Source organism: Bos indicus, chromosome 5 (assembly GCF_029378745.1).
Source record: "Bos indicus isolate NIAB-ARS_2022 breed Sahiwal x Tharparkar chromosome 5, NIAB-ARS_B.indTharparkar_mat_pri_1.0, whole genome shotgun sequence".
In the NCBI taxonomy this organism is placed as follows: domain Eukaryota; kingdom Metazoa; phylum Chordata; class Mammalia; order Artiodactyla; family Bovidae; genus Bos; species Bos indicus.
This window is the reverse complement of record NC_091764.1, coordinates 55,949,638-56,477,034: the sequence shown is the minus strand read 5'-3', so window position 1 is coordinate 56,477,034 and position 527,397 is coordinate 55,949,638. Positions and strand designations below refer to the sequence as shown.

Below are 527,397 nucleotides of genomic sequence, written 5' to 3'. Positions count from 1 at the left end.
CCACAGCTGCTTGGTTCAAAGTCCACACTCTCTTGCTCTCACGGCTCTCTGCGTAAGCCTGGCCCATCAGCAATTCCATTATGAATCTCCCCTTACATAATTTATTGACCTACTATATATATTTGAAGGGGGGAAATGGCAAGAGGCAAGAAAGAAAGAGAAAGCTGAGTGGAAGTGTCATCAGAACGTAATTCCATGGATGGGTAGAGCTATATCACAGCAGAGGCAGAAGTGACTAAGGATCCCCTATTTTGCAGTGGAGGAAACATACCTAGAGTGAGAAACCACTTTTCCAGGATCATACCACTGCAGACCTGGCAGAGCCAAGATCAGAACCCAGGCCTTGTATTCTCCAGGCCAGGAATCTGCCGCTGCCTACAATGAGGTTCATTTCTGTCCACCCATGGACTTGTTTATTGAGTGCCTACTTTGTGCTCCCAGGAGAGAATTGACTCTAAAATGAGAAACTCAGGCTTAGAAACAAGGGCATGAATGTCACAGCTAGGGTGACCAACCACCCTGGTTTGTCTGGGATCTGAGATGAGTTTTCTGGACATGAGTATTTGAGTGCTAAAACCCAGAAAGTTCTTGGCAAACAAGTGGGTCAGTCTAAATTTACAAGGTACAAAATACACACCCGACCCAGCTAGGATTACAAGATCTGTCAGCATTCTTGGATGGGGAGGAGACACAGGGGGGTGCAGGATCTGACCTCCTGCTTCTCAGGAAAACTGAAGCAACTGGAGCTTAAATCCCCTTCTTCTCCCAGTAAAATTTCTAGTCTGTGTAAGGGGCATGAGGGAAGTTTTGGGGGTGATGGAAATGCTCTGGATCATGACTTTGGTAGTGGTTACAACTGTTTTCATTTGTCAAACTCAGCAAAATCTAAAACTAGTGAATTGTATCATTTTATAAATTATACTTCAGAAAGATGGCAAAGAAGAACTAGAAGCAGCAGCAATTCTAAACCCTTGGATGCTGATTTCTGAGTTGAGCGGACAGCAATCTGCCTTCACAGTTATTGAATTCACACTCACTGGTCCTCCCAGGACACTCACTTTTTAAAAAGATGTCACACAATAAAAAGATATGGTGGAGAGGTATTTGGTAGTAGAGGGTCTTTTGACTCTCATCAATTATCTGGTATCAATTAGTAACATTGATCAAGTACAGCTGACCTTTGAACAACATGGGTTTGAACTCCCTGGTCCCACTCAGATTTTTTCCGTAAGTACATATTGCTACTACGTGATCCATGGGTGGCTGAGTCTGCAGATGTGGGATGGCAGGTACAGAGGCCCATCAACTGTAAAATTATAGGATAGGCTTTGACTGGACAGAGGGTCGGCAAACCTAACCAATGCCCCCCTCCCAGGTTGTTGAAGAGTTAGCTATACTTACCACGTGCCAGGCAACAAGCAGAATGCTACTCAAAGTGAGGTCCACTGACCAGCAGCATCTGAATCACTTGGAAGCTTATTAGAAATGCAGAATCTTGGGCCTCAACCCAGACTTACTGAATCCCATGTCTTCAGTTTAACGAGCTCCCCAGATGATTCCTATGCATGTTGAAGTTTGAAAGGAACTACTTTTACACACCTTTTTTAATCCTACGATCTTATAAATCTGGCAATTAACGCTTTTTTATTATTTCAACCACTGATGATCATCCAATGTCTCTTATTTACCTAGTAGGGTTACAGAATGAAAAGATGTCATCACTGTGCATTAATCTACATAAATTCACATGCGGCCCACATCCTGTTTCCATTCTATTTCATAGTCTTTAAAAAATAGACAATAGATTTCCATGTGGCCTGAATAAGAAGAGACAGGTACAGAATTAATGCAAAGTCTAGAATGGATTCCCAGAGCAAAGAAAATAGCCAAAACAGAAAATGGAAGCCACCAGTCTCCTCCCTACTGCAGAAGCCGGGCCGAGACACAGTTGAAGTTTTTATTCCATGTCCCCTAATACTCACTACATGAAAGCCCTGCTCCCTTTCACCCAACAGAAGCTCTTGGTGGGCATCTCACAGCTGGATCCATAGGTCTTCTCCTCACCTCAGTGGAGAAAATGATCCTTTATACCATTAAAAAAAAAAAAAAAAGAATTAGAGTACAAAGTAGCTCCCTGGACCAGGAATAAGCTATATGTTATATTCCTCTGAGACAGTACAGTGGTATAACCCTCTGCTCCTTTAAGAATACCTCTTAGAGATCTGGCATCCTGGAAACCATTCAGTCCAAGGAAGTCGACCAAGACAGACCCAAGATGGGAAGCAGTGGTTTATTTTTTAAATATTTTTTATTTGGCTGCACCAGGTCTCAGTTTTGGCATGTGGGGTCTTCGATCTTCACTGGGGCAGGCACATTCTTTAGTTGCTGCATCCAAGATCTATTGATAGTTCCCTGATTAGGGATCAAACCCAGGCCCCCTGCACAGGGAGCATGGAGTCTCAGCCACTAGATCACTGGGAAATTCCAAGGGAAGAAGTGTTTTTTTTTTTAAAAAAAAAAAAGGAAAATAAATAACATGCAAAACACCTGTCTAGAAAGATGAACCAGAAGAGCTAATTGCTGAATACCTGAAGACAAGAGATCCTAACAAGAAAAGCACATGTTCATTAAGAGAAACCACTACATAGTATATAAAACTTTATTAAAATTGGGATTACTTACAAACTTGAACAATAAAAATGAAAAAATATATAATAAGACATTGCTTATTTTTCTTACAGAAAAGAGTGAAAATGAGACCCATGGCAAAGAGTCATCCCTGATCATTTTGTTCCTTTCAAACATTCATGAACACTTATTTTAAATATAAATGACAAATCTTTTAAAATAACTCTAAGGCATTACCCACAGGCTAAAACTTACCCAGGAACTCCCTATTCCACCATCAATCCTAGAAACATGATAAACTGAGGCAACTGCAGGCTGTAACAGTTCTAATACTTACATTAAGAGCTACCTATTATGTTAACAAGAACATCGCCCATGTTGCAGAAAAATGCAGAGATAGTGATTTCACCATTTTCAAGTTATTGTCAAGTGTGAAAAGGATGGTGATGCACATGGGCAGGGGGTGTGGGAGCCAAAAGCCCCAAATCTGGGGGTGCTGTGTGCCATTTCCTTCCTGCTAAAGCTGTGCATTGACACTGGTGTGAATTCGCTTTGTTTATTCCCAGCAGGTTCTGGCTCCCATCATATAAGGCACCAAACTCCCTTTTCAAGTTAATAACTGTCTAGAATCTACCTCAACAGCAACTGAATCCATAAGCTATCAAGAGACACCACTGGATCACCAAAATTGCATAGGTTTCCCTAAAAAAATAATGATCAATTTCTTTTACATCAAAACATAAACAAAAAGTTTTAGGTGCACTTGCCTTGCACAATGGCTATTTTATGTTTATTACTTTGTTTCAGTGCCTATGTAACATGAAGGCATAATAAATCTGTCAAACTGTCCTCTCCTTGGTTCAGATAAAATTCTTGGCATTTCAATATAGGTTATTATCTCATATGTCATGTCAGACCTGAGTCCAAAGGAATACTAGGACATTTAATTTCCTTTCCTCCTACTTCAACTTTCACTACTCAATTCAGAGAAAACTTATGAGTACATAGCTAGGAACCATTTTTACACAGGCATCCATCTGAGCCCATCTTTTTTTCTGGAACCACAAAAATATGAAAGGCAATTGCATAATCCATTCCCAAGCCTTTTACGGAAATCAGGCCCTGGGGAACTATCTAGCCTATTTGGGTGCTTTCCTTCATCAACTGTCTATCATACATGCAAAGTGGGGACTGGGTTGAAGGGAACACAAGTCAGTGAAGAAAAGGCTGGGCCCTAGAATGGACTTTATCAGCACAAAATCAGTACTCAAAAGTGTATCATCAGCAAAATTCTGCAACAGAATATAAAAGTCATGAATTTAGGGGGAGAAATAAACTAGTTTTGGGGCATGAAGTGGCTGATAGTATTTCTTATTAGAAGATATCAAAAGTGCTAAATTTTCCATATTTTCAGTCATTGGTTCCATTGGTCTCATGAAAGCAATCTGACTGGAAAAGTGAAGGGAAAGTGTTTTAAGCCAGTTGACTTGTACTCCCATTAATGGGAGGCATGCTCTATATAACTTGATCAGATCCATTAGAGGCCATAGATTTCTGATGCTGATGAGACCCTGACTCCAAGGGCCAATTTGCAGCTTGATATTTGTGGAGCAAGACGCTGACGTGGCGGCAGACGAGGGCTCTGATGTCCAGCTCACTCCAGTTATCCCTTCAATCCTTCCTGATGAGATCGGTCTGAGAGACAAGACTATGCTGAAGCTGCAATGTAACTGCCAGAGAAAATTAAATGAGGGCCTCCAGTACTGACTGAGCCAGCAGACTAAGTGGCCAAGCAGGAGACAAGAGCAGCTCCTAAAGGTGGACCGAATCAAGCAATCTCCGGGCACACAGAGGCTCAGAGGCATCTGGGGAAGAGCTGCACAGGAGGGCAGGGCAAGGGCACACGGCACACCAGCCGCACCGTCCTTCGCTGAGAGGAGCTCTCACGACAATGGGACCTGTTGTCATTGGCACTGCCTACAGCTCAGTTCTCCAACTACCAGACAGGGAGTAATAAACCGAGTTTGATTTCACTCATCCCAAATTCAAACACAGTGAGAAAAACTCGTCTTGAGATGGAAGTGGTATATCACAAGGAGTTTACTAAACAGAAAAAGATGAGAATCTTTCTCTACTTCACAGTGCTTTCTCACTGAAATAAAGACAGGTGGCAGGAAGTATTAGCCTAGAAGCAAGTGACCATATCCCTAAGTGGCCATGTGGCGAAGGTACCGAAGTCTCAAGGGAACCCTGAGACCACCTGTACAGCTGCATTATTTTTTCAAATCAGCTTATGCTTAAATATGCAAAGTTTCAATTTCTATAAATGAGGAAAAAAAAAAAAAGTAAAATTCAGAAGCCTTAATAGTTTTCTGCAGAGGGATATAATGCTACCATGTACATAACTACAAAGATAGAAAGGTTTCCTAATATAAAGCATTTTAACCCACATCATCTGTCCAAATACTGTATTTTCCACTTTCTTCTATAAGCCTATTTGCCAACTGAGGTAGTTGTAACTTTAGGACAGTTTAAAGCTGTGGGAAACACTGTCAGAAAAAAATCAACTGGCCATCTGGAGCGGAGTCTCAGAGCTGACATTCTGGAAGTCAGTAATGGAGCCCAGAGCCTTTCAAAATTATCTGTTAAATGGGTGGTCTGAAGGAGTCATTCATTGCAGATTTTTAACAAAAATCATCTGTCTTCTCCACGACATGGTAAGTCCGTCAGTTCAATACTATGCTCCTGCCATCAGTGTCTATCTTCCTGGCTTTTTACAGCTTTTTCCAAGGTGCAAGGGTGAAGATCACAAAGACAGAACCAAGTGAATGACAAGAGACTTGGGAATTTGCTCCCTCATAAATAGCATTGCTGGTTTATAAGGGTACTTTCCAATGGCAAAAGAATGTGAAACCAATGCCACTGTAATAAAAGGCAGCAGGAACCTCTGGTCAGAAATGGAATTGCAAATAAGTACAAGAAGTTCATAGGAAAGCACACCTGATCCTGATGGCTGCGCAAGCACCCAGAGCACAAGGATGATCTGGAAGTCTGTCTCCTGGCAATGCGAATTGTGGCAGCCACACAGCTACAACATGTATGTTGTATCAAGAGCCTTCACAGATAGTTTCAGGGCTCACAAATGAGCCAGGCTTCCTGCAGGGAGAGGGACAGGTGGCAAGCAAAGACTATTAAGAATAGGTATTAATCGAATGGGTAGACAAAGGAAGGGGAAGGAAAAGGAGATAATTTCTTGATCCCACAACAATTCAAAGATGTGTGACCAGTGGACAGGAAAAATAAGAGAACCAGTAAAAAGCATTTAAATTCCCTAAATAAGATCACTTCTCCTAATTAGTGGGAATAATGCTATAAATCAAAGAGAAGAAAATATAAGAAATAAAACAATCTGAAGTGTACATAATCAGAGATGAGAGAATAGACCCTTCTTGAAAGGGCAAAGGGGACAAAGAGGAATTGGAAGGGATGCCTAAAAGCCTATTTGGAATTGGAAGTTAAATACTGGGTTGGCCAAAAAATTTGTTTCCGTAAGGAGCTTACAGAAAATCCCGAACTTTTTGGCCAGTGCAATATAATAAAAACCCCAACAGACCTCATCTACAGAAGGGCCTGCAGGCATGTTCCTAAAGTAAGCAGGACTTAGAATATCATTGGTGTGAGAATTAATTCAAAGTTCAGCACAAGAGTTACTGGGGCTTTAATGGACAACCCATATTAATAAATGTGTGGGAGGCCTGTCGCTCTGGAGCACTTGCTAGTAATGGAACATAACTTTCACTTTTTTTTTAATGTGTTAATTTAAAAAAACAAGACAGGCAAATAATAATCCATTTTCCTCTTAGAACAGTTAAAACAAGGATTATGCTAAAGTTACGAAATGAAAGCAGAAGTAAGAGAGGCTCAGATTTGTGGATTTGTCTCTGAAGATGCTGCCATAGTCTGAAAGCATTAATTCACATGTAACAGTTATCACTTCCGAGTCTGAAATGCCACAATTGAACCAACTTCAAAGAGGAACTGGAATGCCCCAGGCTAGCTGTGGCAATCTAGTTTCTTCGGAAATATAAAAGCGGGCTGAGAACTGAACCAACAGGATGTACTGGGAAGCAGCCACTACGTTATCCACTCTGCTTCCTTGGGACCCCACAGAGACCATTTCCAGAGGGAGGTCTACTCAGGCCTCTAACTTCAGTGGAAGAATTTCTGCAGTTATCTCACCCGGCTTCAAAGATTTGAGAAGCAATTGCACACCAAACACACGCAACCTGGACCACTGAGGTACGAAGTCAATCCACCTAAGTCAGGAAGCTGTTCTGTTGTACGACAAGGGGGTACCGAGAATCTGAGTCCTCCTCCTCAGAGGATGTTTCTTCAGAGAGTTCGTCCTGGGCAATAATGCTCCCTAAGCCGTACTCCTGCTCATGAACAGAAACCTCATTGGGTGTGAGGTGGAAAGAACCTTCCACGAAGTCAGCAAACCTGGAAAAGAGAAGATAATACTCATTTACTCATTAGAAGCTGCCTTCCACCCTGTTTTCTTTCAAAATAAGAACAAATTGAAATCTTGATGTGCTCTCAGCTCAAATGATACTGAGCCTAGCTCCCAGCCTTATCCTTCCTCTGGCAGGTAAGTAGACCAAAGCAAGAAATGAGAAGAGGAGGAAAACTAGGGTCGTAGGCGGATATTCCCTACAACACCATCCTGCTTAACAAGCACTTTCAAGTTATGGAAGTCTGCTTACCCTTTTTAGTTATGGAAGTGCTAAAGTTCCTTCAGTTATCTGTAATCCTTGATAAGATTAAGGAGCATTGCACATTTATTTGTGTTTATGGCCCTATAAACTTTATGCCATCAAGATTCCAAACTGAAGTTTCATATATTCATTGGTATGACTGCTTCCAAATAAAAGGATCCCTCTCACCTCAAAAAATACATTAAACATTCAGAGAGCAACACAAAACTGTAAGAGGAGAAACTTAATATTGTACTAGAATCTTCTTATTTCAATGCTACAATCAAAGTTAGAGTAAATAGTTCCTTGAGGAATCAGAAAATGGCTACGGCTAAACATATGATATACGTAACCTTCCCTTGACTACTCCTAGAAGAACAAGAAAACAAAGCCACAAATACAAAATGATTATAGAAATACAGTCTCTATTAAAACTCTAGGGTCATGATTACCCTGACAGATGCCTGGTACTTGTGGCCAAGAGTTTGTTTACCTCTTTGGAGACTGAATTCGAGAAACAGTCTTCCAAGCTGAGCAGTCTGGACTGTTGCAGTATTCTCTAAGCTGCTCTAAAGCCTTTCGGGTCTCCACCTCTCCTTGTAGCCGGTATTCTTCTTCTGTCAGAAGACGGGGGGGGACAGTCTTTTCTGTTGCCTTACACATCTTTCTGTGCTCACGAAAATAACATCATGAATGATTAATCAGTAATCTTCGTCCATCGTTATCTCTTAACTCCCTTCAGTGGGTCAAGCATATAGCAGAGAGCCTAAATCATTAAGAGTCATCACTCCCACCTTTATTCCACAGATATCCTTAGTTATAATGGACGCCTGACACATTAGACCATTGACAAGTCAGAGTAGTCAATATTATTCACTAATGTGAATAAATTCACATTATAAGTGATAGACAAAATATTTATCTCCCAATAAATGGAAAACTACAAGAAAATGATGGCATAAGATTGTGGTGCATTAACCTGGATCTCCCCATGAACTGAAGGTATTACTTTGACTATCTGTACTAGAAAGAAAAACCTCAGAACCTATGACCATTCCATAGTCACCAGGCAAAAGTGACCACATGCTTGAATTACACCTTAAACTAAGACTAGGACTCCCAAAACAATCTGAAAGGCAGTGTGACATAATCCGAAACCAGGTGACTGAGGCATGTGGCATAAAAGTAATATACTTTGCACCACCTAGTGGTAACAGGAACACATGACACTTTACTAGATGTTTTTATTTTATATAAAATGATTAGAATTTATAAGTTCTTTAAAATGTTTACAGAGAATCTAAAAAGAAAGACTTGAAAGAAACACAAGTGAAACATAATACAATAAACTGACATTAACAAAGAGGCTCCCAGGTCAAAACCTGTTTCCTTTTGCTGCAACTGCATCCCACATTGCGTGCTTCAGTACAAAGTTACATTGCCTTTCAGTCACCTGTAGGTGATGTACAGCCAGTGAATAGGGTAGTCCAGGTTCTTAGTACACAGTGCAATGACGACAATGGCAAGGGCAATGTGTGGTATCTGGATACTGGAATACATGAAACACAGGCCCAGCAGCTGCAAGGTCCAGGTCAGCAGGTTGATACTTCGTTCATTCTCCAAAGGCCCATACTTGTAACAGACTGCAAAACTCATGAATCCAACTGCGAGCACATAGCCTATGAGGAGAGTTATCAGAAGACATTCTTTTTTCATCTACAATTGGTAAAAATATCCCATCTGGGGAGCAGCAGTAAATTCACTATATAGCACCTACTGAACCAGGAAAATGGATAAGATCTTTATTCAATTATTCATACTTCCTTCATTATTCATATATATTCATCTCTTTTAAGTTTCTATCATTTCTGTTGTCTCAAACTTATTTAATTCTCAAACGGGGAATTAAAGCTACATGTTGAACAACTCTAAAATAGTCTGTTTCAAAAACCTAATATATGAAAATCCAAATTAATTCCTTCTCAAAGGATAGATTAAGAGTTACTATCTTTACAACCAAAGGATTCTTTTCTTGTTTTACAGATAGTGTTCACTATAGAGTCCTTTACTTCTTAAGGTCCTCAAGTGAATTTAAAATACGATTATATTCAAAAGTCAATTTACAGCTTTTCAGAAAGATGTCTATGCATAAAGAGAGATGTACCTATAAACCCCAACAAATTAGTCTTCTCCCTAGCAGCATCATCTTAATTTAAGAAAAGGTGACAACTGTAGAGTTAGAAATAAAAACTATGATTTTTACAAGTTAATAAAATGGCATAGACTATTAAACTCCATAAGCAGGCAATATCTTTTCATGATCAAATTAACTAAAACAGCCTATAAACATATAAAAAGGAAAGCAAAACCAATAACACTTACTTAAAAGATACTGCCAGTAACACCTCCAGATCTCTTGTAAATTTTTAAAAACTAGTTGAATGAGGTACAGAGAAAAGGACCAGCCTCCTACCAGGATGATGTAAATGGGACTTTTCTAAAACAGAGTAGAAGTGAAAGCAAAAAGTTACAACAGGCTTTCCCTACATACAAGAAGCAAAATGGAACTGCAATTTAAAAAAAAAATTCAACCTACTAAAAATGCACAAAACATCTCTCTTAAAAATATGTACTTTACACTTAAAATTATACAGTGTGCAAAGAACACTGGGAAAATGAGATGCTAAATAACTTAAAAGCCTGGCTATATAATGTATATAATTAATAAACAGGAAAAACACTTTAACCACCCCACACACACACACTCTACACAGGATTTCAAATAAAAAGGGAGAGATTGTATGCCATCAGGCTCCAAGTTTCATCATGGAAAGTATCTTTCTGAAACAAGGAAAAAGTAGGACATTGATTTATCAGCCATCAATGCAAATTTTCAGTGCTGTAAGATTATCCAAGAAAACAATCCTTCATCTACCCAAGCTCATCCTGATTGCATGCGAGGATTCTGCCACTTACCTTGGGCATAAACTTGGATACTATAAAAATGATGATTAGTAAAGAGGCCACAATTCCCACACTCATCCCAGTAGAATAGTAGAAGATTTGACTTCTGCAGAGAGAAAATTCATTTCATTACTACATTTGTATTCTTCACACATGACACTGTTCAAACCAGACCACAATCCCAGCCAAAAGGTAGGAAAAAGGTACAAGATGAGAACAGGTATTTGCTCAACATTTGAGGTCAGAAAACTAAAGAGACCAGTACAGTGTAGTTGCTGCCAAATTATAAGGATTAGTACCAATGTCAGCCCCTCAAATACACCCCAACAATAAACCTCTGCTTAGTCTCCAGCTCCCATCCCCAGAACTGCTCCCCACCCAATTTTTAATGAGAATCTTTCTTCTGGGAACTGCACAGCTTCTCTGGGGAGAAGAAAGGGATAAGAGGACTGCCAAGTAGAAACTAATAACAAGAACTGAATTGCTTACCCCAAAGGGCATAGAACAGAGAGCTCCTACTCTTAGTCTAGGCTCTTTCTACCAAATATTCCTCCTTCATTTTGAATTTCTCTCAGGATCCCCAAAATAAGGAACAACTTCCAACAACCTCACTCCAGCTGAACTTCAATTGGTTAAGCTTTCATTCACTACTTCACAAATATTCTCCTTGTATACAAAGTTAATGTTGATTCTATCTCTGCTGAATGTTTGTTATCTGTGCACATGGGGGTTAGTCACTAGTCATATCCGACTCTTTACAACTCCATGAACTGTAGCCGGCCAGGCTCCTCTGTCCATGGAATTCTCCAAGTAAGAATACTGGAGTGGGTTGCCATGCCCTCCTTCAGGGGATCTTCCCGACCCAGGAATTGAACCCAGTCTCCTGCATTACAGGCAGCTTCTTTACCATCTGAGCTATCAGGGAGACTATGTGTTTCCTTTGTATTTGTACATGCCTGTTTCACCTATCTTAGCTAGTGGGTTTCTACAGGCAGGAAATGAGTTAAGTGATTGATCCTTGCTTCTTTACCTCTGAACAGCATGAAACTCATCCTGTAAAATGTAAAACACAACCCTGTAAAAATGAGGGCTAAATATGGCTAATGGTAGAAGGATGGTGATATATTGGCTAAATCCCATCATATTATGGGTAACCTAATAGGGGAATTTCATTATTGCCAATCTTATTAATACAAGAAAAAATAAAAATAATAACACACATTAAAGTATTTTGTAATGATTGAAGCAGATAATGACTTAGTCCATCCATAAAGGGAATGGCAGCACTTTAAGACTTCATGATAGAAGTCAAGCGGGTAGGTCTGAGCATCCTCCTTCCGCCCTCTAGCCTTAGAACCTACCTGCTCAGCAAGTCTCCACAAAAAAATAGCGTAAGTCCAAGGAGGAAAATGAGGAAGAGTTTGGGGTCAAATCCTGAAATAAATAAAATATTTATGCTTAACAAGGGAACCGAACAATTTAAAGCATTACAGAATAAAAGGCAATGTTGGCATCACTGGTCAGCTAATAAATGCAAACAGCCCACCTAAACAGCATTTTAACAGCATTCCACACAAAGCCTGGCACCCTTCCAAAAAGAAAGTATAATTAGGTCTCTGTCTATACTTCCCTGAAGAGTTTATTTTGTTTTGGCTACCTACACTAAGGCTAAAGGAAGCTAAGCTCTGCTTTGGTTGGAGCCATAGTACCATCAGCACTTCATGCAACTGCCCACAAGGGGTCTCCACCACCCTGGTTTTCAAGCCTTAAGTCACACAGGCTCGGATTAGCCCAGAACTCTGGGTCAGGGTCCTCTGTTGTTCTCTAAGGGGCTGCTTTTCTTGACCACCACCACCACCTACTTCTTTTGACGATATCTGAGCACTGTGTTGGAAAAGCCTACACTCAATCTGATTGCCCAGGACCAGGGAGCCCAAGCACAAGTCCCTTACTGGTGTACCAGTCACTCCCACAGCTTTCCCATTCAAGAGCTGAGTCTAGGGGAGGTCCACAGACAGGAGTAAGAGGGATCAGTAAATGCAAAGGGAACACCAAAAAAAGAGGCTGATCCTGTTCAACGAAAGAACTATGGAACTCTAGGACAGTTAAAAGCGCACAACAAATTTTGTAGCAAAACCCAGGAACACTTCTACTGCTCACAACATTATTCTCCTGGGCGAGCAGTTACCAAGAAAAGACCAAAAGTCAGAGAATTCAACAGGATAATGATCTGCCTCTTCTGTGAAACTTTCTCAGACACATCCAGAGAAGGGAAAACTCCCAGTTATACTGAATAAGCCTGAAACTGCAGTGATCTTCATATTTATGGTTCCACATATATTCTTTTGTTTGTGAGGTATTCAGGTCTATTTTATTTTCAGTTTGATTTAACCATTCATGTCTTTAAATGTAGGCTGAAATATACAGGCCTACAGTTAAAGAGCCCAAAAGACAGGAATACATCTATCCAACTCTGAAGAATTCTAGGTATATCAGCTCAGAGCCACTGGAAGTATTAGGAATTCAAGCCTTCACAATCCAAGTAAGGAAGTACTCAGAATGAAAGACATGGTGAAGTCTCAAATCTAGGCCTAAAGGCTTTTATGAGGGGTGGAGTCTCTCTGCAATGTTCGGAGCAGTGGTATATTCAGGTTATAATCAGAACCAAAATGGAGCTGTCTTGGACTGACTTCTCTCACTAATTATACCCTCCAAAGCTCAGTCTCTTCTCACCATAGAATCCATCAGAAAAACAGAGGTAAGACTTACTCCGAGTCACAATGACACTGTACTTGGTATCTTCCTCTAAAATCTCAACTTTGAGGCAGGTTTTTGTGCTGTATAGACCCACATTAATATAGGTGTCATTCAATTTCTCTTTTAAAAAGGAGGAAAAAAAGTTCCAGATACTAAACTGCTCTAGCTCCTTCAGTTTATCTTCATTCTCCACCTGGGTGACTCGTACCAGTTTGGAACTATTTACCCGGATCTGTAACATGAGCAAAATCAGGATGAGAAAGAAGGAAGTAGGAATTTAAACTTTTTCCAAATACAAAAAAAAAAAAAAAACCCTTTAGAATAAATAGCTAAATCATTAATGGCACTGGCTTTTCACAGGCTTATGAGAAATATGGAGATAAAAGCAGCTAAAAGATAATTAGGCAAATAGCACTGCACATGGCTCAGAGGCAACTGTTAGAATGTCTTATTGTTAACATGATCTGAATCTATTAGGCTAGAGCATAGGGGTAAAAAAAAAAAAAAGACTTCTAAGTTGAAAGAGTTACCAATACAGCTATTTATGAAAGATCATACAAAGCAAGGGTCCAGAATATAAAGAAAACTGCCAGGCGTAAACAGCACCAAAAATGTTTCCCATAATGACAGGCTGAGTTCAACCCTTTGTCACAAATTACGGACTATGGGTAAATGTTGGTTATAATGTGCCCCAGATGGAATATGATCTTTATATCAGACAATGAAAAAAGAGAATTTTTTGAAAAAGCCCACCCTTGTGTTTTTTGATGTGAACAAATGCTCTGATCAGTGACTATGCTTATAGCAGCAGAAACATTTCCAAAGGACTCATTTTGTTTAATCAGTACAGCCAGACGCTCTTGCTTGCCAGGTGGCTCAACAGTGTTATGAAATAAAAGAGACCAAAGTCATTCTATCAAGGGGAAACCAGTTCAGGGCATTTATGCAACATCTTGTGCAGAATCAAAACACAATAGGAGTAGCAAGGCAGAGTGTACATCCTGACACGCATGCAACAGTTTCCAGCCCAAAGAAGGCATGAGGCCTTTAAAAAGAAAGAGGGGTGTGTGTGTGTAAAAGGAGCCCGGGAAGAGAAGAAAATAGTCTCTTGGGGAAAAGGAGGAAGGAAGTTTACCTCAGGGTCAAGTATTGTGGGCCACTTAAAGGAACAGAGAGAGGAACACAAAGTAGGGATAAACGCTTTACTGATGAGAACACTGATGAGATTAAGAATAACTGCAATCTTATCAAGGTTGTTAATTTTATATATTTTTATATATATATATATTTTAATTGTGAAAAGTGAATTAAGTGTCAAAGTACTCACTAATCAAATATTCACAAAATCTGCCACTCCCCAGAGCCTCGAAATCATTACCTGTATCCGTGTCCATATATCATGCCACTTTGGGATAAGCACATTTTTGTAACAGGATTGTCGACTGGTATTCATAAAAAGAATTTCGGATTCCCGAAGCGTGACCACGTTTAAATCAATTCCGGCTTTATGCAAAGAAAAAAAATAACAATTAAAGAAAATAACAATTAAATATAACAAAACAAACTAATAACCATAACTCATTTCATGAATAGAATTAAACTGACTACTTTCTAAAAGTTTTTAAACTTTCTAAAGTTTAAAAAAATTAAACTGACTACTTTCTAAAAGCTGGGTTAAAATATCAGGGACTGACACAAAGAAGAAAACTAAGATGGGAGAAGGAGTAAGGCAGAGTCTTGTTTTTGTCAAATGTAATTTTAAAAAATATTATAAATAGTCACTAATCCAGGATGAGTAGTAATAAAATCCACTATTATGTGTGTATTAAGACAGACAATATGTGTTTCATTTAACCCTCCCAACAATGCTATCAGGTAGGCACTCTCATAATATTCATTTTTATAAATGAGGAAACTGATATTTAGGAACAATTAAGTACTTAGTCCAAAGCCACAGAGCTAATAAATTGCTTAAGTGAGATTCATACCAGGTCCTGTTTTCCTTATAAAGGCATAGCTAAAGTAACCCATCCAGTGATTTCCTCTATTCCTTTCCTGAGTAGGATGAACAAAATTAGCAACATCTTTTGTATTTGAAGTACTTTAAACAGATACTAAAAGACTGCAAAGTTTCTTTTTCCTAGCTGTTTTTGTTTCAAGTTTTAAAAGCGACCAATTAACATATGCAGTCCCTTAGATTTTACCAAAACAGAAGAGGTACCCTCAGGAGTTTATATTCAAACTCAGGTAAGTTAAGGTTAACAGGTGACCACTCTCAGAATCTTCCCACCTCAGTCTGCACACGGAGAAGGAAATGGCACCCCACTCCAGTACTTTTGCCTAGAAAATCCCATGGACAGAGGAGCCTGGTAGGCTGCAGTCCATGGGGTCGCTAAAGTCGGACACGACTGAGCAACTTCCCTTTCACTTTTCACTTTCATGCACTGGAGAAGGAAATGGCAACCCACACCAGTGTTCTTGCCTGGAGAATCCCATGGATGGGAGGCCTGGTGGGCTGCTGTCTATGGGGTCGCACAGAGTCGGACACGACTAAAGCGACACAGCAGCAGCAGCAGCAGCAGCAGTCTGCACAAGCTACCTTCTTTACCACAGAACATTTCAGTATCTTCCTTGTACCATATTGTATATATCAACTCATTAAATGCTACTCTAAGTGGAAATGTAGTTATCACTTTGGTTCTTAGTGTAAAGGGGGAAAGATCTAAATAAACTAACAAAACACCCCAAAACAAAAACCTCCACCAAAACTTAGAAAACCAAAGTTATACAAGCACAAAGGCAATGACACAATTTTAGAGTGAAGCTGACTAATTTTAGGAAATCCAAGCAGTCCATCCTAAAGGAGATCAGTCCTGGGTGTTCATTGGAAGCACTGATGCTGAAGCTGAAACTCCAATACTTTGGCCACCTCAAAGTATTGGAGAGTTGACTCATCGGAAAAGACCCTGATGCTGGGAGGGATTGGGGGCAGCAGGAGAAGGGGATGACAGAGGATGAGATGGCTGGATGATATCACCGATTCGATGGACATGAGTTTGGGTAAACTCCAGGAGTTGGTGATGGACACACAGGCCTGGTGTGCTGCGATTCATGGGGTCGCAAAGAGTCGGACACGACTGAGCGACTGAACTGAACTGTTAAATTCAGTCCTAAACCTAAACATTAAGAGCAAAAACTACAAAATACTTAGAAGGAAAAAAAACAAGTGTGTAAATCTTTGTGACCTTGGATTAGACAATGGCTTCAAAAAATTTAAAAACTTTGTTTCAAAGGCCCCTATCAAGAAAATGAAAAGACAACCCACAAAGTGGGAGAAAATATTTGTAAGTCATTTATCTGATAAGGGTCTAGTATCCAGAATATATAAAGAACTACTATAACTCAACAAAAAGAGAAGAAAAAAAAATTTTTAGATTACATAAAGGATTTGAATAGACATTTCTTGAAAGAAAATATACAAATGGCCAATAAGCATAATGAAAAAAGGCTCAACATCATTAATCACTATGGAAATGCAAGTCAAAATCACAATAAAATGCCGCTTCACACTCAGTAGGATGGCTAAACCAAAGAAAAAAAGAGGACAATAACCACAGTTGGCAAGGATGTGGAGAAACTGTAACCCTCACACATTGCTGGTGGGAATAAAAAATGCTGTCTTTCTGGAAAACAGCTTGGCAGTTCCTCAAAAACAAAAACAGTTATTAGACACAGCAATTCCGCTCCTTTGTATACACCCGAGAACTGAAAACATGTTCACACAGAAACCTGTACACAAAACTTCACTGCAGCTATATCCATAACCAAAATGTGGTAACACCCTAAATCTCATCAGCTGATCAATGTATAAGCAAAAAGTGGTATTATCAATATGATGGAATATTATCCAGCCACAAAAAAAAGTACTGATATATACTATATGAACCTTTAAAACATTATGCTGAATGAAAGCCAGTCAAACAAAAGGCCACATATTAAATGATTCTATTTATGTAAATATCCACAATAAGCAAAGCAGATTAGTAGTTGCCAGGGGCTGGGAGGAGAAGGGAATGGGGAATGACTCCTCAGGGGTATCCAGTCTCATTTTGGAATAATGAAGATATTCTGGAATTAGTGGTGATGGCTGCTCATTATGAGTACAGCTGACCCTTGACCAACAGATTTGTAGGGATGCCGCCTCTCTGCTCAGTCAAAAACCAGCCCTCTGTACCCACAGTTCCGCATCTGTGGATTCAACCAACCAAAGACCAGGAAGTGTAATATGTATATACTGAAACTAAAAATCCATGTGTAAGTGGACTCATGCAATTCAAATCTGAGTTGTTCAAGGGTCAACTGCATACCAAAAACCAATGAAAGGGTGGATTTTATGGTATGCGAATTGTATCTCAATATTTTAAAATTCAGTTGATTTTGTAGGGGGAAGGAAAAGTTTTCCTTCACCCTCTTAAGAGCCTGGCCAGGCCTGAAAATTAAACTGACAAAGACATATTAACAGGAGAAAAGCATACATACTTATTTAATGTTTTATGCGACTTCCCTTGTGGCGTAGCTGGTAAAGAATCTGCCTACAATGCGGGAGACCTGGGTTCAATCCCTGGGTTGGGAAGATCCCCTGGAGAAGAGAAAGGCTACTCACCCCAGTATTCTGGCCTGGAGAGTTCCATGGACTCTACAGTCCATGGGTTCGCAAAGAGTCGGACATGACTGAGTGACTTTCACTTCACATGTGACATGAAAGCCTCTAGGGAAACAAAGACCCGAAGAAACAGACCTACATACTCTTATGCTAGGTTTGATGAAGAGTGCATCATCAAAGAGGAATAAGATGGGTTGGGTATGAGGTAACTATAGTAAAGTGGGGGAAACTGAGCAAGGCCTACTTATTAGGATTCTTCTTTGTATCCCTTTGTCTTCAAAGCTAAGGATGTTCCTTTCCTTCAGGTAAGGGAGGGCACCTCTCACATGAGGATTTTATGGCCTATTTCAAGGAAAAATGGCAAAGTGGGGAAGGTCAGAGTGACTTTTCAGCTTCTGTTGTTTTCTCAGACTCCTTCAGCTTCAAATATTCAGTATGCCAAGGTGCCATATTTTGGGGTAGAATATCCTGAACCCCATCTATAAACTTCTTACTAGTGTTCAATAGTAGTTTGGATTTCCTCCAAGCCTATTTTTCACAAAGTGAAACCTTTCCAAAATTCTACTGACATTTGTTTCACTAGCAAATCCACAAATATACTGAAAGAACACCCACTCATAAATTTGAATCAAAAGTTTATTTTCTTCTGGAGACTGTAAGAAAGTAAAATTTGTGAAACTTAAAACTATTGTGGTTACAAATAAATTTTTAAAAACCCAAGAGTTTATTAACTTTATTAACTCCTCTCCTACAGCAAGTAATGTAACACAACTCATCTTTAAACCCATTTTCAAGAAAGTGTGTGTGTTAGTCGGTCAGTTGTGTCAGACTCTTTGTGACTCCATGGACTGTAGCCCACCAGGCTCCTCTGTCCATGGAATTCTCCAGGTAAGAATACTGGTTGCCAGTTCCTTCTCCATGGGATCTTCCCAACCCAGGGAGAGTATTCTGTACTGCAGGTAAACTCTTTACCATCTGAGCCACCAGGGAAACAGTAAGATACAAATAATATGTCAATAGCATAGGCCATTTGAAAAACTTAATGCCAGGAAAAGGAATTAGTATTTTTAAGACAATTTTAAAATTCTTCAGGGGCTTCCCTGGTGGCTCAATGGTAAAGAATCCACCTGCCAATGCAGAAGACATGGGTTCAACCCCTGATCCCAGAAGATCCCACATGAAGAGAAGCAACTAAGCCCATGTGACATAACTACTAAGCCCAGTGTCTAGAGCCCATGCTCTGCAACAAGAGCAGCCACGCAATGAGAAGCCCACACTACAGCTAGAGAGAGTAGCCCCCATTTGCCATAACTAGGAAAGATACCCTCACAGCAACAAAGACCCAGTGCAGCCAAAAATAAATAAAAAGATAAAACTAAATACATAAATTCAATGTCATTTTCCTAAAGAAATAAAACATTTTTATAAGAGGCAGCACTTTGGGAGGAATTCCCTGGCAGTCCAGTGGTTAGGACTCTAAGCTTCCACAGCAGGGGACATGGGCTCGATCTCTGGTCAGGGAACTAAGATCTCCAATGCCACAAGGTAGTCAAAAAATAAATTTAAAAATGCCTTTTAAGCCCAAAGATCGAATTCTTCTTGGAATTTAGTGGATCACAACTTGCTTGCTTGTATTTACCCATGAACTAGCTACTCAAAAGTTAGAAACTTCTTATTTACTTATATTCATCAACTTTTCAATCAACAGCACTGATCTTTTAACATCTTACTGGTAGAAGGTAATGAAAATGATTCATAGTATTTGAGGACCAGAAAAGACCTAAAAAAGTCATGAAAAACCACCTCCTCTAATTCTTAAATAGCCTCTAATCATTTATGTCAAGAGGTAATCCAGTTCATACTTAAAAGCATTTTAAAATTCTCTTTAAAAACTAGCATCATTAAGTTAGTGGGCTTAGCAATAGATTATTCAATGGGATGCTGGGACAATTGACAGTTATCTGGAAGACAAAATTCATCTAGTTACTCACCTCACACCAAATGCTAACATTAATCATTGGTTAAAAAGTAAAATGAAAAATAATTAAATTGTACTACAAAATATACACATATAAAAACTCAATTCTGGAAGGCTCTTTAAGTATAAAAGCAATGGAAATAAATCTAAAGAATAAAATCAAGAAACTTCCCTGGCAGTCCAGTGGTTAGACTCCATGCTTCCAATACAAGAAGGTGTGGGTGTGCTCCCTAGTTGGGGAACTAAAATGCCTAGGACTCCCTGGCGGTCCAGTGGTTAGAACTCCACACTTTAACTGCCAGAGCCTGGGTTCAATCCCTGGTCGGGAAACTAAGATCACACATGGTTCTGTTTAACCAAATAAAAATTTAAAAAAGAATAAAATCTAGCAACCACATAAAAATATAACTCTTCTATTTAAAAAGATCTAAATAAAAAAGATAAAAAGGGACAAACATTAAAGTTTTGTAATAAATAATTATAAAATATATATCCTTAATATGTTAAAAAGGTTCATCAATTGATTTTAAAAGTACACAAAAACCCCAATAAATAGTAATCACAATAAACAGACCAAGAGCAAAGGACACACACTCTAAAAAATATAAGTCTAAACAGATAATTAAATAACTAATGAGCACTTGAAAGATGCTACTTCACAATTAATGCAAGAAATTCAAAATAATTAAGATACCACTTTCAATCTACCAAATTAGCAAAGGTGTTTTAGTCTGGAATATCCAGTGCTGGCAAGGATACGGGTCACAAACAAATAGAGCTGATAGTAGTATAAACTGGCACATATTTTCAGAAAAATATTTTAGCAAGATGTTTCAAGGGTCTTAAACATATTTTAGCCATTTTTAAGAATCTATTCTTAAAAAAAAAAAAATTTGTCCATAGCATAAAAGTAGAATAACTTTAATGAAGACTTTTAAATGACAAAGGAAAACGCTTATGCTACAAAACCAAATAAGAAAACTACCTCTGGTAACAACTGGTGGCCTCCAAGGAAGAGAACTGGACTGCTGACAGTTAATGTATTGTAAATTCAAACAAAATTTTTTAAATTAAAAGCACATAGAAACAGACCAGAAGAAAGAGTGCTTTAACGGACTGACTCTGACAAAATAAAGTGAATGTTTTTTCTACTTCTTTATGCTTAATTGTTCTTGTCAACTAATCTAAAATAAATTAAAATGATTTTTATAATCGAATTCAACAACCTTCAGTGAGAAAGAACTCTTGTCTTTTGAAGTACTCCATTTTCTCTTTAGGTACCTCTCACTTTAGAAAGCTGTTACATGACTGTCTTTTGTAGCTACCACCTACATCATCCACTAGGCCACGAAAAACAAGTATTCCCTGAGTTTACCCTTCTCCAAGCCAAAAAGTCCCCATTCATCTTATTAAAGAAAGCTTGAGACTACTAACTGAGCACTAAGGAGGAGCATTTTGTAATAAATACTTTCATCTCCACAATACACAAACTTCTACGGTTAAACATCTGGTCAAAGGTCATTCCGATCATACGCAGTCCTTCAAATGATACTCTGGGCCCTGACTCTGGAAAAAGTGTCTACTTGGATACCTATATCCCTCTCCCTTAAAAAAAAAAAAAAAGTTTCAGACGGTCGCTGCACTTTGAAACTAGTTCTGTGTATCCTTAAGGTTGAGAGATAATCTTAAAGCTGTAGCTCAGGATAATCAAGAAGAAAGAGGCAGCAAACGATGGGAGAGGAGAGAAAGCGTATGTGTTTACAAGATATGGTTATCCTTAACCCCAAGAGTCTCAACTTCCTCCAGTGGAAGCTTCCAAACTTATCTTTCTGTCGTGCAATTAACAAGGTTCGAAGGAGGTTTTTTTTTTACAAACACACCCTAGGTTTTCTGAAATAAAGCGGAAAAGGAAAATAATTTCATCCCAGTCCAAAGCCAACTAAGCAGCAGCAGTCATCAAGAAAGTTCGCTTGAGGATGAATAAATTTACAAAAGAAAATTACTAGACATTAACTAACGTTTCTCTCTTTTCGGAAACTGGAATTTAACTGCTCCACATCGGTCCCATAAGGCCGGTAGGGGCCAGGATCTTACAAGTCCGCAAGTTATTGATAAGAGATCATTACATTTCAGTGAACTACAATCATCTGTTCAGCCATTGTTCCCTGAGTCCTGACAGCATATGCTCAGGTGTTGCTAATTTTCTGAATGAACAGGATGCTCCCTTTCCAATGGCAGTGCTCTCTGTCCATTCGGTCCTCGGGTCACCTTCCTTTTAAGAAAGAAATCGAGGAAGCCAGTGAAGCAAGACGGAGCCCCCAGGACCGCTTTTCACCCAGTGCAGGCCTCTATGTCTCCGCCAAAAGGGCTCCAGGCTCCTCCCGATTCTGGATAGTTCCCGCAAGCCGCCCCCAGGGCCTCTGGCCCCTCAAGGCAGGCGCCCAATTCGTCTAGGATGTAGCTCCTTTCTCCGCACCACGCCCGCGCCCCTCAGCAGAATAACGGCCCACGCCCTGGGGACACTCCACCTTTCTAAACATAAACCCTCGGCACCCGCCCCCTTGGCAGCTGCTGCTCGCGGTACCTGAGCCGCAGACAAAGCAGCCGAAGAGGACCAGAAGCAGCCGCACTGCCCCACAACCCCCGGCCCCCCAACTCCAGGGCCCGGCACCAACTGCCGGCAATACCGCCACTTTCATTCCTCCCGCCATGGTCTCCTCAAGCCTCCTCCTCCTCACGTGCCTCTCCCCAGCAACTAACCCGGAACAGGCAGGACCAGCAGCCTATCCGCTACAAGGCCCGCCCCCTATCACCCAATCGGATGGGCGGTGCTTCGAGCACACAGTCCTTTTTGCACCCTATAGTCCCGCCTCTTAGCAACTGATGCGGGAGGGCGGAAAATGGTATCTTTCAGCCTATAAGAAAACATGTTCTCACCGTAGCAATGGCGACAGGAAGATCCCGCCCCTTAACAACATGCTTCCGTCTCCACTTTATTTACAACTGGACCGATTGATGGTAAGCTTAACCAATAGAAAATCAGAATGGGCGAGACAGTCTTGACCAAACTTGTTATTTCCATCGAAACTCTCTCAGATTCCTTCTGTTTTCTTTCTTTGCTGTTCACCATTATCTTTCCGTTGTGGGAAACTTAAAACGACTGTCTTCCAAAGTCTTAAATGATTTAAAACGGAAGCTATACAAAAAATTCTGTTAACAGTTTTATAAGGAATAAACATTAACGTTTAAAAATGTAGTCGTAGGGTAGGATTTTTTTTGGGGGGGGGTGGCAGGGAGCTAAATCCATGCGAAGATTAAGAGAATCTTTTTTATTCCTCACAACATCCTGGAAGATAAATAGCTTCATTTATAAAGAAGCCAAAATTAAGACAGAAAAAGGAACCTGCCCAAGATTTCAGTTTCTTGGGCTGGGCTGTGGTTCCAACCCAGGTCTTACCCCAAAGCATGAGTTCTTTCTATGCACCAGGTGCTTCCAATTAAATGACTCACACGGTGAAAGCCTAGCAAAGGGCCTAGCACGTAAGAAGTGTTCAGTAAATGTTAGTCGAAATTGAAGCATTTTATTTTTTAGAGGATCTGGTAGTTCCGTTCAGCCGCTCAATCGTGTCCGACTCTTTGTGACCTCATGGACTGCAACACCCCAGGCTTCCCATCACCAACTCCTGGAGCTGGCTCAAACTCATGTCCATTGAATCGATGATGCCGTCCAACCATCTCCTGCCTTCAATCTTTCCCATCATCAGGTGGCCAAAGTATTGGAGCTTCAGCTTCAGCATCAGTCCTTCCAGTGAATATGTAGGACTGATTTCTTTTAGGACTGACTGGTTGGATCTCCTTGCAGTCCAAGGGACTCTCAATCATCTTTTCCAACACCACAGTTCAAAACCATCAGTCCTTCAATGCTCAGCTTTCTTTATGGTCCAACTCTCACGTCCTTATATGACTATTGGAAAAACCATAGCTTTGATCTGATAGTGGTGGGTAGGAATACTAGAGATGATGGAGTCCAGGGAGTTAATAAAAAATTCAGAGGCTCTAGGTGCCGCGCGGAGACCCTCTGCACCCGTGGGAACATGGCGCTGCCCGCGGTGCGGAGCGTGCCGGCGGCGGTCGGCACCCAGCGCGCCCTGCTCGTCGCGGCCCTGGGCACTGCGAGCGGGTGCCGTCCGGGAGCTGCGCACCCGCCCTGCTCTGCTGTCGGTGCGGAAATTCACAGAAAAACACGAATGGGTAACAACAGAAAATGGTGTTGGAACAGTGGAAATCAGCAATTTTGCACAGGAAGCTTTGGGAGATGTTGTTTACTGTAGTCTGCCTGAAGTTGGGACAAAGTTGAACAAACAAGAGGAGTTTGGTGCTTTGGAAAGTGTGAAAGCTGCTAGTGAACTCTATTCTCCTCTATCAGGAGAAGTAACTGAAATTAATAAAGCTCTAGCAGAAAATCCAGGACTTGTCAACAAGTCTTGCTATGAAGATGGTTGGCTGATCAAGATGACATTCAGTAACCCTTCAGAACTAGATGAACTAATGAGTGAAGCAGCATATGAGAAATACATAAAATATATTGAGGAGTGAAAATGGAACCCCTAAATAAACTACTTTGAAACAACTTAATCTAGCATAGTTGTCTTAAATTAGTGGTGGGTAGATATTTAAAAAGCAACTTTTAGCAAAAGAAACTACTTGTAACAATGTTTCCTGAAGAAAATACCCTTTAACTTTCTAATGACTTCAGATAAACACTGAGCATCTTTTCCACAGCATCCTGTGATTTTTAGGCTAGGCTCCAATTCCTGAAATTATCTCTGGTAAAACTAATTACAAAAATTATGTAAGTCAAGGATAACATGGTTATCTTAAACCTTATATGACATTGTAACTTGCTTACAGCTATCCTTGGATTTGGGTCAAAATTATCTTACCACTAGAAATAACTGCCAGTGGAGAAAAGTTTGTTAGTTGTATAGTATCCAATGAAGAATATTACTATCTTAATTTTGCAATATACTGCATTTGCTGGTGCTATTTTTATACAGTGAAGCAACAGCCTTGCAGAAGAATAAAAAATTTAATAATAAAATTTTTTTAAAAATTCAGAGAAGGAGGTAACTGCTGGGGAAGGTTCAAGCTTTCAAAACAGGGATTTTAAAAAAGTGAAAATGAAGCCAAGAAACTGGCAAGAGAAGAAATTTCATTCTCAGAAAGAAAACTCAAGGCCACCTCTGGTGCAACAGTCATCCTCTCAAACACTTCCACCACACACTCCCCTGGCTGACCTAAAGAGGTCAGTATCCACAGTAATACATCTCGTTGCTACTATGTACCCTTGATAGTGTGTGGAGAAAATGGTATTTCTGTGGTTTTCCTCCTCAAAACTCATAAAACTAAGATAAACATTTATTAATAGGTCTCTCAGTTGGGTCGGACTCTTTGCCACGCCATGGACTGTAGCCTGCCAGGCTCCTCTGTCCATGGAATTCTCCAGGCAAGAATACTGGAGTGGGTTGCCATTTCCTTCTCCAGGGGATTTTCCAGACCCAGAGATGGAACCTGGGTCTCCTGCATTGCAGGCAGATTCTTTACCATCTGAGCCACCAGGGAAGCCACTTTAAAAATTCAGATAAAGAGGTAAACTAGGGACTTCTCTTGTGGTCCAGTGGTTATGACTCTCCACTTCCACTGCCAAAGGTGTAGGTTCAGTCCCTGGTGGGGGAACCCATAAGATCCCACAAGCCATGTGTGGTACAGAGAAACAAAGAGGCAACCTACAAAATACCTGATCAATACTCCTCATAGTCATCACAAACAGGGCAACTCTGAGAAACTAACAGCCAAGAGGAGCCTAATAAAATATGGAAACCAAATGTAATATGGTATCATGGATGGGATCCTAAAATAGAAAAAAATTAGGTAAAAACTAAGGAAATCTGAGTGAATGATAGGCTTTAGTTAGTGTTATCAATGCTGGTTCATTAATGGTGGTAAACACACAGTACTAATGTTAAGATCATAACAGTAGAAACTGGATGGGGAGTACAGGACAACTCTGTACTATCTTCTCAATTTTTCTGTAAGTCTAAAACTTTTAAAAAATAATTTATACACCTACACCCCTCAACACACAAACACACTTCATTTTCTACCAGGTCCCAAATTCTCAGCATTCAGAACTTGCTCTTTGGTTTTGAACAAAGGCCAGAGAACAGGGCAACTAATTCCAGAGGATCATTTACTTTTTTTTTTTTTCAATCGCCCACCAGGGATTGAACCCAGATCTGGCAGTAAAAGCAATGAGTGCTAACCACTGGACCTCCAGAGAATTCCCACCACTGACTGTTAAAATATGTAAATGCAGTGTACAGTAATAAAACTGGTTGTCCATAAACACATGAAACCTTATCATCTAAATGAGTTCCGTCACTTCCAGGTACTCAAGAAGCTTTTAGCCTTGTTTTAATAATATGAACACTGCTCAAAACACTTTGAGAATCATCTTCAGAGTCTATAGCACACACTTCAATGAATATTCATTATCTGCAGGTGGATCTGATTTATGCAAATAGCCAAAAAAACTCAGGCCAATGCTGATGAGTAAATGGGGCAGGAAATCTGGATCATAAATGTGTTTCAGAATTTTTTTGGATTTTAAAATGTAATATGGTGCATATGCAATAAATAAGACAGCAATCTCAGTGGGGTCTGGGACAGTACCTCATAAACGAATGTTTCTGCAATGAGAGATGAATATTCACATTGGTATAAATGAAAGTGGCATAAATGAAACTATAAATAACCTTATGTATTAATAAGCTATTTCACTCTCCTCTTTCACTTTCAAGAGGCTCCTTAGTTCCTCTTTGATTTCTGCCATAAGGGTGGTATCATCTGCTTATCTGAGGTTATTGATATTTCTCCCTGTAATCTTGATTCCAGCTTGTGCCTCATTCAGTCCAGCATTTCACATGATGTACTCCACATGTAAATTAAATAAGCAAGATGACAATATACAGCCTTGATAAGCTAGGAGGTCCGCCACAAAGTAAGTTCAAGTCAGATTAGGTTTCGTAGTCAAAAGAGATATGAAAATTTTTGGTTTTCATAACTTTTTTTCATAACTTTCTTAACTTAGGTAAAAGACTGCAGATGGTGACTATCTGATGATGATGCTCCATTCTATCCAGTCACCCAAGCTAGAAGCCTGAGAGTTACTCTAAACTCTTCTCTTCCCCCAACCCTTTAGCCAGTCATCAAGTTCTATTCATATTACCCGATGATCTTTTTTTAGTTTTTTTTTTGAAAAATAATTACCTATTTATTTTTGACTTTTCACTATGCTGGGTCTTCACTGCTGTATGGACTTTTCTCCAGTTGCAGTGAACAGGAGATACGCTCTAGTTGCTGTGTGTAGGCTTCTTGCAGTGGCTTCTCTTGTAAAGCACGGCCTCTAGGCACGGGGGCTTCAGTAGTTGTGGCTCCTGGGCTCTTCAACACAGGCTCAATAGTTGCAGCACAAGGTTAGTTGCCCTGCAGCACGTGGATCAGTGATAGAACCCATGGTTCCTGCATTGGCAGGTGGATTCTCTACCTCTGAGCCACTAGGGAAGCCCTGATGACTATCTTTTAAATCTGTCCTTTCCTCTCCATCTCCAGCGTCAGTGATTTAGTCTAGCACCTTGCCATCTCTCTCAGAGCACTTTTGTTTCCTTCAAGTTGGCCTCTCTGCACTTTTAACTTCCATAAAACCTTTTCTCCATACCACTCCTAAATACAGATCTGACCATGTCACTCCCATGTTACAGTCTTTATGGTTCCATGGCATCTCCTGTGATACTTTATGGCCCGTAGTCCTAATATCACCTAAATACAGATGTATAGAAACAAATTTTGGGACTTTCCTGGTGGTCTAGTGGTTAAGAATCCACCTTGCAATACCGGGGACGCAGGTTTGATGCCTGGTTGAGGAACTAAGATCCTACATGCCACAGAGCAGCTTAGCCCATAAGCCACAACTAGAGAGTTCATGCCCCAGAATGAAAGATCCCCTATGATGCAATGAAGATCCCGAGTGCTGCAACCAAGACCCAACACAGCCAAATAAATAAAAACACAAACAAGGCCATCCTCTGTGCTCACAGAGCACCTCATATGCTTATCACTTAAATAAAAGAAACAAATTTTAACTACAACAGTGCCACTCAAAGTTTGTTGTTATTTTTGTTGTTCAGTCGCTCAGTCATATCCAACTCTTTGTGACCCCCATGAACTGCAGCACGCCAGGCTTCCCTGTCCTTCAGCATGTCCTGGAGCTTGTTCAAATTCATGACCATTGAGTCGGTGATGCCATCCAACCATCTTGTCCAAAGTTTGTTACCACTCTGCAATGAAACAATTTCAGAAATAAAGTGTAGGCATTTAGAAACTTCTATAGCAATTTAACAGCAAAATTTTATATTTATTGAATCTAATAAAATGGGGATTTTTAAAAAATAATTCATTGTTAGTGTTTTTTATAGAGTAGTGCACTCTACAATGATTGTAAATTGCTTTAAAAATTGGTCCTGGGCTTACCCGGTGGCTTAGTAGTCAAGAATCCACCTGCCAATGCAGGAGCCATGGGTTTGACGCCTGGTCTGGGAAGATCCCACATGCCGTGGAGCAGCAAGCTGGTGCACCACAACTATTGAACCTGCGCTCCAGAGCCTGTGCTCCGAAACAAGAGAAGCCACTGCAATAAGAAGCCCAAGTACCGCAACTAGAGAGTAGTCTCTGCTCTTCACAACTAGAGAAAAGCGTATGCAGCAATGAAGACCCAGCACAAAATATATAGATAAATAATTTTTTAAAAACTTGTCCTTTACTATAGGTTGAGAAGCTCTGGTCTAGAATATCCTAAATGAAATGGCCTTGTACACCTCCCAGGGCTCCTTTTTAATCTCACCAGCAACCCCCATCCAGCAATAATGAACAATCTCTAATTTCTCCAATGTATCATTCTGTTTCATACTTCCATGTAAATTTAAACTCTGTTTTCTATGACTTGATTCTCCCTTCTTCCTGGAAATCTATTTATACTTCAAAATTCTAGGCTGCATCATCACCTCCTTTGGATGCCTTTCTCAACCAGCCCCTCACAACCCCAAGCAGAAGATATCACCTGCCCCATGCCTCTATCACTGTTTGTAGCCCTATTATTGCACTATATTGTAATTGTTTATGTGTCTACCTCCCCTGTTACCTATGTGGCTCCTTAAACACAGAAATCAGGTTTGTCTTTGAGGGTGAAGCATCTCTGGTGAGATGACTAAATTGAAGGACAACACTTCAACTACAATTCTAACATATTTTTCTGTTACCAGCAAGGACTTCAGACTTTACCTTTAGCACCTGGGTATGAATTAATTTACCAAAATAGCAAACATTAGAAGGCCAAGGAGCCAGACTTGTGAGACTCACTGGCAACTTTAAAAAGGAAGGAGACATGGAAAACAATTGTCACCACTTGAACAATTCTGCCCAGGTTCAGCCCCCTCTGGGTCAATTGCCCTTTTCAAAGCTGTTCAGGCCTAGAAATAGCATCACCAACTCACTCATTTCAGAGGACCCACCAGATACCAGATCAGAAGTCCTAGGCTAGAGGTGCAAACAATTAACTATAATTGAAACATGTACAAAGAGCCTTGAGGGGCTGGGGGCGGTCACTGAGGGATGGGAGGAATTAATTCTGCCTAGAGGAGTTGCAGGAAGGACAGGGACCAGGAAGGTGACATTTGTGCTGCATTTGCCCTGGTGAAAACTTGGGGGACGGTTGTTGGTGACCAGGGCAATCTGCTAGATGCAAATCTACTCGTGCCTAGTAATGACAATCCTTCTGGTTAGCAATTTCCTCACTCCTCTTCCACCCACTTTCTAATCCTTTCCTCTGTTCTTGGAAAATTGCGACAGAGGATAGTTTCCCTTCCTGGAAGAGATCAGTGTAGCATTAAACTAATCCTTGATTAAATGGGACCCGCTGCTCAGCTCTGTGTCCCTCTGAGAACACCGCCCTGGAAGGAGGGGGTAAGCAGGTGAGCCCAGTAGAGAAGCGGGCTTGATCCACCCTGGGGAAAACGGGGCTCAAGGAGAAAAGTGAAAGTGAAGTCCCTCAGTCATGTCCGACTCTTTGTGACCCCATGGACTGTAGCCTGCCAGGCTCCTCCGTCCATGGGATTTTCCAGGCAAGAATACTGGAGTGGGTTGCCATTTCCTTCTCCAGGAGATCTTCTCGACCCAGGGATTGAACCCAGGTCTCCTGCATTGTAGGCAGACGTTTTACCGTCTGAGCCACCAGGGAAGTCCTATATCAAGGAGAAAAAGAGAAGAAATTAATTTTTTTTTTAATTTGATGCACCTCTTTGTCAATCACCCCTCACCTGTCTCTTGTCTTTGTTGTTTTTCCGTAGTTTCTCTTAATCTTGGTCTCTTTCTCTCTCCATTTGCTAAGGGCTGGAAATTCCTTGTTCTCAACGGAAGGGAGGAGGAGGGGAGTTGGAGGTGGTAGGAGTGGGAGGGAAGCGAAGAACAGACATCTCAGCAGCTCCGGCTGCGGGGGAGTCTGGGCCTCTGGCGGGGCTTGACAAGTCAATGGTTTTTAAAATGTACATATTTTTAAATCCACGCAGAGGGGCTCACAAACCTAGAGACACAGACACACAAGTAGATGTAAAGAAACGTATAGATACACAACCTCGGGGTACAGAAGTACAAACTGGGAATAACGTCTTAAATTTGCTTCTGAGCATTTCACAATTTACAGTTTTCATATACACTCTCACTTGAACCTCACGACAACCCTGAGAAACAAAGATACAAACACTCGGGAGTTTCACTCTCAAACACACGTTCGCACCCAAACAGATTTCTTCTGACCCCGAGGGGTATGGGCTGGCCCAGTGTGCGGGGTTTTTCTCCCCTCTTCCCTCTCTGGCCTAGTACCGGCCCCAGGACCAGGTCCCTTCCGCGTTCCCTTTCCTGGGCCGGGACCCAAGGCCGAGCGCCCAGTCGGTTACCGCCCCCTTGCTTCACGCCCTATTCCACCCTCTTCCCTGGCTGGCCCGCGACTCCCCCCGGATCCCCGGGCTCGGCACCCGCCCAAGGGGGACCGGGTGGGAGGGAGGGGGGCGCCTTGAGCAGAGGCTGCGTGGGCGGAGGATGTGCGTCACGGGGAGCGTGGGCAGAGGGAGGGAGGAGGCACGTGGAAACCCGGGGCCAGCCGCTGGCAGCCCAGGCTCTAAAATAACCGGAGAGGGGAATGGGGGAGGGGCGCCCACACACCTAAGGGGGGTCGGGGATGACCCCGGAGGTACCTCGTGTCGCCGCGCCCTCCAGTTGCCGGACGGAGGACTCAGCTCGTTCCTATCACGCCCTACCCCCGTGTTTGTAGCTTTATGGAATGGAGAAGAGAATCTTGGCTACCGAAATTCCCCCCGGTGATGCGATGCACCCCCACCCCTCCTCTCCGGCCCTCCACTAACGGCCGAAAGGTCCCCTCGCCAGGCCGGAATGTAGAACCAGCCCTGGCCCACGCCACCCACTCCAGGCCGCCCCGGGCCACTCAGAAGTGCAGAAGGGTGGGCGGGGCCGAGGTTTTGGACTAGGGGGAACCTTGCTTCTGGCCAGCCAGCTCGCTTCCCGCCGCCTCCCCCCACCCTCCTGCATTTCCTCGGGGCATAGAGCCGCAGGGCCGGGCGCTCAGAGCCCCCGCCTGTCCGCCCTCCCAGCCGTGGGCGGGAGTGTAATGGGAACCAGATGGAGCTGGGAGAAACAAAGGGGGTAGGGAGTGGGTTTCGGAGAGGGGTAGGCTCCTCGAAGGAGCTCCTCCCTCTTATTCCTCGGTAGGGAGCCACGTTGGACATACTCGGCGTGGTGCCCATCTAACTCTGGACTCTTGCGGACCAAGTGCCCTAACAGACGTCCCTAGAAAGGGTATCCTCCCTCTGCCAGGGCTACCACAACAGTTTCCCAGGAACAGGTCCCCATCCTCAGCAAATAGGGTGCGAAGAGTAGAGGAAGGCGGGGTACCCCTCCCATGCCTGCCTGACCTAAGCGCTAACAAAACCCGTCGCGACTGTAATCGACGCGCGTCTAAGTGGTAGCTTCTAACAAGCCCCGCCCATTCCTGTTTCCCAAACTTGGACGTGGACTCCAGGCCGGGATGGAAGGGCGCCTGGGTTTCCGAGAACTGCCTCTTCAAACAGCTCCTTTAGGGGCTGGGAAAGAGCGTTTGGAGATGGAAAAGACTCCTGCGGAGCCCCACGCTCACAGACCTGCCTTAAGCGCACTCTCTATGGGAGTCAGACGCACGAAAGGAGACGCGCACCCCGAGTCTCCAACAACTTTTCCCGGCTCACTCCTAACGTTCACAAGTACAGCACCGCGAGGTTCGAGTGTGGGCAGCAGGCGTCCGCAGAGCTGTTTAGACGCGTGTGCCCGTCCTTTGCGCTGCTCGGTGTCTTTGTGTACCTGTGCGTGGTTGTGAAACTCCGCTCTCCTCTCGGAGGGGAAGGGGGAGTGGGAGTAAGAATGTCGCCGGCTGGGCGCTCACGTGGGTACGTGGGCGCGGAGAAGGCCGGCTGTGCATCCGGCGTGGGCGGCACGGAGCGACCTCGCCCCGCCCGCTGGATCCCCAAGCCCGCCTTCCACAGCCCGGCCTCGGTCACCTCAGTCTCCAACTCGGCGCCCCGGGCTGAGTCCCCGCCCCCGCCTCCATCTCCACACTCCTCCCCTCCCCCCAACATCTCCGCCTCTCTCAGTCTCTCCGCCGCGGCGTCTCCCCGGCCCGGCGGAGAGGCCCGGGCGCCCGCCCCCCGCCCCCGGCCTCCGCCCCCGGCTCGGCCCACGCCCTCCGCCCGCCCGGCAGCCAGCGCTGCGCCGGGCCTCGCTCCCCGTGCGTCCTGCGGGGGCGGAGGCGCGGAGAGGCGGCAAGCGCAGCCGGGGAGGTGGGGGGGCAGAGGCACAGACAGAGGCGCGGAGGCTCGGAGAGAGGAGACGTGGAGGGAGGGACGGAGCCCGGACAGCGGCGGACACGGCCTCGCGCGCAGGGAAGAGCGCAGCGCGCACCAGGCGCTGAGTGCCGGGCACTGAGAAGGGCACCCCGGGTGGTCTCCAGCCGTCCATGCACAGAGCTGCCTCCCCCACAGCCGAGCAGCCGCCGGGCGGAGGGGACAGCGCCCGCCGGACCCCGCAGCCCAGACTCAAGTTAGTGGGCAAAGGGAAGCGGCGGGGAGTGGAGATGGGTGGAGCTGGACTCGGGAGAGGGGTCCGGAGGGCGGAGGTCGAGGAGAGGACGAGGGGAAGCGGGACGGGGGTGGGGGGTGGAGACTGACGGAAAGGGGGTGCGTCTTCGAATTAGGGGGCCCAGGGAGCAGACAGAGATCTGATGCAACTGGAAAGACTAGAGAAAGAATAGTACCTAATTCTCCATCGCCCGTTTATTTTGGGGGCATGACCTGGCATGTGAGCCCCCTGCAAAGAATGTGGGGGCTCCCAGGCGGCAGGGGAAGCCTTGGGGCTCTAGCTGACAATAGTGCCGGCGGAGGGCCGCTCGGCTGGCTCAGCGCGTCATTGGTACCGAGCGCGCGGCTCCGGGATCCGGGATCAGCCGGCGCCTTTGAACCAAGAGAGCATCAGAGGAGCTTTGCAGAAGCGGGGCAAGCCTTAGGCGTCTGTTCATTTCTGTAGCTTTATTTACAGAGTGAGGAGGGGAGTTTCGATGTACAACCCCTCCCTCAAGAGGCCTTGAATCGCTCCCCCACAACACTTAAAGATGTGGGTGGAAAAATGAAGGAGAGAAGGGTAGGCGGGAGGCCCCCCCGGCGGTTTTCGCCCACAGACGCTACCACTGTGGGAGTGTGTGGGGGCGGACCGGGCCCCAGAGCAGAACAATTGAGGCACCCCTCCCCTCCCCCGTGCCTGAGCTGAAGGGATGGCTCTACCTATGGAGCAGGTGGGAAGGTCACTGCTGGGAGAGGGACCAACTGAGGGGCCCTGGGCAGTCTGGAAGGTAGGGGAGGTCCTGGGGAGAGAGAGCAAGAAGGTGCCAAGAATGCCTAAGCCGTGGGAAAAGCTGAGCAGGGGTGGGAAAAGGGAGCAGAGGATGGATGGTCTGCCTGGCTCACAGTGAGAAAGTGCAGGGGAAGGGGCCACACCTCTCCTGCTCAGCCACATGAGCAGGATGCCACCAGGGAATAAAGCTGGCCAGCAGTGGTCCTAGTTTCCCCTGTAGGGAGGACAAGGATCCTATGTTCATTAACTTTGTATTGTTAAGACGGCTAGGTGTGTAGGGTGGAAGGTGAGGATGGTGTTCTGGAAGAGACATTGGTCCAGCTAATCCAGGGGTGTACTGACTGGCCTCATACTCATGGTCTCCTTGCCCGAGATCACAAAAGTAAAAGCTGAGGATAGGGGAGCTTGGAGCCTTTGACTCCCACAAAGACCAGTCTGGCTTCTGGTACTTCTAGCCAGTCTGGGATAGCACTGCTTCTGAGCAGTGGCTGGTTCGCCTAGTCTGTGCTCAAGTCTCAGCAGAGAGAGCATTCAAAAGAGGGGAAGAGAAGCAGGCAGGAAAGAGAAGACAATTGTGAGGGTGGGTTGGTACCCAGCAGGGAACTTGCACTTACTGCCCCCCCCCCCCACCTTGTGCGCCTCCTTCCCAGGCCCAGTTCCCGAGCCATGGCCCTGCCTCGGACCCTGGGGGAGCTGCAGCTGTACCGGGTCCTGCAGCGTGCCAACCTTCTTTCCTACTACGAGACCTTCATCCAGCAGGGAGGGGACGACGTGCAGCAGCTGTGCGAGGCGGGGGAGGAGGAGTTCCTGGAGATCATGGCGCTCGTGGGCATGGCCACTAAGCCCCTCCACGTCCGACGCCTGCAGAAGGCACTGAGAGAGTGGGCCACCAACCCAGGGCTTTTCAGCCAGCCCGTGCCTGCGGTGCCTGTCTCCAGCATCCCACTCTTCAAGATCTCTGAGACGGCGGGGACCCGGAAAGGGAGCATGAGCAATGGGCATGGCAGCCCGGGGGAAAAGGCGGGCAGTGCCCGCAGTTTTAGCCCCAAGAGCCCCCTTGAACTTGGAGAGAAGCTGTCACCATTGCCTGGGGGACCTGGGGCGGGGGACCCCCGGATCTGGCCAGGCCGGAGCACTCCAGAGTCCGATGTCGGGGCAGGAGGAGAAGAGGAGGCTGGCTCACCCCCATTTTCCCCACCGGCAGGGGGAGGCGGCCCTGAGGGGACTGGGGCTGGGGGGCTGGCAGCAGCTGGGACTGGGGGTGGTCCGGATCGACTGGAGCCAGAGATGGTGCGCATGGTGGTGGAGAGCGTGGAGAGGATCTTCCGAAGCTTCCCAAGAGGGGATGCTGGGGAGGTGACATCCCTGCTGAAGCTGAACAAGAAGCTGGCACGGAGCGTGGGCCACATCTTTGAGATGGACGATAATGACAGCCAGAAGGAAGAGGAGATCCGCAAATACAGCATCATCTATGGCCGCTTTGACTCCAAGCGGCGGGAGGGCAAGCAGCTCAGCCTGCACGAGGTGAGGACCCCAGCCTGCCAGGATTGCCTGGGACATCTAGAGCTTGACCTGCTTACCTCTGAGAATCCTCACATTTGGCGAGTCTGTTTCATTGCCCCATAAACAGGACCCAAAGTCCTGATCCCCTCCTCCACCAACCCCAGCTGCTGCTGTGCCTCCCTGCTCAACTGAGGGGGATGCAGACACACAGGCAAAAGCCCAACTGTCCAGTTCCATGCCACCCAGGACCCCACAGGATTGGAGGAGGCCCCTGGCATTCATAGGAAGCTCTGGGTGCTGCCCTCTGTCTTCCTCCCCCAGGAAACTCCTGGTAGTGTCAGAAACCCAACCAAGCATCTCATGGATGGTCTCATTTGTCTGATGGAGAAGGGGAGGGAGGAGGTCTGGGCAAGGTAGTGGGTGAGTCAGGATTCTGACTGCTCTGGTGGTCCTCTTCACAGCTGACCATCAACGAGGCTGCTGCCCAGTTCTGCATGAGGGACAACACCCTCTTACTGCGGAGGGTGGAACTCTTCTCCCTGTCCCGCCAAGTGGCCCGAGAGAGCACCTACCTGTCCTCCTTGAAGGGTTCCAGGTGAGACCCCCTTCTCTAGGTTCTTCCTCGATCAGATTCCTGTGCCTAGGAACTGGGTCACATCCTGCCTTCCCGTTCAGGTGCCTTTCATCCTGCTTCCCACCTGCCTTGCTTTGACCAAGTCCACATGTGTGAGGTCCAGCCCCTTTTCCACTTGTCTGAGGTCTGGCCCCCCTCCCATCCATCTCAGACCCCCTCGCCCCCTGCAGGAATGGCGCCTAAGCTGGATACACCTGCTTAGCTAGACTCTTTCCAGATTCTGGAAACAATGCATTTTAGATTCTGTGTCTGCCACGTGTCTCTCCCCAGCCTCACTGTCCTTGTTCCTCTCAATCTTTGCAGGCTCCACCCTGAAGAACTGGGAGGCCCCCCACTGAAGAAACTGAAACAAGAGGTGGGTTTTCCAGGGCAAACATCGGGGGTTAGGGCAGCCATCCCCAGCCCACTCCCTTCCCAGTCCTCATTTTCTTATTTGGGGCATCCACAGGTTGGAGAACAAAGTCACTCTGAAATCCAGCAGCCTCCTCCCGGCCCTGAATCCTATGCTCCCCCATTCCGCCCCAGCCTGGAGGAGGACAGCGCCAGTCTGTCTGGGGAGAGCCTGGATGGGCACTTGCAGGGTGAGTGTGCATCACAGCCCTTCTTACTGTGGGGGTAGAGGGCACGGAAGGAGGGCACCAGGAGGCAACTGCCTGGAGTGGGGTTGGGAGGCCTGGCCGGATAGGAGCCAGTGGACCTGGGCCTATGGGCCTGGCTGTGTGGTTGAGGGTGGGGGTTCTGTTGCTGTGGCCCCTTACCTGACCCGTGCCCATGCCCGCAGCTGTGGGGTCATGTCCAAGGCTGACGCCGCCCCCTGCTGACCTGCCTCTGGCATTGCCAGCCCACGGGCTGTGGAGCCGCCACATCCTGCAGCAGACACTGATGGATGAGGGGCTGCGGCTAGCCCGCCTCGTCTCCCACGACCGCGTGGGCCGCCTCAGCCCCTGTGTGCCTGCGAAGCCACCTCTCGCAGGTGAGGCAGCCAGCAGTGCTGTCCCCAAGCACCCCACTACCCAGGCCCTACACAGCAATCCTGGTGTCCTGGGGCCAGCTGGGAGGAGGAGGGCAGGATGGTGGGGCTCCAGCCAGCCAGGCCTTTAGTTGCGGAGGAGGGACCCTGCAGGGCTATTCCCAGTAGTGAGAGTCCAACCCCTAATCTGTGAGGGGGGAACTAGGGGAGCAGGGAGACAGAATGGGGGACAAAGGGGAGCAGGAAGAGGAGAGCCACCAAGAATGGAAGCTTGGCTGGAAGTTGTGCCAATGTAAGAGGGTGGAGCAGGCGAGGAGCTGGAGTGGGGTTGCCAGCTTGGAATTGGAAGAGCCCGAAGGGGAAGGGGGATGCTTTGTGTGTGGATGGGGAGGGGGGCAGGCAAGTAGGCCGGCAGAGAGGGCCGGGCATCGGCTGGGCTGAGAGTGACGCAGCAGACAAAGCCACCAACCCTAGCTTGGTATTTTTAAACTGTGCGTGGGTGGGAAGTGGGGGTGGGGACTGAAAGAGGGGGGCTCTTCTTGGAGGAGGAGCTGGGAGGCCGACTTCCTGCATTCCCCCTGTTTTGGCTTCTAAGAAACTTGGGGGGCCCGGCAAGGTGGGTGGGGCCTGGGAGGAGGCCAGGGAAGAGTGGGGGTGGCAGAGCCTGGGAAGGGGGGGAGGGGGAGAGGTCAGAGCCAAGCCGCCCCCACAGCTCCGACAGAACCAGAAATTCCAGCAGAACGGAGGCGGGAGAGACAGAGAAGGAGAGACACACACACACAGAGACATAGAGCTACACACAGCCAGAAAGAGTAGGGGGCGCACACGCTTGGGTATGAAACCCCGGCCCCGCCCCGGACAGGAAGTGGGCCGGAGTCAGTAAACCAAGCTCATCCTCGCAGCCTTCTCCGCCCCTGCCTCTGTGTTCAGCCACCTCTATGTGCAACAGCCGCCTGACCTGGCCCTTCTCCCTGCAGAGTTCGAGGAGGGGCTTCTGGACCGATGCCCGGCCCCAGGACCGCATCCTGCGCTGGTGGAAGGTCGGAGGAACAGCGTGAAAGTGGAGGCTGAGGCCAGCCGGCAGTGAGGGGCGGACTGGCGTCCTCAGACCCCAGGCTTCTGGCTCATATAGACCCCTCTACTCTCACCCTGGCTTCTAATCACGACCCTGGATCCTTCCCCTGCCCTTCTCCTCCCTCCCCCCCCCCCCCCTGCCCCATGGGCATAGGACTATGGGGCTTCAAGCAATAACGAGCAGGGGCCTGGCCAGAGGACACAGGGAGGGAGCATGGCGCCCCCTCCCCCTTGCCTAGAGCAAGGAGGCGAGAACTCTGCCCCCAGGGCACTTGGGGTCCCCCTTCCCCTACACAGCACACTCCCATTCTCTCTAGTTTGAACCAGTGACATGAGCAGTTGGACTCAGTTTGGACATGGGGGAAAGGGGGACTTCTCTGGGAGGGTCCAGCAGCTAAAAATAGAAACATTTTCCCCCAGATCTGGGGGCCTTGGAACACTGGACATGCTCCTCCCCCTCTACCCCCCCATTTTTGTGCTTCTAGTTTGTTTCTTTAATTTAACAAGTGCTGCAGTTTGCCCCCCAACCCCCATCTCCCCCCCCAAGTCCTCAGCGTTCTCTCCTTCTTGCCCTCTCTAGGGGGTGTGGGGTCCCCTTCACCGGCCCCCTCGGGAGGCCTGGGTGGACTCAGGGTCTCCCTCAGCTGGGGGCTGGGCCGCAGCACCTGTCTGAGCAGTTAGAGCGTCTTTCTTTTCAGATCGTGTACAGTAGATTATTTATTTTGTTATTTTGAAATAAAATTTATTTTATGGCTTAGGATCTCTGACCCCCAAGATGGAGAAAGGTTGGCATGGGGTGGGAAGGTGGAGGGAAGCTGGCAGTGGGTGGGAGAAATAGAAAAGCAGCAGCAGGTAGGGCCCCCAGTACATCAAGGGGACCACACACCTGAGTCTGGACCCCAAATTCACACTCTGCCTCTGGGCAGGACTGGGGGTGGGGAGCCACCAAAGCTACAGCCTGATATGCAGATGTCGCAGCCACATAGACCCACGTGGGCACAATCACACCCAGAACTGAGTACATTTGGGTTAGCATATGTCCGAGAGGCCAGCATACTTGCTGGGGCCTTGTGTGCAGTATCTCATACTTGCTAACTTGTGTTGTCACACAGGCAAAGTCAGAGAGATCAATGTTCTATGAAGCCATACAACTAACATGTGTGACATCCATATATTACATGTCCCAAGTGCATGCGCTTTCACCTGGCTGTACACAGACTCAGCCCTTGAACTTCTGCACAATCTCACACACGTATCCTGAAGTCTCCAGTTGACTGACAAGAATCTGGAGCTGGTTGGGACTTTTTTTTTAATCTGGGCAAAAGCCACATCTGTTACCAAATGTACAGACCCCACCCCACCTCCCTCCCAGGGTCTCCTGAACTGCTTCCCATCTCTCCAGGGCTGGGGCCTAAGCCCATACCGCCATCCTCAGTGTGTGGAACAGATGTGTGCGTGCGTGCGTGTTTCCACCAGTGAGTGGTGAGCCCTGGCTTGGGGCAGGCGGAGAAATCCCCCTCTTGCCCGCACCTGTGCTCTTGTCCAGCCCTCTTCCTGCTGAGTGCCATCTTCCAAGGAGAGCTCTGTGTGTGGGTATGTGTGTGTGTATGTGTGTATGTGCGTGCACGCACACACACATGCGTGTGCACTGCCTGTGCAGTCATGTTGGGGCGTGTCTCACTTGGAACCTGAATTTCCCTTCCACTATCTGGAAGGGAGAGGGCAGGGGTGTGTTGGAAGGGAAGGAGTAGGTATGTTCCACCCAGTGTACCTTCTCCTGGCAGTCTTTTCCTCCTGAGCAGGGAGTGGGTGGGGAGAGGAGGACACACCCTCCCTCTCTGCTGTTGGGCAGGAGCAGGGGCAGATGCCCAGAGCAGGCCCGTGGGGGCAGGAGAGCGGTCTCTCTGGGCTCCGTCTCCAGCTGGGATCACCAACTGGGGTTAGCTCTTAGGTCCAGGTGGGACATTGAGATCCCAGACTGCCCATAGGGGGAGGGCTGCAGGAGGGGTTGGGGTCCCAAGGACCCTCCCCCTGACTCCCCTTGTCCCTCCAAGAGAAGCTTGGTAAGGTCCTGTTCAGTGGGAGGCAACAAGGGCGGGAACATGTCTTCACGGACCCTGCAGAGAGGAAGTGGAGAAGCAGTGGGATAGGCATGGTACCCACACCGCAACCCCCCACCCAGCCTCCACCCCCAGGCTGACACTCACCAGGTGCCTTGAGGGAACCCTCCCACCGGCTGGTTCAGGCAGCTGTCTTCTGCCATGGTCACGTCTGAGCAGAGCAAGGGCTCAGGGCTGGACACAGCATGATCCTGAGGTGGGCACGGCAGCAGGCCCCTGCCAGCCCCAGAGAAGTAAATGAGGTGGTGGGGGGGGTCAGGGTGGGGTTGAGGCTGGGGATGAATGAGGAGCTTGAGCTCAGGATGGGGGCGGGGGTGGTCACTCACTGCGGGTGAGGTTGGTCAAAGGGCAGGCTCATCTGGCTCAGGTTGGGAGGCATCGGCAGGTGAGGTCTGGAAGCAGGAAGAGGAGGGTACAGTTAAAGGAAAGCTGGTCCAGGGCAGCTGTTGCAAAGTCAAGCCCATTGAGTAAGGAAACTATTTCCAGTTCCTCATCCTGATGGTATCACCTTGGGCAAGTCATTTCTACCTGTGAATTTGGTCCTCTTCTCTGTATAAATGTTATTATATGCACTGGGGACTGAAGCGGGGGACAGAGGAAGGATACATTAGCTAATTTCTGAACTCTGCTGGTTCTACGATCCCACCTCTACCTCAACTCCTATGGGGGGAAGATGTCCTGCTTTGACTGAGAGTCAGTAAACACCTGAGTGCTACCTGGAGAACAAAAATGTCTATTCCACTTCCAGGCCAGAATGATAAATATATACAAATCAAGGTAACAGAAAAAGGACAGTAGGTTTAGGAGGCAGGAGAGAGAATACTAATACTTGCATAGCTCTTACCAGGAGCTGGGTTCTATGTTTAGCTTTATACATATTACTAACTCAAATTAACCTTCACAATAATCCTGTGAAGCAGGTATTATTATCATCATTATTCCATTTTACAGATGAGGCATTAGAGTTAAGTAACTTGCCCAAAGTCAGCAAGTGGTGGAGCTGGAATTTGAACCCGGATCTTAACTATTAACACCTCAATGGAGTGGACAGAAGAGACACAGGCATTGGCTTTGTGCCACCCTTTTCTCATTGAAGAGCCTCTCTTCACAAATACAAGTGCCAATCCCCACTGCAGGGGGTGACCCAACCCATTCCCCAGAGGTGACCCCACTTACTCCTGGAAGGCTGGCAACATATTGACTGATTCTTCCCGGGGGAGGGCTGGATATGAGGGGATGGAGTGAGAGCGTGGTGGGTACACTTGGGGCCTAAGGAAAGAAAGCAGACTCTTGAGGCCAGCCCTTCTCCTGGACACTCCCAATCCCCTACCCAGGAATCCTGGGGCTTCCCTGGGGGCTCAATGGTAAAGAATCCACCTGCCAATGCAGGAGACATGGGTTTGATTCCTGTTGCAAGAAGATCCCACGTGCCATGGAACAACTAAACCTGTGCACCACAGCTACTGAGCCTATGCTCTAGAGCCCAGAAGCTGCAACTGCTGAAGCCCATTAGCCCTAGAGCCCACGCTCTGCAACAAGAAAAGTCACTGCCATGAGAAACCTGCGCACCGCAACTAAAGAGTAGCCCCCACTCGCCTCAACTAGAGAAAAAGCCTGCACAGCAAGGAAGACCCAGCAGAGCCAAAAATAAAATAGGTTTTTAAAATTCTATTTTTAAAAGAAAGTTGGGGGATCCCTTTCAAGCAAAGGAAATTCCCTACTTCAACCCCCAGTGCCAACTCTCCCCATGCCCATGCTGAATGCCTGCTGGCACAGATCACTCCCAGTTCTATCTCTCAAGCTTCTTACACCATATCTGGGCCGAGCTGCAGGTTCATGGAGGAATCAGGGGCCATTCCAAGATCGTAAGAGGGCACCATGGTAGGCATTTGGGGCTCTGGGGTGGGAAGTGGCTGGTCCCTGGAGGAGGGGAGGAGGCATGTGTGACTGACCAGGGGTTGATGCCACACTTCCTGCTTACAAATAAGTATCAAGCCTGCCCTCCATCCACACCAGCACACTCACCTTTCCACAGTCATCTTGATTGTAGCTGGGACATAACCCCTGCCATCCTTACCCATCTGCTCAGCTATTGTGGGGAGGAAAGGAGAGCCATGGAATGCTTCCGGGTTAGGGAGGAAGGGAGCTGGAAAAGGTGAGCATGGATGATGGGCAGGGTCCAGAAGCAGGGAAATGACAATGGAGGAAGAAGTCAGGGATGACACACAGCAGGTGGGGTGGGGGCAACCAGGAGCAGGGAGGAGGCGGACCACAGAAGGAGTCAGAGCTGCCAGCCCCGGCTCACAGCTCACGTTTGTAGTGGCTCCGGAAAGCCTCATCCTTGGGTTTCTTGGGGTAGAGGTTTTTGAGCTGAGCGAGGTCCCGGATTCGGTCCCCAAGTGAGCGAATGGACAGGTCTTTGGCAGAGAATGGCTGGATATTCTCTATCTGTGGGGAGCCTACATAAGGAATGAGGCCATGAGTCCCCTCTGTCCAGACTTAATTCCCCTTCCCCAACCTACCCCGATGGTTGGACTCATTCTCAATCTACCAAGGTAAGGAGAGGAAGAGCTGGTGTGAGGGTCCCACCAGTCCCCATTCCCACCAAACTCCAAGTGAGAAGGTAGAAGTTTAGGCCACAGAAGGAAGAAGAGAAGTTGAACCTAAGGAAGAACTTCCTGAAGATCACGGTTGGCATCAAAGAAGGCCAGGACCTTTCTCAGAAGAAACCCCTGAGGGCACAGGCACAGAGGCAGAGGACTGGCTGGGGTGACCTCACCATCCTGGCCTCGGATGACGTGGGCAATGGTGATGCCCCCAATCTCTGAGTCACTGAATCGAAGGAGGAAGGTTCCATCAGGCTCGTTGAGAAGAAGGCTAGTGACGTACTGTTTGCTGATGAAGCCAATGATCAACCTGGCCAGGATGAAGGAGAGGTTGTGGGTGGGGGCATAGTGTGTGGAGCAGGATCTGGAGGCCCAGATCCTCAGGTTACCTGGGGCAGGGACTCACCGGTCTGACCAGTAGCTCCGGAGACAGCGTTTGGTGAGATCCAGGACACCATCAAACCACTGCCAAAAGGTGAAGCCACGACCCAGCAGGATCTCCTGTGGGGAGAGGGGAGCCGGTGTGAGCACAAGAGGGCCAGAGCGGGAGCCTGGCTAGGCCAGCCACTGGGCTGTGAGTACCGACACAACAGAGTCACAGGACTGAGGGACCACCCTGCACCTGAGACCCCATCAACGACAATGGCCACACTCAAGCTTCCCATGTGTCAGGCACTAGTCCAAGCTCTTGCCATAAATTACTGTATCCGATCTTTACACATCTATGGATGAAGATCCCATGAGTATCCCATCTTACAGATGAAGAAATGAAAGCCTAGAAAGATCAAATAACTTGCTTCTTACACAACCAGTGAAAAGCAGAGCTGGGATTTAGTCCAGGAAGTCTGGGCTGGGCCCCCTCATAACCACTGTGCTCCACCCCCTCCTGAATGAGGCCTGGCGGAAGTGGTGTCCAGAGAAGGCAGTTTGCAGGATGTAAGTGTCCTGTTCCCTTTGCTAACACATCCTCTGGTCGTGTGGGCTTTTCTTTCTTCCTTTTTTAAAAAAGAGATCAGTACATGACAGCATTGATTCAGCTGATCTTCAACCAAGACACTCAGACCTCCATTTTTTCCTATTTTTGTAACAGATCCAGTCCTGAGCCACCTTATTTTGGGGGCAGTAAAATGTGGTAGCTAAAATCAAGAGTCAGAAATATGGCCTCACTTACTGGGAGGCCTTGGAGAAACTACTTAACATCTCTGAGCCGGTTCATCCTCTATAAAATGGGTGTAATAGTACCTACCTTAAAGAGCTATTGTGATGATTAAGTGAGATAGCATACATATAGTGCTCAAGTACAATCTGGCATATCCTAAGCTGTCAACGCATGGTTGCTGGTGTTATTGCATTTGTCCCTGTGGGATTTTGTCCTGGTTTTTACAATAAGAACTATTTTCCCAATGGGTCAAAGTCATTTTGAATCAAAGCTGTGTTTACACACAGTCTGGGTGAGTCATGCAAATCACTAGCAAAAGGGAAGACAGAGGGCCCCCAGACAAAAACTAGGGGGATGCCAGAGAGCCAAGGGGTTTTCCTGCCTGGGCCAGGGCAGAGGCCCTCCTGATGAACATGGCAGGGCACTGTGAAAATCCTAGTGGTTGGTTCCTGGGCAGAGGTTGGGGAGGCCCTGAGTGCCCCAGGGATGAAGCGCTTGGGGGTGGGAGGTCCAAAGGGCAAGGGAATGACCTTGTTGAACTGTGACCAGGACACAGAACGGTGCTGGAAGGCCTCTATACTGAGGCTGTTGTCATTGAAGATCTTCTGGGCCAGGAAGAGGAAGTGCTCTGGGAGTAACCCCCGGTTGGTCCCCACTTCAGCCATGAACTTGAGGTTCAGAGTTTCACACATCTTCTCCCAGGGCACCCGCTCAGCCACCACAAAGGGCACGCGGTCCTGGGAGGGGAGGGGAGAAGGTGAGGGAGCCTCAGGCTGACGTAGCCATTCCTCATCAGAAGGGCCTGCATCCTCCCCCTCTCCCCAAGACTGTCCCTCCCCAGCCTTGTCCCCCTGAGTCTGCCCAAGAAAAATGGTGCTTTTCCAACAGTAGTCTAAGGTGCTACCACAGAATCGGTGTTAAGATTAGCACGAAAGGAGGTCAGAAGGACAGAAACAAAGTCCATGAGAAGGAGTTATGGTCACTCTCATGTGGACATACCAGCCACCCCACCAGCCTGCACCCACCCGCCAGGTTATAGCCCCTCCTCCCCCCAACTCCGGGTCTTGTCTCACCATCTCAGAGAAGGCATTGTCCCACAGGATGGTGGCTTTGGCATTATTGTCTTGGTTGCCATGGACGATGACCACCAGGGGCAGAGACAGGGCCTGAAGCGGGTGAGGAAAGGGAGCTCTTGGTACTGGGGGACAAGGGGCCTCTGCAGAGGGCTGGCTCTGAGGATACCCGGAAGCTCCTGAACTCCCACCACACAGTTAAAAATTTGTGGTGTGTGAACGAGTGCTTTCTGAAGCTGAATTATGGCCTCCCTGCTGAGATGTGGTGAGGAGTCAGTGCTATGGAGTCAGACCTCCAGGTTTTAAATACCAGCTCCAACATTCAGGAGCTGTGTGACCCAGGCTAAGTACTCAATCTCTGTGTTTCAGTGTTCTCATCTGTAAAATGAGGCTAGTAAGAATAACTCCCTCATAATGTTAACTGTGCAAACCCTGTGTGTGTGTGCATGCGTATGACTTAAAACAGTGCCCTGGTCTAAGAAAAGTGCTTCAATGCCTTAGCCATTGGCATGGCTAAGGAAAATAGTTCTTATTGCAAAAACTGGGACACAGTCCCACAGGGCCATATGCAATAACACACACCGTCATTCCCTGGAGTGTGCACTTGAGTTCTCGTCCTCCCCACTCCCGCTGGAGCCCCCACATGCGTGAACCCCAGACCCACAGGGTACAGGGCATTCATGAGGAATGAGGATCCAGGCCTCCGTGTGTGGCCAGGGCACCTGGGACTCAAGCTCACCTGGAGCTGGATGGGGAGTTTGTTAGGGCCAAGCGTGAGGCTGGTGGAGAAGAGCACAGCGCACTTCTCCTCGGTGACAGACTCGGTGCCCTTCCGCTCACACCGCTTGATTTTCTTCAGAAGCTGGGGGAAGGGGTGAGAGCGAGGAGGATGAAGGCAGAAACTGCTTCTCCTGGGCTCCCCACACCCTCTCGAGGACACTTGCCTGGCCTGAGGACGCCCACCCACTGCTCCCCAAAGGCCTCTCACCAGGTTCTTGAACAGCGCAGAGCAGCAGTTCCCAGGAATGCTGTTCTCCAGGGGCACGGTGTTGTTGATGATTTCTCCGGTGCTTTCTCTGCCAGGGCAAGTCAGAGAGGGGCTCATCCCGATTGGCCCAGGAGTGGCAGGAGCTTGAGTGCACAGGTGAATGGCCTAGACTATTGGTCCCTAATCTCTATCTCCCTACTTGGGTTCTTGAGGGAGAAACCCCCATCTTAGCCAAATCAGGACGCTTCCACCCCATTCCAGCACTGGTGGGTCCCTCCCCTTCCTCTCGCTTGACTGTTATACAGGGCCCCCATACCCCATGGCCCTGCCTCCCCATCATCACCCAGCCCCCTTCACTGTGCCGGTCTCCCAGGCCCCTCTGGCCTCCATCTCCCACTCAGGCCCTCTCCAGCCCCAGCTTACGCTCCAGCTCCGGGCCCCTGGGGCATGCTCAGCTCCCTCGCCTGCTTCTCCGTGACCATGTCGGCCCTGACCAGCGGAGGCTTGGCTGGGGCCCCCAGGAACCTCAGGCCCAGCAGGAATCGAACTCCGGCCTGGAACTTGGTCTGAGTCTTCAGAACCTGGGGGGGCTGCTTTTCCACCAGGAAAGAGCTGGGAGGAGTAAGGAAGACACAGGGAAGTGAACAGCTGGGTCCCTCTGGGCGCCACTGCCCCCCCCGCCACCACAACTCTGACCCTCCTGTTTCCTTGGGGTCTGCTCTCCACCAGGCAGGGGGGCTCATACCTGGTGACGAGTGTGCGCAGGACTTCATCCAGTCGGCTAATCAGCGCTGCCCGGGTCTTGGGATCAAGCTCCCCACCAGCTGCCCCCACCTCCTGCTGCAGCTGGGAATAAATGTCCACCAGGCTCTCACACCTGGGGCCAGGACCGTGGTCAGGGGGCGCAGTCTTCCAGCCTGCTCCCGGCCCAGACCGCCCCTCACCCCTCAACCCAGGAAGAAAGCAGGATAGTGTGTGTGGAGGGTTAGGGATGAGCAGTGGGTGTGACAGCAAGGCACTGGGGCTGAAGGGGTGGTGGGACGCGCCTTGGCTCTGGGGCAAGGTTCCCGCTTAGTGCCTGGAAGCTCTGTTGAAACGAGCTGCCCTTTCCCCAGGGGTCTGATACCCAGGTCTGAGGCCAGCACGCACGATGCTTTTGCGCATATTGAAAGATACCCTGCCAATAAACGAAAAGGACTTCCCAGCCCTCTGGGCATGGAGCTCGAAGAGAAAAGTATAGATTGGAGGAATGCCTGCTCATGCCGGGTCAGCCTGGTGCGTGTGTGCAAGACATGACCTGAACAACAGTATGGGTGGCTCTGCTGGAACTGGCTTCTCCAAGTCTTGGCCCACCCCGAGACCCTCTGGCCTGGTTTCTCTCTCTCACACCTCCAGCAGGGAGAGCAGATGTCCACCCCCAGCGCATCCCGCTTCCCTGTCAGCCCTTCCCCACCTCTCTTGTAGTGGAGCCAGGCTCTCCTCAAAGGGTGCACCATTCCCTGCCAGCTGCTGTTGCCGCTTCCATATCTGGATCCTCTTCAGCACCAGAGCCTGAGCAGCTTCCAGCTCACCAACAGTCTCCTGCAGCAGCGTGACCAGGGCCTGTGGGCAGGTGGGGCCTGAGCCGGAGCCACACGCTTCCTCTTTGCCCAGCTCTGGAGGGTAAGCCTCCCTTTCTCACCTCTCAGAGGTCTACTCACCATCCCTCCACAGATCTGAGACCCTCAAAGTCTGCACTTTGAGCTCAGTCTCCACATCTCAGTCCATTACTCACCTCACTTGGCCCAGTCCCGTTGGTAGGCGTTTCTATCAAGCTGTGCAAAGACACTGAGGGTAGGGGCAAAAATCGGGGTGCAGATATATTTAAGAGGTTCAATCAGGGTTGAGATCCAAGAGGGGGTCACTCCCACACACTCCCCAGAATCCCACCTTGGCCAGCCTCAGCTCCAGGCTGCAGGGCCTCCCGGAGAAGGCGGGTCTCCCCGGCCCGGTGCTGCAGCCTCCGTAGGACTGTGTTAAACTTGAGTTCCTCCTGCTTCCAGTGGAAGGACATTGGCAGGTGGTGGAACTGCAAGGAAGGACAGGCAACAGGTGAAACACTCTGTCCATCCCTTTTCCCTCAGCCTCCACTCCCTAAAGGGGTGCCCACTGCCATGCTCTGCAGAAAATAGACCACTTCCCTTGTCTCGCTCCTTTCTCTTCCTTGACAGTTCTTCCTGACATTTTGGAATCTTCTGGAGATAACAGCTCTGTATCACTTGCCCCAGACCTCTCACTACCCTCAGTTCCTCATTGGAAGCTTCTCTGAGCTTAACTTGGGGCTCACTCTGACCCCAGGAACCTCCTTTGATCATCTTGGACCTAGAACACTGAGCTTTTCCTGAAGTTCAAATCCCTTCTAGTTTCTAATGGCTCAGGCTAAAGTTCCCAGGGGTTGAGTTGGGGTGGGAGGTGGGGTATCACAATACCTGCTCCATAACAGCTTTTTTTTCACCTTGAAGTATGTGTCTGCAAGTGGCCACCAGCTTCAGGGGGTCCCTCTGATAAATGGTCTAGAAATGAAGAGTGGTAGATGGGGTTAGCCTTGCTCTTACCCATGTCATTCTCCCTCACCAATCCCCCTCCCCATTCACACATGAACTAAAAGGCCGCACAATCATAGACTCCAGAAGTTTGCATGCATTTGCATGCTTTTAGAATCTAATTTGCCTGCTAGCTAACAGCTAACCAGAGGAATACCAATTCCCTTCCAGCATCCAATGCTCACCCCAGCTCCAGGCCCCACCCTGGCCCTGTCCCCTCCCTCCTGCGCCCACCTCCAGAGTGCTGATGTGTTGCAAGATGGTGTTCCCCTCCCCCTGCTCTCCGGCTGAGGCCTGAAGGCGCTGGACAGTGGCAGAAAGTAGGGCGCTGGCCATGTTGCAGCAGAAGGTGTCTGAGCCGACAAGGAATTCCCTGCAGGAAGATCAGGATGAGGCCACCTCAGGTCAGGGCTTCCTCGACTCTACTGCCCCTTCACCCCACAGCAAACAGCTCAGCAGCTCCTTCCTCCTCTTATCCTCCATCCAGGCCCTCCGTAGTCCTCAGCTGTGCCCCTTGTTCCCCAATTTTCCAGCTGTTGTGGGTGGTGCCCTTGGCCCAGCTCTGACCTCCCTCCTCTTTGGCTCAGGTTCCTAAGGGGGTGAGGAACTCCATATGTCAACACGCCGTAGTCTGGTTGATGCGGTACAGACTCCCGGCTAAATCTGGACCACTGCATGTACAATAATGAGTCCCAAGTCTCAAAATGGGATGAATAAAACCTAATGAGAAGGCAGGTAGGTGGGGGAGGCCCTGGGGGACTGATGGGGGGCAGCCAGGACTCACCAGGGCTGGTTCTCCAGCCAGTCACCCAGGAGATGCCGCAGGTGTTGAGGAAAGTCGACATAGAGCCGCTGCAGTTTTTCTGGGGGCATTTTGGAGACCAGACCCCACAGAGACATGATCTGGGGTTTGGAGGGTGCCTGAAGAAAAAGAGGGCTTCCCTGGTAGTTCAGAAAGTAAAGAATCTGCCTGCAATGCAGGAGACCTGGGTTTGATTCCTGGGTCAGGAAGATCTCCTAGAGAAAGGAATGGCAAAGCCACCCTAGTATTCTTGCCTGAAGAATTCCACACACAGAGGAGCTTGGTGGACTACAGTGCGTGGGGTTGTGAGACTCGGACATGACTGAGCGACTGACATTAACACTGAAGAAAAAGAACAAGGTTATTTGGAAGTTGACCTTTTCGGGCAGCCAAGGACCTCCCAGGAGAAGGCAATGGCACCCCACTCCAGTACTTTTGCCTAGAAAACCCCATGGATGGAGGAGCCTGGTAGGCTGCAGTCCATGGGGTCGCTAGAGTTGGACACGACTGAGCGACTTCACTTTCACTTTTCATTTACATGCATTGGAGAAGGAAATGGCAACCCACTCCAATGTTCTTTCCTGGAGAATCCCAGGGACGGGAAGCCTGGTTGGCTGCCACCTATGGGGTCACACAGAGTCGGACACGACTAAAGCGACGCAGCAGCAGCAGCAACAGCAGCAAGGACCTCCCATAGACAGCCCTTTCAGAGACCATCAGCACCACAACTCTCAGCCAGACTATATCAAACCAGGAACCTCTTTGGCCAAAGCCTGAAACAAGGTATTTTCTTCAACAGTAGGCATGGGGGTAATGGAGTGGGAAGAGCTGAGCTGCAGCCAGTTGGGGGAGGGGAGAGGGTAAGAGACAGGGGCAATGGGGCAGTAGGGAAAGCTCTCTGAGAGAAGGCAGAGAATGTGGGTTGTAGCTCTGATTCTGTTGGCAGGAAACCTCCCCTCGGAACTTCTCTGGTGATCCAGTGGCTAAGACTCCATGCTGCCAATGAAGGGAACAAATCCCTGATCAGGGAACTAAGATCCCACATGACCTGTGGCATGGTCAAAAGATTTTAAAAACAAATAAACAAAAAGAAACCTCCCCTCCGTGGACCTCAATCTTCTCATCTATAAAATATGAGGCTTGGGTAAAGTATGAACTTTCCAAATTTTTTAAAGAAGTAGACCGTTTTAGCCAGTTATGTAAAATTGGAATTTCTCTGTTGAAATCAAGTGTGGTAGACCTGGAATTCTACCACTTCTTGCTTCCCTCTCTCCACCTCTGGACCCCAAAGGTATCCCTAGAGAAATCCCTCAAAATTCCAGGGTTCCATGAAACAATCTGAAAACTGCCTGGCTAGATGAGGAAGAAGAAGATGGTAGAGTAATAATAGCTATTATTCATTAAGCACTTACTATGTATGGGGCATTACACTGAGCGCCTTACCTCACTAGCATCTTGCAACAATTTTTAAAATATAAAATCATCCTGTTACAGGTAGAGAAACTGAGCTCAAGGAGGTTCTCCAACTTGCCAAGGCCACTCTGCAAGCGATCTGAACCCAAGTGGGGATAAACCACCACTCTGTACCCTTAGGATCCCTTCTGGATCCAGATCTCATAATCCCAAGAGGAGGGGGGCATGGGAGGAGAACTGAAGAAGAGGAGATGGAGCAAGAGGAAGAGTAGAGAGAACTCAGGAAAGAGAAAAAGTGAGGTTAATTAGCCTTCAGAGAAAAGCAAAAAAGAGGGGCAGGGAGGCTAGAGGACTACAAGGAAGAGAAGGAAAGGGGGCAAGAGGCAAGGAGGTAGGAGAATAGGGAGGGGGTGGTTGCCTCCCCATCTAGGTGGACTGCAGGGCGGAGTGGGTAAACCAGTGGTTCCCCAGGGGTCTCTCAGTTCATGTTTCTCAAAACGTCCCTCTTCCCAGAGATGACAGAAAGGATGGGGGTGGAAACTCCCTAGGTCTCCCTCAACCCAGTTAGCCCCAAGTTCTCCTGCAGCACGTTAGCTTCTCCCCTCTCCCAGGACTCCCAAAGGAATAGAGAACAGAGAGGCCCCTTTTCTGGAGATCCGTGCTCCTTCCCAGTTCCTATATCCCCCTAACCTCTTTTCTCCCAAAGGCAGAATCCTCCCCCTCCTGCTCAGGGTCCTCTCATAGACCTTTCTCTACACCCACCTTGGGGTGGGGCACCTTTTGGTTTGTGTTTCAAACTCAAGGGAGGACTCCATTCCTCTCTTCCCTCTTTCTCTCCTGTTTCTCAGGGTGCTCAGACCTTTGACCTCTATCTCTACCCTACGGGGACCGAGGTGATCCCTAAGTCAGAGGCAGCTCCCCTTTCCTCCATATCCCCTAGATTAGGAAGAGTGACCAGCTTCCTGGCATGGCCCTGCCTTCAAATCTCCCCTACTCCATCCTCCGACAGCGAGGGGCCAGACTTTCCCCCACTCCCACCCAATAACCAGGCTGGCTCAATCGGCCTGCCAGGCCAGGGGCATCTTCTGCTGTAAGCCCCCTTGAACACCGACAGGGAGGGAGGAGCCATGGCCTGGGGGGGCGGGGCCCGCGTTCCCTTCCCCATGGGGAAGGGAAGTCCAGGATCTTCCTCAGCCCCGCTTCGTGGCCTAAACTTCACCTCAACCCCCGAGATTCCTGAGTCCTCTGATCGTGGGACCACAGGATCAGAAGTCAGAAGAGCTGCTCGGAGTTGCCCAGTGTGTGTGCGGGGGCGGGGGCGGGGAGGGGCGCGGGGAGGCGGAGCCAGTTAGGCACCAGGAGGGTTAACTCCATGACGCCGCCGGGCCAAGCGTGGAGCAGTTTTGAGGGGGAAATTCCCCCTCCTCTGGGGCACCATGAGGTTCTACTTCTGGGACACGCTCACCCCCTGGCCACACCCTTGAAGAGGAACCTTTGTGGGGGGCCCGGATAGGGGTCTGTGGAGGATCCACTGCCCCCTGCCATCAGTTTTCTATAGGGAGGGGCGGCCACTTCCCCCCAACCCAGAGGGCAGAGGGGCACCTCCTTGCCCTCCTTCCCCTGCCTTAACACGTCCCTGGATTGCGGGGGATGGGGTGTGTGGAAAAAGTGACCCATGTTGGGGAGGAGCGGGGCAAGTGCTGGGCCTGTACCCACTCCAGATTCCTCTGATATTTCGAAACTGCCGAAACTCAGTAACACCAGCCACCAGCCCCAGCTGAAACAATTTCTTAGGGACCATCCATTCTGCCCAGGCAGGATCCTGAAAAGCACTCCCCTCCTCCCCCCCACATTGGTAGTCAGAGGCCCCCCACCCTCCCTCCTTGGAGGCATCCCCTCACCTTGGCAACCCCTCTGTTGTCGTCTCCCTCTCTCAGCCGGCTCTGCCAGGCCCCATGGGTCTGTAGCTCTGTCCAGCGGGTTCAGGACTGGCCCTGCTAACACCCCTCCTCCACCACCACCACCAAAAATAAAACACACACACACACACACACACACACACACACACAATCCTCTCCCAGCCTCCCTCTTCAGTGTAAGCAGTGGCTGCCCCAGCCCTCTGTTTCCGGCTTCTCCGACTACCCAGGTCCCTCCCTGGAGCTCTGACGACACAGAGAAGAGAAAGTGGGCTGGAGGAGGAAGAGGAAGAAAGTGGGGTGAGCATGTGTGCCTCTGGTATGGAGTAGGGGAGCATGGGCTGGGAGGGGGAGCCAGGACTGGGGCTTGGGGGCCCCTGGCGCCATGCTGGAGGAAAGGCTGATCCCCACTTACTCTGCCCCCTTCAAAAACAATCAACTTTTCTCCAGAAAGTCACCTAATATCAAGCAGAGACATGCCACCCCAAACTACAGCTCCCATACTCAAACTCTTGCAAGGGCCGGGGGTTTGGGCTCAAGAGGGACTGGGCTCCCCCCTCCCCGCCCCGGGGTGGGGGGTGCCTCTGGAAAAAGAAATCCCTCTGGCCCTGCGCTCCCTCCAGTGGAAGACCCTGAAAGCGGCGGGGAGCTGGGACTCCTCGGTCCCCCTCCCTGCTGGGTGGGGAACGCCCTAGAGGTCTCGTGACCCACTGATGGGAGGGAGTGGGGGAGGGGGCCGCGAAGCTCACAATCCTGTAGGCCTCCAGGGGTGCCTGGGACTGAAAATCCTTTCTGCCACCTCCTCATGGGGTACTACTCCGGAGACCCAGGTAGGAGCCAGTGGCAAGCTGGAGTTGCTGCCTGTAGATTCCTAAGGGACAAGTTTGAATATGAATCTGCTGTGCAACCTTGGCAAAGTTCCTATCTGTTTCTGGGGTAAACACAGAGAGACACACCCAGAAATAAACGTGCATGTACACAACTTCCCCAGCCAGAAGGACACTCCCTCCCACACACACACATGCTTACACACACGCACAGGCAGGCTCACAGACATGTCAGCACTCAGAGCCACATGCAGTCACAAAAGGACACACACTCACACGCACAGCTTGCTCAGCTTCTGAGTCATCATTGTCACTACTGGATGGTTTTTGAAGCTTTGGCTGGAGGAAAAGCTGGAGGAGGCCAAGGGACCTTCAAGCCCCCAACCTGAGAGACGAGTATGGGGAAAGGATGGTCTCTGAGGAGCTGGGGGAAGGTGGGAGGCGGTTTCTACTCCCCTCCTCTTTCCCCAAACAGGGCTGGGCTCAGGGGCCAAAGCCAGGCTTATGCTGCCCCCTGGTGTCCCAACTGATTCCCAGAACCTGGCTCCTCCTGCTCCCATCCACGTGGATGGGCAAGTACGTGCAGGTCGGAGTGCCCAGCCAGGCAGAGGGTAGGAGTTAAGAACTTGGCCCCTGGAGCAGGCTGCATGGGTTCAGATCCTGCCAACAGTGCTAGCTGCACAACTCTGGGCTGTTTACTATTTGTGCTTCAGTTTTGTTGTCTGTAAAATGGAGCAAATAATAGCCTTAACTTACAAAGTTGTGAGAGTGAAATGCAATAATACATGCAAATGATGCCTGGTACACAGTAAACGTTAGACATTATTTTATTGTCCCAGAACTAGCCAGGCAGGAGAAAGACAGAAGAGTCTCTATCTTACATAGGATCCCCAGATTTGAGAGTAATATTAATGCCACAAAGGCAGAGGCTGTTGGAGGTGTGTGCTTATATATTTATTGTGTCTGTAAGGCAGCCAGTTGGAGAGGAGGGAGAGCTGGGGTGGAGATGGCAGGCGGGGACCCTGTCCTTGGGTTTATACAGCTGGCAGTGCTACAATCGATCGCAATGTGTACACAAAGGTGCTCACAACACATGCATTCTGTGTCCACTCCAGGGCACCCACTCTGCCTGCTGACATCCAGAGACAGTGACTAAACTCAGGCCTTGCCACCTAAGGGTCTCCAGAGGGCCATGTCCCCCAGAACTTTGGCAAGAGGAGAGGAGGCATGAACTCGAGTCTTTAACTTTGACTGCTTTGGGGGATAGGAAGGTGAGAAACACATACAAGTAGTAAAACAATATTTATTATCATCTTCTCTAACTGATTGCACAGACGGGGAGACTGTGATGTCATCAGAGGACTTATGGGCATATCTGATGTGGATCAAACTCCACTTAAAAGCTTTGTGACTGTGTGTCAACCTCTCAAACGGAGACAAGGATTGTGCCCACTTGACACGGCCTAGGTCAGGGTGAGGTGCTGAGTATGCTGAGTTGGAGAGGTGCTCACCTTCAGGTCATATAAGTGTGGAGTTGGCTAGACTACTGGTAACGACACCCCCACTTGCATGACCCTGAGAGTTGGTTCCTTGCTTGCCTCACCCTCCTCCGGGCCCTGCCATCCCACCAGTGGCTGTGAAGAATGCAGGAGGAAAAGCAGAGAAAAAAGAATGTTGCAGTCCGGGAACTGCAGGTTGCAACCCAACAGTGAGTCACAAAATCAATCAGGTGAGTGTATTTTTTTGCTAGGCAGGGAGTTAACCAACCAAAGGAATTCATTCTGTCAGACTACTGAAGGCTAGAAGCCCAAGATCAGTGTGTTGGCAGGGTTGGTGCCCTATGAAAACTGAGAGGACTCATTCCAGGCCTCTCTCCTTGGCCTGTGGATAGCCATCTTCCTGTTCATGTGGTAATCTCCCTGCATGCAAGTCTGTCTCCAAATTTCCCCCCTCTATTGCCAAGCCACATAGGATCCTGTTCCAAGACCAGAGGTTGAACCCAGGGCCCCGGCAATGAAAGCACTGAGTCCTAACTACTGGACTGCTAGCGAATTCACAAATTTCCCCTTTTTCTAAAGACATCAGTCATATTGGATTAGGGCCCACCCTAAAGATTTCCTCTGTAAAGACCCTATATCTGAATAAGGTCACATTCTGAGGGACTGAGGGTACCTCCTATGAATATGAATTTTTGAGGGATATGTGATTTCAACATACTAATATATAAATTTTTGAGAGGCAGAGTTCAACCCATCACAGTGAGCCTTGACCACCAGTATTTAAAAACAAAGTAGAATACAATAAAAAATACCAGAATGCATGACACAAAGTAAGGATAAGTAGTGTCTAATGAAATTTGTTTCACTTTATATATTGATTTGAGTTCTAGGTCTTGATGGAAAAGATATTTTTCAGTGCTGGTTGTGGTCAAAAACAAAGCACCATTTGGGTGTTGGTAATCATCACACGGGGCTTCACTGGTGGCTCAGTGATAAAGAATCCACCTGCCAATGCAGGAGACACAGGTTCAATCCCTGGGTCAGGAAGATACCCTGGAGAAGGGAACGGCAACCCACTCCAGTATTCTTGCCTGGGAAATCCCACGGACAGAGGAGACTTGTGAGCTATAGTCCATAGGGTGGCAAAAGAGTTGGACATTAAAAAAAAAAAAGAGAGAGACATGATTTATCGACTAGACAATAACTATCACATATCACTTTGTATTGCTTTTTAATTATCATATGGGTACATCCTTCTCTGACAAGGAAATAAGCTCCTGGAGGGGCATGTATCATCCTGTAAATGCTGCTATGCAGCTAGAAAAAAACAACAGTTAATCCTTGCTAGTCAATACAAAGACTACCATTTACCTCGTGTTTACTGTGTACCTGGGGTGGGCTGTTTTACATATACTCTCTTATATGAGGATTAAACTTAGTGATGGATTAATGGCAGGGGCTTAGTACATTTCACAGCCAAGATGAATGCAGGCTGCATTCAGGAGCACTGGACAGCAGCCTGGGATTTGTAGGTGGGGGACTGAGGGATCGGAGGAAAAGTTCACAGAAGTGTGGGAAGCGGCTTTGGGTCCCTAGGCAGCTGTGTCTCCCAGGCCTTTGCTCTTCCCCCCAAATTTCCATTCACCTTGATCCCAACTCACCATTTAGATTAGAGGAAACAGAGACTTGTCAGTTGCAAACTCCTCCAGTGTCCTGCTCCCTGACAACAGACGTTTCATCAGCACCTGCACCCTCCCTGCAGGCTCAAAGGAGAGCCTATCTCTTCCCCTGCCGGAAGGATGTTCCTCCATCTGTGCTCAGGACCTTAACTGCCTCCCCGGGCACTGTTCCAGTCATTGTCCCCTCCGTCCTCCAAATCTCCAGCCTCTCATTCACTAATTATTGCAGGTCATTTTCTTTTGGTCACACCTCACAGCTTGCAGGATCTTAGTTCCCTAACCAGGGATTGAACCTGGCCCTCAGCTGTGAAAGTGCCAAGTCCTAAGCACTGGACCACCAGGCAGTTCCTTATTATAGCTCTTAACCCTCAACATACAAACACATTCAAATCCCTCCACCTTTAAAAAAGTGAATTGAATTGGTAGCAAGCAATCCTCCCAAAATCTATGTCCAGTGCATTCAGTAATAATTTGTTGGGTGTCTGTTCTCAGGCTCTCATAGCCAAGACAGGGAGTCAGATTTGTTAACAATGGTATCTTATATCACAGCCCAGCATCATTAGGACTGTGACTCCAGTGAAGCACAGGGTGCCATGGGAGCACGTGGGAGGGGCACCTAAATTAGGTTAGGGGATAGATCAGGGAGGTGATGCCCAAACTGAATCTTTTTTTTTTTTTTTAGAAACAGTTATTTTCCATCAACCAGATTTCCATCTTGTTGGAAGTTTGTGGACGTTCTACAAGTGTTTGGAAGAACAGCTTACGACCACTCAGTGGTGGTTCCTACCCATTCAGGCCTGAGCGGTGGGAGCCGCAGACCAGTCTTCAGTGGGAGGCGGAGCACTCCAATCTTCAGTGGAAGGCGGAGCACTCCAGTCTTCAGTGGGGAACTGCTGAATAGGCATGGAAGGCGCCTGCACGCCTTGAGACCAGTCTGCCGCCTCAGGCTGAGTAGCAGTGAACTCTGGAGCTGGACCAGCCCATTTACCCTGAAATTCCTCCTTGGTCACAGCCTTCTCAGCTGCTGCCTGCTCTTCCTTTTCAATCTCTTCAGGATCTCTGTAGAAGTAGAGATCCGGCATGACCTCCCATGGGTGTTCTCGGGAGATGGTGCCACACATGCGCAGAACTTCCCAGGCAAGCATCCACCACATCAGACCCACTGAGTGCGCTCCCTTTTTAGGATCTCAGAGTAGGATACATGAACTGAGAAAACAGAAAAGTCAAGTATTGCCTGAAGAGTTAGGGATATTGAAGAAGAGAAAAAAAAAAAAAGCTAATTTTTAAATGTTTTCACCTCTCCTTAAATAAGCTCTCATTCCTTAAAATCATACTTTTGTAGCAAGTATTACTATCCAACTCCACTCACTGGGCCAGAGACCCTTGTGGTGTTAGCAAAAAACTTGCCCCTCATGTAGCACACTACCTACACGTGTGAGTTCATTGGCCAGCGGCCTCAACTCCAAGCTCTAATGATGTGCTGACAAACTGAATCTTAAAGGGAAAAAAGAAGTTGTTCAGACCAAAAACAAGAGGAGAGGTAAATCAGGAAGGGAGTCTAGCATGTGCAAAAGCATGGATGCTGTGGGAGCATGGTACCTTCTGGAAATGGGTAGTAGGTGGCAATAGGGAACAGCAGAGGATTTAGGGCAAGTGAGCAATATGATGAGATTTAGTAGAGAAACTACCCTGGTTGCAATGTGGAGAATGGATTTAAACAGTAAATCTGAAACCAGGAGAACTGTTCAGAAGGTTAATAATGATGAAGAAGGATACCATATGGAGAAGGAGGAAAAGTGAAACATTGTGGAATCAACCTGGTTAGGAAGAGGAGTCAAGACAAGAGCCAGTGGGAAAGGAAAGGATAGAGTCAAGGAACTGGAAGTCTCAACCAACCTAAAGATCAGACTTCCTGGGGGCAAGGGAAGGAAGAAATTGAAAGGTTGGCAAGTGTGGTTAGAGACAAAGGGGTGAGATTCCACTGAGCTCTCCTGGGAGGGTGTGGTAGAGGTTGTGGCTATGGGTGTGAGTGGCTATGGCAAAATGGAGGTGAGTCATTGGAGTTGAAGAGACCAGGGTGCCGCTGGACTACCTGCATGAACATTGAAGCCACCTGGGTTTGCTAAAGACCTGAGGTGGCAAGGAAAACGGTGTATCAGATGCCATAGTCTTTCTTCAAGGAGAGTGGGCAAATGACCAGGACATCAGTGGATGGCGGCAAAAGTAATAACTAACATTTAATGAGAGTTTATGTGTTACTTCAATTCCTGCTTTTTAAATCATCGGTACATTTTATCCTACAACAGTACTATGAATTAGAGCTATGTGCCCAGTGTGGTGAAGTGAAAGTCACTCAGTCAGGTCCCACTTTTTGTGACCCCAAGGACTATACAGTCCATGGAATTCTCCAGGCCAGAATACTGGAGTGGGTAGCTGTTCCCTTCTCCAGGGGATCTTCCTAACCCAGGGATCGAACCCAGGTCTCCCTCATTGCAGGCGGATTCTTTACCAGCTGAGCCACAAGGGAAGCCCAAAAACACTGGAGTGGGTAGCCTATCCCTTCTCTAGTGGATCTTCCCAACCCAGGAATCGAACCAGGGTCTCCTGCACTGTAGGCAGATTCTTTACCAACTGAGCTACCAGGGAAGCCAAGTCACTAGTCAAATGTGACTATTTAATTTTCATTAAAAAAAAAAAAAAAAAAAAAACAGTTCTTGGGACTTCCCTCGTAGTCCAGCAGCTAAGACTCCATGCTCCCAGTGCAGGGGACCTAGGTTCCATCCCTGGTCGGGAAACTAGATGCCACATGCCGCAGCTAAACTTCCCGTGTTTCCCAACTAAGACCCAGTGCAGACACATACATGCATAAATAAATAAACATTAAAAAACAATCCCTCACATGTACTCGCCACATTTCAAACACTCAGCAGCCACGTATGGCTAGTGGCTACTGTATTAGCACAGACATGGGACATTTCCTTCCATCATCACAGAAAGTTCTGTTGGATAGTGCTAATAGCCCTTGTTTTACAGATCAGGAAGCTGCAGTGTGGAAAGTTTAAGTGATCTGCCCGCAGCCAAAGAGCTGGCAAGTGAGCTGGGATTTGCATCCAGTTAGTCTGGCACAAGCGCTGTTGCCCTTAAGCAGTATGCCACACATCTTGTCAATGGAGGGTGAAATAGCTGACCCTTAAAAGGAAGAGGAATTTGTATGACTATCAAGGCAAGCATTGATGATGCCTGCTCAGCAGTGAGTCTTTCTCCCTTGTTGGCAAAGTCTGGGTTATATACAGGTGTTCCCCTCCCATGCATTTAGGGGATGAATCTCATTGGTCTTACCAATCATGGTGTTTCCATTGTCCTGGCTAATTTGTGGGGAGCTTGGGAAAGATTTTGTTTTTCTTCATTATCAATGGAGAAGGCAATGGCAACCCACTCCTGTACTCTTGCCTGGAAAATCCCAGGGACAGCAGAGCCTGGTGGGCTGCCTTCTATGGGGTCCCACAGAGTCGGACACGACTGAAGTGACTTAGCAGCAGCAGCAGCAGCATTATCAAGACTACATGTGATGTCTGAGGAAAGAGACCATCAGCCATTGAGGACAGAGTAGCAGTGTGAAGAGGTAGAAAACTCTTAATGAATCAAGCAGTCCTGGCTCTGTTCTAGAACTCTTTGTTCAGTCTACTTTAATTGGGTCTTCTGTTAGTTACTGCTCAATGCGTCCCTGAGACTTTGGTGGAGCCACACTGACTATAAGAAATGGTGAGCACAGAGCAGGCTGACTGTCTATGCTCCCACAGTCACCTGACTTGTTCACTTGGGAGAATAAATGATATCTCTTTTAAAAAAAAAAAAGTGTCCTCAGGGACGAGCCACATTTCAGACAAGTACAGAGGGGCAAGGATAATCTGAGCCAAGAGTGGCGCAGGACCTTGTACAAGGAAGGGATTGGGGAGCAGCACAAGGGTGGTCGGGAAGAGGAAGGACTAGGCTGAGTGGAGAAGGGTAGGCGCCCACTGAGGCCTGCCAAGGATGACAGGATATGAGCAATGGTGGTGTCAGCTGATCTCAGTTCTCAAATGAAGTTCTGTGGCTGTCAGGGGCTAACTGTGGCCAACAGACCTTCACCCCACAGAAGCATAAGTAGCAGCCCTGGTGGGTGGGCAAAGGCAGGCGTCTCTGGATAGAGTCAGCTGTGGTTAGGATTGAGCCTCTGCAAGGACATTCTAGCCCTCTAACTAGCACTCTAATTACTGTCTTGCCTTTCTCTCTTCCCTGGAGCAGCCAAACTTCTTGGGAAAGTTATTCACATTCTCTGTCTTCCCTTCCACACCTCCTCAGAACGCTGCAAGCTGCCTACTGCCTCCACCAGTCCAATGAAACTGTCCTGGCCCATGTCACACATGCCCTCCTAGAATAATGACCTGTCCCTGTCCTTCTCTTGCTGGACCATTCAGCAGTTTTCAACACTGTTAGCCACTCTTAAATAAGCACTTCTGCCACTGGTTTTCACGGCCCCTCTCTCCTAGTCTTCCTCCTACTTGTCTCAGTGCTCCTTCTCAGTCTCCTGTCTTCACAGGCTATCCTTCCTGTGTAATCTCACCCACACCTGAGGCTGCAGCATATACCGAGAAAAGCAGTGTAACATGGTAGGTAAAACCATGGCTTCTGGGGCCAGGCCACCTGGGTTCAAATCCTTGCCCTACCGCTTCATTTCTGTATGACATCTCCACCCCTACCAAGATGTACATCATTATCCTCAACCCACCCCCTGGGGGAGCCACTGTTCTGATTTTTTCCACTACAGGTTTGTTTTGTCTATTTTAGAATTCATATAAATGGAATAAAGCAGGATGTGCTTTCATATCTGGCTTCTTTTACTCACTGTGTCTTGAGATTTATTGTGTTGTTGTATGTATCCATAATGTGTCCATTTTATTACTAATATCTCATGGTAGAGATATACCACAGATGCTTTGTCCTTTAAAAAAAAAAAAGATGATAGGCAACTGAGCCACAGCCAGTTTTTGGCTATCATGAAGAAAATTACTATGAACATTCTTCGAATCTTTATGTAACCATATGTTTTCACTTCTCTTGAATAAATAAGAGTATAATTGCTGGGTCATAGGGTAGGTATCAGAGAAGGCAATGGCACCGCACTCCAGTACTCTTGCCTGGAAAATCCCATGGATGGAGGAGCCTGGTAGGCTGCAGTCCATGGGGTCCCGAAGAGTCGGACACGACTGCTTGACTTCACTTTCACTTTCATGCATTGGAGAAGGAAATGGCAACCCACTCCAGTGTTCTTGCCTGGAGAATCCCAGGGACAGGGGAGCCTCGTGGGCTGCCGTCTCTGGGGTCGCACAGAGTCGGACACGACTGAAGCGACTTAGCAGCAGTAGCAGCAGCAGCAGGGTAGGTATATGCTTAAGATAAGAAACTGCCATATATTACTCCAAATTTATAGTACATTCCCAACACTGTAAGAGAATTCCTGTTGCTCTACGTTCTCAGTAGTGTTTGGTATTGTCAGTTTTTAAAAGTTAAATCATTTTGGTGAATGTGGAGAATTATCTCATTGTGGTTTTAGTTTGCATTTTGTTGATGACTAGAGATATTGAGTGCTTTTCATGTGCTTATTAGGCATTCATACATGTTCTTTTATGATGTATCTGTTCAAATGTTTTGTTCATTTTTAAAAGTGGGGTGTTTTTATTATTACTGTGTTATAGGAATTTTCATGTATCCTGAATACCAGTTCTTTGTGAAATCAATATTTTGCTTATTTTCTGGCTTACTTATTCATTTTTTTAATGATGTCTTTTGATAAACAGACATTTTCAGTTTTGATGTTTCCTACATCAATTTGTTTTCTTTTATGGTTATGGCTTTCTATAACATAAATTTTTACCTACTTCCAAGTCAGGAAGATATTCTGTGTTTTCACTTAAAAATTTTATGATTTTAGCTGTTATGGCTTAGGTCTATGATTAATCTGAATTAATTTCTGCATATGATGTGAGGTAGGGATTGTGATTCACTTATTGTTCCAACACAGTTTGTTGAAAAGATATTCCTTTCCCCAGTGGATTGCTTTGACATCTTCATTAAGATTAAATGACCTTTGGGACTTCCCTGGTCCAGTGGTCCAGTGGCTAATGCTCCGAGATCCCAACGCAGGGGAACTGGGTTTGATCTCTGAGAAACTAGATCCCAGAGGCCAACTAAGAAGACCTCATGTGCCACAACTAAGACCCAGCACAAGCCAAATTTAAGAAAGGATTAAATGACCTTTAAGTGTGTTAGTCTATTTCTGGCTCTCTATTCTATCCCATGGTTCTGTTTGTCAGACCTCATCCCAGAACTATAGTGTCTCGATTATCATAGCCTACAAGTCTCAAAGTCAAGTAGTAAAGTCCTCTGGCGTTGGGGAATTGTTTTTATTTTTCTGTTAGCATTGGGATTTTAAAAGCTCCCCAGTTGATTTAAATGTGCTGCTAAAATCTGAAAACTTGAGAACATTCTAATGTGAGCCACAGTTTCTAGACCCAGCTTTCCCTGTTACTATCCTCTAGGCCAAAATTATAAGCAAATTAATATACTTGATCCTGCCTCTTTAGCCTGGAATCCTCTTTCTCTTCAGCTCTGCGGCTGGTGCATTAAGGGCTTCATCAATTTCTCACCTGGTTCCCCTCTACTTTATTTTTAATATTATTTTTTATTTATTTGGTTGCATGGAGTCTTAGTGGCACGTGGGATTTAATATTATTTTTTATTTATTTGGTTGCATGGAGTCTTGTGGCACGTGGGATTTAGTTCCCCGACCAGGGATCGAACCCAGGTCCCCTGTATTGGGAGTGCAGAGTCTTAACCACTGGACCACCAGGGAATCCCCCCTCTACTTTCAGATAAAAATTCTAAGTCCTTAGTGTGGCTAACATCACCTTTTGTGATTAGGCTCTCTGATACTTCATCCATTATCTTCCCCAACAAGTACCTTAAGCTTCCACCATACCACATTTGCCTTAAGTGTCTCAAATTTCTTCATGCCTACATGTTTTTGCCTGTCCTGCAGCCTAAAACACCTTTTCCTTCTGTCATTGTTTGCCATCTCCTTCCTCTCTTTCAACACATAGCCTGGTATCATCCACTCTGCACTGCTTTGACCCTCTTATCTGGGATAGGTATCCTGCCCTGGTTCCCATGGCCCTCTGTGCCATGAGCCTTTATCCTAGGCATTAAGGTCCTTTGTTATAATTGTCAGTGATCTAGTTGCTCAACCCCATTAACCTGCACACACCTTGAAGGCTGAGACTGCGTGTTTCCATCTCATCTCTAGTGCCTACCAATGTAATTGGCACATAAGTGAAAGTGAAGTCACTCAGTCGTGTCTGACTCTTTGCAACCCCATGGAATGTAGCCCACCAAGCTCCTCCATCCATGGGATTCTCCAGGCAAGAATACTGGAGTGGGTTGCCATTTCCTTCTCCAGGGGATCTTCCTGACCCAGGGATCGAACCCAGGTCTCCTGCATTGCAGGCAGACGCTTTAACCTCTGAGCCACCAGGGAAGCCCATATAAGGTACCTAATAAATGTTTTTTAAGTGAAAGGAAACCGGGCTCCAATCCACACTGTGATTTGAGGCAGATTCCTCAAATCTGCCTTTTCTGAGACTATTTCCATATCTACAAACTGAAAATAACACCTATGCCACAAGGTAGTTGTAAAACTTAAATGAAGTAATCCATATAAAATCTACTGCATTGTCTTGGTATATGGAAAGTACTCAATAAATCTTGGTTCTCTTCCAGTCTTCCAATAAACCCTTCCCATTTTTCCTGTTTACACTTCTTTATCTGACCGCTAGGTGGTGCCAGCCTCTGGCTTGACATTCAATTCCAGGGCTACCCTCTTAATGCCCCCCTTCTCAGTGCCTGTTATACTCAGGAAAAGCAAAGTGGAAAGGAAAGTGAAGTTGCTCAGTCATGTCCAACTCTTTGCAACCCCATGGACTGTAGCCTACCAGGCTCCTCCATCCATGGGATTCTCCAGGCAAGAATACTGGAGTAGGTTGCCATTTCCTTCTCCAGGGGATATTCCCTGACCCAGGGATCGAACCCGGGTCTCCCGCATTGCAGGCAGATGCTTTACCCTCTGAGCCACCAGGGAAGGAAAGGGACATGTTTAATAATCTGCTGGGAGATCCCAGAAAAACGAGGTATTCTCTCCACCAATTTCTTTGCCTGCTGTCACCATTCTTGTAAACCTGATCATAGATTGCCCAGAATTAATTCCTCCTTGGTTTCCCCTATTTGGTTATAATTCCAGCCCAAGGATTTGAAGATGGAAAAAGCTTCTTTAGAGTAGAAGTGGGGAGAAAGAGAAGTCGAGGCAGAGAGGGAATGCATAATGGGTGCTATAGGAGAAAAACAGTCAGTTCTTACAGTCACATCCCATTTGATGGTAATTATGATGGTCTCCTTTACCAGTGCAGACACCCCTGGCCCTAACACTCATGTAAGCTCACCCACCTAACAATCAAGAGGTCCTAACACTGTGTGGATACAAATAAGTAAAGGGACATGATACCTGCCCAAAGGGAGTTTATGGTCTGATGGTAGACACAGAATCACAAAATTAAGTGCCAAGTTCTAGGTACTGAGGCTGTCTTGAGAGCACGCTTGGTACAGGAGAGATGGGCAGAGTGAGAATAACAGGAGAGGCTTGCTGAGGAGAGTAGGAAGGAGCTGAGAGAAGGGTATAATTAAAGGCTCGGGTAGAAATATGCATTCTCTCATCTTATAGTGACAACCTCAGGACTTCACACATTGGAAATAACCCGAGTGCCCAACAATCCCAGTAGACTATGGAGTCGGAGAAGGCAATGGCACCCCACTCCAGTACTCTTGCCTGGAAAATCCCATGGATGGAGGAGCCTGGTAGGCTGCAGTCCATGGGGTCCCGAAGAGTCGGACACGACTGAGTGACTTCACTTTCATTTTTCACTTTCATGCATTGGAGAAGGAAATGGCAACCCACTCCAGTGTTCTTGCCTGGAGAATCCCAGGGACGGGGGAGCCTGGTGGCTGCCGTCTATGGGGTCACACAGAGTCGGACATGACTGAAGTGACTTAGTGTAGCATAGCATAGACTATGGAGTATCCAAGGAAGGAGATCCCAAGCAGTCCATGTAAAGAGCGAATTAGGCGTGTGTATACAATGGGAAAGGGATCAAGATGAGGTAATTGAGAAAAGCAAGTTCCAGAACAGTATATACTTAATGAGCTGATTTGCAGTTTTAAAAGATGTTTATATTTGTTTATTATTTATTTATTTTGGCTTGCAGTATCTTGGTTCCCGGACCAGGAACTGAACCAAGGTCTCCAGCAGTGAAAGCATGGAATCCTAACCACTGGACCACCAGGGAATTCTGTTTATTGTTTTTAAAAAATCTCTTGGAAGGAGACCCAAGGAACTCTTAGTAGTGGTTATTCTGAGGGTGGGACTGAAGAATGGGAGTGTGAAATGTGGCAAGTTTACTTTTCACCTTGTACCTTCCTATACTCTAAGTTTTGCAACCACTAAGTATTATTATTATTATTTTTACAATATAAAGTTAATAAAAATAAACACACAGTCGTATCCAGGAGACAGCAGGGATTGGGAGGTAGCAAGTGAGAAGTGTCCATGTGCTGGCTGAGGCCAGATCCTGGAAGGCCAAGACTGGAAGAAGAGTTTACATGTGATCATTCTGTTGTCTATGGAGACCCAATAGAGGTTCCCCAGCCAGGAAGAAACAGAGGAAGCAGTTTCAGGAAGATTCACCTGCATAAGAGAGGTATCAGGGAGAGCCAAGAAACAGGGTTGCCCCCCTCACAACCTTCTCAGGCTACGTATGGTCACTCCAGCTAGCTTTTTCCTTTCAAAGCTGCCTGAAGTCTGTTTCTTTTTTCCTTTGGGCGGTGCTGGGTCTTCGTTGCAATGCTTGGGCTTCTCTAACTGCAGCGTATGTGGGCTCTCTAGTTGTGGTGTGCAGGCTCAGTAGCTGCAGTGTATGGGCTCTTAGATCCCTGACCAGGGATTGGGAGCTCAGCGTCTTATCCACTGGACCATCAGGGAAGTCCCCTGAACTCTGTTTCAATCTGACTTTACTTGGATGACAATATGGGGAAGGGGTTCTGGGAGAAGGAACCTAGTAGGTGTTCATTAAAAACCTTTAGTAGGTTCCTGCATGTGACCCATGTTACATGTGTTAGCCCATGAGGTCTGGATGAAAGGATGAATAAGACCCCACCCCAGACCAGAGAAACTCTGGCAGTGGAAACGGAGGAAAAATCTGAGCTCTATTTCAAAGGAAAAAAAGATAAGTCCTGAGCCCAGGTTTGTAAGATCGGTAAAGAAAGGCCCAGAAGACCGGTTGGCAAAAAGTCTAAGGTTTCTGGCCCGGGAGACTAAAGGCAGGTGGCCTTGGCCCTGAGAAAGCTCGCCTGGAGGAAGCTCTGGTTTGGAGGAAAGGTCTAGCTGCTTCTGGATTCTTCTCTGGCTGTCGCTTCTCTCAATAGACAAGCCCTCCATGCTGCTCTGCTTTCTGCCAGGGCCCGACTGGAGTGAGGATGTGGGGCCTTTCCTTGACTAGAATTTTAAAAGGGAGAAGGGTGGCGCAAACCTCCCTCAACTCTAACGTCAGTTTCTGGCAGCTAGCGTCGCTGGCTGTCTCCCTGAACTCCGACTTCCAGACACCAGAAAGTCAGACACCCGAAGTACAGCGGTAAAACACCGCCCAGAAGGGGGCAGTGGCCAGAAGCACAGTGTTGGGCTCCGGGAGCCGCCCGGCGCCCCGTGGACTCCGAGCTAGGAGTCCCTTGTGGACTCTGCCTAGGACAAAGGTCCGGGACCCAGCAGACACCTCCTTAGAAGAACTTGAGGCCTGGAAACAGAGGTCCAAGAGGCCCTCATCTTACTCCAAATCCCCATTGCTCGGAATCTAAAACCCCGACTTGGTGGGAAGCCAGTCAGAAGGTATAAAAAAACAAAACACCAAACAAAAAAATAAATGAGCCCCGACCTCTCGGGACGAAGCGGGGTGGACCTTCCTCAGCCCCACCCGCTGGTGACTCACCGCCCTCCCAACCAGGGCCTGCCCCTCCCGCGCCCAGTGCCAGGCGAGCAGGACAGGGCGGGTGCTAAGGTGGGCTCCATCCCCAAGCCCTAGGCAAGCGGACAAGCTCCGGCGTGTCCCCGCGGGTGTCCCTGTTTACGCCAAGCCCCAGAGCGAGGTGGGGGCGGGCCTTCTCGGCCCCTCCCCCACCCCGCCCCCCTCCGCCGCAGGCCCCAATCCCGGTCCAGGTCTGACAATGTCTCCAAATCAAAGCTCAGCCTCTCCCCGCATCTTCCCCACGGTCTGGCGGCCCCCAGCCCGCCCCAACCCCAGGCAGGGGAGTCACAGTCAGGGTTCCCCCAGGAGATTAGGCCTCGGTCCACACCTCCCGATCTTAGATCCCCAGACGGAGCCTGAAATCCTAGGGCGAGACACCGAGTTTCAAAGCCAAGCGGCTCAGCTCTCCTCGCCCCCTGCCCAATCCCTCTCGCCCCTTCAGTTCTCGAGCGCCAGGCAGAAGCGCCCAGTCAGGGGAATGGGCACTCCAGGCCCAAAACCAGCCGGCGGGTCCCCAGGAACCCCCGCTCTCGGACCGCTCGCCAGAGCTCCAAATCCTGTCGCTCCTCTGACTCCCCCTCCCCAGGGCAGCGCGCCAAATCAGCGCATGCGCACTCGCAGGATTGCCGCGTAGCTCTTTCTCCCCCACCTCCTCCGCCCCGGCTTTTTCTTTCCCCGCCCCTTTTCTCCCTCCCTCCCTCCTCTCCGGGTCCCCTCCCTCCCCCCCCCCCCCACCCCCAACTCAGCCCGCCCCGCGGCACCTCAGTCCCGGGAACAGTGGTGCGAGCTCCAGGCCCGTGCACTGAGGAGGCGGAAACGAGGGGAGCCCCCAGAGCTCCATCAGGCCCCTTCCAAAGGCTCCCCCACCCGGTCCACGCCCCCCACCCCCCCCACCCCGCCTCCTCCCAATTGTGCATTTTTGCAGCCGGAGGCGGCTCGGAGATGGGGCTGTGAGCTTCGCCCCGGGAAGGGGAAAAAGAGGAACGAAGAGAAAAGCAGGGGGTGAAGGGTTTGGATTTGGGGGCAGAGGGTGCAGCCCCGTCTGCAGGCCCTCCCCAAGGGGCTCCGAACTCTACATCCTCACCCACGCCCCTGGTGTGCTTTGCTGAAGGATAGGATAAGAATAGAGGAGAAGGGAGGAAGGAGGAAAAAGGGGGGCCCCCCAATTGGGGGGGCGACGGCGAGAAGTAACAGGACCAGAGGAGAGGGGGCTGCTGCTTGCATCAGCCCACACCATGCTGACCCCGCCGCTGCTACTGTTGCTGCCCCTGCTCTCAGCTCTGGTCGCGGCCGCTGTCGACGGTGAGTGAGATTCCGCGGCCCCCTTGGACCCTTGGGGACACCCACTCCCCAGCCCCCACTCCTGCGTTTGGATGGGAAAGGGAGTCGCGGGAGGGGGTGCCTTTTGTTATCCCAGTCCAGCTGACACTGCAGCGGCCCAGCTGGGGGCGGGGATGGGGGTCCAATTTGGAGAATGGGGGCCTTGGGCAAATGATGCTTCTGGGACACCCCCCTCAGCCCAAACAAAGACCAGAGGCCTGGGAACGGAGAAGAGGGACCCCCCTTTTTCTGATCCTGGGATCTAGAGGCCTTCTCCTATCTCTGTTCGGGGAGGGCCTCCGCCTCCCCTACATCCTCTACCCCCCCACCCCCATCTAAATTGTAAAGGAATCCGGATTTGCTATGTACTGGCTGCAAAAGGGGGCAGGGGTCCTTTTGCTGTGGCCTCTGAATCTGGAAGGGAGAGCCGGGTCCGGGTGCCCTGCTGGGCAGAGGGCAGGCTAGACGGGGACTGGCTTTGGGTCGGGAGAGGGAGGGCCACGGGAAGGCCCCCTGCTTGGGTGTGGAATCTGGGCCCTTGGAGACCAGGCTTGGAGGCCTGAGTCCAGGATTTAGCAGGCTGCCAGCCTGGGTTCCGAAATGAGCACTTCCCCCTCTCAGGGCCTCTGTCAGTAGCCTGGAAAGAGCTGTATTTGGGGGGTGTAGCGGGTGGGGGCAGGCGAAGCTATATGACTTTGAATTTTCCTTCTTAATTCCTGGGAGCTTTGAGATGAAAAAACGTCAGATGTCATCATTAGGGAAGGGGACTGGAGAATGGCCTGGAATGCTGAGGTGGGAGGGTGGAAGAAGGCTGCTCTCTCCCTGACTTCTGGCTTGATCACAGTTTGGACTAGAAGGAGAGGTGGAGGTTGGATGGGGGTTATGTCATGCCCCCACCCCTAATTCCCTGCTCCTTAGGTAAATGTGTTTATTTCTCTCCACCACTTCCCCTCCTCCCCTCATACACACACACTTTGTATATTGCAGTTAGCTTTGGGCTAGAATTGTGTCCTTTTGGAGAAACGAGGTGCCCTCTTGCTTTTTTTTTTAGTGTCAGCTATTTTCCCTCTTACTTGTGAGTCACTGGTTCAAGTCTTGCTCAAGCTTTGGGCTGGGGTCACGGGGTTGGGCTGGGCTGGGCCCCTGATTTGAGTAGGGGTGGAATCTGATCCATTCCCGTCACTTTAATCTTCTCATCCAGGGAAAAAAAATCTGCACCCAATACCATCGTGCACCCCTCCTCCATCTTCTCAATTCTGCCAGATTGGGATTGGGAAAGTTTTTCTCTGAAACTGGATTAACTCTTCCCCTCCCCCCAACTCTCTTCAGTTGGGAGGGGGGTTAGGGGGAAAGGAAATATATAGGACAGTATATTCAGGAGCTCTCAATTATGCCATCTTGGGGACTCTGTCCACCTACCACTCACCCCACATGGAGAAGAGGAAAGAAGCTGTGCCCGGAATACCCTTCAGACCAGCCCTTGCCTGTGATTTCTTCAGTTATGGGTGTTGTTTCCTCTTGTTCTTAACCCTGTTAAGTGAGAGGGGAAACTGAGGCAGAGAGATCTGGAAGGGATAGAAAAGCATTTTAAGAGAGAAAGAGTGACTCATCAAGAGCCCCCCGATGGAAGGAGGATGGAGTTAGGCAGAAAGAAGAGGGGGTCTCTGTGGAAAGCAAACAAGGGCCCCAGCCCAGTCAGGAATGGCCCCAGGGAGCTTCACCCCTCGGGTAATTACCCCACCAAGTTGGTGGGTGGCGAGTGGAGGAGGGAGACTGGACATGTTTTCCATAATGGTTTCCCACCCTTTTTAAGTTTCCACCCAGGCCACAGCTGTAACCCCAGCTCAAGCCAGACTATCCAAAGTCCTGGGCAACTCTGAGACCCCACAGACTGTAGCCCACCAGGCTCCTGTGTCCATGGGATTTCCCCACCAAGGATACTGGAGTGAGTGGCCATTTCCTCCTCCAGGGGCTCTTCCCGACCTAGGGATCCAATCTGCATCTCCTGCATTGCAGGCGAATTATTCACCGATGAGCCACCAGAGAAGCCCCTAGGGAGAGGACCCCTCCCCAAACTCACATTACTGTTCTCACCTTTGGAATGGGAATATGACTCATCCAGAGTGGGAATATTTCCCACTCTGGGGAGTGGGAAAGGGAGACTACACAGACCTGTCGGGCCAACGCTGTCCAGGACCGCCCAGGGGTTCCTATATCCTACCCTTGCCCTCAGGCCTCGGGCCCACAGACCCAGAACTTTCTCCTTCGTTTCCCAGAGAAGGGCATGTCCTGGCTCAAGCTTACCTCCCTCAGTGTCTAATCTTCCTTCCTGCTGCTGGCTCCCATGGACCCTGCTGCTTTGCCTTCAGGGGAGCAGCCCTAGGTCCCTCTCCAGCACTCCCACCTCCTCTGTTGTGCCTGAACCCAATCTCCAGGGTCCCCTTCTCTTTGGGGAGCGATGTCCCTCCTTGCTAGTAGACAGAACTGGGTCTACTTGCTTCCTGGGAGGCTGGAGAAACAGATGGATTGGAGAGTGAGAAAAGAGGTCATTGAGGTCTCTGCTGAAATTAGGAAGGTTTTGTAGTGGGGAGGGCTGGCTGCCTCCCTGTCTCCTACCCATCTCCACATACCCCCTTGAGCCCGTATATTACCTGTTATCAGACAAGCTGCACAGTGAACTGAGTTATGAAGCTGAGCCTCCTGGCTCTATGAGAGATGGTTCCAAAATCCTTTCTCCCCTGGTCAGACCCAGATGCCTGACTATCTCCCCTCACGCTTGTCTTTCAAACCAGGGACGTGAGGACATTGATTTGGGGATGGAGGTATATTTTGATGTTTGAGGCTGCTTCTCAAGACTTCTTTTTCTCCCAGTCTTAGCCACCCCGCCTTCCTCCATTTTCTCTATTATTTTTCCCCCAGCCACTCCCCATCACTGGGCCTCTTAAGGATGTCAGCCGGGCAGGAGGGGCACTGGCCGGAGTCAGATCCTGTCCAAATCCCCCTCCCACCTCCGACTTTTCAAAACTTCTTTGGGAAGCCCTTCCTTACCAAGTCTAAGTTTCTTTCCTCCTGCTGTAGCCTCAGCCTTTGCATATCAAAACCCCAAGCTTAAGGCTTATTACCCACCTCAGTAGTCTCCTCTCAGCCCCTGCCCCCAGCCCTCTGTGAGCTCTCCAGCATTCAAGTCCTCCAGCTCTTGATGTGGGCTCCTCACCCTTGGGCAGTCTGAATGCAGTGGGACCATGCAAGGGTCCCTGACCTGGTGGAACCGTGTGCTGGGTGTGTTTGGAGCATCTCAACCCACCCCACTGTATTCAGTCCCAGATCTCAGGCCAGTTTTTAACAGGATCCCACATTGTTTGGAGAAGGAAGTAGTTGACTCTGGGATTGCTTCCGGTGCAGTGGCCCCAGGCCCCAGTGTAAAGCCTCCCTGGGAAAGAGGCGAGGGACAGTGGAGGGCAGCATTTACCCCTCTTGCACCCCAGGGGAGATGAGGGGTCTCTCTGAGACCTTGGCCTTCTCGTTGAAGCGCTTCCATCTTCCTTCCTCCCACCCTCCCAATTCTGTGGGAGGCAGTGGCCCCTATTCTGAGTTTGCCTGGGGTCAGACAGTGCTAGGGCAGGGACTCCACTTGCCTGAGTAAAGGTACATGCTTCCCCACCCTGAATCTCAGGGGTGTTTTTCTCCAGGTTCATCCCAAGACAACTGTGCCATTATCTTGGCAACCTCTGGGTTGAGACCCTCTTCCTAGGTTTTTTCCTCTGTCTGTCATTGGTATGTGCTGTCTTGGCCTCCAAGAACCTCTGTCTCTCATTCTCCTAGCTCATCTCTCTTATCTCATCCTCTCTGCTCCCATTGTGGTGTTCTCTGTCCAGTCTCTCTCAGTCTCTGTGTCATGCTTTGTCTCTGCCTGTCTCCATCCGCCTCCAACCAGGCCTCTTGGTACCCCAAAAGCTATCTGGGAGCAGAAATCTCTCTTGGGCAATCCCACGTGCTCGCCATTTTGGAGTTGTTATTCCCCTCTCAGGCCAAATTGGGAATCTCCATTTCAGCAGTGAAAGTTCTCCCTCCACTTTCTTCCAAGTTCTTCTCTCTTTTTCCCCCTCCACTAATTTGGGAGAGAATGTTTCTGGAAGAAGGGAACTTGATACCCTTCGTGGGTTGAGTAAGAGGGAGAATTCAGATAATTCAGAAAGGCGGAGGGAGGTTAGACTTCTGGCAGAACTTCCTCATGATTTGAGAACTGGAGAGAGGTATGGGGAATGGGTCAGGAGCTTAGAGCTTTTATTTCTATGGCTGTGTGTGCAGGGGGTTGGGGGTAGGTGAAGAGAGCTTCTGAAGCCTGGTGAGAGATATGCTGACCTCCGGAGGCATTTGAGGGGTCTGGATTGTACTTGCGGGTGTGGGTTGGGGGGAGCATGGAGGAAAAGATGGTGGGGAGGTCAGGCTAATGTCCCGCTGAGTCAATATTGACTCAGGATGGAGGGGGAGACCATCCCCCTCCCCCCGGCAGCCCAAGCCATCCTGTCTGTCTGTCCAGGCCGCAAAGCAGAGGCCCAGACTCAGGAATGACAAAAATGTGTCTGAGCCTCACTGAGCTGCGGGGAAGGAGCCACCGGGTAACACCCAAAATACATAAAATTCAGTGAAAAGCTCTCGGTTTGGGCCTAGGAGGCCCCTGCCGCCCCACCCCTGTATGTTTGAAAGTTTAGATTCCTGCAGGCTCTGGCCCCCCACTCCCTGGCCACCCCCTGGCTCCTCTGTTCCCTTAGCTTTATCATGTGTTTCCTTTTAGAAAACATCCCCCGGTACACAGCCTGTCTCTCCCTCTGCTGTGTCTGCTCTTGAAAAGGGCCTCAGGGTTCTCCTTCACCCTTACCCTGCCTCAGGTCTCCTGGGTCTTTAGGAAATCTCACCTCCCTCTCTTCCTCTCCATCTCTGCTCCCAAGGGATCAAATGATGGGTCCCCTCCTCTAGAGAAGTCTCCCTCGGGGCTCTACTTTCCTGTCGCCCTCTCTTCTCTGCTCAGGCACCCTTGCCACCCTTCCCCACCCTGCCCCCAAGGTCTCAGAATGGGACAGGACGACAGCCAAGGCTCAAGCAGGGCAGTGGGGTCCGTGTTGTGTCTGGATGCACACCCAACCCTACACCTCCTGTTCTGGCTCCAGCGTGGTGGCCCTGGGGGCCGTGGCTGGGCTGGGTGCCTGGGTTTGGGGGGGCGGGGCAGGGGTGTTGGCCAGAGTTAGCATGGCGGTCACATTCATCTCCGGGCAAAGCTGAGAACAGACAGCCCCTGTGTCCTGGCGTTCTCTCTGCAACCTCACTCGCTCTTTCTCTGTAGTTCTCTCCTCCTTCTTTTCCCTCTGCTGTCCTGTTCTTATCCCTTTCCATCTTCTCCACTGTCCCCCCTCCTCTCTGAGGAGGCTTGAAGGCCAGGGCCACCTCCTGTAATTCCCATCCCCACTCCCAGTGCCAGAGGACCCTGCCATTTCCCTTTTTCATCCTTCTGCTCTGCCGTCATGGCCAGTAAGAAACCACCTGTTCAGTTACTAATTGCTCTATGCCTCAGTTTCCTCATCTGTATATGGGGATTGCAACTGTAGCCACGTCACAGGGTTTGAGGATCTAAATGAGTTAATATGTACAAAGTGTCTCAGCCCAGATGCTGACACAGAGTGACTATGTTGAAAAGTGTTAGCTCATATCCTTAGGAACCCCCAGATCTCCCGAGGGGCGGGAGCCAGGGGAGGCCACTGCTGCTGCTGCTGCTAAGTCGCTTCAGTCGTGTCCGACTCTGTGCGACCCCATAGACGGCAGCCCACCAGGCTCCCCCGTCCCTGGGATTCTCCAGGCAAGAACACTGGAGTGGGTTGCCATTTCCTTCTCCAATGCATGAAAGTGAAAAGTGAAAGTGAAGTCACTCAGTTGTGTCCAACTCCCAGCGACCCCATGGACTGCAACCCACCAGGCTCCTCTGTCCATGGGATTTTCCAGGCAAGAGTACTGGAGTGGGGTGCCATTGCCTTGCTCCCTAATGTAGGGCCATGTTGTACCCTCATCTGGGGCCACCTAGCTGGGTTTTCTGGGTGCTGGCATCAGACGCAGAAGGCGCAGCTGAGGGGAGTGGGGTTGGCTGCGGGCTCTAAGCAGATTACAGGTTTCCAACCCCACCCCCACTGCAACACCCTCCACCTCTGAATGAGGCTTCCCTTGGCCCGTGTAGACTGCCCCAAAGTAGGTTATTTGTTCCTTTCCTCCCCTTTCCCCATGAAGGAAATCAAAGACAGGCCTTAGCCTTCAAACTCAGCTCTTTTCTCCACCATCCCGGACAGAAAGGAAGTTCTTCCCACATCTCTCAGGTCCTTGTGCTGCCCTGGTGTGTGCCCAGTCCCCCACCCCGGGCCAGAGGGGTCTGCTGTGGGCCAGGGCCCGGGGGCTCCTCTTCCTTTCATTCCCCATCCCCCACTCCCCTCCCTCGCAAGAGCACATCTGGTTTGTGAATCTCTCTCATTCCAGCTTTTGGAGTTTGCCAGCTGCTGTTTCCTCTGTCGAGTTCAGGCCAAAAATGGGGGTGGGGGACAGTGAGGGGACAAAGTGAGGGCCAAAGCAGGGGGGATCGTGGCCGGGATGTGGAACAGAGGGGAGACTGGAGTGACCAACCAGTGACCTCGGGCCTGGGCTGTGACTTCTACCCCCGGGAGGAGTGGGGGCATGGACTGCTAAATCCAGGTGGGGGCAGGGATGGGCATGGGGACCTGTCTGGGCTCCAAACAGCCCATCTGCCTCTGAATCCCATTCCAGCCCCCTCTACCACTGCTCCCCCCGCAGCCCCAGCCCGTCTGGGCCAGCCAGGGGAAGAGGACCGTTCTCCGGCATGCTAACTAGGCTGCCTAGCAGTTTCCCCGGGAAGACCTCACAGCTGGCCCAGTGGGGCAATGAACTCAGCATTATCCGCCTCCTCAAGGGGCCTTTATTCCCTGCTCAGGGTGGGGGGCAGGGGAGGGGGCTCCAGGGTAGGGGGCCTAGCCAGGCCATCCTTGATGTGTTTCCTGAACTTGGCTCTCACCCTGGCCGGGGGCCTGAGCGCAGTCCCCTCTGCCAGAGGCAGGGGTTGGGGGGAGGACGTCTTCCCAGTGTGGCTCTCCTCAGAGTCCATCCCTCCCTGCTCAGAGCCCCGACACACTTTCCTTCTGCTCCGTCCCAGCCCCTGAGCTCACTCTGCCCTGCTGTCTTCCCGGGGTGCCATGGCTCCTGAGGGGCCACCCCGCCCCTTCCGGGCACCCCAGTGCCTAGTTTACTGCCTGGCACAGAGCTGGGCTCTGGTGCGTGATGGCCAAAGAGAAATGGGATTGACACGCATCGAGGAAGAAGCAATGCAGGGCTGGGAGACTGGGGGGCGGCAGTGAAGGAGGGGGGACTTGCCTTCCCGAGGAGGACATAGTGACAGGGTTGAGAGGAACAGCGCCTGAAGACCTCTCAGTGGGAATGGGGAGCCTGGTGTCAACTGGCTGCTTAACAGCTTAGAGTTGGCTAAACTGGTCTGAGTCCTGATTGTGACATTTGCCTGCTGGGTGACCCCACATTCTCTGAGGCTCAGTTTCCTCATCTGGGAAATGGTATTAGTCGTACCTAATTTGTCATATTGTGGAGAGGATTGAATGCGATGATACATGGAAAGAACTGGTTGATCACACTTCCCGGCACATACTGAGGTAACAATGAGAGTTAGTGTTACCATGTTTAATTCATCCCTGGAGAATGAGGTAAAAGAATGGGGTGGGCGTAGAGAGCAGATGGTGGGGTGAGGGATTAGGGCAAAGAACAGGTCCTGGATATAGGAACTTCTTGGGTTGGCTGGGCTGAAACCAGCTCCTGCAGGTCACCCCAGCCATCCCCCTGCCTCCGTTCTCCAGCCCTGTCAGCCTGAGCAGTCTTAGGTGCCTCTTAACTCTGAGGGCATCCGCAAAGGAGGCTGTGTGTTTAGAGAATGGATGTGGCGGCAGAACTCCTCTGTTGATACCATCTCTGAGACACCCATGTGCCAAGGGCACCCCCAAACACACGTCCCGTCTGGGGAGGGCCTGGTGGTTAGGAGTTGGAGATGTGTGGGGTGATGTGTTCCAAGGACGAGGAGAGTCCCAGAGGGTGAAGGAGCAGAGAGGTTAGTAGAGACCAGCTCTGGACCTCTAGTGGGATGGAGAAGATAAAGAGAAAACCCGTCAAAAACCTAAATGCCTCATCACTCTCAGTCAGCAGAGCAGAGGCTGCTGTTGTCTGACCAGAGTATCAGAGAACACAAGGGCTTTGGCCCTGAGAGCTGGGAGAGCGCACACCCAATGGGCAGCCTGCAGGACTCAGTCAGGCAGCAGCAGTGTGCTCCCTGCGTCCTTCCCCTCCCCCATCTCAGGTACACAGTGTTCCAGGAGTGACCCCCAGCCCCTGCCGCCCACCCCTGCTCCACACATGAACCTTGGGTTAGAGCCTGGGCCGGACGGAGACTGCTGCTGCCTGAGGAAGGAGGAGGAACCCTTGAGGGCTTTCAGACCTCAGGGTTTCAGGGCATTCACCCCTAGTCACACCCCTGTTTTCTTCCCTTGCCCCTAGTCCCTAAGACTTGCAGCCCCAAGCAGTTTGCCTGTAGAGACCAGATCACCTGTATCTCAAAAGGCTGGCGGTGTGATGGTGAGAGGGACTGCCCGGATGGATCTGATGAGGCTCCCGAGATTTGTAAGTACCTTTTCTGGATCCCTACCCCCCATCACTGATTTATCCCTTTTCCTTTTTGCCCAGGCAGTCTAGGATGAAGACAGTTGAGCTCGAGCCTGGTGTGGACCTTGCTCTGTGATTGTTTGTACATGACACAGCTAAAACTGTCCAACTGTCCTCCCCCTGCTCTTCAAAGAGCCCGGCAAGGTGTTTGATATGCTCAAAAATGAGCTTCCTTAGCCGCTGTACCCCCACCCCCCAGCCTGCCTGAGACCATGTTCTCTGGGCTGACAGCTTTGCTGGTAGATTCCCCTCCCTTCTGGCTCCTCCCGCTTCTTCCCACCTCTGACCCTCCTGATCCTTGATGGGTGCCCCTGGGTCTTGCTGGGTCCCCTTCCTGTCCTCAGGTTCCCAGGCCAAAGGCCACTGGCTCTGGCTCAATCTCTGTACCAGAAGCCCCACCCCTGAGCATTTCCCGCCCTCCCTCCCCCTACCCTCAGTAAGTGGTGTAATCAGAGGCAGCTGTTTAAACTGGGAGAAAGGTCCCCACCCAGCCTTTACCCTGCCAGTGGGGGGTGGAGAACTTGCTAGTGGGACCCTGGAGTCCTGGGCAGCTGGCAAAGTCTCTGCCTTCAGAACCTCTCCCCTGCTGGGCTAGTCTGGGCAGGGGTCTGGGGACCCTGCATTCTTAGGTCTTTCTCTGTTCTCTCTTGGGGTTTATCCTGTCTCAGCCCCATCTCCACACCCTCACTCATAATTATTAGCGGTAATTTTAGGGCCAGAAAAGGGAACCACTAGTTCTCTCTGCCTCACCTTGATACCCTGCTCTGGAGGTGTGGGAGCCAGGGATATTCTACAAGTGTTTCTATGGTGGCTCAGCCTGGAGTGTCTGCTTGTCTCAGGCCACCTTTATGTCCCACTTTTCGGACCCCAGTGTTTGGTGTTGAAGATAAAGAAAGCCATGCAGAGGGGCCAGATCTGGCTCTTTTTATCCATCCTTTAGTTAGATGCAGATATACATATCCGCTCACTGTCCCCACTCATGCATACTCCTAGACCCATCACACTCACACTTAGCCGCTCCCGGGGCCTGACTCACTCCCCCTACCCTGCCGACATACACACACAGAGGCAGACGCTGGCACGAACACATTCTCGCAGCCACGCAGAGTCACCACTCTGAAATGGGGATGCAGAGACATAACCTGCACGCAGACAGATGCCCTGGACACTCACACACAAACCCAGGCTTGCTCCCAAGAGGACCTGGAAACGTACATACTGAGGCCGGCAGCACCGGCACACGTGGAGATTCACAGATTCACTCTCACTCCACACCGCTCTGCTCCACGGTACACACCTCCCCTCCCTGTGCATGTGACTCCTCCCCAGCACAGGCGGACAGGTGTGCTCCCATGCAAGCACCTTCTTACATCCTGTCTGGGCTTGGAAACCAATGGGCCATGATCTGTCTACCAGCCCACAGGCTCAGCCAGTGTCCTAGATCCTGGCCTCCTTAGGATCCCCTGAAGAGCTCTGTCCTGCCCTCCCTGCAGCCCATCTTCTTGGGCAACAAGGGAAGTGGAGTCATCACCAGCAGGCCACAATCTTTGACAGTTCCCAAAGTCCTCCATCAGGCAGGCTGCTCTGGGGTGGAGGTCTAGCATAGTGTGATGCATAGAAATATAATGCAAGGCATGCATTCAGTTTTGAAATTTTCTAGTAGCTACATTCAAAAAAAGGTCAAAATGGGGACTTTCCCGGTGGTCGGGTGGTCAAGACTCCTCCTTCCCATGGAGGGGATATGGGTTCAATCCCTGGTTGCAGAACTAAGATCCCACATGCCACAGGATGTGGCTAAGAAAATAAGTATCTACGTAAAAAAAAAAAAAAACCAAAAAGGTCAAAATAATCAGATGAAATTAATTTTAACTTTATTTTACTCAGTGTGTACAAAATATTATCATTTCAGCATATTTTTTCATATAAAAGTATTGAGGCCTTTTGCATTCTCTTTTGTGGCTGTGGTATTAAGTCTTCAAAAACCAATGTACATTTTATTTATTTATGGCCCCTCCACACACCTTGTGGGATGATATTTCCCCAACCAGGGATTGAACCTGGAGCTACTGCAGTGAAGGAGTCCTAACCACTGGACCGCCAGGGAACTCTCATTGTCTTTTGTTTGTTTGTTTTTGCCAGTGCGCATTTTATACTTCCATTTGGAACTGGTCACATTTCAAGTGCTGAATAGCCATGTATGATGCTTCATATTGTAAAGTGCATTTCTAGAAGACTTGGTCCAGCTCTCCGCCCAGGCTCTGTGACCCAGGATGTTATGGAAAGGAGGGGTGCTTTGTCTCCTGGTGTAGGATGTGGAAGCCTCGGAGTCCACAGCATGGAGCATCTGGGGAGTGGACTCTTTGCTGAAACCTAGTTATCCCCTCCACCTGGCGGATCCCAGGTGTGGCTACTATTGGGAGTAGCATAGATGAGTCCGAGGTTGAAGAGTTTAACAGGCCCTAGGCCTCCTGAGATCTAAAAATTGCAGGTGCCTGAAACCCCAGTCCCAGTCCCTCCCTCAGTGAGTAGCTGGCCAGACAGCCTCTGTAGCCAGCATGCCCACACCGACCTTTCCGTCTGCCCCCAGGTCCGCAGAGTAAGGCCCAGCGATGTCAGCCGAACGAGCACAACTGCCTTGGCACCGAGCTGTGTATTCTCATGTCCCGCCTCTGCAACGGGGTCCAGGACTGCGCGGACGGCTCGGACGAGGGGTCCCACTGCCGAGGTAAGGGCTCTTCACCTCTGCTCTCCCAGGTGGATGCTGTGAGTTCTCCGCCGGGCACCTGATGGGTCTGGAGGGCTGCCGTCTAAGCACTGTCTGCACACTGTCCTTGGACTGCAAAGGGGACGAGGCCTGGTCCTGCTGCCCTGTGCCCCGGGCATGTCTCTGGCTGTGTGTGCTCACATGTGTCATTACCCCTCTTCAGTCCCCCGTTTCCCAGCTATGTAACGAGAGCTCTCTACTAGATCAGCATGTTCATGCTTTCGTAGTTTTGTAAACAGTGGGGTTGTTTCTTCGCATGGTTTCTTATAGGGAACCTGAGGATGAGCAGAGACAAGCAGATATTGTCACTGAAGCGGGGGCCAGGGGGAGGTCTGGAGCTTTGTTACCTGCCTCCCCTGCCAGGGCCCCCGAAAGGGCAGGTCTTTGAGGCTCTTAGAAACTGCTTCATGGGAAGGGTTTCTCCCCCTCCGCCCCAACTGAGGAGGGAACTTTAGGACAGTAGGTTAGACTTCTTCCCACCTGCATCTCAGGTCCACCAGCTCTGCAGGTCTTCCTCTAGAGACGCTTCTGTCCCAGGGGGAATCTGGATCTCTCCTGAGGATGGGAGAGATTCCCGGGGATGGGGGTTGGAGGGGGAGGAAGCTCAGGCCTGCACCTCAGGGAATAGGAACTTCTACTGCCCTCAAGTCTGGGCCTGGAACAGGAAGCTGGCTTTGTGAGGCCCTAGGCAAGCCCCCGGGGGTGGAGACCCTGTCCTGTGTCTGTAACGCGTGTCAGAAAACATCTGCCTGTGGGAAGAGACACATCTGGATCCTGTTCACTGAGGGCAGGGAGTTTGTGGAAGATTTTTATCCTTTTCCTTTGGTTGCGTCTGCATGTTTTTGTCAGAAGCTCCTGGAATGGGATGTAGAATGTGGGCCTAGGGGGCTGACTTCAATTACCACGCACGTCCCATCTCATCGGACAGTACGTGTTCAAGTTTGCCTGCTTTTGCATACCCGGTCAGCATCACAAACAACCAAGAACATATGAAACCTAGGGCTTGAACTTCCTTCTCTGATACTACAGAAGCTGGACCTCCTCATCCTCCCACCCCATATGCAGAAGAGAACCTCTTTTCTAGATTTTCCAGAAACAAACACTACTTCCCCTCTTTGGGGGCCAAGGCTGGACTGGAGAAGCACCTTCAGGCTCTGGGACAGAGGTGGGGAGGAGAAAGGCTAACCAGGGCCTGGCTCCCCATCTCTGCTCCTCCTGGCAGGCTTAGCGCCTCTAAACGTCTTAGCATCTCGGGCAGCGCTCTCTCCTAGGTGGGAGGGGGGGAGCAGGGGTGTGAGGCAACTGGACAAAGGGGTCTTTGTGGCCGGGCCGCCTGGCCCCACGCAAGGCCATTAATTGGGTCGCTGGTCTGGGGGGGGGTAGCTGCTCCCCCACCTCTTCCCCCTCTTGCTTCATTCCCTTCTGTCTCCCCTGTGGAAGTGGGTCAGAGGCGGGAGGAAGATTAGAGAAAGATCCCGGGGGAGCCAGGTTTGCTTCTCTTCCTCCTCTCCTCTACCTGGGCCTCGGGCCTTCTCTCTGGGCCCTCTCGGACACCAGGGCTGGGTTGCAGGCGTGCTTCCAGACCAGACCTGGGGTCCTGCGTGGCAAGACTCGGTTCCCTGCCAACGCTTCCCGTTCAGCCCCAAAGCCAAAATTGCAGTCCTTAGGTGCTACAGGCAGGAGGCGTGTAAAGGGGCTGAGAGTCCTCACGTGTTGTTGACCAGCAAACTAGGAACGGAGCGGGTCGGGGCAGCCAGAGCAGGAAGATGCGGGTTCTAAGCTACAATTGGCAATGCGACCTTGGACCTGTCTTATACCCTCATCAGTCTCAGTTTCCTCACTTACAAAATATACTTGATACTTCCTAAGCCACTTCATCTCTGACCCTGCAGGCCTGGGAAGTGGTTACTGAAGGGTTGAGGGAAGGTTGCTGTCTGGGTATGATTGCCAGATCTGGGGGCCTGAGTATGTGTCACCTGCCACCCCCCCCCACAGAGCAACGAGGACAGTGTTCCCATCTGGGCTGCCAGCACCACTGTGTCCCCACACTCAACGGGCCCACCTGCTACTGCAACAACAGCTTTCAGCTACAGGCAGACGGCAAGACCTGCAAAGGTAAGTGTGCACACGTGCACATACTGGGGTTCAGGATGTGCTGGGGGGTGCTGGGTGGACAGTGGGCTAGGTTGGGGAGGAGAAAGCTTGAAAGGTGCAAGACAGGATGCGGGTCTACAACACACCTTACGGCCTCAGGGCGTGGCTGTGGGCCCTAAACATTTGCTTCTGCCAGACTTTTCAAAACTCATCTTAAAAATTATATAGGTCAAGGTCAAGGACTTCCCTGGTGGTCTAGTGGTTAAGATGCACTTCCAATGCAGGGAGCACGGGTTTGATCCCTGATAGGGGACCTGGGATTCCCCCATGCCATACAGCGCAGCCAAAAAAAAATAATAATAATAATAAATAAATATATATATAGGTCATATGTGAGTTTTCTTGTTTAAAAAGGTTTAAAGCATTACAGACAAAACCAAAGTCCCCTTTAACAAATCCTCTTTAGTTACGGTCCCTCCCCCATCTCTCTGGAAATCAGCTCTTTTTAACAGTTTGCTACTTCTCTGTCCAGGCCTTTTTCTATCCAGGTATACATGTATTCACAGAGAATCTAATTGAAAGTACTGTTTATGTGCATGGGATCTTGTTTACATAAATATCATACTGTATATGGCTTCCCAGGTGGCCTAGTAGTAAAGAACCTGCCTGCCAATGCTGGAGACATTAAGAGACATGGGTTTGATCTCTGGGTCAGGAAGATCCCCTAGAGGAGGGCATGGCAACCCACTCCAGTTTTCTTGCCTGGAGAATCCCATGGACAGAGGAGCCTGGTGGGCTACTGTCCACGGGGTGGCAAAGAGTCAGCCATGACGGAAGCGACTTAGCACGCACGCACATACTGTACATATTTGTTTTTCAATTTTTTCACCCAGTATGTTCTAGAGATTTTTCTGTGTTAATGTGTAGAGATCTACCCCATTCTTTTTAAAACCACGGTGATGTATGACTATTACCACAGTTCACTTGGCCATCTCCCTTTGGATGAGTAAGATGTTCCCAGTTTCTCTCTGTCACAAACAATGCAAACTCTTCTGTTTTAAATGTACCTCCTTTTGGTCTTGGCACAAATGTAGCCTTCTCAGTGACAAATGTAGCCTTCTCAGTGAGACTCCTTATAGCCCTAAAACCGCATCCCCACTGCCTGCATTCTCTGTCCCCTTTCTCTGCTTAGTATTTTTTCATAGCACCAGCTACTTCCCATCGCACTAACTCCTCTAACATGTCATTTACCTTTTAATTTTATTTATTATTATAATAACAACATTTCATTTATTATCAGAATTTAAGTTCTTTAAAGAATATTTATTTATTCATTTATTTGGCTGCATTGGGTCTCAGTTGTGGGACACGGACTTAGTTGCCCCATGACTTGGGGGATCTTAGTTCCCCGACCAGGGATTGAACCCACGTCCCCTGCATTGCAAAGCAGATTCTTAACCACTGGACCACCAGGGAAGTCCCGGAATTTAAGTTTTAAAAGGGCAGCAGTTTGAATCTATTTTTTTGCTGATGTGTCCCCCGAGCCTAAGACTGTACCTGGCACATTGCAGAAATCTTTTCTGAATGAATGGATGATAAGCACGTGTGTAGATACATCTCTAGAGTGGATCCCAGGTCTGGGGCTAGGTGGTAACGTTTCCACATTTCTTGTTGCAGTAGATTCTGTCAAACTGTTCTCCGAAGTAGCTGTAGGGATGGACACACCCCAGGTGTTGTCTGAGGGCACTCCCTTCCCTGCCCTCGGTAGGCTGGAAATGACCACGCTCTCGCCTTTTCCCGGCAGACTTTGACGAGTGCTCGGTGTATGGCACCTGCAGCCAGCTGTGCACCAACACAGATGGTTCCTTCACGTGCGGCTGTGTGGAAGGGTACCTGCTGCAGCCAGACAACCGCTCCTGCAAGGCCAAGAATGGTAGGTGGGCTTACCTGCGACCGTACAGCTAGGCGCCCTCGGTGTCGTTCCCTGATGGGGAGAGGCCAGAGCGCTGCCAGGGCCGCTTGCTGCCCTAACCCTTGTCTCCTGTGTCTCCAGAGCCGGTTGACCGGCCCCCTGTGCTGCTGATTGCCAACTCGCAGAACATCCTGGCCACGTACCTGAGTGGGGCCCAGGTTTCCACCATCACACCCACCAGCACACGGCAGACCACAGCCATGGACTTCAGCTACGCCAACGAGACGGTGTGCTGGGTGCATGTTGGCGACAGCGCTGCCCAGACACAGCTCAAGTGCGCCCGCATGCCCGGCCTGAAGGGCTTCGTGGATGAGTACACCATCAACATCTCCCTCAGCCTGCACCGTGAGTCACCTGCTCCAGCACAGGGAGCCGGCGAGGGTGGGGGAGATGGGCGAGGCAAAGCCTGTCTGGGACAAGCTGGGTTGGGGGAGTGGATAGACAGGATGACCCTTGACTGGTCCAGGAGCCTAGACAAAAGCCCCTGACTGAGGCCGAGGCAGCGAGTTGAATGTTGTGACCCTTGTTTGGGGCCGGGGCAGAGCTATGTCCATGCTTCTTCTCCTCTCTCTGAGCTGAGTCTCTGATGGCTCCAGTGTTTCTGGCCCAGGGCAGAGAAGGGCCTCCTAGAAGTGCCCAAGAGGACAATGTCTGGTCAACCTCCAGAGACCAGGGACCATCCCTTTTCAGAGGGAAGAATGTCGATTAGTCCATAGAGGGGTTTTCCCACATGGTGGGAGCCACAACAAAGGAAAAAAGGGGCCTGGAGCCAGAGGAGCCTTGCTAAGTTGTGGCTGAGGGCAGAGGAGCCGGGACCAGGCTGGGTCCATCTCCGTATCTGTCGTTTCCCTTGAGGGGGTCGCCAGAACTGGCTCCCTGCCACAGCGTGGCTGTGGGGGTCCTGAGGCTGTTTCTGGGGGACAGGCTCTGTGGCAGGAATGACCCCACTGGGAATGCTATCAGATATCCTGGATGTTCCCCTTCGAGCTCCCACCCGAGGCTGTACGTGATGCCTCAGAGGTGGAAGATGGGGTGTGGCTGGGGACAGGGCCAGGGCAGAGGTCCGCTGCCTCGAGCACTTCTGCTCATCTCAGATGCTGCTGCTACATGAACAAACAAAACCTCTGCATCATCACATCTCCAGGAAATGCACCACAGGGCTGAGAGGGGACGTCTGGCCTGTGGTTGATCTGACCCCCGGAGAGGGGGTGGCTTGATCTGTGACCTTGAGTAAACCAAAACTCCCTGTCTCAAGTTTTGGTTTCCTAATCTGCATAATGGGCTTGAGCTTGTCTGGCAAAATCAGATAAATTGAAGTGAAAGCCAAAAGTCACTAGAGGCCATGCAGGAGGTTTAGGACGGTGAACTGGGGCCTGTCCAGAAGATCTTGAAGTTTCTTCCATGGGTCCCCACGTGATGATCTGTACAGAAATCCCAGGAGGACCCAAAGGCTCAGTTCTGGTGGGAACAGGAGTTTCTCTGAGGGCCCCCCTCCCCTGCGGCCTCATCGAATGGTCCACAGCTCAGCCGCAGCCCCTCCACAGCATCCCAGGGGGGTCCTTGGGCTGTTGGTGACCAAAGCCTGCCTGTGATAGACCTGTCATCCTTGGAGTACTGGGCTGGGGGCTCAGCCAATACCTGGCTGGCAGAGCTCTTGAGGGGCAGGCAGCTCAGAAACCCCATGGTAGGTAGGGTAGGATTAGGGCAAGACCCCATGAGATAGCTGCCCTCTCCCTGTTCCCTGTCAGCAGCCCCACCCATCAGGCCTGTCTGGGCAAACAGCTCCAGCCCTTCCCTCCCTGGCCCTGCCTCAGGGCAGACGATGGGCTGATGGGCTGGTGGGTAGGTGTCCTGGTGGGGATGCCCTGATGGAAACCTTCTCTGCTTTAGCTCTGACCTGGCCCCTCTCCTGCCTTCCTCCCCAGGAGAAGCAGGAAATAACCTCAGGCGGGTACCCCTCCCTTGGCAAACAGAGAGTGTTGCCTTCAGAGTCTGCTAGATTCGTTGGGCCCCTCTGGGGCAGAGTCCAGGAGCCCGGAAGAGACCAGAAGGTTCTGGGGAGAAATGCTACCGGGGTGAATGAATGGGTTCCTCTTGCCCCGGCCTCTGTCCCTTCCTTTGGCCCTGCCTCCGCCCATGCCGCCTGACTGTCTGGCTGTCACCCTGAGGATGGCTGTTTTGCTCTCATCCCACAAACTAATTATGGGCCCTGAGCTGAGAATGTCAGGAGTGTCTCTCCCCAGCACCCTCCACCACCCCCAGCTCATCCCCCTTCCCAGGAGAGGCCGATGGCCTGCCCAGGTGCCAGCGAGAGCAAGCGTGGCTGGCCCCAGGCACTCACCTGTGCAGGGGGCCTGCTGGCCTGTAATTAGCTCCCCCAGGGGCAGGAAGAAGAAGGCTGCTGCTTTCTCCTGCTTTCTCTTGGCCCTCTGGGGGAGCCCTCCCTGCAATCATGCCATTCTTGGCTGACCGTGACCTCCATCGGGCCCCTGGGCTGAGCCCCACGCGGGAGGGAGGAGCCTGACAAGGGAGAGGTGCTGGAGCCCAGAGCCCAGGGCCTGAGAGAAGCCTGCCTGCTGGTGTGGGAAGAAGGGGGAGACTGCCCTGGAGAAAACTCTGGAAACAGAAATAGAATAGAAAGAAGGAAGGAGGCCAGGAAGTGAGCTTGTTTCACATGGGTCCTGGGGCATGTATGTGAACCAGACCTGCTCTGAGTCCTGAGCCCTTGAAGGGCCCCGCCCGGGCCCTACAGTGGTCAGCACAGCTTCATGCGAGGCTCTATGGGACAGGCTTAGGATTGAGGTCCTGCTGTTTCCTGTCTGAGCCCAGTCCCTTCCATCCATTTCTACTCAAGTGGGAAGAGATCCACTGACCATGTCCTCACTCGTCCTGACAGGTGTGTGTGTGTGCACGTGAGCACTTTCCTACCTTAACTCGCCGGGCTGCCAGCCCTTCCTTCCCCAGCCTATGTCTTTCGTTGGCCTGGGTGGGAGGTGGGTCTTGGGGACTCAGTGTTCATCTCTTTCCCTCCCTCCTGGAATGTAACCCCAGGGCCCATCCTTCCCTTGGCCATGCGTGGCAGGATGGTCAGGTTTCTGAAGACTCTGATCCCATGACTGGACAATGTGATGGGAACAGCCAGGAGATTTTCAGGGAAGACCCTGGACCCCCCGCCCCCACTCAGGGTTTACGACTGCCTTTCCCTGAGTGGGCCTGGAGAAGGAAGTGGCAACCCACTCCAGTACTTTGGCCTGGAGAATTCCATGGACAGAGGAGCCTGGCAGGCTACAGTCCAGAGGGTTGCAAGGAGTTGGACACAACTGAGTGACTAACACTTTCCCCAAGTGGGAACGCCTTCATGTTTATGTTGTATGTGGACATGCGTTTTTTTACTATTATATTAAGAGTTATGTTATTATTTAATACCTATTAGGAAACTCCTCGTAGAGGGCAATGGCACCCCACTCCAGTACTCTTGCCTGGAAAATCCCATGGACAGAGGAGCCTGGTGGGCTGCAGTCCATGGGGTCGCTAAGAGTCGGACATGACTGAGCGACTTCACTTTCACTTTTCACTTTCATGCATTGGAGAAGGAAATGGCAACCCACTCCAGTGTTCTTGCCTGGAGAATCCCAGGGACGGGGGAGCCTGGTGGGCTGCCATCTATGGGGTCGCACAGAGTCGGACACGACTGAAGCAACTTAGCAGCAGCAGCAGCAGCAGGAAACTCCTACAGCTGGCAAGTCAAGTCTCTGATTTCATAGATTGTTTAGGATGCAGCAAGATAAGAAAAGTGAGCGGATGTAAAGAAATGGTAGATAAATGGTAGAGCAAGCTGTGCATAAACACTTCAAGCATTTTGGAAATGAGAGACCAAAGACTGAAGTTCTGGAAACAGCGGCCCTGAGAGGTCAGCAGTCCTGGCCTGCCCACCCTCCCACCTCACCTCTGACCACCCTCTGAAGGAACCTCAGGTCCTGTCCATCCTCCTGCAGGGCCGCCCCTGGGCAGGGCTAGAGGTCAAGTGTACCAACTGCCCCACCCACCGCAGCCCTGCGTGACCTTGGCTTCACTCCTCTGACCTTAGCTCTCAGGATGTTTCCACCGTAGAAAGAACAGGCATAGACCTCAGGACTGGGGCCCTGGGAGGATGTGTGTGCATGTTGAGAGGAGGTTCTGAGGTTGCCAACAGAGGCCTGAGGGAAATAAGATTTGCTGTAGTCACTTTATCTGGAGCTGTGTATGGGGGTATGCTCCAGAGGTGCCCTCGGAGGCCCTCAGGTTTCTCCCCGGTACCCTGCTGCACAGGGAAAGAGGAGGTTGGCCGGGAGGCCTAAAAAAGGCCTCCTAGGCTGCAGGCTGTGAGGTTGCGAAATGGGTCCCTAAGTCCAGCTGGCCAACTTCACTTTTCCCTCCCTCGCATGTGTGCGTGCATGCGTGTGTGTGTGTGTGTGTGTGTGTGTGTGTGTGTTTAAAATCACAACAGGAAATAGGCCAGTGATTTGTCTAGAGGAGGGGCAGAGAGAGAGAGTTGATCCTCTGAGTCTGATGAGCTGGCTTCCCGGCTGGCAAGGGAGCCACCCTCCCATGGAGCGGGTTACCCCCGACCCTCTCAGCCCCCACCCCAGCCTACAGAACACTTCCGTGTCACAGAGGAAAACCAGCCACCCACTTCTTTGGCCTTTCTCACCTGCTGGGTGTCAGAATATCGAGGGGCTCTCGCCAGCCCACTCATTGGCCTCAAGCTCCCCACATCCTGGTGCTTTTGCTTCCCGTTCCCTTTCCCAGTTTCCTCACATTTAATAGCCCTTTGCTCCTCTTCCTGGCCAGGCGGGGCCGGCCCTGCGTCTCACGGTGCAGTTCCAGCCCAGGGCTCTCCTCCCCCGCTGTCTCCTTGAAGCTGCCTCTCCACCCAGCCTGCTCCCAACAACCCCCTCCCTGTTTTCAAGCCAAAGGAAGTAACTTAAGCAAGAGAGATGCGTTTTAGAGCCCAGCAAGCATTTCTCAATAGTGGGAAGACCCTGGTTCTGTACTTTGAATCAGAGCTGCAGAGTCCGAGTGTCTCACCCCGGGACCCAGGACTGAGCCTGTGTGGGCCTGGGCCACACAGAGGAGGGCAGTGGGGCTGGAAGTACACGCGGGACAGGGAGGGGGCCCAGTGGGTAGAGCTGACCCCACCTGGCTGATCCCCAGACCTGCTGGTAGAACAAGAAGAGCTGAAGTCAGGACCCAGCAGGAAACAGGAGCGTGCAGACACGCCGTTTAGCAAAGCTTCTGCCAGGCCCGCCCAGTGGTCTCCTCCCTACCTGCGAGGGCCCCAGACCCCCGAGCATCTCTCCCAGCCCCTGGGTGAGACACCAGAGTAGCTCTGACAAGGAGGAAGTTTGTCTGTCTTGGGCATCCTCAGGCCAGAAAAGAAGGATTCTGGAAGAAGCAGGGAAGGGAAAACTGATGTCCCAGCACTGGGACAACAGCATGAGCACTCAGTACTCACCAAATATTTGTTGAATGAATCAGTATGTGTGTGTCGGGCACCGGGCACAAAATGAAAAACGGTGCCCTGCCCTCACGATATTTGTCATCAGGTAAACAGGCTGTGGTAAGAGGAACTCCTGGGGCTTCTGAAGGCCTGCTACACAGAGATCTTCCTCCTGGGGGCCTGAACTGTCTTGATGAATAGTAGGCGTCAGCCCCAAACTGCCCACCTTTAGTCAGGAGGCCACATGGCTCTGGCTGAAGGCACAGATGGAAAAGGCAGGAAGGATGGGTTTGAGGAGAGAGAGGATCAGGGGATTGTATGAACAGCAGCTCCCATTAGTAGAGCGCTTATCATGTGCCAAACCCTGTGCTGAGTGCTGTTAATGGCATCATCCCATTTTCCAGATCAGCAGACTGAGACTCAGGGACATCAAATAACTTGCCCATAGTTCCACAGCTGGAAGGTGACAGAACCAGGATTCAAACCTGGGCTGGGTTGTCAGTGTTGAGGCTGGCTGGGCCCAGGGTACAGAAAGTGATGGGAGAGTTTCCTGGAACAAGGCCAAGAAGTCCGTGTGTTCCTCGGGATGTGGTTAAGGTGGAAGTGTGGTTTTCCTTCCTTGTCCAGGGACCTTGTACTCTATTTGCAATCTCCGGGCGTGTGGATGTGTTGGGGGATATTTCCCCCAAAGCATAGAGGCTCCCTTTCTTCCCCAGGATTACTTTAGGAAGAGTGTCTTAAATCCTGTGGCTGAAGCTAGGGTCTTCATGGGACTGAGGTGGGTGCTGTTGTTTCTGGAAAAGCAGCCACTGTTTAGGGAGATGCTTCTTGAATGATGTGAAGGATGGAGACGTTGAGAAAAGCTGGAGTTGTGGGGAGTGCAGAGTGCTGAGCACTGGGGCGGGGGCACAGGGAGGCCTGAGCATTCACACACACACCCCAGGTCTATTCTGGGGCCTGGAAGTGAAAGTCCTTTGCAACATCACCGACAGGCTGTGGTCTCTCCTCTGTCTCATCGCCCTCCCAGCTTACTAGCTGCCTCCTATACTCTGGCATCCCTGGCCCCTCAGCTCTCAGACCAGCCCCAGACTCCTCCCACCACCACACAGCATCCCTCTCCTAGGGTTTACCTGAGATTCTCCTGTCTTCAGGATTTGGGGTCTTTGGCCAGGGGCCTTCTGGAAGGTCTCTGAAGTGGATCAGTCCTGAGAAGGATGGCCCATGAGGGGATAGCTGCTCTCTGGGTGTGTGGGACCAGAATGTGAGGTCCTCTAGGCCAAAACCCAGGACTGCATTTGTCCCCTCCATACTGTGGAACAGGGGGACTCCACTTGTCCCCTCTGTGCCCCGGGACAGGGGGCAACAGTCCAGCACCACCTTCGGAGGGAAGGTGCCCATTTGAGCCCATCTCCTTATGCTTGGAGTGGGAAAAGTGGCCAAGCACGTGTGTATGTGTGTGCCTGTGAGTGTATGTAGTGTGGTGGGCAGAGGAGTTTGGACTTGAGAAGAAAGGAAAATAATGTGATGGAGAGGGGTTGGATAACAAAGGATTTTTACTTGCAACTAATAGTCTCCAGCTGCAAAAATACCAAAGCGGAGCCTAGGCCAGGCCGGGGATTCCTGTTCTTGCCAAGTCCTCACCGGCCTGCTGAGCAGGGCTTTGCCTGGCCTTTGGGAGGTGGAAGGGGGGACCAGCCAAGGGTGAATATCAGAGAGCGAGGACAATCCCTTCTGCCTTCTTTCCCGGAATTGGCAAGGAACCCAGGCCAGGAGGGAGGCTTGAAGGTCAGCACATCCTGGGTCTGGAGGAGAGGATGTGGAGCTCCATCCAAAACAGGGGCATCAGATCCCTTCAGGTTTCTTCCTCCTCCCCTCTTGCCAAGGGAAGGGCGCATGGGGGAGCAGTGACAGTGTATTGCCAGCCTGGAAGCTGGGCAGTGACTCAGGGAAGCCTCAGGAAGTTGGAGAGAAGAACGCAGCTGCACCAGCTGGTGCTGGGGAAACAGCTTCGAATGAGAAGGTCCATCTACGTGCCAACAGCCCCCAGACCCCCACTGTGCCCACCAAGTAAAGGGTGCACAGCCCTGTTTGCCTTTTAATCTGTTTGCCTTTCAGCCACATTGCTGGCTGCCTGGGACTGTGGCAGGTCCCCCACTCACCCCGACTTGGGACCTTGGTTTCCTCTGGATGCGGCCCAGCAGCCTTCATTTTCATCTGCTTTCTCTGGGATAACAGTGTGGGGTCATTTGCTCGCCTAACCCCTGCCCTGGCCTGGGACCCATGAGCTCCTTCTCTCTGCCTTTGTCAGGATGGGACAGTACTGGGGCGCAGAGGAGACAGTGTCTGGGTTTAGGGGCACCTGAGCACTCACGGGGTAACAGCTCATGCCTGTGACTTCTCCTTCCAGTTGTCTTGGGGTGGGGTGCAACAGGGGGGACCTGAAGAGGAAACTAGTTTGATGAGAATCTCAAATTGGCTCTTTCCCTTCCTCCCTCAGCTTAAGTCCTGTGACTGTGAGTCAGTGTCAGGTCCTGGCCAAGTTCCTTGGGAGCCACGTTCCTGTTCCCTTGGCCCCCCCAACCTCCATCCTCTGTTAAGAAACAGCCCCTGAATCCCTGTGGGGAAGGGGGAGGATTAGCAGAAAGCCTAGTCATTATACCTGTAGCTGTGCAAGAATTGAAGTCCTTACTGGGTTGATTGTCGCTAGTGGGAGTTTCCAGTAAAAAAAAAGTTTCAGCCAAAGGCAGATGGTCCAAAGATTCCTTTGCCTGTTGGGGAAACTGGTGGAAGTAGAATGCAAGGCAGGGGTCCAGGGAGTCACTGTCTTGGAGATGTCCCAGCTTGCTAGAGGCATTACCTCTGATAGTAGTAGTTGGAGGGGGCTGTGGATGGATGGGAGCCAGTGGGTCCTCCAGAGGAGTCCCACCACCCAGGACAGCAGGGGTCCCATCCCCAGACTTCCTGCATCCTGGACTTCCTGCCCACCCCTAAGTCTGAGGTCCTTTTGATGTAGACTGAGTGTGGGCACCTGGCCTGCACCCTTCTCCCACACTCCCACCCTTCTGAAGCTCCCCCTGTTTATGAGTCATGCCTCAGTTTACCTTCAGAGTCCTTTGGTGGTTCTCCTTCTCTGTGCTCTCTTCTCCAGCCCTATATCTTATTTCCCACTCCTTCCACCCTCCCTAGGACAGAGGAAATTGAGCAATAGGGAAGTAGAAGCGTTGGCCATGGAAATGAGAACAGGAAATCTGACCCATGTCACTGGTCCCAATCTTTTGCCACCGTGGACCTTCCTTTTTCCATCTCGTGGGCCCTGTATTTGAACATTCTCTTCTCTTAGATTGGATTTACTGATGGATGCCTGGCTTTTCCATTTTGAAAAGTCAGGAAACACGTATAGCTTCCGGTTGGTGCTCCTGGCTGGCGTGAGATAAGCCGACTCACCATACAGAGTTGATAAAAAGCAGAGATGTGTGATGTTTTATTAGCCTGAGTGCTCTTAATCCAAGAAAAAGCAAATTTTAAAAATTCTGGAGTGACCTCGTGGACCTGTCCTCACTGCCTTTCGGAAGTGCAGGAAGATGGGCCCGTTCAAGCAGGGGCTAGAGTTGGGAAACCTGTCAGTCAGCCAGCCAGCCACTGATTTCCTGCTGCCCATGTGTGCCACCCTGAGCTCGGCCTGGGAAGCAGGGCTGTGAAGGAGTATACTCAGAGACTTGTCTTTGGAGAGACGCGGTTGGTGAAGGATGGCCAACAACACCAGGCAAAATATGCCACTGCCGGTAGCTCCCGTAGGACCTCAGGGAGGAGAGACAGCCGTGGCCTGGGTGGTGAAGGAGGGCGCCCCAGAGGAGGTGGGCATGTCAGGGGAGGACCTCCCCCATAGCCCTTTCATTCCCACTCTCCAGATGTGGAGCAGATGGCCATCGACTGGCTGACCGGCAACTTCTACTTTGTGGATGACATTGATGACAGGATCTTTGTCTGCAACCGAAACGGGGACACGTGTGTCACTCTCCTAGACCTGGAGCTGTACAACCCCAAGGGCATTGCACTGGACCCTGCCATGGGGTGAGCGGGACAGGCAGGGGCAGAGGCAGAGGCCCTGGTAAAAGGGAGGGTGCCCAATGTTCAGACCCAGTATAACATGCTGTCTGCCCACAGGAAGGTGTTCTTCACTGACTACGGGCAGATCCCCAAAGTGGAGCGCTGTGACATGGACGGGCAGAACCGCACCAAGCTGGTTGACAGCAAGATTGTGTTTCCTCACGGCATCACGCTGGACCTTGTCAGCCGCCTTGTCTACTGGGCTGATGCCTACCTGGATTACATTGAGGTGGTGGACTACGAGGGCAAGGGCCGGCAGACCATCATCCAGGGCATCCTGGTGAGGAGGAAGTCTCAGCTTTGGGAACCTGTCTCTAGGCCTCCCGGGACGGGGAACAGCATGTGAGGGGTTGACACAAGCACAGAGGGAGAGGACAGGTCGTGACTTCCACTTGGATGGCCACAGTCGTTTTAGAGAACACCTTTTTTACTTCCCTTTTCTTATTTGATCCCTACAGCAACCCCTGAAGAATGAGCTGGCAGGGTGATTCAGTTCCCCTTTGGTAGCTGAAGAATGTCAGGGTTCACAGGGGTTAAGTGATTTGCTTGAGGTCACACCGCTGGGAAATAGCATTTGAGCCTGGTCTAGAAGCCCTTCCAGCCCAAAGATGGCATCTCTGTTCTGGGGTAATTAGGGTGACCATCCATCCCGATTTGCCCAAGACTGTCCCAGTGTTGACTCTTGAAGTCCCCCGGGGTCAGTCTTGGACAAACGGAACAGAAGGTCACCTTAGATACATTATGCAGGTAATGGGGGCTGTTATCAGGCTTGCTTGGGGCCAGTCTGTCCTCTCAACCCTCCTGAAAGCTGGGAGCTAGAGGCGGGCTAAGAATGTTCTCTGTGGACAGAGGGTAGGATCCAACTTCCGGTCAGTGCAAAGTCACTCCATCAGTGGATATGTGCCTGATTCTGAGAGGGAGGGGTCTGGTTCCTTCCTCAAGGGGTTTGAGCCGAGGAGATAGAGTAAATCCACAGATCACCAGGCAGTAGATTACAGCCAGAAATGGAGTGTCGTCTCTGGTTAGAAGATTCCAGAAGCCCTTCAAAGAGATGCCCTGTGAAGGATGAGTGGGGTTTGACAAGCAAATCTCAAGAAAGGATAGTCCAGAGAAGATAGTCCAGGAGTAAAGCAAGGAGTTGGATAATGGGGGGATGAGTTAGGAATGCAAGTCACGGAGTCTGGATGCAAAGCTGACGGGTTCTCCAGCGGTGGAGGTAGGAATCTCTTCTCCTCTTGTGTTGATGGTTCCTGCCTGCCCATCGCAGATTGAGCACCTGTACGGCCTGACCGTGTTTGAGAATTATCTCTATGCCACCAACTCGGACAATGCCAACGCCCAGCAGAAGACGAGCGTGATCCGCGTGAACCGCTTCAACAGCACTGACTACCAGGTGGTCACCCGTGTGGACAAGGGCGGTGCCCTCCACATCTACCACCAGCGCCGTCAGCCCCGAGGTGAGTGGCACGCCGCAGCCCCTTCCGGGACCCTCCGGTGGGCACCCCTGATTCTCTTGTGTCATGACTGCTTCTCCGAGTCATCTACCCCAGAATGCCTCCCCGTGTCCGCCCCTCAGCCTCCGAATCCCACCCCGGGAGCCCCTTGCCCTCATTTCTGCTCAGGATGTCCATCACCCCTCCTGGTTCACTGGCTGGTCTCGAGTAGAAGCACCTGGCTGTGAGCAGCAGTGTGGCTCTGTCCCCTGACCACGAAAGTCCCCGCCTAAGTCTCAAGACTGGGTGGTGTGAGGGTAGAGGGATCCCAGTCCTGCAGCTTCCGAGTCCCTGGAGGGGACAGCAGATACAAAGACAGCAGTAGGAGGGAGTGTGATCAGACTTGAGGAAGCCTTCTCAGGGCCTGGCACGGGGACTTCGACGGATCCTGACCGGCTCTCCACCCTGCCCCAGTGAGGAGCCACGCCTGCGAGAACGACCAGTACGGGAAGCCAGGCGGATGCTCCGACATCTGCCTGCTGGCCAACAGCCACAAGGCGCGGACCTGCCGCTGTCGCTCCGGCTTCAGCCTGGGCAGTGACGGGAAGTCGTGCAAGAGTGAGTGCTGGGGAAGGGCTTGGGTGCCTGCTGGGATGAGACAGGAGGAGTCTGCCTCCCATAGCCCAGCTCCTTCCCTCTAAGATGCAGAAAGATGGAGGGACTTAACCAAGGTATTGTCGCTAGTGAGGGGCAGGCTGGGACTTGAACTCCCATCTGAGAGCAGGGCTTCTCCCACTATCCCATTCAGGCTCCCACTCAGAACACTGTCAACTGGCCTGTTTCAGCCCTTCATTTGTTCATCAAGTATCTAGTGAGCACGCACTGTGTCTGGCGTTGTCCTGGCAGCAAGGGTTCAGCAATGAACAAGATAGATGTTGTCTCTGGCCTCGTGGAGCTTATAGTCTGGCAGAGGAGGTGTGCAAACACAAAAATGACTTCGGGTGGTGGTAGGTGTTAGGAAGAAAATAGAGCGGAGCATGGTGTTCATGATGACAGCCAAGGCTCCCGTTGAGACGGCCCTCAGGGAAGGCATCTCTGTGGAATTGAAATTAGAGTCCAACTCTCTGTGAAGTGAGGAAGTGGATCAAGTGAACCACGTACCTGGAGGAAGAGCGTTTGTGGCAGAGGGAATCTGCAGTGCCAGGGTTCAGAGGCCAGTGTAAGCTTGGAGTGCTGGGGAGCAACAAGGAGGCGATGGGGTGGGGGACCCATGTGAATGAGGGAGATGAGGACCCAGGTTGGATTGTGTTCTAACTGGGATGAGGAGCTCTGGGTGGCTTTATAAATTTGACTCACTTCTGTGAAAATGATCATGCTGACTGCTGGGGGGAGGATGGGCAGCAGGGAAGTAGCGGGAGGCTATTTCTGCGGCGTAGGCAAGAAGTGATGTGGCTTAGACTGGGATGGCAGCAGAGGAAGTGGTCAAAAGGGATCAGATTCCAACCTATTTGGGCCACTAATTTCATTACTCAACAGTGGGTACTTACTGAAAACATGCTACTTGCTACTTTTGCTCCATTTCCCACCCCTGGAGTCCACAGGAAACCACCCCCCAGGGCGTTGTTCCCTGGGCCTTACAGGCTTTGTGTCTGTCCATGTAATTCAGATCCCCGTGCTGCCCCCACCCACTCACTGCAGGCGGAGCATCGGCTGCGTGGTGGTTGTGTGCACGTGTGTGTGTGTCTGTCTGTCTGACTTTGTGCCCCTCCTTGTGCCTGCCCTAGAGCCAGAACACGAGCTGTTCCTCGTGTATGGCAAGGGCCGGCCTGGCATCATCCGGGGCATGGACATGGGGGCCAAGGTTCCCGACGAGCATATGATCCCCATCGAGAACCTCATGAACCCCCGAGCCCTGGACTTCCACGCTGAGACCGGCTTCATCTACTTTGCCGACACCACCAGCTACCTCATTGGCCGCCAGAAGATCGATGGCACGGAGCGGGAGACCATCCTGAAGGACGGTAAGGGCCCCAGAGTGGGAGGTGGATGGTCGGGACTCCCGGGAGGTGGCACGCACCTGAGGAAGCAGGAAGCCATGTGGGGCCTGGGCATCTGTCTCCCCATGCCCTCCCTCCCAGCGTGGAGAGTCCCCTGGTAACTGGCTGGCTGGGCTGGTTGGCATGGAGATGAGGGGATAGACAGATTGACCCCTGGGTGACCCCCTTCTTGGCTGAGCCGAAAAGAGGCAGGAGGATGGATGGGTAAGGCAGCGTCCTTGCCAGCCCTTGGGAAAACTCAGGGTCTTTCTGCCGTTGGCTCTGAGCCCTGTAGCTGCACGCAGTGCACAGCCAGCGAGAGGCCTGAGGCTCCGAATCAGAGCAGGCATACATGTGCACACACAGGGTCTGTGTAGCCGGACTTCACAGCCGCCGAGAGCTGCAGGCTTACATGCCCTGAGAAAATCGTGTTTTGTGAATGGAGTCCAGTTTTCCCTTTAAGCTGCCCCAGCAGGTCAACAGTGCGTTGTCTTCTGAATACCCACCTGCGTGGAGGCTGTGAGCTCCCTAGTGCTGCACCATGCCTGCCGGGTGTTCTGAACTCCCAAACCTGCCCTCCTGACCAATCCGTCTGACTGATACTGGTTACCACCCCTGGTCCTGCTCCCCATGCCCCACCTCGACTCAGAGAACCTCAGGAGTCAGCAATCATAAGACTTTGGGGAAACCAAAAGTAACTCCTCATCAGGAAAAGATTGGGGTTCCCTCTCCCAGGGAACTGCTATTTAAGCTGGAGATGAAGCATGGAGCTAAGTGAGAAATCACTTCCTAACTTATTTTGTTAGCTCAGGGTTTTTAGGCCTGGCATGTAGTGTTCCACTTGTACCCAGAGTCACATGTCTATTGTCCCAGCTGTCTACCCACCTCAGGCCGACATACCTTCCCGAGTGAGCCCGTGTATGCCACGGAGGTTTCCTCGCTGCCATGTGCAGTTTTGAGAGACTGCCTCAACACAGATGTTGTAGCACAAATGACCTCCCATCCCCTTCCTCTACCCTCCCATCTGCTTCCTCCATCTTCCTAGCCCAGCCCAGCCTCACCACCATCTAGGGCCAGGAGGCTCCCTGTGCTCCCCAGTAGCCAAGGGCTCCAAAGTGCAGGTATCCTAAGGACCAGAGGCAGTTTTGAGCCTCCTCTGACACTCCCCCTCTGCCCATCCCCTGCCCCGCCCCATTGTAGGCATCCACAATGTGGAAGGCGTGGCTGTGGACTGGATGGGGGACAATTTGTATTGGACGGATGATGGACCCAAGAAGACCATCAGCGTGGCCAGGCTGGAGAAAGCTGCTCAGACCCGCAAGACCTTAATCGAGGGCAAAATGACACACCCCAGGGCCATTGTGGTGGATCCGCTCAATGGGTGAGTCCTCCCAGGGCCTTGGGGCGAGGAGAGGGAGAGCCAGGGACTCAGAGCCTGAGTTCCATGGGCCTCAGGACTGGGGGGTAAGACGGAGAGTGGACGGGGGAGGGCAGCGAAAATTTGACCGAGAGGAAAAGGTGTCCTTACCTACAGGGCAGTGGGAGTGATACATAGGAATAGTCTGGTCCTGTCACTCCCAGCAGAGCCCTCCCCTGGCTCCCTGAGCCCTCATCAGCCTGAGCTCCTACAAGGTCTGCCTGCAGCTCCTTTGACCTCTGCACCTCATTTCCTGCATCTGGAAGTTCTGTTCCCACTGCCTGCTGTCTGTTCCTCAAACCAGCATCCAGCCCTTCCTCCCTCAGGGCTTTTTGCTCTTGGAGTTCCTCAGCCTGGGACTCCCAAGTATTTACACATGGGGCTGCTTCTCAGCGTTCACATCAGCTCAAGTGCTACTTCCTGGGAGAGGCCTTCCTCACCAGCTGCACTCTCAGTCTCCATGCTGTCCCCCTTCCTGGAGTCCCTCCTGACCTCTATTGCTTTCCAGTGTGTGACCCTCCTGGCTGACTTGTTTCTTGTCTGTGTCCTGGGTGGGACATGGGCTCCATGAGAGAGGGGTCTTGGCAGCCTTGGGCTCACCTCCAGTGCCAGAGCTGTGCCCAACTCAGTAGGCACTCAGCACCTACTTGTTGAATGGAGGAGTGAATGAATGAATGAATGAAATGTGTGGGCCAGGGATGAGCAGGGCAAGAGGACCCTGTGAGGGGCTCTGGGAGGGCCTGCCTGGCCTAGGATCACAGGGGAGGATGCTGATGGCAGGGGTGGCCCATGTGATGCTGACCAGTAACTGCCCACAGGTGGATGTACTGGACTGACTGGGAGGAGGACCCCAAGGACAGTCGGCGAGGGCGGCTAGAGAGGGCCTGGATGGACGGCTCACACCGAGACATCTTCGTCACCTCCAAGACAGTACTTTGGCCCAATGGGCTGAGCCTGGACATCCCAGCTGGGCGCCTCTACTGGGTGGATGCCTTCTATGACCGCATTGAAACCATCCTGCTCAATGGCACAGACCGGAAGGTGGGCAGGCGTGCAGCTGTGTGTAGGTGTTCATGTGTGCATTTCTGGACTGCGTGTGTGTGTGACCGAGGCTGGGTGTCTGAATGTGTGGGCATCCGTGTGAGTCCAGGCCTGAGTGCTGCATGTGTGTTCGCCTGTGAGCTTGTGGGTGTGTCCCTCTGTGCGCTTGTGTGCCTGTGTCTTGTGTTGTTTAAGGATTGCTTCTTCAGAGTATCTCTGTGACTATTCACGTGGCCTGCGGGCCTGACCGCCTGAGCATACACATCGTGTGCACCTCAGCCTGCTTGTGCATGTACACGCAGCACACGCTGGTGTGTGCCTACACTGAGTGCCTGTGTACAGGTGCCAGACACCTAGAGACGGTGTATTCGTATGCTCGTTCATTTGGGTGGTGCGTGCTTCATTCGTGAGTTCCGTGCACGTCTAGGTGTGTGGCCCAAGCTCTCACGGTATTTAAGGCCGTCTGCAATGTGGTCCTGACCATCTCTATGATTGTCTTTCTCCCTGCTTCCCACATCCCAGCACTGGGACAGCATCATTAGACGACTCATGAGCCCAGTACATGTCAAGGCCTGCCCCCTGTGCTGTTGCTCGTGCAGACCTTCTAGCCTCTGCCCAGCCCCTCCTCACCTGGCACACCTCTCAGGGGCCACCTCCGCTGGGATGCTGTCTCCAGATCCTTTGCCACCCTGAGGACCCTGAGTTCCTTTCCTGAGACAGTGGCAGCTCCAGTGCAGGGACCATATCTTCTCCGTTTCTGAGTGCTACCTTAACAGATTCTGGCAAACGTGTGGAGGGTGAAGAAACGAATGGATGGATTCTGGCTCTCAGCCCACTGCTCTGTGTTTGCCTGTGCGTGCGCACATGCGCATATGTTGGAGGGGTATCAATGAATATGAATCAACAAAGGAGAGGAGTGTGGGCCAGCCCTCACCGTGTCTGCTGGGTTCAGGCTTTGGCACTTCACTGCGTGCAAAGCTCCCATCCTCGGGGGCTTCTGGGCTGATGGGGGAGACAAGCCCACACCCAGGCTGTGGACATATGAGTGTACAAAGCAGTGAACCCCTAAGCCTCCCTGAGGCACCCCCACTTGTCTCTCAGCTGCTGGGTAAGCCCCTGTCTATTCCTAGATTGTGTACGAGGGTCCTGAGCTGAACCACGCCTTTGGCCTCTGTCACCACGGCAACTACCTCTTCTGGACTGAGTACCGGAGCGGCAGTGTCTACCGCTTGGAGCGGGGCACAGGAGGCGCAGCCCCCATCGTGACCCTTCTGCGCAGCGAGCGGCCCCCCATCTTTGAGATCCGCATGTATGATGCCCAGCAGCAGCAAGGTACCCCTGGAGCAGGACTGGGACAGGGGTGGGATCTGGATGGTGGGCAAGGCTTCTGTGGGTGGGGTGAAGGCACTCCCAGGGAGCCTAGGCTCTGACTTTTGAGGCTCTTGAGAAGAGAGGCCCCCACCCCAATTTGACCTTCCATGTTCCCCATCACCCCTCCTGTCCCATGCCTCCATCTCCTCATCTTCAACCCCTCCACATTCCCTCTTTCTGTCTTCTCCTTTTAATGCACCGCCTCCCTTGGCCTTTCGTCTCCCTGCTCTGGCCTTTCCTGACTCTGCCACAACCCATCTCCTGTCGTCCTGTTCCTCTCTCCTGCACCCGTGGCCCCTCCTTCACAGTGGGCACCAACAAATGCCGGGTGAACAACGGCGGCTGCAGCAGCCTGTGCCTGGCCACCCCTGGGAGCCGTCAGTGTGCCTGCGCTGAGGACCAGGTGTTGGACGCAGACGGTGTCACTTGTTTGGGTACGAGGGCCCAGCTGGGGTGGGAGGTGGGGGAGCAGACTCCAGCAGAAGGCCACAGTGTCTGGATGGGGATCGGAGATGAAGGAGGCAAAGAGGGCCCTGAGGGACGCAATAGAAGTTGAGGGATAGACTTTGCTGGCGGTCCAGTGGTTAAGACTGTGATTCCAATACAGGGGGCCTGGGTTCCATCCCTGGTTGGGGAACTAAGAGCCCAGACGCTGCGTGGTGCAGCCAAAAAAAAAAAAGTTGAAGGATGGAGTGAGTGAAGGCTCTGGGTGCTAGAGGGTTTTACGGTGACCAGGGTTTGGGGGTTTTGGGAGGGCATGAAGATTAAGGGAAACTTGAGTGGCGAGCAGGACAGCTCTGGAAAGGGAAAAACATTCTTAACTTCTTTTACATTTATTTCTCTATTATTCAAGTAATACAATAGTTCAAAATATTGGAAATTAGAGAGGGGGGAAAAAGCCCAGTTTCTCCAGCAAACCACCACTGTGCTGTTAGCATTGTGGTAAGTGAACATCATCCTTTTCCCCTTAGGTGGGTTTTTACATGGCTGGAAATCGTAGTGTATATAAATGTTTTCTGCCCCTTTTGGCTCATATATGCCACAAATTTTCTGTGTTATTATTGCATTGTTTTAAATAGCCCCATTTTTAGATAAAAGTGGGTCATGTTCATTGTAAAAACAAGCAAACGCTATAGAAATATACAGAGAAGTACAAATCACCCCAAATTCCACCACCCATAGTTTGTGCTGTTATCGTTCGGGGAGCGCTCTCCGAATCTCTCTGCATTTGCTTTACTTAAACAGCGCTGCACCTGCTGTTTCCTGCGCTTGTCACTTGACAGGGTGTCATGAGTACATCAGCAGACTTTCTAATGGCCAAAGTGTGTTTCATTCAGTAAACATCCCATAATTTACTCAGCCATTTCTCTACTGTTGGATATTGCTTCCAGTTTTTTGTTATAATCACTGCCAGCATTTACTGAACACAAACTATGTACTAGGCATGGTTCTAAGCACTCCCCATGCAGTAACTGACTTACTCCTTAAAATATTCTTGTAAAGATTTTCTTTAACGTTTCTTTATTTGGCTGCGTTGGGTTTTAGTTGTGGACGTGGAATCTTAGTTGCGTCTTGCGAGATCTTTTGTTGCAGTGCAGACTCTAGCAGTGCAGGCTCAGTAGTGGTGATGCGTGGACTCCAGAGCACATGGGCTTCAGTAGTTGTGGCATTCAGGCTTTCTCTAGTTGTGGCTATGGGCTTCAAGGCACACGGGCTTAGTTACTCAATGGCACGTGGCACGTGGAATCCTAATTCCCTGACCAAGGATCGAACCCGCATCCCCTGCGTTGCAAGGCAGATTCTTAACCAGGGAAGCCCCGGGAAGGTATTTTTATTATCCCAATTTATAGATGAAGAAATTGAGGCCCAAAATGAGAGCAGGGGTTTGAACCCAGAAAGTCTGGCCCAGAGTCTGGTTATTAATCACCTGCTCTGCTATTTCTTATACCTTCATGTCTTCCCAGATTCAGGACAGTTTCCTTAGGTAGAATCCTAAGAAAGGAAAATGGGTCAGTGGGCCATAGCGTACAGCTAAGAGTGAGTGACTGAGGCCTGGTTCAGGGCAAGAGCATTGGTGGAAAGGAGCTTCAGAGCTGAGAGGCCACTGCAGTGAAAGAGTATCCACATGGTCATTGAAATCACCAAGAATTAAAGGGAGCGATTATGAGAAAGTGACTACGAAGCAGGAGCTGAGGACTCTAAGGATGCTGGGGCCCGTGGTGGTAGGAGCTTACATAGTTTTATAACATGAAAGTCAACACTGATTTTTGAGAGAGGAGAGAAGGCGAATGGTCTGGAAGCAGAGGTGAGGAACAAGGGGGACACATGCAGCCTCCAGACCCAGTGGTCCCTGGAACCCACAGGATTAGAGAGGGTAAGAGATGGGTCAGAAAGGCGTGAGCAGAGCTGTGGGATCCAGAGCCAGGAACTGACATGGGCGTTCCTGGGCTTCCAGAGCCCACCCTGTGAAAACACAGACAGAGGACACAGTGACTTTACTGCTGACAGCTGAAGGCAGATGGCGGCATGAGTGTTGGGGACAGGAGCTGGCAGGGCTGTTCTCACTCCTGCCTGTAGAATTGACACATTTATGAGGGAAAAAGTCCAGGGACCAGGTCAGGGTCTGGGGGTCCCTGAAATGACTTCCAAGTTCATGGAGATGGCAGGGAGGGGCAAAGGTGGTCTGTTCGCTGGGATCAGAAGGCCGGGGAGTTGTAGATTCTCTTGGAAGCAGCCTTATTCTTCGACCACATTGCAGAGCTGGAAGCAGCTGAGCAGGCGTCACCTTGTGGCTTGACAAAGAGTTGCAGCTTCCATCCAGATCATATGTTCATGAAAAACTATGCCCTGGGAAATATTACTGTGTATATTATTTTAAAATCATGAAACAAGCAGAGGACAGGGGCTCAGCACCTGTCCGTGACCTGGGTCTGACTTTCCCCCTCACGTCCGGTGGTGCCCGCAGCGAACCCATCCTACGTGCCCCCACCCCAGTGCCAGCCTGGCGAGTTCGCCTGCTCCAACAGCCGCTGCATCCAGGAGCGCTGGAAGTGCGACGGGGACAATGACTGCCTGGACAACAGCGACGAGGCCCCCGCCCTCTGCCGTGAGTGCCTGCCGCGTGGCGGGACAGCGACCCTCGGGCTGCAGCTGGAGAGCTGAGTCACCTCCCTCTGGCTGACCCCTGACCCATCCCTCCCCAGATCAGCACACCTGCCCCTCGGACCGGTTCAAGTGTGAGAACAACCGTTGCATCCCCAACCGCTGGCTCTGTGACGGGGACAACGACTGTGGGAACAGTGAAGACGAGTCCAATGCTACTTGCTCAGGTGTGGGAGGGGGGTGACCACAGTGGCCCCCCTCTGTCACCAGGGCAGGGCAGAGGTGGGAGCCAGGCTTGGGGAGACAGAGGGGCCTCAGGAAGAGAAAGGAGCAGGGGGCACCCGGGGCAGAGGGGAGGGAGGACAGGGTTGGCTAGGAGGCCCCACTTGCAAGGAGGCAGAGCACAGCTCCAGGTGGGTGATGACAAGCAAGGTGGGTGGGTCTTCTCCTTGGAGGACACCAGCGACCCCTCAAGTGATGGGATCAAGTGTCCACTGTGAGATCACATGGGTGATTTTGAATGACGTCTCTAAGAGAAATGGCTTTGAGATCCTTGGGAAGACTTCCAGAGAGGCAGAGACTAATAGAAAAGAAAATGAAATGTAAAGCAAGGACTGGCCTATGAGCACTCACACCCTCGCCTGTCCCCAGCTCGCACCTGCCCACCCAACCAGTTCTCCTGTGCCAGTGGCCGCTGCATCCCCATCTCCTGGACATGTGACCTGGACGATGACTGTGGGGACCGCTCCGATGAGTCAGCCTCGTGTGGTGAGTGAGACGGAGGACAGCCGGGCTGGCACAGGGAGGGAGGGTCCACCAGAACGGGCCCTGGGGCAGGGGTGCTGGAGAGATCCCGCAGCTTAGTACCTGGGTAGCGTTGTCACTTAATCTCCATAGACCCCGGTGAGTTTCATCTGCAAGTGAAAGTCATTCAGTCGTGTCTGACTCTTGCGACCACATGGACTGTAGCCCACCAGGCTCCTCTGTCCATGGGATTTTCCAGGCAAGAATACTGGAGTGGGTTGCCATTCCCTTCTCCAAGGGATCTTTCTGACCCAGGGATCCAACCCGGGTCTCCTGTATTGCAGGTGGATTATTTACCATCTGAGCTACTAGGGAAGCCTCTGCAAAATGGGGCTAATGACGGCACCTGCACCCCAGCATTGATGTGGGGGATCAGTGAGATCATGCATGGAAAGCACTCAGCACATGGCTTGTGTTTGGAAACTAGTTGCTTGAAGGAAGGATGCTTAGAAATGGATACATGTGTATGTCTGGCTGAATCCCTTTGCTGTCCACCTGAAACTATCACAACATTTTTAATTGGCTATATTCCAATATAAAATAAAAAGTTAAAAAAAGAAAAAAAGGATCTTAGTGGGGGTAGGCGTGAATGGGCAGTTTCAGGCCGAGGCCCCTCTACTTAGCCTTCCCTCCCCCACCTAGCTGGGCAGGGGACTGTGGGTTATGGTGGGGACCCTGCACCCACCTGCTTGTGCTGTGATGCTGTATAATCTTACGGACCCTACTCAGCTAGTCTTTCTCTCTGACAGCCTATCCCACCTGCTTCCCCCTGACTCAGTTTACCTGCAACAATGGCAGATGCATCAACATCAACTGGAGATGTGACAATGGTAAGAGCTTGTCTCCCTTCACCTTCCCTGATTCCTGGGAAAGCTAGAATCTGTAGCCAGGTCCTGGGTGGGAGGTGAGGGGTTTTAGAATCAAGCCAGGGCCTCCCTCCAGGTCACTCTTGCCCCACTGGGTTGTCTGGAAGAAATAAGGATGAGCTAGAAACATTGTAAGGGAGCCAAGATGACCAAGGGGAGACCCCGCCCACTGCCTGTCCTCGCTGTTCCTCTCTGGGTAGAGCTGCCCATCCCCTGGCAGAGGCTCAGGGGGCAGGGGGAGATGAGCAGGAATGGCCAGAGGGGCAGAGCAAGGAGGGCCCGTGCCCAGCTCCCTTCTCCCTACAAACCCCATCTTCTGGGGTCCTCGGTGCCCCCTCCAGGCTCCGGCTCCAGACTCGGGAGCCTACCTGGCGGTCAGCCCTGGACCAGGTGACGTCAGCCACGGGGGCCGGTGGACTGTTGTGTGTGTGCTGTCTCCGGGATCTGGTCCTGTCTGGTGTGCTGTCGTGATGTGTCGCAGCAGGGGCTCGAGCCCTAGCTAACGTGTGTGAGGATGTACTGGGTCAGCGCCACGTTGCCCCTCATCTTTGCCGTGTCTCGTGTGCCAATGGTTGCCTTGGCGGTTTCTGTGTTTCAGAGAAGGATTGTGGGGACGGCTCTGATGAAAAGACCTGTCCTGAGCCTGCCGGTCAGTGCATAGAAGCACATGCACCATCACCCTAGAGCCCCAGCTGGCCTTGGGCCACCTCCCAGGACCCCCATGCAGCTCCCTTCCCCAGAGCTCCTAGGATGTGGAGGAAAAGCAGAGAGAAGTGAGAGAGGAGACCACAGAGGGAGAAAGGAAACAGTGGAGGGGAAAGCAGAGAGGGCAGAAGGAGCTCTCCCAGGAGAGGAGATGACAGAGAGGTGGGGACAGGGAGACCAAGACGTGGCAGGAGGAGAGTGTCCGAGACACAAAGGCAGCTGGGAAAGAGGCAGGAGCACAGCCCAAGGGGACAGCTAAACCCACCTTCTCCAGCATCCTGAAAATGTGGAGAGAAGTCTGGTGGCCCTGCCCACCAGGCCTAGACTGCAGGACACTGGCTCAGTCACCCTCACATGCCTTCAGGGGCCTTCCCAGCTGCAGGCAGTGCCCCTCACCCACACTTCCGCCCGGTGATGCCCACACTCAGGGGCTCAGGGCCAGGCCTCGCTAACCCTATCCCCCCAGCAGAGCCCTCACCTATACTCCGCCCACCTCTGTCCTTCCCTAACCAGAGAAATCCCTTTCCTTTCCCCCAGGCAAGCAGACCCCTGTTCCCACCCACTGCCAAAAGGGGAAAGGAATGCATCCTGTCCCCACCCCCAGTCTTGCAGACTGAGGGAAGGGCCCTCCGGGAGCTCGCCCTACCTCTCCCTGCCCCCCACCACGTGGGCCATGGTGCATGCTGCAGTCTATGCAGTTTCTGTGTCTTTTCTGTTTTTTATTTTCTTGGTGGGGAGGTTGGGGTGGGTCGAGGTTGGGAATGGGGAGGAGGGAGCGGGGACCCCATGCTGGGGTCACAGAGAAAGTCACGTGCTGACCCTCTGCTCGCCTCTTCCCTTCTTGCCACCCCCCTCCCCAGACAATGACTGTGGGGACAACAGCGATGAGGCGGGCTGCAGCCACTCCTGCTCTAGCACCCAGTTCAAGTGCAACAGCGGGCGCTGCATCCCTGAGCACTGGACCTGCGACGGGGACAACGACTGCGGGGACTACAGCGACGAGACACATGCCAACTGCACCAACCAGGGTGGGCGCCTGGGGACCAGCGGGGTGGGGGCCAGACCGTCCACCCTCCATCCATCCTTCCCACCGCGTGCCACCGCCATCTGGGAACCAGAGATAACCCTGAAGCAGCTCTTATCCTTCAGGAGTTTCCAGTCGTGTGGGAGAGGAAAGCTGTGGACAAATCAATGTCACACACTGTTAAGATCTCAAGCTTTGCAGTCAGCTGGCCTTGGGTTTGAGCTCCAGCTCTGCAACTTACTATCTGGGTGGCCTTGAGCAAGTTACTTAATCTCTGTGGGCCCCTGTGAGTTTCATCTGCAAAGTGGGGATAATAATAGCACAGGGCATTATTGTGTTGACGTGGAGGTTCCGTGAAATCATGCACGGAAAGCACACAGCCTGTGTTCAGTCACTGGTAGCGTGAGATAGGGATGCCCACAGGGCTGGGGAGGACGAGCACAGTGGGCACCAAAGGAGAGAGGAGTCGGCTCTGTGGGGTCCCCAGTGCCCAGGCCTCCAGGACCTATGGGGTTAATTGAAGGACTGGGGTTAATGGAAGGCACAGACCTTCTCAAGGGATGTTGGTTTTTCAGCCCTGGCCCATTGTTGCCATGGAATAATGCAGCCCCCAGATTGCCCTGGCTTCAGGAGGGCAGATTTTGCGTGAAATCTACCCATTTAAAAAATATATATATATTTATGGCTGCACTGGGTCTTCGTTGCTGTGCTCAGACTTTCTCTCTTTGCAGAGAGCAGGGGCTACTCTCCAGCTGTGGTGCACAGGCTTCTCACGGCAGTGGCTTCTCTTGTGGAACACAGGCTCAGTGATTGTGGCACACAGGTTTAGTTGCTCCGCGGCCTGGGAGATCTTCCTAGACCAGGGTTCAAACCCATGTCCTCTGAATTGGCAGGCGGATTCTTATCCACTGTGCCACCAGGGAAACCTGAAATTACCCATTTTAACACACTGGTATGCTAGTTTCCTAAGGCTGCTATAACCAAGCACCACAAACTAAGTGACTTAAACAACAGAAATCGAATGTCTCACAGTCTGGAGGCTGGAAGTCCAAGACCAAAATGTCAACAGAGTTGGTTCCTTCCTAGGGTCAGGAGAGAGAATCTATTCCAGGCCTCTCTCCTAGCTTCTGGTATTTGCTGGCAATCTTTGGTGTTCCTTGGCTCGTACAAGCTTCATCCCAGTCTCTGCCTTCATCTTGACATGGCAAACCCAATGAGTGCGTGTTGGTCTCTATGTCATATTTCCTCTTTATATAAGTATGCAGTCACAGTGGATCATCCTAATCTTAAGTTGATCATCTGCAAAAAAAAAAAGACCTATTTCCAAATAAGGTCCTATTCACAGGTGCTATGAGTTAAGATTTCAGCGTCTTTTTAGGGAACACAAGTCAAGCTGTAACAACTGGCAATTTGTTTGAAAAGTTTTAAAAATATGGCAGACCAAAGTCTCTCTCCAGGCTTCATCTGGCCCCTTCGCTAGCACCCTGCAACCTCCGCCTGGTAGAGTTAAGGTGCACACAGTGGGAACAGTACTGAGCACCGAGTGTGCACTGTGCGTCCAGCACTGAGAGGCAGGATGGGGAGGGTCACCCGAGGCCCGGGAAGCAGTGACTGTGTCTCAAGGGGTGTCTGAGAAGGGCCGCTGAGTGGGACAGGTCACAGTGCCTTGGGACTCTGAGAACCCCTGGAGGCCCGAGGTGTCGCAAGGTGGGGAAGCTCTTTGCCCCTCACCAGCTGGGCAGACTTGGATGGGTTGCTTCCCCCGAGACTTGGCGTCTTCCTTTGTGTCCTCCTCTGTGAAGTGAGGGGAGATACGTGCGGGCCTGGCCCATGGGAGCAGGGGTGTCGTGTCACAATTATTAACTGTCTGTGAGCTGGAATGGTCGAGGACCGTTTCAGAGGAGGTGCGGTTTGAACTGGGCCCCAGTGAGGGCTTAGGCTATGGACAAGAGGGAGGGTCTTCAGACGGGGGTGGTGGGAACAGCCTGGAGAAGCCAGCAGTACAACTTAGAAGGCGAAACTGAGCACTCCTTCCAGGGTCATTGGGCTGTGGGGCGGGGGCCTCAGACTGGAGGGGACAGCAGGCAACGAGGCAGCACCCGGAGGGTGCAGATTACAGCCGCAGGTCAGGCACTGGTGACCTGCGAAGGGTCTCAGAGCTGGAAGGCGTTGAGATGTAGGAAATGCTTTCAGAGGACAATCCTGGAAGGACATTAGGTTGGGAAGAGGCTCCAGGGGAGAGACCCTGAGGGAGGAAGATGAGCTGGGAGGCTGGTGCTGAAGTCCAGGGAGGAGATGCGCACGTGGACCGTGTACATGGCGGAGCGTGAGTGCGAGGCGAGGCTGTGCACAGTCACTCGTGCCTCCCATTACTGCTTCCGCTCCTTCCCCGGCATCCTGAGTCACAGCACAGCCGCCAGATCACATCCTACACATCAGATCACTCCCCAGCCCTGCCCTCGAGCCTGCCCTGGCCCCCTGCACACTTCGAATCCGTGCTGAGCCCTGCTTCATGGCCGGCAGGGTTCCCCCAACCTCTCTGACCTGCATTCCTGCCACTCATCTCCTCCATCACCTGCTCCAGCCGCTCGGCTTTAAATACACCCTGGGCATTTTCTGAGTACGCCCCGAGTGGTCCTGTTTCAGAGGCTTGTGCTAGCTGTTCCCCTTCCTGGGATGCACGGTTAATCTCACGGCTCCCGTCATTCAGGTCTCTGCTCAAACATCTCCTGCATAGGGGCCCTTCCTGACTCTTTATCTCAAGTAGCATCCCATGCTCCCTAGCGTTGACCCGGCTTAGTCTGCATAGCCTTCCTTGATCACCACCTGTAGTTCCATTCTGGATTTCTGTGTCGCGTCTTCACTGCTTCTCTTCCCTGCTAGAACTTCAGCTCCACGGGGGTGAGGCCGCTGTCTTATTCATGCTGGCTCCTGGGACAGTGGCTAGCACACAATAGGTGCTCAGTAAGTGTTTGTGAAGTGAACGAGTACAGCAGAGGCTAGGCTAAGGTGGGGGGCATTTGAGCTTTGACCTAGCAAATTGCTTATCCAGCCGAGCTCACATGTGTGAAATAAGGAGGTGAAACAAGAGGATTTCTAAGCCCTGGAAGGAGTCACGGCCCTGACTCGGAGTTAGCACTTGCAGGGAGAGTCAGTGGGACTCAGAGATCTCTCCAGCCGGCCTCAGCTCATAGCCCCGGGCCAGGTATGGCAGGAGGGGTTTGGAAAGGTAGAGATGGGATGGCTGATCCGGAGCTCTCCACCTGTCCCCCTGCAGCCACAAGGCCTCCTGGCGGCTGCCACAATGATGAGTTCCAGTGCCGGCTGGATGGCCTGTGCATCCCCCTGCGGTGGCGCTGCGACGGGGACACTGACTGCATGGACTCCAGTGACGAAAAGAGCTGTGAGGGAGTGACCCACGTCTGTGATCCCAACGTCAAGTTTGGCTGCAAAGACTCTGGTAAAAAGAAGGACTGAAGAGAAACTGCACAGACAGGAGACGATACTGAGAGCAGGGCAAGGGCATGGGGGACACCGTGAGGCAAATGGCTGTACAGAAAAAAGCTTGTGCCAGATGCATGGGGGCGGTATGAAGGGGCCAGAGCCTGCAGTTAGGGCCCTGGGAACCAAAACCCTCTCCAGTCCTGAATGTCAGCACCTCCTGCAGATTCCTGCCTTCTTTGTTGTCCATGTGAATTTGACAGAAAAAGCCTCAAGGTTCCTAGTGGACCCCAAAGTATTATAGTTATGGCCTGATTAGAGAAGCCCACCGGGTCGGGGAAGAGGGCGCAGAGAGCCCTACTGGCCAGGCCTGGCCCCTGATGCTGTACCCCTTCCGCAGCTCGGTGCATCAGCAAAGCATGGGTGTGTGATGGCGACAGCGACTGTGAGGATAACTCGGACGAGGAGAACTGTGAGTCCCTGGCCTGCAGGCCGCCCTCGCACCCCTGTGCCAACAACACCTCGGTCTGCCTGCCGCCCGACAAGCTGTGTGATGGCAACGACGACTGTGGAGATGGCTCAGATGAGGGAGAGCTCTGTGGTGAGTCCTGGGCCCAGGAAAGACAAATGGGCAAGGAAGCTAGATGAGGCTGGGCCAGGCTGGGGCCGTGCAACAGGACAAGCTCTGTGGGGAGGGGGTCTCAGGCTAGAAAGGGCAGATCTGGCTGCTGGGTGAGCAGTCCTCAGAGCCATTACTAAGAAACCCATTTCCAAGAGGCTGTGCTCAGTGTTCCCACTGTTACAGCATTTAACCCATAAAGCAGCCCTGTGAGACACATACAATTCCCCCATCTTATCCATGAGAAAACTGAGGCTCAGAGAGGTTGAAGAGCTGGCCCAAAGTCACACAGCCCATGAAGTACAGTGGAGACAGTGCAGTGCAGCCCCTCCCTGCAGGCCCAGCCCCCCTCCCTCAGCCAGCTTTCAGGATGAAGGCACCAGGGTTGAGGCTTGATGTGGTCAGAAGGGCAGGCACCCCGTCCTGCTGAGTGAGTGAGAAGGTTGGGGGAGGAGGCTGTGCATTCAAGATCAAAAGGACGAGGGTCAGGGAGGGCCCCCTAGTGTGACTCCGGGATGAGGAGCAGAGCCCCTTATCTCCTCTGAGCCCGGCTGGCCCAGCATCGGGTTCCTCAGAGGAGAGAAGCGGGAGATAAGGACCAGCCCTGAGAACCACTGACGGGTCATCAGTCAGGGCAGACACGTCCTGGGGTGTGTCCGAGGACCCGGAGCAGGACATTCCCTACCGCACCCCACCCCCAAATCACACCCACATCAGAAGAGAGAGAGGAAAGTCCCCCCACACCCCCCACCCCAGAGAGAGTCAAAAGGCTGGGGCCCCCACCATGGCTCAAGAAGAGGCTGGGAAATAGATATCAGAAAGACAAGAGCATGATAGAGGGGTGCTCCTGGAGAGAGGAGATGACCACCCACGCAGTGGGTGCAGGGATCCGAACCCTGGTCCCAAGGGTGCCTGGGAAGCAAGGGGACAGAGGAATGGAAAGGACCTGCCTCCTTCTGGATCCTGACCCTGATCCTGTCCCCTGCTCCCCGCCCCCCACCCCAGACCAATGCTCTTTGAACAACGGTGGCTGCAGCCACAACTGCTCCGTGGCACCTGGTGAAGGCATCGTGTGCTCATGCCCTCTGGGCATGGAGCTGGGGCCTGACAACCACACCTGCCAGATCCAGAGCTACTGCGCCAAGCATCTCAAGTGCAGCCAGAAATGCGACCAGAACAAGTTCAGCGTGAAGTGCTCCTGCTATGAGGGCTGGGTGCTGGAGCCCGACGGCGAGAGCTGCCGCAGCCTGGGTGAGAGGCGGTGGGGACCGAGGCGGAGGAACTGGGCCGGGGGGTGGCGGGGTGGGCGGGAGTGCGGCAGCTGAACTGCAGGAGGAGGCTGAGGTTTCCATCTGGGCCCAGTGCCAGGGCCCACGGAGTGGGTCGGAGGCAAGAAGTGACCCCATCACACCCCTCCCTAGACCCCTTCAAGCCGTTCATCATCTTCTCCAACCGCCACGAGATCCGGCGCATTGACCTCCACAAAGGGGACTACAGCGTGCTGGTTCCCGGCCTGCGCAACACCATCGCCCTGGACTTCCACCTCAGCCAGAGCGCCCTCTACTGGACCGACGTGGTGGAGGACAAGATCTACCGCGGGAAACTGCTGGACAACGGAGGTGACCCCCGCCTGCCCCTAGACCGACACCGACGTGGGGCCCCAGTGCACCCCAGACCCGGCCCTTGGGCTCTCAGATCCAGGGGACCAGATGCAGGCTGCCTGGAGCAGAGGCCCTGAGTTCCCCTATCCCCCACACTCTTGTTAATTGGGTTAGATTTTGCTGTGGGTCTCAGTGCCTGACGCCCGGTAATTACCGTCAGCAGAGCTGCCAGCCTGATAATTAACAAAATGATCAGCCTTTCTTTGGAATGGCCAGAATTGCAGGCTTGCAAGAAAAAAGCCATTTAGGGGTGGGGTACCTGAACCCTGCCTTCTGTCCCGAAGCGGCCTGACCCATCACAGACTTGCTTCTTTAATAACGCTCATTCCTGAGCCCCTGCCACGCACTCCAGGCCCAGGGGAAACAGCAGGGAGCCAAACAAGACAGAATGTCTGCCCTCATGGAGCCTACACACCAGTGGGAACATCAGAGATAAACACAGGGAATGAGTGCGGCACAGACTGTGACAGAGGGGGTAGTACTGTGGATAAGGAGAAGGGGCAGGGTGGCGCGGGAGAACGGGGGTGGCATTTAAACTGGATGGTCATGGAAAGCCCCCTGAGAAGCTGACATCTGAGCAGAGGCTTGAAAGAAGTGCATTTTACTAGAAGAGTTGGTATTGTCATAGAGAAAAATGTGAAGTGTTAGTTGCTCAGTTGTGTCCGACTCTGTGTGACCCTATAGACTGTAGCCTGCCAGGCTCCTCTCTCCATGGAATTCTCCAGGCAAGAATACTGGAGTGGGTTTCCATGCCCTTCTCCGGGGGATCTTCCCAACCTAGGGACTGAACCCAGATCTCTTGCATTGCAGGCAAGTTCTTTACTGTCTGAGCCACCAGAGAAGTCCATAGAGAAAACCTGGAACCATCTCAAATGTCCATCAACTAGGAGATGGTTAAGTAGACTGTGAAAATGTTCACATTATGTAACAGTTTCTAAATTACTATATATGTATATAGGGCTTCCCTGGTGGCTCAGACAGTAAAGATTCTGGCTGCAGTGCAGGAGACCCAGGTTCAATCCCTGGGTTGGGAAGATCCCTGGAAGAGGGCATGGAAACCCACTCCAGTATTCTTGCCTGGAGAATCCCATGGACAGATGAGCCTGGTGGGCTACAGTCCATAGGGTCGAAAAGAGTTAGCATTCAGCACAGTATATGTGTGTGTGTCTGTGTATATATATATATATAAAACCATAGAAAGACCTCCAGGACCATCTGTGGAGTGAGTTCTAGAAAATTCTCTCTGCTTCATATTGAGTCTAGGTCTGTTCCCTAAAGCCCCCACCCTCTGCTCTGACCTCCTCCCAGGAGTTGGCCCTTCAGAGAGTCACAGGCAGAAGATAGTCGCCACTTCCCCTTCTCCAGGGTTCTAGAAGCCAGGCTTCTGCTTGACCTCCTGGGGCAGGGGGCCTGGGTGAGGAGAGTAGGGGTTCTGGGAAGCTCTGTTGAACTCAGGGCACACCAGAGGTGTTCACAGAGGTGTCAAGGTTGGGGTGGGCCATCCAGGATTCCTAGCATGTATCATGAGCTCACCCCCCACCCCAGGTGAGTCTAACCTCCTGTGACCTCTCTTCTTCAGCCCTGACCAGTTTCGAGGTGGTGATTCAGTATGGCCTGGCCACACCCGAGGGCCTGGCTGTAGACTGGATTGCGGGCAATATCTACTGGGTGGAAAGTAACCTGGACCAGATTGAGGTGGCCAAGCTGGATGGGACCCTACGAACCACGCTGCTGGCTGGTGACATCGAGCACCCCAGGGCGATTGCACTGGATCCCCGGGATGGGTGAGGGCCCTGCCCAGACCTGTTCTGGCCCCGTGACTCCCCTGAAGGGGCCAGACACACCCATCTCCCAGTGCTCCTTGCCTCCTCCGCCCTTCACCAAGGATCCTCCCGCAACCCCTCCCCCAGGCCTCTACCTTGGCCCTCCTGACCCCCTCCCCACTCCCCTAGGATCTTGTTTTGGACGGACTGGGATGCCAGCCTGCCCCGCATCGAGGCAGCCTCCATGAGTGGGGCCGGGCGCCGCACCATCCACCGGGAGACAGGCTCTGGGGGCTGGCCCAATGGGCTCACCGTGGACTACCTGGAGAAGCGCATCCTGTGGATCGACGCCAGGTCAGCACCTGCACCTCCCTGGAGCCCTGTCCTCCCCACCCCCTGGGGACAGGGCGGGGCCGAGGGTCCCAGGACCCAGTAGCCTTGAGCATGGTGAGAAGGCCAGGACTGAAGTGGAGCTGGAGCCAGACAAGGGCCCAGGAAGAGTACTGAGTAGGGGCAGAGGCTGGGCTGGGAAAGAGGCGCAGATGGAGGAGGGCAGAGGCAGGGCTGTCCCACACACAGGGCTGGGCACAACACCATGCTTGCTCATACATCTGTAAGCTCTGCTTGAGGGGGCGGGACTTTTTTTAGTTGATGTGCCTGAAGGGGGCATCTTTTTCTAAACGTCACCCCAGCCCTGTGTGCTGGGGAGAGTGAAGGGGCAGGGGAACTGGGGTCGGGGCTGAGAAGGTGGGAACCCCGGGCCACGTACCCCGAGGTCTCAGGTTCCCACTGGCTCCTCACTCTGCCCTGAACCACACTCTCAGGTCAGACGCCATTTACTCTGCCCGTTACGACGGCTCCGGTCACATGGAGGTGCTTCGGGGACACGAGTTCCTGTCGCACCCGTTTGCAGTGACGCTGTATGGAGGCGAGGTGTACTGGACGGACTGGCGGACAAACACACTGGCCAAGGCCAACAAGTGGACGGGCCACAATGTCACCGTGGTCCAGAGGACCAACACTCAGCCCTTTGACCTGCAGGTGTACCACCCCTCCCGGCAGCCCATGGGTAAGGGCCCGGACAGGACAGCAACCTCCGCAGAAGCCTCGCAGACCGGAGGGGTCTGTGCTGGGGTGGTGGCAGCGACACGGGGACAGGAAGCGGGTGTGGGCCAGGGGAGCAGGGCCGGTAGGGTTACTGGATGGTCTTGATTTCCCCTCCCCGCCAGCTCCCAACCCCTGTGAGGCCAACGGGGGCCGGGGCCCCTGCTCCCACCTGTGTCTGATTGATTACAACCGGACTGTTTCTTGTGCCTGCCCACACCTTATGAAGCTCCACAAAGACAACACCACCTGCTACGGTAGGCCCCCCCCTGAGCCAGGGGGACACCGAGGCTGACGGGGGAGGGTCGGGCTATCCCAGCTGCAGGTTCTGAGCAAAGGTAGGCGGTCTCAGCTGGGAGGGGCCTGATGGGAGAGGCTCCGGAGACAGCACTGTCAGAAAAGACTGGCGCCCCGACCGGAAGGTTGTGCCCAGCAGGGTCTCCCTGATTGCCAAGGGCCAGCAGCAGATAGAAGGAACCGTGATAGTCTGGGTGGATGGAAGGCGTGGAGGCAGGGGGCTGCCCTCAGTGACCTGCCCTGTGCCCGCAGAGTTTAAGAAGTTCCTGCTGTATGCACGTCAGATGGAGATCCGGGGTGTGGATCTGGACGCCCCCTACTACAACTACATCATCTCCTTCACGGTGCCCGACATCGACAACGTCACGGTGCTGGACTACGATGCCCGCGAGCAGCGCGTTTACTGGTCCGATGTGCGGACCCAGGCCATCAAGCGGGCCTTCATCAACGGCACCGGCGTGGAGACAGTGGTCTCTGCAGGTCTGTCTGGCCCCCACCCCCTGGCCCCTACCCCCCGCTCCCCTGGGTCCTGTTGACTCTTCTTCGAATCCTTTCCTCTGAGTGTTTCCATCCCCAGGTCATGATCCTTGTTCCCCCAGAAACCAGGCTGGCCCCCTCCCCTCGAGCCCCCTGACCTGTGTCCCGCAAACTCCCAACCACAGCTCCCCACTGTGTCCCCAGACTTGCCAAACGCCCACGGGCTGGCTGTCGACTGGGTGTCCCGAAACCTGTTCTGGACGAGCTACGACACCAACAAGAAGCAGATCAACGTGGCCCGGCTGGACGGCTCCTTCAAGAATGCGGTAGTGCAGGGCCTGGAGCAGCCCCACGGGCTGGTCGTCCACCCTCTGCGTGGGTATGTCCTGCGGGGCCCCAGGCTGAGGGACACGGGGTGTGGGGCGGGGGAAGAAGAGGACTCTGACTGTCCCCCTTTCCTGGCGCCCCTAGGAAGCTCTACTGGACGGACGGTGACAACATCAGCATGGCCAACATGGACGGCAGCAACCGCACCCTGCTCTTCAGTGGCCAGAGGGGCCCTGTGGGTATGAGCCCGTCCTGCTGCTCTGCAGCCCTTCTTCCCCAATTCCTCCAGCCAGAGATGCTCTCAGGTTCCCCCCCCATTGCCCCTCTGCTCTCAGGGATTCCTCCCTATCACTCCTCCGTCTCCCTGAGCTCCCAGCTTAGTGCTTGTTCTCAGCACCCTCCCCCTAAACCACACACAAACTCTGTGCCCATCCCCAGAGGTGAGAAGGACCCCAGCCACTCACTCAGGCTCCTGGCCCCCAGCCCTGGTGGGTGCCGGGCTCTCTGGCCGTGACACCCTTCTTCTTCCAGGCCTGGCGATCGACTTCCCTGAGAGCAAACTCTACTGGATCAGCTCCAAGAACCACACCATCAACCGCTGCAACCTGGATGGGAGCGAGCTAGAGGTCATCGATGCCATGCGGAACCAGCTGGGCAAGGCCACTGCCCTGGCCATCATGGGTGAGGGCCACTGGCCTGGGAGCCAGGGGCAGGAGCAGAGCAGGCAGGGCCAGGGAGACAGGGCTGGCCTGGGGTGGGGCCTTCCCCGAGGGTCTCATCCCTTCCTGCCTCCCCAGGGGACAAGCTGTGGTGGGCAGATCAGGTGTCGGAGAAGATGGGCACATGCAACAAGGCTGACGGCTCGGGGTCCGTGGTCTTGCGGAACAGCACCACCCTGGTGATGCACATGAAGGTCTACGATGAGAGCATCCAGCTGGGTGAGGCAGCGCGAGGGCAGGGCCAGTGGGCTGGGGTCAGAGGCCAGGGCTGCACCAGGAGGAGCCCTGAGCAAGCAAGGGGAATGAAAACGGGTTAGGCTGTGCTCACCACCCATGGGGCCCCTCTTTCACAAGGGCCAGGGGCCCTGCGGGACTGGAGACCTGAGCTCTGAGTAGGGGTGGTGACCCCCACAAGGTCTGGGGTCAAGGGGTGACCATCCTGTCCCAAGGCATGCTCAAGCCTGACGCCAAGGTCCTGAGGAGAGCCAGTAACCCTTTCTCTGTGCCTCCCACTTGCCCCCAGACCACGAGGGCACCAATCCCTGCAGCGTCAACAACGGCGACTGCTCGCAGCTCTGCCTGCCCACGTCCGAGACGACCCGCTCCTGCATGTGCACAGCCGGCTACAGCCTCCGGAGCGGCCAGCAGGCCTGCGAGGGTCAGTGCCCCTGCCTCTGCTCCCCTCCCCTCGACCTTGGTCCCCAGCCCGACTCGTCTTCCTCTACAGCCCACCTTCCTCTTCTCAGCTTGGACACAGGATGAGTCCATTGTGTATTAAGTGCCTTCTGGGTTAGATGCTTAGTCAGCGTCCACTGTGCTGGTTGCTATGGGGGAGGTGGGGGACAGAAGTCCCTGTCCCTGTGCTCAGCAGGCTTAACCAGAGGTGGGGGAGGGGAGACATGAAGCAGCTCTGACTTGAGTAGGATTCTGGAGAAATAGACGTCAGAGGGGACGCCAGGGTCACTTCATGCAAGAAGTGTGCTGGGCACAGAGGATTTAAGTGTGGTTTGAAGGAGAAGGGACAACATGCCAGGCGAGGGGTCCAGAGCAGTAGGAGGGTGGGTGCAAGGCCCTGACGTGCCAGCCTGAGTGGCGGGCAGGGTGTGGGGTTCATGGGTGAGGCTATGGGGCAGGCGGGGTTCTGCAGGTTCTCAGCCAGGAGCACCTGGAAAGTGGTGTTTGGGGCAGATTAAGCTGGCGGCAGAGAGCCGGCTGAGTGGGGGAGGGAGAGACCAAGGCAGTTAGACCAGTCAGGAGGCTGTTAGCCTGGGCTGGGGCTCAGCAGCTGGGTTGAAGAGAAGGGATGAAACTGAGAGCTATTTCACAAGAACTTGCTGACTGATTTACAAGCCCGCCCCAGGACAGCATTTCCCAAAGTGCACTCCTAGGAACCTCCCTCTTTGATGTGGTCGATGTTACAGAAAGAAACACTGGGTTGAACTAAGTTTAAGTGGAATTTTTTTTTTTTTTTTGCTGCAGAACTTCTCAGAGCCTTGCGTATGCTCATCTGCTCTGAGAATTTTCTGTGGGGAGACTCTTAAGTGTTTGGGGTCTCCCCACACTCGACCATGAGTCCTTTTTTTCAAGGATCCTGAGCAACCAGGGCCCACTAGGGGGATTCAGTTGAGGATGTGCTTTGCAAGGGGATAAAGGCAGGGGGAAATTCTAGGGTGCATGGATAGTGGCGCTTTGTAAGAAATGGGGAACTGGGAAGGAGGCTGGCTCAGGAGCTGGGTGCCAGAGACTCAATGATGTGACACAGACCAGACGGACGAGAACAAAGAGCAAACAAGGGCGGAAGTCTAGATTTGGGAGTCACTCAGTCCTATTGACTCATCTAAACCTCTCCAGATCCTCCCTAACACCTTTAGGGCTGTTAAAGTGTTGTGTGAACCGAGTGAGGCAGAACCGGTTGTGTGAAGCGAAAGCCTGGTCTCTGCTGCCCTCTAGTGGGCACTATGGGATCTCACAGGTGGTTGCCTGGAGCTGGCCAGGTGACTTGACTGGCCGGGTCCCCACCCAGGCTCCAAGCTAGGGTGTGTGGTGAGAGGGGACGTGTGATGGGTGGGAGGAGGTATCAAAAGGGTTTGTGGGTGACAGAGCCAAACTTAAGGGGTGTCAGCGAGGCCCATGCCCACTGTGCTTGTGTTTCAGGTGTGGGCTCCTTTCTCCTGTACTCTGTGCACGAGGGGATCCGGGGAATCCCGCTGGATCCCAACGACAAGTCGGACGCCCTGGTCCCAGTGTCGGGGACCTCACTGGCTGTTGGCATTGACTTCCATGCTGGTGAGCCATGGTGGCAGGAAGGGGTGGGACATGGCCTTCCCTTCGCGGTGAAGTGTTCCGGGGGTCCAGGGAGAGGTTGCCTGACCACAGCTGCCCTGCCCTGCTATACCGTCCCAAGCCACTGGTCTCCCCAGCTCTCAGTCATCGCCTTGTGATTTTGACCCCTCCACCTTGTCCCCTGCCTCGGTGAGCATCCCCATGTTGGCTCCTCTGCCCCCAGAGAATGACACCATTTACTGGGTGGACATGGGCCTGAGCACCATCAGCCGGGCTAAGCGGGACCAGACGTGGCGTGAGGATGTGGTGACCAACGGCATTGGCCGCGTGGAGGGCATCGCAGTGGACTGGATCGCAGGTGAGCTCTGGGAGGGCTGGTGGACTGCAGGTGAGGCAGAGGACTGGGGGAGTGGGGTCTCAGGAGGAGGGGGTGTGAGGAGAAGGGGTAGGCAGGAACAGAAGGGGAGAAGTGGGGGTCTCAGAAGGCTGGAGGGGACGAGGTACACGAGTCCCCACACGCCTCCTGAGCACCCTGCCTTCCTCCCTCCTCAGGCAACATCTACTGGACGGACCAGGGTTTTGATGTCATCGAGGTTGCCCGGCTCAATGGCTCTTTCCGCTATGTGGTCATCTCCCAGGGTCTGGACAAGCCCCGGGCGATCACGGTCCACCCGGAGAAGGGGTGAGAAGCGGGGTGGGCTGACCAGTCCCCACTCCTGGCTCTGGTCTGGTCAGGCCCTCTGGCCACAGGCCCGTTCTCCTCCGTGCTCTGGGGACTGACCCCCTCTTCCACCTTCCCCCCAGGTACTTGTTCTGGACTGAGTGGGGCCAGTACCCGCGGATCGAGCGGTCTCGGCTGGATGGCAGTGAGCGGGTGGTGTTGGTTAATGTCAGCATCAGCTGGCCCAACGGCATCTCCGTGGACTATCAGGTTTGGGTGCAGGCTCAGCCCTGGGGCCAAATAGGTGGAACCCGCGCTCTGCGGGGAGGGGCTGCTCCCCACTGAATCTCATGTGACATGCCCATTGGTGGGAAGAAATGGACCAAGGAGCCATGGGGTCCTCTGGCCCAGGCCCCATGCAGAGTAGGGTTCCACCACCCGGGAGATGGTCAGGGAGGTCACTCAGAAGTGGGCGCTAGAGGGAGGCCAGCAGAGCCGCAGGTCAGAGAGCGGGAGGATGTAGAGCAAGGAGGGAAGAGACAGTGAGGCGGGAGTGAGTGGCTGCCCCGTGCTGCCTGGGACGTGGGGCTGGCAGTGAGGTGGGCGCCTCTGGCCTGCAGGATGGGAAGCTATACTGGTGCGACGCCCGGACAGACAAAATCGAGCGGATCGACCTGGAGACAGGCGAGGACCGCGAGGTAGTGCTGTCCAGCAACAACATGGACATGTTCTCGGTGTCCGTGTTTGAGGAGTTCATCTACTGGAGTGACAGGTGGGCCTCTGTCCTGGCCTTCCCCTGGGCCATCGTCCCCTCCCCCTCAGCCTCAGCTGACAACCTGCTTGTGGCCCCTCGCCTCCCCACAGGACTCACGCCAACGGCTCCATCAAGCGAGGGAGCAAGGACAATGCCACCGACTCCGTGCCCCTGCGAACGGGCATCGGTGTCCAGCTCAAAGACATAAAAGTCTTCAACCGGGACCGGCAGAAAGGCGAGGCTGGGGCTCTGGGCTGGGCAAGAGAGGGCCTGGGGGAGAAGTTAGACCACAGGGGAACTTCCAGGAGAGCATGATGAGAGAGACACCAGGGGTGGTGAGGAGAGGCTGAAGGGCTTGAGTGCCAGGGCCTGGAGAGTTGTCTGAAGTGGGGACATGGAGGCAGAGCAGGGCGCCAACCAGAGTTTCCACCTTAGCCTAGAGGACAGGGGTAGCCAACTGGCCCTGCCTGCCGTGACCTCTGCCTTCCCTGTGGCTGCCCCCCCCCAGGAACCAATGTGTGTGCGGTGGACAACGGTGGGTGCCAGCAGCTGTGCCTGTACCGGGGCAATGGGCAGCGGGCCTGTGCCTGTGCCCACGGGATGCTGGCTGAGGACGGGGCGTCGTGTCGTGAGTACGCGGGCTACCTGCTCTACTCGGAGCGCACCATCCTCAAGAGTGTGCACCTGTCTGATGAGCGCAACCTCAACGCGCCAGTGCAGCCCTTCGAGGACCCCGAACACATGAAGAACGTCATCGCCCTGGCCTTCGACTACCGAGCGGGCACCTCCCCGGGCACCCCCAACCGCATCTTTTTCAGCGACATCCACTTTGGAAACATCCAGCAGATCAATGACGACGGCTCGGGCAGGACCACCATTGTGGAGAGTGAGCCCAGACTTCCTTTCTTCCCAGGAATTGGAGGGTGGGGAGGGTCGGCCCAGACTCAGGGCAGGGATGCCGTGGACACCAGCCAACCCACCCCTGCCCCGGATCTGAGTCCCACCTGCCTTGGCGTCCCTGACAAACAGCCAGTGAATCCCACTGCGTGTTACTGAAAGTCTCTCCCGTTGGAGTCAGAGTTGGTCCCTCCGGTCCTCCTTCTGTCCGCGAGGTAGACAAAATAAGCCAAAGTTCGCCTCTGTATATCTGGTTACTCATAGAACAGGCTACAGAGAACAGGTGGGTTCAACCCCAGACACAGGATTTGAGTCACTTGGGCAAGTTTTCTGTGCTCTCACAGCCTCAGATTTCTCATCTGGCAAGGAGACAGGATGGCCTGAGGCATCAGGTGGGAGACCTTAGCTGGGTCTCAGGCCACGTCGTGTGCGCTCCCTGAAGGGGGAGGGCCTAGAGCTTCATTCCCGGACAGCCTTTATGCTTCTTGGGAAGTTCTGTTCTGTTCCACTAGTTTGCTCTGGGCTGGATGCCACAGGTCCTTTGCCTCATTCACTTGTTCATACGTTTGTCACTCCTGTCTGTAAAGACCTGCCAAGCGCGTTACTAGGTGCTAGGTATACAGTGGTGATGAAAACAGACCTGTCCTTTCAACCTCCTTGCCGTTTTCTGCCTCCCAGAGTCCCGTCCCCACGTCTGTCTGAAAATGTAGTGTCCAAAGCTGAACTCGATACTCTGTAATCGTAGCTTATCTGGAGAGCCTGGCAGAGCTGTCATCTTCTTCGGGCCATTGTTCAGGCTACGTAGTTCTATTAATGCAGCCTTCTGGCAGCCACATCACCAGACATCTTGAAGCCGCTGAAACCCCTGAGTTTGTCTCTCTTATACTAAGTTATACCGTGTCTCTCATCACGCTCTCGGTTCTTTAACCTGAGCTTCAGGTGTCTACCAGTCAATCCAGTTCAGGGTCTAGAAGTTGGAGGCTCCCCAGTACAGCCCACGTGGGAGCTGATTTACTGAAATCCAGTTTGCACCCAACTTGGCAGAACCCTGGCTCCAGGAGGTGTAACTGCAGCATAAAGCCAAATCTAGCCAGCGGTGGGAGACACCGGAAGAAGGGATAGGGGGATGGACCGCGGATCGTTTGGGTGGGAAATAGAGGAGTGCAGGAGGGCCTGGGGGCACTGAGGGCCACCCCACACACACACTCCCCAGCTCCCGCACTTCCCCCGGGTGCAGGCAAGTGGGTTCCCCTGTGCTCTGCTCTCTGGCCCTGTCCTGATCCATTGCTGTTCCTGTCTCCCCGCAGACGTGGGCTCTGTGGAAGGCCTGGCCTATCACCGGGGCTGGGACACACTCTACTGGACAAGCTACACCACGTCCACCATCACCCGCCACACAGTGGACCAGACCCGCCCAGGGGCCTTTGAGCGTGAGACGGTCATCACCATGTCTGGGGACGATCACCCCAGGGCCTTTGTGCTGGACGAGTGCCAGAAGTGAGTTGGGGGCCCAGGATGTGGGGACAGGTGGGCACAGGGGGGCAGAAACTGCCCCCAGACAGACTGGGGCAGGGGATGCAGGAGAGGGAGGGTCTGGCTCTAACCTGAGCTTAGCCACTGTCTTGCTGTGAGACCTGGGACCACCCGCGAGACCTCTCTGAGCTTCGGTTTCCTCATCTGTAATATAAGGACAGTACCATCTCAGACGCCTCATCAAGGAGAGGGTGAGAGGCCTGTGGCAGGCTCTCTGGCTTGATGATTAACTGAATCTCTTGATTCATTCATCAGAGGGCCATGCTCAAGGCACACAGCAGGTCCTCTGTATTTCTTGGTCTCCAAGTTTCAAGCAAAGTTTGTTCACTAAACATCTGTTGTGTGGAAGCCTTGAACTGGGCCCGTTCCAGCCACCTAACTGGGGAGAGAACTCACTGGTGGGAAATGGATGGCGGCACAGGGCCGGGTGTGATGACGGAGAGGCACCACAGGGGCAGTGGGTTGGCATAGGGCCTGCAAGTGGAAAAGCCAGAGAAGGGCGGCCTGGGTAGGGCAGAGCTTTGAGCAAGAGTAGGAAGAGGGAAGGCTCCAGGCAGGGGAGGAGCCTGACTCACGCCCAGCCCATTTGAGGCTCTGTGGCCCGGGAGTTGGGGGGCATGCAAGGGGGCAGAGGGGATAGGCCTGAGGAAGCACTGGAGGCTGAGCTAAGGTTGCAGATGGAGAATTTGGGAGGAAGCCCCCTGGGTGGTGCACACCCCCAGCCTCACCCATTCCACCTCCTGCAGGGGCAGCCCCGCCCCACCATCACCTTGGCGCTCTTGGCCCACATGTGAGCAAACCATTTTGCCCCTGAATTCTGCAGCTCTTGGAATGTTTTCCCAAAGCTTTACTAGGAAACTAAGGGACAAACAAAACCCCAAAGCAGCTACTTAGAAACTGTGAGTGCACTGAACCTAGATTCCTTACCCTGATGTAACTCACGCCCGACCCTAGCCTGGCCCCTGCCTGGCCTGCTGACCAGCTCGAGGGCCCTTTCCACCTCGGTCCTGTCCGGCGTGTACACGGCTTATGACAGAGACCCCATCTTGCCTGCCGTGACCCTTGGCAACTTCACCTGCCTGCGGCTGGTTCCAGGGCTCATCCGTCCTGGGCCTGGAGCCTCCATGGAAGGGCCATGCTTGGGCCCCCACCTGCCTCCCATCTTCGATGCAGAGCCCACTAAGTTCCTTTTCTGTGAGCCCAGGGGATGAAGCCCTCCACTCAACAAATGGCTTTTTTGTCTGTTTTAATTTTTATTTGGCTCCGCCAGGTCTTAGTTGCAGCACACAGGATCTTCAATTTTTGTTGCAGAACTCAGGATCTTTTTTTTTTTAGTTGCAGCATATGGGATCTAGTTCCCTGACCAGGGATTGAACCCAGGCCCCCTGCCTGGGGAACACAGAGTCTTAGCCACTGGACTGTCAGAGAAGTCCCAGCAAATGGTTTTTGAGAACCAGATCCGGCAGGGAGCAGGGTTGGGTCGGCCGTGCGCTGCTGGCGTATTTGATGTCTGTCCTAATGACGCTGCAGGGAGCTCCACGAGTGGGTGACGAGGACCTGAGCCAGGCTGGAAATCGGGGAACGTGTCCTCAAGAAGGCAGTGCGTGAGCCAGGTCTGCAAGATAGCAGGGTGAACTGAAGCCAGGCAGAACACGGGAGAAAGGACTGAACTGTGTGGGAGAGGCCCTCCCTTGGCCAAAAAGAGCGAGTGCGTTGGAGGAGCATGAGGGGGCCAGTGTGGACCCAGATGGAGGGGGCGGGGCCTCTCCCAGTCAGGTGACTGCAGTCCTGGGAGCACGGCTCAATCTGCCACTCGCAGCAGTTTGTCGTGACAAGAGGGTAGCACTTCCCAGCATGAAGTGAGCCAGACTGTACTTGAGGGTGTAGGCGTCCCTGGTGGGAAGGAAGGTGACTCTAGCAACTGCCCTGGGACACCCGTTTCCTCTGGGGGAGGCCATCGGGAGACGCCTCTATCCGCTCCCATCCTGATTCCAAGAACCAGAACCCCGGCCCTTCCCCTGAGAGGAGGCCTTTCAAACCAGAGCCTCATCCTCGTGGGCTCAGGAGCAGTCAGCCTCCCTAACAAAAAGCCTTTTACCTGAGCATAGTGGCAGGGTGGAGAGACTGGGGGGCAGGGGCTTGTTAAAAAGAGTGAGACCTGGAGAGGTTTGAGGAGACAAGTCTGGCTGCTGAGGACAGCTCTGCAGCCAGAACAGACCAGGGATGAGGGACACAGGCCTGGGGTGGAGGAAAGCAGAGAGCAGGTCCTGTGGGAACTGAAGGGATCTAGCTTTGGTGTTGTTCATCGCTCAGTCGTGTCCCACTCTTTGCGACACCCCCCCGCCCCCACCATGGACTGCAGCACGCCAGGCTTCCCTGTCCTTCATTATCTCCTGGAGTTTGTTCAAGCTCATGTCCACTGAGTCGGTGATGCCATCCAACCATCTCATCCTCTGTCGCCCCCTTCTCCTCCTGCCTTCAGTCTTTCCAAGCATTAGGGTCTTTTCCAATGAGTCAGCTCTTTGCATCAGGTGACCAAAATTTTGGAGTTTCAACTTCAACATCAGTCCTGCCAATGAATATTCAGGACTGATTTCCTTTAGGATTGACTGGTTTGATTTCCTTGCAATTCAGATGGCTTTGATGTAGCTCATGCTAAGTCGCTTCAGTCATGTCCGACTCTTTGCGACCCCATGGACTGTAGCTTGGGGAGACATAGGCTCCTCTGTCCATAGGATTCTCCAGGCAAGCATACTGGAGTGGGTTGCCATGCCCTCCTCCAGGGAATCTTCCTGACCCAGGGATCGAACCCCGGTCTCTTATGTCTGCTGCATTGGCAAGCAGGTTCTTTACCACTAGAGCCTCCTGGGAAGCCCTGGTGTAGCTCAGTGCTTCTCAAACTCCAGGGTGGGTGAGGGTGGCCTGGGGAGCACTGGACAGTCTGGTTCCTCAGTCTCCCTCCTTCCTAACTGCATGTGAATCTGGAACAAAGACCTAAGAATCCCCATCCACTGCAGGTGGTCAGGGGACCTGGCCAGCCCTGAGGTCTTCCACACCCATCTCTAGGACCTTACCACCCCCCCCCCCAGAGAAGCACAGCATGGCCGGCCATTCCCATCACCTCCTATACTGAGAGGAAACCGAGGCTCAGAGGGGCCAAGAGAAAAAGAAAAAAGGAGAGACCAAGAGGCATGTTCAAGCTCAGAGCTAGTAAGCAGCAGAGCTGGGACTCAGATCCCAGATGTACACAGGCCTTAAGTTATGGAGAAGGTGAATCTCAGGAACTTGGTGGTAAAACCCACGTTTTCCCCAGGACCTGGGACACACTGGATACCCAAGGGTCTTCAGGATACCAGGAGAAGAGTAAAACGAAGAAAAATATAATAGAAAATCCTCACATAGCACACACGACTGTCATTTAATCCTCAAATCACTCCACGGAGCAAATAGATAGTATTAATAGTACTAGTCCTATTTCATAGAGCGGAAAAATGAGCTACAGAGGGGTTAAGTAGCTTGCTAAGGTCCCTAGCAGCCAGGATCGGAATCCCAGAGCCCACTGTCTCAGTAAAGGCAGGTGTGAACACAGAAGCACTTGTACATGTGTGCACACGCACACTAATCCTGTCTATGTAGCCTTTCCTGGGCACCAGGGCTATGTTGGCTTTGGTGGCCTGAGGCTGCCTGTGGTGCTGGGGCCTACCTCACATGCTGGCGGACCTCTGGGTCTGGCTTGTCTGCACGCCCTCGCCTGGGCTCACCACAGCCGGCTCCTTGGCTTTGGGTCCTCATCTCCGTGGCCTCTCTCCCCTCAGCCTGATGTTCTGGACCAACTGGAACGAGCAGCACCCCAGCATCATGAGAGCAGCCCTGTCAGGGGCCAACGTCCTGACTCTCATCGAGAAGGACATCCGCACTCCCAACGGCCTGGCCATCGACCACCGGGCTGAGAAGCTCTACTTCTCTGACGCCACCCTGGACAAGATCGAGCGGTGCGAGTATGACGGCTCCCATCGCTACGTGAGTCTCCAGGGCGGGCGGGATGGGCAGCAGGAGGGGGCCGACACCGGGAGACTGCCCGGCAGCCAGGGAGGACACTGCCCAGGCGCAGAGCAGGAGAAAGGGAGGCCGCCCGGTGGAGCGGGAAGAGCCAGGAGGACAGTGAGGCGTCCTGACCTCGCCATTTGGCTTCCTCGGCAGCTGAACGAGGGAGGTGTTCGCAGTCCTCTGCAGATCCTCCCCTTGTGTGACCGTGTCTAGGGAGCCAGGCCACTGGTCCCCGGAGCATCTGCAGGGGGTGGAGGCAGGGGCGAGAGCCATACCTCTAACAAAGCTGAGGGTGTCTCTGCAGGTCATCCTGAAGTCGGAGCCGGTCCACCCCTTTGGGTTGGCCGTGTACGGGGAACACATCTTCTGGACCGACTGGGTGCGGCGGGCCGTGCAGCGAGCCAACAAGTACGTGGGCAGTGACATGAAGCTGCTGCGCGTGGACATCCCCCAGCAGCCCATGGGCATCATCGCCGTGGCCAATGACACCAACAGCTGTGAGTGGGGCCGCTGCCACCAGCCTTGCCCACCTGCCCACTGTGCCAGCATGCGCACACACACACACACACACACACGTACGCAACTGGACCCATCCACATCTCTGGATGCACCCAGCACATGGTGCAGTTATTCCTCCCACACAGAACCACCACACAGACCCGCTAGAACCTGACCCCGCGCCCATCCCAGGCACTGCTTGCTCCACCACCGTCTGCATGCATGGGCACAGATGTGGTCCCACACTGGCTTGACACCGAGGGTCCCCCACACAGATCTGCAGTCTTCTCAGCCTCTCACACACTCTTCACACATGCCCTGGGGCCCCGCCACATACATGATCTCAGGGCTCCTTAGATTTCAGTCTCCCCAGTGTACAGCTCAGAATGCCAGTCACCCCACCTAAGAGCACACACATCGTCAAGCTCAGGCCTACCCCGAATGCTCTACCCAGCCTTCCCATAGCAGCCCCCAGGCCAGCTGTGAGCCACTGTGTCACAGGCAGCGCCGGGAAGCTCAGCAGAGCTGGCTGGTTGGGGTGGGGGTGCTCCGTGTATGCACAGGTGAGGACACGCTTGGCCCCTCTCCTCCACCCCTGCCTCAGGCGAGCTCTCTCCCTGCCGCATCAACAATGGGGGCTGCCAGGACCTGTGTCTGCTCACGCACCAAGGCCACGTCAACTGCTCCTGCCGTGGGGGCCGTATCCTCCAGGACGACTTCACCTGCCAGGGTGAGAGAGGGACCAGGGCACTGCGTGGGGGCCCTGGGCACAGACGGGAACCATCTCAACCCAGACGCGCCAACAGCCCAGCCCCCACCAACAACCCAGCCCCCCGAAGCCTCAGTTCCTTGGGGGAGGGGGGTACAGGCGCTCAGGCCCCGGCTCAGGAAGCTCCTTGCCTTTCTCCCCAGCGGTGAATTCCTCGTGCCGTGCACAAGACGAGTTTGAGTGTGCCAACGGCGAGTGCATCAATTTTGGCCTGACATGCGACGGCGTCTCCCACTGCAAGGACAAGTCTGACGAGAAGCCGTCCTACTGCAGTAAGGGCCCCCACCTGGACCCCCAGGCCCTCACCTCCTGAGTCACCAGCCTCAGTCCCACGGGCTGGGGGGTGGGAGTGAGAGGAGCAAAGCCCCCGCCCTCCCCGCATCCCCGAGAAAAAGTGGGGAGCTCATGAAGGGGAGAACCACTGTGAGACCCACACCAGGCCCGAAGCAGGGTCTCATCAGAGGCAGCCCCCAGCCGCTGCTCACCGTGGCCTGCTCCCACCTGCAGACACCCGCCGCTGCAAGAAGACCTTCCGCCAGTGCAACAACGGGCGCTGTGTGTCCAACATGCTGTGGTGCAACGGGGCAGATGACTGCGGGGACGGCTCCGACGAGATTCCCTGCAACAGTGAGTGGGACCTGGGCCAGGCCTCAGACCCTCCCCACCCCCACGGACCCTGCCCCGCCCCGGCCCTCACTGAGCTTTGGTCCCCAGGTCCCAAGGATTCTGGTTCAGGTCACGGTATGGTGGCCTCGGGCAGGCACTCTGGGCTGGGAGGTCTGGCCTGGGCCGGTCTGTCCCCCACGGGGAGGCCCCTGGCTGATGGCACCGGGCGGGCACTGTTACAGAGACGGCCTGTGGTGTGGGCGAGTTCCGCTGCCGGGACGGCACCTGCATCGGGAACTCCAGCCGCTGCAACCAGTTTGTGGACTGCGAGGACGCCTCGGACGAGATGAACTGCAGTGAGCGACGCCCCCTCCCTGCCCTCTGGCCCAGGCTCCTCTCTGCCTTCCCTCTGGGCCCCCAGGGCAGCTTCAGCCCTCTCCCAGCCCACCCCAGCCCTGGGCTCCCCTGGGACTCAGGGAGGGGCAGGGAGTGGAAAGCGTGGCCAGGGCACATCCACCGAAAGACAGGGCTCGACTTTCTAAAACATGTGTGCGGGCCAGCAGCTCTGCGGGAGGGTGTTGTTGGGGGAGCCTGGTGCCACCCCTCCAGGCGCCGTACGGGCCAGCAGCTCTGCGGGGAGGGTGTTGTGGGGGGAACCTGGTGCCACCCCTCCTCCCCGCCCCTGCCAGGCGCCACTGACTGCAGCAGCTACTTCCGCCTGGGGGTGAAGGGCGTGCGCTTCCAGCCCTGCGAGCGGACCTCCCTCTGCTACGCGCCCAGCTGGGTGTGCGACGGCGCCAACGACTGCGGGGACTACAGCGACGAGCGCGACTGCCCAGGTCCGGCCAGTGGGCAGGTATGCGGTGGGCAGCGGCCCCCTAAGGGGGCCATGCCCTCACGCCTGCCTCGCCCCCAGGTGTGAAGCGCCCCAGGTGCCCCCTGAACTACTTTGCCTGCCCCAGCGGCCGCTGCATCCCCATGAGCTGGACGTGTGACAAGGAGGATGACTGTGAACACGGCGAGGACGAGACCCACTGCAGTGAGTGACCACAGACCCACTCCCGAGCCTAGCACCCAGAGGACCCACGGGGGATAGGGCTTCACGTCCCGCTAAGATTCTGTGCGGACCCCGCCCTCTTGATGCCTTCACAGGGAATGCCCTCCTTTGAGAGGCGCACCCAGGGCCTCACCCCTTGCTTCCCACCCAGAGCCTCAGGCTCTGAGAGGGGACTGTCTCTCCATTCCTACTGAGTCCCCCTACCAGGTGCCATGAGTGTCTCCCCCATCCATCCTGTGGCATCTATCTGCAGCCCCCCATCCCTTTCCGATCTAACTGTGACCTCTGTCCAACTGCCCCAGACAAGTTCTGCTCCGAGGCCCAGTTTGAGTGCCAGAACCATCGCTGCATCTCCAAGCAGTGGCTGTGTGACGGCAGTGATGACTGCGGGGATGGCTCGGACGAGGCGGCTCACTGCGGTGAGGCGGGGGCAGGGGGCTGGGGTCAGGTTGGGGAGGTGGCCCTGGAAGGAACAGACCACCCCCACTCCCAACAAACCCCACCGAGTGACAGCACAGCCGCGGAGATGTCTCTCCAGCTGCCCGGCCTGGCTCTGCCTGCCCCTGCATCTCTCAGTGTCTCCCTGTTCCCTCCACAGAAGGCAAAACATGCGGCCCCGGCTCCTTCTCCTGCCCTGGCACCCACGTGTGCGTCCCCGAGCGCTGGCTCTGTGACGGGGACAAGGACTGTGCTGACGGCGCTGACGAGAGCGTTGCGGCAGGCTGCTGTGAGTGGCGGGGGCCCCAAGGAGTGGGGCAGACGGTGCATGGCCGTGGGCCCACTTTGCAGAAGGGGAAACCGAGGTCATGGAGAGGAAGGGGTCACTCAGGCAGCAGTGGCAGAGCTCTGTCTGCAGTCCAGGTGCCCAGATGCCCTGTCCAGTGCTCTGCCCACCCTGCTGCTCACACCACAGGCATGTCGGGGGGTGACACTCAGCAGCAGATGGGCGGGCGCTGAGGGGCTGTGTCTGTCTCTGTCCACAGTATACAACAGCACCTGTGATGACCGCGAGTTCATGTGTCAGAACCGCCAGTGCATCCCCAAGCACTTCATGTGCGACCACGACCGTGACTGCGCTGACGGCTCCGATGAGTCCCCGGAGTGTGGTGAGCCCGGGGCCGCGGCGGGAGGGGGCCCTGCTCTCAGTGCACAGGCCGCCAGCCTCACCTGCCCCCTCCAACCGCAGAGTACCCAACCTGCGGCCCCAATGAGTTCCGCTGCGCCAATGGGCGCTGCCTGAGCTCCCGCCAGTGGGAGTGCGATGGTGAAAACGACTGCCACGACCAGAGCGACGAGGCCCCCAAGAACCCGCACTGCACCAGCCCAGGTGGGCCCCCTACGTGGCTCCCTCCCTGCCCTCGGCCCCGGCCCCAGCCCCAGGCGCCCGGGACCCAGCTGACTCGCCCCCTTCCACCTCACCCCGCCAGAGCACAAGTGCAACGCCTCCTCGCAGTTCCTGTGCAGCAGCGGGCGGTGCGTGGCTGAGGCACTGCTTTGCAACGGCCAGGACGACTGCGGCGACGGCTCAGACGAGCGGGGCTGCCACATCAACGAGTGTCTCAGCCACAAGCTCAGTGGCTGCAGCCAGGACTGCGAGGACCTCAAGATTGGCTTCAAGGTATGCTGGGTGGGAGCCTCTGCACCCAAGCCTGGCTGAGATTCCTTTCTCTGCCCCTCGTTCATATGTTCATCCGACAAAGGCAATTTCAGCCCCTGTCCTGCCAGGCAGCATTCTAGGCCCTGGGGATACAGCGTTGAGCACAGCAGAAATCTCTCCTAGTTGGGTTCTGGTCAGTGTGGAAGATAGCACTGGCAGGCTTTGCTGGCAGATGAGGTCGGGGTGTGAGAGGAGGAGGGGCGTGTGGATGTCAAGCAGGCCCCAGATGCACAGGTCCACGGTTCAAGGGAGAGGCCAGACGGGAGAGGGAGTCTGGGAGCTGTCACCATAGAGATGGCATTTAAGTCAGCCGTCTGGAGAAGACCTTCACAGGGGCGAGTGGAGATGGAAAGAGGGCGGTCTGAGGCCTGAGCCCTGTGCATAGCCACACTGAGGGCGGTGAGGCGAGTGGAGAGGGGAGCAGCAGGGGAGCCTGAGCAGGGCCAGCTGCCAGGGCAGGAGGACAGCCAAGGGAAGAAAGTGTTGGAATAAGAGGTGCCCAGCTGTCAAATGACGCCAGCGGATCACATAAGACGGGCCTGAGCATTGAGCTGGGGATGCAGAGACATGGCGGTCACGGGGGACTCACACCAGTGGCCAGGTAGGGGCGAGAGCCGGATGGCTGGCGTGGGCCAGCTCAGTGCCTCCTCTGACGGGCAGGCCTCCATGTGGTCTGCCTCCTCAACTTTCCTGTGCCAGCCAGCCACCCAGGGTGAAGGGAGCCAGAGGGGCCCCTCAGTCTCGGGGTGACAGGTCTGCAGTCCCTGGGGCAGCCCAGCCCCCTGCCCATGCCCACCCCAGGCCCCCCGTGCCCGCAGTGCCGCTGCCGCCCCGGCTTCCGCCTGAAGGATGACGGCCGGACGTGCGCCGACATGGACGAGTGCAGCACCACATTCCCCTGCAGCCAGCGCTGCATCAACACCCACGGCAGCTACAAGTGTTTGTGCGTAGAGGGCTACGCACCCCGTGGCGGCGACCCCCACAGCTGCAAGGCCGTGACCGGTGAGATGGGGGTTTGGGGGTGTGCAGCTGGCCCAGGCCACCTGGGAGAGTGGTGGGAGGATGGGATGGCAGAGCTGAAGGCAGGCTGGGGACTGGCAGGGGGGTGCCAGAATGCACCCCGGCCAGCAGCTGAGCCGGCATCCTCTGTCTCTAGACGAGGAGCCGTTTCTGATCTTCGCCAACCGATACTACCTGCGCAAGCTCAACCTGGACGGCTCCAACTACACGCTGCTCAAGCAGGTGCCAGACCCGCCCTCCTCACCCCGCCGTCCAGCCCCACGCTCTGCACTCAGACCCGTGGCCATCCTCCCTGCCCACCTCACCAGCCTTCCATATTCTGACTCTTGGGTCACCCCTCTGCTCACCCCCAAATGCAGGGCCTCAACAACGCCGTTGCCTTGGACTTCGACTACCGAGAGCAGATGATCTACTGGACAGACGTGACAACCCAGGGCAGCATGATCCGCAGGATGCACCTGAATGGGAGTAACGTGCAGGTGAGGCTGGGGACCAGGAGCCAGCCGCCGTCCCTGCCCAGAGGACCCTCTCTGTTTCAAGGCCATCTCCACTCCTCTTCACTGAGTCACTACACGACTCCACTTGTCCTCGCTTCTCTCCCCTCTGAGCCTAGCGAGCAGCGGGGTCTAGGAGACTCCTCTCTCTCCCTTCCCTTAATTAGCAGTGAGTTCTCCTTAGTCTGACCTCCCTTACACCTGTGCTCCCAGGCTCTGTGGGGTTGGGATGTGGTCTCTGTCACCTAGAGACCCATCTCCTGGAGCCCAGGCTGACACCATGTCCAGGGCTGGGCCTTTTCCATCCACTGTCCTCCCAGAGAGGCTGAGAGTCCTGGCCCATGTCACCCAGGGAGGGCCCTTCCTCCCCACCCCTGCCCACAGGTGCTGCACCGGACGGGCCTCAGCAACCCTGATGGGCTGGCTGTGGATTGGGTCGGTGGCAACCTGTACTGGTGTGACAAAGGCCGGGACACCATCGAAGTGTCCAAGCTCAACGGGGCCTATCGCACAGTGTTGGTCAGCTCCGGCCTCCGTGAGCCCCGGGCGCTGGTGGTGGACGTGCAGAATGGGTATGTGGGCAAGGAGGGTCGGGGAGGTCTGAGAGCAGCTGGTATAGTCGGGCACCCAGGTCCAGCCTCCCTGCAGGCTCCTGGTGGGACCAGTCACGGGATCTCTCCTGCCTCACTGCCCACCGGCCCGCCAGGTACCTCTACTGGACAGACTGGGGAGACCACTCACTGATTGGACGCATCGGTATGGACGGGTCCAGCCGCAGTGTCATCGTGGACACCAAGATCACGTGGCCCAACGGCCTGACGCTGGACTACGTCACCGAGCGCATCTACTGGGCCGACGCCCGTGAGGATTACATTGAGTTTGCCAGCCTGGACGGCTCCAACCGTCACGTCGGTCAGTGTGCCAGTGAAGCTGCCCCGGCATAGCCAACCTGCTGGGGACGGGGGTTCTGAAACTTCAGGGGATCAGGCCTCTGGGGCAAGAGTGGGCTTAAAAGCCACTCAGGGCATGGCCTGAGGACACCACCCACCAAGGGTCCGGGGGTTCAGAGCACCACAGGGTACGTCCCCAGAACCCACCTAGGCACGAGGCCCCCACCGGCTCCCTGAGGACGGCAAGAGACAGGCACCTTTCCAGGCACAGTTCCAGATGATGGGCCCTGAGGAAGGTGCGGGGGACTGGGGCTGGGGTATGCAGCATGCCCCCACTTCCTGACAGGGAACGATGGAGAATACAGGGGCAGGACCCTGCCATCAGACGGGCCTGGAGTTGAGTTTCAGCTCTGCCACTCGCTTGCTATGCGACCAGGGGCTGCAGCAGGGCTATGCCCACCTCACAGGGTTGCTCTGGGGTTAAGAGGGCCCAGTAGGGAAGGCGCCTCATGCTGCCCAGTTGCTGACCAGTGGCCCAGGCCTGACCCCCACACCCTGCGGCCCCCTGCAGTGCTAAGCCAGGACATCCCGCACATCTTCGCGCTGACCCTGTTTGAGGACTATGTCTACTGGACCGACTGGGAGACAAAATCCATCAACCGAGCCCACAAGACCACGGGCACCAACAAGACGCTCCTGATCAGCACACTGCACCGGCCCATGGACCTGCACGTCTTCCACGCCCTGCGCCAGCCCGACGGTAAGTGGCTGGGGCCTGAGAGCTGGCCACCGGCGAGCCAGGAATGAGGGGCCCTGGAGTGAGATGGGGCCCTGGGGTGAGATGGGGCCCCACTGTCTCAGCAGGGGTTGCTGCCCCAATCCTTCCCCAGCACTGACTGAACAATGCCTGTAGACACCCGGAGATCTGGAGGGGAGTAGACAGGCTATGGTCTGGCTCTCAGGAGTTACAGCCCAGCTGGGTCCAGCCCTGGATCTTATAGCAGCAAGGCCCCAAGGCCATCCAGCAGAGCAAGTCTGGGGGGAAACCCCCAAGGCCAGGCCCCGAAGGCAGACAGGCCGGAGCTGAGGAAGGCCCAGCCTGACCCTGAAACCTCAAGAGAGTCCTCCTGGCTTCAGCTCCCTTCTGAAAGAGCAGGGTTTGGACCTACCCCACCTCTGCCCAGGACAGATGGGCTGGGCAGCCTTTGAAAGACCAGAAAACATGTTCCCAGCGAGCGCTGCCCTCACCCCGCCAGAGGCTGGCAGCCGGGGGAGCAGTGGCCCATAACTTGGGTCCATTTGCCGCCCTTTAACCCCGTTTCCCCCGGCAGTGCCCAACCACCCCTGCAAGGTCAACAACGGCGGCTGCAGCAACCTCTGCCTGCTGTCCCCCGGAGGCGGCCACAAGTGTGCCTGTCCCACCAACTTCTACCTGGGCGGCGATGGGCGCAACTGTGTGTCCAACTGCACGGCCAGCCAGGTGAGGCTCATCCCCAGACCCCACTCACCAGTACCCCACTCCTCTTCGGACCCCACCGCCCACTCGAATGTCCTCACGCATCTGGTTTTCCCACGCTAACACCCCCACATTTCTTGCCTACCTCTTGTCTCCCCACAGCAATACTTTTACACCCGTCACCTCACACAGACACCCGCACACCCTAACCCTGACCCCCTCCTCACCAGTCCCCCCAGCCCCAAGCTCCACACAGATACCCTCCGGCCTGGCCTCCCTGCAGTCCCCGAATCCCAGCCTCCCATCCAGCTCACCTTCCCCCCGAGATACCTGACCCTGCTGCTTCTGGGAAACACACCAGCCCCTCAAAAGAAAATCTCCTGAGTTCCCCAGACCCCCACCAACCCCTCTCGCCCCCACCTGCCCTCCAGTTTGTGTGCAAGAACGACAAGTGCATCCCCTTCTGGTGGAAGTGTGACACGGAGGACGACTGCGGGGACCACTCGGACGAGCCCCCGGACTGTCGTGAGTGCCCGGGCAGGGTGGCGAGAGGGTCCTACGTAAAGGTTCCCTGACTCTCGAGGCCCCAGGGGTCTGCGCCCACCCCACCCCCACCGTCCTGATGCTGAGCATCCCTTCCTGGCAGCCGAATTCAAGTGCCGCCCAGGACAGTTCCAATGCTCAACGGGCATCTGCACGAACCCCGCCTTCATCTGTGACGGGGACAACGACTGCCAGGACAACAGTGATGAGGCCAACTGCGGTAAAGGGCCCTCCCTAGGACCTGGGGTTGGGTGTCTGAGCTCCCAGGGCAAGGGAGCTCGGCCCCGCTGCCTCTCCCTGCAGGAGACGGGTCCCTGCCCTGCCTGAGTCCTCCACCCACCATCAGTTACCCTCCCCTCCCCCCACCCCCACAGACATCCACGTCTGCTTGCCCAGTCAGTTCAAGTGCACCAACACCAACCGCTGTATCCCCGGCATCTTCCGCTGCAACGGACAGGACAACTGCGGAGATGGCGAGGACGAGAGGGACTGCCGTGAGTGCCCCGGGCGCCGGCAGGGGCGGGGGTGTTGGAGAACCCGCACGGAAATAGGGCTCACCTTGAAGTCCAGCTCCCGCTGCTTCTAGGGACCCTGCCGTTCTCAGGTTATGCTATTAGATGAGCAACATGAATTATATGGGGTGTGACTCGATTTGCTCATAAAATCATTGTGCACATCATAGAGATGTGCAGATCCCGAAGACAAAATCACCAAGATTAGAAATAAACTGTCTCTTCCTGCAAGAAATTGCTGGCAGGACCAGGACAAGGCCAGGGCTTGGGGGAGAGAGAAGCTGTGGAAGAGAACTGTGGGGAGAGGCGAAGCGGGCCAGCCCTCACTCTCTCCCCAACCCCACAGCCGAGGTGACCTGTGCCCCCAACCAGTTCCAGTGTTCCATCACCAAGCGCTGCATCCCCCGGGTCTGGGTGTGCGACCGGGACAATGACTGTGTAGACGGCAGTGACGAGCCCGCCAACTGCAGTGAGTCTCCCGGAGCCCACCCTCCCTCCAAAGGGCCTGCAGCTCCCGCCACCCGGGCATGTGACCCCCTCGGCAGCCACTCCCACCCAGACCTCACCTCACAGCACCTTCCTGAAAGGAGCCTTCTTCCTCACCCCGGCCACCCCCTTGCAGCCCAGATGACCTGCGGGGTGGACGAGTTCCGCTGCAAGGACTCAGGCCGCTGTATCCCGGCGCGCTGGAAGTGTGACGGAGAGGACGACTGCGGGGACGGCTCGGACGAGCCCAAAGAGGAGTGTGGTGAGCTTCCCTGAGCCTGCTCGGGAGAGGCGCCTGCTGGGGAGGGCAGGGACTGCCCGCTGCCTGAGCCCCCTCACAGCCTGTGCCCACCATCTCCTAACTCCCCACCCCCACTGGCATTGGACATGAGCTTGGGCAAACCTGGGAGATGGTGAAGGACAGGGAAGCCTGGCATGCGGCAGTCAATGGGGTCGCAGAGTCAGACATGACTTGGTGACTGAACAGCTCCCACTGGCACCTCATCGGCACACATCTGCCCACCATCTGGGATCTGTGGATCCCGTCCCTGAAGCAGCTCCCCCAACTCATGTCCCCTCTGCCCCAGAAGCTCCCATTCCCCCGACATCTCAGAACACGGCCTAAGCTGCCACTACTGACCTATGTCAGGCTGGAACGTCCACTGGCCATCCTGACTGCACCTCTCGAGACCCTGAGGTCTGCCCCCTACCCTGTCCCTGACTGCCTCCTCAATCTTGCCTCTTCTAGACGAGCGCACCTGTGAGCCCTACCAGTTCCGCTGCAAGAACAACCGCTGCGTGCCAGGCCGCTGGCAGTGCGATTACGACAACGACTGCGGGGACAACTCTGACGAGGAGAGCTGCAGTATGTCCCCGCCCCATCCCCGCCCCCCAGCCCACAGGTGCCCTTCCCCGGGAGACCTCTGGCACCTCCCTGCTCAGCACCTTCCCCCACCCGTCGCCACCAGGCTGCACTAGGGCAGGTGGCCGCCTCCCGGGGCTGAGGGTCAGGCCCCCTCCTGCCTCACTCGCGCCCCCACTTCATGTTGTGTACTTGAGTTTGTGCCATTTCACCTCATCTCATGTTTCTCTCCATTTTCACACTGTCCTCCCGGGGTTGCAGAGGTAGGTGTTTCTGATGTGCCCGTGCCCTGCCACATCCCTGCCACTGCCCCAGAGCCCACCTGTCCCCGTGCTGTGCCAGCCCGTCATCCTTTACTGGCCTCTCCCTGAACCCTGGTGCTTGTCTTTCCCTCCCCATCCCTCCCCACACACAGTCTGTCCTGAGGGCAGGGCCGGGGACCCCATGCCCTCTGTCGTGTATCTGTCCCAGAGGGCTAAGTGTGAGTGTGCTCTGGGCCCGGCTGGTCCCAGGAGGGCAGCCAGTTGGCTTGCCCGGGATGGGTTGAGCATCTTTGTCATCATGCCAGTCCACTATGACCTTCAGGGGTGCAGGGACAAGTGACAGTGCTCTGCAAGGGCTGGAGATGCTCTCGAGGCTGAGTCCCTATGCCCACCCTCCTGGGGCCTGTCTCTTCCTGTCCCTCCCCAGCCCCCCGGCCCTGCTCTGAGAGTGAGTTCTCCTGTGCCAATGGCCGCTGCATCGCTGGGCGCTGGAAATGCGATGGGGATCATGACTGTGCAGATGGCTCAGACGAGGTGGGCAGGGAGACCAGATGGAGGGAGGGTCGGATTTAGAAGAGTCTGGGCAGGCCCGCAGGGGTGCCCAGGTCTGATCAGGACACCTCCTCCTGTGCCCACAGAAAGACTGCACTCCCCGCTGTGACATGGACCAGTTCCAGTGCAAGAGTGGCCACTGCATTCCGCTGCGCTGGCGCTGTGATGCAGATGCGGACTGCATGGACGGCAGTGACGAGGAGGCCTGTGGCACTGGCGGTGAGCCCTCCCACCCCACAGTAACACTTCATCAAGGAGCCAGTTGAAATCCAGCAGAAACCTGAGGGCCATGTCCATCCAGGCCCTGCCCCATGATTTCCAACTTGGCTTAGTCGGCTGTCCTGAGAGGCCGAGTCCCTGCTCACCTGTGCTTTCCTAGAGCAGTGAGGCAGCACCTGCTGCTGGCCTGGGCTCGGCAGTCCAGAGGGGGACGTGGGGAGCCTGAGTGGCGGGAGGTCGGAGCTTGGAGCAGTGAGGGCATCCTGGCTCTGGGCTGGTGGGCTGAGGCCAGAGACTGGAGCCCAGGCCCCCTGACTCCCAGGCGAGGGATCCTCCTCTGTACCTGCTGCTGCCTGACAGTGGGCCCTGGGCCCTCCTCCACCACTGAAACAGGGCTCTCTGGACACTTTCCCAAAATGACTTCTTCTCCCCGAAATACCAGAGGAGGCAGTTCTGCCCAGCTACCTGGCCGGTGGTAGAAAATGAGGAAACCCAGGTTCTGTCCAGTGGGGGTTCCAGTGCTTTCCTGGAGTACCCTCTAGGTCTCAGCCATGGAAGGAGGGGTCTGGCCACGATACCCGGCCCTCAGTAACTGGGGGCTCAGAGCTCATTCTTTTCTCTTTGCTCCCTCCGGCCCCCAGTGCGGACCTGCCCCCTTGACGAATTCCAGTGCAACAACACCCTGTGCAAGCCGCTGGCATGGAAATGTGACGGCGAGGACGACTGCGGGGACAACTCAGACGAGAACCCAGAGGAGTGCGGTGAGGCTCCAGGGTGGCTGCCGGGCTTCCAAGAGGGCGGGGTGGGGCGGGGCTCCAGACGGGGCGGGGCTCTCCCGCTCCCTGGAGGCCCTCAGCCAGGGTGGGGGTACCCCCAAGGCTGATTCTAACTCTGTCCCTCTCGCCGTTGCAGCCAGGTTCGTGTGTCCTCCAAACCGGCCCTTCCGTTGCAAGAACGACCGCGTCTGCCTATGGATCGGGCGCCAGTGCGACGGCACGGACAACTGCGGGGATGGGACGGATGAGGAAGACTGTGGTGAGCAGGGGGCCAGTGAGGGGGGTTCTGGGGGGTGCCTGGAGTGGGGATGCTGCACAAGCGGTGGGGGTGGCCCAAGTGGGAGCTGTGTCTGGTGAGTCGATTCAGGGAAAGGGGAGGATCCACTGCCGGGAGCCTGGGGGCCTTGTCTTGGCAGGAGAGAAACCCCTGGGGAAGGCACTGAAGCGGAGACTGCGAATCTGAACAGTTTAACCAACTTCCCCTAAGGCTTGAGAGCCAGGCTTGGGGCCCCTCTGACTGAGCAGGGGTTCCTGTGGGAAGAAGGGACAGGGTGGTAAAAATCAGGACCTGAAGCCCCGCCCTCCCCTAGAGCCGCCCACGGCCCAGACCTCCCACTGCAAAGACAAGAAGGAGTTTCTGTGCCGGAACCAGCGCTGCCTCTCCTCCTCCCTGCGCTGCAACATGTTCGATGACTGCGGGGACGGCTCTGACGAGGAGGACTGCAGCATGGGTGAGGGTGAGACCCGCGTGCCGGCTTGGGCGGGGGCCGGGAGGGACAGAGAACCTAAGCCCAGGCCTAGACTCACTGTCTCCGCAGACCCCAAGCTGACCAGCTGCGCCACCAACGCCAGCATCTGCGGGGATGAGGCCCGCTGTGTGCGCACCGAGAAAGCCGCCTACTGTGCCTGCCGCACTGGCTTCCACACGGTGCCAGGCCAACCCGGATGCCAGGGTAGGAAGGGGGAGTCCAAGAGGCGGGCAGAAGCCCCCCGCCGCGAGACTCTCCCTGACCCGGGCGTGTAACCCCCAGACATCAACGAGTGCCTGCGCTTCGGCACCTGCTCACAGCTCTGCAACAACACCAAGGGCGGCCACCTGTGCAGCTGCGCCCGCAACTTCATGAAGACGCACAACACCTGCAAGGCGGAAGGTAGGCTCTGGGAGAGGGCGGAGAGAGGGGCGGGGCTTACAGCAAATGAACCTGGGATGCGGTGTCTGCCTTTGGGCAACCTTGCCCAAGCCTGCGATTCCAGACCCACCGGACAGCTTCCAGAACACGGCTGGCAGCCGTGCAGAGGCCAGAGGTCCTGGGGTGAGAGCATCACCACTCACATAGTCAAGAGTACCCCACCTGCATCTTCCCATTATGTTTGTATCAGCTTTACTGAGGTATCAGTGACAAAACTGTCAGATATTTGATGTGTGCCAGGTGATGATCTGATGTACATACACCTTGCGAAAGAATTCCCCCCGTTGAGTTAATTAACACATCCTTCATTTCACATATTTACGTGTTTTTTTTGTTGTTGTTGTTGTTTTTTGGTGAGAACATATACTTTGATGCATACCTGCACTTTCCTCATGCCTCTATACAAAGACACCCCATATCCATGTACACACACCCGGGCACACACAACCCCAAACATGTTCGAGTGCACTCATATGCTCATGCACACCTACACTCCTCCATGGCGGTGCTCATGCACGCCCACATGTGTGTGCACCTATGAGCAGATATCAGACATTATGGAGCAGAGAGTGTGGTGATGCCTGCAGAGGCCGTGAGGAGGCAGAGGTCCCTGAGGCTGGAGGAGGGGGGACAGCTTTCTGGAGTAGCAGGTCTCCCTAGATCACCTCAGGAGAGGAGGAAGTTCAAGGACTCAGGCTGGAGCCCTCAAGCCTGGCACTGGGGGGGGATGAGCAGACGCTTTGGGCCACGTCAGATGGCTTGACTAGGAGAGGGACATTGTTAATGTGAAAGGGGTGGGACTGGGGAGGGAGCACAGCTTACCCGGCTCTTTCTAGCACCAGGCCCGACACCCCCCAGCCTGCGCTTTCACCCCTGCCAACCAACATCTGGGCTCTTGTCCCTCCAGGCTCTGAGTATCAGGTCCTGTATATCGCTGACGACAATGAGATCCGCAGCCTGTTCCCCAGCCACCCCCATTCGGCTTATGAGCAGGCCTTCCAGGGTGACGAGAGCGTCCGCATCGATGCCATGGATGTCCACGTCAAGGCTGGCCGCGTCTACTGGACCAACTGGCACACAGGCACCATCTCCTACCGCAGCCTGCCCCCTGCTGCACCTCCCACCACTTCCAATCGCCATCGGCGACAGATTGACCGGGGCGTCACCCACCTCAATGTGAGGACCCAATCTGGGGTGGGACCTACATGGAGGCACGGACTGGGTGGGAAGTCTGCAAACAGCAGACGGTTCAGAGCAGAGTTTGCAGAGGACAGTGGAAGGGGCAAAGGCTAAGGCTGGCATGCAGGGTGACCTTCAGATGGCATCATGAGGCATGAACAGCAGGCAGGCAGAGCAGCACCATCGTCAGTAGGTGGCGCCGCCACGTGGCAGCCCGAGGCTGCAGGGCACCTGGGCACTTGGCCTTCAGCGTCAGAGCCATGTTCAGTTCCTGAACATCACAGCGGGCACACCGGGTCCATGTTGCCAAGCTCTTGAACCTCTTTGGGCCTCACTTTGTTCCTCAGTAACGCAGAGTAATGGTAACAGCAGGGACAGGGAGTGGGGGAATGGATAATGGCCAGGAAGGCCAAAGGCAGTAACCTCTGAACCTGTGACACCCCCTCATCCAGATTTCAGGGCTCAAGATGCCAAGGGGCATCGCCATTGACTGGGTGGCTGGGAATGTGTACTGGACCGACTCAGGCCGGGATGTGATCGAGGTTGCGCAGATGAAGGGCGAGAACCGCAAGACGCTTATCTCCGGCATGATCGATGAGCCCCATGCCATTGTGGTGGACCCACTGAGAGGGTGCGTGGGGGTGCTGTGGGGAGGCATCTGGGCTGAGGCTAGGAAGCCCCTGGGATGGAGGTGGGTGCCCAGCCCCCAGCATGGGTGTTTCCTCCCAGACCAGCCTGAGGTCAGTGTCCTCTGCAGGCCCCTGGGTCTTCCAGGCTGCGTCCAGCCCTGGCCGTCCCTGATGTCACCCGGGGTCACACTGGCTTGCCCAGCTGGGGCCTGGCTTCTGCTTGGCTGGCTGTCATGGGCAGCCAGGTTCTGGGCTTCTCCTCCGCTCCAGGGGGCAGCTCTGCCTACTGAACTGGGACCCGAGCAGCACATAGCAGTTTTAGAGATCTTTAACCTGGTCAGGAGGTTGACTCCCCTTGACTCTCTATGGAGGAGGGACAGAACACCCTCCTCTCTGTGTACCCGGCAGTCTCTGTGTTCCCCTTCAGTGACCTCCTCTGGGAACCCACGTCCTGCCCACACTCACTTCTTGTCCTTCCCCAGCACCATGTACTGGTCAGACTGGGGGAACCACCCCAAGATTGAAACAGCAGCAATGGATGGAACCCTTCGGGAGACGCTGGTTCAGGACAACATCCAATGGCCCACAGGTCCATGCTACAGGGGCGGGGATCGGGGAGAGGTGGGCTTGCTGAGCTCAGGGCCACACAAAAGTTGGGGAGGGAAGGGGGCTTGAACTGGGATGGGACAGAGGGGTTGTGGAGGCTTTTCCCAGAAAAGGTGACTGCGAGTGACCATGGGGACAGGGTGGAGCCGTCCCAAATATGGACACCGTCCTGCTTGCTCCCCGAGCCTGGGGTGGGAAGGCCGGCCCTCACAGTGCTCTCTGCTCCCCCAGGCCTGGCCGTGGATTATCACAATGAACGGCTTTACTGGGCGGATGCCAAGCTCTCAGTCATCGGTAGCATCCGGCTCAACGGCACAGACCCCATCGTGGCTGCTGACAGCAAACGAGGTCAGCCTCCACCAGCAGTCTTGCAGCCCTGCCCTCAGGCCTCTGCCCTCCCCTCTGGGCCCAAGGCCTCACCAAGCACCCGCCATCCTCCTCACCTGGCCCTCAGCATCCCTGCAGTGCCTTTTGGGTCCCTCCCAACCAGACACCCCCAGCACCAGTCCTGTAGGCCTGAGTCCACCCTGACCCTCTGGGCTTGCTTTATATTCATTCATTCTACCAATGGGTGTTGAGCTGCGTGGAGGCAACATGGGTGATAATGGGAACTTAGCACACGTGGGGAGAGGGAGCAGAAGTCACTCCTGACCCCACAAGTCAGGGGCTGATGGGACCTGTTGTCAGCAGGAGGAACAGGTTGAGGGGCGGTGTGAACAGGACGTGTTCAGCTTGAGGTCCCCGAGAGCCTTGGGACCCAGTGACTAGAGAGTGTGACTAAGGCCTGAGTCCCCTCTGACTTCTCCCCAGGACTGAGTCACCCCTTCAGCATTGATGTCTTTGAGGATTACATCTATGGCGTCACCTACATCAATAATCGTGTCTTCAAGATCCATAAGTTCGGGCACAGCCCCTTGATCAACCTGACTGGGGGCCTGAGCCATGCCTCCGATGTGGTCCTGTACCACCAGCACAAGCAGCCTGAAGGTGGGCAGAGAGGGAGAGCCCGGGCCGAGGCAGGGGAGGCCCAGGGGTGCTGTCTCCAGGCTGCAGCCTCAGGTTTTGGTGGGCAGGGGGGGTTCTGGGTCCCAGGACTCAGCCTTCTCCCACGCTGCCCACCCCTGCAGTGACCAACCCCTGTGACCGCAAGAAGTGTGAGTGGCTCTGCCTGCTGAGTCCCAGCGGGCCTGTCTGCACCTGTCCCAACGGGAAGCGACTGGACAATGGCACCTGTGTGGCTGTGCCCTCACCGACGCCCCCGCCGGACGGTATGCTCACGCCCCTCCCTGGCCCCTCATCCCTGCCCCAGAGCCCTCCTCCCTACAGCCCCTGAATCCCCCCTATGCCAGCTCTGCCCTTGACGACCCTTCCTGCAGCTCCTCGGCCTGGAACCTGTAACCTACAATGTTTCAACGGTGGCAGCTGCTTCCTCAACGCACGGAGGCAGCCTAAGTGTCGGTGCCAGCCCCGTTACACAGGCGACAAGTGTGAGCTGGACCAGTGCTGGGAGCACTGTCGCAACGGGGGCACCTGCGCTGCCTCTCCCTCTGGTATGGCCTTTGGTTCTCCTGCCAGGACTCGTGGCCCCTGGGCCCTGCTGCCCCCAAGCCGCCTCTGCCCTGCTTTACTTCACCTCTGCTGCCCTCCCGCCTGCTGCCCCCAACCCCAGCGTTGCTATCCTGTTCTGCCTGCCTCCCCTCTACTGCCTTCCTCCTGCCAGGCCCTCCCAGCCCTGTTCCCCTGCAGTAGGGCCGGGCAGCTCAGTGGGCCACAGTCCTGCTCACACATCGTCTCCCGCCAGGCATGCCCACGTGCCGGTGCCCCACAGGCTTCACGGGCCCCAAATGCACCCAGCAGGTGTGTGCAGGCTACTGTGCCAACAACAGCACCTGCACGGTCAACCAGGGCAACCAGCCCCAGTGCCGATGCCTGCCTGGCTTCCTGGGGGACCGCTGCCAGTACCGTGAGTGAGCCATCCCTGGGCCCCAGGCCAGGATGATGGAGGCGGGGGGTGGGGGGGTGTGCGAGTCACAGGGGCTAGTTCTAGGGAAGGAGCCCATTCGCAGCTCAGCCAGGCTCGAGGTACCAGGGCTTCTCCCCAGGGAGAGGTCAGCACACCCCTGCTGCCCCAAGGTAGTGAACCCTCTGGCATCAGGATTATTCAAGCAAAAGCAGTACCCTGTTGGGATGCTCCGGGACATCTTTGTAACCCTGGAGCCTGTGACATGGAGACAGTAGGGGGCTCAGGAGGAGGTGGAAGTCACCCCAAAGGCCAGCTGCCCCCCACCATCTCTGGAGGACCCTCATAACAGTGGGGCTTGAGGCACCTCCTCTCCCATCCCCTGAACCACAGGACAGTGCTCTGGCTACTGTGAGAACTTTGGCACGTGCCAGATGGCCGCTGACGGCTCCCGCCAGTGCCGCTGCACCGCCTACTTCGAGGGGCCCAGGTGTGAGGTGAACAAGTGTAGCCGCTGTCTCGATGGGGCCTGTGTGGTCAATAAGCAGAGCGGGGATGTCACCTGCAAGTGAGTGGGGCCCACTCCCAGTCTGTCCCACCCTCCACCCACCTAATCCACCCTCCCAGCCCCGCCCCGCCCCGCCCCTTCCCAGGGTCTTGGACACCCTCCACCAGCCCCGCCCAGCCTCTGCACTCCTCCCTGCAGTTGCTCCGATGGCCGGGTGGCCCCCAGCTGTCTGACCTGCATTGGCCACTGCAGCAATGGCGGTTCCTGCACCATGAACAGCAAAATGATGCCTGAGTGCCAGTGAGTTGGGCCTGTGCCTCACCAAGGCCTAGATCAGCCTTCCCTCCCCCAAGTCTGAGCCAGACCAGCAGGAGCCTGCGGTCCCTCCCAGTTTCCCCGTGGATGGCATGCCCACTCAGCTCTGCCCCTCCCATCTGCAGGTGCCCACCCCACATGGCAGGACCCCGATGTGAAGAACAAGTGGTCGGCCAGCAGCAGCCTGGACGTAAGTGGCAGGGACCCGGGATGGAGGGCTTTGTGCCTCCGAGGCCTTTTGGACTCAGCTCCCCTCCTCTTCCCCTCTAGATGTAGCCTCCATCCTAATCCCTCTGCTGTTGCTGCTGCTGATGCTTCTGGTAGCCGGAGTGGTATTCTGGTACAAACGGCGAGTTCGAGGGTGAGTTGTGGGGAGTCTGGAAAATTAGGGCCACGATGTTACTGCCCTAGTCTCACCCACTCCTAGAATCCCTGCCCTCATGCTCCCACCTTCCCCCCAGGGCTAAGGGCTTCCAGCACCAGCGGATGACCAACGGGGCCATGAATGTGGAGATCGGGAATCCCACCTATAAGATGTATGAAGGCGGGGAGCCTGATGATGTAGGGGGTCTACTGGATGCGGACTTCGCCCTGGACCCTGACAAGGTGGGCTGGGAGGGCAAGGGAGGGGGCTTCCAGGACAGGGACAGAGGGCTGTGGGTGGGGCAACCAAACGTGTTGGGCTGGATGATGGAATGGAGGTAGGCAGAAGGTACCTAAGCCGCAGAGCCCAGTGCCTGAGCCCCATCTGAACCCTCTGTTGCCTTGCAGCCCACCAACTTCACCAACCCCGTGTATGCCACACTGTACATGGGCGGTCACGGCAGCCGCCACTCCCTGGCCAGCACGGATGAGAAGCGAGAACTCCTGGGCCGGGGCCCTGAGGACGAGATAGGGGACCCCTTGGCATAGGGTCCTACACCATCGGACTTCCCCAGAGAGCCTCCTGCCCCCGGCCAGAGAAGTCCTTCAAGGAGTCCCCCTCTTGCCCAGCCAACCCCTCCCCAGCCCTGCTGGGATGTATAAATGTAAAAAATGAAGGAATTACTTTTTATATGTGAGTGAGCAAGCGAGCAAGCGAGCACAGTATTATCTCTTTCCGTTCTCCTTCCTGCCTGCTCCTCAGCAACGCCCCCCCCCCCATGCTGCCTTCCGGGAGGGGGGGAACAGGAAGGGGGCTCCTGCAAATTACAGGTATAAGGGAGCCCTGCCTCCCACCTTCCCACCAAAAACACACCCCCACTGGGAGAGCTGGTGGTGCTGTGTCCCCCTCCCTGTACAAGACACTTTGTCAAGGCTCTCCCCTCTCACCACCCCACCACCCTGCCGGTCCCCTGAGGGCTGATTCTGGGATCCTGAGGAGGGTGAGTCCTTTGCTGCCCTTGTCTGGAAGATTTGGCTCTGGCCGAGGTAGGAAGGGAAGGATGGAGTTTTTTAGTTCTTCTTGGGGGGAGGCCATCCCATGCCCCAGCCCCCACTCCAGGGGCACCTCTGAGAGGCCGCGCTCAGCATCCCTCCCAGACAGGCCCTCCCCTTCTCCAGTGCCCCCACTGTGGCTCCCAGGGCTGGAGACTTTCTTTGGTAAACAACACCCCCCCCCAGGCTCCTCTCCCCTGGGGATGAGGAGGAAGTGGGGCACACCAAGGAAGGGCAAGCGGGCAGCCCCGTTTTGGGGACATGAACGTTTTAATAATTTTTGCTGAATTCCTTTACAACTAAATAACACAGATATTGTTATAAATAAAATTGTAAAAAAAAAAAAAAAGACGTTTGTGTCCGTATACCTGAATGTGAGACTCTGAGAGCTGACCTGTGCTTGCATGCTCCAGCCACCAGAGGGAGCCATGCTCTGTACTGGAGGAAGGCTGGAGCATCTGGTCTTCAGTGCCCTTCTGGCCTCCATCCCCGTTGGCTGGGCTGCGGCAAGGAAGCATAGAACTTTACCAGAAAGACCTGCTTCTCCTGGCTGTGTCAACGTGAGCCAGTGACTTCACCTCTCTGAAACATGTGATCTCTCTGGCCGTTGGACACTTACCTCCAGGATCTGTATTTTCTCTGCACTGTCACTTTAAACGACAGCACTGCCACCCATCCTTAAAATGCTCTTCCACAGTGAGAAATCCCACAATAAGAGATGAACACACTGGGATTGTGAACGACTTTCTAGTCCTTCAGGATGGTCCCATTCCCATTCGGCTGTTTGCTCTTGAAGCATTAACATCTCACACCTCATAGAGACTAATTACTCAGATGTCAAGAGTAAGAACCCTGGGTTCAGGAAAAGGAAGGCATTTGTAGTTAAAGCTGGGAAGACCAGTTTTCCAGGTCTCACGGACCACCAACAAACCCAGTTCACATCCCAGGTTGTTGATGACTGCTACAAAGGGGGTCCCAAGTGTGCCAAGTCGTTTCAGTCATGTCCAACTCTTTGCAATCCTATGGACTGGTTCCTCTGTCCATGGGATTCTCCAGACAAGAATACTGGAGTGGATTGCCATGCCCTCCTCCAGGGCATCTTTCTGACCCAGGGATCAAACCATCATCTCATGTCTACTGCATTGGCAGGCAAGTTCTTTACCACTAGCGCCACCTGGGAATCCCAGGTCTACAATTCCTGTGCAGAAGGTCACACTGCTTTACATGGTCCTAGACTGAGAAAGGGTTACAGCCCTTTCCCTACAGTAGCAAATATGCTCAAAGAAGGCAGCTTTAAGCATCTAAAGAAACCTAGTGTGTGTGTGTTAGTCGCTCAGTCGTGTCCAACTCTTTGCAACCCCATGGACTATAGCCCGCCAGACTCCTCTGTCCATGGAATTCTCCAGGCAAGAATACTGGAGCAGGAGGCCATTCCCTTCTCCAGGGGATCTTCCTCATTGCAGGCAGATTCTTTACCCTCTGAGCCACCAGGGAAGCCCAAAGAATCCTTACCCAACTCCCAAAAGAGGAGCATTTCTTTTCATTCCTCCTCTCTCCCTGGCTCAACTTTCTCAGTCTATTCCTCCTCTCCTGAGGAAGCTATGGATCCATCCACATCCAGAAACAAGAGCCCTCCCCTTCCCTTTTAGCCTTGAGGTCTCAGCTCCAGCCTCAGCTTCCAAGCCAGTTCTGCCATCCTCCACTGGCTCCCTGGCTCCCTAGGGCCCCAGAGCAGAGCGATCTTCCTGGGGAAAAGGGGCGTCCTTGTTGATTGCTTAGAGGGAGGCTTGTGTCATCATCTGTCCACCAGGTGGCGTACACACTCCTGCAGCGCAGCTCATTCGAAAGGCCAGCACAGCCCCCTCCCTAGCACATTAATTATGCACCTGCCCTCGGACCCCAGTCCAGCCTCTCACTTCCTTCCCTGGGGCTATTCTGCCACACCCCCCTCTACTCTCCCCCAGCCGGCTCCTCCCCCTCCCCCAGCGCCTGTCTGCTCCCCACCACCAGCAGCCCCACCCCCTCACTCCCTCCCTCTGCCAGCCGTGCATCTGGCGCCCCCGGGGAGCCACTGATTCTCTGCCTGTCGCCTCAAGATCCTGGGCAGAGCGAGAAGGGCCCCCAGCTGCGGCTTGGAACACACACCCCTCCAGTCAGCATCCTTCCTCTGCCCACCAGGACGGCCAGGAGAGGGTCTACCTGAAGGCAGTGCTCAAAAATTCCCCACCTGGCAAGGATGTCAGAGAGACCTAAGACAGAAATGGAGAAGAGACAGGGGCAAAACCAGAGGCTGATACAGACAGAATGAGAGACAGAGACACAGAGATGGAGACAGGGAGTGGCGTGTGTGTGTGTGTGTGTGTGTGTGTGTGTATGTATGAGAGTGAAGAAGCTGGGTAGAGGAAGCTGTGGCCTGAGACTAGCAAAAGGAGGCGAGGTGGGGTGGGTCAGGACTCCAGAAAAACAGGAGGGGCTTCTGTCCTGGGTACCTTGGGCCTGAGTGTGCCCCCTGCCCCCACCACCTCGGCAGCCCCTGAGTTTGGCACTCGGGCTCAGGTTCTGGATGGAGCCTTGTGGCCCGTGGCCTGGCTGTTCCTGCCTCTCCCTGCCTCCCTGTCTGCCCCACCTACACCCAGGTTCCTGGTCCAGGCTCCTGTCTGTCTCTCCCGGAGTGTCTGTGTCCACTTCATCTTCTCAGCATTCCCGATCCTTGTTTTGTGTCTTGTCACATCCATGTGTCTGTCTATCTGTTTATGTGTGCCCCGGCTTGTCTTTTGGACTGCCAGTGCCAGCATACACCTGTGTGTGTCCATCATTGTCTGTGAATGTCCACCTTTCTGCCAAGGCAAGGAAGGTAGGGTCGGCTCTGAGTACCTGGCTGGGTATGCATGTCTCTTGATGAAAGTTGCATTTATCTCTCGGGTCTCTGTGTATGCACACTCTGTGTAAACCGACTGTGTCCATCTACGTGGATCAGTGCCACTAGGCTTGCACCTGTCTGTGTATGTGTGCACTGTTCTCTGTGTGAATGTGTTTCACTGTGCCTGTATGTTCACCTTTATTGTGTGGCCTGACCCTGCGAGGCTCCTGCGTGCATGCCTCAGGCCATGTGTTGGGATCTCCCGGTATGCATCTGTCTGTCTCTTTGCTTGTCCCTATCTCTGTCGCTGTCGAGGTGTCGGTCATACCACAACCTCAGCCACAGCCTCAGTGCATAGCAACAGCTGACAGCTGAAGACTCCCTGGGCAGGAGAGAGAGAGAGACTAGGGGGAGGAGGGAGCTGATGAAGAAACAGCCAAGAGGATTGGGACAGAGACAGGACCAGACTGGGGACAGAGACAAGGACAGGGCTAGAGGAGAAAGGGGAGAAGGATCTAGAGCGACTGATGGTGAAAGAAGGGACCCTGGGCGGAAAGGGATGGATGAAGATCGCACCAAGAAGCCGGGCCGTTGGTGCGGCTCCTGCCCAACCCCCACGCAGGGACGCTCTGGGACGCGTGGGGGGTCAGCAGAGGGGGCGAGGGGCAAAGGTGAACGGCGCTTCTAGCGGAGGGGTCCTGAGACCGCAGAGGGGCCTTGAAGGCGGGAGTGGGGGCGGCGGGCGCCGTTTGTCAGCCCTATTGACAGACGTGATGGGGTTTCCGTCCGTGATCAATGATACTCATCTCCGGGCCGAATGAGCCGCGGGGCGCCCATCCATCCCCGTCAGCGCCGCGCGGCGGCAGTCGCCCGGGGCCCCGCCCGCCCTCACCTCGGCCCCTGCCCTGCTCCTGCCCGGGGACCCTTCAGGGCCCGGAGCACAGAAGAGGCCGGGAGTTCCGAGGGACCCCGGTCTTGCTGGGCTGTTGAGCCTCGCCAGGCTCCCCACTCTCCGTGCCCCGCCTCGGGAACAAGGTCCCGGAGCCGGGAGCCCCACCCTCGGCCCTGTTCCTCAGCGATGCACCCACCCAGCCTCTCGGGTCCGCGGCCCCCGAGCCCCGCAGCCCGCTCGGCTCCGCACCTGGGCCGGGGGCGTGTCTGGGGCGTGTCGGGGTGAAAGTCACCTTCGGTGCCCCCGGCCGGGCGGGAGGGGGCGCGCGGGGCGCGGCCGGGATTGGAGCGCCGCGGAGCCCCGCCCCCCCGCCCGCCCGCCCGAGTCCGACCCAACTTTCTCCCCCGCCCGCGCCCCGCCCCCAGCGCCGCGCTCCGCGCCTCTCGCCGCTCAGTCCGCGGGCCGCGCCGCCCGCTCCCGCCGCTCCGGCAGCCACCCCGCGGCACGCCCGCCGGGGCCCCTAGTCCCCAGGCCCGGCACCCGCCCCGCCCGGCCGCCCGGGAAGATGCGGTTGCTCCTGGAATGGCTTCTCTTGCTCTTTGGCCCGTGGCTCCTGAGGAAGGTAAGGGTAGCTGGGAGGTAGCGCGAGCGCGGGGGTCCCGGACGCCAAGGTTCCAGAGTGCGAGGGGCTCCGTGCGCCTGCCTCGTCTACAGCGCAGAGCGTCCCAACTTTGCCCGGCTCGGGGTGGGAGAAGGGGGGTACGCGGACAGACAGACTCCTGGTTCAGGATAGGCGCTCTCCCAGCGCAAGTTGGCTGAGGGTCCCGGGTGGGGTGGGGTGGGATGGGGGGGTGCCCGGGTGGAGGCCCAACTCGGATCCCGCTCCAGGCGAGGCGGGGGAGGGGACGAAGCCAGACCCACGAGTGTGCCAGACGGAGCGGGAGTGCGAGACAGACAGACAAGCCAGCAGGGTGTCAGCCTTGCCGTCTTTCCGCGCCAACCTCACTCGCCTTCCTCGCTGTCTGTCCTTCCACCTCTCCACCCCCGCCTTCTCATTTCTCTCCTCTGCTCTTGTCACAATGCCAGGTGGGCACTGTGCTCTGAGCAGACTCGGCCCGAACACACGCGCGCACACACGGACCCACACAGATACCGCCGAACTTGGCTACCATCTCCCATCGCATTTCCCGCGGAGATACTGTCTCCCCTGAACAACCTCACAGACACACCCCTCTCGCTCGCCCGGCGGGTAGGGGGTGTGGGCTGTCTGGCTCTCCTCCCGTCCTCTCCTCTCTCCATCTCCCTGAGGCTGGCCTGTTTCCCTGAAGCTCCAGGGCGAAGACAGGCTAAAGGGGCCCAGACTTGATCTGCGTCCCTCCAGACTTGGAGGCTTCAATTCGAATAGACCGGGTGCTCATGTGTGCTGGTGTGGAGTGTGTGGGTCAGCGTGTGCGCCCGTGTGTGCGCCTGTGTCCCGGGCAGCCAGGCTTGCGTGTCCAGCGCTGGCGTCCAGGGTGTGTGTATGCTGGTGTGGAGTGTGGTGTTGGCTCTGAAGGGGTGAGCGTGAGTCCCTGCTTCACAGTACAGCCATCTGTGCCCCGCTGTGCATCCCACAATGGGGGCCTAGGCCCTGGACACCTATCTTCTTACACCAGCCCCGCTGCCTCTGACTTTCCCGTTTCCTACTCTAAGTGTGATCTACCCACTCTGGGGGCAGACAGGTAGCTCCCCAAAGCCCTATTCCCTGCATCCCAGCCCTTAGACCCTACAGAGTCTGGAAGGGGTGTAGACCCCCACACACACACACTTAGCCTCCCACCTGCTCATTCAGATCGCCTTCAGCAGCTCCAGCAGGGCGGGGGCCCTTAGTGAAGCTGGTGACGGAGCTCCCTGATTCAAACCAGCCTGGTGACCTTGAGGGGCTGGAAGGTGGGTGGAGGAACCCCCTCCACAAATACTGCTTCCACTGGCAGGAGCTTCTTGGGGACCTGCTGCCTAGCTCTGCCCTCGTAGAGCACTCTGGGAGGGGGTCTCTGCCCCACAACCCACTGGGATGTAAAGGCCCCTGGGGGAGAAGTAGTGGGGCTGGATGGTCCTCCCCTGCCCCTCCTTTCTGGTTCCTCCTCACTCTCCTCTCCAATCTCCCCATCAAATAAACTCCCCTGTGGACAGATCTGGTTTAATTTCCTTTGCCCCCTGAAGGGGAATGAAACATCTGGTGAAGACTTGAGGGAGAGTGAGCATGAGGATGTGAGCAATGGAGATCTGAGTGTGTGAGAGCTGCTGCTCTGGAGTCCATGGAGGAGAGGGTGTCTGCCATTTAGTGCGGCTTGTATGCACGTAAGAATCTGTGTTTGCATGTACATACAGACTGTGTTTGCATGTGTATAACTATGAAGGGGGATGTGTGTAGGACAGTGTGTGTCTGACTACCTCTGTGTGTGTGCTCATGTGTGCTGTATGGTGTGTGCACATGTGTATGCACACCTCGGAGTATCAAGGTGTGTCTCTGGTGCATATCTGTGTGTTGGGGTGCCTGTGTTGTCTGTGAGTCTCCGAGGCTTGCGTGTGTCTGCGTTCTTGTCATTTTGAGTGCATTTGAGTGTGGGGATGAGAAGGAAATGGCAACCCACTCTAGTACTCTTGCCTGGGAAATCGCATGGACAGAGGAGCCTGGCAGGCTATAGTCCTTGGGGTCACAAAGAGTCTGACAAGACTTAGGTTCAAAAACAACAATAATGGGATTGTGAGCCTCAAGATGTGTTCATGTATCCTATCCGAATGTGGCTTGTGTGTGTGTTCGTGCACTCAGGGCTGTCTCAGTGCTAGGGCTGGCACTGGGCTGGCACTGGGCTGACACTGAGAGGCTGGTGGGGGATAGTTTGCAGGGAAACCCTAATTGTCCCATGTTAAGCACCTTGCCTTCTCCCATCTTGCTCACAGGCTCCTCCTTCAGGCGCCCTCTCCCTCCTCCCTCCTTGCTTCAGGCTCCTGATCTCCTATGGGGCCTGTGACTCCTGGCTTCCACTGCTCCTGGGGCTCTGGCCCAGGCCTCCTACAGGATCTTTCCAATACGGTCTCGGACTTATCGCCCTCTCTGTCTCTGTCTTCCCCACCCCTTGCCAAAGCAGCCGCCTACTGGGAAAAGCAGCAGGCGATCAATAGTCACTAATCACTAATCACTAATTACTAATTAGCTGGGGGAGGGCAGGGGCGGGGCCCTATGGGACCTTCCAGCTCTAGCCTGCCTCAGGAAAGGATTAGGCTGAATTGAGTCTCTCAGCACTGGCTGGCCCCAGCCCTGCATCTAGCCACCCGCTCCTGACTCCATATCCCCCTCTAACCCCCCAGCTAATCTCTGGCTGGGCCACTTAGGCACGTGCAGCCTGGGCCAGGGCCCAGAGCTGTCGCGGGGATCAGGGGCCGCAGCTGAGCCAGGAGCATAGGCCAGGGGGGGCGCTGATAGCTCCCTTGGGTCAGAGCCCCCGAGTATGGGAGGGGCACCGAAAGGAAAGAAGAAGGTAGACTGTCTTAGGTTTGGGGTGAGGGAGGAGCTGGGGGTCCAGGACTGGGTGGCTGCGGAAGAGGTGAGGTAATTTGGGGACAGAAACAAGGTAAAGAAGGGTCACTGGGTTCAGAGACAGTGTCCTTGGGGAGGGGCGGGATAAATGTTGAGGGAGACCGGTGAGTGGAGGGGGCATCATCGGGGTCAGAGATGAAGTCATTGTGGAGGAGGTGCGGAACTTTGGACCGAGCCCTAGAACTCCTCGTGGGCGGGGACGGGGGACAGGGTCACGGAGAAAGGGCAGGGTCTGTCGTGGGGGAAGGGTCCCAGGGCTCCCGGCTGGCTGGGCGCTGTGGCGAGTCCACAGGGCTTGGGGTGGCAACGAGCTGCGGGCCAGGGATGGGGAGCGGGGAGCACTTGCCTTGAGCGCTGGAAATTGGCGAGTCTCCCCCTCTCCCTAGCCTACCCCTCCTCCACCTCCACCCCGCCCACTCCCCCTCCGGCTCCGGCTTCGGGAAATTACATCCCAGCTCCGCGGCTCCCACCACCCCCCCCCACCGCGCCCCGGAGCCCGCGCCTTTATAGGCACATTTATTGCAATAATAAAGTGAGGCGCGGGGCGGGGGGCGGGGGGGCGGTCGTTCCCGGGGGGACTGCGCCGGCTCTAGGAAGCAGGGAAATAAAATAAAATAAAATAAAATCAAAATTCAGATAACGGTGAGCCTTGCGCTGCAGGCCAGGAGCAGGCGGGCAGGCGGGGCTGAGGGGGAGGGGGTGCCCGGCCCAAGGGCAGAGCCCGCCCCAGCAGCCATCCCCGCCCCCTCACGCTATAGCTATAGTAGGGTCTGGAAGAAGGTATCTTCACCTGCCGAGACCCCTCTGTGGCCTGATACTGCCGGTCTTCTGCCTTTTTCTCTGGCTTGACTCCCATACTTGTCCTCAGCCCATCTCCCCATCCCTGTCTCTTATCTCCTTCCTTGTCTCCCATTTTCCATTCCAGCCCCCATTCATATTCCCCATCCCCACCTCCTGGGTCTCTGCATCCTTCAGCAACCCTGTTTCTGCCCAGTGACCACTTCCCACCCCCCGTTTCTGTTCCCACCCCCATCTGGTCCCACCCCCCATCTCCCAGTCCCCATTCCTCCCAGCGCCCATCCCTCATCCACCATCCCTGTCTCCCCCATCCGCATTCTAGTTCCCACCTTGTTCTGTCCCCCGTCTTCACTGCCTTGGCCCCTATCCCATCTGCATCCCAGTCTCTGCCCAGTACCTGTCCACCATTTCTGACCTCCTCTTCTTTCCTGTTCCCATACCTACCCTTGTTCCATCTTTATCTCTGCACCATGTACCTGTGCCTGCCCAGGCCTCAGTCCCAGTCCCCCTCCATCTCTGGCCCAGTCCTCATCGCAGCCTGTCCTGTCCACCCCACCTCTGTCTTCACCCCCATCTCCATCTCTGGTTCCCAGGCAGACCCTGCCTATTTTACCCACCCTGGCTGCGGGGTGCCCCCACCTCTTTCTAGGTGCAAGGCCTCAGTACGCACTTCCGTCTCCTTCCCCGACCCAGGCCTGGAGCACTCTTCTTTCCCCAACTACTGGGTGCTGTCCCCTCCCCCAGTCAGAATCCTGAGCGGCCCGCCGGACCCACACAGCAGGAGAAAAGCCACCGACCAGTCTGGAGGCCTGGGGGAGGTGCACCCTGCAATGCGGATGGGGGGCCGACAGCCTGATCCTCCCCCCATTCCCAGCAGTCCCATACCCAAAGAGCGCTCCCCCCCACCAAGTGGAGTTTGTTCAGCAGAAAAAGGCATCCTCAACTCCCCTGCAGTGCGTGGGCTCGCTGCCTGGGGGGCAAAGCACTCCTGGCTCAGCTCCCACCCGGCTAGGGCCCAGAGGCGCCTGGTGAAGCGCACCCCCACCCTCACCCCGACTCCCTCCTGCCACCACACCTCCGCCCCTCAAGCCGACAGCCGGGCTAGCCTCTCCCCTTCGCAAATGTCACTGCGCCCAATTAGCTTAATTAAACCAGCTCCGAAACGACCAGGACCCCTCCTCGGACAACACCCTGCCCCCACTCTCAAGGGGGAGGGACAGCACCGTGGATTCTAGGCAAACAGGGGCTCCCTTATCACTTCGTTTTCCCCTCCCTCCCACCCCCACCCACAGCTAGAGACAGACCACCTGAAGGGTAGAGGGAGAGAACCACAGTCAGACAGACAGACAGAAACAGAAAAGCAGAATCGCAGAAGAAAATTAGAGAGAGAGACAAAAAGAGACTAAGAGAGAGCGAGGGAGATGGAAAAACAGTGAGAGAGCGAGAGAGGGAGAGCGAGCGTGAGAGCTAGGAAGCCAGAGGGAGGGTTTTATTTTATTTTATTCCATGTTCCCATTTCTCGGCTCGTTTCCTCGCAGACTCTCACCCCTCCCTGACTGAGTTCTCCCCCGAAGGTCGCTTCGGCCGCTCCCCCCAACTCTTCCCTTTTATCTTGGCTGTCTCCAGCGGCGGGTGGGGGGTGCAGGTGCCCAAAGCCCAGGGATTTGCCAGGATCAGAGAAGCGTAGACAGCAATTTGTCTGGGATCAGGGTGGGGGGACAACTGGCGCCCCTCACCACCCAGCCAAACCTCCTTCCCTCTCCAGCCCCTGCCTGGGAAGAGTGGCTGCACTGGAGCAGTGGACAGGTCCTGGACTGGGTGCAAGATGTCTAGTGCTTTTGGGGTGCTGGGGGGGAGCTCAGAGGTATTTGGGGTCATAACAGCAGGTGTAGGGGCTCATGGATGCCCCTGGAAAGAGCTAGTGGTTGGGCCCAGGGGGGTGAGGAGTTTAGGTGTCAGAGTTCAAATGACTCCTCCCAACCATTCTTGGACTTCCCCTGGAAGCTTTGATACACTCCCACCTCCAATGCCCTCTCCAGGGCTCAAGCCCTGCCCTCTCTAAGCTCACCTCCTGGAGCCTTGGTCCTTCCTGCTGGAAGGCGCTTGTCCCCTCCTCTGCGGCCCAGGACCCCTTCCCCCCATCCCGTCTCAGGCCCACCCTCTGGGTGTTAGCTGCCAGCTCAAGCTTGTCAGTCTGAGTCAGTCTCTCTTACCGCCCCCGCCCCCCACACCTGAGCTGGGAGGAGAGATGGACGGGAGGAGGAATGAGGGGGGCGATAAATATGTATGACGAGCGGGTGGCGGCGGCATTAATAACCCAGGATCGCAGAGCTGCGGGAATGGGACCAGGCGGTGGAGATTCTAGCCTAGCAGCTTGACTCTGCTGTTCCTGTCCCCTGTGGACACATGGTGTATGCAAACAGAGGGGGACACCCATGCTGCCTGGCCTCTTCACCTACTCAAAGCTCATCCTGTAGGCCAGTGTGGGGATCCCCCCACCCCCCAGGAACATTCATATACAACTGACATGTATGCACCACCCCCCAGGGGAACACAATGAGACCACACTTGTTATATCATTGTGAATACACTGACCCAGCCTTGAGAAAGAGCTTGACACATGGACAGAGGAGATCACAGAGGGAAAGTGACACCCCCAGTGAATCACACACAGCCACCCTCAGATACACAGCCAACCCAGGCATACGACTACACCAGTCACAGAGAGGCAACTACCACACCCTGAAACAGCCTCACTCAGATCCACACGCACAGACACAACCAACCTAGGCACATATACAACCCAGACACCTATACAGAGCCACCAGGGACTAGTACAACAGGTATTCACCACCACAAGCAGGCAGACACACACAACACAGCCTCTCCGGACTGCTACACAGGGCATACAGACACGCACAGACATACACACACAGCCACGCCAGGCAGACACATACACACCCATCACCAGAGGTTGAGACTTGAGCATGCGCATGCACACACACACACACACACACACACACACACAGTCATCACTCCAGGCAGATAGACAGATACATACAATATAACAGAAATACAATCACCCCAGACTCACGCACGGTACTCCGCCCCCCCCAAACAAACCCACAGGCAGTAAGGGCCACACTGAATGGCCACAGCTAGCACGGTCTGACTGACACACTCTGACACGCACAGCTCCTCTCCTTTCCACTCCCCTCGCTGGAGCAGCATCTCCATATTTCTTCCTGTCCACTCTCTCACGTCTCCTTCACTCGGGGCCACCCCCCCACCCCGCCCCGGATAATTGATGGCCCGGGCCTGGCCCTGCCGCTCCGCCTCTCGATCTATCTTGTACTCCCCCCGCTGTCTCCCAGATCGGCTGCCACCTGAGACACAGAGACGGGTCGGGGCAAGCAGGGCAGTCCTCCTCGGTACCCCTCCTAACCCAGGGGAGGACCACCAGGCGGCCTCCCCAAGAGCAGGAGTGCTGGAGGTAGAGAGAGGTGCCCACTAGTAGTCCCCAAGCCTCAGCTGCATGCAGACTCTCCACTGTTCTCCTCAGCTCCGTTGGTCTCCCATGCTCCACCCCTCAAGGAAGTAGAGGCTGAGGCCTGGGTGGGGGCTCCAGTCTTGGCAAAGGTGTGCTGGGAGGTCTCACTCTTTCCTGATGCTGGGCACTGACAGTGGTCATGGCCTCCCTTGCCTGAGTCCAGCTTCTCCATGGCGCATTACTCCCAATCAAGCCAGTTCATAGCTCCAGTCCCTTTCAAACCCACACTGCTTTGGCTCTTTTAGTTTCCTCAGCCCTCGTCAGAGTTCTGTGAGAAGACTAGGATTCTAGTGTCATTTCACAGATGTAGAAACTGAGGCAGAGACCACACACCTTGAAAGAGCCGCAGGCCCATTCCAACGGGCACTCCTTGAACCACTGCTGTGGCAGCCTAATTCCATTTGTTCTCCCAGCGGCTGCGGACAGGGACCGGCGTGGCCCTGGCGGGTGGCCCCAGACAACTCCAGCGTTTCTCTTTTCCTCCTTCTTGGTCCCCAGGCCGTCAGTGCCCAGATACCGGAGTCCAGGAGGCCGCAGTACCTGGAGCTGCGCCCCGCCACGGCCGGAGGTGGCGCCCCTGGCCATCATCTCCCGGCAGCGGCAGCGCCAAAGTCCTCCGACGGCCTGGGCACCGCGCGTGCCTGGAGCTGGGCCTGGCCGGCTAATCACACAGGGACACTGGCCCGGGCTGGGGCGGCGGGAGCGCCAGCGCAGCGCACGAAGAGAAAGCCGTCCATCAAAGCGGCCCGCGCCAAAAAGATCTTTGGCTGGGGGGACTTTTACTTCCGGGTGCACACTCTCAAGTTCTCGCTGCTGGTGACGGGGAAGATCGTGGACCATGTGAACGGTACCTTCAGCGTCTACTTCCGCCACAACTCGTCCAGCCTGGGCAACCTCAGCGTCAGTATCGTGCCGCCCTCCAAGCGTGTAGAGTTTGGGGGCGTCTGGCTGCCGGGGCCCGCCCCCCACCCGCTGCAGTCTACGCTGGCCCTGGAGGGGGTGCTCCCTGGGCTGGGGGCCCCGCTGGGGATAGCGGCGGCGGGGCCGGGGCTCGGGGGCACGCTCGGCGGTGCGCTGGCGGGTCCGCTCGGGGGCGCGCTGGGAGTGCCTGGGGCCAAAGAGTCACGCGCTTTCAATTGCCACGTGGAGTACGAGAAGACGAACCGCGCGCGCAAGCACCGCCCGTGCCTGTACGACCCGTCGCAGGTGTGCTTCACCGAGCACACGCAGAGCCAGGCCGCCTGGCTGTGTGCCAAGCCCTTCAAAGTCATCTGCATTTTCGTCTCCTTCCTCAGCTTTGACTACAAACTGGTGCAGAAGGTGTGCCCAGACTATAACTTCCAGAGCGAGCACCCCTACTTTGGATAGCCCACCCCGCCCTCGCCCCGGCCCCTGAGCTTCCCGCGAAATCCCGGACTCCCTTAAGTGGAACCCCTGCCCCTACCCAGCAGCTCCTGTGGCCGCGTCCCCCCCTTCCACTCTGGGGGTGGAGAGGAGCAGCCCTTCCGAGACTCAGCCGGTGTGGATCCCCTTTTCCTTATGGGGAGTGCCCACGAGGCTAGGGGTAGCCCCCCAAGGGCTACAGCCTCAAGTGGAGGGCCCAGAAGGCAGCCCTAGAATCGGCGGGGCTTGGAGGCGGTCCCCGCGTCCCCTGCGTCCCCATTGAGTCCTCTTCACTCCTGCCCCTGGCGCTGGGATGGATACTCCCTTTGCCCGCAGCTTTAATAACGCCTTGCCTGGCACCCTCATCCCACCCCTTTCTTACTCCCAGGCGCTTGTCTTCCACCCTATACCCACGTAAAGACCATAAAGGCCTATACACCTTGGCCTATTCCCAATCCCTCTGCCTGTCGTATGCCTGTCCCCATTTCCCCCGAACCCCAATAATTAGGGTAGGGGAAGCAAAACTCCCGTGCTTAGGCGATCCACTCGTCTGCACTCTGCCCGCCTCCCTCCAGTCCCTGCCAGCCTTGCTCCACCTTCTGGCTGCTTCCTCTCGGTGATTTTTTTTTTTTTTTCCTACGCCAAAACAGACGGGAAAGGGAACAAAATAAAGTGAAATCCAATACGCGTCTGTGTGAGACCTTTAGGCAAGGGGGTGGTGGTGTGCGTTTCTGTCTGGCAGAGACCGGGCCAGGGCCTCCTCCCTCGGCGGCTCATGGGGAAACTGAGGCAAATATTGACGGAGCTGTCACCTTGGAGGACATCCCAGACGAGACCAGATTCAGACGAGGAGGACGACCCCTGGGGTTGAGCCCTGCAGGAGGTGGGAATTTTCCTCCCAGAGGTGGGCGGAGTGAAGCTGCCGAAAATGGGACGGGGATTAGACCTGAGAGGGGACCACCAGCGGGCTCTCTGGGGGAGGAGGTATAAGGCCCTGAATGGGATGGAGATGGAGGGACCGCGTAGGCGGAGCGCTGACAACCTGCTAAGCTCCGCGGGCTGGCGGGAGGCGGCAGGTGGAGGGGGAGGGGAAACAGAGTTTGCGGCATCTGGAGTCATCGATCTTCCTTTTCCTTCCTAATTTCGTGGGCGCTGAGTTTGCAGACGGTTGGAGGAGGGAGGGAGAGAGGCCTGAGACGAGAGGGTGGGGGAAGGGACGACTGCGAGTTTGGAGAACTGGGCAGCGCCGCTCCCACTAGCCGTCTGCAAACGCAAACAAGGGCCCCTTCAGCCAGCTGTCCACCCTCCCACCCCTGCAGACGCAGCTGCTAATTTTATCCGCCCCCAACCCTGGCCCGGGCGTTAATTGGCTGCGGCTTCATTAGCAGTTCTCAAGCTCAGCAGCCCCCTTCCCCTCGGGGGACCCCTGACGACGAGGCTAGGGAGGAGGTACAGACAAGCTGAGGCACAGAACGACACCTTCTCTGTAGCCTTCCTTTGCTTTGAGTCCTGGGTCAAGGTAAAACTGGGAGGCAGCAGTGTTCTCCGGAGGATTGCCCGCTGGCTGTACCGGGAAACTGAGTCAGAGGTGAGTCTCACCCAGACACCTTGACTCTCACTCGAGGAGTGGAAAGTCAGTAAGGGGAAAATAAATGCGTGATGGATGGATGGTGGGTGGGTGGATGGATGGATGAACGAACTGAAAGGAAGAGGGAGGTTGGAAGTGGTTCTGGGTCAGAGATTGTAAGAGGGACAGGAACAGGGCTGACTCCCAACACCAAGCCTATTATTGGAAAAAGCTGAAAGCACCTGAGGCTAGAGTTGGGAGGGAAGGAGATTAGAGCTAAGGGGGGACTTCTAAGGTCTGAAATGAGAACCAAGTGGGAATAATTGGAATTAGCAAATTAGCTCATCTGGGCCTCAGTTTCCTCACTTGTGATGCAATAATAAAATAGTTCTGGACACTGAAAGAGACTTTGCAAGGGAACATGCTTTGTGATGGATTGTCTTCCCCCTCTGACTCACAAATTGCCTCCACCACCATCCTCTCCTTCTCCTTTCCTTGTTCTTAGGATGTCTGGACACCTGGGAGCAGAATGAGATGCCCCTGCTGGTAATTGCACTTGTTCACCTCTTGATGTCCTGGTAGTCAGTGATCTATTCTGATATCTCTAGGGCTAAGGCATGCCTAGCATGGTGAAGGAGTTAATGTGTTTGCTGAATGAATGAATGATTGAATGAATGTGTAATATTGCTATGTAAGGCAGTGGTTCTCAAAATCACTGCTTATAGAATCACTAAGGAGAGGTTTTGTTGTATGTCAGTGTGAGTGGGCAAATGCCCACTCTTTAAGATCCACTCTTTAAGATTTAGAACCTCTGAGGAAACTCTCAACACTCATATATTTATATCACACAGCCAATTCTGATAACCCAGGTTTGAGAACCTACTCCTCGAGGGATCAGTGAGTCCCTCCCCTAAAGGACAAGTCCAGATGAAGTCAGGCTATAAGGAAATCCCTTCCAGCTCCAAGAATCTATAGCCCCAGGGTACAAAGAGAGCTCACTGATTGCTGGAGCATCCAGACTGAATTGGTAACAAAATTCAACAGGTGCAGTGAGGAGGGGGCACCTCAGTCAGCTCCCACATGTCCCAGAGAAGGAGGAGATGGCCATAGAGGAGGCAGGTTTGTGAGGATGAGGTGAGGGGGTGATCCATCAACAGCATGTTTACATACAGTCTCATTAAATCCCACCACATGTTATTTTATTATTGATTTGCAAGTGGGGAAACTGAGGCTCAAATCAGCTAATTCGTTAGAGTGGGAACTTGAACTCTGGTCTCTCACCCTTCCAATCCAGGATGTTTTACAGCTTGTACAGGAGTCTTTGTATTTCCCAGTGAGCCTAATAATACTGGTTTCCCTGGTAGCTCAGCTGGTAAACAATCTGCCTGCAATGCAGGAGACCCCAGTTCGAATCCTGGGTCGGGAAGATCCCCTGGAGAAGGGATAGGCTACCCTGTTCTTGGGATTCCCTGGTGGCTCAGACGGTAAAGAATCCACCTGCAATGTGGGAGACCTGGGTTCGATCCCGGGGTTGGGAAGATCCCCTGGAGGAGGGCATGGCAACCCATTCCAGTATGCTTGCCTGGAGAATCCCCATGAACAGAGGAGCCTGGTGGGCTGCAGTTCAACGTGTCACAGAGTCCGATACTACTGAGCAACTAAGCACAACACATTCACTCAGTAGATACCCAATAAATTGCTATTGTCTGAACAGACGAAAACAAACAACAAAACAAACGCTGAAGAGCTTCAGGACAATGAGGAGACAGGGCGGCAGTGGATCTCTCATCTTTCAGGCAAGAGCTTCTCCAGTTGGAAAACGAAACTGAAGAGAGAAAAAACTACAATTCCCAACAGACCCTAAAGGGCCCACCTTACGCATGCGTAGGTCCCGCCCTAATTCCGTGGCCTCCCGGTAGCTCTATCGCGCCTGCGCCCTCCGATCGGTCGCCTTTCTACCCCTTGCTTTCCCGCGCCGGAGTTGGTACCCGGATCTCGTGGACTTTGAATCTCTTGTTGCGATGTTGTCCTTCTCTTTTATTTGGGCGACTCGGGTAAGGATGGGGCTCCAGAGAGTAGGTGACCCATAGAAAGTAAGTTCTCAACCTATCCCAGTTAGTCCTATTCTAACGATTCACAAACTTGGGCTTCTCTGGGCTTTTAAACGCACGTGGTCAGGGTCCTCGGGGAAGGGAGAGCGGAGGGGAGTGCGGATGTGCAACTAGGGGATCCCTGAGACCCCCGCTGCACGCAGGGTGATTAGGGCCCCTTCTCATTCCGGGAACCAGATGCCCCAGGGCCTTGTGACTGCCCGTTTGACGTGGCGTTAGGGAAGAGAACCATACTGAATGCCCCGTGGACCCTGTGCTGGCGAGCCAGCACGGTTCTTGGCCTGGACCCTCGAGCTGAGTCTTTCTTGCCAGATCTGAGCCATGCAAATGATGCAACTGGTCACCCATGCTTGCATCAGGGGTCCAGCGGCTCTGGGCTGGAAGGAGGTGGAAAGAGTGGGGAGCACAAAGGACAAGATGCAGGTTTTTGGCCCTCTTCCCCAGAGGCTGCTAAAGGTCTGTGTTCCCACCTCCATTGCTCTGGTAACCACCTCTACAGCTTTTTGCCCTAATCTTTGCCAGCTTGGTCGCCACCACGGCCCCCCACCCTCACCCCCCACCCCCGACTAGAGTATCACTTTGTTAAGGCTCTGCAGGAAAACATGTGTTTCTGTGGGACTGCCCGGCGGCGTTCCAGAGACACAGGCTTCTAGAGGAGAAACTGCCCTGAGGCTTCGCAGAGTGTTTTAAGGGCAGAGGTGGAGGGAGATTCCGAGGTTAGCTGAAAGGATCAAATCAGAACCACCCGCTGGATGTTTATCTCAACCTTGGCTTTAGACCTGGTTTTTGAAGGTGGAAGTGGGGTAAAGGAGAACTGAATGGACTGACTGTACAACTGACTGCTGGGTATGGCGCCTGAGGATCTGATAAGCATAACTAAGCACTGTTAACTCTTTCTCGCCTGGACACTTTTTCTTTGACCCGAGCTTTTCTTTCCCTAGCCTCTGCGGAGATGTGGTCAGCTGGTTGGGATGGCCGTACGGTGCCAGCACAGTGAGGCGGCCCAGACTCAGACTGGAGAAGCAAGCAAGGGCTGGTCAGGCCAGGAGAGTCTATCAGACAGTGACCCTGAGATGTGGGAGCTGCTGCGGAGAGAGAAGGACAGGCAGTGTCGCGGCCTGGAGCTCATTGCTTCAGAGGTGGGCCTGGGGAGAGGGGCCAGGGCTTAGGCCACAGCTGGAAGTAACAGATCATCTTCCTGCTATTTCTCCAGATCTCCCTTTCAAACTCAGGGCCTTCCTGCTGGGCCTCATCTCCGAATCTTCTGCTGATCTCTGAAGCAAAGGCAGGGCCAGTCTGGGTTATGTATGGGCAGGGGCATTAGGAAGCCCCCCAGAGTCTCTTGGAGCTTCTGTAGTTCAGTCTGGTCCCTCTTCCATCCGAGGAGGAAACAGAAGCCTGGAAGCACAGGCTCACGTGGACAGGAGGCCTTGCTGGAGACACCTATCACAGCAGATGGGTTTCTTTTTTTAATATTTATGTATTTGGCTGTGCCTGGTCTTAGTTGCAGCATGCAGGATCTTCCCTGTGGCACTGAGATCCAGTTCCTCAACCAGGGATTGAACCTTGGCCCCTGCATTGAGAGCCCAGAGTCCTAGCCCCTGGACCACCAGGGAAGTCCTAGCAGCTGGGTTTCTGAGGAGGATGCTCTGGCCCTGTCCCTGACCTGGCAAGGAATCCTCAATGAACAGAGCTTTCTATAGAACCCGGCTCCTCCCTGCAGCCTGGGGCTCTGGCCAGAGGGGGCTATGGGGTCCAGGGAAGGGGGCTCGGTACCTTCTGACACTGCCCCTCCCCCACCTCAGAACTTCTGCAGCCGAGCTGCGCTGGAGGCCCTGGGGTCCTGTCTGAACAACAAGTACTCGGAGGGTTATCCTGGCAAGAGGTGAGGGCTAGGCACCATGAGGCTGGAGGACAGCCTCAGGGACCGTGCTCCTGGTGGGGGAGACCCGCCTGCGCCCTGCCAGTGTGTCTAGAGGATGGTCTTCCCCGTCCTTTGCTGCTGGTCCAGGGGATGGGGGCACCCTTTCTCTGTGCCCTGATCTGCGCCCCTCCCTTTGCAGATACTACGGAGGAGCAGAGGTAGTGGATGAGATAGAGCTGCTGTGTCAGCGCCGGGCCTTGGAGGCCTTTGACCTGGATCCTGCTCAGTGGGGAGTCAATGTCCAACCCTACTCCGGATCCCCAGCCAATCTGGCTGCCTACACAGCCCTTCTGCAGCCTCACGACCGAATCATGGGGCTGGACTTGCCCGATGGGGGCCAGTGAGTGTGGGTGGGGTGGCGGGTGGGCTTGTAGGCAGTATGGGCATGAGAGAAGAGTAATTTATTGAACAGCTACTGTGTTCCATGCAGATGGAACAGGGCTCTCCCAGTCCAGGAGTGGTTGAGGAAGATAAGACCCCATAAGTGTTGCTCAGAGCCACAGGGGTACAACTTGCTAGGAGCAGTGTTCCAGAGACCCCGGCCTTTGGAGCGGGGCAGGAAGCCAGTGGCTGAGTTGGAGAGTTCCTGTACTCTGAACCTGCCTCCTTCCTCTCCTCTCCTCCCAGTCTCACCCACGGCTACATGTCTGATGTCAAGCGGATCTCAGCTACATCTATCTTCTTCGAGTCTATGCCTTATAAGCTGAACGTGAGTGCTCTGGGGTGTGAGGAGGGAGCTCTGAGGAGCTGCTCTGCTTTCTCTTAGAACTTTAGCTTTTTGTCTGTCTGTCTAGCCCCAAACCGGCCTCATTGACTATGACCAGCTGGCACTCACTGCTCGGCTCTTCAAACCACGACTCATCATAGCTGGTACCAGTGCCTATGCTCGTCTCATTGACTACGCCCGCATGAGAGAAGTTAGTGGTGGGCTGGAATCTCTGCCCCTCCCCAAGGGGTCGTGAGGAGACTTGGGAGGAGGGGCAAGCCTTGGGCAGGCCTATCTGGGCCCTCCCCAGGCTGAGGCCTATCTCTGTCCTCCTCTGTACCCACCTAGGTGTGTGACGAGGTCAAGGCACACCTCTTGGCAGACATGGCCCACATCAGTGGCCTGGTGGCTGCCAAGGTGATCCCCTCACCCTTCAAGCACGCGGATATTGTCACCACGACCACTCACAAGACCCTTCGAGGGGCCAGGTCAGGCTTCCCTGAGGGCTTTCCTTGCCTCTCCCTGTCTTCATGCCCCACCCCAGGGCATGGTTGGGGTTGGATGTGAGTTTGTTCCCACCAGAAGCCCTGTCTAGGATACTTCTCCTTTTCTTGCCCCTGGTGGCAGTTCCCCGGCAGGGAGTTTGGGGGTGGAGGTGAGGTCTGCTCTCCTCAAGCCCTGGAGTCCACCACACTGAACACTACTGGGCTGGACTCTGAGAGCCGGTGGGGGCCAGGCCAGCCAGTCTCCTCTGCTCTCCCCACCCCTATGCTCTGTCTTGTCAGCTTAGATTCTGACCGCCTACCTCCCACACAGGTCAGGACTCATCTTCTACCGGAAGGGGGTGCAGGCTGTGGACCCCAAAACTGGCCGAGAGATCCCTTACACATTTGAGGACCGAATCAACTTTGCTGTGTTCCCATCCCTGCAGGGGGGCCCCCACAACCATGCCATTGCTGCAGTGGCTGTGGCCCTAAAGCAGGTTGGGGAGCCTACTCTTGTGGGATGGGAGGGGGCAGGGCTTGGAGGCTCAGACCCTGCACCTTGCTAGCTGAAATTGGAGCTGATGGAAGGGAGGTGTCAGGCTGGGAGGGCGTGGGGATGGGGTCCCAAGTATGCTGGGGGTGGTGGGGCAGGAGGAGCTGGGCTTAAGGCAACAGTGCTGCTGCCTCTTCTCCAGGCCTGCACCCCCATGTTCCGGGAGTACTCCCTGCAGATTCTAAAGAACTCTCAGGCCATGGCTAATGCCCTGCTGGAGCGAGGCTACTCCCTGGTGTCTGGTGAGCTGGGAGGTGGGGTGGGGGAGGTGCAAGCCCCCGTAGCCTCAGAGGCCCAGGACTTACCACCACTCCCTGCTCACTCTCCCCGCCTCAGGTGGCACTGACAACCACCTAGTGCTGGTAGACCTTCGGCCAAAGGGCCTGGACGGAGCTCGAGCAGAACGGGTGTTGGAACTTGTATCCATCACGGCCAACAAGAACACCTGTCCTGGAGATCGAAGTGCCATCACCCCTGGGGGCCTGAGGCTGGGTGAGACCTGCTTTCTGGTAGGGGCGGGGCTGACTGCCAGGTGGACTGGGGCTGTGCTAATCCTCTTCTGCCCCTCTCACAGGGGCCCCAGCCCTGACTTCTCGAGGGTTCCTTGAAGATGACTTCCGGAAAGTTGTAGGCTTTATAGATGAAGGTGTCAACATTGGCTTGGAAGTGAAGAGCAAGACCAGTGAGTGGACAAGACCTCCCCCGCCCCCCAGCCAGTTCATACTGACTGTCTCCCCCCTCCTCCAGCTGATCTCACTGCCTTCTCCTAAGCTCTGACCACTTTTTTTCGTCACCCGTGTCTAGCCAAACTCCAGGATTTCAAATCTTTCCTGCTCAAAGACCCAGAAACAAGTCATCAGCTGGCCGACCTTAGGCAACGGGTGGAGCAGTTCGCCAGGGCCTTCCCCATGCCTGGTTTTGATGATCACTGAAGGCACCTAAGAAACGAAGCCCGCCGACTGACATGTCTCCCTCTTGGCCTTCCTGGACAAGCTGGGGAGGGGTGGTAACTGCTCCTCTTTCAGCTTTCTGCTGGCGGAGGGAAGGGCCCCCCACTTAGGGCAAGAGCCATGTGTAGTTCCACTTCTCAGGATAAGACTAAGAAGGAGGAGGCTTGGAGCTTTCTTCCCTAACCTCTCCCATTATCTCAGTATTATAGACCCCTGCCCTTTCTTGGGGAGGCGGGAGTTCCTCTCCTGAGCCAGAGGAAGGGGTGGGTAGGCACCCTCCTTTCTGTTTCTATCTAATAAAATACTAACCTGCCCTGAGCTTCTGTTACTGGGGCAGGGGCCCCCCGGGGGCCCCCTGGGCCAAGTGGTGATTCCTCTCCCTCAGCATATTCTTCATTTCCTTCCCACCACCACCACAAGGACCCCCAAGGCTGCCTCCTCCTCTCCCTCTGATCAGAGGCGACACCAGACGTGATTAGCAGGCGCAACAAATTCAATTTGTTAAATGAAATTGTATTTTGCCCACGGCTGCTTCTGTTTGATCCCTGGGGACCGAGGGAAGTAGGGGAGGGGTTGGGGAGGCCCAGGTGTGAGGCGGGAGGGGGTGCCCAGTGGTACCGGAAGCGGGAGGGAAGCGGAAGCAGCGCAGGCACTGGAGGAACAAGCCACACCTTCCTGAGTGTGGGTGCCTCAAGCTGGCTGTACTGTCAGCAACGAGCCTGGTCGAGCCCAGGGAGCCAGAGTAGCACCGCCCCCAGGCTGGCGCCAGGAAGCCTGTAGCCTGGGCTAACGTGGGGCCCGCCACGTCATTTGGCACTCAGGCCCCTGCTTGGTCTTGTCTCTCACGTAGGCCACGCTCAACATGTAGCATGCACCCCGCCCTCCGAAGCCAGGGTAACGGGGCAGAGGGGCTGGCATGAGCCTTTGGGTTAGGCTACTGCCTGCCCTTTAACTGCTCCTCCCCCTCGTGGGACTGAAGCTGAGGGTCAGAGGCGCTTCCGCTGCTGGGAGCAAGGGAAGGGGGGTGGGGCTGCCTCCCCTCCTCGTGGGAACCCGGCTGTGTAAGCAGAAACTGGACAGGGTGGCTAGTGTGGCGCCTTGGGGTTGAGGGTGGAGAGTGGAAGAAATGAGTAGGCTGGCTGCTGGTGGTTCACGTCGACTGGCACTGCAGCCAGGCTTAGAAGTCTGGCCTGTCTTTCTTCAGTTTCTTGTAGTCAGTGGAAACTGCAAGGAACTATGGAGAGAAAGGGGGATTGCACTGAGTGCCCCACTCGTCCCTTTGCTGGGGTGGGAGGTGCCCAGCTGGGATCAAGAGATGAGCGAATGGCGGTGCAACCCGAAGGCCACTGGGAGGTACCTTGTATTGGTCATTGGGGCTGAGGCGGTTCCAGGGCTCCGGGTTGTTCTTTCGGTCCCAGCTGTGGAGACGGAGGTGGGGGTGGGGGTGGTGCTGGTTAGGGTTTCCTCTCTGGGAGCTAGGACTCTGGAGCCTAAGGGGACCCATAAGGTCTGTCCCCCCACCCCAGCACCCTCCATCCTCCCGGGAGATGGGGGTGTGTGCATTTCCCAGAGACTGAGAGGGGAGGGGGCACATTAGCAGGTGCTGACAAGTGAAGCAAGAAGGCTGTCACCATTGTCAGCGTGGGGCCAGGTGATAGACTTGACAACCTGGCCCAAGGACTCCCGCCGGTTCGGTGCCACCCTAGGCTAGCCCCGCAGAGCTGGGCGGTGGGAATCAGGCAGAAATCCCGAAATCCCTAGGTACTGGGGTTGCAGTGATGTGACTTGAATTCAGACAACGCCATGGGTGCTCCTGCCTAATGGCAGACCCTCCATTCCCGCCGCCTCTGGCGCGGCTTGGAGTCTCCGCGCTCCCCTGGTTGCAAAGGCGACCCCAGCAGCTCACCCGGCCACACCCCCAGCGCTTGGGCAGCGAGATAGAGGTACCCAAAGGCCGCCGGCGCCCGGCAGAGCGGCGTCGTCATGGTAACGCGGCCGGGAGCGGTGCTAGTTCCGCAGCCCAAAGCCGGCAGAATCTCTAGCTACTGAGGGTGGGCCCGAGGGGAGGCGGGGGGCCTCCCAGGTCAGGAGTAGGCTCCAGTCCCGAGATGTAGCCTGCCTAGGAGTCCCCTCGAGGACCATCATTCACATCATTCCTGAGAGTCCTGTGCATTCCTGTCCCATCTTGCCCCACCCAGGACCCTTTCCTGCGTCCCAAGCCCGGCCTTTACCAGACGTCGGGGCTGCGCAAGGCGAGTCGCAGCAAGTAGAGCGCAGCGCTGCCCATGCCCAGGCCAATGAAGCCGATCATCGGGATGAGCTGCGGGAAGACAGAAAGAACTTTTTTTCAGGAACAGCCCCCTCCCAATCTCCTTTTACAAGCTTTTCTGCTCGGCCAACCCCCACGCCACCCCATCCCAGGTCTGGCGCTCTCTCCCTTTGGGAAGAGAGGACCTACAGCCTCCCACCACATTTCCTGCCATAGTCTCCCTCAACCTGTAGCTAACCTGTTTGAGGTGACTTCAAGGGACCCGGGGACATATTGCAGGGATTGGATTGAGGGCACTGCAGAAAAATACTAGGAGCTTTGGGGAAACTTAGCAATAGGCAGGGTACGGGTAGATTTCGGGGCTGCCAGGGCAGCTAGAGAGTTAGAAGGTAGAATCATGGCTCCTGGGACCAAACTTACCCCGGGATGTCTCTTGATCTGCCGATAGAAGCGGGCTCCGAGGCTGGTTCCCGCCATAGCGCCTCTCCAGTGTCTGCTCCTCTCCAGCAGCCCTGAGCCCTTGCTCCTCCTGGGGTCCCGCCCCTCTCTGGGGAGGGGTCAGCCCAGCCCAGCCTGGCCCAGCCCCGGCAACTTCATCAGATTCACCCCAACCCCCATCTCTCTCCTTATTGCAGTTCCAGGATCGGCCAGGAAGAGAATTGTTGGGGAGCAGGAGGATTTCTGCTCATCCACTCTCCACTCCAAGGGATCCGATCTTGGCCCAGGAGACATTATCATGCTTTGGGCTGGTCCAAGGGAGAGGCCTCCCAGACTCTAACTGAGAGCCCAACTGAGGGGAATCCTGAAGTGGGAGGAAGGGGCTCAACAGGGGACAGGCAGACAGACCTCCAGTAAAGTGCAGCTGCAGGGTGTTCACAAGTGGGGCGGAGGGGGTGGGGGGATGGGGATCAGGGACAAGTGAGGGCCTCTGTAATGTTTCCCTGACACCCCTAGAGCCACCCAGGAGCTAGCAGGGCCACCTCCCTCCAAGAACAGTGGGGAGTGGTGGTGGGGGCGCAGACAGATCCAAGCCGCTCTAGACCTGGGTGGCTTCTCCAACTTGTGTCATGGTTAGCCTGGAAGAGTGTGGAGGCCAGGGGAGCCGGGCATTATCTCAAGCCTGGCTCAGGATAGAGTAAAACAGTTGGTTAAATCTGGGGATTAAGAGTCTTCCTTCCCCTACCTACCTCGGGTATCCATCCAAGGAGACAACTTCTGCCTCTGACTGTGATGGAGAGAAAGAGAATGGAGTGAAGGAAATCGTGGAAGAAAGATAGAAAAGATGTTGAAAGAGAAAAGAGAACACATAGAGACAGAAGCTAGAGTGATTGCATCCCACTGGATGATCAACTCGGGTGCATGCTGTACTATCAGGTGGGATGCTATACTATCTCTGCCCCTGTCTTTGGGGAACTGGGGTCCTAGGGAGCCCTGCAAGAGCTGAGCCTTAACCACTTCTCCCCATTCCACGCTAACCTAACCCCTCCTTCCCCTACTGCTGTCCTGGCAGCTGATTCCTATAGAGAGCTCCCACTTCTCCCCTCCAAAGCTTCGTGGTGCCCAGGCAGGGGCGAGCCGTGCACCCGCTGCTGTGCCTCTTAGAGTACCGAGAGGTAGGGGTCCCTTCCTGAGGGCCTCCTGCTCTCCCCTCCCGCGCCTGATACCTCCCCCACCTCCTGCGCTGACAAGCGCGGCTGTAATTAGGCTGCGGGGTCCCGAGCTCTCCGCCTCCCTCCGGCGGATAATGAGATAAAGTGTCAGAGACAGGGCGAGAACAAAGAGACAGAGACTCTGTGCTTACGTGTGTGGGGGGCGGGGGCGGGGGACTGACGGGATGTCGGAGCCTGGAGCAGCTCAGAGCCTGGCCCTGAGTACCTGCTCTTCCAGGGCCGGGTCAGGGGCTGAGGTGTCCTTTCACCTGTGCCCCGTAGCCCTCCAGTCTCTGGGGCTAAAAATCAATTCTGGAGCTCGAGCTCGAGGGGCCGCACAGCTGGGCTGCACATGTGACTCCTGTGGCACAGCTGGAGTGATAGGGACTTCTGGCTCCGGTGCCGCGCCCCTTTGCTTCTTGGGCCCTCACCTTTCTTGCGGAGCCCTTTCTCTGAGTCCCAGTGATCCGCGCCTCGCGCTTTCCAGGCTCTCCTCCCGGCTTTTTTCCTGGCAGCCCCGGTGATCCTCCTGCCTTGGGCCTCCGCCCTTGCTTTTCGAGTTTCTTACTACGTTATTGCTTCTGCCTCTCCGGGGCTCCTTGACCCTTCATCTGCTTCTGGTACTTGTCTCTGACCCCTTGTCTGTGACCCTATTTCTAAGGCTCCTTCCGTCTTTGGATCTTGGTCCCTGGGGCCGAACTGAGACTCAGAACTCCTTGAATTCCAGATCTCATTTCTTCCCACCAGAAGGACTCAGGCTACGCTGACCGAGCAGACAGAAGTCATTAGCCGCGGATTAGGCGTGGCCAGGGGCAGGCGGGGGTCCCGCTGGGATCTGTCTCAAAGCTAACCCGCACAGGACACTAATCCGCGCTCTGGTGGAGCTGAACTTCAAAAGCAGCTGGACTCGCGGGAGCGAGCAGGCCGCGGGGCCATGGGCGCGGGCGCCCCCTGGAGGCCGAGCTGCTCTCAAATTCTTAGGGGCGATGCCTCGGGCGCCCCCTATCGGGCCACAGCGGCCCTGAGCCTCGCGGCTTCCGAGCTGGGAAGTTACTGCCAGGAGTGTGGGTCCCGCCGGCCGGCCGCTCTCGCCACTCCCGCCGCCAGGGCAGTGGGTCCAGCAACTTCCACTCATCCATTGTGAGGAGGGGCCGAGGTGGGGGAAGGAGAGGGAACTCAGAAGCTCCCACTTCGCCAGCTGCGGACATCCCAGGTTCAGGCTGGCTCCTTTTGCGGGGCTGGGCGGCCCCAGGTGCCCAGGGCTCCGTCTCAGCGCCGAGACTCTTCTCTTCTTCAGGCCTTATCACTGTCTCTTTCTGCCTTCCCATTCTGTCTCTCCCTCCGCAGCTCCCTACCTGCCTTTGTCCCCCTGCATCTGTTTCTCTGCGTCTCCCTGCGTTTGTTTCTCCTTTCCTCTACATCTGCCTCGCCGTGTCTCTCTTTATAAATGCCTCCCTCTCTGTCACTGTCTTTCTCCCCCCTCCCATTCCCTGGTTCTATTCCTATTCTCTGGCTTGCTGCTCCTGGGGGTCTGCAGCAGTCCAACGGGGGACAGCCCGCGGGCACCTTGGGGCTCTGCCCAGGGTCCCCTTCCTGGTCACCTCCACACGCCCGTCACCTTGGCGCAGATTCCGCTTTCCCTCTGCACCAGTGGGGCGTGGAGGGGGCGCTAGGGAGGGAAGACACAGTGCCCAGCATCTGCTTGGGAGCCCCGGGGCCCCTAACCCCCCTCTGCCGCTATTAAGGGCGCCGGGTCCCGAGGCTCTGAGATGATCATGGTTGCATCAGCCAGACAGCCGAGGAGCCCGGAGCCTCGTAGCGAGCGAACCATCTAGACAAAGACTCCCGCGCCATCTGTTTATGCAAAGCGCTTTCCGCTGGGGACCCCGGCGTCCCGGTGCCTGGCCCGGCTCTGGGCACAGGGTCATGAGCTCGCAGGAGCTGCGGCTGCAGCCCCGCCGCGCTGCGGCTCCCAACTCCCCAACACCCAGAGGGGACGCGGGGCGAGCGGAAAGGAGGGGGGCGGGGGGTGTTGATGTGATTGGAGCGGACGCGGCTGTTTCTTCAATAATGGATGGAGATGATGCGGACGGCGGAGCCAAGCCCGCCCGGAGAGGAGAGAGGAATAGAAATAGGGAGAGGTAGGGGCGGGGGCGAGGGACTCACCCTGGCGAACGCACACGCGCGCGCGCTCACACACACACACACACACGAGCGTGCGTGCGTCACACTGTCATTCGAATACACGCCGCCGCGCGGCTCACACCCAGGCACACGCCCACGCGCTGTCACCGAGACACACACCTGCAGGCAGAGACGCTGGAGCAACACACTCACCAGAGGCTTTTTCTGGTTCTCACACTACATGGTCCTGCAGGCAGAGGCGCACGGAAATGCCCACACGTGGGGCACACGCAGGCGTGAAGAATGCACAGACACGTAGACACATCAAAGCACATATGCCCATCTGACACCCTGGGACTAAGACAGCCAAAAACTTCAGAGGGTGGGGTGGTGGAGCAGAATAGGGACAAGACACACAGTGGCACAGACACACACCAGGGCACAAGTTTCAGGGGTACACACATCAACACACACACACACACACACAACACCTGGGACTCTGACAGACACACCTCACACCTTCAGGGCAGACACATACATTGCACAGCAGGGGCACAGAGGCACCCCTCACACACTCAGAGTTTCACACCCACCCATGCTGAAGCTGCTGCCTCTGAGAGGTCACTGGGATCCCCAAAGAAGGCCTTGTTAGTCTAGCCATGTAATGAGGTTCTGATGACAGGAGATGCCTGGGGCCATGGACACTGAGCCGCTACTTAACTGCCTACAAACTTCCTTTCTTGGCCCCCAGAGCCAGTGGTGTAGGCCTTAGGCCTCTCTGGCTACAGCCAGCCCTGCTGGCTTCAACCCCCAAAGCTGGGGGAGAGGTAGGAGAGCCATAGAGGGGTATCAAGGCTACAGAGGGAGACTGCCAGGATCCCCAACACAGCCAGGAGGCAGGCTCACACCTGGTGCTGCCCAATCTTCTCACTTCAAGGAGCACTTTTCTTGCTCAGAGCCAGGGGGCCCTGGGGAGGGGTAGGATGTGGGTTATCTTGGACCCTCCTAACCCGAACCCTCCTTCCGTCTGTTTTCAATTCAGTCAGCTCCTTGGCCCAGACTTATGACCTTTGCAGCCTGAGGCAGCATCATCCATCACCCAGGCGGCTGCTAGTGGGATAAGGGGCTCTGGGGGCTCACACAGGGTCGCTGTCCCTCCTGCCTCCATCTCTTGAGACCTGCTCTCTGCCGTGGGCCAGGGCTCAATGGGCGGGGTAAGTACTGCGGGGAGGGTGTGACCAAGGTGCTCAATTGCTATAAATGGGCCTTGTGTCCCCACCCCTGATAGCCCAGCACCCTGTCCTTCGAGCTCGGCACAGTCAGCCTTCCCGCTCCTCCCGCCCTCCCTCTCGGGCCCTTTGCTTAATTTCCTATTAACTGCTGATAAATCCAATTAAACCGCCGCTCTAATTAGGGACAGCTGCCGGCTCTGGGAGGAGGGGGAGGAGGGTGCCCCCCCCCCCCGAGTGTAGGGGGAGAGAACAGCAGCTCTCTCTGCTTCTCGGTACCCCCACACCAGCACTGCCGCCCAATGAGCCAGTAAATTGGTTTTGCTTCAGCATTGGGGGGGGGGGTGCTCTCGATGATCTTGGGGAGCTCTGGTTTTGAGTCCCTTAGACCTCTTGATGAAGAGTTGCGACCCAAGCCCTAGCCGTCCCTGCTCCCTCCGCCCTTTGGTGGTAGGTGGATCCTAAGGAGGAATGGGGGCAAAAGGTGTGCGGCGGTAGATGGGGGCTTGTGATCTACTCCCGTTCCAACCCAAGTGCGGTTCAAAGGGGCTGCCTGACTCTTCATTATAACCCCGCCGCCGCCCCGAGGCATCCCGGACAATCAAGGGCAAAGGGAAAAGGAAGCCAAACTAGGTTCTGAGACGCGTCTTCTCGTGTGCTTCCCTACCCCCAACGCACCTCAGCCTTCTGGATGGAAGAGGGGCGCTCCCGTCCTGGGCCCTCCTCTTCCCCAGCCCAGCTGAGCCTCTGCCCTCCCCCCTGCCAGCAGCAGATGGTGCCCGGGCTCCCGCTGCCAACCTTGCTAGGCGGTGCCAACCTCAGGCCTGGCAGACAACAAGCAGACGAGAAGAGGATCTCTTGGCTGGCCAGGGTGACCCTCCCCCACTCGCCATCAAGCTCAAGACCCTCAGCCGGCCTCATTCCAGCGGACCACCCCAGGTTGCCTCTCTCTGTTCCGCTCCCAGGTCCCTAAACTCCTCATCTCCTTCAGCTCCCTTTCCCACACCTTCCGGCTCCCGGCCACCTGCCACCGTGACCGGGGCCGATATATTTGCATATTTACATATGCAAATAATAACATTTGCATACGGTACACCACAGGGGCGGCTCCGCGTGAGCCGGTTAGCTGTCTGCCCCGCGCCCTGTCTCTCTACCTGTCGCTAAGGGCTGGGGCGGGGGCCGCGCGGGAGGGGTTAGGCCCCCCGGTCTCGCTAGCTCAGTTCCCGGAGGATTTAAGTGTTGCCATGGAGACGGCACGCACCCCACCCCCTCCCAGGCCGAGGGTCTCGAGCTTGGTGTCTCCAGTTCTCTCCTCTCCCCCCGACCCCCGCCCATCCCATCCCTCGCACTTCAACCGAGATCTTGCATCGCCCCCTGGCGGCCTAGCTCGGAACTGAGCCAGGTTCGAAAATGGCAAGGGGCTGCCCACGGCGAAATCGCTCAGAGCTCTAGGGAGCTACCCTGCTACTGGATCCTGCTCCCAGCGGCAGGGGCGCGGGGACCGTGACCTCAGTCCGACTCTCTTTCTTCATTGACGACAGAGGCCTTGCCGAGCGGACGCGTCTATCTCCCCACCTCGCGCCAGCCTCAGCCCAGGTGGGTCTCGGGTTACTCGATGGTAGTGAGGGGAGACTGCTGGGGAAGATTCTCCACCCCTTCGGAGGGCTTCTCCTCCCTCCCCCTTCGGCCCCCAGTTAAACAGCAAACTTTTCTTAACTTTTGTCAAAACTTTAATAAATTCTCAATATTCGATGGTTCGTCTCAAACCCCCACCCCTCCCGTCTCCCTAGTAGAGAGGCATTCTTTCTACCCCCACGCCCCCGCCAGATTTGGGAAAAAAGGCTGGGCCTGAGGGTTGCGAATGAGGCTGCTCCAGGCACCAAGAATCCGACGCCCTCGGCGGGGGAGGGGGACGGGAACCAGTCCCTTCCTGGAAGCCCCGTCACGTTTCGGTGGCCTTCCCAGCCCTCCCCAACCCAGCCATGTAGTTGCTTTCGCCCCTTTTCTCCCCAACCTCCACTGGGCCGGCCCAGAATGGGGTTTGGGTTATCTCCCACTGGCAGGCGTCAGCACGCCTAAATCTCCTCCAGAAAGTCGGTGGGGAACAGCCCCACCTTGCGGCCGGTGTAGACCTTGACGTAGCCGCCGGTTTCATCGCCTTTTTGCACCACAATCTAAAGAATTAAAGGACGAGGGAGAGAAAATGGAAGAGCTGAGCAAGGGAGCCCAAAGCCATGGAGGCCCAATCTGGTCCCATGAATGAGTTACGATCTGAAAGGAGTGTAGTTGGAAGAGGAGCCTCTGGGCCTGGCTTTGAGTTGGGGCACCAGAGCTACCTGGTCCTTCTTGAGAGTGATCTGCCCTATCTCGCGGTTCCCCACGAAGGATCTGGTTACGCGGTGCACACGCTCTCCAGCCCGGACCCGAATAATGAAGTTTGGAGGGAAAAATCCGACCTTCTCCCCTATTTTCCCCTAGAGGAGGTGGTAGGAAGAATTAATCTCACAGTCTCAGGCTCTAAACTCAACCCACGTCCCACCTGAGCCTTAGCCATCTCTCTTACCCGCCACCACTCCTCATTGGAGTCATCAATGACTGTGATCTTCTCTCCAGGCCTGGGACAGGAAGGAAGGGGCCTCTGAGATTCAGGGACCTTACACATTCGGTCCCTTGGCTGTGCCCAGGTCCAGCCCCAAATAGGCTCCATGCCCTGAGTCCCCCCTTTTCCTTTCCCATAGGGAACTGGGTTCTCCCTCTCCATTCCCAGTACACCCCCACCCCAATTCTAAGGTCTCTCACGGGAAATCCAGATCGTCCTTCTCCAGGGCTTTGAATCGATAGAGAGCCACAAAGTAATGAGACTGCTGGAAGCCAGGCTGCTTGTGCTGAGGGTGAAAGGGGGTGAAGAGTCTCAGGGCTCCTCTGTCCCACACTGAGGGGCAGGAGGCCAAGGCAGGGACATTTTCCAGACACGCTACATTCCACCTCTCTTCTGTGTCCCTGAACTGAGAGGAATGTGTTGGTCATGTGTATGGGTGAGGTGGTGAAAAGGGCAGGTTAAGGATTGGAACCCACAGAATATGTGTGAGTGCTGTCAGACCTGGGTTGGGGAGAGGACCGGGGTCCCCTTAGGGAGAAAAGATTCTCACTTTGTCATCAGGTGTCTTCTTTTCAGCTTTCTTGTCCCCTTCAGGGTTTCCTAGAATGGGAAACACTGACAAATTGTCTCTGGCTTTTGGACGGTAGCCCTCAGTCCCTTACCTTTCTGTTCCAGGGCCTCTTATCTCTTATCTCCCTTTGGCTCTCCATCCCTGGGGCCATGACTGAGCCCCAGCCCTCCTCCATCTCAATGGACAGAGGTGGGTGTTACTCACCATCCTGGGGTTTGCCTTCCTCTGGTCTGGCAGACTCTGGCTCCTCTTCCATCATGGCCGCTAGAGACTGGAGAGGGCACCAGCATTAGGAAGATGCTGTCTTGAAAACCCACATTGCCCTGGCTGTCAAGTCAGTCCAGAGAACTACAGAATAGGATCTCAGGTTTGGAAGGAGCCTTGGAGGAAGTATCTAGCTAACCACCTGCCTACTGCACGGACTTGCTCTGAAACATCCTGCTAGGTTACCACCTAAATTGTGTTTGAATGTAGGTGACAGGAAGTTCACTACCTTGCAAAAATCCTTGTCTTTTATGTAATGTCTGCTTTTCAAAATATTACAGTGTGTAAGAGAAAAACAGGCAGCACAATTTTTGTAATTCCTTTAAGACGATAGAACCTGAGTGGGCTAGCCTCTCTGGAAGCAGTCAGATCACACTGATAGTACCTTAGAAGTCATGGCTCACTCCACAGAAATCCCTAATTTGCACCTAACCTCCATATCAACTACTTTGAGGCCAGATCTCTAGTTGTGTTTTTGTGCAGTTGATTTTTTTTTTGATCCAAGAACAGTTAGGTATTTTTTCCTTACAAAAATTTTGGATTATTAGTTCTTGGTCTTTCTGCTAGTCTGTAAGGTTTTTGAATATATTATTCAGTGTATAAGTTTTCCCTCATAGGTTTCCTACAAACTTCATGGGACATATCATTTATATCTTCATTTGTAGCAGTGAGAAAAATGTCCATAGGTGAGAACCAAGGACTAAAGCAGGTCAAAAAGCATCAGAAACCTCCCTACAGTTGGAAACTCCCTAAAGGACCAGGATCCTTTGGATGCTGTCATTCAACTAATTTTACGAATCCATCTAACTGTGATCATTATCCACATTAGTCCATCCTTGTCCAGAAAGATATAAGGATATGCTAACAAATCCCTTGCTGAGCTGAATACAAGTCTGTTGTATTACCAATCTAGGAAATGAAGGTGCTCTTGGCCACAAGCTTTGTGTCTCAGTTTCCTCATCTTTAGGATAGATGAGTCAGAACAGATTGTCTTCATGGGCCCTTATGGGGTTCTAGAATGGCATGACAAGTTCTCCTTCCCAAATCCAAAAGCATAGATCGCTTCTGTTGCCTGGCAATGCCAGAGGCCTAGGTCCTAGCCTTTAGTTGAATTATGGTGGTTAATCTGACAAGTTCAGAAGGGAGTTCCTAGAGTAAACACATGCTATAAGGAGATGCTAAACTGAGGCCCTTTAAAACTGCACACAGAAATTTGTCTGTCGGGTTGTGTGCAGTTTTAGGGGAAAAGGATTCCTACTTTTGTCAGCTTTCCAGAGAGGAGACAGGACCTGCTCATTGGGGTCTCTGGAACGGATCTCAGTAGGAAGATTGGGTGCTCACATTTTTCTTATCTGCCTGTCCCTTCTTCCTTTCTTTGTTTGCCATGATCACCCCAGTGCGAAGAGTTTCAAACACAGGGTCATTGCGATTGGCAGAAGCTAGTTGGAATGGAAGAAGAAAAGAGATATTAGTGGGGAGGCAGGAAAAGGCTTGGAGGAAAAAGAGACCACCTAAGTAAGGGAGAGATGGGATTGAGTAATAGATACCCGAGTGTGTGTGTTTAGAATTAGAAAAGCGTCAGCTGGGTATACCTAGATCATCAATTTATAAAGAACTCTAAAGACATCACTGGAAATATGATGGAGAAAAATATTTATCCGCGCTCCTTCCAGGCCGAGCATTGTATGTTGTTAGAAAGACAACTCTACTAATAAGTTGCTTGGGAGCTGGGGAATGCTCAGAACCACTCTTTTCAAGGAGAGTGGGTCCTTTGTGTTACTGTTGGCTTTTATTCCTCTGAGTGGCGTGTGCAAGCTGGGGTACTACCAGCAGTGGGTTCTTCTTTTTTTCCATCCATGCTCCTCACAGAGAGTTCAGTCTCTTCTCCAGATAAAGGTTGAGCAAATTATCAATGAATACATTTTTAAGGGGTGCCAAATTATGAATCTTCCCAGGATGCCCACAGCTCTTGATCTGGCCCTGAGCCTGGCGTTATTTTGTAATAAGGAGATGAGGAGAGTGTAGTTCATGGTTACAAATGGCTTTGCATAGAAAGAGCACAGAGTTTGAATTCAGGCAGATGAAAGTTTCAGTCTCTTCCTTACCATATAGAGCTAAATCTTATCTCCCCCAGCCATAAAACACGGGGATACTGACTTTGTATCCAAGATGGCTAAAACACTAGATTGAGTGAAAACGATGGGAAATAGAATGTTTCAGAATTTGGCTTCCAAATCTGGAGATGGTGATGAAAGCACCTCTAGGCTTTCCCACTCCCTCAGGTTCCATACGGGGCACTTACAGAGATCTTTGACACAAGCGTACTGCTGGTTGCTGTAGAGTGGAGAGCTATAGGCCCGATGGAAACCAGGGGGCTGTAGGATTGGACAGGAGACAACATTAACGATATGAGGCAGGGCCCAGAACCCCATCTCTCCCACAAATACTTGCCCCTTCTTGGAGTGAGAGATGGGCTGAGGAAGAAAAAGCAGGGAAATGGGTGGGATGACTTGAGGAGGGGCTGGCAGAGGAGGAAGCTGGCCATATGTCCCCTCCCTTCTACTTTCTTGCTCCCCAGAGCCTACTCACGATCTTGCCGAAGCATCTCTGCATCTCCACATAGGACTGGCAGTGTTCGTGGATGTTGGTTTTGCAGTTCTTACAGCGAAGCCCAAATTTGTTGTTGACTTGGGAGATGGAGAGAATGCTGGGTGAGGCTACTGGTTTCCCTCCCACTTTGAAGGGCTGCTGCTACTCTAGCTCCCAGGTCCCCTTTCTGTCTGGGAGCCAGCACTGTCTCTAAGTATTTTCTTAGAGCCAGATCTTGCCACAGCCTGTCTGATAAGACAAATACTTCTCTCCTAAACCCTTTCCCCGACCCCTGCCTTCAACAGCACACTCTCCACTTCCCTTTGTGACTCACGCACAATCATCCGGGCACAGACATCACAGAACTTGGGCTTCTTGAAGAAATGATCTTTGAATTTGTGAGGTTTATCATTAACAAGCTTAGGAGGCTCTGGGGGTGGCTCCTCCTCTTCCTCCTCTTCTTCCTCCTCTTCCTCATAGATGTAGTAGATGGGCCCACCTCCAGCTCCCACTGCCTCCCCATTGGCCTGGGGCTCTGGGGGAAGCTCCATCTCCTTTGTCCCTGTAGACTCCTTCCTGAATAACTGTTTCAGCCGCTGTAGCTGAGGGAGGGAGATCCAGTGTTGAAAGAACTGTCTTGCTTTCTAGAGTAGGTAAGGCTGAGGCTATCTATACATTTTTCTACCTGGGACAAGGGCCACACTCCGGGATTAGGGGGTGTGGGGGCTGCGGGTGCTGTTGAGCATTTTAACAGTAAGTAAGATTTTAACATATACAAGTGAGATCAATTCAAGCATTTTTCTTCAAAAGCTGCAGGGGCTCCCCAGCTCCCCACCCCCGGTGGTCAGAGGCCCAGACTCACCCTACCCTTCCGAGTCTCTGATGGAAAAGAGGAGGACTCCAGCACCTCCTTTTCTGTCATCCTGCAAGAAGTTGGACCCACTGTGAAATCTCATCCCCAGCTGCCATTCTTCCCTCCCTTATTCCTGTCCCTTGTAGTAGGGTGGTCCTTGAAGGGGAGGCTTTTCGAGAAATTTGGTTAAAAAGAGATCCTTTCACAAGGTTTATGAGCAGGGAGGGCCAGAGAAAAGCCCAGCAGACTAAAGAACTTCCCAACTAGCTCCTCAAACCAGTAAGCATCCTTCTGCCCTGAGGGACAACCCAAGTTTACAGCCCCAAGGCTGCATGGTTTAGGGATTTTCCTACAGATACTTTGTTTCTCCTGGAAACCTGGGGCAACAGAAATGTGACACACACACCTTCCTAGATCCTCTTTCAAGAGGTTTAATGTGTGTGTCCACAAGCATGCGTGGAGGGATGGGCTGAGGACAGTTGTTCTCCTCTAGCTCTCTCGTGAGCCCTGGGGGCCCAGTGCCTAGTTCCCAGCCTGCCTCAGGCTTCAGCTATTTTAAGTTTTCAGAGTAATACGAGCCTTTCCTTCCCTTACTGCTCCATTCTCCTGATCCCACCCCCACCCCACCCTCCAATCCTAGCTCTTGTCCTGGAGTAGCATAATAAATTCACTCCTAAAACCCAAACTACTCACAAACAAGGAGAGAAATGAAGAAGCTGAATAGACTATGGATTGGGGAAGCTTGGGTGAGCAATCCTGGAAACGGAAAGAGGATGAAGAGGCAACTTACGTTTGGGATTCCCTAAGTCAGTTCACAGCCTGCAGAGGAAAAGAGGGAGCCCCTGTGATCTTGATGGTGGTGCTGGGGGAGGACTGGTCGTCTTCCTTGGGGGCTAAGCCCCCCCAGTACCCTCTGTACTCACACCAGCTACCCAGACGGTGTTTGTAGACCTCCTAGCCTCTTGCCTTGGTGTCAGAGCTGAAATGACAGGGCTAGAGGAAAGTGGACAGCTGAGCGACACAGCTGACACAGAGAAATTGGACACGGGGCGGGCTGGACCCTAACTCCTCCCACCCCCCCGAGTGCTGTTGCCCAGTTTTTCATCTATGGTGTGCAGGTCAGAACTGGCTAAATTCAGGAAGGCACTGTCCATACTGCATACTCATGTGCATGAATTTTTTTTGGGGTTGCTCCATATAGCTTGTGGAATCTTAGTTCCCTGACTGGGAATCGAACCTGGGCCCAGTGAAAGCTCAGAGTCCTAACCACTGGACTGCCAAGGAATTCCCTCATGAGAATGACTTTAAATAACTAAAGGTAAAGATGAATTATAAACAGCCTTCTTCATCCCCTTATCCCAAGGTCCAAACACCTCCCCAGTTCTACTCTCTCTGGAATCTAGCTTTCAGCCTCTCAGCCACTGTCGTCTTGTGGCCACGTGTTTTTGTACCCTCAAGCACTGATCTAGCCTCCAATCTTTAGCAAGGAAAGGGCTTGGAAACTGGTGAAGAAAGGGAAACTTGAATTTTCAGAACTCCTCAAAATCAGCTGATTGCTTTTCTATCCAGGGGAAGCTGGAAGAGTGCCCTGCTGCTATTCTGTGCGGGAGTCAAGAACCTGTGATACTGCTCTGTTCCCTGCAGTAGCCCCAGAGCTATCTGTCCCCTATCCCCCTAAAATCTTATCTTCAGGGTGAATGGAATTCTAAAAGCTATTTTAAAAAGCCAGGCTGGGACTTCCATTTGAGAGGTTCTGGGGGAGTGAGGGTCTAATGATCACAGAGATTGTTCTGTTAATCTTGGACAGAAAGCAACAGCTGTCACACAGGGAGTCTTTGTCATCTGTCATGTGCCCTTTGCCATCTGCAAACTCTTGGAGGTAGGATGGCCAAGCCTCAAGCTTCCTTCGTCATTCTGATTCCCTGATTCCATCTCCTTCCTCTGCTGCCCTGGCATATGAACCAAGGGGTCAAATATATATCTGGCAGTGTTATCTCACAGGGATGCAGCCTTTTCCTAGTCTGAGCTATGACATGGTTGAAAAAGGAGATACTCCCATCTCAGAGGAGAGTAATTTGGAGACGGTAATGTCGTGTTGCTTTATCCTGTGTATCTGCAAGAAGTAAAGGATTATGTTAGAGGTTGGGTCAGACTAACTTCAGAGGAGGCTGGCTAGAGAGACTGCTATCCAGACCCCAGGGATTTCCATGGCAATGTGCTATGTCATTTCTACCTACTGTTCTTTTTTTTTTTTTTTAAGGGGAGGGTGACATTGAGAAGGGGCTGCTGGATGGTTCTGGGTCAACAGGCTCTTTAACGGCCCTGGTCTGACTGGTTGAACACCAGGGTTAGCTTTGTGAAGACAGAGGAGAGCTCTGTCTTACGGGCACGTGACTTCTGTTCTTCACCTTTCTTCAGCTGCACAGGACAGGGACTGCTAAGCACACCTGGACAGTATGGCATCTTGGCATAGCACGTTCAACTGACACAGTTTTATTTTAAGAAACATGCAATCCTGTTCCTATCAGGTAGAACCCAGCCCTCTGGCTTTGGAGTTAAAGAAAGGCCCAAGTCCTCGAAGAGTTTTCAGAAGAGATGGGCAGGTACGAGGCCAGCATCTTGACCCAGTTTTGACCTCACTCACACCCCTCTGGCTTAGCTACCAGAACCCTAAATGAATATCACAGCATTAACAGGGTGGAAGGAACCTGGAGGTCACCTAGTTAGTCCAAGTCTCTTATTTTACTGGTAAGAACTCAGAGGCCCAGTGTCTAGAGTGAGGTGCTTGATAAACCACAGTTCGTGACAGAGTCCTGTCAGAGACCCGGCCATCTATCAGAAACACTTGTTAAGGAGGACGGGACGCAGGGAACTGTGTTAGGCAGATATGTGTGCATATGCCAGAGAAAGCCATCCAGCCCACACCAAACCCACCCAGCCCTCATCCACACCAGGTGGCAACAGGAAACAGGGACTGATGTCCAGTGACAGATTTTTTTTTTTTATATTTAAAAACAAAATCAACCTCCCCCCAAAGAACCCCCCAACAAACAAAAAATCAGATTAAATAAAATTTACAGTGAATATACCCAGCAAACATCTGTATGTGCAATTAAATACTGTGTCTGTTACTGCGGCACAAACCTCAAACAAACAATATACAAGTGTTCTGGGGGTAGGGGCGGGTGGAAGGAGGCCCAAGTTTTAACTCTGTGGGGTTTGGAGAGACAAGATGGGGTGAGAGAAAGGGGAAATCAATTTTGTTTTTCTTAATTCTGTCCATATAAATATATTCATAAAGACCAAAAAAGAAAAGGGAGCTCGGGATGGTAAGGAAATAGAACAGGGGAGTGTGGGACCCTCCCAATTCTACCTGACCAAAAAATATGAATTAATTTCATGGTGAGAGAAGAGATAAAAAATGACAGAAGAGGATGGGAAAGAGAGGGAAGCGGACATGGGCCAACCAGGGAACTGGAGGGAGCCTGGGCAGGGGAGTGAGAAAGTCCAGTGCCAGTGTGAGTGTTTGTCTGTTTCCATCTTCATCCCACTGTCTTAGGCTCCAGTTTAGTGTCTGTCTGTAGACCTTATCTTACTTTCTGCCTGTCTGTGGTCTGACAGGACCTCTTGACCCCCTCCACCCTGCCCCCACCCCTGCCATGCTGGTCCCTTCTCTTCTCCATTTATTGGGAGCTGGCTCGCTCCAGGATCCTCAGGTCATAGTTCTTTTTGGCCACTCGAAGTTTGAAGCGACTCACAGAGTTGTTGAGGCGAAGGGAGGCATTCTGAGCAGCCAGGGGGCTGGGGAACACAGCCACAATGGTGTACAAGGCAGCGAGGTCCGAGTGGCGGCCATTCTCAGCAGTCCCACCGTTGTCCCCCCCACCCCCACCAGGCAGCCCCTGAGCATCCTTGAGCCACTGGATCTTGGCACCGGACATGGCAAGCTGAGTGAAGAGTTTGTCTGCCTCGGTACGGGTGATGCCCTCCGGGAGATCTGTCACCTCCAGTACCCGTCCCAGAACTGGAAGGGGAGGAGAGAGGATACGGTTGTGAGAGGTGCAGAGTAGGCAGGACTGGACAGTGGCCTGGCCAAGGAGGATCTAGTTGACTAAGTCTGTATACAATGCCCTCAAAAGCCCAGCCTTTCTCACTCAGTTCTTTCCTTCCTTCCCACATCAATCCAACTCCCCACCATTCAGACTCTGACCAGGGCAACTAGGAGACACAAAGAACCTTTCTCTTCTCTTAGCCAGAGATGTAGACAAGAAGAGACCAAGAATCAGAATGCCAGAGTTAAGATCTGGAAACCTATACCTCAGCTCTTGCACAAGGTGCCATCACCATGAAGGAAGGATGGCTTTTGGTGATGTTCATTCACAAAGTTAACAGCTCAATCTGAAATATGTTACATTTCCTTCCCAGAGGCTGGCCCAGGTAGATTCCTCTTCCTTATCATCTAGGGAAGTCAGTTTCCCTTCCTGTTCTTGTTTAGCAAATTGCTTCAAACAGGGGAACCTCCAAGAGAGCTTGTATGCCTAGCTTGGAAGGCCTGCAGGAGGAGAGCTACTCCCTCACATTTTAGTATCAAGCCTCTCCTAAACTGGGTCTAGGACTACCAGAGACAGACATTCTAGATCAGGGTCAGGACCACTTCCGTGAGATTCTCTATTAATAGCAGGCTCAACAAACTTCATCATTATATTATTCCCAATTTTTACCCTCATCTTCCCCAAGACCTGGAATGGCTTGGTAAGGAGGACTGAGACACAACTTCTCCAGCTTCTCCTTGCTCTTGAATACAAAAAGGTCCTCTTTTGAATGCCGGCTGACCCTAAGCTGGCCTTTCTCACCAGCCTGGACTGGTAATGCAGAGCTGGAGGGTTAAGCTCTTCTTGTGGGGATTTAGCAATGGCAACCCACTCCAGTACTCTTGCCTGGAAAATCCCATGGGCAGAGAGAAGCCTGGTAGGCTGCCGTCCATGAGGTCGCAAAGAGTCGGACATGACTGAGCGACTTCACTTTCATTTTTCATTTTCATGCATTGGAGAAGGAAATGGCAACCCACTCCAGTGTTCTTGCCTGGAGAATCCCAGGGACGGGGGAGCCTGGTGGGCTGCTGTCTATGGGGTCGCACAGGGTCGGACACGACTGAAGCGACTTAGTAGCAGTAGCAGCAGCATCATATCACTCACCAACGTCTGTTGTCCCCAAGTCAGTGGAGGCAGATTTGAGTGCTTGTCTCTTGCTCCGATTTCCATGCTTCAATCCGCTCTGTCCCTTCAACATTTGAAAGATAACTCTCATTCCAGGTAAACAATATTGACTGCCTTGCATCCCAGTCTGTCTGAGAGATTAAGGAACAGTATGCGACCCTAAGGATCCCACCCTACCAGTCAGACTGGCCAGAGAGTGGCCAGTGAGAAATAAAGAGCCCCTCCCAATTGGCACTGGGAAGGGGTGAGAAGAATGAGCACAGGAGTGGGGCAAAGGCTGCCCCCACTGCGTCCATGCTCTCTGGATTGTCTCCCTTGTCCACCCAGCTGGTTGAGATGATGGCTCAGAAGCAGGGGCCTGGATGAGAAGGAGACTCCAGTGGCCCTGAGGCTGATGGGAGACACCCTTACCTGGTGCACCGAGTAAGCTGACTGGCCATGGAGCAGGGGAGGGCAGATGGACAGATTGTACTGTAACGGCTGGCCCAAGAGGGAATAGCGACCATCACCTAGGGAGGAAGCACAGGTGGTTTTCTGGGAGTTTGCGCTATTTGGTATGACTTCTGTACTTCATGGGGCTTTGGAGATGGGACTGCAACAATGCATACTATTCCTACTTTTTCTTTGATAGGAGTGCCCATGTCACTGATTTTAAGCGTTGTCTGTCTTCCTAACCCCCTTGGTTCTCAGTTGTATCTTGGACAAAAGGGGTTATTAGATTCCCTCATCTTTGAAGACGGAGAAGGCAATGGCACCCCACTCCAGTACTCTTGCCTGGAAAATCCCATGGACTGAGGAGCCTGGTAGGCTGCAGTCCATGGGGTTGCTGGGAGTCGGACACGACTGAGCGACTTCACTTTTACTTTTCACTTTCATGCACTTGAGAAGGAAATGGCAACCCACTCCAGTGTTCTTGCCTGGAGAATCCCAGGGATGGGGGAGCCTGTTGGGCTGCCGTCTCTGGGGGCGCACAGAGTCGGACACGACTGAAGCGATTTAGCAGCAGCAGCAGCATCTTTGAAGAAGGGCTCTGTTCATTGAAGACAAAAGGCCCTAGAGGAAACCTACAGACCCTTATAACTGTCTTTTATTTCTCATATAGTTGCTTCTGACCCTAAACCCAAGGCTCAAGTTTCTGACTTAGATGAGAGGAAATACAGTGTAGTAGATAAGAAGAGAGACCTGTAGCCAGACTATATTCAAATTCTGTCTCTGTTCTGAAGATGGGATGTTGGGTATGTTCTCTCATCAGCACTGGTGCAGTTAAATGACTATAAGATATCACACCTGTGTGTTAGCTATTATTGGTGATAAATACTGTATTTCAGAGCACTCTGAAGTTTTAAATCATATTCTCATCTTATTTTTATACTGCTTTTGATAGCCAAGGCAGAAAGCAGATAAGATTATTTCCATTTTACATGTGATTAATCTCATTTTATATATTAGGAAACTGAGGTCTGGTTCTAAGTTTAAGTAACATGGTAACATACTCAGCTTCACAAAACTAGTTAGTGGTAGAACTAGAATTTGAACTCAAGTCTTTGTTTTTTGTTTTTTTTTTACTTTTTAAGAAGTTGAGTTATTTCTGAAATAAAATATTGGCGGTACGTTTTAAAGCTATAAAACTCTAATTCTTGTAAATTCTTGGTTAAAAATTTGACTGTGCTTATTAAAATGGCCATCTATGTTCTGCACTTGAGATTTGTGAAAAATAAAGTTTCTGTGGGAAGGTGACCTCTGGTTTCCTGATCATGGGAAGGAGCGGGTGTCTGGGGCTCGGTGGCTTGGGACTAGTTTCCTTGGGCCACCCACCCTGGGCTGGAGGAAGGGGCCACATCCCCCACCTGCCCAGGTGCAGGGAGCAGGACTCCCACAAGCTGGGTGGCATCTCAACAGACTCGTATAAGTTGTGATTCTGATAGAAAGAACAGCAGAAGTGCCAGGATGCTCCCTCCTCGTCTGTGACAGTCATAGCTGAGCCCTCCTTTGGTGTCCACCAGGGAACAGACAGCAACGAGCAGCTGTTCTAAGCTTCTGTCTGTCACAGTAAGTTGGGGGTGAACCCAAGTCCTTTCACTCAAATCCAGCATTCCCTTTTCTAAAACCATACTGTTTCTGACACACCCCATATTCCTAGCCCTCAGACTCAGTACTGATAGGTTAAACTCTTTGCTGTTCATTAGAAAGTTCAGGGAACTTCTTTTCCCTGGCTCGCAGTCTCTGGGGACTTGGAAGGAAATACTAAATACGTAAAGGAGATCTAGAGTTAAGGTAACTATGGGCAGCACTAAAGACGGGTGTATTTTTGGCCTAAACAGGGACATTAAAGGAAGAGCTGGCTTCTACGAACTGAATGGCCAGCCACAGTGATTCTCTGTCTATTGCTACCCTCTTGATCTCCCCACTTGGGAATGGGATGCAAAGGGTGAATTTGACAGCTGACAGCAGCCCACCTTACTGAACCCTTACCCTGTGCGGGACCTCCAGGCCGGGGGAACTGTGTGAGGACAGGAAGAGGACTAAGTCCTGTGCAGACGTTGCTGAGGCTGGTGACAGGAGAGGGTGCTGGAGACTGAGTAGGAGATGTGACAGGGCTGCTGCTCATCTGTGTGTTGGCCTGTGGGAGAGAGCAGAGTACACATCACATATACACCAGACCCTGCCCTCTGGATTACTCCTACAGCTTGGCTTAAAAGTTACCTCTCAGGAAACTTCTCTTGCTGAACTCTGTCAAAGTCAGAGTGCTCCTTCAAACTGGCCGCTGAGTGCCTAATTAGTTGGTATTATTTTAATATTCACTTCCTGACAACCTGTTTTACGTCTTCCCTTAGTGTTTTTAAGCATGTGTCCTATCTGCCACCTTAGGTCTTAGCTTCCTTGAAACCCTGAAAGAAGATGCTCCCTCCTCTCTTTCCTGTGTTTCTTCTGAAAAGTGCCCAGGGTAAAAGAGCGCACAAGTAAAAGAGGCTGCTTGGTCAATGGCAAAGACTGCTTCCTGAAAAGAATCTGGTCACCTCCCTGCCAAGATAAAGCTGGGTTGCAGGACTCACCTGAGGGCTGCTCTCAGGACTGTACAGGTCTCCAGGTTTCTGACCCCGCTGGTCCATGCTGTAATATTTACAGTGACTCCACTGGACCATCGATGGGTTCTGGGGAGGCTGGGGTCCATTAGGGACATTCAGCTGCATGACCACCACACCTGGTCCAGAAGGTGACACTCCTGAGTGGCAGGAAAAAAGCAGTTGGTTGTGAATTCAAACTACATTTTAACCTGTCAGCTAACCCTGAGTGGGAAAGCCTATTAGCAAATCCACCTATGGCTTCAGGGTCACTTAAACTGTGTCCTGCCAGGAATCTGAGACAGTTGCTGATTTGGTCTCTGACTCTCTCTCCTCAAACCAGTGGAAGTTTGAGGGGAAGATGCCAATGCTCTCCTGGCCTTCACCCGGTTGAGGGGTACTTTTGATAGGCTTGGCCAAAAACTACTCCATTCTGTCATAATTAGGTATTACCAAATGCCCAGATCAGATTGCTCAAATGTCTGGGCATGGTACAGGTCCCAGTCTGGAGCTTGGGGCAGGGCTGCAGGCACGTGCAGGTTTTTCTAGTAATGGCTGCAGGTAAGTCAGTGATCTCTGGTTGTTCTGGAGAAGATAAATGTGCACAGCTTCACTAAGCCAGACATTAATTCTTGGGCAAGGATAGGGTGAGTTGGAACACTTCAAGTACAGGGAATGGCATAGAGATATATGTCACATTCAGGAAATGACAAATAATTCAAGGTGCTAAGGAAGACCCAGGAGCTATGTAGGGGAAGTACTAGGGGAAGGATGAGATACATCTCTTCATTTATCTAATAAACATTTATGGAACATTTACCAGTTCCTATGCCGGGCACTGGGTATACAACAACAGAAAAACTGGTCTCTACCCCAATGGAATGAACAGTCTATTAGAGAGTTGGACATTAAACAAATAGCTGGTGTCAAGAATTCGAAGCACATTCAGGTAAGGGTTGTAACCCAGAGGTGTTGCAAACAGGACTTGTGCTTCAGAGAGCTAACCCCAGTGGCCAAATGTAAGATGGCTGAAGGGAGGGGGAGACTAGTGACTGGAAGAGTAGTTAGAAGTCTACTGAAACAGAACACAGTGGTTATGAGTTAGAGCAGCGACAGCAGGAATGGAGTGGGAGGGTGAGACCCTCGGAAGATTTTACTGACAAGATGTAGCCGTGGGGTTTTAGTCCAGGCAACCATGGATGTAGTCTTACCCTCTCACAGGCTGGGGAAGGAAAGGGCTCACTGAGGAGGAATACTAAGTCCTGAATCTTCTGCACGGTGAAAAGCAAGGTAAGGGGTCAGGGAGGAGCAGTCTGACGGACAGTTCCTGCTGGGGGAGACGGGCAGGAGCTCCGCTTCCTCACAGGGGATTGTCTAGCGTGAGGGTCTGCTCTTGGCCCGCAGCCCGTATTCCTGTGGATGGACAGTCTGAGTTCATGTGTGTGTGTGGTGGCAGCGACACGGGGCTGGGCGCGCTAGATGGAAACCTGCCGCAGTGCTGCTTCCTGGCTCAGCGCCCGGGGGCTGCCTCTGCTGCCACCATCACACTGCTTCCTGTGACAGGAAATGCTACAGCCTCTGCCCTGGGCACCAGTCATGCTGGGAAGTGAGCGTGATTGCTTTTCTCAGGTAGCATCGGTCAAAGGAAAGGAGAAGAAGTGGGGGGAGGTCTGAGAACAGCTCAGGAGACACAGCATCTGTTGTATCCTAGTCCCCAATGTGTGCCCCTCCCCCATCCTCTAGGGTTCATCTAATCAGAGGGCAGAAACACTCAGAACGACAGGCTCACATCTTCCCTTCCCCTGCCAGAGGGGACAGGGTATTCATCAACACAGCTTGCAGAAGGGCCATAGGAAAACTGCGCAGTGGTGAAGTGTCATGCATTTAACAACTCCCCCTTTCCTTCAGCTGCTCTGGGCACCGTATCTCCCATCCTAGGAGCCCCACCTGCGCCAATGTCCTTTAGCCACAAAACTGCAACTGACCTTCTTCAAATTGCTGAGGGGGCCAACGCAAAAATAATCAAATCCACAGCTTTTCTGGAAGGCAGCATATAACGTACGCCTAACGCCCTGGGCCAGGAAAGGGTAGAGGATGTGTGAGTGTGCGGGGCACGGGCACAAGCAAGGCCGTCGACGCTCCTTGTAAGGCCAACATGTAGCCGTACGGAGCCATTAGGGGTCTAAAGGGGAGTGGGGAAGAGAACAAAGTCCTCATAGCATTTTCTCGGATCCTAACAAAAACAAAGGCAGGGTTCTCAGTCGCAGCCTCATTCCTGAGCTCCTCCTAACACTGAGTCCTCCCCCGCTGGCCCGGAGCGTTGTTCCTTCACTCAGCCGAGGACAGAGAGCACTACTCTGCTGATGAGCTGATTTTTATGCTTCTCATCCTCAAGCCAGAAGCAGGTGGCATCCATTAGCAGCTGAACTGTGGCCACTTCTTAATGCACATGGCAAAAAACTGCCCAAATCTCACAAAACAAAACCCCCCACAGCACTGCCCAGTGACAGCATTTCCATATTATCAGGCTGGGGGAAAGAGCCTGGGTTAGAGTTGGAAGTGGGAGAAGGGAATTGAATAAGGAAATCAATTTCATCTTGAAAGCTCTGAAAAGAGAGGGGACGTGTGAATGGCTTTTTAAGTGGCATCGTTAAACCTGGGCAGAAAGGTCGATTGGGCAGAGCAAACCCCATAAATACAAACAGATGACATTTATGTCTGGCAGAATTGGTTTTTGTTTAGTTGTTTTTTTTTTTTTTTTTTAAATCACTGAGGTAGAAAACTGATAAGGCTTCTTCTTTACCATCTGGAATGAAATCTATGGAAAGGAATGTCCAGAGAAATAAAATCCCTCAGGCATCTTTCCCAAATTACAGGCTATAATCCTACAGTATCTTCGTCTTTTTCCCTTTTTTGGTGGGGGAGAGGGTTATCTTCAGGAAGTGGGGAGAGAAAAGAGTTATCTCTGCTTTGGAAAGCCCTCAGCTACAAAATGAGCCAGTAAGGACGTGGGAAGCTATTTCTGTGTGTACCTCACTCTGGCCACGCTGCTGTGCCACTGTGAGTTGGGAGTCTGTGCATAGGTTTCACTGCCATTTCATGTCCGTGTGCATCTTCCCAAGACAAGCCTGCAGAAACCTCAAAGGACCTGCAAGTCATTATTTCTGTGGGGAGAAAACTATTTCCTAGGGTTATGGTTATATCTAAAATCATAGTGAAGGAATTAAGGTCCCGGCCTGGGGGTAAACTGGGCAACTACAAAAATGTATTAATAAACCAGAACAGTTGCTCCAGGAACAGTCAATCCTAATCCCTGCCTTTATTTTTGGAAAAGTGACCATGCTGCTACATGGGAGAAGGGCGGGTGACTGTCCTCTGAAGGTGACATAGCAGCCCTTGTGGGCAATGCTGGCCTTCTAGCTTTCCAGTAAAGGCCAAACTGGAAAGGAAGGCAAAAGAAGCACTTTTCCTTTTCTTCCACTTCCTCTTAAGATTCCCATGACCTGGGATTGAAGATTTTTAAGATCAATGATATGGTGAATAGGTCTCTTAGATGATGTGGGTAGAATAGAGGGTCATCATCTAGGAAAAGTACAAGGGGTCAGTCAGAAGCCTACGTCAATCAGGGTGGCTAGAAAGAAAGGAAATATACTAGAAAATTCTAAAGCAGCAAAGAAATGAGATGATGAAGAGGGTTTTGTCTATTTCTATTAATTTGGGGAAGAGCCTAGATCATCTCCTTCCAATTCCAGTCCAGATCTCTAGTGCCAACTTTCAGAACCAATAGCTGTTTCAGTTTACTTATCATTAGGTCCACAGTAGGTACTGCAAAATTATTTTCACTTGATTTGTTTCTAATTCAAAGACCTTGTATTTGTATATGAAGAGGTATAAATGCAGAGACCCAGTAGGTATACTGATATACCACTAAGGATTTACACAGAAATTCACATACAACTATACCCATATGCACACGCACACACTTATCTTAACAAATAGGAGAGAAAATGCCCTGCGGTATCAAGCACCACCACAGGCTACAGCAGTTCTTGGAGCTAGTTTCTATCATTTCCATACCCCATTGGGAATTTCAAGGTCAACTGCCCCTGGCGGACACTAGGAAATACAGCTGGAGAGACCAATAATGGAGTAAATAGTAAGGGTTGTTGAATTTTAAAACCTCAGCCTGTAAGAGATCCATGGTTGGTCTGGATAAAGGCAGAAGTTATTAATCCTTGAAGCTAAGAATTGATCAGGTCTTGTGAGCAAGATTGATTCTGGAATCTATTCCACAGCACCCAACACAGAGTACAGAAAATCTTATGTGAAAAATATTCCATTTCTAAAATATGAAAAACTGGCAAAATACCTTATCTCACCAGAAGAGGGCACTCTGACATTCCCACTGTAGAGAGGAATGAGGAAGGCTGGAAGCTACCTTAAGACCCCCTTGCCTCCAGAACCCCTGAAGTCAATTTAAATGCAGTGCAATGATATGTCAGGGTAGGGTGAAAGGGAAACAGCAGTTGTTCTTGGTATATTGGGGTGGTTTTAGGCAAAGACAGACAAGCTGTGTACCATTAAGTGTATTCACCTGGGATAACTGGCCCCTCCAAAGAAGGCCTTTTTCCTTCCACTGGAGGGAAAGGAACGGAGTACAGAAACCTGTTGAAAATGTGTCCGAGGATGTAGCAGGGGTTACAGAAAGTGAAAAGACCCAAGTTCAAGCTTTAGGATTGTGACCTTACACAAAATTTATCCCTCTTTTGAGTCTTAAATTTTCTCTTCACAAAGCTGTGGAGAGAATTAAAAGGACACAATGTATGTGAGTACAAATGAAAAATTGCTAAACAAATCTAAGATACAATTTTAAAAGCATTTTATCAGCCTCACTCACACTCCCAAGAGAAAAGAAAAGCTATTTACAGGAAGAATGAGTGCAAGAGACAGAGATATAAGCACTTTATGTTGTAAAGGCATGTGAGTCGTCGTAATCCAGTCATAGTGCTGGATTTAGCAGAGAGGAAGAAACAAAGGAGAGAGAAAGGAAACAAGGAACCCAATCGACATGTGGTTCCCAGGGGGTAGGGATCAGGCAAACCACCTCACCTCTTGAGGGGGTCAATTTCAACACCTCTGGAAAACACCAGTCAGCCAGGACTTTGGTCTTTTCTCCTGATGAAGTCACAGCTGGGGACAGAGCCAATCCCTGAGCTTTCTCTGCCCTACCCAGTTCTAGAGCACAAGTCCTTCAGCAGTGTTTTGCTCTCACCAGTGCCCAAGACCCCTCCATTCTTTATGCTCTTACCTGAGTACTGCTGTGGCATCTGTGGTGGACTGCAGGGAGAGGGAGACTGAGGCATCTGGTACTGCTCAGAGCCAGGAGGCTGCAGAAACCCCACAGAAGGGCTGGGGAGATGGAGAAGAGGGGAGTGGTAAAGCAGTAGAGGGAGCAACACAGCTCCCGGCAGACAGCTGTTGCCTCCTGGGCCTCCCCTGTGGGAAGCCAAGGCAGCTCCAAGCCATTCCCAGACCAATTTGCCATGCAATTTCTAAAATCACTCATCAGTTCAAAGTTAATTATATATATTTGTACTTGATCATCTTTCAATTAGGAAGCTGCTAATCAGTGCTACAGATGGAATGTTAGTGACACATGCTCTTCCCAACAGTGTAGAAACACCAAATACATAACTCATGCGAGTGTATGCGCACGTGTACACACACACACACACACAAATACACATACTCTCTCTCTGTGTGTCTCTTTCTCTCAGAAACACAACAGAAACGCAAAGAGAGTGCCAAAAACAGACACACAGGGCTAGAGTGCTAGAGAGAGATGGGCAAAAAAAACAACTAAGGAGATACAGGATATTTTCTTAATGGCAAACACAGATCATCAATTAAAGAAAAACAGGGGAAAACCTCACAAAATTCAAAACACATTAAAAAAAAAAGACAGAAATAAACATATGTACACTGAGAGACACAGAAATACATCGACATAGGCCCAGACTTGAGTTCTAATCCCAACTCTGCTTCTACTAACTAGTTGTATGACTGAGTAAGTTTCTTAGTATCTCTAGCTGGAATTTCCTCATTTATAGAAGAAGGGCACAAAATAAAACAAGGGGAGTGGACTAGATATTTCTAAGATAAACTTCTATCTCTAAAATTACATTCATTATACTAAGATATACAAGCTTCCCTGGTGGCTCAGTGCTAAAGAACCCACCCACCAATGCAAGAGATGCAGGTTCGATCCCTGGGTCGGGAAGATCCCCTGGAATAGGAAATGACACCCCACTCCAGTATTCTTGCCTGGGAAATTCCACAGACAGAGGAGCCTGGCAGGCTACAGTTCATGGGGTCGCAAAGAGTTGGACATGACTTAGCAACTAAACAACAACATACTAAGATATATAAACAGACAAAAGAGATAACACCTCAGATTCATCCATGGCTCTAATAGAGGTACATGGAAAAATTTACATATGTATACACCAAACTGCTTTTTTAAAAAATAATAAGCAGTCTTTATTTCATAGTTCAGAAAAACAAAAATTGGGGGAAATTATAAAGTCTCTGTTTCTGAAGTGGGAATTTTTTCCTGCTAATGAATTCTTATGCAAATATCAAATTAACAAGGAGAATGAACTCCCTCATGTTCTAACTGCTTGGGAGTACCCCTGATCTTTTTAAAAAATAAACATTTATTTATTTGACTGCACCAAGTCTTAGTTAAGGCATGTGGATCTGGTTCCCTGACCAGGGACTGAACCCAGGCCCCCTGCGTTGGGAGCACTGAGTCTTAGCCACTGGAGCACCAGGAAGTCCCTACCCCTGGGATCTTTACCCCTGCTTTTCTTTTCCAGTGGAATAAAAACCATGGTGCAAAAGTTGCTAAAGGTCTGCGGGAGATGCACCCCGTCTCTCTGGGAGCCCTCACCTTGTACCGTTCTGCTGAGCTGGCGGGATCATGCTGTAATACACTGGAACACCCCCTGCTGGGAGGGCCCCCTGCACAGACTGGCTTGCAGGGACCAGCATGGGTTGCTGGAAAGGTGGCTGGACCACATTTTGTGAGTCATTACCCACTGGGACCTGGGTGAAGACAAGAAAAGAATGACCACTTTTACTCGAAATGAAGTCATCCAAAAAACAGCTTAGTCATCTCTGAACAGGGACACTCTAACCTCCTTCCCTACCTTTAGAGATCCTCTTACTCTCCTCACCTAAAGGAAACGCTTAGTGCTACCTCCATTTCCCCCTCCTCCAAACATCACCTTTGGGCATCTGATGTACAGGAAGGAGCCTAATTTTCTCTAGATTCTACTTTTCTGGGCATATACTCATTTGCATGGTATAAAGACCAAACAATTTAAATAAAGACTCTTCTCAGACTCTTTTGACCTTCTTTCAGAGAAAGAAAACCTAAAAGTGCTAGAGGTTAAAAAAAAAAAAGTGCTAGAGGTAAAGTGAACAGCGTTAGTGTTCGAGTTGTCAGACTCGAGGACAGACGTGGGAACTGTCCTCCTTTTCCTCATCCCAAGGACTGGGTGGTTTCCCCATTCAGAATGCACCCACTTGGTAAGAAGGCAGTGGAGTGTACTGAACCACCAGGCCTTGCATCTGGCCCCCCATGCCGCTCCTCTGGTTGCTGAGCAGGCCCTGGTTCTGTGGCTGCTGGACCCCAATCATGCCTTGGTAAGCCGCTTGCTGCTGGTTAGGCATCATGGGCTGTAAACCTAGGGACAGGCAAAGCAGAGAAGACATCAGCATAGCCTCAACAATGTTTAGGAGGTCACACTCTCTTAGTAATTTTCCTTCTTTTTTGGAGATCACAGGTTCCTTTTTAGGACCCTAACCATTCCGGCCACTACTCCCCTTCCCCACCGCTTTTTAAACAGGGAAAGTAATTCTTCCCCAGTTGCTGTCCTTCCCTTACTTGCTGCCTCCGTATAGTTCCTCTTACCAGGCTGCTGGGATGGCTGAGGCAGCTGCTGACCACGCTGGGGGCTGTATGCCACCGGGTGAGACAGAGGTCGGTATTGCTGGTTGGAATTGGGGTACTGTCCAGGGGAATAGTAAGACACCTGGATCTATGGTGAGAGGAAACAGATGTATGAGAAAGCCCCTCAAATTCAGCCCCAACATCCCCTAACTATTAAATACATCACAGTCGATTCCAGAAGTCTGTAAACAGAAATATTTTGGGTTTGCAATTGCAGCATTAGTGTACAAGTTTGAAACAGAAGAGGAAGGACTTGTGTTATTTGATAGATGTTTCTGACTACAAAGACAATTCTCAAGAGAAAGGTGGGGAAACGGAGGAGGGTAGCGGGCAGGTATCTCCTCTGGTCTGTCTAAACTAGAGGAAAAAAGGTTTATAATACTGGATAAATTGAATTCACGATTTAGACTGGAAACCCAAACCACTCACCTGTTGAGGGGGCTGCATGTAGCCCTGGGGTGGCAGGACTTGCTGAGTAGGTGGTGCATGGCTAGAGGTGGAATAGTTGGAAGTAGGGAGGGGCTGCCCTGTAGAAGCCATGATGAAGCTAGTCTGCTGAGGGTGCTGGGAGATAAGTGGGGGCTGGAACAGAGCTGAGGATGGGTCAGCTGCTTCAGTAGAACCTTGGCGACTAAGGCTCATTTGTCCAAAGGGGTTGCTGAGATCATCTGCCTGTTGAGAGAGTGGGGGAGACCTAAGGACTGAGGTCATATCAAGCCCCAGGTCTCTGGCTTCAACACAGACAGACAGACAGAAATAGTAACCCTCTCTACCGCCTTCCTTCCTTATACCAATTTGGGATATTCCTACCTCTGTGCCCTGGGAGGTACTTTTTAGCCCTAAGCCTCTGTCATGTGGTATTTCAAATTGCTATGAATCGAAAGCTGTTTGAAGCCCAACTCCAGAGCCAGTGTCCCTACCACATATGAGGTAACAATGGCCACTCTGATTATGATCTTTATTAGAATTAGTCCTGGGGAGACGGGAGCAATGATACAACTTCTATATATGGAAAAAACAGGACTATTTAAGTCTTTCCATTTCCTGTCTTCCTCATGCCTCCAACCATGCAAAGGGCCTATATGTTGTCATAAATCTCTTTTTTATAATAAAGGACCCAGATAACACCTTGTGTGGCTGATCAGTAGATTCATGTGGCTCCCCAGCTCTGCCTATGCATTGGAAAGACTGGTGGGATCCCAGCTCCTGCTGCTTATCTCTTTACTCCCTCTTGAAGTCATTTCCACCTCTGTTCTCTGACACTTGCCTAGTGTTCTCCTGCTCTTCAGAAACCACTTCCAATTCTCACCTCTGAAAGGAGGCCAGGGTGAGCAGCTGAGCTGGGGAGAGAGACTGACTGACTAATCTGTAATTGCCTTCTCTCTCAGCCCTCTTCTCCAACCAGCAAGGGTGAGGGTGTTCCATCTCTCCCTTGTATGGTGACAGGTTAGTCTGTTAACTTTAACTTCATCTCTTTTGCTCCATGGATAGTAATCAACATACACATACACATGCAGAGCAGAAGTTCTGCAAATGAAACTAGTAGAAACAAAAGATAGTACTTTCCTGTGGTTTCACTCAATTTTCAGGGATCTGATCTTAGCTATTTTGCTAACTTAGTGGGGAGCAACAGATGACAAGAGCACTGGATTGCAGTTACTATTTTGAGGTTCATATTCTAGAACTTTTCAGTATGGAGCTAAGAGGTGGGAGAAAAGAAGGGATTCTAGTGAAAAAGCAGACAGGTGTGATTAACACAAAATTTGAAAAAAGTCAGGGCTCCTATAACCATGATAGAAGTCACCAACTATGAGACAGACCAGATCTTTATAAAGGATTTGTTGTCAGGGTACAAACAATTTAAACAGCACATGCTATACAACAGAAGAGGATATTTTTTATGTAAAACAGGGAAACATTTGAAGCTTTTACCAGTGGTACCAGAGAAATATGCAACTGTGTTTTTATTTTTAAAGGGAATTATAGAGAATCATTCTCTACAGTACAGAATAAACTGAGTTCCTCCACCATGGCCTGGGAGCAGATGAGATGAAGAAGGCACATGGCAGAGAGGACAAGGAGCCCAAGTTAGATCAACATCTGATCTTGTTCCCCACTCCTGAAACTCAGAGGAACTCTGTTCTCTGTCTTACATTTAGGCATCTTTGATGCCTAAAGTACTGTGAGGAGGTCACTAGAAATGAAGTATAGTTCAGCCTGTGCCAGCTCCTAAAGAAGAAATATGTTCCTAACAATGGTTCTCTAAAAAGCATAACTGCTTTGCAAGGTTGTCACAGACTGACCCAGACATGCCCATAGACACAGGCCACACATGAACAAGACAAAAAGGTGGAATGGAGTTTATACCATGTTGTACTGCTGGGGCGGAGAGACTGGCAGAAGGACTTGGGGACAGGAGCCTGGAGAGAACTGAACAGGCTGCGGAGAGGGCTGCAGAGCCGGGACTGGCTGTGGACCAGCAGTGAGACATGTGGAAAGGCAAGAGCAAAGGGAGGTATAAGGAGAGGCAGGGGTGGGGGTGCAGGTGAGGCAGAGAAGGGGAAGGAAAGGGAAGGAACAACAAGGTTAATTATAAGAGAAATTTCACATGAAGAGTAAGGCAGCTGAGCAGGCTGGAGACCAAGTCCTGGACTTGGGTCTCTGACAAACAGGCAATCTCCTCTACCAGTACAGACTCACTGCAGACACTACCCCGTTAGCCACTCAGAACTCTGTAGCTGCTGTTTACAATCTTAGGACTCTCAGATCCAGGGTTTGCCGCCTGATTCTAAACACAGCTTTTTCCCTAAGGATTTTTCCTGGGCACAGGATTCCTGGGGAGCATAACCCGCCTTGAGAAGGGATTCCTGCTTCAGTAGGAAGGGTCATCTAAGGTCTAGCTCAGCTCTCCCAGGCAGGCTCCTGACTTCACACCACAGCTCTCTTGAAGGAGTGCTCATTCACAAGGATCATCTCCCTCCCGAGGGCAGAGAAGGAAAAATAAGCCAGTTCATGTGCTACTTCCTCCTGCTCCATGATTCTTCTGTGCTCCCCCAGGCTGAGAGAGCAGTATTAAAAATGCTCCCATAAGCAAACAGGGAGGGATTTAGGAATAAAATAGAAATAGCCTAGTTTTAGCTTCTGTTCCTTGGGTTCCTTCACTTGCCTCAAGCAGGAGGACTTGTTTATTAGGAACATGGTGTGTTCTAAACCAACTAATAGGGAGTTATTTTTTTCTCTCTTCTTCCCCTCCAGTCATTTCAATCACCTCATCAGCTCTCCAGTCATAGCTTCTGGAGCCCTATGAAGAGAGGGGGAAATAACACTGATATACACTGCTCATTTACATACACTTATCTCATAACAACCTCAAAATTATCTGATAGGGAGATAACGTGTATTTGCAATTAAGACAATAGGGCTCAGAGAAATTAAATCACATACCCAGGATCATACAGCTAATGTGGCAGAGCAGGGAGAGGAACCTAGTTTTGCCTGACATATGTTCTTTCCACTCCACTCCAGAATAGGGAAAAGGTAAAGGAAGAAGTCAAACAATTACATAAATATCTTGTTTGAATAATTCTCCTTCCTCCTTTCAAATTTAGAGTATTAAGAGTTAGTTGTGGGGGAACCAAGGCATCAAGATATATATCTACCTGCCATATATCTCCTGGGAGACCCTTTCAGAGGGGATTAACAGCTCAAGAGGCAGATAGTCCAAAAATTAGAAGACTCCCAACATGGAAAATACTCCTGATATCTGCATTGAATACAATGTAAATCATCTTGGAAAAAGTTACCGATTTTTGATTTTCGACTGTGTGACCTGAGTGAGATACTGCCACAGCCTTGAAAATAAGCTCTCAGCAACTCTGGCACACCTATTTTCTGGAATTGGTGACATTCCAAATATAACTGCTGGCCAACCTGCTCAGCATGAGCTACCTGTGCTGGTAACTTTTAGACCCATTTTCTATGATCCTAATCCATTTCTTCCTCTTGAGGGATGGCCTGCCATATTTCAGGCCTTACATTCTCTGGGGGACAATGGGAGACCTTAGGGACAGTGAAATGGTAAAATAACTGCCTGTTTTTCCTCATGTTTGTGAGTTTTGAATAAAAAGTGAAGAGAGGGATGGAGGTTCAACAGGGAGGGGATAAATGTATACCTATGGCTGATTCATGTTGAGGTTTGACAGACAAAATTCTGTAAAGCAATTATCCTTCAATAAAAGAAATTAATTAATTTAAAAAAAGTGAAGAGAAAAGAAACAATGCTCTTCTGTTCATCCTCTCCTGACTGAGGAAGGGAGTGGTAAAGGCAAGCGTTCTCAGTGCTATTTTTAAGTGAAATCTACCACTATCCTCAGCCATAGTTCTCTTCTTGGAGAGTCTCAAACTCCAGTTAGGGAACTTTGAAGAACCACAGGGAAGCCAAAGACTGGCCCTGGGGGACATGACTGCCACCTACTGGTGACTTCTGGGCTAGATCATTGCTCTTGGATGCTGCTGACTGGACTTCAGGGAGAGGCTCAGAGGACTCCTTTTCATAAGGTCTACTCTAAGTTAATTGGCCAAAAGGTAGCCACTGGTCCTTTAATCCTCACAATCACTCCCTGGTTTCAAACGTTCTACTCATATGTGATATGGAAGCCTGCTCTAACAGGAGGGGCTGCCAAGAAGGGAAAGAGCATAGTTTACCCGGAACTGTCCCCCAGGCCTGGGGCAAACGCTTGTTGCTACAAAGCTAAAGGTTTTTCTTCAAAAGGAAAAGCTTTAGGGTAAGCACAGTGGTGTGTGCGTGTGGTCACTTCCTTCATCCCCTGTTACATACCACTGAGAAATTAAATGGTAAGTATTCTGGGGTTTAACAACTTGAGTTTGGAGAGCCACCAGTGTTGAGAGACAGGGGTAAAGAGAAAGGAAGAAAGAAAAAGGCAATAGGAAGAGGAAGAAAGGGATAAAGAGAAAAGGAGATATATACATAGTGGGTATATATATATTATATATATATAATATATATATATATATTAGCAGCTACCATGAGTGCTTCAGAGACACCAAAATTAACCAACATAAGATTTTTTAGTTTGGAGTTTGTGATCACAATTAAGTGCAAGAATAAATTTCTGAGATCTCTGTACCAAATAATGTTCCTCTGTCCCCAATTTACAGGACCTAAGCTAGCACTGTACTGCCTGGAGATGATCAGTCAATATCAACAACTGACCCACTGACCCTCAAGACTCAAGAAGCATGGAAAGAATCTGAGTAAAAGTTTGGGATTTAGGGCCAGTCACCTGAACAGTCTATCTAAAAGTTTTTCAGTCCCAAATGGTTATTCTCTTTACTTATCTCTTTATCCCCCTCCCACTCTTGCTGTCTGTTTCTAGATATGGATGGATGGAGGAGACAGATGGAAGACTAAGAGGGAGACAAGGAAACAGAACTGTATCAAAATACATACATTTTAGAAAACTCAAAAAAATATACTGGGACCTTAAAAAAGTAAAGCATATACACAGAAACAGCAGGGGATGGCCAGAGGGAGAGGTTCAGAGTTTACTCACTTACAGGTCTAAATTAAGACACAGATGGGGAGAGCACACACACATGCTATGCTTCAGTATGGAGTGAGGTAAGCTGATGTGAATGAGACTTAATGAGGTGGTAGAAAGATGGCAGGTGGTAGAATAAGAAAGAAAGTCAGGCCTATTATAGAGAAACTGATTAGGGACTGAGATGAAGGACTTGGAATGACTGGCATGTGTGTGAAGCTACAAAACAGAGTTTCCTAGATCTTCACTGTTCTTTATTTTAGTTTCATTTTCCAATATACTGAATGGGGTAGTGATGAGCCATTCTGGAGTGTTCCCTCTCTAGTTTCCAATCCTTGGGGTATCAGTGCTTAGGACTTCTTCTTGTACCTATGGAAGAGATCTACCTGAAGCCAAGCTGGACTGAGTACGGAGGTAAGAGAGTCTGGGAGGTGAAATGAGAACTTAAACTGCAGCAAAAAAAAGTACAGACATATTGGCTTCCTAACTACCAGAGAATATTTCAGGAGAAAGTGCAGGCTCTATTCACGGAAGAAAAGAGTAAGTGAAGATCTCAGCACAGTTCTCCTCAGAGTATTAAAGAGACTTTAAACCTAAAACACGTAGGAGGTTCCAGTTTAAAATAGGATCTGATTCTTATGCTGATCACTTGCATGGTCTCCACAAAAGCAAAACTTTCTCAAACCCTAGTTGGTACCAATGTCCAACAGCCCCACAACAGAAAGAGAAAAAGAGCTCTTTTATGGCATGGGAAACAAAGACAACACTGGGGGGGGGGGGGGGGGGGTTGGGCTTCCTAGATGGCTCAGTGGGTAAAGAATCCATCTGCAATGCAGGAAATGCGGGTTTGATCCCTGGGTGGGGAAGATCCCTTGGAGAAGGAAATGGCTATCCACTCCAGTATTCTTGCCTGGAGAATCCCATGGACAGTGGAGCCTGGCGAGTTATAGTCCTTGGGGTCACAAAGAGTCAGACACAACTGAAGTGACTGAGCATGTGCTTATGGTACAATGAGTCTTGATAAGTGTTATTTACTTTTCCCCAAACACCAATATATAAATATTTGTTTATGGCTCAACAGTCATATAAATACATTCAGCTAGACTATGGTGGGAGCTGTGATCTTTTCAAGCTCCATGTATGGATGTAGGAAGTAAAATCACCTTGAAATTACACAGGATGTAGAGGGAGACAGAATACAGCAGAAATATGGGATAGGGTAAAAGATCCCGCTGACAATTCCCAGAATGAAGAGAAGGAAATATAAAGCTGGGGGGGGGGGGGGGGGGAACCTCCCAGGCTGACTCTACTAAGAGCCCTTTGGCCAAACCTCTGCCCTTACTCCTCTCTCCCACAACAAACAAATAAGAAGTGGGGGAAGGAGAGGCATGTCTCCAAAAACAGATCTTTCCTGCCACCCACAGTACAAGAGACATGACTGTACTTCCAGAGCTTGCTTGAATCAGAGTTGGGGCGGGGGGTGCTCCAACACTGAGTGCTGACTCACCTGTGAAATCATGTGATTATTCAAGGGTGGCTGTTGTTGAGGCGTGGGTGGGAGAGCAGGAAGTTGCTGCTGCTGCTGCTGCTGTTGTTGGGCAGTACAAGGGAGAAGGCCCCGGACAGACTGGGATGAGGTGACCTGGTTGCACACTTCTGGGGCACCTAGCGCCATACCTAAGGCAAAGAGGAGACCCAGCAAGAGTTGTAAGCACAAGCCATGAACATACCACCCCTGGAGGGTCCAGTCATAGGGCCTGACTCTTTCCTTGCTGTCTTCCTCGTCATTCCCCTTCTGTCTATATCCCACTGTCTTAGGAGATCCATGCATGAGCACAGATGCATTTCAGATGTCCTATTGATGGGAATCCTCATCTTAGCCGGTTTCCACTCCCCAGTGTCCATAACCATCTTGACTGTCAAGGTTAGGTTTTGAAAATGAACCCCTGGAGTGCCTAGAATCTGTCCATCACGATTAGACAGCTGGAAAAATGAATGTTTGCTTCCTGGGAAGGTATATATTCCTAGTCCCTTAAGAGACCTGTCTTCTCTTTTCATTTCTTCTCAACTTGCAGCATCTCATAAAAGTTGCTGAAGGCAACCTCCAAGTACATGCCTGTGCACACACCACCCCCGACACAGCCATAATCCAACTACTCCCCTCATTTCCAGGCTGTCCAAGTCATGAATGCATTTACTCAAAATACTTTTACAGAATATGTACTACGTGAGGCACTGTACAATGAACTGAGGATACAAAGGTAAAGGAAACACAGTCCTTGCCCTTGAACAGTACAGGATCTTCCAATGGAGACAGACATCCACGTGATTAAAATCTGATAAGGATAAAGGGCTTCCCTTGTGGCTCGGCTGGTAAAGAATCCACCTGCAATGTGGGAGACCTGGGTTCCATCCCTGGGTTCTGAAGATCCCTTGGAGAAGGGAAAGGCTACTCACTCCAGTATTCTGGCCATGGAGAATTCCATGGACTATATAGATCATGGGGTTACAAAGAGCTGGACACAACAGAGCGACTTTCACTTTCAAGGATAAAGGATGCATCAGTGACATGAATAAAGTTGTATGAAAGCAAAGATTAGGAACCATAACTCTTGGGAGGGTTAGAGGGAAGGATTTAAACAAGAAGTGGCAGAAGAGATAGGTTTGAGGGATGAACAGAGACTTTTCAGGCTGAGAGGAGACAAAGCTAATGCCATACTCAGAAAATGGTTGGAGGGTCAGGAGAGGATGAACGTTCGAAAGTAAGACTGAGATGGCAAACTGGAGTCAGGAAGTTATGCTATATTAAGTAATTTGGATTTTATTACACAAGAAATGCAGAACCATGAATATTTTTAAGGGAGGACTGATGTGATTAGATCTATGTTTTAGATTAATAAACTAGCTCAAAACAGGGTTGAGAATAGGAAATTCCCTGGCAGTCCAGTGGTTAGGACAATGCACGTTTACTGCTGAGGGTCCAGGTTCAACCTGGGGTTGGGGAACTAAGATCCCTGCAAGCCGCACACTGCGGTCAGCTGAGGGTAAAGCAGGGAGACCAGCTTGAATAAAGGCAGAGACAGTGGGATTAGAAAAGAGGTAACAGAGAAGCATAAACAGAGGCAAAGTCTTTGCCACTACTGATGTCTTTTGAGGAAAAGACCAACAGAACTTTGGGGATGAAAGTCAAGAAATTCTTCAGAGGCAGGAGGATGGTGAAATAGCGACTTACTGGGTAAAAAGAGCTGAATGGCCCTCTGCTAAGAGTGCAGCAGAAATCGATGGAGAAAAGTTACACAGCAGCTCAGGAGAGCTGATGGGTGCTCCCAGGCTGGAAGGTGGAACTCATGCTCCTTTTCCATGACTGGGCTCCAGAGAAGCAGTTGCAGCAGTGATGCTTAAAATTTCAAGCCTATTGGCTGCTACCAATTAATTACAAAAATACAAACCGTAAGGTTCCCTCTACTTTACAAACCCTCTTTATAGTCTCAGGGGCCTCAGAATCATCCTTATTTTAGTACACAACCTGAACCGGGGTTGACACGGCTGTCCCGCCTTGGTCAGAAATCACGTAATAATCTAATCCCAATCAGTTTTTTTTTTTCAATTAGGAAAAAAGGTTAGAAAGGAAATCAGAGAAGGAACTCAAAGGACAATGGATCCAAGAAATAAAACTTCCCCTCATCTGGCTGTGTTAGGTTTCTGGGACACAATATGGGACAAGTGTTTTGTTAAAAGTAACTATCAGTGATGTTTTGCAGAAGATACACAAGCAGTGATGGAAGGAGAGAAGCTGTGGTACCTGGCCTGGAAATCCTTCCTGCACTGCCACCTTTGCTGCTCCCGATGCTGTCACCCCGGGTGAGGATGGAGATTCCACTGAAGCTGCTGGCTTTGGTGACAGGGGGCCGCATGCTCCGGACAGAGCCATCGGAGTCCGTGCTGCTCCAAGGCCGCGGCTCCAGGGATTTGAGTTCGCTGTCTGTGCTGCTCTGGCGGCTGCTTGAGGTGCGGCTCAGCCCCTCACGGTTCCCCCTGCAGAGACCACAGTGGTCAGAGCACCTCCCACCTACCACTTCAGCAGAAGGGCTAGGAGAGAGTTCATTTCTATTCTTTCAGTAACAGAGAAGGGGTGAGGGTTGGGGAGAATGGACACTGACTTCGTGTTAGTTGGCTGGCCAACCAAGACTTGATGGGAGCAGACAGAACAAGATCCAGTACAGTACAAAGAGCACAGAGGCAAATCTGGAAGACAGTGCGCTGGCAACTAGTTCAATACAGCAGACCAGAGGTGGACGGGAAACCATGTACATGATGCTGAGATTGGCTGCGGTCTCTTCCCCTGGCCCTGCAGGGATCCCACACATGCAGGAAATAGTGGGGAGCATAGGAGTACCAGTTCCTTCTGAGAGTTCTTGAAACAAAAGGACTCCAAGAAGTTACTATTGCTAGAAGGCAGGAGTAGCCAACAACATGGATAAATCTCACATCAGGTCTTCCATACAACACATGTCTGAGCCAGCAGAGATGTTGCTTACAGCCACTTTTTCAGGGTTGGGAAGAAGAGTATATTGACTAAAGGGGCACTGAGTCTAATAAAGAGAAAACTCAGTCTGATAGTCTGGAATCAACCCAGCCTGTTTTGTGGAAGTCTTGTGTTAGTATCTGAGAACAATTTATTTCAGGGTCTCTAAAGGCTGACATCCTCAGCACAATCAGGTAAACATATCCTTAGGACTCAGGATGGCAAAGAGGAGGGGGCTGCCTGCCTAGTTGCCTCCATATTAATAACACTGTTGCCCTAGGTAAGGCACAAGGCTATTAAGAAAAGGGATTCATCCTCTTATTTTACTCTGGAAACATCAGGGTTAGCCTGATACTATAATCACTTTAATTATAAACAGCTGTGCTCCTCAAGCTATCTGAGGTTAGCCTGAAAACCCTCAGTATTGACTCTTACTGCCACTTAATTGATAAGCAATCAACAATCAGGAATTTTCCTTTCAGATCCCCCACCACTCCAGTAACTAATGACCTAAGAAAACCAAATGATAACAATTATAACAATTTTGATATGTATGCCGGGGAGCAATTGACCAACAATCATGGTAGCTTGGGTTCCCTCCTTTTCCCACCCAAAGCAAACAGAATACTCTATCCCAAAGCCCACAGCTCTTCAAAGACATCAGGCTCAGAGTTATTCTAATAAAGAAAGTTATTTTTCTTAAGGGGGTAATATTAAAGAAAATACTTTTCTTTATTAGAATATCTATTCCAAAGATACTGTAGGGAAAATAGACAAAATATCTGCTAGGGTCACTATTTTAGTTTTTAGTCAATCATGGGGGGCTAAGACACATTCACCTAGATGGTTAGGGACATGCTAATTCTCTGAATCTTAAGTAAATGTATTGATACATATAACCTCAATGCTTCTCTCTATACAGTTAGAATAGAAGACTGGAAAATATTAATGTTTCCCCAATGCTTTACCCCCTTTTTCTTGGGGATGTCCAAAGTAGAATGGGAAACAAGACATAAGAATAACTCAGGGACTCTCCAGGAAGAGAACCAACCTGAAATAAGAGCCAACAGCTCAAATCTACTGACTGGACTCAATAAAGATGTGTTTGTCTGTGGGATGTGGGAATACAGCAGCACCAATGAATGAGGCTGCTCATTAGACACTAGAACTTGAATTCTGCAAGACAAGCCCTAATGGCCTTTTATATCTAAATTAAACACTATACTTTCTATTAGAGCAATTCTGCCATTTATGTTCTTTTTCTACCAGGGATAGGCAGTGAAATGAGTCGACTTTAAACCAAATACGTGGAAAACTTGAGCCAACTGGCAGCACTTCTGTACTGATCCAGTCCCCCCAAGACAGTAATGGCTTAGTGCTCAAATGTGGACTGTCTGATGATCTTCTAACCTGGGTTAGTACACTACACCCCTGAGAGTTGGAGAATCTAAGTTGAGTCTGGACTAGGAAGACAGATCAATTCTATTCCTCTACAACTAAAGCTAATCTCTAGTCACATCTTTGTATTTCACTAAAAATAAGGCAATTAGAGAAAGTCACTAGATCTAATTCTAAGCACTGGACTGGACTGTGTATGTGTCGGTGAGATGGAGGTGAAGGACAGAGACAGTCACACTTGATAGCACAAACAGGAGATGACTTAGTTTTTACAAGTAAATTCAGTGCTGGTGAAAAGTCCTGTTTATTGGTCTTGGGTAGAGAGGCCCATGAAAGAGGTGGCAATAAGCATCAGTAAACCTCAGGTAGCTTATTTATCAGTGGCGCAGTGGAGTAGAATCTTCCAAAGAACAGAGAAGTTGCCATAGTTATTATTATTATTATCCACATTATTGCTAACGGAGATAATGGAATCTGATATATCAGTATTCGTTTCACACACCTGGGAAGAAAGGTTTAAAAGTTAGAGAAAATCAGCTTCTAATCATTTGAGCTCTGGACTAGTACCCAAATAGAGGAAGAAGCTACCCCCTGAAGAGTCCACGGAGCTGCATTTTAGATGACCTAGATCTTTAATCAAAACTCAGTATGGAAAGCAGTAGCTTAAAAGGAGGTATGGACAGGAGAAGGCTGCACCTGCTCACTAGCTCCTTCAAGCTATTATCTGCACAGTTTGATGCAGCCTGATGCTCCACGGCACTAATAAGGGCATCATTCTTATCAGTGAATCAATTAGGCGTGATATTTATAGACAGCTTGTGTAGTGTGGTGAAAAGAACACTGGTGGACAGAGTCAGTCCCAGTTTTGCCACTTACAGCCATGTAAACTTAGCTAGCTACTTAATCTCTCTTGCTTTTGTTCTTTTACATGTAAACCAGCTCACCAAATCAGGATATTCAGAGAATTCAATGAGATACAGTATACTGTGGCAACTATAAAGTGCTGCACATTGTCACACACACTTTTAATTTAAAAGTTCTGTTTATTAAAGGTATTCTGGAATAGTTGCGGAGTAAGATTTTTTTTAAGGGGAACTCTATCTTGACTACCACTGACGACACAGAGCCCTTTTGCCTGGGCTTTCAGATGGATCTCAGGGCAGGCTGGTCTAGAAGAAAGAGTTCAGAGATGTGGAATGGGAGATAACTCTCCTTCCCAAGAAGGGTTGAAATCTTGCTATCCCAATTTCCACATGGTTTAATTAGCTCTAGAAAGGGTGATAGAGAAGGGACTAGTAAAAGTACTTCAGTAAAGGACTTTAGTAAAAGTACTGGGGATGACAGTTGTAACTAATGTGTGTTAGTGAGCACATATCAAGCTTAGGGGGCTTCCCTGGTGGCTCAATGGTAAAGAATCCACCTGCAGTGAAGGAGACCTGGGTTCAGTCCCTAGGTTGGGAAGATCCCCTGGAGGAGGGCATGGCAACCCACTCTAGTACTCTTGCCTACAGAATCCCATGGATAGCAGAGGCTGGCAGTCTGCAGTCCATAGGGTCGCACAGTTAGACACGACTGAAGCGACTAAGCAAAAGCAGCATCAAGCTTAGGATTGAGAAAAGACATAAACCCTTTGCAAAGAGTGAGACCTGAATCCTAGCATTAAATTGTCAGGTTTTCTGTACTCTATAGTTTTTCTGTTGATAAAATGGAAAGTATATACTTAAAATGAGTCGGTGTCAGGATATGGTCCTAAAGTGCTTCTTTCACGTTGCCTTTGTAATTGTCTGGGATGGAATTGAGAGACTGAGATGAAGGGAGAAGCTCACAACTGCTTTGTGGAAAACGGAGAATATGAGGCACAGGAGAAGTTAGTACAGTAGCTCTCAGAAACATTAAGAGTAAGTCATGGACAATTATATAAAGGACATGCCCTAAGTCCATTCTAAGGCCTTTCTGAGCTCATCTTACATGTTACATTTTCCAAAGAGAAAACCACACAGACAGAGGTGTTCATATATTTTTTTAAATATGTGTGTGTACTATTCCTTCTTAAGGATACAAAACATTCCCCTATGCTGGGTGAGGGATAAGTTCTTCACCTCTTTCCATAGATTTGGAAAAAGCAGCCAAAAGACACCTGTTCTTTTACCTTAATAGGCTTCCCTTGTGGCTCAGCTGGTAAAGAATTCACCTGCAATGCAGGAGACATGGGTTCGATTCCTGGGTTGGGAAGATCCCCTGGAGAAGGGAAAGGCTACCCACTCAAGTATTCTGGCGTGGAGAATTCCATGGATTGTATAGTCCATGGGGTCGCAAAGAGTCAGACATGACTGAGCGACTTTCACTTTCAAACACATGCTGAAATCCTCCAAAAATGCTCAGTTTCAGCAAACTTCTGAAACAGAGCAGTACCTATCCTAAACATACTTATTTGGTCCCCTTCATCACCTATCCAGGACTTACAGCGAAATCAGCAACAATAAAAGTAAAGTCATTGAGCACTAGCCATTTTTTTTAAATGGGGAAAATATCCAATGTTGCAAAAACCACAAACTGACTTGTTCCACAAGCAGCCATGCATGGAGCAAACTTACTCCGCTGAAAAGATTACAGCAAAACAAAATAAAATTAAAACAAACAAACAAACAAAAACAAGGAGAGATATAGACCACACAGAGGTACCTAAAAATCTGCCTTCTCTTGTGAGAGCTAGAAGAAAAGGCTTCTTTGGAGAGTCTGTTGGTTAACATCAAAGAAAAGCATCATTACAGGATTATATTAACCTCACTGACAAAGCTCAATGAGAAGCAGGGAACATGCTAAGTGGTACTAACCTGATGTCATTTAGATATCCGTTCTGGCCAGTCTAGGTGAAGGGGAGAAAACGGAAAATAACTTATAAGAAAACAGCATGGCATAACCAAAAAGGGTGTCCATGATGCTATGAATACCCAAGGTCCTCAAACCAAGCTCACCCCCCAACAGGGAGAGAGGGAGCAGGGACAGGATGACCCACACCCACACACCCAATCTGACTTCTCACCTTTAATGGGAAAGCGCATTCAGAGTTTTTAGCCTTCCCACAGAGTGTTAAAAGAGAGGTCAATGAAGGTAGGAGTATGGAAAGGAGAAAGAGGAAAGTATTAACCTAACTATTAATTCCTTTTTAGTTCTAAATTTATTCTCTCTATAGGTAAGCTGAGCATAATAACTGGTGTGCTTGGTCCTAAAGAGTATTCAAAGAAAGGGAAAAGGGAGAGAAGAGAAAAAAATTTAGTTTTTTTTTAGAAATCATCCTCAATCTCTATCCCATTTCTGTCCTCTACACTGGCCAAAATGAAAGACATTCTGACCTGACACCCAAGGAGAGTAAGAAATTGGGGAAGCAGGTACTTTTCAGAGCCTAGAAAAAATGAGAAAATTAAAAGCCTGAAACATTCCTTTTGGGGATCATTTCCTGACAAAGCCACTGAGCTGAGTGAAGTGAGCATTATGGTGGACTCCCAAGCCTTAGAAAAAGGTACAGAGAGTGTCCAGCTGCTGAGAACAGGGGCCTTCGTGCAGAGCAGAGCCTGAGTGGGGCAGCTTTCCCAAACACAGCTCAGCTCCAGAGAAGGCTGTAGCAGCAGCATTTCCATCCAAACACCCTTCTTGCCACTTCCCTTTCTTTTTGGACTGCCTCTTCCTCCCCTCTGCGGCAACCCACAACTCCACCCTTAATCAGTTGCCTTTGATTGGCCAGGTTCTTTCCTCTCCACATGGGAAATCTTTGGCATATAGTAGGCTTTGGCCATTTCCCCCTGCCTAGACCTTTTGAGATTCCTGATGCCTCTACCACAGCAAGAGTTAGGAAGTGCTAAAATGAAAATGATAAATTCATAAGGATTTAACAAAGAGTACACATATTAGTAGAGGCTTGAGAGACTAAATATCAGAGAAAAAGGAAAGAAGAGCTTCCTTTGTTATGGTAATAGAGATATATTCCAGTGTTGTACATAATAAGCCCTAATATCCTATGAAAAGTTACTTGTGCTTTCAGAATGGCTTTGCTAATGGCTGGCATGGTGGAACAGTCATTTTCCATGTGTCAGTGAAGCAGAGGAGCACATCACAGGTAGCTATGCTATGATGTCACGGGAACTTCTTAATTTAAAAGGCCCAGAGCAGAGCAAGCTATGGAGAGGTGGTTTACTTAAGGGGTTAAGAGCATTGACTCTGGAGCCAAGGACTGCCTGAATTCAAATATCGGGTCTTTCACTAAATAGTGGTGTGATCATAGGTTACTTAACCTCTTCATGCCTCAGTCCCTCATTTCTAAAATGAGGAAGATAATGTAACCTATCACATAGGCCTAGTGTGAAGATTAAATAAATTTATGTGTGCAAAGTGTTAAGGACAGGGTCTGAAAGATAATAAGCTCTGTATGAATGTTTGCTATTAACTTCCACCATTCTGCCCTGTCCACAATTTAGGGTCCTCACCAGCTGTAGCCATGTACAAATGACCACTCTCCTAGCATTCCACTCAACTGATTTTCAGATAAAGTTAGAAAAACCCTCTCTGGGCCACAGTTGAATAACTGGGAGGATGGGTTTTTCTGACTCAGAATGGAAGGCTACATTACATAAGAAGAGTCCTTCTCCTCAGACTTTAGGCCAGAAGGTTTGCTGCGTATCTGACCACAGGGAGGCTCCTTGGAACAACTGTGTCTTCCAAGACAATGGAACAAGTTCACAGAGGAGTTTGGTTTTTATAAGTTAGAGACAATATTTTTCTGAGCTAGGTGATGATGAGAAGATACATTATTTTTTTTTGTCTTGATGAGGGAGAGTGAGGAAGTGGGAGGGGAGCAGTGTGCATCTAAGTATTGATTAGAATTGGCCATCTTCTGATGACAAAGGGAGGCTGGCTCTTCTTCGTTTGCTAATTTGACTGTAAGATGGTGCTACTATCTGGATCATACATTTTCTGGAGATTTGTTTCTCTCTTGCCTTTCCTGAATTCCTCCTATACTTCTGTTCAGTCTGGTAGGCAAAGGCCACCAGACACAGGGATACCAAGTATATCTGATATGGCCAACAGTTCTTAAGAATAAAGTTGCCCATAACAACTCATGTTGCCTTTTGGTCCATGGAGCAGGCCTATTCTAAGAAACAAGGTAAGAAATATAGGAAGAAAGAGACTTCCTATTCAGGTCAAGACTGTACGGAATAGTGAGTATACCCTCTGTGCGTGTGGAATGTGGAGCTCAGAGAATGGATGCCACATCTGTGCTCTGATAATCACCAACATAGCCTAAAAATGAGCCAGACCAAACAAGATGAATGTATACAGGCTGTGTGGACACTAAGTCTTCCACTTAGAAGCAAAGACACCTAAAATAGATAGTGGAAGTGAAAGAGGGTAAACGGGAGGAGGGTTTGACAGGCAAGATCCAGGGCCCTTCCGTAAGCCCTGCCAAAACCATTTCTATTTTCAGTCTAATCAAATCTACCAAATTCAGCCACTCCATTTGTTCTCTTTATAGGTCATATGCATTAACGATAATATGAATAAAAATCTGCAGCTTCCTAATAAGCTACATTTAATTTTAGAGATCAAATATGGGGCTGGCTGATGTTGGTTAAAAACAAAATCAGAAAAAAACAACAAAACATATATGGAGGGTTCATTCCATTCACAGTTCCAAAGATTAAGAGCTAAAAGCTAGGGGCTGACAACTCTCAGAAGCTACACTTACCTCTCGGGCAAATATTCTCTCTCGGACCCTTTGATATTCCTCCTCTCTCTCTTCTATTGACTTGCTCCTCCTTCCATCCTGCAATGGAACTCTGATCTAGATCGATGAGCAGAATTAAGCTAGTTAAGTTCTCCTCGTACTGCAAGCTCACTGCACACCAGCAAGGAAGAGAAACCGGGAGAGTTTATAGTTGCCATCAAAAAAATGGAAAAAAAAAAGAAATAAAATTTCCAGTGTTGGACAGGTTTCACTGGGTACATCTGACCATGCAGTTTGGGAGATCAGGTTTTCTGGATGGTTGGGGCCTCACCAGCTCCCCACCCCCCCAACCAGAGTATCAAGAACAGTAACTTTTGATAAGGATTAGGTTGCTTCCTTATGTAGCAGGGTACTTTCCAGTCAGTAAGGATGAAGAGAATCGCCCACAGAATAAACAGCATTGCTTTGGAGGGAAAGCAAGGGATAGGAGGAAGCTAGAAAAGGAGAAGAGACAGGTATTTACCAGAGCTAAATTTAGAAGAGTTTTTACAGAACTAGCACCTGATCTTATCCCTTCTTTAGTCACTGATGCCATGGCCTGTAGACCCAAGTCACACAGAGCTCAGCAAAGAGGGCCTTGCAAGTGAAAGCCCAAGGGCGAAGCTAAACTCAGAGTTTAAGCATTTTTTCTCACCTTAACTACAGCTACTGGAGGGAGGGAAAGGGTGAGAGCTTACAGAAATATACAGTAGAAAGAGAACACAGCAGCACGAAGAAGGAAAGAGAAGGAAAAGGAGAACAGAAAGAAGGACGGACAGGGAAGGGCAGACAAACGAGTGCCGCAAGGAAAGCGAGAAGCTCAGTGACAGAACAGAGGACAGAGAGCCCTGCATTCTCAGAAAAACGTAGTCAGGAGACCAGAGGGGATGGCTGGGCAGACCGCCACCTCTGCAAGCCTACCCCCCACTCTCCACCACCATCTTTTCCCCTCTTAGCCTGGGAGTTGTGAGCACTGTCCTGGGTAGGATGTTACAGAATGTCCTTTTTCCATACTGCTCTTGAAGGCAAAGTGTTCTGAGGGAGGTAAGTCATCAAATGCATGTCATCAGGTTATAAAAGATTCTGACCTTCAATCCAGAGGCTTTTAAAAGTTTCAATGAAACTTTAAAGTTTCAAATGAAGCAACCAAGGAGACCACTGGTCTAGGCTGATTTTCCTGATCTTCACCAATTGCCAGAAGTAAGCATAATTTCAGGAGTATCAACTTTTGACTAGATGTAGTTCTCACTAGCCTAAAGAACCTAAATTCTACTAAATGTCCTTTTTACCAATCCCATGCCAAGAAGATAAAGGACCTCAAGTGCTATATTGTCCTTAGCCTCTAGGACTGGTTAACCAGTGGCAGAACAGATAGAGCATAATGGGCTTTGAGGTCAGGCAGAATCTCAGCTCTGCTACCTCCAAGTAATGTCACTGGCAACTAATTTAACATTTCCTAGCTCAGTTTACTTATATTTAAAACGGGGCTAATAATCCCCATCTAGACTGGGTTGTGGAGAGGATTAAATGAGATAATGAATATAATGTATTTAGAACAGAGGCTAGCAGAGGGAAAACACTCAATGAAATAGCAATTACTGTGTTTATTATTAATATCACAGACAGAAAGTGCATAGAGCCTACCCTATTATGGATCAAGCCTGAAGCCGAGAGATGAAAAGTTCACAGTAGGGAGAGATTCCATCCCACCCCAATGTGCCTCTAGGCCTGAATAATTCCTGATCCACAGAAAAGGGGTTTTGGGAAAATGGAGAGAAGGGCATCAGGATGGAAAGGCTCTTTCTCGTTTTTAAATTTTATTTGTCTTTTGTATGTTTCATTGTTTTCAATCAGACCCAGCATGTTTGTCCACAATAGATAATGGCACTTTTCTCAAAAGGACTCCCTCAAATACTCAAGTAGCAAGCAGGAAAAGTCCTGGTCTCAGGACCAGACAATATTGAGAGGAAACTAATTTTGACTCTAGAGGTAAGATATTATTAGAGTTATCATGAATTAGCAAGACTAATTTTATTGGCTTTACCCCACCATATTATTTAAACTGTAATCCTGGTTCTCTACCTAACCTCCTTTGGAGGCCAAGCAGAAGCAGGCTGGATCTTAACCCCGTATGAGGCTAGGAAACTAACTCCAAATAATCACTATGTGAAGGATGCGCTAGAAGTCAGGGCAAAAGCCAGGCCCATAAATGAAGGGATGGGGCAGACTTTTCACTTTTCATTCCCACAGGAGTGGATCAAAATGGGGATACTGCCTGAGGTTTCAAACGTCAAAAGCCAAACTGACTCACTCACCTTGCTGGAAGGAGTTGGGAAAAGAATAATGGGTTTGCAGAAAGGGATCAGAAACACCTTTACAAGTGGGTAAATCAGATAACAATTTTCCCAGTTCAAGGCTAGCTCTGAGACAGGAAGAGTGCAAGTGGGATAAAAGTAGCTTTGGGTAGTTCCCAAAGAAATTCCTAACTATTAAAGAAAAAAAGAATGGAGCCATCAGTTGAATCAAGGTTGAAGCAGGGAGGGACCTTGCTTTGTCCCAAAATGAAGTGGAGTTAGAAGTCAGTGGCAGAACCAGGGAGTTCCAGGCCAAATGAGAAAACCCAGCAAACCTCAGCACCATGTCACTCTGGGGCTAAGAGGGTGGCATTTAGCTCAACAAGTGTACTTAATCCTCAACATTAAGCTAAAGCCAACTCAGTGTAGCTCAAGAGTTTCCTTCCATACTAAGATATTTTGAGTTTTCTCCATCCCACAAAAACTCTTCTCCCCTCCCAGTTTCTCTTACTGCAATCTCTCTGTATAGACCCAACCCTTTCCAGTCTTCACCTGGTTATCATCTCGGTCCATACTGGCATCATCTCTCTTAAGAATGAATCTCTGTTGAAATTCTGTATTCTTCTCATCCTTTATATGTTCTGAGAATCTCTGTTCAGGGCTGGGATTGGGAGAGAAATGTGGAAGGAAGGGAAGAAAGACTCTTCTGTTAGGAAGCAGACCTTCTATACAGTTCTCTTAAATTCCACAACTCCCACCCAGGAAATTTCTGAAGTCAGGCATTGCAAAAGTCATGTGAAAGTTTTAATCAAATCCTCAAGGACTGTTCTTTATACATCTATAACTTACCTTCTTCCACAGTTACTCCTATCCTATCACTAAAGGTGAAGAGAGCCAGGGGCCAGTCTTCACAAAATGCCAATGCCCCTAGAATCCATCTCCAAGGCTTCAAAAAGAGTAGAACTTGACAATATAACCTACCCACTCCCTCCACTGCTCCCTCTCCAGAAAGAGAAATCCTGCATCTTCCTCTCCCACCCTAAAGCTATCCTAGGGAAGTCTTCCCAATCTGTGGTTTCCTCCCTTACATTCTTGTGTTACTGGTTTTGTTGATGATGACAGCTTTTCCAGTTTGATCTACATTGTGGTCCATCCCAAAATAGGCAGCTACCCGGTGTAATAGCATCCGGTGATATGAGGTCATCTGAGGGAACTTCTTGAACTGGTTGCTGCAGGGAAACCCAGGGGGGAAAAGTGAAATAAGAACAAATAATAGCCCATTGTAATTATTCTTACAAGTGTTGAAAGTGGAGAAATTCCTATGAGACATTATTATAAGGAAGATAGATATTTACTCAATGGTAACCAAACAAGTTCTCTTAGCTTTATCTACAGTACTGTGTAGATCCCTCTGACCCACTATCTTCATTAAGACTGCTCCTTAGACAAAGAGCCCTAGGTCTCAACCACCTGGATGATATTCTACAAATAAAAAAGGGAGAAACTTAAGAATAGTGAAATATGGGACAAAGGGCTAGCTGTTGAAAAGATATAAATATTTTTCAACTCAAGTCTAAATGATAATTTAAAAACTTGATTTAGTTTCCACACATATACATTTTGATTCATTGTGATTATGTCTTCCCAACTCCTCCTGGTTCCTAGTGAGTTATTACTTCAAAATTCAGACTTTAAGGGAACGATAAAAGAGGGATATCCTTAAATTTTACCTAAATTTCTTTCCAGTACTCCCTCCCACCTCTAAGGTGTATTTCATTCAAGTAACTTACTTGTTGTCATTAATAAAGTCCAGAATCTCCTGTTCTAATTTTAGCAGCATCATTCTGTCCCTGTTTAAAAAAGATTAAAACAAAACAAAACAAAAGGCAGCCCTCCATAGACACTGACACAAGGATTGAAAACACAACCTGCTCACTATAGAAGCTTAAGGGAGGGATAAATCCAAACTCCAAGAGTGGATCAAAAATGTAAAGGCTGCCAACCTCACTACCCTGTCTTATGTTACTTTAAAAAAACAATCAAGCCTCCTAATCATGTCCTCTGTTTCCCTTATCAGAAACCTAATTCTGTTGGCAGTCATAGTCATACAAACACATACTTTATACTTATACTAATCGTAATTCTACACTCCATCTGGTTATTTATAGAATTTGTAAACAAGTATGATTTAGCTTTGTTACAAATCAGTTCTTTTCTCTTCTGTACTTTTTAACTGTATTCTTAAGCCTTGATATTTCTTTGTCTCCATTCTTCCACAGAATTTTTCTCAACTCTTCTGAAAGCAGAAATCTCAATATAAGGGTATTCTGAATCCCTCCACAGAATATAAAACTACTTTGGAGAGAAATGGTGGTGGGGGTGTAGGGGAAATGGGCATCCCAGATTCTAACAATAATAGAAAAATTCTGAGAAGCTACTTGGCTTCTCGGGTATTCTGCTGATTCAGGCCCCTTTCCCCGTTCCATCAAATCATGTTATTACCTTGGGTTCTTTTTCAGTGTATTTACAAGAAATTCATGTAGGTCTATTCCAGTGGAGTCCGTATATTCTTGGCTGGAGTCTAGAACACCACAATGAAATAAATTTGAAATAAATGAAACTGCTTTGTATGATATTTAACCCCAAGCAGAAGCCTACAATCTGATCAGGAGACATAAGAGGAAAAGTAGAATCAAACTTCAGGAGTTTTAGCTTAAAATGAGAGTAACCTTGATTTACCAGCCTCTCAAAATTTCCCATGATAATGACAGAAGGTGGAATCTGGGTCACAGTGTTATATTCATATTACACTGAATAGTCACCTTGCCATCAGTATTTACCAAAAGACCAGACCAAAACAAAGGTTTTATTCTAGTTAAAATAAATTCTAGGTAAGGTCTGATGGGGCTGAATTTTCCAGAACCTCAGCAAATATATTCAAATGGTGATTATTTTTATATGTTTATATTTGCTTATAAAATTTTAATACTACGATTGCTTTTCCCTCTTAATTATCATTAAAAAAATTTGTTTTTGGCTATGTCACATGGCTTGTGGGATCTTAATTCCTTGACCAGGGATTGAACCTGGGCCCACGGCAGTGAAAGAGTTGAGTCTTAATGACTGGACTGCCAGGGAATTCCCTCCATTTCTGTGGGCCATGTCTTTTTGCTACCAGCCCAAGAGTTTAAAACTAAAGAGCGCTTAATAATTACATGCAAATTTGATTATTCAAAAAAAATCACTCTGAGCATCTCCAAACTAAACTATAAATGGTATTGAATCTGCTACCAGTGATAATCCATCACCATTTATTCCAAAAGCAAGAATAAAATCAGAATTGACTACAATGTCCTCCTGCTATTGGTAGCCCAATGTTAACAGAGTAGCTCTCTGTCAGCCCTTAAGGCAGAGCTGGATAAAGCAGCAAAGAAAGTAACCTAGTTAGGCACCTCCCCAAACAATGATGAAGTCAGCAGGACACTGTACACTGTTGGGCCAATAAGGCTAGTGGGAAGATGGAAGGAAAGGGCACTGCAGAACCAGGCCCTAGGACAGATGAGCAAGGGGGAAAAGTCTTTACCTCTAGACAGCATCCTCCTTGGGACCTTTTCTTTGTTTTTGTCCTTGTCTTCCTTTTCAGAGACATCCTTTGTGGACTTTTCTTCCTCCTTGTCAGAGGGGCAGCTGATGTGCAATTGAATTATATCCTTGGACAAGGGGAAAGAGAAATATAATCAAAAGGGAAAACAATTAACTCTCCTGCAGCTCCTTTAAAATCTAAAAGAAGGCAAATCTTAGAGTGACAGCATTGTATTACAAAAGAGAATATTTTAATTAAATTGTTTTAGTTTTTGTTCTACCAATAAGGTAGAGGCTAAGTCCTTTCTGCCAATAATCACAGCCTACTCTTTGGAGAGCTCAAGTTATGTTGGCTGTTTCTGGCATAAGAATTAGAATGGAAATGGTTCTAACCACCAGAGGGAAAGGTGTGGTTGGGAAAACATGATCCAGCCCTGGAATCTCCTTGTCTGCATCATCCTGGGTGGTCCAGGTGTGAAGACCTACACTTCATGCTCTCATTCATGCCACTTTACTGCAACAACTTGTTTTGAAGCTTTTTCTACCCCAATTTCCAAGCCTAATGTTGATGCCATGGTTGTGACACCACTGTTCAGCAAACAACTGCCAAACTCAAAAGCTATACTTACTCATAAAGGACCTACCTGGGTTTCTAGTGGCCCGTCAACAAATGGAGCAGAGGATTCCTCACACACTGCAAGGCTGCGCACCAATTTCAGCTTGGAATTAGACTGAAAAAAAAAAAAAAAAAATACACACACACACACACACACACACACATATTTCCTTGGGGAACATTTGGAAATCTTTCCACTGAATAAAGGGCATCCTCCTTGGTTCTGTTAGTTGCTGCTTCCATTAAAGAGGGTTTTTTTTTTCCTTCTTCAAACAGGTCCTTCTCATCCATTCCTGATCCACTTGAAAGATAATTCTCTTGCTTACAGCAGTAGATATATAACAACAAAACAACTACTTTTGGCTAGATGATAGGCAAGCCACTTTGTTTAGCTCTCCTCTCTCTCTAGCTCAGTGCTCCAATATTAGACTCGGAAGTTAACAGCAGCAAAGCTTAGTAGAAAGACTAGATTTAAGAGCCAGAAGTCCTAGCTTCAACTTCTGTTTCAAACGATGAGATATGAGACCCTCAGCAAACTACTTGAACTTTCTGGGTCCTCTTTTTTTTCTCACAATGAAAATGCGTTAGAAATGCCTAAGTTCTTATGAGAATTATATAAAATATGTAAACACAAATAGTGTTTAGCATACAGTAGACAACAAATGCTAAATGACTCTAAACCTGAGGTGGCAATGTAATGGGGAAAAGTGTCTAAGAAAAAAGTAAATAGAAAGAAAACTTTCTAACACTTGGGGTTCAGTGTAATAAAGAACTAATCCACTTGGTTTATTTATGCTACCTGGAGAATCCCCCAAAAATCTGAAATTCACTTTATAATTATAATCACTGCTCTTCCAGGGATCTCCAAAGTCAAAAATTATAGTGACTCATTACAAATCTACCTATAAACATTTATTGAGAGTTCTTATAATAAAATAAAAGTTTACAGTAAACACAAAAGCACAAAACACAGTATGTGTGTTTCAGGTTGTATAGTACAGTAAAAAGAATTTCCAATCCTGAAGAACTGACTTTAAGCCTAGTTTTGCCACTTACTAATAAATGTCCTTTGTCAATCTCATTCAAACTCTATTAAGGCCAAGTTTTCTCCTCTGTAAAACGGAGACAATAACAATAGAAACTTTTTAAACTTTTCTGTCTTATTTCAAAAAGTTTGGAGGAAGTGAAATAGCAGATAATACTCTCTGGTTTGCTTTTTCCCCCCTTTATGAGGTGCCATGTGGCATACAGGATCCTAGTTCCCTGACCAGGTATCGAAGCTTTACCTCCTGCATTGGAAGTGTAGAGAATTAGCCACTGGACGCCAGGGAAATCGTGAACACCCTTTTTACTGTCAAGTCCATTACTTGTGGATTAGGCCATGGAAGGCAGTCCACAGAACCAATTTATCATACATCACAGTCTTCTTCAAACCCAAGCTACATACTGGCTGGGACACTCCCAAATTCTACCATTATTTTTCTAGGGGAAAAGGGTGGATACCCTTAATTACTAGTTCTGTTGACAATTCTTCCAAATGCAGGACAAGTTTAATATTTTACTGTTCCCTAATTAAAATTAAAAAGCTATCATACCACTAACACCTATAGTCTTCCCTGATAATACTGCTTCAAATAATCTGTGATGTGCTAATTTTATCATACAATGATTAAAAACAAAATCCTCCTCCCTGAACCAACCTAAAAGGTGAACCAAACCAAAACAAAACAAAGCCTCTATTTTTAGGACGTCCAAAAATGTTCAACCATTTTACTAAGGAGGGAGGATTTATCTTACAGAAAATTCTCATGGCAAAAATCCCCAAAACTGTTGGGGGAAAAATAAGAGAGCCAGAGATGAGCAGAGAAACTAACACTACAACAGAACCAGTATCAATCTGCTCAGGCTTTGTTTGTGGGAGGCTTTGGCTGGGTATCCTTTCAGGTAACTGAAATAGACTAAAGATAACAAAGAAAAATAAAGCCAGACGTTCCAACAGGACATATGTATATGTGCAATGCATGTTTGTGATTGTGTGTGTGTATGCATGTTCACAATTAGGGTACAAAGTATAGGCAAAAAACTTTACATATATGTAACCTAAATACACTAGATATTAGTGTTAAGTCCATTTGTACAATGCACTACTAATAACACTAGAAGTTATAGAGGAAGGGCTCTCACCTTGGCTCTTTTCCTGGCATGACCATGGTTGGATGTCCGCCTCTGTTAGAAGGGGATTAGAAAATATTAAAGGTAGAGGAAATAAACACTTAAAAGCAATACAAATTTACAGAGAAAAAGCACTAACTTTAAAACCACTGTAACAGCCAAACTATGATGAGACCCTGTTGTCGTGGTTGTCCCCCAAGCAACAACTCTAGCAACTGTGACATGGAGGGGACCACAGGCCACCTGCAGACAAATCACTCACCATGAAGATAAAAAACAGAAAGAGACTGAGTGGTTGGCCTAGTTCATAGATTGATAAAAATTACTTTTGAATAAACCAGGGAATCCTCTCCTGATTAGGATGGTTCCAGAAATATTACTACCATAGCATGACGAGTGTTTCTTCCCCACACTTTGCTAACAGAAGCCTATTTAGCCTATAATGGATGTGAAATATGGCCCCTAAGCATCACTTAAAATACTGTCTTTGGAGGACAACACACTGAGAGTTCTAACTTCAGATACTCGAAAGACCTGTTCCTGAGGCTGCAGAAATGGAATGAAGGCTCTTCTTGGCAACTACCTACTTCCTGGAATATGAGAATTCTCCCAGTGCTAAGCTCCTGGTTGTTGGCTCTTACAGCCTGTTTGGGTCAGGGATATAAGATGGGGACAGGATAAAAACAAAGGAGCATGGAAGATGTGGACAAGACCTCCAGAGCAAAGGGAGGTAAGAAGAGTGAGTAAGGAGCAGGATAGAAGCTGAGGAAGATGAATGAGGGCCTGAGGTGGGATGAAGGGAAAAATGACTAATTAATTTATGAGGTTTCTGAATAGCTGGGAAGTCAAAATGGGGACTCTGGAGAGGAGGTTGGGCAGAGTTATGCATGGAGAAGGCAATGGCAACCCATTCCAGTACTCTCGCCTGGAAAATCCCATGGACGGAGGAGCCTTGTAGTCCATGGGGTTCATAAGAGTCGGACACTACTGAAGCGACTTAGCAGCAGCAGCAGTAGCAGGGTTATGCATGATACTTAGGGCTTTTAAGATGTTTGGAATGGAACTGTCACTGGGGTGTGGAGAAAACTGAGGCTGGTGGGTAGAGGAGGGGAAACAAGACAGAGGCAGAGTACCAGCATGGTTCTGGGTAGGTGAGGATTTCTCTTTGCTTTGTCCTCTTCACTAGTTATCAAATAACACTGCTACAATGCAAAATGGAGAACTGGAAAGGTGGGTGGAAAGAGTAAGAAATGACGGTGAGTCTGGTCAGTGGCAAGATCTGTTACAGTAAGAGAATAGTCCAGGAATATGAAGCAGGATTTGTCACTATTTTTTCAAATAAGTAAGAACATACACATGGCACAAAACAGAACAGTAAGTCTCCTTTTACATGTGTTCCCCAGCTACCTGGATCCCTCCTAAAGGATCAACTAGTATTGAATTTCTTGTAATCTTTCCAGAGATCTTTTATGCATCTATAAGTTTATTGTACTTGTGTACACACACTTTAAAAAAAAAAAAAAGGAGATTGTACACACTGTCCTAAACCTTACTTTTAAACTTTTCTTCAAGGATATACCTCCACAGAAGAGATACTGTTTTTCTTAGTGGCTACATGGTATTCCTTTGTGTGGCCATACACAAACTGGACCATTTAGGATGTTTCTCATGTTTGTTAGTATAAACAATGCTTCAATGACTATATCATTGAGTATACCTGCAAATACTGTACAGTCCATTTAAAATTTTTATAATGTATTGCTAAATTGCCCTTCAGAGAACTTATACCAATTTCAGTCAGTTCAGTTGCTCAGTCGTATCCAACTCTTTGCAACACCATGGACTGCAGCATGCCAGGCTTCCCTGTCCATCACCAACTCCTGGAGCTTGCTCAAACTCATGTCTATCACGTTGGTGATGCCGTACAACCAACTCATCCCCTGTTGTCCCCTTCTCTTTCTGCCTTCAATCTTTCCCAGCATCAGGGTCTTTTCAAATGAGTCAGTTCTTTGCACCAGGTGGCCAAAGTATTGGAGTTTCAGCTTCAACATCAGTCATTCCAATGAATATTCAGGACTGATTTCCTTTAGGATGGACTGGTTGGATCTCCTTGCAGTCCAAGGGACTCTCAAGAGTCTTCTCCAACACCACAGTTCAAAAGCATCAATTCTTCAGCTCAGTTTTCTTTATAGCCCAACTCTCACATCCATATATGACTACTGGAAAAACCATAGCTTTGACTAGACAGACCTTTGTTGGCAAAGTAATGTCTCTGCTTTGTAATATGGTGTCTAGGCTGGTCATAGCTTTTCTTCCAAGGAGCAAGTGTCTTTTAACTTCATGGCTGCAGTCACCAAATGCAATGATTTTGGAGCTTAAGAAGATAAAGTCTGTCACTGTTTCCATTGTTTCTCCATCTATTTGCCATGAAGTGATGGGACTGGATGCCATGATCTTAGTTTTCTGAATGCTGAGTTTTAAGCCAGCTTTTTCACTCTCCTCTTTCACCTTCATCAAGAGGCTCTTTAGTTCCTCTTTACTTTCTGCCATAAGGGTGGTATCATCTGCATATCTAAGGTTATTGATATTTATCCCAGTAATCTTGATTCCAGCTTGTGCTTCATCCAGCCTGTCATTTCTCATGATGTACTCTGCATATAAATTAAATAAGCAGGGTGACAATATACAGCCTTGACATACTCCTTTCCCAATTTGGAACCAGTCTGTTCCATGCCTGGTTCTAACTGTTGCTTCTTGACTGCATACAGATTTCTTAGGAGGCACGTCAGGTGGTCTGGTATTCCCATCTCTTCAAGAATTTTCCAGTTTATTGTGATCCACACAGTCAAAGGCTTTAGCATAATCAATAAAGCAGAAGTAGATGTTTTTCTGGAACTCTCTTGCTTTTTCAATGATCCAGAGGATGTTGGCAATTTATCTCTGGTTCCTCTGCCTTTTCTAAATCCAGCTTGAACATCAGGAAGTTCATGGTTCACGTACTGTTGAAACCTGGCTTGGAGGATTTTGAGCATTACTTTGCTGGCTTGTGAGATGAGTGTAACCGTGTGGTAGTTTGAACATTCTTTGGCATTGCCTTTCTTTGTGACTGGAATGAAAACTGACCTTTTCCAGTCCTGTGGCCACTGCTGAGTTTTCCAGATTTGCTGGCATACTGAGTGCAGCACTTTAACAGCTTCATCTTTTAGGATTTGAAATAGTTCAACTGGAATTCCATCACCTTCACTAGCTTTGTTTGTAGTGATGCTTCCTAAAGCCCACTTGACTTCACATTCCAGGATGTCTGGGTCTAGGTGAGTGATCACACCACTGTGGTTATTTGGGTCATGAAGATCTTTTCTGAATAGTTCTTCTGTGTATTCTTCCACCTCTTCTTAATATCTTCTGTTTCTGTAAGATCCATACCATTTCTGTCCTTTATTGTGCCCATCTTTGCATGAAATGTTCCCTTGGTATCTCTAACTTTATAAATACCAATTTATATCTCTACAAAAATGTATAAATCTGTGAATTTCTCAGAATGCATAATTTTCATTTAATAGTCAAACACATACTGAAGGCCTAGTGCTAACTTAGTTAGCAGACCCCATGCTAACTACTGGAGGATACAAAGATAAAAGACAGAAGCCTTGTCAAAAAGGAACTCATAACTCTGCTGAAGAAGACAGACAAATGGACAATTACAATATAGGATATTAAGTGCATTACAGAGGTACTTATGAAGTGCTATAGGAGTGCAAGTATCTAAGACCTAGGAATTCATAAATTCATATGTTCATAAATAATGAGTGCCTGCAAGGAACTGTGTTGGGCCTTAGAGATACAATGATGAGACTAAACTGACCTGGCAAAGGCCAGGGAAAGAACACCAAGGAAGGCGTTCTAGTTAGAGAAAGCATGTATAAAAGCATGCTTTCTCCAAACTTTTCAGCTCCAATTTATAACAGGGACCAGGGAATCCGTTAGGCTGAAGCATAGAATGTCAGAGGTGGATGGATAGCAGGCAAGGGGCTAGGTCACAATATGCCATGCTGACAAATTTGGGACTTAGCCTAGGGCATGAAGAGACACAGAAAGGTTGAAGAGAATTAACACAATCAGATCGTTATTTCATAGCCATCTTTCTAAAGCAGTATGGTAGATGAATCAGAGGGGATTACAAGTATAAAGGCAGAAAGCCTAGCTCAGTTCTTTAAAGGACCCACCTAAGAGTTCAGTATTTGTTACGTCAGGGCTTGCCCATTCTAAACTGAATCTCAGAACCTGTCTTACATAGCACTGTTTTCATGCCAAAGATGTTCTGAATTCCAATTGCTGATTCCAAGAATATGTCTCAGAGCACAAGTAATGAAAGTACCCTTTCCTCAAACTTTCCAGCTCCAATTCATAATATTCTAGAACAATATTTGGAACTATCCAGTTCTAATTCATAACAGGTACTCTCAGCATCAGTAAGATTCTTAGGGAGACTTAAGACTTGAGAGGAAGGTAAGAGAAAGAGCAAAATTTTTAGTGTTACTGAAGACGAATACTGGTAGAGGGGAGAAGGCTTCTGAAGGGTGGCCAAGGGTGGCCAAGAATGAAGACTTTGTAGAAGGAGCAGGAGCTCCAGGAAATGGCAGCAGCAACTCAACCTGCACTAGCAGCCACGAAAGGAGTCTGAGGGGAGGCAGGTTCCCTTCCCAGCCTCCCACACAACCTATCCAGACATATAGGTGAAGACATTCTTAAACCAAGTAAGTATCCATAAGGCATATAAAACCTATAGTCATCCTTTCTTTTCTGCCTATCTTCAAGAAGAACATACAACAGGAGTTCAGAACACCACTTAAAATAGTCTCCTGAGAACAGAGTAACTTGAACTCAAAAGTTCATTTAATTATTATCGTCCATGTAACATGACAGCACATAATTAAATATTCAGCACTTATCTGTCCTGAGGATTTAAAATTCATTATTGGTATCAGTGGAAGCTAAAAGTAGAGCTGCAACAGCGGCAGACTGTCTCCCCAAACCCTGGAAGGATGGGTGGGGAATGACAACTCACATGCAAAAGATAATGGAAAGAAAAGCAGCCATGACACAGATCTGGCAAACTGTAAGAGGAAAAACAGTAGAAAAAGCAGGTAGCTAGAGAACAAAATATTCAGAGTTGTCTGATTTTAATTTAATTTATCCCTTCGTGTTGTTGCTGTCTTAAAGACAAGGCCTAGGTGAACTGGTTGTCCAGAAAAATCATGCTTCAAGTCTCCAGACCCTCAAATATGTTATTGCTACTGTTGTTTAAACTAACTGCAGTTAACAGTCTACCTCCTAGGCATATAATAAAGACCAGTCTCACCCCTGGGCAAGGAAAGGATTTATGCTATTTCAGCTTGGGTAACAGAGGAAACTAGTTGTAACCACAAGGAAGAGAACTGAAACAGGTAAACTAGAGAAGGCTCAGAGGCCGGGCTGGCTGGGTACCAAAAAGGAGCCCTGGAAGAAGCTCGGCTGGCAATCTACTGCCATCATATCTGCACTGCAGTATGAATTTGGATGGAAAACAACATGGCAACCAAAGAATAAAATTCTTCTCACGCACATTTACCAAGTGGCAAGTTCAGAGACTATTTCTGATCCAGAAAATACTGACTGCTTTAACACAACCAGAATATGAATTTAACACTGTATAAAGCCAGGCAGTTCTCATTTTAAGAGTTTATTATAAGCCATATTATGACATTAAATATCACTATATAGTTTATTTTTTGATCATTAAAAAAATATCAAAATGTAGCAAGAACCAGTGTTACTCAGGTCCTAACAGATTAGGGATTTCATTCTGTTTTCTTTGAACTTCATTGTGGACTCTGACAAAAAGTGGAAGAGATATTTCTTGAGAACTGAAGCTTGGCTTTTAGGGAGATTCCAATGTCTGTGTAAGTGACTGGCTTCCTATAGGTCTCCAATACCACCCATAAGGACATTTCTGTTTTGCTGAGAAGAATGCACACAGGATGCGCTTCTAATCCTTACCTGTGTCTCCTGACGCAAACTGGTATCTTCACTCTCTTTCTCAATTTCTTCTTTGCTTGGAGTCTTAGATATAAACTTGTTTTTGTTTACAGATTCTTCCACCAGCTTTTTTTCCGATTCTTTCATTATTTCCAGGGTCTCTTGAGTAGTGTTGCTGTTAGACATCTTCTTCAATAGAATACAGTAGCCTCTATGGACTCCTAAAAAAACATGAAATGCATTAAACAGGAGTTGTGCATCTATAGTTAATACACTTACAAGATTAGTATTTCACACGAAGCCTACAATAGCCTTCCTATAACCCAGTATAGGGTTCTTTGATAAATGTTGCCCCTAGACAAAAAATTTCATTTTTTTTTTAACTTTAGGGTGTGGTGTGTTTTTTTTTAACTTTAGGGTGTAGCTCAGTCATATCCAACTCTTTGTGACCCTGTAGACTGACTATAGCACCTGCCAGGCTCCTCTGTCCATGGGATTCTTCAGGCAAGAATAATGGAGTGGGTAGCCATTCCCTTCTCTAGGGGATCTTCCCAACCCAGGGATCAAATGCAGGTCTCCTGAGGTAAAACTGACATAAATTTCATATATTTAAAATGTACTAGGAGAAGGAAATGGCAACCCACTCCAGCATTCTTGCCTGGAGAATCCCATGGACAGAGGAGCCTGGCAGGCTATAGCCCATGGGGTCATAAGAGTCAGATTTAGCAACTAAACCATCACCACAGGAATTCTCTGGCAGTCCAGTGATTAGGACTCCACATTTTCACTGCTGAGGGCCCAGGTTCAATCCCTGGTGGGGAATTAAGATCCTGCAAGCCACGTGGTACAGCCAAAAGAAATGTACAATTTGATGAATTATGAAACATGCATACATTTGTGAAACATCATCCCAATCAAAACAGTGGGCATATTATAAAAGCTTCCTCCTGCTCCTTTATAAGCCCATCCTCCCCTCTCCATATTCCCAGCCAACCACTGTCACTACAGTTCTGTCTCCATTTTCTAGAATTTTACATCATACACTATATGGATTCTTTTACTCAGCATAATTATTTTGAGATTCACCAGGATTCAGTTCTAAAGCAATGCAGTATAAAGTCCCCTTGGCATTTTATTTTCCCTCCCTTGTTCCCTCCAGAAATTTGCTCACATTTTCAGCTTGAGCACTTCACAGAGTTAACTCACCAGACTCTCCTCAGAACGGAGGAAAATATAAAGCTCTATTCAATACTAGAGAAGACCACTCTTCTTTCCCAAGGGAGAACCCCTACAGCTACCACAAACCACAACACTGTTAACAACTTCAAGTGTTTCCTCCATCAAAAAAGCAGCAAAATCAGACAATGTTTACAGAATCTTAAATTCTTTCTTTTATCTTAAGCAAACTGAAAAGGTAAGAAGAGTTTGTAGTCATCTCCTCTTCAGAAAGACCAGGTCTCTCCCTGGAGGAAGGGAGAATCTTTGCTTTGCTATTCACTATTTGAGTTCAGTCACTTTACTGGGTCCCAAAAACACAGAGATTTATACTGCAGGGGTTGCTAGCTCTTGTCACTTGCTATAGCTACAAGAAACCCTGTAATAAGGTCAACATAGTAATCTCAGCACATATTCAGAAACAGAAGCTGATGCTCTATACAAAGATTCATGTTCTCAACAACTGTTGAAGTCAAACATACTTAGCTCCAACAATGGTTTATAATAGAGGCTTCCCCTTACATGGATTACTGACTGTACTTGAATCCTAAATAATTCTTTCCCCTCTTTAAAAAGATAAGACTGGAAACCCTCTCAGATGCTGTGTCTCTTGGCATGTGACCCTAGAAACTAAGCTAAACAAACAGAAGTGCTTCAAGAAAATTGTCATGCCAGACATTTTTTCCTCCTTCAAATCAGTTTCAAGGATAAGACCCAGAAGGTTCTTAAGAAGCATGTGTAACCTCAACCTGGTATAAATTAGTCTGCAAGATTATTGCTTTGTTCACCTTTTGGTAGCTCCTGAGCAGCTGCCTGGAGACTCAGTTTAAAAGGCCAAAGTCACTCATACAATCAGTCATACAGTTGAATTTAAAGATGAGAAACACTGGAAGATACTGACTACACAAGGAAAATGGCTGATATTTTATTTTTTAATTGATTCAGTGTCTGGAGATTTCTATAAAAAGACTTCCCTGGTGGTACAGCGGTTAAGAATCCACCTTCCAATGCAGAGGATGTGAGTTTGATCCCTGGTCAGAGAGCAAAAACCCCACATGCCATGGGGCAACTAAGTCCGTGTGCCAAAACAACTGAGCCCATGTACTCTGAAGACCATGTGCCACAACTCCAGAGAAGCCTGAGCACTGCAACAGAAGCTGCCACGTGCCATAACGAAGACATAATGCAGCCAAATAATTTCTCTTTAAAGTTATAACCTACAGAGCTTATGGTCATTGGCTGCACATGGGAACTGCATACACACATATACTTGTCTTTTCTCTCCATGGACAAATAAAGCCTCAATTCTCTTCAGTCTGAAGGATAGTAAAACTTAGTACATCCCTTCTCTGTATCTCTTAGCTGGGAAACATCAATAAAGATGAGAACTGGAAAAGTTCTTAGATGCAACCTCATGCGATCATCCCCATCCTCCCCAAAGAAGAGTTCTTTTGTGTGAGTTCCTGAGAGGAACTTTCTTTCTTCTAGAAAACTCCCAGGACAGGATCAACTCACCATTTTATAGCCTTAACTTGTGACTCAGCTGGTAAAGAATCCGCCTACAATGTGGGAGACCTGGGTTCCATCCATGGATTGGGAAGACCCCCTGGAGAAGGGAAAAGCTATCCACTCCAGTATTCTGGCCTTGAGAATTCCATGGACTGTATAGTCCATGGGGTCACAAAGAGTCGGACACGACTGAGCGACTTTCACTTTCACTGTTGTATAGTTTCTCCCTATAGAAAGCTATGAACGGTTTCAATCCTGACCCTAAATCTGCCTTCAGAGTCAAACAAAATTAAGTTTACTACTTTTACCACATGATAGATCTTTAATATTTTTCTTTTTCAGGCTTAAATAACCTTAAACAGATTACTCTGTCAGAAAGAAAAATTAGAGGTGGGGAGTGGGGAAAACTGGATGAAAGTGGTCAAAAGGTACACACCCCTAGTGAAAAGATACGTAAGTACTGGAGATGTAATGACTATAGAGATGACAACAGTTAACTGCATGGTATATTTTGAAAGCTGCTAAAAGAGTAGCTCCTAAAAGTTCTCATCAAAAGAAAAAAAAAATTTTTGGCCTGGAATTGTATTTAATTGAATTGAAAAAATTCACTCAACATAAATTAAGCACTTTGAAGTGAATTCAGTGGATTTAATATATTCACAATGTTGTGTAACCACCACCTCTGTCTAGTTGCAAAACATTTTCATCAACCTAGAAGGAAACCCGGAGAAGGAAATGGCACCCCACTCCAGTACTCTTGCCTGGAAAATCTCATGGGCAGAGGAGCCTGGTAGGCTGTAGTCCATGGGGTTGCTAAGAGTCAACACGACTGAGCAACTTCACTTTCACTTTTCACTTTCATGCATTGGAGAAAGAAATGGCAACCCACTCCAGTGTTCTTGCCTGGAGAATCCCAGGGACGGGGGAGCCTGGTGGGCTTCCGTCTACTGGGTCACACAGAGTCGGACACGACTGAAGCGACTTAGCAGCAGCAGCAGCAGCAGCAGAAGGAAATCATCTATGAGAAAATGGATGTTAACTAAACTTATTGTGGTAATCATTTCATAGTATATGTATGTGAAATTATTAAGCAGTATACTTAAACTATGGTTTTTCCAGTGGTCATGTATGGATGTGAGAGTTGGACTGTGAAGAAAGCTGAGCACCGAAGAATTGATGCTTTTGAACTGTGGTGTTGGAGAAGACTCTTGAGAGTCCCCTGGACTGCAAGGAGATCCAACCAGTCCATTCTGAAGGCGATCAGCCCTGGGTGTTCTTTGGAAGGAATGATGCTAAAGCTGAAACTCCAGTACTTTGGCCATCTCATGCAAAGAGTTGACTCATTGGAAAAGACTCTGATGCTGGGAGGGATTGGGGGCAGGAGGAGAAGGGGATGACAGAGGATGAGATGGCTGGATGGCATGACCGACTCAATGGACGAGAGTTTGAGTGAACTCCAGGAGATGGTGATGGACAGGGAGGCCTGGCATGCTGCGATTCATGGGGTCGCAAAGAGTCAGACATGACTGAGTGACTAAACTCAACTGAACTGAACACTTTTAACTTATACAGAGCTATCTATCAATTAAATCTCAATAAAACTGAAAAAATGGGAGAAAGTGGTATGGAAAAATATAAAGTAGCAGTTGTTTCTTTTTCCAGGATGGGTTTCAATTACCAAACAGGTATATTGTCAAATCAGAATAATAACTTTACAGCTCCTCTTTACGTCTAAGGCAGAAAAGGCTCAACTGTCTGGACAGCTGGACTAATAATAACTTCATGGTGTCCAAGCACTGTTATTCAGTCAAAGCACTAATGAAAAATTCAACTAAAAACAAAAAACAGTCTTTCATAACAGCCACTTGTGGAATATCGTCACACATTCCAACTTAAGTTGCAGGGAGTCACATGGTTTCCTTCACTCACTGGGAAACAGGAAAACTTGAACTTTAGATTAAGATATCCATAAAATAGACAGTGATTAATGCACCCACTTTTAAGAATTCTGACAGTCATTTCCACTGAGACTACTGGCCTCTTAAAGATCTGTGTAAAACAAAGTAATTCTTACTCTAAGGAAAGAGGAAGCAGCAGAGGAAACAGTACAGTAGACCTTATACTGGCTGCCTATCCAAATCTCCTCTTTCTCCCACACTTCTCCAGCCCAGATTTCCTCTTGTGTTTGCTTTCCTCTGAGGACACGATCAGCAAAGGTGATCCTGTCCCTGAGTCCTATGAGGTGGATCCTAATTAGCTAGACTAATCGTGGTAATTCTGTTTTCTTTTGTGAATGGGTTGGGAAGGGACAAGTGACTCAATCATTACCAGCTAGACATGAGAGGGCTTTGCTGGGTGGGTGGCTTTAAAGAAAGGCCATTGTATTTGAAAAAAAAAAGAAAAAAAAGCCACTAGAGAAATGCTTTTCTTCTGCTGAAGGTTGTCTTCTGTGTAGATGATGCCTGGACTGCAACAACCTACAAACACACGGAGAAGGGTGCATCAGAGAGAGTAAGCTAGTAATGAGAGGTCAGAGTGTTACTATCCTAGAGTTAAGACCCATCACAAGATACATGGAGGTCAAATCTGTATTACTTCGCTGGGGTTCTGTTTTGTTCTATAATTTTAACTACAGTCACTTCTAACCCTGTAATCCTACGCAGAAGGCTCTCTTTATCTGTTGGGACATAAGGATCCCTGGAAACAATTTTTTCTGGGCCAAAACAAAGCAAAAGTTGTAGCCAAGGGACAAGATAATTTATTAGCAGGAAGAAAGGAAGAAAAGAAAGAAAGGTCTTTAAAGAGCAAAAGTAAAGTCAGCAGATAAGGGATAAAAGGCAAAGAAACAATTTCCGCTGTGGATGGCTTATTCAATGAAGAAAGGAACTATTTCATATATAACTTGACTAAAACAAAACAAGACAGTAAGCTCCCAAGAGAGCCTAGACGGTGTGCTTCCCTACTACCTATTTGGGTACACTGTACATTTCACCCTGGCAAATAGCACAATTTTAAGGCAGAGTGTCTCCTGAGGACACTCAGTGGCTTGAAGCTGCACAGAGGGACTGTCAGAAGTGAGGGGCAAGGAGAGGGAGTGAGGAAATAGGATGATACAGGAGAAGATGATTGGAAGCCAAGATTTGGCAATTTTTTTCAGGGAGAATATTGCATATTCCCCATAAATTTTTTGACTGCCAAGGTAAGTACCTTCCAGAGCACAATGATATTATATATCCTTCCATCAACTCTATAAAAACCTTCTAGGCATTGTGCCAAAAAGAATATAGAGAGGATATTCAGAGATAGAAGGGCAATTTAATTTTCTTCCTTTTAATCTATGACCAGGTAGAGAGAACACAAGAAAGAAGAAAATAACTAGAGGCTAAAAATTCTGACTTACTCTGTGGCAAAATCCCTATAAACTTTCTAATCCTTTTCTAATTTATACATCAATAGTAAGTTACTCCCAACTGATACTCATACTGAAAAAATACTTAAAATCCAGGGGCTCAGAAGAATGGATAAACAAATTGTGGTATATTCATATAACAGAATACTATTCAACAATTTAAAAAATGAACTTTTGGTATCTGCTTTCCTCTGAGGACACATGATTAGGGAAGGTGACCCTATCCCTGAGCCCCTAGAAGGCGGATCAATCATGGTAATTCTGTTTCTTTTTTGAGACTTGAGAAGAAAGAACTGATTCAATCACCACTGACCCCATTGGCTGTATACTGACATACACAAAAACATGCATGGATTTCAAAACTGTATGGTATGGAGTAGGAAATGGCAACCCACTCCAGTATTCTTGCCTGGAAAATCCCCTGGACAGAAGAGCCTGGTGGGCTACAGTCTGTGGGGTTGCAAAGAGTCAGACACAACTGATTGAATGCACACACACACATAGTTGATTTATAGTTAGTTTCAGTTGTATAACAGTGATTCAGTAAACTACATTATTATAAAAAAAAAAACTGTATGGTAGGTAGAAGAAAGCAAATCTCTTTCCCTAAAAATATAGACTATGTAAATCCACTTACATGAATTTCAAGAACAGGCAAAACTACCCGACAGTGGTTTAAATCAGAAAGGTTTGGGGGTAAAATACTGATTCAAAAGAGACATAAGGGATCCTTTAGGAGTGATGGAAATATTCTGCTTTGTTTGGGGTAGTGGTCACATGGGTGTATATAAATGTCAAAACTTAATTATTATTAACTGAGTGCTTAATATTTGTGTGTTTTACTGTATGTTATTATTTTTTTTTTTTTACTGTATGTTATTTAAACACACATACATACACAAAGAGAAAAAAAATGCCCTTAGGAGTCAAGACAGTGGGGACAAAATATTCATAGGTTTAAAATGACAGGTTAGGGGTACTCTTTCTGCCCCCTTCTGATGCCTATGTCAGAAGCTTTCTCTATCTCCTTTATACTTTAATAAAACTTAAAAAAAATAAATAAATAAAATGACAGGTTAAAAACAAAACAAACTGTACAGACACTCATGATGGCTTAGCCTATTGATACATTCTTTGACACTGGAGTTAGGACAAAAGGAAAAACCATTAATGTTTATTGAGCACAATTATGAACCTGGTGACTTTATGTACTTCAAATTATATCCACGATGAGTAGTTAAGGAATTTATCCAAGGTCACACTACTATTAAATGACAGAATCAGACCTCTTGTGCTGATGCCAAAGTCTACATTCTTTCTATGACTCTGATTACTGTTTCTATACATTTCTTTAATCCTAACAAAACGTTAGGGTATTTTTCAGATGAAGAAACCAAAGCTCTGAGGAATTAAATAACTTTCTCAAGCTAATACAATGAGGGGGCAAAGGCAAGATTCTAGCCTAGCTGTGTCTGAAACCTAAACCAAAGTTCTAGGTGTCCCAAGGTAGACATTCAAGAGCGTTCTGGGACATGAAGTACGGGATGGAAGGAGTGCCCAGATCCAAGGTCTCCCTTCAGAGAGTGTCGGTGGGGGACATACTTTGGAGCTTGCAAACTCTCCCATTTTTTGCCTCAATCTGAGTCACCTCTCAGGACTTTAAATTTTTTACAGTTTATAGAAAATATCTTGTTTGATCTTCTCAAGGTATAAAATATCATCATTTAATAAATAAAATACATTACTGAGGGCCATACAGCCTGTAAAAGAAGCTAGAATTCAAACCAGGTCTTCTTGATTCCAAAATCCCATGTTCTTTCCACTACAGTGTCCAAAGGATAAAAAGAAAAAAAATTATGGTAACTGTATGTCTGAAAAGGAAAACTGGTTCAACTGCCCTTGGGACAAGGACAAGAAAGAAGGCTGTACTGAGTAATGACAGATACAGGTCCAACACTCCCTTCTCGTCATAAAGAGAAAGCAAAATACGGGGGAATAGAGTATAAAGCACTTATGGAACATGTAAAGCTATAGCTACGTGACAGTCACCAAGTCTTTTAAAGATTTCAGAAGTCAAATGTCATAGGTTTCACTAGTACTAAGCCAATAAAAGCAACAACAACAACTGTGCCAATTCTCCAAATCAGGGAAGCGTGAGAAAACCATTCTACTCTATAAATGCAAAAGGATTCACTGGTGTGTAAGGGAGGCCACAGTTGGCTGATGTCCACAGCAATTCCTTAGGCAAAGTAAAGAGAGAAACAATATCGAAATGTTCTGAACATGTATCCTCTTTCTTTGCTCAGTATCTGTTACGGTTGTACTTGCCCCAAAATGAGAGCTGCAGGTGCTCTGATTAATGGACTGAAGTGTCAGTTGGGCTTCATTATAGTTTTATCAGCTTCTCTACATTCTTGGCCAAAAATGCCCATTTTATTTCCTTGAGCAAAAGAGAACAAATCATATTTCCTCCTCTTTCAAACAAAAAGGAGCAGTGCTCCAACAGTGGAGCTCCTCTACTACTTCCATTTTCTTTAGCTTTATCACAGTAATGCCACTATGGAGAAAATAACACAGAATTTTAGAAATGGAAAAGACTTTGAAAGTTCACATTGTCTTTTCCCACATCCTGGCAAAACTGCTCCCAACTAAACCCAGACAAGACATGCTAGCAAAGAAAACAAAAAAAATAACAATTTACCTATTGCTTATGGCATTTCAAGATGCCTTCTCTTGCAAACTTAAAACACTATGCAGCTAAGTGTGTATTACCCACTGTGATGAACTCAGAGGTCAACCTATGAGGTGGAGAGGGCACTTAAGCCAACAATTTAGTTTTAAAATAATCTTTCAAAATCTAAACCTGAATGTGAGTTCAGAGAAATAAGGTAAGAACAATCTAATTTCACATGAAGGAACTGGAAAACTTTAAGAATCATTACTCCTTAAGCCTCCACTACAAAGGAGAGCCTGCTTTTCATTCCCCAATATCCAATCACCTCTCTCTTAATACAACTATTGATTTTCAGTTGGGCACACGGCTGACTGTAAAAATGTTATACATATTCTAACTTTCATTATAGCTAAAAATGAATGTGTGACTAGGTGTGGTCCATGGGATATAAGTAGAAAGAAGTATTATTATGGCTGGATTGTGTCCTCTCAAAATTCACATGCTGAAGCCCTATCCACTCCCTTACCCCAGTACTTCAGAATGTGACTATATTTGGAGATAGGGCCTATAAAGAAAAAAACCATGGGAGTACACAGTAAACAGGCCATTTGGAAATCCAAGAGAGAGGCTTCAGGAAAATTCCAATCTGCTGACACCTTGATCTTGAGACTTCTAGCCTCTAGAACTGTGAGAAAAGAAATTTCTGTTGTTTACACACTCCTGTTTGTGGTATTTTGTTACAGCACCCCCAGGAAACTAATAAAAATAGTAAATAGAACTTGTATGAAGTATCCCTAATAGAAACAGATGGCCCTTCTTCACTGATCCCTGATTCTTGCTGTCTTGAATGCAGAAGTAAAGGCTGGCACTTCACTCATCATCTGAGGCTATGAGTTGATAGGATTGAAAACCATAGACAGTGGGGCAACAGAAGAAACCTAACTCCTTGATGAGACCAACCCTGGATTGGATTGGCTACCTCTGGATTTCTTAAATGTAAGAGAAAGACTTCTTTTGTCTTATTTAAGATACTATTTAAATTTTGCTGTAATATATATTAAAAGCACATACACTCTCTTAAAAAATGATAAAAAATAATACCAGACCACCTTACCTGCCTCCTAAGAAATCTGTATGCAGGTCAAGAAGCAACAGTTAGAACTGGACATGGAACAACAGATTGGTTCCAAATTGGGAAAGGAGTACATCAAGACTGTATATTGTCACCCTGCTTATTTAACTTATAAATGCAGAGTACATCATGTGAAATGCCGGGCTGGATGAAGCACAAGCTGGAATCAAGGTTACCAGGAGAAATATCAATAACCCAGATACGCAAATGACACTACACTTATGGCAGAAAGTGAAGAGGAACTAAAGAGCCTCTTGATGAAAGTGAAAGAGGAGAGAGGAAAAGCTGGCTTAAAACTCAGCATTCAAAAAACAAAGATCATGGCATCCGGTCCCATCACTTTATGGCAAATAGATGGAGAAACAATGGAAACAAGTGACAGACTTTATTTTTTGGGATTCCAAAATCACTGCCCATGGTGACTGCAGCCATGGAATTAAAAGACGCTTGCTCCTTGGAAGAAAAGCTATGACCCACCTAGACAGCATATTAAAAAGCAGAGACATTGCTTTACCAAAAAAGGTCCATCTAGTCAAAGCTATGGTTTTTCCAGTAGTCATGTATGGATGTGAGAGTTGGACTATAAAGAAAGCTGAGCCCCAAAGAATTAATGTTTTTGAACTGTAGTGTTAGAGAAGACTCTTGAGAGTCCCTTGGACTGCAAGGAGATCAAACCAGTCAATCCTAAAGGAAATCAGTCCTGAATACTCATTGGAAGGACTGATGCTGAAGCTGAGCTCCAATACTTTGGCCACCTGATGGGAAAGAACTGACTCATCTGAAAAGACCCTGATGCTGGGAAAGATTAAAGGCAGGAGGAGAAGGGGACAAAAGAGGATGAGATGGTTGACGGCATTATAGATTCAATGAACAAGAATTTGAGCAAGCTCCAGGAGTTGGTGATGGACAGGAAAGCCTGGCATGCTGCAGTCCATGGGGTTGCAAAGAGTCGGACATGACTGAGCATCATTAAAGGGTGAGTTAGGGATGGCTTCCCCTTCAACGATCACTGCCTTGTTGTCGTAAAGGGGTGCACATAACTCCGTAAAGCTATGAGCCATGCTGTGCAGGGTCACCCAAGATGGACAGGTCATAGCAGAGAGTTCTGACAAATGTAATCCACTGGAGGAAGGAATGCAAACCACCTCAGTATAACCGTGAGAACCATGAGAATCTTGCATACTGGGCTTCAGCATTATGTGAACCAAGAACTTCCAGATGTCCAAACTGGGTTTAGAAAAGGAAAAGGAACTAGAGACCAAGTTGCCAACATTCACTGGATTATACCAAGAGAATTCCAGAAAAACATCTATCTCTGTTTCATCGACTACACTAAAACCTTTGACTGTGTCAATCATGAAAAACCGTGGAAAGCTGTCAGAGAGATGGGAATATCAGACCATCTTACCTGTCTCCTGAGAAACCTACATGCAGGTCAAGAAGCAACAGTCAGAACCCTGTATGGAACAACTGATTGGTTCAAGACTGAAAAAGGAGTATGACAGGACTGTCTGCTGTCACTTTGTTTAACCTATACACTGAGCACATCATGAGAAATGCCAGAATCAAGGTAGGTGGGAGAAACATCAACAACCTCAGATATGCAGATAACATTGTAATGGCAGAAATCGAAGAGGAACTAAAGAGCCTCTTGATGAGGATGAAGGAGGAGAAAGAGCCGGCTTAAGACTAAAGGCTGCAAAAACTAAGATCATGGCATCTGGCCCCATTACTGCATGGTAAATAGAAGGGGAAAACGTGGAACTAGTAACAGATTTCATTTTCTTGGGCTCCAAGATCACTGCAGACGGTGACTGCAGTCATGAAATCAGAAATCAGAAGACAACTGCTTCCTGGCAGGAAAGCGATGACAAACACACCTAGACAGTGTGTTGAAAAGCAGAGACATTACTTTGCCAATAAAGGTCCGGATAGTCAAGGCGATGATCTTCCCAGTGGTCATGTACGGTTGTGACAGCTGGACCGTACAGAAGGCAGAACGGCAAAGAATTGATGCTTTTGAACTGTGGTGCTGGAAAAGACTCCTGAAAGTCCCTTGGGCAGCAGGGAGATCAAACCAGTCACTCTGAAGGGATTTCAACCCTGAATATTCACTGCAAGGACTGAAGCTGAAGCCCCAGTATTTTGGTCATCTGATGTGCACAGACGACTCACTGGAAAAGTCCCCAATTCTGGGAAAGATCGAGGGCAGAAGGAGAAGAGGGCGTCAGAGGATGAGATGGCTGGAAGGCATCACCAGTGCAATGAATATGAACTTGGGCAAACTGCAGGAGATGGTGAGGGACAGGGAGGCCTGGTGTGCTACAGTCCATATGGTCACAGAGATTCGGACACGACTGGGTGACTAAACAACAGTAACAAGGGAAGGCTTTCACAGTCCCTTCTTCTACCTGGTTACTCAGTCTTCTCAGGTCTTTACTCAGATGCCATCCCAGGGAGCTTTTTTCTGGTCACAATAACTAAAATTACAAAATCCCAAATACTTCCCATCCTATTTTTCTAAGGCCTCCCCCACAAAAAGTTAGATACCAAACAGATTTTTTGCTCCTCTCTGCTAAACAGATGAATCTGAAGTTTGGTTTTATTCCTCTGAGACAGAAAGTAACCGTATGAGAAGTTCACAACTCACTCACAGAGACTCAAATGGTTCAAAAGAGGGGAACAGACTCATGGACCTTTTGAGGTCTCTCTCAATCCTTCAAATCTGTAAATAGCCAAGTATGGGAACACTGGAGGAGAGAAGATCAAGACCCATCACAATTTCTCAAGTACTCCTGACACACAATGTAAGAAGAAAAACACAATACTTTTTTTCATTTGCAAGATCTAGAAGGGGTACTTCCTTTATATGAATGAATCATTTTCAGTCATAAGGTACAGAGGAAGATTCATGCCATGATCTGCCGTGACAAGGAACTAACACTGAGTTAAGTGAAATCTCGCTCTTTTATGTTGATAAATATGAACAAGCTAAAGAAATGAAGATGGAGAACTCAGAAGCTACTCCCAGATCATTCTCTAACACCAGATCAAATAATGTGAATATAACATTTACATGGACTATCATATCAGAGTAGAAGAGAAAAAAGAAAAAACAAGAAAAAAAGATGCCAATTTCTGACTCAGCTCTAAAGCTACCAAAATAAGCAAGGCAGCTTCAGATATCAAGACAAATCTCCTCTAGTCTAGAGGCCAGAGTTTGACTTAGACTTGGCATAAGCCCAACTGACTGCAGCAGCAGCTCAACTCACAGACAGGTGAAAGGTATTTCCCACCATATTTTCTCCCAGTCAAATCAAAGCGAGAAGATAATGCATTATTACAACTGTTTACATTAAGCAGGAAATTTTGAAAGGGAAGAGAAAACCACCTTATACCATTCTTGAAACAATTTAGTTCACAACTCTATGTACAGTATTAATGTCATATATCACTGAATAAATGAATTCTGCAAGGTTAGATGATGATGTATTTATGTTCTAACCGCTCATTGGCCCAGGGTCAGCCAATCTGATCCAGGACTCCATGGCAACAGGCTCTATCACTAAGAGCTACAAGATGATATTCCCCTTGCCGCTACCTTTTTTTTTTTTTTTTTTAATAAAACATTTTCCACAGAAACTGCTGCAAATATTGTCAAAAAATAGTCTTCACAGGCAAATAAGAAATGCTGATACACTAAAAATGAATAATAGGGGTAAGAAAGTGAATAGCAATGACAATGAATCGATGCAAATAACAAGGGATCTCCCAAACTCCAGAAATCGTCTCTTGTTTAGCTTCAAAGGAGAAATTCAGGAATCTTTGCACTGTGAAAAATCATAAGTAGGAAAAATTGTGGGGTTAGTATAAATAAAGTGCTGCCTAGCTGAAATTTCAATATTGAAGTGTCCCGTGCCACAATGTATGGAGAAAGCTAAACATTTTAAGACTGCTAATCACTGTAATGAAACTGTCATCTGCCAACATGGATAGACTTAGTGACTATCATAAAGAGTGAAGTAAGTCAGAAAGAGAAAAATAAATATCGCACATTAATGGAATCTTAAAAAAATGATACAGATGATCTTATTTGCAAAGCTGAAATAAGAGACACAGACATAGAGAACAAATTGTATGGATGTCAAGGTGGAAAGGGGTGGGTGGGATGAATTGGGAGGTTGGGACTGACATATAAACACAACTATGTATAAAATAGATAACTAATGAGAACCTACTGTGTAGCACAAGGAACTCTACTTGGTGCTCCATGGTGACTTAAATGGGAAGGAAATCCAAAAAAAGAGGGGATATACGTATATGTATAACTGATTCACTTTGCTGTACAGCATAAACTGACACAGCAGTATAAAGCAGCTATATTAAAAAAAAAAAGAATTCTCCCAACCTTTGTAAGAGGGCTTCCCAGGTGGCTGAGTGGGTAAACAATCTGCCTGCCAATACAGAAGATGCAAGAGATGTGGGTTTGATCCCTGGGTCAGGAAGATCCCCTGGAGGAGGGCATGGTAACCCACACAAGTATTCTTGCCTAGAGAATTCCATGGACAGAGGAGCCTGGCTATAGACCATGGGGTCGCAAAGAGGAGGACACAACTGAAGCAATTGAGCACAACTTTTTTAAGTTTCCCATAACTTTCTTTGAAATGTTAAAACGAACATCAAACTCCAAAGATTTCAGGCTCTTGTTTTCCATATTCTCAAATCAGTCAGTTTGTACAGTTTCTATAATTCTGTATCTGTCCTCTTTTCAACACTCCCCTCCCTCATCACCCTCCACTATCCATAGAGAAAAAACTGCTATGTCCAAATGAGGAAATGTAGTAGTTTCCGTCCCCCACTCCCAATTCTGTAGCTTTGCTTTCCATGGTTTCAGTTACCCAGTCAACTGTAGTCCAAAAATATTGAATGGAAAATTCCAGAAATAAACAATTCTTAAGTGCTGTTCTGAATAGCATGATGAAATCTCAAGCCACCCCATTAAGTCCTGCCCAAGACAGGCATCATCCCTTTGTCCATCATATCCCACCTGTCAGTTACTTAGTAGTCTTCCCAGCAGATCGACTGTCATGGTATTGCAAACACTAGTATTCATATAAGCCTTATTTTACTTAATAATGGTCTTAAAACACAAGTAGTAATGCTGGCAATTTGCATATGCCAAAGAGAAGCCATAAAGTGCTTCCTTTAGGTGAAAAGGTAAAAGTTCTCAACTTGATAAGGAAAAAAAAAAAAAAAACAAAACACCACACTGAGGTCGCTAAGAATGACTCTTCTGTGAAATTGTGAAAAGGGAAAAATAAAACTGTGCTAATTTTGCTGTCACACCTCAGACTGTAAAAGTTATGGCCAGTGCATTATAAGTGCTTAGTAGTTAAGGTGGAAAAGGTATTACATTTGTACAATAAGATATTCTAAGAGAGAAAGAAAACTTTTACTAATTGCCTTTGTTAATCTCCTACTATGTCTAATTTATAAATTAAACTTTTTCATAGGTATGGATGCCTAAGAAAAAGTATATAGTATATACAGGGCCTGGTACTATCCAGGTTTCAGGAATCCACTGGGGGGTCTTGGAACATATCCCCCATGGATAGGGAAGATCTACTGTAATATATTTGCTCTTCACAGTCCATATGTCCCAATTCCTTCACCCTCAGTTGCAGATCTCCTTGAAGTAAAGAGGATTCAAGACAATTATAAACTAGATACAGAGACTAGACCAAAAAGCACATCCTTCCCCCTAGTGGTGCTCATTAATATTCTAAAACCCACCTGATGTATTATAAGGTATCCCCCTTTCCTCACATGCTTTTTGCTAGTAATTGCTACAATATCTCTGTAATAAGCAACTCTGGGCCATATCTTCTGGTATATGGAGGTAAGTGAATGCTAACAAGTAGACAGAATCTGAGGTGTCAGGGCAGAAACTTAGCTGGGAAAGTGTACATTTTCATTTGGTTCACACTGTTGGGTTTTTGGTTTTAACAGTGGTAAAATACACATAACATAAAAATTACCATTTCAATAATTTTTAAGTGTAAATTTCAGTAGTATTAAGTACATTCACATTATTGTGCCTTCTGGAAGAGAAAATGGCCTCAGGCACACAAGCCATGATGTTAAGACTACAGTCATTTTTTCTGTGACTATTTATTAAACATGTATTTATTGTACAAGTCACATATTAAGAACTATAGTTACTATGAAGAATAAGTAGTCAAATTTTAAGAATATCTGACACTACTGCCCAGTAAAAATAGCCACGTGTATTTCCAGAATGTTTTTCATGTGTTGAAAGTAGCTTCTTAGATGCACATCTTAGTTCCCAAGCAAGTCCAAAGTAGATGGAAGTCTACATTTCTTTTTTTATCATCAGCTGAGTTCCAAGAGGTCCATAGGAGTAAGACTAACATGAGAAGCAACGGAAATTCTTAACTGTTTCAAGCTTCCTAAGAATTTTTAAGGAGACAACCCAGAAACAGGGGATAAAAGCAACCTGTAGTGGGACTCATAAATTATATCAAAGCCAAAAAAATTTTAAATCACTGAAGAAAAATCATTACTAGGTCCCCTCTACATCAGTTTCCTTTACACCTTCATATGAGAACACCAGAACATTTCACTCTGGTCCTAAAAGTTCTTTTGTTTTACTATCCTAGGCCAGACAAAATGCTACATGTCTCACAGATGCTCCTGTCCAATATGAAAGGGTTCTGATCCAGGAGCTGATCTTCCTTGGTACATAGGAGCTATTGTTTATCAAGCATTTACTGCATTCCAAACACTATGCTTAGGAATTTACACATCATCATTTATTTTCACTTTAACAGATTCTGCAATTTTACTTTCAGATGCTAACAGAAAGACTTTTATGATTAGAGAAGTACTATAGGCTTTATAGGCTTCCCTGGTAGTTCAGCTGGTAAAAGAATCTGCCTGCAATGCAGGAGACCCCGGTTCAGTTCCTGGATCGGAAGGTTACCCCTGGAGGAGAGCATGGCAACCCACTCCAGTATTCCTGCCTGGAGAATCCCCATGGGCAGAGGAGCATGGCAGGCTACAGTCCATGGGGTCGCAAAGAGTCGGACATGACTGAGCGACTAAGCACACACATAGGCTTTATACTTATAGAAAAGACACACAAGTAGAAATAGAAAAGAAAAATCACCCATATTCTGTAGCTCAGAGATAACTGCTATTAATAACACCAATGTTTTCAGGTATGCTTTTTAAAACTTGGTTTCCATATTCAAATGGAATTTGGATGTTCAGATACATTTGGATGTTTCTACACCTAACAATTTTTATGTAATTTATAGTATACAGAACATTTTTAAAATACCATGCTTTTTTCTACTACTAGAACTGTGACCATTTCTACCATTATTAACTACTTTTACCAACTATCCAATATTCTACTACATACTGGTACCATGACTTATTTAACCATTTCCTTCTTACTGGATATTCAGGAAGCTGTTTATTTTTATAATAAAATAATGCTGTGATGGGTATCTGTGCACTTAAATCTTTATTCACATTTCTCACCAATGCCCTAGGATAAATATGTTCAAGAGTCTTGAAGATAAAAAAATTTCCCCCTTAGTTCATTCCAGAAGCAAGGCCAGTCACATTATCTAATTATAGTGTTTCTCAACGTTCCCCCAGAAACACATAATGTCCACTTAGCACATCCTTTGGCAGTGGCTGGACTTTGAGGACATTCATCTGGGCAGTGCTTCTTACTTTTTATTTTTCTTCAACTTATACCTTCCTTTTTAATAATATTAACTCTCCTTCCCCATATAGTCCACTAGAAAAGATATGTACCCAGTACTCCTTAAAACTCACTGGCCTAAGAAAATTAATAGGGAAGAAAGAAAACTTTACATATAAAGCTATTTTCTTCACAGTAAATGTTACACATATTACTAGCTATCGTCAGTATACATTGGTAGTTTAGAGAGCAATCCAAAAGAGGGAAGCCTCAAAAACCACAAAAGAGTAATACTCTAAGTCTTTAATATAAAATTAAAAGACGGTAAACGGACATGGACATACTGGGTATTTTAATATCTGTGATTTGATATTTGGTCCATTTGCGATCCTAGAATTTTTTAACATGGCAAAGACAACAGTCACTTAAGTCCAGGAAGCTATCTTAAAGGTTTTACATGAATTAACTCTTAATCTTCAAAACAATCCTAGGAGATGGATACTATTATTATCTTCATTTCATGTATTTTACATATGTAGAAATGCTGCAGTTAAGTAATCTGTCCAAGGTCACAAAACCAGCAGTTGGCATACCTAGGATCTGAACTCAGGCAGCCTAAATTCTGAGTCCAAGCATTTAGCTACTGTCTATGCTTTTCCAAAAAAAGAAGTTCCTAAACAGTCTACAAATCAGCGAGTGTAGGTGGGCTAGGGGTACTTCCCCAATGGCTCAGCAGAGTAAAGCCTGCAATGCAGGAGACAGGGGAGGCACCGGTTTGATCCCTGGGTCAGGAAGATCCTTTGAAGGAGGAAAATGGCAACCTACTCCAGTATTTCATGGATGGAAGAGCTTGGAAAGATACAGTCCAAAGGTCAGCAGTGGTAGACATGACTGAGCGACTAACCACACATACCACAGGTGGGCTAGAAGAGGAGAACTTCTGAGGGAAGTATTTACAAGGTTAACTTTGAGACACAGAAACAGTCCCTCTCAATTTTGCTGCAAAGTTCTTCTAACATAGATTTTAATTATCACAAACAAGGTGATGCTAAACATCTTTTCCAAAAGCAGTTTTTGATCTTTTCCTTTTCTTGGGGGGATGGGAGAAGTGAGTGAAAAAAGGATAAAAAGAAATAAACCTTACTTCAACATTTTTTCACAGCTTTTCTTTCCTAGACCTTTTCTATAATCTTGATGGTTAGAAAACAAAGATTAAATAAGAAGGTACTTTTAGTTGAAACAAAAAGATCTCTCAGTAAATTTTCCAGTGCTAACATTTAAGAAAGACTTAAATGACGGAAACATTTAAGAAAGACTTTCGGCCTATCCCACCCACTCCCAAATGGAAGGAAAACCAAGTTAACAAAACCATCATCTTTAACTTCACAGCAGCTTTCTTCCCCCTCAAAGGCTATTCCTGTCCTCGTTGCAGACAGGGAACTGCTCCCAGTGACGTCAGAGCAGTCTCCTGGCAACGATTAATGAGGGTTGTCCACCACAGGGGTTTCCTGAAAAGCTAGCAAGAAATTATCCACATATTTGCTGCAACATTTAGATGCAAGGATGCGGTGGAATTTCTATTAACCCTTATAGCCCTGGTCTCTTGCAAGCTTCTAAATAGGTTATTCTTTCAGAATACTCTTGGCTTACCCAAGGACTGTATTTCTTTTCTTACCCCTACTTATTTCCAAATAAAATTAGAATTTTGTTAGTTTGAAATATTTATGGCTGTAATAAATATTAATACAGTTGAACTACCATAAAAATAGGACTGATAATTTAAGCTAAAAGCAGATATTACTCTTTTCACTTCACACGAAGAACTTAGAATAAATGAAAGCACAGGAGAGAAAAGAAGATCAGGATAGAAAATAAACCAGCAAGTTCTTAAAGGCACTTTTTAACATATTGTATCCACACACATATTGGATCCAAACACAGGCAAAACTAAAATATTCCTAGGCTCTAATCTACTCTGGCCTCTGCAGGCAGCCCTCCAGAGATCAGATTATTAAAACAGAGTTGCATAAAGAGAAAGTAGAAGTCCAAAAACTTAACCCAAAAAAAGGTAAGTTAGATGCACACCTAAGAGTGTAACAATTTCTTCCTAAATCTTTGCTTTAGCTTCATACATTCAAACTGAGAGTTTCACTCTAACTACTGTGGCAAGCAATTTTATATAACTATCTATTTTTGAGGTCTGAGAAACAGTGTACAAACCGCCTGCTCAGGACCAGCGCAAATAAGGTAGAAAAATTTCAAATTCCAAAACCCAACCTAGAATTACTCATGTTTGGTAGGTTCAAGAAATCTCTTTATGAGCCCCCTTTTCATTCCATACTTTGAAAAGGCAATTAAGCAAAATTCATTAGCAGGACATAAAGGGTTAATGCAGGCACTCTGCTTCAGCAATCCTGACTTTGGGCTCAGTCTATTCTAAAAGGAAAGAAACAAAATAGCATCCCTGTCATTAACAGCATCCCACTCTGGCTTCAGTTCTGTTTAACGGTACCCAGTTATCATCAAGGCATAGATGGGAGAACGCACCGCTTCAGATGGATTTTTCTTCTTCCTCTCTCTGTCCCCTCCCTTTCAGAAGAAAAAGACTGCAAACAAAATCACTACGTCACAGGAGGTAGAGGGAATCCCATCTCTACACCCTTTAGAAACCAAGGCAGCAAACAAAATCAAACCAATTATAAGAAACAAACAAGTAATCCAAAATAAGAAGCAGTAAACCCACAGGAAATTCTTATGACAACCTCAATGTCACAAGGCATGTTTCACTAAAAAGGCTGAATAAATTCTCCTTAAGATGTTCATAATCAAAAAAGCTTCCTAGACACAGCAAAGGCGACATGTTTCTTTTTAACACATTTAAAGACTAGGGGACAGTTATGTAAAGACATAGGACAGAGAGACATATTTACCAACTGGGTGTGGATAGCTGTGGAATGACACAGTGAAAGATATTTATAGGGGATTCCCTGCTTCCTGCAATGTGCGTCAACAGCATCACCGAAAAGAACAGAAATCACCACTATTCTCATAAGCTAAATCTGAATGAAGCATCACTTCAAACAGCCACAGAAAAGATAGAATCTGACTACAGAAAAGTTCTAGCAAACCTAATTTTAAAAATATTTTAAAGATAAAAAACAAAAATCCTCAAAAACTTAACATTTGAAAATTATCTTATTTCCCTAAATGTATTATACAGTTATATTGGCCAAGATAAAAAAGATATCTTTCTAGCTTTTCCCCTACCCAGTCTGTGGAGTTCAAGGACTTTTATATAAAAGACAGAAAATTATCCAAAACTCACCCCAGATGGATCTGCACTTAAACCAACAGCGAGCTCACATTATTAATGGAGACCTCATTGTAAGACTCTGTTCTGCCGGAATTTTGCCGGAAGAAATTCCTTCTGGGAAACCTGTGCCTCTTCCCCCGCCCACAGTCCCCTCCCACCCCCTTCACCCTTGAATGAAACGCTACTGATCCTTGCTGCTGTGTCTCTAGCAAGCTAATTGCTCTGACAAGCAGCTCTGAAGCAGACCATGGCCCAGCTGTTCAGAGGGATGTCACCCAGAGCTCTGCCAACAGTCACACTCATGTGCGCGCGCAGGGAAAGACACACACACACACACACACACACACACACACACACAGGCTATAAGAGCACCTCCTTCTACCTCCTCTTCTCGCTCTCATTCAAGCACTTCAGTGACATGCCTGCTTCCACACTGCTCGGAGGATAGTTTTTAAAGACACAGCACCAGCTCTTTTCGGCTATATATGCTGAGATGCCAAAACAGTCTTATTAGAGAAGAATAATGAGTTGCGGATGTGTACTGAATTATAAGTTCACGTTTAAACTTATTTTGCCTTTTTCTCACTTGCAAAATAACTGAAGTCAGAGAAATGGTCTTTGCCTAAAAGCTACTGGGCTGGACTTTAGAAACTAAGGGCAAATCTACATAAAAAGAATTTTCTTTTCAGCAAGCTATATTTAATAATCATTTTTCAGTTTGAACACAGGATACTAGCAGCTATCTGTTCCTTCTCCTATATCTGCCCCCAGAATGATGGGGAAAAGACTGGCTATAAAATGGGTGTAATGAGGAAACCATGAAGGTATCTTACTAACAGAACTGATGAAAATGAATGAGGTACAGCACATGGGTGGAGATGAGGATAAGAAGATTAAAATGAAGTGGTACAAAAGACACCAGGAAAGAAGAGTAATAGTTCTTGAAAGCATGTGTGGCTCTGGGGCATAATTTTTAAGAATTAAAAAAATTTTTTAAACTAGGTCCTAATTTTTAAGAGCCTAACAAAAAGGGAGTAAGTAGGAAAGTAATAGACATTGTAGGTGGTGCCAGGTCTGCAAAATCACAAAGTAACATATAAGTGGGGTTCAGACATCCTGAGAAAAACAATAAAATCTGTCACAGAGACACAACTAGTCAGTTATTCATACAAACATGTCTGTTCTGTGTTTGTGTTCTTACTACAGGCCAAACACTACAATGAGTTCTAGGAATATAAGATAAATAAATTAAAGGTCATATGGAAGAAGGAAAAAAAAGGGAGGATTCTGGCTTTTACTCTGAATGAGATGAGAAGCCACTGGGGGTTTTGAAGAAGCTGATCCTGGAGGGCCAAATGGACCACATGTTTCTGACCTATATATATATATATATATTTTTTTTTTTTTTCCTGCCTCCAAATTTTTGTTTGAGAAGTTTCTAACATACAGAGATTTGCAAAAATAGTACAAGTCACCCAGATTCACATACAGATTTAGTACATACGTGCTACAGTATGTATACATTCTTTTCAGAACTATCTGAGATGTTCTCATAATGACCTTTCATACCCAAAATAATTCACCATGTATCTCCTAACAGTTTGAACTGTGAGAATAGCCACCAACCAAGTCCCATATGGGGGCTCTCCCGGTGGCTCAAATGGTAAAGAATCCACCTGCAATATGGGAGACCCAGGTTCACTCCCTGGGTTGGGAAGATCCCCTGGAGGAAGGAATGGCAACCCACTCCAGCATTCTTGCCTGGAGAATTCCATGCACAGAGGAACCTGGTGAGCTACAGTCCATGGGATCACAAAGAGTCAGACACAACTGAACAACTAACACACACACAAGTCCGATATGAGTTAATGGGTAGCGCACATGCAAAGCAGATCTAAATAGCACTGCAAAAGCTAAGAAAACTGAACCAACTTTGGAATCACCATCCACTGGAGGCTGGACAGAATTTGCAAGCTGAACCCAACCAGGTCAAGTGTGGGCTAAAATAAAAGTCAACATTCGCCACAGCATTTAACAAGATCCAGATCCTTATAATATTCAAAAATTTCAGGATATGATCCAAAATTACTTAGAATACAAAGAAGCAAAATAATCTGCATACAAAGAGAGATGAATAGATGCAACATGGAGTTGACATATATGAAGAAATTATCTGACAGCTATTAAATCATCTATTACAAAAAATGTCAAAATGTAGAGAAATCACTCCTGAAACTAACAGAATGTTTCAGGAAAGAAACAGAGGCTATAAAAAAGAACCAAATGGAAATTTTAGAACTAAAAAATAGAGCAACAAAAACATATACACTCACTTGATGAGTTCAATAACAGAAGAGAAATGAGAGAAGAGTCAGTGAATCTGAAGACAGATCAAATTCCAGTTGAAGACAAACCAAATTTCAATAGAAATACCAAATATGAATCAATACCAAATATGAACAGTAAAGAGAAAAAAGACTGAGACAGGAAGAACAGATTATCACAGGCCTGTAAAATAATACAAAAAAGCCTAATATCTGGGCTATCTGTATCCCAGAAGCAGGGGAGAAAGTGTAGTGAAACAATTTAAGAAATAATGTCTGCAAGCTTCACAAACTTGACAGAAGACATAAACCTACAGAGTTAAGAAGCTCAGAAATCCCCAAACAGGATAAACGCAATAAAATCCACTCCTGGATTCATCACAATCTAACAGGTTAAAAACTACAGACAAAGAACAAATCTTGGCAAGTAATAAGACAGAAATGATGCAGGACTTACTAAGGGAACAATGACCTGATTGACTGCATATTTCTCATCAGAAACTATTAAGACTAGAAGGAAGTAGAACAACATGCTTAAAGTGCTTAAAGGAAAGAACCCTAAACACAGAATCCTATGTCCAAAGAAAAGCCCCCTAAGTAATAAAAATGACAAAAGACATTCTCAGATGAAGAAAAACTGTCAGCAAACCTACTCTACAATGACCAAAGAAGATTGTTCAAAAAAGTGGGAAACAATACAGTAAAGACTTGGAATACCAGGAGTGAGGGAAGAAAGACAAACATGCTAGATGTCTGGTTACATATAATATTCTTCTCCTATTTAGTTCTTTAAAACATATTTTGATGTTTGAAAACAAGAACTGTAAGATTATCTCATTAAGTTTTCAATGTATGTAGATAAACGTAAGGAGCCTGATAGGCTGCAGTCCGTGGGGTCGCTAAGAGTCAGACACGACTGAGCAACTTCACTTTCACTTTCCACTTTCATGAATTGGAGAAGGAAATGGCAACCCACTCCAGTGCTCTTGCCTGGAGAATCCCAGGGACAGGGGAGCCTGGTGGCTACCGTCTATGGGGTCACATAGAGTCGGACATGATTGAAGCGACTTAGTAGCTGCTGCTACTAAGGCTCCGCCGTCCCTGGGATTCTCCAGGCAAGAACACTGAAGTGGGTTGCCATTTCCTTCTCCAATGCATGAAAGTGGAAAGTGAAAGTGAAGTCACTCAGTCGTGTCCGACTCTTAGCGACCCCACGGACTGCACCCTACCAGGCTCCTGCGTCCATGGGATTCTCCAGGCAAGAGTACTGGAGTGGGTTGCCAGCAGCAGCAGATAAAGGTAATGGACGGGACAACTGTAGCATTAGAGGGGATAGGAAAGGAACCTGGAAAGGTTTTGACATTCCAACTGAAATGGTGAAACAGTAAATCTAAGTAGATTGTTCAAAGTTAGGTGTGCATAGAAAGGCTACCCACTCCAGTATTCTGGCCTGGAGAATTCCATGGACTGTATAGAGTCAGACACGACTGAGAGACTTGCACTGCACATACACATACATATAAGTATATTTGTGTTTGCATGTGTATTCTGAGAGAAAAAAGAGCAAGAGATAGATCCCTAGAGCAACCAATAAAAAACTATACAAAGACAGCCAAAACCTTAAAGACAAACATGAATAATTAAAAGACAAACATGAATGATTAAAACGAAATACTACAAAATGTTCAAATGACTCAAAAGGCAGGAACAGGGGATCCTCAGAGTTTAAAAACAGAAGCAACAACAAAAACCAAATTAGATGATACACCTAAATCTAAAATATCTGCTGCTAAGTCGCTTCAGTCATGTCCGACTCTGTGTGACCCCATAGACGGCAGCCCACCAGGCTCCCCCATCCCTGGGATTCTCCAGGCAAGAACACTGGAGTGGGTTGCCATTTCTTTCTCCAATGCATGAAAGTGAAAAGTGAAAGTGAAGTTGCTCAGTCGTGTCCGACTCCTGGCGACCTCATGGACTGCAGCCCACCAGGCCCCTCTGTCCATGGGATTTTCCAGGCGAGAGTACTGGAGTGGGGTGCCATCGCCTTCTCCGAAAATACCTGTAATTACATTAAATGTACATGGTCTAAAAATGCCAATTAAAGAGAGACTGTTCAAATAAATTACAAAGCCACTTCAAATATAGTGATATAGGTCCGTGGAAATGGAATAAATTATTCTGTATGATACTTTAATAGTGGATACATGACATGTATTTGTCAAAACCCAGAGAACTGTACAATACAAAGAGTGAAACCTAAATTAAACTACAGACTTTAGTTAACAATAACATATCACTATTGGCTCATCAACAGTGATGAGCCACCAGGCTCCTCTGTCCAGGCTTCAACTGTAACTCATGTACCACAGTAAAGCAAAATGGTTATTAACACATTATTGACCAGAGATGTACGAATATGTCTTTTGTTACCCAAATGTTACTGACTGGAGATTTTTCAATATTCACTTACGTAACAAATTGCCGGCCACAGGCATTAGTTTCTGAAAAATCCCCCAGTAAATAATGTGTTAACAGGGAAACCATGTGTCTATTGGAGAAGAATGGCATATGGGACTCTGTACTTTCTGCTCAATTTTTCTGTAAACCTAAAATTGTTCCAAAAAATAAACTCTATCAATTTAAATTTTAAAAGGTTGAAAAAGATACACTATACAAATACTAGCCAAAAAAAGCTGGAAGGGCTAAATCAGTATCAGACAAAGTAGACTCCAGAGCAAAGAAATCACACGGATAAAGAATATTACATTATGATAAAAAGGGACAATTCACCAAAATGACAACAATTATAAACATCTACCAACACAGATTCATAATACACAAAACAAAAACTAATAACTGAAATGAAATATTGTTGTTGTTGTTTAGCTGCTAAGTCATGTCTGACTCTTTTGTGACCCCATGGCCTGCAGCCTGCCAGGCTCCTATGTCCATAGGATTTCCCAAGCAACTTCTGGACTAGGTTGCCATTTTCTTTTCCAGGCGATCTTCCCAACCCAGGGACTGAACCCATGTCTCCTGCATTGCAGGCAAATTCTTTACTGCTGAGACCCAGGGAAGTCCTGAAATGAAAAACAGACATGCACAATTACAACTAAATATTTCAACACCCCTCTTTTAGGAATAGACAGAACCATTAGATCAAAAATTAGCAAGGATACAGGGCTTCCCCGGTGGCTCAAGGGTAAAGAATCCGCTTGCCAATGCAGGAGACACCGGTTTGATCCCTGGTTGGGGAAAATCCCACATGCTGCAGAGCAACTAAGCCCATGCACCACAGCTACTGAGCCTGTACTCTAGAGCCTGGGAGCTGAAACTCCTGAGCCTGCATGCCACAACTACTGAGGCTGACGTGCCTAGAGCCTGTACCCCACAACAAGAGAAGCTAATGCAATGTGAAGCCCCAGCACTACAACTAGAGAGTAGCCCCTACTTGGAACAACTAGAGGAACATCCTCACAGCAATGAAGACCCAGCACAGCCAAAAATAAATAAATTTTAAAAACTACTTAAAAAAATTAGCAAGGATACAGAAAGAACTGAATAAAATCATCAAACAACAGGATCTAGTTGACATTTCCAGAACACTCTAAACATAAACAAAATGCATATTCTTTTCAAGTGCTCATGAAACATCACCTAGACCATATATGCCAAATCATAAAACCACTTGAACAAATTAAAAAAAAAAAAAACCTGAAATCATACAAACTATCTTCTTTGAAAGTCGTTCAGTCATGTCCAACTCTTTGTGACCCCATGGACTGTACAGTCCATGGAATTCTCCAGGCCAGAATACTGGAATGGGTAGCCTTTCCCTTCTCCAGGGTATCTTCCCTACCCAGGGATGGAACCCAGGTCTCCCACTTTGCAGGCGAATTCTTTACCACAAGGGAAGCCATCTTCTCTCACCAAAATGGAATTAAATTAGAAATCAATAATAAATATATTAACTAACAGGTCCATCTCCACATGCTGAGAAATTAAACACCACATTTTAGGCTTTCAGTTTAAGATAGCAGAGTTAAAGGACATGTGCTCATCTCTTCCCGTGAGTGCACCAAAGTCACAACTAGCTGTTGAACATCCATTGACAGGAGGATACTGGAACTGTATGTAACAGGAGGGAAAGCGGCAGGGCACAACTTTTGAAAGAATGACATGGCCCAAGGACACAACATAAACTGATTAGAATCAAACCAAGATAGCAAACAAGACTAGACCTTGATCCTGAAACAGCAAGTGAAATGACACACCCAGAGGTGACAGTTCCAAGACACTGTCAAAAGACCAAGGGGTGGGCGGTGGCCCAAATCCAGGAAATCTCTGCCCCTTCCCCAAAATAGTTGGAATAGTCCTCCCACTCATTAGCATAAGAAATTACCCAGCCTATAAAAACTAACCATGTCACATTTCACAGCCACAGCATTCACTCTCTGCAATGGCCCACATTCTGTGCAGTGAGCTTCTCTCTGTATCTGAATAAATCCACTTATCTGTCACTTTGTCTCACTGAATTCTTTCTGTGATGGGACATCAAGAACCTGAGCTTCATTAGGTCCTGAAACCAGGTACCATGGGTTTTGGCTGGGTTCGAGTCCCAGCCATGTGGGTTCAAGTCCCAAGCAGGGTTTTGGCTGGGTTCGAGTTCCAGTCTGTGGTAAATGGTTTCAGAACCCACCAAAAAAAGATACCCATGTCTAAAGACAAAGAAAAAGCCGCCGCAAGATGGCAGGAGGGATATAATCATGATAAAATCAAACTCCATAACTGTTGGTTGGGTGATCTACAAACTGGAGAACAACAATACCAAAGAAGTTCTCCTACTGTTGTGAAGGTTCCGAACCCCACGTCAGGCTTCCCAGCCTGGTATCTGACAAAGAGACTAGGAATCCCCAGGGAATCTTGTCCTTGAAGGACAGTGGGATTTGATTATAGGACTTCCACAGGACTGGGGTAAACAGAGACCCCAGTCATGGGGGGCACAAACAAAATCTTGCACACACCAAGACCCAGAAGAAAGGAACAGTGACCCCACAGGAGACTGAACCAAAACTACCTGCTAGTGTTTGGAGGGTCTCCTGTAGCAGTGAGGGTCCACAGGGGCTCATCACAGGAACAGGGGCATCGGCAGCAGTAGTTTGAGAAGGTCCCTCCCTGGCTTAAGTCCTCTTGGAGGTCACCATTAACCCTACCACAAAGCCTGTAGACCCTAGGGCTGGGTCACCTCAGGCCAAACAACTCCCAGGGAGGGAGCACAACCCTACCCATCAGCAGATAATTGGATTTAATCATCTTTATTGAAGAAGGCCTTGCCCACCAAAGCAAGACCCAGTCCCTCCCATCAGGAAGCTTACACAAGTCTCAGTCTCCTCCATCAGAAGGCAGACAGAAGAAGCAAGAAGAACCAGCCTTCTGTTTTTCTAAGACCACTCATAATAAAAACTGTCAAGAAACTAGGAATAGAAAGAAATTTCCTCTTGTCTTTATAGATAGAAGGCATCTATAACAAACCTACAGACTGATGCCTTTTCCCTTAGATTAGAAAAAAGGCAAGGTTGTCCACAACCACCACTGGTATTCAAAATCACACTAAAGTCCTAGCTAGTACAAAAAGCCAAGAAAAAGAAATGATAGGCAAACAGATTGGCAAGGAAGAAATAAAATCTGTTTCCCATCACAGGCAACATAATTGTGCACCTATAAAATATCAAGGAATTCACACACACACACACAACCACTCCAAAGCTAGAACTTGTAAATGTTTTTAGATGCTTAGATCACAGGACATAAAATCAACACTGCCAAGCCAATAAAATTTACATACACTAGCAATGAGTAACTGAAAACCAAAACTTAAAAAACAGTATGATTTATGATTGTTGCTCACCAAAATTAAATAATTAGGCATGTACTTTGCAAAACATACAAGGGTCTGAATCCTGAAAACTACAAAACACTGAAGGAAAAAATGAGACTTAAATAAATAGGGAGACATACCATTTTCTAGTCTATGTCACAGACTAGAAGAGTCAACACAGATTTAGTATAAGTAAGTGTTAGTCGCTCAGTCGTGCCCGACTCTTTGCAACCCCATGGCCTGCAGCCCACCAGGCTCCTCTGTCTGTGAGATTTTCCAGGCAAGGATACTGGAGTGGGTTGCCATTTCCTTCTCCCCCTGGATCTTTCCAACCCAGGGATTGAACCTGGTCTCCTGCACTGCAGGCAGATTCTTTACCGACTGAGCTACAAGGGAAGCCCCATGGATTTAGTATAAGTCTACTCAAAATTCCAGCAGGATTTTTTCGTAGACAAACTAATTTAATATTTATATGGAAAGGCAAAGGAGAAAAATAGGCAAAAACGATTTTTACGAACAAAGTTGTAGGAACTATATTACCAATTTTAAGACTTACTATAAAGTTACAGTAATCAAGATGGTATAGAATTGGTGAAGGAAAGAACACACGGATGAATAAAACGAGAGTACAGAAACAGATCCATACAAACATACTGTTTTTTTACAAAGATGCAAAGGCAATTTAATGGAGGAAGTACAGCCTTTTCAACAAATGGTATAGAAGTCACTGTACATTCATATGCAAAATAAAAGAATACTGACTTTAACCTTATACTTACACAAAAATGAACTCAAAATGGATTGCTCTAAAAGAAAAATGTAAAACTTAAACGTTTATTAGAAAACATAGAAGCAGTAAATCTTTGTGACCTGAGATTAGGTAAAGGGTTCTCTAAAGATACCAAAATCACAACACAAAAAAGAAAAAAAATCAACAAGTTGGACTTTATCAAAATTAAAATCTTTTGTTTTGCAAAAGACACTGCTAAAATAAAAAGATAAGCTACCAGATGGAAGAAAATATATGCAAATTATGTATCCAACAAATGATTTGTATTCAGAATAAAGAACTCTCAAAACTCAATGATAATAAAATAACCCAATTTTTAAATGGGCTAAAGTTTAAAATATAAAATATTGATACTTCTGGCAAAGATATGCGGCAACTGGAACTCTCATACATTGGTAAAGCCACTCTGGATAGTGGTTTGGCAGTTTCTTATACAGTTAAAATACACTTATCATATGACCCAGCAATCCCAGTCCTAGCTATTTAACTTAGAGAAAAGAAAATCTACATTCATACAAAACCTGTGTAAGAATGTTTACAGCTGATCTGTTCATAACTGCCAAAGGAAAAAAGGAAACAACCTAAATATCCTTCAATGAGTCAATGGATAAATTGTGGTATATTCATACAACTGAAATCTACAGTGCAATAAAAAGAAATGAACTAAGGATACATACAACTTGGATAAACCAAGATATTAAGCTGAATGAGACAAGCTAGTATCAAAACGTTGTATATTGTGTGATTCTACTTACATGACATTTTGGAAAAGTCAAAAATTATACGAACAGTAAACAGATTAGAAGTTGCCAGGGTCTGGGGATAAGGAAGAGACCAACTACAAGGGGCAAAAGGGAACTGTTTGAGGTGATGGAATATTCTGTCTGGATTGTGGTGATAGTTATAAGATGCTATATGTCTGTCAAAATTTATAGACATGTTCACTTAAAAAGGGTAAATGTTACTCTATGTAAAATTATAATCACGATGGTGTGATCACTGACCTAGAGCCAGACATCCTGGAATGTGAAGTCAAGTGGGCCTTAGAAAGTTATCACTATGAACAAAGCTAGTGGAGGTGATAGAATTCCAGTTGAGCTATTTCAAATCCTAAAAGATGATGCTGTGAAAGTGCTGCACTCAATATGCCAGCAAATTTGGAAAACTCAGCAGTGGCCACAGGACTGGAAAAGGTCAGTTTTCATTCCAATCCCAAAGAAAGGCAATGCCAAAGAATGCTCAAACTACCGCACAATTGCACTCATCTCACACGCTAGTAAAGTAACGCTCAAAATTCTCCAAGCCAGGCTTCAGCAATATGTGAACCGTGAACTTCCTGATGTTCAAGCTGGTTTTAGAAAAGGCAGAGGAACCAGAGATCAAATTGCCAACATCCGCTGGATCATCGAAAAAGCAAGAGAGTTCCAGAAAAACATCTATTTCTGCTTTATTGACTATGCCAAAGCCTTTGACTGTGTGGATCACAATAAACTGTGGAAAATTCTTCAAGAGATGGGAATACCAGACCACCTGACATGCTTCTTGAGAAATTTGTATGCAGGTCAGGAAGCAACAGTTAGAACTGGACATGGAACAACAGACTGGTTCCAAATAGGAAAAGGAGTACGTCAAGGCTGTATATTGTCACCCTGCTTCTTTAACTTATATGCAGAGTACATCATGAGAAACGCTGGACTGGAAGAAACACAAGCTGGAATCAAGATTGCTGGGAGAAATATCAATAACCTCAGATATGCAGATGACAACACCCTTATGGCAGAAAGTGAAGAGGAACTCAAAAGCCTCTTGATGAAAGTGAAAGTGGAGAGTGAAAAAGTGGGCTTAAAGCTCAACATTCAGAAAATGAAGATCATGGCATCTGGTCCCATCACTTCATGGGAAATAGATGGGGAAACAGTGGAAACAGTGTCCGACTTTATTTTTCTGGGCTCCAAAATCACTGCAGACAGTGACTGCAGCCATGAAATTAAAAGATGCTTACTCCTTGGAAGGAAAGTTATGACCAACCTAGATAGCATATTCAAAAGCAGAGACATTACTTTGCCAACAAAGGTCCTTCTAGTCAAGGCTATGGTTTTTCCTGTGGTCATGTATGGATGTGAGAGTTGGACTGTGAAGAAGGCTGAGCGCCAAAGAATTGATGCTTTTGAACTGTGGTGTTGGAGAAGACTCTTGAGAGTCCCTTGGACTGCAAGGAGATCCAACCAGTCCATTCTGAAGGCGATCAGCCCTGGGATTTCTTTGGAAGGAATGATGCTAAAGCTGAAACTCCAGTACTTTGGCCACCTCATGCAAAGAGTTGACTCATTGGAAAAGACTCTGATGCTGGGAGGGATTGGGGGCAAGAGGAGAAGGGGACGAGAGAGGATGAGATGGCTGGATGGCATCACTGACTCGATGGACGTGAGTCTCAGTGAACTCTGGGAGTTGGTGTTGGACAGGGAGGCCTGGCGTGCTGCAATTCATGGGGTTGCAAAGAGTCGGACACGACTGAGCGACTGATCTGATCTGATCTGATGTAAAATTATCTTATAAACATGACTTTTATAAATAAGAAAAATAATCAAATGGGGTAATCAATGACTGGAGATACATAGTTTGAACAAGAACAGTAGAATGTTGATGATTATTGAGGGGTACATGAGAGGATTTGTTATAATATTCTATTTACTTTGTATGTTTGAAAATTTTCATTAAAAAAAAAAAAAGGTCAGGAGAACCAGTGAAGGAAACTGAGAAGCAGTGACCAGTGAGAAAGAAAACTGTGATGTTTTTGAAGCCAGACAAAAAAGCGCTTCAAAGAGGTTAGGTCAAAATAAGATGAGACCTTACAACTGATTATCAGGTTTAGGAATAGAGAGTAGTGGTAGTGAAAGCTTAAATGGAGTGGAAATAAGAGAGAAAAAAGGAGATAAATTAGTATTAGCAAGAATAGACAACTCAAATAATTTTGCTGTAAATAGAAATGAGGTGGTAGCCAGAGCAGGGAGATCAAAAGGAGGTTTTTTAAGATGTGACAGATTGAAATATATCTGAATGTTAATATTCTTTGACAAAGTTATTCTTTTAAAGAATCATCAGCTAAATCTGGATGGAGTATGTTAAGACCTCCAGGTCATATTAAGTGATAAAAGCAAGTTACATTTCCCAAAATATTTTTGAGTGTTTTCTATGGTTTAGGCACTATTTTAAGCATTTTCAATGTTTTTCACTGAAATTTCATTCTTCAATAGTGAACATTATATAAAATATCTGCATACAAAAATGTTCAAAAGCATTATTTATAACAGAGAAAAATCTAGAAATAACTAACCAATAAAAGGAATTATAGTAAATGATGACAAATTCAAATCAATGAACTTTATAGTTATTCTCGTGCTGTGTTTATAAATTTTTTAATGACAAAGGAAATCCTTATGATAGCCTAGAAAAATCTTACGTAAAAGTATATTTATTATATATTATGATATTAACTATAAAAATTTATGAAAAAATAATAAATTTAAAAAAATATAACAAGTATCTTTCTCTGAGGAGATTATAGGTGATATTTGCTTTCTTTACATAGTTTTACTTGGATTTTCTAAAGTGTCTTTAATAATAAACATGGCTTGATTCTGTAATCAGATATTAAAAAAATAGTCATTCTTGTACTGAACTATATGAGCTAACAGATGACAATGACAAGGAAATTAGGAAACTGGTAATTTTTAGGTCCCTCCATGCTCAGTACAGGAGAAGGCAATGGCACCCCACTCCAGTACTCTTGCCTGGAAAATCCCATGGGCAGAGAGGAGCCTGGTAGGCTGCAGTCCATGGGGTCGCTAAGAGTCAGACACAACTGAGCGACTTCACTTTCACTTTTCACTTTCATGCATTGGAGAAGGAAATGGCATCACACTCCAGTGTTCTTGCCTGGAGAATCCCAGGGATGGGGGAGCCTGGTGGGCTGCCGTCTATGGGGTCGCACAGAGTCAGACACGACTGAAGTGACTTAGCAGCATGCTCAGTACAAGAAGGCTTAAATGTGAGCTTTACAAAACAAATCTTCAAAACTGAATTTAGAATTAACTGAATTTAGAATCTTAGCTGGGCTGTAGAACGAGGATGTGCTCAGATCCTCATAACTGTGAACAAAGCAAGTCAATAAGTTTTAACATGGACAGTATCATAACTACGGCAAAAGTCCTCTAGTTCTACACTGCATCACAAAAAAATTCAACAACAGCACCTTCAAATAAAAATTAAGGAACTCACTGGTTCCCACAATCTGTTCAACTAAGAAGTTTAAACATATGGACCTTGTTTGGATCCATATTCACACAATTATAAAAAAAGACACCTTACAGACAACTGGGGAAAACCGAACATGAAATAAGTATTGGATGACATCATCATTGCTAATTTTATAAAATATGCAAATGATATGGTAGTTATTAAAGTCATTATTAGTTGTAGACACATCCTGAATTATTTACAGGCAAAATGATGTGTTGATTTGTTTTAAGATAGTCCAACTTCAGTAACAACAACAATAACAAAAACCTGTGTTGACTAGATATTGAATTTATGGTGGTTCATTAGACCATTCTCTGGTGTATTTATGTTTAAATCTTCCATTAAAAAAAAAAAACTGAAAAGAAAGTTTACATGAGGGGGGAGAGTGAGGATTTAGATAAATTTCCAAGAATTTTTCCCATATTTGGATGGCAAATAAGACATCAAATGTCTAAAGAATCCAAAACAACATGTAGAACAGGAAATGGTTGGTGATTCTGACAGTAAAAATATGCTTATGTAATGAATAAGACATATTCTGAATTAAGTCATAATTAAGACTAAAAATCAATAGTGTTATTCATATCAACAGGACATAAAAGGAAGCAATAACTAAGGTCTATAGATGGTAAGTACCGAGGGAGCACATACGTACTGTTTCTATAGCACAGGACAGGCAGAGAATTCATAGATAAGGAAAGCGTCAGTACATATTTCATTTTAGTACGTATTTCCTTCTACTTCTCATGGAGAGATTTTCCTCAATGTAAAGTACAGGACTAACAGTGACTGATCTGCAGGCTTTCTACTCAGTAATCATGTAACTGGCAGGCTACTTTTTTGAACCTCATCTATAAAACTGAGGGTAACTATACTTGCTTCCCAAGATACTACAAATCACTGGCACAGGACCTGGCACAAAGTATGCAACCTTAGTAAGATGTAGGAAGTGGCAACCTACTCCAGTATTCTTGCCTGGGAAATCCCATAAACAGAGGAGCCCGGCAGACTATATATATAGTCCATGGGGTCCCAATGAGTCGGACACAACTTGGTGGCTTAACAACAGAGTATTATTACTACTGAGTTTAACAGGAAAAAGAATATCCATTAGGGTGAGGTATGATATAAGGAAGCTCACCATCACTGTTTCTACTCAATACTAAATGGTAAGGCTTAAACAATAGCAGCAAGACACAAAAAAGAAACAAGAAATAGAAGAATTAGAAAAACAAAATTTCCCTGAATTTAGCAATGTGACTGTGTGGAATCCAGAATCCAAGGACTAATCCTTAAGAATTTAAAAGACCTCAGGTGAAATGAAGCTCAATGTAGCAAAATTAACAATGTATCTATATTCTAACAGCAATAGAAAAAAAGAACACATACACAATAACAACCAATACGACCTAGGGATACATCTAAGAGACCATATCCCTGACTCGAAAGACTCAATATTGCAAAGAAACCAGATCTCTTCATGTTAATCTATAAATTCAATGCAATTCCATAAAAAATGTCAATGGAATTTGAATAAGATCAAAGGAGATCTGCCTGACTAGGCATATGCTTCATATACAGTAATTAAAATATGTGTAAATAGAGCAAAGCAATGGAAAAGAACAGAGATCCTAGAAGAGACCTACACATATTCAACAACTTGGATTATATTATAGGAGGCAACACTAATATTCGATAACAAATGGCTTGGGGCAACTAATTATCCATATAGAAAAAAAAAATCAGAGCCTTTTTCATTGCCACACACAAATATGAATTCCAGCTGGATTAAAAAACTTACATATGAAAAGCAAATCCTTAAAACTTTTAGAAATACGTATACAAGAATCTTTACGTCTTCAGCAAAAGAAGGATTTCTTAAGAATCTGAAGCACAAAGTAGGAAAAAAGATTGCAATATTTAATGAATTTTTTTAATTTAAACTTTAAAAAATCATAAAGTTAAAAGATACACTATAGATTTAAAAAAAATTTTAACATACATATATAATAAATATTCAGTGTATACAAAAAGAAAAAGACAACTCAACACAAAATTTGGCAAAGACTCAAGAGTAGAAACCTGAAACACCAATAATAAAAGAAGAGAAGCTCACCTTCTACTAGTAATTAGGAAAATGAAAATTAATACAAGGAAATACCATGTTATGCACAACTGACTGTCCAAAAAAATATTTGTAATGAATAGTTTTATAATAGCATGTACTGGTACATCAATAGACTTAATTTTTATTGCTCCCCATCCTCACCAACATTTAATACAGTCATATTTTTTAATACTAGTCATGCTAATAATAGTTGTATACTGGTATCTTGTGATTTTAACTTGCATTTCCCTAATGACTAATGCTGAACATCTTTTCATGGGTTTATTTGCCAAACACATATTTTCTATGGCAAAGTGTTCCCATATTTTGCTAATTTTTAAATTGAGTTCTCCTATTGGGGCTTCTCTGGTGGCTAAGAAGGTAAAGAATCCACCTGCAATGTGGGAGACCTGGGTTTGATCCCTGGGTTGGGAAGATCCCTTGGAGGAGGGCATGGTAACCCACTCCAGTATTCTTGCCTGGAGAATCCCCATGGGCAGAGGAGTCTGGCAGGCTACAATCCATGAGGTCACAAAAAGTCAGACACGACTGAATGACTAAGCATAGCATCGTTGAATTATGAGAGTTCTACATATATTTTACATACAAGTATTTTCTTATAGATGAAATCAGGTGCATTCAGAGTGGAATGGCTGAAGATCAGTATATATATATTTTTTGGCTGTGCTGGGTATTTGCTGCTGCTCGTCAGCTTTCTCTAGTTGCGGCGGGTTGGGGCTACTCTCTAGTTACAATGTCTGGGCTTCTCATTAGATTGGCTCCTCTTCTTGTGGAGCACAGGCTTTAGGCACACAGGCTCAGTAGTTCCAACGCATAGGCTTAGCTACCCCATGGCATGTGGAATCTTCCCAGACCAGGGATCGAACCTGTGTCCCCTGCATTAGCAGGCAGATTCTTAATCACTGGATTACCAGGGAAGTCCGACAAGTACATTCTTAGACATATTTCTTCCAATCTGTTACCTGTCTTTTCATTTTCTTTACCACTGTCTTTAAAAAAGAAATTTTATTTTGATGAAATAAAACAAACTTTTTATTTTTAATACTTTGTGTTTTTTGTGTTAAGCTTATGAAATTTTTGCCTAATCTATGATAATGATGATATTCTCAGAAGTTTTCTAGAATTTCAGTTTCAGCCCTTACATATAAGTCTATGATCCATTTTGAGTTAATTTTTTGATAATGTCAAATAAGGTTTAGAGGGTTTTTTTGGTAATTTTTTAAAACGTGATGAAGGGTAGCAGAAGCAAAAATGTCACTTCTAAGGATTATTTAAGAGAAAGCAATTGAAAAACAGATGCCAGAAAAGCTCTCTGTATTTGCCTAAAAGCAGGAATTAAATTTATAAAGGTATCCTCCTCCCCTCTCTACCAGGAAAGACAAAAGTTAATCACGGAAGACAACCCTTACCAGCCTGGAGATGGCACCAGAGGACTCTATGTAACAATCTTCACTAGCATTTGCTTTTCCACAATTTGCCACCCTTAGAGACTCAAGGTCCTTCTACTTTGTCCTGTCATATCTCAAAACATTTATTGTTCCTTTGTTAAGCTATATAAACCTAAGTTCTAACTGAACCTTTTAGTAACTTATCTAAGAGCTTCTCCCATGTACATATGAGATACATGTTAATAAATGTATTTTTCTCCTGTTAATATGTCTTTTGTTAAAGAGAACCAGCTGAGAACCTAGAAGAACAGAAGGAAAAAAGATTTTAATGGTTATCCAATTATTAAAGGTCTACTTGCTAAAAAGATACCCTTTCCCCACTGAAATGCGTTGGAAACTATCAAAATTCAATTGACCATAAACCTGTGGATCTACTTCTGGACTTCTATATTCTATTAACCTACATGTTTACCTTCACACCAATACCACACCATCTTAATTACAAACTTTTATAATAAGTCTTGTGATCAGGTAGTAAAAGTCCTCCAATGTGGATCTTTACTTTCAAATGTGTTTTGTTTACTCTAGATCTTTTGTGTTTCCAGATAAATTTTATTCAGCCTATCAACTGATTGGGACTGTGTTGAATCTATAGATCTGGGAAGAACTGAAATCTTAACAATACTGAGTCTTCTCATAGGCAATATTTTGTATTTTTTAGTATACAGCTATCACATGTGTCTTGTCAAATTCAGCCCTAAGGATTTCATATTTTTATGTTTTTTGTAAATGCTATGTTTCACTCACTTTAATTTCAGATTGCTCTTCCAAGTATATAAACATAATTTTTATATACTGATTTTGTATCTACAACCATCTTAAATTTAATTCTTTATAATTTCCTATACATATCATGCTGTCTTCTACAGTGGGAAAATAGTTTTACTGCGGTGGTGAGAATCATCAGTTCTGTATTGAAAAGAAGTGGTGAAGGCAAACATTCACATCTTGTTCTTAGGAGCAAAAAATTCAGTATTTCACCATTAAGTATAGTATTAACTGAAGGTTCTTCAAAGATGCCTCCTATCATATTGAGGAAGTTTCCCTTCTAATTTGTTGAAATTTTAACACAAATGAAAGTTGAATTTTCTCAAATGCTTTTTCTGTTTCTCTTGAGAGAAGCATATGTTATTTCCTTTTTTAGTCTATTAATACACTTAATGACATCGTCTGAATTTTGAATGTTAAACCAACCATTAATTGCTGGGATAAACCCTACTCTGTCATACTGTATGTCATTTTTATAAATTGTTAGCTTCAATTTACTAAAATTTTGCTAAGGATTTTTGCATCTATGTTTATAACTGATACTGGTCTGTGGTTTCTTACATCTTTGGTTTTGGTAACAAAATAAGGTTGGGCTGATACAATGATTTAGAAGTATTCCGAACTCCTCTGAGTTTGTCAAAAGTTTATGTAGAAACAGTACATAAATTTTTCCTTAAAATTGCTGGTAGACATCAGTGGTGAAGCCCTCTATGCCTGGAGTTTACTTTGTGGAAAAATTTTAAACCACAATTCAATTTCTTTAACAGAGATCAGGTTATCTGCTTCCTTTTGATTAAGCTTTAGCAATCTGTGTATTCTAAGGAACCTGTCCATTTAATCTAAATTGTCAAATTTACCAGCATAGAATAATTTGTGGTATTCATTATTATCTTCATAACACCTTAAGAAGTATCAGTAATGCCCCATCTCTCATTTGTGATATTGGAAATGTGCTCTCTTTTCCTTTTCTAAGTCTGGCTAAAAGTTTATTAATTTTGTTAACTGTTTTAAAGAACTAGCTTTTTAATTCATTGATATTCTCTGTTTTCTGATTTTTTTGCTCTAATATTTGCAATTTTCTTTCCTCTGCTTCCTTGGAGTTAAGTTTGTTCTTCTAATTTCTTAAAGTGAAAGCTTAGGTCAGTGATTTTAGATCTTTTTTTTTCCTAATATAAACATTTAATGCTATAAATTACCTTTTAAATACTGCATCCTACAAATTTTGCTATCATATTTTCATTCTTTAAAAAATATTTTCTAAAAATTTTTTTTCAAATTTCTCTTGTTCTTCTTTGAACTATATCTAATTCACTGTGTCTAATTTTCAAAGTTTGGGAATTTACCAGGTAATTTTTCTATTACTGATATCCAATTTACTATCTTTATGATAAAATTACATATTCTGTGTAATTTAAACCATACATTTATTGAAGCTACTTTTATGGCGCAGAATATAGTTTACTTTGTAAATATTATGTGAATACCAGAAAAAAATATGTACCATGACGTTGTTGGGTGGAGTGTTCTATAAATGTCAACTAGGTCAAGCAAGTTACTTACTAATTTTTTGTCTAATTGTTCTATTAATTATTAATAGAGTGGTGTTGAAATACCTAACTATACTGGTGGCTTCTCTATTTTTCCTTTCAGTTTTCTTTTGCTTTATGCATTTTGAAATTGTTATTGAACGCATAAATATTTGCATTCTTTTTTTTGTATGTGAATTGTGAATCTACCTGCAATGCAGGAGAGACCCAGGTTTGAACCCTTAGTCAGGAAGATACCCTGGAGAAGGAAATGACAACCCACTCCAGTATTCTTGCCTGGAAAATCCCATGGTCAGAGGAGCCTACAGGCTACAGTCCATGGAGTCGGGTGGCAAAAGTCAGACATGACTTAGTGACTAAACCACCACCATCATCATAGTCGTCTTGAAGAACTGATCCTCTTTTCATCATGAAGTAACGCTCTATATCCATAGTAATATCCTTGTCCTGAAACCTACTTTAATATTAATTAAACAAATTGATTAATTTGTCCTGCTTTCTTCTGATTAGTGTATGCATGGTGTATCTTCTCCCATCCCTGTACTTTAGTCTGTGTCTTTAAATATATTTAAAGTGGGTTTCTCACAGACAGCACCCAATCAGGTCTTGCTTTTAAATGAAATGCGATAATTTCCACCTATTAATTGTAGTTTCAGGTCATTTGCATTTAAAATGATTACTCATATTGCTGGATTAAAATCAACCAAATTGGTGTTTGTTTTCTATTTGTCCAATCTGTTCATCTTTCCCTTTAGGATATCTTTTATATTAATTAAGCATTTTTATGATTCAATTTTATCTTCTTTATTGGCTTATGAACTATACCTCTTCGCATTCTTTTTAAAAGTAGTTTCTTAAGCTTTTAGGGTATACATCTTCAACACACCACTTTGTATGCTGTAAGAACCTTAGAACAGTATACTTCTATTTTACTTTTCCCAACCTTTTGGGCAACTGCTATCATATGTCTTATCTCTACACATGTCATAAATCCCACAATACAGTTTTATCATTTGTTTTAAATAGTCAATTATCTTTTAAGTGTTGGTTTTTTTTCAAATAAGAAAATGCTAATATTTTCTATATAGATTTTTGCTCCTCTTCATACTTTTACATAGATCGAAATTTCCAACTGGAATATTTTTCTTCTGCCTTTAACATTTCTTATAATGGTAGTTTGATGGGATTAATTCTATCAACTCATATATTTTTAAAAGGCTCTGTTTAACCTTCATTAATTTTATTGTGTATAATTCACTTACCATACAATTCACCCTTTTAACATGCACAGTTCAATAGCTTTTAGTGTATTTACAGATATGCTTCTATTGCCAAAACAGATTTTAGAATATTTTTATCACACTAAAAAGAAATGCCTATGCCCATCATTAATAACTTCCCATTTTCTCCCAATACTTGGCCCTAAGGAACCATGAATGTACTTTCTGACTTGAGTGATTTGCCCATTTTCCACATATTCCTCCTCAATTTTGAAAGGTATTTTCACTGCATATACCATTTTAAGGTTGACAGGCATTTTTTTAATTTAGGACTTTAATGCTGGGTGGCTTAAACAATAAAAATTTGTTTTCCCGTAGTTCTGAAGGTTAGAGCTCCGAGTTCAGGCGTCAGCAGGTTGTTTTCTCCTAAGGCCTCTCTCTCTGGCTCACAGATGGCCACCTTCTCACTCTGTCCTCAGACGGTCTTTCCTCTGTGTATCCATGTCCCTGGTGTCCCTGAGTGCCCAAAATGCTTCCTCTATAAGAACACCAGTCAGACTGAATTAGAGGCCCTTCTTTAAAGGCTCTTTCCTCAGATACAGTCACATTCTAAGCTGCTGGGCATTAGCGCTTCAACATATAAATTTGGGGGGGATATAAAGATATAATTCAGCCCGTAATACTTCTGTATATAATGTTTTGGGGGTTTTGGTTTTTTTTATTCCTGCCTCCTTTGAAGACTTTCTCTCTTCACTAGTTTTGTGCAATTTGACTAAGATGTGCCTTGGTACAGCTCTCTTCGTGATTTTTCTATTTTGGGTTCTCACAGAACCAAGCAGCTCAAAGAACCCAAAACAGAAAAATCATGAAGAGAGCTATACCGAAGTATATCATAATTAAATTACATAAATCAGTGATGAAAATCTCAAATAAGCCTTTTGGATCTGTGAGTTTAGTTTTTAATAAATTTAGAAAACACACAGCCATCATTTTTCAAATATTTTTTCTGTCCCCATGCCCACATTCCTAAAACTACAATTATATGCATTCTTAGACTTTCTGATGTCACTTATTCATTATTCACTTATCACTGTATATTTATACTTTCAATCTTTTTCTTATGTTTCATTCTGGATGCTTCTATTGCTGTATCTTGAAGTTCACTAATTTTTTCTTCTGCACTAACTATCTGCTGTTAATCCTGTCCATTATATTTTTTCATTTTAGCCACTGCAATTTTCATCTTCAAGAATTTTGAGTTATTTTTGTATCTTCCATGTCTCTACTTAACATGCTTAATCTTTCCTCTAGCTTTTGAACCTATGGTATAGGTATTACAGCTACAATATCATTGTCTACTAAGTCTGTCATCTGCTATTTCTACTGACTATTCTTTTTCTTCCAAATGAACTATGTACTCTTTGTATGGCCTGATAATTCGTGACTGGATGTCAAACACTGTAAATTCTGCATTGTTAGCTGCTAGGGTTTTTCTTTAAATTTCTTTAACTTTGAGCTTTGTTTTACGAATCAGTGACTTGAAATAATTTGATCCTTCTTGAGGCTTGCTTTCTACTTTGTTAGTCAAATCCTTTAAACTGCAGCAAATCTGGCACCATTACTGAGGCAATACCCTTTTAAGCACTCTATTCAATGTCCCAGATGTCAGAGCAGCTTCTGCACTGGTTAGTGGAATCAAAATATTTGTGGCCCTAGATTCCAGTTCTGACTAATGCTTTCTAATAATCTTTTCCTGGTCTTGGGTTAGTTTCCTCACTAATCAAGAACTGACACTCAACTAAAGAGATTAAGGCAATAAAAGAACTTACTGGGGTGATGAAATTGTTGCCACTGAGTATTTGAAATGTGGTTAATGAACCCAAGGAACTGAATTTTTATTTTAATTATCTACATGTGGTTAGTAGCTACAGTACTGGGCCATGAAGGTTTAGGGGAAACCTCTGCAAATCTCTGGAGTCCTCTTTCCTATGAAACCCTCCACCCACAAATTAGCTGCCTTGGCTTCCCTGAACTTTTACCTCTGTTTCAATTCAGGGAGACTGCCAGCTTTGTTTAGGTATCCCTTTCCATACTAGGCGCTATAGTCTGAGAACTCTCTTTAGGTGCAAAAGCGGGAACAGGAGAGGGCTCAACTTATTTTTTTCCCTTCTTTCAAGTAACACTACTCTGTTCTACTCTTTGTCCAATATCTGAAAGCAGTTTCTGAAATACATTTTGTACAGTTATTTATCTGTTTAAGGCAAGAGCATATATAAAACAACTTCTTGTTATTCCATCATGACCAGAAGCATACATTCTCTTGCATCGAGTTAACTCTGATTTATATATTTTTTACTTTTAAAATATTTAATGGCTTGTTTTATAAATCAACCAGTGTTGCTTTTTTCTCTTCTTTGTTATTCATAGTTTTTATTCACACTCTTATTTCATTAAGTATACTTATTTTATTTTCTGTATCAAACAACCCCAATATCTGAAGTTTCTGTGGATCTGAATCAATTGTTTCTATTAACACTTATTCACAGTAATTTGTTTGCTGGTTATATTATTATGAGCTCGTATTTGTTAACAATCCATCTCGGTAAATTCTTTGAGGCTAGAGCTGGGGTATATTCCACCATAGATGATCTGAGTTTGCTTCTCTCAGGTGCCTAGGAGCTCTAACAACTTGGATCTACTTTTTGAAAAAATTCAGTTTATATTTTTCTAGCTTTTTGACCAGAAAATAAATATATGTGGTTCAAAAAATTTAAACTAGGGACTTCTCTGGCTGTCCAGTAGTTAAGACGCCACGCTTCCACTGTAGGGGGGCACAGGTTCAATTCCTGGTCGGGGAGCCAAGATCCCACATCCATGTGGCCAAAAAAAAATTAAACTAGTTCCCTTCCCCTTTTACTTGGTTGCGCCTAAGGTCTGAACTAGCATAGTATGTTGTAAAAAATTTAGCTTTGCCCCTAAAAAAGCTCTGGTTTTTGCCTTTAGAACCCTAGAAGTAATCCTAAATTGCTGGAATGTCTTGTTTGATAAGAGTCTTTGTTTACTAGGGGACCATGAGCTGTGCCAAACAACCTAACAATGTGATTTATGGCAGGAACTTTGAGTCACACAGTATCAGCTCCATCTGAGGAGGGACTGGAGACTGAGGCTGTCTACCCAAGCAATCAACCATATCCAGGGGACGATGGAGTCCCCATAAAAACTCTGGACACCAAGGCTTGGGGGAGCTTCTTGGATTGGCAGTTGCCCTTGTGTACTGTCGAACGTCACTGCCAGGAAGAGTTAATGCTCTTCACGTCTCCACTGGGAGAGAACAACTAGAAGCTCAGTTTTGGAACCCTCCTGGACTCTGTGTGTCTCTTTCATTGGCTGATTTTAATCTGTGTCCTTCTGCTGAAATGAACCATAACTTTCAATGGAACAGCTTTTAGTGAGTTCTGTGAGTCCTTCTAACAAATCACTGAACCCCAAGGGTGGTCTTGGAGATCCTCCAACTCTGAAATTGGTGCTAGAAGTGAGGGCAGGTTTGGAGACCATTCCCTAACTCCGCACAAAGTCAGCGGCACTGGGACTGAGAATTCAGCTGGTGGGGCTGGGGTGGGGCTAAGAAGGCGGCATAAGTAGTCAGGAGATTGACTTCATATAGAAGGATTAGGTAAATAAGTGTCCTCAAGCAGCTTTCCTTCTAGTCTTCACTCAGGAACTTTCATGCTGCCAAATCTCACTTTTCCTACCCCCTCCTACTACCCCAGCACCTTAACATCATCAAGTGATCTAAGAAGTGCTAGGAAAATGAAACACAGTTCCACTTCTTAAAAGGTCAGGGACATTAGCTCTGAATTAAGATTTCTAAGGTAAACTCATGCATGTAAACGGTCATGGGGGGCTGGAAATAAGGTTAACAGCTCTGCAGATAATAGCATTTCTAGTTTTGAATGTCACCTAAAAGACTTTCACAGTAAACTAAGATGAACTCAAATCTATTAAGAATGTACAATTATACCATCAGCCTGTCAGGGATAGACCTTTTGCTCAGGTAAGCCATCCTTCTAGCATGCCAGTAATAAATATGCTCTAACTTCATTATGCAAACAAAACTTGGATAGCTACTTCAGAAACCAAACATATCTTTTGAACTTTCAATCTGTAATCTGTGTCATTTTAGTTTCCAAAATACAATTCCAAGTAAGACTGTAAAGTCTTAGTCTTCTTATCATTATAAAAGATACAAAATAGAGAATATCCAGAACTTAGGATCCCTCGTTCCCTACACTGATAACTGTTATTCAAGAGACTGCCCTATGTTAAGGCAAGTGGCTGTCTACCACATGCTAAGAGCAGTAGGAACAGTTTATCAGATTTCTTCTATAGAAAACAAGATACTTTCTCCTGATCTTACAAATGAAAACTAGAATTTAAAAATATATATGTGAAATTTAAAACCAAAAGAAGTTAAAAATAATTAGAAAAATAAGTGCATTCATCTCTGATTCCCTCCTAAGATAAAGACTTCCTAAAGTGCAAGGACTATGCCTTACATGATCAGCAACTTGAAAATAGAATAAATAAAAAAACTGCTGCTGCTGCTGCTAAGTCGCTTCAGTTGTGTCCGACTCTGTGCGACCCCATAGACAGCAGCCCACCAGTCCCTGGGATTCTCCAGGCAAGAACACTGGAGTGGGCTGCCATTTCCTTCTCCAATGCATGAAAGTGAAAAGTGAAAGTGAAGTCGCTCAGTCATGTCCGACCCTCAGCAACCCCATGGACTGCAGCCTTCCAGGCTCCTCCGTCCACGTACATACAAATTAATAAGAGTTGGGTAGTTTGAACCATGGAAAGTTCCCTAAAGAACATAATTTTGCACTGGATTTTTCAAGAAGTCACGGAAATGTATTTAGAGAGAGTCAACATAACCCAGAGGAGAGCAAAAGCACATGGGGAAAGACAGTAAATTTAGTTTTGTTTAACTTGGCTGACACAGTCCAAAGAAAGGAATTTAATGAAACGTCAGAACAGTCTGAGTGGGGCTGTCCTTAGGTCCTGCTGAGATATGTTGGATTTATGCAACTGAGAACTACTATCACAGGGTAGCAAAATGACAATAATGATAAAACCTATAATCACTGAGCAGTGAGAAGCAACAGAAGACTATAAAACTTGTTCTAGTTCAAAATATAAAAGCATTTCCTTACGCCAAGAATGGGAACCAAATCTATACTATTACTCTTGCCAAAAAGGTCTGAAGCAAACTCGGAGATGGACAACAGGGCAGTGGGGACAAACAAGGTTTCTCTTTTGCCCAAGTGAGTGACAGCGACCTGTACTTTCTGTTTACAGTGATATAAAAGGGGGAAATAGTTTAAAAAGTAAAGAATATGCATATAGTAGTGTGTTCCTATATCAAAGAGGAAAAAAAAAAGATGAAGGAAAAACACAGGACAGAGACAAAAGAGAAACACCAATTCTGATGCACTAGAAAATAGAAAAGGGAAGAAACGTTCAAAGTAACTGTCAGAACAGATTTTGCCACCCTTTTTCCAAGTCCAGAATCTCTAAGAAGGTGAAAGAATAGGCAATGAGAAGAAATACTCTCAAATAAAACAAATTAATTCCCTACAACCCATATGCCAAGACCAAAGAATTTCAAAATGCCCCCAAGTATCTGGGTCATATTTATAACTAAATTTGAATCTTGGTTCAATGTCATGCTTTTTGTAGGGATTCCTTCCTCATATCTCCTGAAAGCATAACTATAAAAACATAAAATAAGCTTCATAACAAAAATCAGCATAATAATCGCTCTTTTAACAGACACTAAGGGAAGAACATGGCATAGCTTCTATCTTTCCCATTGTTGCCAAAACAAAATAACAATAATCTAAAAGCCTGAATGACCTTACAATGCCATCACAGATTGTGGCCTGTACCCACACTGCCTTGCAGCCTTCTGAGGATGAGCCAGTGGGATTTAACAGGAACCAAATCTGTCAACCAAGTCGAAGACAGACACGTGGGTTCTGATGAGCAGTGGCAAAAAAACATACTGCTCCATTCAGCTCCAAACAATGATAAATAATTCAGGAAAAGAACTGCCGCAATATAGAGCACAGCAGCAAGGCTTAAAAATAGAGCTTAGGTGGAAGAATCAGGAGTCAGAGAAAATGATTTATGTCAACAATTCCCAAGCCATTTGCAATACAGGATGCTGCTGAAATTGTCACTCAAAACAGATGCCAGAAATCTAATGTGTTTTTTCAAAAAACAAGTACTTTTTCCAAGAACTTGGCAAAGCTGGTAACAAGATAGGTAATAAACAATAGTACTATTTGGCAATAGTAGGTATCATTAAAAAAAAAAAGCAAATCCAAATGACATAGGGAAGACACGTTCTTAAGAAAAAAATTAGAAGGGGGATAAAATTCTATTTTTTATACCACTACATTCTAGGTAAAACATCAATTTAGACTTACTAATAATTATACCTCTAAAATTGAGAGTACACAGCACTCAAGATTTTTCTATTCAGTTTTCCACCACTAACAGATCTGATCATGCAACACATGCAAACACAAGATTCTTACCTGTTTAAAAAAAAAAGAGTACCTTGAAAACTGAACAGAAGTCATGACTATATTATTTCCACATTTAAATTAAACTCTGCTAAGTCACCAGTCATGTCCAACTCTGTGCGACTCCATAGACGGCAGCCCACCAGGCTCCCCCATCCCTGGGATTCTCCAGGCAAGAACACTGGAGTGGATTGCCATTTCCTTCTCCAATGCATGAAAGTGAAAAGTGAAAGTGAAGTCACTCAGTCGTATCCGACTCTTCTCGACCCCATGGACTGCAGCCTACCAGGCTCCTCCATCCATGCGATCTTCCAGGCAAGAGTACTGGAGTGGGGTGCCACTGCCTTCTCTGAAATTAAACTCTAAGTCTGATAAAACTGATGAATTTGGGACTTCCTGGAAGTCCAGTGGTTAAGATGCAACAATTTCACTGTCAAGGGCCCATGTTCCATCCTGGTCAGGAAACTAAAATCCTGTCAGCCTTGCAACTCAGTCAAAAAAACAAAAATATCATATATGAAACAAGTCGCCAGTCCAGGTTCGATGCACGATACTGGATGCTTGGGGCTGGTGCACTGGGACGACCCAGAGGGATGATATTGGGAGGGAGGAGGGAGAAGGGTTAAGGATGGGGAACACGTGTATACCTGTGGCGGATTCATGTTGATATATGGCAAAACCAATACAATATTGTAAAGTTAAAAAATAAAATAAAATAAAAAACAAAAAAAAGGACAAATGTATAATTAGATGAGGATAATCCAAGATCATGGGTTCACGTAGATTTTCCAGGTTTCAATCTACTCAAGAATGCTTCAAGAATGGGGTCTGATAAATAGTGTGGCTGGACAGCCTTAAGACTGGTATCCTGTGGACTATTAATAAAAGAATGACTAGAACCCAGATATATTCTAAAAACTCAACAATCTGTATAATGAAAATCTAATATTCCACATCCAAACAGCAATTCTTCACAGCCACCAAAACACCACTCTCTCTTCCTAATTCTAAGATCAATTTCAGACAACTGAAAATTTTAAGACTATATAATGATGCCTAATCTACCTTTAAAATATAATATAAAATACAACAGAAACCATAATCTTGTCCTTTTATAAATGTTTCATTCTAACTAAGCAAAGCAAGTAGTACTGAAGAAACTCTTGTTCAGCCTAAACTCCAGACCAATACATAAACAGACCAATATGCTTCTGCCTCACCTACCTTCAGAAGAAAAATTGGTTATGTCTCCTCATTACTATGTCATTCAACTTAAACTGCAGAAAGATCAGAACACACTTGGAACAAGTTTTATTGTTTTTTTTTTCTCCCAGTCTTAAATTCTCTAGAATCTAAGATTAAATACTAAATAGTATGTTAAAAGGTAAAACAGACTGGCTTATTGAAAACATGATCCATTCAAAGCACTTCTCCAGGACTTCCCTGGCAGTTCAGTGGTTAAGACTTTGCCTTCCAATGCAGGGGGTACAGGTTCTATGTGCATCTTGGCCAAAACACCGAAACCTAAATAATAGAATCAATACTGTAGCAAATTCAATAAATACTTAAAAAAAAAAAAGGTCCATATCAAAAGAAAAAAAAAACACAACTTCAAAGCACTTCTCCAAGCATGACATAACATGGTCAAATTAGCTGTTTTCCATACCTGCTGCACTCACCAAACAATAAACAATCATGTCCTTTCTATGTAAATCCACACTTTCTCACTGTTGACAAAGGACAGAATAGTCAAATATACCCAAGTTTGAGTCCTGGTGGTAGTACCACCCTTGGCTGTTGTAAAGAAAGCCTATTCTGAGTCTTGTACTTTAGACAGATTCACTCTGATGCTCTTCTGACCCGTCTATCCCCTCAGGGCAAGATGCTAATAGGACCAAGGGGCCAGCCCTACCGGAAGCCTCTGACTCTATCATCACCAACTATAGTCTCTGGATTCTAGAATGCCCTGCCCAAGGCTCAAACTTACTTCCAGGGCTTTCAGAGGGTCTCTCCTCAAACTCCATCCTCAACAGACAATACTTGTTGTTCACATCCCATGGTGTGAATGGTGGGCAAGGGACAGATGATGAGACGGATGTAGACAGAAACCAGACTTAAGAGGACATCCCTGTACTATCCCCTTCCTGTCTCAGAACTTTGAGAAGTCCAAGAATTCTGGCCTTCCAGGACATTATGAAAATATATCTAAGCAGGAGGACAATTTTTTTCCCCAAAGTTGTGTTTAAAATTCTGATTTGAGGAATCCCTGGTGCTCCAGGGTTAAGAATCTGCCTTGCAATGTAGGCGATGCAGGTTTGCAGGTTGGGGAACTAAGATCCCACACGTCGCAGAGCAATTAGGCCCATAGGCCACAACTACTGAGCCTGAGCACAGCTAGAGAGTCCGTGCACTGCAATGAAAAGATCCCACATGACGCAACGGAGATCCTGTGTGCTGCAACTAAGACTAGAAGCAGCCAAATAAATAAACAAAATTCTGATTCATAACTTAAATATCTAAACACATGGAATATATCCTTCCATTCACACTTTCAACCTGGGACTTAAAATTGTTAGGAACAGGTCTACCTAGCCACACCAGCTGTGTGATCTGAGTAGCAGCTACCTCTATAACCCTCACTTAACTGATCTGTAAAATAAGCAAGTTAAAAATGCCACTGCAGGATTTTAATGCAATTAAATAATTTTCAAAATTACTTTACAGGGCACCTAATACTCAGCAAATCTGTGCCAAACTGAAACTATCATTTATTACATGTTCTGCCATTACACTTCTCCCTGGAAGGGCAAAATAGGTACCGAAGACAAAAAAGTAGAGCCAATTTTCAGAGAAACTACAACCAAAACACCACCATCTATAAGTCTCACTTTAAGGAATTCCACATTAATTCCATGGAAGTTTGATGGCAATGATCATTTCTCCCAGTAAAATGTTAAGCTCCAATTTTTAAAACTATACAAAGAGATGAATGTTAATAAAACTTTTTGCAGTAAACCTTTCTTATTCTAAGTCATTAGGCAGTACATCTTAAACTTATACAGAGCTGCATATCAATTGTGTCTAGATAAAACTGGGGGGAAAAATGTAAGCTGTACAAGGGCAAGGATGGGGAAACAGTGGAAACAGGGTCAGACTTTATTTTTCTGGGCTCCAAAATCACTACAGATGGTGACCGCAGCCATGAAATTAAAAGACACTTACTCCTTGGAAGGAAAGTTATGACCAACCTAGATAGCATATTCAAAAGCAGAGACATTACTTTGCCAACAAAGGTTCGTCTGGTCAAGGCTATGGTTTTTCCTGTGGTCATGTATGGATGTGAGAGTTGGACTGTGAAGAAGGCTGAGCGCCGAAGAATTGATGCTTTTGAACTGTGGTGTTGGAGAAGACTCTTGAGAGTCCCTTGGACTGCAAGGAGATCCAACCAGTCCATTCTGAAGGAGATCAGCCCTGGGATTTCTTTGGAAGGAATGATGCTAAAGCTGAAACTCCAGTACTTTGGCCACCTCATGCGAAGAGTTGACTCATTGGAAAAGACTCTGATGCTGGGAGGGATTGGGGGCAGGAGGAGAAGGGGATGACAGAGGATGAGATGGCTGGATGGCATCACTGACTTGATGGACGTGAGTCTCAGTGAACTCCGGGAGTTGGTGATGGACAGGGAGGCCTGGCGTGCTACGATTCATGGGGTCGCAAAGAGTCGGACATGACTGAGCGACTGATCTGATCTGATCTGATCTGATTCCTTACTCTCAGACAGTTCCTGGAATAACAAATAAACTATTGTTAATAAACCACTGACTACAAAAAGTGAGTATGGAATGGTTACCTGATACCTCAACATCAATATCACATGTAAGTAAGTCTGGCATAACCAGAAAATGAATTATTTATATACGGCTATTTCACTTAGCTGCTTCCTCTAATTTCAGAACAGTTTCCTTAAAAATGAAACTAACTGAAACTGTAGAGTATGTCTTTAATATAAGGACAATTTTGTTCTCCTTAACTTGATGCCTCACCTTCCTGCACAGGGATACTAAAAATACTCAGTAATTTCACACATAATCCTACCAGAGAGCATAATCTAATTAACTAAATTATACTGAAGTTCTTATTTTAAGCTCCAAATATGATGGGATGTAGTAGAAAGATATCCAAAAGAGTCGTTTAGGGGAAAAGCACCTTTCTGCATGTCTCTCATGCTTTTCTCCCTAAGCCCGCTGTATCTTGCCTAGGCCAATCCTATCAGCTCTTAAAGAGCTCAAAGTCAGTCTACAAACCATATCCTGCACCCCATCACATTCTCAAAAACATTATTACGGGGGTTTCCCTGGTGATCTAGTGGTTGAGAATCCGCCTGTCAATGCAGGGTACACAGGTCTAGTCTGGGAAGATCCCACATGCCATAGAGCAACCAAGTCCATTTGTCACAACTACTGAGCCAGTGCTCTGAGCCATAAGAGCTGCGACTACTTAAGCCCACACCCCTAGAGTTTGTGCTCTGCAACAAGAGAAGCCACTGCAGTAAGAAGCCTGTGCAACCGCTGTGAAGTGTAGCCCCCGTTAACCACAACTAGAGAAAGTCTGCCTGGCAATGAAGACCCACCACAGCCACAAATAAATCTTTTCTAAGAAATACTATGACTTTCAAATTTTCTTAAACCAATCCACTTATCTCTTTGGTGAATGCTCATTGTCAAACTAAAGGTTAAAATATTGTGTCAGAAGTAGGTAATTTGGAAACAAATCTATTCCGGAAACAGACTAAAACACTGACAACATTGTAACTAACACTTTCAAAAGACAGAAGGAAGACTGGTAAAAAGATAGTGTAGCAGTATACCCTAAATAACTAAGAATTAAAAACGTGTCAACAAAGGGGACCTGTTGTGGATGTGCTTTCGGATTCACACAAACCCTAAAACTAGGCTGGGTAGTTTAATAAAATTACATTCTCCATATTGGTCTGATTCCAAAACCCAACTACAACATAAGGCATCATCTTAAAGAAGAACTACTTTTGGTTACTTCAAAATACTATTAGCAAAAAATAAGTATCACATTCCTGGATACTGGCTAAATAAATCTGCAATAGCCCTAAATTCCATGACTGAATTTAGATTAACAAGCTCCTCCATGAACTAAATTCAAAGCTTTCTTGAAAAAAGAAAAAAAGACACAAAAGGTAAAAAGTTCCAACACATCCTATTCCAAACCAAAAATACAAAGCTATAAATGTCTAGACATGCCTCAAGGTGTGTAATTACTGAAGCTAATTAGCATTCTCAAAATTAAACATCCACAGCAATGCTTAAGGGATGGGGGGTGGGGGGTGGTGGTGGTTGGGGAGATGTATCTCTCAAATAAATTAAGAAAACAGGATTCTGGAATTACCTAATGTAAGTTGCTAGGAGAAGAAAAATGATTATCAGCTTCCTAAGTCTCAACTAAAATGTGAGACTTCTTGTTGCTATTATTCACTGGGAAGGTAAAAATTAAATTGGGCAGGAAGCTCAGAACTGATATTAATTTTGTAATAAAGATAACATAAAAGAGCCTTTCATTCATACTAAAAAGATGGTGTTTTAAAAAGAAAACACATTTTTAAAAATCTATAGTAAATCATCACTTTCTATAAGATCATGACAGTAGAGTTGCACCATATAATTTTACCTCTATTCCTCACTTACCTTTATCCTAACAATGACTGTACTATGAGATCCTGGGTAAAAAGGATTCAGTATTCTGTACAGTAAAGTTTTTAGAGATTTCAAATTCCACATCTGCCACTTAAAAACTGTGTGATGTTGGATAAGTTACTTATTTTCTTGGTGCCTCAGTTTCCCTTAGCGGGGTCCTGAGTGGCTCAGTGGTAAAGAATCCGCCTGCCAAAGCAGAAGATGTGTATTTGATCCCTGGTCAGAAAGATCTCCTGGAGAAGGAAATGGCAACTCACTCCAGTATTCTTGCCTGGGAAATCCCATGGACAAAGGAGACTGGTGGGCTACAGTCCATTGGGACGCAAAAGAGTTGGAAAAGACTTAGCAACTAAACAACAAAAACCAAAACAAGATCAGGGACACTATTTTTTAAACTTGGAAGAATTAATATAGAAGTATTCTTAACTGTTTTATGGTTTCTCTGAAATTGAGGGCCTTGCTGGTATAGAATGAACAGAGTAAGTAGGTCCAGAGTGACATTAGGTTTTAAGGCCCTCAATATGCATTCTCCTTTTAGAGATAAATATTCTGGGATGCAGACTAATTTTCCTATGCCAGAAGAATGAAGTTCCCTTCCTGTACCTACTAGGAAAATTAATGGTACAGGAGACAAATAAGTAAATTCTCATGTGCTAAGTGCTAGCTAGAGCTGCTCACAAGGTTAAATAGGAATAGAGGAAGTGGTCATCTAAATCACACTGAAGGGAAGGCTTCCAGAAGGAGGTGATGCTTAAGCCTAATCCTCAAGGAAAAACAGCAAAACAGGAAATGGAGAAAGAGATCCAGATTCCATATTTAACAACTGGATGATGTGAAGCCAGATACTTAATCTCTCTAAACTCCAGTTTCTTCATCTATAAAATGAAATGGTAAGAGTACTTCATTTGGAAGACTGTGTGAAGATTAAATGAAATAATACATGTAAAGAATAATGCCAGTAACATAATGTGAATCCAACAAACAATAATATCATTAACACAGATGTATGGCTCACCATGCTGCTTTCTCAGAACTGCAAGTATTGCATAAAAAAAGCTATACCATAAGACACTCACAGAAAAGTGGCTACAAAAGAAGTTAGAAGTTAGTGGAAACAGGCTCATGAAACATCTTGTGTTGTGGGACTTCCTGGTGGTCCTGTGGCTAAGACTCTACACTCCCAATGCAGGGGCCCTAGGTTTAACCCCTGGGCAGGGAACTAGATCCTACATGGACCTAGCACAACCAAATATATATATGTACATAAATCTGGTGTACTAACTAAAGCATTGGGAAACTTATAAAGGACATCCAGAAAGGAGATACATGATTATATTTCTATTTTAAAAAGATTACTTTTGCTACAAAAGTAATGGGTTAAGAAAGCAGATAAACTAGAGGCAGAGACACTACCTAGGGAAAAGATGAGATAAGCATTCTGGCTGGAGAATGAAGGGACTCTGATACAAGAAGCATTAAGGAGGTAGAATCATTAAGACATGCTGACACAGGAAATACATGTGATGATAGGGAGAAGTCAAAGAGGACATCCAGGCAGCCAGAGACAAAAGCACTTCTCAAAGTGTGGCCTGGGAATTCCTAAGACTTTTTCAAGGAATACACAAGATCAAAACCATTTTTATAAGCATGTTAAACCTTATTCACCCTTTTCGTGTATCTCAAAGATACATAAGAGCATTTTCCGAAAGCTACATGACATATAATATCACAACTAATTGAATGAAAAACAGATATGAGACTCATCTGTGTTCTATTAACCCCAACACTAAATTATTTGGAAAAATTAAAAACAATGACACATTTCTTATAAATTTTGTTGCTATTGTGGGGAAAAAAATATTTAATTCACTTTTATGTTAACATGTAATGGATTTATTATCATACTTAAATGAACTAATGTGTTTTAAATTTCTCAGTTTTAATTTCTAATACATTAATATTGATAGATATAACCTACATAAACAAAAGCTCTTTTGGAGGCTTTGGTAATTTCTAAGAGTGTAAAGAGATTATAATACCAAAAAGTTTGAGAACAACTGGGGTAGACAGACATTTCTCAGTATTCTGAGATATGCATATTGAAGGAGAATAGTCTGTAAAGAAAGAATAAAGTTCTACTTAAAATATGGTATATGTGATGTACTAACATAAAGTGCCCAGTAGGCAGTTACACTGATGGAACTGGATAACTAGACCACCAGATTGTGACAGGAGCTGAAACCTTGGATTTTAAAGGGAGAGTGCATGGTGAGAACACTGGAAGATTAACAGCAGAAAAGACTAGAAAGGTGAGCAGAGGTTTCAGGATACACTAATACTTAAGGAATAAAGAAGTAGAAGAGAACTCCACATAGAAGAAAAGAAAAGGTTACAAAAATTAGAAATAAAAATGAAAACTAAAGCAGCATGTGAAAGTGAAGTGAAAGTGAAAGTCGCAAAGTCATGTCTGACTCTTTGCGACCCCATGAACTATACAGTCCATAGAATTCTCTTATCACCAGCTATAAGCTAAAGAGAAAAAAGCTGCTCAGGATGCTGAAGAAAAGCAAAACACCAATTCAGCATTAGTAACGGCAAGAAAAATAGAGAAGTGAAATCTAGTATTAATTCAAAAACCTCATTTTAGGCAGAAGTTTCAATTTCTTCTCATACAGTACTCTTTCCTTACCTGAGTTATTTACAAACAATAGAATGATTTCTGGTTCATCTTTTTTGCCTTCTCTGTCCACCCTCTGGAGGAAATGCAGACCAAAAAAATGACCAAAAGGATAGAGATAGAAAGAAAAGGAAAGATCCTGGACAAAACATATGAAAGGAACTGACCGAAGCAGTGACTCAATGAAAAGGCATTCATTCATTCATGCAACAAGTACTCACTCACTGAGTAACCATTCGGTACAAGGCATCCATGATACACTGCGGAAAACCAGCTAATAATATACCAAGCTATACCCCTGTACATCAGCAGAAGCAATAGACTGGGAATAGAAGTAAAACTTTCCTAATGAGACTAGCATAAGCAGAGATAGCTCTATTCTAAAGGTGGCTCTAGCAGATTTCCAGAGCTCAGTTACCTAATTGCTGAAATGTGTCCTCATTCCACAAAATAACTCCAAAGAAGTATTTCCTTCAAGTGTTTGATAGCTACATGATCCTGTGGCAATGCTTTTATCTCTTTGAATTTTATATAGGCAAGTGCAGTTTTGAAATTCAGAGCAAACTCTTTAAGAAACACTTGTATACATATTAGAACATCAAAAGCTCTGATATAAGCTCCAAAACTAATAATAAAGGTCAAAGGAGAATTACCCAGCTAGATGCACCTCAGCTTACAAAGCAGCTTTTTTAACCGGTTAACTCTACCCTTTAGATAAAAGAAAATGTGATTTAAAAAATATGGTTATTCTTTCAAGAAAAGGATGTAAGGATAAGAATAAAGATATTTGAAAATATCCAGAATCTAGCATTACATCCAAACAGAAACCTGAACAAGAAAGGATATATTATCACACACAAGCTGTCACAAAAATCTTTTCACATCATCATTGTGTTCTATGGTAGATGACCTATTTCTAGCTCTAAACCTGTATCTGATTGATTTGCAAACTTCTGAAAGGACCTGAGCTTCAAGAGATACTGAACAACATCAGAAGTATCTTTTGTCTGAGTTATATTTAGCCTCCATTCCCACCTCATGCCCACCCTTTTTAAAAAACAACCTGAGAAAGGAAGGCATTTTTGGACAGTAGTTAGTAACAATGGATGTTCCTAGTGTTATTGAAAATTCTGAGGGTGGGATGGGGATTTCACTTCTGACTAACTTGGAATAATAGGAATGATATTTATATTCCTGGCAGAAATAATAAAAAAAATCAGACAAATGTGCAAAACACTGGTGTTTAAGACACTGAACATCAGGCAATGAAGGACAATGATTCCTGAGAGATGAGGAAAAAATAAAGTAAGCTCTGTGTTATACTGCGTGCTCAGTCTATGTCTGACTCTTTGCAACCCTATGGACTGTAGCCAGTCAGGCTCCTCTGTCCAAGGGATTTTTCAGGAAGAATACTGGAGTGGGTTGCCATTTCCTACTGAAGTGAGACCTTCCCAAACCAGGGATCGATTTCGTGCCTTTTGGGACTCCTGTGTTGGCAGGCAGATTCTTTATCACTGAGCCACCTGGGAAGCCCCAACCAAGCTCTATATTACCTAAGTTTAATGCCTTGAGAGTTTCCAAGAAATATCCAAAGGAAGAAAGAGTCTAAGGGAAACCTAGGCATGTTCCTACAGGCTTCCTAAGTGGTGAACACAGGAGTGAGAGCCTGAGAGAGCACAGTCTAGAGTTAGAGTAAGCCACAGATTGGAGAAAAAAATCTGCAAACCACATAACCAACAAAAGACTTGTATACAGAATATATAAAGAATTCTCAAACTCAACAGTAAAGAAACAAACAAACAAAAAAAATGGGCAGTAGACATGAACAGACATATTGAAAATCAACCATTAGGGAAATACAAATTAAAACCATAATGAGATATCACTACACACCCATCATAATGGCTAAAATAAAAAATACTGTCAATACCAAATGCTGGCAAGGATGCAGAAAAACTGGATCACTGGTAGGAATATAATATGGCACAGCCACTCTGGAAGAAAGTAGAGCAGTTTCTTATGAAATGAAATACGCAGTTACCATGCTATTATTAAGCAACTGTAATTTGGACCTCTATTCCAGAAAAATAAAAACTTATACAAAAACATGCATATGAATATTTACATGCATATGAATGTATAGCCTTATTCACAATAGCCTGAAACTGAAGCCAACATAAAAATCTTTCAACACATGAATGTTTAAACAGACTTGGGATAGCCATACGACAGAACACTACTTAGCAACAGGAACTATTGATACACACAACTTTTTTGGATCTCAAGGAAATTATGCTGAGTAAGGGGAAAAAAAGGTCAATCTTAAAGGGTTACATGGCGTATGATTCCTTTTAAATAACATTCTGAGGACTTCCCTAGTGACACAGTGGGTAAGAATCTGCCTGCAAATGAAGGGGACACAGGTTTGATCCCTGCTTGGGGAAGATTCCACATGCCTCAAGAGTAACTAAGCCCATGCACCACAACTACTGAGCCTGCACTCTAGAGGCCGAGAGCCACAACAACTGAAGCCCATGTACTTAGAGCCTGTGCTCTGCAGCGAGAGAAGCCACTGCAGTGAGAAGCCCACACACCACAATGACGAGTAGCCCCTGCTCACCACAACTCGAGAAAGCCCATGAGCAGCAACGAAGATGCAGCAAAGCCAAAAATAAATAATTAAAAAGCGGCAAATGCAAAAAACAAGTTTTGAGATGACAATATTATAGACATGGAGAACAGATTATTGGTTGTCAGGGTTACAGGTTTATGAGTGGGGTGGAGGGAGGTAGGGGTGGTTTTAAAAGGGCAACAAGGACTTCCCAGGTGGTCCAGGGGCTACACGACATTCCCAATGCAGAGGGCATGGGGAACTGGCTGGGGAACTAAGACCCCACATGCTGCATAGTGCAGCCAAAAAAAAGGGTAGGGGCAACAGGAAAAATTCTTGTGGGAATAAAACTGTTCTGTACTTTGACAAATTCACATGTGATGAAATTCCATAACAACTACATGCACACAAACATACACATGAGAATAGATCTAAAATGCTGATCAGGTATGAATAAACTCTGCAGACTATACCAATATCAATTTGCTAGCTTGCTATGGTCCTATAATTATGCAAACTGATACCACTAGGAGAAAATGCGTGAAAAACACATGGAACATGTGCAACTTCTTGTAAATTACATTTACTTCCTAATGAAAAGATAAATGACTAAGAAACAATGTAGACTATAGAATTAGTAAAGAAAGACATTTAGAAAATTATTATAACTATATATGCAAATATATTCTCCAAGCCAGGCTTCAACAGTACGTGAATCATGAACCTCCACATGGTCAAGCTGGATTTAGAAAAGGCAGAGGAACCAGAGATCAAATTGCCAACATCCGTTGGATCATTGAAAAAGCAAGAGAATTCCAGAAAAACATCTACTTCTGCTTTATTGACTACACCAAAGCCTTTGACTGTGTGGATCACAACAAACTGTGGAAAATTCTTCAAGAGATGGGAATACCAGACCACCTGACCTGCCTTCTGAGAAATCTGTATGCAGGTCACAAAGCAACAGTTAGAACTGGACATGGAACAGTAGACTGGTTTGAAATCAGGAAAGGAATATGTCAAGGCTGTGTATTGTCACCCTGCTTATTTAACTTATATGCAGAGTACATCATGAGAAATGCTGGACTGGAAGAAGCACAAGTTGGAATCAAGACTGCTGGGAGAAATACCAATAACTTCAGATATGCAGATGACATCACCCTTATGGCAGAAAGCGAAGAAAAACTAAAAGCCTCTTGATGAAAGTCAAAGAGGAGAATGAAAAAGTTGGCTTAAAACTCAACATTCAGAAAACTAAGATCATAGCATCCAGTCCCATCACTTCACCATAAATAGATGGCAAAAAAGTGGAAACAGTGACAGTTTATTTTTGGGGGCTCCAAAATCACTGCAGATGGTGACTGCAGCCATGAAATTAAAAGATGCCTGCTCCTTGGAAGAAAAGCTATGACCAACCTAGACAGCATATTAAAAAGTAGAGACATTACTTTACCAACAAAGGTCTGTCTAGTCAAAGCTATGGTTTTTCCAGTAGTAATGTATGGATGTGAGAGTTGGACTATAAAGAAAGCTGAGCGCCGAAGAATTGATGCTTTTGAACTGTGGTGTTCATGAAGACTCTTGAGAGTCCCTTGGACTGCAAGGAGATCAAACCAGTCAACCCTAAAGGAAATCGGTCCTGAATATTCATTGGAAGAACTGATGCTGAAGCTGAAACTCCAATACTTTGGCCACCTGATGCAAAGAACTGACTTACTGGAAAAGACCCTGATGCTGGGAAAATTGAAGGCAGGAGGAGAGGGGGACGACAGAGAATGAGATGGTTGGATGGTATCACCAACGTGATGGACATGAGTTTGAGTAGGCTCCAGGAGTTGGTGATGGATAGGGAAGCCTGGCATGCTGCAGTCCACGGGATCGCAAAGATTTGGACACAACTGAGAGCCATGAAATTAAAAGACGCTTACTCCTTGGAAGAAAAGTTATGACCAACCTAGACAGCATATTCAAAAGCAGAGACATTACTTTGCCAACAAAGGTCCTTCTAGTCAAGGCTATGGGTTTTCCAGTGGTCATGTATGGATGTGAGAGTTGGACTGTGAAGAAGGCTGAGCGCTGAAGAACTGATGTTTTTGAACTGTGGTGTTGGAGAACACTCTTGAGAGTCCCTTGGACTGCAAGGAGATCCAACCAGTCCATTCTGAAGGAGATCAGCCCTGGGATTTCTTTGGAAGGAATGATGCTAAAGCTGAAACTCCAGTACTTTGGCCACCTCATGTGAAGAGTTGACTCACTGGAAAAGACTCTGATGCTGGGAAGGATTGGGGGAAGGAGGAGAAGGGGACGAGAGAGGATGAGATGGCTGGATGGCATCACTGACTCGATGGATGTGAGTTTGAGTGAACTCTGGGAGTTGGTGATGGACAGGGAGGCCTGGCGTGCTGCGATTCATGGGGTCGCAAAGCATCGGACACAACTGAGTGACTGAACTGAACTGAACTGAACTCAGTGACTGCACTGATATATGCAAAAATCTAAAGAAAAAACTAAGCATGTTAGAAGAAGAAGTAAAAAAAAAATCTCTGATATATTAGAGATAAAACTACACTATGTAAGACTAACAGCAGATTAAAAATTTTAACAGAATACATTAGGAAAAAAACTTTTAAATAAGATCAAATAGGAAAGAGGGAGGGAAAAATTTTTTTTTTTAATTAAGAAAACTATGACTAAAAAAGTAAAGAAAAACTATGAGAACAATGTCTCACCAAAAATAGAATACTGAATGAAAGAAATTATAAAAAGGAACCACAAATGAAAATTTTGGAGTCGGAAATTACAATAATGGAAATTAAAAAATCAGTAGAGAGTTCAACAGGAGATCTGAGCAAGAAGAAATAATCAACAAACTTTAAGTTGGGTCAATTAGGCTAGATTTTGAGAAACAGAAAAAAAAATAAAGAAAAAGTAACAAAGTCTCAGCACAAAACATAACAATTCATTTTGGGAGTCCCATGACAGGAGAGAAAGGGAAAGAAATGATATTTAATGAAATAGTATCCAAATTTTTCTCAAATGTGATTTAAAACACTAAATCTGCATATCCAAGAAGTTCATCAGAAACCATGGAGGTCAGAAAGCAATGGGAAGATTTATTCAAAGCCCTAAAAGAAAAAGACTATCAAGCAAGAATTCTATATCCAGCAAAACCACTCTTCAAAATCAGAGAAGAAATTAAGACATTCCTAGATAAAAATGAAAGAACTCATCACCAGCAAATCTAGTCTATAAGAAATACCAAAGAGAGTCATTCAGCCTGAGATAAAAGGATACTAGGCAGTATCTCAAATCCAAACAAAAAACTTGAAAGTATTGGTAAAAGTAACTACATAGGTAAATATAAAACATAGTATAAATGCTTTGTATGTAACTCTTTGTCTATCTAATTTCAAAGAAAACCAAATAAAGCTATAATTATAAAACTGTGTTGATGGGCATGCAATATAAAAGGATATAATTTGCACATAATACCACAAAAGAGAAGGGAGGGAACAGAGCTGAACAGGCACAAAGTTTTGCACACAATTGTAATTGAGTTGGTATTAATTAAGATGTCACTGTTATAAATTAAGATGTCAACTGTAATCCTCAGAGCAATCCTAAGGAAATAGTTCAATTTCATTAAAAAAAAAAAAAAATCTGCAAAACCTCATACATAACATCCTACTTACAGATGGAATGCATTTATCCTAAGCTCAGTAACAAGATAAAGACATCCACTTTTGCACTGGAGGTTCTAGCTAGGACAGTAAGACATTAAGAAGAAAGAAATGGCACCCAGATTGGAAAAGGAGTAAAAACTATCTCGCAGATAACATGGTCTTGTATCTGGACAATCCTAAGGAATCCACTAAAAACTAGTAAACAAGTTTAGCAAGGTTCCAAGATACAAGGTCAATATAAAAAAATTGATTGCATTTTATACACAAGCAATGAACAACACACAAGTGAAGTTAAGGGAAAAAATTATTTACAGTAGTAAGAAAAATAAGATAAGCCAGGATAAGCCCAGCAGCCCCCTCCTTCCCCAAGCCAGGGTCCTTATTGCTCCGTGATGTCCAGGGTGGCCTGAGGCCTGTGCCAGGCAGAACCAGGACCCTTCGTTTCCAGGCTGGGAGACAGCAAAGGATGCTTGGGCTGAATCACATGGTGACAGTTCTTCAGGCATTTCTACCACAATATTGGAATTGGACACATTGGCCAAATAAAGTTGAAATTAAAAAAAAAAATGGTGGCTCAGCGGTAAAGGATCCGTCTGCCAATGCAGGAGACACAAGTTTGACCCCTGTTCCAGGAAGATGCCATATGCCATGGAGCAACTAAGGCTGTGCATCACAACTACTGAGGCTGTGCTCTAGAGCCCAGGAACTGAAAACTACTGAAGCCCACTTGCCCTAGAGAGCCCACGCTCCACAAAGGAAGCCACGGCAATGAGAAACCCAAGCATAGCAGCTAGAGAAAAGCCCGTGCAGCAACAAAGGCCCAGCAGAGCCAAAAATAAAAAAATTTTAAAAACAATACTTAGATATAAACTTAATCAACTCTGAATATTCACTAGAAGGACTGATGCTAAAGCTGAAGCTCCAATACTTTGGCCACTTGATGCAAAGAGCCAACTCATTGGATAAGACCCTAATGCTGGGAAAGATAGAAGGCAAAAGAAGGGGACAGCAGAAGATTAAATGGTCAGATAGCATCACTGACTCACTGGACATGAATCTGGGCAAATTCTGGAGCTAGTGAAGGACAGGGGATCCTGGCATGCTGCAGTCCATGGGGTTGCAAAGAGTCAGACATGACTGAAGCGACTTACCCTGATAATATATATATTTTGGAGAAGGAAATGGCAACCCACTCCGGTGTTCTTGCCTGGAGAATCCTGTGGACAGAGGAGCCTAGTGCGCTGCTGTCCATGGGGTTGCACAGAGTCGGACACAACTGAAGCATTGTGCACGCATGCATGTATGTTTTACATACCAAGGAATGTATGTTACTGTCAAGATGGTAACACTCCCAAAATTGATCTATAGATTCAAAGCATCCCTATCAAAATCCTAGCTGGCTTTTTTATTCATAAACTGACAAACTGATCCTAAAATTCATATGGAAATGCAAGGAACCTAGAACAAACAACATACTCTTAAAAAAAGAAAAAAATTGGAGGACTCAATTTCCGAAGTTCAACTAACTACACAAAGCTATAGTAATCAAAACAGTATTGTAGTGGAATAGCACTGAAATAATTGATAAGGCATTAATAAAGCGGTTTTACTTTCCCTTGCTGAGTGTACAGGCAACTCTTGGCAAAATTAAACAGAGAGAACCACTCAAAGTAGCATATACATTTGAATTTTTGTAAACGTAAAAACACTTCCATTAACCTATATTATAATTTCAGACATGTTCCATCTTTAATTTTGACAGATCTTCAGTTGGTACTGCTAGAAACTCTGTCAGTTCTGGCAAGTACACAATTAATGTGATCTGTAAATAAGCATTTAGATACACCAAAAAAAGCTCCTACAAGAAAACCTAATAAGGTTCCTTAAACTTGAAAACATCTGTGAATAGTACCCCAAGTGTGATAAAATCAATAAAAAAAGATTAGAATCTGTATTATCTCCTCTTAAGAATTCCCCAATTATAGATTTTTACCTTTTGTAGACATTTACTCAAAAAATATAAACTTTTTACCTACTTAAAAAAAAAAGTTTAAGAGCTTTAAGGTTAAAAATCCTAAACTGAATTTTTCTTTACCAAAAGATATTTTCACTGTTTTAAAGACAAACAGAAAGTATGATGTATTGAGCAATGGGGAAAAGTTATGGAGATGAGGGTGAACTACAGTCCATCAAAACCATTTTATATTCATATTTACGTCAGATAATGAATAACAACATCATCTAATCCAAGCTACTACATGTCTCACTTTAACTATTGCAGTAGCCTTTTTGCATTTTTTAATTAAAAAATAAAATTCAGATGAATTCAATCTTGATATACTGAGTCTCAATTTCTTCACCCATTATATGGGTACAATAACACTTCTAGGTTGTGTGAGGATTAAATGAGATCATGGGTAAGCACTTACTTTGTTGCCTGGCACATAAAAAGTGTTTCATAAATGTTAACTATTATTACCTGAATAAATGTTCAGCCTCCATGAGTTCAGTGCTGGAATGGTGTCACATATAAGTAACAAGTCTAACCTCAAAAAAAAAAAAAAAGATAAGTTAAAAGCAATATTTCAATCTGAGACTCTCAAAGAAAATAAAGAGATTTAAAAATCCATAGCAGCTTCTTAATATTTTCTCTCTCAATTCTTTTTGCTCACAATATTTCTTATAACCCTCACTTTGCCCTGAACCTCGGTATCTACCCTGATTTTAATTCACAATAAAACACTAGTCATTTGGTTCCTCCCCTGCTGCTGATCCCTTCTACTTATAAGCAGTTCTCAGTCCACTTTCTAATAAAGTCCACTTTCATCCAGTCTTATTCCTTGAACTTCTTCAGCTGTTTTTTTACCCATTATCCTTCTACAGAAGACAAATCTAGAAACTGACCTAGAAGAACAGCATCTGTCTTGGTACATGCGAAGCAAAAGTAGAGTGGCCAGAGAAAAAATTTTCTTCTCTGAGTAGAAATAATATCACAAACACAGAATTTAGCATCTCCTCACTCCAACTGCAATATTTATTATTATTGTTATTATAGGACTCTGAGGGCTGGTTGCTGCTGAATCCACTTTAGGAACCCAGGGTGCTGAGTGCCACCATCAGAACCCTTAATATGCTCAAGCCAGCCTGTCTCCAAAACCTAAGCCCTAAAAAACAAAAACAAACAAACAAAAAAACCTAAGCACTACTAAGTTCTATACAGTGAGGAGTATCTCCAATTCATCATTTTGTTTTATAACTCTATTTTATGAATATCACATCGCTAAGTCCACTTTCCCTGTATCTTACACAGATTTCCATGAAAAAGCTCTTCCAGTTTCCGTACAGTCCCTTCCCCTCAGACTTTTGGCATTCGATGTGTGGTGGTTTGGTTAGGATTGGGAGGCGTGACCGGAGGATACTGCCCTTCCCCTTTTCATCGCCAATCTTGGTCCTGAAACACTATCTGCACAGTGAATTTTTTCCCCACGAAATGTCTTGTTCTTCCTCATGCAAAGAAATTACTGGTTGCCTTTCCCTAAAGGCCCTCAAGACACGCCCAGATGTGTCTTATTCTTCAGTGAGCAAAGGAGATTCAAATTGAAGCCTTGCCACACCAAAAAGTCACTTTCCAACTCTGACTCAGAGAATCAAGAGCAACATAATTCAAAGCCCACACTAGTACTTATTGCTATGATGGTTTTCTTGCCCAAACTGTAATCTATCAAAATTAAAAATGAAATACTTTCTGAAAGAAGTTGAATTCCTTATAATTGCAATTTTTTAATAAAATGCAATAGAATCTGCCTGGAATACAGGAGACCAGGGTTTGATCCCTGGGTCTAGAAGATCCCTTGGAGAAGGGAATGATTACCCATTCCAGTATTCTTACCTGGAGAATTCTATGGACAGAGGAGCCTGGTGGGCTACAGTCCATGGGCTCACCAAGAGCAGGACACAACTGAGCAACTAACACTACACTAAGAGCCTCTCAACTGATCTTTCTACTTCTGCACTGGGCACTCTGTTATCTGTTCTTCCCAGAGAATCAAGAGTGATCTTTTTTTTTTTTAATTGAAGTATAGTTGATCTACAATGTGTTATGAGTGATCTTTTTAACATGTGTATCAGATCACTTAGCTTCCTTGTTCAACCAGTTTCCTTCCATTAATGGCTTTCCATCATCCAAAGCAAGGTCTACAGAGCCTTGTAAAACCTGGCCCTGCCTATTCTTGAACATACCAAACCACATACTCCCCATAAGTCCTTTGTATTTGTTGTTCCTCCTGCCCAGAACAGTAACCTTCCGTCAGGAAATGCTGGTTCTAACCCCACTTCAAATAATAGTTCATATGTCACTATGAAGAGATCTGACCACACAATTTAAAGTATCCTCTTACTCTCAATCACATCACCATATCAATTTTCTTCATAGCACTATACTCTCTAATTATCTTATTTCTTTATTTTCTTCTTTATCAAAGTTCTCAAGAAAATGTAAACTCTCTGAGGGCAGAAATCTCATGTGTCTTTTTCACATCTGTACCGCCAATGCCAAATAGTGTCTGACACACAATAAACACTGTAATAGTTTTCTAATAGTTTGATTCACTTACAAAGCCAAGTACTATCTCTGAGGTGTTCAGTTTTTTAAAACTTATTTCTACAGCCAAAAAACCAGCCAGGCTTCAAAACCCTATGTTCTCTTCATTCTAACAATCTGTCCTGTATTCTCAAAAAGCTCTCTTCCTTTCTGGAAGAGAGAACGTACCTCTGAAAGTAAAATTTGCACTCAAAAAATAGATGCAATCTTATCTGGCAACACAGTCCTCTAGGTCTGTGGGGTTCAGATCCAAAGTTCTCAGGCAGTAGCAAGTACCAAAAATCTGGCCACTAGTATTGCACTGAGGAAAAGCAGAACAACCAGGTTAATCTGAACCAAGTTGCAAATCCTTTAAGAGTATCATAATTGATAAGAGTTCTGTGAAGCACTCCTCACAGGAGTAGGGAGATTTAGTTTAGTCATCAGACTAGTGGCACATTCTAGAAAGCCTAAATAATGACCCTGTCACCAGAATAACAGATACTTTGTCCCAGCCTTCCAATCAGCTGCATTTAGCAACCAACATCCATCTTTTACAATAAAATGCCACCTCTGAGTTCCTATTCCTATCAAATTATCACTAGTTTGGGCAACAGATAAATCAGAAACTACAGTTAACAAATCTACTTGTCTGGGACCCAAGACAATTAATTAAACTTACTCAGAGAAACAGTCACCTGTTGCCTCTAGTCACCTAGAGACAAGTTTAAAAGATGCGAACAACTGTAACACTTGGGCAAATGAAAATGGCTATAATCTGAAGAACAGCCACACGTCACTTCCAATGGTGCATCTATACTGAAAGTGACCTTCCCCCTCCAAAATAAATAATGTTTAAAGTCAGCTGAATCTTGAACAAATACTCAGACTTTTCTTTAAAATAAGGGCTATGACAGCTACCTTAACGAGAGGCCCAATAAACTCAGGGCAAGGGGCTCATTGTGCTGACATTGTCACCTCATTTAGGACTTGAGCTGATTTATCCTGATGGGCTGACAGGTCACTGACATCTGCACCTTACCCAAAATTCTTACTGATTTCACATGTGAAAAACACTGTCCACTCAAGACAACTGCAATCCAGATACCTTCTCCTGATAGGGAACCTTTCCTTTCCTGACTTCAATGAGCACCATGGAAAAAAGTTGCCATTTCAGACCCACTTCAGGAACTCTGGATGACTAACAAGTAACTTCTGAATGACTGAATGGCTGGGAACAGAGATCATAAAAGGACTAGAATGTTAAACCTTAGCAATTACAAATAAAAGGATTTTTTTTTAAGATCAAAATCACCTGAAGAAAAAACTAATCTCTCCTGTATTAAGAGATATTTGGTACTACTAAGGTAATTTGAAAAGAAGTTACAAAGTCAAGACCTAAAAATATCTGGTCCTTCCCCACACCAAGAAATCACAGAAGAAATCCTTTAACCAAGTAAGCTTTGTTCTAACATGAACTTCAAGAAAAAGACAAGGCAAGGCAAGGTAATTTTTAAAAATCCACCAACTATCCACTTAACTTGAAGGAAGGAAGGGAGGTGAGAAAAGGAGGGAGAAAGAGCAAGAAGACAAAAGAAGAGGAACAAGGAAAAGGAATGCCCAGTGTTATAGGTTAAACATGGCCATAGATTATTTGCAGCAATTCCCATCAGGAAGTGGAGCTCAGGGACTTCTCTGGTAGTCCAGTGGCTAAGACTCTGCACTCCCAATGCAGGGAATCTGGGTTCAGTCCTGGTCAGGGAACTAGATTCCACATGCCACAACTAAAGATCTGGTATGCTGCAACAGAGTGAAGATCCTGTGTGCAATAACTATGACCCTGCACCTAAATATATATATATACACACACAAGTAACAAATGCTGAATAGGGTGTAGAGAAAAGGGAACCCTCCTACACTGTTGGTAGGAATGAAAATTGGTACAGTCACCACAGAAAAGAGTATGGACGTCCCTCAGAAAACTAAAAGTAGAATTACCAAATGATCCAGCAATCCTACTCCTGGCTATACACCTGGAAAAAACTGTAATCCAAAGAGACACATACACCCTTTTGTTCAAAGTAGCACTATTTACAAAAGCTAAGACACAGATACAACCTAAATGTCCATCGACACATGAATGGATAAATAAGATGTGGTATATATACATACACACACACACACACACACAATGAAATACTATTCAGCCATAAAAAAGAATGAAATAATACCATTTGAGGCAACATGGACCTAGAAATTATCACACTACGTGAAGTAAGCTGGAAAGACAAATACCATATGATATCACTTGTACGAGGAATCTAAAATATGGCACAATGGGGACTTCCCTCATAGTCCTTGATTAAGATTCTGCACCTCCAAAAAAAAAAGATTCTGCACCTCCAATGCAGGAGGTATGGGTTTGACCCCTAATCAGGGAAGATCCCACATGCAGCACAGCGTAGCCAAAAATTAAAATAACAACAACAAAAAGACACAATGAATTTATCTACAAAACAGAAATAGACTCACAGAGAACAGACTTATGGTTGTCAATGTCAGGGGGTGGGGGAGAGATAGATTGGGAGTTTGGGATTAGTAGATACAAACTATTATATACAGGATGATGGAAATTATATTCAGCATCTAGTAATAAATCATAATGGAAAAGAATATGAATAAGTGTATATATATATATATATATTTGTGTGTTTCTGTATAATGAATCACTTTGCTGTACAGCAGAAATTAATGCAACATTGTAAATCAACTATACCTCAATAAAATAAATTTTTTTTAAAAATTAGTGTTTTCATTAAAAAGTATATTATAAAAAAAATGGGCAGAAGAAGTGAATAGGTGATTTTCCAAAGAGGAAATAGAAATGGTCAACAGGCACAGGAGAAGATGCTCAACATCACTGGAAATGGAAATCAAAACCACAATGAGATACCACCTCACAGGATGGCTGTAAGAAAAAAGAACATTAATGACAAATGTCGGCAAGGATGAGGAGGAAAGGGAATCCTTGTACATCGTTGGCAGGAACATAAACTGGAGCAGCCACTGTGGAAAACAGTATGCAGGCTCCTCAAAAAGCTAAAAACAGAACTACCATGCTACTGCTGCTGCTAAGTCGCTTCAGTCGTGTCCGACTCTGTACATCCCCATAGATGGCAGTCCACCAGGCTCCCCCGTCCCTGGGATTCTCCAGGAAAGAACAATGGAGTCGGTTACCATTTTGCTCTCCAAAGCATGAAAGTGAAAAGTGAAAGTGATGTCGCTCTGTCGTTCCCGACTCTTAGCGACCCCATGGACTGCGGCCCACCAGGGTCCTCCATCCATGGGATTTTCCAGGCAAGAGTACTGGAGTGGGGTGCCATTACCATATGACCCAGCAATTCTACTGTGTGTGTATATACACACATACATGTAGGCACGTGTGCACACACACACACAGGAATATTACTCAGCCATAAAAAAGAACAAAATTTTGCCATTTGCAGCAACATGGGTGGACTTGAAGGGCATTATGCTAAATGAAATAAGACAAAGAGAGAAAGGCAAATACTATGTGATGTTACTTATATGTCAAATCTAAAAAATACAACAAACTAATGAACATAAAAAAGCAGACTTACAGATACAGAGAACAAATCAGTGGTTACTAGGGGGAGGGGTGGGGGGTGGGCACGAGCAGGCAACACAGGGGTGGGAGAGTGGGAGACAGAAACTCAGTTCAGTCCCTCAATCGTGTCTGACTCTTCGAACCCGTGAACCGCAGCACGCCAGGCCTCCCTGTCCATCACCAACTCCCGGAGTTCACCCAAACCCATGTCCATCGAGTCAGTAATGCCATCCAGCCATCTCATCCTGTCGTCCCCTTCTCCTCCTGTCCTCACTCTTTCCCAGCATCAGAGTCTTTTCAAATGAGTCAGCTCTTCGCATCATGTGGCCAAAGTATTGGAGTTTCAGCTTCAACATCAGTCCTTCCAATGAACACCCAGGACTGATCTCCTTTAGAATGGACTGGTTGGATCTCCTTGCAGTCCAAGGGACTCCCAAGAGTCTTCTCCAACACTACAGTTCAAAAGCATCCATTCTTCAGCGCTCAACTTTCTTTACAGTCCAACTCTCACATGCATACATGACCACTGGAAAAACCATAGCTTTGACTAGATGGACCTTTGTTGGCAATGTCTCTGCTTTTTAATACGCTGTCTAGGTTGGTCATAACTTTCCTTCCAAGGAGTAAGCATCTTTTAATTTCATGGCTGCAGTCACCATCTGCAGTGATTTTGGAGCCCAGAAAAATAAAGTCAGCCACTGTTTCCACTGTTTCTCCATCTATGTGCCATGAAGTGATGGGACCAGATGCATGATCTTAGTTTTCTGAACATTGAGCTTTAAGCCAACTTTTTCACTCTCCTCTTTCACTTTCATCAAGAGGCTCTTTAGTTCTTCTTCACTTTCTGGCATAAGGGTGGTGTCATCTGCATATCTGAGGTTATTGATATTTCTCCCAGCAATCTTGATTCCAGCTTGTGCTTCATCCAGCCCAGCGTTTCTCATGACAGCCTTGACGTATTCCTTATTAGGAACCAGTCTGTTGTTCCATGTCCAGTTCTAACTGTTGCTTCCTGACCTGCATACAGGTTTCTCAAGAGGCAGGTCAGGTGGTTGGTATTCCCAACTCTTTCAGAATTTTCCACGGTTTATTGTGATCCACACAGTCAAAGGCTTTGGCATAGTCAATAAAGCCAGAAATGATCCAGCGGATGTTTGTGATTTGATCTCTGGTTCCTTTGCCTTTTCTAAAACCAGCTTGAACAGCTGGAAGTTCACCGTTCACGTATTGCTGAAGTCTGGCTTGGAGAATTTTAAGCATTACTTTATTAGCATGTGAGATGAGTGCAATTGTGTGGTAGTTTGAGCATTTTTTGGCATTGTCTTTGGCAATGGAATGAAAACTGACCCCTTCCAGTCCTGTGGCCACTGCTGAGTTTTCCAAATTTGCTGGCATACTGAGTGCAGCACTTTAACAGCAGCATCTTTTAGGATTTGAAATAGCTCAACTGGAATTCCATCACCTCCACTAGCTTTGTTCGTAGTGATGCTAGGCCCACTTGACTTCACATTCCAGGATGTCTAGCTCTAGATGAGTGATCACATCATCATGATTATCAGGGTCATGAAGATCTTTTTTGTACAGTTCTTCTGTGTATTCTTGCCACCTCTTCTTAATATCTTCTGCTTCTGTTAGGTCCATACCATTTCTGTCCTTTATTGTGCCCATCTTTGCATGAAATGTTCCCTTGGTATCTCTAATTTTCTTGACGCGATCTCTAGTCTTTCCCACTCTATTGTTTTCCTCTATTTCTTTGCATTGATCGCTGAGGAAGGCTTTCTTATCTCTTCTTGCTCTTCTTTGGAACTCTGCATTTAGATGTTTATATCTTTCCTTTTCTCCTTTGCTTTTCGCTTCCCTTCTTTTCACAGCTATTTGTAAGGCCTTCTTAGACAGCCATTTTGCTTTTTTGCATTTCTTTGGTTATAAAATAGGCTATAAGGATGTATTGTACAATGCAGGGAATATAGCCAATATTTTAGTAACTGCAAGTGAAGTGCAATCTTTAATTAAAAATTATATATAAAAAATTAAAGTGTGTCATACAGTAATATGTAAGGAATTTACTATTTTTAATGAATTAATAAATATTTAAATGTTTCCTGAGTTTTAATTTCTAAATAGTAAATATTGGCAAATATAACCCACATAAATAAAAGTTCTTTGGAGTCTGTAATAATTTTTTAAAGAGTTAAAAAGTCAGACTAAGATTTGAGAACTGCTAATCTAGAATTTCCCCTGCCCCACTTGTCCTTCAAGGCTCTGCTCTTGCAGAAAGCCTTCCCTGATAGCTTAATCAGCTATAGTTGCTTATGAGAGCAAAGACTACGTTGGTTCAGAGGCACTCAGTTAACTGTGTTGAATGAACTAGGCTAAGCTGAATGCACACCAAATATACATGTGTGGAAACATTTCAAAGTGGTTATTTTATATGTATCCACCATGACTAAATCCTATCTCTCAAATCTCGAATCAACTACTGGTAGAAATGTAAACTTCATATATATTTAGAAGTCAATTTTACAATGTTTATAAAAACTGCAAAGTATATACCTTTAGAAAATTATCTTAATAATTATTACAAATATGCAAAATAACATATGTACAAAGTTATTCATGCAGCACTGTTTATAACTGAGAAAAAAGTCAAAATGCTTTTTTTTTTGAAGAGTTACAAGTCACTATGAAAAGAGTAGGGAAAATGCTTGCAAAAATGTATGTAACTTACTTAAATAAGAAACACACATAACTACTCCTGATTTGCCCCTGTGCTCAACTCTTCCCCTAAAAGTATCTTAAATTGTAGAGATTTGCCTTAAAAACCTTACTGATAACATAGCACAATAATAACCATAAATATTGTAAATGATAGAAACTTCATACACAGCCCATAATACTGTACAGATGCAAACAAGAATAAGGAAATTTTTGATGTTATGTTCTAAGTCTGAATCACAACAACACATACAACTTGATGTATGTGTAAGAAAAGTACAAGACAATCATTTTTTAAAAAAGGAAGAAAAGAACATAGACACATTTTCATGTATGTGTATATTTCATGCTTGTAAGTGCACAGGATACACAAAAACTGGTAACCCTAGTTGCCCCTGGAAAGAGGAAATGACTGGTTTATATGGTAGGAAAAAGAAGAAAATTTCACTCTACTTTTTTCTGTCAGTAGAACCTTATACCATATAAATGTGACACCAATTCAAAGAGCAAATCTAAAAATACGTAATTTTTCACATTAGGAATAACTTCTTATCTTTCTTTTTCCAGCCTCAGAAAATGTTAATCCCTAATGTCTTTTTAAAATTTTTTATTTTTTTCAAGTATAGTTGATTTACAATGTCATGTTCATTTCTACTGTATAGCAAAGTGGTTCAGTTATACACATACTATATATTTTTTCATAGTCTTTTCCCTTATGGTTTATCACAGGATATTGAATATAGTTCCCTGTGCTCTACAGTAGGACCTTGTTGTTTATCCATCACACACACACACACACACACACACACACACACACACGCACACACACACATTAGGCTGGTGCAAAAGTAATTGCAGCTTTGCACTGTTGAAATTTGTCATGATACTGGAATACATTCTTAAATAAATATGGTTATGTTATACATCATTTTAATGTGTATTTCTTGTTCTATGTTTTTTTTTTGCTGATGACATTACTTGTTGTTTGTTTTATATACACTTTAGATTATGGAAATGATGTTAGACAAAAAGAAAATTCAAGTGATTTTCTTATTCAAGTTCAAAAATGGGTTGTAAAAAGCAGAGGAGACAACCACAACATCAAAAACGCATTTGGCTCAGGAACTGCTAATGAACATATAGTGCAGTGGTGACTCAAGAAGTTTTACAAAGGAGACAAGAGCCTTGAAGATGAGGAGCATAGTGGTCGGTCATCGGAAGGTAATGACAACTGAGCACCATCATCAAAGCTGATCCTCTTAAAATTATATGAGAAGTTGCTAAAGAAGTCACCATCAACCATATGGAATTTGAAGCAAACTGGAAAGGTAAAAAGCTTAATAAGTGGGTACCTCATGAACTGATCAAAAATCAAAAAAATTGTCCTTTTGAATTGTCATCTTCTCTTATTCTAGGCAACAATGAACCATTTCTTGATTGGATCATGACGTGCAATGAAAAGTGGATTTTATATGACAATCATCAACAACCAGCTCAGTGAATGCACCAAGAAGCTCCAAAGCATTCCCAAAGCCAAACCTGAACCAAAAAAAAAGGTCATGGTCACTGTTTGGTGGTCTGCTGCCAATCTAATTCACTACAGCTTTCTGAATCCCAGCGAAATTGTTACATCTGATAAGTATGCTCAGCAAATCAGTAAGATGCACTGAAAACTACAATGCCTGCAGCTGCTATCAGTCAACAGAAAGGACCCAGTTCTTCTCCAGGACAACCAACGCTTCAGAAGTTGAATAAATTGGCTACGAAGTTTTGCCTCATCTGCCACGTTCACCTGACCAACCACCACTTCTTCAAGCATCTTAACAGCTTTCTGCAGGGGAAATGCTTCCACAACCAGCAGGAGGCAGAAAATACTTTCCAAGAGTTCGACGAATCCTGAAGCACAGATATTCACACTACAGGAATAAACAAACATTTTTCACTGGCAAAAATGTGTTGATTGAAAAATAAAATAAAAAAGTATGTTGATTTTAATGGTTCCTATCTTGATTAGTAAAGATGTACTTGTGTGTGTGCTAAGTTGCTTCAGTTGTGTCTGACTCTTTGAGCCTAGTTATATGTATTTAAAATTCATGGTCCAGCACGGCAATTACATTTGCACCAACCTAAAAATGAATGAAAGTGAAAGAGGAGAGTGAAAAAGTTGGCTTAAAGCTCAACATTCAGAAAACTAAGATCATGGGCATCTGGTCCCATCACTTCATGGCAAATAGATGGGGAAACAGTGGAAACAGTGTCAGACTTTATTTTTTTGGGTTCCAAAATCACTGCAGATGGCGATTGCAGCCATGAAATTAAAAGACGCTTACTCCTTGGAAGGAAAGTTATGACCAACCTAGATAGCATATTCTGGAGAAGGAAATGGCAACCCACTCCAGTGTTCTTGCTTGGAGAATCCCAGGGACAGGGAAGCCTGGTGGGCTACCGTCTATGGGGTTGCACAGAGTCGGACACGACTGAAGCGACTTAGCAGCAGCAGCAGCAGATAGCATATTGAAAAGCAGAGACATTACTTTGCCAACAAAGGTCCGTCTAGTCAAGGCTATGGTTTTTCCTGTGGTCATGTATGGATGTGAGAGTTGGACTGTGAAAAAGCTGAGCGCCGAAGAATTGATGCTTTTGAACTGTGATGTTGGAGAAGACTCTTGCGAGTAGCTTGGACTGCAAGAAGATCCAACCAGTCCATTCCAAAGGAGATCAGTCCTGGGTGTTCACTGGAAGGAATGATGCTAAAGCTGAAACTCCAGTACTTTGGCCACCTCATGCGAAGAGTTGACTCATTGGAAAAGACTCTGATGCTGGGAGGGATTGGGGGAAGGAGGAGAAGGGGACGACAGAGGATGAGATGGCTGGATGGCATCACTGACTCGATGGACGTGAGTTTGAGTGAACTCTGGGAGTTGGTGATGGACAGGGAGGCCTGGCGTGCTGCAATTCATGGGGTCGCAAAGCATCGGACACAATTGAGTGACTGAACTGAACTGAATAGTTTGCATCTGCTAATTTCAAACTCCCAATCTATCCTTCTCCCTGGCTCTTAGCAACCAGTCTGTTCTCTATGTCAACAAGTCTGTTTCTGTTTTGTAAACAGGTTCGTTTGTGCCATATTTTAGATTCTGCATATAAGTGATATAATAAGGTATTTCTCTTTCTGACTTTCTTCAATTAGTATGATAATCTCTAGTTGCATCCATGTTGCTGTAAATGGTGTTATTTTGTTCTTTTTATGGTTGAATAGTATTCCACTGTATATATGTACCACATCTTCCTTATCCATTCCTCTGTTGATGGACATTTAGGTTGTATTCATTGTTTTGGCTATTGTGAATAGTGCTGCTATGAACATGTAAGTGGTATCATATGGTATTTTTCTTTCTCTTTCTGACTTACTTCACACTGGAAAGAATGCAGAGAAAAGGGAACCCTTGGTACACTATTAGTGGAAATATAATTTGGAAGAGTCACTATGGAAAACAGTATGACGTTTCCTCAAAAAAACTAAAAATAGAAATACCAGAGGATCCAGCAATTCCATTCCAGGGCATATATCTGAAGAAAATGAAAATACTAATTCAAAAAGATACATGCACCCCAATATCCATGAAGCACTATTTACAATGGCCAAGATAAGGAAGCAACCAAGATGCTCGTGGCTTCTCTCAAAGCTGAGATGGTAAAGAATCTGCCTCTAATGCAGGAGACCCAGGTTCAATCCCTGGGTTGGGAAGACCCCCTGGAGAAGGAAATGGCAACCCATCCAGTATTCTTGCCTGGAGAATCCCCATGGACAGAGAACCCTGGTGGGTTACAGTCCACGGGGTTGCAGAGTGGGACATGAGTTAGCGACTAAACCACCACTACAACATGCTCATCAACCTATGAATGGATAAAGAAAATGTGAGACTGAGATACACACAAACACACACACACACAATACACAAAACATATTCCTCAGCCATAAAAAGGAATGAAATCCAGCCATCTGCAGCAATATGGATGGACCCAGAAAATTTTATGCTTAGTGAAATAGGTCAAACAGAGAAAGATAAATACTGTGTATCACTTATACGCAGAATCTAAAACATAATACAATAGGGGGCAAGGGAGGGTTGGATTGGGAAGTTGGGACTAGCAAATGCAAATTATTATATATAGAATGGATAAACAATGAGATCCTACTGTATAGCACAGGTAATTACATTCAGTATCTTATAAAAAACCATAATGAAAAAGAGTATGAAAAAGAATATATTTACATGTATAACTGAATTAGTTTGTTGCACACCAGAAACTAACAACAACAGAGTAAATCAACCACACTTTGATTAAAAGTAAATAAGTAAAAATTTTAAAGGAAAAATAAAGAAAAATTAGAATAATACAAATGAAAATACACACAAAAAAGCAACAGACTCACAGATATAAAACAACAAACTGCTAAGTCGCTTCAGTCGTGTCCGACTCTGTGAGACCCCAGAGACGGCAGCCCACCAGGCTCCGCCGTCCCTGGGATTCTCCAGGCAAGAACACTGGAGTGGGGTGCCATTTCCTTCTCCAGTGAAACAACAACAAACTAGTGGTTACCAGAGGTGAGAGGAAAGGGGTGTGGAGCAAATTAAGGGTATGGAGTTAAGAGATACAAACTACTACATATAAAATAGATAACCAACAAGGATATATTATATAGCACAGGAAATTAGAGGCACTATCTTATAATAACTTTTAACTGAGTATAATCTGTAAAAATACTGGCTCACTATGCTGTACACCTGAAACTAATAATATAGATCAACTATACTTCAATTTAAAAACAAGAAAAAAATATCCACTATGAAGGCTTTAAATTAATTGTGTTAAGTAGTTAACTAACGGTTCTGGGGAAGGGTCAGGGTCTTCACCTTTTACATTTTTTGAATTATTTAAATTTCTTATGATAATTACATTATTATTTTCACAATCTGAAAAATACAAATCTATAAGATTAAAGATACTGAACTTAAAAATCTATAGTCCTGTCTTTGAATTGGAAATACTGAAACAAACTTGTAATACACTTGCTTTCAAAAAGACAAAAACCTTATTTCCTAGCCTTCTTCACTAAAAACAGCAAGAAATAATGAACAATCCACGAGGTAATAGTGCCTCTTGCACCCAGACTGTGGCTTCTAAACACCATTTCCCAAAAAAGGGGCAATGGCTGTTACATGCCCATGAATGTAAATGAAAAAGAGGATCTCTGAATATCAGGTCAGACCAGAAAACAAAGAAACTAGGAGGATCACATGAAAAGAACACTGGAGGGAATTCCCTGGTGGTCCAGTGATTATGATTCCACTCTCACTGCCAAGGTCCCAGGTTCAGTCTACTAAGATCACACAAACTGTGCAGTGTAGCCAAAACGGAAAAGGTTTTTTTTTTTTAAAAAAAGGACACTGAAGCCAACTTAAAGAGGTTTCCATTTGCCATTATGAGTTAATCAATGAGACATCAATAACAAAAAAGAAATAAGACTGAAACACATCAATATATTTAAATTGATGAGTTCATAATGACAATTCAAAAAACTTAACAGTCACTAGCAGCAGCAGTGAACAAACTATTTTGAAAATAAAGATTCATTAATTAAAATGAAAATTCAAAGCAACTGTCTCACCTTTGCTGTATAAAATACACCTGAAAGTAACCAAGTAAATAATGAGGGAAGTATCCCTTTATAAAAGTATTCCAGGACTTCCCTAGTAGTCCAGTGGTTAAGAATCCGCCTGCCAATGCAGGGGACATGGGTTTGATCCCTGGTCCAGGAAGATTTCACATGCCGCAGAGCAACTAAGCCCATGTATCACAACTGTTGAAGCCCGCGCACCCTAGAGCCCGTGCTCTGCAACAAGAAGCCACCACAATGAGAAGCCTGCACGCCACGTCTAAAGAGAAGCTCCCACTCACTTCAACTGGAGAAAGCCCACACACAGCAATGAAGACCCAGAGTAGCCAAAAAGAAAACAAATAAATACTAAAAAATAAAACTGCTAAAAAAAATTCAAGCTAAAATAAATTTTAAAATAATACAAATTGAATATCATCATTTTATAACCACTAATGAAATTCAATAAAGGATGTAGACAAGGTTCAACAATGGCTGCTGACATCATGAAAATTAGACTCATAGACATCACACACTTCCTCCTAATGGAAGTACACTATAAAGTATTCTAGCCAAAAACACTGAATCTGATCAAATCCACTTTGTGGGAAATTAGTGGACAGATAACCAAGTTTCTTCAACAAATACACTAGGGGAAAAAAAAAGGAGAGGGGGAATTTTTCAGATTAAGTGATTTTTAAACATATATTGACCAACTACAAGATACAGACTTTATTTGACTAAACATACAAGCTGTTTAGAAAATATGATACAGTCAGGGAAATATGAACACCAAATATTTAATATTCAGGAATTACTATTTATTATTTTAGAAGTATAAATGGTATTGATATTATGTCTTTAAAGTCATTATTTAGGGGTATATACTGAAATATTCAGGGTGAAATCATACACCAGATTCTCTTCAAGACAGTCAGGAAAGGGGATAGGATTACAGACGAAGTAAGAGTAGCCACAAGCTAACAACTTCATATGGAAGTTCATTTAACTATTCCACTGCTTTCAAATGTTTGAAATTTTTCATAGTAAAGTTATTTAAATAAGCAACTCTCAGAAAAATATAAATATTTGAAATATAGCCACTGAAATGAAATAAATTTTATATACTTATCTTTTATTGAAGCCCAGTTCAATTCCTACCTCTATCCATACTTCCTACATTGATTTCTATCTTTTTTCTTTTATATTTGTTGGACGGAGGAGCCTGGTAGGCTGTGTAGTCTATGGGGTCGCTAGGAGTCAGACACAACTGAGCGACTTCACTTTCACTTTTCACTTTCATGCATTGGAGAAGGAAATGGCAACCCACTCCAGTGTTCTTGCGTGGAGAATCCCAGGGACAGAGGAGCCTGGTGGGCTGCAGTCTATGGGATGACACAGAGTCGGACACGACTGAAGCGACTTAGCAGCAGCAGCATACTGCACAGTTAGATACAACTAAATTCTACAACATTCCATCTATACTATAGAATCTAACCCACTATATCTACTGTTGTTTTGTTCATAAATTATCAAGTTTATCTCCACAGCTAGCCAGTAAGGTCTTTTAATGCACATAAAAATTTTTTTGATCCCATAGCCTTAAAATGGTCCTAAGACTTTTCTAATGGTCCCAAATACCTTATCTGATACTCAAGGTGTCTCTGAAAATCCCTGGGAGCTAGGGAAAAAATGCAACAGTCTTCCCTGTCACCCCAAAGACTACTAAGATTTTACTCTAGTAAAGCATATAATATTTTCTTTTTCAAATTTAACTGAGGTTCCCTTTATAACATCAAAATGATGAGTCTCCAGAAAGCTAGGGCAAGTTAATAAGCACAAGCTTTCCTCCCAGAATTCAAATGGGAACTTGAGTATTTATACTCTTTCACAAAAACAAAATTATACATTACTAGGTTTAAATACGGAGAAGGCAATGGCACCCCACTCCAGTACTCTTGCCTGGAGAATCCCATGGATGGAGGAGCCTGGTGGGCTGCAGTCCATGGGGTCGCTGAGAGTCGGACACGACTGAGCGACTTCACTTTCACTTTTCACTTTCATGCAATGGAGAAGGAAATGGCAACCCATTCCACTGTTCTTGCCTGGAGAATCCCAGGGACGGGGGAGCCTGGTGGGCTGCCATCTATGGGGTCTCACAGAGTCGGGCACGACTGAAGCGACTTAGCAGCAGCAGCAGCAGCAGGTTTAAATAGAAAGTTTATTATCTAAGTGGTTGACTAAACACACTAAAATTCTTTAATAAAAATTTCAGCTATAATATAAAGAAAGTTTGCCCAAAGAAATAGTCACAAAGCCCGGGAAAAAAGAACTCACCATCTAACTGGAGTCCAAGAGCACTGGAAAACAAGTCTATTAGTGTACTTATAAGTGTCAAGAGTTGATTTATAGCCCCTTTATCCTTTTTAGAAATGTTTTAAAATAACTGACTTTTTCACCTAACCATAAGAGAAATCCTTGGTATTTATGAAGAGATAAGAAAAAAAGAAAAGAAAAACCATCCTACTACCTCCTCATGGCATTTGTCTTACTAAACAGTAAGTCTATTGAGAGCAGGGAAAAAAAAAGGGCACATGGGCTTACGATGAGAATAAGATGCAGATCTGTCTTTCAATTTTTTTACATTTCACCATTTGTATAAATCCAGGGCCAGAAAATAAAAAAACCTACATTCCACTCTGGGAATTTTCTTGGTTTACAATAATTTAGGGGCATTTTTCTAATGTCCTCAAAATTTCTTACCATAGTAGCACCAAAGCCTTACATTTCCAATTGCCAAGTCAGGTAGTAAACACATCATATACACTCTATATAAAATCTGTCCCTATTTTAACTTACATTTAAATTAGTTACTCAAACTACCATTCCTTTTATTTGCTATTTTTTATGTCTATCCAACTCCATCAAGAGATTTTTATTTCACATACAGTTAAATATACACTGAATAAGTTTCTCCTCAAAATATCCTAGACTAGTCTGAATCCACACATATGCAAAGCAATTCTAGTGTCATAAAACTCACCCACCAGTACCCAACCATAATGCTCACCTGATCTCTAACTCAGATGTATTGCCTCATCCATCCTGGTGAAGTATAAAGAACTGCACTTATCAAGCATAATCTGAAGAGACATTGGAGAAAGGAGAGTGGATAGCCTCCAGCAATTCACCTAGGAGGAGGAAAAAAATTATCCCTTTCACCACCCAGAATCTAAACTCCAACAAATTTTCAGCAACAGTCAAATAAAATTCTCAGAACAGTTTTGACTTTTCACTGGCCTCCGTGCCTTAATTAAGTAGCCCAGGTGACAGTGCAAAAATTAATTTGAAGCTATTTTTTTTCCACCTTATTTCGAAGAGCCAAATATTATCTGTCTTCACTATTAAAATCCCCTGAGATTTCAATTCTGCAGAAGCTCTACAGGGTTCTAAATTTAGCCAAGTAACAGAAATAGTTGGAAGGCATGCAATTCATTTTAATATCTGCACATTTATGTTGCCAGGCAGCTAATTTTTAAAATACTCTTAGAGTAGACATCCACATATAAAAGAACAAATACATAAGCCATGTAATTAAAATATTTATTACCTATAACTTCTGGAAGTGACCAACATCACTCCTCCAAAAATATATTCCATGTTCCTTCCACAGGGATAGAGTTTTAAATATTTCAACAAAACATGGGACTTCCCTGGCAGTCCAGTGGTTAAGACTCCATGCTGCCAATGCAGGGGACACCAATTCAGTCCCTGGTCAGGGAACTAAGATCCCACATGCCATGGCCAAAAAAAAAAATTTAATGTTAACAGCAATTTCCTTACAGCTTATTTATTTGTTTCCACTTCAAAGGAATATATAGATAGGTTTAAGGAGTTTCACCTTCAACGCAAAACCTTTTTGTACACTTTGCTGTAAGGCACAAATTAGCGCAACACTGTTAATCAACTATACTTCAATTTTTAAAAATCAAGGAAAAAAAGTTTTGTAGAAAGGACTGACATGCCTCATTTCACATAGAGTCCCATAGCAGGATGTTCTCAAGTTGTTGGGCCATTAGTCATTAGGGTGTACAAGATCTCAATTCTAAGGCCAAATCTATTTTGGATTTTCTGAAATATCAGACCTCATAAGGAGCCATAAAACCAGGCTCCAGCATAAATGTTCAATACAATAAACACCCTAACTTCATGTCAGTTTCACAGATTGTGTACACAAACCAATGTGTAAAGTGTATGTGCAGATGAATACAACATGTAGGTTCAAAATACAAAGTATTAAAGAGCTGGATTACAAGGTTCCCTATCTAAGGAGATTTTAATTCAGAGAGCAGAAAATAACGAAGAGGGAAACAACTCTTAAGTCACTACACCACAGAAAAAAAAGCATGGATTATATAAGAGTAAAAAGGATACAAATACTTGTTTTCACCTTCACATGTCACCACCAAGTTAGAGGAAAAAAATACAATGCCAATTTTCTAAACAACATCCCATTATTTCCCATGGCAAGTCATCAACATTACTTCATTCTGAGAAATAATTCAATTTAGACACTTTATTACTGAGTACTTCTAGGAAGACACAGAAGGGTCTTAGGTCTGGAATCCACTCATTTTTTTGTACTGGAAATAACTGACCCCATAAAGATGGCAAAGGATAGATAATTAAATATGAGCAGTTCCCCTTTAAAGGAACCATTCCCCACTAAAGGAATCAAGGTTCCTTGCAAGTAAAGTACAGAGTGAACCCAAAATACCTTGTTGTGGCAGGATGTAAAGAAATTCTCAGAACCTGACCAGGACGAGTCAAAAAAGCATAGGAATTAGTTTGAAGGCGCTCCGATTGACCAGACTGACAACAATTGTTGTATGTATAATACTAAATACTGTCAGTATTTTATACATTGATAAATGACTGCAACATTTTGAATTTTTTTTAATACCAAATCTATAGTGATCCTCAAAAACAAAGAACAGGAGAAATAAAGTTCTCCTTTATAGAATAACACCAACTAGTAAATGGAGAAGGAATGATAAAATCAACATTTTGTAACCACCAATGTAATAATTAATTCAGGCAAGGATCACCAACAAATGCTAACACTACTGGGTAAAACGTAGAGAAAAAGAATCATACAATCTTAACAGCACCATCCTACAGATATTTTCTTAATTACAAAGGGAAAAAGGCACTTTTACAAAGAAGAAATGCAGCCTATATCAATTCATCTAAGTAATCAAACTTATCACCAATAATGCGGCAAAATGACATTGTGTGCACAGAGAAGCACACGTTACCTAAACAGTATTCTTGTCAAAACTGTTTAAAAAAATCATGGCATAATCATGACAAATCCAAATTGTGAAACATTCTTCAATACAACTGGCCTAAACTCTTCAAAAGTATCAATGACCCAAGACACAAAAATGGAAAGAACTGCTCTGAACTAAAAAGCTAAAAAGATATAAAAAATAAGTGGAATTCATGATACTTGAATAAATCCAAGATTGGAAGGACAGCTATAAAACAGTATCTCAGTTATTAATATGATTGAGGAAATTTGAGCATACACTATAATTATTATATCACTGTAAACTCTTTTAAAGAAGATAATGAATTTTATAACAATATTGTAGTATTATAGGAAAATACCTTGTTCCTAGGTGACATATGCTTAAGCAATTCTGGGTGAAGTTTCCTGATGTCTGAAATTTCCTAATACACAGTAAAAAAAAAATTAATAATAATAATGTGTGTATGTATAGGGAGGGAAGCGGAAGTGAGAAGTAGAATGTGACAGAGAGGGAAAGAGAGGGAAGGAGGGAAGTGGGAAAAGAAGGTGTGAAAGCACAAATGTGACAAAATATTCGATAAATATTAGGTAAAATCATATGGGTGCTCATTATATCACTCCTTCAATTTTTCTTCAGGTTTGGAATTACACATAAAAACATGGAGGTAAAAAAGAACAAGCAGCAACTTTAACCCAAGCTCCTGGCTATCCAGTATAAATTTTGCTATGTTCTATTAATAAAAAGCAATTCCAGGTGATGCTTACAAGTGCAGACTTCAGCATGAAAGTGGGTTGTCCTGGCTGCACAATGAATAACCTAACTTAACCTCTCTGCAATGGTCTGAATGTATCCTCCCCAAATTCATGTTAAATCCTAACCTCCAAACATATTAAGAGATGAGGCCTCTGGGGTGGTGAGGTCATGAACTTACTGTCTTACACAGAAAGATTTTAGAGAGATTGCTAGCTCCTTTCACCATGAAAGGACACAGTAAGATGAAGGCTATTAACCAGGACAAGGGTCCTCAGCAGAATCAGACCATGTTTGATCTTGAACTTCTCAGCCTCCAGAACAGTGAGAAATAAATTTCTGTTGATGAGCCACCCAGTATTTTGTTATAGCACCTTGAACAGAAAAAGACACTCCCTGAACCTCGCCTGTAAATAGGGATAATACAGTACTGATCCACAGGGACGACCTTCTAAGGATTAAATCATCTAATATGTGCTACTATTATACTTCTGTGATATCACATTCTCTGTTCACTTATATTCCTTCTAAGTATATGGGGAGACTGGATCAATTTTTAGCCTTTCTCTGTCCTGGCAACTAGCTTATGAGCTATTAATAACTTTACTAAAATTTACTACAATAACTTTACTAAAACTACTAAAATTTCATGAATTGCCAAATATATCCAAATTCAAATAAAAAATTAAAATGCATTCCATCTAAGGACCAATAAAAATAAATCCACCATCAACACAATAACAGAGCTAACATACTCTACCATGTTAAAGCAGCAGCTTTTCACAGCTTACAGCTGCTCCTTCCTCACAAGAGGGTTCTATGTCAGAAACAGATATAGCCTGCCTTGGTCCCCAAAATATCAATCTTCACATTAAAATCCAATGCCCTCAGGCCAGAAATGCCTCTTAAATTCTGGTATTTCCTGGAGTTTCCTCTCAGTTTTCTTATCACTCTGTAAGTCTGTCTCCATGACCCTATTTCTTCTCATGGATTGAACAATATTCATGTACAGAGTACTTCAAAATCTAAATACCTCTGCCCCTCTGAAGAGCCCCAGATTCATTTAGACAACTATATTTCCAAAAGTGAACTTCCTAACAACACTCCTCTGCCCATTTTAAAATCAGACTGGTCTTTTTTCTATTGAGCTGCATGAGAACATTTCGGATACTAACCTTTTTTTAAATATATGAGTTTTTTGGAAGTATAGTTTATGTACAATATTACCTAAGCTACAGGTGTACAATATAGTGATTCATAATTTTTCAAGGTTTATATTCCATTACCTTAAAATACTGGCTATATTCCCTGTGTTGTACCAATAAATCCTTATAACTTTTATATATAATCATTTATACCTCTTTCAAGTATATGATAAGTAAATATTTTCTCCCATACAGCAGACTTTTTCATTTTGTTGATGGCTTCCCTTACTGAGCAACTTCACTTTCACTTTTCACTTTCATGTATTGGAGAAGGAAATGGCAACCCACTCCAGTATCCTTGCCTGGAGAATCCCAGGGACGCGGAGCCTGGTGGGCTGCAGTCCACGGGGTCGCTAAGAGTCAGACACGACTGAGTGACTTCACTTTCCCTTTCTCTTTCTGTGCAAAACTTTTTAGTTTGATGTAGTCCCACTTAATTCATTTTTACTTTTGCTGCCTTTGCTTTTGGTGTTAAATCGAAAGAATCCTAATACTGATGCCAAGGAGCTTACTCCCTATGTTTCTTTCTGGAAGTTTTATAGTCTCAGGTCATATGTTCAAGTTTCTAAACCATTCTGAACCATTTTTTGTGTCTGGTATAATACAGTAGTCTAGTTTTCCCGACACAATTTATTGAAGAGACCATCATTTGCCCACTGTACATTTTTGGCTCTGTTGTCATAAATGAACTGACCATGCATGCATAGGTTTATTTCTGGGCTCTTTATTCTATTAATCTACTTATCTGTTTCTATGCCAATACCATATTGCTCTGATTACTATGGCTTTGTAATATAGTTTGGTATCAGGAAATATGATACCTTCATTTTGCTCTTCTTTCTCAAGATTTCTTTGGCTATTTACTGTCTTTTGTGGTTCCACACAAATTTTAGATTGTTTGTTCCCTGTAAAAATGTAATGAGAAATACAATAAGGGTTGAATCCATAAATTGGTTTCAGTGGTATGGACCTTTTTCAGTATGGACTTTTTAACAATATTAATTCTCCCAATCCATCAGCAGAGAATATCTTTCCACTAATCTGTGTCTTCTTCAATTTCTTTCACTGATGTCTTACAGATCTTATAATAAACTGTAAATGTTTTTTACCTCCTTGGTCAAACTTATTTCTAGGTATTTTATTCTTTATGCTACAATTGAAAGCGAGATTATTTTGAAAATTTCTGAGTTATTAGCATATAGAAACACAACTGATTTTGTATACCTATTTTGTATCCTGCAACTTTACTGAATTCATTCATTAATTCTAATTCTTTACTGAATTCATTCATTAATTCTAACAGTGTAGTGTTTAGGATTTTCTATATATAATATCATGTCATCTGCAAACAGTGCCAGTTTTACTTCTTTCTTTCTGATCTGAATGCCTCATTCCTTTTTAATAATTTTATTTATTATTTGCCTGGTTTTTGCTAAACTGCACTGACTAGAATCACCAAAACTATGTCAAATAAAAGTGGGAAGGAAAAGCTTTCAGCTTCAGTTGAGTATGTTAGCTGAGGGCTTGTAATATATGGTTTTTATCCATAGGAGGAGTTTACAAAGAATTTTGATTTAAAGAATTGCTTTAATAGAAGAAAACGTTTCTTAAAAAATCTGGATTTTATGATGTTGAGGTACATTCCCTCTATACCCACTTTGTTGAAAGTTTGTATCATAACAGATGTTAAATTTGTCAGATCCTTTTTCTGCACCACTGCAGATCATGTGATTTTTATCCTTCATTTTGTTAATATGACGTATCACACTGATGACCTACAGATGCTGAACCACCTTTGCAGCTCCAGAATGAATCCCACTTGATTATGGTGAACGATCCTTTTAACGTACTGTTGAATTTAGTTTGCTAATATTTTGTTGAGAATTTCTGCATCATATTCATCAGGGATACTGGCCTGTAATTTTCTATACTTCCAGTGTTCTTGTCTGTTTTTTGTATCAGGGTTATGCTAGCCTCATAAAATGAGTTTGAAGTGTACCCTCCTATTCTACTTTTTGGAAGAGTTTGAGGATTGTTAATAGTTCTTTAAATGTCTGGTAGAATTCACCAGTGAAGCCATCTGGTCCTGGACTTTTGCGTGTTGGAAGTTTTTTGATTACTCAATAATCAAGATTAATTGATCCAATCTCTTTACTAATATAGGTATACCTTAGAGATACTACAGGTTTGGCTCCAGAACACTGTAATAAAGCAAATATCAAAATAAAGCAAGTCACAAATTTTTTGGCCTTTCAGTGCATATGAAAGCACATTTATATTATATTGTAGTCTGTTAATTGTGCAATATCATTTCATCTAAAAAAACAATGTACATGCCTTAATTTTAGAATATTTTATTGCTAAAAAATGACAAGATAACATAATAGTAACACAGAAGATTACTCAACACAGATCACCATAACAAATAATAATGAAAAAGTCTGAAACACTGTAAGAATTACCAATTTGTGACACAAAGACACAAAGTGAATCACTGCTACTGGAAAAACAGGGCCACAAGACTTGCTCAATGCAAGGTTGCCACCAACCTTCAATTTGTTTAAAAAACAAAAAACACAGTATCTGTGAAGCACGATAAAGCCAATCTCAAAAAAAAATGAGGTACATCTCTAATGGGGTAATGGGGTTTGGTTCAGATTTTCTATTTCTTCATGATATAGTTTTGGTAGGTAGTATGTTTCTAAGAATTTATCTATTTCTTCTTCGTTGTCCAATTTGTTGGCATGTAATTGTTCACAGTAGTCTCTTGAGATATGAGGTGTTAACGTCTCCTCTTTGATTTCTTATTTGAGTCCTCTTTTTTTCTTAGTAAGTCTAGCTATAGGTTTTGTCTATTTTATCTTTTTTAAAAAAAACTAGCTCCTAGTTCCATTCATCTTTGCTATTGTTACTCTAGTTCTAATATAATATTTATTTCCTTTCTTCTACTAACATTAGATTTAGCTTGTTCTTCTAGTCCTAGAGGTGTAAAGTTAGGTTATTTAAGATCTGCCTTGTTTCTTAACTTTGGCCTTTTCTCAATGAACTTCTCTTTTGCTTCATTCTATAGGTTTTGTATTTAGTACATTGTATTTCCATATTCATTAGTCTCTAAGTATTTATTAATTTTTCTTTTTATTTCTTCTTTGACCCATTGATTATTCAGTAGCATGTTGCTTAAGCTCTACCTGTTTATGAATTTTGCAGTTTTCCTCTTGTCACTGAGTTCTAGTTTTATACCACTGTGGTCAAAAAGATTGCTAATATGACTCAAATCTTCTTAAACTTATTAAGATTTGTTTGTGCCTAACGTATTATCTTTGAGAATGTTCCAAATGCACTTGAGAAGAATGTGTATTTGGATACACATTTGCTTTTGGATAGAATGTTCCATACATGTCTGTTAAGTCTATCTTGTCTAACTTGTAATTTAAGGCTAATGTTTCCTTGTTGATTTTCTGTCTTGATGACTTACTCACTGATAAAAGTGGGGAATTAAGGTCTCCTATTACTGTATTGCTGTCTACTTCTCCCTTTAGGTCTGTTAATATCTATTTTATATAATTAGATACTCCTAAAACCTGCCCCCTTTCTTATCTCTGTTAACACCGCCCAGTCACCTAAGACAGAAACTGAGAGTCATTTGTTCACAATTACTTCTCTCTCCTCCCATATTTAACCAATTTCCAAACTCTGGTACCATCTCCTGGATCCATCTGATCGTCTTAGCTCCTGTCCCTTCTTCTCCACTTCCATCATTGACAGGCAGAGAAATCAGTTAATGGGACAAGACCTCCAGAGTTCTTTTTTTCCTCCAGCAAAGCAGCTGGCAATGTTCCCATGGTAGCTCCTCTACTGGCCTTTTAGCCTTTATCCCTGAATAACTAAAATTCGAATCTATCCTGATGAACATGTAGTGTGAGAAATAAACTGCTCTTTCAAGCTATATTTGACGGTTGTTTCTTACCCACCATACCCATCTCTATCTTGATTTCAACATCTTCTGCGTGACTATAATAACCCCTAACAAATGTCTCTCCCTCTACTCTTAATCCATTGTATTTTTCAAAACTGGTACCAGAGTTACCCTTGTAAAATAACCATTCCATTTCTCTGATGATAATCTTCAGAGGTTCCTCTTTGCCTAAAAATATTTCAAATTCCATAATATACCTCTTAAAGCCTATCATGAAATTAGGCTCTACAGATATTCTCTCCAGTCAATCAAAATAATGCTACCTCTCCGTACACACCATAGTCTTTAACATTCCTGGGATTTTGCCCAGGCTCTTCTATTTGCTTGAAATGCATTCCCACCCTTATACCACCTCACCCTACCTTTGCCATCCTAGCCAAACAAACCCCTTGGCAACTATCCTTCCCATTCTCTCAACAGTTATTCAAATTTCTGTCTCTTCTCAAGGGCTCTATTTTACCGGCTCTCTTATTACAACACACCAGCCCCCTAATCCAAAAGGATAAGTCTCCTCCATCACAAGGAATATCAAGGCCCTAAAGTCAGAAGCTCCCTCAAACTCCTTTGTTCAGTGACCAAGCATTTGTCCCCATCCCTTTCTTGACCTTTTCCTCTACCTTAATGAAAGACATAAAAATAATTCTACCTCCCTTATGGAAAGTGAAGAGGAACTAGAGAGCCTCTTGATGAAAGTGAAAAGGCTGGCTTAAAACTCAACATTCAAAAAACAAATTATCGCATCCAATCCCATCACTTCATGGGAAATAGATGGGGAAACAATGGAAACAGTGGCAGACTTTATTTTCTTGGGCTCCAAAATCACTGCACATGGTGACTGTAGCCATGAAAGTAAAAGACGCTTGCTCCTTGGAAGAAAAGCTATGACCAACCTAGCAGAATATTAAAAAACAGAGACATTACTTTACCGACAAAGGTCCATCTAGTCAAAGCTATGATTTTTCCAGCAGTCATGTATGGATGTGGGAGTTGGACCATAAAGAAAGCTGAACACTGAAAAACTGATGCTTCTGAACTCTGGTGTTGGAAAAGAGTCTTGAGAGTCCCTTGGACTTCAAGGAGATCAAGCCAGTCAATCCTAAAGGAAATCAGTCCTGAATATTCACTGGAAGGACTGATGTGAAGAACTGACTCACTGGAGTAGACCCTGATGCTACAAAAGACTGAAGGCAGGAGGAGAACGGAATGACAGAGGATCAGATGATTGGATGGCATCACTGACTCAATGGACCTAAGTCTGAACAAGCTCTGGGAGTTGGTGATGGACAGAGAAGCCTGGTGTGCTGCAGCACATGGTATTGCAAGGAGTCGCACACAACTGAGCAACTGAACTGAACTGCTCTGGAGTTCATCTTCTCTTCACACTCAAGGACTTCACTCCATTATCACCATTCTCTAACGCCTTGCTCATTCACTGAACATATACATATGCTCAAGTCTCTCACGTTAAAAAACTCTCCCGTGGGACTTACCTGGCAATCCAGTGGTTACAACTCCACACTTCCCATGCAGGGGGTGCAGGTTCAATCCCTCACCCCAATCCTCACCGCAATTCCTGGTGAGGAAACTAAGATCCCACATGCCATGCAGCATGGCCAAAAATAAATAAGTTGATTAATTCTTTTTTAAAAACTTTTCTCTGAACTCCACCTACTCTCACTACTGTTCTCTCTCTCCATCTCTCTGTAATCTTCCTGAAAAATAGTTTACTTTCTCCCACCTCTTATTTATTCCTCAACACAATACAATTTTGCCTCTGCCCTCATCACTCCAGTGATCCTGCTCTCACTGATGTCAACAATGACCCAAATCCAGTAAGTAAGGGCTTCCGTGATGGCTCAGACGGTAAAGAATCTGCCTGCAATGCAGGAGATGCAGGTTCAATCCCTGGGTTGGGAAGATCCCCCACTGAAGGAAATGGCTAGTATTCTTGCCTAGGAAATCCCATGGACAGGTGAGCCTGGTGGGCTACAAACCATGGGGTCACAAAGAGTCAGACACGACTGACCAATACTAACACTCACACTTTCATGTCCTTTCTGTTTTCATACTTGACATTTCCACTACACACAAACACAATTACCTTCCTCCTCTTTGAAAGTTTCTCCTCTAAAATCCTATCACAGTACTTTACTGGATTCCCATCTACCTTCCTGGCTTCCTATATTTCTTCCAGGGCTCCTGCCACTAATCACATCTTTAACTGTCAGTATTCTCCAAGGCGCTCTCAGCCTTTAGCTCTTCAGTCTTAACATGATCCTTGGAGGAACCAAACCCATCCCTTCAACTACAAGGTATATGATGTTGACTCCTAAATCTCTCCCCAGCCCTGATTTTCTTCAACTTCAGACTGAAGCATCTAATTTCGTATTACATATTTCCACAGGGTTCTACAGATACCTCATATTCAACCAGTCCAAAACCAAAGACCTCACCTTTATTTCCAAACATCCATCCCTAACCATTCAATATCACAATAATCCAAGTCTATGCCCCAACCAGTAACGCTGAAGAAGCTGAAGTTGAACGGTTCTATGAAGACCTACAAGACCTTTTAGAACTAACATCCAAAAAAGATGTCCTTTTCATTACAGGGGACTGGAATGCAAAAGTAGGAAGTCAAGAAACACCTGGAGTAACAGGCAAATTTGGCCTTGGAATATGGAATGAAGCAGGGCAAAGACTAATAGAGTTTTGCCAAGAAAATGCACTGGTCATAACCAACACTCTCTTCCAACAACACAAGAGAAGACTCTATACATGGACATCACCAGATGGTCAACACCGAAATCAGATTGATTATATTCTTTGCAGCCAAAGATGGAGAAGCTGTATACAGTCAGCAAAAACAAGACCAGGAGCTGACTGTGGCTCAGATCATGAACTCTTTATTGCCAAATTTAGACTTAAATTGAAGAAAGTAGGGAAAACCACTAGACCATTCAGGTGTGACCTAAATCAAATCCCTTATGATTATACAGTGGAAGTGAGAAATAGATTTAAGGGCCTAGATCTGATAGATAGAGTGCCTGATGAACTATGGAAAGAGGTTCGTGACACTGTACAGGAGACAGGGATCAAGACCATCCCCATGGAAAAGAAATGCAAAAAAGCAAAATGGCTGTCTGGGGAGGCCTTACAAATAGCTGTGAAAAGAAGAGAAGCAAAAAGCAAAGGAGAAAAGGAAAGATATAAACATCTGAAGGCAGAGTTCCAAAGAATAGCAAGAAGAGATAAGAAAGCCTTCTTCAGCGATCAATGCAAAGAAACAGAGGAAAACAACAGAATGGGAAAGACTAGAGATCTCTTCAAGAAAATCAGAGATACCAAAGGAACATTTCATGCAAAGATGGGCTCGATAAAGGACAGAAATGGGATGGACCTAAAAGAAGCAGAAGATATTAAGAACAGATGGCAAGAATACACAGAAAAACTGTACAAAAAAGATCTTCATGACCCAGATAATCACGATGGTGTGATCACTGACCTAGAGCCAGACATCCTAGAATGTGAAGTCAAGTGGGCCTTAGAAAGCATCACTACAAACAAAGCTAGTGGAGGGGATGGAATTCCAGTTGAGCTATTCCAAATCCTGAAAGATGATGCTGTGAAAGTGCTGCACTCAATATGCCAGCAAATTTGGAAAACTCAGCAGTGGCCACAGGACTGGAAAAGGTCAGTTTTCATTCCAATCCCAAAGAAAGGCAATGCCAAAGAATGCTCAAACTACCGCACAATTGCACTCATCTCACACGCTAGTAAAGTAATGCTCAAAATTCTCCAAGCCAGGCTTCAGCAATACGTGAACCGTGAACTTCCTGATGTTCAAGCTGGTTTTAGAAAAGGCAGAGGAACCAGAGATCAAATTGCCAACATCCACTGGATCATGGAAAAGGCAAGAGCGTTCCAGAAAAGCATCTATTTCTGCTTTATTGACTATGCCAAAGCCTTTGACTGTGTGGATCACAATAAACTGTGGAAAATTCTTCAAGAGATGGGAATACCAGACCACCTGATCTGCCTCTTGAGAAATTTGTATGCAGGTCAGGAAGCAACAGTTAGAACTGGACATGGAACAACAGACTGGTTCCAAATAGGAAAAGGAGTTCAGCAAGGCTGTATATTGTCACCCTGCTTCTTTAACTTATATGCAGAGTACATCATGAGAAACGCTGGACTGGAAGAAACACAAGCTAGAATCAAGATTGCCGGGAGAAATATCAATAACCTCAGATATGCAGATGACACCACCCTTATGGCAGAAAGTGAAGAGGAACTCAAAAGCCTCTTGATGAAAGTGAAAGTGGAGAGTGAAAAAGTGGGCTTAAAGCTCAACATTCAGAAAACGAAGATCATGGCATCCGGTCCTATCACTTCATGGGAAATAGATTGGGAAACAGTGAAAACAGTGTCAGACTTTATTTTTCTGGGCTCCAAAATCACTGCAGACAGTGACTGCAGCCATGAAATTAAAAGACGCTTACTCCTTGGAAGGAAAGTTATGACCAACCTAGACAGCATATTCAAAAGCAGAGACATTACTTTGCCAACAAAGGTTCATCTAGTCAAGGCTATGGTTTTTCCTGTGGTCATGTATGGATGTGAGAGTTGGACTGTGAAGAAGGCTGAGCGCCAAAGAATTGATGCTTTTGAACTGTGGTGTTGGAGAAGACTCTTGAGAGTCCCTTGGACTGCAAGGAGATCCAACCAGTCCATTCTGAAGGAGATCAGCCCTGGGATTTCTTTGGAAGGAATGATGCTAAAGCTGAAACTCCAGTACTTTGGCCACCTCATGTGAAGAGTTGACTCATTGGAAAAGACTCTGATGCTGGGAGGGAGTGGGGGCAGGAGGAGAAGAGGACGACAGAGGATGAGATGGCTGGATGGCATCACTGACTCGATGGAGGTGAGTCTCAGTGAACTCTGGGAGTTTGTGATGGACAGGGAGGCCTGGTGTGCTGTGATTCATGGGGTCACAAAGAGTCGGACACGACTGAGCGACTGATTTGATCTGATCTAATCCCTAACTCATATAAATGATGGTCACCATCCACCATGGCATAGAATCCAGAAAACTAGGAATCATTCAAGAGCTCATCCCTCTCACTTACAACTATACTCACATATATACACAACATACACACTTCCAAGTCTAACAGATTCTACCTTTTAAACATCTCTTGAATCTGTACATCTCTATGCATTTGCAGGACCACATTAGAGCCTCACAATCTATTACCTGGATTATTTATTATATATTAGCCTCTAAATTGGACTCCCTGGTTCTAGTCTACTTTTCAATCCAGTTCCCACATTGCTACAAGCAATCTTTTAAAAATACAATCCTTCAGTAGTTTTCATACTGTAACACAAAATTCATTGCAGCCTATGAAATAAGGCCTTCAAGATCAGGCCCCTACCTACCTCTCTAGCCTTTTCTCTAAACAATCCCCATAAACATCCCATGTGAAGGCACATCCCTGTCCTTGAAGTTTCACAAAGGCAGTATGCTGTTCAGCTCTACACCTCCACCCTTTATGTAGGTAGTTCTTCCCCTAGAACTCTCTTCCTCATAAGTACCTGTCCACCTTGTTAACTCCTTCAGGTTAACTACCTATCACACCTTCAAGATTCCTAACTCCCTGACAGAAAGTCTTTACAGATCTTTATTGTGCTTCCCAAGCACTTTGTGCATTCCTCTAGCTCAGAGTTCATCAGGCTGCAGTATCATGACTTCTCAGTCTATGCTCTTTGAAGGTAAGGACTACGTCTTGTTTTTTAATACCTCCAGCACCTAATCCTGTAGCTATTTATATGCTGGTTGAATTAATGAGTCCACTGAGACTAATTCAAATTTTACCTTCTCTGAAAAGTTGATTCTGAACCCGTCATTTAGAATTAAGCATTCTTTCTCCTTGCTCTCATACTACATTTTATTACCACCTTGTAACTGCTGTCTGAGGAGGCCTTACAAATAGCTGTGAAAAGAAGAGAAGCAAAAAGCAAAGGAGAAAAGGAAAGATATACCCATTTGAATGCAGAGTTCCAAAGAAGAGCAAAGAGAGATAAGACAGCCTTCCTCAGTGATCAGTGCAAAGAAATAGAGGAAAATAATAGAATGGGAAAGACCAGAGATCTGTTCAAGAAAATTAGAGATACCAAGGGAACATTTCATGCAAAGGTGTGCACAATAAAGGACAGAAATGGTATGGACCTAACAGAAGCAGAAGATATTAAGAAGAGGTGGCAAGAATACACAGGAGAACTGTACAAAAAAGATCTTCATGACCCAGATAATCACAATGATATGATCACTCACCTAGAACCAGACATCCTGGAATGTGAAGTCAAGTGGGCCTTAGGAAGCATCACTATGAACAAAGCTAGTGGAGGTGATGGAATACCAGTTGAGCTATTTCAAATCCTAAAAGATGCTACTGTTAAAGTGCTGCACTCAATATGTCAGCAAATTTGGAAAACTCAGCAGCGGCCACCAGACTGGAAAAGGTCAGTTTTCATTCCAATCCCAAAGAAAGGCAATGCCAAAGAATGCTCAAACTACCGCACAATTACACTCATCTCACACGTTAGTAAAGTAATGCTCAAAATTCTCCAAGCCAGGTTTCAACAACATGTGAACTGTGAACTTCCAGATGTTCAAGCTGGTTTTAGAAAAGGCAGAGGAACCAGAGATCAAATCATCAATATCCGCTGGGTCATCAAAAAAGCAAGAGAATTCCAGAAAAACAATTATTTCTGCTTTACTGACTACGTCAAAGTCTTTGACTGTGTGGATCACAATAAACTGTGGAAAATTCTTCAAGAGATGGGAATACCAGACCACCTGACATGCTTCTTGAGAAACCTGTATACAGGGCAGGAAGCAACAGTTATAACTGGACATGGAACAACAGACTGGTTCCAAATAGGGAAAGGAGTACGTCAAGGCTGTATATTGTCACCCTGCTTCTTTAACTTATATGCAGAGTACATCATGAGAAATGCTGGACTGGAAGAAGCACAAGCTGGAATCAAGATTGCCGGGAGAAATATCAATAACCTCAGATATGCAGATGACACCACCCTTATGGCAGAAAGTGAAGAAGAACGAAAGAGCCTCTTGATGAACGTGAAAGAGAAGAGTGAAAAAGTTGGCTTAAAACTCAACATTCAGAAAACTAAGATCATGGCATCCGGTCCCATCACTTCATGGCAAATAGATGGGGAAACAGTGGAAACAGTGGCAGACTTTATTTTCTTGCGCTCCAAAATCACTGCAGATGGTGACTGCAGCCATGAAATTAAGACGCTTGCTCCTTGGAAGAAAAGTCTGACCAATCTAAACAGCATATTCAAAAGCAGAGACATTACTTTGCCAACAAAGGTCCGTCTAGTCAAAGCTATGGTTTTTCCAGTAGTCATGTATGCATGTGAGAGTTGGACTATAAAGAAAGCTGAGCACCAAAGAACTGATGCTTTTCAACTGTGGTGTTGGAGAAGACTGTTGAGAGTCCCTTGGACTGCAAGGAGATCCAACCAGTCCATCCTAAAGGAGATCAGTCCTGAGTATTCTTTTGAAGGAACAATGGATGTTGCTCTGTGGCATGTGGATATTAAACACTGGATGTTGAAGCTGAAACTCCAATACTTTGGCCGCATGATGCGAAGAGCTGACTCATTTGAAAAGACCCTGATGCTGGGAAAGAGTGAGGACAGGAGGAGAAGGGGACGACAGAGGATGAGATGGTTGGATGGCATCACCAACTCAATGGACATGAGCTTGGGTAAACTCTGAGAGTTGGTGATGGACAGGGAGACCCAGCATGCTGCAGTCCATGGGGTTGCAAAGAGTCAGACACGACTGAGCAACTGAACTGAACTGTAACACTCATGACCTTGTAGTGTATTTACTTTTTTGTAATCTATAAAAATAAAACATGAAATAGGGACAATAGAGAATGATGATAACCCTTGACAATAAGGACGATGTCGCATCTATCTTATTATCGTTAGTAGATAATCTATCACAGGTACCTATTAAACAGCTGAGTAAATGAATAAGTTGTTCTTTTCATAAATCTTCTTGACGTATTACTTTGGAAGCAGTTCTGTAAACCTCACTTAAAGATCACTCTTTCTAATGTAAAAATAGAGAAGAACCAGAAACTAAGAGAATACCTTCTACGAAAGAACTAACCTGGACAGAAAACATATGGGTAATGTTTATTCTAACAAAGACCAATAGTAAACTGAGTTCCTCTGATTTCTAAGCTAATACTGTACCTTAGAAATGTACTAGGCTCATGGTACACCAAAGGAAATGCTGGGTTTGTAACATGAAACAGTAGCAAGTGAATGCTGGTAATTCTTAATTGAAAATCTATAACCAGGCTTCCCTGGTGGTCCGGTGGCTAAGAATCTGCCTTGCAATACAAGGGACATCAGTTTGATCCCTGGTCTGGTAAGATTCCACATGCCATAGAGCAACTAATGCCATGAGCCACAACGACTGAGCCTAAGCTCTAGAGCCCATGAGCCATAACTACTGAACCCACACGCTGCAACTACTGAAGTCCAAGTGACTAGAGCCTGTGCTCCGCAATAAGAGAAGCCACTGCAATAAGAAGCCCACATACCACAACTAGAGAAAGCCCATGTGCAGAAACAAAGACCCAGAACAGCCAAAAATAATTTTTTTTTTTAAGAAATAGACTTAGAAAATCGATAATCTTTTCAGAGGGCCTCAGGTGGCACTGTATGTGCACATGTATGTGTATAGCTAAATCTGTGTATTCTACTTTGGGAAATGAACAAAGCACAAGTCTATAATAAAGGACAAGATAGAACAGAAAGAACAGAAGAGACTCATGGCCTAAAACACATTATGGATCTGAATAGATTCTATAGCTGAATCCAGTCAGTCTACTAAATTGAAAAGACAGTTGCTATTTCCCAACCTCTAACAAACTAATAGGCAGAAAAACATTTATGAAAGCAATGTTAATTCCAAAGAGAAAAAGGAAGAAAAAGAAAAAAAACAAAGCATGGAAATAAAGCACCATTTTATCTCTGCAAATATTAACTTCAATGCTGTTCTGTTATTTAATAGCACTAGAGAACATCATTTAGAGACAAGTAATTTGATCATATTTAACATAGATTATCCTTCTATGAAGGCTTCCCTGGTAGCTCAATTGGTAAAGAATCTGCCTGCAGTGCAGAAGATCCTGGTTCGATTCCTGGGTCAGGAAGATCTCCTGGAGAAGGGATAGACTACCCATTCCAGTATTCTTGGGCTTCCCTTGTGGCTCAGCTGGTAAAGAATCTGCCTGCAATGGAGGAGACATGGGTTCAATCCCTGGGTTGGGAAGATCCCCTGGAGAAGGGAAAGGCTACCCACTCCAGTATTCTGGCCTGGAGAATCCCATGGACTGCATAGTCCATGGGGTCGTAGAGTCGGACACGAGTGAGCGACTTTCACTTTCTGATTGTGGCCACCAAAGAGATGTAAATACATCCCAGGTGCATGGAAAGTATGCTCATTAGTATCTGTAGATACCTCTTTGCCTCTCTTCTGTATCACCTACTAACTATAGGTGAAGTACAATATTGAAGCTAGCCTAAGAATTCATTAAGGGCAGCTTCAATCTCAAGTGTTTACATTTTAAATCAGTAGATGTATCAAGAAGTATTATCATACTTAACCTTAAGATACCTCCAAAAGTCAATTTTCCTGTATCCTAAAAGGCAACAGACCATCAACTCCATTTTACATATAAAGACACTGATTCAGCAGAGTTCATGAGGGTAAACACAGAAAAGCCTCGAAGAACCTCAAATAAGGTTAAAAATTCAAGTCTCAAGCACTGGCTCTGATTTTACTCCCTCACAAAGCCTACACAGAAACTAAACAGGTTTGATTCCTTTCAGTCATCCTATCTTAACAGTCAATTACACTTAATTTTTCAGCCATCATATTCATTTAGTTAAGAAGAAAGAAAAAAATATTTTTGTATTACCATATAGGGAAAATACTCAAAGGGCAAACCCTCTTTGTCTTCCTGGTTTTTTACAGTTAAAAATATTGCTAGGATATGTGCTATAGCAAATGCAGCACAATACTAATTATTGGCTCTTAGAGGTGAGTTTGGAGAAGGCAATGGCACCCTACTCCAGTACTCTTGCCTGGAAAATCCCATGGATGGAGGAGCCTGGTAGGCTGCAATCCATGGGATCGCTAAGAGTCGGACACGACTGAGCGACTTCACTTTCACTTTTCACTGTCATGCATTGGAGAAGGAAATGGCAACCCACTCCACTGTTCTTGCCTGGAGAATCCCAGGGACAGCGCAGCCTGGTGGGCTGCCGTCTATGGGGTCGAGCAGAGTCAGGCACTACTGAAGCGAGTTAGTAGTAGTAGTAGAGGTGAGTTAGGGACATTAACTGTAAAATTCTTTCAACTCTTCAGTATGCTTGAAAATTTTATGATAAATGTTGGGAGAGAAAGCTAATTATAATGTAAAAAGACATTCATAAAGAGATGTCTTATTTTACTCACTGGTCATATTGAGCCGGAAAGGGCAATGGCAACCCACTCCAGTACTCTTGCCTGGACAATCCCATGGACAGAGGAGTCTGGTGGGTTGCAGTCCATGGGGTTGCACAGAGTCAAACATGACTTAAGCGACTTAGCATCAGCAGCAGCAATATATGACCAAATTTATCTGTGAAAAAAGCGTGTGTGTGTGTGTGTGTGTCATGAATCTGAAAGAGGGTTCATTTGTTAGTAAAAATCCACTAATGCTGACTAGGTTTCACAGGACACAGTGATATATTAGACTGCTGCTGCTACTGCTGCTGCTGCTAAGTCGCTTCAGTCGTGTCTGACTGTGCGACCCCATAGACGGCAGCCCACCAGGCTCCTCTGTCCATGAGATTTTCCAGGCAAGAGTACTGGAGTGGGGTGCCACTGCCTTCTCCGATATATTAGACTAGTATGTGTTTATCCTGCCTATAGCCCGCTTTGTCTACATGCAATGAAGGAAACTCTTATCTAACGTGGAGTAGGGGATTGTTTTAACAATAGTAACTCATCTAATGCTTAAATATTAGGTTGGTACAGTAGTAATTGTGGTTTTGCACAGCTGAACTTTGCCGTTTGATATTGGAATACATTCTTAAATAAATGTGGTTATGTTATGCATTTCTTGCTTTATGTTTTTTTGCTAATGACTTATTACTTGCTATTTATTTTATACTTATTTTAGACTAAGCATATGTTAGACAAAAACAAATTTGAGTGATTTCCTTATTCGAGTTCAAAATGTTTTGGAAAGTAGCAGAGACAACTTGCAACATCAACAACGCGTTTGGCTCAGGAACTACTAATGAACACATAGTGCAGTGGTGGTTCAAGAAGTTTTGCAAAGGAGAAGAGAGCTTTGAAGATGAGGAGCACTGTGCCTGCCACTGGAAGTTGACAATGACCAACTGAGAGCAATCATCAAAGCTAATCCTCTTATAACTACACGAGAAGTTGCCAAAGAACTCAATGTCGACCATTCATTCAGCATTTGAAGCAAAGTGGACAGGTAAAAAAGCTTGATAAGTGAGTGCCTCAAAAGCTGACTGAAAATCAAAAAAGCGTCCTTTTGAAGTGTCTTCTCGTAGTCTATGCAACAATGATGAACCATTTCTCGATCAAATTGTGACAGGCAACAAAAAGTGGACTGTATACAATGATCAGTGATGACCAGCTCAGTGGGAGGACCGAGAAGCTGCAAAGCACTTCCCAAAGCCAAACTTGCACCAAAAAAAGGTCTCGGTCACTGTTTGGGGGTCTGCTGCCAGTCTGATTCACGACTGCTTTCTGAATCCAGCAAAAACCATTACATCTGAAAAACATGCTCAGCAAATCAATGAGATGCACTGAAAAGCGCTAATGCCACCACCGCACCATGTGCTTCCACTGCAAGAGCACAGGTTCAATGCAACCTCTGGTTGGAGAACTAAGATCCCACGTGGCACAGCCAAAAAAACAAAAAACTGGCCAAATCACAATCTAGACAACAGACCTCTACAACATGTACCTCAAATTATCTAATTATTTTTCTTCTCTTCTCTTCTCCTTTACACCTAGTAAAGGAATAAGACAAAAATCACACGCTCTAGAGAGCTCTTTTGGCACTAGAGAAATGACGATTCTAGAAAATTTAACTTCACTGTGAGCAGGAAACTCAGAATGGAATGTACAGAGGGAAATATGGTAAACTAAAGACAAAGAGGAATCCAGATTTGTGAAAACTGGTTCAAAAAAGGCAGACAAAATGAGAAGTCTGGGATGCCCTCAAGGGTTCCGGAACATTACATCTAAGCCAAGGAGGGCATCTGTTGTTTTGGGGTGCAGAGGTGTCCTGTTGAAACAATGGTGTACCCAAGGGTGGCAAGGTGTTAGAACAGGGAAAGTAAAAGAACAAGTAATTCATCTGTAGCTGAAGCCTAACCCTGAAAGCAAAGGGAAAAGGAGCAAAATATAAGGTAAGTGAGATAAAACAAGCTAGATTTTAATGTGTGTGTATATGGACTTCCCTGGTAATCCAGTGGCTAAGACTCCACGATCCCAATTGTGTGTGTGTGTGTGTGTGTGTGTGTGTGTGTGTGTGTGTGAGGGTACCTAACTGCATGATTACTTAATATCAAAGAGTAAGAATGACTAAAGTATGATATCCAGGTTTCCAGCTTACATAACTAGGTAGTATAATTCAAAGAAAAAAGAATTCATTTATGCTTTGGTCATACTGAGTCTGAGATGCTGTGTGGCAGTCATATGGAGATGTTCAAGAGATCACTGAATAAATAAGCCTAGTGCTCAGGTAAATGGAGAAGGAAATGGCAACCTCTTCCAGTGTTCTTGCCTGGAGAATCCCAGGGACGGGGGAGCCTGGCGGGCTGCCATCTATGGGGTCACACAGAGTCCGACACGACTGAAGCAACTTAGCAGCAGCAGCTCAGGTAAAAGATCAAAACTGGACACAGAGAATTACAAATTGCCAGCTTATAAAAGATGCCAAGTGAAGCTACCAGGGTGGATATGTAACAAACTATGTAGAACAATATTCTTCTAAATGTTATCCAAGACAGCTGACCAGAGACATCACAAATACCTGGAATGTTTGTTAATACACAAATTCCTGGGCTCCATCCCAAGCCTATTAAGTCAAAATCCCTGGGCATAAGCCCAGGAACCCATGTTTCACCCATTCATTAATTCATTCATTCCAAAAACGTGTGCTCAAAGACCATTCTAGGCATGAAGAATACAGCAACTATGAAATAAACAAGACCCCTGTACTTATAGGTTTGAGGTTTTGGCTACTTATAGGTTTGAGGTTTTGGCTATGGCCAGACTATAGACAAGAAAACAAACAAGATAACTAAGATAGTGGTAAGTGCTATGGAGCAAATAAAACAGAACTGTAATGAAAGAATAGTAAGAACAGGGAAATGAGGCACAAGGTAAGTCACAGCAGTTGGCAGTGGTGAGATCATGAAGGCTTCTGTAAGTCACATTCTTAAATTCTCCAAGAGATGCTATGCCATAAGGTTTCAGAATCAGAGGTAAAGAGAGAGAATACAATAGTAACCTTAAGGAAAATACATATTTAAGGGATGAGGAGGGGACAAAGGGCCAGGAATGCAAGTGGAAAAGAAAGTAGTATTACTGAAACATTTTAAGAAAGAGAAGGGTCAAAAGTGACAAATGCTCCAGTATGAAAAGAAATCCATTAAACTAACAAGGTCCACCATATTCTTCCCACTGATGTTGATGGCTGCTGGGAGCAGCTCCACCAATAGTTCAGAAACACTAAGTGACCGTTCGCCTTCTACACAGTCACACCACACTGCTTCCTGCTAGTTAGCAGCTGGTTACTGTCCTAGATCTTTTCCCCTTTTCCCACAGAATCACAAAGGAGACAACATAATTTGTGAGCACAGGAAGAAAACTATATTTCAAATATATCACTTATTAAGTATGAGCTGTCACTGCCTTGATTACTTCCCTCCTCGTTCTGTTAGAAAGCTTACAGAAGTCTGAGCCACTCTTCTCCAAGGCATAAAGAACACCCACAGTGTTGCCCACGTGTCAAAACCATGGAAAGTCTTAAAAACTGATAGAAGTCCTTGCAACTGGCACATGCAACAAAAACACTGCCCCCATAAAAACATGAACTGCATCCTTGGAAAATCTATCTTTTAATATGAATGTTGACCACTTTAAGGTTTGATGAGCTTTTAGGAAAAAGAAAATGCTTTGCAGATATGAAACATGGTTTTGATCATTAATAATAATAAACACTGCAGCACAAATGTTGTTATCAACATGAAACATACAAAAAACATCACATAAGGTAGATAATGAATCAAGTGGCAAAGGAAACTACTTAATAATTAAGTTAAAAGTTTACCTCTATGCTGTACACTAGACGAGAATTATATAGAAAACTAGCAGTGGGAGCAAAATTACCTCCAAAATGGCCATCATCAAAAAATCTAAAAATAAACACACACACACACACACACAAATAAAATTTTTAAAAAAAAGAAAGAAAGAAAGAAAAAAATCTACAAACAATAAATGCTAAAGATGGTGTGGAGAAAAGAAAACCCTCCTAAACTGTTGGTGGAAATGTAAATTGGTACAGCCACAATGGAGAACAGTATGGAGGTTCCTCAAAAAGCTAAAAAGAGGGACTTTTCTGATGGTCCAGGTTAAGAATCTGCCTGCCAACACAGGGGACATAGATTTGATCCCTGGTCCAAGAAGGCCCTACGTGCCTCGGCAGAGTAGCGCGCCATAGCTACTGAGCCTGTGAGGTGCAGCTACTGAAGCCCACATGCCTAGAGCCTGTGCCCCACAACAAGAGGAGCCGCTGCAATGAGAAGCCCATGCATCGCAACTAGAGAGCAGTTCCCATTCTCCCCAACTAGAGAAAGTCCACACACAGCAACAAAGACCTAGCACAACAATAAATAAATATTAAAAAAAACCCTAAAGACAGAAATAATACATGAACCAGCAATCCCACTACTATGCATATACCCTGAAAAAACCATAATAGCCATAATTCAAAAAGACACATGTACCCCAATGTTCACTGCAGCACTATTTATAATAGCCAGAGCACAGAAGCAACCTAAATATCCATTGACAGATGAATGGACAAAAATGTGGTACATATATACAATGAACTATTAGCCATAAAAAATAGTGAAACTAGGTCATTTGCAGTGATGTGGGTGGACCAAGAGTCTGTCATACAGAGTGAAGTAAGTTAGAAAAACAAGTATCGTATATTAATTCATATGTATGGAATCTAGAAAGATAAGCTTGTTTGCAAGGCAGGATTAAAGACAAAGATGTAGAGAACAGACTATGGACACATGGGGAAGGAGCTGAAGGTTAAGACAAACTGCAGTGCAGGACTGACATATATACACTGTACATAATGTATATAATGTACATATGTATATGTAATAATCTACATAATATATAATATATACACACACATTAATGTGTGTAAAATAGCTAGTGGGAAGTTGCAGTATAACAAGCGAGCTCAGCTTGGTCCTCTGTGACGATCTACAGCGGTGGAAGGAAGGAGTGGGATGGGAGAGAAAGAGGTTCAAGAGGGAGGGGATATATGTATACAAACAGCTAATTCACTTTGTTGTACAGCAGAAACTGACATAACATTGTAAAGCAATTATATTCCCCCACACACAGAAAAAGATACATACATCCCAACATTCACTGCAGCACTACTTATAATAGCCAGGACATGGAAGCAGCCTAAATGTCCATTAACAGAGGAATGGATAAAGAACATGTGAAATATACATACAGTGGAATATTATTCAGTCATGAAAAGGAATGAAACAGTGCATTTGCAGCAACATAGATAGACTTAAGAGATCATCATGCTGAGTGGAGTTAAGTCAAACAGAAAAACAAATACCGTATATTAATGCTTTTATGTGGAATCCAGAAAAATGGTACAGATGAACTCATTTGCAAAGCAGAAATACAGATGTAGAGAAAAAAACTTACGGATATCAAAGGGGAAGGGGCTGGATGGGATGAATTGGGAGGTTGGGATTGACATATATATATATACTACTATATATAAAACAAAAAACTAATCAGAACCTACTGTATAGCACAGAGAACTCTATTCAGAGCTCTGTGGTGACCTAAACAGGAAGGAAATCTAAAAAGGGTGGGATATACATATAAATATGTGTGTGTGTGTGTGTGTGTGTGTGTGTGTGTGTGTGTGTGTAACTGATTAACTTCACTATACAGGAGAAACACAACATTGCAAAACAAATATACTCCAATAAAAATTAACTTAAAAATATTACCTCCAGGGCTTCCCTGGTGGCTCAGTGTTAGAATCCACCTGCCAAGGGGAGACATGGTTTGATCCCTGGTACAGGAAGATCCCACATGCTGCAGAGCAACTAAGCCCAGGAACCACAACTACTGAAGTCCGCATGCCCTAGAGACCGAGAAGTCATTGAAATGAGAAGCTTCCGCACCACAACAAAGAGTAGGCCCCACTGGCTGTAACTAGAGAAAAGCCCACACAGCAACGAAGACCCAGCACAGCCAAAAACAGATATATAAATATTATCAAAAAACATTACCTCCAAAAGATCAAGTGAGAACTTGACTGGTCTGCAAGTCAGTTTTTTCCTTCTTTTCCCACTGCCTCACAGATGCACAATCAAAAATACCAATTAGAAATAAACTAAGTTATTTTATTAAAGTTTTTGCACAGCAAAGGAAATCATAAACAAAATGGCAACCCTCAGAATGGAAGAAAGTATTTGCAAATGAAGCAACAGACAAGGGATTAAGCTCCAAATATATATAAGCAGCTCATGAAGCCCAATTAAAAAAAAAATTAATCAAAAAATGGGTGGAAGATCTAAATAGATATTTCTCCAAATAAGACATACAGAGGGCCAGTAAGCACATGAAAACATCCTCAATATCCTCAACATTTGCCTTACTACAGAAAGGCAATCAAAACTACAACGACATATCACCTCACACTGGTCAAAAGGCCATCATCAAAAAACCTACAAATAATAAACGCTAGAGAGGGTATGGAGAAAAGAAAACCCTCCCACACTGTTGGCGGGAATGTAAAATGGTACAGCCACTATGGTGAACAGTATTGTTTGTTGTTTAGTCACTAAGTCATGTCCAACTCTGCAACTCCATGAGCTGTAGCGTGCCAGGTTCCTCTGTCCATGGGATTTCCCAGGAAAGAATACTCAAGTCAGTTGCCATTTCCTTCTCCAGGGCATCTTCCCCACCCAGGGATCAAACCTGCATCTCCTGCACTGGCGGGCCAATTCTTTACCACTGAGCCCTGGAGGCGGATTCTTCTCCAGGGAGGCCCCACGAACAGTATGTAGGTTCCTTAAAAAAGTAAAAACAGAACTACCACATGACCCAGCAGTCCTACTCCTAGGTATAAACCCGGAGAACACCATAATTCAAAAAGATACCTGCATCCCAATGTTCAGTGCAGCACTATTTACAATAGCCAGGACATGGAAGCAACCTAAATGTCCATAAACAGAGGAATAAAGAAGACATGATACATATACATATACATATACATATACATATACATATACATATATGAGTGAGTGAGTGAAGTCACTCGGTCGTGTCCAACTCTGCAACCCCATGGACTGCAGCCTAACCAGGTTCCTCCATCCATGGGATTTTCCAGGCAAGAATACTAGACTGGGTTGCCATGTGCTTCTCCAGGTGATGTTCCAGACCCAGGGATTGAACCCAGGTCTCCCGCATTGTAGGCAGACGCTTTACCGTCTGAGCCACCAGGGAAGATCCATTATATAGTGGAATATTATTCAGCCTTAAAAAGGAACGAAATAGTAGCATTTGCAGCAACAAGGACAGAGCTAGAGATTACCACACTGAATTAACTAAGTCAGATAAAGACAAATATTATATGATATTGCTTATATGTAGAATTTTTTTTTAATGATACAAATGAACTTATTTACAAAACAAAGTCATGAACATAGAAAACAAACTTATAGTTACCAAAGGGGTAGGGGGTGAGGAATAATCGGGAAACTGGGATTGACATATTCACATAACTATATATAAAACAAATAACTAATAAGAATCTGGGCCTCCCAGGTGGCTCATTAGTAAAAGAATCCGCCTGCTAATGCAGGAGACACAGGTTAGATCCCTGGGTGGTAAAGATGCCCTGGAGAAGGAAATATCAACCTACTCCAGTATTCTTGCCTGGGAAATTCCAAGGACAAAAGGGCCTGGCAGGCTACAGTCCATCGGTCACCGAAGAGTTGGACATGACTTAGCAACTACACAACAACACAACAGTAGCACAAGGAATCAATATTCTGAAATTTGGGTTTCAGAGTATTTCAGGGGTGGGATGAACTGGGAGATTGGGATCGGCATATATACACTATTGATACTCTGTAAAAAATAGACAACTAATGAGAAACTACTATATAGCACAGGGAACTCTACTCAATGCTCTGTGGTGACCTAAATGGGAAGGAAATCCAAAAAAGAGGAGATATATGTGTATGTATAGCTGATTCAGGCTTCCCAGGCAGCACTAGTGGTAAATAGTGGTAACTAGCAGCAGCAGCAGCAGCAGGAGATACAAGAAACACAGTTTCGATCCCTGGGATGAAGAGCCCCTGGAGGAGGACATGGCAACCCACTCCATAATTCTTACCTGGAGAGTCCCATGGACAGAGAAACCTGACAGGCTGTAACAGTCCATAGAGTCACAAAAAGTCCGACACGACTGAAGTGACTTGGCACACATGCATACATAGCTGATTCACTTTGCTATACAGCTAACACAACATTGTAAAGCAACTATACTCTAATAAAAATTAATTAAAGGCATCCCTAGTGGCTCAGTGATAAAAAATCTACCTGTCAATGCAGGGGACACGGGTTCGATCCCTGATCAGGGACGATCCCACATGCCTGCCACAGAGGAACTAAGCCCATGTGCCACAATTATTGAGCCTATCCTCCAGAGCACAGACTCAAAAACAAAATCTATTGAGCCATGTGCCACAACTATTGAAGCCCGCCCATCCACCCTAGAGCCCCCGCTCCGCAGCAAGAGAAGCCACTGCAATGAGAAGTGTGAGCACCACAACTAGAGAGTAGCCCCCATTTGCTGCAACCAGAGAAAAGCCTGCACAGCAATGAAGATCCAGCACAGCCAACAATAAATAAGTAATTTTTAATTAATTAATAACTCTGTAATGAGCTATATGGGGAAAATTTTTAAAAAGTGGATATATGTATAACTGGTTCACTCTGCTGTATAGCAGAAACACAACAATGTAAATCAACTATACTCCAATAAAAATTAATTAAAAAAGAAAAAAGAAATTGAACTGTTTCTTTTTTAACTTACAGAGCTTTATTTTTTTATTTTTTTGGCCACACCATGAGGCTTGTGGGATCTTAGTTCCTCCACCAGGGATTGAATGCAGGCCCTCAGCAGCGAAAGCACAGAGTCCTAACGGCTGGACTGATTATTTTAAACCCTGCTGATTACCTCATTTATCTTTACACTTCTAGCTAGCTCTACAGGATAAGGACTCAAGCTGAGATATTTTGGGACCTCAAAGTAATTGTATGGGTATAAAACTACAGTTTTTACTTGCCTGCAAAAGAGTCTTAGTCTTCAATGAAAAACAAACACAAGCTGCAGACCACCACTAACACCTTTAGTGCATTGGTCTAGGTCAGGCAAGAGACCGTACAAGAACACTTAACAACTGGCTTCATTTTGTTCCCCCAAGAAAATACCCAGAAAGGTCTAAAAATTATCTCCTAGCTGTTAAAGAGACTGAAAAGATTTTTTTTTTCCCCTTGTGGTATACAAATTAAGGAGGGATAGAATAAAATGTTTTTTTTTAATTACCAGAAGTGTTTTGACTACTGGAGACATGACTGCCTGAGCTTTGGGGTGTTTTTTTTTTTTTTTACCTTTTCTCCTTATCCTCTCTCATCTCCAGCCTGGGGTTCCCAATTTAATTAGTTCTTTTTTAAAACATTCCAGGAAACTTACTGTCAAAACTAGAAAGCTGACAGGACTTCTGTGATGATCCAATGGTTAAGAATCTGCCTAGCAATGCAGGGGATATAAGTTTTGATCCCTGATCAGGGGCACAAAGATCCCAGATGCTGGAGCAACTAAGCCTGCTCACCGCAACTGGTGTCTGGGTGCCACACTGAAAAATCCCGCATGATGCATCTAAGACCCGATGAGCCCAAATTAACGAATTAATTAATTTAAACAAAAACTAGAAAGCAGAAACGGTTTTCCCAATATAGAATCAAACAACTGGATTGAACAACTCACAAGAGATCTTGCAGAAAAGCAAAAAGTGCCTGGATTTACAAAACATCCCAGAACCTTTCCTTTCATACAGCCCAAGTAAAAATAATGGAAGCACTGTAGATTCATGTAATTAGGGCTTTCAACACCCATTTTTTTAAGAGTTGGAGAAAACAGACACATGCTAAGGAAATCTAAGGGAACTCAAGAAGGAATTAAAACAGATCTAGGTTAAGAAATCTTTCCTATCTATATCTGTTTTCAGAAATAAACTCAAATTTAAGAACGAACAGACAGAATAACTTTATCAGAGAGATGGAACAACTGCTACTTTACCAAAGTGGCAACCACAGTAAGAACAAAAGGTAACCAGAAAAGACAATGAAGTGGAATGTTTTCTACAGAGGGTGAGACGATACAGCAGGAGGAAAATACTAAAGCCACTGTGTATGAAGACGGTCTCTAAAATTAGACCCACCAACTGTATTCATGCACACATATTCAAGCCATGAGTCCAGTTATTTTTCCTACTTGTAAGTTGGCAGCACCTTTCACAGAGGGACATTTAGAGTCCTTTATCCCATCTCACTAGTAGACACAGGGGAAAAAATAAAAACAACACCCGTCTGCACACACACAGAATTTCACAAAATTCTCTCCTCTGTACTTCCTGGAGCCATGTAATGAAAACGCAGCACTTTTATCCCTTCCTCAAAACTTGCTTTCTCCTAAAAGCTTTCCTCGAGTTCATGAAGAGACCTGGCACAGGAACAAGCAATGCCTCGTTCAGAAACCGTTACCTATACTGAAACATCAGTACTCAGTACAGTATTTATCTCTTAAGAGGTGAGAATGTAAGATGTTTGAGTATCTCTAGGTACTGAGACAGACTTCCTAGAAACTTTGTCAAAGGATTTTAAAAGGAGCAAATGTGGTAGAAGCCTTTATCAATGTGCCAAAATTTTACCAGAAAGTATTCACAAAACGAGAATATACCTCTCTACGTTAATAACAACAGTATCAGACCCAATCCAATATACACATGATCCCCAATTCTCCCATACTCCCACCCCCAACTCAAACCATTCTCTCATAGGATTGGAAGCTTTCAACGTCCTGATTAAAATTTGAACAAAAATAGCTTTGCAACCAGCATTCTTACAAAGTGTTAAAAGCACTATCTCACCCCTTTCACCTTCCTACGCTGAAAAACAGTGGCCAGGGCTGCCCCCAGAGAGAAATCTCATCCAGGCCACTTTAGCCAGAGGTCAATGAAGATAACAAATGCACCAATCAAGAAATAAGAAAGGAAAAAATAAACGACAGAAAATCCACAGAACTCAGGGGGCCTGCTCCTTTATCCTCAGACTTAATTTAGTTGCTAAAAATGACCCCAAAAATGGGTTTGTGGAAAGAAGGATCACACGTTCCCCACAATCAAACACGCCACCATTGTTAGAGAAGGGTTTTCTTACAAGTTTTCAAGCTCAACTGTCTCCACATTAATAGGAGGGGGGAAAAAATCTAACCCATACAGCCCAGACTATAAATATTAACATTTTCAGTCTACTGAAAAATTCAAAGTGGAACCAGCCTACTTAGTTCTGAGGCCAAAGAGGTAAGGATGGTGATATCTGTCTCTTCGAGGATGTGAACCAACCTCCAGGAAGAGCCTGAAACAGTAAAAATTCTGACCACATGAGATCTGAGATAATCTTCCTCTAAGACACCACGCTCCATTCTCTCTGCTTTCAAAGTGCTTTCACTCAAAGACCTGAAAACACAAGACTTCTGTCAAAACAGAAACGTGGCAAGAACTGACAGAAAAAAAAATCTCAAGTTCTTCCAATAAATAGCTTATAAAAGCCTAGTGGAAATTCATGTCTCTCATTTATGACAATGAGAGAGTTCAAGAATAAAACTTCTTTATGTAGTTAGTCAATAAATTTGTTGAGCACCTGCTGCATGTCAAGGGCTATGCTAAGAGCCGAGGATACAGCAACTGATGAAGATTATCTAAACCTCATGCAGCTTATTTTCTAAAGGGTGAGACTAAACATATATAGTACGTTATCTGTTGATGAGTAAGGAGGAAATTAAAGCCAAGTGGGATAGAAAGTTATGTAACTGTATGTGGAGGAAGGGCTTTGCAACTTCAATAGTCTAGGAAATGTCACTGTTAGTGACTTTTGAGCAAAGACCTAAAGGAGGTGAGGATACAGGGTTATGCAGCTTTATAGAAAAAGGTGATCCAGGAAGGCTCACCCGCACAGCTGCTGAGGCAGATGTGCCTAAAGTGCTCAAGCAACAGTGAGGAGACCAGTGTGTTTGCTGCTGGGCAGAAGAAGGGGGCAGCAGGTAAGGCTGCTACAGATCTTGGACTTTAAAGACGACTGTAAGGTCTCTGGGTTTTATTCTGATACAGGAAGGAAGCCATCTCTTCAGCCTCCTTTCGATTAAAAAAAATCAGGCATCCTATTCTTACATGCGCAAATTTTTAAAATTTTGTTTTAAAACTGAAGATCTACAGTGTAAATCATATAGTGGACACTAAACTGGAATTTAAACACTGAAAAATAACACTGTAAAATATTATTAACTGTTAGTGAAAATTAGTAATACAACTTTTGCTGAGCGTTCATCAGACCCTCAAGAAAGGTTCTCCGTTCTCTCAGCCCTGTGGAGAAATGCGAAGAGAAGGAAAAATACAACTAAAAGTGAACTGAATTGACTACCACTTTCTACCACTATTTAAGCCATTTTAGTCTTGATGCCCCAGACTCCTCGGGGCGGGGAGATAAGAGGAATAAAACGAGGCGGGGGGCAGGGGGGAAGCATTAAGAAGAAAGAGGAGCACAAGCAGCTGATTCAAATGTCAATCTGACTATCCAAAAATACAATTTAAAAAATAGGCTAGGTATTTGTGCAAGTTCTTAGGTGGAACCTGTCACCTCCCTCCACCAGTCACCATGCTGCCTACCAACAACACAGGGCTCAAGCTTCTCAATGTTAATTAAGTCTATTTGGAAAAAAACACATAAAAGGACATCCATCCAACTGAGAGCTGAATTTAAATTTTTCCACACCAGTCTCTGGTTTAATGAACCTCTGGGACTGTTATTCGGTCATTTTTCATCATTATCCAAGAACAATTCATTTTGAATGAATAAATACTCTGTGGAGCTACTAGGCTAATGGCCACAAATGTTGCAATTTGGGGCTCCAGAGGTAATCAAAACCAAGAAGAGTTTTCAAAGCCTCAAGAGTTAGCTGCAACCGAAGCGTAGGCCCAACTTTTAAGCTTCAGAAACATCTCCTTGTATGTTCCAACTCAAATCTCTGTCCGTCTAATACACTCGGGCACCACCAAGATCTGAAACACTCCAACACCTTTCCCTCCCATTTTTCCAAGGCTCGAAGAAAAACGGAGATCCAAGAAACACATGAGACTAGTCACCCTGGCGCACAAGGGCACAAGTTTTTAGGTCCCACCGCACAGGCCACAGGTGGCCCCAGTCCCCCCACCCCCCGCCCCGCGCCCCTCGCTTCTCGCCTGCGCTCCCGGTACACACCCGGGGCGTCTCTGGCCTCCGAGCCGTCCTTCACCGGAGGCTCGGGTCGACCCACCGCCCGCGGGTCTGGGCAGCGCCAGCGCGGGGAACCCAGGCCAGGGGGCCTCCGCCCACCCACTCACCCACCCGCCCGCGCGGCCGCCACGCCCCCTCCCCACGGGCCGCCCGCGTCGCCCGCCCCCTCGGCCCGGAGGTGGCCTCACCTCACGCGGGCCGTAGCGGGGAGGGCGCCAGCGTCTCCGCCCGCCGCCCGGGCCCACGGCCGCACGGCTGCGGCTCGGCCCCGACGGCCGGCGGCGGCGCGCTTCTGGGGGCGGGCTCTTCTCAGCGGGGGTTTCCCCAGGGCCCAGGGCGGGGGAACAGGGGGGACTGGGGCGGGGGAGGGGAAAGGGGCTTGGGAAGGAAGGGGGAGAGGGGGAGAAAAGGGGGAAACCAAACCCGGAAAGGGAGAAAAGGGGGGAGGGGGAAAATCAGAAGGGGAAGAAAGGCCCAGAGTCCGCCCCCCGCTGCGGCCTGCGCCCTACGTCACCACGGCTGGCGTAGTCGTCACCGCGTCCTGCGCCCGGCGCTTCTGTGCTTCCTGTGTGCCTGTCTCCACGCCTGCAGACCCCCCCTGCGTGTTCTCCCACCTACCCCGTGCGCTCACTCACGCTCTCAACTCTGTCGCTTCCGCTGCGTTACCTCTGTCTTCAGCCGCCAATCCAGATCCACTGCGCCCCTTAGTTCACGTGAAACAGATCAAGCCGGTCAGAGTCACCCTTGCTTTAAACATGATACTAATAACTGAAATTTAAGTTTACGGAGTACTTTCAAAATAGCCTTTCACCTAGGATTGTAACTCCTGCTCCCAAAACAGCATATATGAAGTAGATACTTGTAAATGAATAAAGATCATGTAGTAAGTAAATGCCCAGTTTTTCTTTGATGTAAAAGTTTAACTCGACATAAAGTAGGTTTCAAATGGGTATATCTTTCCTTTGCTCCTTTGCCTTTCACTTCTCTTCTTTGCCTTCACTTCTCACCAGGGCTTCCCTGGTGGCTCAGATGGTAAAGTGTCTGCCCGCAATGGGGGAGCGAGTTCGATTCCTGGGTTGGGAAGATCCCCTGGAGAAGGAAATGGCAGTCCACTCCAGCACTCTTGCCTGGAAAATCCCATGGACGGAAGAGCCTGATAGGCCGCAATCCATGGGGTCGCAAAGACTCGGACACGACTGAGTGACTTCACTTCTCTTCTTTTCATAGCTGTTTGTAAGGCCTCAGACAACCATTCCAAAGAATAGGAAGGAGAGATAAGAAAGCCTTCCTCAGAAATCAGTGCAAAGAAATAGAGGAAAACAATGGAATGGGAAAGTCTAGAGATCTCTTCAAGAAAATTAGAGATAACAAGGGAACATTTCATGCAAAGATGGACACAATAAAGGACAGAAATGGTATGGACCTAACAGAAGCAGAAGATATTAAGAAGAGGTGGCAAGAATACACAGAAGAACCGTACAAAAAAGATCTTCACGACCCAGATAATCACGATGGTGTGATCACCATCCTGGAGCCAGACATCCTGGAATGTGAAGTCAAGTGGGCCTTAGGAAGCATCACTAGTGAACAAAGCTAGTGGAGGTGATGGAATTCAAATTCAGCTATTTCAAATCCTAAAAAATGATGCTGCTGTGAAAGTGCTGCACTCAATATACCAGCAAATTTGGAAAACTCAGCAGTGGCCACAGGACTGGAAAAGGTCAGTTTTCATTCCAGTCCCAAAGAAAGGCAATGCCAAAGAATGCTCAAACTACCACACAGTTGCAATCATCTCACATGCTAGTCAGATCAGATCAGATCAGATCAGTCGCTCAGTCGTGTCTGACTCTTTGCAACCCCATGAATCGGCAGCACACCAGGCCTCCCTGTCCATCACAAACTCCCAGAGTTCACTGAGACTCACCTCCATCAAGTCAGTGATGCCATCCAGCCATCTCATCCTCTGTCGTCCTCTTCTCCTCCTGCCCCCACTCCCTCCCAGCATCAGAGTCTTTTCCAATGAGTCAACTCTTCGCATGAGGTGGCCAAAGTACTGGAGTTTCAGCTTTAGCATCATTCCTTCCAAAGAAATCCCAGGGCTGATCTCCTTCAGAATGGACTGGTTGGATCTCCTTGCAGTCCAAGGGACTCTCAAAAGTCTTCTCCAACACCACAGTTTAAAAGCATCAATTCTTCGGCACTCAGCCTTCTTAACAGTCCAACTCTCACATCCATACATGACCACAGGAAAAACCATAGCCTTGACTAGATGAACCTTTGTTGGCAAAGTAATGTCTCTGCTTTTGAATATGCTATCTAGGTTGGTCATAACTTTCCTTCCAAGAGGTAAGCATCTTTTAATTTCATGGCTGCACTCACCATCTGCAGTGATTTTGGAGCCCAGAAAAATAAAGTCTGACACTATTTCCACTGTTTCCCCATCTATTTCCCATGAAGTGGTGGGACCAGATGCCATGATCTTCGTTTTCTGAATGTTGAGCTTTAAGCCAACTTTTTCACTCTCCATTTTCATTTTCATCGAGAGGCTTTTGAGTTCCTCTTCACTTTCTGCCATAAGGGTGGTGTCATCTGCATATCTGAGGTTATTGATATTTCTCCCGGCAATCTTGATTCCAGCTTGTGTTTCTTCCAGTCCAGCGTTTCTCATGATGTACTCTGCATATAAGTTAAATAAACAAGGTGACAATAAGCCTTGATGAACTCCTTTTCCTATTTGAAACCAGTCTGTTGTTCCATGTCCAGTTCAAAATTCTCCAAGCCAGTCTTCAACAGTACGTGAACCATGAACTTCCAGATGTTCAAGCTGGATTTAGAAAAGGCAGAGGAACCAGAGATCAAATTGCCAACATCCATTGGATCATTGAAAAAGCAAGAGAGTTCCAGAAAAACATCTACTTCTGTTTTATTGACTATGCCAAAGCCTTTGACTATGTGGACCACAACAAACTCTGGAAAATTCTTCAAGAGATGGGAATACCAGACCACCTGACCTGCCTCTTGAGAAATCTGTATGCAGGTCAGGAAGCAACAGTTAGAACTGGACATGGAACAACAGACTGGTTCCAAATAGGAAAAGGAGTACCTCAAGGCTGTATATTGTCACCCTGCTTATTTAACTTATATGCAGAGTACATCAAGTGAAATGCCAGGCTGGATAGCTGGAAACAAGATTGCTGGAAGAAATATCAATCACCTCAGATATGCAGATGACACCACCCTTATGGCAGAAAGTGAAGAACTAAAGAGCCTCTTGAAGAAAATGAAAGAGGAGAGTGAAAAAGCTGGCTTAAACCTCAACATTCAGAAAACTAAGATTATGGCATCTGGTCCCATCACTTCCTAGCAAATAGATGGGGAAACAGTGGAAACAGTGGCAGACTTTATTTTGGGGGGCTTCAAAATCAATGCAGATGATGACTGCAGCCATGAAATTAAAAGATGTCTGCTCCTTTGAAGAAAAGCTATGACCAACCTAGACAGCATATTAAAAAGCAGAGACATTACTTTGCCAACAAAGGTCTAGTCAAAGCTATGGTTTTTCCAGTAGTTATGTATGGATGTGAGAGTTGGACTATAAAGAAAGCTGAGCACCAAAGAATTGATGCTTTTCAACTGTGGTGTTGGAGAAGACTCTTGAGAGTCCCTTGGACTGCAAGGAGGTCCAACTAGTCCATCCTAAAGGAAATCAGTCCTGAATATTCATTGGAAGGACTGATGCTGAAACTCCAATATTTTGGCCACCTGAGGGGAAGAACTGACTCATCGGAAAAGACCCTGATGCTGGGAAAAATTGAAGGCAGGAGGAGAAGGGGACAACAGAGGATGAGATGGTTGGATGGCATCAGCAACTCAATGGACATGAGTTTGAGTAAACTCCAGGAGTTGGTGATGGACAGGGAGGCCTGGTGTGCTGCAGTCCATAGGGTCACAGAGTCAGACGTGACTGAACGACTGAACTGAACTGAACTAAAAGTAGGTTTAAGTCCATCCTTTTTAAAATCACTGCTTCACACCACCATCCTTTAACACACAATTCTTTTTTAAAAGATCATCTTAAATTTGCAACTTCCCCCACACTGTCCATCCTAGGCAGAATCAATTTAGTTACTGATTACATGTATTTGCATCATTTCTTTACTAACTCCCTCAAAGCATTGTAGTCGTACATGGATAGAATTCAGTCATTAAATATTTATTACATAGTAGTGCTAGTGGTAAAGAACCCACCTGTCAATGCAGGAGATGTAAGAGACACACACCTAATATTTGTATTAATATTTTATATATATATATATATATATATATATATATACACACAAACATATATGGGGCTTCTCAGGTGACTCAGTGGTAAAGAATCCATCTGCCAATGCAGGAGATGTAAGAGACACACACCTAATATTTGTATTAATATTTTATATATATATATATATATATATATATATATATATATATACACACACACAAACATATATGGGGCTTCTCAGGTGACTCAGTGGTAAAGAATCCATCTGCCAATGCAGGAGATGCAGGTTAGATCCCTGGGTCAGGAAGATCCCCTAGAGGAAGGCATGGCAACCCATTTGTCTGTTCTTGCCTGGGAAATCCTATGGACAGAGGATCCTGGAGGGCTACAGTCCATAGGGTTGCAAAGGGTCAGACATAACTTAGTAACTAAAGAACAACAACAAACACGTGCTATAATAGGTGTTCAATGTGCTGTGGAAACACAAGAAGGAGTGTTTAGTTCTTAGACGTAAGAGAGATCAAATGAGCTACAGAGATGCTAAAGGTGAAATTTCAGCTAACCTTGAAGAATATAAGTTGGAGTTCATCAGAGAGGCAATGGATAACCAACGAGGTTATAAAGATAAGAAATTCTCCTTTCCTTCAAAAATCAGCAATTTGCAGGTTTTCAAGTTGGAGGCAGGAGGCAGTGATGGCCAGGAGGAAATAATAACTAATATTTGTATTAATGTTATGTATGTATGTATATAGGACTTCCCTGGTGGTTCAGTGGTAAAGAATCTGTCTGCCAATGCAGGAGACATATGCAGGAGGTGCAGGTTCTATCCCTGGTTCAGGAAGATACCCTGGAGAAGGGAATGGCAATCCACTCCAGAAATTTTGCCTGGGAAATCCCACGGTCAGAGGAGCCTGGCAGGCTACAATCCATGGGGTTGCAAAAGAATTGGACACAACTTAGGGACTAAGGCAACTAAACAACAACAATATATGTACATGGAGTATAGGATATGTAGCATTCTACATCTGTTATTTCAATTTAATCCTCAAAACAGTAGGTATTGCCCTTGTACTCATTTTATAAAAGAAGGAACCCTGGGCTTCCCTGGTGGTGTAATGGATAAGAATCTGCCTGCCGGTGCAGGAGATACCAGTTCAATCCCTGGTCCGGGAAAATTCCACATGCCACGGAGCAACTAAGCCCATGTATCACAGCTACTGAGCCTGTGCTCCACAGCAAGAGAAGCCACTGCAGTGAGAATCCCGTGCACTGCAACGAAGAGTAGCTCCTGCTCCCCACAACTAGAGAAAGCCTTCCCAAAAGCAATGAAAACCTAGCACAGCCAAAAATAAATAAATAAAGAGAAAAATAATTCTAGTTAAAAAAAAAAAGATAAGGAACCCTGGGGCAACAAAGTCCCAGATTTTGAACTGAGACATTTTATCTTCATCAGTTCAGTTCAGTTCAGTTGCTCAGTCGTGTCCAACTCTTTGCGACCCCATGAATTGCAGCACACCAGGCCTCCCTGTCCATCACAAACTCCCAGAGTTCACTGAGACTCACGTCCATCGAGTCAGTGATGCCATCCAGCCATCTCATCCTCTGTCATCCCCTTCTCCTCGTGCCCCCAATCCCTCCCAGCATCAGAGTCTTTTCCAATGAGTCAACTCTTCGCATGAGGTGGCCAAAGTACTGGAGTTTCAGCTTCAGCATCATTCCCTCCAAAGAAATCCCAGGGCTGATCTTCAGAATGGACTGGTTGGATCTCCTTGCAGTCCAAGGGACTCTCAAGAGTCTTCTCCAACACCACAGTTCAAAAGCATCAATTCTTCGGTGCTCAGCCTTCTTCACAGTCCAACTCTCACATCCATACATGACCACAGGAAAAACCATAGCCTTGACTAGACGGACCTTTGTTGGCAAAGTAATGTCTCTGCTTTTGAATATGCTATCTAGGTTGGTCATAACTTTCCTTCCAAAGAGTAAGTGTCTTTTAATTTCATGGCTGCGGTCACCATCTGCACTGTTAGAAATGCAATTGGACATGGTGGGGGAGAGAGGAAGGTAGGGTGAACTGGGAAAATAGCATTGACATATATACACTACCATATATAAAACAGTGGGAAGCTGCTGTATAGCACAGGGAGCTCAGGTCAGTGCTCTGTAATGCCCTAGAGTAGTGGGATGGGTTGGGAAAGACTCAAGAAGGAGGGGATGTATGTATACATATAGCTGATTCACTTAATTGTACAGCAGAAACTAACACAATATTGTAAAGCAATTATACTTTAATAATAAAATAAAATTTAAAAACAGGAAATGTAACTGAAAAGGGCAGGTTTCAAAGGATCTGTGTGTCATAATGCAGAGTGAATCAGTAGGATCTTTTAGGGACAAATACAGTAATTGAAGAACAGCTAAGGCAGAAACATGAAGCATCCACCCCTAAGAGAAACCCTGCTCTGTTTCTCCTGCTTTTGCTAACCTCTTATTTCCCAACTATTTGTCAGAGAGAAGAGAAGCAGTTGAAATCATCTTAGAGTCTGAGGGGTTCTGGGAAGTACATAATGTAATTAAGACATGAAACAAAGAGCAATGTAACTATTTCTCCCAACCTCCAGGTAAACTTATATCCAAGAATGAAATTAGGAAAATTAAAATGTTAGATATAAGATCAATTCCTGTAGATTGGAAGATTACTAGAAAATGACTACTAATAGGTACAGGGTTTCTTTGGGGAATGATGAAATGATTCTCAAATTAAATAACGGTGATTTTTGCAGAACTCTGTGAATGTACTAAAAACTGCTGAACTATATACTTTAAAGGGTGAATTTTATGTTATGTGAATTTTTTGTTAAAATTCAATAAAACCCTTATTTTATAAATAAATAAGCCTATGCTGCTACTGCTAAGTCGTTTCAGTCGTGTCCGACTCTATGCGACCCCATAGATGGGATTCTCCAGGCAAGAACACTGGAGTGGGTTGCCATTTCCTTCTCCAATGCATGAAAGTGAAAAGTGAAGTCGCTCAGTCATGTCTGACTCTTCACGACCCCATGGATTGCAGCCTACCAGGCTCCTCCGTCCATGGGATTTTCCAGGCAAGAGTAATAAGCCTATACTAGAAATTTTATAATAAATCTACTTCTATCACAGGTATGAAAAAAGAAGAGGGACTTCCCCAGCAGTCCAATGGTTCAGACTGTGTGCTTCAATGCAGGGGGTGAAGATTCCATTCCTGATCGGGAAACTAAATTCCCATACACTTTATGGCAAAAAAAAAAAAAGAAGAAGAAGAAAAGATGAGCTCCTGTTGAGAAGCTAATAAACTGTGACACAAAAATTCAGTCAAGTGTGATTTCTGATAACCAGCCTGTACACTAGCATTTATTCATCCAGTAAGTGCTTTAACCACCTGTATTATAGGTCCTGTGTGCAGTGCTAAAAATATAATGGCAGCAGAGATGACTTGTTAAGTGACTGCACCAGAGATGGTGACTGGGGGCATGGTATCTAAGAAAGCAGAGTCCAGGAGGGCAAATATTGGCAGAATTTCTTCAGCACATCTAGAGGTGAAGGTACTCTGGCCCACAAAAAAAATCTATGAAGCAGACTTCCCCGGTGGCCTAGTAGTTAAGAATCTGCCTGTCAATGCAGATGACACAGTTTTGATCTCTGGTCCGGGAAGATTCCACATGCTATGGAGCAACTAAGATCATATGCCACAACTTCTAAGCCTGTGCTCTAGAGCCCATGTACTGCAACAAGAGAAGCCCACACACCACAACTAGAGAAAGCCCCCACGCAGCAATGCAGCACAGCCAAAAATAAATAAAATTAAAAAAAAAAACTTTACCCTATGCAAAGTTAAAATGTCATATTAAAAAAAAGTATGTAGTGAGAATAATAATAAACTTTAATTAAGAGACTTCCCTGGTGGTCCAGTGGCTAAGACTTTGTGCTTCCATTGCAGGGGCATGGGTTTGATCCCTGGTAGGGGAACTATGATCCCACATGACACAAAAGGTGACCAAAAAAATGAAACAAAAACACCCTGGTGCAGTCAAACAAATAAAATAAATATCAACAACAACAACAAAAAAAAAACTTTATGAAGATGGAGATGGCAACCCGCTCCAGTATTTTTGCCTGGGAAATCCCATGGACAGAGGAGCCTAGCAGGCTACATTACATGAGATCACAAAGAGTCAGAAATGGCTTAGTGACTAAACAACAACTATACAGATTTTGGATTTCTGTCTTTCAGACCTGTGCAAGAATAAATTTCTTTAAGCCAAGAAATTTAAGCCAAAAAAAAAAAAACTTTAATTAAGCCCTTATTCTGTGCCAGCCAGTGTAAGTACTTTATAAAATTATTTAAAGTTCATAACTCTCAGAAAATCATTAAAGATCTGTAATTCCATATTCAAAATCCATAGGACCAGACACGTTTCAGAGTTCAGGAAATTTCAGGTTTCAGAAAGGTAAAATACGGAATTCCCTGGCAGTCCAGTGATTAGGACTCTGCACTTGCACTACTGGAGAAGGAGACGACAGAGCATGAGATGGCTGGATGGCATCACCGACGTGATGGACATGGGTTTGGGTGAACCCCGGGAGCTGGTGATGGACAGGGAGGCCTGGCGTACTGCAATTCATGGGGTCGCAAAGAGTAGGACACGACGGAGCGACTGAACTGAACTGAACTGAACTTGCACTACCAAGGACACACGTTCAATCCCTAGTCCGGGACCTAAGATCCCACAAGCCATGGGGTACGTGGCCAAAAATTAAAAATAGAAAAGTAAAATGGTACATATATATCACCCATAATCAAATAATATTTCTGGAGTAAAAATGTATAAATAGTCTCCAGTATGAGTTTTTAAAAGACCACGAGTAACCACACTTCTCTTCAGGTCAGGTTTAGCTACCATATGAACTACCTCCAAAGTAGTATGGATTACAAAGTTTTTTGGATTTTGGAATCATGAATAATCATTTTCCCATTTCTCTGATGAAGAAATTGAAGTAAGAGAGGTCAAGTTGCTTGCCCACAGTCATACAGCTTATAAAAGGAAGAGACAGAATTTTAACCCAGGCCATCTGGCTTAAAAACCTATATTCCTAATTCCACCTGCCCACCCCTACCAGGTAAATCCCAGCTGTGGATGCAGAGACTTGTCCTTGGAGACCTGCTCCTCAGGACCTTTGGGGTAGAACACCAGGGATTCTGAGAAATCTCAGAATGTATTTTTCTTAAAGAGGAGAAGCCTCCAAGTCTGAGGAAATCTAGATCTCAAGCTCCTTCTGCATTTCAGACCTCCCTCTGAGGATCCAGAAGACCTGGCTAGAACAGTTCCCTTCCCCTTCTTTAACCTTCTGACTGGATGTGATTTTGAGCCCCACAGGGCAAAACCCAACCCAGGGCTACAAAGGAGTCTGGACTGTGAGCCTCTGGGAGGGAGGAAAGGGCGATAGGGCTTTGAGAAGGACCAGGCAGGGGAAAATGAACTCTCAACAACCTACATGACAATGACCTACAGTGTCCTGCCAATGACCCCCTCACGTTTGAAAGTCATGTTTTAACATTCTATCTTTAAACCTCTGATCTCCACACCCCACTCCCACCCCCTACTGCCAGGCTTCCGAGCAAAGCTATCAATCTGAAGAGGAATTTCATCTCTGACCTTTGTCCCCGGGCCTGGCAGCTCACATGGGTAACCCACTCTCTCCCAAAGTTGGCCAAGGGACAACCCAACCAACCTCGCCTCACATCCCCCACTCTGTACTTTCGTTGACTATGTGGCTTCTGCCAGATTCTACCTGTAACTGCTTCATCTCTCAAGTTGGATGTTTGACTACTCTACCCCCTACAACCAGGAGTCATGCCAGCTGGACACACTCTCCTTCCGGGGCCCCTGGCAGCCAGCAGGGAAGGAGCCGAGACCACAGCTGTTGAGACCCTGAACCACGGGCTTGCAGCTCTGTCTCAGGTGCATAGCTCAAGGAAGCCCCTTGGTGATGATCTGCTCCTTGTTCCTGGCCTTCCTGGTCCTGGCTGCAGCCATGGTGGCCACTCCCAGGGCTGACAGACAGTGTCCAGCATGCGGGGAGCCTGCCTTGGACGTGGAGAGCCACCGGGAGCTGCTGCTTAACCTGGCCAAGAGGAGCATCTTGGACAAGCTGCACCTCAGCCAGCGCCCCACCCTGGGCCGGCCTGTGTCCGGAGTTGCTCTGCGGGCTGCCCTGCATCGACTCCACGGGCCCCCACAGGGGGCGCTTCCGGAAGCCGATGAGGGACAGGAGTATGAGATCATCAGCTTTGCCGAGACAGGTGGGTTCTTGGCCTATAGATCTTCCCCTAAACTTGATCTCTTCAGGAAACGAAAAGCTACCTCCCCGATATCTAACCTCTGACTTTCTCCCCAAAACCATCCCAACTCTGGCCTCTCACAGTCTATAGTCTCCTAATCACAGGCTCCAAACCCCCACCCGCCCAAGCGCTCCCTTATAAGTTTAGACTTGATCAATGGGCACATGAGAAGTGGGTACCTTTCACTTCTCTTTAAGACTGCCTACCCCATCTCCCCTGGTTCCTCTCTCTGCAGGCCCCACACACTTCCACAGGCTGTGATGTAAGCCCAACCACTACCTGAGCCTGGACTCAGGGTCTGGGAACTGGAGAGTCTGTCCCTCCTCTGGCCCCAGGATCCAGCTTCTCTGTACCCTGTCCTCCCCAGATACCTCATTTGAGTAAAAGGTAGAAAAGAGAAACACTCCGATTACAATTTCGCTCCACTGACTCCTGTCCTCTTGCCTTGATTACCTTGGGTCCCCACATCAGAACAGGGTCAAAATGGGGCTCAGAAAGATATTTAAAGGATAGATAAAGAACAGCAGTTGGGTAGAGAATTTAGTGGGCAGCTGGAGAGAATATCAAGAATTCAGAGACAGGGGAATTCGTTGGTGGTCCAGTGGTTTTGGAGTAGGAAATGGCAACCCACTCCAGTGTTCTTGCCTGGAAAATTTCATGGATGGAAGAGCCTGGAGGGCAGGCTGCAGTCCATGGGGTCAGAAAAAGTGGGACGTGACTGAGCATGTATGCCAGTGGTTTAGGACTCTGTACCCTCATGGCTGAGAGCCCAGGTTCAATTCCTGGTTGAGGAACTAAGATCTCAGGAGCCTCAAGGTGGGGCCAAAAAAAAAAAATAGAATTCAGAGACAGGATCTGAGAAACAGAACATAAACAAGTGATCTCTCTTGCCTCTGAGCTTCTTGCAAGTTTTGTCTTAGGTTTAGAAGGCCCTTCCCAATCCTGGTCCCTTTCCTTTGGTCAGCATCTACTCCCTTCAAGACCCAGCACTCCTATCCTGAAAATACCCACCCTGACTTGAGGCCGAGGGGCTCCCTCTCTTGTGGCCCCCATACCCTCACCCAGAACCTGGACCTTCCTTGTGGAATTGTCTGTTTCCAGGTTTTCTATGAAGTCTGTCTTTCCATAGAATTCGACCCCCTTGAGTTCAGGAACTGTCATTTATTCCTTACATTATCACCAGAGACTAGTATATAGTAGAAATAACTAACACTTATACAATATTTGGGCTTCCCCGATGGCTCCTGCAATGCAGGAGACACACAAAACTCGAGTTCGATCCCTGGGTCGTGAAGATCCCCTGGAGGAGGGCATGGCAACCCACTCCAGTATTCTTGCCTGGAGAATCCTAGGGACAGAGAAATCTGGCAGGCTACAATCCATAGGGTCACAAAGAGTCAGACGTGACTGAAGCGAATGAACACCCACACATACAATGTTTACAGTGTTCTAAACCTTTTACAGATACTAACTCCTTGAAAGCCTCACAAGTCAGGTAGGCAAATACTATTATCGTCTGTATTTTAGAAGTGATGAAACTGAGGCTCAAAGAGGTTGAGTAGCTAGCTCAAGGTCATATGACCAGTAAGTGGTGGAACCAGACAGCCTGAGTCTCAAGTCCTTGACCTTGACCATTATACCACTCTGCCTCTTGCAAACAGAGTAGATGCTTGACAACCAACCAAACCATTCTGTAGGTCAGCTTGACCATGTCTAGAGTCCCCAGTGATGAATGAGACCCTATTCCAGCTCAAAAAAGGGTTTCTGCTCATAATTAAGAACACAAACTCTGGAGCCAGATAAACTGGGCTCAAATTCTGGCTCAGCTACTTATTAATATATGTCATGGGTTGTTGATAGTTTTCTCAGTTGCAAAACAGAGATAATGAGAGGATAGTTGAGAGAATTAAGTGAACTAATTAATGTACTTAGAAAGCATGGGCTTCCCTGGTGGCTCAAACAGTAAAGAATCTGCCTGCAATGCAGGAGACCCAGGTTCAATCCCTGGGTCGGGAAGGTCCCCTGAAGAAGGGAATGGCAACCCACTCCAGTATTCTTGCCTGGAGAAACCCACAGACAGAGGAGCCTGGCAGACTACAGTACACGGGGTTGCAAAGAGTTGGACACGACTGAGCGACTAACACTTTCACTTTCTTTCACTTAGAAGGGAGAAGGTGGCAGGGAACTTAGAAGACTCAGCTTCTGCCCATGAAGAGTTTAATTGTTACTGCTAGAAATAAATTACCTAGAACACAAGGCAGAATGAAATTAATGCTGGATGAGAACACAAGCCCTTGATGGCCAGAAGTCAGTCACTGGGATCTGACAGGACAGGGAAGTCTTTTAGAAGTTTAGAAATAGGCTAGATTGTACAGGAAGTTTGACTTCAATGGGTAAAAAATGGTAAACAACATCCTAAATGGAAAAACACGAGTAAAACTCTGAAGAAACAGACTGCATTTGGAGTTGAAGGTAGTTTGGAGTGGATGAACACAAAGTGGACAACGGCCATGAAACCATGAGTCCTTTGAACACCACAATCCTGATTGGTTTTACAATTATTTATTGCTGTCACCATCCTATCTGCAACTAAGCCTTGTTACTTTATTTTTTTAATATTTATTTTATTTTTTGTTGCACTGGGTCTTCATTGCTGTGCACAGGCTTATTGCTTCAGCTTCTCTTGTCGCAGAGCACAGGCTCTAGGCATGAGGGCTTCAGTGGTTGCAGCACGTGAGCTCAGTAGTTGTGGCTCTTGGACTCCAAAGTGTGGGCTCAGTAACTGCGTCTCATGGGGTTAGTTGCTCCTCACATGTGGGATCTTCCCAGATCACGGGTCAAATCCATGTCCCCTGCATCAGCAGGTGGATTCTTTACCACTGTGCCTTCTGGATGGTTTTTTTTCACCTTTGTATCCCTGATGCTTCACACTGTGGCAGTAATGACAATTACCAGGTATTTATTGTACCTGCCTCCTCTCAGTTAATCCTTGCATAAAGTAGACTTTATCATTCCCTGGTCACTCAGATGGTAAAGAATCAGCCTGCAATGCCAGAGACCTGGGTTCTATCCCTGGGTCAGGAAGATCCCCTGGAGATCCCCTGGAGTAGATTCCCTGAAGATCCCCAGTAGGATCCCCTGGAGAAGGAAATGGCAACCCATTCCAGTATTCTAGCCTGGAGAATTCCACGGACAGAGGAGCCTGGCAGGCTGCAGTCCATGGGGTCGCAAAGAGCAACTAACATTTTATCATTCCCATCTTAAGAATGCAGAAACTGAAACTCAAAGAAGATAATTTACATGGCCAAGGTCATACAGCTTACCAAGGGCAGAATTCAAACACAGTTCTCTCTGACTTTAAAGTCTATATACTTTCCATATTTGCTAATCAATGAATGAATACAACATTCAGGCTGGAGGGGGTGTGACCCAAAATGAACTTTGGAGATGAGAATGACTGATCCCTGGATCTTATCTTTTACATTTAAATATTTTAGTTTCAAGTTTTCATTCCCAGCTTAAGATATCATCTCCACCATTGTGTGAAAGAGAAGATCTGAGAATTGTTCTTGCTGGAGATACAAAGAGAAAGAGCTTGGGGCCCTGGAGAAACCAGGGGAAGACCCTCCAGTGGTGTCCTGACACTGGCTCAGACTGGCTCTTGAGGCCTGATGGTAAACATCTGCCAACTGTGCATTCATTGGTATCAGTGGTAGTCTGAAATTGGCCAATATAGGAGAATGTATTCCTCAGAAATTGGCTAACACTATTAATCAGCGCCTTTTCCCCCAACTCTGGAATCCAGTTGTTAAATATTTACCAGCACAACATTGCCTTTGACCTAAAAATTCAAGTTATCTTCTTCCCACATACCTAACGTACAATGCTGAGACAGGAATGGGATAATCATAATAGATACACCTGTTCAAAATGGGAGCCAGGGGAGGAAGATGCAGAGCAGTCACTGGTTCATGAAAATTCTACCCTAAGTCTGGAATTCCTTTGGTTAAGGCCTTTTTCTGCAATTTTCCTCTCCTCTTAAGAAGAGCCCACCATTGCTCTCCTAGGCTTCTAGATCTGCTCTCTCAGCACTTAGTGCCAGCCCCAGATGTCTTTCCTTTTAAATAAAAAGTGGCCTGTGTTTGCAGTAGAGTAATTTTCTCAGCCTGCATCTGCCCCCAAAAATTGGGGGCCTGGAGACCTGAAGACTTCTTTTCATTCTGAGTCATCTCTATCTCTTTTAGTCCAAATTGGTGCTGCTTTCCCTATTAAAATTCTCTTTAAAACTCTGTGAGCCTTTTAAATAATAAATTATAGTCTACTCAGTCAGACAAAAGGCACTCCATTCTATCAAGACAGATGCCCATCTTTAGGTTACAAGTCAGGGTGTTGGGGGATAAGATTCTTAGAAACCCTTCTGTCTAGTTGAGAGAATCTATAGAAAAACATCTTACATTTTAGATCTTTGAACTTCCCTGGTGGCCCAGTGATTAAGACTCTGTGCTTCCACTGCAGGAGCACTGGTTCCATCCCTGGCTGGGGAACTAGTGTGATTGAAAAAAAAAAAAAAAAAGATCTTAACAAAGATGTTAGATCCTAACAAAAGGTCTTAGAGCTTATCCTTTACTGTTTTGATCATAACTCTGAAGCCATGTTCTACCTGCAGTGTCCTGGGGTTGATTTTTGCCCTGAGACCATTTCTTAGTTTGAGAACCTTTTGCCAGACAGAGTTGAGGAATGAAAAAATATTTTATTGTTCAATCTAACAAGTCCTGTTGGAAAGTTTTTCTCTAAATTCTGCTTGAACACTGAACAGTTCCTTTTTTAGTTCATCTCACTCTTGAGATGCCTTATCATAGGCAGCTAAAATAAGCCAAACTTTCAACATTCTGCTGGAAATATCTTTAGCTAAATTCACAACTTTGTTAGATACCATTTCTAGCTTCCAAGTTACCAGAGACGATAGCCAATACATAACACAGGTTCCCCTTTCTCTAGCTTCCAACAGCGATTTCTTCACTGTCCTTCCTGCCTTCACTAACAGTCTCCCTGCTGTCCTTCCATCCCTTGTCTGCCACCCAGACCCTAAGCCTGTACTGCATATTTTAAGCCTTTTCTATGGTGTACACCACTTCGGATACTTATTTCTGTTTTAGTTATCCATTAATATAGCAGATCAGCTCAAAAATTGAGGCTTAAAGCAAAAAAAAAAAAAATCAGTATTTTCTGTGATTTTGTAGTTTGACTGGACTTATTCTGGACAGTTCCTTCACTTGATGAGGGATCGCTGAGGTCATTCAAGTAATTGCATTCTCAGACGGGGCTGAAATCTCTAGGATGGCCTCTGATCTTACGAAGTCTCTCTCCACATGGCTTCTCATCATTCAGTAGTCTAGCTCAAGTTTCTTTAAAGCATTTAGAGGTTTCCTGTACTCCTCTGGCAGTCCAGTAGTTAAGACTCCACACCTCCAGTACAGGGGGCATAGGTTCAATAACCAGTCAGGGAACTAAGGTCCCACATGTGGCCAAATGAAAAAAAGCAATTTAAAATAAAGGTTTCCTTCCAAGAGGGGGAAGCCTCAAAGTACTTATTAAGTGCTTATTAAGCATCTACTTGCACCGTGCTTGCCTACTTCTCATTGGCCAAATCAAGTCATGTGCCAAGCCCAGAATTAATATGGGAAGGGATTGCACAAAACTGTGAATATTGGGAGGTATTGTTCACTGGTAGTCAACAATGTGAAAGTCTACCACAGCCCCTGCTGGTTCTGTGTCTGCCTGCCATAATTGGGGTGACTTACAAGGTTCTAAAAGGTAAGAGCGCTTAGTGACCTAATAAGAAAACATTAGCTGGGCCAATCAGACTCTTCTTTAAGGATTTTGGAATTGGAACACTGAAGAATCAGGTCACTTAGCTAGGAAGAACTTTTAACTAAGTTAAAAGTTCTGTAGACTCAGGAGCTGGGGCCACCATTTAGGGACCTGAGGAAGTTCACAGGGAGGCAAAAGAGGTAGATCCACAGAAAGAGAAGAAGGGAGTAGACTTACGTAGGAAGACTGAGATGACTGAGATCTTGTAGACTTTCAGAGCTGTCTAGAACAACCATATTCCAGGCTTTACAATTCACGCCAAGTCTAGCTGAATTTTAGTTTCTGCTCTTTTATGCCCATGAGCGTATCAGTGACATTCCCACAATAAAGCATTCTTTACTTAAATAAAAAAGAGTCACTAAGGCCAAAGCATAATGGCATTTAATTGCCTCCTAAAACAGGTGTATTCATCAATAAGTTTTTTTTAACTATGAATTTTATGATCTAGCCTTTTGGAAAATAATTCTGATGTCTGCATAAAATAAGAATAAAGACCTGACTTCCCTGGCAGTCCAGTGGTTAAGACTTCACCTTTCAACACAGGTGGTGGGGATTCAATCCCTGGTCAGAGAATTAAGATCCTACATGCCTCGCGGCCGGAAAACCAAAGGATAAAACAGAAGCTATGTTGTAACAAATTCAAAACAGACTTTAAAACTGGTCCATTAAAAAAAAATGAATTAAAAAAAAAAGAATGAAAAGCCATCCACTCAAAAAGTGTTTATTGAATGCCTATTATGTACCAGGTGCTAGGGATACAGTGGTGGGCCACATAGACACAATCTGTACCTTTGTGGAGTTTACATCCTGGCTGGGAGTGGGGATGGGGGAAGAAGAGGGAAGGAGAAGCATATAGTCAACAAACGAACAAAAAAGCCAAGATGATTACAGACAGCGACAGTGGCCATAAAGACCGGTTAAACAGAATAGTGTATTAAAGAGATGAGGGTAAAGTTGAAGGCTGTTTTAGCTAGGTCAGTCAGGGAAGCCCCTCTAAAGAAGCAAATTTGAACTGAATGGCAAGAAGGAGCCAGTCATTCAACATTCTGGGAAAGACATTCCAGGCAGGGGAAATAGCAAGTGCAAAGGCCATGAGGTGGGTCCATGCTTCGTAAGCGTTCAAGGAACAGAAAAAAACCCAGTATAGGTAGAATATAGTCATTAAGTGGCAGAATGCCTAATCATTCAAGTTTTCTATGCTGTGTGTGTGTTCTAAGTTGCTTCAGCTGTGTCTGACTCTGAATGTCCATGGACTATAGCTCGCCAGGCTCCTCTGTCCATGGATTTCTCTAGGCAAGAATGTTAAGGGGTTTATGTATTCTAATTTTGGCTGTTCTGAGTCTTCATTGCAGTGCGCAGGCTCTTCCTTGTGGTGACTAGGCTTCTCTAGTTGTGGCACTAGGGCTTAGCTGCACCACAGCATGTGGGACCTTAGTTCCCCAAGGATCAGGGATTGAACTCATGTCCTTTGCATTGGAAGGTGGATTCTTAACCACAGGACCACCAGGGAAGTCCCTGTTAAGGGGTGTAGATTTTATTCAAATAGCAAAGGGAAGCCTTTGAAGGGTTTTAAGCTGAGATGATTAAGCTGATCAGATTTATGCTATAAAAAAATTACTCTGGGACTTCCCTGGTGGTCCAGTGGTTAAGACTCCGTGCTTCAGCTGCAGTAGGTGTGAGTTTGATCCCTGGTTAGGGAACTGAGATCCCACATGCCACATAACACAGCCAGGAAAAAAACAAAATTACTCTGACTAATGTGTGAAGAATGGTTTTGTGGGCAAGAGTGAACCAATCACTTGGCAAGCTATTGCCATAGTTCAAGAAAAAGATGATTGTGGGTTGAACTAATGTATGGTAGAGGAGGTGGGGTTAAGTGAAATTACATTATGAACTGGAGATATAGTTGACAGGTCTGCAGATAATTTCAAAGAAGGGAATGAGGGCAAGCAAGACTTTGGTTTAAGTCCCTATTTTTCCTTTATAGGGAAAGGGAAGATTGAAGAAAGAACAGGTTTGAGTTGGGGGTCAGGGAGGATAAACCTAGAGTTCTTCTCTGAACTTGAAAAGTTTGAGATAGCATTGGATATCCTAGTGGAATATCAGATCTGCGGCTGGATATACAAGCCTGAAGCTCAGGGAGAGGTCAGGGCCACAGATATAGGTATCTGGGGAGTTATCAGCATATAGATGAAATTGAAAGCCAAGGGAATTGATGGGATCTTTCTGGGAGAGAGTACATATAGAGAAGTGAAGGGAGCTGAGGACCTCCAACATTTAGAGGTCAGGCAGAGGAAGAGGAGCTGTCAGCCAAAGAAACCAAGATAGAGTAGCCAGAGTCATGAAAGCCAAGAGAAGGAAATATTTCCAGAAGGAAGGAATGGTCCACTGTGTCAAACACCTGCTTGAAGTTCAGGTAAGGCAAATATAGAGATGAAACCATGTGGATATGGCAACATGGGAGGTGTTAGTGATCCTGACAAGAGCAGGAGTAGAGGGAGCAGAAATCCAATTCATGTGTTTCAGTAGGTCAGGTGAGAGACGAAGAGGGGGAATCGGGCAACAGTGATAGGCACAGGAAGAAATGCAGAGCCATTTTTTTTCGGTCGAGCTCCACAGCAAGTGGGATCCTAGTTCCTTGACCAGGAATTGAACCCAGGCCCCTCGCACTAGAAGTCTTAACCACTGGACAGCCAGGTAAGTCCCTATGCCAGTCATTAGAACCACTCTGGTGAGGAACTGGATGTGGAGAATAAAGGAGGTGATCTTAGGGTTTCTAAAGATGATAAGCAAAATAATGGTGCGACCAATTCTAAGAACAGAGAGAGAGGTATATAGGGAGGAAAATAATGATTTCTACATTTCCACAGAATGTGGCAAAGTTAAGCAGTTAGAAGTTTAGGCCTGAAGCTTGGTGATTCCCAAGGTGCAAAATGGTCTGGACTGGACTGACAGATTCAGGAATCACCAGCATAAGATTTGCGTTGGCTGCCCACAGCTGTGGGTCAGGGCTCCCCTCAGTGTAGAGTAAGAGGAAATGGGGCTTCCCTGGGGGTCCAGTGGTTAAGACTCCGAGCTTCCACTGCAGGGGGGTGGGCAAGCTCGATCCCTGGTTGGGGAAATAAGGGTAAAAAAAAAAAGAGGAAGTGAAGGTCAAAGACAGACCAAAGAACTCTTGCACTGGAGGGATGGTCAGAGAAAGAAAAGCCAGTAAAGAAAATTAAGGAAGAATCCTAAGAGAGTTGTGAGAAGAGATTTTTAAGAAGGAAAGGGTCCTTAACAGTGCCAGGACTGTGGTTGAGAAGGAACGCACAGCGAGGTAGCAGGTAGAATGACACTCAGAAGGCCACAATGACTGGAGCTTCTCGTGTCCACAGGCCTCTGCAACACTACTCAGACTCGTCTGGATTTCCATTTCTCCTCTGACAGCTCGGCTGGAGGCTTGGAGGTCCAGCAGGCCAGCCTCATGTTCTTTGTGCAGCTCCCTCCCAATACCACCTGCCCTCTGAAGGTGAGGGTCCTTGAGCTCAGCCCACGTGACACCAACCTCACCTCGGCCACTCAGCACCTGCTGCAGGTAGACGACACTGGCTGGCACCAGCTTCTCCTGGGGCCTGAAGCTCAGACTGCCTATAGCCAGGGGCACCTGGCCCTGGAGCTGGCCCCTGAAGAACAGGTGGACTGGAGCCCAGTCGTCCTGGCTAGGGCTGCACATAGGCCTTTCGTGACAGCTCGGGTGAGAGTCGGGGGCCAGCACCGGGTTCGTCGTCGAGGCATCGACTGCCAGGGCAGGTCCAAGATGTGCTGTCGACAAGAGTTCTTCGTGGACTTCCGGGAGATCGGATGGCACGACTGGATCATCCAGCCTGAGGGCTATGCGATGAACTTCTGCACAGGGCAGTGCCCCCTGCATGTGGCAGGCATGCCAGGCATCGCCGCCTCCTTTTACACCTCGGTGCTCAATCTTCTCAAGGTCAACACAGCTGCAGGCACCACCAGAGGGAGTTCATGCTGTGTGCCCACCGTCCGGCGCCCCCTCTCTCTGCTCTACTATGACAGGGACAGCAACATTGTCAAGACTGACATACCTGACATGGTGGTAGAGGCCTGTGGGTGCAGTTAGTCTGTGTGTGGCACAGGCCGCTGGGGGGAGGGGGGACAGGCAAACACGCCCTGACGGAGGTGCTCTTCCTTGATAGTAGGGTGTGGCCCTCTTACTGCCTCTGTTCAGAAGATGGACACCCTCTTCCTGAGCAACTTGGGGAAATTATCCCCACTTTGATGTGAGGAGACCTTCATCACATCTCCTAAGATGTGATCTAAGGACAGCCATGGTACCATCTTCATAATGACTAGCCCCTTTCCTGGGGCGGAGTCCATTCAGCAAGCCCCATGAGCTCAACTGCCACCCCAGGGACTCTAATCCCCCTCCAGCCATGAGCAGTGCCATCTGAGTCCCAGACAGACACCCACAGCCCAGCTGCAATCCATGGTGCCTCCCTGCCCTTTCTACTGCACGTCCCCCACTGCAGGATGAGTTGGCCAGCTCCGTTCCCTGCTTTTCTGGATCTCCAGAGAGTCCCTCCCTTAGATCCACCAAACATTACATCCTCTCTATGTCTTGAGCCCTTTTCCCTCTGACTTGCCCAGTGGGTTGCTAAAGCCTCTCTTGGCATGCCTTCATTCATTCTTTGTCCTTATCCATCTGGCTCTGTACCCTTGGGGGCAGACTCACCTGAGTTCCTTTGGCCTCTGGCTTCCTGCTGAGCTTGACTGGCCTAGCAAACTAGCAAGAATGGAAAGCTCTTACAAGCCAAGAGTGTGGAAGCAGGGATACCAGAACTTGGGCAGAGCTGGAGCTGTGGAGGGGGTGGGGAGCTGGACAGGAGTTGTAGGGATATGAACATAGCGACAGTCCCACAGAACCCTGGAACCTAGGCAGAGGGAGAGGAGTAAGAAACACGCTGGCCTGTCTCCTCTTAGCCTTTGATCTGCCTTTTGCTAGTTCCTGGGTGCTTCAACATCCCTCCTCAGTTCCCTTAACCCTGCCCATACCTCTGAAAAGAGGTCCTTCATTGAGTCTTCTTAGTGATACAAACATAGACAGCTGAGTGGGTCTTTTATTTCCTGCCAGGACCCTGATTGGTACCCCCGATGACACAGAACCTGTCTGCCCTGCCCACTTTTCTCTCCTCACAGTCGCCTTAGGGCTGAACTTTATGTCTGTCCCACACATCATGACTCCTCCTTCTCCAGGCTGCCTCCTTTCTTAGGCCCCATCCTACTTCCTAGAACCATCTTCACTGGTCTTCCAGCTAATAAAGACCTGGGCTTTACTTGCTCCTCTCCTCCTTCTGTCCTTGGTCCGAGAGATGAGACAGATCACTGTTCAACCAGCAAGTAGGTGACAACCTGTGAGCACACACATGGTGGGAAGCAGAGACAAGGCAGCCTTCCTTCACTGATCCTCAGGGCTCCAGCCAGGAGTCCTGTTTGGGAGATGGAACTGGTCAAGGGCCACTTGAGTAGGATGGGGAGAAGGAAAGGAAAGTCTGGGGAGAGAAGAGGGAGGCATTTGCTCTGAGATTGGGTCCTCTCCAGACCTTTGCCCTCTTCCCCCACTATTGCCACCCCCACCCCCGTTAGCTGGACAGCCCTGAACCATGGGGTCGATATTGTCTGCAACCCAAGGCCAAGATTGCGCAAAACCCATGTGTCCTTTGGGAAACGTGCTGTCTGTGTTTGTTCAGCATATAACCCCCTCCTATCCAGGTCTGAGGTCCCTGGAAACGGCACCCTAAAGGATAGAGCCTGAAAGACCTCCTGGAGAAAGGCAAATCTGAGCTGCAGGCTTCGTGAGCAAATGCTTACTTGCTCAGAAGTTCTCTGTCCTTTGACTTTATGAGATCTTCACCTAAGGAGAGAATCTAAGGAAGACTTCTGGTGCTAGGCCGCCCTCTTCCACCACTGTCTCCCACCCCAAATCCACCTCCTCCCAAATCTAACCGCCCTCCTTCCAACTATAGCTTCAGTCCCCAAGGTCAAGACTAAGGTGAGGTGAAGTGAGGTACTTGCCTTGGAGACAGAATTTTAAGGGGATGTCAAAAATTCCATCAGTCAAGATAAATAATATTTTAATGCAATATTTTAAAAAATCAATGCAAAAATATCCAAGATGAACAAAATAGCAAATTTTAAAATAAACTAAATGTAACAGGAGTCAGTATTATTCCTTCTCTTTTTTGGCTCTGCTTTTGACAAAAAAGAAACAGTGGAATTGTCCTCTTCCCAACCTTTTCCTCCAGCACTCCCTGGCCCCTGACACTAGGCTCCTCAGGCTTTTCTCTGTAGGGCAAGATACTCACTCAGGCTCCTTCTACTTCCTCACCCACTCTCAAGCCTGTCGCTACCCCCCAGCCCCCAGCCAGGTTGGTGGTAGGGCGGGCCTGTGAGGCAGATGGCTGGGGTATTTATAACCTGGGAGCACTTCTTGGGAAAAGTGACTAAGATGCTAAGAGCATATTTATAGCTGGGTTCTGACGTAAGTGTCACTGGGGAGGTAGGGGCAGGCCATGCACAGCAGCAAGAGGGTAAGAAGAGCTGGAAATTGGGGGCACCTGACAGAGAGGGCAGGGGAGGAATGGGGTTGGTGATTCCTGCAGTCACTTCTGGATGCTCCCTTGACTCAGGCTCACCCACAGGTTAGCCCTCGGAGACAGCGCCATAGGCAGAAACCTCGGCTTTGCAGTTCTAGGGTCCAGACCCCCGGGGGTAGAGAGAGCTGTCACTCACAAGTTTGACCAACAGAGAGGGTGCTGGCAGCTGGGGAGAGCCCTGGACAGAGGGATTTGAATATGACTCAAGATCTAGGGAGAAAGGCAGGGTGGAGAGAGGGTCTAAAAGTCTCATTGGCCCCCTCCCCACCACAGGTGCTGTAGCGTGGCACCCTTCACTGCCCTCCATTGCCACATGTCAGTGATGAGGTCCAAAACGGAACTAAAGGTAACACTGATGTGGTCCTGATAACAGCCTCAGCTTTCCGGCAGCGGCAAGCGGAGAGAGCTGAGGCACCAGCTTCTCATTCTTCTGGCATAGAGGCAGGGTCCCCAGAGGGAGAGGTGGGGAAGCAAGCCCTCTGAATTTCTCCACATCCCAGAGCAGCCCCTTCCCTGGGAAGCTGGTCAGCACTAAGCCCTCTGCTGTCCAGTGGCTCAGCACTGCCACATGGTGGACACTGGTGGTACTGAGTCCCGGCACCCAAAGCGCCACCTCTCTTCCCCTAGTGCCAGAATCTAGCAGGCTATCTTGAGAGCCCCCAATGGCTGAATAGCCGGGAGATTAACAAACTGGAATAGGGGCCCATTTCCCAAAATGCACTCACTTCCTCCCAGCTTCTTGAAGAAACTGGGGCATAAGGAGAAAGGCTGATGACATGAGGCCTTGGTTCTCCCATTTAAAGGCAGTGAGGAGTGTAATAAGGAAGGCTGGGGTTGGGACTCAGGTTGCTATACTGGCCATGTTTTGTTCTTAAAAGCCCATAAATCTTCCATGTCCCACCACCATTAACTGAGGCTGGCACCACTCCTAGGATACCCCAAATCTAGGCAGCTCTTGGAGTCCCCTGAAAGAGAACCAGTGTCTGGGACAGGCCCTTCCAAGTCTCATGCCCTTCTGCCATCCTTGATGGACTCTGCCCTGATGTAATATTGCATCACCACCTCCCCCACCTCTCCAGGTTTCCCCAGACATCACAGTGACATGCCATCCCCCGCCCAGGCTCCAGCCCTCGTCCACGTTGTGCTCCGGTCCAACTGGACTCTGGGCAGCCAGCACAGGCAAGGTCAGGAGGTAACTTCTGTGCCCCATGACACTGCCACCTTGGCCTGGGCAAGAGGACTCCATTCCTACCGCCAGCCCCCCGGCCTCTCACCCCTGTCCCAGCCCCATTGCTAGAAATAAAAAGAACCAAGCTCTCCTTCTAGCCCAGAAAAATAACCACTGGGACTCCCAGCTGCCTCATGGAAACTGCTGCAACAGTGGAGGCCAGCAGCTAGACAGACTGGAGGTATGGGGGGAAGTGACCTTCCCACCTTGCTCACATGGAGCTCCCTCCCCCGAGCCCCAGACCTTGGGGATTGAGCCTGTGAAATCCTCCTCCTTCTTGCATCATACGTGTCCACATCGCCCCCCACCCCCCCACCCCTACCTCAAGCTCCGTGACCAGGGCCAGATGGTGAAACCTGAGCTCCAGGGGGGAACCTCCACCCACGGCAGGGGCCTGATGGGCAGCACAGCTGGCCAATCCTGGGGCTCAGAGGGTAGGTCTGCCTGCTGACCACTAGGTGAGGGAGCCCTAGGCTGCTGGCTCCAGAGAGGCCCCGGTCGGTAGCCAGACATGAGCTGTGAGGGTCAAACTGGCAGACTGCACTGAACATCGCTACCCATTGGACCATCCACTGTCCGCCTTCCTGAGTTCCAGGCAACAGAAGATAGGTGGCTCTACCCTTGGCCAAGGGTAGGTGTGGCACTGGTGGCTGCAGCCGCCGTGCCCTCCTCATTGGCCTCCACGCAGCCAGACTCAACAGGAGGAGCAACGGCCCTCCGAGGCCCCAGACCTGACCCTGGGCCATTCACCAGGACCATGGGACTCCTCAAGGTCCAGCTCCAGCTGGTGCTGCTGTGGGCACTGGTGTGGGCACAGGTGGCAGGGTCTGCGTGTCCCTCCTGTGGGGGCCCCACACTGGCACCCCAAGCAGAGCGAGCTCTGGTCCTCAAGCTGGCCAAGCAGCAAATCCTTGAGGGACTACAGCTGACCAGTCGTCCCCGGCTGACTCATCCTCCACCCAAGGCGGTGCTCACCAGAGCCCTCCGGAGACTGCAGCGGGGAAGAGTGGTTCCAGCGAATGGGGAGCAGGTCATCAGCTTTGCTGTCCTCACAGGTGGGTGAGGGAGAGACAGGCAGAGAGCTGACAGGGCAGGGAGGCAGAAAGGGAGCTTGACAATGATAGCAGGAGCAGAGGGAGCCGGGTCTGGAAGGAAGAGGAGGAATTGGAGCCGGAGTAGCCTCTAAGTCCCTGCTTCTTCCGAAGGTGGGAGCTGGCGAGAGCAGAGGGCAGGGCTCTTGGGAGTCTCAGGGGACAGCATCATCTCCGCTCACATTCTCCAATCCCTTCATCTTTCTGGCAGACTCCTCCACCGCCACCTGCAGCTCCACACTCACCTTCCACCTGTCCACTCCTCGGTCCCACCACCTGTATCATGCTCGCCTCTGGCTGCAAGTGCTCCCCACCCTTCCCGGCCCTCTTTCCTTGAGGATTTTCCGATGGGGGGGCAGGAGGAGAGGCCGAGGGTCCCGCGTCTTTCTGGCTGAGCACCAGTTGACAACCCCGGGCTGGCACGCCCTAACTCTGCCCTCTAGCGGCTTGAAGCGTGAGGAGTCTGGTGTCTTGAAACTCCGACTGGACTGCAGTCCCCTAGAAGGCAACCGCACTGTCACCCCACAGCTCCTGGACACAGCAGGAGAGCAGCGGCCCTTCCTGGAACTTAAGACCCGGCCCAAATTGCCTGGAGCAGGCCGGGCCAGGAGGAGGACCCCCAGCTGTGAGCCCGCGACCCCCTTATGCTGTCGGCGAGACCATTATGTAGACTTCCAGGAGCTGGGATGGCGGGATTGGATCCTGCAACCCGAGGGGTACCGGCTGAATTACTGCAGTGGCCAGTGTCCCCCCCACCTGGCTGGCAGCCCTGGCATTGCCGCCTCCTTCCATTCCGCTGTCTTCAGTCTCCTCAAGGCTAACAACCCTTGGCCCTTGGGTACTTCTTGCTGTGTCCCTACTGCCCGAAGGCCTCTCTCTCTCCTCTACCTTGACCGTGATGGCAACGTGGTCAAGACAGATGTGCCGGATATGGTGGTAGAGGCCTGTGGCTGCAGCTAGCAAGAGGACCTGGGGGTCTGGAGTGAAGAGATCAACCTAGGGGTCCCCAGACAGAGGGCCTCCGTGGCTGGAGGCATCAGGTTCCTGACCCACACCTCCACCCCATGGGTCATCTGGCAATATGACTGGATTGACCCCTCTGAGACCCAAATGGGCACTTTTGTGTCCAGTCTCTGGCCCATTTCAGGCTGGTTGATATGTGGGGGAGATGGGGAAAGTGTGTCCTGTAAAGAAGTCTATCCAGAAAGCGTGAGTTCCTACCTTAAACTGTCCAAGAAGATGGGAGGGAGTGTGGGAAGGAGAGGGCAGAGAAAAATCACTTAGTCTCTCCAGAGAAGAGAAAGTCCTCAAGTAAGGGAAGGAAGGAGCAATCAAGAGCCCAGCAACCTTGGGATGGGGGAGACAGTCTGGCCAAGGGTAAGGGCTGTGGAAGTGCTAGAAGGGAGGCTCAACAGGGACCTGGGCGAGGGGCTAAGGGGAGGTGTTTAGGAAAGCCCCAGAAATGGGAGTTCAGAGAGAGCGGTGCTAAGCCTGAAAAGTTTTCTGGTTTTTCTCTGGGGAAGGACCCATTGGGGAGGCAAAGTTTATACTTTCCTAATAAAAATGAAGAAAAAAATGTCAAGTGTGAATCATGAAGGGCTGGGATGGTGGTCCAAAACAACAGTTCTCAGAGTGTGGCCTGGGAACTCCCAGGAAGTCCCTGAGACCCCTTCACATGGTCAAAACTATTTTCACAATAAAACTAAGATGGTACTTGCCTTTTCATTTTCAACATCTCAGTAGTCTAGAGTGGAGTTTTCCAGAAGCTATAGGACATGTGATTACATCATCTTTCTGACATCTTTGTTAATGGGATGTGTGCTTGTGTATTCTTGGGTTACAACTTTTTTTTTTTTTTTCAGTTTTAATGTCTAGCATGGTAAGTTGATACAAACATAAACAAAATCTCAATAATTTTTAAGAGTGTAAAGGGATATTGAAAGCAAACTGAGAATCGCTGATCTAGAGTCTTGGATGGAGAGGAGAAAGCAGTGTACTCTGAAAGAACTCCACTGGAAGGAACATTGCATGGTCCCTCCTCCAATCATCATTGATCTTGCCTGACCCTTTGGGTTTAACTGGTGTCTGGGTCAAAGTCATGTGGGGGAGGGAGGTTAAAATAGGGCTCCTTATCTGTCCTCCCACAGTTACTACATATATTTGTCAGGCCTCAGACCTCTCCCTAGTTTCACCTTTCCCCTTGACCCTCAGACTGAAGAGTTAACTAATTGACCCTCCAGACCCAAGGAGGGGTGGTTCCTGGAAGCAGAACTAAGATGTGGGAGGGCTATCTGAGGGCTGATGGAAGAGGCTCCTTCCCCCAACCCATGTCTTCTCCCCTTTCTCCTAAAGAAAAGTCAGAGAGACTAAAATAGCTGCCCCTTCCCCTGCATCCAGTAACCATGGCAACACAAGTCCTAAAGAAAGGGCAATCCCCTGTCAGACACCACCACTCTGCAGTAGGAGCCTCTGCCAGGGTACCCCTCCGTTTCTTTGGGCTTATATAACCCCTCCGTGGGCTCCCAGGTGGGCTTTGGTTGGGGGATCTAAGCTTTCCCCATTCTCTTCTGCCTCCAGACTCGGAGAAGGTGTCATGTGCTCGAAGGACCAGCAGAGGGAGCAGGCAGCTTTGCTGAGCAGCAAGAGTGCAGGCAGCGTAGAGGTGCAGAGGTGGCCCCAGCCTCCAGAACTTCGAGGTGAAGAAAAGCAGGAGTTCTCGGGGAACAGAGCTTCCGTCTCAGAGTTCCTTAGTAATTGTGTGAACACAAACCCTGCCCTACACCCAGTGCCGCAGCCGTTACTCCTCCCTTTTATACTGCCTGGACCCCTTACCTTCCGCCCAGGGGTCCCAACCCAACTCTGTCCCAATCTTGTTTCCATTCCAACTCTGTCCCAACCCCCTCATGTTCCATCCAAAGGGTGAGGCCGGCAGAAAAACTACAGGATTGTGGAATGCTCAGTTAGCACCAACTAAAGTCGACGACCCTACTTCCAATATTCTTTTTCCCGGGTGAATTTTTTGGTCATTCCCTCCGCCCCCCAATCTATTTCTCAATTTGTTTTTTCTGGCTGTGATTCAGGACCTCTTGGTGGGCAGCCGATCCAGGAATCCAGGCCGGGATTTACTACCCACTACCAGCAGCGTGTTCGGGGTGGGGGGGGGAGTAGGCAGTATAGGGTCCCTCAAGGGAGGGGGAGGATCCTGGGGGTCCTGGGGGTGCAATAAGCCCGGCACCCCCTCTCTTGCTTCCAGCTACCCCGCCTCATCCTCCAGAACGGCAAGAGGGAGGGACATAGAAGGGAGGTGAGGGGCGAACGGGAAGAGCGGCGGCGCGCCAGCGGCTAGAGCGAGAAAAACTTTTTGCAAAAGGGAAAAAAAAGTTTGTGCTTCTCACGGGTGGTCCCGGCTCGCGGCCCGGCGGGCTGGGCCGGCGGGAGGGCTGGGGGCCAGGTTGGGGGGGGGTGGGGGTGGCCCTGAGGCTGCGCTGCTGTAGCCCTGTCCGCCCCCCCTCCCCACCGCACACCCCCCAGCCCAGACTCCAGCTCTGGACCGTGCATCCCGAGCCCTGCGCCCAGACGGAGGTGAGAAGGGGGGCAGGCGGGGGACCACCTGGGAGCCGTGGGGGAAGGGACCTGAGGGGATGCTCTACTTGCGAGGGACTCTGCCCAGCCGAGGGGGGAGACCAGGGGCACAGAGGCAAAATAGAGGTGGGAGAGTCTGGGATACGATACTAGAAAGTTTGGAGAATTTTTTCAGATGTGTCTCCCTTTCTCTTTTTTTCCTTCTGACAGTCTGTGTGTCTCTGTCTCAGACAACTGTGGATCTCTTTGTCTGTCTCCGCCTCTCCCATATATTAGAAACATCTCATTTTAATGAGGTTGGGATGAAGAAGTTGGGAGGACTGTTGGCTGGAGGTCTGCGTGGTAGAGAGCGAACCCCAGGTGTGACTATGAGCGCTGGGCAGGAGGACTTCAGTGTTTCTGAAAGGAGGGAACAGCTCTGGAGAGAGTCCTAGATGGGGTGTGTGAGGCGACAGGACCACTGGGGGGCGGCTGGGCTTGAACCTCTGACCTGTCTTGTGACAGATGTGTTTGCTGGTGCATGTGTTTTGAGGGAAAGGAATTGTCTTCTGGGGTCGGAAGGGGACTGGGGCAGTCAGTCTCTAGTTTAGGCCCAAGAAAGATTCTCCAAGGAGCGTGGACTCCTGGGTCCCAAGGGCTGCAGGCAGGGTGCTAAGGAGGAACTGAGGAGACCTTGTCTTGACCCTCTGACCTCAGGACCACCAGGGCAGCCGAGGGCAACCAGCAGGAGACCCCTACTGGGACTGGGCGGGACCACTGGCCGCTGCCTGACTGTGCATCCCCGTTGGCCCCCCTCCCAAACGGGAGCTGGGGACTGAGGCCCCTCCTCTGGCTCAGACCACCCTGCCTGCCCTTGGTCCCCGCTCTGAAGCCTCTTTCAGGCCCTGTGACCCCGAAACAATCCGCCCTGGGCACCTAGCTTTGGGGACAGGATTAGGGAAAGGGAATCCCATAGACTGGGGACTGAAGGTTTTAGGGCGCTGGAGAACTGGGGTCTTCATAGGATAGGTCCTTATGGTCCAGTAGAGGGAGAAGGCCGGGCAATTTCCCAGGGGGAACTTGTAAGGGCCAGCACAAGGTTGGTTTTTCCTTGGAGGCGGGGTCGAGATACCCTCCCCCCCATTATCTCCCAGGCATTCCCTACCAGGGAGTATAGACCCCGCCCTTGACGTCACTAGGGGGTTCCCGGGGGTCTGGAGGGGTTAACCCTTAGGAAGCCAGCGGGGATACCCGGGAACCTAAGGTGTCCTGGCCCCTCCCCTCCCCAGACACACCTTAATTTATTTACCCTAGTCACTTTCTCTCCGTATAATTTCTGGATTCTTCTTTTCCACCCACCAAGGGGACTCCTATTCTCTAACAGTACCCCCCCCCACCCCACCCCGCCCCGCCACGGGCGCCGATGCCAGCTCTCTGGATACACTGAGGGGAGGAGGGAAGAATGTGTCCCGCCTCTCAATCCAAACCCCTCCACCTCCACTCCGCCACTGCTCGTTCGACTAGGCTCCCGGGGCGGGCGGGGGAAGCGGAGCTGTCTGCAGCCAGAGCCTGCGGCGGCGACTTGGGTGGGCCGAGGAGGCACGGGGGCGGGGAAGGCGGGACCGGGAGAAGGGGGCGGGGCCGACTCCTGGGAGTTGGGGAGCGGGGGTGCTAGGGGGGACTCTGGAAAACTGGGAGACACAGATGATTCAGGGCTCCAGCAAGGGAACCCTAGAGCTTTCTGCTCCATCCTGCGCTCTCCTCCACACCCCCAGAAAACCTTCATTTTCTGTAGCTGGAAAAAGCGAAATATTCCTTTCACCAGTGTAAAGGGGAGACGTGGGTGGGCTGTGGCACGCGTGGGTGAGGACGGATAGCGCCCCATTTCCATCTTGGTTCTCTTGTGGCTGGACATTGGGGCTGAAAGATGACTGGGTAGGCATGTTTGGGGAAGTCTCTTTAGATTTGGGGGGTCGTTTGCTAGCCCCCGCCTCCTTAGATGAGTCATAGAGGAAGGAGGCGGGAGAAGTGTCCCCCCATCCAGCTGCCAGCCAGCTGTGCCCCCCGCCCCCCCACCAACGTAATGCCAAGGTCGAGTTGGGAGGTCTTGGTTGCAGGACCCGTATCTCCGCTAGTAAAGGAGTTAGGAAGAGTACAGCCCAGGCTGCGGGGATCGGCTGGGTCCTGGGGTCCGGGTTCCGCTCCCCATCTTACCCCGCCCTCACCCTAAATCCCAGCATCCCGGGATCACCCACCGCGCCTGCCGGCCCGCTCCCGGTCGTTCTCCACCCTACCCCGCCCCACCCCACCCTCATTCCCGGGAGACCGGAAAACCCGGGGTGGAGCAAAATCTGGAGCCTGAGGAGAAAAGTGGACAGCGGCACCCTCTTCTTCCTCACTACCTCTCTCCTCTCTAACGGATGATGACTTGTGTGTGAGTGCGCCCACGAATGTGTGTGTTTATTCTCCCAAAGCTTTTCCTCATAGTTCCTTTTCTGTTGCTCCAAAACAAACCAAAAGAGTTAGGTCAGCGCCCAGATTGAAACCACCCCTGAGTAACACCAGCTTCCATCCTTTGCACCAGCAGACCTGGGAGGGTCTCCTCAGAAACTTGCTCCCCTTCCACACAGAGTTTTCTGCCTTACAGAGCAAAGGGCAGATCATCTAGGCTCCCTCCTGGCCCTGTGAGCCTGTCTGGGCTGTGGCGAGGGCTCCCTCTGCTGGACACTGGAGAGGTTGTAGACCGGCTGTCCACGAGCAACAGATGAAGGAAAGGGAGAGGGGCTCAGGCTGATCAGCCAGCCCAGAGCTTGAGGTCAGTCACTCCTCCTCCTGAGCTCCCCCATCCCATCCCTGAAGGCTGGCCCCATGGTCAGAAGAAACAGGACCCATGGTATAAAAAGCACTTGAAGCTCCTAGTCACAATTTTAGTCCACAACACTCCCCCAACACACACACACTCACACACACACTCCATCCAGGCAGAGCTCCTCCCTAGTTCCTAAAAAGATCTCCAAGACTGCCTCTGTCTCTATGGGACTTCTCTCCGTAATCTCCCCTAGCTGAGCGATGCTTGTTTCAACTTGATTTTCCATGGCAGATGTCTTGGAGGTAATCTGCCCATGGTTCTGGGCCTGAGTGACTTATCTGACCTTCCATATTTCCCTCCTGCCTTTGTAACCTGCAGGTCTCCCTTCCCCTCCTGCAGTGACCCACACACACTCCTCTGAGACACCATGTTCAACTCGATGACCCCACCACCAGTCAGTAGCTATGGCGAGCCCTGTTGTCTCCGGCCCCTCCCCAGTCAGGGGGCCCCCGGCATGGGGACAGAAGGTCAGTACATACACCAGTCCCTGGACCTTGACTACTGGCAGATCTCTCACCCAGCCCCAGGGGTCCCTCTTCTATCCCATTCCAGTTTCCATATACAAAAAGATTTGCGGTCCCATGCCATATGGGATTGGGCCTTACTTGGGCTTTCAAGATGGACTGCATGTGTCCTTCATTCCCATGCCCCATTCCAGCTGTATCTCTTTCCTAGGACTGCCAGGTCTGCCCTTCTGTCATCAGGCCACCCTCATGCCCGGCCCCCACAGTTATGGGCCAGCCAGAGAAGCCAACAGCTGCACGGAGGGTGAGGCCTCAGGCAACCTGTCTTTCCTTTCTGTCCCTTTGGGATTTGTCCTGAGGAAGAAAGTTGGAGGGTAGGGGATATACCTTGGAAAAGGAAATGCCTAGAGATGGGATTCAGGAGTCAGAGCATGATCAGAAGGTCACAGATGAGGTCAACAGGGCAGTGTCTAGTGTTATTTCTTTTTGCTGAGAGTCAGTCCTCATGGGTTGGATGCATAAGGGGCCTACTCCTTTACCGTATCTACCTCCCCTGTTTCCTGCCCCAGTGCCACTGTTTCCTCCTCCCCGGAGTGCAGTCAAATTGACCAAGAAGCGGGCACTCTCCATCTCACCTCTGTCGGACACCAGCCTGGACCTGCAGACAGTTATCCGCACCTCACCCAGCTCCCTCGTGGCCTTCATCAACTCACGCTGTGCATCTCCGGGGGGTTCCTATGGTCACCTCTCCATCGGCACCATGAGGTGCAGACAGCCTCGAGCTAAGAGGCCCCTAAGACCCTGCCAAATCCCATTAGAAGCCTCAAAGCCCTCCAAACCACCTGATCTTTGAATCCTTATTGTTTCAAAGTGTGGAAGTCCTCCTCTATACTTCCCCTGGGCTGCCTCCACTGTTTCCCATACTGTCTTCCAGAAACCTTCCAAAGAGCCCAGGAACTCCTGAGGCTTTCTGAGATGACAGTCCTACATAATTGCCTCTCCTCCTCCTCCACAGCCCATCTCTGGGATTCTCACCCCAGATGAACCACCAGAAAGGGACCTCACCTTCTTTTGGGGTCCAGCCCTGTGGTCCCCATGACCCCACGCAGAGTGGGATGATGCCGCATCCTCAGTCCCGGGGACCCCTCCCAACGTGCCAGGTAAGAATCACCTGATTTCCCTCAGTTCAGGGTAGATGGGTGGTGGGCTTTTTTTTTTTTTAGAGGAAAGGCAAAGGAAGAATAGAGAACGTAAAAGTTTTCAGTGCCAGAAAAATAAAGGAGTATGGCTGCCGGGGGTTGGCTCCTTGAGGTTCAGTCAGTCTCTTCCAAGTGAGACCCCACCTTTCGCTCACCCCATTCACCAGTGCAGTCTAAGGAGGAAGTCAAACTCAGGGGTTGCAGCTGCTAGGGTGGGACACTCAGGGCTGGAAGACTTGGCTGGGGTCCCTTTTCCTCCTCCCACTTCTACCTTCATCATCCTCACCTTCCTTTGGGAAAGCTGAAGTCTGAGCTGGGTGTGCTGGTTAACAAGTGCCCGGAGGAGCCCTTGGAAGGTGATATGTCCAGTCCCAACTCCTCGAGCACACAGGTAATGGGGAGGGGGAGCTTTACCTCTGGAACCTGAGCGAAACAAAAGCTGTCACCAGGTGACCCTAGGGTTTTCTCTCCTACCCTAGGATCCACTGCTGGGGATGCTGGATGGGCGGGAGGACCTAGAGAGAGAAGAGAAACCTGAGCCTGACTCTGTGTATGAGACTGACTGTCGCTGGGATGGCTGCAGTCAGGAATTCGACTCCCAGGAGCAACTGGTGCATGTGAGCCCTGGGGGGTAACAGGAATGCTTGCTGGAGCCTGTAGGACATTCTGGGTGGGACATGGTGGAGTCAGGCTAAGGGCAGGGGGTCAAAGATGGGATACCCAGTGGGTAGGCAGAAACTCAAGAGGAGCTGTAGCTTTGTTTAGAAACGTGGAGGAATGGAGATGTGGGCTCTGATCTTCTTCCTGCCTTTTCTTTCCCCATGACAAGAAGTCATGGAGGGATATGGTGGGGTGGGGAGGTCAAGAGAAGGTCTGTTCTGGATCTCAGGGGTATAGGGAACCTCGGAGAGCCTCTGCATCTTCTCCCTCAGCACATCAACAGTGAGCACATCCATGGAGAGCGGAAGGAGTTCGTGTGCCATTGGGGGGGCTGCTCCAGGGAGCTGAGGCCCTTCAAAGCCCAGTACATGCTGGTGGTGCACATGCGCAGACACACGGGCGAGAAGCCACATAAGTGCACGGTGAGGCACCCCCTCCCCAAGCTCAGGGGCCCTTCCTAAATCAAGGCTCCCCACAAAGGCAGGGGCCAATCTGACTTTTGCCATCACAGGTCTCTTCCTCCACAAACAAACATTTAAAAATTGTGTTGTATTGACTGCATTGGTATAAAGATGAACATATTGACGTTACGTTAGAACACTTTCTTGGACCTAAAAGCTAATTCCCCCCCTCTTTTTTTTTAAAGAAATTAAAACATTTTTGTGGGCACCAGACAGTACAGTGGACCTAGGCACTGTGCTCGCAACTTGGCTTAATGGAGAAGCCCTGGACTGAGGACACCCACTCCCAGGATGACCCCATTTTAACACAGTCTAGGCTCCCCAGGCAGGGAGATGTGCTCTGACTTGATCCAGAGTGCTCGCTGCCTCATCTCCACATCCCTGCAGGCAGAGTGCCTCCAGCTACTTCTGTCCCCTCAGCTCTTGCCTACCCTTGTCCCTGAATTTTGGGAATTCTATAGTCCCAGCACTCTCCCATCTCCCCCCTCCTCCCCTGCACTGCATAGCATGTGGGATCTTAGTTTCCTAACCAGGGATTGAACTCAAGTTCCCTACATCAGAAGCACAGCGTCTTAGTCACTGGACCACCAGGGAAGTCCCACGCTTGAGTTATATTCTCTGACGTATGTCCCTTTTGAGATTCAGGGTTCCGCTAATCTCCATGTCCTTCTGTCTGAGAGCCATCCTTTGACCCCATATCTCCTAGTTTGAGGGGTGCCGGAAGTCATACTCACGCCTGGAAAATCTGAAGACGCACCTGCGGTCACACACTGGTGAGAAGCCATACATGTGTGAGCATGAGGGCTGCAGTAAAGCCTTCAGCAATGCCAGTGACCGAGCCAAGCACCAGAATCGGACCCATTCCAATGAGGTGAATAGCCCACTCAAGAGACCCTCCTCCCCACTTAAAGAAGCCACCTACTGGGGAGCTTCCCCCATAAGAAATCCCTTAGCCCAGCACCCACTTCACATAGGTGAGTTCCCCTCTACCCGTATAATTCACCTGGAGAAGGTCTTTCTGAAACCAAGAATTTCCACTTACTATCCCTCCCCCACCTCTAACCAGTCAAAGGGCTAAGCTAAAATAGACCCATTCTAACTAGGGTACCTTCAACCCCTGAATTTATGAGGCCTTACAGCCCTGGGTTCATCCCCTCCCCTTTCCCAGGCCTATCCATTTTCCTAATCTTCCCCTTGATCTTTTCATCCTTAACTCCAAGGGCCCTACTCTCCTTCCTTCCATGGGTGCCATGCCTTCCTTCCTGAGTCCCCTTGTCTTCACTTAACACTACCACTTTTTCCCATTTCTTCTGCATTGTCCTGATTTGACTCTTGCCTGCTATCTTCACTCTCCACTCAACAGAAGCCCTACGTGTGTAAACTCCCTGGCTGCACCAAACGCTACACAGATCCCAGCTCGCTCAGGAAACATGTCAAGACAGTACACGGTCCTGATGCCCACGTGACCAAGCGGCATCGAGGAGACGGCCCCCTGCCCCGGGCACCGGCTCTTTCCTCAGTGGAACCCAAGAGGGAGCGGGACGGAGGCCCCATTAGGGAGGAGAGCAGACTGACTGTGCCGGAGGGTGCCATGGTGAGGCAACACCCTGCCTCCATACCCCTGCCTGCCCCGCCAACATCTTTCTAGCCCCTTCCAACTGGTCCATCTCCTTCTATGCTCATCTCTCTTCTGTGGCTGGTCCCCAGTCCCTTATCCGAGTGTTGCTCCTTAGGCTACCTCAAATCTAGGGATTTTACTGTAATTCATTAGTGCCTGGGTCCAACAAGCTCATATAGAAATTAGTGTATTATTTTAGGCCTTCTACCAGTATAATTTCAGGTATGCCTCAAAACAACTTCATGAGAAGGGAACTTACTCTTGTCATTTTCAGATGAAGAAACTTAGAGAAATTGTCCAAGGTCATAGAGCACAAATTGGACTTGAGGTAGTCTAGGTTCTTTTCATCAGCAACTTTCCCCTAGTTCACCTGTGTCTTTCACTTGATCAGCCCTCTCTACACCTGTAAGCAGTCACTGGGACACAGGCTCTAGTCACTCACCAAGTTCAAGGAGTTGTGGGGAAGGAGGACGGGCGCCTCCTTCAGCCCTCCTCTTCCCCACAGAAGCCACAGCCGAGTCCTGGGGCCCAGTCGTCCTGCAGCAGTGACCACTCCCCAGCAGGCAGCGCGGCCAATACAGACAGCGGTGTGGAAATGACTGGAAATGCAGGGGGCAGCACGGAGGACCTGTCCAGCTTGGATGAGGGGCCTTGCCTTGCGGGAACCGGGCTGTCTACTCTTCGCCGCCTTGAGAACCTCAGGCTGGACCAGCTACATCAGTTCCGGCCGATGGGGCCCCGGGGCCTCAAACTGCCCAGCTTGACCCACACTGGTGAGTGATGGGTGTGGGGCGTGGTTGCAGGGCTGAGATCTGGCCCTTCTCTGAGACTGGAAGAAGACTTCACCTTTCAGGGCTGCTGTACAATTAGAAAAAGGTCCCCTTTCCTCAAGATACTTTTCTTCCATCTATCAGAAAATTGTTCTTTTGAATGCTATCTTCTTTGATTGTGCAGTGTACAATCTGTAGGACTGTTCACAGCAACCCTGAATCTCTGGTGACTGAGAAGCAGAAAGGGAATGAGAGAAGGAGGGGAGAGAACTGAGTGGCTAGAGTTAAGGAGCCTTCCCTGGAATTCTAGGACAAGGCTTCCCCTTGGGGGAGGCAGGGTGAAATTCAGAGGGCTCCCTGGCCAGCCTGTCTTTTCTTGCAGGCACTCCTGGCTCTCGCCGTCTGGGCGCCCCAGTATCTCTTGACCGCCGCAGCAGCAGCTCCAGCAGTGTCAGTTCAGCCTATACTGTCAGCCGCCGCTCCTCCCTTGCCTCCCCTTTCCCCCCTGGTTCCCCACCAGAGAACGGGGCATCCTCTCTGCCTGGCCTCACGCCTGCCCAGCACTACCTGCTCCGGGCCAGATATGCTTCAGCCAGGGGAGGTGGTACCCCACCCACTGCAGCACCCAGCCTGGATCGGACGGGGGCTCTTCCTGCACCTCCCTGGAGAAGCCGAGCTGAGTATCCAGGATACAACCCCAATGTAGGGGTCACCCGGAGAGCCAGTGACCCAGCCCGATCTGTTGACCGCCCTGCCCCAGCCAGAGTCCAGAGGTTCAAGAGTTTGGGCTGTGTCCACAACACCCCCACAGTGGTAGGAGGAGGACAGAACTTCGATCCCCAACTCCCAACCTCTGTCTACTCACCACAGCCCCCCAGCATCACTGAGAATGTCTCCATGGATACCAGAGGGCTACGCGAGGAGCCAGAGGTTGGGACCTCCATGATGGGCAGTGGTCTGAACCCCTATATGGACTTCCCACCTGCTGATACTCTGGGATATGGAGGGCCTGAGGCGGCAGCAGCTGAGCCTTATGGAGCTAGAGGGCCCGGCTCCCTGCCTCTTGGGCCTGGTCCACCCACCAACTATGGCCCCAACCCCTGTCCCCAGCAGGTTCCCTATTCTGAACCAACCCCAGAAACATGGAGTGAGTTCCCTTCCCACTCTGGGCTCTACTCAGGCCCCAAGGCTCCAGCTGGAGCCTACAGCCAGTGTCCTCGTCTTGAACATTATGGACAAGTGCAAGTGAAGCCAGAACAGGGGTGCCCCGTGGGTTCTGACGCCACAGGACTGGCACCCTGCCTCAATGCCCACCCCAATGAGGGGCCTCCCCGCTCACAGCCTCTGTTCTCCCACTACCCACAGCCTCCCCCTCCCCAGTATCCCCAGTCAGGTTCCTACACCCAGCCACCTCCTGATTATCTGCCTTCAGAAGCCAGGCCCAGCCTGGATTTCGAGTCCCCCACTCATTCTACAGGACACCTCAAGGCGCAGCTTGTGTGTAATTATGTTCAGTCTCAACAGGAGCTGCTGTGGGACAGTGGAGGCAGGGGAGACCCTCCAGTCCAAGAACCTCTCTATCAGAGTCCCAAGTTTCTGGGGGGTTCCCAGGTCAGCCCAAGCCCTGCCAAGGCCCCAGTGGCCACATATGGACCTGGCTTTGCACCTAATATGCCCAATCACAAGCCAGGCTCCTATCCTACCCCTTCATGCCATGAAAATTTTGCAGTAGGGGCCAACAAAGCTTCCCATAGGGCAGCAGCACCACCCCGACTTCTACCCCCACTACCGGCTTGCTATGGGCCCCTCAAGGCAGGGGGCACCAACCCCAGCTGTGGCCATCCTGAGGTGGGCAGGCTGGGAGGGGGCCCCGCCTTGTACCCTCCTCCTGAAGGGCAGGTGTGTAACCCTCTGGACTCTCTTGATCTCGACAACACGCAGCTGGACTTTGTGGCTATTCTGGATGAGGCCCAGGGGCTGAGTCCTCCCCCTTCTCACAATCAGAGGGACAGCTCTGAACACACCCCACCTCCCTCTGGGACCCCTAACATGGCCGTGGGCAACATGAGTGTGTTACTAGGATCTCTGCCTGGGGAGACACAGTTCCTCAATTCTAGTGCTTAAAGAGTGGGGGACCACAGATCCACATTTCCTGAGGGGTTTCCATCCCCACCAGGAAGTCCAGAGGAGGAGCCATAGCCCCCTGGGATGCCCCAGGGATGGGAGGGGTGGGCTGGGGCTGTACACAGTCTAAATATATTTGGGGAGGAATTTTATAATGACACTGTTTCCTGATAATAAAGGAACTGCATCAGAAAGAGCCCTGCTTTATAATGTGAGTATCTGGGGGAGGGGTAACGGCCAGGAACTAGAGAAGCAGGGGCTAGTCCAGCCACCTTCCTCTTTAGAGAAGTTTCCTCATCCTATCCCAGGCCCTCAGCTCAGACTCACAAAGGTGGAGACGGCTATCTGGGAGACACAGGATTTAAAGGGATGTCCTCAAAACAGAACACCCCCCACCCTCGCCCCCACCAAAGGCTACCCAACAGAGATCACTGGAAATACGTTTTCTCTTCTTTGCCCCAGTCAGGGAAAGACTCTGGTGAAGTTGGTGAGCATCAGCTGGACGACCTGCCCAGGGTAGAGGACATGGGCCACTGGATCCGATGTCTCCTGCTCCGGCCGAAATAGGGTTGGTCCAAACACAATTCCCAGGTTGTGGGGGGTCATGCGGTTCTTGTCTGAGTGTGCTATCACCCTGTGGGTAAAAGCCAAGAGACGGGGCCATAGTATAGCAGCTTTGCCACTTCAAATAAATCTAACCCATCAAAGGTTTGAGGACGAATCCACTTTGGGGCCCTTCCATGTGGTAGTTGAAGAAAACCAAGGAAAGAGCCACCAGGGGGACAGAGCTGAGATCAGTGGAGAAACCTTCAGGATTCAACCTTCATGACGCAACCTAGGATATACCCGCCTCTTCCTGACTTCAGAGACTGCCCCTAGAGTCCTCTCTGCTCAACATTTGGGAGGTTTTCATTCAAATGCCTATCCTCTCTCAGAGGTCACTGCCCAGCTCTGCCAAATAAGTCAACCCCACTGTCCCAGTGAAAGACAAAGGCAGAAGGAAGTTTTCCTTCTTTTCCCCTTATTTCTCTCACAGCATCCCTGGACTTGTCTTGTTCCCTAGTTCCTCATTTGATGCTGATTGAGCAAAAAAGGTTTTGACCCTGGCAATATATCCTCTGCACAGAGTGCCTATTTCCTCAATGACCCACTAACCTTCGGTGTTTCCCTACCTTCTCCCCATCTGAACACAGGGTCCCGGCTGCAGGCCCCACCCCACCCTCCCCTGACATGAACAAAGATATTCAGTCTTCCTGACCTGCATAAATGCTCCAGGAGGTACCGCAGAGTGTCATGGTTGGGCTTTGGCATTGAGCTTATTAATTCTTGTATTTGAGAGAGGCACTGTTCTGATTCAGTGAGGGCTAGAGAGAAAGAGTGACAGGAAGGGCATGGGAGTGAGGTTAGGAAAGGTGTTAGGGCAGACTGGGTAACCTCAGTATCCTTTCTGGTGCTTGGGGAAGACATCATTAATCGGTCATAGCTTTCTTTCTCACGGAGTCCAACTACAATCTTAGAATTCTTTTTAACTCAGCCCTCTAAACACTCACACACACACACACACACACACACACACACAACTGGAGTGGGCACATTAATTGAAAATTAATTTCCATCTCTGTATTCAGGCTGGGACAGAGGAGTGGAAGGGAACCTCTACTCTACTCTTTTATCACTCATGCTTCCCCCCTGCCCCGTATCAAGGCTCTTGCCCAAAGCTCCCATCCTTTACCAACGGCAGCACGAAAATCGGGCAGCAGTAGTGAGGGCACCAGAGGCTGGGGTAGCTCCCTAAGAAAAAGTTTCAGGGCTCCTGTGATCACATGAATGTCATCCCATTCAGCACTGTCCAAATCTAATCGGCCTTCTGGAAGGAGAAGGAGGTACAGAGGGGCTCAGGGCTCATGAAGGGTTAGAGGGACCCAGAGACTGAGAGATCAGGAGTTTAGGGAAAGATCCAGTGAAGGCAGACCATGGAGGACCTAGTGGGGTCCACAGTGGGGCAGAGATCGGGATGAGAACAACCCCCCACCCCAGGAGCAGGACATGGGGGAGCCCACAGGGAGCAGGGATGGTATGGAAGACTTTTAAAGGTTGAAGGGGCCTTCCATGGAAGTACCTTGTCCTGGCTGTTCTGGAAACATGTACCTCCCATCGGAAGTGATGGCCCGTTCTGCAACAAGTAAAAGAAATCAAGAGCTAAGACATATAGCTCCAGCCAGAAGACCTCCCCGGTTCTGCCAGCTCCCTCACTCAGACCTTTGGGTTCTAAGACATGAATTTCTTAGTACCACCACCTGCCCACAGCCTTCTCACCTCTGTCCACCAAGAAGCGAAGCTTCTGGACCACTGCCAAGTTCCCGCTCACCCGGTAAATGCCATCCACATCCAGACCTGGGAGATGAGGCAGGGAGCAGATAAAGATTCTTGATCTAAAATGTGTGCTGGTGAGGGTGGAGAGACAAAGGGCACACTAGGGTGGGGGAGGTGGGGCTTTGGCCGGTTAGAAGGGGGAGACTCTGGGAAAGTGACCTCTCTTGTCCACAGCAGCAACGCAGAGCCGCACAAAGCTGGGCACGGTGTCCCCCTCCCGCTGGCACAGTGACTCCAACTGGCAGCCGAACACCTGGTCTGGGGAGACACAGAATGAGGTGGGAAGCCAGTGATGGTGTCACCCATGGAGGCTCTTTCCAGCACAGGTCTTCACCCCAAAGTTGGGCTGGCTCTCCTGCCTGCCTGAGCAAGGAGGTACACCCCCTCCCTGCAACAATCAGCTGTAGGGAGCAAGCCAAGGGGGAAGTATTGGTCTCAGAAGACTGCTGATCTAGTTCTGGGAAGCTCTACCCTGAGCCTCGCTGAAGTTTTCTCATCCAGGACAAGCTGATGCCCAGATCCGGAATGTAAATAAAAGTGCTTGCAGAAACACTAAAGTAGGCACGAACGAAGGAGAAGGGTACCAGGCGGTCCAGCCCCCCTCACCTCGGAGCAGACCCCGCTCCTGCAGGGTTTGCAAGGGCGGTCTCTTGGCGATTAGCCGCTTTAGTTTATTCCGCACGCGGTTCTGCTCCGCTGTTTCGGGACACCGACCTGCAGCAGCAAGTGCAGCGTGAGGGCGGCGGCGGCGGCGGCTCGGAGGAGCGGGGTAAAAGCCCCCAGGCCCGCCCCTTACTGGAGCTCCGGCGGCCGCCGATCCTTAGCAGAGACTTGGACACTGGTTCCGACTCCTCTTCCTCGTCCTCCCCGGGGCTCAGCTCCTCCAGTTCCGCAGGTCCCGAGCCTGACAGACGCCCCTCCAGGGGGTTCTCTCGATCCTAGATCCGCACCGCAGTGTTAGTCGCTCAGTTGTGTCCGACTCTTTGCGACCCCATGGACTGTAACCCGCCAGGCTCCTCTGTCCTTGGGATTCTCCAGGCAAGAATACTGGAGTGGGTTGCCATGCCCTCCTCCAGGGGATCTTCCCGACCGAGGGATCGAACCCGGATCTCCTGCATTGCAGGCAGATTCTTCACCGTCTGTGCCACCAGGGAGGCCGCACCGCAAGATGGGCCGAATCAGAGTTGGGAAGAGAACCAGGAGAGAGAGACATCTGCACCGCCGACCCGGCTGCTGGGGTCCCCTACCTCCCAGGCCTACCCTCCACCAGGAGGCCACTGTGTCCCTCATCCATGACCCCTGCATCCTACAGTTCCTCCTCCACTCCTTCTGCCCGCCCACTCCCACCCCTCTCACCAGGCGTTCGATGACCGCCCGCAGCGCGCTGTGCCAGGCTCGCAGCTCAGCCTCCTGGTCAGACTGAAGCAGGAATTCGTGGCCCGGGACCGTGCGGATCTGAGGGGCCCGCGGGGAAAAGCAGGGGAGAGGGGGCGGTCAGCGGGAAGGAGCAAGAAAAGCAGGGAGGCCGAGCGGGAGACCCCCGAGTGGGAAATTAGGGGCGAGCCCTCGGGGCTGGTGCGCATTGGGTTGGGGGGACAGGGGAAATGAGAGGGCGGGCACTCACGTGCAGGACGTGGCGGCGGCTGGACAGGTGGCGGCCGTGGGCCAGGGCCGCCCCCCGCAGGTCCACGCTGCTCTCGGGCCGGCTACCCGCTGGTCCCTGGCAACGAGGGGGGAAACTGAGGCCAGGGCGCTGCTCGCCTCACTGCCTCCCTCACCCGGAGGCCTGCGAGGACTGGTGACCTTGCCAGCCCCACCTCCGCCCCCGCAGCTGGCCTAAGGTGAGTAGAAAGGGTGCCGGAACCCCTCCAGCTCCCCGCCCCCTGCGCCCCTCCCTCACACTCACCCAGGCAGTGGCGGGGGCGGTCGGCGGCGGTTCTCGGTAGAACACCAGGCTGTTACCCGCTAATACCACCCAAGAGGGGCCCCAGTTCTTCCTGCAGGGGCGGTGGTAATAGAGCAAAGGTCATTGAGAGTCACATAGAGGAGGGCCTCTCCCAACCCTCCGCGCTACCCGCGAACCCTCCAGCCGCAGCCCGGGCTGTGTTCCCAGTTCTCACCGGAGCTTGCGCCCGCCCTGGGCGATCTTGGTCATATTGAGCAGGCCCGACTTTTCCACCTCCTGGGAAGTGGCAGGAAGGGCCTCAATAAGTCACCCAGCGCCCCCACAGTCACCATGGCTCTCCCCCAGGGGATCTCCCAGGAGTGAGAACCTTTAAGGTTTGACCGGATGGGTGCTCGGTGAGAGAGTACCCAGAGATCACTCAGAAAGAGGAAGGCCTTTCTGCAGGAGCAAGAACTGGGGGCTGGGGCAGGGAGGATTTTGGCGTTCACAAGGAAAACAGAGACTTACGTGAGGGTCATCTAGGACCGTCGGCAGAGGCCGAGGGCACTGCAAAGATGAAGGCTTGCCAGGGTCCAGCTGGGAGGTGCGTCTACAGAGGTAGGGTGAACCCTGAGGGAGGGGATTGGAGAAACAGGTGGGGAAACCTTTAACTAAGGAGTCCCTGGCTGTAGGGGGAAGAGGGATGCGGATGTGGGTGTGAGGCAGGGGGTTGCTGGGGTAATGTCTCCAGTAAAGAGAATATCTCAAGTAAAAGAGAAAGTCGAAAAAGATGGCTTTTCCGAATGTGATCAGGAGGAGGAAGGGATCTCACCTGGGAGTCGAAAAGCTCTGATGTCTTGGGACCAGATTCTTCGTCCTTTGCCTGAGGCTGCAGGATACCATTGTCCCTATTCAACGTCTGTGTCCCCTCCATGGAGCTGGGGTTCTGGACAGAGGGAAAGGTAAAACTGCACCCATCGAAACGCCATCTCTGTTGGCTCTCAAAGCCCTTCTCACAATTTTTTGATTCTTCTGATCTTCTGAGAGTCCCAGTGAGAAAACATGCTACTTTGGGGATCAGGAGGGAAAAGGAGGAGACTCAAGGGACAAGGGACAAGAAGGAGGGAAGGTCTCACCGTCTCTCGGGTTCGAGTGTGGCGTGGGGGCTTCCAGGATTTACAGCCAGTCAGTGAATTTATGTAGAAGCAGCGTCCAGAGTTGGGGTCCAAGTGCTGCTCCCAGGCGTCCAGCCTCTGCAGTGGGGGGCACGAGGGGCTTGAGGGCGGGGACCGGGGACAGCGGCGAAGGTCCACCAGGTTGCAGTACACAGGGGCCTTTGACATGAGGGTCTGGGGTCTTGCCTGCAAGCAAAGGGGGAAGAAAGGTCGTTATTCTGCTGGGCCCCTCCCCAATCTCCTCTCTAACCACCCCCTCCTCTCTCCACCACCATATTCTCACCACCAGCTCCTGTCTGGGTTGACCCAGGTACTGAGGAGGAAACCCTAGTCCCCAGTGGTTGTTTTTTTTTTTTTTTCTTTGACTCCCTCCCTCACAGACTTTGCTTTTCTCCTCACTTCCTGTTGCCAACTTCCCTCCTCCCCCACCCCACCCCCACCGGAGGACCTCAGGAAAGGGGAACAGGCTTTTCTCGAGTGGAGGGAGGGGCAGCGTCCCACCCTCATATCCTCCAGAGTATAAGGAGATGGAGAGGGGTCAGAGAGCCCTGCTAGCTAGCAAAGTATGAGAGAGGAGGGGCCATTTTTCACCCACTAGTAAGTAAGAGAGAGGTGAAGAGCCAAATCTTCAGGAAGATCAAAGGAGTTACATCTCTAGAAAAAGAAGTTACATCTCTAGAGGAAACTTGCTAGTAACCTGAGCTAGCATGACCGAACACAGCAAAAAAAAAAAAACAAAAACAAAAAACCCTGCACTGGGCCAGGAGTCAGGAGGCTGAGACAAGGAGAGCAAAGCTGAGCAGGCCTTTCAGTCCCTCTATCATTTTGTAGTTTCCACATAGCCTCAGGATCTTTGCTACTTGCTGTCCCAGAGCTAGAATTCCATCTCTCATCTCGTTTATTTCAGGGCTGTTTCTTTCTCCTTATTCAGATTCAACTCTGTTATTTCCTCAGAGATGCCTCCCTAGACCAGTCATCCTTCACCACATTTAGCTTCTTGGTAGCAATGGCACCCCACTCCAGTACTCTTGCCTGGAAAATCCCATGGACAGAGGAGCCTGCTAGGCTGCAGTCCATGAGGTCGCTAGGAGTCGGACACGACTGAGTGACTTCACTTTCACTTTTCACTTTCATGCGTTGGAGAAGGAAATGGCAACCCACTCCAGTGTTCTTGCCTGGAGAATCCCAGGGACAGAGGAGCCTGGTGGGCTGCTGTCTCTGGGGTCGCACAGAGTCGGACACGACTGAAGCGACTTAGCAGCAGCAGCGCTTATTAGTTTCAAAGGCTTTCTTATTTATGTGTTCATCATCCCCATGGGAATCCCTGGAGGGCAGAGATTCTGTCTGTCCTGTTGGCCAATGTGCCTAGAACTGAGCCCAGCAGTGACAATTGCTCCAAAGAGGTGCTATGACTCACCACGTTGGCATCGGTCTTGGTCAGCAAGTTTTCCTGAGAAAGGGATCTTCCACTTGGTCCTTCCCGGAAGGGCTTCAGGAGGCTGGGCCTCAAGTTGGTAACACTGACACTTCTACACATTTTAGGGGGAAGGGGAGGAGGCTGCTCCGATGTAGCCTGGGCTCTGCCTGGGGGTTCCTGACACAGGTTCATCTCCTCCAGGGAGCCAGGAAGTAACTTTGGCCCTGGAAACAGAGAAATGGAAAGAGTTGGAGGCAGGGTCCCCCCAGGGTTCTTGGCTAGGTCCCCCATCCTGAGGGCTCACAGGAAAAGAGCAAGTGGAAAATTACATGAGATCTAGGAGGCTTGAGACTAGGAAGGAGGGGCAATGGGGACACCACGGAGGGGAGAAGGAGTAGGAGTCGAGGGTCAGCAGAAGCTTGGGGGAAGGAGATCTTTCCAATAATTCCCAGAAGCCAGGGAGGTAGGAAGGCGATGGGGGAGGACCTACTCACCATGAGTCCAGAGAGATTGGCTGGGGGTGATGGTCGTTGGGCTGTGGGAAGGGCTAGATTCCTCTATCATGTAGGCAGCTGGGACAAAGACGGGGCGAGAGGTGGATGGTGCTCCCAGGCGCCTTGCTAACCACCAGTCTGAGTTGGTCTTTCGAAGCAGTAGGAACCTGTCTCCTTCAGCCAAAGACACCTGCCGGCCATCTGCCCCAGTGTAAGTAAAGGCATAGAGAGCACAGAGCTGGGATCCCCTAGAAGGGCTTCGGGACCCCAGCCCCAAGTTTCCCCAGGTGCTTGGCCACCACCGGCCTGATAGCATTGTTGTCAATACCATCACCTATGGGAAAATGGGGTGATGGAGATCCAGAAAAAGACAGGACTGACTGCTTGCAGGCAGAGAGACATGGTTCTAAGAGCAGTTTGGGGCAGAAGATAAGAACAGAAACCCTGTCATGAGAGGAGAGGGTAAGGCAGAAGACCCAAATGGGGGTCAGTAAGAGGTTTTGGGGTCTGAGAAGTCCTGGGTGATGTGTCTAATGAGGAAGTACATAAGTAAGGTGAGAGAGGATGTGGTCAGCAGGGCTGCGAGACCAGCACGGCAGGAAGTCAGAGGAGGGGATCTAGTTGGGTGATTTTCCTCCAAGTACCTTCCGGGGCCCAACAGAAGATCTAGGGACAGGAGGAGCTGGCCCTGAATGGTGATGGGACTCTTGAGCTGAACACAGGAAGATGAAGAGAAAGAATCAGGTTTGAGATAGAACACAGGCAAAGAGTTAATGGATGACAAAGATACAAAAATTTGTGACTCTTTATTAAATTTACACAAGGACCAATATTTCCATTACTGATAGCCACAGACCTGAAGCTGTGTGCTTCCTGTCTGATTCAGAAAAACATCAAGACAGAGAAACAGAGAGCCAGAGAAATAGTAAGATCAAATTGGAGAGAAAGTGGTTAGGAGAAACACAGAGGGGTTCAGTTTGAGGAAAAGGTAAAATCAATTTAGGATGTATTTTGGGGACCTGAGAAACACTGATATGATCCTTGGTACGTAAGTCTCTTGGGTGGGACCCTACTTTAGTGTGTGGGTTCATTAATTCATGCTCTTAACAAGGGTTGGCTGACCACCTCCTGTGTGAAAAGAACAGCGTCAGCTACTGGAGATACGAGAAGGGAAGGAGAGAGACATAGCCCTTGCCCTCTCAAAGCTTAAAGACAGATATCAACTAATGACATAATAAATGTATTAATTACAATTGAATCAGGGACTATGGACAAATAGCACAGGATGCTTTGACAGCTTATGGGGGTGGATGAAGGATTAATGTCCGTTTCTCCCTGGTTGAAGATGGGAACTGACCCCCACTGTCTATTGCCAGAACTTTAAGCCCCAGAACTTAGTGCTTCCTCCTTACCTGATCATTCCTCTTCTCCCCTTCTCTCAGTTTCTCTCCTGCAAGTCACAGGCTTGCTCTCTGGCTTTGGAGACCTGGAATAGGGAGGGCCCCACCTTCTTGGTGACATCAGAGAGCCAGGTCTCCTCCCCTGACACCTGATCTGAGGCCTGGGTTGCCAATACTGGGATTCTGCCTTGGTGATCTTCTTCTTAGTTTGCTCCACTTTCAACATGTGGAGAACCTTGCCCCTCCACTCTCCCTTCCTACTTCCAAAATAGTGACCAAGGAAATGGCTACCCACTCCAGTATTCTTGCCTGGAGAATCCCATAGACAGAGGAGCCTGGAGGGCTACAGTCCATGGGGACACAGAGACTTGGACTGAGTGACTAACACTTTTTTTCTTATTCATTTATTCATTCATCTGGTGGTTGTTAAGTGCTCAAATCTCATCCTCTTCTGCCTTCTCTCCTGCACTTTTTCATCTTTATTGACTCCTTACCATTAGTTTTTATTTGTTTAATGCATTTTAAAATTTTATTATTTATTTAATTAATTTTTGGTTGCACTGAGTCTTCATTGCTGCACTCAAGCTTTTTCAAAGTTACAGTGAGCAGGGGGTGCTCTTCGTTGCAGTGCATGGGCTCCTCATTGCAGTGGCTTCTCTTGGTGCACAGGCTCTAGGTGCATGAGCTTCAGTAGATGCAGCACTCAGTAGCTGTGGCTCCTGGCTCTAGAGCACAGGCTCAGTAGTTGTGGCACATGGGCTTAGCTGCTCTGAGGGATTTAGAATCCTCCCAGACCAGGGATCAAACCCATCTCCCCTGCATTGGCTAACAGATTCTTATCCACTGTACTACCAGGGAAACCCTACCATTAGCTTTTAAACATATCCAAGTCTCTCCCATCTTTAGACAAACTTCCCTTCATTTACTGTACTCTCTAGTTGCTACCCTATCTCTCTCTTCCTTTTCACAGTCAAATTTCTTGAAACAGCTGCCTACACATGGAGGTCTCTATTTCCTCTCCCTCATTCCCTCACTTTTGCAAGTTCACTCCTCATAGGGTGTGGCCTGCCTCTGCAGAGACATTCTGCAGTCCTTATGTTGCTTGACATCTCAGCAACAACCAATACAGTTGACCTTTCTCTCCTACAAACATTGCTGGTGTCCTTCTTAGTTTTTTTTTTTTTAGCAATTCCTTCTTTGTTGCATAAGAAAGAACTTTGCTTGTTTCTTAAACCCCAGAAGTCTGTCTAAGATCCTGTGCCCTTTGCCTTCTATATACCATTGGTGGTCTTATTCTCTCCCCAGCTCAAATGACCTCCATATGTCACTGGCACTGTATTTCCAGTCCAGATCTTTCTCTGGAGCTCCAGTCTAATCCATTGTCCACTGAAAAACTCCACTTGGGTTTTTCACAGGTACCACATAGTATGTTCTGAATTGAACTTGTCAGCTTCCTCCATAAACTTGTTTCTCTCGCAGTACCACTATTAAGTTAATTAATTAATTTTTGGGGGAGTGCCACACCAAGCGGCTTGCTGGATCTTCATCGACCAGGGATTGAACTGGGGCCATGGCAGTAAAAGCCCAGAATCCCAAAACCTAGGCTACCAGGGAACTCCCAATTTAAATTTAAATTTATAAATATTTATTGAATGCTTACTATCATACATACCAGGGCAAGAACTCTATGCTAGGCATTATCAATTAAGATGCCCTTTTTTAGCGAATTCCCTGGTGGTCCAGTGGTTAGGACTTGGCCCTTCCACTGCAGGAGGGAGGGCTTCCATCTCTGTTTGGGGAATTAAAATTCTGCATGCTGTGATGTGTAGTCAAAAGTAAAATTGTTGCCCTCTTGTTAACGATTAAAATACAGTGCGATAATCACTATGAAAGGGGAAATACTATCATCTGTTGGAGCACATTGAGGGTGTACCCAATAGCCCAGGCCAGAAATCTAGCAGCCAACCCTAACTGTCTTGATTCTTCAGCACTCATATTTAGCTGATTACTAAATCTTTGCAATCTACTTCCTTTAATCACTATAACTACTGCCTTTTTAAGCCCAGATAATATAATTTCTGAACTAGTCTCCTTGCATATAGTTCTGCTCCTCTCCAGTCCATTCCTGGCACAGTGATGCTTCCAAAACATAAAAATGCCCTGCCACTCCCCTGACTTAACCATTCAAAGGTTTCCCATTTTCCTCAGAGTAAAGTCCAGATTTTACAGTATGGTTTATAGAGACTTTCTCCTATTAGCCTAGCATTTTCACACTTCCTACTACAAACTCCATATTCCAGCCACATACTAATTCCTCACATTCCTAAAATGAATTGAGGTCTCTGGTCCTTTGCATAAGTTGTTCCTTCTGCCTGAAACACTTCCTCTCTCCACTTCCACCAATCTTTATCAGACTAATTCTTAGTCATTAGTTAGATCTCAGTTGAAAGGTCATTTGCACAAGAAAATCTCTCTTAACTCCTTAGAGTCAAGTAAGGGCCCTAACTAGGAGATCCTACAGCAAGCTTTACATTCCCTCATTATAACTTTCATGACACTTTAAGGTTATTTGACTTTTCTAACTTCCCAGAAAGTCTGTGAGCTCTGCTAAGGTAGAAGCCTATTTTGTGAACAACTGTATCTTCAATGCCTTATATAGCTCAAAGTAACCTCTCTGTAGGGTAGAAAGTTTTCCTCATCTGAAAAATGAGAATGACAGAAGCTACCTCACAGTCTGTAATTTAAAAAATAACAATTATTTTCTTAGAACCCATGATTTTATGGGGCAGAGGCTTGGGCAAGGCTCCGCTGGGTGATTCTTCTGTCCCATGTAGTGTTGACTAGGATCACTTGGTGGTATTCAGCAATCAGATAGATGGTGTGGTCTGGAAAGCTTCACTCACATACCTGACACCTTGATGAGGATGGATGGAATGCTGGGATCAGCTGGCACTGTCAACCAGCATGTCAACATGACACCACTCCTGCATGGCAATCTCAGAGTAGTAAGACTTCTTACACGGGAGTTCAATGCTATCAGAGTGTGCCAAGAGGCCTGGGCAGAAGCTGCAAGACTTCTTATGGCTTAGCTTCAAAAGGCCCAGAACCACCACAGAGTGTTTTGAAAATTAAAAATGTGGGTTTTTTTCCATTTAAAAAAATTAGTTCTTTTTGAGAAATATATATTAATTAATTTTATTAATTAATTTAAATTAATAAAATTAAATTAATTAAATTAATTTAAAAGGGATTCAAAGATGATTAAGAAGGTCCCTTTCTCAATTACTGATACGTGCTTCCTAGAATAGAATATACTTATTGCCCCTGGTGGCTCAGTGGTAGAGTCCACCTGACAATGTAGGAGACATGAATTCCAACCCTGGGTTGGAAAGATCTCCTGGAGAAGGAACTGACAACCCATTCCAGTATTTTGACTGAGAAATGCCATGGACAGAGGAGCCTGGCAGCCTACAGTCTGTGGGGTCACAAAAGAGTTGGACATCACTTAGCGACTAAACAATTGCCCAACTCTTAGCCTTCATAGTCCCCTCAATCTACTTTTCTATACGAAACCTCCCTTCCCTTTAATGAGATTGCCAGTCTGCATATGGCTTCAGACTAGTATTAAATCAATATTTAATAGTCACGTTCTCTTTTGTTAATAAGACATCTAAATTAATTTTTAATTGTCACTAACGTTAAGTTGGAGAAGGCAATGGCACCCCACTCCAGTACTGTTGCCCAGAAAATCCCATGGACGGAGGAGCCTGGTAGGCTGCAGTCCATAGGGTCGCTAAGAGTCAGACACGACTGAGCGACTTCACTTTCACTTTCCACTTTCATGCATTGGAGAAGGAAATGGCAACCCACTCCAGTGTTCTTGCCTGGAGAATCCCATGGACGGAGAAGCCTGGTAGGCTGCAGTCCATGGGGTCGCACAGAGTCGGACACGACTGAAGCGACTTAGCAGCAGCAGCAACGTTAAGTTCGGAGAAGGCAATGGCACCCCACTCCAGTACTCTTGCTTGGAAAATCCCATGGACGGAGGAGCCTGGCTGCAGTCCATGGGGTCGCTAAGAGTCAGACACGACTGAGCGACTTCACTTTCACCTTTCACTTTCATGCATTGAAGAAGGAAATGGCAACCCACTCCAGTGTTCTTGCCTGGAGAATCCCAGGGTTGGCGGAGCCTTGCGGGCTGCCGTCTCTGGGGTCGCACAGAGTTGGACACGACTGAAGCGACTTAGCAGCAGCAACGTTAAGTTAGTGTCCCTAACGTAAGTAATTCAGACACGACTGAGTGACTAAGCACATAGTGAAGTCGCTCAGTCGTGTCCGACTCTTTGCGACCCCGTGGAGTGTAGCCTACCAGGCTTCTCCGTCCATGGGATTCTCCAGGCAAGAATATTGGAGTGGGTTACCATTTCCTTCTCCAGGGGATCTTCCCTACCTAGGGATCGAACCCGGGTCTCCCGCATTGGAGGCAGACGCTTTAACTTCTGAGCCACCAGGGAAGCCCTAAGCACACAGCACAACATTAAGTTTATCATAACTCTCAACTCTAGAACTCTGATTCTTATGGACTCGAATCTAGAGTAAGCCATTGCGAGTTGCCTCTGTCATGACAGCGCCACTTCAGCAAGAAAGTGGGGCCCTCGGTTTCTGTCACCGGCTTCTGGCTGCTTTAGAGGATTAAAGTGCGCTGGGCCCTACACGTTAAGGTCTTCTCCGGTCCTCCCATCAATAATGTGTCGCTCTGGCACCGCATCTAAGGCCTCTCCATCTCTATGACACTCCTTTCCTGTTTTCTAGTGTTGCATGATGGGAGAAACAGTCAGCTTTCCGGGAGCCAGGCCAGGGGGACGGCTTCATTCGGGACTCCATTTCCCGGCGTGCCTCGCGGCGGTCGGTCCGCCCTCTGGCGGGAGACCGGTTCCGGTTGCATCAGCGTGGGGGTCCACGGCGAAATGAGGTTGTTCGTGAGTGAGGGCGCTCCGGGGAGTCTGCCTGTGCTGGCCGCGGCCGGGAGGGCCCAGGGCAGAGCGGAGCTGCTCATCAGCACTGTAGGCCCAGAAGGTAGTCGAGCTGGCGCTGGTGGGCGGTGGATGAGACGGGCGGGACTGGAACACGCAGACAACGACCCCACAGTTGTCTTCGCCAACATTCCAGGCCCCAACACCACGCACTCCCGTCAATTTCCTCCCACGTTATCCTTCAGCACCCCATACCTTCTTCCCTCCCAGTGACATCTTTCATCAGTCACTTCCCTTAATTAGCCTCAGTGTACCCTTCTCTAATTTCTGGTCTCCCCTCCTTCCTCTCTCAGGACCTTGTCTCACTCCGGTGAACCTCCTTCCCCTCTCCAACCTCCCATACCTACTAGGTACCCTCCCCACACGTCATTCATATGATAACCCCCAGGTTTTCTTAGGAAACCCTACTTTTCTCTCCTAAACACACAGACACACATGCTCCCTTCGGTTTACCTCTTCTCATTCCCAGCTATCTGTTTGTGTGACTCCTAAGCGGTTCTCTTGTCAGTTCTCCCAGGGTAGCTCAGATCATTTTCAGATATTCTTGTGCTCAGTCTCTCAGTTGTGTCCGGCTCTTTGTGACCCTATGGATTGTAGCCCGCCAGGCTCCTCTGTCCATGGGATTTTGTAGTCAAGGATACTGGGGTGGGGGCCATTTCCTTCTCCTGACGCAGGGATCGAACTCGTGTCTCCTGCATTGGCATGTGGATTCTTTAGCACTGAGCCACCTGGGAAAACATCAGATATCCTGGTTATCTTCAGCTGTTCCAGTTCTTGGCTGCAGCACTACCCCAGTACCACCACATCCTCTCTGCAGTCCCCATCTGTTTCAGCTGAACACCTGCTTGTCTCTCCAGCTCATTCTGGACCCACCCCCTTTCAGAGGTCTTATCCTGGACCCTCTCCTGGTGACTGCCCATCTCCCCCGCACCCCCCTCTGCCCTCCTAGTACCCCCCCCCCCCACGACTGTGAAGATGTCCTTTTAAGTTGACATAGTATTTCTTGTCTCTCTTTTTCACCCATCTTCCTCCCCTGTGTCAGAGTGTGTGGTCCCATTCCTGACCCGGCCTAAGGTCCCTGTCTTGCAGCTGGATAGTGGCAACTACCTCTTCTCCACCAGTGCAATCTGTCGGTCAGTATTGGTCCTTGATGCAGGGAGGTGGCTGAATAAAATCGGGTTACTGTCCTCTGTGTGGCCTTATTTACAACTGGCGTGAGAAATGGACTCGACCAACGAGCCCCTTTAATTCTCCCTCTGTTGCTCTCTCCCTGGGTAGATACTTCTTTCTGTTATCTGGCTGGGAGCAAGATGACCTCACCAACCAGTGGCTGGAATGGGAAGCAACCGAGCTGCAGGTGGGACTGAGATGTGAGGGTTGGCAGGCAGATTGTTGCTCTGCACGGCCGTCCTGACCCGTGTCTCCTGTGTTTCAGCCAGCTTTGTCCGCTGCCCTGTACTATTTAGTGGTCCAAGGGAAGAAGGGAGAAGATGTTCTTGGCCCAGTTCGGAGAGCCCTGACGCATATTGACCACAGCTTGAGTCGTCGGAGCTGTCCGTTCCTGGCTGGGGTGAGTTGGGCCTTGAAATCAGGGTTGGGAAAAGCTGTATGGTATAAGAATTAAGGAGGAAGACTGTATTCAAAGTTCAACCCCTCCCCCCTCAACTGCCCCTTACTGGCAGTGTAACCTTTAAAACTCATAACCTCTTTAATGTTCATTGTTTCTCGTCTTTGAAGTGGGAGTGATGTTAGTACCCTTCTCAGTGGGTTATTGTGAGAATTGAGATAATTTAAAATGCTTAACACAGTGCTTGATACTTAATAAGTGTTTAGGAAATGTACAGTATTATTATATCCATGGGAAGAAACTGAGTGTCTCACCTGTGTACTTTTTCTTTTTGTTTCTCAACAAAGGAGACAGAATCTCTAGCTGATATTGTTTTGTGGGGAGCGCTCTACCCGTTACTCCAAGACCCATCCTATCTCCCTGGTGAGAACTGTGCATATCACTTCCCCACCAGCCTGAGGAACTTGGTGTAGGGGTTACAGAGTGGGCAGTAGACTATTGAGGACCTATTCTTAGCTGTAACTTGACAGGGCAACTATAGCAGAAAGACAGCTGAGGGAATTGGGAAAGGCAGCTAGAGAAACTTCATAAAGAAGGGGAGGAGGTCCCCTTCCAGCTACCGATTCTAGGTCTTGTTGATTGTTTCCTTTCTCCCATGCCCACAGAGGAGCTGGGTGCCCTGCACAGCTGGTTCCAGACACTGAGTTCTCAGGAGCCATGTCAGCGAGCTGCAGAGACTGTGCTGAAGCAGCAGGGTGTCCTGGCCCTCCGGCCCTACCTCCAGAAGCAGCCCCAGCCCAGCTCCCTTGAGGGCAGGCTTGTCAGCAATGAGCCTGAGGTTTGGAACAAAGAAGAGGGGTACCCACACAGCCGCAGTGCCTGAGGTGGCGGGGGTGGCTTGGAGAGAGAGTTTGAGCACAGCTGTTAACTATGTCAGTTCTTGGAGAGAATTTCCTTACTCTGTGTGCCCTTCTTACCTGGTGAGGGATACTGTCCACTCTTCATAGGAGGAGGAACTGGCTACTCTGTCTGAGGAGGAGATTGCCGTGGCTGTAGCTGCTTGGGAGAAGGGCCTGGAAAGCTTGCCCCCTCTTCGGCCGCAGCAGAATCCAGTGTGAGTAGGCACAGACTGAGTGGGGCTTGGTTTCTTATGTGGAAATTGTTGATAGAGCCAGTTCCTGCCTGTTTAATCCCCATCGCTGACCTTTCTGTAATTCTCTATCCTCTTAATCTCTTGGCTAATATTTTGGACATACTGTCCCTCAGTTCCCCCCCACACCTGTGTTTTCAGTTACTTTCTACCTACTGATTGTACCTTAGTCTGTTTTTCCCGTTCAGATCGTTGTTCTGAGCTTTAGACATCTGTCAGACTACCTCCTTGATTCTCCACCTCCACTGGCATTGCAAACTCATCATGTCCAAAACCAAATCTCTTACCTTCCCTGCCAGCTTCTCTTTCTCCTTTAGTCACTTGTCTTAGTGAATGACTCCCACCTTCCACCTAAAGATCCAGGCCAGAAATCTTGGTGTCATCTATCTGTACCATTTTCTCATCTTTCCCTGTATCATTTACTCCATTACCAGGTCATTGATTCTTAACTCCTAAGGAGTCCTTGTATCCATCCCTTCTCCCTGTCCTCACTGCTGCTAACCTGAAGTGGGGCCTTGCCATCTCTTACCTTCTCCTTCCCTGCTGTCCTGTGCTCCATATTGTCACCAGATGGCTGCTTAAAACTGCTGATATTATCATCTCATCCTCCTTTTCAGAATTCTACAGATGGTTTCTTTGTGTACTTCACCTGGTCTTTCATGATCTCGCTCCTGCCTGCATGCTTAGCATCATGTTTTATCACTCTTCTGATAGCTAAGATAATATTCACACACATAGTGGGAATTTCCTGGCTGGGTCCAATGGTTAAGACTGGTGCTTTGACTGGTGACGGCTTGGGTTCAATCCATGGTCAGGGAGCTGTGTGGTGTGGCCAAAAAAAAAAAGTCACACCCGTATGTAGATTTTTCCATCGAAATGAAGTATTTGTAGTTCTGAACATGTTGTTCAATAAAGATTTACGTGTCCACTCCTTGTCAGGCCCTGTGTGCTGGGAACTGGGTCTACAGAGGGGAGCAAACAGACAAGACTCTGCTGTCATGCCACTTTGAGTCTAGTGTTATAGACAGGTATTTTAAAAACTAAGTAGTATGAAGGAAAAAACAAGTGCTGTGAGAAAATGTCACAGGAGGTTAACTTAGAAAAAAACAACATTTGAACTAACAATTGTGGGAATTCCCTGGAAGTCCAGTGGTTAGGACTCCATGCTTTTACTGCTGAGGGCCTGGGTTCAGTCCCTGGTGGGGGAGCTAAGATGCCACAAGCTGCGCAGTACAGCCAGAGAAAAAGGAGACCTAAGACTTGCCAGATGAGTAGGGGTTACTCAGGCAAGGGTAAGTCTGGGGAAAGGCTGTCTCAGATAGAGGAAGCATCTTTATAAGGAATTTCTAAAAGGCCAGTGGCTGGAGGCTGGTTAGTCAGGGGACAGCTGGGTCAGAATGAGCTTTGAGAGGAGGCAGGCTGAGATCATATACTCACACCTTGGTGTGTTTGCTCATGCTCTTCTTGGAAGGCCTGTGTCTCCCCTACCTGCTGGACAGTTGTTCAGGAGACTGGGTCTGTCATGTCCTTCTCTGTACAGCTTGAGAGTCTTAAGTGCTTCATATTCTGGCAGCTCCCGTTGTCACATTTTATGGTAATTGTCTCTACGTGTCTGTCTCCTCACTAATCTGTAAACTTATTGAAGGTTGGGACTCTCTTTTCTTTTACATGGAGTATCTTGTAGCACAGGGTCAAGTATTTGGTAGAAAATGGTAAAATTTAAATGAGTTAGTGAAAGTTCATCTTTTATTCAATCACTCATTTTGAATATTTCTGTGAGTACCTACTGAGGATTGATTTGAAGGTAATAAAGAATAGGAGGTAGACTTTCTCAGGTGTCTATACAGGCTAACTTGTTTGAATGCATACTTAGAGGAGGAGACAGCTGGTGTTAGAGCAAATGCTAGAGCAAATGCTTTTGCTTCTGATTGAAGTGCACCCCAAAAGTCTTGAATCTGGCAAATTGCCACCCATTCTTGAGAACCCAACCCAAGTAGTTCTGCCTCTGTGGAGTCTTTATTTTTGGCTGTGTTGGCTCTTCATTGCTGCGTGTGGGTTTTTTCCAGTTGTGGTTCGTGGGTTTCTCTTGTTGCTGAGCATGGGCTCTAGACACGTGGGCTTCAGTTGTTGTGGCTTACAGGCTCTAGAGCGCAGCCTCAGTAGCTGTGGTGCATGGGCTTAGTTGCTCCTTGGCATGTAGAATCTTCCTGGACCAAGGCTGGAACCCATGTCCCCTGCACTGGCAGGTGGATTCTAAACTACTGGACCACCAGGGAAGTCCCTCTGTGGAGTCTTGGGCTGGAGATGCTCAACTTCCTTTGACCTCTGTGAGCACTTTGTACCTCTGATCGCACTGATCCCAGTCAGAAGTTATGTGATAGAATGTACCCTCCTTGAGGGCAGAACCCTGGGCATACTCACCTTTATGTCTCCACTGTAGTAAGCACACACAAGATGAGAGAGACGTTACAGAGCGACACAGAAAGGAGCACTGCAGCGTGTGTGGTACAGGTTGCTTAGGGGGTCAGGGTACAAGGATGACTGGGTGGAAGGCCGATTGTCAGTGAGGGAGGGTTTTCCTGAAGGAGCTTTCTAAGCTGGACTTCAGAGAAATTTGTGGTATTCAGTCATGGGGAGAAAAGTCAATGAATGCAGGAGAGATTGGTGAGCACTTCCTGAAGAAATGAGCTGTAAAATGTTCCAGGAAGTAGATGGACCGTCTAACCAGATATACAGCATGCAGCTGGGAAAGAAGGGTGAGGTTAACACCTCTGTTAGTAGTTAACACTCTGGAGTCTCTGTTAGTAGATTCCGAGACTCGGTGAGCCTGCAGGGTGCCTACGGTTGAAGAACATGGTAATTGTTGGGAGTTGGCCGTTGTAAGTTAAGAATGGTTTGAAATAACATTGTAAATCAATTATACTTCAAGAAAAAATATTAAAACTGAAAAAAAAGAATGATTGGAAAGATGAACCCTAGTGAGGTGTTAGTGCTGGGGAGGGTGGTGGATATAGGATGTGTTCAGCCGAGCTGTCATGGGTGACAAAGCATGGAGAGAGAAGAGCAGATTGAGTGACCTCTGGCGGCAGATTGAGTGGCATGACTAGGAATGATCCTGGGACAGTGGGGAGGAGATTATAGCTATGAAGGCAGTGGCTGGTGCCTGCTGGTTTGAGACAGGCCATGAGGAAGTGGCTGACCCATATGGGTTAGGGCGTGAAAAGTCCTGGGATATGAGAGGACTTGGGAACACTTGTGTGTGGGTTGATGGATTGTAAGCATTTCAGGTCCTGACTAGAGGTAATGCTAACATAGCACTTGGAAAGACGGGGAGAGGTGTTCTTGGGTGGTGTTCAAGTCCAGGGAGTTAGTGAATGATGGTTGAAGAGAGCCTGGGGAGAGTTGTCAGTACTTGGGAGGCTAGAGCCTGAGAACCAGCTGATGGAAAGGAGCACTTAGGATTATAAAGAGGGACAGAATTCCTTGTGGGAATGAGCCTCCTTAGGAGCAGTACACGAGGCTTGCTCGCTATGGGCAGGGCCCTGTATTCGCAGCTGGAGGGATCTCATGGCTTCCGGGGAAGTTTAAGCTCCAGCAGCTTCATATGAGGAAAGACTTCGGATGGACGTGACCCTGGGCAGTAGAATAGATGCATCTGGCTGCTTCGTGCACTTTGGGTCTCTCTTGACCCTCTCATCTCCCCCTGGACTGTTCTCTTTCTTTTTCCCTACCAGGTTGCCCGTGGCTGGGGAGAGAAATGTGCTCATCACCAGCGCCCTCCCTTACGTCAACAACGTCCCCCACCTTGGAAACATCATCGGCTGTGTGCTCAGTGCCGACGTCTTTGCAAGGTGTGGCCAGCTACTGGGGGAGGGCCCCAAGGAGGCAGTGCGCCCCAAGGAAATAGGCCTCAAGTGGGGAGACTGGAAGGATCCTGGGTGCAGGGAGGGAGCTGAGATGGGGCCTCATGATCACTACATTCCTTTTCAGGTACTCCCGGCTCCGTCAGTGGAACACCCTCTACCTGTGTGGGACAGATGAGTATGGTACAGCGACAGAGACCAAGGCTATGGAGGAGGGACTAACCCCACAGGAGATCTGTGACAAGTACCACGTTATCCACGCTGACATCTACCGCTGGTTTAATATTTCGTTTGACTTTTTTGGTCGGACTACCACTCCACAGCAGACCAAGTAGGTGTCCTTTGATCAATCATAAATGGAGGGGGTGGGGGGCAGTCAGAATATTGAGGGGACAGAAAGACAGAAGGAACCAAAGTTGTTGCTCCCCCTGCCCCCAAACATCTGGGTATTGTCCTGAAATGTGATGTGTCTCAGACATTATTATGGGGAGTCGTTGTGTGCAGAAGCCTGACCAGGGCTGCAGGAGCCTCTGAGGTGGGGAAGAGACAGGACTTACGCTCACAGGAAGGATCTGCCTCGCCTCTCCCGCCTCCCTTCTCTTACAGTCTTAGGACAGCCCCTCCCACTCCTGTGTGTTTATAGCAAACATTCATTCTCTTCATTCATTCTCTGTCTGATTGTCATGCCTGTAAATACTACACAGTAGGTAGGCTGCCAGAGAGTGCTGTGCAGTTTAGCAGTTGGACTGATTTAATTTTTAGGACATATCAAAGAACTAATCAGTCCTATCCTTTTGGAGATTTTTGTTAACAAAGAATACAAAACAGATAAATCTGTATTTGACCAAAGTAAATTCTAGAGTGATGAAGAAAGAGATCATGTGGGGAGTTATGAGGGGTCTGGGCTCATCAGTAAACTCCCTACAGATGACTAGAGGGCCTCTCCCTGATTTCTTTGGCACTTGGACTGGGTGAGTTTGGGTCCTAGGTGGAGTGGCAGGAAGGAAGGGTGCATTGCTTCCTCTGACTTCCCTGGTCCCTTCCACATCTCGTCAGAATTACCCAGGACATCTTCCAGCGGCTGTTGGCCCGAGGTTTTGTGCTGCAAGATACTGTGGAGCAACTTCGGTGTGAGCACTGTGCCCGCTTCCTGGCTGACCGCTTTGTGGAGGGTGTGTGTCCCTTCTGTGGCTACGAGGAAGCCCGGGGTGACCAGTGTGACAAGTGTGGCAAGCTCATCAATGCCATTGAGCTCAAGGTAAGAGGAGGGTCTCCTGGGAGCCTAGAAGGAGAGAGTGTCTAGTTTTAAGGGACTGTCACTTAGGATGTTTTTTAAATGAAGTATAGTTGATTTATAATGTTATATAAATTTCTGCTGTACAGCAGAGTGATTCAGTTATACATATATATGCATTCTTTTTTATATTCTTTTCCATTGTGGTTTATCCCAGGACATTGAACATGGTTCCCTGTGCCATACAGTAGGACCTTATTGTCCATATTTTTTTTTTTTTTTTAATTTTTATTGTTTTGGCATGTGAGATCTTAGTTCCCTGACCAGGGATTGAACCTGTGCCCTCTGCGTTGGGAGCATCCAGTTTTAACCACCTGACTACCAAGGAAGTCCCTCCATAGGATTTTTGATTTAGCATTCAAGACCTTTCACCAGTGGCTCTTTTTACTCTAGTCTTAGCAACTGATCACTCATACTGAGCATTTACTATGTGCTTGGCATTGTGCTGGGAAATAGATAAGTTGAATTCATACTTTCCTACCTTTTCTCCTGCTTCACACCAGCTGTTCTGCGCTTGTTTAGTTCTTCCTTTCTTCCATAAATACCACCTTTCTTCTACTCCATGTTTATTCATTTGGTAGTTGTTCATTTATTCAACAAACTTTTTTGAGTCTTTACAGTAGCGTTGTCATAGTTCTGGTTATTGACATTGTAGCAATGAACAAGACAGATTTTTATCTAGTGCCAGAGAAGACCAGCACTAAAGATAGAATGTAGTTGCTGTAAGCTTCCAGGAAGATGTAACAGAGTGACTTCTGGGGGGAAGAGTTGAGCTGGGTGATTAGGGAAGTCCTCTTAGAAGGTAACATTTGAACTGAGTGTTTAACTGAAGAATGAGAAGGAGCCAGGAGGCAATAAGTGGGATGAAGAGTATTCTAAGCAGAAGGACCAGGAAATGCAAAGGCCCAAGGCAGCAGAGCAATGAAAAGGGGAATTGAAAAGACCAGTGTGGCTCACGGTGGGTGGGGGTGGAGAGGTGGTGGTGGGTTGAGATGAGGTCAAAGACGTAGGCAGTGACCAGATTTCCGGGCACAGTTAGCCCTCTTGGAGTGGAATGGCAGGCTGCTCTGTGGATAATGGGTGGGAGGGAAGCAAGGGAGAAAGCGGGGAAACCAGTTTGGAGGCCAGAGTGGCGGTAGCTCAGAAATGGAGTGATGGTAGCTTGGACTAGGTTAATAGCAGGGGGAATGAGGGGGCAGGGAAGGATTTGAGATATGTTTTGGAGGCAGACTCTGTGGAACTGGACAGACTAGAATTTGAGGTGATAGATAAGTCAAGAGAATGGAGACTTTACGTTTTTGGCTTGAGCAGCTTGGGTGGCTGGTAGCACCATCTACAGACACGGGCAAGACTACTTGAATTGCTTTCTGGTAGAGTATGGTGACGCTGTTTGGATTTGTTAAGTTGGAGATGCTTCCTTAGACATCCAGGGAGGGATGTTAGGTAGGCAGTTGATACAGGCACGTGGAGTTCGGGAGAGAGATCCTGAGAGAGTTATAATTTCTCACCTTCAAAAACCCAGATCAAAACTCACTTGCAGGCTTTCATTGACTTGCCCCACCCAACTGTTACTCCTTTAGCTGTCATACTTCATTGTTTGTACAGTCATGTCGTGTCATGCAGATAAGTATTTCTCGACATTTTGCCATGTGAAGGCCCGCGCTTGTTTTTCATGCAAGCCCGCTCCCTCTGCTTGAGCGTAACTTCCTCAAGTGTCTTCTCTTGGTCGCTCTTTTCACTCCTCACACAGCTGTAGGGCTGTCTAGCCTGGGTCTATTTAGCCTGTGCTCAAGAGAATGCATTTTTCCTGTTCTTGGGAATGAAAGGACACAGACGTGAAACTCTGTAGCAAAAGTTGTGCCCTGCAGACCTGAGTCTCCAAGCTCAGAACCGGCCCAAGTAAGTAGTTCTTACTTGGTGGGGTGTGAGAATGGGGTGAAGTGTGGTGGCAGACAGGGGACCTCATCTCTCTGTGCCTCTCGCCTCACCTGGACAGCTCCTGGCCTGTAGCCTGATTCCAACTGCCCTGCCCTGGGTCACCCCTTCTCTTGAATTTCCCTTCACAGAAGCCTCAGTGTAAAGTCTGCCGGTCGTGCCCTGTGGTGAAATCCTCTCAGCACCTGTTTCTGGACCTGCCTAAGGTGAGTGGGCCTTTCCCTCAAGCCAGTCTGCACAGCCTCTGCTGCACCCTCTGCCTCAGCGACAGGCAGAGACAAATGTATACCAAATCACTCTCCCATGTTTTTAATTTCCATTTTAAAATCACGCATGCTTAATGTAAAAAGATGTAACAGGAAAAGAGCACAGAGTGAAAGGCCAGGCCCATCTGCCAAAAGGTAGTTTTTGTTGCTCATTTTCCTCTGTAGCACTTGCATGTGAACGTTTTATTTTTATTTTTGTGATTATTATTATTTTTTAATCAATTTATTTCTGGCTGCACTGGGTCACTGCAGTCTGGCTTTCTCTGGTTGTGAATGGGAGCTACTTTCTGGTTGTGGTGTGCTGAATGAAAGTATTTTTATGCCTTTTGTCTTTTCCTTAATGTAAATTAGATCATGGCATTCATATTACTCTGCAGTCTACTTTCTTTTACTTCACAATTTGTCTTGACCAATTTTTCACTTTAGTGGATCTGTCTTTTTTTTCGTTTTATTTGTTTTAAAAAGTTTTGGCCATACCCTGTGGCATGTGGGACTTTAGTTCCCTGACCAGGGATCAAACCTGCACCCCTTGCATTAGAAACTGGAGTCTTAACCACTGGACTACCAGGGAGGTTCCTATTTATTTTTTAAAAATATTTATTTGGCTGCGCTGGGTCATAGGTTTTAGTTGCACCCCACTCAGGATCTTCTGTTTTAGTTGCAGCTTGAGGGATCTAGTTCCCTGACCAGGGCCATCTGTATTGGAAGCTCAGAGTGTTAGCCACTGGACCACGAGGGAAGTCCCTTTTTTTTCCTTTTAAACTTTTATTTGGAGATGATATCAAACTTGCAGAAAGAGTTGTGGGAATAAGCATTTCCTAGAACAAAGAACCTGTGTTCTTTACCCACAAGAACCTCATGTACCCATTACCCAGATTCACTGGCAGTTAAGATTCTGCTCCATTTGCCTTAGCATATTCTCTGTCTCATACATGTATGTATATGTACTTATAGATCCTCTTTATTCTTAAATGCTTCATTGTATGTTTTCTAAGAAAAAAGACATGTTCCTGCATAACCACAGTATGGTTAACAGCTTAAAGAAATTTAACATTAATATAGTTGTGTGATCTACCATCCATATTCCATTTTTGTCAGTTATTCCAATAATATGCTTTCTAGCATGTTTTTTCCTGTAGTGCTGAATCTGGCTCTGAATAATGTATTTAGTTTTTCTGTCCTTTAGTTTCCCTTAATCTGAAACAGTTCCTCAGCCTTTATCTTTTATGATATTAACAGTTTTTAAGAATATAGACCTTGATCCCCCTTTCAAAACAGAATATTCTTCATTTTGCATTTATTGACTGTTTTCTTCATGATTAGATTCAGATTATGCATCCTCAGTTGGAATATTGCATAGATGATACCGTGTTCTTTCCGGAGGCATGTGGTGGCCATTTCCCCCTTATCAGTGACGTAAATTTTGTTCAGTCAAGATGTTACTAGGCTTCTCCACTGTGTAATTAATATTTCGCCCCTTGCAACTTAAAAGCAGTATGTGGAAATGCACATTTAAGACCATGCAAGTATCTTGATCTTCATTGAAAGGGTTCCTCTGAATTTAGCATCCGTTTATTTAACCATTTTTACCTGACCAGGTTTTTATTAAGATTTGCCAACTCTCCCACTCTCTCCACACTTACCCTTCTCCGTCATTCATTTATTTATCTACTTACCATCAGTGTTGACTCATGGATTCCAATTTTTTTCAATGGTTTATAACTGATTCCTGTCCTAAATATTGTTGATGTTCTAGTTGTTCCTTATTTGGCCAACGGGAGCCTCAGGGTGGTTTCTCTGGGCGTTTCTGAGGTCTCCTATCATTTTTAAGCACTTATTTTCTAGCATAGCAGGATATTCTAGATTCATCTTGTTCCATCCTGGGATCCAACCATTTCTCCACCAAGCTGTGGGTTTTTTTTTTTTTTAAATAGGGAACAGTATTAGAGGCCAAGTTTTGTGTGCTCATTGCTCCTGGATGTCTTTGGTTCTCAGCTGGTTCTCAGCTCTGTGAGCAGAAAGTTAGGCATTTTATTTTAGGTTCACACGGACATTCCATTCCAGTCCAGCCCCTTGGAGTTCTTCTTCACTTGCCCTCATCCCATATTTTTTATCTCCCTTCTTCCACACGGTAAGTACTCTGGTTTCCAGCAACATTATTTACTCATTTATTTGATCCTACAGTACACCTAAAAATAATTTCAGAATTGCTTCACCCATACTGCTACCAAAAAACCTACTAAGGTGAGTTTAGGGTTAGTTTGCAGTCCTGCTCCTTCCCCTACAACTGAGGGTATGTAATCAAATGTGTTCAACATCGTCTTGGCTCAGTTTTTTCCCCCTTTCAGTGTGATTATGTTACTGAAATAAGCCAATCATTTAGGTTCATTTGCTTCTAGTTTTTTTTTCTCTCCTCATACTTGTTTTTTGAAAATATAGAACGTTAGTATGCTTCTAAATCAAAACCCTGAGAAACCTGCCGTGTTGCAGTCTGCGAGGTCACAGAGAGTTGGATACGACTTGGCGACTGAACAACAGAATACTCAGAGAAGGGTCCTTCCCCTCCTGTCCGTGCTGCCTTGTTCTCCTGTCTCCTGTAGGCGATTGGTTTTGTTTTCTGATTTAGTCTTAGTGTGTTTATTTTTGTAAAGATAAGCTTTTATATATATATATAAAACATTTTATATATATATAAAGATGAGCAGGTGAATGTATGTATACATACGTATCTATTTTTTCTTATACAAAATATAGCATACTATACATACTATTTTGCATTTTATATTTTTCACCTAACAGTATGTTCTAGAAATCATTCTGTATCAGGACTACTCCATACATGTCAGTTCATAAAGATCATTCTTACTCAGTCTTGTTTTGTTTTTGTTTTTGTTTTGGCAGCATGCAGGGACCTTAGTTCCCTGACCAGCCGTCAAACCCGTGTTCCCTGTGGTGGAAGAGTGCAGCCCTAATCACTTGGTCACCACGGAATTCACTGTTTTTTCCTTTAAATTTTTATTTATTTATATTTTGGCTGTGGTGGGTCTCCATTGCTATGTGAGGGCTTTTTCTGGTTTTGGCAAGTAGGGGCTACTCTTCTTGTGGTGCTCAGGCTTCTCATTGCTGTTGCTTGTCTTGTTGCGGAGCACAGGCTCTAAGCATGTGGCACACAGGCTTAGCTGCTCCACGGCATGTGGAATCTTCCCGGACCAGGGACTGAACCTGTGTCCCTTGCATTGCACGGTGTATCCTTAACCACTGGACCACCAAGGAAGCCCTGTTACTTAAACAGTTGCATAGTACTTCATTCTGTGTGGGTACCATAGTTTATTTAACCAATTTTTTGTGTTCATCATTCAGGTAGTTTCCAGTATTGTGCAGTTAAAAATACTGTCGCAGTGAATAACCTTGTGCATATGTATTTTTGTATTGTGGGAAGTCTGTCTTCAGGATAAATTCCTTAAGGGATCACTTGCTGTGTCCAGAATAAATGTGTATGTAGTTTATGGCCTGATTTTTCTCAGTAGGTATTGTTCAGTTTTACCTCCCTCCTAGTAGAGTGTGCACCTGTTTGCCACAGCCTCACCAGGACAGTGTGTTGTTAGGCTGCTAGTGCTGTGGTGTTTCTGTGGATGAATCATGTGAACCATTCCTTATGAAAGGTTTATCTTTGTTTTTCTGCTTACAAAAGCGATAAACACTTGTTTTTAAAATTTCAGAATGAAATAGATGGTGTAAAAGTGGATGTTCCCCCTAATCTCATTGAGAATAAAGTACTAAGATATATTTTTTGGGATTATGTTAATCCGTGTATTACGATTACTTATTTTTATAATGATAGGATTATATCTTATATTACTATTTTGAAGTTTGCTTTAGTTAATCTATTTCTGAGATCTTTACATACTTTTTAAAAGCCTTAATAAGTATTTCATTGGTTGATAAACCATAGTTCTTTAAATTCTACTGAACCAAGTGAATTAGTTTTAATTTTTGGTGTGATGAGCGGTGCAGTTCTCTTATAAATACATCTATACACACTTATGTGAAAATTTCTGTTGAAAAAAATCCCAAGTAGAATTGCTATGGCAAAGTCATGAATCCTTAATTTTAATTATATATCAATAAATGACTCCAAAAAGCTTGTATGTATTTATCTTTATGCTGACCACACATGCAGCTGTCACAAACCAGCTCTGTGCTTCTCTGCTATCAGCTGGCAGCGCGGGTGGAGGAGTGGTTGGAGAAGACATTGCCTGGCAGTGACTGGACTGCCAACGCCCGGTTCATCATTCGTTCTTGGCTTCGAGATGGCCTCAAGCCCCGCTGTATAACCCGAGACCTCAAGTGGGGAACCCCTGTGCCCTTAGAAGGTTTTGAGGACAAGGTAAAAAACCCTGTGCTTTATTCAGATCTCGTATGATTCAGCTTTGGGGTTGAAACCCTGGGCGAGCAGAACAGACCACTGGTTATGCCTTGTTTCAGTCTGAGACTCTGGGTCGGCAGGGGTTTCCGGTGTGCTTGCATTCAACCGTGTCCCCTCCCTCCTGGCCCTCCAGGTGTTCTATGTCTGGTTTGATGCCACCATTGGCTATCTGTCCATCACAGCCAACTACACAGACCAATGGGAGAAGTGGTGGAAGAACCCAGAACAAGTGAGTAGTTCTTGGTTAGCCTGTCCATGGGGCTTCCCAGGTAGCACAGTGGTGAAGAATTCTGCCAATGAAGGAGATGTAGGAGATGTGGGTTTGATCCCTAGGCTGGGAAGATCCCCTGGAGGAGAATATAGCAACCCATTCCAGTATTCTTGCCTGGAAAATCCCATGGACAGGGGAGCCTGGCAGGCCGTAATCCCTGGGGTCACAGAGAGTTGGACACAACCGAGCATGCACACATGTACCCACTGCCTGTGAGAAGGGTGAATGTGTAGCGGGGTGGTTAGGATTGGGTACCTGATCTTTCTTAGGCCTTTGAAGAGGCTCTCAGGAGCTCTGTCTCCCAATTATATTTCATAGGTGAACCTGTATCAGTTCATGGCCAAGGACAATGTTCCCTTCCATGGCATAGTCTTTCCTTCTTCAGCCCTAGGAGCTGAGGACAACTACACCTTGGTCAGCCACCTCATTGCTACAGGTACCCTGGGAGACTGAAGATGGGGGTGTTCCTAGGGAGTGAGGACCAAGGCAGTGCTTGGAAATTCCTGGAGAGGTGCTAGGTCTTGAGTTAGGAGTTGAGGTGAAATAGGAAACAGTTAGAACATGGACGCTCAACCCAGAAAAAGGAAACAAGGACCTGAAGAGAGCAGAAGTTCAGAGCTAAATTTTGTAATGGGTGGAAGTAAAGGGGAAAAGATCACATTGGAGAGGAATCATCTCCCAAGTTCTATGCAGGCCAGCTACTCTAGAGCTGAGGTTGAGAAAAGAAGAGTTAGTGGGTCAGGGATGAAGGACATGATTTGAACAGATGGTTGGCATTCTCCTTCTCTGTCCAGAGTATCTGAATTACGAGGATGGGAAATTCTCTAAGAGCCGGGGTGTGGGAGTGTTTGGGGACATGGCCCAGGACACAGGGATCCCTGCTGACATCTGGCGCTTCTATCTGCTGTACATTCGGCCTGAGGGGCAGGACAGTGCCTTCTCCTGGACAGACATGTTGTTCAAGAATAATTCCGAGCTGCTTAACAACCTGGGCAACTTCATCAACAGGTGGGATCTGGTGAGGGGTGAGAGGCAGCAGATAGCTGGGAGTGGCGGGGGGAGCGGCTTGTAAGGGGGGAAGTTAGTTGTGGAGATGTGATTTAGCAGAGTTCGTCACAAAGTGAATTTTTGCTAATTATTTTATTAATGTTATTAGAAGTGTGTCCTTTCCTAGTGCAAGTTCACTCGCAGGCCACTTAAAAGTTTGACCGGAAAAGGGTTTTTTTAGCACAGGGGTAGGAGATTGGAGTTTTATCACTTCAGTCTCACTTTCCATTATTAGTCCCTATCTCAGCTATTCTGCAATCTAAAGAAATAATCTCTGTGGCCACCCACCCTTTCAGATTTGGTTATTAACCACCATGATCAGGTAGGTAGTCTCTGCAAGAGGATGTATTTGTTAGATATCAGTTAATGTATGTATTTCAGCTTGATCATTTCAAGTTACTGACTTCTGAAAAACAAAAGGTTACTGAAAACCTTACATGAGGGATATGTTTCCTTTATATGACGGGTATCTGTGTGTCAAGTATGTCTGTCACGTGCAGACATTTTCTTAGGGGAGAGAGAAAATAAGTTTTGCTTTCCAGCTTGAGGGAGCCAGGTGGCTTCAGTTCTGAGAAAATGTAAAATTGTGAAAACTGTGTCCAATTTTCTGTAAGGAGACTGGGCAGTAACTCTTCTTCTCTCTCTTCCTTCCCTACTCCCATCCAGAGCTGGGATGTTTGTGTCCAAGTTTTTTGGGGGTTTTGTGCCTGAGATGGTGCTCACCTCTGATGATCAGCGCCTGCTGACCCATATCACCCTGGAGCTCCAGCACTACCACCAGCTGCTAGAGAAGGTTCGGTAAGTATCTACACCTCTGTCTCAACTCCGTGATCTGCTGGCATGTTAACAACCCCATACTGGTACCCCCAGGACCTTACACCTTGGCCTGCATCCTTCCTTCCCAGGATCCGGGATGCCTTACGTAGCATCCTCACCATCTCTCGCCATGGCAACCAGTACATTCAGGTGAACGAGCCCTGGAAGCGGATTAAAGGTGGCGAAGCTGACAGGTGGGTAAGAAGGTAGGGTTGGCTACAGAAATAAAGTGACTGGTTGGATGTGTCCTCTTGGAGGTCCGGACTAGTATTTTTTCTTCCCCAGGCAGCGGGCAGGGACAGTGACAGGCTTGGCCGTGAATATAGCTGCCTTGCTGTCCGTCATGCTCCAGCCTTACATGCCTACAGTTAGTGCCACCATCCAAGCCCAGCTGCAGCTCCCACCTCCAGCCTGCAGTATCCTGCCCACAAACTTCCTATGCACCTTACCAGCAGGACACCAGATTGGCACGGTAGGTCTGAGAGTTGAAGAGCCAGCCTCTCTCAGAATTTCTTTTGAAAAAATTATTCATTTATTGGCTACATTGAGTCTTTGTTGCCACACACGGGCTTTCTCTAGTTGAGGCAAGTGGAGCTACTCTCGAGTTGTGGTGCACAGGCTTCTCGTGGTGGTGGTTTGTCCCGTTGGCTCTAGGCACATGGGCTCAGTAGTTGTTGTGTATGGGCTTAGTTGTCCCAGGGCATGTGGGATCTTCCCAGACCAGGGATTGAACCTGCATGCCCTGTGTTGGAAGCATGGAGTCATAACCCCTAGACCACTAGGGAAGTCCTTCAAAATTTCTACCTTGCCATGCAGCCTTTGGAGGAGGGCTCAGGGAAGAACTTACTCTGGGTGTGACACTCTCACAGCTGTTCTCACAACCCATTCCACCCTCACCTCCACTCTGCACTTTAGGCTTGTTTCTGATATAAAGCCCTTGGTATTGGTTTACAAGCCCAATATTTTCTTTAGTCCATATATCCTCACTGTCCTTCGTGCCAGAACCCAGGGGGCAGGGAAAATACAGGGTAGCCACTTTCTGAAGACAAAGTGATAAAAATATGTACGTACTCCTCTAAGGTTTTGCATCAACCTAGCATTATTAAATAGCCCAAGTAATCTTTGATCCTAATGAATGCCAGTGCTTTTTCTGAATTCTTTACTGAAGTCAGCATGTATTTTGCTCAGTGGTACACTCAACCTTTTGGAAACTTGAGTGCCTAAATGTCAGAAGCTGGCGTGGAGAGGCCCTCTTTATAGTCAAATAAGAATTTATACCCCATCAGTGGATGATTCTGGAATTTTTTTCACAGGTCAGTCCCTTGTTCCAAAAATTGGAAAATGACCAGATTGAAAGTCTGAAGCAGCGCTTCAGTGGGGGCCAGGTGAGAAATCTAAAGACTGCCTCACCCACCAACAGTCCTCCATGTCCCTCAGTAGCCCTCACTCATCTCTCTTTTGGCCCTGCTGCTTCCTCACTTAGTTTTTCTTTCCTGTCTTAGCTAGAAGAGTCCTTGGCATTAAAGGTAATCACTTGCCCCTGCAATCTTATGTCAAACCTGAAGTCAGATGTTTATGGTAGCAGGTGCTAACTCTGTCCTGTTGTTCTCAAGGCAAAAGCATCCCCCAAGACAGCAGCTGGACTGACAACAGCTGGACCGCAGCAGATCCAAGCACTGACAGAGGAAGTGACCAAGCAGGTGTGGGGCTGAAGCCCTACGGGAAGCTGGCAAAGCTGAATCCTAAATAGGTCCTTTCTGGTCTCACTTATTCCCCCACCCCCTCTCTTCTCAGGGCAATATTGTCCGAGAATTGAAGGCACAGAAGGCAGACAAGAACCAGATTGCTGCAGAGGTGGCTAAACTCTTGGATCTGAAGAAACAGTTGGCTCTAGCTGAGGGGAAACCCCTGGAAACATCTAAAGGCAAGAAGAAAAAGTGAAAGTGAGAACTTATCATAGAAAGTCACTTTAATGGATATGGACAATAATAAATAAATGTACAATCTATATACACGCTAAGACCCTTTTCTATCGTCGACCCTAAGCTTCTCCCCTGCTGAATCGATGGTGGTTGGGTATGTCGTTGGCACTGGTGACGTCAGTAGATACTTCCAGGAAGGGTCAGAAGTGGCCTGAAATGGAAGTGCTGGTCCCAACTGTTCATGCTTGGTGCAGATTAACCATCCGGTCAATCAGAGCTCGGCGAGTTGCCTCCACTTCCCTGGTCAGGCGCTCGATTTCCTGTTTGAGTCGTTCATTCTCTTCAGCCAGCTGTGCCACTTTCCTTTCATTTTCTTGTTCTTTCTCCTTCATGCGTTGCTTGCCAGCCCGGGCTGGGGACTGGCCACTCTGTTTCCGTTTTCTGGTTCTTCCTTGGTCTTCCTCTTCTTCCTCCTGAGCCAGGGAGCTCTGACTGGACTCTGGAGAGCAGGGGCTCTGGGAGGTGTGTGTGACCTCTGGTGGTCCTGGCTCCTCAGTAAGCCAAGCCAGAGAGGCGGGGTCAAGAGTGGTGAAGCTTTTTGATTCTTCCTTCAAGGAGATAAGGCAGGGTAGGTATGAATTAGTTGAGAAGCGAAGGGCAGCACCTCCACTTCCCCCGGCATCAGGCCTAGCGTTCTTACCTCCTTGTTTCCAGGGGGTGAAACACAGGTGCCCCGATTTTCATCTGAGGACAGCACCTCCTGCAGGTCCTCATACCAGGCTTCCAGCTCCCAGCTGGACAGTGCCCCGAAGGAGAAAGGCAGTGACTCAGCTGCCATCTCTGTGGCTGGATCAGGCTCTGGAAAAGGACATACTCAGGATAGTGGGGGTGAGGAAAGAAGCTCCACCGGTCAGTCTACACACTGGCCTGCTGCCTGTCTCGGTAGATAAAAATTTATTGGGAAGCAGCCACAGCAGTTTATTCACATGTTGTTTTACAGCTGCTTTCATGCTACAATAGCAGAGACAACAGCTGTGAGATAGACTATGGTGTGAGGCCCTCGACATCTTAAACATTTACTGTCTGGCCCTTTAAAATGTCTCAACCCCTGACCTAGAATGAGAGTCCCTTTTTGCTTTTGCCCAGCACTTGAAGAAGCAAGTACCTGGACATGCATTCTTATGGGTTCCTAGTAAAAGTCTTCAGCTTCCCTTGGGGAACTCCACTGGTTGTTTCCAGGGGCGGTTACCAGACACCTGTACTCCTTTCTCCTCCCGTGGGGGGAGCCTGGGCAAACAGTCCTTGGGTCCATCTAACCTTGGGTGGGGAATGAGGTGTGGTGAGACCTCCCCTGACTGTGCACTCAAGACCCAGCTTTCAGTTAGGACATGTTCTAATAATAGGGATTTGGTCACCTCTTTAAGGGCAGGCCAGGAGGATGGATGTGGCCTAACAGCAAAAACCTGCTCAGATTCAAACCTTCCTCTCCTGTCTTCTCTAGGTGTTTTCATAATTTCACAAGCAGCAACTCTTAGGAGCTAGTTTGGGGAAACGGTCAGTTAAACTTACCTGCTTTCACGTGTGGTGATGTATGAAGATACACTTCCTTCTGGAACACTGTGGGGATCAAAGATAAATATTAGCCATTTTTGGAAGGGTGGAGAAAGGTTCTTTTTACCTCCAGCTTCCTACTGGTCCTTCCTTACTTCCTATTGATAGTTATCAGTCTCTGTAGCCATTTCCAAGGACAGAGAAGAGCCTGACTTCCTTTATTTTTAGTTGCTGACATTTGTAGTCCTGATTACATAATAGCAAAATCCTGGCCAACTCAGCTTTTTCTAAATTCAAGGCAGTCTTCAAATGTGCCAGGGTAAGGACTGGACTACAGGGGCGGGAACAAATCAAGTGGCCTTTTCCTAATTCTATTCCCACACTGACCACCTTCAAATGTGTATTTTCAGTCTAGACTTCTCCTGGGACCTCCTTCTGGATATCTAATATGCATCTCAGACTTAACACGTCCCAAGACAAACTTTGGCTAATCTTCCCCTACCAAGGTCTTTCCCATCTCAGTATACAGCAACTCTAGTCGCTTGAGCCAAAAACCTTGGTATCATCCTTGACTCCTCTCAGACCCCACAATCCAGTCCAAACCAACAGCAAAACTTAAACTCATTCTTCAAAACCCCAGAATCTAAACACGTCTCACCAATTCCATTTTTGCTAATCTAGATTAAGTTACTCTCATCTCTCCTAGGTGACTGCAGAAGGTCTCTCAGTTTCTGCTCCTGCAACCAACCCCTCCTGGAGTCTATCTACAACAGTAGCCAAAGTGAACCTTTTAAAACTTAAGTCAGGGTGTGTCATTCCTCTGTTTAAAACTTAATCTCACACATATTAAAGGCTGCTGCTGCTGCTTATAAGTCGCTTCAGTCGTGTCCGACTCTGCGCAACCCCAGAGACGGCAGCCCACCAGGCTCCCCCGTCCCTGGGATTCTCCAGGTAAGAACAATGGAGTGGGTTGCCATTTCCTTCTCCAATGCATGAAAGTGAAAAGTGAAAGTCAAGTCACTCAGTCGTGTCTGACCCTCAGAGACCCCATGGATTGCAGCCTTCCAGGCTCCTCTGTCCATGGGATTTTCCAGGCAAGAGTACTGGAGTGGGGTGCCATTGCTTTCTCCAATATTAAAGGCTGAAGTCCTTTAAATGGCTTAAAAGGCCCTCCACAGTCTGCTCCTTCCTTGCCTTGTTTTCTCATTGACCTCCCCAGCTCTTGCTCACTTTAGTCCAGCCAACTGGCCTCTTGATCCCTAAAGATACTATACATGCTCCCATTTTAGGACTCCTGCTCTTGCTATTCCTTCTGGAAAGCTCTCTCTTCCCACATAAGTCTTTCATTTAAATATCACCTCAGTGAAGGAATCCCTGACCACCCAGTGTAATCTGTAACCTCCACTCAGCATTCTCTACCCTTCCATGCTTTAATGTTTTCTATGGCACTTTACATATTTGCTTACTGTATGCCTCTTCCCACTGAAATGTAAGCTCTGAGACAGCAGACATTTTTCTCTCTTGTTTGTGGATAAATGCTGGGTACCAACCTGCATGGCACACAGTAGGTCTGGTTAAGTATTAGGAATGAATGGATAAATTCTCCCCAATCTCTCACAGGGGTAGGAAAAGGAAGCTCAAAGGCAGAGCGGCAGCTCCCTGCCACTGGGGACTGCAGATGCAATATCGTCCTGAATCTTTCTCTGCAGGGCTGTCCTCCCTGGGGAACCCTTCTTGCCTTCCCGTGTGTGGGACAAGGCTTTCATCAGCAGTGGAGCCCCAGGCCAGAGGGCTGCAGAGCCAAACAGGGGGCTAGCCTGATGCAATGGTTACACAGAGATTAGTTGGAAGACAGGACAAGGGGAAAGAGGCACGCACCAATCCCAGGGGAAGGGCAACCCACTTGGGAGACCCCAAGTGGCTTCCCACACTTAAAAGATCCAAGATGCTCTCCTGAGCAGGAGGCTAGAGGGCTTTGGGGAAAGGAAAACTCATCTCCGTTCCCTGTCCATCGACACCCCTCTTCCCGAAGACTTGTGCCGGCTTAGGATTTTCTGTTCTCTGCAAGGGTGCGGAAAGAATGTTCTGCGGAGGTCCAGAAGCCCCAGCTACTGACGTGGCTATGCTGGCCCCGAGACGCTGAGGCCGAGACAGGATTGGGGGCAGGGGTAGGGGGAGGGCCGCCAGTGGCAAAGCGGCGGTAGCGGCCCGAACCACTGGGTCACCAGGCTTTTCGGGGGTGTGTCCTGTTGCCCCGCCTCCCACCGGACAGGCCTAACAAAGAGGCCTAGGGTCAGCAACGCGAGAATAAATCTTCCTCGCTGGAGCCCGGTCGCCTAACAGCACAGATCAGGGACTGTGCTCCGGGCAGGGGTAGGATGGTGCGGTCGTGTGAAGGACGGGGTGTCTTTCTCGTAAGCACTACTTTCGAATAAAGGATTTTCCTCATCCCTCCCCGGGACAGTCACTTCTCTTCTTTGCGGAGAGGGTGGGGCTACACCCATAAGAGCGGATGCCCTAACTTTAAGGGGCCAATTCGTGTTCGAGAGGATGGGAGGGTAAAAGGTAGATGGGGAATCAGTACTCGCCTCTCTCCTCAGGTTCCGGCTTTGATTTTGGCTCTGTCGCTGCCACCCGCTCATCTTCAACATGATACACTCTATGCCTTAGACTCAAGCCTCTGACCTCGATCCTCGGAGCTGAGATCTTTTAACAGGGCCTTGCCCTCCTCTCTGGGCGGGTCCAGAGGCCTACCAATCAGGAAGCGGCACGCCGTCGTTGGCCCCACCTCATCCCTTACGTCCGCCACTCAGGAGCCTCGCGGGACCGCCCTCGTCGCTCCCTCCCGCTTGGGGGTCGACTTAGTGTTGGACCCGGAAGTAGCTTTGGGTCACGAGGCTTCGCGGAGGAGGTGAGTGAGTCATGCGCGCGCGCGGAGGGGAGAGCTGGAGGGGGAGGGGAGGAAAGGGGGGCGGGGATGATGCAATGTTTGGCAACCGGTATCAGCGCGCGCACGCGCAGGGGACTACAAGGGTGGTGGGAGGTGCAGGGAGGGGTGGGGGAGAGGAGAGAGGGCGGGGCGCCAGCTCCCGGTACCCAACGGCCCCAACGGCTATCAACTGTGGTCGCCCCTAAGCTGCGGTGTGAAAGCTCACTGCAGCTTGTCTCCCTCTAAGGCTCTCTTGTTCCGCCCATCTGACATTAGCCTCCGTTTTATCTCCACCAAAAGAAACTCCCATTTTCCTTGCCCCTCATCCCCTCCCTGCTAACGGACACCAGGTCTTTTAAACCTCCCACCTTCGAAAATTTGCATTCATCCACCAGGATTGTTTGCATCTTCTCGAGTCTTCTTAAAGGAGTCTTCTCTCAAAAGAAGCCAAGGAGCTTGACGCCCCTTGGTAGTCATTTTAAGCTCTTAGCACCCTTAAACTTTTTTCTTTGTAAAGTATCTGATGAGCCCTCGGCATGCCAGAATTCGTGCTCTTTGCCGGGAGGCCCCGATCCCACTGTTTGGTCTAATCATCTCCCCCCAGTGGTGCTCTGCTGCCCTTCACCAAAGACCAGGCCCGCCCTTTTCAGTGTATCAGACCTTCAGGTCCTGTGACTTCCTGCTGTGAGGAGCTGGGCTTCAGGCCTCCTGCCTTAGGTGTTTGGGCTACGGAAGAGCCTTGTTGCCTGGAATATTGCGTGCACGTGAGCGCAAGAATGCCTGGGACTGGGTTGTCAGGAACCCAGATTCTAGCCTCAGCGGTCCCTCACTTGCCCAGGGATCCTAGGCCAGTTACCTAATCTCGCCGTGCTTCACCGTCCTTGTTCGTAAATAAAAGATCGCCTGCTGGACGTGAGATTATTATGAACTTGGAGGCAGCTTGAACAAAAGTGAAAAGCACGGTGGAAAATGCAAACTATATTTCAAGTGCCATTACTTAGAAAACGGAGGCCATGTGGTGGCCTGTTACATATCCTGTCATATCCTCATGGGGGCAGCCAGAGTTTGTCCTAAGAAAACTGTCACAAGGCTAGCTGTGGCTGGATGGCAAGTATAGGCGGTGGTGTGACCGGTGACAGGTCCTTGGTCAGGCCTGCACCACTGCTCCAGAGCTCCATTTCTCCTGTAAATGGGGGTGGGGGGTGGCTTGGACCAGATGGTCTCTCCTGGCCCAAAGACATGACCAGGTTGTCAGTGACAGGCAGAGGTCATGTGACTTGACAGGCCGGGGTCGTGTTTTGACATGTTGACCTGGGGAGGCGGGTCAAGTCCCAGCACACTACCCGGGAAGCCTTTGGGGCGGGGCAGGGCACGTCGCGACTTTCATCTTTTCGGGCCGGCTCCTCCCGGACCTGGCATTCCTGGCTCCCCGAACAGATTGTGGCTTTGGAAGGGGCCCCTCCCAGGGGAGGGCTGGGATTGGCCACCAGTGGCCTGGGAAGAGGCTCGGATCCTTCCGCGGAGGGCGGGGGGGTGGCCCCCGCGTGGGGTGTTTGTTCTCTTGGGGATTAATGGGGGGTTGTGGGGGAGGGGTAGGCGCGCTCCCGCATGCGCACTGCGGCCCCTCCTGTTGGCTCGTCGTTGTCCGCTGGGCGGGGGCCCGGCCCCGCCCCTCTCCCGTCCGGGCAGCGGCGGCGGCTGCGGCGGTGGCGGCGGCGGCGGCGGCAGCGACGGCGGCGGCGGTAGCAGCCTGCGCGGTGCCTTCTGGGAACGGAATCCCCAGGGCTGCCCCTGGCCCCCATGGCGCATGCGCGGGAGGCCGCTCGGTGATCCGCGGCAGCGGCGGCGGCGCTTCCTGCTAGGACCGGCCGGGGCCGTACCGGAGGCTCGGGCTCCACCGACCCTCCTCCCACTCCCTCCCACTCACCCTCTGGGCCGCGACTGCGCAGGGCGGGGCCGGCCGAACCATGGGCCGCGGTGAGTGCAGGGCCCGGCCCCCCCCCACCTCGCCCCTCCCCCTCCCCTCCTATCCCTACCCTCTGCCCCCTCCGCGTCCTCTTGGCCCCTTTCCCTGGCCCCATCCCCACTCCCCCGCCCTCACCTGCTCCCACCGTTTCTCTCTCTCACTGCTTGACTTTTGCCTTCTTCACCTCCCTCCTCTCAGTGCTTCGCCCACCCTCCGCCCGCCCTCTCCCCAAGTTCCTTCCTACTTCGTGCGCCTTCCCCTCCTCCCCAAGCTGAGGGAAGCAGGCTGGGTGACAGGGCGCCTTGTTATGAGAGGGAAAGTTTAGAAGCCGCCAGTGTGGGGTGGGAGCGATGGTGGGGTTGGAGAGAATACTTGCAGGTTTGTGGGGCGTCCCCATATATATCAGAGGAGAATCCCTCTTGGAGCTAAACTGAAGCCAGTGGGACAGGAGGTGCTGATTCTTCTTGCCTTAGGCTTGGGGGAAAATCCGGAGCTTCTGAGAATAGTGGGAGAAGACAGAACTGTGATTCCAGTGTTTCTTAAGATCCAAGTGAACTAGATCAGTGATTGTCTAGTGCAGCCAGGCCATGGGGGGAGTTACGCTGGTACCACCCCAGCGAGCAGTTGGGCAATTGCCTGGTGATCTGCCTGGCAATCCATACTTTTTATATGATCTTCCTGAGGGCGAGGGAACAGCAGGGGCCAGCCTCTCTGGGAAACTTCCTAGAGATTATGGGAATTAACCCGCACTCTTGGCTGAAGGTTTCTGTCCTTGGTGGGATGAGGGGGCCTTGTCCTTTATATGTCTAGGGATTGGGCTGTGATTCCCCGGTCCCTGAAAGTTGTGGCTCTGACCCTCTGGTCCCTAGGGACTGAACGTGGAGAGGATGGTTGTGGACTCAGCCACCAGATCCTTGGGATCTTTCTGGGTACTTACCTCCTGTTATTAAGGATCTTTCCTTTGAGAGTATCCTGGTCTGTGGTGCTTTAGTAGGTTGGGCAGATTCCTGACTGTTCTTTTTCTCTCCTGTGTTGCAGGTGTGGGCTAAGCCGGCGGCCCCGGCTTTAGACTGGACCCCACAATGTTTGCAGACATGTTCAGGTAGCCATGGTGGGCTGGCAGAAGGTTCCCCCTCATTCTCTCCCCTAGCTCTCTGAGGTTTTCCCTTTGCTCTTGAGTTCTCTTGAGTCTCCACACAACCTTTGCCTTGCGGGAATACTCCCTCAGGTACCCAGCCCAGTTTAATCGTACTAATGCCACATGAATGTCTGTGTTATCAGGCACGTGGGAGCTGATTACACACAATGAATGGGGGCAATGAGAGCAGTGGAGCAGACAGAGCTGGGGGCCCTGTGGCCACATCTGTCCCCATCGGCTGGCAGCGCTGTGTTCGAGAGGGTGCTGTGCTCTATATCAGGTGTGGCTCCCCGAAGTTCCCCAGTTTCTATCCCCAGGCCCTTCTCTCTTCTATTTCTCTCTATGCCCAGATCGCTGGTGCCCTGTTGCTGTCTATTCCTCTTCGTTCCTCAGCCTTTTTGCTCTCTGTGCCTCTGGTCCTGTGCACTTGTTCTCTCCATCTCTTCCTTACTCTCTGCCCTTCCTAGGAAGATCTTTGAACTGTTCTTTCAGAGTGTCTTCCAGTTCAGTGTTATCTAACCTCACACTCTGACCCTATCCTCTCCCAGTCCAAGTGGCACAGAGCTGTCTTCCTTGGAGCAAACCCGGAGCTACCTCCTCAGCGATGGGACCTGCAAGTGCGGTCTGGAGTGTCCACTCAATGTCCCCAAGGTCAGAATGGTGAGGGTGAGATTGTCAGAGAGACTTAATGCCGGTCACTGACCGAGGTAGTTTTTCTCAGATTCTGCTCTCTCAGGGTCCTTGTCTGTGCCTTCCACCTTACAGGTTTTCAACTTTGACCCTTTGGCCCCGGTGACCCCGGGTGGGGCTGGGGTGGGGCCAGCATCAGAGGAGGACATGACCAAGCTGTGCAACCACCGGCGGAAAGCTGTTGCCATGGCAACTCTGTACCGCAGCATGGAGACCACCTGCTCACACTCTTCTCCTGGTGAGTGAGCTCCACTTTACAGGGACTGAGGAAAACTTAAGGGTCTGGAAGAGGGGTGGTGGGAGGAGCTCTGTGAGAAGGAGCAAGAAGGGTGGAGTGGGGAACTGCTTGGTGAGAGGAGGGCACAGGGAAGCTGGGAGCTTGTGGGGGAAGGGATGGAAAAGACAAAGTTCTTGGAAGGGGAGCCACAGGTTGATCCTCTGTTTCTCATTTATTGCAGGAGAGGGAGCAAGCCCCCAAATGTTCCACACTGTGTCCCCAGGGCCTCCCTCTGCCCGCCCTCCTTGTCGAGTCCCTCCTACAACTCCACTCAATGGGGGTCCTGGCTCCCTTCCCCCAGAACCACCCTCAGTTCCACAGGCTTTCCCCCCTCTAGCAGGCCCTGGGGGGCTCTTCCCACAGCCAAGGCTTCCTGACCCCGTCTCCTCTGGAGGCAGCAGCAGCCCTTGTTTCCTCCCACGGGGCAATGCCCCCTCCCCAGCTGCACCTCCTCCACCTGCTATCAGCCTCAACGCCCCCTCATATAGCTGGGGAGCTGCTCTCCGATCCAGCCTGGTGCCCCCTGACCTGGGCTCTCCTCCAGCCCCCCATGCCTCCTCCTCACCACCTTCAGACCCTCCTCTCTTCCATTGTAGTGATGCCTTAACACCCCCTCCCCTGCCCCCAAGCAATAATCTCCCTGGTCCCCCTGGCCCCTCTGGTCCTGCCACTCAGCCACCAGTGTCTTCAGCCACTATGCACCTGCCCCTGGTCCTGGGGCCCCTGGGAGGGGCCCCCTCGGTGGAGGGGCCCGGGGCACCCCCCTTTCTTGCTAGCAGCCTACTCTCTGCAGCCGCCAAGGCACAGCACCCCCAATTCCCCCCTCCCAGCACTTTACAGGGCCGAAGGCCCCGTGCCCAGGCACCCTCAGCTTCCCACTCCTCATTGCCCCGTCCCTCTCAGCGTCGTCCCCGCAGACCCCCAACTGTGTTGCGATTGCTAGAAGGGGGGGGGCCTCAAGCCCCTAGGCGGAGCCGTCCTCGGGCCCCTGCTCCCACCCCCCAATCTTTTCCTCTGCCGGAGCCATCCCAACCAATTCTCCCTTCTGTGCTGTCCCTGCTGGGACTCCCCACCCCTGGCCCTTCCCACTCTGACGGAAGCTTTAACCTTTTGGGGTCAGAGGCACACCTTCCTCCTCCCCCCACCCTCTCCTCAGGGAGCTCTCCCCAGCCCACGCACCCCATCCCGCCTGCCCTCCCTGGGACCACCAGTGGCAGCCTCAGCAGTGTGCCAGGTACGTGAGTGCACCAGAGCCCTTCCTTCGGGTACAAAGAGACCACCAAGACACTGAAGGGAGAACTTAGAGAGCTCTGTAGTGGTTTTCTGGGTCGGGGGGCAGGGAGTTTGGATTCTTTAGATACTGGGAGAAAGGGTCTCTCTAGAGCTGAACCTCTCTTTTTCTTTGCAGGTGCCCCTGCCCCACCAGCTGCCTCCAAAGCCCCCCTAGTCCCCAGCCCTGTGCTTCAAAGCCCATCTGAAGCGCTTGGGATGGGGGCCGGCCCAGCCGGCCCTCTGCCTCCCCTGGCTGGTGGGGAGGCTTTCCCTTTCCCCAGTCCCGAGCAGGGCCTGGCGCTGAGTGGAGCCGGCTTCCCCGGGATGCTAGGGACCTTGCCCCTCCCTCTGAGTCTGGGACAACCTCCACCTTCTCCATTGCTTAGCCACAGTTTATTTGGCGTGCTGGCTGGGGGAGGGGGACAACCTCCCCCTGAGCCCCTGCTCCCCCCACCAGGGGGACCTGGCCCTCCCCTAGCCCCAGGTGAGCCCGAAGGGCCTTCACTTTTGGTGGCTTCCCTGCTTCCACCACCCCCCTCAGACCTTCTTCCACCCCCTTCTGCACCTCCTAGCAACCTCCTTGCCTCTTTCCTGCCCTTGTTGGCCCTGGGCCCCACAGCTGGGGATGGGGAGGGATCTGCAGAGGGAGCCGGGGGTCCAAGTGGGGAGACATTTTCAGGTTTGGGAGACCTGCCCCCCCTGCTGTTCCCCCCCCTTTCAGCTCCCCCCACCCTCATAGCTTTAAATTCTGCGCTGCTGGCTGCCAGCCTGGATCCCCCCTCGGGGACGCCCCCCCAGGTGAGGATAGGGGGTGAGTGGGTGGGACAGAACAAGAGATAGAATCAGAGATGGGAGCTGGGAATAAAAGGTTTTCAGTTTCATGTCTGAGCTCTTCCTTAGGGCCTTTGAGGAGGGCTTAGTTCTTAGCTGGGGGTAGGATGGACTGTAAGAATTGGGTCTGTATTTAATAAGCATGGCCTACTTCAGTGGGGCTTTAGTGAGATTGCATATGTGGAAGTACTATAAACTTATTGAATACTTTACACATGTAGATGTTACAGCCATTTTTTCTTCTTAGCCCTGTGTCCTGAGCGCCCCCCAACCTGGACCACCTACCTCCAGTGTCACCACGGCAACTACTGACCCGGGGGCCTCCTCTCTGGGCAAGGCCCCCTCCAACTCAGGGAGACCCCCTCAACTCCTTAGCCCTCTGCTGAGTGCCAGCCTGCTGGGTGAGTCTGAGGGAAGACTCTGTGGTGTGGGAGAGAAGAAAAGAAACAGAAAAATTGGGAGTAGAGACTAGATGAATTAGGGAGGAAAGTCTGTGACCACTGAGTCAAGCCTAAAAGAATAGGGTCTGCTCAGCCTAATTGGTTTGCCCAGGGAGACCCTTGACTTTACAATTCCTTAACAGGTGACCTGTCTTCGCTGACCAGCAGCCCTGGAACCCTCCCCAGTCTGTTGCAGCCTCCTGGCCCTCTTCTCTCTGGCCAGTTGGGGCTGCAGCTCCTCCCTGGGGGGGGAGCTCCTCCACCCCTCTCAGAGGCTTCTAGTCCCCTAGCCTGCCTGCTACAGAGTCTCCAGGTGAGGGGATGGGTGTGTGTGTTAGGGAGAGAATTTTTTTTCGCAAATTGGAAATACAGACATTTCAAGTTAAAGTAGCTGGAACTGCATTTGAAACTGACAGAGGTCTGTTTTGTCTGCAGATCCCTCCAGAGCAGCCAGAAGCCCCCTGTCTGCCCCCTGAGAGCCCCACCTCAACCCTTGAACCGGAGCCTGCCCGGCCTCCCCTCAGTGCCTTAGCCCCACCCCACAGTTCTCCCGATCCCCCAGTCCCTGAGCTGCTCACTGGGAGGGGGTCAGGGAAACGGGGCCGGAGGGGAGGAGGGGGACTTAGGGGCATTAATGGTGAGGCCAGGCCAGGCCGGGGACGAAAGCCTGGCAGCCGGCGGGAGCCTGGCCGACTGGCCCTCAAGTGGGGGGCACGTGGTGGCTTCAATGGACAAATGGAACGGTCCCCAAGAAGGACCCACCACTGGCAGCATAATGGGGAGCTGGCTGAAGGGGGTGCTGAGCCCAAGGATCCATCCCCTCCTGGGCCCCATTCTGAGGACCTTAAGGTGAGTGTGGGTTAAGTAATGGTTGTCTGGGCACAAAGGCCCTCAGGAAAGGTTGAGGCCAAGGTGCCTTTTCCCACACACAGTCCATCTTTTCTCAGGTATCCCCAGGGGTAGTCAGAAAGTCTCGTCGTGGCCGCAGGAGAAAATACAAGTGAGTATACTGGCCTTTTCCGGCTTGTTGGGTTTATAGCAATAGTTAAGAGTGATTTGGCTTTCGAAAAGGCAGCACTTACTTGAATATGAATAAGGATACCATGCCTACACTACCCACATGTAGAAAGCTTCCCACCCAAACTCTGAAAATCCCCTGGCGCTCGGGGACGTGCTCCTGATCCCCTTGTGCCCTTATTGCAGCCCAACCCGGAACAGCAACAGCTCCCGCCAGGACATTACCTTGGACCCCAGCCCCACAACCCGCGTAAGTGTGCATCACTGCGTCGGTGGGTGGGAGTGCATATAAAGGATGAGGCAGGAGGAGAAGAAGGTTAGTGGGAGTGGGGAGAAAATAAAGGACTTCCTGATACCCAGCTGTTTGATCACTTCTTTCAACTTCCCCTCTTGTATAGGCGGCTGTCCCTCTGCCTCCCCGGGCCCGCCCTGGCCGTCCTGCCAAAAACAAGAGGAGGAAACTGGCCCCATAGCAGCCATACCTGGAGCTGGATCTGACCCTGACTGGGGAGAGCTGAGTGCTGAGCCTTGGGAGCCCCTGCCAGCCACCTGCACCTGTGGACAGTGGGTGGGGGCACTACTCCCCACTCAGAGCACAAATGCAACCCCTTCCCCCACAGTCCCATCCTGAGCCATTGCAGGGGGTAGGGAAGCTCACCCCCTCCCCCCCAAAGCCATGTCACTGAAAAGGCCTGGGGGGGGTGGTATATGGCCCTCTCCCCACCAGGCTAAGGGGAAAACCCCCTCCCCCAGGTCTTTTATTTGTTTAAGTTATTTTTGCACAAATGACTCTTTTATATTTAATTCGACTTCATTGCCTCCCTTCTTGAAGCCAGCAGGCTCAGTTTACAAACCTGTGAGCTACTGTTGGCTGCTGCCCTCCTTCCCAATGAAAGGTACAAAGCAATAAGCATCATGCGTCCTCCCCTCACCCCTGCCAACACCCCTCTGCCTCTGGCTCAGGTTGCTCAAAGCACAGATCCCCCTCTTACCCTGTCCCCAGGTTTGAAACACATAGCCTCATTTCAAGGTGTAGCCAGCTTCCCTCCACTTTCCTCTGGGATATGAAGAGGGGGTAAGGGGGCAAAGAGAGCCCTCTGGGTGTCTCCTCCCATACACACTACACTGCCCCTTCTCCCCCATCAAAACGCTCAGAGACGTTGTGACGATGCGACTGAGGATTATGCAACATGGTCCAACCGGAGCGGCCAGCATGACCAGCTGTCCAGGGGCTGCCTCCTGCCTTTTCTTTTGTAAAGACAAGACCCTTGGGAGTTTTAATTCTGTTTTGTACTTGCCCTGTGGGGCCTCCACTGCTTTTCTATGGGAGACACTCTTAATTTAACAGATGAGAATATTTTGAAACTCTGGCTCTGACTCTGTCCTCATTTTTTCCTTAGTTCTTTTGTAAGAACAGATTATAATTTAAATCCTTCTGTGGTAGAGAGTGCTTAGACTGTCTGTTACGCTGTGTATGTCTCTCTCAGTGCTGCCTCTTCCCCAGGAAACAGCAGAGGCCAGACAGAGTACAACAGCATTTAATGGTCAGAAACAGTTGTACAGTATTACAGTCAGCCACAGAAGCTGTGCTGGAGGACAGGACCCAATCCTCCCCCACACCAGGCAAAGCAGTATTGGGCAGGAGCTGGCATGTGGCTGGGCCACGTCCTCATCCCTGTGGCCTAAGGGGAGACCATCATTTAATATCCCCAGCTTCCACTACTCTTCAGAGGAGGGGGTGTAAGCCCCACATGCAAGAAGCCCTTGCCCCCAGTGTCAAATGGGATGCAAGAGTTACAATTAAGGGGAAACTCTGTGTAAGGTATTAATGGAGTTCAAAGGGGTAGGGATTACCCCTGTCCTCCATCACCCAAAGGTGCTCACTTTCCCAGTTTCTTCATCCTTTCATCAATGTTGGCAAAGTTCCCCTCAATTGTGGACAGGTTTTCACACATCGTCGTCTGCACCTAGAAAGCGAGAGAGCTATTTTACTCTGTCAGGTTCAGGTGCTTACCTGGGTGAGGAACTGAAGAAATGCTCTTAGAGAAGACAGAGACATGCAGGAGAACTCCCTGGTGGTCCAGTGGTTAGAACTCTGCACTTTCACTGCTGGGGCCCAGGTTCAGTCCCTGGTTGGGGAACTAAGATCCCACAAGCTGCACAACAAAGCCAAATTAGAAAAAAGAAACGGAAACAGCTTGTGGGTCCCAGAATGGGAAGGTGACTTGGAGCACCATGGACCTAGCATGGGATCTGCTAAGCAGGCAGGCCTCTTAAGAATTCCCATCCTGACTAACCAGAACAGTTCTTTCATCTGTTTTATGTACTGAGGGACACACAGGATTTTGTTGAAGTAAGGGTTTCACTCGTCCAAAGTTTTAGAAAACTGCTCTGGAGGAAGAACACACCATGCCAAGCACTTTAATTTATCTTGACAGTTCTCTGATGCCAGACTCCCAACTGTAGTGCTTCCCCCAGCACTGAGAACAGTGCCTCCGCCAGAACCTGAGGACTTGCTCTGTGCTGGACACTGCTTAGAGAATGGAGAGGTTGACGCTCACAGCTCAGCATCAGGAAGGAAGGGGCAAAACCAGGTGGGAGCCTGGCTCCAGATTTCAATGCCCATGTTCTGTCTAGTGTGCTGTGCTCAGGAACATCTGGTTGAAGACCCAGGGAGGATAAAACCCAGCTGAGACTACAGAGGGAAAAGGTAGGTTTTATAGGAAGAATGGAGGTTTACTGAGCTCTTACCAATTCACTCATATTACTTCATCTAATCCAAATAACTCTGAAGTAGGTATAATTTGCCAGATGGTGAGGTGGAGGTTCATAGGTTAAGTAAGTTGTCAGATGTCCCATGGCAACCAAGAAACAGTATGGAGACTCAAACCAAACCCCTGCCACACCACTGTGCCAAGGCAGAACCCTCTGGAACTGAAGCTGGAGAACCTTGCCTGTGTGTGCTGGTGAAGGGAGGCACTCACCTGAGTCAAGAGGGTGGCATTGTCCTTGAGGGAACAAGCAATCATTTGCTGCGTGGTATCCAAGTGTGTCAGAAGCTGACCAAACTGCATGGCTGTGAAAGGTCAGAACGGTAGGCATGGCGTTAGAATCCAAGACCAGAGGGAAGGGAACAAGAGTTGCTCACTTGCCAATTTCTCTTGACACCCTTGTGGCTGGCCTCCCACCTTGTTCATGCAGCTGCTTGATGGTGACAAGTCTCTGTACCAGCTCAGGAAGGGAGGCGGCGATGGGGCTCCAGCGCTGTATGGTTTCATACAGCTGGTGCACCTGGAGGGACACCACAGTGGCCAACCTTCAGCCAAATACACACCATTAGGGTGAGACAAGTGCAAGCTGGGGCAACAGGGAAGCACTGCCTTATTTCAGCTGGTAAGAGCTTATGAGGACAGTGGCCTGAGGATTCAGTGCTCTCATGCTTTGCTCTTCCCAGCAGGAAAGGGTATGAAGATGGGAGGAAAGATCTCTTCCTGACCTTGCTCTGTGTATCTGCATCCTCTACAGAAGCTTTATGCTTGGCAATCTCATTCACTTTTCCCAGCACACTCTGAAAGCACAGATTTTAAGGTTGATAGTAAAGGCATCAAAGGTCTTCCAAAGTCACTAGCTGCCTGTAATTCAATTTGCCTCCACTTAATACCTGTAACCGAGCCTCCACTTGGTCCAAAACTGCAAGGTCCAGGGCGCCCACCTTCGCCTGCAACAGCTCTACAGTATCCTGGGGGCGGGGTCAGGACAAGTGTCATGAAGCAGACAGAATCAGACTAGAAGAGGCCACCTCATATTCCACTGAAGGTAATGAATAAACAGCTACAGATCCAAAAACAATTTCCTAAGCAAACCCAATCCGGATATCCCCTCTGTCATCCAAAGACTCCAGTTCCTTTTACACTCACCATGAGGCAGGCTCCCTGCAGACCTGCTGAAAGGGGATTCTGATGGGGAAAAGAAGCAAAGAAGTCAGTGGTTCTCATCTCTCCAGGTGATTACCACCTTCTCCCATCCTTTCTGGTTCCAGCAGGCAACTGCTGGCTGCTCCTGTAACTGGAACCTGTTCCTGACTCCTCCCTGGACTCTGTGGAATGCTGTGGACCTTAGGGCTCAGGATGTGAGGGTCGGAACAAGTATAAGAGAGCACCTGACCTGAGCATCCTGATCACAGCGTACAGTGGCTTCCAGCTCTGTCAGGCGCTTCTCGAGTTCTGCCACCTAGGGGAGGAAAGAGGGGAGATTTGCCATCCACCTACCTCCCTTCTGCTGCAGTGGGAAGTAAATCCTGCTCTTTGCTGGTCTGCTTGCCCTCCCCTCCCCTCTCCCCACCACTCTGCCAAGGGATTTCTTTCTCTGGAACACAGCCGTAGTCACAGTCTTAAATGAGACATCAAGAGGAATCAAGCATTCCCAGCACCCTCTCCCCAGATGTGATTCCTTGGAGGGCAACAGGAAAGTCTCCAGAGCCACGTCTTCCCTGGCTTCCAACATCACTCACACACACACAAACACATACACACACACAAAAACATACTTTGGCAGCTTGAGAGAACTTGTCCTGCTCAGGCCGAGAATGCAGTTCATAAGTGACCAAGCTGCTATCTGGGGGGGTTCCACTGGTGGTCTTGCCCCCTGAACCAGTCCCTTTGCTGTTCTTTGTTGCTTCCAGCTGCAGCAGTAGGCGCCTGGATCAAAAAACCAGCAATATTATCACGACTTGAAGGATGTGGGTCAGCTCAGTCACTTGTTTCTGCCTCCGGGTCAGCACTAAGGAACAGCTAGGCCACCTCTTCCCTTCGCAGCCCTGTCAATACCTGGCTGGAGTCCCTCTACACCCCAATTAGCAATGATTTCCCAGCAAAGTCTGGCACCCACTTAGCCAGAGCTCCATCGGGGTCAGTAAGGTTGATTGCCGCATCTGGTCCCAGCAGCTTCTCCAGATGGGAAGCAACCAGCTGCTGCTTCAGGGCGGCCAGCTGTTTAGCCAGCACCACGGGGGTCAGCTTCTCCTCAGTGGCTGATTCCTTCACTGTCGTCTGGTATGAAAACAAACAGACAGTGAGGGGTGCTAAGAGTGAGTCAAGAAAAAAAATAGATCAAGACCCTTAAAGATAGCTGTGGCTGAAAGTCACTGGGCTGCTCCTTACCCACTTACAGCACTAACTATAAATTCATGTGCATTCCCAAACTCTGAAAACCTCAGCCCCCTTAGGGAGGAGCTTAGGGAATTTTTCTCCTCCCGCTGGGAGGCCTTCCTCTTCTATGTAAGTCATAGCAGAAAGGCGAGAGGAGAGTCTACAGTTACCTTGATTTTTTCAACTTCAGTTGTCAGCTCTTGGACTTCATGCAGTAGTCTCTGGTACTTTTGCTGGGGTGTCTCCTTCACTCCCAGACCCTCTCCAAGCTAGAGAGCAAGCACAGACGGTGACATCACACCTCCTAGAACAGGGAACCTCAAGAATGTATCAAAAAAAAAACCAAAAAAACAAGAATGTATCCAAACCCAGTCCGAATTTGTAAGGGTATCATACCCAAACCCAGTCTGAGTTTGTAAAAGTATCATACCCAACTAAGAATCCACCATCATCCTCACTCGAAGACCTGCAGAGAGCTGGAGGCCTGGAGACGCTCCATAGCCAACAGCAGGGGGACAAAGCATCCTCCCCTGCATCCAGCTGGGCTTCTGAGGACCCCCCAACCAGAAAGGAACCCGGAATCCCACCTATACCCTGCTCCGTCTTAAATGCCCACTGGATAGGATCGCTGCACTATTCCCATCAACACACAAACAACAAACCATCTCATATTCTCCAGATTCATATCCCGTTCTTTTGGTTTTTCCAATTCGATCTGAGAAATCTGCCAAGAAAAGAAGATGGAATTGAGGGCCTGATCAAGACCCACAGTAGTCATGATCTCAGTGACTGTGAGGGCTTCCATAAGACAGCTCTTTCCCCAAAGCAAATGTCAGTGAGGCCTGAGGTCAGGCTTCCCCATCCAATTTCCAACCAGTCTCACCAAGTCCCTTTGTGCCCACTCTCTTGTCTTTGAACTTGTCATAGGCAGCATTGGGATTGACAATGATGTGCTCCACACTGGTGCTCGTCAGTTCCTCCTGCAGAAACAGGTAGTTCAGGCCAGGGGCAGATTCATTCCCACCCTAGAACTTCCCAGAGCCTCCCCAAATCCCCAAACCATTAGAAGACTGGGCTCTACTTTCCCAAGGGGAAAGAAGGACAGCTCCAATCCAAGCTATCAACCCAGGTTCACCCTAGGAAATGAAAGCTTCCTGGTAAATTTGGAGTCTCAGTTGTATAAATATTAACACCCTGATTCAACTGGGAACAGAGGCAGCATAACCTCCCCACCCATTCTGTACATAAGCCTCCTCATCCCCTCCCCTTCCCCAATCCAACTGGGCCCTCCCAGTTATCTGGCAATACATGCACTCAGGGCAAGAAACCAACCTGACCTCTTTTAACCTCCCCCTCCCAAAAGTAAATTTCCTTGCTGCTGAGGAAGTCCATTTTCAAGCTAACCTCCCATCCTTCTGGAGGGAAAGAGGAGCAATCAAGCTACTAGCTCTTGAGTATCAGAACTTGCATGTGCTGCTAAAGGGAAGATAACAGCTTTTAGATACCAAAAAAGGTTGGCAGAGGACCTGGCCAGATGCCATTTCCAGACTGCCATGAAGTCAGGGAATTCAAGGGATAGACAGAAGAGGCAGATACTGTGTTATTTTTTAAGGGACATCTTAGAAGCAACAGCATAAGCTGTTTGCCAAGAGTACCCATCGGCTGTTTGCCGTATCTGTTTGCCAAGAGTACCCATCGGCAAAGGCCACAGGTACATTCTGAAACAGAGATAGCCCTGCTTCTTCTCAAAGAGAAGCTGCAGCACTTGCCTCTTCTCCCTGACCCTCAGCTGTTTCTCAAGCACTGAAGCTCTTCCATGAGGAGGGGACGTGGTAAACAAAGTGAAAGAAACTTCACCCTAGAAACTGAGGCAGAAAGGTTCCCTCCTTACTAGGTATCTGTTAGCAGTTCAGAGTCTAATAACTACACCAAAACCAAGTCCTCCAGACTGCATGTCTCTCCCTCAATTGTCAGCAGTCCAACAGGTCTCATCATGCTTCTGGAGAAGAGGAAGGAGACCTGGAAAGCCTTTTTCTTGGAGTGGACATCACCTTCTACTGGAGGAAGGCAAAGAAAGTCTTCTTTCTTTTAACCCGAACAATGGTTCTCAACCCTGCCTGCACAATAGAATCACTTAGAAAAGGGGGGGAGAAAAGAGGGATGGGCTCACATCTGTAGATTCTGATTGAATTGTTCTGAGGTAGGGCCAGGGTAGTAGGCCAGTTTAAAAGCTACCCAGGTCATTCTAATATGTATCCAGGACTGAGATTCTCTGACTGTCAGTGGGTACTAGGGGTTGATGTGTGTGTGGGGGGGGGACAGGTTATGATGGAGAGACATGGAGAAAGAGGAGCAGACACAAGCTCCACCCTTCATCTCTGCTCTGCTATTACCGAAGGAATCAGTGTGAGTGGCAGTTTTATAAATGAGGGAGGAGGCAGGTAAGGAGAAAATATCAACTGTGCTTTTTACCTCTTCAGGGAAGTGCTGGGCAGAGGGGCAAGAGCTAAAAAAGATTAAGGGAAAATAAAAGGTTTCAATGTCCCATATGAAAGTGCCTAGGGGAAAAAACAACTGAGTCACAAATTCTCTCAATCTTCTCTGAAGTGTTATGGCCAGAGCACCCACTGGTCAAATAACTGTGGTCTCAGGCCTCTAAAAAGTGTGTGTCTGAGACAGACTCATGTTTAGGAAAGAACATTACCCTCTCTCAAGTTCACCCTTAAGAATAAGAATATGCCACTCCTTTCTCTGACAATGAGGTAGGGGGAAAAAAAAAACAAACCTCTTTAAAAGGCATAGTCTACAGACTAAGGAAAGCAATCACAGCTACCATTTTGTTAAGCCCTTACTATGGGCCAGGCACTACGCAGACGAGAACATACTTTCTTATTTAGTTTTCTAAAGAGGGAATGTGTGGAGTAAAAAAGGGTCACCACTAGAGTGTGAGTGTCGGAGCTTCTGGACATAGCAGGGATGGTCAGTGTTTCCATCTTACTAGTCCTGCTGCAGGAGCACGTCCTGGGGCAGAAGGGCTGCCCAGCACTGGCACCCTCCTGAAGCCTCTCCGAGGGTGCGGCTCCAAAGGCTCAGGTGGACAGCACACTTGAGCCCTTCAGAGGCACCGACTCTGCCAGTGTCTTGGAGGTCTGGTGGCATGGGCTGGAGGTAGTGTCATTACAGTGATTCATGAGATGGGAAAAGGTCAGCTGGGGTTGGGGCTGAATAGAGGAACAGAAGATTTAGTAGAGACAAAAGGACAGAGAACAACTGCCCATCATAGCACACCCCGTTAAAAAGCAGATGAAAGGTCAGGCTTCTTACCAGCTCCTTGTGGTTTCCCCAGAGGTGAGAAAATCAAAAGAGTTAAAAGGAAAGGGATGGGGAAATGGGGGTGAGGGAGGGAAAAAAAAAGACAAAATTGTTATTAGCAAATTGTCACATGCACTACATGATAGTCTTCAAATATACTGCATCACAGGGCCCAGGGGAGCCTAGCAAAATCTGGGGCCTAGCCAAGAAATTTCAGCTGGGGTCACTGCATACCCCAAGAGAAAGAAGAGCTTGGGACCCTTTCCTCTCTGGTGGTCAGGATGTCGTGAAGCTTTGCCGTGAACAGCAGCAATTCAGGATCACCTGGGAACTAAGGGTTAGGTGTTGCGAGCCAGTGGCATGGAAGAAAGTGGGGGCAGAGAAGGCTGGGGGAGGCAAGGAGAAGCTGTAGAAATGGCAGAATGTGAAGCAGAGGCTGTGGAGATAAGAGTCTGAGGGCTTGTAGCTGATTGAGGGTCCATGATTCTCAAGGGGAGTAGTTCATGGCTCAAGTCTTCCTGTCTCTCGGTTTCTCTAGTTTTGAAGAATTAGGCATTTGAATGGCAGAATCAATCATAATGCGGGTGCTTACGTAGGTGGTTTCATGTGACTTTGTGTTAAGCAGAACAGAGTGAACTTTCTAGATTACAGATGGTAAGTTCAATGAAATTCGAAGTACCTAACTGCAGCCCCATCCTCATTCAGTTGCCAGAGGAGAGGCAAGGCAAATCCTGGTCCCTTGTGTAGTCTGGTGTGTTTGTATCCATCTTGAGTGCTTGGAAACTCACCCTACACTCTGAGGGATCCAGAGCAACTCTGCCATGACGTGCTAGCACAGAGTCCAAAAGACACCCAGATTCACAGCTACCAGACATGTGCCGAACATATTTCTTCAACCCTCTGTTCACAGGGATTGGAGGGTATACAATGGGAAAAGTAAGAGTCTTTCAAAAAGAGGTCTTATTTTAGCTCAAGCCACACAGATAAGGCTCCACTTTCAAGCAAGACTGGTTGAAGAATTGCCAGGAGAGGACGGATATATGTGTATGAAAAGACATGATGGGATAAAAACAACTACATTCTGCCCCAGAGATTTCAGCTAGATGCATCAGAACTTCAACCTCTAGCCCAGCCAAGACTCCTCTCTCAGTTCAAGGCAGAGGTGGATCCAGGTCCTGTGGTCTAAGGCTGGGATGTCTCTGCAGAATATACTTTACCTTTCTCTTGCCTCACCAAGATAAAACCAGCTTGATTAAAAACTCAAGGGAAAAGAGAGGACAATGGGCCATAAGTTCAAGTCCAAGTCATGAGGAACAAGCAGAATAGGGGAAGACAGAAAAAATTTAAAAAGGAAAAGTGGTATATTAATTTGTAAATTATATATACCACCTCCAAGTCTGACCTACAGGTGGGTTAGGAAATGAGATTTTTGGGATAATGTCTGTAACCTGGAATAGTAACAATCACTATGGGAGCTTACTACACCCAGCCAACTTGATTAGAATTCTAAGTGCCTTGATCCCAGGTACATGACTCCCCAGTCCCTCTCATTAATAACCTCCCAGACTCCCCAGGGCTGTTTGGCTAAGTGGCTGTGCCTCAGAGGGCAAGACCTGAGGTTCTAGATCAGAAACAGGAAGAGGTCACTGCCACTCCTTTAGCCTGTTCAGGCTCTTTGCCAACACCGCAGCCAGGGGGACTTCAGAACCATGAGGACAAGGAAGATGGATAGAGCTGTAGAATAAAACTGTCCAGGATGGACCCACACAATGCTGACCATTCAACAATTTCTAAAGGAAGGGTACAGAAACAGGAAGACTTGTGGAAGCACAAAGAATCCAAGTTAGTCCCTTAAAATGCATATAACATCCCTTTCCTAGGCCATTTACCTTCCTCTAAAGGCTTAGCATAAGGGAATATTAAGATGAAGTTTTCATCTTAATCAGGTATAATCCACACACTGCTAAGAAGTGAGGACTTCTGCTGTCCCCCTTGTTCTTAACCCTTGTCCAGAATGGCTAAACGTCATTCCTTTTCTCTTAACTCCATTTCAGTTTATGGAGGAGAAAGGCAACCCCCTTCCAACTCCTGCTCTTAAATTCCTCATGTCCAGAAGTGTTCCTAGTCTCCATGTTTCTATCCCATCCTCCACTGGACAGTTTTATTCTGCAGACCTCACAAGGGGAAGACACAATGATTCATGAATCACAATTGTGTTTCTAAACCTTGATTAAGAATCTTTAACCATGAGGCCAGCAGGCCCCTTAGTGACCCGGCTAGAGATGCATGAGAATTTAAAACAATTAGCTGCGACAATAGCACAGTGACAGAGCATTGCATGCGAGATGGCAAATGAAAAAAAACATGCAGAGAAGAAGCACTGAATGGTCTTACTTGTGCAAACTAGTGTCCAGGCAAGGTGGTGAGGAGGGAGGATGGGGAAGCATTAGGAAAAACTCCGGTAAGTTCAATGCGCCAACAGTCAATGAACACAATCAAGCACACTCTGTGATATCCCGAACTGTAAGGGAGAGAACTTACTATTTCCCATCTCAGGCTGGTGGAGGCTCTGGCATCATTTACCCTTTGGAGAACTGAAGCCCCTGCCAGGGCCCCACCAAGCTAAGGCTAGGTCATTTCCCCTTCCACAGGGTACCAGGATAGGTGTGGCACAGAGGGAGGAACTAATCCTGTTTCTAGCAAGTTTTCTAAACTTACTCCCCCTTGCTCCAGCACTTCAAAAGCGGGGAGCAGAATGCCTATACAGACCCAAGTGTAGCCTGTGGGCTCAGTGGGGAGGGAATTCCAGCTGGGAATTAGCTTTCCTGACAAGACATTTTAAGAAAAGTTTCCAAAAAGCTCATGGCCCAAATCAACCCAGGAGTATCTGGTATGCAGAGTGGATCCTCCTACACTGAGGAAGAAAGGGCTAGCCTGTGTGGTTTTCTGGCCCATTCACTTCAGAATATTTTAGCTCCTGTTAAAATTGTTTTAAAGGGATAGCAGGAAAATCAGGACCATTTTTACCTAAAATAAAACCTTTTACTATTTCCTCTTCCATCCTTCCCACTATGGGAATTGCAAACTTTTCCGTTTAAGTTAAACTAGCAATTACAATCTTTTGGGTGTATTACAGGGTATTATTTCCTTCAGCAGCCTGATTTCTTCCATAGTGGAGCGATCAAAGAAAGAAGGTGAAAAGACAGGGAAGGTCGTCGATAACCTTTGACTACTTCTTTAAATAAAAATCTGGAGACTGCCCTGAAAGGTTCCATTAAGAAGTTGATCAAATTGGTTGTCTCCAGGGAGGAACTGACCATTGGCAGGCATCAGTGGGAAGAGATACTTTTTGTTCTATGTACATATATTACCTATTTTAAAAACTAATAAAATTAAAGTTCCAAATAATCTGGAGACTAAGGCAGAGCACGCTCTTGCTGGAGTTAAGAAGGTGACTGAAACCTCATGGTTCAGCCACAATAGTGGTGGTGTGCAGTGTGACCCATACTGGGTCTTGGGAAGGTAAGTGAGAAGGGGACCAGCTGTTAGTGAGAATCCAGGCCTCAAGGAAATGAGGATGCTGGATTGTCTAAGTACAACCAACTGCTCCTCAAGTTGCACACTTACGTCAGTATTAAGAGCAGTGGCAGAACCATTAGTCAGCTGACTTCCCGAAAGCTGCCCTCGTAAGGCCCACAGGGACATGCAGGGGCCAGAAACATTAGCTGACATCAGGAAACATCTCAGGTCTCCCCCACTCCCGCCAGGGCTCCTGAAGTACCTGAGAGTCTCCTGACCCTACTCACTCGTCCCTAGTGATAGTGTCATTCTGCTGAGCCTTAGGTGATGGAGGCAACTTAGCTCCTCGTGTTTACCATCCAGTTCTTATCTACTTCTATACTGGTATTCTGGCTACATGCTGCAGGAAATGGACATCAGCCCATCAGCCACCCCACTGGATGCTACTAAAATAGGCTGCTCAGGTTCAGCAGGGAGAAATAGCCAATCAGGGCAGAAGAGTCAGGTTCTTCCATGCCTGGGATGAAGGTCATGCTCCTTTTATTAAGAGATAGCCCATGATTTCAAAAGGAAAATTACAATTTATTTTTTGGTTTGGAAAGGGGACTGCTATGATATTAGCTGTTTGATCATGGTCAGTGACAAAGGGACAAACTTCCATTCATTATTTCACCATGAAGGTTTGATATTTTATAGGCCCTAGGCCAGAGCTGAACAGTCTCTGAACTATGGTAGCAGAATGGAGTCCTCAGTATACATACTCCTGCCCTCTGAGTCAGAGATAGCTTCCTAATAAGATACCTCTTAGAGTGAAGGTGCACACCTAGGTCCTGAGCAATGACACCATCTGCATTATCTCCAGATACTCAAGTTTGGGGGACAGACTGACATGCCAGCAAGTACAGAAGCAACAAGAACACACCACTCAGAGAGGGGACAAGGAAGGTGTTCCCCACAAAGAAGGAACCACTTCCACATGGGGGAATCAAATAAGGAATAAGTGAGTACGCCAAGCCATACATTGTAAGCCAGCAACCAGCATTCTCCAGAACTAACCAGCCCCACAGACGTAGCCACAGGACTCACAGACACACATACAGAGCCTGTTCCCACTGACTCTTGGTCACCACTTTTTTGAGATCTCACACCATCAATGTGACCCTAGCCCAGCTCTCTTTGCAAATTATAGAATCTAAAATACATCCTATAAGACATGTGAACAGATCTTTGCTCCCCTTGGCACTTACACTCAGAGTTTCCACTATGTTCACTTCACTCACTCAGTTTTTTCTTTCATGTTTCCTATATGTATCCTAACTCCCCCAGTAGTCTGGGGGATTTTTGAGGGCAGGGACATTTTTTCCTCTGTACTGCACAAAAATCAACACAAAATGAACACATTCAATAAACAATGCTAAGTGGTTTCCCTTATGGTTAAAATGTGTCCATAGCTAATTCCTTCCTCTTGAGTTCTTCCTGAATCTGAAAGTGCTATCAAGTCCTCTCCTCTGCTAATATGAAACATTTATGTTCTTCCTCAAATTCGTTCTGCTCTGACCAGCTCTCTTATCTTTCTGAAGTCTCCAATTCATTTTCCTTGCCTAGTGGATTCTGGATACTCACGTAAAAAGAGTATTCCTCTATACTTCAAAGTCTAGCTTGTTAGGATGTTAATGAACATTGAGTGAGAGATATATATTATGAAATAGAAGGTCTAGGTCTTAAACTCATGCACTTTTTAAGTACGCAGGCTTCATGATTCATTACCATGGACTAGCACTACCAGGGCTAAGTCACTAGCACCCAGCCTGTTTTGAGATATTTCAATTTTATTTAAAAGGCCTAAGAATCAGGCCTCTTAGTTTTAATTCCACTGACCTGACTCTCCTTCCTGGCATTGCTCATTTGCAAGTCCTGCAACCTACGTATCACTCAGGCTGGGTTGGCATACCCGCTTATTGCTGTGGCTCGCCAGAAAAGGGAAAGGGCCTGCCTGGGAGAGAGAGATCAGAATCCACAGGAGTCCTGAGGCACCACATAATCTTACCGCATCAAACTCTGCTTGATCATCCTCAGGCAGGTCGCTGGTTTCATAAACATCTGGCTCGTTCCTGGCCTGCAGGTAGAAGCGGTGACCATCCAACCTCACTACCCAGCACTACCCAGCAACACCCCTGACCCCACTCCATTTGAACAAGTATAACAGAGAAGTCAGGCTGTGATGCCAGGATTCTGCCCCTTCTTTAACCTGCCGGGTGGACTGCATGTCATTTCCCATGTCTTAACAGGGGTGGGGTAACAGTGGAGATGACTGATGGTAAATGGTGAGTGTTAAGTGATGACAAAGATGTTGCCCTGAATCTGAAGAATGACGGGTCCTGGGCAATCAGAAGTGGGAGAGGAGCCATCATTAGGCCCTGCACACACTACCCTGGCACAAGGGCTGAGAGTGACTCAGGACCTTAGTACACAAAGTCCTATTCCAACCCCCCACCCCGTGAATGCAAGTAAGGCAGCACAAAGGCAGGTACATGCCGGCATGTGCGGGGCTTGCGAAGGAGGTTCCCCAGAGGACAAGAGTTCTCTATCTGGGGTTCTGTCACGGTAACCTCCTCACTCTTTGCTGAGTGAAGGCCATCACCAAATGGCCTGGTTTGTGTGTCTGAGGTGGGGGTGAGGGGCTTATGGGAATATCTGGGGAGAAACGGGAGGTGTAGACACGGATGGTAATAAGCACTAGAGAACGGTGCTAAGTGCCTAGAGACCATTTCTGGGCGAAGAAACCGGCAACTGCCGGAAAGGGGCCTTGTAGGCCTTCGCATAGCCCAGCCCAGTCGGGTCGGAGTCCGAAGGGTGCTGGGGCCGGTCAGGGAGCTAGCGGCAGGAGCCCTCGGGGCTGAGGAGGGGTGCAGGCGGGAAAGGTCACGGGTTGGTGTCTGTTGGGGGTCTTTAGGAGGTTGGGGGCGCGGTCTTGGGGAGCCAGGGCCGGCCGTGTACTCACAATGCCGGGAAGGTCGGCGTACTTAGGGTCCGCCATGGCGGCGGCGAGGCAGGGTTGGGGGACCGGGGCCTCGGCAGAGCCGGGGCCGGTGCTCGGGTAGGGGAGAGGATGGGTCCTGGTCCGGGTTAACGCGGCCGCAAAGGGAGCGGCGGAGGAGGCGGAGGAGCAGAAAGTCTCGCGACAGGAGTAGTACAGGGGAAGGGTGAAGCAAAAGTCGCGAGAACAGCCCGCTACCACACCCCTGGAGAACCAGGGATTGGCGAGAACGAGGCCGGGAATGAGGTAATGGCAGGAAACCGCCGCCTAGGATTGTGGGATATGCAGTTTTGGCCCACCCGGCTTGGGCGGGGACCGACGTTAACGAGCTTTGGGTGCTGTGTCATGTAACTTATTTTCTTTCGTCTTTATAGCGAGTCTGTGAAAGAGCTTTTACAATTCCTGTTTTTCGGTGGATAAATTTGTTGTTCAGTCGCAAACTCCTGTCTGCTGCTAAGTCGCTTCAGTCGTATCCGACTCTGTGAGACCCCACAGACGGCAGCCCACCAGGCTCCCCTGTCCCTGGGATTCTCCAGACAAGAACACTGGAGTGGGTTGCCATTTCCTTCTCCAATGCATGAAAGTGAAAAGTGAAAGTGAAGTCGCTCAGTCGTGTCCGACTCTTAGCGACCCCATGGACTGCAGCCTACCAGGCTCCTCCGTCCATGGGATTGTCCAGGCAAGAGTATTGGAGTGGGTTTGCCATTGCCTTCTCCCAACTCCTGTCTAGCTCTTGGCAACCCCATGGACTGTAGCTCGCCAGGCTCCTCTGTCCTCCACTATCTCCCAGTTTGTTCACATTCATGTCTATTGAGTCGGTAATGCTATCTAACCGCTATCCATGTCAAGCTCCCAGAAATTAAATGACTGGGTAAAAACAACACTACTAGGTATGCTAAGGCACAGCCAGGGCTTTGAAACAACAATAAGTAAATTTAATAGCGATTTGATCATGTTGGGAATGAGAAAGTTAACTAACCTCAGGTTAGGGCTGTCAGATAAAATACAGAGCACTTAGTTAAATTTGAATTTCACATAAACAACTAATAGTCTTTACAGTATAAGTATGTCCCATAGGATATGTAGGACATATACATGTCCATACACATGTCCCATAAGATATGTAGGACATATACATAAAATAGACACATTTTACTATTTTATCTGAAATTCAAATTTAACCAGGCATCCTGTTTTTGAATCTGGCAATTCTACCACAAGTTAATAAATAAACACTTGGTAGCACCCTCTGTGCTCTTAATCCCTTCACTAATTCTGAAGATCAGCCCTGGGATTTCTTTGGAAGGAATGATGCTAAAGCTGAAACTCCAGTACTTTGGCCACCTCATGCGAAGAGTTGACTCATTGGAAAAGACTCTGATGCTGGGAGGGATTGGGGGCAGGAGGAGAAGGGGATGACAGAGGATGAGATGGCTGGATGGCATCACTGACTCGATGGACGTGAGTCTGAGTGAACTCCAGGAGTTGGTGATGGACAGGGAGGCTTGGTGTGCTGCGATTCATGGGGTTGCAAAGAGTCGGACACGACTGAGCGACTGAACTGAACTGAATGGTTTTCAGACTTTTGAATTTCACAGTTTAAACAATTAAAACAATATCAAACCTTTTTGAGGATAGGCATAGTATTGCTACTTTTTTATTTTGCCAAGTAAGTATTTGCCAAATCTGTTCTCTACTATTACCATCATTACTTAGTAGAAAAGTACAGAAGGACGTACAGTACTCTCAGAATAAAAGATATTCCTTTGAAACAACAAATCCAGCTTTATGAAAAACCTACCACATTCACACTGTGTAGTGTTTTTTTTGCCGGGAGGGATCCATGCACAGTAAACTTTTGTCTGACCAGTGACCCTGCATTGACTAGTATTTTGAAACCCCTTCACTAAGGATGTCATCCTGGAGCCCCTGGGGGCCTAAGGTTGGGATATTTCCTGAGCTTGCAGGATGCTGCAACAATTAGAAATAGTGCCAGACCAAGTGACTGGAGAGATGCCTGTTTTCCTGAGTTTAGAACTCATTGTCATTCAATGTGTACTCTCCTGGCTCCTCCCCAAGCCTTTCTCTCCACAGTGCTACTGCCTTGCCATCCAGTTTCTTATGGTGAACCCCTTTCCTTCAATTTCCTTAAGATTCAAGGTGGGTTAGGGGTATATGTCCAACTCGGAAACCCCTTTAGCTGTGTTCTGAGTGGTTAGGTCTTGTTTGGCAGGCCATCATTCTCTCCTCCTTGCCTCAAGTGACCTAGACACTTACCAGACAATTGCTAGGCAGAACCTCCCTCCCTCCTTCCTTCTTCTCCCATCACCCTGCTCCTCCCCCGGCCTAGAGTCTCAACTCCTGCAGTCTAACTCTGTTGGCCAGCAGAGGCCCTGTGACGTGGAGAAAAATCAATCCCGCCAGCTTCTAGGTGGTTCTGCCCAGGGGCTGCAGCAGGAATCTGACCGGAGGGGAGGAAGGACATGGAATTTCTAGACTTGGCTCTCTCTCTCTCTCTCTCTTTTTTTGCCAGAGAAGGGGGAGAAACAGAAGAAAGACCTGAGAAAGGGGCTGGAGTGTTGGGACTGTTCAACAGAGTACTGCGACAGGAAACATCCTCACATAGGTGCCTAAACCTGCCTGAAGCCCAAATGCAGATGTCAGCTCTAGAAGTCCTTTCTTCAAGCCCCTCTGGTCTTACCCACCACCATCATTTCTCCTCCGTCACTGCTTTATGACTTCCTCCCTCTTGCATAAGTTCCTCTGGGCCACTACCATCCCAGCCCCAAACTATGAGGCAAAAATGAGAATTACCTGCTTTTGAATTCTGATAGACCAAAATAGGACCCCGGTAGCTCAGTTGGTAAAGAATCTGCCTGGCAATGCAGGAGACCCAGGTTCGATCCCTGGGTGGGGAAAATGCTAGGGAGAAGGAAATGGCAACACACTTCAGTATTCTTGCTTGGAGAATCCCCATGGACAGAGGAACCTGGCAGGCTACAGCCCTTGGGGTCGCCAAGAGTCAGGCCAAAATAGAGACCTAGTGGGGACCTGGTATCTATGTTGGGGAGAGAGTAGAGTCCTTTTGGATGTAGGAGGGGAAGGAAAGAACCAGACTTCCCTTGACACTCCTCTTTGAAAAATGGACCCTGGACACCCACCTCCATAGCGGTACAAGTAGCTGCCCCTGAAGGTTTCAGTGAGCTGAGGATTTTTGAGAGGGTTGTGGAGAAAGAGAGGAGGAGACGTGTGCTGCCAATCTGGAGAGAGGACTGTGATAGAGGTGAAGGATGCCCTGGAATAAAGGAGGTGCGAGCGCTGTTGACTCTGCCTCCGACGGGGAGACAGGCCCACCTCAGATCCCTTAGCCCTTCCAGGGGGTTGGAATCCGAGGGAGGGACAGACGGGTCAGGATTGTGAGGGTGGGACCTAGTGAGTGACTTGGGTGGGGAAGGGGTGAGGACACGTTAGTCTCCGAGCGTCAGGAGTCGGGAGAGGAGGCAAGAAGAGAGCAGAGGTGCCACCGTCCGTCGGTGGGCGCCGTGGGGTGGCAGCCCCCAGCCACGGAAGCCCCGCCCCGCTCCTCCGTCGCCGCCCCGCCCAGGCCCGCAGCGCGGCGCTGCAGCGCGAGGGGCGGAGAGGCAGAGCGCCGAGAGAGGACCAGACGCCCAGGTCGCCCGCATCCCGGTGCCGCAGGAGAGAGGAAGCGCGCCTCGGCCCTGCTCCCCAGCCTTTGCCCGGGCGCCCGCCTCAGCTTTCTGAACCCTCAGAGACAGAGCACCTGTCTTCCGCCTGAGCCTCAGCTGAGCCCCTCTCCTCCCGGAGCACACGCGACCTCTGCAGCCGAAGTGCCCCAGCCCCACGCCGGCGACCACCATGACCGAGACCAACAACGAATGTAGCATCAAGGTGCTCTGCCGATTTCGGCCCCTAAATCAGGCCGAGATTCTGCGGGGGGACAAGTTCATTCCCATTTTCCAAGGGGACGACAGCGTCGTTATTGGGGTGAGTGCCGCCCCTGGAGGGAATTTCGGAAAGGGGGCAGGATCTTTTACCCCCGCCGAGCCTCAGCCCCCAGCCTGTCTCAGCTCCCTCTCCCCGTCTCTCATCCTCCTCCATCCTTTTAGCCGCAGCCCCTCCTCTCCCTGCATCAGGATGGCTGGGTGTGGCCTGGCCAGGCCGGCGGCCGAGTCTCGGCAGAGTGGGAGGGGGCTACTATCCCGCGATCCGGGGGCCGGATTCCCCTTTGCTGCTCTCTGCAGCGTCCCCACCCCTAGAGCCAGTCCCGTGTTTTTCTGACGTTTTCCCTGTTCCCTAGGGAAGGCGCATCTTCCCTTTGTTATTGGCTCAGAATCTCTACCCCTCACCTCCCAGGAAGGGAGGAGGAAGACTAGTGGACTGGCTAGATGGGAGGCGGGTTGTCCAGGGTCTCTGCGAGGTACAAGTGAGGGTGGACTCTGGGGTCAAGGCCTCCATCATCCCCAGAAGTAGTTACAGCCTGGACTTGGGGGGAGGGCACAGGTTTGGTGAAGGGTTTTCAGAGAAGGAAATACATTGGTGCCACACCCAGTTTGGGGAGGGGGATCTTCTAGGTCCTAAAGAAATGTCTGCCTTTTCCTCCCAGGCATGGTAGGAAGAGGATTTCAGACCCCTCAACTCACCCTAACAAAAATAACCAAACCCTGAGATCCTATCAAGCAGTTGCTTATTCATCCTTTCTCTTGATGATCCAATTCAAAGTAGCAAGCCACCTCCTCTACCTAGTCTCGACAGCCCCTACCCCTGGAAGAGACTATTAAGAAGGAGAACTAGTATTTACTGTGCTTTTTACTCTACATATATCATTTGATCTTCAAAACAACACTCTGAAGAAGGTATTAATATTTCCACTTTATAGATGAGGAAATTGAGACCCAAAGAAGTCGAATGACTTTCTCAAGGTCACACTGTTAATTCATGGATCTGAACCTAAATCTGTCACTCCAAAGCTCACGTCTTTCCTTCTGTATCACATTACCTCCACAGATTTCGGTTCTGGACTTTTAGCTGTGGTAGCCCCCAAGGGATTCCTAGGGAATTCCTCACCTCCCCTCCTTTCCTAGGCTGGTTGGGACTGTCAGGCTATGGGGTGAAAGGATGTGGGGTTGAGTCCAGTAGGGAGTAGGACTTGAGGGGTGCTGGGCTAGGACACTGTAGCCAGTTCAAGAAGGGAAGAGCCCATATAAGGGCCATCCTCAAGGTCAGGGGCACTTCTTATGTATCTTTGATCCATAGTGCTTGGCACAGGGCTTGCTTGTTGAAGGAATGAAGGAAAGAAGAGGAGGGAGCCTGGGTCTTCGGAGTCAGTGAGAACAGGACTTTGAGTAAACATGCCTTAGGAAGAGACTTGCTGACATGGTCTGTCCCCAAGGGCTCTAGCCTGTCACCAGTTTCTCTCACCTCCATTGTGGACTCAATGGGTGCCTTCACCTTGTGTCCGTGCTTATGTATGTATGTTTGCCACATAGGGAGGGCCCCTGTCTCTCTTTGTCTCGGGAACCTTAGACCTTGCAGTCTGATCAGTCTGGCCAGGCTGAAATAATGCCTGGATCAACCCTCAGGGCCTCCTTTCTGAATAGTCTGGACAGTGGGTGTTAGCCACAGGAGTTAGAGCTTGAGGGCTCCCTGAGACAGAAAGGCTGAGAAATAGGACCAAGGTGGTTATGGAGGAACAAACCCACAAAAGGCTTCCACTTTTAAGCCTAACTTCCTTGCTCTAGGGTGTTTAGGTTTATCTGAACCAACTCCCTTAGGCTCTCTGGGGCATCCATCCTGGCATGGTGGGCGCAGGGCATGGGGCGATGTTGGGAGAAGGAGTTGTGTTTATCCGTCTCATTCTCAGCTAAATAGGAGAGACCTGGTGGAGGTGGGAGGGAGGAGAGATAAAGAGAGGCCCAGGGCCCCCTGCCAATTCAGATTTTATCTTACTCCACAGCTGTTCCTTCTTTATCTATTTTGCCTGATATTTGCAGGGCTGAACCTTTGTCTCGCTCTGTGTCTTGCCTTGCCCTAGCCCTTCCTGTCAGTGTCTCATGCCAAGATAAGTGCTTATGGGGGGCCATTTTGTCTCAGGCAGCATCCTTGGTGCTTGCCTTCCCAGGCTTTCTATTCATTCCTCGTTCAGCAGGATGAGGGTCATAAGTGAAGTGATTGTGAGGAGCGCCTTGAGGGTCCCAACAAAGGGAAGGAAATCCCCCAGCCTCCTTCCTCTCTCTTCCTCTAGCTCTCTTTGGGGCCCGTGTGTGGGAACTATCTGAGGAGTTAATGGAGGAAGCTGCTTCAGGATGTCTGGGAAGGCTGAAGGTGGGAGAGGCTATTCTCTCTCTCCAAGCCCAGCCCCCTGCTCCTCCTGTGATGGCTCTTCTCTCTGCACTGCGGCTAGCTCTGGGCTACAGAGTCCCTAATGTTCATGGCCTTTTTCTGCTTGGCAGAATGTAGGAGAATAAGCTGGGAAGACAGCTCTGTGAGCCTCATCCCTCTCCCACCCCATGACTTCTCCCTGGAATCTGGGGGATGGGGCTTAGCCCACATTAATGGCCTGAGTCATAGTGGAAGGGTGTCTGGGTCACTGTCTGTGTGTGCTATGTACCTTGTCTTGCTCTTAGGGTCACTGGGAATCCACTGTGACTTTTTAAGTGTACCCATTTATGTGTCTCTCTGCCTGTCTTGGTGGGCAGAGGGTGAGCTGTGCATCTATACCAGACACAGGAGAATGGCAGTAGGGAAACCCATAGCCTCTCTGCCTCCCGCCCCTGCTCCACTTCCCTTCCCTCCCTCCCTCATTCAAGTATCAACCATATTCTATCTCCCTTAGATTTCCTGATGGCTAGGTGGATTCTTAAGGAGGCAACAAAGCAGGACCACCAAGTACCTCATTTGGAAAAGCCAGGTTGGGGCCTGCAGGATTATTGGAGCAGAGTCACTATTGTTTGAGGTGGCCCAGGATTCTTTTGATGTCTGACGGAGAGGAGCAGTTCTCCCTTAGCCTTGGGGGAGTCTCGTCAAGGAAAACAGAGAGGGGAGGTGATGTTCACTGTGGCCAGTATCGCTGCAGCATTGCCATGGCAACAATCCCCAGGGGTGTCACTATGGAAATCAGTCCTGGTGCTCTCAAGTTCAGTCTCTACCAAGTGCTTTAATGAAGGTTGAAAAGGTTGGTTATCTCTGGACCCCTGATCTTAGACCTTTCCATTAGCTTTAGTCAGCACCCTTTGTGGAAAACACCAGAAAGTGCTGGGAGACACAATTGGACAGGAGACGAGGAAGCTTGGAGTGGGTCAGAGGAGAACACAGAGTCCGGGGTTGTGGGACTCTGAAGAGAAGCCCTCTGGAGGGGCGATTTACACTGCTGTTGGGGGAGACAGAGTGGGTCTCAGAGGCATTCCTCAAAGGTGGACGGTCTCCCTGAGTGTTTCTAACTTACAAGTCTTCTGCTGCTGCTGCTAAGTCACTTCAGTCGTATCCGACTCTGTGTGACCCCATAGACGGCAGCCCACCAGGCTCCCCTATCCCTGGGATTCTCCAGGCAAGAACACTGGAGTGTGTTGCCATTTCCTTCTCCAGTGCATGAAAGTGAAAAGTGAAAGTGAGGTCGCTCAGTCGTATCTGACTCTTAGAGACCCCATGGACTGCAGCCTACCAGGCCTCTCCATCCATGGAATCGAAGTCATGGATTAGTACCTCCTTGGAGAGGATGGATGGGAGAACTGCATTCTTCTGAAAAAGGGGTTGAGGTTGCAAAAAGAAGGTGATGAAGGACTTTAGTTCTGTCCAGAAGTATTTGGAGAAACGCCCATATGGAGGGAGGAGGGGAAGGGAAACCGTGATAAAGCTCTGACGCAGTGTTGGCACGTCAGTTTTGGGATCACTTTGACAGTGTGGGTCTGGAATCAGAGTGCTTGAGTTTGAAAACTTCTTCTACCACTACCCTACCTCTTTGAACTTCAGTTTTCACATCTATGAAATATAATAATAATAATAGTACCTACCTCCTAGGATTGCTGTGAGCATTAAATGAGATAATGTATAGTGACAGGCACATCATAAACTCCCAACCAGAGTTAGATGTTATTTTTATTTTAGATGGGCTGTCTCCCCACCAGCTCGCCTTTGACACAACTGGGAAGTGGTTAACATTTTCCCCTCTTACAGGTTGTTTCATCCAAAGATTCAGGTCCCTAGGATCTTCTTGCTCTCTTCTTCCATCAATATCTGTGTTTCTTCAAGAGATATATTAATGAAGAGCCTCCTGAGGGCCAGGGACTGTGTTGATGTTGGGGATTGAGAGGGGAACCTCTGTCTTCAGGAAACTCTTGGTTTACATGGTGGTCCAGGCTGTGGAGTGGCCTGGCCAAAGTCCTGGGAGGGGGCATCAGAAATGGCTTTTGCTAACTGTACATACACTTCCCCAGATTCTGATAAGAAATCCCCCACAACATACTACAGTCTGACTCAGAATACTTATGTGTCATGAGAGATGTAAATAATGGTGACGTTTCCCAAGTGAGTAGTCTAGAAGCAAAAAAAGTGGGAAACCGCTGGTCTAGTTATTTTTTAAAAAGATCTGACAGAACAAATTCATCCGGTAATAAATAGAACGTTAAAGGACGTCATACTTTAACAGATATAAAAATCTTAGGAAGAAGAAATGAACTAGGTTTGAAACTTAAGGACCCAACCAAGTGTAGGAAGATGGTAGCAGGCCTTCCCAGAAACCCTAGAATTGTAAACATGGCTTTCTCTGCTCATGAGATTACTAAGTGCATCCACTTTTAGCTCTTGGATATTTTTTATCCTCGTGGTTCCAAGAATGCCACCCGTCCTCTCTCTCTGATCTCTCCCTGCCTAGGCTCAGGAAAATGAGTTCCTCAGGCAGTAATTGCCTTCAGCACTTGGAGAGCGCCCTCCCTTTTAAAGAGCCCACAGCACCCTCTGTAGTGAAAGTGTTAGTCACTCAGTTGTGTCTGACTCTTTGTGATCCTGTGGACGGTAGACCACCAAGCTCCTCTGTCCATGGAATTCTCCAGGCAAGAATACTGGAGTGGGTAGCCATTTACCTTCTTCAGGGGATCTTCCCAACCCAGGGATTGAACCCAGGTCTCCTGCATTGTGGACAGATTCTTTACCATCTGAGCCACCAGGGAAGCCCCTGGAATCCTGCAACTGGGAGTGTTAGAGCATTGATCCCCAGGTTCCCAGAAAGGAAGAAGGAAAGAGTGAGGTTGCCTTAGGAGTTATATTTAATCCCCTTTGGCTGCATGCCTGGCTTTAGTAAGCACGGATAGACATCACTGATGGAGAAGAGGTGAAAGTCACTGGCTGAGATGGACGTGTTTTGTTTGTTTATGTTTCCTGGCAGCTGGATGGGAGAAATATTGAGTTAGATTACAATTCAAGAATCAAGGTTCAGTTAAAGAATAAAATAAAACAAAATTTTTAAAAAGATATCACCACTGAGAAGGAAAAGCATTAAGGCCACTTTAAGTCTGTTTATTGAAACACTGTATGATTTTATTCTATGTAATAAGAATTTTATTCTTTGTAATAAAGTATAATGATGAACTGTATAGATAAAAATGGTTTTAAAATGGTGAAAAATTTATAAAAGTCCTATGAATAATTCATAAACTCAGTCAACCTTAAAAAAAAGAATCAAGGTAGATTTTTCTTTAATAGTAGTAAACATAATCTGGTTACAGCACTGTGCTGTCCTTAGTCGCTTAGTCATGTCCGACTCTTTGCAACCCCGTGGACTGCAACCTGCCAGGCTCCTCTGTCCATGGGGATTCTCCAGGCAAGAATCCTGGAGTGGGTTACCATGCCCTCCTTCAGGAGATTGTCCCAACCCAGGGATTGAACCCAGGTCTCCCACACTGGGTTCTTTACCAACTGAGCCACCAGGGAAGCCCAAGAATACTGGAGTGGGTAGCATATCCCTTCTCCAGGAATCTTCCCAACCCAGGGTTGTTGACAAAGTTGAAAACAAAGAAAAGCACAAAGAAGAAATTAAAACTCACTGAAAATCTGCCCCCTCCAAAATATTGTTAACAATTTGATGTATTTGTTTCCAGTAGTTTTTTTCCTACATATATACATATAATGATTTTAATAAAAGTGTATCATAAACTCTATGTTGTTTTGTAACCTATTTTTCACCAACAAAATACCATGACTTTCACCACCACTAAATATTTTACATAATTTTATTTATTTAAAAAAATTTTAGTTAATTTTTGAATGTCTTACATGTACATGTAACAAAATTCAAATGATATAAAAAAAGATACACAGTGAAAATTTAGTCTCCTTCCTACTTCTCTTTCCTAGCCACCCAGTTCCCCTTTCAGAAGGCAGCCTTATAGCCAGTTTCCTGTAGATTCTTCGAAAAGAATGCCATGCATTTACAAGCAAATGCATATGTATTTAATACATGCATGTACTTTTTTATACAAATGATAGCATACTATACATACTGTTCCGTACCTTGCTTTTTTTTTTTTTTTTTTTTACTTAACGAGGAGTCTTAGAGATCCTTCTACATCAGCACATAAGTATCTATCTCATTCTTTGTAACTACTGTATTATTTGTTGTAGAGATATGCCATAATTTATTTAGCCAGGTCTTTATTGATAGATGGAGAAGGCAATGGCACCCCACTCCAGTACTCTTGCCTGGAAAATCCCATGGACGGAGGAGCCTGGTGGGCTGCGGTCCATGGGATCGCAAAGAGTCGGACACGACTGAGCAACTTCACTTTCACTTTTCACTCTCATGCATTGGAGAAGGAAATGTCAACCCACTCCAGTGTTCCTGCCTGGAGAATTCTAGGGACAGAAGAGCCTGGTAGGCTGCCATCTCTGGGGTCGCACAGAGTCGGACACGACTGAAGCAACTTAGCAGCAGTAGCAGCTATTGATAGATATGGATATTTTGGTTTGTTCTAATCATTTGCTATTACAAACAATTGAATGACCATATGTATTAATATATTTAAGGGCCCAGCCAGTGCAGTGCATCATCAGACTATTTTTGGCCAGGCCACTGCGGCATGTGGGATTTTAGTTCCCTTACCTGGGATTGAACCCATTTCCCCTGCAGTAGAAGTGTTGAGTCCTAACATTTGGACCACCAGGGAATTCCCCTAGAGAAGGCATTTTAATTGACAGGCATAGCAATTAAGTCCCATCATCAAACTATTTTATTTTGGCCACTTTGATAGATTAAAATGCTAATATAGTCTATATTCATTTTTTCTTATTAACAATGAGTTTGTGCATAATTCATATTTTAAGGGCCATTATCACATCATCTTGTGATGTTCTACTTTATGATAGCACTTAGGTATAATTTACTACAGTGAGTGCACAAATCTTAAGCAAACAGCTGTATGAATTTTATAATATATTTGGACACCTGTGTGACCACTACCCAGGTTGAGATCTAGAGCATTTTGATTGCCCCTTGAAAGCTCCCTTTTGCCCCCTTCCTGTGAGTATCACCCCAAGGCAACTGCTACTTTGAGTTTCATCACTACAAGTAAGTGTTGTTTACTCTTGAACTTTATATAAAGGGAATAATACAGTATGTGCTCTTTGAGGTTGAGTTCTTTCAACTCATTCTTGAGATATATTGGTGTGCTATTATGTCATCCTTTTAAATAGTAGCAAAGAATAAAACATATGTACATGCCATAGTATAATTAATTCCTTGTATTAACCAGTCCCCTAAATGTAACTTGTTTCTGTTGTTTTCAAATCCTCATTACTATAAGCAGTGTTGATAATAAACATTCTTGTAGCCAAATATTTGCTACAGATAGTTCCATAGTACAAATTCTTAGGAGTACAATATCTGGGGCTATGGATATGTGCAATTCAAGGCTTTGGATTATACATTTCTGAATTGCCCCTTAAAAGTATGGATATACTGTCCTAACGGAAAAGAATGAAGGTGCTTCTTTCACAGAAATTATACCTTCTTGAACCCTCATCTATGCTGGCTATTACAATTAAGGTTTTGTTTTCCAGTTTGATAGGTGGAAAATGATGTTACTGTTTTTCCTTCAAAAATGTTAAACATCTTTATGTTTATTGAACATATGTGTTTCTTCTGTTGTTAGTACCTAACTCTTATCCATATATTTCTGGTTATTTTTTTGTTAGTTTTTTCTGTTAATTTTGTTGTTGTTGTCGTTACTAGTTTATGAGAGTTCTTTATATAGTAAGAGTATTAATCTCTTTGTTTTTAAAATTAAAAATTTTCCTTTTTAAAAATTATATATTTTCATTTTAGAATACTTTCAAATCTTAATCAAAAAGAACAAAAATAGCAAAAAACTCCTAAAGTCCCACTGTCCGAGGATAACCACTGTTAACATGTTTCTCTATGCAAGGTATACATATATACATACCTTGTATACGTATATATACGTGTATACATATACATACGTATATACGTACCTTGTATACATATATAATACCATACATTTTTACTGAAATGGAATAATCCTTCATATACTCTTTTGTGTGTGTGTGTTTTACACGGCACACTATTTTAAAAACCACCTTTTCCTTAAAATTATTTTGTGTGTACCTTATCATGTTATAACACATTTTTCTGTAACTCACCTATACTATTTTCTCTCTTTAATTTCAAAGCAATATGTCATTGTAAAATATTTACATGTCACAGAAAAAATGTCATAAGCATAAGTTCCTATCATTCTGCTTTCCAGTGATAATCACTTTTAACAGATGTATATACAGTCTTCCGTATCTTTTTTCTAAGACTATTCTATTCCTATGCTTTTTAAAAATATATAATCATGTTACACAAATTGTTTTTATTTTTTCGTGTATTTGATCTTGGACGTGTAAACCAAACTTGCTCATTGTAATAGGAGTAGATTATGGAGGTATATGGCAACCCACTTCAGTACTCTTGCCTGGAAAATCCCATGGGCGGAGGAGCCTGGTGGGCTGCGGTCCATGGGGTCGCTAGGAGTCAGGCACGACTGAGCAACTTCACTTTCACTTTTCACTTTCATGCATTGGAGAAGGCAATGGCAACTCACTCCAATACTCTTTCCTGGAGAATCCCAGGGACGGAGGAGCCTGGTGGGCTGCCGTCTATGGGGTTGCCCAGAGCTGGACACAACTGAAGCGACTTAGCAGCAGCAGCAGCAGCAGCATGGAGGTATAACCAATATCTTCTTGATGGGTGTTTGAATTGTTTCTTCCTTTTCTTTAATACAAATGGCTGCAGTGAACATCCATCTACACACATCATTAAGTGCTTAAAGCAAGTTGCAATATGAATTCCTAGCATTGAAATCTGTGGGCAGAGTATTACCAGTATGGACATTTGAATATTTAATAGAATTGTCCTCCAGAAAGGCCCTACCAGTTTATAGTACTGCCTTCATTGCAGAGAGCACTTTCACAACTTTTTTCTCTTTGTGGATTCTGTTTTTGGGACTTCAGAATCCCTCACCACAGAGAGACCAGATAAATATTCCTGGTTGACTTTTATCATAAATCAGATTTTGAAAATCTTTTAAATATTAAAGACAATACTTACTAGTATAAATATCCTTTTTGGGAAGAATTAAAAAGAAAAACAAAAAATACACTATTTTCTCATTCTCTTTGGCATTAAAAAATAAAAAATATAATACTTGTACCTGGTTTAAAAATGTAAACCTTCCAGGATAAAATGAAAAATGAAAGCCACCTCTCCCTCCCAGTTTCTCTCTCTGAAGTAATCATTGTTAATATTTTTTGTACAATTCCTTTTGGAAAAAAAGTTTACCTATGTCAGTGCAGTATTGTAGATATGCCCAGACCCACATCTCCAGCCTTCTCCAATGCTTATGATTTGTCTTAGTTAAAATATGTCTCCCAAACTCTGGTGTCTGTAGACTTGGAGGTTAACCTATCAGTTGAATAAAGACGGACTCTGTAGCAAAATAATTTGACAACTATGTCATAGTTTCTTTATATCAAATAATGGGAAAATATGACTGAAAAGTTGTCACAATGGAAAGCAAGCAGAGTCTCATTGAATTGTACCAGAGATCTTCCCTTTAATATGATCAGATAGCAAATCTATTCTCTTTGGGTCCCTGGGTTGTAAATATTTTGTATCTTTAGCATTCTTATCAGCACACATGATATATAACATTACCTGAATTGAACAAGATACTTGCAGGTCTGAGTGATTTGCTTCACAGTTTCTCTTTACTTAAAGCTGTTTCCCTAAAGGGAGAACTGTATTTCTGATTTCATATGTTTTTTCACAAAGACAGAGCTTGTGTTAATATTTCCATAACAGCTCAGTAGTTCAGCATTTGTATGTTTCATTTACACAGTAGGCAACACACTATACATCTGTCCCTAACTTTGCATCTTCCACTTATAATACATCTTCAACATCTTTTCATATCAGAACATGTGGATCTATTGAGGAAGATGTTTTTATAACTTAGTGGTAGATTTTTAATGTCAGTGTGTTGTTCTTCACTCTCTACAGCCTGTAGTCCTGTTGTCTTTTCTCACTTGATCCCAGGCAGGGGATCTGGGATGGTGAGTTTGTCACACCAAGGCTGGGGTCCTCTCATGCAGTATCGCCACGTGACACTCCTCAGTGGCGTTCTAGCCCATGGGTACAATCCTGGTGTCAATACTAAGCTTTGCTTCTCTTTGGTTCCCTTCATCCCCATAATTGTCCATGAGTACAGAAGGCTGAGGAACAGGTGCCTTTTCAGGGGTTTCTTCTTCCCCACACCTCCCTACTGATGTCTGCCGTCTTTTATTTCCACTCCAGGGGAAGCCATATGTCTTTGACCGTGTATTTCCCCCAAACACGACTCAGGAGCAAGTTTATCATGCCTGTGCCATGCAGATTGTCAAAGGTAATGAGTGTATTTTGAGAGTGTACCTTTTCAAGCTCCCATTCCCTACTCTGCTTCTCTCTAGCAGTGGTCTTTCTCTGCCATCTCTTCCAGATGTCCTAGCTGGCTACAATGGCACCATTTTTGCTTATGGACAGACATCCTCAGGGAAGACACATACTATGGAGGTGAGGATTCTAACTTTTATGGGAGAGAGAGGTTGGGAGTGTTAATGGGAGGCCAAGGAGTCTCAGTGTGGGGAGATCTCGGAATGAGGGCTGCCTGGTACAGTGTTATTGTGTAACACTGGGAGGGCAGTGTTATTGTGGAAGTTTAATGGACTCCCTTCAGCCTGCTGCAGTTCACCTTCCTTTCCACTACGCCAGTTTTCTTCTTTTGCCTGGAAAAGCAGCAGCAATGACAGTTCAAAGGGCTGCTCAGTTCCCTCTTCCTTCCACTAAAGGTAGTGACCATCCCCTAAGTCAGGATGGTCTTCTTAGCAGCTATTACCTCTGTGTTCGTCTGCCTCCCTCTGAACTGTCTGATTCCTCCTGAGCCCCAGCCTCATTTGGAATACCCTTACCCTTACTCCCCAGGGAAAGCTGCATGACCCCCAGCTGATGGGAATCATTCCTCGAATTGCCCGAGACATCTTCAACCACATCTATTCCATGGATGAGAATCTTGAGTTCCATATCAAGGTGATCAGGGCATGACCACTGGGCATCCTCTTATGGGACTGGGAGGGGAGGATCTAGCATGAACCCACTGAGATCCTCCACGCCCCAACTTATTCTCCCCCGTGGTTACCTAAGTTCTTCTCTGCCAAAATAGTCTCTTCTGCCCTTTCCCTCCCACCACCACTATTTGAGTGGATCACATTAGCCTGTGATACCTGAATCAGATTTAAGATAGGCCCCCATCACTTTATACTTCTCCTTTCTTCCTAACCCAGGTTTCTTACTTTGAGATTTACCTGGACAAAATCCGTGACCTTCTGGATGGTGAGTGGTGTGTAATCCCAGTGGGTGGGTCGGGGGTGAGGAGGGCAAGGAAGAGAATGATCACAGTGTTCTTGGCCTCTTGGGCTTAGGTGCTGTTTGGTGAGAGATGCAGCAGGCATACGAGGACAAACACACTTGTACTTGTGGCCCTTGCCTTCACTCACCAAGAATTTCCAAAAACCGAAAGGGTCAGAAGATGAGCTTAGATGCCCAGGCCCACATACAAACAACCTCAGCCTAGCTGGAGCCCTGGGGCTGGAATCCTGCAGGAGGACAAACAGCCCTCAGAGTGAGCAGGGAGTTTAGGCTTCACAGGGGAGTCTTCTTCCCTTTTGAACACAGAAGAATCATCCATCTGAGCAGACTGCAGGGTAAAGGGGTTGGGTAGGTGGGGGAGTGTAAGTGCTGGCCTTGCTCACCCTGAATTGTCTTGATTCAGTGACCAAGACAAATCTGTCTGTGCATGAGGACAAGAACCGGGTGCCATTTGTCAAGGTGAGACCGGGGCTGGGGCAAGCAGGTGGGGCCAGGGTATTGAGAGCACGGGCACAGGAGGAGGGGATATCACGGCCCAGGAGCCGGAGGGCAGACAGCCTGGACTGGGGAGGAGTCTGGGGCCTGGACAAAGGCACTGCCTTGAAGGGTCATTTGGTCACTGTGCAGGTAATTTAATCTGTAGACCAAAGTGTAGGGGGTCACTGTCCATTTGCCCCCTGCAGGGTTGTACTGAGCGCTTTGTGTCCAGCCCGGAGGAGATTTTAGATGTGATTGATGAAGGGAAATCAAATCGTCACGTGGCTGTCACCAGTGAGTGGGGGAGATCAGGGGCTCTTGAGTCTGGCGTCTGCCTCTCCTCTGTGCCCCTGGGGGCTGAGGGACTTGAAAGTGGGCAGGGGAAGTCTGTGTCCTCCTCCGGAGGAGAGATGCTTGTCTGTGAGACCCTGCACCCCTCCTACCAGGGATACGTAGCGGCTGGGCTAGTCCTGGCGGACAACCCCTCTCTCAGCGGGTGGGGGCAGTGGTCTGTGGAAGCTGGGGACTGAGGGCTTCATTCCACAGAGTTTGGTATAAGGACTGTCTTGTCCTGCCTCTTACAGACATGAATGAACACAGCTCTCGAAGCCATAGCATCTTCCTCATCAACATCAAGCAGGAAAATATGGAGACTGAGCAGAAGCTGAGTGGAAAGCTGTATCTAGTGGACCTGGCAGGAAGCGAGAAGGTGGGGTTCCTGCCACGGTGAAGGGGGCAGGGAAGGAAGCCTTGAGCGGGGGGGTAGCCTTTTTAAAAATCAAAATAACTCTCATTGAGCTAGAATTCACATACCATGAAGTTCACCATTTTAAAGTATACAATTCAGTGTGTTTGCAAGGTTGTGCATCATCACCACTGATTCCAGAACCTTTTCATCACCTGTTAACAGTCATGCCCTAGTCTCCCATCCCTCAACCCCTGGTAAGCACTAATCTACATTCTGACTCTGGATTTGACTTTCTGGACATTTCACATAAATGGAATATTGTATAATATTGTGTATGTAGGGGAGAGAGTCTGTAGCAAGAACATTTAGGGGACCAGAGGAGGGCCTTCTCCATCTTCTTTCCTATCCCCCTCTCCTTGGACTAAGCCAACTTACGTGGAGAAGAGGAGGGGGGAGCCTACTCGCTCTGCAACCACTCATGACACAGTCACCCTTTGTGCCCTGGTAGGTCAGCAAGACTGGAGCTGAGGGAGCCGTGCTGGATGAGGCCAAGAATATCAACAAGTCCCTGTCGGCCCTGGGGAACGTGATCTCGGCGCTGGCTGAGGGCACGGTGAGTGCTCCTTACGGGTCCTCACCCCATCTTCTGCCTTCTCCTAATGCCCCCACCTCATCATGCCCAATTCATGGGTTGCTCCACCCCTAGTAAGCACTACCATCCTTTCTTTCTTTTTTAAAATATTTTTAAAAAATTATTTTATTTATTTGGCTGTGCCGGGTCTTAGTGGCGGCATGTGGGATCTTTAGTTGTGGCATGTGGGATCTAGTTCTCCAACCAGGGATTGAACCCAGGCCCCCTAAATTCAGAGCACAGAATCTTCACCACTGGATGACCACCAGGGAAGTCCCATCCTTTCTTTTTTTTTGGGCTGTGCCATGCGGCTTGCAGGATCTCAGTTCCCCAACCAGAGATTGAACCCGGGCCATGGCAGTGAAACCCTGTAATCCTAACCACTATGCCACCAGGAAACTCCCTTGCCATCTTTTCTGATTCCCCTGCTGAATTTTTCTGATTTGAGGCCTCCCTTTTCCTCCAGAAAAGCTACGTTCCATATCGTGACAGTAAAATGACACGGATTCTCCAGGACTCCTTGGGAGGAAACTGCCGAACAACGATGTTCATCTGCTGCTCACCATCCAGCTTCAACGACGCGGAGACCAAGTCCACCCTGATGTTCGGGCAGCGGTCAGTGGCGGGGTCCCCTACTCCCTGCCCCAGCCTCTGCTGTGCTCTCCACTCAGGGTCTTATGAACGTTAATGGAGGTCTCATCTCTTCGTTCCCCTCTCCAGGGCAAAGACCATTAAGAACACTGCCTCCGTGAATCTGGAGTTGACTGCTGAGCAGTGGAAAAAGAAATATGAGAAGGAGAAGGAGAAGACGAAGGCTCAGAAGGAGACGATTGCGAAGCTGGAGGCAGAGCTGAGCCGGTGGCGCAATGGTTAGTGAGGGGTCCTGCAGGTGCAGAAAGCCAGAGAGGGCTCCTACGACCTCCAAGGAGGACTGTGCTTCTGGAGGCATGCAGTAGAGCAGTCATGAGGGAAAGTGAGAGGGGGCTGACATCCTTTATTCCCCACCCCCAGAAAGGTGGACGGTTCACTGGGCAAGAGACACGGAAGCCAGGAGGTCTCTGCGATGGGCAGTGAGGGAGGAAGGGCCTGCAGGTGCAGCTGTCCCTGCCCCATCCCTTACCTTGTTCTGCCGCTTCGCCAGGAGAGAACGTGCCTGAGACAGAGCGCCTGGCCGGGGAGGAGGCCACCCTGGGAGCCGAGCTCTGCGAGGAGACACCTGTGAATGACAACTCATCCATTGTAGTGCGCATTGCGCCCGAGGAGCGGCAGAAGTATGAGGAGGAGATCCGCCGCCTCTACAAGCAGCTTGATGACAAGGTGAGGACATCCGGCAGGGCACGGCGGTGAGCCTGGCGGGATGCTAAGCGAGGGCTCACAAAAGTAGCTTATCCTGACTTTTTTCCTGATTTTAAAAGAGATGAATGTTTGTTATTGAAATGTGGATGATATATCAAAACATATTGAAGAAAATTTCAATCATTCCTCCTCCCACCATTCACAAATAAAGCCACACAATTGAGATTATACTCTATGTAACTTCACATGTGATTTTTTCATTCCACATTATATAATGAGCGGTTTCCTACTTTGTTAACAATTCTTCACTGAAGTATTTTTAAATGGCTGCCTTACAGTCCATTTATCAGAATGCATTTAACCATTTATTTACAGGCTTTCTAGGGTTTTGTGTTTTGTTAGTTGGTTATTTTTGCTATATAAATAACTTTGAAGTGACTATCTTTGTCTCTTGTCCATATAAGACTTTGGTTCAATTAGAATGGAGTGCTGGAGTGGGATTTCTCAGTTAAAGGATGTGAACATTTGAAGGCTTTTGCTGTGCACTGTCAAGGTTATACAAACTTCCAGAAAGAAAGGAATTAAAAAGTGAGGGCAGGAATCAAGGAGAGAAGCTGAGGAAAAGACTTCTTTCTTTTTAGGATATAGAGTTCCGTTCTTTCTTTTTAAAATGTTTATTTATTTATTTGGCTGTGCTGGGTCGTAGTTGCAGCACTCAGGATCTTTGATCTTCATTGCGATATGAGGGATCTTGAGTTGCAGCATGGGAACTCTTAGTTGTGGCATGTGGGATCTAGTTCCCTGACCAGGGATAGAACCCAGGCCCCCTATATTGGGAGCACAGAGTCATAGCCACTGGACTACCAGGGAAGGCCTAGGATGTTTTGAACTCAAAGCCTAAATTTTTTATTAAGATCCATATCTGCCCCAAGCTCCCAAGTCTAAACTGGAATGAGAAGCTTCCCTTCATTCCATCTTATCCCCTTGCCTCCGACAGGATGATGAGATCAACCAGCAGAGCCAACTCATAGAGAAGCTCAAGCAGCAAATGCTGGACCAGGAAGAGGTAATGGGAAGGAGGGCAAGACAAGAGAGGAGAGGGCTGTGTGTCCATCCCTGAAAGGCATGAAAAAGACCTTTTCTGGAAAGATGGAAGAAGGGGCATTCTGCTTAGGGGTTAGTCACCTCCCCGAGACAACAGAAATCTGGGGGCTTAGTTGGGGTTTTGCTTAAAGCACAGAAGCTGGAGTCTGGGTGCTCCTTCATTATGGTACCCTATTTCTATGAAGCTGAAAGCCCCGTTCCTCTTGACTCTTGCTTGGACCCTTGCCTCTCTCCTAGAGCTATACCTGGGTAAGGGGGGCTCAGCTTCCCCAGGCCAAGGAGCTGGCAAGCTGATCACTGGCAGAAGACTCCTGCTCATGACCCGCCCCTCCCTTGCAGCTGCTGGTGTCCACTCGAGGAGACAATGAGAAGGTCCAGCGGGAGCTGAGCCACCTGCAGTCAGAGAATGATGCCGCAAAGGATGAGGTGAAGGAAGTGCTGCAGGCTCTGGAGGAGCTGGCCATGAACTATGACCAGAAGTCCCAGGAGGTGGAGGAGAAGAGCCAGCAGAACCAGCTTCTGGTGGATGAGCTGTCTCAGAAGGTGGTGAGTGGCCAGCCAGGAGCACCCTGACCTCAGAACACCTTCTGTGTCCAGAGGGAACTCTGCTTTCTAAGAGGGTGGTATCGTGTTTGTACCTTTGTGCTGTCTTTCAGTTCGTGGTGGGCCCCTCTCCCACCCCATCACTGCACTTCACCGTCCTGACCACTCTCTCTTCCAGACCCTTCTGCAGGGCTTGTGTTCTCTTTGTAGCAACCATCAGGGTCATGCATGAAGGGAGAGGCCTCTGGCTAGGTGGGGGAGGGAAGCAGGAAGATGGTGCTGGCATGACCTGAAGGACTGTCCCCAGGCCACTATGCTGTCCCTGGAGTCTGAGTTGCAGCGGCTGCAGGAGGTCAGTGGACACCAGCGAAAACGGATTGCTGAGGTACTGAATGGGCTGATGAAGGACCTGAGTGAGTTCAGTGTCATCGTGGGCAATGGAGAGATTAAGCTGGTGAGTGGAGAAAGACATGGCGGCCTTGTTCAGATCTTTCTTGTTCTGGGAAATGGTGGGAGGTGTAGGTGAGACACTCATGTCCTCAGAGATACTGAGAGGAGGAGGACAAGATCCAGGAGGGACACCTGCAAACTAGACACAGGAAAACACGCAGAAGTTTGCATAGACTCAACTGAAATACACATTTTAGATCTACATACCTGGTGAAATTCACATTGCTGGATAAGGAAGCAGTGGAGATGTGCTTTTAGCAGGATTTGGAGATGGGGGCACAAAATTAGGAATGATATAGATAGATCCGTGGCAGTGACGAGGCCCCATCTGTGTGATCAAGTGGATCAGTCTGACTACAGAATATCCTGTTTCTCTATAGAAGGGAAGAGGGTGACTGTCGGAACAGATCGTTGAATGCAGAGAGGGATTCAGTGTGAAAAACCAGGTGGTACAGAGCTGCTAAAAGTTGTTTGGAACATACCTGTCCCACTGGAGTCCCTGTGCCTGTGGGTGTGTGCTGGGCTAGGCCGAGTAGAAGGAAATGGATAGGGGCTTCCCAGGAGCAAAGAGGCACCTCCTCCCTCCCATGTTCACCCCACAGCCAGTGGAGATTAGTGGGGCCATTGAGGAGGAGTTCACGGTGGCCCGACTCTACATCAGCAAAATCAAATCTGAAGTCAAGTCTGTGGTCAAGCGGTGCCGGCAGCTGGAGAACCTTCAGGTCGAATGTCACCGCAAGATGGAAGTGACTGGGCGGGAGCTCTCATCCTGCCAACTCCTTATCTCCCAGGTGAGTGCCAGAGGTAGAGAGCCTCTGGGTGCCGTGGGAGAGGGCAGGCAACTCTGTGGTTGTGGGATGACTGCTAGCAGCCGCCTAGGGTCAACTGAAGTCAAGGACAGAAGAGCTAGGGGAAGCAGGAGAGGGTCCAGGCTAGAGAAGTGAAGGTGCAGGGGGATACTGCCCTCTGAACCAAGAGAGTCTAAAGCAAGGGTCTCCAGAGGAATGGCCTTCGAGCCTGCATCCTGGTGGAAGGTGTAGCAGGAAGAGGGGAGAGCTGGAGCCTGTGAAGGTCTGTGCTGCCTGGAGTTGGGTCCTTGACTCTATCCATCTTCTTCACCAACCCTCACCCCACCAGCATGAGGCCAAGATCCGCTCCCTGACGGAATACATGCAGAGCGTGGAACTCAAGAAACGGCACCTGGAAGAGTCCTATGACTCCCTGAGTGACGAGCTGGCCAAGCTCCAGGCCCAAGGTGAGACCTGCTTAAACCTCCAACCAACCCATCCTGGGACCTGAGATCAGAGAGGGTGTCAGGAGGCAAAGTGACAAACATCACAGAAAACTCAGCACACTCACCAAAGCATTAGACTGAAATCCTGGAGTCCAACTCACGTGCTGCTTAGCATGATTTTGCATGTAGCTCATTTTACATGAACCATAAACCCTCCATCATCCTTTGTCCCTGCTGTATGAAATTGGATAGTTCTCACCCAGAAGAACATCCCTGTGGGCCCATTCTAAGGGTAAATGTGCCCTGCACTGCCTGGCGCTCTGGTCACAATGTGAAGTTCTGTCTGGAGGTGGTAGGTGTGATATAAACTGCTTCCTCCCTCTCCCTCAGAAACTGTGCATGAGGTGACTCTGAAGGACAAGGAACCAGACACACAGGACACAGAAGATGTGAAGGCAAGTGGGGAAAGTGTTGGGGAGACTGGGGCCTGGCAGGGCCCTCACCAAGCTGGTGGCTGGGAGTCTGGCATTGAACTTGGGTGGGGTTGTGTTGCAGAAGGCCCTGGAGCTGCAGATGGAGAGCCACCGGGAGGCCCATCACCGGCAGCTGGCCCGGCTCCGGGACGAGATCAATGAGAAGCAGAAGACCATTGATGAGCTCAAAGAGTAAGAGTTCCCCAGGGTGGCTCCAGTCTCCACCTGGTCCCCTCATCTTCCTGGGCCCACGCACACACTCCCTCTGGCACCAGGATCCAGTTCTTTAACTTCCATGGATCATGCCCCAGCAAAGACATGACTTTGCAGTCCAGCTCCAGGAGGTACAAGGAGTGAGGACTAGTCCCTATGCTCCAGGCTTCTCTGATTTGATAGTTCAGGGCCCCTTATTCTGCTGTGGAAGCAGTAGCCTGAGTCCGCCTCTAATATACCCTGAAGTAGATGTGTCAACCCTATGAGGACTCATGTGTGCAAGAAGGAAAGTGTTGAAGGAGTCAGTCTCCTCTTTGTCCCTCGCTGACATCTCCTTGTTCTCCCCAATACCTCTTGCTCTCCGCAGCCTGAATCAGAAACTCCAGTTAGAGCTGGAGAAGCTCCAGGCTGACTACGAGAAGCTGAAGAATGAAGAACATGAGAAAAGCACCAAACTCCAGGAGCTGACGTGAGTGACGGGTCCGCCTGCAGACCTGAGACCACACGGGCTCAGACGGCTACTCACACATACCTCAGGGACAGGACACGATCTAGATGGGAACATGGTGACCACAGGAGGCAAGGTCTTCAAAAGAACAACTTGATGGCGAGGGGGAAAATAAAGGAGACTTCTGTTCAGTATTAGCTGACATGGAAAGATGTGGATGATGTTCCATGAAGTGTAAAAAGCAGGTTATCAACAGTAGGAATGGTATAATCTTGTAACATTTATGTGAGAGCCACATGCATGGAAGAGTCTGGAAAGATGGACACCAGAATGTTCACGGTAGTTTGATCTGTAAGTGGTAGAATCATGGGCTTTTTATTGGAACTCATCTTACTTTTTTCATTTATGCACTGTGAACATGAGTAACTAGTATAGTAAGTAATAATAAAATATAGATCAAGGAATGGAGGAGGGACAGAGGGGCAGGGTGGCCCTGAGTGGTTTTTCTGTTTCTGTCTTCCTCCAGATTTCTGTACGAGCGACATGAGCAGTCCAAGCAGGACCTTAAGGGTCTGGAGGAGACAGTTGTGAGTGACTTCCCTTCTGCGCCAAGCCAACGGGGGGGTGGGGAGGGGTGGCTTCAGTGTCCAACCCTCCCTCTGATTTCTTCTGCACCCTATTTCTCCCGCCTTTCTGGGAAGTAAGCCTGTGGTATGATCAGGACACACCTTTTTGTAAAAAGATGAGTGACTCACTTGTCTGGAGAGACTGAAGGATCCAGTAGTTTTGGAGGGGGAATGGTGACCTTGTATTTGGTGGCCCCCAATTTTTCATCATTCTTTGCAGGCCCGGGAACTCCAGACCCTCCACAACCTTCGCAAACTGTTCGTTCAAGACGTCACGACTCGAGTCAAGAAAGTGAGTGCTGCCTTGGGGTCTTCCCAGCCCCCATATCCCCCTCCTGTCCTCAAGTTTCTCCATCTCCTGCGGCCTTCAGCGGGGCTTCTGGGCCTGGTCTGAGTGGGGCCTGACTGGCCTCAGGATGGCCGTATCTTTCCTCCGCCCTGTCTCTCCTCAGAGTGCAGAAATGGAGCCCGAGGACAGTGGGGGGATTCACTCCCAAAAGCAGAAGATTTCCTTTCTTGAGAACAACCTGGAACAGCTTACAAAGGTTCACAAACAGGTAAGAGCGAGGGCAAGGGGTGAAGAGAACTCTTGAGGCCTGGGATCCCTAAATCCTCAGAGGCCCTTGGATTTAGAAAAATCTTATTGCATGTCCTCTTTCCCTTTCCCTCTTCCCTTTCCTACTGACACCTTCTTTATGCTGTATTTGGTTCCACGTTTACCCTGTTCTCGGTTCTATGCCTGTTTTCCCTTTCCCAAAGCTCCCAACCTGCCTCTGCTCAAGTGGAATTCCCAGGCCTATGTTGTTGGAGGGTGAGGTGGAAACCAATAGAAGTTTCAGAGGCGTGGGCCTGGGACTACGTGAGGGACGCTGGGCAGACCGTGGCCGGAGTGGAGAGCACTGAGCCAGAGGCAGCCAGGGGAGCTGGGCTTTCTCTCATGGCGAGGACTCCATCTGCCTAGGCCTGGGGCAGGCATGCAGAGAAATGACACGATGTTGTCCCAAATGGCCCAGGCAGCCCCTGGTCGGGGCCAGTGAAAACTCCTGTGTATTAAGTTGCTGCCTCTCTGTCCCCCTCCTTGCTGCTGCGGTTCCTTAGGTGGAAGACTGGGTTTCAAAGGTATGGGGTGGGGAGGTGACAGGGGCAGTCCAAAGGAGTCAGGACAGGAAATGTTTGGTGCCCACAGAGCAGGTAACCCTCCCTAGTGCCATACAGCTGAGCCTTGAAGACCGGTGCAACACACTGTCAGCTGGCTCTTTAAACAATTCTGAGAATAAACCCTAACCTATTCTTCATTCCTGTCCTTTCAAATCCACCTTAAAATGCCTTTTACGCTCATATTCTCATCAAACTAGAGCTTCAGCTTTTCTTCCCAGTGCCATACCCAGCATATACAGTAAATACCCAGGACACCTTCTTATTTAATAATGAGAAAAAAAAAAAAAAAAAATCCTAGAGCTGTGGCCCAGTGATGGTACACAGGGTTTATTTTATTTGGACCTGCAGAAGGCCTTACTACCATCTTTTCGCCTGTGCTTATTATCAAACAGTGTGACAACATTATAGAAAAGTTAAAAGACAGAAAAAACATTTGTAATCAGTTTTGCCATTCTTTTTAATTTTTGTGTTCATTTTCCTTCTCTCTCCAAGTGCATATTACATTGCTTCCCTCCTCACCTCACCCCCCGCAACTTTTTATTGTAGTAAAATACACATAACATTTACCACCTTTAATCATTTGCAGTGTACCATTCAGTGGTATTAAATCCGTTCGTAATGTAGTGCAACCATCCCCACCATCCCGCTCCATAAGTCTTCATCTTGTAGAAGTGAAACTCCATCCCTATTAAATAACCTCATTCCCCACTCTCTCCAACCCCTGGAAACCCCCATTTTACTTTCTGCCTTTTTAATTTTGACTGCTTTAAGAATCTCAGTAGAATCTAAGTGGAGTAATCTGGAATTTGTCCTTCTGCACCCAGTTCATTTGACTTAGCATAATGTCCTCCAAGTTCATCTGCACTGTGGCACATTTCAGGACATCACAGGCTGTTTTCTTCTTCCCTCTCCACCCCCCACCCCCATGCCTCTGTTCTAAGTCTCAAAGATCAGAAACTACTCACCTATAGGCTAGGACTCCTCCTAATTTCATCCCTCAGGGGACACAAGACTAGAAAGGAAAACACTAGAGATGTAGAAATCTCTCAGTTAAACAGGACCTTAAATAGCCAGGGCTGCAGGCTGTGACAAATTGAACTGAGTTATTGTCACAGCAAAAATATTGTTTATGATCTGTAAGTTGTCCAAAATGAAAGGGACAATTCTCCCAGTGTCCCCTGCTACATCGATGTACCTGATATCTTCCAAGGCCGGCTCCTTCTGCAATCTGTAGGCCCCCAGTCATTGTGTGAGACAGTGTAAAAAGATCAGGAAGTCTCTTCCTGGCCTTAAGGTGGTTGCTACCGTTGCTCTAGCTTAATTATAATGGGGAGAGGGCCGGCCCAGGAAATCCTCGAACATGAAGGTAATAAGCACAAATGTTTGTGAGACCTCAAACATTTTCTTTCCTTCCTATGGGGCAGCCGTGTGGATGTGTGGATGTGTGGGGGGCGCCTGTATTCCAGCTTCTGCTCCTGCTCTGCACTGCATTGAACCTGTGCTCAGCCCCATATCCACCCTCCAAACTGCTACCGTGCTCTTGCTGCCTTGCCCTGTGCATGCCCACATAGCCATCTCTGGGTAAGGGGGGTGCCTTGTCCCCATGGTTGCCCTGGGGCTGTTGGTCTGGCACCAGCTGTGAGATACTGGGGATTTGGTGGTGTTTAGGCCAGGAAGAGACAAGAACAGGGCACTGTCACAAGAGTTCTAGGCTAAAAACTAAAGATTAATCTGGAGCATGCATCATTCCTTGGTTGAATTTTTTTTTTTTTTTAAAGTGACTTAAAAAAAAAAGAAAGAGTTCTGGGCTACAGAGAAGTTGACATGTTTTGCTGCTCAGAAAACGATGTAACTTTTTAATGCCTGGCCCCTATTTGCTGAAGGAAGAAGGAAAGCACTTTCCAGAGCAGCAGTTAGGTAAAGGGAACGAGGCCTTTGGAGGAGACAACACAGCATCCAGCATCTGCCTCCCTGATGGGACTTTTCTGTATTCTCTCTCCTGCCCGCACCCCCACCCCCAACTCCGGCACCTCGTCCTCGTCCTCGGCTGCCTTTCTCCCGGCCTCTAACCTGGGGCTCACCCCACAGCTGGTACGTGACAATGCAGATCTGCGTTGTGAGCTTCCTAAACTGGAAAAACGACTTAGGGCTACGGCTGAGAGAGTTAAGGCCCTGGAGGGTGCACTGAAGGAGGCCAAGGAGGGTGCCATGAAGGACAAGCGTCGGTACCAGCAGGAGGTGGACCGCATCAAGGAGGCCGTGCGTTACAAGAGCTCTGGCAAGCGGGGCCATTCTGCCCAGATTGGTGAGTGGGCAATGGGATCACACTCCGGGGGATCCTGGCAAATTCCTTGGTGTTAAAGCAACCCCACCCCAGCCTCACCCCACCACTCCCGCCCCAAAAAGTAGAAAGTGAATTACTATCTTATAAGCAACTCAGTTCAACTGTAGCTCTGGGACCCAGAGTGACTGCAGAGGACAGGTGGTCTCTTCACGGTCGTTTTCCTTTCTTTGCCGCAGCCAAACCCGTCCGGCCTGGCCACTACCCGGCATCTTCACCCACCAACCCCTATGGCACCCGGAGCCCCGAGTGCATCAGTTACACCAACAGCCTCTTCCAGAACTACCAGAACTTGTACCTGCAGGCCGCACCTAGTTCCACCTCAGATATGTAGTGAGTGACTGTGGGCATAGGCGGAGCCCCAACCCAAGGCTCTCTGCACCTTATAAGACATAAGATTGGGTTAATTATTGGGTGGAATTCAATTCTTTTCCTAAGTAGCTTCATTTCTAACCCTTTCTCAACTTCAGACCTTTGATTAGAAGGTGGGCATCTGCCCTCCTAATCTTCGGCCATGTTTGTTGTCTTCTGGTCTTGGGGGCAGGGTGGATGGTTCCACCCTGAGGGTGAGTGTGGATCAGTGGTCCTTGGAATAGTGGAAGGTGGGGACTAGATGTTGCATCTCTCTCTTCTTCTCCATCCAGCTTTGCAAACTCCTGTACCAGCAGTGGGGCCACATCTTCTGGTGGCCCCTTGACTTCCTACCAGAAGGCCAACATGGACAATGGTGAGTGAACAAGATGGGTAACCAGCCTTTGGGATGCCCAGGGCAAACTGGAAAGTATCAGAAGAATAAGTGACCCTGTGCCTACAGCTCAAACACTGTGCAGCCCTTCAGGGTCTTGGGTTTTTAGAAGTGGGGTCACATGCCTGTCCCCACCAGTCCCTTCCCTCCCCCGCCCCTTGCCTACCATTCTCCTCTCCTCTATGAGGGCTCAGGGAGACTTTTTTTTTTAATTAATTTTATTTTATTTTTAAACTTTACATGATTGTATTAGGTCAAACAAAATAATGATGCAGCTCAGAGTGGCTGAAGACAGAGTGCCACAGACCAAGATGGCAACTATATTCCCAAGACTCTTACCTTTTTCTTCAAGGAGTTAGGATGAGAGAGGGTTGAGGAGACTGTTTATAACACATCTCTTTTTTCCCTTCTTCCAATCCTGTGTTCTCCACGGCGATCTCTACAGGAAATGCCACAGATATCAATGACAATAGGTACGCCAGTCCCCACTGCTCTTGGGCTCTCTGGGTGAGAACAGAAGAAATGGTTACCTTTCCCTTGTGCCCAATTTAGGGGTTCCCCAGAGCCTTTGGGGAGAGGAGGAGGAAATGAGAGCCACTCTCACCATCACCATGTTGTCCAGGAGATCCAGTCACTCCCCTGCCTCTGTGTAGAGCACTGTCCCCTCCTCCAGTCCGCCCTGTGGCTCCGCGCCATTGCAGCTGTGGGGGCAGGGGGAAAACCGCCATGGACGTCTGATGACCTGGGTTTCTCTCCTGTGTTGGGGAACTTTGTGACCTTGGGCAGATCAGCTCCATCTCTCTGGCCTTGATTTGCCCAGTGTTGCTGTCCTTGGTTATCTCACAGGCATGCTGAGAGAGCAAAGTGACAGGAATGCTGTCCTTTCTACGGGAGCTGACAACGCTGTGATTGTGTTGGGTCTCTTCTTCCAGGAGTGACCTGCCATGCGGCTACGAGGCTGAGGACCAGGCCAAGCTGTTCCCTCTCCACCAAGAGACGGCAGCCAGCTAATCTCCTACAGGGGCTGCCGCAGACCTGCACTTTCAGGTAGTTTCAGGCCGCTTCCTCTGAACAGTCTCAGGTTGCTTCCTTCCTTGCCCTCAGCTTCTTTGTTTCTCCCGCTTTTTTAATCATCTCAGAACTTTTACTAAATGGTTGTCCCTCAACTCCTGCTATCCCCTCCTAGGGGCTACATCGGAACTGCCCAGTGTCCCCTGGACACGGGCCCCTCCCTCCTGCCTTGTGCCTGGTGATAGTGGTTGGTAGCCACAGTCCTGCCTTTCTGCCACTAGGGGTCACTGCAACATGTCAGAAGGGTGCTGTCCATCTACAGCACCAAGGGTCACCGAATCTATTAATGGTAGATACTAGGAGATCTTAGGGACAGGGAAGCCTGGCAGGCTGCAGTCCATGGGGTTACAAAGAGTCAGACACAACTGGGCAACTGAACAACAGCAACAATTAGAAGAGCTCTGTGTCCTACACTCTTCCTATCTGTATATATCACCATTAAGCTTTAGGAAATGCACCGGGAAGCCTACCTTTTATTCCTCTAGCTGCTGTATCCACTCTCCTCCCATCTTGCCAGTGGAGGTGGAAAACTGTATATGCCTACCTTCAAGCCTTCCCCGCCTCTGTCCCCTGTGCTCTCCTAGCAGCGCAGGCACCTTCCTGGTTCTCCTGTGTCACCAGGTTTCTCACCAGGGCTGCTTTAGGGCTCAGAACCGAGCACTGGGATCCTATTTTATTGTCCACTTTGGATCCTTGGAGAATAAGAAACAAGAGATCATGGCCGCCTATTGGGCGGCATCCAAGCTGAGCCCTTTCCAGGGGTTTTTCAGAATAACAGGCCAGGCACACACACAGGCAGAAAGGCATGAGAAGCAAGCAGTAGGAATGGGGGAGGAAGAGTTAGGGAAGGCCTGGGGGTGGAGGAGCAGGGGCTTGGGAGGGTGGCATCTGGTCGTTGGTATCAAACAAACAGCTTGTAAACCCAAGCTGGCCTAGATGCCACCCTGTTCCTGTTCAGTAGCCAGGCTGCAAGGTGGTTCCTCACAATTTCTTTCTCTTTCTTCCCCAGTTTCTAAGAGGGACTGAGGCCTCTTCTCTCAGCATGCTGCAAACCTGTGGTCTCTGATACTAACTCCCTCCCCAACAGCCCTTGTTGTTCGACTGTACTATGTTTGATGTCTTCTCTTACTCTGTATCTCTTTGTACCCTGTATCTATATATCAAAAGCTGCTGCTATGTCTCTCTCCTCTGTCTTACTCTCTAGTATCTAATGATGTATTTAGCAATTTCTAAGCATAGTATACCCTCCTCACTTGGGGCCATAGGGAGGAGGGTCAGTGTTTCTTCTCTCTCTCATATATGCGTCTCTCACACTGAGTGGTGTTAGTCATGGAGATGATTAAAAAAGGAAAATGGGAGCTAGAGGGCTGTGATCCTTCACAACACACACACACATACACACGCACACATGCATGCACACAAAGCCTTAAGCAGAAGAATGTCTTAGCATCATAAGATACAGAAATAGCCTCTTCCTCCCTCCTCTTCCACTTTTAGCACAGAGGAGGATAAGATGGAAGGACTGCTTAAATTATACAGAGAATTTTCTTTAGACACCCCTCACCTGAACCGAGGGGTTCTGGGTGTGCACCTCTGCCCCTTGAAGTCTGCCTTTTGCCTCCTCCTTCCTATTCCCCCTGGAAAACCAAGAACATGGACTGCTCAAGGGACCACTTCCCTTTCTCCCTGAAACTCCTTTTGACATTCTCTACCCCAGAGCTCCTGACTAGAAGCCAAAGCTGCTTAAAATGATTTTGCAAAGTTAAGGAGGCCAACCTATTCCCAACAGTCTATCAGATGGTTGCTCACCTGTCCACAGGGATAGTTCTAGCCAAGCAGAAGCAGTAGGATTGCTTCTTTGGCTTTGGGGGTAAACAGGCTGGAAAATTCCTAAGTGTTTTTTGCCACAGTGATGAGCTGGATTCCTTTCTCTGTCCCATATTGGGCTGCATGTTCTTCCACGTCTCCACCTTTTGGTGTGGGGGCTTCCAGTTCATTGGCAAAATAGCTATCTCGAAATGCCTTCCTTTCAGACTGGAGCCTGACTTTTCCCTGATGATATACATTAAAAAATTTTTTCCCCTAAGAATTCCTTCTATAATGTCCTTATCAGGCATTAAGTGCACTTTAAAGAAAGGGGCGGGGCAGCTTTTCCAGAGGTGGAGGAGCCCAAGGGCTGGACCCGGGATATGGGGGGCGGGGGGGCTCTCCTGCTCCCATGTAATTGACAGGATTATGGTTTTGTTTTCATATCCTTTCCTACCACATGGTGCTAAGGGGGCTTTCCAGGTAACTGCAGGGATGCAGAGTGGAGGTCACAAGCCAGTCCAAATCAAGAGAGAGTCCAGATAGCCTGTCTTATCTGGGATGGAAGAACAGGGTAGCAGACCACCCATCACCTAGTTTCTTAACCAGGAAAGAAAGCTCAGTGTGAGTGCCAGCTGGTAAATACAGGCTGTCGTGGCCCATGACTCCGTCAAGGGAAGATGTCCTTTCTCCCTTTACCTGTTGGGCCTTGCAGCAACTAGAGAAATGCAGGGAAAAAAATATACCAGAGGGGTATGGAATAAATCCAAGGCGGTGATATTCAAATGTTTTTCAGAACCAATCTTATAATAGAACCCTGAAATAAAGAGTAACTAGAAGTGACGCAGAGCTGGGCACTTTGCATTTTTACTGTTTGATGGGAAATGGTTCATTAGTTGAGGAGACCTTGAATGGTCCTAAGAGATCCTGAGGGTTCCTGTAGAGTAGTTTGAAAACCACTGCTCAGAGGAAAGGGATGTAATCTGGCTCCCCTGTCCCAAGCAAGGAGGGAAAGAGTGGGGTCAGTGAGCCACGCCATCTCCAGACCCCGGTGAAGAGGAAGGAAGACTCCTGTGTACCTGGAGACTTGTGCTCATATTGGCCTGCAGTGCCCCCAAGACTCCAGTGGATTTTACGTACTCTTGCCACCAAATGATTCTCTTCAAACACAGAAGAAAATGTGAATGTGTCGGGCAGATGAGGAGAGAGGTGACAGAGGGAGCAGCCTTCTCTTGAGCAAGATGTAAGGGAAATAGAATTCACTTACGTAAATAAGGAACACACAAAGCCTTCATCAGAAGCTTCACTCGACCGTCCTCCTCCTTCCCCTCCCCTCACCCTCTCACCACCTTCCTTTCAGAGAGCCAGGGTCTCCACCTGGGGCACCTGGCCTGCTCACTCACTTCTGCCAAAATGTTGCATGCCAGCGTGGACGACAAACCAAACCGCACCAACCCCGTGTGTATTTACTTGATGTACATAGATATCTTTAAAATAAAATAAATTCAGTGATGACTCTCTGGTGTTGTAAATCTTTATCCCTCCCCAGTCTCCCTCCCTTCCCTGCAGGTGATGGCATTATGACAGTGTGGGACATTATGACAGTCTTCCAGGTGTTTTTCCATATAGTTACATGCAGGTTTCCCCTCCGCCCCCACTTGACAATATATCCTAGAGATCTTTTCATGTCAATATACATGCTTACCTCACTAAAAAATATACATATATTTTTTCCACAAACTCACCCTATAATTTATTCAACCATTCAATGTTGGTGGACACCTATCCAGGTTTTCTGTAATTTTTAACAACAATGGGATCCTATTTTCTTCCTTGTTCTCCCACAGACCACCATGAGCCCCAGCATCAGTTCCATCCCTCCCTTGCCAAGAGCTCAATTCTCTAGGCTCAAGATTGTTCACCACAGTCCCACTTCAAACCCCCCACTCCAGGACACATCCCTTCCTGTTGTCCCTGCTCTCACTTAAAAGCTTCTGAGGTGAACAGAGAAAACCCCACAACTAAAACACTGGGGCAGTTAAAAACAAAGAGCCACAGAGCTAACCCGGACCTTGGTGCTGGCTTAACATTCCTTCTGTGTATCTCTGCTCTTTTCTCTCCCACTTCCCAGAGCAACTGGTTGAAACCCTCCCTCCTTAAATCCCTTCTTACTCGCCTCTTAGGCAACAACTTTGTCTGTTCTAAAGGGTAAATTAAGGTGATGGAGTGTGAAATTCTTCATTCCCTCCCCTCCAAACACACACACCTACACACTTCTATCTACACAGATCCCTTTTGTTTCTACTTTCTGACAAGTGATAAATCTCCCTTCTCTGGACTAAATCAAGGCCCTTCTAGATATTCTTTCTTAAGGTACTTACACAGACTTGATAGAGAAAATAAAAGCGATGCAGTCTTGGGCAGTTTGCATCTTCTTTGTTAACTTCTATTTTAATGATTTTGACTCTTCTCCTTGGTAAGGTCTCCCTAAAAAGCGTGTTTCACCATGTCTTCCCCTATAAGACACTCCCTGCCAGGTTTTCTCATAACCAAATTTCCTGAAAAAGTCTTAAGCTTTCCCTTCCCTCTTTCTCACTTCCTACTCATCCCTCAGCCCATCCTGATCTGGCTTTTGTTCTGCTGAAAGTGCTTTCCAAAGGTCACTAGTTGTGGGACTCCTCTGATAGTCCAGTGGTTGAGACTCTGCATTTCTACTGCAGAAGGCATGTGTTCAGTTCCCCTTCTGGGAACTGAGATTCCTCATGCTGCATAACACACCAACTAAGAAGAAAAATAAAAGCCCCTAGTTGCCAAAGACAACGGGGCACTTCCCCATTGTCTTGCACTGTCTTGCATCGCCTCTCCAGGACATTTGACACCGCTCTCCATTCGTTCCTTCTTGAAACTCAACTCCCTTGGCTTTTGTGACCCTGCTCTCCTGGCCCTTTTTATTTCTCTGGCCACCCCTTCTCAGTCTTCTCCCACTAGCCTCTCACATGCTGGTCTATGCCAGGGTTCAGTCATTGGACATTCCTTAGAGTTGTCATTCACGCCTACAGATTCCTCACAAAAATTAAACCCGTATTCCCAGCCCAGATCATTCTGCTGAACTCTGGGCCCAGATGTCCTGCTGCCCTCAGGTGCCCCAAACACTGTTAGGCAAAAGCCCGGGATTCATTCTCAGTGTCTCCCTCTCCCTCAAAGCCCACGTCCACTATGAATTTTACACACGTTATCAAACTGAACCTTTAGAAGCCATCCCCTTCTATCCCAATAGTCACTGTTTTAGTTTCTCACCTCGTGCCTAGACTTTTGCAATACTCTGGTCATCTTCCATAATGATGCCTGAGCGGTCTTTCTAAAAGCACAAAACCCACTTAAGGGATCTCCTACTTTTTAAACGAATGTTTTCAGGTTAGCCTCAGGCGGGAGGTTATTGCTAGAAACTGGGCAAAACTGGAAAGCGGCCACTTTAAAGCTACGAACCCCTCGACCATAGGGTTAAATCGGTCTAGCCCAAGCAGCAACCCCAACGCCTGGATAACTGGTCTGGGCTTCGCGGACCGCTCGCAGCCCTCAAGGGAAAAGGTTTCCGCGCTACTCCCAGTCGTCAGGTGAGCCCACCCACCGCGCAGGCGTCGGGGCGCGCGGGCCACCAGCAGGGGGCGGAGTCAACCTACCCCGCCCTGCTCTCGCGCCAGCGGGCCAGCCTCCGGTCACGTGACGGCGGCGCAGGTGAGCGCCGCTTCCGGGGTCGGGAACCTGCATCGCAGACGGTTCAAGCTTCCACTCGGTCGGGTTCCCGGGAGACTATGGCGTCCTCCTCGGTCCCGCCGACCGCTGTACCGGCGGCGACAGCGGCCCCCGGCGCGGGTTTCGGCTTCGCCTCCAAAACCAAGAAGAAGCATTTCGTGCAGCAGAAGGTGAAGGTGTTCCGGGCGGCCGACCCGCTGGTGGGCGTGTTCCTGTGGGGCGTAGCCCACTCGGTGAGACCCTGCCCCGGCCCCGCTGTGGCCCTGTCCTAACCCCTCAGCTCCTCCGGGCGTGTCTGTTCCCAGGTTCCCGCTTCCGGAGCCCATCGCGCTGCCACTTTTCCACCAGGCTGTCCCGGTCCCTGCCCACCTACCCTCAGGTGTCTTCCCCACCATACCTTCTTGCTGTAAAGCTTTTTTTTTTTTTCTATTTTAACGTAGGCTTTGTCTTTTCCTCCGCCCTTTACTCCTCCACTCTGTTTCCTTCTTCTTCGTATGAAATCCAGCTCCCTGCCTCCTCCCAGTCAGTTCCAGCTTCAGCCCCAGGCCACGGAACCCGGCCGGGACCTGGCTCCATCTGGAAGGACTTTAGAGGGAGTGACTGTAATAGATTGGTGGCGGTGAGGTCCCCGGTGAGAGAGTGCGCGTAGAAGGGGAGCGGGAAGAGTAACTGAAAGGAAGTAACTGTTTGTTTACTCTCCTTTGCACCTTGCTTTCCAGCCGCCTTCCTTGATTTTGAAACCTTGGTTCTGAGGGGAAGCTCCAGGCTTCCTGGATCTTCTAATCCTGCATGTCCGTTTCCCTTCCAGAGGTACAGCATTTCAGGGAGGCTACCCTGCCCTGAGCCTAGTGGTTGCACTCAGTCAGCACTTGATGTGTATAAGCCTTTGGTCTTACCTGCACCCTTTTGCTGGCTGGAGTAATGGTATTTGATGTAACTGAGGGTCATCTTTGAATGAAGAGTTGGCTCAGGAGTTCTGGTGGACATTATGGTGCTGAACTTTAGAATCAGGGAGCTGTTTAGACGGTCGGCTTGGGAATCAGGAGGAGACCAGAGAGGCCAGCGCATCTCTGGTTCCTCAAGATACCTCAAGTGAAGAAAGCACAGCCATTGCCCTCCCTTCTCTCATGGCTGGAGTGGGAGGAGTGCAGTGATCTTGAATGTGACACCAAAATTTTAAAAATTCAATTTCCTTGAAACATTATAGTCATATGGAGTGTTGTATTATAGCCATCATATAGTGTTGTGGAGATGGAAGGGGATGGGGAAGAATACAGTTTTTGTCATTCTTAGTTTGGGGCTTAGGAAGTTATATGGGGTCTATCAGCTCCCTTTTGCATTTGTAGTCCCCAGGTCCCTGGATGGTAATGTCTTATCGGAGAGTATTCAGTCTACACCACTTGGTATGGGCAAGGCTAATGGAGGTAGGGCTTCCTCTCTTATCACTCATCCATCCATCCCTTTGGGAAGCTTGAGAAGGAGGGTTTTCCTTTGATAAAGATTGGGGAAATTACACAGAAGACCTGCCTCAGCTTCCCTAAATATGTCTACTTTAGTCCCAACACCCCACCTCCAGCCAGCACACATTTACTTAAAGGGTCTGGAATGGAGAAATTCCTTGAACATATGTCCTAGTGATGAGTCAGCCTGCTTACCAGCAGGTGGCGAGGAGGGGGCCATGAAGAACTATAGCTGAATTTTAGGCTGGAAATCTCTAGTGGCTTCTTCTTTTTTTTTTTTTCTGGAGGAATATGTTCTGTCTTTTTCTACTGAGAATGAGAGGAGCTGGTTTTTCATGGCAGCGTATGGGATTTAGGTTAGACTGAATTTCTGTTGAATGATCAAGTAAGAAAAGGCAAGGCATCCATTTATTCAGTTAATAAACACTTGGGGACCACTGTGTGCCAGACATTGTGCTAGTCACCTGAGAGATGTAGATGATGAGAACTGGCCCCTATGAGAGCTCACAGCCCAGGTGGGGAGCTCATATAAACTAGCTGTTAGAGTCAAGTGAGAAGTGGACTACTAAGGCTTCGTGAAAGATACTGTGGCACCCTTATTAGTCACTGGGGAGAAAGCACATCTCCTGAGCATTTCTTGGTACAGGAACCCCCCTTCCACCCTGATATTAGCAGACTGCTGATTCTTGGGGCTGAGGAGAGCATGTGGTCCTTGCATGCTTTGGGCTGTGGGTTAGCTTTACTTTAGTGAACAAACAAGCTCATATCCTCTGCCTGCCCGCATTCCCTCAGAAATTTTTCTCTTACCTTACATACAGGCAGGTGGGGACCTACTCAGAGAACTGGGGCAGAGTGGTCTGGAAGAACAGATCCTGTTTGTAAGAAGATGCCTCCTTCAGGATATGGACATTTCGTTCTTGCTGCTGTTGACCCCTCAGAGTCCCATTAACTCTCTGTACTTTGAAGATGTCTTTTGTTTTGTTTCCAGTGGAGCATGGAAATGTTTGTCTTGAATGTCTTGAGTCTGCTGAGGGTTTTTTTTTTTTTCTAGAATTTCTCACAGCTTTAAAAATAATCCAGAGTTGCTTACAGAGTTTGCCTAATATAAAATGACTGTTGTGAGCATGAAGTTCCACGGGGGCGGGAGTGTGAGGGGCCATGTGTGAGGGTTGCTTGCTGCAGGCCTCGCTGGGCAGCAGAAGACAGCATATACTCACCTTTGTCAGGCATATGCGTAACCAGGGTATTTAAAGGAATGAGGTGGTGGTTGTTTAGTTGCCCAGTTGTGTCTGACTCTGTGATCTCATGGACTGCAGCACTCCAGGCCTCCCTGTCTGTCATCTCCTCATGGACTGCAGTATGTCAGGCCTCCCTGTCTGTCATCTCCTCATGGACTGCAGTATGTCAGACCTCCCTGTCCACCGTCTCCCAGAGTTTTCTCATGTTCATATTCATTGCATCGGTGATGCCATCTAGCCATCTAATCCCCAGACGCCCTTTTCTCCCTCTGCCCTCAGTCTTTCCCAGCACCAGGGACTTTTCCAATGAGTCGTCTTTTTGCATCAGATGACCAAAATACTGGAGCTTCAGCTTCAGCAGCAGTCCTTCCAGTGACCCTTTTCTGACTCTTTCCCAGACAGTGTATAAGTAGCTCTCCACACACCTCCTCACTGCCTTCCCATTCTTATTCTGACTGATCAGATCAATGAGCTCAGCCAGGTGCCTCCCCCGGTGATGCTGCTGCCAGATGACTTTAAGGCTAGCTCCAAGATCAAGGTCAACAATCACCTTTTCCACAGGTATGTGGGAATCCCTGCTCTTCTCTTGTCAGCCTTCCTAGAAAAGAGAAGAAATCATTTTAAGAGTTAAGGTTGAATGAGTTGAAGGTTTTAGATTTAGAAGGCAACTTACAAGTTCTTACTTTATTGCTTAAACTTCTTCCCAATGCAGAAATTCAGTATTTTTTAAAGAAACCACTAAAATAATTTCCAGTGTTCCCTACACACTTATCTACGTGTACTAGTTTTCCTTTCCTCAAGCCTGAAAATTCCACAGTGTAAATACATGTAGTTGTCATTACCATACTTCTGAGAGGTACTCCCTGAAAGAAATACCTGAATCCTATAAGCCCTCCTAATATCAGAAGGTAGTATTCAAAACCTGTTACTGATTTAAGGATGTCTCTGACTTGCTTGAGATTTGGGAAATGCTGCTGTTTGGATGGGCAGTAGATCCTGGCTCTACTTAAGCCACTTACCAGTCATGTGGTTTAAGCAGGTCACTCAGCCACCCTAAGCCAGTCTCTGTTTCTATAAGACGGGAATAACACACTTATAAAAGACGTCACATGGGTTCTATGAGAATCAAATAAGATAATATGTGTCAAGGTGTTTTATAAACTGTCAAGCCCTTTATAAATGTAAGATAATATTGTTACTTTGTTTTCTTATCTTGAAAAAACCCCTATTGCAGGGAAAATCTGCCCAGTCATTTCAAGTTCAAGGAATATTGTCCCCAAGTCTTCAGGAACCTGCGTGATCGATTTGGTATTGATGACCAGGATTACTTGGTGAGTGTCCATTTTGGGGAAAGAGTAGGCCTTTCTCCCTAACAAGGGGATTCCTTGGAACAGTAATGTTTGGAGAAATGAGGACCTTCACAGGTATTATTTACCTTTTTGTGGTCATTACTATCCTGTGGTTAGGCATCTTCAAAAATCTGAAGAAAGGTATAAAGCCCGTCCTTGGGGAGAAATGTAGATGCATTGAAATTTTTGCTGCTCATTTCATTCAGTCTATATATGGACACTGGATTTAGAACCCTTTTTCATCCTCTTATGCCAGGGTTTTATCTACTTTCAAATGTGTTCAGTTGACCACTGTCCTATGCATTTATATATAAAGGGGGAGGAAAAGAGCTCCTAGCCTCTTCTGTGTCCCCAGGTATCCCTTACCCGAAGTCCCCCAACTGAAAGTGAAGGCAGTGATGGTCGCTTCCTTATCTCCTATGATCGGACTCTGGTCATCAAAGAAGTATCCAGTGAGGACATTGCTGACATGCATAGCAACCTGTCCAACTACCACCAGGTCAGACCTCTCTCAGCCTCACTCTTCCCTTCCCCTCTCTACTCATTGCTCAGCTTCAGAGCACTTGGGAGACTTCCTATCCCTCTTCCTCCCTATATAGCCTATAGCACTCAACATCATGTTTTTGAAAAACAAGGCATTTCAAAAAGAGAGCCTTCACATACCTATTTGTGTTTGATTAAATAAGAGTTTAGACATCTTCCTTCTCATTTGGTGTTTCTAATCTAAAGCCACTGTGAATTGATAGATACAAAAAGGGTACGTGAATAGCAAAGTATAAATTTCAGACTAAGTCAGAGTTAGACGAAGTGCCAACATCAGATGTACTATCAGGAATAAATGCAGTTTGGGGAGAAAACCACGGTGATTATACCATTGGGATAGATTGGAGGGAAGAAGCCATGATCATAACCAGCCCTAAGTGAGATTAGGGAAGCTATTCTGTCTGAGCAGATGAATTTGGAATATGAAGTTTCTGGAATATTTTGGGAATAAAAAAGACCTGAATATCTTTCTACTGAAGGAAAATCTCACCAAAATCAATGAGCAAGGAATAAATGAAAGACTCTAAAAGAGTTTTTGGTTATTCAACAGCTAACCTATGTCTGTTGTTATTAGGTCCTATGTCAGACAGTAAAGAAAGAGGTGAATGAAATGGCCGTGGCCGTTGAGGATCTCTTGTTCTAATGGCAGAGACTGGTAAGCTAGCATTAGTTAAACACACGACACGATGTGTGCAGGCAGTGGAGGTATGTAGAGAATGCTCTGGGTGGGTAGAGGAAGAGCATCCCAGCTCACCTGGAGCAAGGGGTGTATCTGGCAGGCTCAAGGAGAGGTTTTAGAGGGAGTATCCTAGAGTTGATTCATGCATGACTAGTGGGGACCAGGCATTGGACATGGTGGAAGAGAGCACTCTAGGCAAAGGAAAGCAGCACTTGTATAGGCACAGAGCCATGAATGAGCTTGATGTTGCGGAACTGCAAGAAATTCAGTGCGACCAGGATGAGGTATTGAGGTAAGGACAGTTAGGCAGGAGCCAGGCAGTGAGGGCTTTATAAGCCACACAGAGTTTGGGCTTTATCCTGAAAGGTGGTTTGCAGCAGAGTGATGTATATGTCATTTAGAAATAGCCCTGTGTCAGAATTTTAGAGAATGGATCATAGAGGGGAAATACTGAGAGTGGAGATACCAGTGAGAAGTTAAGTGTTATAGTCCAGGTGAGAAATGACATGGGCCTGGAAGGGTGATGGTAGTGGAGGTGGAAAGGAAGACCTTTGGGAGAATTGCAGGAATTAAGGCAAAGGGGCTCCAAATTCCTGGGTGCCCCGTTGGGAAGCAGGAAAAGAAACAGGTCTTTGGAAGGAAGACAATTCTGATTTAGGCGTGTTGAGTTTCTGATTTCTACAGTTCATCCGGATACAGATGTCCTGTGAGTGGTTGGGGTATGGAGTTCGGGAGAAAGAATCAAATATCTTTCTAATTTTAGATTTCTTTATAGTCTAGATTTCAGAGCTACAGGTAAGTAGATGGTACTTATCACCATGAATATAGATAAGATTATGGAAATGTAGAGTGAAATGAAAAGAAGGTTGAGGACAGAAACTTAGGCAAGTAAAGAGTCCATAAAAGAGACTAAGGGATGTTTTTTTTTTTTTTTTTTAACATGATTGCCAAGTTTAATTCAACAGCTCCACTAACTCCTGCCTTGTAAAAATAACAGAATGCTCCTCTCTGAGGTACACTGTGATGTGAGGCCAGGTTTGTTGTTTTTGATATAGCTCTACAAAAAAGTTGACGTGAAATGCACATAAAAAAAGTTTTAAGGTTTAAAAAATACAGACTAGTAATTTATCAATACACCTTGGAGGTTGAGAATAGGATACTAAGATTTAATAAATCTTCAAATACAGGCAGTCCCCAACATACAGAGCATTTTCCAAATACAAATGGCCTCTCCCATCAGGTTTAAAGGAGCAAAAACCTTTTCTTCTGCTCCTCCAAGTGACTAGACTACCCAGGCTCTCTAAACCCACAACCACGACCCCAAGGAAGGAAAAGAGGAGGGGAGATGGGGACCAAGTAAGGCCACGTGGTCACTGCTGCCCAGAGACTCTGTTGTGGTTGTTTTTCCTCCTTCCCCCAGGCCTTGGTCCCCAGCTCTGCCCCAGAAGTCCTTGCCAGGGGACAAATCTAGAGAGCTCCTACCCTCATGTGACCGGTGAGGCTGAGGCTGAAGCCCCAAGGGCCAGCACCACATTTGGGTCTTCTTGGTTGGAGCTGTTGGATGCTGTTAATGATTTATGCCCTACTTCATTCCACATAGGATTTGAGGACAGAGGAGTGGTGTGATGGGAGCTCAGGCTGGTCAGTAGTATCAAGTACCAGCCAGTTGAAATATGACAATGACAAGATGCCTGTTTGAGTTGGCAACTGAGGGATTTGAGGCAGTGAAGAATAGAGAAATTTCCGAGGAGAAATGAGAGTATAATCTGATTTCATTGGTTTGAGGTATGAATGAGAGAAAATGGACTGATAGCTGACTAATTTTCTGAGAAGGTTGGCTATGAAGAACAAGGCAGCAACACAGAGATGGTAGCACTTAAAAGGGGATTTTTTTTAGGAATCCAAATTACAGGCCATCATGCAAACGTTTTTATTGTGGGAATCTAGCCCACCAAGAAATATTAGCCTAGGTAAAATCATTCTGTTGATGTAATTTCTGCTCCTGGTTCTATGAATAAAGAGGGTCAAAAACAAGGATAACAACACCTACCTTCCCCATCTCAAAGAATGATAAAGATCAAAGGAGAGAAGGCACTTTAAGAGATAATATACATCTGGGATAAATCAGAGGAGATGAGGATTCAGAAACTGCCTGGATAACCTGGGGCATCTTCAGAAAGCCCCACACCACTTCTGACCTATAACCTGTCTATGTGAAGTTTTGTGGCTCCCTATGGAATAGGAGCACTTGAATTCCCATCCCTGAGCTGTTCATCTCTCCTGCTTCCTCCCTCCCTCCTACCCCAGTACATTGTGAAATGTCATGGCAACACATTGCTGCCCCAGTTCCTGGGGATGTACCGGGTTAGCGTGGACAGTGAAGACAGCTACATGCTCGTGATGCGCAACATGTTTAGCCACCGTCTTCCTGTGCACAGGAAGTATGACCTCAAGGTAAGGAGAGGAGGCGATGGGGAGACTCCTGATGGCCTGAGGCGGGGAAAGGCCAGGGAGGGCACTGGATGATTCATTTTAAAGGAAAGAAGGCTGTGGGTTCGAGGACTTGTCTTAGGAGGTAGGTTCCGACTGTTCCTTTAGCCTTTTCTGCTGACTTGGTCTTTGGATCTCTCCACAGGGCTCCCTAGTGTCCCGGGAAGCCAGCGATAAGGAGAAGGTGATATAATTCTAGATGACAGGGTGTGAGGGGTGGGGGAGGGTAGGTGAAAGGGATCTTCTTAGGATAAAGAGGTAGGGATCCTTGGATATTAATTCTTATCTTAAACCACCAAAAAAGAGAAATGTAAACTTTTCCTGATCCAGGGACTTTTTGGAAGGGGCAGTGGGAAGGGCCTTTTTGTCACCGTCTTGGATTTGGGAATGGGTGAAAATGCCAGACTTCAAGAGCAAAATGCTCACCGACCACCTCCCATTCTGAGCTTTCATTCAAGCCAGCTGTCTGTGCTTAAGAAGAAGAAAGAAAAGTCAGAATGGAATGTGTGAACTGAAAACCCTAGGTAGAAAGTAGTGGGGTGTGATTTGGGATACAGATGCAGTGACTAAGTCTGGGGTCACCACTAGAGGCAAGAACAGACTCTGGGCAGCCTCCCAGTGTAACGTCAAGTGAGAGGGGTGGCCCCTCTCCCCTAGGGGCCCCAGAGCGAGAGACTGAGCCCTACATAGAGCAGGGTTCACTGGCTGAGATGGTAGGGGAGGACTGTATTCCCAAGATGTCCCTTTACCTGTTCTCAGGTTAAGGAACTGCCCACGCTTAAGGATATGGACTTTCTCAACAAGAACCAGAAAGTTTATATTGGTGAAGAGGAGAAGAAAGTCTTTCTAGAGAAGCTAAAGAGAGATGTGGAGGTGATGATTGGGGTGCTCTGGGAAATGACTTTGCTTCTGTTTTTTGCTTCCCCCTGGGCAGCTGTCCATTTACAATATGAGGGAACTCATCCCCTTCCCTTGGGGCTCTCTGCCTATAGGGGATTTGGGCTTCCCTGATCAGTTGGTAAAGAATCCACCTGCAAGCAGGAGACCCTGGTTTGATTCCTAGGTTGGGAAGATCTGCTGGAGAAGGGATAGGCTACCCACTCCAGTATTCTTGGGCTTCCCTTGTGGCTCAGCTGGTAAAGAATCCACCTGCAATGTGGGAGACCTGGGTTCAATCCCTGGGTTGAGAAGGTACCCTGGAGAAGGGAACTGGCTACCCACTCCAGTATTCTGGCCTAGAGAATTCCATGGACTGTATAGTCCGTGGGGCCCCAAAGAGTTGGACAAGACTGAGCAACTTTGACTTTCATGAAAACCTAGAGGTGACCTTTGGAGGGGGTGGCTGGTATGAACTGAAAGAATGATCTTAAAAGAATTCTTTAAAAAACAATGATCTGAGATACCAGGATATTTAGGCAATAAAGGGCAATGGTATGCTCCCAACCCTCCGTATTTACACTTCCTTTCCCCAGGAGGGCCCTGGATAGTCAGAGAGGGAGGTATAAGGGTGGTACGTGGGAATGGAGAAAGCCACCTGGGGGTTCTGACCTGCCAGTGGGGTCTCAGTTCCTAGTGCAGCTGAAGATCATGGACTACAGCCTTCTTCTGGGTATCCACGACATCATTCGGGGCTCTGAGCCGGAGGAGGACGGGCCGGTGCGGGAGGAGGAGTCAGAGGGGGATGGGGACTGTGGCCTTACTGGGCCTCCCGCTCCGGTGGGCTCCTATGGCACTTCCCCTGAGGGTATCGGCGGCTACATCCATTCCCACCGGCCCCTGGGCCCTGGAGAGTTTGAATCCTTCATCGATGTCTATGCCATCCGGAGTGCTGAAGGTGAGAGAGAGTCTGGAAATTTTAAGGGCAGGGAGGGTAGTCCCTGGGGGACAGAGACCAGGGTGGTGGATGGAGAGGCTGGTTAGCTTTTCAGAAGAAATCTGACTGGTTCCTGAGGGGAGGGAATTGGGACTATACTTGGTCTTCATCGCTGGTCTCTCTCCCCAGGGGCCCCTCAGAAGGAGGTATATTTTATGGGCCTCATTGACATCCTGACACAGTATGATGCCAAGAAGAAAGCAGCTCACGCAGCCAAAACTGTCAAGCATGGGGTGAGGGTTCCCTGAAGCCTTTCCTTTCCTGTCTTGACTATTCAAGAGCCTCTTGTGCCAGAGCAGTGGGGTGGCAGAAGGATGAAGGGCTGGGTATGGAAATGGTTGGGAGTGGGAAGAAGGGGAGGGCAGGGAGCGGGGGAGGGCTGTGGGGACTGACACTCTGTTCCACACCTTCCTCTCACAGGCGGGGGCAGAGATCTCTACTGTCCATCCTGAGCAATATGCTAAGCGATTCCTGGATTTTATTACCAACATCTTTGCCTAAGAGACTGCCTGAGTTCATGGTGACTGCTGCTCTATGTGTCCGGTGGTTGGGGTCTGAGAGGCATGGGGGAATTGTGGATGTTTTGGCCACTAACTTCTCTTCCTCTTTTGCTAACTTCAGGCTACAGTCTGCTTCCATCCAAATAATTCCATCTTGTTGAGTAGGCTCTTCTTGGCCCTCAGAAATATCGATACATTGTTTTCCCTCCCCTTCCTTCCCTTTTCTCCCTTCCCTCTTTCCTTTCCCCACCAAGTCGCTTGCTTCATTAGAGTGTTTACTATCGACTCTCTCCCAAGTGCCTTGATCTTTGTAAAATGTCCTGTTGTTTTCCATAACAGAGGAGGAGCTGGGGGAAGGGGGTTGTTGGCCATCTTCAAGACCTGACTGGACAGATGGACCTGGCTCAAGCAACTTACTCTGGATGCACTTTGCTGTGTGGGATGAACTAAGAGTATCTGAATTTTGCTGATAACTTTATAGAACTTGTTGTGGCATGCTTCCTTCCTAATAGGCCCTGAGATGGAAGATTTTCAAGACACTACAGATGTGGGTGCCAGCATGCACACACACATTAGGATATGGCCAGTCTTACCCAGCTGGGGTGGAGAGTGGTTGGTGGGCTGGCAGCTTGTGGAGGTGGGACCTATGAGGACTCCTGTGATTATTTAGGGAATTGGAAGTCTCTGTTGAGGGTTGACTACTCCAATCTCTTCCCTCACTCCACCTACCCTCACTAAAGATGGCCACAGTGTTGAATCCTGGGTGAAGCTGTTTGACTAATGCTGCTCTTCACCAGGATCTCACATCCTTCCTAGGGCCAGATCCCTTCAGTGGGGGTGTGGTCAGTTCTGGAGGCTGGACGGATGAGCCAAGGGAGTAAGGTTCACTCCCTGTGTTGAATTTCCTTTCTTCATGTCTAGCCATCCCGGAGGTTTTAGTCCCAGCAGAAGGGAATACCTCTACTTGGGTTAACCCTGGTCATCTCAAGAGAATGGAAGTCTCACATGGGGGAGCGTCCTCCACTCCCTGAAAGTATGCCCCTTCCTCCCCTGCCCCTTCTCAAACCCTTTTCCCAGTTGGATTTGTTATTCTGTTCTTTTCTGTCCATCTTAACTGCTACTGTGTCTCCCAGGGGACAGATGGCCCTCTTTGTCATCTTCACTCTCCACCCCCAGAGAGGAGTCAGAGCCATAACTCAGTCACCCAGCTCCCTCCAAAGAGAGTTGAGCTGATGCATGATATTCTCAGAATGCAATGGACCCTGATGAGCTGGGATAGTTCCCTTCCCCACAATTCCTCTGGGGCTCAGGCAGCCATTCTTGTGATCCTGCATCTCCCCTGAGGCTTCTGCATTTCTCTGGAACACAAAGATGGGGTACCAGCAAGTGGCCTCTAGGGATACAAAGACTCTGCTCTGTATCTGACTGGACTGATCTGTCTCATAAGAAGTCATGAGGTCATAAAGGAGAATTCCTCCTGCCCCTCCATCTTCTCCAAAGGAAGTAACGAGGAGTCCCCGGTTGAGGATTGGAGCCCCTATAAAATTTTCCTGGCAGGAGCCTCATGAATCTTTTTCATTCCACCGTCTACCTTTCCCTTGTTGAATGCAATAAAACTCCATGACACCAGCAACTTTGTTTAGAAATGGGTTTTCTGACCCATTTCTGGCTGATGTATTCATAAGCATTATGGTTTTCATTTGTTGCTTCTGTTTTTCATCTTTTTTTGTTTTATTAATAAAAAGATCTCATGTATTTACTCCCATTGCTGTCACTATAAGGAAAATAAATTATTGAACTCAGTTTCCTTCAAAGAAATTCTTTTTCTCCCCCACTCCTCTTTTTTGGAAGCCTGGGCTTAGGGGTGTAGTGACAAGTAAAGAACTCTGATCTTTAAGGTGTTGGGTCCCTAAGGATGTGGGTTTCAAGATAGATGGCTGTGAGCTTAAAAGGTGGCAAGGAGTGTGCATGGGAATGGAAGACATTCCCCAGTTTTGCATGAGTCAGCTACAGGGGGGCCAGGGACAAATGAGGTGATGTGCCCCCCCCCCCTCCACTTTCCCCAGGGTTCTGGGCTAGATCACATTCACATCTCTAAAGGTGAGCGAGTCTTAACAGCACCAAGCACACAGGAGCTAAAGGAGAAGGAATCCAGTGTTTCCCCAGGCTTCCTGGGAAAGATGTCCTTTGTGTGGAGGACAGGAAGAGTACATCAGGGTCCTGGGAAAGTAAAGAAGGAAGTGACCAGCCATCCAGCTTGGAGAGGGAGTGAAGAAAGTGGGTGGATCAGCAGAACTTGTTGCCAGTCTGAGAAATCCATCCAGTACTGTTTGGCCAAGGAGGTCTTCTGACCGTTGGAAAAACCTGGCTTGATGTGGCCCCAGGGAAGTGAGTTGGACTGGGGGCGGAGACTGCTGGCTCTGATGTGGGAAGCAGAAGAGGGTCTGTTCCCACCCCCCTCGCTTTGTGAGTTTTTAACTCTGTTTCGACCATAGACTTGATACCATCACTCCAAGGCATTTTTGGGGACATTCTCATTCTGCACCAGCCTCAGTGTAAAGAGAAAAATCAGAGATCAATACCCATCTGAGAGCAGGTTTGACAGAAGGTAACAATCTAGGAAAAGGCAAGCAATAAAGAAGGGAAAGGTCTTAGTCCTGGATTTATTTTTTAGAACCAATGCTTTTTACCATGACTCTTCTTCCTACCTCCTAATTCCTCAAAGGCCTTTCTAGAAAAAGGATCATAGAAAAATTGCCCCCTCTTCCCCACCTACCTAAACCGACACTCCTCACCCACCCATCTGCCACCAGCTTCCAGAAGCTGCCACGCAGCTGGCTGGCAAAGAACAGGGAGACGGCCCCTCTCCGGAGGAGAAAGCGAGAAGGGTAGCGTCTCTAAGGGATTTAACCTCCTACCCTGGGCTCCACGACACCACCCCCGCCTCCAAAGATTGGGACGGCGCCTCCATTTCTGTTTTGGGGCGGAAGGCAGGGGCTTGTGGATGGAAGGGGGTCAAAGGAAACGGTGATTATCACCTGGGAGGGGAAAGGGGGTGCCATCCTCCTTCATTCCCTCTTCCTCAGTCTGCACCCCCTGCAAACTCTTCCCACCACACACCTTCTCGGGGTCTCCCCCCCGCCCTTGTTGCTAAGGCCCAGACCGTCATCCCAGCAACAGCCTCAGTCATGTGACCGGCAATGGCGGCGCTGACGAGAGGTAGGTGAGCCCGGCGCCCCCCACACCCACCGCGCGCCCCCCGGACCCTGCTCGCACCCCCCGCGCGCCCTCCCGCTTCCCCTGCGCCCCCTCCTCGGTCTCCTCCTGCGCGCGGCGCCGGGGGTCCGGGCCCGGCCCCGCCGATCCTCTGTCTGTTACCCTCCAGCCTTGGCCTCCATTTGGGGGTTCTGGGGCCCGCGATCCGGCCGACATGCATCCCCACCCAGTGGTGGGGCTGCGGGGGCTCTGCCGAGCCGGGGATGCGGGGAGTTGGTTCCGGGTCGCGTCTGGCAGGAGGTCGTGGGGGGAGGGGTGCAGATGCCTCCGTTGATGCCCCCAGGGACCCTGGCCTTTCCTGGCTGCCTCTGTCCGTCGGCCCCTCTCGGGCGGGAGGGACTGGCCCCGTGTCCGGCCTGGGCTGCCCCAGAGGAATCGGACCCAGCAAAAACTGTGGCCCCGCCTCCCTTTCCTGTGCCAGCAGGACTCGGAGCAAAGGACACCTAGGTCCTGGCTTCACTCTGATGGGGAGGGGGTGTTCCACCTGGATGGACCGAATGAGCGAGGCTCTAGGGTTCTGATTTCGCTTTCTGAATCTTGAGGTGCATCTGGCCTTGAGGGGACTGGGAAGGAGGCACAAACGGAGAGCTGCTCCCTTTTGGATCAGTCAAGGAATTGAGGTCACACTAATGGCCCTTCTTTCTATTTGGGCCGAATTTGGAGGTGTTGTAGGGATAATTCTGTAGCTGAACACAGCAAGACTGGGGCAGGGAGGGAGTGGTGGTGGTGGAGAATATCAGGGTGCTCCAGTGGATCACCTGCGTGAGCTCCACCCCTCCTGAAATGCAGCCTAGGTTGCTGACAGGCCTGGACTTCGTGTGCTGGGTCTAAAAGGTGACAGCAAGAACTTTGTTATTGCAGGGGCTTCTGCCACTTGGTCCGCATTCCAAACAGACTCCAGCAGAAGGGACTGGGTTAAAGCTTAAGGAAGGCACCCTAGCACTAGGAGCTGAATTATTGGCAAAATGTGGAGCAGGGCGAGAAGCTGGGGAGCAAAGGAGATATTCTTGTCCTTGTGATCTGAGGGAGGTGGCAAAACAGACCTCTCTGTGTGTGGGCTTTTCCCTTCCAGACTTCTCTAATCTGTGTCCCTAAGCTTTCTTAAGAGCCCCAGAGTTGAGGAAGAGGAAAGTTAGCTTGTTGAAGTTCGTTCTTTAGGAACTTGGCCAGAGGCTAGGGATGAAATTCTGCAAAAGACAGGGAGAGGAAATTGAAGGAGGAGTTTTTGTTTGCTTCTGGGCTGACTGGGGGAAACGGTAATGTTTGTCATCCTAACCCCTCCTTCCTCCCTCCCCCCCTCCCCTAGTCCTGGTCAGCTGAATGTGGAAACAGAGGGAATTCTGCTGTCACCGTCCATGGGCTTTCCAGGTATCTGCCTTTCATGGAAACTTCAACTTTCACCCTTAAATTGGTTTCCTTCATTCCATGTTCTAGTAATCCCATTCCCAGGAGATTTACCCCCAGGTTCTGTCTGTCTCGTGGGCTGCTGGGTGGGGGCATGTGGGAATGGGAGAAGGGGTTTTCCACTCCTTTCCCTTTCCACCCACCAGGTCACACAACCTACAAGTAGGGAGTGGGGACAGACAGCGCCTGCATGCCAATTCTAAGCTCTTCAGGATCAAAGTGAGCAAAAAGGAGGGTCGAAATCTCCTTTCCTTTTACAGAACCCAGTCCAGAGTTGGGGAGGGCCAGGATGCTTCTGTGCTCTAGGGAGGAGTGTAGGAGAACCAAGACTGATGCTTACCTTAGATGATAATAATAAAGTTAGAGCAGCTCTCTTGCTGAGCACTTCAGGGGGTGCTGGAGTTTGAAAGATGGGAGGAACTAGAACGTGAACTTGGGGGAGGAGTTGGGGGTTGGGCTCTGAGAGAGTAGAGGTAATATAGGACTGGAAAGGAATGGGAAGTAGGAGGCACTGATATCTGTGAAATGGGGACCCCCCCACCCTGAGTCCCTTTTACCCTGGGGGCAGTGTCGTTCGTCCTGTCCAGAATGGCAGCCTGTGGAGGCAACTGCAAGAACAAAGTGACTGTCTCCAAGCCTGTTTGGGACTTCTTGAGCAAGGAGACCCCTGCCCGGCTGGCCCGGCTTCGGGAGGAGCACCACGTGTCCATTCTCATAGACGGCGAGACTTCTGACATCTACGTTCTCCAGCTTTCCCCTCAGGGCCCTCCCCCAGCTCCTCCCAATGGGCTCTACCTGGCCAGGAAGGCTCTCAAGGGGCTGCTCAAGGAGGCAGAAAAAGAGCTCAAGAAAGCTCAGAGGCAGGGGGAGCTTATGGGCTGCCTGGCTTTGGGGGGTGGAGGGGAGCACCCTGAGCTGCACCGCCCAGGCCCGCCCCCTCTCCGAGCAGCCCCACTCCTGCCCCCAGGGGCCCGGGGGCTTCCCCCACCTCCTCCTCCGCTGCCCCCTCCCCTTCCTCCCCGCCTTCGGGAAGAGACAGAAGAGCAGGAGAGCACCTGCCCCATCTGTCTGGGAGAGATCCAGAATGCCAAGACGTTGGAGAAGTGCCGGCACTCGTTCTGCGAGGGCTGCATCACCCGGGCCCTGCAGGTGAAGAAGGCCTGCCCCATGTGTGGCCGTTTCTATGGGCAGCTGGTGGGCAACCAGCCCCAGAATGGGCGGATGCTGGTCTCTAAAGATGCCACACTCCTGCTACCCAGCTATGAGAAGTACGGCACCATCGTCATCCAGTACGTCTTCCCGCCCGGTGTCCAGGGGGTAAGAAGACTATGGCTGCCCTTACCCTTTGGTTTCCCCAGGCTCCTTGTTCTCTGATTGTTCTCTGATTTAGGAAAACTGGGTGCGAGGGGAGTATGGTTGTTAGATGTGATATAGTCGTGCTGTCTCCTGGGATGCCTTCCTGCTCAGCTCAGTGCCCTGGAGCAAGAGGCCCCCTTGAAGCCTAGCTTTTCCATCCCCACGACCCCAAGGCACCCATGAAAATCAGGTATGAAAGAAAGGAATCGAATTCTGTTTCCTTGAAGAACTTGGATGTTGACAGCTATTGTCAGCAAAGGTGAAGTCTGAGGATGGCGGCTCAGGTGCAGACCAGCACAGTGGGAAAAGTCTGACCTCCCCTCAACAGTGCTGGGAGTGTTAACTCCATTTCAGATTTATGAGACAGAAAATTTTGTTGACAGTCGAAGGTTAAAAAGGAGTGGTCAAGAGCCTACAGGTGTCTTTTCCTGCTTGACAAAGAGTAATGTCCAGTTCTGGTTTGCAGGAAGATGAGGGAGTTCTGAAGGAGAGAAATACAAAAATGGAACAGGTTAGACAGTGGAAAATGCACTGGGAGTGCTTTCAGGTGGAGAAGGGAAAGCTGAAAGATAAATGATTCTGTCTTTACATTTCTGCTGAGCTATCTGGAGAGTAAGGCCCAGCTTACCTCCCCTCAGTTTCGAGAATCCATTTGTTGCTTGCGGGATTGGGAGAGCAGAAAGAACCTCTGAATGATGAGAATTTTGTCTGGAAACAGGCTTCTGGTGCCCAGACCCTAGAGCTGGTCCTTCCGTGGAAGGCTATCACTGCCCCAGCAGCCTTAGCTGGGGGTGCACAGCCAGAAGGCTGGCCACCACGACCCTCCATGGGCCTTAAGATGCACAGCTGCTCATTCTGCCTCCCCATTCCCCCAGGCTGAACACCCAAACCCAGGAGTTCGGTATCCTGGCACCACTCGGGTGGCCTACCTCCCGGACTGCCCCGAGGGCAACAAGGTGCTGACCCTGTTCCGCAAGGCGTTTGACCAGCGTCTCACCTTCACTATTGGCACCTCCATGACCACAGGGAGACCGAATGTCATCACTTGGAACGACATCCACCACAAGACCAGCTGCACAGGGGGACCACAGCTGTGCGACATTCCTTCTTCCCTTCTCTTGGCTCTACCCCTTCTCCCCATTTCAACAGAGGGAACCCCTTCTCTGTGGGAGCCTCCTAACTGGAGAGGACCACCCCCAAACTATTCAACCATCTTGTCCATCCCAGTGTCTCCTGTAATCATCCTGGTCCTGATGTGCCCAGCTTAACCTACAAATATCAGCAGAATTGGGCTCAGTTATCTTGGGTTTGGATAACCTTAAGGAAGGTGGGGAGGGGCTAGAGTTGGGCACCAGAATGAGGGTGAGAATGGGGGTAATATGAGTAAGCCTGACGGGCTAACCCTGACCCTCATTTCTCTTTGCTCCCAGGTTTGGGTACCCGGACCCCACCTACCTGACCCGGGTGCAGGAGGAGCTGAGAGCCAAGGGCATCACTGATGACTGAAGGACAGCCCCTTCGGGAAGCCCCTGCTGTTCTCCAGTAGGACCCAAAGGAAGCCTCTGTTCTCTCTCCCTCTGCCCCCCTCACCACTCTAGTAGGGGACTGTCTGACCAGGGAAGGAGTTTGCAGAGGGTGATCCCTTCCCCAGCCCCCCACTGGCCGAGTGCTTCAGTGCAGTGTGAGCCACTCCCTTCTGGCAGAGGCGCTGTCCCGGGCTCTGCTCCACTCCTCCGCGTGTACATACTCCCAGCCGCCCTGCCCCCTCCATTGCCCTTGGCTTTTTCTGGTATGTGCTGTGCTCCAGTGACTCTGCTGAGAAAGGACCTGGGTGGGAAGGGAGGGTCTCTTGAACCTTCCACCCCCACACACTGCTCCCCTGCTGAACTTCTGGCAGGGAGAGGGATCAGGCTGCTGTAAGCAACCCTGGAGCCGGCTGCGTGTGTTCTTCAAATCAATTCCCCCTTCTACCTTAGCCTTGTCCTTTCTCTCCTGTGTCTCTGTCTCTGTCAGTCTTTCTCCCGCTCTTCTCTGCCCCCTATAAGGAGCCTCCTAATCCCGTTCTGGAATCGCCGCCAGACTGTAGCTTTTAATTTAATAAAAATAAAGTAAAATATGCAACTCTCTATGCCGCGCCCCTTCTGTTCTGTGGGCCGGGGCAGGGGCCGGGGTAGGGGTGGGGTGCGGGGGCTGGACCAGCTGAGAAGGGGTGGGGGCGGTGAAGGGGAATCCCCTGTGAGCCTCGCCAGGCTGCCTGCCTCCGGCGGGCCTGGGACAGCGGCATGCACTTAGTGGGCTCCAGGATAACACAGCGAAGCCCTGGATCGTGCTTCGACGGAGGAGTTGGGATTAAGAGGGGTTGGTTTGTTGTTGAACGTCGGTTGTAGAGAAAGCGACAACCCTACCCCTTTAGAAAAGTTTGGCTGGGGTGGGAGTAGGGGCGGAGCCGGGCAGGGGGGCGGATTCGGCGGCGGCAACTCCCCGGACGCACGCAGGCCTCAGAGCCCCCCAGCTTCCGTGCCCCCTCGGCTCTGGAACTTGGAGGAGGGTAGGGGTCCAGCATGAAGCCCCCGGATCGCCCTGGCCCTGGCCGCACTGACCGGATACTGGGGGTCATGGGGGGCATGCTGCGCGCATGCGCCCTACCCGGGCAGGAGGGGGTAAGACGGGAGACCAAGGTGGGGTCGGGGTCTTTAGCGGGCTTCAGGACGGCTGCATCCCACAACTCAATATACCCGCAGACAAGAATTCTGCGGAGTAGTCGCAGGAATTCAAGAGTTCCATTAAGAGGACCGTAGGCACGTTTTTGGGTGAACTAACTGCTCTCTCCACCCTAGCCTCGGCGACCCTTTTGTAAAGAGTGGATTTTGACAGAAGGGGAAGCGGGAGGTGGAGGCTGGGCGTGGAGGGCGGGTTCCTTACGACTGCTCTGTACCCGCAGCCCTCGAAGAGAAGCCCCCTAGGGCCGGGGAGTACCGAGCCAGGATCTAACTGTACGGAGGGGGATCAGAGAGGGGAGAGCGATCGTGAGGTCCCCGCCTGGGTTCCTCTGCTCGGTAAGAAGCTGGGGGTGGGGTGGCGCCCAGTTTGCCATCCTGCGCAAAGTGGCGAATTAAAAAATATGCTGTTCATATTAGCATAAAGGTTCGCATCTAATTTGCATGAGACTCATAGAAACGTTGAGACCTCCACGCTTCTTCTCGCCCTCTAGTCGGCTGTGAGTCCTCCACCTCAGCGGGTCCCGAGCCCCGCTGGCGGAGTGTCCCCGCGCCCCACCCCTGGCCCCTCGCCAGCCCAGTCTCCAGGACTTCGCCTTAATTGGTGATTAGCCTCAGCTGGAGTCCCGGGGCCTGGAGGAAAGAAGGGTCCGGCGAGAGGGCGGCACCTGGGCTGTGTTCCCCACAAAGAGCTCCCCATTCATGCACCCTCTACTGGGGGACCTTGCCCCCCGCCCTCCCTCCCCCTGCGCGGCTTAGGACAGTCCCAACCCCGGGACATCTTCGCGCAGGCCAAGGCCCCATCCGCTGCGCCCTTCTCTGCTGCAGAGGCCGAGGGGCGACCCTGGCAGGCCCCGCCGCGGGGCTCAACCCCCACCCCAGTGCTCCGCAGCCGGAGCTGGAGATGCGGGAGGGAGGGGGAACCCGGGGGCTGGGGAGCCCCGGCAAGAGGGGAGGAGCGGAGGCGCTGGGGACGCGAAATGGGAACGTGGTGGTGCCTGGGGGAGGGGGGGGGGTTCGGCTGAAGGGGGAACCAGAGGGAGAGGGCGGAGCTGGGCTGCGGAGGCCCCTCCCCGCGGCGGCCGGGCGGCGGGGCCTGTTATTCCGCTCGCCGCTCGGCCAGGACCCGCGCCGCGCCAGTGACTCGGGGAGTCGGCCCCCGCCTCCTCCTCTGCCCGGGCCTAGAACCACCCCCAATCCAAGAGGCCGGAGACGGAGCGGGAGCGGCTGCAGCATCCCGGCCCAGCTTCCTCCACCATCCCTCCCCTCCCCGCTGGACATCTGGACCACCCTGGGCCCCGCACCGGCTCCGGAAACCCTCCCCGCCCAGTTCAGCGGCCGGGCCCCGCGCCGCTCTCTCTGCAGAGCCCCCAGCCCTCTTCCAGACCAGACTTCCGCCTACCCCTGGACCCCCGCTCTCTATTCCCTCTCTCCCCCCCTCTCCCAGCCTGGAGCGGGGTAGGAGGGAGGGGGGTGTGCACCCTGCGCCGTCCCCGCCCCCCGTGATTCCCCCTGCATGGCCGGCCCGGGTGGGAGGTGCGGGGGGGCCCGGGCGCCATGCGGGGGGGGCAAAAGGAGGGTCGCTGTGCCTGTCCCCATGTGATCCGAAAAGTGCTGGCAAAATGCGGCTGCTGCTTCGCCCGGGGGGGACGTGGTGAGTGTAAGGTCGAAAGGGCTCAGTGTTGAGTAGGGGGCGGGTTGAGGGGTTCAGGACTTTTGTTTGTCCCGGCCCTAGAGATTTAGAGGCTGGAGACTATACCTGTCTTTTCCAGGAGACTGACTTAATAGCTGATCTCAAAGATTCCCCTCTGCCTTCATTTCTATCAGTTCAAGTTAAGGAAATTGGGGAAGGGGCAAGGGACTTCTCTCAACTGAGTAGGAGAAGAACCCATTCACAGTTCCCTTAGGCCTATAACCACATCTTCCCTCAAATCCTTTTGCTGAAAATCTACTTAAGGTCTGTAGAGGGACAGTGGGGTGGAAGAATGAGGGATGAGGGGGCTACCAGGAGCTCTTTGACAAATCTCAGCTCCTCTGTCCCTGAGCCCAGGCCAAGGATAACTCTGATGAGCTCTCCTCAGTTGCCCCCCTGTTGGGTTTGTGCTTAAGCTGGGGAGGTGGGCTTCAGAAGTCTCCTTTTCATAGTGATTACTGCAATTGGTGGAGGAGGGGTCTGGGGGTGGCAGATGGGCTCTTAGCTCTTTTTTTCCCCCCTTTCTCAGAGAATGGTCTGTACCCATTGCAAGGGGGAGGGTTATAGGAGAGCAGATGGCCACCCCCAGCTTCCAGTGTATGCCCAGATGGCTGCCCCGATGGCTGCCCCCACTGCCATGCTCAGATATGAAGGAACCTCCACATGTAACTGGGGGTGCCAGGCCTAGGGAGCCAGGTGTTTACTGTCCTTCGTCCCAAGGGTGCCCTGGTGAAATTTTCTTCCTGGCCAAGTCAAATGAGGATGGCAAGAGAGTGAGCCCTGGGGGAGAGGGGCTGAGTATCACAGAATGGAGATTCTGGGAGCTCCCTGGGGACCCTGAATCTAGAGCTGAAGCAACATCTGTCATTCCCTTTCTCCCCCCACCCCACCCCACCCCATCAGAGTCGTACTCCATTGCTGGCAGTGAGGGGAGTATCTCAGCTTCAGCTGCCTCGGGTCTGGCTGCCCCCTCTGGCCCCAGCTCTGGTCTCAGCTCTGGCCCCTGTTCCCCGGGCCCCCCACGGCCAGTCAGTGGCCTGAGAAGATGGTTGGATCATTCCAAACATTGTCTCAGTGTGGAGACTGAGGCAGACAGTGGCCGGGCTGGACCATATGAGGTGAGCAGGGAGCACCACAGAAGCACGGAAGACATCCATGAAGAACGCTGGGAGAGGGCAGGTTGGGTGCCACTGGTCATGGGGAGACACAGCTATTGTCCCTGACCTTTGAGACTTGACATTTGGCCCCTAGAACTGGATGCTGGAACCAGCCCTAGCCACAGGAGAGGAGCTGCCAGAACTGAACCTGCTGACCACATTGTTGGGGGGCCCTGGGGATAAGACACAGGTATGAAGAAATAAGGGCTTCCCAGATAGCTCAGTGATAAAGAATCTGCCTGCCAATGCAGGAGACACAGAGAAGTTGCGGGTAGGATCCCTGGGTCGGGTGGATCTCCTGGAGAAGAAAATGGCAACCCACTCCAGTATTCTTGCCTGGAAAATCCCATGGATAGAGGAGCCTAGGGGGCTATGGTCCATGGGGTTGCAAAGAGTTGGACATGACTTAGAAACTTAGCACACATGAAGAAATAAGTCTGGGGTGGCTTCCCTCACCCAAGGGTCATCCATTTGCTTACTCAGATGTTCTTCCTTCCAGCCCCCTGAAGAGGAGACTTTGTCCCAAGCCCCTGAGAGTGAAGAGGAACAGAAGAAGAAGGCTCTGGAAAGGAGTATGTAAGTGTCTACACACTCTCTCTCCCTGACCTCCACCCTCCAATCACACAACTTGCAGAGGACTGTCTCTCACATTTTAGATTTGAGACTTGGGATTTCCTCTGAGGTTGGCCGTGGTAATGAAGGGGCTTTTAGTCCAGGAGAGAGGAAGTGGCTAAACCTGTTCTCTTCCCAGGTACGTCCTGAGTGAACTGGTAGAGACAGAGAAAATGTATGTGGACGACTTGGGGCAGATTGTGGAGGTAGTTCCCTTTTCCCTTTCCAGCCCTGGCCCAGCCCTTTCCCTCTTCCCAGGGCTATGTTAGGAGGTGCTTCGTTGCTCCTCTGTCCCACCTTCCCAGTCTCCCAGACTTCCTGGACTTTTTGAGGTTCCCACTGGGACGAGCCCTACAAGCACACGCGTGCTCCCTTCCCACCTTCCCACAGGGTTATATGGCCACCATGGCTGCTCAGGGGGTACCCGAGAATCTTCGAGGTCGTGACAGGATTGTGTTTGGGAACATCCAGCAAATTTATGAGTGGCATCGAGAGTAAGTGATGGATCCCCTGAGAGCAAGGGGGAGGGGCATATGTCTGGTGGTCTCTGTGTCCTCCCATGGGCCCACTGTGGCCTGAGGAATGTTTGGACAGACTTCCCGGGGAACACTACGGGGCAGACAGCTCTAACTTGCCTGGGATGGGGTATTTGACCTGCCTTTCCCTGTCTACCCCTCCAGCTATTTCCTGCGGGAGTTACAGCGCTGTTTGAAGGATCCTGATTGGCTGGCTCAGCTATTCATCAAACACGTGAGGCTTGAGGGCGTGGTGTCCAGAAGGGGAGGGGCTTGGGAGTGGATCCGGCCTCACTGCCTCGACTCTTTCTTAAAATTTACCCCTGTTAGGAGCGCCGGCTGCATATGTACGTGGTGTACTGTCAGAATAAGCCCAAATCAGAGCATGTGGTATCAGAATTTGGGGACAGCTATTTTGAGGTCAGTGGCTGAGATACCTTGGGGAAAGGGGGACAGAATCATCAGTACCAGTGGGCTTTCCAGGCTGCAAAACCACCCCATCTGTCCCTGTCCCCAGGAGCTCCGGCAGCAGCTGGGGCACCGCCTGCAGCTCAACGACCTCCTCATCAAACCAGTGCAGAGGATCATGAAGTACCAGCTGCTGCTCAAGGTCAGGGCCACCTGCTTCCTGGGGGGCACAGCAGGTTGAGACAACCTTTTCTTCATTCATCTCCCCAGGGTTCCTAAGGTTCCCCCTCGACTTCCTGGGGGCCCTTACCTATGTCCTCAGGGGACAGTGTGAGGCGTCTTGAGGATGTCCTCATGACCTCCCTGAGAATTTCTTTTCTGCCTCTTAGGATTTTCTCAAGTATTATAGGAGAGCTGGGATGGATACGGAAGAGCTGGAGGTGAGGGCTCCCATGTCTCGTAGGACACACCAGGCACACCTTATCTTCTTAGTCTCCTGGGTTCCTTTATAGCACTATCTGATTTATAGGGGGAGGCTGGTTGAAGAGGTCTGAAGAGGCCTCTTTCCCAACGTTGACAACGCTCCTCTCTTTACCTGCATCCCAGCAAGCGGTGGAGGTCATGTGCTTCGTACCCAAGCGCTGCAATGACATGATGACCCTGGGGAGACTTCGGGGGTTTGAGGTACGGGGATAGAGCAGAGAGCCCCTACAGGGAGCTGTCCTTCTCTCCTGGGGTTGACAGGAGCTGGCTGGTCGGAGTGTCAGGGGAAGGAGGGAGGAGCAGAGAGTGGCCCCCTATTCTCTTCTGGTTTCTCTCAAAGGCCACTTTCCTTTGGTTTTAGGGCAAACTGACTGCTCAGGGAAAGCTCTTGGGCCAGGATACATTCTGGGTCACGGAGCCGGAGGCTGGGGGGCTGCTGTCTTCCCGGGGCCGAGAGAGGCGTGTCTTTCTCTTCGAGCAAATCATCATCTTCAGCGAGGCCCTGGGAGGAGGAGTACGAGGTGGAGCGCAGCCTGGTTATGTGTACAAGAACAGTATCAAGGTGGGGAGGGGGATTCCCCCAGGAGGGGTCTGACTGGGGTCAGGGAGACCTCTGAGAGAATGTCTGGCTCTGGGATATTTGTTGGAGGGGGCAGGATCCAGAGTAGGGGCTGAAGAATTTGGGGGCTACCTCCTCTTTGCCAATCCAGGTGAGCTGCCTGGGACTGGAGGCGAACCTTCAAGGTGACCCTTGCCGGTTTGCACTGACCTCCAGAGGGCCAGAGGGTGGGATCCAGCGCTATGTCCTGCAGGCTGCAGACCCTGCGATCAGTCAGGCCTGGATCAAGCAAGTGGCCCAGATCCTGGAAAGCCAGCGGGACTTTCTCAATGGTGAAGCCCACCCCCTCACTCCTTCCCATCCGCCCTTGGCCCTTTGATCTCCTGAATCCCTCCCTGCCCAGTCTCCGATCCCTGCCCTCTCCCCTCATCTCCACTTTTTCACTACTAACTCGAGATTTAGTAACTCAGAATCCCCCTAAAGCCTCAAGCAACTTACATTGGCTGACAGTCTTGGGAGGGAGGGCAGAGTGGGAGAAGATGGCCTGAGCAGAGCCCCTGGGAAAGGGTGTGTTTCTGCTGTAACCCTCTTTCTGTCCCTCTCTTTGCTCCAGCGCTGCAGTCACCCATTGAATACCAGAGACGGGAAAGTCAGACCAACAGCCTGGGGCGGCCAGGAGGGCCTGGGGTGGGGAGCCCGGGGAGAATTCGGCCTGGAGACCGGGCCCAGCTCAGCACACACACACCCATCAATGGCTCTCTCCCCTCCCTGCTGCTGTCACCCAAAGGGGAGGTGGCCAGAGCCCCCCTGCGCCTGGACACACAGGTATGAGGAATGAAGTTCCCTGGTTGTAAGGGCAGAATGGGGAGGGCTTCTCTTTCGGTTCCAGGTCCCCAAACCCCCATATCATTCCTTTCTTCCACCACCTTCCTTTTGTGTGCCCCTTCCTACTTCCCGTCTCTTGCCCTCCCCAACTCCAGTTTAACCCTGGGAGAAGCTGATGGTCTCAGATGATCTGAGATTTCTGGCAAGAGGGCGTGGCTTGACTAGGGGCTTACACTGACTAGAGAGGAGTGAGGGTGGACGCCTGAACTAGTTGATTCTCTGACTTGAGTCTCTTTTCAGGCCCCCAGTGCCATCCCCCAGGCTCCTCATGACTCTCCTCCAGTTCCACCAATTCCGGACACCCCTCCCTGCCAAGCCAGACTTGCCAAGTTGGATGAAGATGAGCTGTAACTGGTGAAGGCCATGGGGGTGGTGCTGACTCAGCCACTCTGTTCCCCCAGGAACTTCAGGGCAATCTTTTCACACTGCTCCAGAATTCCTCCCTCTGGGTGTGTCTGGAGGGTGGGCAAGGCTGGGAGTGGTGTCAACTTGGAGGAGGGCACCTAGATTCAAAAAGACTTCTTTCTGCCCAAGGAACACAGGTTCCTTCAGCTCCCACCCCTATGCATGCATCACAGGTCCCCCCAAAAGGAGGATATGTGGGTGGGTGGGAGGGCTGGGGCAAGGGCCAGATAGAAATTATTGGTTTTGTTTTTGATTTTTTTGTTTTCTGAGAATAAAGATTTTGTTATATCACTAAAGCTGCTGTCTTAGCAGAGGGAAGGGGAAGCTGAAGTTGGGGTAAAGGAGTGTGGAAGAGATCAGATGGCCCCTCGAATCAGTCATTGGAGGAAGGGTCTGGTGAAAGGAGAAGGGTGCGGGATATAGGATAAAAAAAAATGTAGTTATCTTTGTCCCTCACTTGCAGTTGCAGCATCTCTCAGTCCGGGTCTTGGGGCTACAGGAAAACCCTAGAACCTTGATGTATCCTCCCTTTTATCCAGCCCCTTTCCCTCCCATCTGGTCTCTGTTCTAGACGCCACTGGAAAGCCCGCTGTGGGCTGACTTCCCACCGTTCCCTCAACACCCAGATGCTAAAGCACTGAATGCCCACAGTACCTTTCTTTCTGAGGCCGCCATGTTCAGCTGAGGGAACATGGGGAAGGTGGAGAGGATGCTGGGGGCTCTGGCCCCTTCTGGCTCTGGGTCTCCTTATTTTTGCTGTCTGGGAGGTCGCAAAGCATATCCATACTGAGCAGGAAGGGATTCTTCTTCAAGCCATAGACCTAAGAGTGGAGGTCTTCACCCCTCCCAACTTCTGGGACAGCCCCTGGGACCGAGACCCAAACGTGCAGAGATTCTCGTCCAGATGCCCTGTCCTGCCTGGGTCCTTGGGCATCGGTGTGTCCACTGTGTCCATTCGTCCCCTGGGCCCAGTCACGTGTACTTGAGCTTCCTCAGCAGACAATAGACTGCTGGGGTGGGAGGCTGAGGAGGAGCTGGAGCCTCCCTGTGGGCCTGAGGTCTCTCTGGCCACAATGGGGGGAGGGAACTCTAAGGGGGGGACAGGACGTACAGCCCAGATAAGACTTCTGGGGAACAATAGGAGGAATTGAAGAGGGGAGACCCACCCTCACTGTACCCCACACCCAGGGCTTTGGGGTCAGGGACTAGGGACCAGAGGGTGATGGGGAGGGGTGCTAAGAATTCTTGTGAATGGAGGAGGGGATGGGGCAACTAGCAGGATTCTGGCGCTCAGAAGCTTTGTATCTCTTCAGGGACCTCAGGGGTACATGACATGGGTGGGTGACCCTTTCGTACTTAATTTAACCACATACGTATTGTTGACTTGGAATGCTTCAGTGTTTTTGCCTTCTGAGCAATAAAATCAAAATTTGCTATCTGTTCAGTATTCCCCCCTGAGGTCCTGAATTGTGAATTTGGGCCCAGCCACTCCCAGCAGAGGTGTGGGGTGGGGGGTCCCTCTGGCAGTCCCTATCCAATGCATGTAGCTGCTTCCCATCTAGGTGGTCTGTGAAACAGCTGAGGCCAATGGAGCCCCTTATACTTTCTGGTGAGAAGCTCTGCCCCTTGAGAATTAGGGTCTGGGGGGAGAAAGGGAGATTGGAACACCGCTGAACTTTCTTGTGGGCCATGCAGCAGCCCTGAGGATGACCAGCAACCCCAGAGGAGTCAGCATCTGTCTGTGCCCCAGGTGCTAATGCGGAAAGAAACCACCAAGAATGAGAGGTGGGAGTCAAAAGACCTAGGAGCGTTCGTGGGTGTTGGGTGTTTGGGTGCGTTTGTTTTCTGGCCTATCTCTCTGGTTCCTCCACAGCAGGCTCCAGAGCCAGCGATCGCACCAAGGATGTCTGAGGGAAACGCCTAACACAGAGACGCCCCCTCCCCAAGGCTCAGCTGTCTCCCGACTGTAGAAGGTCCCCAAGAGAGGGCTCCCTCCGGGACGGGATGGACTCTGCTCCAAGGAGGCGGGCCGCGGGGCCGGCGGGCTGAGGGGTATTTAAGGCTGGGCGGAGTTGGAGGTGGCCAAGGGCGAAATGAGTGGGCTACCGGGCGCCAGGACCTGCCCAGGTCCGGGAGAGGCCTCCGACCTTAAGTCCCCTCTGAGCGCCAAGTTCAGGGAACCTCTCACCGAGACCCGGTTCCAGCAGCTCTTCGGAGACGCAGAGCAGGAGCCCGAGCTGCTCGCGGAGCCGCGCTGGTCCCGGCTGTGGCGGCGGCGGGCCAGCGCCTGCTCTGGACCAGGGGCGTGGCGCCTGCTCCTGGCGCGGCTGCCTCCGCTGCGCTGGCTGCCCCACTACCGCTGGCGGGCCTGGCTGCTCGGGGACGCGGTGGCCGGACTGACCGTGGGCATCGTGCACGTGCCCCAGGGTGAGCGGCCCCAACAACAGCCTGGCAGGGGCCCAAGCTCTAGGGGGCTTCGGGTGGGCACAGGGCCTGGCAACCGGGAGTGAAGTGGGTGGGCTAGGGTGGCTGCGGGCTCGGCGACAGGGACCCAAGGCCGAGTTCTGGGTAAGGACAGTGGAGCTCCATCAGATCCCCGCCCCCAGCTCCCCTCATCTGTGCAATCCTGCGCGAAGTCTTGGCCACGATCCGACTCAGGGAACTGGAGAGACCTCTCAGCTTGAACGCCTGCCCCCCACCAGGACACAGTGGACACGGATCTCTGACCTTGACCGCCCCACGACCTCCCACCCACCGAGGCCTGTTAACCCCTCAGTTCCCTCCTGTGGTGTGATTTAATGTGCCTGTGCCAGCCTCCAAGAGTGTGGGAGAGGACGAGCGGTCCTGGAGGGTGGGCCCCCAGCCCCTCACCCACACACCAAAGACCTTTCCTTCCACTACGCCCCCAGGCATGGCTTTTGCCCTCCTGACCTCTGTGCCCCCAGTGTTCGGACTCTACACTTCTTTCTTTCCCGTCCTCATCTACACCTTGTTGGGTACTGGGAGACACCTGTCTACTGGTGAGTGACCCACGGACTCCTTTCCCTCTCTGTAGGGTGAAATGGACAGGGGGTTGAGGCTTCCCTTCTTATAAGCTCCCTCGCTCTTACTCTCTTCTTCAGTCCCTCACCTTCCTTTCCACCATCCCATGCTGGACTGCCCCGAGCCAGATTTCATGGAGAGGAAAAGTCTGAGTAAACTCCTGCCTCTTTGCACCCACCTCAAACCTCCAGTAGTCACTGCCTAGGTCAGAGGCTCAGGGCAGTCCAGCATGGGATGGTGGAAAGGAAGGTGGGGAGAAGAGATACACTGTCACCCAGAGGAGGGCGTAGTCCGCAGGGCATCCTCAGGAGGGGCAGGGGCAGGGATCTTGGCCCCGCAGCCTTCACCTGAGCAGCCAGCCTTCTAGCAGAGGTGGTCTGACAGCAGTCTTTCTGGCATAGTGCCCAGAGCCTGGGCAGTCACCTCGCCCCAGGCTGGCACATCTAGTGATCTGTGGGTTTCTCCCCTGGCCCTAGGAACTTTCGCTGTCCTCAGCCTCATGACCGGCTCGGCCGTGGAGCGGCTGGTGCCCGAACCCCTCTCGGGGAACCTGAGCGGAATTGAGAAGGAACAGTTGGATGCTCAGCGGGTTGGTGCGGCTGCGGCAGTGGCCTTCGGGAGCGGGGCCCTGATGGTGAGGGAGGACTGAAGGGGGGTGGGGGGGAAAGACTGGGGGAGTCCACTCTGGAGGGGGGCAGGGGAGAGGGAGGGACAAGTGTCCAGCGGTGGTCTAGGCAGAAGAGGTGTGCGAAGAAGCCGATAACCCTGTGCGGGGACTGGTCTGCTCTTCTCCCGTGGTGATCCGGGCATCTTTTCCTCTGCAGCTGGGGATGTTTGCCCTGCAGCTGGGCGTCCTGGCCACCTTCTTGTCGGAGCCTGTAGTCAAAGCGCTGACCAGCGGGGCCGCCCTGCATGTGCTCGTGTCCCAGCTGCCTAGCCTTTTGGGGGTGCCCCTCCCACGTCAGATTGGCTGCTTCGCTCTTTTCAAGGTGGGGGTGGGAGAACAACGAGGAGGCTTCTAGTGATCCCGGGAAGAGGGAAACCCGCAAAGGAAGGAAGGAAGGAGGGCCAGTGGAGGGACAGTGTGTGGTGGTGGTGGGGCAGTGAGGGTCGCCGAGGAGGTGGAAGCCCTACTGGGAGCCAGGAGAGAAGGCCTCGCCTCAGTCTGGGGATCGGACTGCCGGCAGTCGACCCTGGCCCCAGGCCCCTCTGCTCACTGCCCTGCCCACAGACGTTGGCTGCTGTGTTGACGGCGCTGCCCCGGAGCAGTCCCGCCGAACTGACCATCTCGGCACTCAGCCTGGCGCTGCTCGTGCCGGTCAAGGAACTGAACGTGAGATTCAGAGACAGGCTACCCACCCCCATCCCGGGGGAAATCGCCATGGTGAGGATGGCTCCCGGGTGCCAGCCCCGTGCACCACGCAGACCCTGCTTACCCTGTAGGAAGTGGCCGCTGCCGCCCCCTCGTGGAGCGCGGAGAGGTCACACACGAGAGGTCCTGCTCACACGTGTGCTTTGCCAGGCTCTTGTCAGAACGCTTTGACCCTCGGGAATCCCCCACCCACGGGTTTGCCTTTTTCTCACAAAGCCTCTAAGAAAGTCCTCTTTCTCCTTACAGCGCCCCCTTGCGGTGCCTCTGGCCACGGCACCTCCACTCCCGTCTTTTCTCTCCTCTCACCCGGTCTTTCACCGTAACTCAAGGCTCATCTCCCTTCCGGCGTCCACCTACATGTCTCTCCTCAGTTAAACAGCATTCCATTCATACACCACAGATACCCCATATATCCCTAGATGTAACCCAGCTTCCGTGCTTAGAATGGCTCGGTTGTACCTCTCGATATCCACCGTCTCTCATAGCAGTCTCCTCTCACTTCCTCTGGTCCATCTCTCTCCATAGTTCCCGGCACACATCATTTCTCTTTCTTTCATTCTATTTTTTTTTTTTTTTTTTTTTGAACCGCTGCGCGGCTTGCAGGATCTTAGTTCCCAGACACCAGGGACTGAACCGACTCCTTAGAGAACAGAGTCCTAACCATTGGAGAACCAGGGAATTCCCTTTCCACTCTAACTCAGTTGTTAGAAACCCATCCCAAACACACCCCAGCTCCCTCAGTTGCTGGGCTCCTGCAACCCCTAATCCTGAGTTACAGTCCTCTCATACTGAGCCCCTTCTAACCTCTGCTGGGGGCCATCTCCACCCATGCTCTAATTTGCTCTCTTTCCCAGGTGCTTCTGGCCTCTGTGCTCTGCTTCACCTCTTCCCTGGACACAAGATACAATGTCCAGATAGTTGGGTTGCTGCCTGGAGGGTAAGAGAGAGTGAAAAAGCACCTGTTTTCTTTTCTCACAACTCTCCCACCCAACGCCCCCTCCTGCCCTGCCCTGTACTATTTCCTCTTTCTTCCTCATATCCTTATTATTCCCAACCCACCCTCACGGTAGATTCCTCTCTTTCTGCAGATTTCCCCAACCTCTCCTCCCCAGCCTGGCTGAGCTGCCCAGGATTCTGGCCGACTCGTTGCCCATGGCGCTGGTTACCTTTGCAGTGTCTGCCTCCCTGGCCTCCATCTATGCAGACAAGTACAGCTACACTATTGACTCCAACCAGGTGTGACTTTGAATGAGGACCCTAGCCTCATTCACGAGACAGACAGCCCCCTAATGTGGTTTCCCCCTCCTAGCCATGCCTTCCTATCTCTCCTCTTCATCTCACTTCATCCTTTCAGGAGCTCCTGGCACATGGTGTCTCCAACCTCGTCTCCTCCCTCTTCTCTTGCTTTCCCAACTCTGCCACATTGGCTACGACCAGCCTACTCGTGGATGCTGGTGGGAACACACAGGTAAGAGCCATGTTCTCGGGTGAGGAGAAGGAGGGAGGGATATCCATGTTGGGTGGTGGTGGAACAGGTGGAAGATTGGAAGATACCCAGGTGGCAGTCCTGTAGAGGACGATGGGAATCTGTGAGGGAATGTGAGTGGGGCGTGGGATTATCTGGGAAGAACATAGAGAAGAAAGGTCGGTTAAGACCTCTGTAGATTCTAAGCACTGAGAAAGGGCATGGTGTCCTATATGTAGTTCAAAATAAGGACAATACTAATCTGGAAAATAAATTTAAGAAACAAAATTCTGGACTTTTTCCTTGTGAGGACATATTCTTTTTCAAAGAAATGTCACATATTAAAGTCTCTCCCTGATATTTTTGGTTTCCTGTATTTGTTGGTGTCCTAAGCATGTGGTTAGCCTGCTTTTTAGAGTCATCCAACAGTGGCTTTTAAAATGGAGGTAGGCTGCAAAAATAGGGATGTTGAACTATATCTTGGGGGAAACCAACAAATGACAGGTATTTAATTGGGCAAGGGGAAAAGTGAGGAGCACAATATCAAGAAGGGGTTAAGGAGTGAGGAACAGCAGTGTGGAAGGGGATTTTGGGAGGAGGGAGACTTCCGAGAAGGCTGACACAGAGGCAGGAGACCATCTCTCAGTAGGGGTGGCTGAGGTTCCCTCCCTTCTTTGCTTCTGTCCCTTTCTGCCCTACAGCTGGCAGGCCTCTTCTCCTGCATGGTTGTCCTGTCTGTACTACTGTGGCTGGGGCCCCTCTTCTACTATCTGCCCAAGGTAAGCAGCAGAGGAGGCAGAGGGATGTCTGGGAGGGGCGGCTACCTCCCCACACATGGAGGTGGTCAGCCTACCTCCTCTGCCCTAAGGCTGTCTTGGCCTGCATCAACATCTCCAGCATGCGCCAGATGTTCTTCCAGATGCGAGAACTCCCTCAACTATGGCGCATCAGCCGCGTGGACTTTGTGAGAAATGGCAGCATTGCTCTCAGATGCCCCCTCCCACCTTCCTAGCGTCCCCGGCCTCTGCCCTTGATCAAAGTAAACTCAGAACCCAGTCCTGAGTTCTGCAGCCTACCCACCTTCAACTTGTATACCTCCTAATCCCTTTACTCAGAGACAAGGTGAAGGGTAAAGCTTGAACCTCTTCAGACCTGAGTATTTGTAACTCCCCGGGTGGTTCAAGGTGTGAGGTCCTTACCCTTGGTGTGTATCCCCTCTTAGGTCAACCTCATCCCTTCCTTCTGTCATTCTTTCTACTTTCTCCTGGGCCCTCCCTCCCCATCATTTGCCCTGGCAGTCACTGCCCCTGGACCCACCTTCCCTGGCAGTGAGGGCCTGGCATTTCTTCTGGGCATTTCACTCCCATCCATGTCCTGCAGGCTGTGTGGATGGTCACATGGGTGGCTGTCGTGACCCTGAGTGTGGACCTGGGCCTGGCTGTAGGTGTGGTCTTCTCCATGATGACTGTGGTCTGCCGCACCCAGAGGTGGGAGCAGAGATGAGGGGAGTCACGATGAGAGGAGGGGAGAGAACAGAGTGCTTGGGGTGACTCTCCAGCCAGATCAGGCTGGGAATCTGACCCCAGCTTCCTGCCCAGGGTACAGTGCCTGGCACTTGGACTGGCTGAGGGAACAGAGCTCTACCGGCCACTCAGAGAGAGCCACAAGGTGGGTGGGCTACAGCCAAAGAAGGAAGGGAAGGTTAGACTTGGATGGTTCACTGACCCTCTGACCCCTTAGCTCCTCCAGGTCCCAGGGCTCTGCATCCTGAGCTATCCAGCACCACTTTACTTTGGGACCCGAGGGCAGTTTCGCCGTGTCCTGGAGTGGCATCTGGGGCTTGGAGAAGGAAGAAAGGTGAGGCACCTGGTCAAAGGGAAGTGTGGCTTCTTTGAGGCTGGGAGGCAGGTGGGTGCTCCAGGGGGGATTCTTGGGCTCACTGGGTGCATGTTTGTGCTCACGTCTCAGAGGTGGTGACTCCCTTTCTCTACTCACAGGAGGCTCCAAAGACAGATGGCCCACCTGATGCAGGTGAGGTGGGAGGATAAGGAGGGAGATTTGGGCACCACCCACGGAGGCATCTGAGTCCTCCTGCCTTCTCCCATCCTAGCTGCTGAGCCTGTCAGGGTGGTGGTCCTAGACTGCAGTGGTGTCACCTTTGCAGATGCTGCAGGGGCCAGAGAAGTGGTTCAGGTGAGGGAGAGGGTAGGCGAAGGAGGAAGTCCCCTTGTGGTTTCATGAACACCGTCTGATGTAGGACTTAACCCCCTCCCCCAACCCCACCCCCACTCCCACCCCCGCAGCTGGCCAGTCGATGCCAAGACGCTGGGATCCACCTTCTCCTGGCTCAGTGCAATGGTGAGATGTGCAGGATGGAGGGATTGGAGACAGGGGAGTGACCAGACACTTGGTGGGGAGGGAAGAGGACACAGTGTGGACGTAGGACCGGAGGACCTGATCCCCTCTCCACACAGCCTCAGTGCTGGGGACGCTGACCCAGGCAGGACTCCTGGACAGAGTGACCCCAGAACAGCTGTTTGTGAGTGTCCAGGATGCAGCTGCGCATGCTCTGGAGAGGCTGGTGAGGCGGCAATAGCAACAAAGTGGAAGCTGGGAGGTGCTGGCCTATGGCGAGGGGAGGTGTGAGTCAGTGACTGAAGACCCTGGCAGAGGGATTTTCAAAGGGGGCTTAGGAGGAAGAAGAAGGAAAGGGATGGGGATGAAATGATTAGTCAATATAAGACTAAGCCAGGGAGACTGGGCCCAGCTGTGGGTGAAGAACTGAGGGACTAAAGTTCCAAAGCAGGCAGTGTGCCCCCGAGAGGACTGCCAAATCATGGGTGAGGGAGGGGAGCACCAAATCTACTTCTGACATGTCCCTTCCCTGTTCCAGGAGCTCAATGGTCCAAAGACTTGCACAGTGTGGGTCTGAGCCGGTCATTTGGTGTGTGGAGGGCCCCAACGAGACATGTGTGAGGCGGGCCATGGCCCCTGACTTCATGTAACTAATAAAATGACGCTGAGAGCCTCTGGGGTTCATGAAATGAGTCTGGGTGTCTGCACATGGACACTTGGTGCCCCTTCCTCCACTCCCAAAGCATTGCAAAGACACAACTAAAAATGGCTTTCCCCTGTATGTTCACCAGCCCCCATTCCAACTCCATTCTCTCCATGGGGGTGAGGCTGCAGCCACTGCACAGAGTCCTGGATCCAGAGATAGGGGCACAGCCCTGGGACTATATACTGGGGACTTCCCCAACCCCTTAGTACCAAGGAGATGAGAGGAGAGTATTTCTGCTTTAGGTTTTTAGAGTCCCCCTTTGGGCTCTTTGGCACTTGAAAAGCAACCCCCCACTCCCTGCCCTAGGAGAAGGGGTAGGGGGGAGGACTTGGCACTGGCTGTGGGACAAGTTATGGCTCCATCATGCCCCTGGGCACTTGCAGAAAGGAGGAGTGACACCAGGACAAGCCCCTGTTTGGGATCAAGTTCTGAAGGAGACTGGGACAGTCAGTGGAGTGGTCACTGGCTGGCGGGGTTTGCTAGGAATTCCTGGCAGGGACAAGGAGGCAGGCCCAGTCTGACAGCTGAAAGGCCCCAAGTGGCCATCACTCTGAAGTCATGCACTGCAGCCGGTGTTTGAAGAAGAGCAGGCGATGTTTGGCCACCTGACTCTCGTCCAGTGATCCCGGGTAACGGTACCGAGCATAAGTCTCTGCCTTCGCATCCCTTGAGGTCCAAGGCAACTTCAACTTGGATGCGTGATCCACAACGACGTCTGAGCAGGAGCCCACTTGAAGAGAACCAAGTCCATCCAGGAAGAATTCTGGGGGCAGAGGGAAGGGGAGTACACAATGAAGGGTCTTGAGGATTCAGAGGCACCGCTGCCCCTAAAGGAGAACTGAGATTTGGGATATGGTGGGTGCATATGCAAAGACTCCATCTCTAAGGACCTTAGGCATGTAAATCAACCCTTTTGAGTCTTGTATAAAATGGAGTCAATATCCTTACCTTGTGCTTTGAAAACGGATTCCCTCCCTTCCTCCCTCCTGCAACACACACTCACACACCCAAAAATTCAATAAATGCGGACTTGGCTGCTCCGAGGTGGCCTGAACCAGGAGATTCCGTTGGGAGCAGGATAGAGGCCGAGGTGACTGTGGTGGGGAAGCTCAAGGCAGACCCAGTGGCTGTACTGGCCGCTGAGGTTTAAATGATGTTTGGGGCTGGGATGTTTGGAGCTCTCTCTGTGGCCGGGGCACGGGTCTTGGTGAATCTTCGTAGAACTGCTCTAGGGACCCCGGTGGCAGCTGTGGGCTCCGCGGGGTGGTCGGGCAGTAGTACCCAGGGCCCCAGGCACCTTACTGTCCCACCACCCCGCGGTCCCTGGTCCCGAGCCCCGAAGGGTCCCTGCCCGGCCTGGAGGGGGCGCCACTCACCCAGGTGCGCCACGCGGCTGAGGCGAGGGTCAAAGCCGACCTCGCGCACCTTGTCGGTGCGCGCCAGGAAGAAGTTGACCACGCCGTCTGTGACCACGCACCCCGGGAAGCCGACGAGCTCGTGGTGGAAGCCGCGCTTCTGCCGGAGGCAGTTCCCGCGGCCTGGCGCGCCGGGCTCCACGCTCAGCAGCTGCCGGTAGGTGGTGGCGAAGCCGGAGATTTCGCGCACCGCGCCCCCCACCTGCCGGGGCGGGAGGATGGCTGCAGGCCGGACGCGCACTGGAAGGGGTTAGGTCTAGGCTCCCTCTCCCCAACAGGCTGGCTTTCCTCCTGGGTCCTTCCCCGCCCCACCCCTGCAGGACCCAGACAGTGGCCCAGGCTCTGCTGCCGTCCCAGGGTTGGCTGCTCTCGGGTCTCCCGGCCTTGCCCTTAGCCTCCCGGAAGCCCTCCTCCCATCCTCCATACCGCGGCCCCTCCCCTACCAGGTCCAGCGGCGTCCGCTCCAACACGTCCACAAGCCTCTCCAGTCGCGTACGCGCCGTGAAGACGAAGTCATCGTCCACCCACAGCACGTACTTGGTGGTTACTTGGGATATGGCCAGGTTTCGGCCTGCGAACCAGCCCTGGGAAAGAGTAAGTACGGTTGGCGATGCTATTGAGATAGGACGCAGCCCTCTGCCGCCTACTCCTCACTCCTGACCCCTCTCAACAGCCTCTGTCTGTGCGTGTATGTTCAGTCTGCGACCCCATGGACTGTAGCTCGCCAGGCTCCTCTGTCCATGAGATTTCCCAGGCAAGAATACTGGAGTGGGTTATCATTTCCTCCTCCAGGGGATCTTGCCTACCCAGAGATCCAGCCTGCATCTCCTGCGGGCGGATTCTTTACTAATGAGCTACCTGGGAAGCCCCTCAACAACCTGTGCCCCTCTCCAAACTTTGGAAGTGCTTAGGAATGGCCGGGAGCTAGGTTTTAAAAAAATGCAGTTTCCCACTGCCAGAGGCTCTGAGTGGGTGTTCTGGGGGAAAGTCTTGGAATGTATTTGATTCATGCGTTCATTCATTCATTCATCAACTATTTATTGAGCCCCTACTAGATGCTAAGCACCATTCTAAGAAGGCAGCTCAAATAAGACCGCTCCCGTGGAGCTTACATTTCAGAAATCCTCATGCTGGATTCACTACCCTGGAGACTGCAGACTGAGGGCATGCCCCCTCCCGGTGCCCTGTGGCTGTGCACCTTGCCAAAAGGCATGAGATAGTGCTCGATGTGGGGACCTCTAATGCTCTCTGGCTTGTCGCTGTCGTCCGCGATTACCACTGTGACCGTTGGGTAGAAGCGGCGGATGCTGGCGATGAGTGCCCGTAACCGATTGTAACGAAGGAAGGTCTTAGTGGCGATGGTGACCAGAGCGCTGATGTTGTACTGGGCTAGGAGTGAGGGACAGAGTTAGGTGCAGAGGAGAGTGGCGAGTGAGGAGAAGGAAGACACCTCCCAGGGCCACCCTCTCCCAACTTTCTTCCTGTCAGGCTGGATCTATGCCCCTGAGCATACCAGTCTCACCTCCCTGGGGTAGAGACCCAGGTGGGTACAGCCGAGGGTTGGGTGGGTGTCTTATGCGAATGGTGAAGGCAGCTTCGTGTCCCTCGGTGGAGAACCGGACTGGGAAGAAAGACATGAGATGTGGCCCCTAGGGCTTGGCCAAAATTCTCTTTTCAGTAAGTCAGTATTTAAGTGCCTACCCTGTGTTGCACTTTTCTAGGCCCTGTTAGATAAGAATGCAAGGTTCGTATCCCCCTGGAACTTACATTTTAATGGGTGGGAGAAAGATGATAAAAGTTTTCATTAAAAGCTAGCCTTTATTGAGCATTTACTGTGTGCCAGGCACTTTTAAAATTACGTTAACTATATGAACTCATTTAATCCTCACAATAGCCCTATTAAGTAGATTCCTACTACAGAAAAAAGAAGGCAGAGAGAAATTAACTTGTCCATAATTACCCAACTCAGGCAAGAAAGCTGGGGTAGGAACCTAGTCCATCTGGTTCCAGGTTAAGTAAATAAGAAAATTCAGGTACAGATAAGTATTGAATAGAAAATAAGACAAGTATTGTGAGAGTGAAGAGGATCCATCTGAGCTGAGATCCAAATGATAAGGAGCCAGCCATACAAAAATCTAGGGGATGCGTAGTCTAGGCAGAGGGAACAGCAAGTGCAAAGGCCCCCCAGTGGGAGTAGGCTTGGTAAAGAAGCCTTGGAGAGAAGCAGGAGGGCTGTTATACCCCTTTTGCCAGAGGAGAAATGGGGGCTCTGGGACAGAAAGCTCTTTGCCCTCTAGTAAGTGGTGGGCTGGGAATAGAGCTTGAGTCTTCTAGTTCTTGGGTCAGGTCATTTCCTGGGGCCCCCATGGTTGGGCTGAAGGGGGGACACACCCAAGGCTCGGGTTTCCCTCTGGCCTGTTCCAGCCCCAGTTGAACAAAGGCCCCTTCTCTCCCTCCTTGGCCCTGCTGGCCCAGCTGAAATGCCCATTGTGTGTCTGGACAGCTCTGGCCATTGCCCGAGTGTCTCCCACACCCTTTGCCATTTGCTTGCTCCTTCCTTTCTGGCTTCCTGTGTTCACCCAGCCTGTTACTACATCCACCCAGGCCTCGCACCTGTGTCTGCTGTGTTTGCCTGGTAGCTTCGGCTGCTGTAAGTGACCAGTTGCAGCTGCCGATTGAGTTGGTCCAGCCCTAGGCTGGTGAGGGTGAGATCTGGCTGCCCTTCTCCGATGAGAGTCACTCCAGTTACTTCCCCTGCCACGTCCCAGGTGCCCAAGGAGGCAGTCAGGTTCACCTGGGAGGGGGGATTGGCAAGTGCAGGGTGCAGGGTTATGCCCCCTACCCACCTCTTGCCTCCCTGCTTCTTCCATCCCTCCTTTGGCAGCCTCGCTGCCCTTCCTTCATCATTAATGCCCACCCGGCCTCCCCACCCTCCTGTTTTTTCTCACCTGGTATACCTCCTGACCGGAAGTGGCCTGCAGGCCCAGTCCTGGAAGCAAGGAGAGGGAACCAGAATCACAGACAGCTTGGGATTCCTCCCTTTCTCCTCCCTCTTTCACCTCACACAGCACAGAACTTCTCACCCATCCCTCCTATTGAGGCCACAGCAGGGCACATTGTAGGGCATAGCCCAGAGTAACCGATTTCTCACTCCTTCCCATCAAAGCAGTAGGTCTTGTGTGGCCTGCCCTGCCTGTCCATCTAACTTCAGCCAGTCAGCAAGAACACACCCTTCTCCATAAACCTCTCCAGTTGTCTTCGGCAATTCCCCACAACCCTAGAGTCCCTTCTGTCCCCATCTCCCACCTCATGAGCCCTCCCTGACCTCCAGTTTCCCTTTCATTAGAAGCCCCCCACCTGGCATTCCAATCTTCCCTCATTCTTTCTCACCCAGCCTGGGCTCTGCCACCCTCACAGTGGTTTAGGTCCTCCCCTTGGACCCTCCTCCCCACCTGGCACCAAGATACTCCTGAGGGGCTGGACCTCCACACCCTGCAGGGGGTACTGTAGCGGGGAGTTGGCAGGGGCTATGAGCAGCTGGTCAGCAGCAGACTGGCTCCTGGCAGTGAAGGAGGGGGAGGACAGAGGAGGAGTCAAGGGGAGCATGCTCTCCCTCCTACCCCACCCTCCCTCCAGGCCTCCCACGGCTCTCCACAGGCAGAATCACATCCTCCTTTCCGCTGGGTACCTTGAAAGGAAGGCCTGGAACTCCTGCTCCCTCGAGGCAGACACAGTGCTCAGCTCCTCAGGGTCAAAGGCCTTGGTGAAGTCAAAGGCTTGGACCTGCCTCTGGAAGGGGAGGTGAAGGCTTCCCTCACTGGACTCACAACTGCAATTGTTCGCAGACAGCAGCCTGTGGAGCCGGAAGGAAGGGTCCTCAGAGCCCAGCCATACAGCTCACTCATCCCACGGAAGGTTGACACAGCACCCGCACCTTCCCCATTCAACCCTGTTCATCCAAAATCTGTCCCCTTAATCACTGCTCTTCAAATAGTCCCCCAAAGGAGGGACCGCCCATGAGATGACCCATCCTCTACATCTGGATTTTACAGAGATATAGAACAAACCAAATGCTAAGGTTTCAGAGTTGCCTACACACCATCAGGACCCCAGCTGGACTCCTTTCACAGGGAATGACCAGGACTCACAAAGTCAGGGCCCTCCCCTGATTGCAACCGTCCCTTCCCACTCCCGAAGCACAAGACTCAGTAGCCCCCTCCACCTCTCACTTCACTCCCCGCCCCCCCACAACCACTCTGGGGAACCCAGGCATCAGAGCTCAGCAGTAGAGGAAACAGAAGCTTCCCAGACTACCCACCAGCGAGTGCCATGCTGTCACCCCGACTCCTTACACTCACCCCACCACTTGCTCCTTGATCCTGACCGGGATGTGTGCGTATCTGGGCTCAGGGGCAAGACCTAGCAGTTCTGGCCTGGGGTTGCCCTGTAGGGGCGTCCACAGCGCAAGAGGTGTCCGAAGGCCCGGCGCGACCCGGGTGCTCGCGTACAGGAGCCCCAGCGAGGCGCAGGCGAGCAGCAGGACGAGCACACAGAGGGCCCGGCGGCCCAGCCGCATCCTGGGTGGGCGAAGAAGTGGGAGGGTGAGAAGGTGGTGGGCGAAAGCGTGGGTTGAGACTCTGGGCCCCCGCAGTTCCGGAGACTCCAGCCGGCCCGGCTGTGGCTTCCCGCATCTCGGGCGCCAGGATTTGTATAGCGAATCGGTACCCTCGTCCCCCTCCCCTCACTCCCCGGGCCTCGGGTCTCCTAGCCTCCTTTCTTCTCGCCCTCTCCCACATCTCGCTTTCCATTCACGCCCGAGGCCTGTTATCTCGATGAAGCAAGAGACCTTTGGAGGTAGCGGTTTCGACGCGGCGGCTCGTAAGTAGAAAAAGCACCGTTTTATTAGAATAGCCGATGTTCCGGAGCCCGCCGCCTCCCTTGGCCCACGCATCCCCCACCCCCTCAGTCCGAGCATCACCTGGCCCGGGTGGGCTGCAGAGGGCAGCGCCACACCTTGCCTGTCATGAAAAAATGCAGAATCACGCCCGCGCTGCTGGGTGGCCCCGGCGGAGGTGACCCCGTGGGTGGCCTCGCGAAGCCGTGCGGGGCGACAAGGTGGACCGGTGCGCGCGCCTCTTCCCGCTTCCGGCTCAGTCCCGCGTCCCGCCCCAGCACTGACCTGTCTTAACGCTTTAAGGCCGCCGCAAGATTTCGGTCAGGGCTGTGCCAGGCTCTCAGCCCTGGCCTGAGAGTCCTCATGGGGCTGGAGGCGGCCTGATTGGGGAGTCGGGCATGAGTCTGAGAGTGACGGGGAATCCTCCTGCCTCCCGAGCGCGCACGACCCCGCCCGCCTTTGGACTCTCCGGGCTTTGTAGACCACCGCGCTGGGGTGGTTCTGGGCGTTTCCTGCGGGGTTGGGGGATCGGAGTCGAGAAACCGCCGCACTTCAATTCCATAAATAAATCCGGGGTTCCCTGGGACCCTGTCCCTCTTGCCGGGCCGGGAGAGCCCGGGCCGCCGCCCGGCTTTTCAGATCGCGGCAGCTTGGCTTGGGTGCTGGTTGCGGAGGGGCGTCAGGCTACGCGCCGAGAATGAGAGCGCTGGGGCGCCTTCTGGTGGGCGCGGAGGACACTGCGGGGGCGCGAAGCCAGCGAAGCACGAAGGTCCTTCTCTTCACGCCCCCTCCCTCCCCGCCAGCCCTTTGCCCCCGAACCCTGGCATCTGCCCCGCCCCACCGCGATTCCAGTCACTCTGTTCCTATTCGTTCGCAGCCGTCTTTCCATCGAGACTTTGGCCAGGACTGGCGATAAGGGTTTTAGGAAGTGATGGGGCGGGGACGCCCTGTAAACCCATTTCAAGGAAGACTTGGATACTTAGGGTGAGATAAAGGAACCCAGACAAGACTGGAAAATAAAGACTGCCTAGCTAACAAAGACAAGTTGACAGCCTCCCTCCTAGCCTCGCCTCCCCCGCCCACCGGCCCCCGCATACCCCAGTTCTCTAAGGAATACTCAATGATGTAACAAACACTCAGTAATTCAAGGGCCTGCTTCTTCTGACTGCTCCTTGTTGCAGACTTGAGGAAGGGAAGATCCCCAAACAGTGCCTAGATTGGTTGTACTTATGCGTGCAAGCTGCAGACCTGTACTACCTTAGCTGGATTCTTGATGCTGCCCTAAGTTCTGTGGTTCCATGATTCTAATAAAAGATGTCACAATTTAATAGGGAAAAAAGATATAATAGGAAATGTAAAACATAATGTAAATGTGGGGGCAGGGGGAAGGGAAGGTTGGATTATTGGAGGAACTGTGTACAAAGAAATGCCTAATCGGCTGGAGGGAAATTGAGATTCTCATCCTCTTTATACCAAAATAAATTCTAGATGTATCAAATATCTTGTTATTAAAAATGTAACCACAAAGAGTAGTAAAATAATTCATGGAGTTTTTTTTTTTTTTTTAATAATCTTGGAGTGGGGAAGAGATCTCTAAGTAAGATATAAAAGGACATATTAATAGATTTGCCTGTATAAAAAGCTTGAGTGAAGGAATTTCTATAAACAAACTTGAGAAATGACAAACTGAAAAAATATGTGCAACATGTAAGACAGATAAAGGTCTATTTTTCTTAAGAGCTATAAAACATCAATAAGAAAAAATGATCAGTCACCCCTAAATAGGCAAAAATTGTGATTAGACAGTTGAGGGAAAAAGTAAAAATGGCTTTTCAAACAAATGAATGTACACTTGACCCTATTCATAATAAATAAAATCCAAATTAGAGTAACAATGAAATGGTTTTTGTTTAGCAAGTTAGTAAAGGTCAAAGAGTTTGCTAACACAAGTGGTCAAGTATTTGAAGAAATAGTCACTATCATACACTGTTGTGAGTGTAAATGGACCCAGCTTAGAGCAATTGGCCAATCTATTAACAATTAAAATATTAATCATTTAAATCTTAAATATTAGTAAGTTAAAATTTTAAAGATATGATTCAATCAGACAATGGGACACTGGATTAATCTATATCTACTGATACTGAATGATATCCAAAGCTGTTAAGCAAAATAGACAACAGCATATATAGTTGGCTCCTGAGTGTGGCTTTTAGCTTCTAGGATTGTTCAAATATTAGAAATGAAGTGCTACCATAATAAAAATCTAACAATGTGGGAATGGATTTGGAACTGGGTCTTAGGTAGAAGCAGGAAGGAATCTAGGAGTGTTAGTGAAAGACTGAAAAATATTGAAGAGCATATTAGTAGAAGCCTCATGTCCTTTGGGGAGGCTGCTGATAAAGAAAAGTGAGGAAAGTAGGGAAACTGAGGGGCTTCCCAGGTGGCACTAGTGGTAAAGAACCTGCCTGCAAAGTCAGGAGATTTTAAGAGATGCAGGTTCGATCCCTGGGTTGGGAAGATCCCCTGGAGGAGGGCATGGTAACCCACTCCAGTATTCTTGCTGGAGAATCCCATGGACAGAGAACCTGGTGGGCTACAGTCCATGGGGTCGCAAAGAGTCAGACATGACTGAAGGGACTTAGCATGTATGCATACCTACCTAATGAAATGGGGATCTCATTGAGATTTTCAAGCAGAATGTTGAAGATGCCTTCAGGTTTCTTCTTGTCACTTTTAGTAGAATATGTAGGAAAAGAAAGTGAAAGTGAAGTCGCTCAGTTGTGTCTGACTCTTTGCGACCCCATGGACTGTAGCCTATCAGGGTCCTCTGTCCATGGGATTTTCCAGGCAAGAATACTGGAGTGGGTTGCCATTTCCTTCTCCAGGGGATCTTCCCAACCCAGGGATCGAACCCGGGTCTCCCACTTGGAAAAGAAAGAGATAAGCTAAAGAAAGAATGCCAATAAAAAAGTCCTGGGGATTGTTAGGTTTGAAATTTCCTAGCCTCTCCAATGGAGAAGGCAATGGCACCCCACTCCAGTACTCTTACCTGGAAAATCCCATGCATGGAGGAGCCTGGTGGGCTTCAGTCCATAGGGTCGCTGGGAGTCGGACACGACTGAGCAACTTCACTTTCACTTTTCACTTTCATGCATTGGAGAAGGAAATTGCAATCCACTACAGTGTTCTTGCCTGGAGACTCCAGGGATGGGGGAGCCTTGTGGGCTGCCGTCTATGGGGTGGCACAGAGATGGACACGACTAAAGCGACTTAGCAGCAGCAGCAGCAGCAGCAGCAGTGGCCTCTCCAAGGACCAGTGAGGCTAGAAATTTAAAAAATGGCTTCCAGGACTTCCTTGGTGGTGTAGTGGATAAGTATTCGCCAGCCAATGCAGGAGACATGGGTTTGATTCCAAGTCCGGGAAGAGTCCACATGCTGTGAAGCAACTAAGCCAGTGCACCACAACTACTGAGCCCATGTGCTGCAACTACTGAAGCCTGAGTTCCTATAGCCGGTGCTCCACAAGAGAAGCCACTGCAATGAGAAGCCTGCACATGGAAACGAAGAAGCCCACATAGAGCAAGGAAGACCCAATGCCGCCAAAAAAAAAAAAAAAAAAAGGCTTTCAGGGAAAGACCATATCTAAGGAATGCTCAAGAAACTATTGTCTAAAAATAAAGCCAAGGATATAAACATAAATCCTCTGTTAAAGAAAGAGCTAAGGCAGTGCCTCAGAATGGTTCCATTAAACAATAGGACTCTCAGTGATCAAAGAAGCCCAAGGAAGAGAAAGGTTTATCTCAATAATGTTTGTGAATATGGCTTTCATGTGATGTAGTTAACCTCAATAAGATTCACAGAAGAACTATAAAGATTTTAAGAGAATTGCATTTGCAGAATTTTATTGGTGATAGAATAATTCTCTCTTACTATTCTGATAGATAAATGTTTGCTGTTTTAAATCCCCCAAGTTTGGAGTAATGTATTACACAGCAATAGATAACTAATTCAGAATATTATATAGTTGACCTTGAACAATGAGGGGGTTACAGGCACTGCTTTATTTAAAATAAATTACCCCACCTTGCCTGCACCCCACCAGCGAGACGCGCTGCGCACCGACGGAGCGGACATGGGGAGAGCGATCATAGCCAGGCTCGGACTGGGGCTGCTGCTTCTGGCCCTGCTCTTACCTACGCAGACTTACTCAAATCAAACAACTGTTGTAACACCTTCAAGTAACTCCTCCCGTACTACCTCACCTGCCTCTCATCCAGCCAATGCTACCACCAAGGCAAGCGATGGTACTCTGCAGTCAACAGCCAGTCTTTTTGTGATCTCGGTCTCCCTTCTACATCTCTACTGTTAAGAGACTCAGGCGAAGAAACATCTGTACTTCACCAGTACTTCTAAATCCAGTTCAAATGGCATCTATACATCCTGTGTGACAAAGGAAAAAAAAAAGAGAGAAAAAGAAGTCTTCATTGAATAAATCTGCTAATTACACACCTTATTTAATTGACAGAAATTATTGAGGATCCCAAATTTGTTTGAAGAGCATGTGAAGGGTTTGGCTAGATGATGAATGCCAATATTAAATCTGCTGGAGTTACCTGTACAAGATGAAGAGAGACAACGTCCAAAATTAGTTGAGATGATTTCCTTAAATGTGGCTTAAGAAGTATGGACACATAAAGCTCTACCTTGAAAATGAGAATAGATTTTATCTTACTTAGAGATAAAGAATGGACTGTGGAACAGACTCAGTTTGCATTTGGTTTGTTAAATTTGTAAGGCCATAAAACAATTAGGTAAAACAGAAAGCTTCTATGATTCTCTCTGTATGTACATTAGCAGGAACTTATGTAAATTCTCAAAGTGTTGTTTCAGCAGTACTAATTTAATGCTGACATACGATAGACTAAAATTTTATGTTAAGCTATCAACTCTTCTTTTGGGAACTGAACTTTTCCTCTGGGGCTTTGGGCTGACATTGCATTTGACTTTTTATATAGTGCCAGGGCAAAGATGGATTAATCTACCCCAAATTCAAGCATAATGAATACATTTTGCTTGCATACTATTCCTATTCAAAAAGAACACTAGATTTATTTAAACAGATAACAAAGAATAGAAGTACATTGCTGTCAATGAATTTCAAAATATTTTTTATTTCTGCATACATTGAATAACTTTTACAGTTTAAAAAAATGATCTGTTTTGAAGGTAAAATTGACAAATTTTGAAATGAAAAAGGCTAATATGTGAAGGAGCCAAACTGTAACTCAAATATTTGTGAAGTCAACACTGGAAGCTTGCTCACATTGAATTTATTTATTATTATTTTTTAAATATTTATTCATTTACTTGGCTGCGTCAGGTCTCAGTTGCATCAT

General features: G+C 48.3%; 25 protein-coding genes, 2 long non-coding RNA genes and 2 other non-coding genes across 87 annotated transcripts; 16 read left to right on the top strand and 13 right to left on the bottom strand.

Annotated features, from left to right (window-relative positions):
* Window positions 1-2,645: 2,645 nt before the first annotated feature.
* Window positions 2,646-22,490, bottom strand: NEMP1 (nuclear envelope integral membrane protein 1). Its single transcript, XM_070789440.1, has 9 exons — window positions 22,329-22,490; window positions 14,482-14,606; window positions 13,116-13,335; window positions 11,708-11,780; window positions 10,359-10,452; window positions 9,765-9,879; window positions 8,836-9,061; window positions 7,876-8,049; window positions 2,646-7,128 (listed from the first exon to the last, which is right to left on the bottom strand). The coding sequence occupies exons 1-9, from the start codon at window positions 22,453-22,455 to the stop codon at window positions 6,945-6,947; spliced, it is 1,338 nt and encodes a 445-aa protein (XP_070645541.1). The 5' UTR covers window positions 22,456-22,490; the 3' UTR covers window positions 2,646-6,944.
* A 1,256-nt stretch (window positions 22,491-23,746) lies between these two features.
* LOC139183135 (glycine cleavage system H protein, mitochondrial-like) lies at window positions 23,747-24,374 on the top strand. Its single transcript, XM_070789438.1, has one exon. It carries the CDS (start codon window positions 23,762-23,764, stop codon window positions 24,338-24,340), a length of 579 nt encoding a protein of 192 aa, XP_070645539.1. The 5' UTR covers window positions 23,747-23,761; the 3' UTR covers window positions 24,341-24,374.
* A 3,580-nt stretch (window positions 24,375-27,954) lies between these two features.
* Window positions 27,955-32,407, bottom strand: LOC109559337 (uncharacterized). 7 transcript variants are annotated; one of them, XR_011566624.1, is made up of 3 exons: window positions 32,068-32,407; window positions 30,175-30,437; window positions 27,955-28,140 (listed from the first exon to the last, which is right to left on the bottom strand). It is a non-coding gene; the product is annotated as an uncharacterized lncRNA (long non-coding RNA). The 7 variants fall into 7 exon arrangements; XR_011566626.1 differs by having other exon boundaries at window positions 32,121-32,407; XR_011566627.1 differs by having other exon boundaries at window positions 32,264-32,404.
* Window positions 32,408-32,592: 185 nt separating this feature from the next.
* NAB2 (NGFI-A binding protein 2) lies at window positions 32,593-38,746 on the top strand. Of its 3 annotated transcripts, none has more exons than XM_019960980.2 (7): window positions 32,602-32,998; window positions 34,456-35,329; window positions 35,770-35,903; window positions 36,246-36,297; window positions 36,391-36,523; window positions 36,724-36,915; window positions 37,890-38,746. In XM_019960980.2, exons 1-7 carry the CDS (start codon window positions 32,916-32,918, stop codon window positions 37,997-37,999), a joined length of 1,578 nt encoding a protein of 525 aa, XP_019816539.1. In that variant the 5' UTR covers window positions 32,602-32,915; the 3' UTR covers window positions 38,000-38,746. The 3 variants fall into 3 exon arrangements, with proteins under 3 accessions (XP_019816540.1, XP_019816539.1, XP_070645538.1); XM_070789437.1 differs by having other exon boundaries at window positions 32,604-32,998; window positions 34,565-35,329; XM_019960981.2 differs by lacking the exon at window positions 36,724-36,915 and having other exon boundaries at window positions 32,593-32,998.
* Window positions 38,686-52,769, bottom strand: STAT6 (signal transducer and activator of transcription 6). Of its 2 annotated transcripts, XM_070789434.1 has the most exons (22): window positions 52,631-52,769; window positions 49,299-49,435; window positions 48,749-48,887; window positions 48,401-48,484; window positions 47,862-48,000; window positions 47,707-47,759; window positions 47,386-47,534; window positions 46,678-46,809; window positions 46,356-46,544; window positions 45,933-46,020; window positions 45,684-45,806; window positions 44,945-45,037; window positions 44,402-44,608; window positions 43,119-43,213; window positions 42,886-43,022; window positions 42,419-42,565; window positions 42,132-42,195; window positions 41,916-42,026; window positions 41,283-41,375; window positions 40,433-40,498; window positions 40,194-40,322; window positions 38,686-40,103 (listed from the first exon to the last, which is right to left on the bottom strand). In XM_070789434.1, the coding sequence occupies exons 2-22, from the start codon at window positions 49,412-49,414 to the stop codon at window positions 39,914-39,916; spliced, it is 2,544 nt and encodes an 847-aa protein (XP_070645535.1). In that variant the 5' UTR covers window positions 49,415-49,435; window positions 52,631-52,769; the 3' UTR covers window positions 38,686-39,913. The 2 variants fall into 2 exon arrangements, with proteins under 2 accessions (XP_070645535.1, XP_070645536.1); XM_070789435.1 differs by lacking the exon at window positions 41,916-42,026.
* Window positions 52,770-52,805: 36 nt separating this feature from the next.
* LOC109559336 (uncharacterized) lies at window positions 52,806-61,514 on the top strand. Of its 2 annotated transcripts, none has more exons than XR_002180753.2 (3): window positions 52,806-52,945; window positions 54,807-55,201; window positions 57,333-61,514. It is a non-coding gene; the product is annotated as an uncharacterized lncRNA (long non-coding RNA). The 2 variants fall into 2 exon arrangements; XR_011566628.1 differs by having other exon boundaries at window positions 52,815-52,945; window positions 54,588-55,201.
* On the bottom strand, window positions 57,985-58,134 carry LOC139183340 (small nucleolar RNA SNORA62/SNORA6 family). The gene has a single exon (XR_011566935.1). It is a non-coding gene; the product is annotated as a small nucleolar RNA SNORA62/SNORA6 family (small nucleolar RNA).
* Window positions 61,515-63,469: 1,955 nt separating the features above from the next.
* Window positions 63,470-63,542, bottom strand: TRNAG-CCC (transfer RNA glycine (anticodon CCC)). The gene has a single exon. It is a non-coding gene; the product is annotated as a tRNA-Gly (tRNA).
* A 5,047-nt stretch (window positions 63,543-68,589) lies between these two features.
* On the top strand, window positions 68,590-148,816 carry LRP1 (LDL receptor related protein 1). Of its 2 annotated transcripts, none has more exons than XM_019960978.2 (89): window positions 68,590-69,111; window positions 77,734-77,856; window positions 80,486-80,623; window positions 82,658-82,777; window positions 84,561-84,689; window positions 84,810-85,073; window positions 94,116-94,278; window positions 94,372-94,594; window positions 95,582-95,771; window positions 96,222-96,365; window positions 97,532-97,768; window positions 98,984-99,164; window positions 100,019-100,241; window positions 101,372-101,573; window positions 101,921-102,046; window positions 104,578-104,718; window positions 104,816-104,941; window positions 105,366-105,482; window positions 106,268-106,348; window positions 107,950-108,117; window positions 111,391-111,573; window positions 111,955-112,155; window positions 113,179-113,424; window positions 113,595-113,792; window positions 115,414-115,618; window positions 115,787-115,951; window positions 116,422-116,666; window positions 116,827-116,958; window positions 117,251-117,478; window positions 117,680-117,854; window positions 117,947-118,041; window positions 118,334-118,483; window positions 118,600-118,740; window positions 119,045-119,179; window positions 120,676-120,807; window positions 121,028-121,162; window positions 121,357-121,486; window positions 121,609-121,735; window positions 122,086-122,237; window positions 122,330-122,454; window positions 122,728-123,105; window positions 124,424-124,613; window positions 128,465-128,669; window positions 129,001-129,193; window positions 129,799-129,924; window positions 130,107-130,235; window positions 130,471-130,590; window positions 130,812-130,925; window positions 131,259-131,408; window positions 131,486-131,608; window positions 131,929-132,045; window positions 132,225-132,353; window positions 132,610-132,732; window positions 132,813-132,953; window positions 133,054-133,244; window positions 134,102-134,285; window positions 134,440-134,525; window positions 134,663-134,782; window positions 135,182-135,369; window positions 135,504-135,709; window positions 136,259-136,447; window positions 137,019-137,167; window positions 137,575-137,668; window positions 137,790-137,906; window positions 138,061-138,180; window positions 138,545-138,667; window positions 138,821-138,946; window positions 139,433-139,549; window positions 140,237-140,343; window positions 140,448-140,580; window positions 141,222-141,341; window positions 141,493-141,615; window positions 141,947-142,087; window positions 142,175-142,309; window positions 142,388-142,507; window positions 143,454-143,722; window positions 144,178-144,356; window positions 144,837-144,943; window positions 145,192-145,308; window positions 145,771-145,947; window positions 146,088-146,228; window positions 146,337-146,510; window positions 146,762-146,923; window positions 147,314-147,488; window positions 147,627-147,728; window positions 147,869-147,933; window positions 148,014-148,104; window positions 148,205-148,349; window positions 148,515-148,816. In XM_019960978.2, the coding sequence occupies exons 1-89, from the start codon at window positions 69,045-69,047 to the stop codon at window positions 148,653-148,655; spliced, it is 13,635 nt and encodes a 4,544-aa protein (XP_019816537.2). In that variant the 5' UTR covers window positions 68,590-69,044; the 3' UTR covers window positions 148,656-148,816. The 2 variants fall into 2 exon arrangements, with proteins under 2 accessions (XP_019816537.2, XP_070645534.1); XM_070789433.1 differs by having other exon boundaries at window positions 141,947-142,093.
* Window positions 148,817-153,377: 4,561 nt separating this feature from the next.
* On the top strand, window positions 153,378-162,909 carry NXPH4 (neurexophilin 4). Its single transcript, XM_070789432.1, has 2 exons — window positions 153,378-153,533; window positions 161,338-162,909. Exons 1-2 carry the CDS (start codon window positions 153,477-153,479, stop codon window positions 162,205-162,207), a joined length of 927 nt encoding a protein of 308 aa, XP_070645533.1. The 5' UTR covers window positions 153,378-153,476; the 3' UTR covers window positions 162,208-162,909.
* A 654-nt stretch (window positions 162,910-163,563) lies between these two features.
* On the top strand, window positions 163,564-170,831 carry SHMT2 (serine hydroxymethyltransferase 2). 4 transcript variants are annotated; one of them, XM_019960975.2, is made up of 12 exons: window positions 163,564-163,810; window positions 166,842-167,039; window positions 167,706-167,785; window positions 167,964-168,164; window positions 168,452-168,533; window positions 168,619-168,741; window positions 168,879-169,018; window positions 169,347-169,512; window positions 169,711-169,810; window positions 169,905-170,060; window positions 170,143-170,250; window positions 170,373-170,831. In XM_019960975.2, the coding sequence occupies exons 2-12, from the start codon at window positions 166,872-166,874 to the stop codon at window positions 170,498-170,500; spliced, it is 1,452 nt and encodes a 483-aa protein (XP_019816534.1). In that variant the 5' UTR covers window positions 163,564-163,810; window positions 166,842-166,871; the 3' UTR covers window positions 170,501-170,831. The 4 variants fall into 4 exon arrangements, with proteins under 4 accessions (XP_019816534.1, XP_019816531.1, XP_019816532.1 ...); XM_019960972.2 differs by lacking the exon at window positions 163,564-163,810 and adding an exon at window positions 165,685-165,843; XM_019960973.2 differs by lacking the exon at window positions 163,564-163,810 and adding an exon at window positions 165,730-165,882.
* Window positions 170,832-171,010: 179 nt separating this feature from the next.
* NDUFA4L2 (NDUFA4 mitochondrial complex associated like 2) lies at window positions 171,011-173,568 on the bottom strand. Its single transcript, XM_019960977.2, has 4 exons — window positions 173,208-173,568; window positions 172,750-172,838; window positions 171,876-171,936; window positions 171,011-171,752 (listed from the first exon to the last, which is right to left on the bottom strand). The coding sequence occupies exons 1-4, from the start codon at window positions 173,262-173,264 to the stop codon at window positions 171,696-171,698; spliced, it is 264 nt and encodes an 87-aa protein (XP_019816536.1). The 5' UTR covers window positions 173,265-173,568; the 3' UTR covers window positions 171,011-171,695.
* Window positions 173,569-179,545: 5,977 nt separating this feature from the next.
* STAC3 (SH3 and cysteine rich domain 3) lies at window positions 179,546-185,669 on the bottom strand. 3 transcript variants are annotated; one of them, XM_019960971.2, is made up of 13 exons: window positions 185,589-185,653; window positions 185,456-185,484; window positions 184,675-184,735; window positions 184,147-184,414; window positions 183,813-183,910; window positions 183,526-183,598; window positions 182,565-182,662; window positions 181,164-181,230; window positions 180,939-180,988; window positions 180,589-180,674; window positions 180,353-180,404; window positions 180,126-180,263; window positions 179,548-179,963 (listed from the first exon to the last, which is right to left on the bottom strand). In XM_019960971.2, the coding sequence occupies exons 3-13, from the start codon at window positions 184,732-184,734 to the stop codon at window positions 179,865-179,867; spliced, it is 1,089 nt and encodes a 362-aa protein (XP_019816530.1). In that variant the 5' UTR covers window position 184,735; window positions 185,456-185,484; window positions 185,589-185,653; the 3' UTR covers window positions 179,548-179,864. The 3 variants fall into 3 exon arrangements, with proteins under 3 accessions (XP_070645532.1, XP_019816530.1, XP_019816529.1); XM_019960970.2 differs by having other exon boundaries at window positions 179,549-179,963; window positions 185,456-185,669; XM_070789431.1 differs by lacking the exon at window positions 180,126-180,263 and having other exon boundaries at window positions 179,546-179,963; window positions 185,456-185,669.
* Window positions 185,670-187,640: 1,971 nt separating this feature from the next.
* Window positions 187,641-347,813, bottom strand: R3HDM2 (R3H domain containing 2). 22 transcript variants are annotated; one of them, XM_070789409.1, is made up of 29 exons: window positions 347,631-347,813; window positions 315,209-315,329; window positions 298,034-298,101; window positions 237,934-238,082; window positions 232,903-233,102; window positions 226,879-226,920; window positions 224,723-224,809; window positions 224,080-224,206; window positions 222,999-223,077; window positions 222,287-222,346; window positions 221,585-221,725; window positions 221,049-221,157; window positions 218,185-218,280; window positions 215,279-215,310; window positions 215,127-215,180; window positions 210,324-210,556; window positions 208,029-208,198; window positions 203,328-203,429; window positions 201,390-201,632; window positions 200,922-201,048; window positions 200,534-200,694; window positions 199,896-200,050; window positions 198,252-198,352; window positions 198,053-198,133; window positions 192,935-193,104; window positions 192,354-192,501; window positions 190,293-190,390; window positions 189,861-189,945; window positions 187,641-188,689 (listed from the first exon to the last, which is right to left on the bottom strand). In XM_070789409.1, exons 5-29 carry the CDS (start codon window positions 233,065-233,067, stop codon window positions 188,349-188,351), a joined length of 3,207 nt encoding a protein of 1,068 aa, XP_070645510.1. In that variant the 5' UTR covers window positions 233,068-233,102; window positions 237,934-238,082; window positions 298,034-298,101; window positions 315,209-315,329; window positions 347,631-347,813; the 3' UTR covers window positions 187,641-188,348. The 22 variants fall into 22 exon arrangements, with proteins under 22 accessions (XP_070645510.1, XP_070645509.1, XP_070645507.1 ...); XM_070789408.1 differs by having other exon boundaries at window positions 298,034-298,096; XM_070789406.1 differs by lacking the exon at window positions 237,934-238,082.
* A 9,708-nt stretch (window positions 347,814-357,521) lies between these two features.
* On the top strand, window positions 357,522-370,178 carry INHBC (inhibin subunit beta C). Its single transcript, XM_019960968.2, has 2 exons — window positions 357,522-358,049; window positions 367,337-370,178. Exons 1-2 carry the CDS (start codon window positions 357,737-357,739, stop codon window positions 368,080-368,082), a joined length of 1,059 nt encoding a protein of 352 aa, XP_019816527.1. The 5' UTR covers window positions 357,522-357,736; the 3' UTR covers window positions 368,083-370,178.
* Window positions 370,179-372,230: 2,052 nt separating this feature from the next.
* Window positions 372,231-374,668, top strand: INHBE (inhibin subunit beta E). The gene is made up of 2 exons (XM_019960969.2): window positions 372,231-372,898; window positions 373,146-374,668. Exons 1-2 carry the CDS (start codon window positions 372,601-372,603, stop codon window positions 373,892-373,894), a joined length of 1,047 nt encoding a protein of 348 aa, XP_019816528.1. The 5' UTR covers window positions 372,231-372,600; the 3' UTR covers window positions 373,895-374,668.
* Window positions 374,669-379,704: 5,036 nt separating this feature from the next.
* Window positions 379,705-386,699, top strand: GLI1 (GLI family zinc finger 1). The gene is made up of 11 exons (XM_019960957.2): window positions 379,705-379,831; window positions 380,040-380,132; window positions 380,398-380,593; window positions 380,844-380,988; window positions 381,329-381,418; window positions 381,507-381,644; window positions 381,960-382,109; window positions 382,855-383,019; window positions 383,512-383,742; window positions 384,272-384,539; window positions 384,919-386,699. The coding sequence occupies exons 1-11, from the start codon at window positions 379,732-379,734 to the stop codon at window positions 386,658-386,660; spliced, it is 3,318 nt and encodes a 1,105-aa protein (XP_019816516.1). The 5' UTR covers window positions 379,705-379,731; the 3' UTR covers window positions 386,661-386,699.
* A 305-nt stretch (window positions 386,700-387,004) lies between these two features.
* Window positions 387,005-394,537, bottom strand: ARHGAP9 (Rho GTPase activating protein 9). 3 transcript variants are annotated; one of them, XM_019960967.2, is made up of 17 exons: window positions 394,005-394,534; window positions 393,511-393,734; window positions 392,055-392,279; window positions 391,751-391,864; window positions 391,447-391,548; window positions 391,154-391,215; window positions 390,940-391,030; window positions 390,658-390,753; window positions 390,390-390,488; window positions 389,830-389,971; window positions 389,640-389,747; window positions 389,193-389,291; window positions 388,977-389,054; window positions 388,780-388,833; window positions 388,393-388,527; window positions 387,919-388,024; window positions 387,005-387,294 (listed from the first exon to the last, which is right to left on the bottom strand). In XM_019960967.2, exons 1-17 carry the CDS (start codon window positions 394,333-394,335, stop codon window positions 387,123-387,125), a joined length of 2,238 nt encoding a protein of 745 aa, XP_019816526.2. In that variant the 5' UTR covers window positions 394,336-394,534; the 3' UTR covers window positions 387,005-387,122. The 3 variants fall into 3 exon arrangements, with proteins under 3 accessions (XP_019816526.2, XP_070645501.1, XP_070645502.1); XM_070789400.1 differs by lacking the exon at window positions 388,393-388,527 and having other exon boundaries at window positions 394,005-394,537; XM_070789401.1 differs by lacking the exons at window positions 393,511-393,734; window positions 394,005-394,534 and adding an exon at window positions 392,377-392,492.
* A 5,706-nt stretch (window positions 394,538-400,243) lies between these two features.
* Window positions 400,244-419,080, top strand: MARS1 (methionyl-tRNA synthetase 1). 4 transcript variants are annotated; one of them, XM_070789397.1, is made up of 22 exons: window positions 400,244-400,480; window positions 401,480-401,570; window positions 401,716-401,794; window positions 401,873-402,007; window positions 402,352-402,427; window positions 402,670-402,842; window positions 403,012-403,118; window positions 406,889-407,005; window positions 407,145-407,348; window positions 408,074-408,275; window positions 410,378-410,452; window positions 414,693-414,899; window positions 415,072-415,167; window positions 415,528-415,645; window positions 416,004-416,217; window positions 416,923-417,054; window positions 417,162-417,266; window positions 417,358-417,544; window positions 418,386-418,457; window positions 418,575-418,598; window positions 418,686-418,772; window positions 418,867-419,080. In XM_070789397.1, exons 1-22 carry the CDS (start codon window positions 400,372-400,374, stop codon window positions 419,011-419,013), a joined length of 2,757 nt encoding a protein of 918 aa, XP_070645498.1. In that variant the 5' UTR covers window positions 400,244-400,371; the 3' UTR covers window positions 419,014-419,080. The 4 variants fall into 4 exon arrangements, with proteins under 4 accessions (XP_070645498.1, XP_070645499.1, XP_019816520.1 ...); XM_019960961.2 differs by having other exon boundaries at window positions 400,247-400,480; window positions 414,729-414,899; XM_070789398.1 differs by lacking the exon at window positions 418,575-418,598 and having other exon boundaries at window positions 400,246-400,480.
* DDIT3 (DNA damage inducible transcript 3) lies at window positions 419,024-423,112 on the bottom strand. Its single transcript, XM_070789402.1, has 4 exons — window positions 422,012-423,112; window positions 420,564-420,611; window positions 419,695-419,852; window positions 419,024-419,602 (listed from the first exon to the last, which is right to left on the bottom strand). Exons 1-4 carry the CDS (start codon window positions 422,055-422,057, stop codon window positions 419,234-419,236), a joined length of 621 nt encoding a protein of 206 aa, XP_070645503.1. The 5' UTR covers window positions 422,058-423,112; the 3' UTR covers window positions 419,024-419,233.
* Window positions 419,694-423,196, bottom strand: LOC109559326 (DDIT3 upstream open reading frame protein). Its single transcript, XM_070789403.1, has 3 exons — window positions 423,134-423,196; window positions 420,564-420,611; window positions 419,694-419,852 (listed from the first exon to the last, which is right to left on the bottom strand). Exons 1-2 carry the CDS (start codon window positions 423,194-423,196, stop codon window positions 420,570-420,572), a joined length of 105 nt encoding a protein of 34 aa, XP_070645504.1. The 3' UTR covers window positions 419,694-419,852; window positions 420,564-420,569.
* Window positions 423,197-423,353: 157 nt separating this feature from the next.
* On the top strand, window positions 423,354-432,475 carry MBD6 (methyl-CpG binding domain protein 6). Of its 6 annotated transcripts, XR_011566621.1 has the most exons (15): window positions 425,264-425,451; window positions 426,479-426,542; window positions 426,722-426,858; window positions 427,127-427,229; window positions 427,344-427,506; window positions 427,727-428,779; window positions 428,954-429,615; window positions 429,896-430,049; window positions 430,232-430,401; window positions 430,524-430,937; window positions 431,036-431,088; window positions 431,292-431,355; window positions 431,504-431,673; window positions 431,938-432,001; window positions 432,261-432,475. XR_011566621.1 is itself a non-coding variant. In XM_019960958.2 (13 exons), the coding sequence occupies exons 3-13, from the start codon at window positions 426,746-426,748 to the stop codon at window positions 431,576-431,578; spliced, it is 3,024 nt and encodes a 1,007-aa protein (XP_019816517.2). In that variant the 5' UTR covers window positions 423,354-423,456; window positions 426,479-426,542; window positions 426,722-426,745; the 3' UTR covers window positions 431,579-432,475. The 6 variants fall into 6 exon arrangements, 2 of the variants coding, with proteins under 2 accessions (XP_019816517.2, XP_070645496.1); XR_011566622.1 differs by lacking the exon at window positions 431,938-432,001; XR_011566619.1 differs by having other exon boundaries at window positions 431,938-432,475.
* A 152-nt stretch (window positions 432,476-432,627) lies between these two features.
* On the bottom strand, window positions 432,628-446,280 carry DCTN2 (dynactin subunit 2). The gene is made up of 14 exons (XM_019960964.2): window positions 446,085-446,280; window positions 445,131-445,199; window positions 437,136-437,232; window positions 436,915-436,976; window positions 436,423-436,521; window positions 435,993-436,153; window positions 435,652-435,802; window positions 435,270-435,335; window positions 435,023-435,061; window positions 434,767-434,844; window positions 434,602-434,673; window positions 434,294-434,396; window positions 434,090-434,181; window positions 432,628-433,072 (listed from the first exon to the last, which is right to left on the bottom strand). The coding sequence occupies exons 1-14, from the start codon at window positions 446,118-446,120 to the stop codon at window positions 432,986-432,988; spliced, it is 1,212 nt and encodes a 403-aa protein (XP_019816523.1). The 5' UTR covers window positions 446,121-446,280; the 3' UTR covers window positions 432,628-432,985.
* Window positions 446,281-449,741: 3,461 nt separating this feature from the next.
* On the top strand, window positions 449,742-478,909 carry KIF5A (kinesin family member 5A). Of its 2 annotated transcripts, XM_070789392.1 has the most exons (30): window positions 449,742-450,125; window positions 460,984-461,071; window positions 461,165-461,238; window positions 461,647-461,751; window positions 462,006-462,054; window positions 462,494-462,549; window positions 462,774-462,861; window positions 463,152-463,276; window positions 463,764-463,868; window positions 464,353-464,501; window positions 464,607-464,755; window positions 465,028-465,203; window positions 466,180-466,248; window positions 466,626-466,832; window positions 467,137-467,283; window positions 467,882-468,070; window positions 468,417-468,534; window positions 468,904-468,968; window positions 469,069-469,178; window positions 469,567-469,668; window positions 470,174-470,234; window positions 470,494-470,565; window positions 470,726-470,830; window positions 471,372-471,392; window positions 473,520-473,736; window positions 473,952-474,105; window positions 474,417-474,499; window positions 474,963-474,990; window positions 475,450-475,564; window positions 476,598-478,909. In XM_070789392.1, the coding sequence occupies exons 1-29, from the start codon at window positions 449,997-449,999 to the stop codon at window positions 475,526-475,528; spliced, it is 3,120 nt and encodes a 1,039-aa protein (XP_070645493.1). In that variant the 5' UTR covers window positions 449,742-449,996; the 3' UTR covers window positions 475,529-475,564; window positions 476,598-478,909. The 2 variants fall into 2 exon arrangements, with proteins under 2 accessions (XP_070645493.1, XP_070645494.1); XM_070789393.1 differs by lacking the exon at window positions 471,372-471,392.
* A 2,208-nt stretch (window positions 478,910-481,117) lies between these two features.
* On the top strand, window positions 481,118-493,082 carry PIP4K2C (phosphatidylinositol-5-phosphate 4-kinase type 2 gamma). 2 transcript variants are annotated; one of them, XM_019960951.2, is made up of 11 exons: window positions 481,118-481,380; window positions 484,309-484,406; window positions 485,080-485,176; window positions 485,550-485,693; window positions 488,724-488,870; window positions 489,052-489,090; window positions 489,666-489,779; window positions 490,473-490,740; window positions 490,909-491,012; window positions 491,200-491,299; window positions 491,619-493,082. In XM_019960951.2, exons 1-10 carry the CDS (start codon window positions 481,207-481,209, stop codon window positions 491,278-491,280), a joined length of 1,266 nt encoding a protein of 421 aa, XP_019816510.1. In that variant the 5' UTR covers window positions 481,118-481,206; the 3' UTR covers window positions 491,281-491,299; window positions 491,619-493,082. The 2 variants fall into 2 exon arrangements, with proteins under 2 accessions (XP_019816510.1, XP_019816509.1); XM_019960950.2 differs by having other exon boundaries at window positions 491,200-493,082.
* Window positions 493,083-494,297: 1,215 nt separating this feature from the next.
* On the top strand, window positions 494,298-499,441 carry DTX3 (deltex E3 ubiquitin ligase 3). 2 transcript variants are annotated; one of them, XM_019960948.2, is made up of 6 exons: window positions 494,298-494,498; window positions 495,862-495,923; window positions 496,106-496,178; window positions 496,547-497,276; window positions 498,191-498,408; window positions 498,746-499,441. In XM_019960948.2, the coding sequence occupies exons 3-6, from the start codon at window positions 496,150-496,152 to the stop codon at window positions 498,819-498,821; spliced, it is 1,053 nt and encodes a 350-aa protein (XP_019816507.2). In that variant the 5' UTR covers window positions 494,298-494,498; window positions 495,862-495,923; window positions 496,106-496,149; the 3' UTR covers window positions 498,822-499,441. The 2 variants fall into 2 exon arrangements, with proteins under 2 accessions (XP_019816507.2, XP_019816508.2); XM_019960949.2 differs by having other exon boundaries at window positions 494,305-494,498; window positions 496,528-497,276.
* A 342-nt stretch (window positions 499,442-499,783) lies between these two features.
* On the top strand, window positions 499,784-507,045 carry ARHGEF25 (Rho guanine nucleotide exchange factor 25). Of its 4 annotated transcripts, XM_019960941.2 has the most exons (16): window positions 499,785-499,975; window positions 500,257-500,371; window positions 502,629-502,843; window positions 502,977-503,072; window positions 503,382-503,458; window positions 503,634-503,700; window positions 503,885-503,988; window positions 504,175-504,244; window positions 504,340-504,429; window positions 504,527-504,619; window positions 504,807-504,857; window positions 505,024-505,101; window positions 505,262-505,462; window positions 505,611-505,791; window positions 506,073-506,284; window positions 506,585-507,045. In XM_019960941.2, the coding sequence occupies exons 1-16, from the start codon at window positions 499,877-499,879 to the stop codon at window positions 506,693-506,695; spliced, it is 1,860 nt and encodes a 619-aa protein (XP_019816500.1). In that variant the 5' UTR covers window positions 499,785-499,876; the 3' UTR covers window positions 506,696-507,045. The 4 variants fall into 4 exon arrangements, with proteins under 4 accessions (XP_070645488.1, XP_019816500.1, XP_070645489.1 ...); XM_070789387.1 differs by lacking the exon at window positions 504,340-504,429 and having other exon boundaries at window positions 499,784-499,975; XM_019960942.2 differs by lacking the exons at window positions 499,785-499,975; window positions 500,257-500,371 and adding an exon at window positions 501,086-501,686.
* Window positions 507,046-507,174: 129 nt separating this feature from the next.
* SLC26A10P (Solute carrier family 26 member 10) lies at window positions 507,175-515,675 on the top strand. Of its 4 annotated transcripts, XM_070789383.1 has the most exons (19): window positions 507,175-508,534; window positions 508,623-509,176; window positions 509,659-509,769; window positions 510,268-510,425; window positions 510,616-510,780; window positions 511,023-511,175; window positions 512,018-512,100; window positions 512,252-512,399; window positions 512,518-512,631; window positions 513,330-513,407; window positions 513,497-513,592; window positions 514,009-514,115; window positions 514,227-514,296; window positions 514,369-514,485; window positions 514,626-514,659; window positions 514,739-514,821; window positions 514,932-514,986; window positions 515,103-515,209; window positions 515,522-515,675. In XM_070789383.1, exons 2-19 carry the CDS (start codon window positions 508,843-508,845, stop codon window positions 515,558-515,560), a joined length of 2,052 nt encoding a protein of 683 aa, XP_070645484.1. In that variant the 5' UTR covers window positions 507,175-508,534; window positions 508,623-508,842; the 3' UTR covers window positions 515,561-515,675. The 4 variants fall into 4 exon arrangements, with proteins under 4 accessions (XP_070645484.1, XP_070645485.1, XP_070645486.1 ...); XM_070789384.1 differs by having other exon boundaries at window positions 507,175-509,176; window positions 510,268-510,380; XM_070789386.1 differs by lacking the exon at window positions 507,175-508,534 and having other exon boundaries at window positions 509,037-509,176; window positions 509,356-509,769.
* A 74-nt stretch (window positions 515,676-515,749) lies between these two features.
* B4GALNT1 (beta-1,4-N-acetyl-galactosaminyltransferase 1) lies at window positions 515,750-522,789 on the bottom strand. Of its 3 annotated transcripts, none has more exons than XM_019960945.2 (11): window positions 522,284-522,789; window positions 521,463-521,681; window positions 520,793-520,957; window positions 520,557-520,663; window positions 520,053-520,093; window positions 519,718-519,898; window positions 518,618-518,725; window positions 518,303-518,493; window positions 517,548-517,688; window positions 517,066-517,306; window positions 515,750-516,452 (listed from the first exon to the last, which is right to left on the bottom strand). In XM_019960945.2, the coding sequence occupies exons 2-11, from the start codon at window positions 521,678-521,680 to the stop codon at window positions 516,235-516,237; spliced, it is 1,611 nt and encodes a 536-aa protein (XP_019816504.2). In that variant the 5' UTR covers window position 521,681; window positions 522,284-522,789; the 3' UTR covers window positions 515,750-516,234. The 3 variants fall into 3 exon arrangements, with proteins under 3 accessions (XP_019816504.2, XP_070645490.1, XP_070645492.1); XM_070789389.1 differs by lacking the exon at window positions 522,284-522,789 and adding an exon at window positions 522,083-522,253; XM_070789391.1 differs by lacking the exon at window positions 522,284-522,789 and adding an exon at window positions 522,083-522,252 and having other exon boundaries at window positions 518,627-518,725.
* Window positions 522,790-527,397: the final 4,608 nt, after the last annotated feature.

Bases quoted from the DNA above. Each gene is read 5' to 3' on its own strand.
- STAT6 (XM_070789434.1), bottom strand. From the start codon at position 49,414: ATGTCTCTGTGGGGTCTGGTCTCCAAAATGCCCCCAGAAAAACTGCAG. The intron at 42,027-42,131 runs GTGAGTGTGCTG...CCCCTCCTCCAG, and splicing joins ATCAAGATGACTGTGGAAAG to GGACCAGCCACTTCCCACCC. The intron at 41,376-41,915 runs GTAAGAAGCTTG...TTCTTTCCTTAG, and splicing joins CAGCTCGGCCCAGATATGGT to GCCCCAAGTGTACCCACCAC.
- LOC109559326 (XM_070789403.1), bottom strand. From the start codon at position 423,196: ATGTTGAAGATGAGCGGGTGGCAGCGACAGAGCCAAAATCAAAGCCGG. The intron at 420,612-423,133 runs GCGAGTACTGAT...TGATCCCCACAG, and splicing joins GCCGGAACCTGAGGAGAGAG to TGTTCCAGAAGGAAGTGTAT.
- B4GALNT1 (XM_070789389.1), bottom strand. From the start codon at position 522,129: ATGACAGGCAAGGTGTGGCGCTGCCCTCTGCAGCCCACCCGGGCCAG. The intron at 520,664-520,792 runs GTACCCAGCGGA...CTTCACTGCCAG, and splicing joins TTCCAGGCCTTCCTTTCAAG to GAGCCAGTCTGCTGCTGACC. The intron at 518,494-518,617 runs GTATGCTCAGGG...CCTCACTCCTAG, and splicing joins ACCCCAGGGAGGTGAGACTG to CCCAGTACAACATCAGCGCT.
- DTX3 (XM_019960948.2), top strand. From the start codon at position 496,150: ATGCCAATTCTAAGCTCTTCAGGATCAAA. The intron at 496,179-496,546 runs GTGAGCAAAAAG...CGTCCTGTCCAG, and splicing joins CTAAGCTCTTCAGGATCAAA to AATGGCAGCCTGTGGAGGCA. The intron at 497,277-498,190 runs GTAAGAAGACTA...CCATTCCCCCAG, and splicing joins TCCCGCCCGGTGTCCAGGGG to GCTGAACACCCAAACCCAGG.
- NXPH4 (XM_070789432.1), top strand. From the start codon at position 153,477: ATGCGGTTGCTCCTGGAATGGCTTCTCTTGCTCTTTGGCCCGTGGCTC. The intron at 153,534-161,337 runs GTAAGGGTAGCT...CTTGGTCCCCAG, and splicing joins GCCCGTGGCTCCTGAGGAAG to GCCGTCAGTGCCCAGATACC.
- INHBE (XM_019960969.2), top strand. From the start codon at position 372,601: ATGGGACTCCTCAAGGTCCAGCTCCAGCTGGTGCTGCTGTGGGCACTG. The intron at 372,899-373,145 runs GTGGGTGAGGGA...TCTTTCTGGCAG, and splicing joins CAGCTTTGCTGTCCTCACAG to ACTCCTCCACCGCCACCTGC.
- GLI1 (XM_019960957.2), top strand. From the start codon at position 379,732: ATGTTCAACTCGATGACCCCACCACCAGTCAGTAGCTATGGCGAGCCC. The intron at 380,989-381,328 runs GTAAGAATCACC...CCTTTGGGAAAG, and splicing joins GACCCCTCCCAACGTGCCAG to CTGAAGTCTGAGCTGGGTGT. The intron at 384,540-384,918 runs GTGAGTGATGGG...CTTTTCTTGCAG, and splicing joins GCCCAGCTTGACCCACACTG to GCACTCCTGGCTCTCGCCGT.
- NDUFA4L2 (XM_019960977.2), bottom strand. From the start codon at position 173,264: ATGGCGGGAACCAGCCTCGGAGCCCGCTTCTATCGGCAGATCAAGAGA. The intron at 172,839-173,207 runs GTAAGTTTGGTC...GTCTTCCCGCAG, and splicing joins AGATCAAGAGACATCCCGGG to CTCATCCCGATGATCGGCTT. The intron at 171,753-171,875 runs GTACCTCCCAGT...TTCTCTCCATAG, and splicing joins GCCCCAATGACCAATACAAG to TTCCTTGCAGTTTCCACTGA.
- MARS1 (XM_070789397.1), top strand. From the start codon at position 400,372: ATGAGGTTGTTCGTGAGTGAGGGCGCTCCGGGGAGTCTGCCTGTGCTG. The intron at 402,008-402,351 runs GTGAGTTGGGCC...TTCTCAACAAAG, and splicing joins GCTGTCCGTTCCTGGCTGGG to GAGACAGAATCTCTAGCTGA. The intron at 402,843-403,011 runs GTTTGGAACAAA...CACTCTTCATAG, and splicing joins TTGTCAGCAATGAGCCTGAG to GAGGAGGAACTGGCTACTCT.
- LRP1 (XM_070789433.1), top strand. From the start codon at position 69,045: ATGCTGACCCCGCCGCTGCTACTGTTGCTGCCCCTGCTCTCAGCTCTG. The intron at 132,046-132,224 runs GTGAGGCGGGGG...TTCCCTCCACAG, and splicing joins GGACGAGGCGGCTCACTGCG to AAGGCAAAACATGCGGCCCC. The intron at 145,948-146,087 runs GTGGGCAGAGAG...CCACCCCTGCAG, and splicing joins CCAGCACAAGCAGCCTGAAG to TGACCAACCCCTGTGACCGC.
- DDIT3 (XM_070789402.1), bottom strand. From the start codon at position 422,057: ATGTCTGCTGTCTCAGAGCTTACATTTCAGTGGGAAGAGGCATACA. The intron at 419,853-420,563 runs GTAAGTTTAACT...GTCCTTTTCCAG, and splicing joins ATCACCACACGTGAAAGCAG to AGCCTGATCCAGCCACAGAG. The intron at 419,603-419,694 runs GTAAGAACGCTA...ATCTCCTTGAAG, and splicing joins CACCCCCTGGAAACAAGGAG to GAAGAATCAAAAAGCTTCAC.
- PIP4K2C (XM_019960951.2), top strand. From the start codon at position 481,207: ATGGCGTCCTCCTCGGTCCCGCCGACCGCTGTACCGGCGGCGACAGCG. The intron at 485,694-488,723 runs GTCAGACCTCTC...CTCCTACCCCAG, and splicing joins ACCTGTCCAACTACCACCAG to TACATTGTGAAATGTCATGG. The intron at 488,871-489,051 runs GTAAGGAGAGGA...ATCTCTCCACAG, and splicing joins ACAGGAAGTATGACCTCAAG to GGCTCCCTAGTGTCCCGGGA.
- ARHGAP9 (XM_019960967.2), bottom strand. From the start codon at position 394,335: ATGGTATTGACAACAATGCTATCAGGCCGGTGGTGGCCAAGCACCTGG. The intron at 389,972-390,389 runs GTGAGAGGGGTG...GTGCGGATCTAG, and splicing joins GGGCGGTCATCGAACGCCTG to GATCGAGAGAACCCCCTGGA. The intron at 387,295-387,918 runs GTCAGGAAGACT...TTTTACCCACAG, and splicing joins CTCCTGGAGCATTTATGCAG to GGTGATAGCACACTCAGACA.
- STAC3 (XM_019960970.2), bottom strand. From the start codon at position 184,734: ATGACAGAAAAGGAGGTGCTGGAGTCCTCCTCTTTTCCATCAGAGACT. The intron at 183,599-183,812 runs GTGAGTAGGCTC...CCAATCCTACAG, and splicing joins AGAGATGCTTCGGCAAGATC to CCCCCTGGTTTCCATCGGGC. The intron at 180,405-180,588 runs GTGAGAGACCTT...TTCCTGTCCCAG, and splicing joins AAGGACGATCTGGATTTCCC to GCCTGGAGAGAAGATCACAG.
- INHBC (XM_019960968.2), top strand. From the start codon at position 357,737: ATGATCTGCTCCTTGTTCCTGGCCTTCCTGGTCCTGGCTGCAGCCATG. The intron at 358,050-367,336 runs GTGGGTTCTTGG...TCGTGTCCACAG, and splicing joins CATCAGCTTTGCCGAGACAG to GCCTCTGCAACACTACTCAG.
- NAB2 (XM_019960980.2), top strand. From the start codon at position 32,916: ATGCACAGAGCTGCCTCCCCCACAGCCGAGCAGCCGCCGGGCGGAGGG. The intron at 32,999-34,455 runs GTTAGTGGGCAA...CCTCCTTCCCAG, and splicing joins ACCCCGCAGCCCAGACTCAA to GCCCAGTTCCCGAGCCATGG. The intron at 35,904-36,245 runs GTGAGACCCCCT...CAATCTTTGCAG, and splicing joins TCCTCCTTGAAGGGTTCCAG to GCTCCACCCTGAAGAACTGG.
- SHMT2 (XM_019960972.2), top strand. From the start codon at position 165,811: ATGTTGTCCTTCTCTTTTATTTGGGCGACTCGG. The intron at 168,742-168,878 runs GTTAGTGGTGGG...GTACCCACCTAG, and splicing joins ACTACGCCCGCATGAGAGAA to GTGTGTGACGAGGTCAAGGC. The intron at 170,061-170,142 runs GTGAGACCTGCT...CCCCTCTCACAG, and splicing joins CCCTGGGGGCCTGAGGCTGG to GGGCCCCAGCCCTGACTTCT.
- KIF5A (XM_070789392.1), top strand. From the start codon at position 449,997: ATGACCGAGACCAACAACGAATGTAGCATCAAGGTGCTCTGCCGATTT. The intron at 466,249-466,625 runs GTAATGGGAAGG...CCTCCCTTGCAG, and splicing joins AAATGCTGGACCAGGAAGAG to CTGCTGGTGTCCACTCGAGG. The intron at 470,831-471,371 runs GTAAGAGCGAGG...GCGGTTCCTTAG, and splicing joins TTACAAAGGTTCACAAACAG to GTGGAAGACTGGGTTTCAAA.
- LOC139183135 (XM_070789438.1), top strand. From the start codon at position 23,762: ATGATGGAGTCCAGGGAGTTAATAAAAAATTCAGAGGCTCTAGGTGCC.
- SLC26A10P (XM_070789383.1), top strand. From the start codon at position 508,843: ATGAGTGGGCTACCGGGCGCCAGGACCTGCCCAGGTCCGGGAGAGGCC. The intron at 512,632-513,329 runs GTAAGAGCCATG...TCTGCCCTACAG, and splicing joins ATGCTGGTGGGAACACACAG to CTGGCAGGCCTCTTCTCCTG. The intron at 514,297-514,368 runs GTGGGTGGGCTA...CTGACCCCTTAG, and splicing joins CACTCAGAGAGAGCCACAAG to CTCCTCCAGGTCCCAGGGCT.
- MBD6 (XM_019960958.2), top strand. From the start codon at position 426,746: ATGAATGGGGGCAATGAGAGCAGTGGAGCAGACAGAGCTGGGGGCCCT. The intron at 430,402-430,523 runs GTGAGGGGATGG...TTTTGTCTGCAG, and splicing joins GCCTGCTACAGAGTCTCCAG to ATCCCTCCAGAGCAGCCAGA. The intron at 431,089-431,291 runs GTGAGTATACTG...CCCTTATTGCAG, and splicing joins GGCCGCAGGAGAAAATACAA to CCCAACCCGGAACAGCAACA.
- DCTN2 (XM_019960964.2), bottom strand. From the start codon at position 446,120: ATGGCGGACCCTAAGTACGCCGACCTTCCCGGCATT. The intron at 445,200-446,084 runs GTGAGTACACGG...TTCTACCTGCAG, and splicing joins ACGCCGACCTTCCCGGCATT to GCCAGGAACGAGCCAGATGT. The intron at 434,182-434,293 runs GTGGGAGGCCAG...GACCTTTCACAG, and splicing joins CAAGCAGCTGCATGAACAAG to CCATGCAGTTTGGTCAGCTT.
- R3HDM2 (XM_070789409.1), bottom strand. From the start codon at position 233,067: ATGTCTAACAGCAACACTACTCAAGAGACCCTGGAAATAATGAAAGAA. The intron at 221,158-221,584 runs GTAAGGGAGGAA...TCCCAATCCCAG, and splicing joins AAAACCAGTAACACAAGAAT to CCCTGAACAGAGATTCTCAG. The intron at 198,134-198,251 runs GTAAGAGCATAA...CTCTGTCCCCAG, and splicing joins GATGCCACAGCAGTACTCAG to CTGTGACTTCATCAGGAGAA.
- ARHGEF25 (XM_019960941.2), top strand. From the start codon at position 499,877: ATGAAGCCCCCGGATCGCCCTGGCCCTGGCCGCACTGACCGGATACTG. The intron at 503,989-504,174 runs GTAAGTGATGGA...CTACCCCTCCAG, and splicing joins ATTTATGAGTGGCATCGAGA to CTATTTCCTGCGGGAGTTAC. The intron at 505,792-506,072 runs GTGAAGCCCACC...TCTTTGCTCCAG, and splicing joins CCAGCGGGACTTTCTCAATG to CGCTGCAGTCACCCATTGAA.
- NEMP1 (XM_070789440.1), bottom strand. From the start codon at position 22,455: ATGGCGGGAGGAATGAAAGTGGCGGTATTGCCGGCAGTTGGTGCCGGG. The intron at 10,453-11,707 runs GTAGGTTCTAAG...TTCTCTCTGCAG, and splicing joins TGTGGAGACTTGCTGAGCAG to AAGTCAAATCTTCTACTATT. The intron at 7,129-7,875 runs GTAAACAAACTC...TCTCTTTTCCAG, and splicing joins CGAATTCAGTCTCCAAAGAG to GTTTGCTGACTTCGTGGAAG.